Source organism: Siniperca chuatsi, linkage group LG13 (assembly GCF_020085105.1).
Source record: "Siniperca chuatsi isolate FFG_IHB_CAS linkage group LG13, ASM2008510v1, whole genome shotgun sequence".
Taxonomy (NCBI): Eukaryota; Metazoa; Chordata; class Actinopteri; order Centrarchiformes; family Sinipercidae; genus Siniperca; species Siniperca chuatsi.
Window position 1 is genome coordinate 17,535,792 of NC_058054.1, and position 493,916 is coordinate 18,029,707.

General features: G+C 40.7%; 34 protein-coding genes, 1 long non-coding RNA gene and 1 pseudogene across 88 annotated transcripts; 17 read left to right on the top strand and 19 right to left on the bottom strand.

The window, feature by feature from the left end:
• The first annotated feature begins 1,234 nt into the window (after nucleotides 1-1,234).
• LOC122886688 lies at nucleotides 1,235-8,607 on the top strand (annotated as a pseudogene).
• A 237-nt stretch (nucleotides 8,608-8,844) lies between these two features.
• On the top strand, nucleotides 8,845-15,585 carry map2k2b (mitogen-activated protein kinase kinase 2b). Its single transcript, XM_044218251.1, has 11 exons — nucleotides 8,845-9,879; nucleotides 9,974-10,184; nucleotides 10,327-10,473; nucleotides 11,256-11,333; nucleotides 11,667-11,718; nucleotides 11,955-12,079; nucleotides 12,673-12,886; nucleotides 13,338-13,390; nucleotides 13,541-13,602; nucleotides 13,781-13,826; nucleotides 14,098-15,585. Exons 1-11 carry the CDS (start codon nucleotides 9,791-9,793, stop codon nucleotides 14,206-14,208), a joined length of 1,188 nt encoding a protein of 395 aa, XP_044074186.1. The 5' UTR covers nucleotides 8,845-9,790; the 3' UTR covers nucleotides 14,209-15,585.
• A 3,471-nt stretch (nucleotides 15,586-19,056) lies between these two features.
• tcf3a (transcription factor 3a) lies at nucleotides 19,057-46,696 on the top strand. Of its 7 annotated transcripts, none has more exons than XM_044218240.1 (20): nucleotides 19,057-19,588; nucleotides 25,158-25,254; nucleotides 25,660-25,732; nucleotides 31,588-31,661; nucleotides 33,480-33,555; nucleotides 34,226-34,266; nucleotides 34,437-34,572; nucleotides 35,010-35,059; nucleotides 36,392-36,491; nucleotides 36,882-37,018; nucleotides 37,156-37,306; nucleotides 37,436-37,494; nucleotides 37,648-37,726; nucleotides 39,442-39,518; nucleotides 39,670-39,843; nucleotides 40,028-40,136; nucleotides 40,268-40,400; nucleotides 43,121-43,356; nucleotides 43,807-43,938; nucleotides 44,075-46,696. In XM_044218240.1, exons 2-19 carry the CDS (start codon nucleotides 25,201-25,203, stop codon nucleotides 43,929-43,931), a joined length of 1,884 nt encoding a protein of 627 aa, XP_044074175.1. In that variant the 5' UTR covers nucleotides 19,057-19,588; nucleotides 25,158-25,200; the 3' UTR covers nucleotides 43,932-43,938; nucleotides 44,075-46,696. The 7 variants fall into 7 exon arrangements, 5 of the variants coding, with proteins under 5 accessions (XP_044074175.1, XP_044074174.1, XP_044074177.1 ...); XR_006380314.1 differs by having other exon boundaries at nucleotides 19,058-19,361; nucleotides 19,484-19,588; nucleotides 41,343-43,938; XM_044218239.1 differs by lacking the exon at nucleotides 43,121-43,356 and adding an exon at nucleotides 41,343-41,581 and having other exon boundaries at nucleotides 19,060-19,588; nucleotides 36,885-37,018.
• On the bottom strand, nucleotides 46,508-56,162 carry LOC122886293. Its single transcript, XR_006380319.1, has 2 exons — nucleotides 56,041-56,162; nucleotides 46,508-47,429 (listed from the first exon to the last, which is right to left on the bottom strand). It is a non-coding gene; the product is annotated as an uncharacterized LOC122886293 (long non-coding RNA).
• On the top strand, nucleotides 48,615-52,265 carry LOC122886289 (cytochrome b-c1 complex subunit 10). The gene is made up of 3 exons (XM_044218266.1): nucleotides 48,615-48,828; nucleotides 49,727-49,857; nucleotides 51,864-52,265. Exons 1-2 carry the CDS (start codon nucleotides 48,779-48,781, stop codon nucleotides 49,845-49,847), a joined length of 171 nt encoding a protein of 56 aa, XP_044074201.1. The 5' UTR covers nucleotides 48,615-48,778; the 3' UTR covers nucleotides 49,848-49,857; nucleotides 51,864-52,265.
• mbd3a (methyl-CpG binding domain protein 3a) lies at nucleotides 53,285-58,813 on the top strand. Its single transcript, XM_044218258.1, has 7 exons — nucleotides 53,285-53,470; nucleotides 54,303-54,468; nucleotides 55,395-55,532; nucleotides 55,874-55,964; nucleotides 56,063-56,240; nucleotides 57,656-57,808; nucleotides 57,941-58,813. The coding sequence occupies exons 1-6, from the start codon at nucleotides 53,457-53,459 to the stop codon at nucleotides 57,801-57,803; spliced, it is 735 nt and encodes a 244-aa protein (XP_044074193.1). The 5' UTR covers nucleotides 53,285-53,456; the 3' UTR covers nucleotides 57,804-57,808; nucleotides 57,941-58,813.
• Nucleotides 58,814-59,586: 773 nt separating this feature from the next.
• LOC122886274 (RNA-binding protein MEX3B) lies at nucleotides 59,587-68,911 on the top strand. Of its 3 annotated transcripts, none has more exons than XM_044218237.1 (4): nucleotides 59,587-60,169; nucleotides 60,717-61,293; nucleotides 63,592-63,848; nucleotides 64,030-68,911. In XM_044218237.1, exons 2-4 carry the CDS (start codon nucleotides 60,783-60,785, stop codon nucleotides 65,245-65,247), a joined length of 1,986 nt encoding a protein of 661 aa, XP_044074172.1. In that variant the 5' UTR covers nucleotides 59,587-60,169; nucleotides 60,717-60,782; the 3' UTR covers nucleotides 65,248-68,911. The 3 variants fall into 3 exon arrangements, with proteins under 3 accessions (XP_044074172.1, XP_044074169.1, XP_044074170.1); XM_044218234.1 differs by having other exon boundaries at nucleotides 59,589-60,174; XM_044218235.1 differs by having other exon boundaries at nucleotides 59,589-60,169; nucleotides 60,720-61,293.
• A 1,164-nt stretch (nucleotides 68,912-70,075) lies between these two features.
• On the bottom strand, nucleotides 70,076-103,647 carry LOC122886271 (protein unc-13 homolog A-like). Of its 2 annotated transcripts, XM_044218229.1 has the most exons (43): nucleotides 103,550-103,647; nucleotides 98,933-98,962; nucleotides 98,582-98,681; nucleotides 96,472-96,589; nucleotides 96,199-96,322; nucleotides 95,554-95,624; nucleotides 95,304-95,358; nucleotides 94,828-94,857; nucleotides 93,065-93,278; nucleotides 90,078-91,196; nucleotides 89,830-89,932; nucleotides 88,463-88,506; nucleotides 87,782-87,860; nucleotides 87,343-87,348; nucleotides 87,167-87,241; nucleotides 86,840-87,059; nucleotides 85,900-86,127; nucleotides 85,544-85,685; nucleotides 85,262-85,431; nucleotides 84,984-85,099; nucleotides 83,872-84,035; nucleotides 83,549-83,702; nucleotides 82,910-82,978; nucleotides 82,541-82,630; nucleotides 82,061-82,195; nucleotides 81,823-81,950; nucleotides 81,063-81,148; nucleotides 80,763-80,889; nucleotides 80,570-80,666; nucleotides 79,030-79,173; nucleotides 78,835-78,912; nucleotides 78,210-78,287; nucleotides 78,037-78,125; nucleotides 77,800-77,943; nucleotides 77,185-77,308; nucleotides 77,019-77,024; nucleotides 76,471-76,527; nucleotides 76,277-76,357; nucleotides 75,363-75,510; nucleotides 74,916-74,972; nucleotides 74,054-74,140; nucleotides 73,776-73,932; nucleotides 70,076-73,335 (listed from the first exon to the last, which is right to left on the bottom strand). In XM_044218229.1, exons 1-43 carry the CDS (start codon nucleotides 103,569-103,571, stop codon nucleotides 73,047-73,049), a joined length of 5,655 nt encoding a protein of 1,884 aa, XP_044074164.1. In that variant the 5' UTR covers nucleotides 103,572-103,647; the 3' UTR covers nucleotides 70,076-73,046. The 2 variants fall into 2 exon arrangements, with proteins under 2 accessions (XP_044074164.1, XP_044074163.1); XM_044218228.1 differs by lacking the exon at nucleotides 77,019-77,024.
• A 1,432-nt stretch (nucleotides 103,648-105,079) lies between these two features.
• Nucleotides 105,080-110,324, top strand: LOC122886278 (BTB/POZ domain-containing protein 2-like). Its single transcript, XM_044218245.1, has 9 exons — nucleotides 105,080-105,669; nucleotides 105,785-105,904; nucleotides 106,240-106,396; nucleotides 106,979-107,084; nucleotides 107,183-107,380; nucleotides 107,499-107,691; nucleotides 108,439-108,526; nucleotides 108,635-108,781; nucleotides 109,224-110,324. The coding sequence occupies exons 1-9, from the start codon at nucleotides 105,080-105,082 to the stop codon at nucleotides 109,383-109,385; spliced, it is 1,761 nt and encodes a 586-aa protein (XP_044074180.1). The 3' UTR covers nucleotides 109,386-110,324.
• Nucleotides 110,325-111,674: 1,350 nt separating this feature from the next.
• On the bottom strand, nucleotides 111,675-122,307 carry LOC122886273 (elongation factor 2). 2 transcript variants are annotated; one of them, XM_044218232.1, is made up of 14 exons: nucleotides 121,086-122,307; nucleotides 119,612-119,826; nucleotides 118,051-118,232; nucleotides 117,745-117,956; nucleotides 117,447-117,622; nucleotides 116,886-116,991; nucleotides 116,211-116,463; nucleotides 115,849-116,044; nucleotides 115,569-115,692; nucleotides 115,175-115,417; nucleotides 113,778-114,131; nucleotides 113,481-113,663; nucleotides 112,920-113,052; nucleotides 111,675-112,357 (listed from the first exon to the last, which is right to left on the bottom strand). In XM_044218232.1, the coding sequence occupies exons 1-14, from the start codon at nucleotides 121,086-121,088 to the stop codon at nucleotides 112,164-112,166; spliced, it is 2,574 nt and encodes an 857-aa protein (XP_044074167.1). In that variant the 5' UTR covers nucleotides 121,089-122,307; the 3' UTR covers nucleotides 111,675-112,163. The 2 variants fall into 2 exon arrangements, with proteins under 2 accessions (XP_044074167.1, XP_044074168.1); XM_044218233.1 differs by lacking the exon at nucleotides 121,086-122,307 and adding an exon at nucleotides 118,396-118,545 and having other exon boundaries at nucleotides 119,612-119,750.
• A 174-nt stretch (nucleotides 122,308-122,481) lies between these two features.
• On the top strand, nucleotides 122,482-124,522 carry LOC122886287 (uncharacterized protein DDB_G0271670-like). Of its 2 annotated transcripts, XM_044218264.1 has the most exons (3): nucleotides 122,482-122,785; nucleotides 123,650-123,677; nucleotides 123,952-124,522. In XM_044218264.1, the coding sequence occupies exons 2-3, from the start codon at nucleotides 123,666-123,668 to the stop codon at nucleotides 124,450-124,452; spliced, it is 513 nt and encodes a 170-aa protein (XP_044074199.1). In that variant the 5' UTR covers nucleotides 122,482-122,785; nucleotides 123,650-123,665; the 3' UTR covers nucleotides 124,453-124,522. The 2 variants fall into 2 exon arrangements, with proteins under 2 accessions (XP_044074199.1, XP_044074198.1); XM_044218263.1 differs by lacking the exon at nucleotides 123,650-123,677 and having other exon boundaries at nucleotides 122,505-122,785; nucleotides 123,952-124,521.
• Nucleotides 124,523-131,302: 6,780 nt separating this feature from the next.
• Nucleotides 131,303-139,486, top strand: LOC122886294 (cyclic AMP-responsive element-binding protein 3-like protein 3-A). Of its 6 annotated transcripts, none has more exons than XM_044218268.1 (10): nucleotides 131,303-131,458; nucleotides 131,785-131,883; nucleotides 132,209-132,524; nucleotides 133,190-133,323; nucleotides 133,625-133,735; nucleotides 133,954-134,060; nucleotides 136,685-136,753; nucleotides 137,892-137,976; nucleotides 138,301-138,394; nucleotides 138,485-139,486. In XM_044218268.1, the coding sequence occupies exons 2-10, from the start codon at nucleotides 131,785-131,787 to the stop codon at nucleotides 138,595-138,597; spliced, it is 1,128 nt and encodes a 375-aa protein (XP_044074203.1). In that variant the 5' UTR covers nucleotides 131,303-131,458; the 3' UTR covers nucleotides 138,598-139,486. The 6 variants fall into 6 exon arrangements, with proteins under 6 accessions (XP_044074203.1, XP_044074206.1, XP_044074205.1 ...); XM_044218271.1 differs by having other exon boundaries at nucleotides 131,304-131,458; nucleotides 132,251-132,524; XM_044218270.1 differs by lacking the exon at nucleotides 131,303-131,458 and adding an exon at nucleotides 131,485-131,592.
• A 3,436-nt stretch (nucleotides 139,487-142,922) lies between these two features.
• Nucleotides 142,923-145,580, top strand: LOC122886295 (relaxin-3 receptor 1-like). The gene is made up of 3 exons (XM_044218274.1): nucleotides 142,923-143,348; nucleotides 143,601-144,044; nucleotides 144,138-145,580. Exons 1-3 carry the CDS (start codon nucleotides 143,142-143,144, stop codon nucleotides 144,747-144,749), a joined length of 1,263 nt encoding a protein of 420 aa, XP_044074209.1. The 5' UTR covers nucleotides 142,923-143,141; the 3' UTR covers nucleotides 144,750-145,580.
• Nucleotides 145,581-152,941: 7,361 nt separating this feature from the next.
• Nucleotides 152,942-164,479, bottom strand: sirt6 (sirtuin 6). The gene is made up of 8 exons (XM_044218282.1): nucleotides 164,280-164,479; nucleotides 162,690-162,817; nucleotides 160,386-160,568; nucleotides 159,015-159,074; nucleotides 157,348-157,443; nucleotides 157,187-157,267; nucleotides 154,744-154,867; nucleotides 152,942-154,570 (listed from the first exon to the last, which is right to left on the bottom strand). The coding sequence occupies exons 1-8, from the start codon at nucleotides 164,343-164,345 to the stop codon at nucleotides 154,262-154,264; spliced, it is 1,047 nt and encodes a 348-aa protein (XP_044074217.1). The 5' UTR covers nucleotides 164,346-164,479; the 3' UTR covers nucleotides 152,942-154,261.
• Nucleotides 164,480-165,543: 1,064 nt separating this feature from the next.
• Nucleotides 165,544-171,738, bottom strand: LOC122886302 (ubiquitin-conjugating enzyme E2 R1-like). The gene is made up of 5 exons (XM_044218283.1): nucleotides 170,939-171,738; nucleotides 170,171-170,257; nucleotides 169,941-170,038; nucleotides 167,566-167,700; nucleotides 165,544-167,448 (listed from the first exon to the last, which is right to left on the bottom strand). Exons 1-5 carry the CDS (start codon nucleotides 171,122-171,124, stop codon nucleotides 167,238-167,240), a joined length of 717 nt encoding a protein of 238 aa, XP_044074218.1. The 5' UTR covers nucleotides 171,125-171,738; the 3' UTR covers nucleotides 165,544-167,237.
• Nucleotides 171,739-172,166: 428 nt separating this feature from the next.
• Nucleotides 172,167-177,987, top strand: cactin. Its single transcript, XM_044218275.1, has 10 exons — nucleotides 172,167-172,693; nucleotides 173,748-174,369; nucleotides 174,530-174,625; nucleotides 174,714-174,859; nucleotides 174,967-175,129; nucleotides 175,893-176,007; nucleotides 176,099-176,291; nucleotides 176,441-176,566; nucleotides 176,817-177,181; nucleotides 177,273-177,987. The coding sequence occupies exons 1-10, from the start codon at nucleotides 172,353-172,355 to the stop codon at nucleotides 177,761-177,763; spliced, it is 2,658 nt and encodes an 885-aa protein (XP_044074210.1). The 5' UTR covers nucleotides 172,167-172,352; the 3' UTR covers nucleotides 177,764-177,987.
• Nucleotides 177,988-178,262: 275 nt separating this feature from the next.
• On the bottom strand, nucleotides 178,263-185,247 carry sema4e (semaphorin 4e). 2 transcript variants are annotated; one of them, XM_044218276.1, is made up of 15 exons: nucleotides 184,567-185,247; nucleotides 183,244-183,549; nucleotides 182,949-183,094; nucleotides 182,277-182,339; nucleotides 182,095-182,193; nucleotides 181,837-181,936; nucleotides 181,627-181,737; nucleotides 181,316-181,467; nucleotides 180,950-181,128; nucleotides 180,694-180,850; nucleotides 180,284-180,506; nucleotides 180,018-180,133; nucleotides 179,751-179,908; nucleotides 179,612-179,664; nucleotides 178,263-179,440 (listed from the first exon to the last, which is right to left on the bottom strand). In XM_044218276.1, the coding sequence occupies exons 2-15, from the start codon at nucleotides 183,503-183,505 to the stop codon at nucleotides 178,761-178,763; spliced, it is 2,499 nt and encodes an 832-aa protein (XP_044074211.1). In that variant the 5' UTR covers nucleotides 183,506-183,549; nucleotides 184,567-185,247; the 3' UTR covers nucleotides 178,263-178,760. The 2 variants fall into 2 exon arrangements, with proteins under 2 accessions (XP_044074211.1, XP_044074213.1); XM_044218278.1 differs by lacking the exon at nucleotides 183,244-183,549.
• A 754-nt stretch (nucleotides 185,248-186,001) lies between these two features.
• stap2a (signal transducing adaptor family member 2a) lies at nucleotides 186,002-192,700 on the bottom strand. The gene is made up of 11 exons (XM_044218279.1): nucleotides 192,321-192,700; nucleotides 191,400-191,471; nucleotides 191,196-191,315; nucleotides 191,057-191,113; nucleotides 190,813-190,964; nucleotides 190,499-190,630; nucleotides 190,324-190,393; nucleotides 189,637-189,739; nucleotides 189,436-189,531; nucleotides 189,230-189,355; nucleotides 186,002-187,874 (listed from the first exon to the last, which is right to left on the bottom strand). Exons 1-11 carry the CDS (start codon nucleotides 192,561-192,563, stop codon nucleotides 187,819-187,821), a joined length of 1,227 nt encoding a protein of 408 aa, XP_044074214.1. The 5' UTR covers nucleotides 192,564-192,700; the 3' UTR covers nucleotides 186,002-187,818.
• A 111-nt stretch (nucleotides 192,701-192,811) lies between these two features.
• LOC122886300 (endophilin-A2-like) lies at nucleotides 192,812-203,535 on the bottom strand. Of its 2 annotated transcripts, XM_044218280.1 has the most exons (9): nucleotides 203,331-203,535; nucleotides 200,409-200,477; nucleotides 199,991-200,207; nucleotides 199,591-199,724; nucleotides 199,194-199,352; nucleotides 197,229-197,332; nucleotides 196,641-196,774; nucleotides 196,444-196,500; nucleotides 192,812-195,617 (listed from the first exon to the last, which is right to left on the bottom strand). In XM_044218280.1, exons 1-9 carry the CDS (start codon nucleotides 203,373-203,375, stop codon nucleotides 195,430-195,432), a joined length of 1,107 nt encoding a protein of 368 aa, XP_044074215.1. In that variant the 5' UTR covers nucleotides 203,376-203,535; the 3' UTR covers nucleotides 192,812-195,429. The 2 variants fall into 2 exon arrangements, with proteins under 2 accessions (XP_044074215.1, XP_044074216.1); XM_044218281.1 differs by lacking the exon at nucleotides 196,444-196,500 and having other exon boundaries at nucleotides 203,331-203,534.
• A 945-nt stretch (nucleotides 203,536-204,480) lies between these two features.
• On the bottom strand, nucleotides 204,481-218,758 carry LOC122886304 (nuclear receptor ROR-beta-like). Of its 4 annotated transcripts, none has more exons than XM_044218288.1 (10): nucleotides 218,278-218,756; nucleotides 211,652-211,737; nucleotides 211,399-211,540; nucleotides 210,278-210,784; nucleotides 209,569-209,690; nucleotides 209,150-209,282; nucleotides 208,538-208,735; nucleotides 207,665-207,775; nucleotides 207,116-207,228; nucleotides 204,481-207,014 (listed from the first exon to the last, which is right to left on the bottom strand). In XM_044218288.1, exons 1-10 carry the CDS (start codon nucleotides 218,282-218,284, stop codon nucleotides 206,853-206,855), a joined length of 1,581 nt encoding a protein of 526 aa, XP_044074223.1. In that variant the 5' UTR covers nucleotides 218,285-218,756; the 3' UTR covers nucleotides 204,481-206,852. The 4 variants fall into 4 exon arrangements, with proteins under 4 accessions (XP_044074223.1, XP_044074224.1, XP_044074225.1 ...); XM_044218289.1 differs by having other exon boundaries at nucleotides 208,538-208,645; nucleotides 218,278-218,754; XM_044218290.1 differs by lacking the exon at nucleotides 207,665-207,775 and having other exon boundaries at nucleotides 218,278-218,758.
• On the top strand, nucleotides 210,791-231,504 carry gpr35b (G-protein coupled receptor 35 b). 2 transcript variants are annotated; one of them, XM_044218293.1, is made up of 4 exons: nucleotides 210,791-211,278; nucleotides 227,754-227,918; nucleotides 228,212-228,333; nucleotides 229,725-231,504. In XM_044218293.1, exons 3-4 carry the CDS (start codon nucleotides 228,226-228,228, stop codon nucleotides 230,613-230,615), a joined length of 999 nt encoding a protein of 332 aa, XP_044074228.1. In that variant the 5' UTR covers nucleotides 210,791-211,278; nucleotides 227,754-227,918; nucleotides 228,212-228,225; the 3' UTR covers nucleotides 230,616-231,504. The 2 variants fall into 2 exon arrangements, with proteins under 2 accessions (XP_044074228.1, XP_044074227.1); XM_044218292.1 differs by lacking the exons at nucleotides 210,791-211,278; nucleotides 227,754-227,918 and having other exon boundaries at nucleotides 227,972-228,333.
• A 499-nt stretch (nucleotides 231,505-232,003) lies between these two features.
• LOC122886303 (semaphorin-6B-like) lies at nucleotides 232,004-265,560 on the bottom strand. Of its 3 annotated transcripts, XM_044218287.1 has the most exons (18): nucleotides 264,954-265,560; nucleotides 254,580-254,689; nucleotides 251,513-251,636; nucleotides 250,545-250,656; nucleotides 249,666-249,726; nucleotides 249,497-249,559; nucleotides 246,692-246,790; nucleotides 246,518-246,608; nucleotides 246,138-246,257; nucleotides 242,338-242,426; nucleotides 242,037-242,254; nucleotides 241,818-241,949; nucleotides 241,361-241,510; nucleotides 241,013-241,189; nucleotides 239,948-240,088; nucleotides 239,086-239,163; nucleotides 237,451-237,512; nucleotides 232,004-236,029 (listed from the first exon to the last, which is right to left on the bottom strand). In XM_044218287.1, exons 3-18 carry the CDS (start codon nucleotides 251,631-251,633, stop codon nucleotides 235,044-235,046), a joined length of 2,700 nt encoding a protein of 899 aa, XP_044074222.1. In that variant the 5' UTR covers nucleotides 251,634-251,636; nucleotides 254,580-254,689; nucleotides 264,954-265,560; the 3' UTR covers nucleotides 232,004-235,043. The 3 variants fall into 3 exon arrangements, with proteins under 3 accessions (XP_044074222.1, XP_044074219.1, XP_044074221.1); XM_044218284.1 differs by lacking the exon at nucleotides 254,580-254,689; XM_044218286.1 differs by lacking the exons at nucleotides 254,580-254,689; nucleotides 264,954-265,560 and adding an exon at nucleotides 254,538-254,562.
• A 1,495-nt stretch (nucleotides 265,561-267,055) lies between these two features.
• On the top strand, nucleotides 267,056-275,080 carry LOC122886307 (alpha/beta hydrolase domain-containing protein 17A-like). Of its 7 annotated transcripts, XM_044218304.1 has the most exons (8): nucleotides 267,056-267,267; nucleotides 267,434-267,498; nucleotides 268,065-268,150; nucleotides 268,758-268,847; nucleotides 268,934-269,391; nucleotides 269,637-269,831; nucleotides 270,634-270,813; nucleotides 271,729-275,080. In XM_044218304.1, exons 5-8 carry the CDS (start codon nucleotides 268,937-268,939, stop codon nucleotides 271,952-271,954), a joined length of 1,056 nt encoding a protein of 351 aa, XP_044074239.1. In that variant the 5' UTR covers nucleotides 267,056-267,267; nucleotides 267,434-267,498; nucleotides 268,065-268,150; nucleotides 268,758-268,847; nucleotides 268,934-268,936; the 3' UTR covers nucleotides 271,955-275,080. The 7 variants fall into 7 exon arrangements, with proteins under 7 accessions (XP_044074239.1, XP_044074236.1, XP_044074240.1 ...); XM_044218301.1 differs by lacking the exon at nucleotides 268,758-268,847; XM_044218305.1 differs by lacking the exon at nucleotides 268,758-268,847 and having other exon boundaries at nucleotides 268,937-269,391.
• Nucleotides 275,081-275,082: 2 nt separating this feature from the next.
• Nucleotides 275,083-282,817, bottom strand: LOC122886306 (GRAM domain-containing protein 2B-like). 4 transcript variants are annotated; one of them, XM_044218296.1, is made up of 15 exons: nucleotides 282,609-282,817; nucleotides 281,673-281,807; nucleotides 281,479-281,536; nucleotides 281,091-281,186; nucleotides 280,652-280,724; nucleotides 280,443-280,546; nucleotides 279,915-280,004; nucleotides 279,089-279,160; nucleotides 278,926-278,979; nucleotides 278,696-278,795; nucleotides 278,429-278,485; nucleotides 278,212-278,311; nucleotides 277,178-277,288; nucleotides 276,295-276,316; nucleotides 275,083-275,928 (listed from the first exon to the last, which is right to left on the bottom strand). In XM_044218296.1, exons 1-14 carry the CDS (start codon nucleotides 282,680-282,682, stop codon nucleotides 276,301-276,303), a joined length of 1,140 nt encoding a protein of 379 aa, XP_044074231.1. In that variant the 5' UTR covers nucleotides 282,683-282,817; the 3' UTR covers nucleotides 275,083-275,928; nucleotides 276,295-276,300. The 4 variants fall into 4 exon arrangements, with proteins under 4 accessions (XP_044074231.1, XP_044074229.1, XP_044074232.1 ...); XM_044218294.1 differs by lacking the exon at nucleotides 276,295-276,316; XM_044218297.1 differs by lacking the exons at nucleotides 276,295-276,316; nucleotides 281,091-281,186.
• Nucleotides 282,818-286,498: 3,681 nt separating this feature from the next.
• LOC122886309 (receptor-type tyrosine-protein phosphatase S-like) lies at nucleotides 286,499-354,333 on the bottom strand. Of its 14 annotated transcripts, XM_044218317.1 has the most exons (35): nucleotides 353,953-354,333; nucleotides 339,620-339,833; nucleotides 335,130-335,275; nucleotides 333,782-333,923; nucleotides 324,333-324,521; nucleotides 316,648-316,758; nucleotides 315,872-315,883; nucleotides 310,841-311,110; nucleotides 309,804-310,183; nucleotides 308,173-308,374; nucleotides 306,817-306,953; nucleotides 306,425-306,569; nucleotides 303,978-304,295; nucleotides 303,672-303,865; nucleotides 303,506-303,532; nucleotides 303,123-303,240; nucleotides 302,255-302,917; nucleotides 301,425-301,519; nucleotides 300,566-300,819; nucleotides 300,228-300,315; nucleotides 299,797-300,015; nucleotides 298,765-298,922; nucleotides 297,735-297,847; nucleotides 295,835-295,932; nucleotides 295,445-295,568; nucleotides 294,801-294,976; nucleotides 294,468-294,587; nucleotides 293,483-293,637; nucleotides 292,479-292,764; nucleotides 291,841-292,019; nucleotides 291,329-291,455; nucleotides 291,093-291,218; nucleotides 290,152-290,306; nucleotides 289,854-289,989; nucleotides 286,499-289,228 (listed from the first exon to the last, which is right to left on the bottom strand). In XM_044218317.1, the coding sequence occupies exons 2-35, from the start codon at nucleotides 339,762-339,764 to the stop codon at nucleotides 289,160-289,162; spliced, it is 5,877 nt and encodes a 1,958-aa protein (XP_044074252.1). In that variant the 5' UTR covers nucleotides 339,765-339,833; nucleotides 353,953-354,333; the 3' UTR covers nucleotides 286,499-289,159. The 14 variants fall into 14 exon arrangements, with proteins under 14 accessions (XP_044074252.1, XP_044074244.1, XP_044074243.1 ...); XM_044218309.1 differs by lacking the exons at nucleotides 302,255-302,917; nucleotides 303,123-303,240; nucleotides 303,506-303,532; nucleotides 303,672-303,865; nucleotides 303,978-304,295 and adding exons at nucleotides 298,074-298,088; nucleotides 312,493-312,507 and having other exon boundaries at nucleotides 324,333-324,518; nucleotides 335,127-335,275; nucleotides 353,953-354,328; XM_044218308.1 differs by lacking the exons at nucleotides 302,255-302,917; nucleotides 303,123-303,240; nucleotides 303,506-303,532; nucleotides 303,672-303,865; nucleotides 303,978-304,295 and adding exons at nucleotides 298,074-298,088; nucleotides 312,493-312,507 and having other exon boundaries at nucleotides 353,953-354,327.
• A 2,972-nt stretch (nucleotides 354,334-357,305) lies between these two features.
• Nucleotides 357,306-361,047, bottom strand: fem1a (fem-1 homolog a). The gene has a single exon (XM_044218320.1). It carries the CDS (start codon nucleotides 360,849-360,851, stop codon nucleotides 358,998-359,000), a length of 1,854 nt encoding a protein of 617 aa, XP_044074255.1. The 5' UTR covers nucleotides 360,852-361,047; the 3' UTR covers nucleotides 357,306-358,997.
• Nucleotides 361,048-364,698: 3,651 nt separating this feature from the next.
• LOC122886312 (C2 calcium-dependent domain-containing protein 4C-like) lies at nucleotides 364,699-367,825 on the bottom strand. The gene is made up of 3 exons (XM_044218321.1): nucleotides 367,411-367,825; nucleotides 366,050-366,821; nucleotides 364,699-365,901 (listed from the first exon to the last, which is right to left on the bottom strand). Exons 2-3 carry the CDS (start codon nucleotides 366,788-366,790, stop codon nucleotides 365,350-365,352), a joined length of 1,293 nt encoding a protein of 430 aa, XP_044074256.1. The 5' UTR covers nucleotides 366,791-366,821; nucleotides 367,411-367,825; the 3' UTR covers nucleotides 364,699-365,349.
• A 23,947-nt stretch (nucleotides 367,826-391,772) lies between these two features.
• Nucleotides 391,773-395,616, top strand: LOC122886314 (phospholipid hydroperoxide glutathione peroxidase-like). The gene is made up of 7 exons (XM_044218327.1): nucleotides 391,773-391,928; nucleotides 392,844-392,938; nucleotides 393,112-393,256; nucleotides 393,585-393,736; nucleotides 394,525-394,549; nucleotides 394,660-394,719; nucleotides 395,098-395,616. The coding sequence occupies exons 1-7, from the start codon at nucleotides 391,863-391,865 to the stop codon at nucleotides 395,128-395,130; spliced, it is 576 nt and encodes a 191-aa protein (XP_044074262.1). The 5' UTR covers nucleotides 391,773-391,862; the 3' UTR covers nucleotides 395,131-395,616.
• Nucleotides 395,617-395,755: 139 nt separating this feature from the next.
• On the top strand, nucleotides 395,756-412,448 carry LOC122886313 (phosphatidylinositol 4-phosphate 5-kinase type-1 gamma-like). 7 transcript variants are annotated; one of them, XR_006380321.1, is made up of 18 exons: nucleotides 395,756-396,910; nucleotides 401,521-401,549; nucleotides 401,712-401,801; nucleotides 401,941-402,071; nucleotides 402,167-402,284; nucleotides 404,002-404,154; nucleotides 404,809-405,108; nucleotides 405,466-405,674; nucleotides 405,757-405,840; nucleotides 406,696-406,744; nucleotides 406,875-406,959; nucleotides 407,113-407,286; nucleotides 408,138-408,294; nucleotides 408,420-408,482; nucleotides 408,576-409,131; nucleotides 409,454-409,488; nucleotides 410,709-410,795; nucleotides 410,931-412,448. XR_006380321.1 is itself a non-coding variant. In XM_044218322.1 (18 exons), exons 1-18 carry the CDS (start codon nucleotides 396,826-396,828, stop codon nucleotides 410,931-410,933), a joined length of 2,448 nt encoding a protein of 815 aa, XP_044074257.1. In that variant the 5' UTR covers nucleotides 395,756-396,825; the 3' UTR covers nucleotides 410,934-412,448. The 7 variants fall into 7 exon arrangements, 5 of the variants coding, with proteins under 5 accessions (XP_044074257.1, XP_044074258.1, XP_044074259.1 ...); XR_006380322.1 differs by having other exon boundaries at nucleotides 410,712-410,795; XM_044218322.1 differs by lacking the exon at nucleotides 409,454-409,488 and adding an exon at nucleotides 409,919-409,993.
• Nucleotides 412,449-418,923: 6,475 nt separating this feature from the next.
• On the bottom strand, nucleotides 418,924-443,383 carry LOC122886315 (ephrin type-A receptor 4-A-like). 2 transcript variants are annotated; one of them, XM_044218328.1, is made up of 19 exons: nucleotides 443,132-443,383; nucleotides 442,388-442,455; nucleotides 439,631-439,828; nucleotides 439,203-439,313; nucleotides 438,427-438,781; nucleotides 430,176-430,331; nucleotides 429,004-429,537; nucleotides 427,341-427,465; nucleotides 427,037-427,196; nucleotides 426,820-426,931; nucleotides 425,959-426,017; nucleotides 425,654-425,767; nucleotides 425,347-425,532; nucleotides 425,180-425,241; nucleotides 424,810-425,019; nucleotides 424,492-424,668; nucleotides 421,282-421,484; nucleotides 420,869-421,054; nucleotides 418,924-419,893 (listed from the first exon to the last, which is right to left on the bottom strand). In XM_044218328.1, exons 1-19 carry the CDS (start codon nucleotides 443,286-443,288, stop codon nucleotides 419,776-419,778), a joined length of 3,291 nt encoding a protein of 1,096 aa, XP_044074263.1. In that variant the 5' UTR covers nucleotides 443,289-443,383; the 3' UTR covers nucleotides 418,924-419,775. The 2 variants fall into 2 exon arrangements, with proteins under 2 accessions (XP_044074263.1, XP_044074264.1); XM_044218329.1 differs by having other exon boundaries at nucleotides 421,297-421,484; nucleotides 443,132-443,382.
• Nucleotides 443,384-451,375: 7,992 nt separating this feature from the next.
• ccl20l (C-C motif chemokine 20-like) lies at nucleotides 451,376-453,282 on the top strand. The gene is made up of 5 exons (XM_044218332.1): nucleotides 451,376-451,527; nucleotides 451,639-451,759; nucleotides 452,028-452,029; nucleotides 452,504-452,579; nucleotides 452,710-453,282. Exons 1-5 carry the CDS (start codon nucleotides 451,446-451,448, stop codon nucleotides 452,855-452,857), a joined length of 429 nt encoding a protein of 142 aa, XP_044074267.1. The 5' UTR covers nucleotides 451,376-451,445; the 3' UTR covers nucleotides 452,858-453,282.
• A 633-nt stretch (nucleotides 453,283-453,915) lies between these two features.
• LOC122886316 lies at nucleotides 453,916-455,055 on the bottom strand. The gene is made up of 4 exons (XM_044218330.1): nucleotides 454,895-455,055; nucleotides 454,574-454,682; nucleotides 454,373-454,447; nucleotides 453,916-454,238 (listed from the first exon to the last, which is right to left on the bottom strand). The coding sequence occupies exons 1-4, from the start codon at nucleotides 454,968-454,970 to the stop codon at nucleotides 454,181-454,183; spliced, it is 318 nt and encodes a 105-aa protein (XP_044074265.1). The 5' UTR covers nucleotides 454,971-455,055; the 3' UTR covers nucleotides 453,916-454,180.
• A 7,419-nt stretch (nucleotides 455,056-462,474) lies between these two features.
• LOC122886318 (monocyte chemotactic protein 1B-like) lies at nucleotides 462,475-463,537 on the top strand. The gene is made up of 3 exons (XM_044218331.1): nucleotides 462,475-462,663; nucleotides 462,806-462,914; nucleotides 463,124-463,537. The coding sequence occupies exons 1-3, from the start codon at nucleotides 462,600-462,602 to the stop codon at nucleotides 463,239-463,241; spliced, it is 291 nt and encodes a 96-aa protein (XP_044074266.1). The 5' UTR covers nucleotides 462,475-462,599; the 3' UTR covers nucleotides 463,242-463,537.
• Nucleotides 463,538-468,051: 4,514 nt separating this feature from the next.
• On the bottom strand, nucleotides 468,052-469,740 carry LOC122886323 (eotaxin-like). Its single transcript, XM_044218337.1, has 3 exons — nucleotides 469,470-469,740; nucleotides 469,257-469,371; nucleotides 468,052-468,555 (listed from the first exon to the last, which is right to left on the bottom strand). The coding sequence occupies exons 1-3, from the start codon at nucleotides 469,534-469,536 to the stop codon at nucleotides 468,300-468,302; spliced, it is 438 nt and encodes a 145-aa protein (XP_044074272.1). The 5' UTR covers nucleotides 469,537-469,740; the 3' UTR covers nucleotides 468,052-468,299.
• A 2,318-nt stretch (nucleotides 469,741-472,058) lies between these two features.
• On the bottom strand, nucleotides 472,059-473,896 carry LOC122886321 (eotaxin-like). Its single transcript, XM_044218335.1, is given in 4 exon segments — nucleotides 472,059-472,471; nucleotides 472,473-472,562; nucleotides 473,281-473,395; nucleotides 473,494-473,896. Coding segments are annotated over 4 exon segments (438 nt in total). The 5' UTR covers nucleotides 473,561-473,896; the 3' UTR covers nucleotides 472,059-472,305.
• A 3,008-nt stretch (nucleotides 473,897-476,904) lies between these two features.
• LOC122886322 (eotaxin-like) lies at nucleotides 476,905-478,541 on the bottom strand. The gene is made up of 3 exons (XM_044218336.1): nucleotides 478,160-478,541; nucleotides 477,947-478,061; nucleotides 476,905-477,397 (listed from the first exon to the last, which is right to left on the bottom strand). The coding sequence occupies exons 1-3, from the start codon at nucleotides 478,224-478,226 to the stop codon at nucleotides 477,145-477,147; spliced, it is 435 nt and encodes a 144-aa protein (XP_044074271.1). The 5' UTR covers nucleotides 478,227-478,541; the 3' UTR covers nucleotides 476,905-477,144.
• Between the last annotated feature and the right edge of the window lie 15,375 nt (nucleotides 478,542-493,916).

Below are 493,916 nucleotides of genomic sequence, written 5' to 3' on the forward strand. Positions count from 1 at the left end.
CATACAAACACACATTTACAAAAAATTAGCAGGCACACCAACATCTCGTACACAAGCCTCCACGCTACACTTTGTCCTATGTAAACTGGAGAAGGTGCTGCTAACAATGTGCAAAGGGCCAGTTGGTCAATATGCCAATTACATAGATGAGGGTATGGAAAGGGCAAATGATGGCCAGTCAGTGAAGTGCTTTTACTGTCTTCCAGCAGCGCTAACCTCCTGACCACGTTTGATGACCCTCAGGCCAAAGGTCACCTCTCAGGGGGTCAGAGGACATTGCCATGCGCTGGCCAGAGAGGCGTTGCTATGGTAACAGCGATGGCCGAAGAATGGCAAGGTGTGTCGTTGAGGAGAGAGGTCACTGTGGACGTACTGAGCAGTGATGTGATGTTACTCGACTTGTTTAAGCTGCATTCAGTGGCAGCTGAGCTCTGCCACATCCAACTCTTTTCAGTAGCCATCCTAATATGATTTCATGCAAACTGCAAGGCTCCAAACAAATGCAAATGAATGCAGTCCATTTATCACTAGTATATTACTTATTTGATGCGAACATTTTAAAAAGTTAAAGCATTTCTACACACACACACACACACACACACACACACACACACACACACACACACAGCACAAACTGTCATACTGGTATGAAAAAATGCATCAGTCAAACGTTTGAATGTACCAGCTTCACACCAGGTTTTTTATTTGAGTCATTATTTCAGTGGAATTCACAAGATTTCTATTTGCATTTAAAAATGATCTTGTTGAAAACAAATTATTGACAATATACAATTATCTGTACACATAATATTTAATGATATAGGCCAATTAAATGTTTTTAGGGTAAAGAATATAATGAAAAACTGGATATCAAGAAGCTGAACTCTAAAGTTTGAGAAGTAAATACTTGACATGATCAAAGGTGAGTCGGTGTTTTGTATTGTTTTATTGTTTCATTGTTTTATCTGTTGTGTAAATAAAACACATTATTATCCAGTGATGGAATGTAACTAAGCATATTCACTCCTGTACTGTATTTAAGTGCTTGTACTTTACTCGAGTGTTCCCATTTTATGCTACTTTACACTTTACACTTCACTACATCATACTTCAGAGAGAAATATTGTATTTCACTCCACTATATTTATCTGACAGCTATAGTTGTTACTTTACAGATTAAGATTTTAAATTAAAAAGGTTGAGAACCACTGAACTAAACTACCTAACTGTATGTTAAAAGTAGCTCCACCTCGACCAGCTACAACAGTAAAGTGCTGCTTACGCATTGATGCATCAGTATTAATCTAAGAATGTTGTATGTATTAATATATCATTCACAGAAGCCAGTTTTCAGCAGAACGAGTACTTTTACTGTTGATACTTGAAGTACATTTTAAGTAGTATTTTGAATACAGGACTTTTACTTGTGGAGTATTTTTATATTAGTAATAATAAGGATAATAATATTAGTATTTAGTAAAGTTTCTGAACACTGCTTTTGAATATAAACATATATCTGGGCAGAAGCGTTACCTTTCCTACCAGCACATCACTGATTATTTCGTGCTATGTTGCACCATCTTGTGGTGGTTGTACTACTACTACTTTACTGTTGGTGCTACTATCCCAAATAAAATTGTATTTATCAATTTATTCTCACAGATTTTTTCCTCTCTGTTTATGTTATGACTTCCGTGTTATGTCTTCTGCCTGTTTTACCTTGCAAACAAACTGCACTTCCAAGGAAAATTATGAGTTATTGAGTGGATTGCCAACATTGGTGGAGACACATTAGTACCTGTACAGAGTTTCTCACTATCTGTGCATTTCCTCTGATGTATCCGCAGCCTCAGTTATATGTATATTTACAGTCATCATTGGACATTTGACCAAATAATCTTAACTCAAGATCCACTTACTGGCTTTTTAAAGGCTCTCAACCTCATCTCATGGTTTTCATCACTGGATGGAGTAGACAGAAAGAATCTCATTGGTGAATGCTGTTTCTCTACAAGGCACACACACACACACACACTGACTGAAGACTCTGTACTCCAGTCGGCCGGTTTATTGTCATTGCCCTGTGACTAGTGCCCTGGCTTATAGGCTCTTTAATTGCATAATTATAGCCTATAAGCTACAGTAAACAGCAGTAGCCTCAGTCAGGAGCCAGGAGTCAGGGGTGAACCACTTGTAACCTGTCAAACGAGCTGGGTTAATGTTGGGAGCTTAATTTTAGCTCAGGATTTCTTCTCTGCCACTTCAACCCAGCTGATCTCATGGAAGATCTATTTTATTGTGTACCAAGCGCTAAACACCTATCTATGAAACCTTCTCAGGACAACCTACTGACCAGTCAATCAGGGCTCGTGATCTGATGTCCTTGGTGTGGCAAAAGAGAAAATCCTGACGACTGTGTAAACCCTCTGGTGATAAGCACCACCAGGTTTTTGCAGTCATGTCGGGTGGAAAAATGAAAGACTTCGATAAAATGACATCTTTTCTGGGCGACTACGGCCACTTTCAAATTCTAATAATTGTTCTGCTCACTTTAAGCCCAATCTCATGTGGGTGCATGGGAGTGATAGTTGTTTTCGTTTCAGATACACCAATGTATCGATCAACTCCAAAGGCACAGATGTGGAGGCTCTCTTCCACTGAGCAGATGGACCGGGCCTGACAGCTGTTCCGGAAACTGGACGGAGACACAGAGCAGTGTCTGGATGGATGGGTCTGAGAGATACACCGCCACTATTGTGTCTGAGGTATAGCCTGCATTTGCAGAATGATAATTATGAACCATAAAATAATTGGATTTATAGGCTTTGTTCATATATATGTTATCAGTTGTTAAAAACATGATAAAAAAGATTACTACATATCTTAATCTCTGCTTTGGCTTTCTGACAGCCCAAGCTCCTAGCAGAAACTCTTTGTTACACTTTTGTTACTTTAGTTTAGAGTAGATTTCACTTTAAACTCAGATTTATCTGAAATTTGTCTTACTGATTATTTTCTCTCCTTTACAGTTACAGTGGGATCTGGTGTGTGACAATGCTTGGAAGGTCCCTTTTTCCACCTCCTTGTTCTTTGCAGGAGGCCTGATGGGATCCCTTATTAGTGGTCACCTCTCAGACCAGTAAGTCCTGCTGTTGTGACGGAATATTATTATTATTATTATTATTATTATTATTAATAATAATAATAATAATAATAATAATAATTTGCCTTACATGGACAGATCAGTAAATAATTCATGACAAAAAAGACAACTAACAAAAAAGAGTCGTGCATGAGCAAGAGGGGAAAAAACATGTAAAGAAAAGTACAAATATGAAATAAAAATCAAAAAATAAATGAATAAAACACAGACACACTGAAACTGGAACACTTATAGCTGCTCTTTCAGGATGAGCTAGAGGAATAAAAGTGCTTTAAAGTGAGTTATCTATCCGTTGGAAGATGTCTCTCAGTGGTTACATGACAGACAGCACAATCAGGATTTGATGCTCATAAATACCATAGAGTGTTGTGTTGCACCCTCGACTCGACTATAGAACAATTATATATATATAAAATTGTTCTCAAAAGTTGGATTATCAAAGATTAGTTAATATCATTTTATGGCATGTTTTGAAGGTTGATATATTCGGCCACTGAATGATAGAACATCTGCTGCATGAGATTACACACAGAGACTACTAAAGTCCGCCATTAAACCCTTAATGATGTTGAGCTGCAGGTCGTTCAGCCCTAACCTCAAACCTGTCCACAACAGCTTTCTATTCAATTCAAAAGTAAGACCCAGGATGTAAAAGAACTTGAATTGTCTTAAAATGCATATCACACCCATTAACATCAACATGTGTGGTTAATTAAAAACCAAACAATATTCAAGTTTAGACATATATGATAATGCATGAAATGAGACATTACTGGGAAGAGGAATCACATCCAACATTACTTTACACAGACAACTCTCAATCTTGCTAAGCTCCCTCACATGGGCGTGGCATATGATCAACAGGAAGAGATGATCCAAAATCAAATGCTGCAGTAAATGGTGCTGAGAGGAATCGCAAGAGACCAAAACAAAGTCTTCACAGTTGAATGAAAACACTATAAACATGAATGTTAACTGCAGCATCTCCAAATTGAACTTCTAAAGGCAATTTTATCTAATTTTAGAATAAAACACTTTTTTATTGTCTCAGGTAAGATTACTTTTATTCTGTAGATGGTGTTAAACTGTCTTAAAATTTCCAAAACTTTATATCAAAATTAAATATGTTTGATTTTGCTTATAGTTTGAAGCTGATTACATTTTTATATATCAGATTACTTTATGGTATGTTTAAAACAGTTTCTACAGTATCTAATTATAATAAGGGCTTCAACTAATGATTATTTCCTTTATCGATTAATTTGCAGATTATTTTCTCAGTTAATTGATTAATAATTTTGGCTGTGAAATTTTGAGAAATAGTGAAAAGTCATTCACAGTTTCTCAGAGCCCACTGTAATATGTTCAGTTTGCATTTGTCCAACGGTCTAAAACCCAAAGATATCCAATTATTATGATATATGATGAAAAAGTTTTTTAAAAAATGAGAGAAAGACAAGAAGCTTATCACATAATAAAAGTAAAATGCTCAGTGTGATGATGTTTACTCACAGATGGCACGTGCTCTGTTAATTTCATGTTTGGCAGAAAGCAGGTGGGTTTTTTTCACCATGATCTTACAAACAGTCACTGCCTTGATCCAGGCCAGCTCCATCAGTTGGGTCATGTTCTGTATCCTCAACTGTCCGAGAGGATTTGGCCAGATATCCAATTACATTGCATCACTCGTTCTGGGTGAGACAGTACATGCACCTCTATCAGTCTCAAAGCAGTGCTTATCTATCTATCTATTCTCTGGTATTTTCCTGTGACAAAGTGTAGCTTACTTCTAGCAGTGTGGCAGTGGCGTGTTTTCCCCTCAGGCAAGCTGTACAAAGTCAATGAATTGTGCTCAGGCTGTTGAAGGAAGCAATTAATTCAATATGGCTGCAGACAGTTTTCACAATTTTCTGTGTTCAGTTAATACACTTTCATGTTCTCTCTCTTCTTAATGCCATGCTCCTGACCCTCTTCTTGGTCAGGTTCTGAGATTCTGAGCCAGTCAGCCAGGGTGAGCTACAATCTGCTGGGCCACAGTCTAGGTTTTGGCATCGGTTACGCCTTTTTGCTGCTCTTTGCCTACTTCATACGAGGCTGGAGGATGTTGCTTCCTATTTATTCTAACGTGGTGGTAAGTCATTGGCTGGTGCTATGTTATTGATCAGTGGTCTGTCCCATGCCCCATGTGTGTCTTTTTGTGCACGTGCCCTCTATTTAAATTCACAGTTTACTGTTTTTAATTGTGCTGTGTCTCACAATATATAACTGAGTGGGCAAGATGCCAAGGATTGTATCTGGTTTGTAACTTTATTTGATTGTCTTAGGAAATGATGGCTTAATCAGATTCTATTATGTTGATCTGATTCATCATAAAACAACATACACATAACACACTTGTCCAAATATACACAAAAAAAGAAAAACAAAACAAAGAAATACAGACTCAACCCAGGACATATACAAACACAAAAATTAAATGAAATAATATAATGGCCCGCCTTCACCACTTTTTGCAAACACATGAAACTAGCTAGATCATCAACTAATCAAAACCAAAGTTTAGTCATAATCAGTTCAAAGGTGATAAGACTGTTCAGTTCAGTCAAATAATTTCTACACAAGTCAACATTTGGGTGAAATGTGTCCTAGATAGCCTGTGTTTTCACTCAACTGTAGATGCAAATATGCAAACAAAATTGTTTGCAGGCTGTCAGAGCTTGATAATAAGCCAAAGGAATGCACCTCTGTGTCTGCACTATGACATAGAGACTGAGCTGGTGTAGACCAGTTCTTGTTGTGGATGAGTATCTATCTTTATGCACTCAGACACTGCTTTAAATGTGCAGTAAACCTGTCTGTCTTGAGTTTTTATGGTGCAGCTCCAAACCAGATACTGATCTCAATCATAACACTGTGTGCATACTATATATTCTCTGTGACCTTTACATGTTTTGATTTCTGATTGTATGAAATGATATTCCATGCATTACCAAATACATCCCTGTGAAGCTTTGATTTTTTTTTTTTTAAATGGCTTAAAGATCAACCTTCACTGGTGTGCAATGTCTGTGTTGTAAAATGCATTTTTTTCAAATATTTAATGAACTTCTGTCTCTCTCTTTCTGTTCAGGGTGATTCCTGAGTCTCCACATTGGCTTTTGCAGAAAGGTCGGGTGGAGGAGGCTGAGCTTGTCATACGCAACGCTGCCAAAAGGAACAGAGTCTCTGCCCCTGAGGTCATATTCAGGGCAGGGGAGTGCTTGGAGCTAATGGTATTTATTCCATTTTTACTCCTCGTGCTGTGGAAGCTGTTGTGCTCCAGCATAAAATATGGTCCAAACTGTGGAAACCTGGTGGTACTTTTGTCATGCAGACATTACACTGTATGCAATGTGACTGTTCTGTTTCTTTTCATGTATGTCTAATTCAGCAAAAGAAAGGTAAAGAAGAGCAGACATACACTTATGTGGATCTGCACCCCTAACATGAGGAATATTACAATTCTAGAAGTTTTCATATGGTAATGTGTAATTCCCTTATGTTCTTTTGTAAATATATAGTAATTTTTGACAAATAAAAATGAATTACTCTGATTAATATATTTAATATATATATATATATATAATTATATTAAATTAATTATTAAATGGAGGCCTTGCAAATAAGGATACCTGTCGCCATGGTCTTCTATGGTGTCTCTCTCTCAATACTAGTAATCTGAATGGAAATGTCTACCTCAACTGCTTCATTTCGGTGTATTATTTACACCTGAACTTTTGCTACTGTGACATGTCAAAATGTCTTCTGTGAAAAGGGCCTATGATTGCAACCCATGGAAATAAACAGATCAGTGACAATTCTACTTCAAGTGCCTTTTACTCTGTATGCAGGTGTGTACAGCAAGATCCTGCCATACATTATTTTTTGGCACAATCAGCATCATGGCTGCTGTTGTTAGCATGCTGCTGCCAGACACCAGAAACAGCAAGCTTCCTGACCTTATCAGCCAGGCCAAACCCACCAGAGGGTATGCCACTGTGTATGTGAATGTGTGAATAATGATTAACAGAGATAAAGATCACTACTAATCTTCTAAATATTCGACAGCAATTCTATTAAACTGAGACAATTAAATATTTAGCATTTTCAGAAATCTGTAAACACAAAGGAGCAAAAATGTTTTAGAGCAAACTGAATGACAGCTGTATCACTTTGTTTGTGATAATGTGCATTTCAACAGTTCTTCTCTGTCTCTGTTTCTCTTTGTATCGTAAAGCTGCTGCTGTCTAAAGGAAAGTGTTACAGCCCAGTCAGATGCAACTGAAGGCTGTAAAGAAACGAGCAAGAGCGCCCTCTGCTGAAAGAAAATCACACAGCAAGAGTTGAGCGATCATAGACAAAAGCCTATAAAACAAATACACAGTCTATACACAGTGTTTTATACATAAAGAGTGTTAGCTGAGTTCTGTTTTCTCCAACCACTATAGTTTGTTGATGAAAAATCTGACTTATTGTTATTATTGTATTGTAAAGTCTTTGGTCCTGTTTATTGTTTCTTTGTTTGTTAGCAGGATATATGAAAAACCTTTTTTGGTGAAAGGTTAGGTCATGGAAAATGTTTTGGGGCTAATCCAGGATTATTTAAAGGATTTGTTAACATTGTAAAAGGGGGCATTTTAACAATTCCATGCACTGCTGCACTTACTTGAATGAAAATAAATTGCGCCACATATCACCATTTATAAAGTTAAAGGACAGTTAAATTTCACAATTTTGTCCAGTGTATACACATGTAACAACTATATGATAATGGCTTGAATGACATTTAAAATGGGTTAAATAATGGGCAGTTTGAGGATTGTAAGCCTATATGTTTTGATGTAAAACATGATGATCATGGACTTAAAATTAAAAAATGTCATTTTAATTAGTCTTTTACTCAATGCAGTCACTAGTGGGATGAAAGAGGGTGGCCATTCTGTTGGCCCAGCTGGAGAGGGCACACACACAATCTACAAAGATTATTTTATAAACCAGGGGACCAGAGCACCTACTTCTTGTACCACTGTTGGTGTACGTCCACAGTTAGATTACCAGCTGGTCAAAGCAGGTAACTTCCCCGGGGTTGCATGTCAATTGGTTTTGGTCATTTGATTCATTCCAAATTTATTAGGGGATTTGCAAACTAAAGTTCATAACATCCTGGATTATGATCCTGTGATCCTGTGTCATACAAGGGTCCTGTGTCAAAATGTAGTTGAAAGACCTTTATTATTTTAGTTAATATTGTGCTCACATGGTGCATATTCTTTAAAAGTGTTGTTTAGTAAAATTACCCCAAACTAATGGACCTGGAGACGGTAATTATTATACTAACAAAGCAGCACTGGTTGAACAATGCCATGAATGTGTGCACTGTCCCTGATTGGAAGTTGGATGAGACAGGGTACATACACAAAGCAAAACGAGCAGTAGGTGAGGGTGGGGAGTGTCAGTAGGGGCCCAACAGCAAATATTGCAAAGATGACATAATAATTGCTTGGAAATTAAAAAAAAAAAATTAAATAACGTATATGTGAGTTGGGTCATTACATAACCCCGTTTACATGTCATGGTCTTTACTGTTACACAGCTGACTGTCAACATCTGAAGTATCGCGAGATTGACTTCACTGTTACAGTATTATACATCCATGGTGCGGGTGCTGCTGGGCCCCTGTACTGCGCCGCGCCCCCGTCAATGCTGCTGTCTGTCTGCAGCAACTACACACCTGCCAGCGGAAAGACGGGGCAAGGATAAACTAGCCGACACTGCAGCCCCATTAGGCTGGTGTTTTTCACTTAAATAACTGGTTGGGGAACCGCACTGGAAGCGCTTTGTAACAATCGCTTGCTATCAGCTAGCGTTAAATGTGGTACTATCATGCAACAGTGGTACTGTCACGCAACAGCTAACATATGAAGTTAGCTAGCTAGCTAACGTGAAGTGCTGCTAGTGATGGCTGTGGTTTTGAAAATATTCTGTTTGCCGTTACGTTGTAGCTAGTTCAGCGTAGATTAATTTAAAATTCACTTAACTCCTTCACGTTAGTGCAGTGGCCATAATACTAGTTATCGGGCTAACCAGTTAAAGTACCACGTCTTATCATTTACGTTAGCTAAAACAACTCATCTAGCTAACGTTAACTTAACGTAGCCAACGTTAATTTAACGTTAGCCAACTAGCTAGCTAACGTTAGCGTCATACTGCCCAACTCTTTTTTCAATCATTTGCAGTTTTGTGAGTCAGAGAAGGATCATTTAAGCGGAGTCTGGGGCCAAACCCGTGTAAAGGGTTGAACCCGATACTTAAGTTAGGTCACATTTACCTAGGTTAACTGCCCCACCTAATAACTGACAGGAAACGTAAAGTTCATCGATCGTTGGTCCAGATAGCATTTACAAGATATTACCTGTTTGCTAGTTAACCTCCACTTTTGCACAGGAATTAAAACTTTATGCTGATCACAAAAACATTACTTTACCTTATTAGTCATTTCCCAGTCAGAAACTTCTACGTGGAGACGGTTAAGCTTAGTAAATTATCATTTTTAGCCCGGAGAAAAGTGTCACCCAGTTTGTAGTAAGCATGGCTCCTAAAAAGAGACCAGTGCCCTTAAACATTGCTCCTACTGGCGATGGGCTATCCACCTCCACCAACACTGATGTTGCATCTGAGTAAGTTCTACAAACCACATTAATATCCTCATATAATGTATAAACAGTCAATATGTCAGTCATCTCTATTCCTGTTCTGTATCAATTTTCTCAGGGCCAATTTAGAAGCACTTAAAAAAATATTGGCAGAGTTGGACCTGGATGAACAGCAGAAGAAAAGGTTAGAAGCTTTCCTTACCCAGAAGGCCAAGGTGGGCGAGATGAGAGACGATGATTTCCATCGTATCTGTGAGCTGGGTGCAGGCAATGGAGGAGTCGTCAATAAGGAATGCCACAAACCTTCAGGAATAATCATGGCCAGAAAGGTGAACTTCAAATACACTATTACTTTCATGATGTGAATATCATCAAACTGTCATTTCTGTTGCTGTACAAATGTTGTTGATCTCGTACCAAGTGGTCATACCATAAAACACATTCAATATAACAATTTTCTTTTCTTTTCAGCTCATTCATCTTGAAATTAAACCTGCTATCAGAAACCAGATCATCCGAGAGCTTCAGGTGCTGCATGAGTGTAACTCTCCCTACATTGTGGGTTTCTATGGAGCATTTTATAGCGATGGAGAGATCAGCATCTGCATGGAACACATGGTGAGATAATTGGATGGGGTTGACTGTGTGTGTGTGGGAGGCCAGTTAAAGTATTAAGGGTATTCCTGTATTGATCAATTTATCCCCACAGGGAGATGATCTTCTTTTGCCTTTGCTTATTTTTATCTTCGATACACATGCTGAAGGTCAGTTACAGAGAGCCTTTAACTTAGTTAGGGTCCTTGTCTCCTTTTTTGCCTATTTCAAGGATCGTGACATTGAATCAAGAAAAAAAATACAAGATCCTCCATGGCCTTTCTATATGTACGTGTATCAGTACCATGTTTAGTTTGGTTTTTAGCAAAAAGTACAGAAGATTATTGTTAAACAGCAATCCATAAACAGTTGCTGATCAGTTGCATAAACAATGCTAATCTTAAATTCTCATAATCCTTGTTCTACTGTGGCTTGGATTGTACTACATTTGTACATCGCTTTGGACAAAAGCATCTGCCAAATGATTTAATTTTAATTGAGAATTTTAATGAAATCAATAATTAAATTTTAAATTGCCTGGCGTGTGATTTTATGTGAAAATGTGAAGCAAATTCATTGTGATAATCATGACATGAAACCACACAGTACTGTGACGGACATTTTCTTGAAAAATGTATATGTTCCACAAATTAAGAACCACTGTACTTATTTATTAGATGTACCGGTGCACATTACAATAGTGGGAAAGATGTGATCCTTTTGAAATGCCGTTGTAGACAGGATGTGCTTATCACAATCTGTATTATGACCTGACGTATTCTTTGTTGTCTCACTTTATTGTGCAGGATGGTGGCTCTCTGGACCAGGTGCTGAAAGAAGCAAAGAGGATCCCTGAAGAGATTCTGGGCAAAGTCAGCATTGCTGTAAGTGTATGGTTGTCTTTTTTTTCTTTTCTTTTTTTTTTATTGTAATATTTTGTTGTATTACATTATTAACATTAATGAAACAATGGTTAGTTTAAATTGTTCAGTTTAGATAAAACTATTTCATCATGGCTTGAAAAATCAAGATCTTGTCATATCACTCAGCTTTCAGTTTACTGTATTGAGCTCAAAATAAACTGTAGACTTAATACATACACATACACACACATGCCATGGGCCTAAACGGGTTTCATGCTTGTTTCTAACTGTTGTTTTCACATTAAGGTTATTTACGATTATTGAGTTGTGTAATTTCTGCCCTTTTTGAAACAGGTTTTGAGAGGCCTTGCCTACTTAAGAGAAAAACACCAAATCATGCATAGAGGTACTCATTTTTTTCATGGAGTTAATTACTGATTCTTGTATCTTGTCAAAACATGTATTAACCTGTTCACACATGTGGTCACATGCCAAAGATAATACAAATCTGTTGTTAACCTTCATGTTAATATTAGGGCTGTAGTCAGTACAATGGTTGGGTCAAGATAGTCCCTGTTGACTGCATATTGTTATAGATGTCCAGTCAGGTAAAGTTTTAGAATATATCCTTTTTACCCCCAGATGTGAAGCCTTCAAACATACTGGTGAACTCGCGTGGGGAGATCAAGTTGTGTGACTTTGGTGTAAGCGGGCAGCTCATAGACTCTATGGCCAATTCCTTTGTTGGAACAAGATCCTATATGTCGGTATGTTGGTCCTCTCTGATTTATCCTCCACATCACTCTGATCTGTTGCCTTTGTGTCTGACTTGACTTGTTTGTTGTGGCTATTCAAATGAAACGTTCCCATCCTTCATCGTATTGTGTAGACCACTAACCTTCATTCAAATATTATTAACCTGACTTCAACCATATCCGAATCAGAAATACATTATTGATCCCAGAGGGGAAACTCCTTTGTTACAGCAGCTCACTATCACGTCAGTGCACACAGGAATAGAGGTTCTAAGCAAATCAAAATATAATACAATCAAGATAAATTAAGTACCAAGTGGGTATAAGTATAAAATAAGTGTGAAGTACAAAGTAGGTTTACCGGTTGATGATACTAGTACGGTATAAGTAATAGTGCATGAACTGTCAAGATAAGTGATATATAATAATATTTTCTAATGTGAACTTTTATAAATGGCCTAATCCACAAACAACAAATGTAACACCAGAGCACTGTCATTAGCCATTTGAATTCATATTATTTAATGCTTGAGCAGTGTGCAACAGTTCCTTATATTTGTTGATATAATGTTAATTGTTGTGTGTTGTTTATGTTTGCTGTGTAGCCTGAGAGATTGCAGGGAACCCACTATTCTGTGCAGTCAGATGTGTGGAGTATGGGGTTGTCCCTTGTAGAGCTGTCAATCGGACGCTTCCCCATCCCTCCTCCAGATGCTAAAGAACTGGAGGCCATATTTGGACGTCACATCTTGGATGGTAGTGAGAGAGAGACGCACAGCACTTCACCCAGACCCAGACCACCGGGGAGACCTGTCAGCGGTGAGCAACGCACACAATTTTGTTAGATGGCTATTTTAAACTGCTATTGGTACCTTTGCATTCAGGCAGCTTTAGGTAGCAGCGTGAGAAATAATGCAATCTGATGTAAGTAAATTGCACACTAAGGTATACCAACCTGGTCAGAAAGTTATTGCTGAATGCCAAAAGGGAGAGTTTATTGTTTGTGAGTCAAGTTTCCTCTAATTTCTCACTGGCTGCTGTTATGTTTTGACTAATCAGTTCCTGTTGGTAGAAAACTATATACCTGCTATTGCAATCTAATTTATGGCGAAATAAGATTAATCTCCCATGTGCTCAAATCAATGTGGTAATCAGGAGTCTGTTGCAGCTCTTCAGTGTAATTTAGGCTGATAAAATTGGTGTGTTTTTACATAACAGTCTTGCTTGAAATGTTGAATATGAAACACATTTACCTTTTCTCCTTTTCCAGGTCATGGTCCTGCAATGGCCATCTTTGAACTACTAGACTACATAGTAAATGAGGTAAGAATCTAAGAAGTTGTCCAAAGAACAACAGAAATTGCGCTCTGATTCCATAAACTATTTACCGTCATCCTTGCAAATCAGGAAGGTGTCCTTCTCTGCTGATGGTGATGTGATCAGATGTTACTTCAACTTTCTTCTGTATTTCAGCCCCCTCCCAAATTACCACATGGCGTCTTCACCTCTGATTTCCAGGACTTTGTGACAAAGTGGTGAGACAAGATTTTAGTCTGAAAACATTGCTCAGTTGTCCTTTTCACATACACATCTTTTTTGAGTGTGTACTTGGCTTTCAGAAGTAAACACAAACATGTAAACCAATGTTTTGTGACCAACTTGATGGATGAAAAGCTCTCTCTGAAAGATTCCCCTCTCTTCTGTTATTTTCAGTCTCATCAAAAATCCAGCAGACAGGGCTGACTTGAAAATGTTGATGGTGAGTGTCCTCAGTTAGACTTTGGGACTGGCACTGGGGACATGTGCAATATCTGACAGGTTGAAGGGCTAGATCACAAAAAATAGTTTTTGTAGAAAAACCTCAGCCAAATCGGCACTGGGGCTAAACTCAGTTACATTTTGTGAAGGAAAGTGTTACATTCGTTCACACTGTAAAGTCAGAGTCAGCAGCAGAAAACTCTGTTCCTTTATGATTGAGTTTTTAATGTCCTGTATCTTATTTGTATGTGACTGTGTTTGTTTTGTTGCAGAACCATACGTTTATCAAGCGGTCTGAGGCGGAGGAGGTAGACTTCGCTGGCTGGCTTTGTAAAACCATGGGGATGAACCAACCTGGAACTCCCACGCGCACTGCAGACTGAACACACACTCTCAACACACTCACGCACACAGTATGCACATGCAACAACATGGAGAAGCTGCTGCCTAGAACCTTACATCCACACACACACCTTGTTTGCCACATCCCTCCCTCAGGTGAACCTCTGAAGTCTCCATATATCAAATGAACTCTACTGACATGTAAGCCAGTTGATCACATGCTAGGAAAGATACCTTTTGTGGAAAGTCGGTACACAGGGATTCTGTTATCCATAAAAATGTTCTCTCCTACAACATAATTTATCTGAATGTTAGTGACAACATAGAGAACATGGTCATTGCTAATTTGTGTTAAGTTCAATTCAGGATTTTGGGCCATTAAATTTCTTATTTGGAGACTAACAAACTTATAGCTGCTAGATTGGAATCCTACTATGAAATGTTAGCCTTTGCATTTGAATTTGTCACCGTTATTACAACCATGCCAAGTGTTCAGTACTGCCGTACTATTTTGTTCAGCCTCACCCACCATCCTGCAGTCATACAGACTGAACATACTGTATGAAAACTGGAAAACATATCCCTCAACAGAAAATGAAAATGCATGTAATAGCTGTGTAATTTTCTAATGTGTCTTTTAATTCTGCTTTTCAGTTTGTCTGAATTTCTCAGAAGTGTTGCTGAGGTTTACAGCACGAGTGTGTCAATCCCAGTTATTACAGTCATGGTTAAGCATCAGTACATGTGTACAGGCAGATACATATATGAATTTGTTTTTATATGTGTTATGCAAACACATTGAGAAATGTAAGAATACCTTTATTTTACTAAACAAGTCGGGTGTGTCTGTGTTAGAAGAGATGATTTGAGTCTAGGACGTTTTTAGCATTTGTTGACGTGACTTATTTCTGCAAATTTTGAGATGCCTTGAGGTGAAGTACAATGTTTAAAACATTTTAGCATGACCCTCATGTCATGTCAAATATAAAAAAAAGTTACAACCTTAAATGCACCCTCTGCTCCCTCCTGTATGTTGGGGTTGTTAACTTCCTCAGCATCCTCTGCTTGTTCTGGTACCATTAGCTTCAGGTTAACTATGCTGGGGCAAAGGCTGGACAGTACCTTCTGTATTGAGACTGTTTGCTCTTGAGCAAGCTGCATCGTGACTCAGTGATCAGTCTGAGTGGAAACAAATGGTTATTTCTTTGTATTTGCTGTAATGTAAACAACAGGACATGGATTTGCCATTGAAGTGCATCCTGTTATGGCAGGATTAGGGCATTTCGCTCCTTTGTTTTGTTCTATTTGGGGAACCTCCTTTAACTAACGGTTTAAACATATAAATGTTTTTATGGTAAAATCATCGAGAGCTTTGTCTTTATGAAGTCGTAATTGTCAATAAATGGTATGTATTGTAACATGTGAACATGATGTCTTCATTTGGCACAATATCACTGTCTTACACTCATTTCACCAGAAGGGGGAGGCATATCAGGTGCAATGCACTGAGGACTTGTGGTACAATTACTAACTAAAATATGCTACCAAACAAAAATATAATATATTTGGTACTATGTGTGTAGTGTATTGTGTATATATTGCTGCAACCAAGTTAACGCATGCTTATACTGACTGAAAGCAAGACCTGGACAGTGAATTAAAGCCCTGCTGAAATACTTCAGTCCTCCATTTAAATTACAAGAACAGTGATTCATCTGTTTGGCTCATGGCTAGAGTGATAATGAAATGTCTTCCCTTGAATGTCTGTCAACTTCAGGCTCAAAGTGTGAGGCCTTGAGCTCAAAAAGACGTAGTGTTGCAGCATGTGGGGAGGCTAAGTCTGAGGAATGTTGATGGGAGGGGGACTACTGCAGCACAAAAACAGCAAAGTCTGCAGTCATTAATATACAAATATGCAAATGAGAGGGTAATTAAAATTGGGCGTTTGTCAGTGGCTCTTTGATTGCTAATGAATTCAAATCTGCAAGAAAGGGGGAGGGGATGATGAGCTAAAAATGAGGAAAAAGAACTGGATGGTATTGTGCATTTTCTTGCAAAACAACAAGAAAAAGAGTGAGTGAGTGGTCTGTAGAATGTAAAGGCGCTATTGAACAGAAGAAATAGTGAACATGGCTGCTTTTAGACTCATGTCAAATATAAAAAAGATGACAACGCCTTCCCAAAACTAATAAAAAGAATCACACGAATGAAAAAGACACTAACGAGTATGTTAAAATTCTGTTTGAGCACCAACAGAAGCCGCAGCATAAAAGAGGGGAAAATGGGGCTATGAGCTTGTGCCAAGACAATTAACCGTGCACGCTGTCGCTGAGCATTCAGCATGGCAGGCTAGAGCCACCACAGGAAGGTAGAAAGATTTCTTCTCATTAAGAGTGATGTGGCTGACCCCTGTTGAGAGAGATGCTCAGGTATCTTGGCTGGTGGGGGGGAGTGCAGGGGCAGCATGCTGTGTGTCACAAACAGTGTTATTTTATATATTTTTGGCAAACGGGCCTACAGTTCACACCCGAGCACACACTGCTGTTATTGCTGTTTCAGTGGTCCCTTGACACTTGTGCATCTTCCTCTGTGGCATGTGAAATGAGAAAATGTATACAAGGAATAAAAACAGACTAAATGTTGTGAAGAACAGGGGGAAACAGCTGTTCTTGTCACCATATAGCATGACTTTGCTGCAGCTTTCACAGGGCTGAACGCTGACCACTGTATGTGTCACTTTGTGATACCCAGTCAAAAATACACTAAAATATTATATTGAGTCTTGTTGGGAATAAAAAGAATGCACGCCACTGTGTTGTTACTTGAATCCAAGTGGCAGTATGAAATGAATACTGAATTCCAAAATATTTGAGCCAGGATTGTAAGTACAAACACACAAACTAATATTTTTGGAATGGGGTGTTAGCAGCTGATCCGAGGCCTGCTCTGTTTGGTGTGTGACGTGCAGTGGAATACACGAGTGTGTTTGTGTGTGTGAGGGGGGCGCTGTATTTTTTACAGGAAACAGGAAACCAGAAGTCATAACAGGATGCCCCAGGTTTTCAGACTGTACCTGATGCGTGGGTGGATGCATGGGGGTAACCCATTTACAAAGCTACAGTGCTTGTCTAGAAGAAGAAGACAGAGCTTAGGAAAGAGTGGGTGGAGTGGAGGGTATGCATTTGGGGGTTAGGAAAACCAGAGTTCCACTCTAAATATAGCTTTTTTGTGTCTTTCACCTTACCGTACTATCTTGATGTTGTTTTGTCTCCATGCCTTCGTCCTACTTTTTAAGGCACCAAATCAAACATTGTTTAATGTTTTGTGTAGAGCTGTGATATGATCACTTCCATGTCAAATACATACGCCATCTTTCCCCAGGTGTACTGTAGGGGCTTCACAAGTGAATTTATGACATGAGACTAGTTTTGTCATAATGAGGTTGATCTGCTCACACTGACCGAATGCTCCTTACCCTGTTGAAAAAATGTAGAGCTGAGCCTTTACCTTACTCATTTAACTTCTTTAACAGAGAAATCCTAAGCATGCATTGCCTTTTCCTGTGGCTAAGTAAGATATTCTGTGGTACATTTGTATGCATTTATTTTGCTTTAAAAGGATAACATGATAACCAGTTTTTAGTCCCACTGTTAATTGCATACATGTTTGTGCTTGAGTTGCATGTGTGCAGTGCATGCTCAGTGTGTGTGTGTGTGTGTGTGTGTGTGTGTATATGTGTGTGTGTGTGTGTGTGTTTTTGTGAACCACAAAGTGGATGGCTGAGTTTTCTCGTAAAGGCCAGCACAGATGTTATTTAGGTTGTTTCCCCTCAAACCAGTTGAGGTTTTCTTTAGAAAGCCTCAAAACAAACACTCACATTAACTGCAGCCTTGTTTACATAACCACTAAGGTACTCGTGAAAAACAGCAGCCAGGCCATTTTTCTGAGTTAGGTGCTGGCTCATGCTGTAAACTCAGCCTTTTTATTCTAGTTTGACAAAAGGAAGCAGCTGTACCATTACTTTTTTCTGGCACTTTATTTCGTTATTATTATAGTTAAACCACTGTTTAACTGTACTTAATCCCTATTATTCTGAGATAATTATTGAATAACATTGAATGGAGAAAACCAACCACTTTATCACTGCACAACAGTTAACATTTTTCATTTGATTCATCTTTATGATATGATTATTGGGGGGATTACAACCCCCACATCTCCCTGTAATTTACGCCTATCACACATAACATATGTACATGTGTTTTTTCTCCTCAAACACAGGACTAAGCTAAAACTATTTGACAAAAAGAGTATTGCAAATACATGATGACCAATTCAATCAGCCTAATTATTTCTTAGGGATGTTTTCATAGCATTTTCAAACTATGTTTTTACTCCCTTAACACTAAAGCTATTGGACAAAAATGGCATTGTGAATACGTTATTATATTTAATATTGTAATATTGTACATATTATCATAAATATAGGCCGTTGTGATAAGTATATTTTTTTAAGGATTTATTCATAGCAAGGTCACTCCCTTAGTATGTTGTCTTTGGCCATGAATTTAGACAACACGGCCAATTATAATCCACACCAATAAAAAAAAATCTTACTCTTACAATCTCATCCATGTTTTTGCATAACTGAGCATCATGGGCTCCCGTCTTTCTTTGGCACACACATGAACATTTTTGTAGCTCAGGCACTGTTAGAGAACAAAATTAAAATGCAAGAAACCCGTAGGCAAAACGAGACTGCCCTAAAGGTTGATGATGAAACATATTTGGGCGTCCCACTTGCCAATCAAATTTTCGTCGTATCCAATTGGTCCTCCCTCTGATATTATCATTCCATCTTCTACTGGTCTAGGCTGTGTGGCTTTCCGCTGTGCTCATCCGCCAGTCGACATAGATCCCCGCGAATTGGTACTCCGATCATTTTGTATCTCGTTTACATCCACAAAACAGTGACATTTTGTGGTATTTAAGATAGTCGCCGCGTAAATACAAATTGTGTTGAACCCTGCTTTGTTTGGTTACGTCGTTTTAGTTGAGATTGGACACCGCTGATGTTTCAGCGTCCATGGCCTCCCGTAGGCTGTGGTGCGGAGTGATACTCCTTTGGAACCGACAATGTGGAGGCTGTTAAAATGTCTACTTGGAAAATGAAATGGTTACAATTTCTCTAACAGTAAGGAAACGGGGGTAACTCAAGAGTTATGGTTTGTGTAGGAGACGTGTTTTCAGCTTCGTGACAAAGACGACGACGAGACGGAGGAGTGGTTCATATTGTCTTTTCTCATTTTCATCAAGCCCACAGTCCGGACCACGGGGGGAAGGATCCGATCCCCAACTTTGTTTTTCTCTCTACTCCAGCCGTTGATATCTCCCTGTTGGATGCCACATAATTGAATCCAGGTAAATATGTGGATAAGTACGCATTCATAACAAACATATGCATGTAAAACAGAAGTTGTCTGTCGCGTTGTAACCGGAGTAATGATCAAGTTTTAAGCGCATCGTTCAAGTTGTGCCGAGTGGCACAGCCGGGAAAAGCGGGGTCTCGGATTTTCGTCCCTTCGGCCTCAGCGAGCTTGTCGTGTTACTACTGAGTATTACTAGCTTATGTGCGGTGGAAAAGACTTCTTTGTTCACCTCAATGGGCTATAACGTTACAGCACATTAACATACTACCAGACAGAGTTAACGTTAGCTCCCCCGGGATTTTGCTGTCTGTAGTAATAGTATGTAGGTTTTCTAGTAACAAATGCATGAACGTTAGCTAGCCGTGAAACGTTAACATAGCCAGACGTTGTTGGTTTGCTTTAGCTGTAACGTTAACATTCCTGTTTGTTGCTAAAATGCTAATCTCTTCCACCTGTTATCAAGATTTTAGGGTTTCGCTAATGTAGCCGAACGTTAGATCACCGTACTCTTAATTAAAAACCACAAAATAGTGTAATGAAAGCAAACCCTAGTTAAAAGTATAACGGGGGGGGTATTATTTTACACCCCCCTCTACCAACAACAAACCACCACTGTAACAAGCAACAAGAATGCAGCTAAAGCCTTATTTATTCCATACTGCATCATTTATGATACATTTTTTTACGATTCTTTAATGAAATTTTGACGTTGACTCTTATTTTGCTGCATTTTCTCCACTCAACTGAAACTTTGGTGGCCCGAGTCTTTGTGTTCATTAGTGTCCCATTCTCCTGCTCGACGTGAGGGCAGGCAACAGGTTTTTAGGTCCTTTTTAAACGTCCCGCAGGATTTTAATCTACAGATGAGCCATGAAAACACAGGCTGGTGATACCAGACGGTCTTTTATTTGACGGCAGGTATAAGATGTGTGGTTATTTCTGCCTTAAAACTTTTCTCCAAATGGGCAGGCCGAAGGTGGGGGTGCTCAAGACAAGCGTATGCAACTTCCATTTGTTAGGAGGGGCTAAACACTTATCCCCCATTTTGACCTCAGCTCAATGAGAGACAGAAATGACTAGATTAGGTAGTGTCAAAATATTTTGGCTTGTTCTTATTTAATAACACATTTCTCATTACTCGGTACTGTTTAATTGTTTTATTACCCGTTGTACCAGTATTTGTCCGTTAGACTTGATCTAGTGGTTGCATCTTTTCCTGCCTTTAGAGTCGGATACAGTTGTTTTATGAGTTAGCAGTGTAGACAAGTTGCTGATTTTTGGTCTTTGTCCCGGTTTTACTTGATTATAAACAATGAAGTGATATTACTCACAATATTTCCAGGAGTACCACTGGTAAACGTAGCACTCCTTTAATGCATGAAACATTCGTGTAAAAATTAGATACATTTTAATGTGATGGGTAATACTTTTGTAGTTCCCACGAATAACTCAAATAACTGAAACTAATTGGCTTTTCCTGTTTCTAGTGTGTTATTTAAGACTAAAAGCGAATCTCTAGTCATCCCCTGAAACTGATACTGATGTACTTAAGCTCATGACTCTGAAAAATATACATCCCCCACCTAAATGTTTAAATTGTTTAAGATTCTACTTGCAACAAAACAAAACAATGGACAAAATAACAGAAACATGCTACAATCCAATCTTATTAATCAATCTTATAGACATTTTCAAAGTTATAGTTTGTAGTGTTAATTAAATATCAAAGTGTCTTTATGTCAGTGTTGGTGGCAGATGTCTGTAACCAATGTTCTCTTTTGACAACATAGTTTTCCAATGTTTTTATTTTGACACTCCATATAATTTTGCAGTCTTACCAGTTGATGCACCAGCAGTTCAGGCAATATTGCTGGTACTCACAATATTTTTTACACAATTTTTTTTAAGTGGCAAAGGAAAAAGTCTCAAAATAATGACAACATATTCTAAACTCAGGAAAACTGCATTAGCTTAGAGGAACAGTGGCCATAAGTATACCCTCAACAACACTAACTGAACAACACTTAATTGTATATTTGCTTGACTGCATCACAAATTCATTAATGAATTTAATCAACACCTCTCACTACAAACAAAATAAAAAAACATTACGATTTCCCCCAGCTGGTATTTACTGCAGTGCTTTAGTATTGCAAAGTGTCTCTCAAAGTGCCCACCTCATGTAGAAATGATACTTATTTAGATGTTTTACACACATGGCCTGCATTTGCTTTGATACAGACTGGTCCTACAGTACATTGCCGATTTGAGAGTTGAGCATGCCGTGTTATTACTCTACAGGTTTTTCAAAAGAGCTGTTAGAGCAGGTTGGTTTTTAAGGTAGAAGAAGCTGACTGAGTCCATGGACTGACTAACCACAAGTGCAGTGATACCTGTGGCTGAACCATAGGCCCTGTTTACACCTGGCATTAACATGCTTCCTGGGTGATCCAATCACAAGTGGACAGCTCTAAGTACAGGTGTGAATGCACCCAAGACGCATTGAGATTAGGGCTGAAACAATTTCTCGAGTTACTAAAAATCATCAATGCAGATTAATTACATCGAAGCTTCATTTAATCCATATAATTACATACAGTACATTGTGTTTCACGTAAATGATTATTACTGTTGCACAACGCGCTCACGCGGTGTGTGTTCAGAGACGGTTCAGAGCGTCTTTGGTGTGATTTGACAGAGTGGGTTACAAAGAGGAGGAAGAGAGAGAAAATAGCGAGGGATCCGACACAAGGTATATGAAGGCTGGTAAAGAATGTAGGCTACGCTAATTATGGCTATATGTAATGGCTAGTTACGTAAATCAGTGTGGTGGCTAGTAATGATGTCCCTAAGTTAGCTAGGTTTTGTTCAAGAAAATAACCACAGAAAATAAAAGGAAATCAATTTGTGAAAGCCTGAGCTTCAGTCATGTTATAAGGATAGTCACAGTTCCTATCCACTTGTTTTTTCCTCCTACTAATGCCTCAAAGAAGACAGAAAAGGCTTACATTATGCCTGAGTTGTAGTTGGGTTGAAACTTGTAGTTCTGAAACTTAAGTATATATATATATATATATATATATACTTTTTTTTTTAAGCAAAAGTTGTTTGTTTTTGCATTTCAGAACATGTTTTCTTTAAATCCCAGAATGTAATATGGCACTTAAATGCACTAAATGAGTTTAGTTTTGACATACAATATATTTGTATGCAATCTAAGCAGTAAAAATGTATATCTTTCTAAAAATGAAACCAATTAGTTGTTCATTTTAAGAGACCTGTCTTATTTTCTTTTGCATATTTACTATTGCTCTTTAATAGAGCAAAAGTATTTGTTATCTGATTACTCAATTAATCTCGACCACCCACTCAACCAACGTCCTCTGCTTAAGCAGAAGTACATAGTCATTTGCACACCAACGGCGTCATATTGAAGTGCAGAACAACAAGAAGCCACGAAAACAGGCAAAACGGATTCTCGTGGATGGAGTACACACAAATTATGCTGTCTGATGTCCTCTGGCTGCTCTGCCTCAACTCTCAGTGATTTACGTGGTTTCCTGATGGACAGATAGCTTTACTTGTTGCTAAAGTAACCACTAACTGTTAACTAGTTAGCTCAGTTAGCCATGCAGCTAGCAGTCCTATTAATGCTAGCTGACTCTGCCTGGACTGGGAGCTTGGAGCACCAGGGGAGTGTTGGTGTTTCCGCCTATTAGCACAGGAGCTTTGGACTGCTAGGAGGATGTTTAATAAAGCTAATAAAGCTTTATTTATGCTTTAAAGCTAATAGGACCACTAGCTGCCCAGCTAACTAGCTAATGGCAGCTAGCAGCAGTTAGCGGTTACTTTAGCAACAAGAAAAGCTATCTGTCCATCAGGAAACTCCGTAAATCTCCGAGAGTTGAGGCAGAGCAGCTGGAGGACATCAGAGGGGAAACCAGAAAATATTTTCTCCATAAAATATGATCCAGTTTCACCAAAATCAATGAATAAAGTTGTGTTTTTGTACTGTAATCAGTGAGGTCTGGTCCCCAGAAACACTCCGCTCTGGTGGCGTCTGTCGTTTTTCCAACCTAATTCTTGTTTCATTTGTGGTCTGCTCAACAGTAAATTCATCAAATTCAGGTTAAAAACAACAACGCATAATGTACAGGTTTATTTGCATATAGAGCAGGGAAGTGACATGCCATCACAAGTGGTCACTTGAGACGCATGTGGACACGCATTCTAATGCCAGGTGTGAACTCACGTACTTGGAGCTGTCCACTTGTGATCGGATCACCCAAGACGCCTGTTAATGCCAGGTATAAACAGGGCCATAGTCATCCATGAAACTTAGAACTGGCTTGAGTTTTCATTACTTGGTCAATACTCTGAAAAATGTGCTACGACAATGGTAATTCTATCTTACAATGTAGAAAATAGTTATTCAGGTTTAACTATCCTTGGTAAAAAAGATTACCTGAGTCCGAGTGATTCACTATGAAAAGCTGACTGGGTAGCTTTGTAGGTTATGTAGGCCTATGTCAGGCTCCCCACCATGTCGTGTAATTGACTTTTCTCACTGTTGCATTGAGCAAATTGAATGCTTTTGAGTCATCCACCTGAATAATTATCTACTGTGTAAAGCTGGGAGAAATTGGTCTACACACTGTCTCAAGTTGTTTATTGTAACATTTGTCATAAGATAATTTTTTTACAATCTCTGTCTTACTCTCATTGCCATCCTGTTGTTTATGACAACATTTTATTTACCAGCTTTATTGTTGAGATATGGGGAAATACCAACACTACTAGACACAACTTTACAATGGAAGAGGCAACACCACAGGCACTCAGACAGGTTTAAACAAGTCTCTAGTTTATCTATATTATCTGAACCACTGATTTGTATATGAACAGGAAGACACCTCTAATGTCCAGTTGCCCATTGCATTATATAACTGCGTACCTGCACCTCTATCATAAACACAGTAGGTCAAGTTTGAACCATGAATCAGTTTTGCTACGTCCACATTTCAATGTTAGTTTTAATTTTAATTTCCATTTCAAAGTGGTTTAGATAATATGTTAAACTGTACTTGTTTAAAACCTGTATTATTGCTTATGTGGTGGCCCCATGTGTGCATAGCTGTTTCTGGCGGTGTTGTGTCCTGATATCTCAGCAACTGGTGAGTAAAATTTTGTCACAACTGATATGAATGATGAAGAAAACTATGAAAATATGACCTTATTTGTTAAATTAATTAGAAAATATTTAAAGGCTGCAAAACAGCAAAGTAATACAATTTCCTAAACTTTTTTGTGGGCTGTTCTAGCTGAGTGAAATAAACAGTGAATGCATCGAACTGCTTGGTTTATGTAGCCACATTTTTCTCCGAACCCATATTATTTGTTATTGTGTAAAGCACCAATAGTCATACCCACAAGATTGTCACATTCTTGAGGTAATGGAAAAACTATGATACTTGCATTTGGAAAAATATAGCTCTACTTCCAGCTCTACCCTCTTACAAATGGGTGAAATATACTTATATTCTCCTTACCTCTGCTTGTAGTCGCTTGCTGAGACTGAAAGTGCCAAGTGAACAGCAGCAGAGAATGGCTGCAGTGGAAACTGACAAGGAGCTCAACGACTTGCTGGATTTTAGCGCGGTAAGATCTCTCTGAAGATTGCTTGAACTTGTCGAGTATGCATCCTATACAGTCCATTTTATGCTCACAGAATGACAGATTACTTTCATAATAAGCCCTGAACAATTGTCAAGTAGGTTGAAATGTGAATGACTATCAGTGCATGAATGGGTCAGCCAGTCAGGGTTTGAAAGATTGCAGCGCATACATCAGCCACTTTTTTTATGTCTGTTGTGTCACTTTAATTTAAGCAGTCACTCAGTCAAAGCTGGAATGTGTAGACTGCTTCATGCCTTTGTAGCTGTTGGCTAAATAGGATAGTTTAAATGACCGCCTAATCAATCTTGACGTGAAGAGGATACAGCTCAGCAAAGTCATAGATGGACTTGCACGGTTTTTAGTACAGTTTCATGTCTCTCGTTTTAGATGTTTGAGCCTCCCGTTTCAAATGGCAAGAACCGGCCGACTACTCTCGCCAGCAGTCAGTTTGGAGGTACGGGTAAGACAAAAATAAATAATTTACTTTTTCTTTCTTTCTTTTTTTTTTAATGATTTTCTTTCTTTCTGATTTACTTTACTCTCTGGCTATCTATTATTTTGCATCCCAAATAAAATAAATGCTCTGTTCTTATGGAAATGATTCTCTTGATTAAAAAAAGAAATGTCAGTAAAATGTTATGACAAAGAAAAGAAAATTTCACCTTCTCTTTTTTCCTCTCACCTAAAGCTAATGTTGAAATGTACTTATTGGTTTGTAATGCTCCCTTGTACATCTCTTGTACTACTACTTCTCCACCCTCATTCATTCATAGTGTTTTGTTCCTGTTCTCCACTTCTTCTCATGAATTGTGTTTCAGATCACAGATTATTGGAAGGAACCTCAGGAAAGATTGCCAGGTTATTTTATGTTATGTAGATCAAGCGTCATCTCCTCTACACTTCCTCGCCTTGCAGGTGTCCCTTCCCTCACCTTCTCAGCTGTTGCCATTCAATCACTTGGGGACAAAGGCAGAGGGTGGGGGTGGATGGGAACAGCCCTATTAATCTCCTCTGTTTACTGTGAAAAAGTGTATTCACTTGTCCTATAATCTCGTACCCTACTTTCCCCCTTTACATAACTCATTTTCACCCAGCACTAATATCCATCATCATCAACTTTACCAGCCTAGCCCTTACAGTTAGTTTTAAGACAGGCATGTAGCTTACTAGAAACAAACAGCCTCAGAGATACTCAAAAGAATCTGGGCCCTTTTTTGTATTGCTGTCATACACAAAAAGTGGTTAGATTTAAAAAAAATAATAATAAAATGTCTACCTGTCTATGTCTATTCCTACTGTAGAAGATCCACTTGCCCCACGTGAACCTTTCTCTGTCACCTTTCTATCTCTAGAAATGCTGTAGATCTTTTGGCTGGCAATAGAAATGAAACAGGATATTGAAGCTAAGATGAAAGACAAGGCAAGCGTTGGCAGGGTGGGGTATGGGGGGCTCTATTTCTTCTGAGGGCCACTTACATGTTCTTTTGTCACGGCAAGGTGTGTGCTTACGAAAGAGACACATTGATGTCATCAATCCAACGGCTGCTCATGGAATTGTCCCCCAGCCTCAAAATTATACTCCATCCCTCTTGAGTATCAAACACTCAAACACAAAACACAAAAATGTTGTTTGCTTCTTCATGAAGAACAGCTACTGTGGTCTGCGTTAATTCATGTTATTTACAGTGGATTCCCATAGTGACAAATTTTAACAGCAGGAAAAAAAGTCTTACGAAGTCCATAGAAACGTATACAGTATCTCTGTATCACTTTAAGGGAATAGTTCAACATATCTGGGAAATACGCATATTTGCGTTCTTTCCAGATCTCTACCACTCTCATGTCTGTGTGTTAGCTCTGAAGCTGGAGCCAGGAAGTGATTAGCTTAGCATTGAGACTGAAAGCAGGGGCAAATGGCTAGCCTGGCTCTTTCCAAAGTTCAGAAATACGCCTACCAACATCTCTAAAGCTTACTAATTAACAAGTTTTATCTTGTTTGTTTAATCTGTATACAAACAGAAATGTAAAAATGACAATTTGTGGTTTTAGAAGTAGTTATGTGCTATAACTATTGCTTGGTGAACAACTGTGACTTCCTGAAGTCTTGTCGTCACAGTGAGATTGCCAAGTTTGGTACCATCAACCCTGTACAGAAACCTATACTACACCTATACTACCTATCAGAAAGAAAGCGTATTTCCCAAAACGTTAAGCTATTCCATGTAGTATAAGAACATACATTTTACCTTAGATACTTTGACGGTGTGATAGGTCAGATCAGTACTGCAGGATAGTCACGTATAGTATATGTGGCTAAAAGAATAATTTCAGAGAAAAATGCACCTCAGTGAAAGATTTGTGTATGTCTATATGTAGTAAATTTGGTCTTATAAATTCTTTTCTGTTTTTCTGGTTATTTAAGAACCTGACTTGGTCACACTGTATTCCTGCTTTTTGTGGAGCAGCTGCCACATGTTTTCCTTATAGAGTCAGCTAGAAGCCTTTTTTCCCAGTATGGTTAAGGTTTGGGATATGTGAAGGTTTAACATGTGTGGCTATGGGGAACCTCCCTTTTAGAGCCTTCAGTGATGATAATATCTCTGATCTGGTCTTATGTGCCTGTTCAATCCTCTTCACTAGTGAGTTAAAGTAATTTTCCGTGCACTTTCATTTTTTGGTCTTTTGAAACCGAGAATCCTTAAATGTATTTTTAAACTTTGGTATGAGCTGAAATGCAGAAGAGGAGTTTTAAATTTGCATGAAATGTTCAGATGTTAGTGAATCACAAAGACTTCAGGTTAATGTTAAACTCACAAGTAGACTTGCTATTCCTGGCACATATTGCTGTTGAAATGTATGTAATTTCACACAGTGTCAGAACTAGGACATTCAAATGTAAGCTGTATTTGTTAGTGGGTTATGGCACACTGTATTGTGTTTGTGAAGTCTCCAGTGACTCATGGGTTAAAACAGCCATGCCTGTGTAATTGTACATTGTTCGATATTTCATTAACAGTGTTTACTCTCTTGAGATTTTATCTGACATCATGCTTTGTGTCTTTGTGACTCACTTTGCCAAGGGAAGGAAGAAGGTGTGTAGACAAAACGGCACACTTGGTTATAGGTGCCTGGGGCAGTGGTCCTATAAAAACCAAGACATGTCTGCAAGTTTGGTCAATGTATGTGCCGGTGTTTTGCTCATGAAGCCTATGACTCAGGCTGGCTGTCTGTTTCCAGTATCTCTTCCTGTGTAATTATAGACTAGCCATGCTTAAAGGGGCGTTACATGCTGGGAGGAGAAGTGCATTGGGGTTCACCAGAGAATTTGTCTGATGTTACTCACCCTTTTCTTCATTTTTCTCTTTCCAGTCCTGGTAGTCTGTCTGAGTCGTGCACTACTCATGGTTTTCTCATGGTTTTGGCACTTCTCATGGCTCTAATGGAAATCATTTTGTAAAAATGACACAGAATTCTGTGTCATTTTGTGATTCAAAGAAATCTCATTTATACATGATAATGATTCTTGCTGCAACAAAAGTGTGATCTGTTCAGGCACTCCCCAATTTCTTCCCAGAATACCACTTAATGAACTGTGCACAGGCGAAGGGGACAGAGACAAAAACTATAATGGGTGAAAATTTAAGATGAAGATGAAAGAAAAAACACTGCACACTAAAAAGCTTCAAAGGAAAAGAAATAACTAGAACAAAATTAGTCCATATCGAGGAATCCCTACTGGAGATAGTGAGGAAGAGGAAACAAACTTATCCAGTTCTGACAAAAAACATTGTGGTCCTTTTTACAACATGAAAATCATGTGTTACAAACATGTGTTTCATATTTTAAACACATAATAATTTGATAGTGCTTTTATTATAGGTAGGGGTATAGGGACATAAGGGGTTAGTGGTTACGGGCCTTTTTTGTGTTGTTATTTCGAAATTGTAAAGACCCAAGACAGTGATGTTGATACATCTTGTCTGAATTTTTGATCAGATTGAATGCAGGTATTTAATTATAGAGTCTGTTGTCCTTATATGTGTGCATTCTTTTGTGTTATATTCCGGTAACTTCACCAAACTAAATTAAATTAAAAAGTTGGTCACAGACAAAAACAAAACATTGTGCGTGATTTGAAAAAAGGGTCACATTTGATGATGACAATGATACTGTTAAAACTATTTACTTTTTGAGCTGCGTTAGGAGCCATATTTATCCAACCACCTGAAATGACACAAGAATCACACAAGCAAGGCTCAAGAAAACAAGTTGGAATTCGGAGGAGACAACCAGGCAAGCCTAGTTTTTCTGGACCACATTAATAAAATACCCTAAGTGACAAGAAAGGCTTACACTTAGTATGTAATAATATATATATATATATATATATATATATATAAATAACATAACAGAGCAGGATTGCCTGGACATACTGTGTGTATATGTGTGTGTGTTTGCATGTGTATGTGCATGTTTTTTAATTCTACTGTTTTACTGGTTGAAACCACAGTAGATTTGTGTGTATAGGGAACTTATTATTATTCCAGTGCATTCATAGAAATACACGATACAGTAAACACAATGATAGAAACCCCTGTACAATATCACTATCGATTTTTAGAGTTTAAATTCTTTAAATAGGGTTGTCAGGATTCATGGAAGCAATTCTGAAAGTCAGCTCAAATTTCCAATTAATTAAAGGGAGTCCACTCAGTTTTGTTCATCTGCTTATCATCAGATCAGTTAATTAGAAAGAATACGTGGGTTAATTTACATTAGTTTGAATTATTTTTTTAACGCCTCTTAGTTCATCTTATTTCCACTCTCTCATGTCTTAAACATTTATCCCATAATTCCATTCCTTAATGTGTGAATATTTACATTAATCCTCCCATTATTTCCTCCACGCAATCCATTGTTTCCGAATTAACCCTACACTTGAGTGGTATTCTTAGGTATTCTTATACAAGAGAGGTTGTGGAGTTAGTTTTCTGTAAAGTGCTATATACATCCTGCTATTTGTGGAATGAATTCCTTACAATCCTCAGTCCTGCTAAAGAGGGTGAAAATGCCACATGTTTATGTCTCACTAATTAGCTTTTGACTGTTCTGATATGCTAAATTAAAGCTTGTTCCACTTGTCTGTAAACTAACATTTTATTTTGCAATACTGTTTGTTTGACACGGTAACTGGTTTATTTAAATTTAGTATTAATGACAGAGTAAGTAAAATAAACTCCTTGAATATACAGTTTATGATTAGCTTTTTCTGTCAGTTTCACTGTCAAAAAAACAATTTGTAATCCACATCTGAACAGAAGTGTAATGCAGTCATGAACACAAAACATTGAATTGGAGCCTTTTGTTGTCTGGAGCTTGGGTACTGATGATTTACAGTGGAAACAAATGGTTCATGCATTTTCTTTATCGTCTTTGATTGACGTGGAGAGTGACAGTCAGCCATAGAGAGGGGACAAGACATTGTCTCCTTCATCTCTTATTCTGCTGGTGTCGTGTTTATAGATCACAGTTGTCACGGCAATCTAGCAGCTCTCAGCGCTGTGGACCCATCATTCTGTTCTACTGCTGATCCTGTCATGATTCTATCCCGCCTCCACCCCCCTCCTCTCTCCCCTCTCCGCTTTTTAATTAGACAACAAAACAAAAATATGAATATTCATAGAGCTGAGCTTCATTAATATGCACAATTATGCAAATCAGTATGCAATTAAGCTTCAGCTTTCCCCCAGAGATGCTGTGTTGCAGTACGAGAGGAGATTGAGAGAAAGGGGACGGGCAGGAATTTCTGCTTCACCAATCTTTAAAATCACTCCTTTCAAACACATTCACCTCTGTGAAAGCTGAAGTGCTGTGACCAGGGTTAACGTGTGTCAACTATGTAAGACTGAGATCTCGCGTCTGTGTTAAGGTGAAGGTGTAGGCCAAATGTGAGAGAATAGATGGGGGATGGATGACTGTTGCCATGGAAAATGTAAAGGAGTGGAGTGGGAGAATGAAGAATGTTGAGTATGATTCTAGGAGCCTCATACTGGGTGTTAATTATTCAAACTTCCTACAACTCATATCCACACTATGTGACAGCGCTGTCACTATGCTGTCTCTGTGTGAGCTGTGAAGTGAAGCTCCTCAATGGAGGTTACTTCTGAGCAACCTGAAAAGTCTGTATCAAAGCAGGTCAACTTCATCATTCTCAGAAGTTAGACTTAGTTTTGCAAAGCCTAAGCTTAAATCCCTGTTAAGAATGTGTCTGCCTTTTAGTGGTTAATAGGCCTAACTCAGTTCTTTGTCTTCCAGGTATGGATGAGAGGAATGGGCCCAGTCCCTGGGGGCCAGGACAACAGAACAATCCATCTTTCAACCAGGGAAGGGTATGGTTTATCCTCACCTACTACATTGAATCTGGCTATGTAGAGGTCATGCTATTGAGCTTGAGTGAAACACAAATTTGGGTGATCACGTAATTTATACCCCTTTCACACAAGAAAAATCACACACACATAATGTATGACATGGGATGATAAAGTTTTCAACCTACGTTTGACCACTGGCACAGCACCAGTCTGGTCATAGGTAAATAGTAAGTTGTCACCTGGTTCCACACCTGTAGTTTAATACACTTGACTGCTAAGACCATGCTCAGATTATAGGAGTTTACTAGATGGATTACACACATCAGGAAATATTTTACACATGACCTACGAACAACAGCGTAAACATATTCACACCGAATGATAAAATAATGGCACATTACACAATAGTATGAAGATTGTCTTTTCGGAGGGAGCTATGCACTAGCTCTATCACAAACATTAGTCTGTCTCATTAATCTGTAAATATCTCAAACATAGTTGGTTTGTATTGTGAGTCCAGCTCAAAACACCTTAAAGTTACTGTCCAGATTCTTACTAATATCAAACATGTTTGCAGTTATTGGAGCAGCCCAAATTAAATCTACCAGCAATTTAGAAGGTTTAAGATCTTATCTCTAAACCACTTAAATTACCAGATATTCTAAGTTGATACTGCCAAGGCCAGACCAGACCATAGTTCTTCCCAGATATCTAGAACAGGGTAGGTATCAGGGGTAACTTGGGAAGATTAAACATTATGTCTAGTGGACTGATCTACCTTTTATTTATCTGCTTTATTTGTGCACCTTATGAAAAGTCAATGCAACAACTAATGTTGTATAATCATATTCAGGTATTTTTGCTATCGAGCAGAACAGAAAATATGTACATCGGAGACATTGACAAGCCGCTGTTACCTGATATAGTGATGACTATAGTATAGTGAAGTGTTTCCCACAGGTTGAGAATTTACTTTTGGTAGTCACCAAAAACATCTGAGAGTCAGCTTCAAAACAACATTGTGCTCACAAGCTAACTTTGGGATTATGGTAGTCAGCCAAGTTTCTATCCAAATCTTGCGCAAATTTTAACCAAATGTTCAGAAAATCTGCATAAGAAAATGTTTCCATCCACTATTGTTAAGTGAATATCAAGATGAACAGTTGGTAAACAGGTAAACATTTGGCTAATCCTCCAGTCCGGTACCGTCAAACCATTGCAGAAGAAGAGGGCGCCACGATATGACATAATTAAAAAAGTGCCAGTCAAACCTGAAGAGATGGAAAACCACGTGGAATACGTGATGGAAATATGAAATTTTTGTTCATTTCATGTATTAATTTGAGGAAGGTTACAGTCTCCTCATCGCTCCGCACACATTTGATGTTTTCGTCTGCCGCCATTCTTTGTCTCTTCAGTGGAGTGGAAGCTTGAGTGACGTTAGTCACAGGCTTCATGTACGTCGTGATGTTTTCGCTAAGTCTGTTTCCATCGCACTCTGTTGCATTTTATTTTTATTGATACGCCAACTTTTCCACCTCAGCCAAGCTTTAAAAAGTTTCCGCTCAGGTTACATTCTGACGGACATGTCAATCTGTCCTCACTTTAACTTAATTTCCACACATACCTTTATACAAATAAATCCATATTTTCATTAGACCAAATTGTAAAATAATAAATATTGGTATATGTGATTTATGGATTTTTGTGGTAATCCAGTAGTGATACTATAGTAACCCTGTAGCTGCTGAAAAATCCCATATTCACACTTTCAGCTTTATTTATTTGTATTTATGTATTTTTATATTCCTAATGCCTCCCCTGTCTTTCCCCCAGGGTTATGGAGAAGAAGGCCTTTACAGTGAGCAAGAGGGCATTGCCTCTGCCCCCATGTTTGGATCAGGGATTGTTGGTAAGAAAGTTTGAATTGAACTAAGCTGTTGAAGCATAGACACCACAACTTTCACATTGTCTTTTTTTAAAAACCAAAGAGAATCAGGGACATTTGGGGCTAGTGTTTCTAATAATAGGACTTAATGACGGAAGAACGTGAAATACACAAGTTTATATCAATGGAGTGTGTGACTGAACCAAAACAATGAGTTGTTTGTTTGAGAGAAGCCACTCACAGGTTAGTGTATCTCTTTAGGGCAAACCATGTTTATGCTTAGGTGGCAATGGATGAAGGGAGCAGGGTAATCAGGGAGGATGTGGAGGAGGGGTTTGTTAGTGTGTTGCAGTTTGTGTGTTCAAGGCGGGAGGGGGTGTGGGGTGTAAAGGGCACCCATGCACAAACAAGGCTCTCCCTTGGGACTACGGTGGCCTATAGCGCTCCTCTGTTTAACTGTCAGGGAAGGGGACAGAGGTTAGGTACAATTGCCCCTGAACCATTTATAATGGGCCAATTTGTTGTTGTTTTGCTGTCCACAGCCATAAATAACCACACATCATCATATACACTCACACAGCAGATGGGAGGCACCCAAATGGAGAAAGGAGAATGGCCAGATTGTGATTTAATACTGACTTAAAAGCCCTATTTTCACGATCATGACCGATTTTATGTTCCTTTCTCCTAACAGGGAAGGCTGAGCGAGGACCATACTCGTCATTTGCAACACAGGTAAATCAGTTCTCCTACAGTATCACCTCTGCTCATGCTCTTTTGGAGAAATTCTGTCCCTCAGACAGTTTTCTTTTTCTGTATCATTCTGAATTTACTTCCAGAATAATTTCTTTTAACCTGTCCTTTTAAACAACATAAGCCTGTGCTTTCTTTTATGCTGTCTTTAGCAGGGCTTTATGCCCAGTGAGATGCCCATGCCCAGTCCCAATGCCCTCTCCCCGTCTGGCCTGAAGTCTAACTCCCAGTTTTACTCCTCTTATGAGGGAAGCAACCCTCGCAGGAGACACTCACAGGACCCCATTGGTAAGCTTGTAAAGGATGGTTTCAAGCAGTATTGAACACAGTTGTAAGATAAATCTTTCATCACAGACTTTGTGTCAGAAAAAGTTTTCTTTGTTCTGATTTATATTTAAGTATATCATCACTTCTCCTGCTGAGGTTTTAAAAAGTGTTTGAAAAATCTCACTTCTGCTTAGTTAAAGAGAGTGAAATCGCTGTGAGTACTGAATGAGGAAAGTCATTGAATAACATCAGACTAGAATACCTTTTGATCAGGCATTAATGAGTAGTCACGAGACAGATGGATAGATTGGTTCAGCAGGAATTCAGAAGGAAGGGGGCTGCATAAATGAATCCCTTCATTGGTGGTTGTATAGTCACTTGTGCATTGAGTTAAGATCTGTGTATGTGTGTGTGTGTAAGCATGCTTATGTGATTTCACTCTGTCTTCCTCCCCTCAGAATCACAGCCAAAAAAGATCAGAAAGGTGCCCCCTGGCCTGCCCTCCTCGGTAAGTGTTAGCATCCAGAAACGTTGCAACCCTGAACTATAGCCCAGCCCTTGCAGTCAGTCCATGTTTTCATGTTTGACGCCCCTTTTCACATTCCATTTGGCATCTTAAGCCTCTCCTTGGCTTGCAGAGCAGTAGCATAGCTCCGATACAGGACATCCAGCTCTTACAGCTGTGTATCTGCACCACCGATGTAAAAAAGAAAAAAAGAAAAGCCACTCATTTGCAGCATATATTTATAGCGTGTTGTATTTGTAGGCTCTTTACTTTATGGCCACATTTCTTCCTCTCTACCAAGTATACTCATAAGATCACTGAAGGGAATTCATACTGGGGTTTGATGGTTCTTACTCCACCTCATTTTTTCCCTCCCACTCTCGCTCTCTGGGCACCCTATTTCCTCCTCTTCTCTGTTTCTTCCTTCCCCCTCCCCTCCACCCTCCACCCCCTCCGGCCGCCTCCCTCCCCTTTCTCTCTCTCTCTCCCTCCCCATCCCTCTATCCCAGCTGCCAGTGGAGTTGGCTGCCATCCAGGATTCGGCAGATGGTTCAGTAATTAGGAGTGCATCTCTTCGTTCCTCTTCTCCTCTCCCCTCTTTTTCCTCTCCTTTTTTTCTCTGTTTAATCAAATTATAGAAGAAAACTTCAGTCCATTTGGATTTGAGTTTTTGCAGACACAGTTTGATACTTGCTTTCCACCCAGAATAGTCTTGATTGAGAATAATAAGGTGGTTCAGTACATTGGATCCTTTATACGCATTATACTATGCACCAAATCCAACTGCATGTCCCATTGTGTGGTCACATCTCACTGTGTTGAAGAGTGTGAGTTATGTATCTGTAAGCCATTCTCAGTGTGTTTCTGTTTAACAGGATAATATGTAAAAGCCCTACAGAGATGGGAGACAGAGCCCAATAAAATCACTGACACTGCACATTCAATACATAATGCTCAGTGCTCCAGTCTGTAGAAATGTCTTCCAACAGCCTGTTTATTAAATGAAGTAGTAAAACCAGATAGTAATAGATTTAAATCTGTGTTTAATCGGGTATTTAATACATATATCTTTCTTCTTTTTTTGTTTTGTTTGAAAACTTTACTCCTGCTGCTATTTTTGTAGGAAAGTTAATTTGTGGTCACTCTCCTAGCTAAGTACAAGGAAGCTCCCAGGGTACTTTCTTAGGAGTATCTAAAAAAATGCCATGTATAGTATTTACTACATGTTATTCATGCAACAAGTTAGATCATATAGCTTGTTTACAGTAATATCGTGATTTGTGACAGCACTGAGCTGAACAGTTCCACTCCTTTTTTTTCTGTGTATCTCTGTAGGTTTATGCATCTGCCTCAGGAGAGGATTTTAACAGGGACAATGCTGGCTACCCAGCCTCCAAGGCAGGAAACATTTGCCCACCACCATTCTACGTGCAAGGTCAGTCGAAACAAGATTTGCCTTCAGAACCTCCTTCTGTTCATTATGTTGGGTTGAAAAGTTCAGTCTGACCGAGACACTTGTTGTTAAATGCTGGTAAATGTATCAGACACTCACATAGATAATAATAACCTGGAATATTCCTTTATATCCTTTTATTTATGGTTGTGAAGTTAGCTCCCCTTAATATCCTTAAGGAAGTCTGGATTAACCTAGGTGCCGTGAACACCCTGTGGTGCCTGGGTGCTGAATAGTGCATCACAGTTGAATGAAGTCATCACAGTAATGTGACATGTCTCATATGTGGCCTTCATTGTCTTCTCATCTCCTGTGGCTGGTTGTCCCTCATCCTTCTTGCTCCCCCCTTCTCCGCTGGATGCCCCCTGACAGAAGGCCTCCACCCGCCCTCCGATCCATGGGGCTCTGCCAGGTCAATGGTTCAGCCTGGTTATTCTGCCATGCTGGGCAACTCCCCCCATCTGAGCCAGCATGGTCCCTTCACTGCCATCAACCCCCAAGACAGACTGGTGAGCTCTGCCTTCACACTTTGGACTTGTTTTTCTATGAAGGCATAATGAGGTCTTTGACAACTTTTTGACTAATGCATCATTGAGTGCTTCTGTCGGGTTGTGCATTTAAATCATTGGGTTTCTTTGCTTCCAAGAAACGGCAGCCACTGCCCCTCTCTCCCCAAAACTACCCGCTCCATGGCAGTGATGTGAACGGGACCCATCCCACTAGCTTCCACTCTGGCTCCAGCAGCTTCGGAGTCCCCAGCCACACACCCCCTATCGCTGGCACTGACACCATTATGGGTAAACCCTTTTAATGTGTTTTCCTCGTGAAAAGTGCTCTTTATATTTTCATGTAATATTGTCTTATAGCGGAATTGTTATTGAGCATAGAATCTAGTTGAAATCCTTTTTTTTTTTCTTCCCCAAAAGCCAATCGAGTTGTAGTACCTGGAAGTTCAGGTGATGAGATTGGAAAAGCCCTGGCATCTGTAAGTAGTAATATAATACATATATTTTTATGGCAATTCTTTCACACAAGACTTTAAATGTTATATATTCATTCATCATATTTCTTTAGCATAATAAATGTAAAAGAATAAGTTGCATTTCATTTAATTAAAAATAAAACCTTCTGTATCCAGATCTATCCTTCAGACCCAAACAGTAACACCTTCCCTCCGTCCCCGTCTACTCCCTCTGGATCTCCCCAGGCTGTATCAGGTGAGGGAGGCTTCCTGAGGCTTCAAGGTCAACTGGCCGTTTTGTAGTTTTGTTTGTTCAACACAGGGTCTTTCCTGTTGTGTAAGGGGATGATAAAATGTATTGTTTTCATTCTGACTAAGCCTGAATGGTTCTTAGTGACAGTGTAGCTCCATCTATTGGGTTAATTGTGGAAGTTAAACATGTGAAAATTCTTTAATTTTGTGTATTGAGGGATATTGACTTTCTTGTGTGCAAATTCGATCACGAATCTGGCCATCAGTTGGACTCAACACGCTCAGTTACTGGCTTAAGTTAGAAACAATGACAAGCGATCATCTTAGCTGACAAGCCGATGGCAATCATAGAAAACTTTTCCAAAATGTCGAAAATGTGAATAAGGCAGTTAATAAGCTACATACAAAATGTCTCCACCGCATTATATGAAATATGAGCATGGCTGAGCCTAGCACAGTTTAGTGTCACTCTTGATAAATCTGACTAGTTTAAGAAATGTAAATAACCCCTATTGTTTTTTTCACCTGTGTCAGTGAGTTCATTCAGACCTTTTTCTTGTGCTGGCACTGGAAAAACGTAGAACAGAGATAAGTTTGGCATGCGAGACTATCTTGACATATAGGTCATTGATTTAACTGAAAGCTAGTTGTAAGAAATGGCTCACCTATTCACTGAAATCTTTCCAAGATTCAAAGGGTACTTGAAATGTTTTTCTTTCTTTTTTTAAACCTTGCAGCAATTTTGAAAATAGCACAGACAATGGCATTTTTTCTCTGTACATACTTTAAGTGTAAGTCATGGTAGGCCATCCACAGCTTAACCTTCACTTGATCTTTCAGACACACACTAATGCACACCATCCAAATATAACTTATGAGAGAGGAAGGGAAAATACAGTAAAAATAAAAAGAGGGTGGGGGTCACTTCCCCATTTGTCTCTGCACTCAGTCCAGGAGTGAGCTCATCACAATTACACACTTCATACATCAAATATTGCTGCTGGCACAAGGTGAGAGAAGAAAAAAAGGGGTGGAGGGTGATAATCCTGAACCCAATGAAATAAGGAAATACCATACTTTGGCCAAAGTATGAATCAAATCCACAATTTCAAACTATGGATGACAAGTGTTTATTTCATATCTACTGTATCTACATGTTTTTTCAAATTTGTTTCATATCCCCTATGAAATTAGCTTCACATGTTAAAAATATACAATCAAAAACGCTCTTTCTTTCACCCAGTGTTTCATTTCCTAATGTTTGACACATAATAATATGAACATCATATGAACATCATTTTTAGAAACAATAAAATCTTCCACTGTGTTAAAAAACAGATATTCTTCTGCATGTGGTTGTCTTAAAACAGTAAAATCCTGGCATACATTTTATAGTGTCTTTGACTGAGCATGCATCATATAATGTTTGACCAAAATGACTCACAAAATATGACACAGTGTAGGGAGACCATCATTCACCTGCGATGCCCAAGCTCAAGCCCCAGTTGCATCAATCGTCTACTCTGTAGTGTTTGTGATTTATACATGAAAAGATCATTTTCAGGAGTGCTTCTCATTGACTAACCATCAAACATCCACTACTGAGTGTGGGGCATTAACTATGTGTTAATATGCTAGTATCAGTTAAGAGCATAAGCCCAGTTGATACAGTAAACAAGGGCAAATGCACCTAGAAAAACCCTGTGATCTTTTTTCTAGGCTCTGCATCCCAGTGGACTCGGTCCTCTGGCCAGGCCACACCTTCGCCCAACTTTGAGGGTGGAATTCAGTCCATGGTGAGCCAAACATGTCTCTTTTTTTCTTTTTCATGTGAGAGATGCAACAAAATATTGTTGAAGTAGATTACAGAGGTAAATACAGGATGCTGCAGTCATTCATACATCACCTTCTGCTGTTTCATTGTCCATTGTTCTTCATTCTCTGTAGCAGAGTAAAATGGAAGACCGTCTGGACGAAGCCATCAATGTTCTTCAGCGTCACGCCAGCGGACAAGGAGGGCCAGGCCTGGCTGAAATGCACAGTCTGCTCTCATCTGGTTTAGGGTTGCCTCCAGCCTTCACCAGTGCAGCACTTGGACTGGCCAGTCGCCTGCCTGGACTGGTGAGGTTAAGGAATAGCAGCACGGGAAATCTATCCACAAATGACTGAATGAAGTTTGATATTTTAAATTAAAGTAAAAGTAAACAGCAAGAGCGATATACCTGTTTTGCTGCTTTTATGCTAGTACTACAAACTTTTTACAAGATAATTTTAACACTGATCATGTTAAATTGTTGTCCTGAAGGTGTCCAGTCACCATGAGGACTCTGGTCTGCCCTCTAGTGGAGGACTTTTGCATGGTCACCACGGCACCACATCTCTCCAGCCAGGCTCTCAGCATGAAGGTTTTACCGGTGAGACTTTCTGTTGCTTTGTACTCTATGTATTTTTTGTGTCGGAAAGTGTAGTAATACTTCACTAAGTAATAGTTTTTGGTTCTGTATGTGTCTTATTCTGCATCTCTGTTTCTGAACTCTCTGTGCAGGCCTGCCCAGTAGCCTAAGTCGTTCCACTGGTGCTGATATCAAACGAGAGGACAAGGAGGATGATGAGAACTGCTCCATTACCGACAAGTCAGAGGATGAGAAAAAGGACATGAAGGCCCGCCTTCGAACAAGGTGTCTAAAACCTTTTTTTTCACATAACATTTATACTATCAATGCATGAGATTTCATGGCATATAATCCTGCAGTGGTTTAAATATAATGTGTCAGGAAATGATTCTTTATAGTCATTAATTTCCGATTTCAGTTGTGCCCCAGTGTTCTTGCATGGTAAGAGAGACTGACCAGCACTTTTACTGGATTGTTTAAAAAAAAAAGGCTGTTAAGTAGGATACCTCACTAGTCTCATTTTTATTTTTTATTGCAATAGAGTCCAAAAATCTGAATCCACATCCACAAACCGTTATCGTTGAGTAAAAAGACCAACTCCTTTTCTTATTTTAATGAATAAAAGAAATGCCCTAATCTAGTCAGAAAAGTACAGACGAGGGACAATTCCGTAGCCAATGATGATAATGAAGATCTGGTTTACACATTTTGAATTTTGAAGTTCCTCCAAAGATGATTTGATTTAATCAAGGATGTTCTTCAACAACTCACAAACTTTACCAGTATTTCGACCACAGGAACCTAGTACAAATTTTGGTTCCTGGACTGTGCTGTAGTTCAGACTTCATCTCACATGAAGCTGTTACTATTTGATCCTTTATCAGTTTCAATTACATAATCTTCATGGTTCTTCAGATGTGGTGGAAACAGGAGAGACTTTGAGTTCCTGATTCTGTTCCTGACTTAAGTTCCTGGGGCTCCATTTTTCCTGGTAGTATTTGGTCAAAAACTGACCAATTGCTAGGGCCAAACCCAAACGTGACCCACCTTTTGTAGCAGTGTTTGTAATTGTCATTGAGTTACTCTGGAATTTTATCAGACCTTTCCATGTGGTGGTGACGTTATGAGTAAAATTTATTGCACACCATAATTGGGAAGTAATTTTGAGTGAACTGTACCCATACTGTTGTTTCCTTCCCTCCTCATCTGCCATTGGCTCTTCACTAGTCTGGATGATGAGGATGACGATGAAGATCTGCCAGTGGAGATTAAGGCTGAGCGGGAGAAAGTGCGGAGGATGGCAAACAACACCCGCGAACGGCTACGTGTGCGGGACATCAATGAGGCTTTTAAGGAGCTGGGCCGCATGTGTCAGCTCCATCTGAGCAATGAGAAACCGCAGACCAAATTGATCGTACTGCAACAGGCTGTTAACGTTATACTCAACCTGGAGCAGCAAGTTCGAGGTCAGTGGGTGTCCAGGGAGGAAGGAAGAGGAGGGGAAGGGCCTCTTTACAAAATAAAACTCCCACACGGCTTCACTTCCCATCTCCTGACATGTCCTGCTAGCCATTTTAAATCTTTTTTAAATTTCTCGTGGTAGTTTATTTTACTCCACTAATGGTGGTAAACAAATTATGCCTGCCGAACACTAGTGACGTTACTTATTATTTATTTTTGCAGTCCATCCTAAAAATGAATCAACAAAGTGAGGACATGGGATAAGGAAATTAAGCTGTGTGACTGTTTTTAAGACATGCCCATTCTCCAGTTCATCTTCTAAGGTTTTCGTCCTCTGGTAACACATACAGGACTGCTGTTTGTTCTGATGCAGTATGTGTTGCCTTGTCTTACAGTTGGCTTTCTGTTTCCACTGTGTAAATGCTTACATGTCTCTCTGCCTCACCCTTTGACTGGATTAACACATCTTTTTGTGTACTCACTTGCTTTCTCCATTGTTGCCTCATTATGCTTTTATTAAACTATGAAGTCATTTTAATTTCAAATAAGTTATTTCAGCATTATGATGCCTTCTGCTCATAGTTTACTTGTCTGTTCACCGGCACCCCAGGTTAACATGAAAGCAGGGCTGTCTGTTGTCATGTGTGTTCAGCTTTGTTGCAGTGTCTCTGTGCTGCATGTCCCAGCCTTTCAAGCATTAACCCTTTAATTTTTGCTACCCTGTTTTCGAGACAAACCTTTCCATTTCTTCATTCACTCCCCCACCCTCTGTCATGTTCTTTTTACAGATGGCAACAGTGATCTCCTCTTCCTCACATTCAGATAAATACATCTCCTTCTGCTGATGTATTTAACATGATGCCCTCAGCCCTCCTCTTGGCTTTTTCTCTGTGGCTCTTTCTATGTTGGCAGAGGGTGTTGCTTCCTCTCTCCCTCCCTTTCTCTCTCCCTCCTCATTACTTCTCTCATTCTGCTGGACAGTCACCATATCCCCTACAACTTCCATCCTGGACCCCAATGACCAAAAAAAAAATCTTTGTTGGTTGGTTAGACTACAGGACAGATTTATTAGACCTGGTCACGCAGGTCAACTCTTGTATCTTGATATCCAATATATTTGTTCTTGGCTTAAAATCATTTAGTGCCGGGCTCGCTCAACCCACAACACTTAAAGTCATGACTAATTGAAAATATGTCCATTTATCATTTACCTACTTTAGATCTAAGAAAAAACATCAATTTCCACCCATCCGCTCACTCTCCTGCAACACAGCCCCGCTCCACTGGGATCTTCTTCAGCAATTCCACTGGTCTCGTCTTGGGCTAAGAGCTTTAAGTTACATAGACATACATAAAAGACAAAATATTTCCCAGTAACAGAACTAGAATTCTGAGGAGGAAAAACAAGTTAAAAGCAGTATTATAGGTTTAAACCAGTATGACTGCAGCTTTAGTGAGAACGTCTAGCCTGAGTTCAGCGAGGGTTGTGATTTGGGTTTGTTAACCAGCCCCCTCCACCCCCCTCCCCCTCCGCCTGGCTGCAGCGTTGTCTCGGTGACTGATGAGAACCTGACTGCCGAGGAGAAGGAGCAGAGGGAGCGTGAGCGCCGCCACGCTAACAACGCTAGGGAGAGGGTGCGTGTGCGCGACATTAACGAAGCCTTCAGAGAGCTGGGCAGGATGTGTCAGGTCCACCTGCAGAGCGACAAGGCCCAGACCAAGCTTATCATCCTGCAACAGGCTGTCCAGGTCATACTGGGCCTGGAGAAGCAGGTGCGAGGTAGGTCAGCCAATACAGGAAGGTCTGATCCACATAGACAACCAACCATCTCTTATCATAGCCGGACAAAAGTTGGCAGTCATTCACCTGTAGGAAAATCTCTTCTTAAATTTTGTTCTCACTTACTGTGTAGCATCCACTTTGGCTTTCTCTTTGCTATTTGCCTGTATCACTTTGAAAAATGAAGAAAGAATGGAGAAGAAAGGGAGAATATTTGAGGAAGTATATCCCTGCCAAACGCCTGCTGTTCTCATCCTACTTTTCATTTTCCTGCTTTCCTTGCTTTTTCCCTTTTCTGTTTTCCCCTGTCTATTAATGACCTTTTTTTATGTTCAAAACTCTGCTTTAATGTCTTAACAGATTTCTGAGCATGAAGCATAACAAGATAATCTCAAGAATTTCCTTCCTTCCTTACTGTTTGTAATCTATGCATGTGTCCTTTTTTCAAAGAGCGTAATTTGAACCCAAAGGCTGCCTGCCTCAAGAGGAGAGAGGAGGAAAAAGTTTCAGGTGTGGACCCCCAGATGCAGCTTGGTGGGGGTCACCCTGGTCTGGGAGGAGATGGACATATGTAATTCTCAGGTCAGTTTACAGAGTCTGTACAGTGGGATTTGTGGTGCCTGCAAGATAATATAATGAACAATGCCTTGTTTTCGTTGCTTATTTTAAGCTTGTTTTGTGGAAAGATATTCATTATTTTTTCTCCTTTCTCTTCCAGTTCCTGTTGATTGTACAGCCCTTAGAACACGTGGCCTTAATCTTTCATTGTCATGCATCTCAGTGTGTGTTAATCAACTTTTGGAAAGCACACATGCACACACACCTCATTACTGACAAGGCAGGTGGCCACATTCCTGACGATGAATACAAAAGTAACAAGCACACTCTTACAGAAAGAGGAAAATTTTATTAATCTTTACATGACAATACATTGAACTGAGGACACTGGTTTGGAGACAGTGGAAATTGGACATAAGGACGTTCTTATGATCGTGTTTTTGTAAGACATTTTGAAAAAATTGCTTTACATGTTGGGAGCAAAACTTGTTTGGATCAAATAAAACTTTGGATCAATTGATTGTGTTAGCAGAGTTAGGATTTGTATTGTTGGATAATTATTGGCATTCCCATCTGAAAAGGAGGTCTTACATTCTTCACAAGCAAAGAGGGACACCCGGGTTTATATATCATGATTGAACAAAACCTGTTTATGGTTTACGTGCCTGAAAGAGGCCTAATGCATAGTGTTTGGTTAAGATAAAAGTAGCCATCTTTATTATCCTCTCATGTGATGGCTGCATTACAGAGGTAGGTTTGGAGACAAACAGCAGCTAACTGGGCAATCCGAGAGCTGACTTCTCTTTTTGATACGCTGGTAACTCTGGCCGTATTTTTTTCATTTTTTTGCTTTGGCTGTAAAGGTGCCACAGCCACTGACTCACTGACTGGTGGGTTATTTTTTCTTTATTTTTAACTGTGTATCCCTGAGTCTTATCTCTTTAAAGTCCTGTACATCTGTTATTGTCACGAAGTGGAATGGAAAGTCTGCCAGAGAGAGACCCACCACCGGCACAAACGCGAGCAAAGACTCAATACAAATCCAGGATGACGTTGAATCAAATGTGCACAGGCACATCCCGACCTTCCTGTGTGAGGCTGCCATTGGACTCGAGCACACAGGTTTCACCCTCACTGCTCACATCCTTCGCCATCACGAAGTCAGTCACTCAGTCTCAGCCATGTGGTCAGTTTGAACCCTGTGACTCCAGTACAGCCAGTGTCGCATCAGCCTGCCCCTGTCAAATCATACCTAAAGACACTGTTGCAGCATGGTGAACTTACTTACCGTAAGTCAATTTGTATTGTGCTAGAAGACAGAAATAATTGAGTATTGAAAGGGATCATGAGTGTTACTGCTACCTTTTTATGGAGAATTTATGCCATTGACTGACTTGTTGTGGTTGTTGCTCTGTGTCGAGCATTTGGTGTTTTGTTTTTTTTCCCCCTTTTGAACAATTGCAAAGCCTGTTGTAAGGATCTTCCTTTTGTAGAATTGATTTGTCATTGTTTTTTTTATTTTTTACATTGTAAGATAGTTGTATGAGTTTTGTTTTAATCATTTGGAATGCTCTTTCTTTTTTGTTTACATTGTTTAAATGTAAGAGGACTCTCAATTTAGATTCCAGGAACAAAGTGAGGTGTTTTCTTTTGTGCCAGGTGCTTAGAAATGTTAGAAATGACAAAATGATCTGGCTGTAACATCACATGTTGTGATATTGCTTTTTTGTTGTTTTAAATGCCTGTTTCAACACAAACCTGTCAGGCCAGTTGTAATTCTGGTGTTTACGACAGTTTTTCTTAAAATAAAACATAATATTTTTCTTCAGCACACCCCCCCTCCTCTCCCTGATGTCCAGCTGATGAGCTAGTTGATTAGTTTGAGGAAGAGGCAGTAGGGGCTGCACAATATACAACATAATTCACTGTTTTATTATGATATAAAGCATAAAATGAATCAAAAAGGGTGGCCTTAGTCATTTTCCTGACTTTGGGAGTTTTGATAATGGTTACTCACCAGTGCCTGAATACGTCTCTGCTACATGGTGGATGATGTTGCATTTGAGGATACATATATACTTCATTAACATCTGGCAGTGTCTCAGAACATCTAAATGAAGAATTACATTAATTGACGCTGATTGCTTCAGTGTTTGTGTGTCATTAAATGTAAGATGACTAATAACCTGATCTACAACTCTGAAGCTGAAAACTGTACTTAAAATATATTTTTCATCTTTTATGAACTGATTTTGTCAAGTATAATTTTGTCCTTGATTGGCATGTGCATTGATATGTATGTACAGCTGTATGATATGTCCTCATCAGCTTTATCATTGTAAGCTGATACTGATATGTAACAGTATTTGGTTTACTTCTACCTGTCATTTTGTCACAAATCTTGCCCTATGGACTAGCCCCAAACATTGTTTTCTTTGTCAGTTACTCCAGCCTTTCTGCAGAAAAAAATGTGGTTGTCATATGAAAAATCGCTACTGAAGACTTGTACTTTTATTTCTTAACATGAATGATGTGTCTACAGTATCCAAGTATCAAAACATGCACCTGATATTCTTTATTAACAGACCCTTTCTGTCCTCCACAGCAGATGACCTGCTATAGATCTCTCTCTGTCTTCACTCATGTTTGGGGACAACATCTATGTAGGCTATGTCCTCAAAGTGCCTCCAGTTTCCTATTTTTTATATATAAAGTAGATATCGAGAACTGTTGTGTATATAACAGTAATGTAGCAATAAATGTGCCATTTTTAATAACAAAACCCAAGTTTGTCCACTGTCTTTTTTTTTATATAAACCCATAAATACAAAAATACATAATTGCATGTTCCTATCTGCAGTGAACCAGGTGGTGGTTGATCTATTCAGTCTTTTATTTGTGAAGTTGAGTTTACCCAACTGGGACAGACCAAGCAGGTAGCGATGACTTCATCGACTGGCCAGCAGAAATAACTTGATTAGTTCGCTATGGGCCAGAAGTGAGCGGCGCTGTCACTTCCCACTGCCCGTGAAGTACACTGCACTCAGCTGAACACGCGTTACAGCTTCATTATATTTTGTAGAGCCCTTGAAACAAATCTGTGCTCCTGTGCTGAAGTTCTGCTTGGCTTCAGGTTTGCTGTGTGTAAATTAGTATGTGGTAGTTTGAATAAACACGCATATATTTAGGAACTAAACTGAATGAATAAAGGTATAACAAATTCATTTTGACAGACAGGTCCTCCTCATTGGGTAACTATGCTATAAGCTGCTATTCGGTTTTATCGATATTTTATTGTTGTTAGGGACTTTTATTTTTCGAGTAACCGGAAGATGTTGATGGCATTAGATGGATTGAACAGATTAGTTGCAGCAATATTTTAACATGTAGTGATTCTGCGTCGGTAGGTACAGCCAGAAGTCATCAGGATCTGCTTATTAACTCAAGAATAGGTAGACAAGGGGAAAAACTTCCACCTCCATGTGGACTCCATGGTCCCAGGACATTCAGGTATCCTGGGAAACGAGAGAGCAAGAGAGAGAGAAAAAAAGGTAAATCAACAGTGGCAACAGCATTGGGATAATGCAAGAAAAGGGAGACATTTACACTCAATCCAAAACAGAGTAGATGTGTTACTGTAGGGGAACAAAGCAGAAAGTGTGGAGACAGTGTTCCAGGGAGGAAATGGTTATTTAGTTTTTTTAAGGATGACTGGAAAGACGGCTGTACAATTAATGGACACAGAGGGAGAATAAATCCTGAAGGTGGCAGTAATGCAACATCGTGGATGTAACTGGAGCATGGATTTTCTATCAAACAGAACATTTCAAGTTCAAGTAGGATCAGAGATCTCAGATAGTTTTGTTATTAAAAACAGGATACCACAAGGTAGCGTCATCAGTCCAATTCTATTTAATATCATGACTAATGATATCTTTGAAAACACAGGGACAGGTGTACAGTCAGCAGTGTACGCAGACGATGGAGCAACCAGGAAAAGGGGGAAAATTGCTCACATGTGTTGAAAAGTATACAGAAAGCAATAGTCAGTGTAGAGAGATGGTCTTATGATTGGGGATTCAAAATTTCAGTAGCAAAGTCATGCTATATGCTGGTCACTAAAAAGAAAATAGGTAACGAGCAGGGGTTAACGCTATATAGCAAGCCCATGGAAAGAGTCAGAGTGTTTAAATATCTATGGACTGATGAAAAATACACATGGAAGAATCATATTGAAAATATTGAGACCAAATTTAAAAAGGTGTTAAATTTAATGAGGTGGTCGGAACTGAATGGGGAGCTGATAAAGAAGCATTATTACACATATACAGGGCTTTGATGAGAGCTACTTTGGATTATGGCTGCATGGTGAATGAAGCAGCAGCAAAAACTTGCCTAGAAACACTGGACAGGATACCACACAGAGCACTAAGACTTAGTTTAGGAGCAGTCAAAACAACGGCCATTAATGCATTGCTCGTTGAATCCAGTACAACTGCCTCTGCATCTGAGGAGAACTAAGTTATCACTAACATACTGTATACAGTCAGGAGAAACAGTCCGAGAGAGTACAGTAGGTGGCGGCATGCACCTTTAATCTTGGTTTGTAGCCCGCCAGTAAAATAGAAGAAGAAGAAGAAGAAGAAGAAGAAGAAGAAGAAGAAGAAGAAGAAGAAGAAGAAGAAGAAGAAGAAGAATACAACGCATCATCGTGAATGCCAACTGCCGTAAAACCTCAAAGAAGAGAAAAGAAGAGTAACCGGAAGTACGCTCTGCGCATGCGCACTAAGTGTAGTCAGTAACGCAAAATCGGAAGTTCTTCACAGCTTTTAAAGCGGTGTTAGGAGGACATATTCCAGTCAAAATGATCAGTAAAGTGATCGGTCAGAAGTATGTGGCGATTGCCAAGTCATGGTAAGATGTTTTTTAAATATCGTACTAGCGGTGAAAAGAAGTCAGACTTTCGGCCACCAATCTCTGTGTGTCCTTAGCTAACATTAGCTGTTAGCCTAGCCGAGGTCATTGCTGTGGGGACACGCTGACTTTAGCTACCAGCTAAACTCAGGGTAAAGATCCCTAAATTGACGATTTTTAAGTAATAATAAAAAGTAAGCGTTACCTTTCCCCCAATGACTGTTCTCCTGATCACAAAGCAAAATGTGAATTTCATACCTTTTTATTATCCAGTTTGAATACAGAGTTAGCTAACGTTAGCTGACTGACTGATCTCGAAGGGCTGGCGCTATTGTTTCAGATGTCAATTGATCATTTAGTCTCCAAGACTCAGATATAATGTCACATTACTGTCCTTAAATGTTTACTTAGTCTGACAAGCTAACTGATGTGAAATGGAAAAAAGCAAGCAACTCTTCACATTTGTATTTGTGAAGCAAAATCTATTGATATTTTTACACAGTAAACAAAACAATCGACTATCAAGATTAAAGTTTACCATTCCATTAGCATTCATTACTCAACAAATTGTTTCGGCACTTCTCTCCTGTACTAGTCAATAGGCGCTTAATGATTGTTGCTTAGGTGTTTTGTATTTGTTGTACAAAGAATAATTTTCCAGCTACAGACAAACCAGAATCCTTACACAAAATGAAAACTTGCTTCTTTAGCTTGACCTTTAATCGTATTAGGATTTTTGTTTTGATTCCCTAATATACTAATAACTTAGAATGAATATTTGCTTTCACTGAATAAAAATTATGAATTGAAAAAAATCTCAGATCATTTTCATTAACGGTATATCCACTTTAAATGGAAGAAAAAATTCTAAATCTTGACAATGTTCAATACTTTACAGGATCCCAACTCTTGCTGTATGGGGCACAGCCGGAGGCGTAGCTCTGGTCCACTTCACAGACTGGCGATTGATTTTGGACTATGTTCCCTACATCAGTGGCAAATTCAAGAAGGACCAGTAGTGGCACTCAGGTTAGTCTGAGGAATGGCAAAGAGATGACTGCAGAAGTTAGAGTGGAGAGACGGACAGTTGAAGCATTATCATATTTTTTTGTTGTTTTTGGCACAGTAATCACAGTCCCTTTTAACATTTGGTTCTCCCATGCAGAGAGATTCCATGTTGAGTCTTTTCACATATTACATGATTGTTAGGCATAGAAGATCTTTTTTCCCCTGCTTACTATGGTGGCAGCGCTGCAAGAGAGCAGCATTCTCACACAGGCTGTCTAAGTAACGGAAACAGGGGGAGACCTCCATCCAGAGACAGCAGTGGATGGAGGTTTGTCCCTGTTTCAGTAATCAGCCCTGTAAACAAATATTGTCTGTGTAGACACAGCCTAATATTAGCGTATGCCTCTATCCAACTACATTGTTGTCCAAAAACTATTGAACACACATCACACCCATATTGTTGCATCGGGTGACATGTACCTTTAGTTCAATAAACACGGGCAGTGTAGTTCATTCTGAAATAACTGACTGTAGACATCACCGCATGCACAGGGATACGATTTCATGTTTACATGTTTTGCTAGTTGACGAGCTCAAAGAGTTAAAGAAAGTCGTAACCTTGTGCATGCTTTGTACATTTCTGCTTAAGCCCAGTTCAGACCATAGATTCACAACGAGACAAAACTGTTTTAGAATGTTGGAGGGAAAAGTTGCAGCGGTGTAAACTGGCCTGTCTCAGTTCGACTCAAGCCGGCTGATGCCGTTGCCTGTGACTCAGCTTGTTAAGTCGCCAGTGGCTGGTTTCAGAACGTAAGGCACGTCACCTGTTTCTACAGCCAATCAGCTGGTCAAGTCAGTGAAATGGCAGAGTTTTGGACGGAGGAAAGAGAGGATCACCTTATCACTTTGTTTGAGGAACAGCCGTGTCTGTATGACACAAGCCTTAAAATTTACTCAAATAAGATCAATAAACAAACTGCCCTTTGTCACATTGCACAACGGCAGTATATGACCCTCTCGTTTTTTTTGTTTTGTTTTTTTTTTCACCTTTTTATCAATATCAGACCGTTGCAGACTGGTGTATTGCAAGTACTTGCAAGATTCAACTCATCTCATCGTGAATCTTTGGTCTGAACTGATCCGGTTGATCTGGCCATACAAAACTGCACTACATTAAAAACTCTGGTCCGACACAAACATTAAGTGCTTTTGCCTGAATACCGAGTGCTAGCTTTTGGTAAAAAATATGTTAATCACCCGGCTAACACCATTCCTTTGGTGAAACCTAATGGTAGTGGTGGCAACACACTTATGGGATGGTTCTCATCAGCAGGGACAGGGAAACTGTCAGGGCTGAGGAAATTATAAACATAGCGAAATTTAGAGACAATATGCCAGGGAGTTTAAAGATTTTGTTTTGGGGGGCATTGGACAGTGACAGCTGTCGATAGAGACAGGAAAGGCAGGAGAGAGAGGGGATGACGTGCAGCAAAGGGCCCTGGGTTGGAATCTAACCCGGGCCGCTGCGGTAAGGACTCAGCCTTAATGGTACGCGCTCTACTAGGTGAGCTACTGGGACGCCCCTATGCCCAGTAGTTTAGAGGTGTCAGGAGACCAGAATCCAGGACAGTGGCCTATTTTAAGACCATATGTTGCCACTTCTAATAAGATGTGAATGCCTGGAAAAACATTCAGCCACTCTTAAGCTTTATTTGGCATGGAAATTTAAAAATTGATAGTGTTTAGAGTTTTATTTAACCCACAAATCTAAGATGCATGAAGTTCATGAACAGTGTTGGATGTTGAGCGAGTTTTGGATAGTGCTTTTAAAATCTGAATAAAACAACAAAGTTTACAACTTATGAACAAAAAAACAAGTGTGCTTTCAAGTGAAATGGTCATACTCCAAACTTTGTCACTCAAACATTTTTCCACTGAACTTGACTGTCCATCCAGCTTTGATTTGTCTTTTGCAGCAAAACCACATTTCAACTGTACAACCTAATGGCTTTGTTTCCCCCTGTCAGGTTGGTGCTGTTTTTTTTACACAAAGACTTAAAATACTGAACAAGAACTACTGCAGCCGGTACCTTGCGGTCCAATTGCATGCCAGGCCACTGGAAGCTGTCATCTTCATCCTGCAGCGCAGTCAACATTGAACTGTTCACCATCAACATCCCATTAAATGCACTGGAGTTTCGCATTTCAACGTTCCTCAACCAGTGAAAACATGAATGGAATAATATGAAAACAGATGATCAATGGACTTTTCTTTTCCTACTTAGTTTGGGGTCAGGTATTTATTTTAATCATCATCAGTCTCCTGCATGTTGTGGGTCAAACCTTATTCACAAATGGAAAAATCTGTCCTTCATGTCATGCTGTAATTGTTTTGAAGAGAATAAGTAAAATATGTGAGATTTATCCAATATTGTGGTTGTGTATAATTATTTCACATTCTTGAAATTATTTAAATACCGTCTTCATGCTCTCAATATCAAGTCAAATTAAATGAGTGTATTTGTATCCTGAATGCAGCCCCATCAGTGGAGTTTGGCTACAGTTTGCTTGGACTTGAACACAGGGTCAGTCAGTCACTTAAGGCACAGTAATTAAAAATCCTGAATTGTGCCTCTGATTTGTTGGTATATCCCTAAAGACCACAACTGATCATAATCAAAAATATATGCTGTTTTCTGTATGTGTTAACAGACATCAGTAATGAAAACAAACCCTTAAAAATATCAGAACACAGAGTCTATGTATTAAAAGAGCAGCCAAACAATTTGTGAATTTGCCTACTGTTTTGATTTGTGTATCTGTATAAAAGATGTTTCTGTGTACGAGTCTTATCTTACTTTTTCAAGTGCAACTAAAGGTTGCCATGGAGTTAAAGAATTATCACAAATCTCAATCTCTCTTGGTGCAGTTGTAGGATCCCTTAAAGTAAACATAGTAATACAATTATGTAAAGTGACTTCATTACCAGTATTAGTCCTGGAATAAAATTCTATAAAAAGTAGGCTACATAGTTATAAGCAGCAAAATGTACTATGTATCACAAGTAAAAGGGGTGTTATAAGTTACTGAATAACCTGTAAGCAGCATTTTAATTGGCGGTTTAATACTTAGTTTAATGAGTCCATTATACAGTCTGTTTATCATGCAACTACTCAATCTGCAAAGTAACTACAATTAAAAATCGTGGGTTAAAAACTACCAATATTTCTAACATGTAGTAGAGTAGGAGTACAAATCTGCAAAATGCAAATGGAAATACGCAGGTAAGGTACAACTAAGTACCTCAAAATTGTTCTTGAGTAAATATACTTAGTTTTAGTTACTTCCCACCTCTGATAGTGTACCGTGTACAGACCACGTGAGACCAGGAGCGTCATTTTTGGACTACTTTACAGGAGTGTGGCGGATCGCTTCCGCTCATTATGTTACAAGGCTGCCTGGCGGAGTGATCTACAGTTGTCCTGACGGGAGACAGACAGCGGGGTTCGATAACAAACAAGACTCCGTGAAATATTATGACTGCAATAAAAGGCAGCTAGCTGGCTTCTTATCTTTTATAAGCCGGAATCACATGCGAACAAATCAAGACAGCGGGGACCATGGAAAGAAAAAGGTGGGACTTTCAAATGTTGAGTCGAAGAGTTATTAAAATGAAAGTTTCCCTGCAGGAAATGCACGCACGCAAAACGTTACATGCGTTTTGCAATTGAGAACAACACTTAGCAAAGAAACAGGTCCGGGTTATTTACATTTTAGTTACTTTAGCTAAACGCATGCTTCACGTTGTTTTGAGTTTATTACGTTAGGAAACTTGCAACTTTGAACAGCAGTAATTGATATACTGGTTGCTGGTACCCTGACGTTCCCGTGCTGCTAGCTTGATTAGCTAGCTAAGTTTCATTGTTTACACACGCTTGACTTGCGGCTCGTTGGGGCCCGGCACAGATACGCCAATACTGAAATACGGCATAAACATCTCAGCTGCAGCACAGTGGTCTTGTTAAAACTTGCAACGTTAGATCAAGAATATGCCGCCTCATATGTTGCTCACCACTGATTTATCCGCATGCAAGACCCTTAAATGACTTGACTCCCAACACATTGGTACACTTGAAAAGGCAGCCAGTCTGTTACAAAACTAACAGATCTACCTCAAAAACATCCACACAGGTGTTTTCACTTACTCTTTTAAAGATTGTGTGGGCGTGTACAGATGTGTTTGATTGATATCTCCTGACTCCTTGTCGTTACACCTGTTAGGGCGGGACTACCTACACCTTTTGATGGTGACCTCAGAAAACGAAGCCCAACTTCTGCCTATGAAGAGGTCCAATCATTTAGAATAACTGAGAAGCCATGTATGGGTGTCCAGAGCCATAATGGCTTTAATGCCTCAGTTACTGAAAAGGTCAATCTTGTGATGTGTTTTCTGTTTTTCTTTCCAGTGTACCTGTTAAGCGCATTCTCCACAAGCCCCAGACAGTCCGTAGTCTGGGCAGCAACCTTCACACGGATGTGAATGCCAACCACTCCCGGGCTGCAAGGTCGCTCCTGACCAAAGTGCAGCACAGCAGGCACAAGCATATCTATGACATCAGCCATCAAATCAGGGTGAGACTGTGTTTGGCTTTGGTATTTATAAGGCATAAATTAAGGGGGGGAAATATACCCCAAAACAGAATGTGCATGGTTCTTTCAGGTATTTCTGGACACTGTAAAATGTAGTATATACAATTCCATAAGCATAAAGTAGTATAATTAGTATGGCCAAAAAGCATTAGACCATACAGCCTTCTTCCTCTTTGTTTCAGTGTCCCACGTGCCTTCTGGCAAACAATAGTTTATGTCATGAGACTTTTTTTCTTTTCTTTTGCTGTGTCTGAAATCACTCCTTTATTCACTCATGTATGAATGTATTATGACCTACATATTAAACATTTAATAGTTTACTCTAGTGAGTAGTAAATGTAGATTTCTGACACGAGTATATATATATTTTATCGTTAGAATTTTGATACTGAACACAGTGTACTTGGTAGCAAATGTGTGTGAGTGACTTTAGACACTTCTAGTTTCCCAAGTCTCAGCAATTGAACCCTGTTGTTACTTCAGATTTGCCATAGGCCGTTTTGTTGCCTCCCTCGCTGGTTAACCTCTGCCACAGACACTGTTTTATGATTGACTGAAGACAGTGCTACGAAGGATATTCAGTGCCTTTTATAAAACTGAAATCATTACAGCCTTTTATCTCTGCTGTTCAGCTTAAGGAGAGTTTTCCCTCCAAACTATTCTTGAATGGTAATAATCATTCCAGTTCATTGTCATGTTTACATTGTCCCTTCATACTCCATAGACTTAAATAAGGGATGTAACAGTACAGACAACACTAACAATAAAGCAGTCATACAACTGTATAGACTTGTACATTAACCTTTCACAAATGTCATATCCTAAAGTTTTATTTTATTATGATAGAAAATTGGTCAAAGCAGGTTATCAGAATTTTCGCCAATAAGTCATGTTGTTGTCTCTTAAAGGCCAAGCCTGATTTAAACACAACACTACCAGTTCGACAGACAGCATCCATCTTTAAACAACCAGTGACCAAGGTAACAAATCATCCCAACAACAAGGTGAAGACAGACCCGCAGAAGGCTGTGGACCAACCGAAACAAGTAAGTCACGAGTCACATTTAACATGCACATTTCAGTTATTTTCTTTAGACTACCTATACTTTTTAGTGTTTTCAGGAAACTTTAACCTCACCACCACTGTATAGAAAGACAAGTTGAAGGAAATTTCTGTTCCTGCAAGTACTTTTTTGCACAGCTGACCAATATAAAACCTGGTGTCTTAATGTTTTGTTTTGTCTCTTTCTGGCTTTGCTGTTATGTAGAGAGAGCTGAAGGGTTAATTCAAATTTGTTCAATATTCTTATAAATTAGATAATGATGCCACATACTCAGTTTGGGAAAAATTGTGCTCAAAACTTTTTTTTGTTGTTTCAATCTTCAGCTGTTCTGGGAGAGGAAGTTGAGCGGGTTAAATGCATTTGATATCGCAGAGGAGCTGGTGAAAACTATGGATCTTCCCAAAGGCTTACAGGGTGAGGGTAACCCCCAAAAATACCACAACCTTGTATGATTCAAAGCTGGAATTATATTTAGAAGCGTGACTTGTACCTCCCTGTTGTCCTCTGCTTAGGTGTTGGGCCTGCGTGTTCAGATAAAACACTGCTCTCTGCCATCGCCAGTGCCCTGCACACCAGCCCCGCTCCCATCACTGGACAACTCACTGCTGCAGTGGAGAAAAATCCTGGAGTCTGGCTCAACACCGGACAACCTCTCTGCAAGGCCTTCGTAGTGACTGATGATGACATCAGGTAAGATGTTCACACATGCAACACAGCTGTAGTTACCTCACTGTAGGGTTGTTCAGTATCATGAATACTTTGGAAATTGACAGTAGGCGGAATCCATCGCTGGTGGTTTTCTTTTAAGCAGATGTTTTTTGTCAATTATAGGGCTCTTTTTTAAGGTGGCCATTCAAGGTGTGAAATGTGAATCAAATTGTGAAAGTGCAGTTCATTGCTGCACATGCACCCAGTAACAAGGCGCCGCCTGCTTCCTTTCGGCACCCATGTTAACCATTTGGGCTGTTCAGACAGAGCGTGTTGGCTCGCGCTTAGCAGCGACAGTTTTGGCGTCTGGTCTATTTTTTTCACGTGCCACAAGCGATTCTGGCAAGAAAACACACTGATAATCTATTATAAACTATATCGATTGATATTATATGATATAAGTGATCTGATTCTGATAAATAATATCCCATGCTTGCCAACACTTTTGATTTCTCTGCCCCTCTCCCTGCTGTTCTCCTGGAGTCCTGACCCAGCGTGGCGCTTCCGCCTCCTGTGTGTCCCCAGCGTCATTGTTATTTGTGGATAATCATTACTGAACTAGTGAAAACGTTGTTCTTGGTGTTACATATAGAGTGTATTCTGCTCTAGTAGTATTGTGAAGAGAAAGTTGCTGTTTTCCACATCTCAAGGCATTTCCCTCTTTTCTGTTTACATGTTCTACAGTTATTCTATGATGCTTTAAAACTATTAATAGTCTCTCTTATTGTTGTGATGTTTCACCCACATGTCTGCTATATGACATACTGTAAATGACACAAAAAATACACACACGCAATACATTGTGCTCAGTAGTTTGGTGTCAAGACTCACTCACTCGGCTGTGGGGGGTTTATGCGTTGACTTCACCAATGGTAAAGTGTTGTGTTTTGGACACTGAATCTGAATGTTTTGTATGATTTATTTATCCACTGCTGTGGAATTTACTGTTGCAACAGGGAGATCAGGAGACAGCCAAACTGCGTTGCTCACAGCATCTTATACTGATTAATACAGTTAACTAACCCTCCATCGTGTACATAGTCTGACTTAATGGGTGGCTGTGGCAGTTTCTGACACGTCACTCACTGTACTGCACTGTCCTGTGTTGCTGCTAAAAACCTGTGTAGCTCAGTGGGTGATGAGCACAGAGACACTGCCAAGATTAGGGGAACAGTCGCTCACTCCTGCTAAAACTGTCTAGGCTTAAATTGCACTGCACGGTGCTTTGGTGGCCATCAGATGACAATGACTGAACATATTAACTTGCTATACACGTTCCACTACTTGTGAGGATGTTGAAACTAAATCCCTTTCATCATCATCAAGTCTTTGCCATGAAAGGTTTGTTTTCATTAGTGCCACCTTTTGTTTATTTTTTCCTTGTCTGTGTCCCCCAGGAAGCAGGAGGACCTGGTGCAGAATGTGAGGAGGCGGCTCGAGGAAGCCCTCACGGCTGATATGTTGGCTCATATGGAGGACAGCGCTGCAGATGCAGCAGCCAGCAAAGTAGAGAAGGTAGAGCAGGTGGACAAGGAGGAATTATAGCCAAGGTACACAAAACTACAGGACTGGTTCCAGTGTTGCTGAATCCTTTTCTATTGGTTCATCCATTATCTTACACTGTTATGAACTACAGTACACCCCCTTACATGTAACATGTCTCTTTCTCATCTCTCCCTCAGGCTTGTTTGACATGAAGTTTGCTGGTAAACTCCTTTCATTTTCAAATAATTGGCTCCATGAAGATTTTTTTTATACACTTTTAACTGAAATAGACCCTAAATGCAGACATTCTGCAGAGTTTGTTAACCTAAACAAAGACTGTTTTCTTTATTGTTTCTTTATTTTTTTTGTTTTACATGTGACAGTGTAATCACGTGAAAGCGTGCTTTTGAGTTTCAGTTTTCAGTTCATGTTTACCTCTATTAATGTATGGCAGTTGTGGATGGTGCTATATACAATGCAGTGTTACATTTAGTTAACAGCTGTTCAAGCTCCAAGTTAAAAACACAAACCTGATGTGTGAGACTGATAAGTAAGTGTGTGTGTGTGTGTGTGTGTGTGTGTGTGTGTGTGTGGGTAGGTGGGTGTTTGTGTGTTGGAAAGTATCAGAACCTCCTAAAGTATATTTCTTTTTAACTCTTCTACCTGAACATGTTGCTCTTCTATATTTTACTCTGGCACTGTAGGCAGTGTGTTTATGTTTGGAAGCATAGAAAGTTTGCAGTATGTTTATGTGCACACAGCATCCTTGTGGCTGTGACTATTAAAATTTAGCTAATTGATTAAAGGTTTTATAGTTCAATGTACTGTTTGCATTTCTCACAATAACCTGAGTTTACATGGTTTTGAAGTTAAATGAATGGTATTTTTATTGACAAAAGAATAATCAGTATTGTTTTGCCAATTACATTTGAGTTTAGACAGTCACAGAAAAGTACAAAAATCACAATGCTGATGTACCTCAAAACAAGATGTACTGTACCTCATTACAAGATTCATTATTTGTCTCTGTACTACTGTGTCACTGTCAAATAAATGCAGCTCTTTTATGACTGGTGTAGTGTATTTATTTTGTCATTATCACTCTTGAATTTAGGAGGTTGTGGTAGGTATAGGACATGGCTTTGGATTTTTGTGGTTAATGCTGTGGTCCTTTTTTTTTTTTTTTTTTTTTCTTTAAAGAATGGTTTCACATTTTTAAGTCTCTGAAAACAATACTCACATGCCCATATGTATATAATGGCCATGTTATGGGTCACTGTAAGGATTCCTCCTTTCCAAAATATGAAATAAATAAATGAGGCTTCAGCAGGTCAAAGTGTGCATCTTCCAAAATTAGATTCTTTAAGGGGTAAATTTTCTCTTTGTGTCACTATCCCTTCACGCCAGCTCAGCAAGGAAACACTAACAGGGAATCTGGTACCAAAAAACAATCGTTTTAGGAGGAGCTCTCTTCACAGCCAGTATGGACAGGAAGAACAATTAAAGCAAACACTTTCAATGTCCATATGGGTGATGTTTTAACATGAAAAAAGGTGAACCTATCCTTTATTTATTGCACCTTATTGTACAAGAAAAGGTGGTGCTTTGAATATTTTAAGTATCTACTTGCTTTGAAATGAACCTATTGCCCCTCCACGATTCTATTAATGGTTAATTGTTTTATTAGCTACCTAGAAAGCACAAATAAATGCAGGCACACACACTGCATGAGCATCATTCAGTGCTTTTGTTGGACCACCCCAAAACACCTCATTGGTAGCCATAACTGAACACACCCAACAATGACCACATTTTTAAAAAAAACATGTATCAATGCGTTAACAGTCAGGATGCAAACACATGCATTAAAGGGAGGGGAATAAAATAGTGCCCTGCAGACTGACAGACACAATAGCAGTGACCCAGTGGCTTCGCGTTGATGCTCTCCCCTTGCTGCATGTGGCCTTTGAACCCATTGTTGTGTCGCGGGTGACGTCAGTGCCGTGTGCGGGAGTCGGAGCGGCGTTCGCCTGGCGAGACAAAGGCGGCGGACAGACCGGGGTCAGGCAGCAGCAGCAGCAGCAGCAGCAGCAGAGAGCCGAGAATCACTGTTTTTTTTTTAACTAAAAGGTAACTGCTAACCTTGAATTTCAGCTGCGGTATTCCTGACGATAGGCAGAATGAAGACCCAGTGACACTCCCAGGAAAATGCTTTGACTCTCCAGAAAGAGAAAAAAACACCAGTGCCCTCTTTTCGTTTTTTAACGTTTTTCTCCTACGCCCCCCGTTTAGCTTGCTAACGTTAGTTAGCTAGCCCGCTAGCTCATACCGTTGCACTGCACTGGTCTCCTCCTCCTGGCTGCTTCTCATCTTTCCCTCAAGACCTGGGCGACAAGCGAAGGGAGGATCTCGTCGACAAAGGAAAGGTAAAGTGAGTTCATATGGTTTTCGCACTTGTTTAATTTTAAAAATCAACGCGACTGCCTTTAAGAATGAGCACAAGTTCGACTGTCAGAACAGAGCTAACCAGCTAGCTGTGGTGCTCCCAAACAAAGGGGTCGACAACGTGACTGAGTGCCGACTATGTGGGACTAGCCTGTTAGCTTGGCTGTTGAAGCTAACAACAGCTTATATCCCTCTTTTGTCTATATTTTTTATATCGATCAGTACATACAAGAGTGCCTGAAGTTCGTACCACGCAGGTTTTTATGTGTGTGGACGAAAGACTTTGTTCACTTGTGTTAAAGCGGGCATGCTTTATCCTGACAAAACAACCAGCCTCCTGGATGGTTTCAGTTGTCAGACAAGAAGCAACAACAGACAAAGCAAGGCGCCCAAATCAACACTACTAATGTATGCTGTTGTTTATGAATGATCGGTGGTTCCACTGTGCTCATCTCCAGCCTTGTTTTGTCTGTTTTAATGATGAACAAACACTTTTTAATTTGTGTTATTTTTCCTTTTTTTTCCCAGAAGAGGGTGAGCTCACTCCCAACAAAACAGGTATCCGTGATCTGATGTGAGATCCACGGAGAGACTATGCCTAGCCCTTTATTCCACCCCGAGATTATGGACCACGACGTGGTGATCAGCAGCCAGCACAACGGGGTCGGTCTGCCCCGAGAGACAGACCAGGAGTCCCGGGAAGAGGACCACCAAGAGGCGCTCCGTTTCGCCCTGGACCAGCTGTCACTCATGGCCCTGGAGAAGGTGGACTGTGGGGGCGGCGGTGGTAGCGTAGGCGGCGGGCTGGTCGACACTCTGGATGGGACCCAGGGTCCGGGCTCTGAGAGCTGCAACGGCGTGGGCGGAGGGGGCTACGTGGATCTACAGATGCTGGAGCATCCCAGCGGGTCCCGGGACTCGCCGACGTCCTGCTCCCCATCCCCGGAGTATTACGGCTCGGGCGGGTACCACATGGCCGGCTCGCACCCCATGCTCCACGGGGAACAAAGCTCCGTCCTCTGCAGCAGGAAAAGAAGTGTCAACATGACTGAATGTGTGCCTGTCCCCAGCTCTGAACATGTGGCAGAAATCGTGGGAAGACAAGGTAAGCGCATGAGTGTTTGTAATGCTGCTGCTGTTAGTGAGGAATTATTTGGTGTTCGTGTTTAATGGACAGCTCGGTCAGGCAGCATGCAGCCTGGTTGTTCTTTGTTTGGGTGGCAGCCTGGTGAGAGGAGGGTCTCTGAACTTTTACGGCCTGAGCTTGGTGCTCGGGGCGGACTGCATTCACCGTTTGAGTCTTTAATGCCAGCATAATACGGATACTGCTTTTTTAAAAGCCTTGCTTAGTGTATTTACATGCCCTTTCTTAACAGTATTTAGACAATGCCTTGACAGAGAGGCTGAGAGAGTGTGGTTGAGGAGTAGGATGGAGGGGGAGGGGTGGGAGAGGGTCAGACAAAGCGGCAGATTGTCGGGAGTCTGGACATGTCTGGCAGTCTGCACCAAACAAAGGAAATATACCGACACATGCTGATTTTATATATCACAGATCCCAAGTGGCAGCTTTGAACACTGAACTCGCATTTCTAACTCGTGTATGTGGTTATGGCAGATAATTGTTGGCTTTGCTGAGCAGATTTTAGGCTGAAACGGGGCAGCAGGCGCACAAACACGGGACTGGGCGGTGTTACGCCCTGCACCCAGCTCTGTCTGCCGATGCTGCTGCTGCTCGCCTATGATCCGCGACGTTTTATACATTTGATTTTCATTTGTTGTTTTTATCAACATATGTGTCACACTTTAAACGGGCTCGTGTTGTGGGTTTGGTTCGCCCGCCGCGGCCGCGGTCGCGTTATGGCATTGTTCTCTTTGTTTGAAAAAGCCATGCTTTCTGCTTCCCAGAATGACATCACACTCTGTGCGCCCTATTGGTCGCCGGGAATGAAGCGTCCATATTTAAAGAAACAGTGCACGCGGGTGATGCTGGCGGAGAAGCATGAGCGGCAGTGCAGCAGCTGCCAGTGACTTAATGTTTGGGCAGACAGGCTCCTGCAAGCTTTTGCTTCGACTGTTATTATGATGTGGATACACACGTGAAAAGGGGTCAGCTGCTATGTTAAAAAACGACTGTGGTGTTGATGATTTTTTTGAATGTTTGTTTGTTTTTGAGGATTCAGTACCCAGCTTCAACACGTGACACAACCAAGCATGTTGATTCATAGTTAATCTGCATATTCATACAAAGTATTGAAACTATTTATTGTGTGTGTGTGTAAAACATAGTTGCCAGTTAATTTGGTACACCTACTGTAGTATAAGTAGTTTAGTTTAAAAACACGCAAACAAAGGGCAACCATTTACTGCTTACTGCTGTTAGTAACTGAGTACAATTAGCTGATAATTAGCCTGATCAGCCACAGTCAGTAATCAATACAAACACACATTATTAGACTTTAAACCATTAATCAGTATTAGCAGTTTGAATAAATCTGAAGCCCTCTGCGCGCTCCAGGGAAAATATTACGCCAACCTCCCTTTAAGAAGTATGATATATGAATATATTATACTTTATATGTCCGCAAAAAACACACAACTCTGAGATAAAAGCTGCATTCTTGTCAATTTGGCATCAGTATAACCCATAAAGACACTGTATTTCCGTACTTACATACTTTCCGCACTTCACATTTTGGATGCTGTTGCCTCAGCTCGCTACCAGCCTCTGTTGTTTAGCTGCGCTACTTTAGTGGGAGAAGACGTGGGACTGAGAGGCGACCGTTTCAAACATTTCTCACTAAAATACGCTCCGGTTGGTGGATCAGACACACACCGAATTAAACAAAGAGTTACAATCCTTTTAATTCACCGTCTTTCGTGTGTGTGAACGATTTGAGGAAATATGGTGCGTCCTCTGGACGCGTCAACTGTGAGTTTACTGCGTCCTTTCGGATTTTAACGTGTCAGAGACGCAGGACGCGTGCCCAGCGACATCACTGGGTTATAATGTTCAGTTTTTGTTTAAACCGTTTAAACAGAGATGTTGATTCAGATGTATGATCATTTTGGAGGCTGCAGTTTGTGGAGAGGTGTTTCTAATATTTTGTCCACCTCTATTATTTATATTAATGAGAGCAACTAAGTAGTAGAAACAACAGCATCCAAAACCACCTATAACGTCTGACGAACACCTCACTTTCAACAAAAACTGAACATTCATGAAGGTAGGGTTTATTGTAGGGCTGTATTAGATTGCATTATTTTTAACTAGGTGTACTTAATAAACTGTTTATGCATATAATATAATCACACTTACATGCTATGTTATAAATATGTGTGTGTGTGATTGAGTGTTTCGGCGTTTGTTATAAAACTGATGTTTATGTGCTTCTGCATATTCCAGGTTGTAAGATCAAGGCCTTGCGTGCCAAAACAAATACCTACATAAAGACTCCAGTCAGAGGTGAGGAACCAGTGTTCATCGTGACGGGACGCAGGGAGGATGTGGAGATGGCCAAACGGGAAATCGTCTCTGCGGCTGAGCATTTCTCAATGATCCGGGCGTCCCGCTGCAAAGCTGGAGGGTCTGGAGGAGGAGGAGGCAGCGGCGGCGGCTCTCTTCCTGGACCACCACACTTACCTGGCCAGACCACCATACAGGTACAGAAACCCCTGTGGCTTATAGTCGTCATGCTGTGTTTTTGTTTACTCTGCCAGGTAACAAAGGAATAACTGGATGTTAGATATAACATCTGTTTAAACTACAATTTTCTTCTCTCTCCTGTAGTTTGAAATCTAGTTTTTTTCAGACATTAAGATATTTCTCTTATCACTGATCCAGGTGAGGGTGCCCTACAGAGTAGTTGGTTTAGTTGTTGGACCAAAGGGAGCAACTATCAAGCGCATCCAGCAGCAGACTCACACCTACATCGTGACACCCAGTCGAGAGAAAGACCCGGTATTTGAGGTGACCGGCATGCCGGAGAACGTGGACCGAGCGAGAGAGGAGATCGAGACCCACATCACCCTGCGAACTGGAACCTTCGTAGATCTGCAGGGAGACAATGACTTCCACACCAACGGCACCGATGTCAGTCTAGAAGGCCTGGGTGCCCTGAGCGGAGGTCTGGGGGCATCTCTGTGGTCCAGGGCTACCGGCCACCATTCTGCCCCCCCACCTCCTCCACCATCCCCACCTCCTCCTCTACCCATGTCCATGCACCACTCCTCCAGCCGGAAGATGTCCTCCTCGGTCGCCTATCACACGCACAACGGCGGGATGAGCTCCGACAACTTCAGCACCACTCGCAAGGCCAACGAGAGGGGCAGCCCCACTAGCCCTTTTAGCACAGGCTCCAGCAGTGCTGGAGGAGGATTCACTTTTGGGGGCGACTCCACCCCAGGGCTGCCCTCCTCGGATGAACTGGGCTTTGAGTTCACTGCTTCCAACATCTGGGCACCTTTCGTCAACGGTGGAACAGGCAATAAGACGGCCGGCTCCTCCCAGCAGCAGCCTCTACGTCGCAACAGCAGCGGCCTCAGCGGTGGCGCCATCACTCCACGATTGTCTCCAACTCTTCCTCAGGACACGGGCGTGGGCCCCCTGGATCACCCATTAGCCCGTCGTGCCCAGAGCGACCCCCTCAGCACTCTCTCCTGGCTACAGTCTGGCAACGCAGGAGGCGGCTCCTTCTCTGGGGCGTCCAGCTCCAGCTCCGGCGGCTCGTCGACCGGTTACTCCTCCTGCTCGGCCTCCTCCCTGCCCGGTGGCTCGCCCACTGACTCCGAAGGAGGCAGCAGCAGCGTGGGCCTAAGCTCTGGGATGCTGAGCCGGCTGAAAGGCGGCTCAGGCCCCGGGGTCGCGGGTCTGGTCGGCGTCAGCCCCGGGATCAACAGGGACTGCTTTGTGTGTTTCGAGAGCGAGGTGACAGCAGCCCTGGTGCCTTGTGGCCACAACCTGTTCTGCATGGAGTGCGCCGGGCAAATCTGCCAGTCAGCTGAGCCAGAGTGCCCCGTCTGCCATACCCCCACCACACAGTGCATCCGCATCTTCTCCTAATGCCCCGGCAGAGGGGGTGGGGGGTAGATACGAGGGCGGGGGGGGGGAGACTGGAGTGGGGCACCAGCTGTGGCGGAGGCGATGGAAGGATTCACACTAATAACTTTCACACACACGATGGACCATAATAAATGCATTAATAGAGATCATGATACTATACGGATGTTGATTTATTGCTGATAACTGTCAAGATTAATAATAACAATAATAATAATGACAATGACTTATTTTCAGAGCAAAGTTAATTGAAACTGGTCTGCAGACAGATGGGACTCAGACAGTCTCTCGGTGGTGAACTTATGGAAGGAAACTAGTGTCTTATCTCTCTTCAGGCCTTCATTTTGACCCAGAGCAGCCTGTACTGCTGGCTGCCGGTCTGTCTCGACATTTCTTCATTCTGGCTTCTTCAGATCTCTGCCTGCTTTCTCTCTCACAGCCTTTTCTTTAGACACTTTTGTACTTAACAGATATTTTTCGATGAAGCTGTCGGCCTGCACTTTTCTACTCCTTATTTTAATGTTCTTGACAGGACGCAAACGGTTCCAACAAATCCCTCGCTTTCTCTCCTCTGCTCTCACTCATGCTGTTGTTTGTGACATGGATCTGCGGGGTTGCTATTTTTCTGTACGCTTGGAACTTTTTAAAAGGTCGGCATGTTGTCAGGCACCTAGCAAAACAACACACCCAAGGGACCTCTTAAGTTTGTCGTTGCCACAAAAATTAGCCATCAGTGATGCCAAATGAATGCTAGCCGTCTCTTGATTCTTGATCAACTTCAATAACATGTTGGATGAGTCTGCCCCACATTTCAAATGTGGCCGCTGCATTGATTCACATTAATTATCCTTTAATAAGTGAGAAACGCACCATTAGTGATACTGTAGGAATGTGTCTGAGGTCAGTTCTCTGTACATTTGGACTGCCTGACAATACTTTTACATCTCTCTCTCTCTCTCTTGTGTTTTGTGTGTGAAAATAATGCCCACTCATGCTGTTCGTTACATCGGCATCGTTATGTGTCCTCACCATGAGATGGTCTGGTTTCTGTCCCGCTGCCCCTCTCCTTCACTTCACTCTCACAGTCTTATAGGAAGGCGACGCTCTGATCCATCCACACCAGGACATCCTCCGTCGGTTACACTTAGATCGGCTTATTTAGTGTTTTCTACTAGATTTTTTCACTCTTGACTGTCAAGTGTGTGGCTAACAGACATGTTTTGAACTCTAGGATAAGATAGGGCTTTTCTGATGTCACACGTGAATGTTTTGTCCAATAAGGTTAAGGAGAGATGATTGCTCCTCCCACATGAAACAATAACAAGGGGCTATTGAACCAGTATTTTTTTTTTTCTTCCTCCATGCACTGTAATTCCCGGCCCTTCCTAAAAAGGAAAAAAAAAAGAAACAGCTCTTACTGTTTTTATTTTGGTAGTTTTGGTCTTCCACCCCACTCTCACAGCAAAGCTGTATGGCACTCTCTTAGATGACACACTGATGTACCCATATAACGCTGTACTCCTGGCTCAATGTAGTGCACCACATGGTTAGCTGTTTGAGATTTGTCTGTTTCATAGCATTACTGAGTAAATCCCGATGAGGCGGTTGCATCCTGTTTTGTGTTTGTGTTTTTAAAAGAATTCAGCGTGAGCTTGCAGTAACTGCCTCCTATAGTGTTAATACTGTACGTATGATTTGGGCGATGTTGGTGTGATAGTACACGGTTGCCATTAGTGGCCCTTTTTGAACGTAGACGGAATCAGCTCATAGAATGAGACAAGCCATGACGACAGAATTAAAACGACACACCTAATTCTCAAGGGCTTCCTCTGACTGCACAGACACATGATCACATTTTCAGGCTCACACAGTAGGTAGAATCAACTTATCCTTTATGGCAGCTAGTAGCTAGGTCATCCAGGGCTTCCAGACACTCTTTGTGTTCAAATCCCAGCAGCTGCAGAATGTTTTGCTTGTTGTTTTTTAATTATTTTTTAATTGTAACTGTCCCTACACAGTCATCGCATTCGGATCCTGTTGGTGAGTGTAGGGTGTCGCAGTCACAGTGTGTCCTCCTCCCTGGACGTAGTCGCAGATCAGGGCGGGTTGTAGGGTTTTAATACCAAGGAAAAAAGGGTAAGTCTACTTGAGTAAATAGTTGGCGAAAATGGGCAGTTGCTGCTGTGCTTTGGTGCTCCAGCCAGTATGATGTTAAATTTATTTGCTGTGTGACTGTTCGTTTGCTACTTCAGGTGACGAGGGCAGTCGCTCCACAGAGGAATCTAATAAGCCGCTGTCCTGGTTGAGCGCAGCAGTGTACTAATTCATGTGTCCATGCGTGTAGGAAAAATCTGCCCAGGAGCTGAACCGGTAGTCTTTGTGAAGACTATCCCATGGTGCTTTGGTGCAACTCCCTACTGAAACACGGTGATGAACAAACCCAGTTGGTAGTGGGGGAGGCCTTTTTTAGTTCTCAGACTAAACTTCTCCAGTGCACTGTAGGCCTGACAACCCTGTCCTCATTCTCGTTGAAACGGGCAGCCCATCGCCCTCGTCGGGCTCTGATGTCAAACGTCGCATTTTGTCTCTTACTCGTGCACACTCCGAACAGATGCAGGGCTTCGAATGTGTCTGAACGAACAGATCAGTCGTGACCGTTGTGAGTCTGTTGAGGCCAATCTTTAAAACTGTCCCAAGTCGACGTGTTAAAGGAATAAAATGTGTTGTATTTGCCAGATGGGTCTAATGTAAATCCTGGTGTTGCACTGGGATGTTTCTGGCCATTGAGAGAATGTTAGGGTTTATTGTACAGTAGTGTAATTGTTAAAAAGGTACAATTTTTTTTCAGATTGACTGCTGAATTTTTTTTATTTTATTTTTTTTTATAGTCAAACTTGTCCCCTCCCCCATTTCCTTCCGAAAGGTTTGAAAACAGGGTTTCCTGAGGCATGGTAGCCAGTGACCTCTGACCTTTTTTTTGTGTGTGTGTGATTAGAGGGGGGGATGCGAAGAGAGCCTCGCCAGTAAGGGGTGACAGACACCCCTCAAGCCTCCGCTCTCCTATTTTTTGCTTTAATTCTCTTTGTATGCAGAACCAAAATGTAAAATGTCAGCAAACTAGGTTTCAGGCCTGACCTGTGTGTGTGTATATACCCTGAATACAATCATTGGGATCTTGTTTTCAAAAGCAAAATGACTTAATTGAAGATAAGTGTAGTTTCTAAAGAACATGTATCATTATTTGTAAGTTAACCATCTGCATGTCTTCAAGCCACCTGGCATTAGCTAATAATTTTTAAGATAAAAAAAACTTTCTACACATTTTATTTTTTACAATTTATTTGCTTACCTAAATATCCCAGACAATAATGTGACCCTTTTTATTACTTCAAATTTATTTTTTATTTTCCATTTTTTTATTTTCCTTATTTCCTGTGTACTACATATAGGCAATTTATAACAAAATGAAAAAATTATTGAAGAAATTTTAAAATTGAAATATATTTTATTTGAAAGTTTATGGACCTTTTAACCGTGAGCCGGAAAAATTGTATAATCATATAATTTGAGCTGACTTGACGGTTATGAGAAATGTATCAAGAGTTTTATTTTTTATGCTTCTTTAATAAAGTCTTGTTTTTGGTTTCATTTTTTTACTGTAAAATAAGAGCGTGTGTCTTGTGTCTTTATTTCTTGTTCTGTTCACAGTAGAAATGTGCAGCAGACTGGAACAGCTTGCCAGATGGTGGCAGTATAGTCACACCTGCAGCAGATAAAAGCATGAATAATGGTGGGACTAAAATCTGCAGTTCAGGCATGTTTGTCTGTAAATCTGAGACCAGACATTAGTTAATTATTTAGAAAATTCAGAGAACATAGGAGTGGGTCTGGATCTAACATTTAAATAGATTTTTGCGATGGTTTTAGAATAAATGCATTATGTTGTCAGAAGTAATGCTGAAATGATTAGTCAACAGAACATTAACTCATTTCAATTCATGTGTCCGTTATCAAGCAAAAGTGCCTTTTTCAAGCAACTTAAAGCTTATGAGGATTTGCTGTTTTTCTCTGTTTTATATAATAAATACCTAAATACATTTTAGGTTATAGACTGCTGGTCTACCAAAACCATAGACTGTATAAAACAAGCATGTTAAGGATGTCAGTTTGGAGATTTTTCCCAGTTTTTGTACATTTTAGAAACAGAAAAAGAGCTGAAACAAAACTATTAGTCAATTGACAGCAAATTAATTTTCAATAATCTTTTAAGTCATTTTTCAAGCAGAAATGCTTAATGTTAACCAGGCTTGGCTTCTTAAACTCCTGCAGGTTTATACATTTCAGCCAGAATAATAAAAAAAAAACAGTGTGAAGAAAGGAGCTACACCTTTAACATGATTTATTGTAATTTAATGTGTGTGCACTAATGTTCCTACTGACTTCTTAACTGAAACTGAGCATTTTTCCTCCATTCTGGACTGTTGAGAAGGAGCCAAAACATCTGGTTCAACTTGTGTAAAGTGGTGGTGTGTGATACCTCCCCTCCCCCCTCCACAGAGAGGTCAGAGGTCACATGGAGAACAGACTGAGCGCTCACTGAAGTGGAAGCCTGTTGTTGCAGCTGAAGGTTTGTGTGAATATAACACCCTGCTGTCTCCATCTGGGAGGGAACAGCATCTGTTGAAACACTTTTTCTTATATGTGAAAGGATTAAAATGCTCAGTGTTTCATAACTCGTTGCTTTGCAGAGGTATATTGGACTTAACTGAATACAAATCAAACTGCAGTAATGTGATTCTCAGGCACCACAAGAGGAAGAATAAAGCAGACGTTTAGATTGTGACACAAATGTCCTTTTAATAGGAAGCAGATCACAATCAGGCTGCATTCCAGTTCCACTTCATCCTCATTAAAGAACGATCAATAATGATAAGAAACAAATTAGAAACATCCTTAGTAGAAAATAATTCTCTCATGCGAGGTCTGTGTTCACACTACGTTCATATTGATTACAGATGACGTATTCACAAGCCTTTTAAAAAAACAAAAAACACTGATGAGTCATTACATAGCTTTGGAAATTAAAAACAAGGAAAATAAAAAGTCAAGTAACATCAAAGAGACGCGTGCTGGCACGATAAAGTTTCCCATCATGCAATTGTAAGTTGAATCTATTTACAAGGTGGGCGTCATTGGTCTCCACAAAGTTGTGTTGGTGTGCATGCATGCATGTGTGTCATCTTACATGTGCCCTTTTTGTGCTTGAGCCGAGATTGGTCTGTGTGTGTGTGTGTGTGTGTGTCATCAGTGTGTCTGTGTGCGGTGGTGTCTGTGCGTACATACACGAAGCAGGCAACCAACGAGCCCCAAACTAGATGATGGATTATGGGGGGTTTTATTTTTGGTGCTTTTTCAACTTCAACCTGACATGTAAAGTTTTGTCTTGAGCCCTGGGATTACTTAGACAACACATACAAACAATGTAACTGCACTGTGTGTTAAATGGGCTGGGAAAGCTCCTTTTAAAAGGCTAGTTCACCCAAAAATCAAGCGATGACTGAACTCATGATCCGTTTATTTAAGTGAAATTTGGACGCCTAAATTAAAAAGGCATGAGTTGGTGTGTGTGTGTCTCCCCCAAACTAGTCGTGGTTTTTGGATTGAACTATCCCTTTGATCGTAGGAAGAAGGCTCTGCTGAGCTTAAATAACATTCAGAAGCTTTGTTTTTGGTAGAATTCAACAGTTTTCAGTAAAGACAACATGTGACAGGCCAGCAGTGACGTCTGGTGTGGCTCCACACTGCAACAGGAAAACCTACTGCAGCGTTTACTCTTACTGTCCCTGACATCATCAAGTTTCACAAAGAGACTACAAGACGAGCCGGGCTACGACTGTGAGTGTTTGCTCACCGTTTAAAGAGGTCCATTTACGCCCATAAGACTGAAACTAAGACCTAAACAACATAAATGCTTGGCGGTGACTCTGATGGCTTCTTTCTTTGAAAAAACTAAACAGAACAAACAAACTCCAGATGTGGTTTGTGCAAATTTGGTCCTACTAAAGGCAAATAGGAATTCAAGGACAAAACACTTTCCTTCTCTCTTATCTAAAACACGTGAGAAAAAGCGCACACAATTCCAACAAATGGGGATAAATAAAATCTTAGTGATTTACACACAAAAAATAAAGATTCATAAGTTTCCCATTCCTTGGATGTAGGTATTGCAGTTGGTGCGGCTGTAGTTATATTGACAGCCATACATTTTGAGTAGGTAAAATATATTGCTCACAATCTCAGAGCCCATTTTGCAGGTGTGACAATCAGCTCACTCACACACACACACACACACACACACACACACACACACACATGCACACACACAATAACAAAAGACACAGCAGTGTTCACAGAGAGTTTGTTCTTCATAAAAACCACAAGGTTCAGTGAATATACAAACAAAACACTATTGCCTTAAAGAGATGGGTTTAGATATGTGTGCAGGCGACCAGGAGGGAAAGTGTTCCAGCGAGCATCGTGTGTCCTTTAAGCTTCATGTGGATTTATTTTCAAGTTCTTCCACTGTGTCACTCATGAAGAGGCTTTCTGAATCGGAGCGTGTCTGCAGTGTGGCAGGGTTTCTATGGCAGCGCAGGTAGACGAGGGGCACGTGGGGGAAACCTTGTGGGTCAATTTGCCAACAGAAGCATGGACAGTATGTATTAGTGCGTAAACTGACATCCCAGTCCACTGATCCTGTAGCCCTTTTTGGAGTTAATGTGCACTCTAGGGGTGTGGATGTGTTAGACCCTGGGGTATTGCTCCGTTTGTTCACATTACATATCAGGCTCAGCATTTTTTTCCCACTGTCGGTGTGTTTTCTCCATGATGATGAAGGTTAGTCAGGTCATAATTATGAAACCTTACTGTACCAGGGTTTTATATGCACCATGCTCAAACAGGTAAAATATTGGAGGCACCCATCTTTTATGTGTGGGGAGGAGAATGGTTGCCATGGTTACAGCAAAGTCAATCACAGTGTTCCTGGGGTCAACATGCAGGACGTTAGTACAATACAGGACAGACTAGCAGAGGTGTTGCCCCTGGACACTGATCTAAGGTCAGTGTTGTGTGTTTTTTCTCTATTTGGATTTTTGGGGCAAAAGGAAACTGATCTCAGATCTGTGCCTGAACTCCAACTTACACAGCACATCACACCGTGGGAAGACTATGCAGAGTAAACGACTGGGAGGGGGGGGCTGGAAGAACGACTCACAGTCAGGCAAACAAGCGGACAGATAGACGGACGGACAGAGCATAGCTAGGTAAGGACTGCTCTCCTGAAGACACAGTGAGCATAAGTGCAAAGTGGTCGTTCTCAATCTATTCACATGGTTTTGTTGTTGTTCTGCGCTGCATTATATCACATATAAATGTACAGCGTATAAAAGGTGTGATGTGTTCTAGGAAAGACTGAGCGAGGGACTGACGAGTGTTTGCTAAAGTGAGGCTAACCCTAAACTGAGAGCTTTGAGTTGAGCTGTTTGAAATATTCAAAATTAAATATGAATTTATATAAACATATTCCTCCATGTTTGCATTGATAACATTGCAATGTAAATGTTGCATAATGTATGCAGATATATGTACAACAGAGCATTTTCATGTGTGTGCTTGTGTATTGCACATGGTTGTCTATCTATGTAGGTGTGAGTACTATATGTGTGCATAATTCGATGTCTATCAGGTATGTCTCTGGTGTTTTTGTGCACACGTGTCTGTCCTCACTCTCTCAACCCCCCTCAGCTGCGACCCTCCTCAGCTGAGCGCTGCTCCGACTTGAGCTTGACGAACTCTTTCGCCACGTCGTCGTTGTTGCGCTGAGAGAGGATGCGCAGCACCGTCAGGCCCGTCTCGTCCATGTGGACGCGTCTGCCCAGCGGCATCCAGCAGGTGACGCTGCCCTTGCTGGCTATGTCCTTCACCTGCAGCACGGCGATGCCTACAGTGCGGTCCTCTCTGGCAAAGCAGTAGTCCTTCACACACACCTGCAGCTCGTAGCTCTCTGGACCGACCTCAGTGCCCAAGGAGCTGAAACAGTAGACAGAATCATATCCATGTTTTACTTCACATCTGTGCGCCCCATTAAGTGGATTTTTTTTACTAATATTACAAGAAATGAGCATTTCTCCAGTACATTTAAGTCAACCAGTATACAATTAACCTTGCAGTTCAAAATCACCTGGTACAAAGTTGTCTGGATGAGCAAAATATATTGCATGAAGCTATTCAACTCTTGAATAGTAAACATTAATGTTGTTTTTATCTTATTGTCTTCTCTGTATTTATTTATGCTTTTGTGTGTTTCACTATGTCTATTTATAATATGATGGTTTTGTTAGTATGCTGAGTTGCATGTTGTCCTGTCGGCCCGGTTGCACTATGAGCTCACCAAAGCGATGGCAATACATTTAACTCAACTCAACTTAGACCTGAGACATTTAAATCCTGCAGAAATGGTAGATACTCACTACTGGAAGCTCTCACTGAATTTGGGTGACCAGCTGTTGTTCTTGGACTTGGTGGCAAATTTCCTCTTCTTGTCACTGAGGTGAGGGCCGATGATGTAGACTTCCACGAAGGGCCTGAAGCCCTGCGCTTTCCATTTCAGGTCATTAGCAGCCACCACTGGAGGATGAAAGTAGGTTAAGTTAAAGGAGGAAGGGAGGAGAAGACAAGAACAACAGAGCACAGAATAACAAATGGCACTGGTGCAGTCTGCTCTGCTTTTCTTTTTTTTTGTTTTTACCTTTCACACTGATCTTGTGTTCTCCATTAGGTTGGGGTAAAATGTCCACACACATGACCACCTCGCCAACTGCATCCACTCCAGATGCTGCAAAGATACACTCAGTAAGTGGTTGATTGTGTTTTTTGCAGTCCACAATGTAGCGCAGCTGAGACATATGACTTGGGATGCATCAGCAGATTGTGAACTAAATTTAAACATGCAGAAACCACAAACACTCACACACACACACAGAGGTTCTCTGTGATAATCAGATGAGCAGGACTTGGCTGGGTAAATCAGCTTTTGTGCCAGCTCTAATGCTGAGCAAATGGCAAACTAATGCAGCAATAGCTAGTAATTTGTTCTTAACACTCAACTGACGCTGAAGGAAAAAGAAAAAGGAGATGAAACTGAAAAAATCCTAAACTGCAGCACAAGTTTCTGGAGAAAAACTCCTTTTCATCAGCTGACATGATCTGTGCCCGACTCATTCTTTTATTCACCATGTCTTGCACATCTTACTCTCTCCTTGATCACTGCAATTTTTACATTTAAGCTCTCACCTGTTCAGCTGTTCTGGGCATCGTCTTTCTGTCTACATATATAACAAGCTTCATCTACCACAAACAGTCCTATGCAAAAGTCATGCTGTTTCTTCCCCAGCTGATAAAAAGGAGTTCAAACAGGAAAGTAAAAAAAAGAGGAAAAACAAGAAGAAGCAGAGAGAGAGTCGAGGCTGTGCCAAGGGCTAACACTGCTCACTGTCTCGGATTATCTTCGGTTTATGGCAGTTTGATCACAGATGTTTGAGCGTAAGTCTGAGCTGCTGTGGGTTGCTATAGGGGACATGCAGGTTTTACATAACACTGCTGACATGTACCTTTCTCTGGTGGTGTGTCTTCATTTGCCGTGCACCTGATCCCTTTCCCTCCATGGACTGAGAGTAGACAGAAGGAAGTCAGTGTTCATTAGCACAACAGGTTTGTTAATACTGAGAATTAAAGTGTTATGGCTCATGGGTTAAATACCTAGACAAATATGGCTAGAAGATATTTAAAAGTATTTATCATTCCCATTTTCTGCTCATCTAAAATACCTCTGTGGGTGTTTAAAGTTATACTGTATATAACTAAAGCCAATAAATGCAAATAGTAGTTTTGCATTTGCTGGTATTGCTACTGTAATTCACTGAAGCAATGAATTAAACATTTTCTTCCAACACTGTAAGCAAGTTATTCTATTTAATCTCATAATCCCATTTAATTCCATAAACGTACGTAGTAAGAATAAGCATGTGTGTGTGTGTTGTTGCTGTTTGAAGTCGCACCCTGAGCGCTCTGTGAGAGGACAAACTTCCTGATGAGCTTGTCTGTGGCCTGGGTGTACAGAGACAAGGCGTAGCGCAGAGACTGCAGGTCTGGACTCTTTTCCAAGAACGTTTTCTTCAGGCCCACACCACCGGCGTGGAAGTATTGCTGCGTAACAGATACGACATGACACACGTATTGTAGACGGATAGATGGCAAGCAGACAGAGAGAGGGTAGGAACACAGAGCTCTAAGATGAAAATGAGTGTGACAAAACTGTTTAGTAGTGTGCAACAACCTTGTCAGCCTTGGAGCTATCGAGGAAACCTGCAATCATTTACACCCAACAGGTAGTTGCAGTAGTGTGCAGTGCAGTGCAGTATGACAGATTAAAACTAACTGTAACATTAAAATGCTATTGATATTTATGATGTTCAGTTACATATTTTGATTAGAAATTGAGAAGAATATTTCATTATTTCATAATTCTTTGATTTATACAAATATACTGTATGTGTCACCCTGAAGTAAGATAATATGTACATAAATGACTATAGTTAAAGCTGCAAATGCTTTGTTTCCCTGATTTTTAAAGCATAGATCCACAGTATTCAGTAATAGAAATTCCAGTGTCAGCTACAGACTCTTCCTCACCTACACAAGATTAATCTGTTTTTTTGTTGATTGTCTGCTTTTATGATTTGACTTTCCTATGACCTTTGTGGCTTTAAAAAAAATATATATTTCCTAGTTTAAACATAGAACAAGTTCTATCTGACAAAGTCTCATACGCCTGTCTGTCTGTGCTTTTTTTCAAGGAAAGCTGAAACTTTCTTGTTGTTTTAGCATTTCTTTGTGTTAAACAAACAAGAAGAAGAAGATTCAAGAGCACCAATTTCCCTGCCAGCTGTTTGTGTAACACATCATACAATACCTTAATAGTGTCCAGTGCCAGCTCTATTACTGCACACTGTTTAGGAGTTAGAGCTTTGGCCTCCTCTCGCCCCATGTGCTCCTGCAGGACGATAAAACAAAGGAGTCAGTCTACACCACAGTTACTGCTAAAATGTAGTCTATATTTTAGATATGTTTGTCAGGCGTGTTGTTGCTGCCTTCTACTTTCATCACCTTGAGTTTGGACAGCTGGCCCAACTCTTTGGCAGCGTTGAAGATCATCTGAGTGCCCTGTCATGGAGAGACGGACAGACTAATGAGTACAGTGTGGAGAGAAAGACAAAGGTGTTTGAGAGATGTGCAGTTGAGGAAGATTTGCAGAGTGAGAGGTGAGTGAGGACAGACAGCTGCAGATACAAGAAATGAGTTTGATGAGAAAGATTACTTATATACTAAATCATATATCTTTTAAATAAACATTCAGAATAAACAACATCTTGGGAGAGAAAGAAGGTTCAAGTGCTTTGGTGTACAGTCAGTCAGTATTGCAAGGACTCATGGGCAGGTATTGTTGTCTCTGGTGCACCGTGTAGTCGTTTAAATCAGGTTTAGATTCATTGATATCCACACAGGAGGAAAAAGAAAGAAAAAGTGACAAAGGCTTCAGAGGGTGGTGTTAAGGCTCCTGTTAAAAATAGTGTCTCTTCATGCTTACACAGGCTGCACACACACACACACACACACACACACACACGCACACACGCACACACACACATACTTACAATAACCTAAGAAAGGAAGGAAGGGAGAGAGAGAATGGGGTAATGGCAGGATATATGGGTTAATGTACAATCACAATGGAACACAGTAATGAAAAGCACTGAAATTCACAAGCAGAGAAGAGGAAAGAAGTGAAGAAAATAGGAGTCTTTTTTTAAAATTACATACCGTCTGGTCAGTAAGTGTTGGAAGCACAATTGTTTTTTCCATTGTGTTCATCACTAGTTTCCACAGCTCCTTCAGCACTCTCTTCAGGACTGTCTTCTCACAGATCTTAGCAAACAGTGACAGGCTGAAACACAAAAACACACAATCTCTCAACTGACAGACATGGAGGCGCCACTAAAACACATATGGATTTTATTTATGGAGTGTGTGTACCGGTGTAAGGCCATGGTGACTTTAGTGAGAGCAATTTCATTCATAAAGGTACAAACAATATATAACTCACTTGTGAGACTTGGTATCGTATTAAGTTTTTGATACCAGTGTCAGAACGATACGATTGAGTTTCAGTATCAAAACAAAACTTTTTTTCTACAAATCATTTGTTCATTTAACAACATTATGAATGCTGTCTTAGCAAAAGCAGCCATTCAAGAACTTTGTCTTAAAAAAAAAGAGTAAAAAATTAGTAAAGATTTCCTGATTTAGATCAAGAAATATCTGATCAAATAAATTGTAACCAAGACTAACAATCTGACCAAACATTCGATGCCAACTTTTGAGACATTTCAGTCAATTCTTACACAGTGTTGATGTTTGATATGCAGTCGTACTTACTTGCTGTCCAGGAAGTCCATGATGGGCTGCAGGACGTTGTCGGCCTCCTGAACCACGCTGCCGTTGGCCGGGACGGTCTGACCCTTTACCTGGGCTAGGATGTCTCCCATTTGCCTCACGTTGTCCTCAATCTGGGGCTGGAAACTACATCACACCAAAATAACAACATGAAAAGAGACTTTGAAATCAGCTGGTTGCAGCATCTCTTAGTTCCACACAGGAATCAGACACACCCACCTGACAGCAAAGATGCGGCTGAGGTCGTCCATAACATTGTTGAGTTTGTTCTGCAGCTCTTTGAGGAAGTCACTAGCCTCCACATTGAGCTGGAAGAAGACAAACAGGATGAATACAAGAGCCATGTCATAGTAGCACAATCACAACAATTAACAGCATGTACGGGAACTCACATTTTTGCCTCCCATGGCTTCAAACATCTTCTCCAACTGAACTCTGAGCTGCTGAATGTTATTGATGATGATACATGGCTGAGGGGAAAAAGAGAAAAATCATTACACACACACACACACACACACTTCTCTCTCCCTTTCCTCTGTCTGCTTCCAGTGTTTTATTGTAATCAATCAAGGTTAGTCCTCCTAACTTTTTTTATTGCTTCCTTGGCGAAAACACTCTTGGTGATGCAGGGCAGGAGAAGCAGGAGTTTTCAGTAATTACTGCTTCTCTGGGGGCTCCTGGTCTCTCTGGGAGTGCAGCCCACTTTTCCCCGAGCCTACACCACATTCAGTTAATTACACACCCCTAATTCACTTTGAAACACTGCAACCTGGGCACGGCTATTACACTGAAGAGCAGTTTATTGTGCTGAAATGAATCAACCTGACCACATACACCAAACACAAACCATCTTAAAACAAAAAAATTGATGGAGCTCAAATTAAACTATTAAATCAATCACTGCTGTTTATTCCACTGACACTAATCTCCATTTGGTACCTTGTTGTGCCAAACTTTTCTTTTATGTCTATGTACTATTACACACTGTAATGTCTTTAAAACATCTCCAACACCTACCACTTTCTCCTTCTTGACATGATTTGGAAATTCCTTTGCAATGATGTCAGCGTAAGACAGCAGGACATTGCCGATGGTCTAAGAGAAAGAAACAAAATAATGGAATGAGCGCACAATTACAGTGAGAAATATATTACAGTAGAGTGACTACTCAGGTAAAGACATTCTGTTAGAGCATTAGTAGGCGCAAGTCACCTTGGCGAATCTCTTCATGTAGTTGCCAACGATCTGAGGGTCGGGACACTCCAGTTTGCGGATGATTTCAAAGCTCTGATTGAGCTGAGAGAACACGTCTACCACTGAGCAGGAGAACAAAGCGTGCTCTGATGTGACCTGGAACTGGAGAACGAGAGGAAAGAATGGGACCGGAGGGAAAGTATGAGAAGCTGTTCTGTGGTGCTGAGGCTGCAGCACAGTGATCTGAACACGACTAACATTGAAAGCGAAGGGTTAGATTCCCCTGAGGGCCACCCATGGGAGAAGTTCACAGCGCTGTTACACATCATGGACAATGAAACTGACCCCCTCTTCGGCTGCATGTGGCTGCAATCAAAAGATTTGTGAAGCGCTTCCTCTGGAAGCGTTTGGATGAGAGCGATGGAGGCGGTCAGAGGGTTATGATGGGGAGCAGGGCCCACATTAACAGACCGGCCATTAGCCCAGAAGTGAATAGTGTTATGGTATTTGACTGGGAGTAGGGACTGCTGTTTCGCTGACACAGGAAAGCAGAAACTGCCTCTGGCGACAGTAATTGGACCCAAAGGATTCCTGACATATGAGCTGGGAGAATCTTTAGCTGCTTTGTATTGACCCGCCTGCTGTGTGGATATGTAGGTGTGAGCGAGACTGAGAGTATGAGTCGCTGCATGTTTGTGTGTGCGTGTATACATTGACTTGTGCTTTAGCATCTGCTCTTCACCGCAGTGAAGTTTTTTTTTCATTTGCCTTTGGTATTGAGTCATTATTGATTGCCTTGAGGCCTTCAGCCTGCTCTTCTCAGCCTGGAATGTGCTGAGTCAGGAGAGATGATGTGAACTTCCTGAATTTGCATGAGAAATGCATGAATACATTTTTTGGGAGGATAATGCTACAGGTAGGAGGCCAGATTTAAGCTTTCATACTATATTTTATTACTGTCTCAGCAGAATTTGATTGTTGAATTTGAGTCAATTTTAGTCTCACATGACCGCCTGTTTCTTTTCTTTTTTTCAGAACTCTTTTCTTGATATTTTGTCCTGCACACTATTTTTGTTAAAGGAATAGTTAGACATTATGTTTTTTGTATGGATTCAAAAAACAAGGAATACATTTTTAATTAGTGAGCTTTAGAGGTACTGGTAGGTTGATTTTGTTACCTTTGGACAGACCCTCTGTTTCCAGTCTTTATGCTAAGCTAAGCTAACTGGCTGCTGGTGGTCGTTTCATATTTACTGTACAGATGAAAGAGTGGTATCAATCTTCTCAACTAACTCTTGGGCAGAAAGCAAATAGGTGTATTTCCCAAAATATCAAACTAGTCCTTTAAATAACAATTAGGGCAGGAAAACTGACACAGCGCAACTAAAACTAAAGATCGAAAACTAGGAGCTGTTGGGTGTAGTCTTGTATTTAGAGGTGGTGTTTTATAGTACTTGCAGAAATACTAGCAAGAGACTGTGGTTTCTTTTGTGACAACACCGGAGTTTGCTAGTAGGCTAGCATTTTACATGTGAAGGGTGCAGATGAAAGCAGTTACCCCGTCTTTTTTGTCCCTCTCCAGGGCTCCATGTAGAAAATCTCTAGACACTTCTTCATTCTCGTCCAACCACATGATGACAAATGGTTCGAACCAGCTGCAAACAAGAAACAAGCAGAGACAAATATGAGTCTCTGTGCCACAGTGGTAAATGTAGGAGGAAAAGTGTGGATGCTGTTTTTAAGATACTTACGCTGGATATTCAGGTACGTGCTTCTGGAAAGTGGGCAGCTCCTTGCAGTACTCGTTATAGAGCCACTTCACCTTGAAGTGCAAGTTCATATAATCTGCGCTTTTACACAGGCGGTTCTTCTCATGCTCTGAATATCAAAGAGATGGAAAGAATAAGTCCCACCTCACCACTCTTTCTCCATATGTAGTTTACACATGAAAAAAACATCTCTTAAAAACACACTTCTGACAGAAACTTATGACCCCTTTCAATTCCAGGCCTGAGACCTCCCCGATCCCAACAACACACACAAAAACCTACCCTCCATGGCGTATTTCATATCTTGTGCAAACATATTCCACATGACCTCGGCGCTGATCTTGCCCACATTCAGTTCCTGGGGAAACCTATAAGAGGCAGTACTCAGGCTTAAATCCAGCTCTATATCCAGTAATGGTACTCTTACTATAAGATAACCCAGGCTCATTTTTATGTAACTTCATCAGAGTTTCCTCTGTATATCTGTAGCTGCCAAAGAAAGACAAATGCACCAGAGAAGTATAAAATATCATAAGTAAATATATCATATATAATAAGTATCAAAAGTGGCATGGGATCCAAATCCAAACTACCCCCACGCACCGAAGCGGCTGTTGTACAGGAATGACTTGTCTGTATACACAGGCTAAGGGTTTACTGTCAGTGCACATTGCAAGTACAAACATACACAGCATTATAATACAGACAGGTATTGTTGTCGATATTGTACAGTTGGAGGCTTTTGTTTTTTGCAGTTTGATATTCTTAGATATTGTAGGTACATCTTCTTTATTTTCCATTTCAGAAGTGACAGGACACCTTGTGGCTTCAAAACAAACAAAGGTTGTTTGTTTGGCTGTTTGGCCTGTTTCTGTTTCTCTTAATGCTCTGACACTCCCTTCCTCATATTCTATTGCTTTACTTTTTTTTCCCTTTAAACAAATCACATGCAGCTGTTACCTTATAAAGCCTTAGTTTCTCCTAAAGTGGCCTTGAAATTTCCAATATTGCTTCTGCATGCTAAATTTGAGCAGAGACTCACTGATTGAGACAAGGAGTGTAGGAGTTTTTGTCCTCCTCTATGATGGAGACGATGAGGGTGATGAGTTTGGACCAGAAGTCCAGGTTTTTGATGCTGGGACCCTGCTCATCTGGAGGGACTGCCTTTGACTGGAGACAGAAAGAGGTTATGGATTCATATCTTAACAGCTGCACCCTGGCATCATCTGCAAACACACATATACAGTATTTTTGCTTCACAGACACACAGACAGACTTACAGGGTCTGTCTGATATTCCCTGTTGTAGAGGTCGTGGCAGTTGTTGAAAATGTACTCGTAGGTGGAGTTGAGACAGGCTTTTACACAGTCCTTCACCACCTGACTTGCCCTGGGGGGACTCTGCAGCTCCTGGACCTGAACACAAATGTTACACAACATATGGTTGAATCCAATTCACCTCAAAGAGCTGTCATACACACACAGTCTCAGCAGGAGGTTATCTCAGCGGGAATTTAACCATAAACTCACTGAGCTGCACAAATTGCACCAACATACATTAACACCCTGACACACACAGACACACACACAGTTTCATGATAATAGCTTCAGTTTGGATAGGGTAATGTTAAGCTGAGTCTCAGTTAACCCCTTAGGCTACTTTCCAGAAAGTACTGGAAATTTGTACCATGTTTATTTTGGAGTTAAGTGTTAATGTGAAAAAGAAAAGAAAAGAAATATCTATCTTTCATTCATCCTTACCTTCATCCTGAAGAATGTGATGCTAGTCAAGAGATCAACTGTGGACTTGAGGTCTTGTAGTCTTTCAGGACTGCTGGCAGGGAAGTTATTCTAAAAGCACATCCACAAGCACACAAAAAGAAGATTATAAACAGCACAAAATGTTCACCTAAGTTTAAAAGTTTTCTCTTTCTTCAGGTAGTAAGGAAATAAATATTAGCAGTGACCACATCAAGATAGAGAATAGGCATTCCCATACATGTACACACAGAAATAACACAAACAGATGTGGACCACAAGAGATCGGACAGCAATTGAGTGACTGTGGTAGTGAGTAACTTAGAATCAAATTGTTTTGCATTTGTTATGATAGAGAGAAGCAGTCAGTACCCGGTACATGGACAGGTCGATCCTCAGGGAGTTGTGCAGCTGATCCAGCAGTTTAACAAACCTCTCCTTCTAAATAGGAAAAGACACAAAAACAGATCAAACCACTCAGAAACACACCACAGCTGACAGATTATTTGTTACCATTTGACTACACAAACCCCGAGGCCAGATCTGACAAGGCTCAGCTGATTGGATGTTTGGAGAAGCAGGCAGGGCCGCATTAAACTGACTTTCATCTACAGCCCCAAAGGGACTAAGAGCTAGTCATCAAGCGATATTCTGGAGTATAGCATTTTTCAGTTAGAATATAAAGCCTCTTGTAGTATATAGTCACATATTTACTTACTACTTGTATTATTACATTGTATTATTATGCCATATTATTATCATCAACCGGTAATCCACTTTGTACTTTACACTTATTTTAATTTTATACTTATGCCCGCTTGGTACTTAATTTATCTGACCTGTATTATAGTGTATTAAATTTTTTGCTTAGTACTTCTATTCCTGTGTGCAGGAATGATGTGATAGTGAGCTGCGGTAACAAAAGAGTTTCCCCTCGGGGATCAATAAAGTATTTCTGATTCTGATATGAAGAAGGGACACACTATTACAAAGTATTTCTTAGGGACTCACGCCAAAGTTTGATGCAGCAAATCTGTCCGAGGCAGAAACATTGTTGGAGGACTGGGTGGTGTGGGCATAGTAAGCGTTGATGTTGGCAAGCAGGGTGCTCATCACAGCTGGCACTCCTGGGCACATGTACTTAGATGACAAACAGGCAAAGTGGCTGTGGGGTGGAAGTGGCAAAAAGAACATTTAGTGCATTTACTTTCTCCTGATACCCATGTATTGGAAACATACAATACACTCATTATCTAACTGTGCATGTCAAAAAGCTAATCTTTCCTATCTAGCTTTCAAAGTTGAACATTCAGGGTAATGGTTGAGGGACTGACGTCATGGCCTGGTAGATGGACTCTACTCCGTATCTCATGGCAAACTCGTCCACTATCTCCTGAGCAGTCTCCTCAAAATACACCTTCCAGGCATCGTCCCCCTTGGCATCAGGGATCTTTACTACGCCACCATTCTGCTCCTCAGTAGTGTACTGGAACAGATGCTGAACAAAGACAAAGAACAGGTACATATGTTTTTGTGTCTCAGGCCATTTTTATTATTATTAGTAGTAGTAATAATAGCAACAGTAGTTGTATTAGTATTAGCTTGAAACAGTTGAAGGACTAAAAAAGCAGATTGTAAAAAACAAATACATGTATTTAGCCAGATAAAAAGGTGCCATACAGATCAATTTAAGAGGCCTTAGATCTTAAGTATTGAAGCTTGGACAGCCAGAAGCCTTAAATTACATCATTTGAGAGATCTTGAGGTAACACAAAGCAACATATTCATGTGTTTCACTGTGCAAAGCCTTATATGTGAAAGGAAGGACTTTAAAATGATCTGTTTATCTATTCTAAAATGCACACCCACATGAATAGTCTTCAGTTTTAGACTAGTTGAAGCTGACAGAACAAACATTCACTACAACGTTGAAAACAATGTAAAACTACTGACTTTGACATTAAATTCCATCATTTGAACACAGTTGATTGCCAAAGCAGTTTTCCACTGCTTCACTAATTTCAGGATAGTGACTCATCCTCCTCTTACAAGCAGTGTAACAGGATTATGTATAAAACTGTGAAATAGTTTATAGGATTTCATGAGAGTCTCATATGTGACACTGTGTCCATGCCTTTCCCATATCAAAGAAGTCAATTTTCCTCTATATGAGTGAAAATGGCTCAATAATTCCAGACAATTACTAAAGATGTCAACTGTTAAACCATAAAGACAAAGTGTGTTGGCCATTTTATTCCCAGGGTATAAAGGCAGAAAGAGAGAATTTATAAGGGCATTGATTGTGTTAATGTGAAACCCAGAATTAAATTGACTGGAACTAATTATCTCAGAATAGCAGGTTACTCTATATTTAATGTTTTATTTCAAGTGCAAATAATCACAACAACGTTTGGAAGATTTCCATCAGATGTCCTCTCAGACTGACCTCATGTAGACAGGTGTACTGGACATGGTAAGGAGCAACTGTCTCCTCTCCTTTGATCTCCACACTTATGTGCATCCGAATGGCTCCTGACACAGCAGACTTATCAGTTCTCTTGTCTGTCAAATGAAAGTAAGATATACATGCCTCCTTAGTTAGCTGAAATCTGTTCTATCTACAAGAGACAAGCACTTCAATTATCTGTTATCTCTGTGCGACTTGCTGCTCCTCTCATCCATCTCTAATTCTCCATTGCCTTCTCTCTTATCTTGAAAACTCACCCAGGTTGTACCACACGTCCATCTCCCCGCTCAGAGTCCGGACTTCGATGATGGTTTGACCCAGGAAGTCATCGCTCTCACGTTTGAACCTCTGTTTCACACGCGACTTGATGTCGTCATCCTCGTCCCACACGCGTACCTTGATGCGGTCAGACGAGTTGTGGCATTCACTGGATGAGGAAAAACATAAAAAATGGGGTGTCGTAAGTTAATTTTTTCTAAATTAGAGCACTACACCGTCCATTATAGTGAAAATGAGTGTTACAGAAAAGCTGCACTCACAAGTGGAAGTTTTCTTCCCAGACAGGGTTGAGGTTGCCGTAGATGGTCTTGGTTCTCTTCTTGGTCTTCCCAACTTGAACAGTCACATAAGGGTCACTGGAGCCTGTTTTGTCTTTAGCCTGCAGGCCCTGAGCACATACCACTGAGGAAGAGACAAGAGACATAGAGACAATTAAACAAAGACAGAGACGGCTGTCTGACAAGATACATCTTTTTTAAACTTACATTTTATTTGAAAATCTTTTTATATAAATAATAGCAAAAGAAAACAACAACAGCACTATTGCCAGGCACCATAACACCATCTATCCTTAAACCCTTGATTCAGAGATGGGAATAAAAGTTTTTAAACCTACCAGTGATGCTGATCTTCGCTGACCATTTCGAGGTCCCGTCAAGCACGCTCTGCTTGATTTGTTTCATGTGCGTGGCGTGTGTTATTTTGTCGAGGCCGAACACTTCCTGGATTTGCTCAAAGATTTCTGGTTTGTTCCTCTCTCTGATCTTCATGCGATCCTTCAGGACCATGATGATGTTCTGGGTTCGGTCCTCCGCCCCGTGTTTGGAGCTCTTCTCTGCAGCTCCTGATGGGACAGATGAATGAAAAGAGGGATGTAGGAAGATTAGTTTATAGCGTAAAAAATATTCAAGGCAATATGGCCCACAGGCTAGCATCTTATAGTATCTCCTGTTTCCCATCTTTTTTAAACCAGTGCCAAGATAAGGCAGCATTAGATCTATTTTGAAAGCCTTTGACATTTCCTGGCCAGGGATCAAACCCCAAACCTTCCAATATTATGGTGGAAACTGTATCCACTTAACCACTGATCTGGTCAGGAAAAAGTAGATAGTCGGAGAGTAAAAGACCAACAGATATTTTTGGCATCAAGATCTTATAAGACTCTTTGGAGACAGCACAGCAATGAATTATGCATTGCGTAGATTGACTCCAAAATCAGTATGGGAAATGGATAAGTCACCCCTTGTGGAGCTAAATTAGACAAAGCAGCATGGATGCAAAGGCTATGGGCAGAAGAGAGAGAGTAGAGAGGCAGGGGTATGACAGCACATTACTCAGGAGATAAATTGGAGAGGAAGAGGGAGGAGAATGTGAGAGTGGATAGAGGACAAGAATAATGGGATGTCAATTGGGCAGAAGGATACAGAGGAGGAGCTAAAATAGGTTTGAGGTTTGTGTGGACGGCTGGGTGTGTGTGTACCTAAGTAAAAATACATGCATATGTTTAAAAGTGTGTATTTATGTATCTGTGTGTGTATGGATGCTCTGATCCTTACTCTGCAGACAGTCAGCGTTGAGCAGGTCCTGGCACTTTTCGTGGCATTTGACACCGCACTCGGAGCAGCGCATGCCTTGTCGGGCGATACCCCAAAGCAGCCCCTCGCATTCGTAGCAGTAGGTGGGGGTGGTGGCTGTCCACACCTCAAAGTTGTGTGGAGTGGTGGAGGAGATGGGGTAGATCAGAGCCTGCAGGGTCTTTTTATAAACGTGACTTTTCTGCAAAGGGCATGAAAAAGAGAAATGTAAGTTTGATACCAGCAGTGATTAAAGGTTGGAAGATCTTGAACAGAATTGTGAAAAAGAAGTGAGATGAGGAAACCCACCAGCTCTTCATTGCCGAGAGTGGTGGAAGCCATGGCGGAGGTGATTCCAGCCTTACGTGAGTTCTGCACTAGGGACTGGGAACAAGAGGGGCAACACAGACAAGTTTTTATGTTTGAATGTGAACTACACAGTGGACTTCAGATTTGATTTCTGTAAGGGATAAACAAGTACTCACCATTGCCTGATGAGGCCAGACAGTGATGAAAGAGAGGAGAGGAAAGAGACAAAAGTGTAAGTGAAACAGATGTGACCATGTTTTAGGAATTTCAAACAACAAGTCTTTATGATGCATTGTGTGTGTATGTGTGAGCCACTATGCATTAACACCACAGATATGCAAGCATTTAGTTTATCTTCAAATAAAGCATACAACACAGTTGTGGAAGGGGCAACAGTCAGAAATCAGCATGAGTAGCCTTGGGAAGTACAGAAGAAGTAAAATAATGTTTAGATGTAGTAAGAACTATAAAGCATAAGAGGCAAGAATAGAGATGATTGTTTTAAAGTAAACTGAGATTCAGAGAAACCAATAATGTCTGCAACAAAAATTATTCCAGGGCGCCCCACAAGGTTGGTGCACATTATGTTTGTGTTTGTCCATGTTTGTTTCTCACCAGATCTCTGACAAGAGGAATGGCCTTCCTCTTGCGAAGGTCAGGCATGCTGTCAATACTGTAGAGTGCACCTCCCATTCTGAATAAGAATAGTATGAACCATTATATATGTTCATCAATATTTACAGTAGATAAAACAATTGTATCACAATTTCTTACTATGAAATCATGTTTTGTTACTATGGGGCAGATGTAATTCCCCCATCATTGTTTCTAATGCTACTCCAGTCAAGGACTTTACTGGAGAGTTTAATTACGCCTCGTCTCAAATGGTGGCAATGACACTCCACACACCTGGGTATAATTGCTGGGTTTCTATTTGGCAAACTTAGCACTTCTTCAGTATGCAGCCTCAGTTCCACTTTGAGGTTTGCCTCATCTACAAATGACCCGCCAGCTAAGTCAGGGCAGCCCACCGCTGTTCAATAATCACTGGCCAAATGCCATGAGCTGAATGAGCTTGTGGATCAGAATGAAATTGAACGGAGGAATCCTGGACTAAAGAAGGACATTTTCAATCGAAAGCAGCGGTGGCAGGTTTCCGTGATGATCTGAGGATAATTTTAATTGAGTTTAATTCCTGGAGTTATTGCGTTAGCTTGACTAATAAACTGTGTGATATATAATGTGTTCCATGTAAGAGATAGTACATGATTTGAGGAATTGACAGCAGACACTCACCCTCCTTTACCAAACCACAGCGAGCTGGAGGTCTCTCCTCGAGCCTGAGCGAGACAAAGAAGGAACATCAGAAGAAGAAATTAGCAATCTTAAGTTTATCCCTGCAGCCTTTTCTAGCATTCAAATACTGTATGAATGAGGCTGCATCACTAGACTTTAGTTATCTGATTATGAAACTGCTTTATCAGGCTCTTCATATCTACAATCCCCCCCCCCCATTTGTGTGCTATTGCATCAGTGGTCGAAAGTGGGCAGGGTTAGTAAAAACTCTTATATAGAGTTGTTGCTCAAAAATCTTTAGGATACCTCAAACAATTTGTACAACTGGGAAATAAAGCTGAAGAAATCTGCTAAGACATATGATCCACAGGAATGCATAAAAAGAAACCAGTTATTCAATAAATGTTACCCTTATTCATGTTATTACAGAATACATAAACTGGTTATGTAACTATGCAAAAAACGCTTTGCCTAAATTTATAAATCAAATATGTCTTTGGAGAATCTGATGCAGTGTGACTTATAATCAGACTGGATGACAGCTCTTGAAAGATACAACAGAAAAGATCAAATTGTTAAAAAGATGAATGAGCGAGGTGAAGGTGCCTGTTTACAGACAGTGAAGAGTTCATCAAGACATCTGTTGCACGCATTTCCTTCCTTCTCTCAAGCAACCAATCAGGTTGTACCTACCTGTCAGCATGCTCCAATGATGGCCGAGCAAAGTGCATGCGAGTGTCACTATGGCAATGACATGAAACTGTAAAGAAAACAAAGTGGGTCGGCACAAACAAACAAAAAAAAGGCAAACGGAGGGAAGCCAAATGTACAAAAACGCAACGCGACATACATCAACATAAACATGGAAGCAAGTGATTAATTCTCTGCACAAGTGAATTCAAACGTAATGAATAGCAACATAATATGTGAATAAAATATGCAAGTGAAAACTGATCGAACAAAACTTAATGTGTACTATTAAATCAAGCAGTTTTGTCAAGGAGTGGTGTGGTGCTGCACCCCAACTAAAATAAAAAGTTTGCTGTCTGTCAAGCCATCAGCATTTTTATTTTAAGGAAACCAAAAGGAAGCAATCATAGAATATGAAACACATGAAGTCTGCTTTCTGGTGTCTAGCAAAAAGCCCCATCAAAATAGAACTCAAGAACTTACTGTATGTACCCTGTCTTTGCACATAAATAATGCACTACACATACATATTTCAAAGACCTGGTAGACACTTTTAGCGTTTCTTGAGCTCAGGTATATCTTTTAAATTACAGGGTGGAGCTGAATCAGGCTAACAGCTCTGGGACTTGGACTGGACTGGAATTTGGAGCGAGGGTGGGGTTCAACAGTGATCTTACCTCCCGAAGCTGTTCTAAGACTTTGTTGTAGAGCCTTAGCCAGTTCTCTTTGGCTCTGACTGCTGGATCCACTGGCTCTTTGGGCTCCACTATGACTGGAGGACTAAAAGAAAACAGTTTTTGATTTTAAGCAAAAATGTCTTAAGCTGACACATTTCTAGGATCAGTGGTAAACATGTTGTTTCTCTTCCAGTCTATTTTTGTTGTTTAGTTCATTGATCTGATTATCTTTCAACCTTCACTCCTACCTCTCAAGCGGCATCTCTTCTTCCTCTACTGGCGTCGATGGCCTGCTCTCTTCAAAATGCTCCTCTTTCTCCTTCACGGGGAGCTTCTCCTCTGGCTGAGCAGGGGACATCATGGCCTCCTTCTCCAACATCATTTCCTCTTCTAGCCATGGCTCATCCTCCAGCTGGAGAGCCTGGTCCTCAGGGGCAGCTGACTGTGTGGTGGCGGGACCATTGAGATGGGATTGAGGCTGCCCAGAGGATGGGATCTGCTGGGAGGAAGGGCCCATAGCAGTGGAGGGGGTCTGGGAGGCTGAGTTAGCTGCGGTGGCTGGGTGGGATGGAGGGACAGCTTTGGCTGCAGCAGAGTGGTGTTGTTGAGATATGGCTGGAGCTGTAGGGTGAGACTGGACAGGCTGGGCAGACTGGGCAGGTTGGGCGGTGGGAACAGAGGACAGGAAAGTAGAGGCCAAGCCTGTGACTGCAGCTGTTAGAGGTTTGGCCATTGAGAAGAAGGACGTGGCAGACGGGGCTGGCTGTGGCTGAGGCTGTGTTTGGGGATGGGGCTGTTTAGGTGCTTGGGCTGTTGGTTGACCAGAAAGGGGCTGTGCTGATGGGGTTATGCCGGGAGGATGAGACTGGATGGATGTTTGGTTAGGGGGTTGAGAAAAGGGCTGCTGTTGGTGTAAGGAGGGCTGTTTCTCTAGAGGAGGTCTGGAGCTGGGTACATCTAGAGCTGGGGGGGCTGTTGACGTTGGGGTGGGGGTGAATGGTGGCTCCATGTCCTCACTGAGGGTCCCATCCAAATTGTACAAATCCTCGTCATCATACATCATCTCCTCATCCTCATAGAGGCCCTCCTCTTCTCCCCCATACAATCCTCCGTCATCCTCCTCGTACAGAGCCGCCTCCTCTCCCCCGTCTTTGCTGTAGCCACCCTCATCGCTGTACGCCCCCTGGGTCTCATCAGGGTCCCAGTCTGGAGAGCCTTTACTGTAGCTAACCGAGGAGTGGCAGGAGTGGTAAGAGTCGTTCTCATCGTAAGGGTCCCTCTCGCCATATTCACCACCATAGTCCTCCTCGCTCAGCTGACTGCTGCACCGGCTCAGCTCTGCAGATGATGCATAGCTCCCTGAGGGACTGGAGGGAGAAGAGAAGAAAAGTGAAGAGGCGAGACAAGAAGAGAAGAGAAAATAGAAATTAAAGTTAAAACGCAAGACCTCAACAAGCCCAGTACTTAAGAGGGATACAGTTTTATAATGAACATTGAGACACTTTGATTCAGGTTATTAGTGCATGTATACATGTACACAAATAAAATAAATGGTTTGCCCTCCCTTTATAAATCATAATCTCAAAAATGCACACAGAGCACTTTATTGGACCACGTTATGGCCTGTACGCTTTGTACTCTATCGGACAGCCTTACTAAAAACCTTTTCTACATGTCTTAGGGTAGCGAGGAACAATGCTGATGGATAATCAATGAAAAGCACTGGCAATACAAGAGTACCGGACAAGCGGCGAGAAATAGAGCGAAACAGAAAGGTGAAAGGCCTCCAGAAAGCTGACAAAAGAAAAAAGAACAAGCATCCAGAAATGCAACAAACAGGGAAAATGGGGCTATTAAAAACAGAATAGAGGCACAGGGAGGAAGGAGGATGGATGGAGGGAGAGGGAGATAGTGAAGACAGGAAGGGAGTGGTGAGCACAGAGACAAAATAGAAGAGATGGAGCGCAGGGAGGGAGTGATTGCAGAGAGCTGAGAGGAGGAGATGAAGAAGAATGGGCAGGGGTATGGGGAGGTTGCCCTGTCCAATACACTCACACAAGCAGCTAATCTTATGTGCAGTATTGACCATTAGATTGCCAGTTGAATAATTCATAAAGCAAGAGGTATGGGATGCATAGTCTCATTCCCAGTCTGTGAAAAATATATCAATAAAAGCTGAGAAATGTAGCAGTATTGTAAACAACTCTGAAAGAGAAATAGCGTTTGGTCTGTATTACCCAATGAAGGACTTGCATATATTTACACACTGCATGGCAGAATTTCAATGACTATATTCATTCACTAATAGGCCTTTTTCACAGAAGACATGTTGACATGACACAGTAGGAATAGCACAGGTGTAAATAATAAAATTAATGATGGCTGCTTCAGTTTCAGGGTCCTTGTATTGTGCATGCTGCCTCACTGTCACACTGTCATGGTTTACTGGGACACTTGAATATAGCAGAGCCATCGTTAATGTTATTAGTAACACCTGTGCTTTTCCTTCTATGTCAAAATATCTGCTGTGAAAAAAGACTATTGCTAAGCCAAACCTCACCACTAATACTAGCACACAAAGTCTTCTATTAACTTTGCCTGTAAACTATCACAGTGTCCTTAAACCCCCAAAGTCATCATCACTATTATATTTAGTGCTACAACAATGTGTTAGATTGATGAGTCAATCGGAAGAAAATTAACTGGCATCAATTAACAATTTTGGTAATATATTCATCATTTTTAATAGCAGCCACTGTGGCCATAAGTGGCAATTACAGCAATATTATTAAGTCAGCAAACTGACTTAATAATGTCAAAAGGTTAGCTAACATTAGCCACCATAAGCTACTGATCATACCAGGCCAAATGCATTTATTGCTTATGAATTTCAGTTCTCATTTGTAAAAGTAAGATTGTGTTATTTCTTACATGGTCTAGCTTTAAGCCATTTATTAAGCAAAAATGGCAATAATTCACTGCTTCCAGCTCAAATGTAAGAATTTGCTGCGTCTTTCTGTTTTAAATCACTGTGAACTGAATGAGAATGGGACTGTTGGTCAGACAAAACAAGCAATCTGAAGTCACCTTGTGCACTGGGAAATTGTGATGCGCATTTTTCACCATTTCATAGACCAAAAAATGTATTAATTAATCAAAAACAGAAAATCAAAAAAATAAGTGATAATGAAAAATCATTACTTCCAGTCCAAATTATACTGAAGCAGCCACACACCTGACAGTCCTCTGATTCTGGTATTCGAGGTCGTGGCTGTTGCCAGAGTGTGAGTAAGAGAAGCTTCTGGAGCTGCGGTGCTGCTGGCTGATGGGATACTGGTGGACAGAGGCGTTGGGCTGGGATGTGCTGTAGTAGGGAGGGGGGATGCTGTTACTGGTTTCACTGCGATAGTCGCTGTCCCTGTCGTCCACAGCACTGTCTGGGTCTTCATCTGCACGGAGGCACATGCACATGGCAAGAGAAAGAAATTCATCAGTCTTTTTGGTGGTGTCCTCAAAGAGTACAGTAACAGGAGAAAGAAGTTCTAGATTTTTATAAAATATAAGCAATAAAAAGAGAAAAGAACATCATGAAAGATGATCCCACTTGTCATGTGGCACAGAGATAAGAGGCTCTAATCAGCACTGAAACAATCTTTTAGTACTATGGTAATTACAGATAATATAGATGAGCTGGCAACATTCCACTACTGAACCCATACAGGTCATTCAGAGTGCATCCATACATGAAGCACATGATGAACATCATCAGTGGCTTCCTTCTCATCCTCATCATCATAACTGCACATAAATCCATTGCTGCTCACTAAGGAGAAGCTTTATATTTCTGTGGTGTCCATAGATCAGAGATTAACATCCCAGAGGGAAGTGATGAGAGACTTTAACAGTGCTGAATCAGTCAAAAGCGAAACCAACATCTATTAATCATTCTTCATTATCCATCATCGTCTCTCGCACTCTGACGTAGGCGGCCGCTGCACCTCTTACAGCTTCATCTTCATCTGTCAGGGCGTGTAAACACTAATTAAAGGCATCAAACTTTGTTTCTCACTTCAACTGTGTCCCTACGTCTCCCTCTCTCTCTCACTCACTTTATCGGCTCACCATCTATCATTACCCCCCTGCTCTTTCCATTTTCCTCTGAGTGAACAGAGATGAGATGAATCGCTGCAGTTGTGTGGGTGAGTCTGACAGACACTTATATAAGACCATCTGCTAATCACAGCAAGAGAGAAAGAGAGGCAGGGAGAGAGAGAGAGAGAGAGAGAGAGAGAGAGAGAGAGAGAGAGACATTTTCTTTGTATATCTAATGTATGTATGTATCCATGTACTACAAGTTTCTATGTGCAGTACAGACAGTGAAGTCCATAAGTATCTGGACAGTGACGAATTTTTATTATTGTGGCTCTGTACTGCAGAACATTGGATTTAAAATGTATCAGTGACTTGATGTTAAAGGGTCAGATCACAGAAATGACTCCATAGACCTCACTGTTTTTCATTGGAACTACATTCTACCAAAGAAATAGTCCCTATGAAAGCTGTTGTCAGTGAGGTCTGTTCATTTTCTAGAGTAACAAGGACACTGTTTCTGGAAATAGATGCTGCTGCTTTCATTTTCTAAATGTCATTTTTTAATGCTATGAGCACCACAAATGAAATATTATTTACCTTCATTATTTGGGCCGATGGTGGCAGAAATCAGGGCTTAACCTTGGCAAATAAAACCAAAATAATCTGCATGACTAGATACCACTAAAGGTAAAAAGGTGTTTGAAGGTGAACAGTGGGCCTCAAAGCTCATTTCATACATATTCAGGACAATGACAAGAGTACAAGTCCTACACTTTACCATAAAACTTACAGTTTCAAGTTCAAATCTAATGTGAAGTATAGCAGAACCAAAACAATGAAGAATATGACTCTCTAAATACTTATGGACTACACTGTATGTACAGTATGTATTGTCTGTACACTTACTTTGTTGGTCTCCCCATAGACTCCAGTTACCTGCAATAAAACAGGAGGGTGTCAGTATTTATTATGAATTATACTTGTGTCAAAACATTAACATGCATTCACACCATTAACGCTTCAAAGTTCCCAGATGGGGCTGTTGAATGGAAAGAGAGCACAAAGGGAGTGCTGAGCCTCCAAGTCTTTCCACCTGCCCCAGACAGCTGGCTCAGCAGGCTCAGCAGACTGGACCAACAGTCGAAGCACAGCAGCATCCTGGAGGAGCTCGCCTCCGGACATCTGAGACTGCTATCGATCCTTTACAGTGTAGCGATCCAGGCCCCTTTCCCCTCTAACACACAACAACCCATGTGTGGTTACACACATAATGCACACGCTGAGCTAAATCAATCTAATTAAATCTCAACAGCTATACACATAATTATCTAGTTCAACACAAAGAAATGACTGGTTTGTACAAACAGTGATTGGTCACTTACAGCACTGGGTTCCTGGTACACGGAGAGGGCGTTCCTGCTCCTCCTGGTACGAATACTGGAGTCAGACAAATGAAAAACTTACATTAATGAAAGAGGTTAACTGGTAATTAACAGGGAAGATTTGAAATTATAAGTCTATATGCAGGAATTGTAATGTGTAACATAGTTATTCCCTCAATTAATCATGTTGGCATGTTCCTAAAATGTGAGGGTGTGCTGGGGTATTAAATCAAACGGGACGACAGCTTACATCTTGGTCCCTCATGGCGTTGAGCTGCTCCAGTTTTTTGGCCCAGTATCGTGCCTCATCCTCAGGGATATCTGAAAACAACAAGCCAGACAAACTCAGGTGACAAAAACAACCCTAATGGAGCTCCACCTACGTATTCACAAAACTTTTTGCTTAAAAACTGTTTTATTCTATGTTACAAACTGACCCAGATCTGATTTTTAACAACATGTAAAGAACTGCAGATACTTTGGCCTGCTAAGAACACAGTGAAATCGAAAACTGGCCTTTTAACTTACACCGCTAAAGCCAAACCCCTATAAATAGGTCAGGTCCAGAAACTGAAGAGTCAGGTGAACACTATCGGCTAGAGGAAGGGGAAACAGTATGAAAATGACACCTAATCAATGCTAAGAGGAACACAGCTTGATCACTGAGAAGGAAAGGACACAAACACTCTCCTACTGAAAAGTAGGTCAAGTTAATTAATCAGTCAGAGATTATTGGTGTTCATATTTCACCGTTTGCTGTGAAAATATACAGACATAATTAATTCAAGTCATCCTCTCCTTCCCTCGAGGGTTGATGATTTCCTATACTTTCATATTCTCATCTTCTCCCACCTATTGACACTTTCTGATTTTGACACGAATATAGATTTCTCACCGAGAGGCAGTTCAAAGCGCATGTCGAGCAGCACCAGGTGGAGAGTGGGATCTTTGGTGCCACAGATTTCATTATCAGCCATGATGACCTGAGAGTCCAGTGTGAGCCACTCCCCTGGACCTTCCTGCGTACAGAACGACACACAGACATGCTGTAATAATAGATGAGCGTGATGAAAAAAAGTCCAACCCTGAGTGAGTGAGTCCCTAACGAACAGCTGAGTGTTCAACTACAGTATGTCTGCGGTGGTGGTGGTAGTGGTTAGTGGCAAACCTCATTTGACTGTCGGATACTACGGAGGGGAATCCACACAGTGCCGACCATGGTGTCCCAGATTAATCCTTTGTTCCACACCTCTACTGTCAGACCCAGGTCCAGGCGGTTAATTTCACTGGATAGAAAGAGAGACAGCAAAGTTCAAAATCAGGAGAAATAGTAACTTATTTAGTAATAAAAATAAATTGAAAGACAGTTGTGGAAAGTAACTAAGTACATTTACTTAACTATTTCCATTTCATGATACTGTGTTCTACACCACTGCATTTCAGAGGGAAATATTGTATGCTTTACTCCACTACATTTATTTGACAGCTACAGTTACTAGTTACTTTTCAGAGAGTTTCAAGAGTTTACATAAAAGAACATATGAGAAGCTTAAAAAACATACAATGTATTGTTAAAGATTCAACCAGTGGTTCCTAAACCTTTCAGATGTCTATGAGTTGTTGGCAGTTCCACCAAAGAGTGATTTCTCCTCTAAACTTCTCAAATGGCTTGAGTTAAATAACTGTTCAAGGTAAAATAGGTAAAAATTATCCAATATTTCATAAAACAGCTAAGATTAGAGAAAAGTCAAAAAATGTATGCAAATTTCTTGTCTCTTTCTTTTCTTAGTTTTTCAGACCCCTAGGTTTGGAACCACTGGGCTAAACTGAACTGTATATAAAGTAAGTAAAACTAGTTCCACCTCTATCAGCTACAACAGTAAAATGACACTTACACATTGTTGCATCAGTATTAACAAACTAATAATGTTGTATATGATAACATATTATTCACAGGGGCCATTTTTCTGTATTATGAGTAATTTTATTTTGATACTAAGTATATTTTGCTGATAAAATTGTTACTTAAGTAGGGGTTTGACTTTTAAGTATTTTTACATTGTTTTATTGGTACTTTTAAAAGATCTGAGTACTTCTTCCACCACTGTTTAAAGATAAATACTAACACACAAAGGCACTTATACACACACAAGATGCACAGTAATTACTTGTGAGCGTCACTGTGACAAATATAAGACACGTCTCTGTGGGAGCAAGCCTGAGAGAATCTAACATAAAACATTTACAAGACAGCAGGAAGCAGGACAGAAAGAAAAGAGAGAGAGAGAGTGATGGATGGATAAGGGGAGGAGAAGAGTGTGATGAAGGCAGTGGAGGAGGTGATTGTATCGCATGCCTGGAGGGAGAAAGTGGGAACTTTAATTAAGAAATAGGGGGACTGGATTTCCCGTCTCAGTAGTGACTACTTTTAAGAAACGTGCCTGTTTGATTCATGGTGGTGACTGAGGGGGCACAGGCATTTAAAGGTAGTTAGAAGGACGCTCTCTCTGCAGCCCAAACATTACATAACACAGCTTCACTGATGCAACCCCAGTACAATGCTCAACGCCTCCGAACATCATACAAATGCACAGGACTCCGCAATCAGCCTGCCTGCTGCATCCCACATGCTAAATGATTCTCATTCATCGCCCATATGCTGCTACATTGGATTTTTCTGCATGCTAAATACTCGGTGTTGTATAATGTTTTAGTAATTGCAATGAGCTATCATTCCAAAACTTATTGGAACAAAGCTCAAACAAACTAATTTAAAAGTGGGAAATGTTGCAAATTATGCCTAGAGAGCAGATATAGGAGAGAGAAGAGGGAATATGGGGGGAGAGTAAGGTTGAAATGGCGAGGAGGAGGAGGGGCTGAGCAGATGAAGATCAGGGAGCCGCGTTTAGAAGAAGCGACAGAGGAGAGGAAAGAAGGGGCTGGGAGGGACCCAATTCAGAATTCAGAGTTGAGAACGAGGATGAGAGGGGCAGAAGTGTCGAGGGAGAGCAGATGAAAAAGAGGATGAGGCAGTTGTTGGAGGCGGAGGTGCTGATGCGGAGAGGAAGAGATACAGTATGTGAAACAACACGGGGATAAAGGGCACTTGGGATGGAGGAGTGAAAAAGAGGGGAGGCAAGAGATGAAAAAAAACACAAAAGCACTCAAGCAGCTGAAGTGGAGAGTAGATGAGAGGATGAAAGCAGAGGAAAGAGCAAGGGAAAGGGGGGTACAGAAGGAGAAGAGAGTGTTTTGTCTGAAGATCATGAAGGACTCACAACATGAAGTCTTGCTCCCAGCTGGGCAAGTTGCCCCTGACAGCAATGGTTGTGCTCTTCACATTTTGTACCTTCAGAGTCACATAAGTGTTGAACTTCTCTGTTAGGGCGAAAGACGTGAAGAAAGAGATGCGTTACAATGAAACATCTCTGCATTAGAAAATAATAATGTAGTCCTTGTGAGATATAGATGTTATATTCTACAGAGTAACTGAGTTCCCATCCCTTCATTTCCATTCATGGCTGCAGCATGTAGTGTGTCCTCAGTCTGCTTAAAGATTTATGTCACATAACAGCGATTCTCTCCCCGTGTGATCTACCTCTTTCTATTTCCAGGATCCCAGGTCTTACCTTGGGGTCCATCCAGCTTGGCTTTCTTCACTGTGGAAACACAGAGAGGGACAATGTCACACACAGGAACACCATCTGTTTTCACTTCTGAACGCCTGTTCTGACTTTAACACAGTGAACAGGCAGCATGAGGATGCTAGTGATAAATGAAAATACAGTCTGGGAATTTTAATAAAACACATACTACATGAAACTTGTGGAAATTACTGTAAAAACACTATGTAGACTAAAAATTGTAATATATTTGAGACATATTTTCCAATCACCTCTAACTGGCAGAAGGTATACAGTGCATATTGCACATACTACATGAGTATTGATGCAGGAAACTGAAACAGCAACAATGCAGATTTGCCATAAGGTCCAGACATGTTGGCACTGAGTGTGGTGGCAAAACACACAGCGCTGGAAAAACATGGGCAGCTCTCACGCTGTGTTTCATCAGTGTGGGATACAGAAACAGAAAGAACAGTATACCTACATGCAAATAAAAAGAACCACATAGCACAGATTAAACAGATGACCAAAATACATATATTTCTATTAATAGCATGTTTTTACCAGAAGAAATTCCAGTTGTAACAGTAGTAGATGTGGTGTAAAATCAAGTTTAAGACCACTTAAACAGAATTTATGATTAAACACATCAACATGTAAGAGCCCAGTCATGTCTGTCTTAATTGTAGCATTCAGAGGGAAAATTCCCACCTTTATCAAACAAAACGTGTCAGAAGATTTTTTTAGTGTACAGTTAAAGCCCAGGCTCTCTCTCTGCAGCACCTTTATACCAGCTTTGACGTAACTCACACATGAATTTTTAATGCTCTACTACCCACTGCTCTCCAACCACGCACACACACTCGCTCCAGAAGACCCCCACACCACACTGCAGGTGTGTGCACATCATACATGCAGGTTTGTATTAGTAAAATGCAAACGCAAGCTCAATACGTTATATAACCGAACCTGCACCTTAATCGCCTCTTGAGCACGTCGTGAACACCAATTCATGACTTATCTCACAATGCCCTCCACAGACCATCAACACCAGAACCAGTCACCATAGCAACCACCACAAATTGGAAAAGATGATGTAAAATTGCCCTGAGTCAGCAAGGCACTTTTTTGTTTCTGTTTCTCACTTCTTTTACTCCATATTTCTTTCATGCAACACACACAAGCTAAATCTGCAGCTTAAGTGCCATGCTGTTACATCAGCAGGTACAGAAGCACACACACACACCCAACTGCAGTGACTCACTCACATACACCTGCAGCAATGATAAAAATATAATCTCTACTTCCATTCATACCTCAGCAACCTTAATGTCAACTCACATACAACACACATGTAAACACATGCATCTGTGTGTCTTTACAAAATTCTGCTCTGGCACTGGCTCAACATGCTTTTGATGTCCAGTTCAGTTTTCAAAACAGCTGTAGCTGAAAGCCTGCTGTAAATGTTAAAAGAAAATGAAATAATTTAATACAATGCAGAGAAGACAAGAAAGAAACCAAGCTTTGTCTTCAGGCAGACCACATCAGAGCCTGTTTCTTGCTGTGTTTTAGTGTCAACACTAAAACAACCCTGGAAATATATCAGTACATGAAGAGGATCAATAATAAAGGAATTGGATTTTCGACAGTGGAAAGCTGAAGCTTATAGCGCGCAATCATAAATCTCTCTGACAGGGTGAGTTATGAAGAGAAAGGTCCACAAACCCCACAAACAATATTTCGTCACAGTTGTGTGTATCTAAGCAGACAGGACGACCCCCAACACACATACAAATACTGTACACGTAAGTGGCTATAACTCATAAGCAATAAGCCTGTGAGGGGCTGTAGCATTGGATCAACTGGCTGAAATGTAGGTTATGGGTGAGTAGCCTACATTCAGAAAACAAGGTCAAAGATATAACTAATCTATCACTATCTGATTAAATGACTTAAAATACATAATAAATCAAAGTGTTTTTGTTGTTTTAGTCTTTCTTCAGAGGATACACAGTACAGTCTGTAAGACCCAACAGCAGAGACTTCATTCAGGAAGTACCTCTGACACAGTAGACTCTGACTTATGGGAACTAAGCGGATTGCCAAGAAAACAGAGACTCGACAGGGAATCAAGCAAACCCTTCAACTTGAACTGTCAGGGAATGTAAAATAGGGAGTGGGTGAGCTGAGTTCAGCCATACAATGACAAAAAGAGGGCTGACATGATTCAGATAGACAGCGCCTTATTCTGAAGGATCATATATACACGCAGATCTGCAGTAGTCCTTGCAACTGCTGACAGAGACATTACACTCCTAGATTTAGTGTCCAAATCAGGGCGGGGAGAAAACGGGACTTGAAAGTACGTGGAATATCTGCAGGAAAAGAAGCCAAGTTTTTCAGAGTTAATCTGTATCTGTGTCTGAATTCTGCTTTGTCGGCAGATGCTCCAAAGAAATGCTGCCTATTCAAGAGGCACAAAGTACTGTGGAGGCCAGAAATAGCTCCAGTCAGGTAAGCATGAATGATGTAACAGGAACAGAAAGAGGGCTCTCTGCCAAGTCTCGTAGTCTACGACACTGACAGCCGCAGCCAGTGTTTATGAATGAATAACGCTCAGGGGTCTTAATAACACCTGGGACTGACTCAGTGCAGGGACAGTCAGTGGGTGGACCTGGCAGGACAGGATGAGGTGGGGTAGCATCCATAATGGGCCTGACATATAAAAGGTGACATTGCCATTTTTCCATCTACGACAAATGTCTAGAGCTCAAACGTACCTCGACATCTACAGACCAGTGCTTGATCAGATTTAGAACTTAAGGCATTAGTCGATTAATCGCTTAGTTGATCAACAGAAATATCATCTCCAAATGTTTTGAAAATCGATATAAAAGTTATTTTCCAAGCAAAAATGATAAATATTCAGTGCTCCAATGTGAGTCTTGTCTTCTCTGAACAAAAACTAAATATCTTTAGGTTTTGCACTGTTGGTCTGACAAAACAAGCAATTTTAAGACATCACCTCAGGCTTTAGGCAATTGTGATTAGAATTGGGCTGTAATTTATGATTATTATCGAACAATCTGCCAATTATTTTCTCAATTAATTAATTAGTTGTTTGGTCTAGAAAATGGTTAAGAAACGGCCAACCCAAAGACCAAGGCGATGTCTTCAAATGTGTTGTTTTGTCCAACCAACAGTCCAAAACCCAAAGATATTAAATTTATTGTCAGACAAAGAAGGCAGCAAATCCTCAATTGAAAAGCTGGAACCAGACAATGTCTGGCATTTGTGCTTAAATAATTACTGTAAAAACAATTAATCAATTATTGAAATAGTTAAGGTGAATGTTAACTTTGTCATTATACAATACAGGTATTGCACAATGAAATGCAGTTGCCAGTTAATTTTCTTTCTAATTAACGAATATGTCAGCTCTAATTGGGAGGCTTTACTGTACCATTTTCTGACATCTTATAGACCGACAATTTATCAATTAATAGAGAAAAGAGTCAATAATGAAAGTCCTAAGGTCCTCCACTGCTTAAAATCAAGTCAATTGAGGACAAATTGCACAGCAAATGTTTGCTAATTGTCATTCCTGTTTATTCCAGTTTGAGTAAAAACAACTTTTGAGAAAGTTGTTTTTGCAGTTATGCTGATTCAACCCCTATCTGTCCACCAGAAGCCTAACAACGTATCGCTTATTGGAGGACCACAAAATGTTGCTTTAGAGGGGTCCCCTCTCTCTTAGCTTGGGCCGTAACCCCCCCCCCCCAGCATTACTGCGCCCTGGATGTGAAGCTGGAAATTATGTTACTTTAGCAATCACAGCAGATGCTTATTCATCACACTGAGAGGCAACAGTGTCAGCATCAGGTGCTTTCAGGGAGTCTGGTAGGAGGAGGTGACGCATCGCTTCAGGGAAAACGGAGAGAAGTGACGAGCACCTCCAGCCGACTACGAGTATTCCCTCACGACTACAGCAGAGCGGAGGCGGCGCGGTGCGGCAGCGGCAGGGGCTTTTCCTCGTCCTCCTCCTCTTCCTCTGACTGCCCACGCATGAATGAACAGAGTGGATGACACACACACACACACACACACACACACACACACACACACACACACACACACACACACAGAAACCGTAACAGTACTCGCCAGGGGAGGAAACAGCGATTCCCCTCCATAGAAACTCAAAGAGCCTGTGAATGTTTGCTGGTGTTAACAGTCGCGACTGGGCTAGCCTACAACAATTTTGTCCCTCTTTTTTTTTTTTTTTTTGGCTGTCAGATAACTAATTCATACAAGGCATGTTTATTTGAAGTCATACAGTAAATTAAACAAACATGTCATTCAGCAACAGTGCCGTTAAAAGTATCCCAGTGGCATCCCCCACTATAAACGTGTTTCCGTTAAGACAAGCGGAGCTGCTGTGTGATTTAATGACTGATCAGCACAAACCGTCCGTTGCTCGGGCTACACTGACTTTTCCACGGAGCTGATAGCCCGCAGGCTCTGTCAGACAGCTGGTACTGATAAACCGTGAGCAAGTGATACTTCAATTACATCAAAGATAGAGGGTTTAATTGCCCCTTTAATTTCCTCTCTTACCTCCCACACATAGCAGGGACATCTCTGATAGCGGCGTGAGCGTCCCCGGCTGTCCTCTACTGAGTGCTCCGTGAATTTGTTTGGTCAGTCCGTTTGTCTCTTGGTTACTATATATATATATATATATATATATATATATATATATATATATATATATAAAAAAACAGAAGTCAAACCGCCAAACCGTTACCCTAAACCTGGTACCGGAAACAAATGAGCATCATCTCAGAAGCGCTCGTCTCTTTCGCTGCGGAGCTGTTGCTCTTTGGCAGGACAAGACACACGGGAGTGAATTCCTCGCCCCCCTCTTCTTCCTCCTCTGCATTGCCTCAGCTCTCCTCCGCTGCTCCTCCTGCGCGCACAGCCATCTTGTTTCAGCAGCAGCACCCTCCGCGCGAGGACAGCTCCCGCGCCGCGCCGCCCTGACGTCACGGTTGATGAGTAGCAGGCAGAGAGAGAGAGGGGCTTGCGGTGGGGTGAACGTGAGTGAGGTGATCATTTGATATTGGTGCGCATGGTTTGCATGGTCTACTGTCTTTACAATTTAGATGTTGCTGTGATGAATGGACAGAATGATACAATATCTCATTTCCTTTGAATCCCAACTTTACACATACATCTGTACTCATTTGAAACATGAAGTAAAGTTTGTCTTCTCTGTTCATGCCTGTTGACCTGTAGTTAAGTGTAATATTTACTTACAAAATATTGCATTTTCTTACAAATATTATCACATTTTCCTCAAAACAGATTCTTCTCATGGAAAGTATGGGATATATGGATAAGGAAAACATTTATTTTGCTGCTCCAAAGTAATCTGGTTGCTCCTAAGACACATGGTAATTTGCTTAATGTAACCAAATGATCAGTTACATTTTACACATTTTCTATTGTTATTGAAGTGATTTTGATGCACTGGACTTTTAAAAGACATGCTTGCTTCATCCGATCCTATTTTATCTTGGTTACGTTTTGTTTAGTCAACTAAAATACTGCATCAAAGTATTAGCAACTGGCTTTTAATAGCAGCAAGAAAGAGTACTGCTACAGCTGCAATACCATGCATACTTAATTTAGAAATCATTTACAGTAAGTAATGATGATGATCACTGTAATACTGGATAATCATGTGTGACATTGTGGGTCAGAGGTTTACATTGTCCCTTTACAGCAAGAAGGTCCTGGGTTTAAATGTGACATGACCAGTTGTGCCCAATGATTGTATTGGGCACAACTGGTCTGTATGATTAGGACAGTAATAGGTTGGATATGGGCACTAAACACCCTAAGTATGGACTCAAATTGACAGGTTTTAAACTGTCCTCCATGGACATATTTAAATCAGTGACTACTAAAGCAACTGCCTTAAAAAAAGTTTGCATTTTAGCTATAATCAATCGTAAACAGACGTCTAGTAGCGTGTTTGACATAGATTGAATACTAGCGTGAGAGGAAAATGGACCTCCTGTGCAGATGGAGAGCACCTTGTAGTACCAACACCAAAACGCCAGGGGAGGGCAAAAGGCAGCTATGACTGTGAGACTACTAGAAATACACAAAGCGATGAAGTGTGTTGTTTACGCCTACGCTAGATTCAAGATGGCTGCTGGAGACAACAGCGGCAGGCCTCCTTGCCTTAATTTCTCCGGTCCGGGTCCTTTGGGAAACAGCCAACCCAGCAACAGCGTTTTCTCCATGCCAGCATCCAACGGCGGAGCGGTTGGTGCGGCCGGGGGAGCACAGGGAGCAGCGAGGCGTCCCAACCCGCAGCTGGGGCCTGGCGGGGGAGACAGCAACGGTGTTTCGACCGGAGCTCCGCCGACTGCGCAGAACTCCCTGCAGCAGTCCGCTGCGGCAGGTGCTGCGGCAGCCGGAGCCATGGCCAACCCGGCGTCCAACATGGCATCCACCGCAGCGTCAAACGCGTCCTCAGCGGCAGCACCGACCGCCACTCCGGCAGCTGCGTCTGTGCTAGTGTACCGAGAGCCAGTGTACAACTGGCAGGCGACGAAGAGCACCGTCAAGGAAAGATTTGCTTTCCTCTTCAACAACGAAGTGCTCAGTGACGTTCATTTTTTAGTGGGCAAAGGAATGGGGGTTCAGAGGATACCTGCGCACAGGTAAGATTATTAACCGCAGCATGAGCATTCAAAACATTAGCTAGCTAAAGCTGAGTCTGCAAAGCGAAACGACGTAACCTCTCTCTTGTTCTTTGTTGTTGCTGTCTGGTGGCAGGTTTGTTCTGGCTGTGGGGAGCGCAGTGTTTGATGCCATGTTCAACGGTGGGATGGCGACGACCTCAACGGAAATCGAGCTTCCTGATGTGGAACCAGCCGCCTTTCTGGCCCTGCTAAAGTGAGGAGAGGAGAGAGAGTGAGTGAGTGAGTGAGTGTGTGTGTGTGTGTGTGTGTGTGTGTGTGTGTGTGTGTGTGTGTGTGTGTGTGACATGAAGGGAGAGAGCGTGTCATTTAAACTGATGATTTGCATGTCTTGAAAATGGGCGTGTGTATTTTTTTAAATTTTATATGGCATATCAGCATTTGGGAAATAGCAAGAAATTGCAGCTAAAATTATACTCATAAAATGTCATACCAGCGCATTCATCAAATGATTATAATTATGTTACGAATCTCCAAATTGTGTGCCACAATAAAACTGGAATGTCTTGTATATATGTGGACCTCCTGCAGGTTTCTCTACTCTGATGAAGTCCAGATCGGGCCTGAGACGGTGATGACCACATTATATACAGCTAAAAAGTATGCAGTGCCAGCCCTGGAGGCTCACTGTGTGGAGTTCCTCAAGAAGAACCTGAGAGCAGACAATGCTTTCATGCTGCTCACACAGGTCTGCTTCCCCAGACTTTGAATGTTGACCAGTTCTGGTATGCAAAAAGCCATTTTTCAGGAATTTAAAATCCACAGGTAGAGTTGGGTAAAGTTCTATATTTTTTTGATACTGTTGCTGATACAATAGTAGATTTGGTAACACTACCAATACAATTCTCTTTACGATACCTTACTTTGAGAAATATAAACATGTTTTTTGACAAAACACTTTTTTATTTAACAAAAGAAGCCAAAGTTCTCAAATATTACATGTTGTCTAAACATAAGCATAAACCTGCTTAAACAGTATAACATTTTCAAAATCAGGAACTGTCCTATTAAAAAATAAGTAAACAAGATTACAAATCTGACCAGACATTTGATGCCAGCTTTCGGTATTTGTCACATTTTGATGCTTGGTGCTATGAACATATTTCGGTTTGAGATCCAGTCCTCTTCCTAGATCTTAGTGCAATAGTGCGTATCTGCAATACAGTACTTGTTGTCGTTCTTTTAAGTGCAGTTGTGAATTCTGAATTTCTAACTTGGCTGTGTAGTAAAAAAATGTGTCCTTTAAGCTATGGTGTATTCTTTGTTTCAGGCACGGTTGTTTGATGAGCCTCAGCTTGCCAGCCTCTGTCTAGAAAACATTGATAAGAACACTGGAGATGCTCTTGCCGCTGAAGGCTTTACAGACATAGATTTGGGTAATGGCGCATTGTGAATGTTGTCATTATTGCCACATGTTGTATTTCAGAATAACGGCCTAGCTGACCACTGATATTTTCATCTCTCTCTCCCCTAGATACATTAGTGGCTGTGTTGGAGAGGGATACTCTTGGGGTGAGGGAGGTGCGTTTGTTTGGTGCTGCGGTGCGTTGGGCAGAGGCAGAGGCTCACAGGCAGCAGCTGCAGCCCACACCCGAGAACAAGCGCAAAGTCCTGGGCAAAGCTCTCACACTCATCCGCTTCCCTCTCATGACCATTGAGGAGTTTGCTGCAGGTAAACCGAAAAACAATAAGTAGCTTTACTTTCATGTTGTTCCTGCTCGATTCTTCTCTCTCCCAACACACACACACACCCTGATCCTTGTCCTTGGGTCTTGTCATCGTCCCTTCAGGTCCAGCCCAGTCTAGTATTCTGACAGACCGAGAGGTGGTGAGTCTCTTCCTCCACTTCACAGTGAACCCAAAGCCTCGTGTAGATTTCATTGACCGTCCTCGCTGCTGCCTCCGCGGGAAGGAGTGCAGCATTACGCGTTTTGGACAGGTGGAGAGCCGCTGGGGTTACAGCGGGACAAGCGACCGCATACGGTGAGTGAGGAGCAGAGCATTAAAAACATTTAATTACAGCAATGATTTTATAAATATTTTGAAATTATTTATGAACTAAAAATGGCCTATGATTTTTGTCAACTAAGAAAATTACAGTAGAGTCAGTAAAAGTCCACTTCCAGTTTTCAACTGGCTGCAAAATTGGCTGCATTTGCACATTTCCCTACTTCACTCAAACTTAATGACACACTTTCAGTGTATGTAGTCAGTCAGTCAGTAAAAACAGTCAATAAAACAGATAATGTTTATCATACCCCTACTGTAACGTATTATATAACGCCAGGGACTTTATTGACGGGAACACAAACTTTAAGAGACCTGTAAAAACATCTGCTTTCATCACAGGACAGAATATTTACTCGTCAGTCTTGGTTGACAAAATTGTCAAAAGCCAGCATGGATTAGCACTGTGGTCATTAATAGACCTTTTTCAGTGCAAGCACAGGTGTAACTAATAACATCAATGACGGCTCTGTTCCAGGCAGGGCCCCAGTATTGTGCGTTCTGCCTCACTGGCATGGCTTACTAAGACAGAAGCATCACTGATGGTATTAGTTACACCTCTGCTTTTCCTGCTATGATGAGTGAAAATATCTGCTGTGAAAAAGGGATCTGTTTTGTGACTAGAAAACTACTAAGGAAGACACACCACATGTTGTACATATAGTTTTATCCAGCTCGTCATACCCTCTCCTTGATATATTGCCATTCTGTTTTTCTTCTCAGGTTCTCAGTAAACAGAAGGATATTTGTGGTTGGGTTCGGTCTCTACGGCTCTATACACGGACCCACAGATTACCAAGTTAATATACAGGTGTGGACCTGAACCCTTCAGAAATTTTGTGTCTGGTTTCACTGTATGCTGAAGGCATGAAGTATAACATATTTTGTATATTTGTGTCTGCTCTCTCTCTCAATGCAGATCATTCACACAGACAGTAACACGGTGCTGGGCCAGAATGATACAGGCTTCAGCTGTGATGGGTCCGCCAACACCTTCAGAGTCATGTTCAAAGAACCAGTGGAGATATTACCCAACGTCAACTACACCGCCTGTGCTACACTGAAGGTCTGTGACGTGTTGGTAATAACACCAGATACACATGCAGCACTACACTGTTTTACAAGTACATTCCAGTCAAGGAAAAGTATGTGGTTTTTTTTCTAGGGCTGCAACTAATGATTAATTTCATTATTGATGAATCTGCTGAGTCATTTCTTGATTCATTGTTTGGTCTTTTAAAATGTCAAAAAAAAGTGTCCAGTCCAAAAATCTAAATATATTCAATTTACTCATATAGAAGACAGACCACGGGCAAATCTTCATAGTTGAGAAGCTTGACTTAAATAAAAATTTGACTGTAAAAATAAATTTTCTTTCATTCAACTGATCAATTAATCATAAACTTATCATCTCAGCTCTAGTTTCTTTTCCCTGTTTGTGGAAATTTTAGAATCACTATGCAGAGTTGGCTCCAGCAGTGTATTCAACCTCTCTGTCTGTTTTGCAGGGTCCAGACTCTCATTATGGGACTAAGGGAATGCGAAAGGTAACACACGAGTCATCATCCACTGGCACAAAGACGTGTTTCACCTTCTGCTACGCTGCGGGCAACAACAACGGCACTTCTGTAGAGGACGGACAGATTCCTGAGGTCATCTTCTACACATAGTCGCCTCTGACACAGCAACGATCTTCCATCAAATGTGACAACCTGACACCAGCGCGGGCCACACCTCAGCAGCTGTACTGGGGACTAATCTCTCGGACATCATACTGTTCCCTCCATATAGTGCACTACTGTCGGCCACATGGAAGGCCAAACAGCCGTAAAGCGGTGTAGGTCACTACATGGGGTGTAGCTTGTCATTTGAGATGCTGTCTCTCTCTTTCTCAGCGGCTTCCTTTTAATCCCTTTGTGTTGTAGTGATGCCAGCCTCTGAAACAGACATGACTGTAACCGACTCCACAAAGGAAGGAGAGAGTGAGGGAGGAGCCTCTCAGATTATTCACAGTATTGATGTCAGTGCTGTGGATTGACGGCGTAAGGCTTGACACTGAATTCTACTTAAGCTGTACAATTCCCCTTCCCGTTCTCCACGGCATTAGTGCAAAGGAGAGTCGCAACTGTATGAATGTACAGTTTATCAGATTTGCCAAGACAAGTTTCTCATCACCGTTAAGTAGAGACCATCATTTCACTCAATTCTACATCAGCTGTAACTTCCATAGACTCATAGACCTCCATGGCTTTATGAACTCTTGGTGAATTTGAACCAATCTTCATATTAATCTTGACAAAATGATTATGGTAAGCAATTTCCGGGTTTCTACATACAGTACAATCTGTGATATCTTGTATCCTTGCTTGGTAGTTGCCTATACCCAAAATACCTTGCACTTCTTGGCCTTGCATATGTTCATTTGGTTGTTCTATGGATGCACACTAACTCTTCAGATATGTTTCTTTCAAGCTTTGTTTTAAAAAGTGTGGGCGGAAGAGCTTTCCCTCTTGGTGTGGAAGTTAAAGGGTTGTATATTAAAAGTGGCATTTATTAACATTATGTATGTAACTTGAAATAACTATTGATTAAAGAGTGAGGAAAATGTATTGTGGTGCTTGGTTTTTTGGGGGGCACCCCAGGAGTAACACTTAACCTATAACAAAAATTCAACATTTTGGGAAATGTGCTTATTCGCTTTCTTGTGGAGATTTAGTGTGAGATGAGAAGATTGATTCCACTCTTTTTTTAGTCCATTAAATATAAGGCTAGGATAAACCCAGCAGCTGCTTAGCTTAGCATATAGACTACTAACGGGGGAAACAGCCTGGCTCTGTGCAACAGTAACAAAATCCACCTACAAGCACCTTAAAGCTCACTAATTGACGATGTTATGTTCAGGTCTATGAATTTATTTTCCATTCTTTACTGAATGAAATAAATTACAGTCCTGAGAACAAAATGCCATGGGGTAGTTCACAGTACAGACGGAATAGAAAAAAAACAAGAGAATTAAATAAAGACATTAAAAGTGATACACTCATTTACAGTCTCTACAGCTTTCTTATTAGTGCAAGATGGAGAGAGGCTTTTTGTTGGCAAATTTACATTTACGTACTGTATATGAAACCTAGCTGAGCTAATTATAAGACTGATTATTTGTTTTTTCTGTTATAACTTCAGAACCCAAACAGTACATATTGTTCGGGACTATTTAATTTCTTAGCTCTGTGTAGTAACGTCCTGGAATATCTGCTGGTTGCCTGGCAACAGCTCCCAGGCAAGAAATAGTGCCATGCACATAAATAACCATTGGTGGATGTAATTAAGTACATCAAGTAACTCAAGTACAAATGTGAGGTACTTGTACTTTACTTAAGTCTTTTCTTTTCATGCCACTTTACTCCACTACATTTCAGAGGGAAATATACTACTTTTTTATCGACTACAATTATTTGACAATTTTATGTACTAGTGACTTTTCAGATTAAGAGTTTTACACACAAAACATATGAAGAGCTTATAAAATATGATGTCTTGTTGTCTACCCAACAGTTTATACAAGTACAGCTGAAACAGTTAGTTGACTGACAGAAAATGACTTGGCAACTATTTTGATATTTGTTTTGTCATTTTTCATGTAAAAACATTTCATGGTTCCAGCTTCACTCAACTGCTTTTCCTTTCAATTATTTTAATTTATTTTTAATAATTTTGATGTTTGTACTATTGGTTAAACAAAACAAGCATTGTGAAGATGTCACTTTGGGCTCTGGGTAACTGTGAAGTGCAATTATCACTATGTTTAAAAACCAAAAAATAATTGTATGGTTTCCCCGTTTTCTGTGTTTGTGCTAAGCTAAGCTAACCTTAGTCTTTGGTTATATTCACCCAGTGCATTTCCCAAAATATCGAACTATTCCCTTCAGCCCACCAGAGAAATAACAGAATTTCAGGAGTCACATTTTCATCATGAGTTTAATGTTTTAATCAATTACATCAACTGAACAAAGGTCTGATCCAGGTAGTTTGACTTCTGTAACACATTGTGGTTTCCATGGTTTTATCTGGCCATTATCCATCTAAATATGCATTATTGCAGCAGTATCACAGTGCACTGTATAGGCCTATCTTGCCAGATGAGAGGGGGGTGGGGGTGGGGGTGGGGGATGATGTGGAGGAAAAGAAGAAACAAGGAGTAAAACTGCTTTGATCCAATTGTTCCCCAAAACCCTCACCCTAGGCACTTGGTGTACTGTAGCTGTGAAATGAAAAAAAGCATTGTAGCTTTCACTAGCCTACAACAAAAGCTTATGCTTTGTTTCTGCTCCGGACTCAAAGTCAAAACAATTTGTGCGATGTATCTTTAAGACTGTGCAAAACTTTTAAAGTGCCCACGGGGTAGGGTTTAGAGATTTATTTGGTATTTTATAATCCAAGGACGGTGTTTACAGTTTGTCCAAGTAGTTGTCGAGGGAAGGAATGCCCTCTTTCAGACCTTTGCGTTTCCTAATTTCAGCGACAACCTGGAAGGGTCTGGTGGCGGGGTCACTGGGGTCTCCCTGGAGAATCTGCCAGTGGTCAAACATACACTGAGGAAAGGCCTGGCCTCCAGTGTTACTGCGCAGGTCAGCTGTGAACCCTGCAGGGAATAAATACAGATAAATAATAATGTTTTAAAAAGTGGAATATTCTTCTCTGCCAGGAATAAGTATATGAATGTCTAACCCCCTGTGAACCTGATCCTATTGCTAATCTATGAAAACGTATATTAGAATGGAATTAGTTAACATATTTTAAACTTTTCGGCATGAAGTAGTTTAGTGCCCTCTGTAAAATTCCCTTTAAACATGCTCTAATTTTCAGCCATCCCTTTAAAAATCTGTATAGCTGAGTTGTACAAGAGCTTCACATCATTTTCAACATTTATAAAATAAAGACACTGATGTGGATCTTCACGTACAGAAGCTTCAATGATCCTAATTTATCCTAATCTTTAGACCTTTCTAGTAGTCTCTCCATATGAGTACTCTTCTAAAATGAGTAACCAAATAAATAAAATTAATTATTCTAAAACTTAACATATTAGCATAGCATTGAAATTGTAGTAGTAACTGCAGTGTCATATTTATCATGACACTACAGTAAGAGTTAGATCCCACAACGAAAGACATGGCACAGTACAGAATAAAACACATACTCACCAAAGGACTCGTTGACAGGCAGGTAGGCTTTCACCACAAATATAGGAGTGCCCATCACTTGGGATTCCTCAAACACGTGACCTCGTTTCCTGTTCAACACACCATAGATCCCACCGACCACCTGCTCTGGGCACTGCACGGACAAGAGGCACATCAGTCAGACATGTAGTGTGAACTGGCATCAGAGAGTTGTCAAACATAATACTGATGATGAGCAAAGTGGCACAGAGATAATATAATCCTGATACGGTACAGTCATAAAAAACTAATTTGAAATCTTGAAGTCGTTTCTGTAAATCTGCAAAACTTCTGTAGATCTATAAAAGTTTTACACTCAAAATGGTGACATTTTCCTTTGCTGTTGTTTTGCCTTGGAGTTGTAGGCTTAAATAAATCCACACAAAGTCAGAAACATGATCAAGTTTAGTCTATATAGATATCAATTCGGATTTACAACAGAAACTTGAATGTTACAAATGATTTTGGGTCATTTACGATTAGATGCATTTCACAGATTTGTTTTAAGGATTTATTTTGGAGGTAATATGCCTCCATACACACCTGTATCTCCACCAGGTATACTGGCTCCATTAGTCGTGGCTGAGCGCTGAGCTGGCAGGCGTACAGGACCCTACGAGCTGTGGGAATTATCTGTCCTCCACCGCGGTGGATAGCGTCTGCGTGCAGTGTCACGTCATGAATGTCAAAACGAACAGCGCGCATATTCTCCTCACATAGAGCACCCTGCAGGATGAAGTAGGATATCACAAATGCACGTCAAAAAATCTGAACAATGGCGCAGCTGATTACACAGAGCTACTTAAAATGTACTTGCAGTCACAGATAACTGCTGCCCACCTCTTTAGTCGCCCACTGGAAACCAGCCACCACGCTGTCCTTGATCTCATTGAGGTACTGAACCCCCTTTGTCATGTCTATCAGCAGGTTGGGCCCGGTTCCGTCAGGACCGAAGCACCAGATCTTCCTGGCTTCTGTCACCTCCCACTCATACTTGTCGGCGAGGTAACGTGCACGAGCCTTGAGCTCCTGCCGAGCGGTGACCTCCCCCTTCTCGATGTCTTCTGCCAGGCCGTCGGGGAAAGGACGGGACTTCATGAAGAGACGATTGTGCTTGTTGGGGGACTTGGACAGACACATCTGGTTTGATTCTTCCATCACTGTCTCTCTGTAAGATACGACTGGGTCAGATTTCTGGAGAGAGAGATGAAGGAAAAGGGAGTCAAAATTTAGGGAGTATGGGTGGTGATGCAACAATATGAGGATCAAATGCGCATTTGCTGTATTTTGTCTCTCTTTTTTTTGATAAATGTTTTATTTATTCATAATATTGGAAAAAGACAATGTACAGTGATAACCAATATAACACAAGCCACAGCACTTAACAGCCAAAAAACAATAAGAGCAAAGTGAAAAATTAAAAAGCAACAGGCAGGCATTCCCAGAACATATGGAAGAATATACCAGGAGCCCCCAGGGACCACAGGGCACATTGGGGATCAGCCAGGAGACCCATCAAATGCAGCCTTCTGGGAGTAAGGTAGGTTCTATGAGCACAGTTCAGGTGGATTTGTTGGTGATCAGGATTACGAGAGGCCAGCAGAACATTAGCCCAGACTGAATCCCAATCAAAATCAGGTCTCAATTCTGGGACATCAAGAGGACTTAAGTAGGTAAGTATAAAAAGCAGAGACAAAGCCCCTGGAAGTTCCTCTATCAGTGATGAATTTGTGAAATGGGTGTTTTAATGGCTGATCCAATGGGACCCCATAAGCCCTAAGGACCGCCTTACTATACACATTCATACAGTTTGCAAGCACCACAAGTAAACTAAAGCTATATAAAGCTCTTAGTTTAATATTTTAAACACACTCAGTCTAAGATTAAACCAATTCTATCACCTCACACCAAATCTCTATAAATGATTGTCTTTTAAAAAAAATAATGTAGTCATGATAATAAAGCCTTTTTAAGTTTTGGTACTTTAATCAAGCAGTCTGTTTAAATTGGGGGGTTCAGTCTCAATAGATTATTTTTAATTACATGAGATAAGAGAGTTTTTTGCACCAAACATCCAATAAACAAGTGAATGTAGAAGCTTGATGTGTTTTTCGCTTCATCGAACTCTTGTGAATAAATCCTCATTTCTTATTACTTTTTAATTTAGCTTTTCAACAGAGACTTGTCCGGCACCTAGCCAGCATTTTATAGAATAATCTCTGTTCTCCTTGACTCACCTTCAGTGGAATGCAAGCGTGGTCTTCCTCCAGGTCCTTCAGGCAGATCTCCAGGTGCAGCTCTCCCGCTCCAGCGATGATGTGCTCCCCGGACTCCTCGATGATGCACTGCACCATGGGGTCAGACTTGGCCAGACGCTTCAGTCCCTCCACCAGCTTGGGCAGGTCAGCGGGGTTCTTGGCCTCCACGGCAACTCTAACCACAGGGCTCACACTGAACTTCATCACCCTCATGTTGTGGGCCTGTGGACAGAGCCAGAGTCACCAAGCTAAAATACTTGTTCTATTTGTGTTGTTGTAACAGGAAGAATTATGTAAACAGCAAGCAATAACTCAGTATAAATAACCAATCTACAGTGTATGTCCATACAGGAGAAAAAAAGCAATACGCTACTTGTTCATAGGTGGTAATGGTCCCTGTCTTAATAAGGTACTGGTCTACTCCAACAAGACCCACGATGTTGCCACATGGGACATCCTCAATAGGCTCCACATACCGGCCCATCATCAGAATGGTTCTGGAAGGAGGGGAAGAAGGACATGGTTATAAAAAGTTGACAACAAATACATGAAAACAAAAGTGTGAGAAGAGAAGCATGAATTTAAAACTCATGTTCTTTGTTCTCCTACCATCTCAGGTCTCTGTGTAGTGGTTTGTACATGAACATGCTCACCTCTGGATGGGTTTAATGTAAAGGTCCTCCTTCTTGCCAGGGGTGAAGTTTGGCCCCATGATGCGCACCTTCAGGCCAGTGGACACACAGCCAGAGAACACACGGCCAAAGGCGTAGAAACGACCTTTGTCAGTGGTTGGGACCATCTTGGAAATGTACATCATCAGAGGAGCCTTAGGATCGCAGTTCTTAATACCTGAGAAGACAGCAGAGACGGTAAGCCCTGAATATAGTATATATATAGCCAAAATAAATACATTTGGTAATTATTTTATGAAACCACATCATCAAAATGTTCTATATCGAGTGATGTCATCTCCAGAGGGTGAAGGTGTGTGGTGCTGTGAAAATGTTCCACTGACCCATTGCAGCCTCGTCGTCTCCCGGCCCTTCATAAAGCAGCTCACAGCGGTATTTCTGTGCAGTGACGGGGGAGGGCAGGTGGATGGTGATCATCTGGAGCAGGGCCTCTCCGGCAGGCAGCCAGCGACGCATCACGGCCTTCAGCAGGGGCTTCCCCTCTTTCTCCTTGTCCTCTGAGTCTAGTTTGACGTCCAGCTTCTCAATTAGTTTGGCTGTCTCGTCCTTCTTGAAATTCATGATGGCATCAAACACCTAGGAGGACAGTGAGAGAGGGCAAAAAGAAGGTATCAAACTCGAGCCCAAAGGCATCGCCTTAAAGCCATCCGTAACCTTTTTTTTAAAAAGCCCCTTATGTGTACAATTTTATGTGATCTTTCAAATTATTCTGATGGCATAAGTTTTGTTTTGTTTGCAGAGAAATCAGACAATACTGGCGAAAATGGGTGCAGTCAGTAGGTTGCTTTCAGCCCATTCATCTTAGTGTCCTCCAGGTTGTATGCAATTGCTTTCTACCACTACGTCTTTTTTGGTGCTACCACTAGGAGATGCCAAGGTCAGAAATATACGCTCCTTAAATACATTTTAACAATACAGAGACATATGATGATCATCGAAAACATTAAGTCCTTAGTTAACACATAAATCGTAGGTTTAAGAAATTTTTCTCCATTCACCTTAAAGATGGGGTCCAAAACGAGCTGGCAGAAGGTGCGGGGAAGTTTCTTGCCATCAGGACCGGTGGCAGTCTTACTGAACTTGCCGGCATTTGGGTCAAAATATCTGTGCATATAAAATATCGCATAACATCATGACACTCTAATGATTGACATCTACCTTATAATCATATCTTAATTGTGCAATATATGCCAGTTCAAAATTATGAAAAATTCTTGGTGTGCGCAAGAATATTTTAAAGAGCAACTTAACACCAGCTGAAAAATTTTGTTTTTGCCGACCTCCTGTGGTTTTGCTGCAGTGATGTAGAAGTGTACTCCAGGATGTGGTCTGTACATGGTGACATCACTGTTGGGTGTGGTTACAGATGCAGCAGAGCACACCCAACAGTGATGCAAAAGAGCACACCCGGCAGTGATGCTGGGTGTGGCCAGAGATGCACCACACTTGAAACTTTCAACCAGAGAGGGCAGTGAAACGCTGCTGTTCAGCCTCGTGTTAAGTTACTCTTTTACAGTATGTTAAGCATATTTCTGTCTGGACATGCCATCATCATTTACCTTTCTCCCCACAGTTTCTTCATCATGTCTTCCACTTTCTTACACCTCTCTGCTGCTCCCAGCTGAACATCTCCCTTTGTGAACTTAGCCACATACATCTCAGCAAACTGCTTCAAGGTGAAGGCCCAACCATGGAGGCCAGAGCCGAACCCGACTGTACCAATAACAGGGTCAATCTGAGGAAAAAAAGTATAGTATAGTATTGTTTGAACTTGCAGCTATAGTAAATGTACAGCAACATTTCCCAACTACTTTAGAATATCTTTGTCTCTGAGTGGTGTTTGAGCATCTGCCTCACCATGATGTTCCCCATGGGTCCCCCCTCTTCTTCTCCATAGGTGGAGATAATGACGTTGACGTTCTCCAGGATACGCTGAAAGGTCTGGAAGAGCTCATCTGGCTCCAGCTGCAGCTCAAGTAGGGCCCGGTCCATCTTGTTCATCATCAGAACCGGCTTGATGCGCTCAGCGATGGCCTGCCGCAGTACTGTCTCAGTCTGCACACACACACCTGTCAGAGGAAACAAACGGATGAGCCTGGGGGAAAAGCGAGAGTGCATGTGTGTAGGATGGGGAGGCGAGGGTGTCACCCATTTTGTAATTACCTGAGACACAGTCCACCACCACCAGGGCTCCGTCCGTTACCCTGAGGGCAGCAGTGACTTCAGAGGAGAAGTCAACGTGACCCGGAGAATCAATAAGGTTGATGAGGAAGCCATTTCCGTCTTTACTCTGCTTGATAAACGCCATGTCGTTTTCTGCAAGCTCATAGTACATAGAGATGGCCCTGAATAACAGAGAGGGAACAGGAAAAGGCTGGGGATATGTTCACTGTTCACTTATCTCTAGCACTTCAACATTAAAATAAATGTTAAGTGAAGGATGGATCAAATAAAGTTGAATTAAATGAGTTCAACTGAATGAATTTATAAACTGAGTCATCACAATACCGCACTACGATGAGTCTGATGCTCCTCTAACTTAAATGGGGCAGACATCCTGAGTGGAGACTTTCCAGTTCAAATGCTAAAACAGGCTTGACTGGAATGATTTCAGTTCATATTTAGTGATGTGAATCAATGTCAGTGCTGGTGCATTTCCTGGAATCAGACAGAAACATCCTGAGTGGGGTATTAACATGGCTAGAATAAGGACTTCCAGGGACAAACATGTATTCTGCCTTCACAAACATATTGCTGAGATCGTTTTGTTTAATTAAATGAGAAGTATTATTCTATTAACAACCTATAAACAAAACAAAACAAATACTGTGGTTATGAATCAACCTAGTATGTACTCTGGCTTCTTCCAAATTAGCAGACAGCAAAACTGCACAGCCAGCAGCCTTTTAGAAAGTGGAAAAGGTGGCCATGTAAAGGCTCAAATATTATACTGTCAGACCAGAAACTATGGAAGCATTTAAGTATTTCATATTAATAACTAAGTTGTGTTACAGACACCATATAACACTGGGCAAATGTTGGGCACATTACTGGACACATATTCTTGCTGATATAAAAAAAGGTAATACAAATGTGTCTTCATGTGAAAGAACTTGAACCAAATCACACACATTTATATTTAATTGCTGTTTTCCAGTAAGCTCAGGTGAGCGATGCTCTGCAATCGCCTGGAACAAAACAACAGGTAGATTTGAAATTTAAAGGCCCTGACAACCTTTTTTCTTAATCAGCATCTTACTGTGAATGTTGTGGTCCTACATAAACAGGCTATTTTCTGCCAAAGTTAGAACAGTCTTGGTTGTTTCAGTTGAGAGATTTCTGTCTGTGCTGTTTTCTCTGCGCTCTTTGCACTTGCTGGAAGTGGACGGGGCTCATTTGGAAAAACATGATGTCATTTCCGTGCACCAATCGGGATTTGGAAACATCTGAATCAAAATCTGATGACAGTTGTGGGGTTGTCACCTTATGTTGTCAATTAATCTGATCAAACTACACTCACACAGTCCTGATGAAGCAGAATAGCAGAGCTTTTGAGGATTAAACTCTAATTAATTAGTATATGTCCTTCCCCAAATTTAACTTGAATTGTTGCTTATTTAGTCACGAATATTTACTGTAATGGAGAAATAGTCAAGAAGTTTTCATGACCTTTAATAGGCTGCACACAGAGCTGTTTGTAAACCCACTTCTCCGAACCACATACGTTGATTTGATGGTGATGCAGCGCTCCTGCTCGTCTTTGCGCGTGTCAGTGAAGCGCGTCTCCCCGGCACGGGATGAGGCAATGATCCCCGCCTTGGACACCAGCGAGTCAGTCAGAGTGGACTTCCCATGATCCACGTGGGCGATCACAGACATGTTCCTGATGTTGGACTTCTTGTCCATGATGGCACGGATCTGATCCACAGTGAAGTTCACCTGGTGGTGGGGTTGAGTGACAGGGGTTACATTCATCCATTTACAACCAGCAGAAGCTAATTTTATTCATCATATGCATCTATTTATTTGTCCACTACCAGAGCTCATTCCAAGTAGAGTTATAAAAAGAAAGACATGTTGTAAACTGAATCCATCAGCCTGATTAGGAGGAAGGAGTGAGTGCACTGCATAAAGACTTTACCTTCTGGTTTCTAACCAAGCAACAGATCAGGAATTACTGAGTCACCACTGATGCTGCAGCTGAATGGCTGAGCTATACCATTTCACAATCACAAGGAGACAAAATGTCTTCATTTCATAACTTCAGTTCCCTTAAACTCTTGATATTAAGGTGAAATATACATGGAATGAGTTAAATGTTGAATTTGATCTTTAACAGACCAATAACAAGCACTCAGTTATTTTAATGTTTAAGGGGTTATAACCACTGAGTTTAAGACTTATTTCAGGGGGAATCCTCTAAGATCACAAATACAAGTGAGGCCTAAAATTCAGTAATAAATAGGATGTATGCATGAAAAGTAAAGCTAAAGACCTTTTTTTTTTTAGATGAAGGAATTATAAGAGATGTTGATACTTTTTAATATAACCCCCCCCCAACGAGGATCCAACACAATGTCTAGCATATTAAATGCATTCAGCTCACATAATGGTTATAGAAATATCACTTTTGGGACGTCCAGACAATCAAAGGCCCTTATATCATAATAATAATTCATTATAGGCCTAAGCCATTATGAATCACCTGCCTGTACGAGTATGGTTGTGACGCAATCTCTTGTATTTGAATCAAAATCTACAATCTAGTAATAACAAGATTCACCACATTTGTATTAAACATGTCAGGACTATGTGCTTTATTTAACACAGTATATCAACGCGATGTTTCTGCAGTCATACGACAGCAGCAGCTTGATATTAAAGGCTTTGCTATGAACGTCACAGTGAGGCAGAGCGGGGCGTGCAGTAAAGGCCACAGCCCTCTATCAGTTGGCTGCTGCGTACGTCGTAACAGATCACATACAGAGCCTTTATCTGATCACATAACATGACCAAGCATCGGCATCCATTTCATACACACCTGACAGCCTCCGTTGCAACTTGTTGCAGCGAAACTATTATAGCTATACGTTACATGAAAGTTATTCCGTAGAGTGGCTGACAGCCTGCTTTTCACCTGCTACAAATAGCCTAGATTAAAAACACAATCTGAACATGTAAGCCCAGTGTCGACTCACCATTTTGTCTGCAGCTCGTTGGTCTTTCTGCGTGACGGTTTATTGCTGTATACACTGCCTTTCAGGACATGCAGTCCCGGTGGTGACAGAAGAGACGACGCTGCTGCTGCTGCTGCTGCTGCGGCTGTAGTGTAGTGGTGCAGGACAGAGGCTGCAGCAGCAGGGGGCGCTGCTGCTCAACAGCTTGGTGTCTTATCAGATTTCTAAGGCTGTGTACTCCAATACTGCACTGCTGGATCTGCTGCTGGGTGCGTTTTCGAGCGTTTAGTGTCGGACCAGGGGCGGACTGGCGACAAAAAGCAGCCTGGAATTTGCTGCCATGCGGCCCCAGTTTGATACACCAAATTCAAAGGGACACAACATGTTTGTCGATCAACGACTCATTAATAACAATCATTTTTATTGCTGGGCTGGCTATTAAATATCACATGCCTTATAGGCTAAAATGCGAAAAAGAAGTGATGAGTAGTCTAGAAGAAAATGATCAGATTTACATGTTTTCCCATTTACAGTCGAAGTTGATTACCACTTTTTTTAAACACTACTAGAAATTTAGCGTAAACTTCTCTAAACGTGTGTGCACTGAGTCTGAGTGTGACGGCCCTCGTGCTTTAGCAGAGCCTGCTGGTGTGTGTGTGAGGTGTGTGTGGTTCCCTCTTTTTGTTGTCTATTTGTGTTTGTTTCTACACAACACCTCCATCCATCACTTAACCACTCATTCACCTGCTGACACACTGACCAACACACCTCATCATGCCAGGATGTTTTTTTTTTTAGTTTTTTTTTTAGTTTTGTATTGTTGAGTATTGTTTCCGTTTAAAACCGCGTCTCTCCCGTTTCTGTCATGCTCACGAGCCAGGTCAGGACAGAAACTAGTTAAACTTTGAAAATGGTCAAACCCGCAGCGGGACTCTAGCATTGAAACCCCAAGGTTAACAAAAACATGTTGTTCTTTAGTTAGTTCACTTAGCTAGTTCACAGCACATAGCATGTAAGCATGACAAAGCACCTCCCTGCTCACTCCTCTCTGGCGTTTCTGCCTCTTCACCACTGTCCTCATCGTCACCTGCAGACTGCTTAAAGAAATTCATTATCTTTGCACACTTCTTCTTTTTTTAGCCTACTTTTTCTCTCCATGTTTCGGCAACGAGGGCTAGATACTTTTAAGATACTTTTAACCTAGATACTTTTAACGAGTGCTACACACTTTCAGTTTCGGTTGTGATGGCAACGGCTACCTGCTATTACGGATTGCACCAGCCGTGTCGCTGCAGCTGAGATCACCTATCAATCTTGCACATTCGGCCACCATATTGGGCGCTTTATCATGTTTTATTTATTTTCATCCAAGAGGGCACTTTTGTTGCGCCCCCGAGTCCTGTCTAGTCAACATTTTAAAGCTGTTTATAGGTAAATATGGGTTTGATCTCTGGCCTTCTCCGGACATCTTTATATTGATTGGATAAAACTTCTCCAGGTGAGACGTGACTGTTAGAACAGACGTTGCTATGTTTTGTCTCCAGGTGCATCATTTAGACATGTTCATCATTTAAACATAAACAAACCTTCTAACGGTCAGAGAAACACGGATTTCTACTTCCACTGTCTTTGAAAAGAAAACACCAACCAGCGACCTTTTTCATCAGGACCTTTACTAGAGGCCTACTGTCATGGACAAAAGGACTTTTTTCATGGAAGATGTAAGATTTGTACACCTTTTAAACCCATGTTGTTTTCTATGTATTTTACCGTTGAGACTTCCAAAAACCCCAAAATTCACTGATATAGTAATATTTTCACTTTTCAGTGTAAATTAATCTGACGTTTGACAGTTTGAATGAGGAAACCAAAAGCTGCATTCTTGGTTTGTTTAATAAGGACCGTATTTCCCGAAATCTTAAACTGTTGAAAAAACAAGCATGCTGAGGAATACTAGCTAAGAAAAATAATGCTTCCATATTAATTTATTTTTTACTTTTTGGCGATATAGGCCATAAGTGCTGCAATCAGTGACAATAGTATTTCATACCTATTATTTTAATGGCATATATGCTCATAATTAACTATTTTTTTATATTTGGGATATTTTTCATTTACGAGTATTTTACACAAAACATCGTGTCAGTTCTATCTCATCATGCCCTGACCAATTCACAATTCAAGCAGCTGAGCGCTGTGAAACAACTGCAAAAAGAGATTTCTCTAGAAAAAGTGCCGACTATGAAATGGTGCCGAGTTGACAAACTTTTTCCATTAATTGATTTAGGGTCAACAACGGTGTTGTAGGAGGTGTGTAACACCAAGAGAACTTAAAACTGGCATATTGTTGAATAAAGTCTGGCGGAAACTTCGCTCTGTAAAAGCTCTGCACATAGGCCTACTGTCTGTCCTACATCTGTAAGATGTAATAAAGCTTCCAAACCAAAGTGGGATTAGAAATAACATAGTGTATCTATGTATGTATTCTGTACACTTGAACTTCATTGGTGCTGACTGTGTGCTCATGGGCTTGATGGTGTGTAAAGTGATAATAAGAGAATAACAGTGTCCATGTGTACTTTCAGATTGTACCAGCAACGTATGTCGTCATATGTAAGACCTCCTGCAATAATAACACTGTGAAAGAAATGCATACATTTGGCACTTTACTATTTTTTACTGCAAATACTTCGACACTTTTGCTTGTGTATAATTCAATGCATTACATTTACTTTTAATCGAGGATTGTGGCATTGAAGTACTGATTCTTTTAATTAAATATGTGACGTGATGACTTTTCCAGAAAGTCATTATGGTATAGCCATTCATGGTCTGTTAATAAGATGCGAAGCAATGGTCTGAAGGTTGTATTTGTTTTTACCTTCAGATGGGCAAACGCTACACGTGGACGACTGTCCTCATTCCAAACTCCAACTGGCCCAGCAGCCCATGGCTCATCCTCCGTAAGATGCCAGCACCAACCTCCCACAGTGACTCCCCACCTCACTCCTCAGCTGGCTCCCCACCTGGCTCCTTCACTAGGTCCCCCCCAAGATCTGCTTCTTGTACCCCCTTTAGAGCCTCCTCCAGCTTTTTCCCTACCTCCTCCCCTAGTTCTTCCCAAAGTCCCTCCCCTAGCCTCTCCTCCTGTAGCTCATCCTCCACTAGCTCCTCCATTAGTTCATCCCCTTGCTCTTCCTGTAGCTCTTCTAACTCTCCCTCTAGATCTTCTCTTAGCTCCTCCTCCAGCTCATCCCCTCTCTCTTCCTATAGCTCTTCTTCTTCTAGCTCCTCCTCTAGCTCTTCTTCTAGCTCCTCCTCTAGCTCTTCTTCCAGCTCCTCCTCTAGTTCTTCCCCACCTCCTCCCCTTACTCTTGAATTATACTGAATTATATTAACTTGAATTTAATTAAAGGTCCACGCTCTGGTGAGAACTGTGTTCTTTTTGCTGCACCATGACTCAGGCAGGGTGTCTGCACAGAGGCACTGTGATCTGGGGGAGAATAGTGTGAACCTCCACCATGTTACGCCCTCCCAGTGAAGCTCCTCTCTGCAGAGAAGGATGGCGACACCACCTCGACGAGGTTCATATGTCTGTCGACGCCAACCCTAGACCGAGAGGACCCTAGTGCAGAGGCCCACACTGGCTAGAAAGGAGGGAGAAATAGTGATTGAGTGTGTGCAGAAAGAGGAATTCAATAAGACACTGAACAGTCATCTAAGTATGTATGTAATAACTTGAGCAAGGCTTGTCCTAAAATGTTTTGTTTTTTCTTTACAGCTGACCAAAGTCGGGAGAACCCTGAACTGGAACTTCAGAAACCACCAGCAAAACTCTGTTTTAGCTCATTGTTTACCTTTGCAATTGATATTGTATGTTAGAAAATCAAAAGGCTCTGTGTGTTCATATTGTTATACTATTATGTTTTCTACAGAGCACTCTGCAAAATTTCAAACAATGCACAAGGGGTACAAACCATTTCCTGTGCCGCCCATTTCAAAATTTCTGCTTCAGTTAAATGATTATATGAAGTGTGATAAATTATGTAACTCTAAAAAAACAACCTTCAGAACCTTTGGGTATATTTGGGTTTCTCCCCTCAAAGTTAACATGTTTTGGAACAAGTTGCATTAGATTTTTTTGTCAGGTCTGGGTCCCATGAAAGGCCAGGCCCCCATTCTCTCTGTGTTAGAGTGTCCTTTACTGTATACTGCACACAAGTCTGTGGGTATCAAAGATTTTCTAGTTTTTGTGACTATTACACCATAAAATTTAGGCACTGACAATATGGTCTCACTTTCTGAATGAAGTCCAGCTCTTTTTTTCAATATATCTACAGTCAGAAGGCAATTTTAAGACATATATTAAAATAATATATTGGCATATTTTAGATGCCTTTTTGTCTGCTGGTTGACACTTCTGTTCTATCATAAATAGAAAGATGCCACTAGAAAGTACAAAATATCTCCAGAAACCAGCTGGCAGGTAAGCAGTGGTGTTCCCCACTCTGTCATCAGACGACAGTAATGGAGTTCAGGTTCAGGAGTAATAGTGGCTACAGAACTGTAGGCTTTCTCAACACCATCGTTTGAAACTGAAAAAAGAAAGACACTGTATTTTGGCTCGTCTTTGAATGTAACACTAAAAAGAAATGTGGGAGCATTCTTGTTGAGACAAGTCCGTGTGCGAGTGGAGAGGATTGGCACAGAGCTTCATTCACAGCAGGATCATGGTGCTCATCTGTTACACTGGGGTTCGGTTAATTTGAAATCTCTTAGAAGAATTCATCTTTCAGCATGCTCTGGTAAAAGGCACAATTTAACTTCACAACAAAAAGCTTATGAAACAATAGTATCAGTGAGTATAATGTGCTGTGTGTCCTGGTCAGGCTTTAGATTCTTAGGTTCTCAGGTTTTGAATGCCCTCAGAGAAAAAGCTCTAATCTGCCTCATAGTTCCCTCAGAGTCCTTCATCTGTGAAACAAGAAGCAGCTTTCAAACTCAATAAACTGAGAGCCACAACAGAATATTGAAACTTAAGTTGACCAGATAACTTCTGCTGAGTAAATATCTCATGATTAAAGTCACCTTCCAAGCAACGCTTGTGACAATGTACACAAAATAAACGTTTTAAGAGATATAAAATCATCATTCAATAGGCCCTCTGAAGAACAAGCTCAACTGTTCTGGCCGGTCAAGGTCATCTTTGCAGATTTGGAGCTCAAAGCCTTTTTCTGAAAGCTTCGTCCCTTTGGCATCTCCACATCCATCGGACACACGTACTCCTCACTGTCATCCTGCGTTTTCTTCTTCTGATTACCAAAGTTACCAAATGTGTGACAAAATTTGTGACCTAAATTTAAATGGTTTATCCTCAGAATAGTGGTTATTTTAGTACATGTCAGATTCAGCTTTTCAGGCTCAACTCTGCAGGTCAGACTTGGCTCAACTTCCATCATTCTTCCATCATCATCAGCTGTAAAAGCTTAATGCAAACATTACCATGTCCTGAAATATGTCGTCAGTCTACACATTATGAAGGGCAAAGTGGCAAATCTTAAATGTAGAAGATATTCACCCACACTCATGAATTAAATACAAATATAGAAAAAGGTCTCTTACTTAATTCTTTTGTAGGAGAATTCTTAACTGTTAAAATGCAGACAGTTTTAATGTTGTTTGGATGTATTTGCCACTTTTCCGTGCTTTAGATTGCTGTCTTATGAAAAAGATCTACGTTAAACAGTTGGGTCAAATAGACACACTGTCCACATCTGTCTTTGTGTTAATGATATTTTACCAGGTGAAAGTAGTCTCGAGAGAGAGAGGGGTCTACCGCTTTGAGCACCAGCATTGCTGTTGGGTTTGTAATTGCCTTTAATTAAGAGGGCTAGCAGCTCTCCTTTCCCTTTGTCAGATATGGGCCCTCTGTGGACAAAGCAGAGGCTGTACTGTGTCAGGATGTTATAGCGATCCTCCACCAGCTGATGGCAGAGCAGGACAAAACAATTCAGGGTGGTTGAGAGAATCTGTATTTATCTGTGTTATAGCTGTGCTTTTGTGACTGTGCTCATACAAACATGCACACGTGTGTAGGCGGATGGTAATGGGATGTATCCTGTTACCCCAGTGGACTCAATTCTACACGCTCAGACAGTGGTGGAAGAAGTATTCAGATCCTTTACATGAGTACTAATACCAAACTGTGAAAATACTCCACTACAAGTAAAAGTCATGCATTCAAAACTTTACTTAAGTAAAAATATGTATATCAGCAAAATGTACTTAAAGTATCAAAAGTAAAAGTACTCATTCTGCAGTTAAATGGCCCCTTTCAGTGTTTTCCTATTATATATGATGTTTCTGGATTAATATTTCTGCTGCAATAATGTGAATGTTGCATTTTGCTGCTGTAGATGTTTAAGGTTGAGCTAATTTGAACTACTTTACTGTCCTGTGAGAACCATGTATCTCTAAAAAGTCAACTTTTCATGAGTACAGACAGGCCTGTTGTCAGCTTTGTGATGATGCATCTTCCAGCTGATCCAAGGGCGGATTTAAATAGTTTATTTAGCTTAAGAAGTAGGAGAATTTTCTCAACCCATAAAGGAACAATTAATCCTTCAGTTTATCAGAAACATTATTTATTAACATCCATATTTTCCTGGAGGCAAGTAGTTATATTGTTCTGATGAATTTAAGAGGAAGATAAAATGACAAAGCAAGCTACGCTGCAGGAGAATATACGCTGGCAAAATGTAATTTTCACATCTCATAACAAATATACAATTAATGCTCACTTATAACTGATCTATAAAGAATTAACTGATTTGTAACCATGAAAAACCCATTTGTTACAACCTTCTATAAAGTATTGTCTTATTAGAAAGTGGTACTGTCTTTTTGTGTCTTCAAATCTCAGGTAGGACACAAACACAAACTAAATTAAAATTTAGAGGGGAAAAATCAAAGGCTGTAATCTTCTCTACAGCCTTTATTAACACAAGGGAGGAAAGATATTAAAGTTTCTGGTGAGAGCCAAAATCCAATCATTTCTGTGGTCAATACAACTGATACTAATATCATTTCATTGCAGTAGCACTGTGCACTGTTATGTTTCCATCAGTGGAGTTGACCTACTAAAACAGTGATGCTTGGTACAAATGCAGTCTGTTTCCAGGTGTCTGCAGTCACTCAAGGAGATGAGCACAGATTAATTCACATCAAAAATAGTGCCTTTTTTATGACATAACACTGGCAAACATTTTTTCCTATATTTTTTTTTGTACAGCTGGTGTCTCCATCCTGTAGGATGATGACTGTCACAATGCTGCTTCAAGTGAAAACAAGCTTTTGTAAACACCAATAGGGGAGACATCTGCTCCCTTCACTCATCACAAAAGGTTTTAGAAATGAATAGAATTGGCTCCTTAATTTAACAGAAGAAGACAATAAAATTAGATTAGAACTAATAATAAAAATCTATCAACACTATAGGATTAGATGATCAAATTCATGTAAATATGATATAATACACCACTATAGGCCTACATTGGGCATAATTTAAAAATTTGTTCCTATACTGACATATTTGTAAGCAATACCGATTTTTGCACCCCTTCCCTGCGGAACACTGCAGATACTGATCTGAATTTAGACATAAAATGAGTAATGGGGTCACTAAAGGTCAAGCTCTTTAAGGAAATGTGAGAGCTAACCAATAACCCAAGTGACTGAAAAAAATCCCAGTTGTATCTTTGCATATTACGCAAGTCCTGCAGCCAAGAAACCACTTACATGTAACTACGAGGTTATGGAGAAACTTATGGAAGAGGGAGACCATTATCTCATGATGTTAAAGAATGATGGGAAATGAAAACAGGTGCTGAGCTGCTACTATATTGTGTTGGCGTGTGTAAGAGTAACTAAACCCCAAAACCATAAATAAATATGCATAGCGACTGGCCTCTACAGGTTGAAACCTGGCTATTGCAATTGAATTTTGCTATTGGCTGATCTGGAGGCAGGTGGCGTATATGGTGGCAGCTTTCGTCACCCACAAGCTGCAGGTAGTGAATCATTTTGTGCACATGAGAGTTATCACTGAGCTCCAGATAAGAGCCATCCAACATGCCTTTCACGGCTGGCAGAGTGATAACGCTGTGTGCGTAGAGCACACTCCCTGCTTCTCATCTGTTGTGTGGATCTGAAAAACAGGTGTAGGCCTCTCTGGGTTCGCTTGAGTAGCTTTACCTTTCTTTACCCACCAGGTCTCTTTTCACTTTCATGAGAACAGCTCAAACTAGTATTTTCAACATGCCTTTTCAATTTCAAACCTCCTTGTCAAGGAAATGAGACTGTCTGAACTGTGAGATCATTTTTGGTGGATTTGAATTGCACTCATACGTATATGTGCAGGTGTAATAAAGTCATTGAAGGAAAATTCAGCAGCTTGACTGTGATTTCATGGTACATTTCATGTTATTTGGTGAATCACTTCCAGGAATGTCGTGTATGTAGGCTATATCCTTTCCCCCATCAGTGGATGTAGCCTAACTCTTCTTGACTCTCAGTAACGTGCATCCAAATGGACACGATGATGTGGATTTACAGTATGATATCGTATGCAATAACACAGCAATTATCTGTGCTGAGCTGCAACCTATTCTTGTTATCAAGAGATGTGCTTAAACATGTCCTGGTTAGATAATATCCACATGTACCTTGAAACTCTCCAATCTGAAGATAGTGCAACAATAAAGATAGCAGAGCTCTGCTGCCATGCAATAAGTATTATTACAGTTACAGTACTGATAATACTGGGCTCTCTGTCATAGATAAGTAGATTTAAATGCAACAAATACACTTCAGAGTCAAGTGCTTAAAAGACTGAGGGATAGTGATCAGATAGGGTTCGTACAGGGGCCGCACTGTGTGAATAATTTTTATTTTATAAAATAGCAATGAATCCATCAGGCCTGGTCCTTCATGAATCAGTGAATCCATAACTTACACACATCGCTCCAAAATAATAACTAACTTTAAACCTTTTCCTGACATATTATAACTTCATATATGAGGATTTGTGAACATTCTTGATAGAGATTCTTGAATTGAATTTCTGTTCTGTAAAGAGACTCTGAAAAGCCCATGAGCTGCAAAATTTATGTATGTGTTGAAATCAAACCCTTCAGAGCTGCTTCACAGTTTTATTTATTCACATTATGTGGCATGCCTGACACACAATCAGAAAAGATGAGAATAGGTCCTTCCCATCTTTATGGTTTATACAGAAAATGACTCTAGTGTCTCAGCTGTGTGCCGTATAAAGCGCCGGTCTGAATCTGACGTGGGCATGAGAATCTCCTTTTCTTTCTTCCCGCACATTCATGTCCCTCGCCACTTTGAAACTTGCGAATGGTTTAGTAAAAATGACAATGTCCCAGAGAAAAGTAACAAAAAAATAAAAAATAAAATAAATTCACATCACATCTCTGTCTACTTTGAACTGTCTAATGAAGGTAAAAATGTCAAAAGAAATCATCCGAAGAGAAAAGAAAATGGCTTTCAATTATTTGAGCTACCAGATCTACACATGAGGCTGAGTCTCTTTCCTCAGAGGTGTAACAAGACTTTAAAGTCGAGGCAGTGATGGAAACTATAAGACAGACTTTTGATTCTACTTTTTGTGTACTGAAGGGGAGTATGACAGCTCTGCCACTGAAAAAATCTCTTAATAATAGTTAGATATGTCTTTGCAAGTGTGCATGTTCCTCTTGTGTAACTGCTCTGCTATTATGTAATTTCTTTGCTTTACGGTGTGTATGCTTAAAAATAGCACGAAACATATGCTTCTTATTATGGCAATAAAGATAAGTAACAGTGATGCGCAGTAAGGTCTTCTGCTATAGAAAAGCAAAAAGATTTTGTCTTTGTTCAACCATGGTAATAGATGAAAACTGCACAGCAGTGAGTGTCTCATTGACAGACACAAAGAAACTAAAGGGCAGTTTTCCAAAATCGTCCACTTTGACCAATTGACAGTGACAGATGAAGTCAAAAGCGTGACTCTCTCCACCTTCTGCCATTGAAAGCAATAAAAACCCGAGCTCTAAATCAACCCTGTCCAACAAAAAAAATGAATGTGAAACCAATCAGTCCTGACTTGTCCTGATGACATCAAAGGTCACTCTAAGCTACATGTGAGCAACTTTGAGCAGTTAATCCCTCAGTGAGTCTTCCTTTTGTGCTGATTGGCTCTCAGCTGTCTGCTAAACACTGGATTGGATGGTGATCAGCTGGGTTTGGGAAATGCAGTTGTATGATATGGCATTTCAACTTTGTCCTTTGCAACAGACTTAAGCATTCCTCCTAGACACCTAAACCACAGAGAGGTATTGATCTGATTGTGTGTTTTTATTCCTGCTGGATAGTTTCACTGTAATTTCATCTGCTGCTGCTTTAATGTGACGTTGACTACAGACAAGACGGAGACACATTTGTAATTGGATCACAGGGTGGTTTGTGTGTAAGAGAAGAAGATTCAGATTCAGACTGTGCTTGAAAAAAACAGTTTGAAAGAAGGTTAAAGTGCATGGCTTTTACTTAACAGAGTATTTTACATTGTTGTACTGGTACTTTTACTTAAGTAAAAAAAATGTATGAATACTTCTTCCACCACTGCTTAAAACCCATTGCTCAGAGTAGTTCTTCATTTCAGATGCATGGTGGGATGGACCTCATTGACCACCTGCTCAGGAACACAGATGAAACCCCCAGTTGCCACAGCAACCAACCATGGACTATCACAATTCATGACGTGAGTACGGTGAAGGCAGAGTCACCGCAGGGAACAACATAATCACAACCACAAATTTATTGAATCTCATTATGAAAAACTGACTGCTGTGTGTGATCTGTATCCTCAACAATGGCCATGTGTTACTGAGCTGAATCTGAGGATATATAGGAGCTCATTTACAGTTTTATTGTGTTCTCCTGTGTGGCTGCAACCGTAACTGACAGCTATGAGGCAAAGAGTCACGGGCAAATGAGCTCAAGCATTTGAATGGCAGGTGTGTTTATGTTATTGTCTGTGCTCGTGTGCGGGAATATGATCTGACTGAGTCCGTCAAATCCAGCAGTGGTGGTGTAATGGGATGGTGTATACACGCCCTCCTCCACAGACCCTGAGCCCCGAGGGAAATGCTGCTGATGACTTCCTGGACGCCCTGCTGGGTGGAAGCGACTCCTCCTCGGCTCCGGCATCCCCCCTGTGGTCACCCTGCACCACTGACAGCGGCATCAACGAGGACCCCCAGACAGATCCCACAGAGAGCCTTCACCCAGCCTCCTGCACAGCTTTTCCAGCCTTCGACACAAATCCTTTCCCTCAGCCTCCACCTCTGGAGAACCAGCCAGCACCAAATGAAAAAATGTCTGATGTTTCCATTGATCTAGGTAAGACTAGATTTAGAGTAAAAAGTAAAGTTATGATGTGAAACACTGGCATTTTTTTGCTGGCAAGAAACATCTGTGACACGTGACACAGAGTGAGCTGTGAAACAGTAGATTAAGTGAATAGTGAGCATAAATTTCATGCTAAGATGCATAAAATCTAGAGGAACAAGGTGAACCAGGGAACCGGACATCCAGGTATAAAACAAAGACCTTGGTGTGAGATTTATCCATTTGTATTTTCTGTTGCAGAATAATGAGAGCTATTGACTAAGCCCTTTGACAGATAAGGGCCCTTTCAAAGAGCAAATAATTTGGTTTTTCCATTTCTGAGCATTTGTGAAGAATAAAAGGTTGTGGAATTGTCATTCATCACGTGAGGAAATTGTCTTTTGACGACTGCTTTTGAATAATGGTCCCTCTCTACATTGCTTATTACTGACCCCCTCAATGCTAAAAATACTTTGAAATCGACTGATTAAACCAGATCTGCTACAACACAAAGATATGAAAGACAGAGAAAAGTGTGACATATATTTTGTCTTGTGTTTTGTAAAGAACAGCAGGGTGCAGCAGTCACAGATTTAAATCACTAATTTAAGACACAGAAAGCATACGGAGGCAATTTTGTGAATCATCACCTGCTATTTTTATGGTTCAATGTGCAGGCTGGGAGTCTGGTGACCTCCAGGAGCAGTTTGATATTGCATATTACCTACAAACTACGAACCAAACCTCCCCTCTGTCGTCCGATCAGACTCTCACAGTGAAAGACCTGCTGCTATCCAACCTGGGACAGACAGTAAGGACAGAAGAGTTGAATATTTATGTGAAAGAATTAATTTTTTGTCAAGCTTTCTAACCAATGGGGGTATTAAATAAAAAATATTCAGTCTCTGTGTTCTGAATAAATACAATTTGAACTAACTATACGGTCCACTGCTTCTCTGTATAATTTGCTCAGAGACCAGAGACCTTTTTGGGGTGACCTGTCCCACTCTGAGAAAACAGAATTTTATGAACTGGTCCACTCCAGTGTCTTCTTTGGGTAAACTGCCCAGAGAATCACTTTAACTGGAATATTCTGTCCATCTGGTTCACAGGCACAGCAAATCCCCCAGCACTCCCTGCAGGAGCTTGTACTTAATGAGGATGAGAAGAAGCTTCTGGCTAAAGAAGGTGTGAACTTACCCAGCAAACTGCCGCTGTCCAAGGTACATGAGCAAGACACCTACATGTATGTAGGGCAGATGTCTTAACACACACTCACACATACACACTGTCACGCCGTACACATTCACTTCCTCCTCTGTCTCTGTCACACACTCACATGCATGCATCTAAATTTAAATCTGTATCCCCAGTTATACAACCTCTGCCAGTCCCCCCCCCCCAACCCAGTTTCCCCTCACTTACCCTTTTCTTCTTCAAGTTTGAAGAGAGGGTTTTGAAGAAGATCCGGCGGAAAATCCGTAACAAGCACTCGGCTCAAGAAAGTCGGAAGAAGAAGAGGGAATATGTTGATAGTCTGGAGGGAAGGTAAGAGCCGGCTGCGCTCAGCATCCTCACTCAACACGGCATTATCTCTGCAAGCCTTTTGTCTGTAGTCATTTGTTGTGCTCTTAAGCACTCTATAATGAGCCTGTTTTGTACTCATTAACTTTAATGAACTGTTGCATGGATGGGAGGGGAACATTGTCAAAGAGGTAAATGTCCATTTTTCTATTTCATATCATTGTTGATAAAGCAGAGTTCATGAAAGCTTTTTCATTTGCTGATACCTGGTGATACCTGATACCTTGAAAAGGCTCCTCAGGCTCACAGGGACTTCACAGCAACAGGAGTGGTTTGTTGGAATAAAAAGACAAAGAGCTGAGTTGTGGTAGCTGTCATGGCTGACCAAACAAAAACAGACCGGATGCTTACAGAAACTCAGACTTCTTCAAGAGAAAAAGGCGTTAATTGATATCTGGGGAATTCAGCATCAAAACACCACAGAAATAACAGAGAGTTATCACTGATGTTCCTAAAATCAAAACACAAAGACCCTGCAGATTTTTACTTTAACTATCCACTGATATTGTTCATTATGATTAAGGAACACTGAGAATTAACATTTTCAACACACACTTCCACGTGAGAACATGGCTGAAAAAAATGTGGATTAAAGAATTACTAGCTGTAAAAACCTCTTACTAGGACAAAAGTGCCAATTATTATTATTATTATTATTCTAGCATAAGCAATAACAAGTGCATTATGTCAGGTTATTAAGATGGTAAATGAAAGTACTATGAGAGTATGATAAGTAAAATGCTTGTCTCACTCTCTCATGATTGTGTCCACAGAGGGCCATACACTCACAATAGCCAAGACATGTACACACGCTTGGTGTCTACAGCCAAGCTAGTTTCAGTCTGGACCACAGAGGTGGACAGACAGACCGACACTGCCATCAATACAGCCATGCTGACTATAAAACGACAGACTTTCCTATTCACATACAGAAACTCAAACTCTTTCTAGAGAAACTATTGTGTATGCAACATAATACAAATCTGGATATAAGCATTATTGTCCACATCACCAAAAACTCTAAAAGGAAAGGTGCTCTATGCACACAAATCATTGAAATTATCCTGATTGTAAACATTACATATTGTGGATTGTGGAATTACATACATAGAGACTAATAGAAGAGGATGATTCAGTCATGTCTAGTGTTACAAACTCATTAATACTACTATATATGGAAAAATAGGTAGCTAAGGACTGCCATATAATGAATGAACAATCTCCGAATGTGAACGTTTTCCAGCACAATCAGAAAATATTACATAAACAGTGCAGCTGTGACCTTTCTTTGTCTGATCTGGGGACTGACAACACTGCATAGTGTGATAGCCAGCGGCCTAAAAGAGCAGCAGGAAGGGGAGTTAAGAGTCGAAGACACTGTGTAGATGCAGCATCTCACAAAAGAAGGGCAGGAGATTTTTGCCAAGATGGAGCTCAGTTTAATCATCCTCCTCCTCCTCCTCCTCCTCCTCTCCTCTACCCCCAGGCTGTGCAGAATGAGCCCTACCGCACAGCCAGCCTTTGTCACTAAATTTGTTAATCCGCCTCCCCCACTTTAGCTTTTCCGCCCCATCACACCTCCGCAAACAATGCAGAGTGGTAGAGCTTGTAGTTTGATTCATATGTTGAAAGACTCCTCAAAAAAGGGCAGTGCAGCAGTTCCCCCACATGACTCTGTGTGTCCGGCCCACTCCAGGTTTATTGTTCATCAGTCTCCCCAGGGGGATTTGTAGGATTGCTTGATCTTACTGATGCAGACCTTCAGATGAGTCTCCTTGCACCACTGGACTGTAAAACTTGCCATCGCTGATTCATCTCAGAATGGGGGAGACTGTGTGACAGTACCAGGATCCAAAGATGAATGTGAAATCAGACAGTTAGAGAGTAGAAGAAAGTGAGAGTAAAGAGTCTGTGCTGTGACCAGTGGTAATGTATAAACCAAGAAACCATGGTGTTTTCCACCTGAATCAATAAACATGAATTTAAATGATATTTTAAATTTGAGAACGGTTTGTGTGTTTCCACCTTCTGTCAAACATTATCGCAAAATTGATTGTCTGCTTTCTGCAAGGGCCTCAGAATTGCCAAACAAACTATTTGTGCATATACCCGTACTTTTTAAAAATCCTTAATTATCGAATAGGAGCTTTAAATATCTGATAGTGTGCTATCGACATCTCATTCATGCTTGAGCTCTGTTGCCTCTGGACAACAAAAGTTTCATGATGGGGTGAGATTGTCAGCACAGTTAGCATTTGTTGGTAATTAAGCCGGCTGCAAGCAGAGCGTATCAACAGGGTAACAGTTGTCAGCTCAGTCAGAGGGCCATAATGGAGGGTGACTCACAGTGACAAAAAGAAACGAGAGAGACAGCAGAAGAAGAAGGGGAGTGAGGGGTGGAGTCACTGGATGACAGACTGGGATGCGAGATAACACTCAGCAGACGGATATTGGCAAAGAGAGAAATGAAGGGGAGACAATGCAACATTATATGTATTATTAACAGTATTATTTGAAACCGTCCTTTCTAAATTTTATCTATACTCCCCCGTCTTTCTCCCACAATTCTTCTCTGTCTCTTTCTGTAGGATGTCTGCATGCAGTGCTAACAACCTTGAGCTGCAGAGAAAGATCCAGGAGCTGGAGAAAACCAACAAGTGAGTCCTCAGATTAGCCAACAGGGGCTGCAACTAATGATTATTGCCATTATTGATTGATCTATTTATTAATTTTAGTTTTTTTTTTAAATAAAAATGGCAGAAAGTAGTGGGAAAATGCCCATCACATTTCCCTAAACCCAAGGTGACATGTTCAAATAGCTTGTTTTTTCTGACCAACAGTCTAAAACCCAAAGATATTCAATTTACAGTGATTTAAAAGAGAGGCTGGAATCATGGAATGTTGTCATTTTTATTTACTAATAAACAAATAATCCAGTCGATTGATTTATGGATTAATCAGTTAATCAGTTGACCATTTGCTAAGCCCTGCCTCCCTTAGTTGCTAGCCTGTCAAGCTTTCCGTTCTGACATGGCACAGTTCATAATGACAGTGGCAGATTTACCATCAAAGTTCTCAGAAATGTTTGAAACAATCGGTCCTTGATTCTTATTTTACAGATGAGTTCTGGTCAGTTAAGATCTTGAGCCTGCTGTAAAAACAGTACCACAAATGCAGCTCAGCATCACCTTTTTCAATCTTTGCAATTCCTGTTATGGATTCCATTGTGGGCATAATCTCAAACACAGGAAATAAACCCAACAAAATACCCTTTAAAATGGTGCCTTGAATATTTTACTGTCTGAGTTCATCTTTTTATTTGCCATTTCACCCCACTCTTGAATTTGTTTTCGTGTGGCTAAATTGTTTGTATGAGTCATGTGTTTTGTTGCATGTTAGATTATGTCTGTCAGAGTTTCAGTGGTCTTTATTGATTTTGTCCCCAGCCCATCCATCTCCAGATGTTGACGACCTGTTTAAGAAACTTTCTACTGAGGAGGCTCAGTATAAAATTACCAGAATACAAAGCCCATCCAATTTTAAAACCTCACACGGCATTCTCTGACTTTGCTTCCTCTTCATCCTTTCATCTCATTATGCTGCTTTCTTCCTGACGCTGGCAGAGTGCTGCGGCTAATTGAAACGAAACATGGGAAGAGGCTGCCGTGTGCGGCTCCTCTTTTTGTTGTTTTAGTTACCAGTGATCACAGACGCTGAAACAATGTTGCCTATTGGAACCTTTGGACCATCATGTGAAAAGTTTGTTTCATCTTTCTGTCTGTATTTGTGCGGTAGTGCTCTGTTGGAGCAGCTAAACTGGCTGCAGGCTCTCCTTCCTAACAGCTCCAGCAAAACAAAACACAGAGGGACCTGCATCCTGGTGAGATATATAACACATTACATTCATTTACACCATTGAGAATTTGCTCAGACAGCATAATATGCAACTACTAAATGAATGATGTAGATCGGTGCCTGAGCACATCATTATAACCCACTGCCTGTGCTCCACTATTGACTACTGCTGTGTTTACCTTAGAGATTACAATCAAGTCAAATGTTTGAACAACACCTGCGCTCATCTTTTGTGCAAAATTGTATGTAGGTTATGCCTAATAATTCCCTTTCTTCTTTTCCCTGTGCCTTCTGTCATTTCCCTCTGGCCTCTGTCTTCTGCTTTTGGCCTGTTTTTGTCCTGCTGTAGGTTTTTCTCCTCTCCTTCTCCCTGCTCATTTCCTCAAATCTTCAGCCAGACCCTTACAGCCAACTCAGCCAGGGAGAGTACACACAGAGCAAAGGTCTGCAAACATACATGCACTCACACTTTCTCTCTCTGTGACACACACAAACACACACTCATTCCTCTCCACCACGTCTCTGCCCCACAGTGCCGTCCCGCTCCCTGCAGTCGATGGATGAAGCGCGAGACGTCCCTCCTCTTCCTCTCCTCTCTGTTACCAGGGGCTTTAAGGCCCTGTACAGCCTGACAGAGAAGCACTGACTCAGGACAGGTCTTCCCACGATAGACTTCCCATCCAGCATAGGGACAATCCCTGATCTTGATGTAGCAAAGGAGTGCAGGCTCACTTGCAAGCGCAGCATCCAAATGAGCAGTTTGATTGTTTTCCAGTGTCTGGCTCTCACTGCAGAGACTGAGTGAGGTATTATGGTGTGGTTGCCATCTGCTCCAACACACAAACAGCTAGTTAAAAGATTTTTCTAACTGAACTTCACTCACTCAGATGGAGTTGGGCGAGGATGTCATCCAAACAGACGTCATTTTTCATTTTGCTTTGGAAAATGGAGCCTCAGGGACTTGGTCGAGCATGTATTATATTGCTGACTGCAAGACGTAGGCATGTATGATCTGTAAAACACAAATGTATTTTCTTATTTACTTTTAATGTATATGTTGAAGAACCTTATCAAAAATGAGAATTTGAGTTGCATTTTGTAACTGTTCAGTGCAAAGCTGACAAAGCATAAAAGAATTTAATAATTTGAATTTTGGAAGCACCTGAAAGGTTTTGTTTCTTTCAGTAAAGCCATGTGTCCAATTTGGGAGAGATTTGCATCCCAAAAATAATGAGGCAATATTTAAAAAACAAAAATTATTTGGCCCCCAAAAATAAATTACTTAATAAGCAAAAGTTGCCGGATGACTTCTCACTTCAATAAAAACTAATAATAAGCTTCACTTTCATGCCAGCTATCAATATGAAAAAGTGGGCTTCAGTTTTTAAGAATAGTGGATATCATATCTCACTTTTAGAGCAAAAGTCTATGTTGTTATTATATTTGTGGAAATATAATTATTGGTTGGTCATGTATCTATGTAAAGTGCATTTTTCTGGTGGGGTCAAAATGAAACGTTGCAAAATCCCCTGTTATTTAAAGAACACTTGACTGGTTATTCTTCTTCTGTTCCATGTTCCTGTCCATAATAGCCCACATCACAGTTCAGACAGCTTGTCTATTTTACGGGACACAAAGCGAGGAGGCAACAACAGTTCATCTCTGTCCATATTCACCAACACACTTACAGAACATGTAGTATATTATATTTTATTAAGTTGATGCCTTCCCAGCCAAAGAATGAGGGCAACATCGAGGTCACATATGGATTTATTTTTGAACCGCTGATGTTCAAACAGCCTCTGCTCACTGTAATAGGTGGACTCAGTTGAGGTCAGTCCCACAACATGCTCTTTACATACTGCGTGTGTTGAAGTTTTACTGGGATACAGTTTGCAGACGGGCCGTAGCTAACATAGAGAACAATGAGGTCATGTCCATCATTTACAGTAGAGTTTACATTCTACGAATACACACATATTACACGTGTTGGGTTTTTCAAAGCTGATTCTGATATTTTTTTAGATTAAATTTGACAGGCAAACAAGACTAAGAGTCCACAGCCATGCTAGCATCTCTGTGAAACTGTACTTAGGCACAGCAGTGCTTTGAGCTAAATGCTAATGTCAGCATGCTAACATGCTCACAATGATGACAAATTTACATTTTGAATCTGACGATATTGCCAAATGAAAGATCAGGGGATCATCAAAGTTATGACATCATAAAAGGGACATGAATTTCTGAACCAAATTTCATGTCAGTCCATCCAACAGTTGTTGAGATATTTCCGTCTGACCCAAAGTGGTGGGCCGACTGAACAACCAACATTCCTAGAGCCAGGCCGCTAGCATGTCTAAAAACTAAATACATTTAAATAAAATGAAAGGAATTTAGTATTCTGCACCAGGGTTATATAGCTACCTGGCACCAGACCACAATGTATGGAAATCAAAATTATTAGAAAATATAATTCAGCAGTTAAATTAATAACTAAAATATAAAATGTTGTGATATTGTTTAATACTCTAAAATTCTACAGAGTTTGGTTGGGTGCTAGTCAAAAATTTCATATGTGGGTGGGGTTCTGTTGGATAAATTAGGGCTTATGACCTCAGTATTTCTAAAATCCAGGCTGTTTGCAAAACAGGTGTCATTTACATTTAACAATCCTCTCTGAGTGCTGTTTGTTCAAGCTGTTACAAGAAGTGAGGAGGTGGACAAAACTTTTACAATTTAAAAACTGAATGATTTCAGCAAACACGGACCACAAATGTGAGTATGCTATCCACACTCGGAGTCAGAAACGAATTACTGATCAGACTGCTTTAAGCAGTGTTTTATGGTGGTGTGATAGAGTTTTAGATGTAGTTAGAAATTCAATCTGAATATCAATCATGTGAGAGTTGAGCAGAGGTGCTGCTACCTGAGGGGAGAAACAGGTCACAGGAGGAAAAGATTATTAATTCAGGTATTCTTGCAAGCTTAGTTTTTCCTTTTCGTGAACGTTTGAGCAAAGAAGCAGAAAAATGATCAAAAAAAGAGGATTTTGTTTTACAAAATGAGAAAGCCACTGTGAGACACGTATCTTTGCAAAAATCATTTTTAAATGATGATGAATTATTTCTTCAAATGGTAGTGCCAGTGTACATTGATCAATGTTTGTCTGACTAGATTCTGGCTATAGAGGATATTTGAAATATTTCATGATTTTTTTGCCCTTTTGGAATGAAGGTCTTCCTTAATATATTTCTCCCACACTTCATCATTGCTTGTATGAAGAGCTTTATTTCACTGCTGCTATATTTTATGCATTGCAGCAATGCGAAGAGGGAGCCATTCAGACTGTGAATTCAAATCACTTTTCTGCTAGATGCTCTTGCGTGAGCAATGTCAGTATCTGCCTATCCCTGTGTTTTTTAAGTGTCGTGAAAAGAAAGACAAATGAAAATGAAATTAGACATCTTTAAGTGCCTTGGAAAGCTTCAGCAGATACAAATGAGCGTCTTGACAGAGAGCTTCAGGGTCAGACTCCAACCATATCTGCATTTCCATCCATCTCAATATTGGTGAAACATTAAAGCAAAAAGAAGGAAACTGTCAACAAATTAGTGTTGTTTTCATATGAAGTTGTTCCTGATTGCTTATGAAACCAGACAAAGTAATAAACTACTTCCAACTGTCTTGACCAGACTTTAAATTGGACCCCGATACAGCATTTTAGAGGAGGATTTAATGTCACTAACTGGTGAGGCATTGCAGTTTGCTCAGGGACAAGATGTCAGACTCTCTGCTGCAGGTGAAAGGATTTGTACAAATTGTTTGATAAGTTACAGACTGTCTGAGCAGATCCAGTCTGGACTGTTGAGGCTGCTTAAGAAAATGACTCTGAATTTCTCCTTTTCTAGCCGGCGTGTCCCCTTTCTTTTCTCTCTAAGGCACATACAGCTGGCCGTGGCTGTGCACTGTGTGAATAACAACAGTGACCTATAAGAAATGCTAATCAAAAATGCACATCTCTCTCTCTCTTTATCTCCCTCTCTGCCTGGCTCTCTCACAAAGACTGAAAGCTGTTCGAAATTTAAGATGATTTTGAATTTTAGATGTGCATCATTTCAGATGCATGTTAACAAACCCTTGTTGGCTAAGGAAACCTTTCTGAAAATACCATCATGTATAGTTTAGCTTCACATCAGATTCAGGAATATTAAAGGTGATATTTGGACATGACATCAGAGACCGGGATTAGCTGGCTCCATCAAAGAGGAAAAAAATACAAACAATGAATAAGAAGCTTATAGTGTACAAATACTGTATTAGTGAGTAACTATAGAGCTAAGATGGTGTGAGTTTTAATCTAAAGAAAGCAAAAACACGGCACATGTTTTTCTGAGCTACTGTATCTTTAAAACAAGCCAACAATCCATTCACCTAAGAGCAAAACATTGACTCTTTTGCAGTGTATCAGACTGCAAAATTATCTTTCCCGCCATACAAGAGAACACAAGGCTTTACCTATTTGTTTACCCATGAATCATCAGGTAGGCCAACTACGCAGAACAAAAAGCTTCTAAAAACATCTGATTGTATCTTTTAATGGAAACAGAGCAGAGAACTGGCTCCATCTGAGTTTGTAGTTAGTGGTGCTTCATGAATGCCCAGTATCTGCTGTAATAATCATAAAAGTATAGTAGCCTAATACTGCATATTGATGTCTTCATGTGCGCGCCCAGTCAGTGCGCCATCGAGCGGTGGAGGAGAGCCTCAGCGAGTATAAAAGCCTCCAGTGTCAGACCGCTGATGCTGAAAGAAGAGGCGGCTGCATCACTACAGACAGCAGCCTGAGCGCTCCTAAGTAGGCTGACACGGATTAATCAACTTTTATATTTCGTATACTTATATATATATATATATATATATATATATATATATATATATATATATATATATATATATATACTTTTTCCGCTTGTAAAAACAATGAAATGCGAGCAGAGACGCGTTTAAGTATATAAATCACTTGGATAAATCATGCAACTCTGATCTCTTTGAGCAAGACTAAATAGGCACAGGACGAGGATTATGTGGATTTCTGCATCCACACCTGCGCACCCGCACTCTGGAAGCCTGAAAGAGGAAGGAAACCTGCAGAACGTGTTTTAAAACTCGCCCTTTTCCCTCTGCAAAACCATGCAGAGCAACAGCAGCGCCTCCGGACCCCTGACCGCTCTGAGTGTGTGCGGAGGGGAAGAGGATGAAGGCGAAATCTTCAAACTTGTCAGCCCCACAGGAACAGCCTCCAACCTCGCAGCTTTTAACCTTTCACTGAACTGCTGGCTTCACATCCTCTCCAAGGAGTCCTCGCTGGACCTGCACGGAGACAGTGCGAACATGGCAGTAGGTCCATTTAAGGATTTACCTTCCTAACAGAAATCCAGATGGATAAAATGAGTAAATGTTTCTGTCAAAACAATAATTTTGCATGAATCATCTAAAACATATGCTGAAATAAAGTGTTTGGGGGTGTTTTTATTCTTTCATGCATGTTGTATTTTGCCTTAAATTTCCCCTTGAGGACTTTTGTGACCATTTGAGTCCTGTTTACCAGAAAACACACACAAAAAAAATGTCATCGTATGTGTTTGACAGGTGCGAGTTCTCATTGCCCTGGTCTACCTGGTGGTGTGTGTCCTGGGGCTTGTGGGTAACCTCTTGGCACTCTTCCTGCTCCACTCCCGCCGCCGGGGCCACCACCACTCCTCCATCGACTGCTTCGTGATGAGCCTGGCGCTGACAGACCTCCAGTTTGTCCTCACCTTGCCCTTCTGGGCTGTGGACACGGTGCTGGACTTCCGCTGGCCCTTTGGCCGGGTCATGTGCAAGATCGTGAGCTCGGTCACCACCCTGAACATGTATGCCAGCGTCTTCTTCCTCACCGCCATGAGCATGACCCGCTACCGCTCTCTGGTTACCTCTCTGAAGATGGACAGCCCTAGGATCGCCACTGCTCGTGCCAAATGGGCCAGTTTGGCCATTTGGGTGGTGTCACTAGTGGCTACGCTGCCTCATGCTTTCTACTCCACCACTGTCCAGGTTCGTTGAATTGATAGTTAGTTGATTTGCTTCCAGTACATGCTTTCTGTTTTGGGTTAGCAACCTCTTATGCAGTTGTTGTTGTGTTCACAGGTATCTACAGATGATGAGCTGTGCTTAGTGCGGTTCTCTGACTCTGATTCAAACCACTGGGATCCTCAAGTCCTGCTTGGACTCTATCAAACACAGAAAGTCCTCTTGGGATTTGTAGTTCCCTTGATTGTCATCTCTGTGTGCTACCTCCTCCTCCTGAGGTTCATCCTGAGCCGGCGTATCGTATGCAGCATGGTCAGTGAGAGTGTGACAGAGAGGTCAGAGTGTGAGAGAGGACGCCACCGCCGCCGCTCTAAAGTCACCCGCTCTGTCACCATCGTAGTTTTGTCCTTTTTCATCTGCTGGATGCCTAACCAGGCTCTCACCCTGTGGGGGGTGCTAATCAAATTTGATTTGGTGCCCTTCAGTAAAGCCTTTTACAACGCCCAGGCCTATGCCTTCCCCCTGACTGTGTGTTTAGCTCATGCAAACAGCTGTCTCAACCCGGTGCTCTACTGCCTGATCCGAAAAGAGTACAGAGCAGGACTGAAGGAGCTTCTGCTGAGAGTGTCTCACTCCATCCAAAATGTTCTCACTCTGGCTCTGAGAGGGAGGAGAGTGGATGAAGCACCGCCCAGCCTGGTTATGATACACAAAGACATCAATATGTGATTTACTCTGTAAAATGAATAGTTTGACATTTTGGGAAATACAATTATTCGCTTTCTTGCTGAGAGTTAGATGAGAAGATTAATACCACCCTCATGTTTGGACGCTAAATATAAGCAGGTTAGCTTAGCTTAGCACAAGGGCTGGAAACAGGGGGAAACGGCTAGCCTGGCTCTGTCCAAAGGTAATTAAATGCCAGCACCTCTAAAGCGCTCTAATAAACACGTTGTATCTCATTTGTTTAATCCATATAAAAACCAACGTGAAAAAAAGACAAATTACGTGCAGGACTATTTCTTGGCTCAGAGTAGTAACTTGGTTGACCAGTTATGTTTTAGCTTGACTATGCACTTTTGTGGAAAGTGCTCTCCTCGCCAGATACGCCACTGTGGAAATAATCTCTTTCTCCCTGAATCACAAGTACATTCTGGAAAATAATCAATACCTCGAATAAAACGCCTCTGAGTAAAACTGTGGGCTGACCCCACACAATCAAGCAAAATACAGTGTAGTGTTTGAACAGTTCAACCAGTAAAGTGATTTTTGTACTTTGCATCTCAAACACCCACTCAGGCAATCATGAGGACTGTAAGATTGTTACATTTTCATTGGGATTGACTGATATTTATTTGTTTTATTGTTGCTAACTCAGTCAGGACAGTAGAATCTCCCACACTTTACTCTTCATATGCAGTAAAACGTAACTTCAGGATATTTGTCATTCAGTGTAGCATGAAACTGTCGCCCATGTTCATGTCTCTCGGTGTCTGCATTGCTGTTTTGTGATTACAGGTATGTAATGTGACATTAAATAAAAACGAGAGGACAAAAGAGTTTAGTGACGTCTCTGGAAAGTTAATCTCGTCTGTAGTCGTAAACAGCCACAAAACCAGGAAGACGAGGAAAATCAGTCAACCACACAAACGCTGCTCCACGTTTTTGCCCTTTTGCAACCTTTACAGTCTGAACACGGATAAACATCTTCAGCGGCCCACAGATAGGGGCTGACATGCAAATACCACACACACACACACACACACATACACACACCCACCACTACCACAGTCCTTCCATTGTGTGCCATTCAGGTAGTAATTACTTCTCCAATCAGAATCACGGATTTATTCAGCAGGTCTCTGTGTGGGAGGCTCTGATGCCCCCCAAAAGCCAGCGGGTCACCAAGGGAACCTGCATCTTCAAGCTGCAAATGGAAAATAAAAGTGTGATTTCAGAATGTGTCAGCCAATCTTGTGTGTGCCCAGCTATTCATTTTCAAGGGAGCAATTTCACAGAGTCCCATTGATGAAAACCACTTGAGTAAATTCATCTGTGAGTGTCATCCCTATACCTCCAGGTATGGCCAGTAGGGATCAGGGTTTAAAGAAATTACAGGCTCAAGATATTTATTTTCCCAAGAGGAGATTAGCATGAATAATGTATATATACATATGTGTATATATATATATATATATATATATATATATATATATATATATATATATATATTTGAAGGCATTAAAATGTGTCAAAGTCAATCTGATTTGGAGGTGATATGTCAAGCACGCAGTAAAGACATGATGCATTTCGGCAAACAAAGCTGTGGAAAACAGCCCAAATGCTACCACTGAAGAAAGTGAGGAAGATTATATTATATAATATACTATATATATATATATATATATATATATATTCTATGTATAAACACAACAGAGTAGTTATTTGTACGTGCAAGGATTTATAGACTGTGTGGTAAATTCTTTGTCTGTTTGAGATAACCTGTGGATTCAAGTGCGAGTTAAAAACCTTGACTGCATGTGATTTCCAAAAGCAAGCAGCAAGCCAATTTGTACAGAGTTCGTGTACTGTTTACAAGCTGAAATACAATCAGGAAGCCGGTTTATCTGAGTGCTGCCAATTTAATAAAGAAACACTGGCCAGGGTGCACATACACAGCAAAGAAAGAGAGAGGAGGAGGGAGAGTGTGACAAATTCTCCAATACATGTTAATGAGCTACAAGATGTAATAAGTAATATAATTTAACTCAAGACCACTTACTGGCCTAGTTGGAGCTTTCAAACACATAAGTTGCAGTTGAGAGCTCCAGTGGTAAGCTCAATGGCTTCTTACAGTCTCCAGTATGAAGAGCTTTCAGACTGCATCTCACAGCCTTCATGATGAAGACTGTGAATTGCAGTTTAAAGCTCCAGTTGAAAGCTCTATGCCATGTAACGGTCTTCATCATAAAGAGTTTTCAACCACATCATCATGAAGATCATGACATGTGGTTGAAAGCGCAACTGTACCTCATGGTCACTCTTTACTCAAGATTGAATTACTAGATTACTAGAATTACTAGCCTGTAAGGTGCTGTTGAAAGCTCCTGTTGAAAGCCCATGTAGGGAGGAGGTTGGGGTGGATTGCTCTGTCAACAAAACATCAGGCTTCAACACGGTAGACCGCTGTTCCACGGTCTTCTTCATGAGCATCTCATGATCCTCATCATGGAGAGCTTTCACTGTTGAAAGCTAGTAAGTGGACCTTGAATTCAGATTATTTTGTCAAAGTACTGTTCCAAAGGTAAATAATGAACTTTTACACTCACAAATAATATAATCCTCTGAAATAATACACTCTGTAACATCATCTGATCACACTGTATGTAGCTGCCCGACCTTTAAAATCCTGTAACTAGAAAATCAGGAAGATTTCTTGACTGAATTCAGGTTCTTATTTTAAATTTTTATTTACCCAGGGAAGTGTCACTGAGAACTGTCCACCAAGAAAGCAGGTAAACTGTTCAGATTATTTTATGTTTTCACATTTCATTTATTCATTTAATTGTTCATTTACGTACACTGTGAATTCTATACTTTTCCACAGTCACACAGAGTCAAAATGACACCAGAATGAGACTTAAAAACTCGTAATTTGTGTGTAATTGTACCTTCTCTCAGGACCAATACCAAGGACATGACTTCCATGTCCTAAATGGTAGCTACAGCCCTACTCACACACAGACCAGCCTGATCTGTTGGTCACCGAGCAGCTCCACTGGAGGAAAGGGGATTAAAGGCCTTGCTCAAGGGGACCTCAGCTGTACTAAGCATTGCTTTCATTTTCCCTACACAGATATATCATGCTGGTCCAGGGATCAAACCAATGCCACAAGTCCGCTTCTCTAGATGTGTGATGTTACGTTAGCACACATAACTTAATCTTCTTCTCCTTAGTTTTATGTGACCACAATTGCTGCTTTAATCTTTTTGTAATTTATTTGAGATCAGGTAATACGAGTCTTGATCTTTGGGTAATACAGGTAAATGAAATACAGTGACTTTTGATATATAACCATTAAGTTTCAGACAAAAACATGTATTTCATGGCAGTAATTTAAGGTAAATGTTTTGAGCATTTATGTGATGCACACTGTGTTGGCAGCATGAGCAGGAAGAACAAAAACATGCCTCTCAGGAGAATAATTTCCATCGAGAACTGTGGTGATGAATCTGAATGTAGTTAATTAGTGACGTCAGAGCTTGTGAGACACATGACTCATATATTACAATTAAAATGCAAGTGTCTTCAAAGAGCAGAGACAAGGTCATTTTCCTCTTTCAAGAAGGCCAAAGTTGGTGAAATCATTTTCGAAATGATTGACATTGTCGTTAAAATTATTACCATATGAGGATGAAAGTGTTCATCCGACCTTAGTCGAATGTTGCCAATTGTAACATATTAATCAGGACAAAGAGCGTGCTTGTGACAAAATCTGCTCCACTTAGCAGTAACAGCTCAATTTAGAGTCTTTTAGAACATTTTACTTTCCATTTCCAAGTAAATTTACAGCTATTTTATTTCCTGTTTTTTTCACCCAAACCTTCTATAACTAAAATTGGGGTTTCAAGCAAAAGGGCTCAAGTTCGCCCACAATTGTCTCTTCTGGCTCACACTAACTTTCTGAACTTTTTCCTGCACTCTCTCCAATTACACAGCAGTTCATTCAGTTTCACGTTAGAGTAAAATGTAATTCTATGAATCTGCTGCTGCTGCCTCCATCTGAGGGAGACTCGTCTAATGTCTTAGTTTGGACGTTGAGCTTTGGTTTTCTGGTTTATTGGACTCATCAGAGAGGACAGGATGATTCTTTTTTAATTTAATTCAGTGAAATTGATACTGGATAAAGATAAGAGGATAGATAGTATAAACTATTCAAAATGTTTTTATTTTCAGACTCTTCCTACTTCTGCTCTCCATCTTTATCCCATTTGCAGTACTATGCCTTTGATGTGACTACACCGTCAAATGCGTGGTTGTCAACTTCAGCTTCCTTCCTCAGAGACTTGCTCCAGCTCGCTTATGCTGAATGGGGAGCGTCTGAAAACAAACAGCCATCAGGTCCTTCCACACATTTCTTTAATGAGATTCAAGGATTCCACAATCTGGTTCCTGATTCACTGAATGATTTCCTTGTATGCTTTGGTGTGGCAGCCATGTTGGAGCTTTGACACTCTGTAGCAGGTCGGTTAGACCCCGTTAGCCCCATTCATTGTTCTCACTCTCCTTAAAAGCGTCCCACTAACTGCCAGTCAAAGTCTTGCACACAGCATGAAGCTTTCACAGCAGGGTTCATGTTAAATGTTAATGAGCTGGGCCCGTTTTCCTCCAGACGTTGCACTTTGAATTACAACTGGAGTTTGATTCTGGCTCCATCAGACCACAAAATATTTGATGCACAGTCTTCTACTCTCTGTGTGCTAGCTCCAGGCATGCTGTCACTGACTGTCTGTCCTTATGGCCATTCTGCCTCGTAGCACAGACTTAAGAAGTGCTGCACTGACTGTTCTCCTTCCAGAGAGATCTGCCTTCACAGCCAACAGGGCTCTGATGTAGAGTCTCTGACCGTGGTCCTTGTAGCTGGGTTTAGGAGGATGAGCAGTTCCACAGTCTGTGTGGTGCTATAAAAAGTTTCCAATATCTAATGATGGAGCCTGTGAACATTAAAACGTTGGAAATCGTTTGATGCTGTTCTTCAGTTTTGTGCTTCCTCACTATTCTGTCTCTGAATATTACACAGCTCCTTCGAGTACACGGTTATGCCTCTCAGGGAGAGACAGTATGCTTTCTAATCCATTTCCTATCATTTGAACTGATCAGGTGGACATACATCAAGTTTTAGAGACTTATACAAAAAAAAATGCACTTAGTAGCCACTTTATTAAGTACACTTTTCTAATAAAGGGTAGGACCTCCCTTTGCCCAGAGAACAGCCTGAATTCTTCGTGGCATCGATTCAACAAGGTGCTGGACAGATTCCTTACAGATTCTGGTCTGTGTTGAAATGAGAGCATCACGCAGTTGCTGCAAATTTGCCAGCTGCACATTCATGCTGTGAATCTCCCGTTCCACCACATCTCAAAGGTGCTCTGTTGGAGTGCGTTATCCTGCTGGAAGTAGCCATTAGATGCGTAGTCTGTGGCCATAAAGGGACGTATATGGTCAGCAACAGTATTCAGGTAGGCGGTGGCATTTAAACCATGCTTAGTTGGTATTAAGGGGCATAATGTGTGCCTAGAACTAGGTATTCCCAACACCATTACACCACCACCACCAGCCTAAACTGTAGACCGATGGATCCATGGATTTGTGTTGTTTACGCCATATTCTGACCCTACCACTGCAGCAGATATCAAGAGTCGTCAGACCAGGTGACGTTTTTCCAATCTTCTACTTTCCAGTTTTGGTAAACAGTTTCCTGTTCTTAGCCGACAGGAATGAAACCCGATGTGGTTGTCTGCTGCTGTAGTCCATTCACTTCAAGGTTCGATGCGCTGAGTGTTTAGAGATGCTCTTCTGCATAGTACTGTTGTAACACCTGGTTATTTGAGTTACTGTCGGCTTGAACAGGTCTGGCCATTCTCCTCTGACCTCTGCCATTAACAAGGAATTTTCGCCCACAGAACTGCCGCTTACTGGATTTGTTATTTTTTTTACACCATTCTCTATAAACTCTAGAGACTGTTGTGCATGAAAATCCCAGGAAGTCAGCAGTTTCTGAGATACTCAAGCCACCCCATCTGTCACCAACAATCAATCCACAGTCAAAGCCACTTAGACCAGATTTCTTGTCCCTTTTGATGTTTGGTCTGAACAACTGAATCTCTTGACCACGTCTACATGCTTTTATGCAATGAGTTGCTGCCACATGATTGGCCGAATAGATATTTGCATTAACGGGCAGGTGTACCTAATAAAGTGGCCACTGAGTGTATTTAAAAGATTTGGGTGCAGTTTGAGTGTCAAAGCAAAAGGGTGGAATACTTAAAAGGGCACTCCACCAAATGTACGTATGTATTTCAGTTTACTTGTCACAAGGAGTCATACTCAGCCTGCGAAAACAGACGTATAATGTCAAGAAATGGTCATTTACCAGTCATGGAGGGTCTAGCGAAAGATGCTATTGGTTGCATTATGGGAAATATAGGAGCTTGACCCATACTAGAGACTAAAAGCCAGGTTATCGCTGCCTCTGCTACATTGATTTTGAACAAAAAAATAAAAATAAATCTGTCTCTTGCAAGTGTTGCAATATTAAATCACCAGAGTATCCCTTAACATTTCATTCATTTTTGAATACTGAAACAAATTTAATTAACGTATTCTAAATGGGTCTACAGCTTTATCACATACTGCGATAAAGGATTTTATCCATCTCACCCACTGCTAGCTGTAATATATATATATATATATATATATCTCAATGTAGTCAATTTTCTCAAAAACTCAATTGAGATTTTGTTGATAGATAAAATAACCAGACAGAAATGTCTGTTTTTGGCAAATCCAGAAAACTAAATACCTCACAAATCAAGGTACCTCATCTCATCACAATCATATAAAAATCCAATAATGCCACAAAGCAAACAAAGGTCATTGATTTACAACATTGCCTACAATTACCTAAAATCTGTTACACAAAATTAAATTTATTTTTGTTCTCATTTTTGCTGTTTTTCTAGTGAAATACTGGATACTTTCACCTCTTCAGGCCTGTAAAAATTAAATCATCTCAAAGAAAAATCCCTCTTTGGTTGAACTGCTCACAGCTCATGTCCATAACCTGCTATAAAGGGGTACAGGTCTACTTTGATTTATTGTCACAAGCTGTGTATACCATCATATGACCCAACCTTTGGTAATACACCACAAAATAATGTGAAAAAAAGGGGCTGAGTCCATTTAAAGGGCAGCGTGAGAACATTTTGCTCAGGAGCAGTCATAAGTCTCCATCAAGAGGTCACATGAGTCCTCCCTGAGGCAGGGAGGACAGCAAAAGCACTCCTGCCTGGAAAGGAAACAACCTTAACGAGAGGCTATATATGCTTCTATGTTCTGTCTTTGACCCCAGCCATGTTGTGTTGGGTGCGTAAGTGAATTTCCTAATTTTACTTTAATTATTGCACACAATTATATTGGATATTAATGACTTTAATTTAATGGTAATAATTTTGTTCTCTCTATGCAGAGCTTAAGCCACACACACACACACACACACACACACACACACACACACACACACACACAAATCTAGAAAGAAATGAAAATAAAACAAAACTGCTCTGCATTTTGAACCTGAACTCCTGCCTCATCTATGGGTCTCTCAAACACACATCAGCCTAACCACAAGCCACTGGGTTTACAAGTTAACGAGCACTACAGAGCTCACAATAAAAAACACATTTATGTATAGACAGAGTGAGTGAGGAGAGTTTGATTTGCACTAGGTTTTTTCCCCCTCTCTTTTTGTTGTAGATGCACATGTGCATCACGTGGCCCGAACAACCGACCCTAGCAGCGTTAACTGTCTGGTTTTATTATAATAATTTTTGTTATTAGTATGGTGATATTTGTACTATTATTATTATTAGTTTTGTTTGTTTTTATTTTAGGGTTTTGTTGGATAATGTCTAGTTCTTGTCTCTACCCCTGTACTGTGTTTTTTCTGCACTCTGCAATAAAACATAAAATAAAATAAAAAATATAAGTTGCAGCTGTTATATCTGTAGAGACAAAGTGCCTTAATGGACTGAAGCATATTCAACATCAGTAATAATCCACAAACACCTGTAACCCATTGCACAGTCGTAGCATCTGATATGAGCGTTTTGCTTGAAAAAAAGAAAGAGCAACTAAGGCGTTGGATTCTGGTTTTTTGTATTTCTGGTGAATGGAATAAGAGGAGGCGGCTCTTTGGTCCTCTTCTCATTGACATCGGTCCTTAGGAGAAATTCTTATCATGTTCAGTCACAGTGCAGTGACGCATAAGGACATTTTAAAACTACAAAAGTGCATGGATGGACCTCAGAAATGTTAATGAGGTTTCATGGCAAACACAAAGAATAATACGATTATCTCAAATGAACAAACGCATGGTGTCTTCATCTCCTTTGAAACAGTGGTTCACATTTGTAACTAGGCCACTGCTGTTTGACATTACAGCGCATATACACAGGAGCTTCTACCAGGAACTTATTGTGTTTATTGCCAAAATGTATATTTAAAAAAATGTGACTTTTTCTGTCAGAGTACAATGCTTTTTTCCTGAGATAAAAACATTTTTCTAGAAACATACAGTGTGATTATGGTCCATTCAAGGTGGGAAAACGTCTGAAGAGGTCAAAACTCCAGCAACACTTGCGATGAGAAATGAGAAAAGCAGTTTGTTTAAGTAAACACACACACACACACACACACACACACACACACACACACACACACACACACACACACACACACAAAACAGGTTTAACCTAAAATGTCCTCTAGCTGTATGAGGCTGCTAGTCAATCAGACTTGGAGACGCTCACTTGATATCTCTACTTGTAAAGTATCGAACCAAGGTATCTTTAAAGGCTAGATCTGTAGGGATGAGATCTGGAGCACACAGTTATAAATAAAGCTTTTAATAAGGTGCAGCAACCTTACACACCTTATTAAAAGCTTTTTTTTATTTATAACAGTGTGCTCCAGATCTCATCTCGTTGTCTTGTCTAAGACTGCAAGTAAAGTAAAGTCCCAAGTTGGATATTACACAAAGATTCCCCCTTTTGCCCCGATGTCCTTACTATAGCAGAATGAATATTTAAATCGCAGGCTGTGTATTGGTAAATGTACTTTTTGGGCAAGTTGTTTGGCCAAAAATTGAAAAGAAAACATTCTCAATCAGACATCCACCTAATGTAGTGCCATCTTCTTACCCTGGACACAATCACTTAGCTATTTTACTCTATGAGGAGGTCAACTTTTGAGCCTTCCGCTGAGAAGTCAGTTTCAAATTGCTGTTCATCGTGGCTGAAAGGGGAGCGTAAGAGATCTGGGTTTAACAAAACCACTACAGTACTACAAGAGTCTTCGCTCCAGAGGAAGTAAGATGAAAAGAACCTCTGTCAAACTGAGCACCTTCAGTTGTAAAGTTTGTTTCAGGACGAGTTTGTGTTGTAAGAAACAATATCTGAGGCTATTTCTCTTCATTTATGTCCACCGGGGAGTCTGCTCTCTCCCTCTTTACCGAAGCAGTCTCCTCCTTAACACTCCCATCGTCTGTTAGCGCCGTTGCTTCTCTTTTCCTCTCCTTCTTAATGAGGTCCTTTGTCACCTTTTCCTTTGCACGCGGTGGTTTGACATCGGCGGTGGACTCAGAGGTGGCCGAGGAGCTCTCGCAGACAGTCGGACCCTCCCACTTTGGGATGTCCACTCCCAGCATCTCCATCAGCTGTTTCATGACCTCGTCCACGTAACCATGGATACGCAGGTACGCATGCTTGTCCTAGACAGAAAATTACAACCGTGAAATGATGAACCTGAAGATGCCAGACAGAGCACATGAGCAGCATTTTTTTATCCACAGTTTTATGCACAGTATTTCAAGTACCATTCCATGTTCCCATACGTAAGTGTCCGTACAGACTGTACGTACGGTGGTCCAGCAATGAGACTCACATGTTTCGTGGGCTGCAGGTTGACAATGGCCACTTTCCCTCCTTTGCGCTTGGTGAGTAGCGGAAGGTCTCCACTGGGTTTGATCTGCAAGGAGGTGCCGAGTGTCAGTGCCAGGTCCGCTCGTCTGGGTGCAGACAGTAGAGAAATATGTCACACGTAATATTCGCACATGTGTGACTGCTTGTGACGTTCTTCTTATTTGCTTGTTATTAAGGGGGATTTATTGAAGAAAGGCTCAAAGTACGTCCACATTTTGTGACTCTCATGTATTACAATTACATTTGAGTCACAGCGCTAAGAATCCGTTTCTCTCAAAAATAATTACCTGCCAATATTTGAAAAACCCAGAAGATCGTTTAACAACATTTACCGCTGTTACCAGCTGCTTTATCCGTTTCTCAAGTTAAGACTGTATTTCTAATCCAGGTAGCCGGACATGATATATGTCCTTTTTCTTTTTGTAAAAATGAAATATAAATGAAAATATAAAATATTAGAAAGAAACATCAATATATACTAACGTAGTTGATAGTAAAATGTTTTAATTTTGGTTCACCTTGAGCAGATTGAGCAAGGAGATGTGTCATTTCCTGTTGCCCTCTTTGTGGGGATTGAAAAAAAACAACAAAAAAACGGCGCAATTTGGGAAACAGGTTAAAAATCCTTTCTTATGTTACAACGACGGAATATTTATTCATCCAGATGGTTAGAAAAGTCTTTGAGGATTCTTAAAATATCTTCAGAACAGCCATAAGTGTTGTAAAATGACCTGCTGGGTTTTTCAAAGATTGCTGGCTAATTCTGTTTTAATGAAACGGATGCTTAGCACTGTGGCTCAAATGTAATGGTAATACAAGAGAGGCACAAAGTGATATCTGCTGATTTTCAGTAACACAAATCTAGTAAAGCAATCTTCACTGCAAACATTCTGCTCACTGCGATCTGTCATAATGAATGAAAGAGCGTAAACACAGTTATTCCACAGCAATAGTCTCCTATTCAGTAAAGAGACAAGGTGAAATTGAAGTTATCTAGATGTAACTCCAGTTGTACAAGTACGTGCATAGCCCAACATCTCTCTACATCACAAAGTAAATGAAAGAATGTAAACACAGTTACTGTGGGGGGAGTAAGCATGATCCTGCCCGATTACGTATGATACATCCGTGTAGTGCTGCAATGGTACTATTAAAGGGTGACATCCACACTGAAATATAAAACAAAACCTACGTAATAGCTATCTACAGCCCTACAGTATACGCAGCATGTATAAAACCAACTTTAAGTAGACAGAGCTGATTTTCCAATGTTCAGCAGGAAGCGGATAATTGAGGCCATCTTCTTGTCTGTCTTGGACTATGGTGATGTTATCTATAGACACGCCTCTGCTTCCACTCTTAAACCGCTAGAATCAGTTCATCACTCTGCCCTGAGATTTATTACTGGTGACAGTTATTCTACTCATCATTGCATCGTGTATGAAAAGGTTGGGTGGGCATCTCTAACAGTAAGATGTGATGGACATTGGGTTCTATTTATTTATAAAGCCCTTAATGGCAACTTGCCACAGTATATCACTTCGTTATTAAACTGGTCCCACAGTCATCATTTGACTCGATCTAGTGATTGGTTGAAGCTCGATGTCCCGTGTGTAAACACTAAATTTGGAAAAACTGCTTTTAGTTTTTGTGCTACACACACTTGAAACATTTTACAAGACACACTACAACTCAACACATTTGTACCTATAGGTCAATTTAAAACCATGATTTCAAACTATTCTGCACTTGAATGTAATTGTTTTTAACTGTGTTCTGTTGCTGTCTTTGTTTGCATTTTCGTTAATTGTTTGTTGTGTGTATTTATTCTGTTTTGTAATTTCGACCTCATTGAAAATGAGGGCATGCCCTCAGTGATTCCTCGCGATTTAAATAAAGGTTGAATGAAAAGTAGCACTCAATTCTGTCACATTTTTGTTGCAACAAATAAACACACTGCACATCGGCCTGCTGTGAACAAAAGACTCCAAATCTCCTCTTTGTAATTTAAATGTGACCCATAATGCATCTGTTATGGATTTTTGTGGCTGAAGGACTGAATGAATATACTGACAAGCAAGAAGCAAATGGAAACATTAATGCAGGCTGTGATGCATACACAAACCCTAAAAAGATTTTCAAATAAGGGCTTATTTGCATCAGGACGCTGACAGCAAAGCCATGCAGAATGCTAAAGCAAATAGATCCAACACATTATTTTTCAGTTCACAGGACATGTTTGAACTATGACTTGTGCTATTTAGCCAGAGACAAAACAGGGATAACAAAGGAAATCAGGATAGATAAGAATATGTACTACTCTGTTATCAAGACAGATGCTGAATCAAAAACAAAAAAAGGATGGGGCAATGGGGCGCAAGCCGCTGCAATTTTGTCTGTCTTACCTGCTGGCATCTTCTGCTTTGTTCAGGTCTCTGTCAGGAAGAGCATCCTCCCAGTCCAGTATAGTGCTTATCAGCTTTCCTCTGTTTAGTAAAGAATACACTAATAAATGGATCATGGTACATTTCTTGTTATTTCTAAATGCGATGAAAGCATGTGTTACCTGCAGGCTCTGAGTCCTCTTGATCGTACCACATCACAGTAACGTCCTGTCGGTTTCAGGCCCATCACGCCGATCACTTTTTCTCTGACATACTGCCTGAAAAACCAAGACTCCTACAGATTACGTCTCTGTCCAAACAGATCAGATTCAGTTTAGTTACAGTTAAGAAAAAGCTGCTTACAGGCACCATAGATCCATTTATAAACATGAACTGATACACAAAGACGTGATAATATAGATGCAGTGGACACTTAATTAGAGACATGGACTCAATCAGATTCTGGAAATGCTCTTTAGGGATATCGGGGACTCAACAGCATCATGTAGCTGCTGCAAAGTTGTTGAAACATACATGTATAGCTCTGTTCTATTTCATGCCAAAGGTAATCTACTTGGATGATATCTGAAGACTGTGAAGGTCACGGGAGTAAAATTAAGTCACTGTCATGTTCCTGGAATCATTTTCAGATTATGAGTGCTCTGTGAATAGATGCATTATTTCTGTTTGAAAAAGGATAGACTGTGATGCAGCTGGTCAGCAACAAATAGGACCCACAGTTAGTATTAAGGTGCCTCGTGTGTGCGGAGAAAACCCTCAACATACAATTACACCAGCGGCTTTAACCTTTGACACAAGCCAGGATGCATCATGGATCCATACTGTTGTTAAGCCCATATTTTGACTGTTGCGAAAGAAATCAAAGATTTACTGGACTTAGTGATGACATGTCTGTTGTACCTTTTTATTTTTATTTTATTTAACCCATCATTTAACCAGGTGAAACCTGTTGAGATCAGTGAACTCTTTTACAAGGGTGACCTGGCCAAGACAGTAGCATAAAAAAGGTTACAGACAACGACAAATACCACAGGATAACATATACAATGTACATTATGGTGTCGAAATAAATTAAAATACCTTCGCACAATGACAAGTACCAACCGATTAATTTACCATTGTACTTATAAGAGCTTTAAAGTCAGGTAGAGGGACCAATTCTCAAGTTTCAAGTCTTTTTGAAGGCTGTTCCAAGTGAGGGGAGCAGAACACATAAAAGCTTTCTTTCCTAGTTTCGTCTCTACACTTGGAACAAACAGGACAATATCTTGAGATCTCAAACTGTAGATACAGTCAGATCTCTGTGCAGTCAAAGTGCAAATGTAGTGTGTAATGTAGTGCAAATGTATCTTCTTGTTTCTGGAACTCTAAGTGGCATCTACTTCAGAGTTCAACTGAGCTTTCAGAGATTGAGATTGCACATCTGAGCTATTATTTGTGTACTTTTGGCTGTCCTGTGAACTTTAACAGGTCTGGCCTTTCCCTGACCTCTGTTATTGATGTGATTAAGTGTTTTCGATCACATAACTGCCACCGAAAGCATACTTCCTGCTTAACACGTCACTATCTGTAGAACCTGCAGTGTGTGAAACTCCCAGGAGATGCTAGAAAGACAGCATCTGGCACACATCTGATACTGTTGCATGCTAATGTTAGGTGAACGGTAACTCAACCTCCTATCTGCATATATTGTGTTGCAGCCACTTGATTTGCAGTTTGTATTACCAAACAGGTGTACATAATAAAATGCCTAAAAGGGAAAGTCAGTAGCTTGTAAAGATGAGAATTATTAAATGTGGGTGTTTGGTGTGTGTGTGTGCGCACATACCTGCCACACTTCTCACACTCCTCCACAAACATGTTTCCATGAAGCTCTGATAACATATCCCTAACAGAGCAAGAGGGAGAAAAGTCCACAAAAGGCAGAAAGATCACAAAGATGATATTCACTTTGATCAATGTCTCCAAAGTTCATGTCAGGACTCTTCAACACGACAGTTTCTCAGTCCTTCTTTGCGACTCACGTTCTGATAAATATTCTGAGGCCTCATAGTCACTTCTGCGTTCAACCTGGCACCAATGCAGATTAGAGCCAACCAGTTTACTTTAGCAGATCGTCTGCTGTCTCAGTGATTTCCTCAGAGAACTACCACTTTGCTGTCTAGCCTCGTCTAAAAAACGTGACCGATGAAGAGTAGAGGGAGAGCTAAGAAATGGTTTCCAGGGAAAGCAAGTCTTCAATATGCGTAAAGGCTGGATGTATGTACTGAATCAAAAATTGGATTCTTGGCCTTGGGTTAGTCCAATGAGATTGGATACTCCAGAGTCAGACCAAACATTTTCCATTACACTGAGCATTATTTGAAGTTATTTGATCTGTATTTAAAGAGCTACTCATTTCTGGTGCTGTTACACCAAGCAGCAGCTTCATATTTAAAAACAGAGTCAAAAGCCAACATTGGCGTTAAAAACAATATGGTCAAACAACTTACAATTGTGTATATATTTGGGTTTGTAAAATGCTAGAAATGACTAAAAATAAAACAAACTATAACATGGTTGTTTCCTCCTCAATACAGAATTTACTGCTTTGGATCATTTTGTGAAAATGACAAACTTTGCTGTTGTCGGTCATACACCATCTGATAGGATGATAGATCTTTAAAGCTGCACTAACAGAATATTTCCTTATTAACAATAGCGATTAATTGTTGAAGTCATTTTTTCCAAACAAAAATGAAAACATTGATCATTGTAGCTTCTAAAAATTGATAAATTGCTGCTTTTCCTTGTCCGAACAGAGTAAACTGAGTATCTTTGGGTTTTGGACTGTTGGTCAGACAAAACAAGACATGTGATGCAATTAGCTTGCATTCTAGGAAATTGTGATGGGCAAATTTCACTGTTTTGTAAAGTTTTAGAAAACCAAATGATGAATCGATTAATTGAGAAAATAATCAGATGAATCAATTCTGAAAATAATTGTTAGTTGCAGCCATACAGTGTGTTTACCGCTGCCCCCGTGTGGGGGAAAGAAAAGAATACTACTTTAAGTGCTACTGGACGTTATGTGGCTCATCTGTGAGATAATGTATTGCTCCATGCATAACAACAACTATGATTTGAGTTAGCTACTGACTGTGTAAAATGCTTGATGTGTCCATATCTTACTTCAGGATAGCAGGCAGGGCAGAGTTACCTGGGGAAGCCTGATCGCACATGTAGGCCGTCCACATTCTGGCTGATGAGATACTTGAGGCACCCGGCCCTCTGCAGTCCCAGGAGGGCCATGTGAGTCAAGCTGGGTCGGGCATCTTCAAATGTGGTGTCAAAGCGAGGTGACTCACCCTTTTCTTCTAACGTCCACACACCCTTTGGACCCCTGAAAGAGAATATAGTGATGAATAGACTGATAGTAGCTATAATCAGGACTGGACAGGTTGTGATGCAGAGGGTGGACTGGAGGCATTATGTGTCGTGAACTGGTGCGTGGGTTTGTATTCTTGGTTCAGTATTAACAATCTGATGGGAGGATTTTTGCAAAGGAGTTCTGCCAAGTTTGTGTACCAAATTGACAACATGCTGTCAAATGCTGCAAGTCCAAGCCCACTGAAAATATGGAAGACCAATGAAAAACAATGCGAAAAGATTCTTCCTCTACTGGAAGACAAAATGTACAAAATCTGTTGTCCAATGTGAGATCATTCTGTTCATGCTTCTTTGATTAACCAGTCAGTTTTGGGGGTCTGAATGAGGGATGAATGCAGTGATACTGTCAGTACTGGTGCCATCTTAACTCCCTGACAGTTGCTAAGTTACTTGGAGGGCACACGACTTATCAGATGAGGGAACGCATCCCGTGAATCCTCAAACGCAGGCACAACAGTCTCATCTCTCGTTTTCTATTTGAAGCAGCCCCATCTCTCATCGCCAATATGAGTCATTGCTTGCTTGGCGAATACAAGTTCAAAGACATACCAGCATTAGCGGAGAGGCGTGTACATCACTTATTTCATGCTTATCACCGTTAGAAAGATGCCCCAGGACATGAAAGTCATGGAGAATCTGTAAAGCTGGTATATTCACATGTTTTGATGTTGTCAATAATATCAAGCTGAGGGGCTTAATTTCTTACTCTCATCAATTCTCGCACCATGATGGAAGGGGAAAAAAGTAGCCGGGATTTATTTCAGTGTGTGTTACTGTTTTACCAAGAACTGGATCTGACAAATAATAAGCAAGTACCACCCCCATCTGTTCATACAGTGGTACTACAAGAGAAACCAGGAGACTGAGCCAAAAGGTTCACGTTATGTCTTCCAGAAAGAAAATAAATGCTTTTAAAGCAAAGGACTTGACTAATTACAATCTGTTCAATAACGCTTCTGACTGAAGCAATTCAAGCAACAGTTCTGTCTCTTATTGTTTTCTTTGTATGAACATTTATATTCATCCAGCATTTATAAACTATATATTTTGGTTTAATCTTGGCTAAATGTAAAGTTAACTGCTTTGGGACCTTTAAAGATGTGAACTCTCATGATGAGACACGTCTTATGACAATGGATTGCTTGAAATGTGAAAAAAAAAAAAAGCATGGACAATCATTTTAAAAATTAAAAAAAAACAAAAACATTTTCTGACATTTCTTTGACTAAAAGATGAATTGATTAATAAAAAAAAACCAAAAAAAAAAAACCCTGACAATGAAAATAATAATTGATTGCAGCCCTACTTGTAATGTGAAATAATACCGCACATTAAATTACAGTACTATACTGTAAATTACATAGATTTTGCACTGGCTGGCTTTCAGAGTAAAAATATGGAAGGTAAAAGTAAAAAAGGCTTACATGAGCATTGCAACAGACACAAAATAAATGGCTAGAAGACACTATGTGAAACAAAACATAAACAAAGCACTTCTGCTATCCCAAACCATTCCTGTAACAAATGAATGAACATTTTTTGAAAAGGAAAATATTAGTTATAGATTGAGTACTTAAACTAAATAATATTAAGTTATGTATTGTAACAAACATAAAGAATACACCATGTATTCTATGTTCTCTAAATTGCCATTCACATAAATAAATAATACTGAAGATTCATAGGTCCCACTAGAACTATTCAGCTCACATTTAAACGGCTCTTAATTTCAAGTCTTAGGCTACTGTAAGAAGAGGACACGCTTAATCAGTTTCCTGTGCACTATGTAATGGATTGAAAGTATTTTTGTACTGTTGTATTTGGATTCTTATTTGTTATTTAACCAAAAACATCTCAGTCCTCAGTTATGATACCCCCCACCCCCAATATATGTAGTCTTTCTTGATATCATTTTCTTTATCTTTGCATGGGACAAACTGTTTAAACAACTCCATGCTGAAATTTGAGGAGGTCAGTGTTGCCATGCTCATCATGTTCATGAACATTAAAAACATGGTTGACAGAGAAAAGCAGTGCGAGTTTGAGAGCTGTAGTGACCTTGTTTGTGCCTCACCTGAAGTCAGGGATGCCTACTGAGGTGCTGATTCCTGCTCCAGAGTGGACAACCAAGTACTGAGATTCTTTTATCAACTGAGCGAGGGTCTCCACCTTTGCCTTCAGCTCCTCAGGACTATCAAAAACCTGCCACAGAACAGAAAACTTCAAGTTCAACAGCTGTCAGATAGTGGAACAATCAAATATCACAATATTTTGGAAACAGTAACTAAATATCAAGAGTATTTTGGAGTGGCGACGGGTTTAGAAGGGATGCTTTCATTTATTATTTTATCTACACAGGGGTCAGTAGCATGGTCTCAGGAAAAAAAAGTAATGTGGGTATGATGACCATGCAGGGAGAGAGATTCCCTATTCATTTCACACAGCTTGAACAACTGAAGTCAAAAAAGAACAAAAATTGGATCATATGGCAGTTATGCAGCTTGTAAATAAAAAATAAATAAAAATGATTACAATGTTACAATAACAAACATTTAAATTCTTATCTCTTCTCGTGTTGCAGTTTTAATGTAGTGTCCTATGCTGTAAGCAAACTATTTAAAGTTTTTAAAGTTTTGCAATAAATTACAAATCCTGTAGTTATACTACAACTTGTGAAGTGTATTTACTCAAGAAACTTTCAAAAACCCTGATATAACCAGCTTTTCTGCTGAAAAGGTTTGAACCTATGAGTGTGCGACTCGTGTCTTTCAAGTTGGGTAAGTTTTTATGGTCTTTGAGTCCGCACCTCACACATTCTGCCCATCTTCTGTCATTTCCTGTTTGTTTGTTAATGTCACATGTGTATTACTATTGTAACTGAGCAGAGCTTTTGCTAAACATGTAACAGCTTTGGGGACAGAATTGTAAAGTTTATAAGAAAGCTATAACAGAGAGGATGACATTATGTGTATCACATCTCAACAGAGGTGGAAAGTAACAAAGTATATTAACTCATCAGTGTACACCTTTGATGTACAGGTAATTCTACATTTTATGCATCTTAATACTTTTGCTGTTATATATTTCAGAGTAAATTATTGTACTTATTGGTCCTTTACGTCTCTCCTTTAGCTGATTTCTGGAGTTAGTGTTTTAGCCGTAGTTTGTGCTTTTCATGTAATCTAATTATCAGTGCAAGTCTTACGTGTAAAACCTATAATGTCAACACAAACTCAGGACAGCGGCTACTTTGCAGACAAGATTTAACACATACAATAGGCTTATAATATGATGCATTGCTTGAGTTTAAATTACTCAACTATTTACAATGTAGTTTGACGTTACGCCACCTAGACCAGCTACAACAATAAAAAACTGCTTACACATTAGCTAATGATGTAAAATTAAAGCAAAACTCTGAATAGAGCCATTCTTAACGAAGACTAATAACCTTCAGTACTTTCTGTTGTTAGCTAACAAGTACGTATTCTTTCTTCAGTAAAATCTGGAACGCACATTATTTTTAAATTGAGGTATTTCTATTTAAATGTATTTCAATTATCTACCCTAACATCCTAAAGACCGAACATGAACCACGTATCCTCGGCTAACATGCTAGCAGATGAAGAAGCTAACCACCTAGCCCACGGTAGCTATCTTTTACCTCGGGAAGTCCGCAAACACCTTTGTCTGCGTATGGCGAAAGCCCAGCAGCATAATCCACAGACATGGCTGTTGTTGGTATCGTATCTTTATTATTTTTGTTTAGAAACCTGTTCCTGTATTATAAAACTGAGTGATCTCCGAGGCGGGTTTCTGACGCGTTGTGTTCTTTGGCTGGCGTCATCTCTGAGCGACGACATATGCTGCATTCACAGAAGTGGGAAAGTAATAACGCACGATATCTCCACGTCCCACCGGAGTCCCCAACAATATGATTTGTTTCGAAGAATAAATGTCTCGTTTTACATAGATGCAGACATACAAATGAAAGGTAAAGGTAAAGGTTCCCGGCATACTGTAGGGTATGAAAAACAAACAATTGTTTATTTCTGATAAAATATACCAAATTAACGTTATTTTGCTAGATTTCAGACGTTATCAGCACTGCAAATTTTGATATAGTGTGGCTAAAACACAAGGTATTACCTTAAAGTTTATTAAATACTTATCAGGAATGCCCAGTCCCGTGCCTCTGCCCAGATAATACAGAGCTTCTAAAAGTAAACAGAGCCGTCACACTCCTCATGCAGCATTTTGAGCTTTTGTACCCTCTTGGTGAACTCAATTTAAGTCTTTGGAGCTTCGATGCTTATGGTGGACATGTATAGTAGGCAAAATCTACAATAAAATGTTGGTCATGACGTCTTCAGGGCTGTGAAGATAATACCCGATATTCCCGTGGGATGTGAATGCAGCACAGTCGCTTCACCATTTTGAAAGAATCCTTTCCTCTGTGTTATCAGTGGATTTCTACATTATATAGACACATAAACCAACCAATAACATGACAAATAGCCATATGTATAGAGGACAGACAGATACAGTAAAACAGTTATAGACAAACGGGCCCATTACCTTATATAGATATGCAACACAGCCAAAGAAGAAAGCTGAAATATGTGAATTCACCTTTCTAATCTGTCTAAGATTAAAAAAATGAAAGCCATACAAGATTGGCAATATTGTAATGCTTGTTTGTGTGGGGGAATCAATCCTTAAAGACAAGGAAAAGCTCACATACAGATCTGAAAGAGCTGTTTTAAAAAATGGTATACAGTTTTAAGAATAATAGGTGAATATATTTTTAAGACGTATTTCCTAATTGTAACAGTAAAAAAGTGTAACCTGTAATAAAATGCTATAGCAAAGAGGTAAATTAAGTGAAACTGTTGCATGAATTATGCCAAGCACTTTAAGACTGTGCATATTTTTTTCCAATAAATCTTTATTTTTCAGTTTTAAATAGTCAAAAATGAAAAGTAAACACAGGTGAATAAAACAATATGGTGACCATCCATACAGCTACATGTGCATATCAGTTATGTTTCCTGTTAAAGCGTAAACCAACTCTGAAGACCACATAAAAGAGAAAAATAGTTGCTTGTCTTAATTGTTTTGTCATATGTAATTCATTATCCTGAGAAATTCAGTCTGAAGTCCCAATTTAAGTAAATGAAACAATCGATATTGCTGATGCAAAAATAAACACAGAGGACGCCCATGCACTCTACAAATGATATCAAAACCTGTCCACTCTCTGCTGACACAAAGAATAGAAATGAAAAAACAAAAACAAACATGGCAGCCTCGTTCTCTTTCACTTCCAGGGACTTCCAGGGCTGAAAAACTTTGATAATCCTGACTGATACTGCAACAACACCTTTTGACAGACACTTTTCCTACAGAAGCTTTTTTGCCAATAAAACCTAATAATCTCATCACATAAATCATTCTCAAGCAAAGATTGCAGGCATAATGTCTAACCAAAGAAAGAGACTAAAATAACAAAGCTTGCAAGAGAGCAAACAAAGTCAAGGATACAACAAACAGTCATACACGTTTACACTGTTTTAGGTCTGTGGCTCCGTCAGGCCTCTCAGAGAGCAAACCTGAGGAGAGATACAATTCTGATCAGTAATTAGTTCAGTCGCCAAAAAAAAAAAAAAAAACTTGGTCATCCTACAAGACTCTTAAATCTGAGCTACTTCAAATAACATAACCCCACACTCAAAATGACAGAGAAACACATCCAACAGTAACCAGAAGAAACACAGCAAAGATCAATTTCATGTTACCAAAAATGTTCACATGAGGATTTGACCCACTCGCTCAGTTTGCCAGCCGGTCCCTCCAGATGCAAAGTTCTCTGGGATCTCCATCAACACAAGTCTTTGTTATCACCGAGCTGAAAACGGATCATGATGTAGGTAAACGGTCCACCAGTGAAAACGGACAAAAAAAGCTTCCAATGATGTTCTGGCATGCACAAGAACTTTGAAAACATCGTCCCGTGACATCCCGTCCAATCGAAGTGAGACAGACTGTGAAACTTGGAAATGTCCGATTCAATATATTTGCAGTAGACTGTTCAACAAAAACGGGCTGCTTGAAATCCTCAGTCTTCTGTCAGCCATTGAGACCAACTACTGGTGAGCAACACCCAGTTACAATTAGGGAAACATAGATATGCAAGAGAGGCTGAGTAAAGTTTGGAAGTGTTTGCACCAGTGCAAATGTTGCTATTGTTGACAGTGGTATTAACCCCACAATACTATAGACTATACAGGGGACTGAACAACTCAGTAGGATTAAGTGATGGAAGTTATTCTCTCAAAGTAAGGTTTAAGGTGATAAAGAAAACTATTTGCAAAATTGAAGAAACTGGTGACTTTTTTTGCTGGTGCAAATCTTACCAGGTCTGACTGTTCCACAATGACGCATCGATTTTCACCTCAGAAAAGAAGTCAGAGGCTCAGGGGGAAAAAACAGCTCTTTTCATTGGTTTCGAAGTGGGAAGCTTCAAATCTTTCTTGGTTGTTGACCTAGAATTTCTGGCAACCCAGACGGAAAAAGCGGGTAGCATACGTCAGCGAGATCAGGGATGCTGTCAACAAGCATGTCACGACTCCTCGTTGCCGGAGTCATCCTCATCGTAGCAGCAGTCGCCGTCCCCGTCCTCCACATCGTCGTCGTCATAGTAATAGTCGTAGAAGAGGTCGGAGCCTTCGTCGGTGGCAGGGGCACGTGTGCGGACGCAGTACTCGGCCAGTGTGGTGGGCACCTTCACTCCGTCGCGCTCAGCTTCCGCCTTGGTAGCCAATACCTGTTTCCTGAGGGAGATATTACAGAATATACATGAAGAGTCGAAACTGACTCTTGACAAAAAGCCTCTTCTCCTCTTGTAAGAAAAGTTTTGGAAGTGACGATAATGAAGTGCGACCGTATACCTGATGATCTCTACATATTCCCGGTCCTTGCCCTTGCTGTCCCTCCATTTGCGGTACATGACGGAGGCGTCCACATTTGCAGGAGAGAAGGTGTTGGGTTCATTCAGCAGCGAGATCACACTCAGCAAAATGGTCCTGGAAGCAAACACAAAAGGTTACAAGTGTTAAACGCACTGTCACAAAAATACCCTCCAGAAATGAGTGATATGGCCATTTTAAACAGGATATAAACATATTATTTGATTTAAAAATGTGGAATATTTAATTTCTAATAATAATAATAATAATAATAATAATAATAATCTCTCCCTCATGTCAGTTTTCTTACATACTGTATTTTACAGCTACTGAATGGAGCTGTGAGAATTAGGTCTGCAACTAAGGATTATTTTCGTTATCAATTTATCTGCCAATTATTTGCTCAATTATCTGATTAGTCGTTCAGACTATAAAATTGTGAAAAATGAGCATCACAATTTCCCCGGCCCTGAGCTGACACATTTAAATGTTTTGTTCTGCCCGACCAACAAGATATTCAGTTTCATATTATTACAACTGTGTTTTACTATATTGCCATTCATTATCTGTTTATACAGCAGCCTCCACTTATGGGTGCCCACAGGAGCAGTTATAGTTGTTAACAAATACATTAATAAACACTTATATAAAGAGAAGCAGTATCACGTAATCTGATTACAACTACATTATAGTGCATTATAAACAATTAACTAAATGTTTATATACTGCTTATGAATGCTGGGGATTTAAAGTGTTGTCAACTAATTAATCGACTAGTCATTTCAGCTCTGGTGTGACTACCGAAGCCAATGCGGAACATACGCTCCATGAACACTTTATTAGGTACACCTCTAATGCAATCCAGTACAACAGCTCGGCCACATATTCTACCTTTACGAAGCTTGTAATGGCCAGTTTTTATTAAAACGTTCAGAAAGGTGTTAATTTAATTAGATGTTTATTACTGAGGTCGTACTTAGGGGTGAAGTTGTACAGGACTGCATTATATTGAAATGTGTTTTTCATATTCTTCCCCCCTCTTGTTTGTAAAAGGGTGGGCAAAACATTAGAAACACCTCTCAATATAAGGCAGTCAAGTACAACACCACTGCAAACTACAAGCTCAATAATAAACATATCGTTAAATTAATACCTCTTAGTGTCAATCAAAACTGAACACTATTTTCTTTATAAAAAAGGTAGAATTCATGGCTTAGCTGTTGTATTGGATTGCATTAGATTTCACCTACTAAAGTGGCCATTGAGTGTAGATTATATACAAATGTGGATGTGACTTGAGCTTAATCCCGTTGTCTGAAGTAACACATTTTCAACAATGTTATGACAATTTTATTAAATGTAGAATTGACTAATATCACAGGCAACATCAAGAACTGTTGGACAGTGTGAGCTGAGACATTTTTCCACAGCAGACATTTTGACTCGTAATAGCAGGAAATGCACAGGTGTAATTAATGACATTAATTAAAAAAGGCACACTAGCAGAGCCCTGGAACTGGAACACCTACATGGAACGCAGCCATCATTAAGGTCATTAGTTAGACCTGTGCTTTTGCTCCTACGGCAAGTCAAAAAGACTGCAGTGAAAAAGGTCTATAACCCACAACTCTCTTAAACAAGGTGGCTGAAAGAACTAATAAGAAATTATTATTGCCTATGTGATTCATTCACATAGATACTATAAATTATACATTTTAATTCCCACTTATTTGTCCACTTATACATAAAAGAAACAACAAAACAAAGCATTGATCATTTCGGTCTATAAAATGTAAACTTATCCTATTGTTCCACACACTATACATTCCTCAATATAGGAATGCAAGATAATTTGAAAATGTATTTTCATTACAACATTATTTATAAAGTTGGATCTCATTTTGTTTGTGACTGAGTATTAAGGTGCAGCTTATATTTTTTTTTAGCAGTGATGGAGAATTTCCTGGCCCTTAATAAATTATTTGGAAGAAATTGTGCTCTGACACAAATCCACAATAAAGTACTTTTGTTTTAAAAGGAATCAGTTGAAACTTTTTGTGGTAATACTTACACATTCTGTATGTCTACAAATACTGCACAACAAACCCACATACAAAGGGCGATGCCTGATGACAGCGGTGGCCACAAACAGATCACATTACACGTGGCGCTGAATACCCAGATATGAATTCAATATTAATTTCTGGGAACTTCTGAAGAGACTCCACTGAAGACAAATATCATGTGATAAGGGTATGAGTCAGGTCAACTACTGAAGTGGTTGAGAGAAGACAAAGACGGTAGGTACCCAGAAAGGAGAGACACATATGAGGAGAGATAATGAGGGAGATGCTAACCGGACATTCTGGGTGGGATTCCATCTCTCTGAAGGCAGCTCTCCACTCTGTGGGTCGTCCACCGGAGGGTGCAATATGGAAATACACACATCTCCGTTCTAAAAAAAAAAAAAAAATCCACTATGAAATGCATCATTTAACCACTAAAAGACGTTTATTTAAATTAAGTATAGTGATAAGGGTTACAAAGGCATACATTTAATATTATAAAATAGAGTGTGATACGTTACCTCATAGATGTTGGGGTGCCACATCTTGGTGAGGAACCGAAAGGCAGGTGGGGAGTACGGGTAGTCAATAGGGAACTTGATTCGAGCCTGGGACACAAAACAGGCTTTACTTGTGTGGCTGTGCACTGTATTTCTACAATAAGATTGTTATTGATTTCATATGGTGTGGTCATGCACGTAGAGCAGTAAACTATGTTTCTCATGTTGATTATGTTTTTGAGAAACGTATGCAACATTTCTATCTGCTAAAAAAATAAATTAATAGCTTTAGAGTAACCCTGAAAACCTTACAAGTATCTCATTGAATGTGTCCTGTCATACAATATCACTGTATGGTATGTCAACCAGATCGGTTAATTCAGTAGCAAGCTAGCAATTTAGGGTTGTCAGTGTGGCCATCAAACTAATCACAGGGCAATAGAGCCAGTTGGAGGCTCTTTGGGAACAGAGAGGAAGGCTCTGTGTACCACAGACAAACCTGCACACCCCCTGTTCTCCAGGTTTGAGAGGCTAAACTCTGGGAGGATGTTTTTTTTTGCTACAAAGAACATTTTATAAGTAAATTATCACACAGGCAAATGGCTTGCTCAATTATTATAGTCTAATTTTTGTGTGTTCTTGAATTTGTTTATTGTATTTTATTATTCGAAGAATTCCCACTGTCAGTGCTGTTATTATGTGCTGTTTGCGTATGTTTGAATTAACTGCCGGATGTGCCAAAGACAATTTTCCACCTTGGTGGACAATAAAGTTGTATTCTATCCTTACCTTAAAATACCCCCCTTCGTAATGAGTGTTTGGGGGTCCGAAAATGGCCACTTCCCAGTTGTACATATCAGCCTCGTCCACCAGTGTTATTTTGAATCCCTCGACAGGCTGCTCCTGAAGGCTCTTCATTTCCAACATGAGTGCTTTCTGTGAGCTGGCTACATGAGAGGAGTCGTGTTGCGCCATACTGGACTAGGTAGCTTTCAAGATTATCTGGAGACGACAGCTGACGGTTTTGTTTACACGAACACGGCTAACGTTAGCCAAACAACTTACTGATACTGAAAAACAACTTGTGTCTTTCGATGTTCGGAGACAATGAAACAGGCCAAACCAACCAGGCTGCGCACAAACCAAACAAAGGTTGCGCTGATTTGTTCCCAAATCAGATAAATTATTTACCGACGTCAATACTCAGATATTGGTGAATTGGACAAACCATTGTTGCTGACCAGCGCCTCCAGCTTTAGTTGATCTACCTGGCAGGGCGGCCGTGGATATAAGTCGTAACCTAAATCTACTGGTAGCTGCTGGCTAATGTAAGTTAAGCTAGCCAACAAGCTCTAACTTACCTTACTAACCAAAAGACGCCGAGTTTAGCGTGGCGCGAATAGTTTCTAACTTCCTACGAGAGCCAAATTAAAAAACAAGACGCAACTATTATTCTGAAATGCTAGCAAACTAAAACTCTAACGGCAATAGTAAGACATGTAGTTGATATCGCCCTAACAGAAGACTGAGTAAAGCAGGTCTCCTCTCTCCCCTCCACACAGGCAATGGCGCCTTGTGTTGTCTGGGATTTGTAGTCCAGTTTTAATATGTAAACATTGCTTTTAACCCTGAAAGCAACCAAGATGCCACACAATGACGTGAAAAATGACTTGGTTGTATGAAAAAAGAATAAACATGGGAAATTGGTTGAGTTGTGACCATTTTTTTAACTATTCATTTAAGAGTGAATTCAGACAACTACATTTGCCAGTTGCATGACGTAATGAAAACACGAACGTTGTTTGTGTTTCTGAAACGCAGCCCTGACCTACTTTCACTCTCAAATTATTTGAACACAATAAGACTTCTCTATGATGTTAATTTGATTTAGGGTGTTCAATGTCGGATAAAAACTGCAGTTAAACAAATGCTATATTTTTGTACTTTATTTTCTCAATTTATGCTCGTGACGTTTAGAATAAGCGCCATTTTGTAGAAAGACCCTTTAAGATGACTTTCTGCTGCCTGAGTAATTCCTTTTGAAACCAGATAATTTAACGCATTGTTTTGAGAAGGGTAAGTGTTTTAGAGTCCGACGTGGATGTTTATTTACTTAATTAAATGTTTTACAAAAACACAGTTATACTTTATACTATGAGGGCAGCGAGCCTTTTTCTTTGTTACCTCTTATTTACGCGACAGAATGCACTTCGGACCCCGCCTTGTTAGAAAGTTCGTGATGGATTCGAAATCACGACGACGGTCTCACTCCAAGTCCAGAAGTCGGAGCCGGGATCGGCGGTACAGGCCCAGATTGAGCAGGTCTCGATCTCCGGAGGAAAGGAGAGGCCGCAGTCGGTCTGCGGACACGAAAAGAACCGCCCGTGGACGGGGACGGTCGGGCAGCAGGGACTCCAGCGATGGCTCTCCTGGCCGACGACGGCCTCAACACAGGGACCGTCCAGATTCCAGGAGCGGCTCGGAAAGCGACAGGAGGCGAGTACCACACCGTCCCAGGACCAAGTCGAGGGCTCGATCATCAAGGTAACTGTCTTTCCTGTCTGGTGCCAGCTGGTTGGTGTAGGTGTTAAACGTTTTACGGGATTTACGGTTCGATTCAACCTGTTACAATAGTAATGGTGGTTATACCACGAGTCGAATAATTTGAATACAGTGAATTAAGTAGTGCCCGTGCTAATCTGTGAATTTAATTGTCCACATGATCGTTGAAATAAACCTGAGCCCATGTGTCCCACTGTATTCTTGGTACTTTGAGAATTGTGTGAATTAACATGCATATAATCACACCTCCACAACTCAAGCACAACATGCAATATGCAATTCAGTTCAATTCAATTGACTTTTTTCACCAGGATAATCCACTCAGTATCAATCCTGTGGAGGTCTAACATTACCTGTATTTAAAACAATCAATACAATAATTAAAACATCTGAAACAGTAGTATTAAAGGCAGCCTGTCGATCAAGGTCAGTTTACATTTGAAAACCGGTAGACTGGTTTGTTACTTTTTTAGACCTGTCTAATAGATTCCAGACTGTGGCACCATAATACTCAAGGTTGCTCTTTAATGCAGCATTTTTGTCTGCAAGGGTTTCCGGGAGATGTGCATCCCACTGCATTAGTGTTGCCACAGTTTATTACACTGTCGTAGTGTTGGGAGCCAGGTTGTTACACAGTAATCTAAGCAGAAGGGTATCATACACAGTGATAATGACTTTCCTGTTTACAGATGCCTTTACTCTGCTTATTGCACCCAAAACTGGTTATGCAACTTCCACTGTAGGCAAGGATCCAATATAACATGTATGTATGTAAACAAGAAGACCTACTTGTAGATATTAACCCCGTCACTAATTGTCAAGGAGTTCCTGGTGCATCTGGATTTAGGTTTTAGAGGGTATAAGGGTAACCAACTCTAATCCACAAGGCAGCTCTTTCCATGTTCCCCATTACAGTCGCTGACATTCACTCTGCCATTCTTGCTGAAGCGTAAAGAACAAATGTATTCCTTTAGTCTCCAATACATGGTCGCCCATCCAGGAGCAAAAATGTACTGAATAACTTTTTCTGTCTCAGTTCTGATTCAGATGATCCCAATGTGAGGGGGAGGAGAAAGGAAATGGAGAACCGGGTAGGAACATCTCGAGAGAGGAGAAGGGGAAGGTCCCAGCCCAGCCCGGACTCCCGTGATGGAAGCAGCGACAGAGAAAAGAGAAGAGGGAGAAGTCCTGACAGAGGGAGTCCAGTCAGAGACAGCCAGAGGAAGGAGCGAGACAGAGACAGAGAGAGGTGGAAGAGCAACAGCAGAGACAAGGAAAGAACAGGACACGGAGACAAAAGCCGTGAGCGGAGGAAGAGGAGTGAAGACAGGGAGCAAGGGAGGAGTGTGAGAAGCAGAGAGAGGACCAACAGAGACAGAGGGAGGCAGCGCTCCAGTTCACCCGAGTCGTCTGATAGCTCAGGGTCTGATCGTGGGGGTCGTGCAGTCAAAGAGAAGGAGGAGAAGAAAAAACAGAGGGAGGCGATGAAAGCTCTGGAGACACCAGAGGAGAAGAGGGCCAGAAGACTGGCAAAGAAGGAAGCAAAGGAGAAGAAAAGGAGAGAAAAGATGGGCTGGAGTGAGGAGTACATGGGATACACCAACGCAGACAATCCCTTTGGTGACAACAACTTGTTAGGAACATTCAAATGGCAGAAGGTGAGTTGGAGAGCAGATTTCAACAACATTTGATGAGTTTTTATTGTAAACTGTAATGAGTTTGCAGTGCCAGAATTTTAGAAAGTTGCCTGTCATAACCTGGCTTTGTATATCGTAACTCATCCAAGATTCTTGATTTTTTTTTTTTTTTTTTTTTCAGGCGTTGGATAAGAAAGGCATCGGCCATCTCGGAGAAAAAGAGCTTAAAGAAAGGAACAAATGTATTCAGGAGGAGAACCGCAGAGAGCTGCAGAAGGTATGATCGGTGGGATCGTTTTTTTGTGGCAGTATAATGTTACAGGCATTCAGCCCTTTCATTAATCATAGTAATTTTGTGTGTAAAGGTGAAGCAGCTGCGTCTGGAGAGAGAGCGAGAAAAGGCCATGAGAGAGACGGAGCTGGAGATGCTGCAGAGGGAGAAGGAGGCAGAGCATTTCAAGACCTGGGCCGAACAGGAAGACAACTTCCATCTGCATCAGGCCAAACTCAGGTGAGTGTGCATCAACAATTGCTGCATATCCCCGTGGTCAGGATTTCTGTTGCGTTTGTTTGCACAATTCCAGTGAAGTGCACTGACTCACAATATTGTGTGTCCAGGTCTAAGATTAGAATCCGCGATGGTCGTGCCAAGCCTATTGACCTTTTGGCGAAGTACATCAGTGCAGAAGATGACGATCTTGCTGTGGAGATGCATGAGCCTTATACATTTCTCAACGGGCTAACCGTCACCGACATGGATGACCTTCTGGAGGACATTAAGGTGTGTGGTTATGTTATGTTATTAAGCTTAGAATAGTTCTAATCGCACAGGATTGCTTTTATAGGGGAGATGTAGTCTTGTAGTAACAAGAACAAGGGTGCCTTAAAAATTGCAGCCACTTTGGACTAAAATGTCTAGTAAATATAAACTTCTTTCATGTTGAAATTAACGAATTCCAGATTGTGATTAGTACTGCATCACTTTCTTAGCGTTTGGACCACCTGCTGAAATTGCACAAGTTTGGTAATCACCTCACTGTGAGATGAGACCTCAAAGTCATTAAAGCCATTATATGTTGAATTTTTAAAGATTAAAGCATTAATTTATAGCATCTTTCAAATTATTTTGATGGTACAAGTTGTTATTTGTAGAACAGTTAGACAATCTGACTGACAATTGGTGCAGTCTGTTTCTTTCAACAGATTTATCAGTGTCTTTATTTTAACCGCCACTGGGGGGCGCCAAATCTTTAAACAATATTTGTTGTCGACTAGTTAAGATGTCATGCTCTGACAGATTTTGGTTAAATTTAACTTATTCATTTAGACATGAAATCTATGAACAATTGTGTCACAATACAGTCATACGCAGACATAATATTAATACTGAATGATCACACAGCCCAAAGTGTAAAGTGATTATAAATGTTTTATTTCATGCAGATTGACCCTGAACATAACGTGTTAAAAGTTGCTTCACACCTGTTCTTAAAATTAACTGCATCTGTATAAGGTTTACTGTATGAGTGTTGTTGTACTGGTAGGTGTACATGGAGTTGGAGCAAGGGAAGAACGTGGACTTCTGGAGAGACATGACGACCATCACTGAAGATGAGATCGGCAAACTGAGAAAACTGGAGGCCTCTGGGAAAGGACCAGGTACGCCATTTTCCCATTAAATGCTAACCATATGTGCAACAGGAAGCTGTGCTCAACTGCGTTTAATGCAATTTTTTTTTTTAATTCTCAGGTGATCGCCGTGACGGCATCAACACAGCCGTGAGCACTGATGTACAGACGGTGTTTAAAGGAAAGACATACAGCCAGTTGCAGGCGCTGCACCTGAACATAGAGTCGAAGATTCGGGCTGGAGGATCCAATCTTGATATCGGTTACTGGGAGAGTCTGCTGCAGCAAGTCCGAGTATACATGGCCAGAGCAAGGTACGAATGTGGGAACCCTTATTGTGTTCCTGCTGTTGTAATAATTTATATGCCTGATCACGTTAGCATGTACTCAACTGAAATCTACAACTAGAAGTTACATGGATAGCTCATGATTTATCTGGAATAAACACAATTTTATTTCCCAGGTTGAGAGAGCGACACCAGGATGTGCTGCGTCAGAAGCTGTTCAAGCTGAAACAGGAACAAGGAGTGGAAAGTGAACCTTTGTTCCCCATCATCAAAGAGGAGCTGAGGAGCGATGACGACGATGAGTACGTTACCTTGAAACCACACATGACACACATCCTGAAACCGTGGCAACATGGTGGCTCAATCTGTTTCTGTGCATATTTTCAGTACTAGTGACCTGGGGTTCAAATTTCACTTCAAAACTATGTTAATTCTCACTTCTGTGTTTCTTTTGAGGATGTGTATTATAACCTCAAAAATATCTAAATTACTGGTGATGCATTGACTTGTCACTTAAAGGAAATTTAAACCCAAATGTTTTTGTAACATCAGGGAGAGAGCAGAAGGGCAAACAAGGGCGACAATATCAGAAGAGCCTGGCCAGTCTTCATCCTCCTCCACGAGAAATAAGAACAGAGAAACAGAAGAGGAGGCAGGTCCATCAACATCCACAACAAGAAACCAAGATGGGGATTCAGGAGAAAAGGGTGGCAAGAAGGATGAAGAGAAGGGCGAGGTGGTGGAGGCCGTGTTAACGGAGGAGGACCTGATCCAGCAGAGCCAGGCGGAATACGACTCTGGTCGCTACAGTCCCTCACTGCTCAGCTCCTCCGAGCTGCCGCTGGACTCGCACACGATCACACCAGAAGAGGACACACACAGGCTGCAGTTAGCACGCAGACAGCTCCAAGTCACCGGTATGAGACCAATCTATGATGTACAAAATGAATATGTGATGCATTTTTCTCCCCAAAACACTCACTGTTGCTTCTTTGACTTCTGTATCAGGCGATGCCAACGAGAGCGCCGAGGACGCCTTCGTACGTCGTGCCAGAGAGGGCATGGGCAACGATGAGGCCCAGTTCAGCGTGGAGTTTCCCGTCACGGGGAAGATGTACTTGTGGGCGGACAAATATCGTCCCAGGAAACCCCGCTTCTTCAACAGGGTCCACACAGGCTTCGAGTGGAACAAATACAACCAGACACATTACGACTTTGATAACCCTCCGCCCAAGATCGTCCAGGGTTACAAGTTCAACATCTTCTACCCGGACCTGATCGACAAGCGCTCCACCCCGCAGTACTTCCTTGAGCCCAGCCCCGACAACAAGGACTTTGGGATTTTAAGGTTCCACGCAGGCCCTCCGTACGAGGACATTGCTTTTAAGATTGTGAACAGGGAGTGGGAGTACTCTCACCGACACGGCTTCCGCTGTCAGTTCGCCAATGGGATCTTCCAGCTGTGGTTCCACTTCAAGAGGTACCGCTACAGGAGATAGAGGCCACATACCAGGATGGACCAAGACCCCAGTCACTGGGTTTCAACCATACGTGGTATATTATATAGGCTGGACAGTCAATGTGCTTTGTTGTATTCTTTGTAGCTGCTCTCACACCAAAAAGCAGTTTGTTAAAGCTACAAATCACTCTGTACTGTTGTCTGAAAAAGTCAATTGTAATGTAGTCTGAAAATTACACATTAAAGATTTTTACTTTTACCTTACCTTTTTACTCTTTTTTTAACACAGCCACTAGTTGATTTTTTTTCTGTTGTGAACTCTAATTTAATGTGATTTTATAGTAGCATAGGTAAAACATTGAACATCTGAAACTTGGTCAGTCTTCAGAAAGAGACTATCTTCAAAAACTGAACTGTCATACACAAAGTAACTGCAGATAACGTCCACATCTGTTCTTCACATTCTTCGTAAGTCCAGTATTGCTGGCAACTAGTCAGCCTTGTTGGCTATATTTGGAAACACTGGAACAAGACAACCATCAGGTAGAAAAAGGTTTAATACAATAAAACAATCTTTGCTAGCTAGTGGTTAGAAGTTAAAATGGCTCAATTTCAGTTATTGTATATTCCCTGTGAAAATCATCTTTACAAGATTTTTCAGTCTAAAATGGGATTTACAATAATTAGTATGAAACTTAAACATACATTTAAAATGTACACACCATTGTATTAAAACAATAAAAAGTAAAGCAGAGATTCAAGTGTCTCTCATACAAAAAACCTCATGGAATCTTTTGGTGTGTTCAGTCTCAACAGTTTATAGTCTCTGAAAACAACGTTTCAGCCACTCGGAATGTTTTCATACTCTAATTTATTGTAAATGCCCCATAAATTGAGATTTTAGCTCTCAAATATTCCAGCTGAACTGATGAATCCAGTAGTTCTGCCTAGAAACAAATAGTTTGGGGCACTCCTATTCATTTGTCCAACTGGAAGTGCTGAATGGGAAACTGAATATCGTATTGTCCTTGTCATTTTCAAATTTCTGACTCGTCATCAATATACTGCAGAGATGGAAGAGTAACTGTTGGGGCACCATTCTCCTCCTCTGCAGCATTGACTGCCACCGCCCCTCTGGTGTGGTTGTTATTACTGCTGCCCGTGTCTGTTCGCGACACCAGGGGCTTGTCCTCTGCCAGTGCGGGCCTCAGTGCGTCTTGGTAGGTCCTGCTAGAGTTCAGTTCAACCTGCTCATGGATCTCCTGGGATTGTTCTCTATTCTTCTTCCCGCAGTTCCAGGGCAGCGGTAGGTGGCCTTTGTAAAAGTTCCAGGCCAAAAGGGCAAGAAGAGAAACTACAAGTAGCCCGACTACAGCCTGCAGTCCAGCCACAGAAGGGCCATCCATCTGAGCCTGGGGAAAAATCACATTTCTATCACCAGAGCCTGCTGGGCCTATGCTAACCTGGTACACAGCCACAGTGGTTGTGTACTTGTCAGCTTTGGAGCGCTCCACAGACAGGCAGTGATACCGACCAGCTTCGGAGTGTGAGGCGTTGAGGATGAGCAGTCCGTCTCGTAGAAGCTGAAGGCGAGTGGAAGGGGCCAGAAGGCTGCCGTTTCGCTCCCAGATGGTTTTTGCCAGGTTGGAAGGTGAAGGGCAATGGAGCTTCAGGTTGCCCCCGGGCCAGATGGACTGGTCCACAGGCTTAACAGGATCTGAAAACAAAACAGAGGTGCTTCACAGATGTATTTTCATTTTGACCACAATTAAGTTAAAAGGAGTAGAAAATGGTGCAAACCTTGGCAGGTTTAGTCTTTATTCGAAATCACAAAAAATAAATATGTACTAATCATACTTAGATTCTTTAGGTAACAGTGTGAACTCACCAGCAGCTGGGCAAAGAGAGGCATTTCCTTCTTTCACACTTTGGATTAGTTCTCTAAAGCAGAAGATACAGTAATTGATATTTAGTTTGGATAAAACAGATAAACACTGCTTGCTCTACATGTTGGGACAGCTGCCTACCTTTGTGAATTAGAAAGGACAATACATTTCCCAACAACTTTGTCCCAGCCACAGTATGGGTCTCTGGCTAGAACACAGTCCATACAGGATAAGGACCTCCCACAGGTGGCCAGTGGTATCTGTGCGGCTCCGTAGTCTGAGCCTGCATAGAGCTGACCCTGTACAGATCATCACACAAACACAGTTATTATACAATGAACATACACTTGAATAGTGAATTAAAATGTAATAAGCCATTAATTAGGCTACGATAGAGTTTTAAATTACTGTGGCATTAGAGAATTTCAGAGTCTTGATTGGCTCTGGAGGCTGGAAGAGTTGTACTTCCTCTATGATGAACATCTCTCCATCGTAGTTCACTGCTTTCAGCATTGTGCCTTCCGCTTTTTGTATAAAAACATAGAAACATGCCATATTACATACATATGGGCTAATGCTTATCAATGATGTTGTCAACTTAGCAAAAGCAGCAAAGTAAAATATATACAGGAAGTGCCAGTGTGCTAAACTGATACAATCCTGAACACACGCACCCGTGCCTATGAACATCACGTGGTACTTCTCGCCATCTGCGGCCTGCACTTGGTTGACTATGATGCGTGTGAATGTAGCTCCCCTTCGCACCAATAGAGGCTTCTCTCCTATTGGCTGGATAGCTTGGTCCATGAGGGGCTTATCTTTGATAAATTGAAGGGTCCGGTCTGGGAGGTCCAGAGTCTGAGTTATGCCCGCTTTACGAGCTGCATTGTCTATACACTGGTGAGGGAAGAGGGGAAGGAAAGAGAAAAGAGAGAACAACAGAGTCAGAGTACAAAAAAGGAATCAGCTTCCTGCTGGGCCACTCGTTAAAACAAACAAACAAAAAAAAAGTTGCCTTTTGAATTTTGTGTCTGTTCCTAACGCGCACACACACACACACACGTTGAATAGTGGGCAGACTCACAGCTCCGGGCCGAGGGACGGGGACATCTCCGCTATACATCACCCACTTAACAAAAGAGGTTTCTACGGGGACTGGGGTCTTGTACTTCCCCTCCGCAAACACTTTGCTGATGTCAGACACGCGGTACACACACACTGCAGACAGGTTTGATGTGTCCCTGAAACACACACACACACACAGAAAATGTGGTGGTGCCATTAAAGAGAAAGAAACCCTCCCCCCTATAACACAAACGTGCTTGTTAATTCAAACGTACGACTGTGGTGTGAAGATGGCGAAGAACAAACAGTCCTTCCAGCGCTGCTGGGGGTCACACCAGCGGTAAGTGTCCTGGATAATGTATGGCATCTGAGACTCAAGCACTGGACAGTCCATTCTGGCCTTCAGGAAGGACGTCCATTTCTTCTGCAAGGTTCTCTGACCTCCAAGATCCCCCTGTGAGCACAGAAAGACATCATAATGCCACACTGAAGTGGAAAAACATGAAGACAAACAGGATACACAATCAAGCAGCACAAAGGATGGAATGAGCGCAACTGAGGAAGTGCTGTTTATATGTTATTGTCGTTTTGGGAAATGGAGCTGCAACAAGTAAGTGCCAGCGCGATAAACTGTTTCTCACCTTGCAGACGCGGGCCACGCGGGAGACCACCAGTTTGTTGTAGCAGTCGCACTCCACAGCGGTCTCACTGAAGAACAGATAAACCTTGTCATCATCTCCCTCCGCACTCATCTTACTCTCTGGCATCTGAACCATGGAAACAAAGTTGGGCTCTGGCATAGAAAGAAGAATAAACATCAACTTTGACTCAGCTACTAAGCAAATCATCAAGGTGAAACAGTTCAGCTCAGAGACAGTGAAGCCCTTACATGAATGGAGCATCTCGCAAAAAAAAAAATAACCCAAACACATTACATACTATTACATCTTACCATGAAGCCAGGAGCTCTTGAACTCTGTGCGTATGGAGACAGGAGAGCTGCGCATCAGGACGGGTTCAGAGCCAAGGAAGTTCATTGAAGTGGCTGAGTACAGCTTGTTTTCTGGCAAGACATGGCAGCAGACACAGATACAAATGAAAACATTTAGCTATATTAACTGTTCTTCCTCAATTTCTTATCTCTTGAATAATTGCTACTCACCAAACATGATGGAGGCATATCTCTGGAAAGGATCAAACGGACACTTCCCTTTGCCATCCTCTCGTTTCTTCTCAAGAGTCAGATTTCCATCTGTATAAGACTGCACAGACAAACACAGAGGCACCGCAACTCACCAAGTGTTCATGCAGCTATTTTATATACACTATGATTTTGGTGTAATACACTATACAGCATCAATTTATACAGTACGGAATATGATTGAGATAAGCGAGCACTGTGGCTCTGAATTTGTCTAACCATGTAATCACACTCAGGATCAAAAGCATTGGTTCCACACACATACATCCGGTTATCCTCTGTCTTATGCAGGATCCTGATGTAGTTCTTGCACTCCATCTGTAAATGCATTTTAAAAAGCAATGACTACATCTGCTCAATATGCAATAAGTTTTAAATATCAAAAGCTAAACAGGACCCACCTCGGGATCTTTTCCTTTGTTTTTACACGCAACTTTCTGCTGTTGTGTCACTTCCCATTTAGCCTATAAGAGTGAAAAACAATTTTTGTCACACTGTTCTTAAATGTTAAGTGGTTTTCTATTGTAGAATTAGATAAATGCAACACTCTTGCAGCAATTTCATGCCTTTATTTGACAGTTGACAGTGTAGAGAGACAGGAAACATGGGGAGAGAGAGTGAGATATGACATACTACAAAAGGCACATTATGAAATATATGGTATTTTTCTTAACCATTAGGCTACTGGGGCATCCAAAGCAGTGGAGGTACAACAGTTGAAATCAGCAAATAACTTTCAATAAAGCTGGTTGGTTTGTTAGTGACTGTAAATTATCTTTAAACATAGTGCCTTTTTGCAAAGCTGTTTTCTGTTTCTACCAGCTTTGCGACTACAGTCCTGCGCTAAATTGGGGCTCTCAGGCAGCACTTACTCCAGGAACAGTGAGCTTGTAGCAAGTGCTGCCTGTAAGGCTCTATTCAGAGCAAAGAGCCTGGCATAGTACACAAGTCTGTGCTTAAAAATGTCTTAGCGCTGGGCCAAGAAAGCGCCGATAAGAAATTTCAAACAATTAATGGCCACTGCTCCAAGATGATATTGACCTTTACTGTATTGTTAACAAAGGGGTTCTTACTGAAGCAAGTTTCTTGGAGATGTTGTTGAGGTCAAGAGCGTACACTGCCTCCCTGGCACCCAACACTAGCAGGTCCAGATCTTCTCTCAATAGCATAGTGGAATAGTTGAACACTCCCTCCTCACGAAACATGTGAGCGTTGTCCCCTAGAGACAGAATATGATTGATTAAGTCAGCAACCATCAGTGACTAAACCCTTTTTCCCCAATGAGTCAGCCCAAACATAAACCATTTGAGCCAGCATGAGTTGACACACTGTAAGCCAAGGTTACTCAAGACAGATGGCAACACTCACTATGATAGAGCACAGATCTACGGGGGAAGCAGTCCAGTGGTGAGTCTTCTTCCAGCGTCAAGGCCAAGGGCAGCAGCCAAAAGACACTGAGAGACAGCAGCTGATGCATGGCTATTTTGTTCAAGCTAAGAATGTATGCTTTATTGTTTCCGTTACAGTCAGTCATACAGGGGTAAAGGCAGCGAGTGGCATCTATGATGTGATGAGGTCTGCGCTGACTGACACTGGCCCCTTTACTGGCCCCGCTCAGCAGGCTGTCCATGATGAGACGGATGGCACAGACCAAAGAAACAAAGCCGAGGACGGCTGAAAGAGACAAGGTTGTGTGGATATCACAGTCAATTCACCAGACCTGAGACCTGACAGAAAAGAAAGATTAAAATATGTATAGAAAAAACACCAAAAAAAAAGAAAAGAAAAAAGAAAATGAGATGTAAAGAGAAACAAAGAGTAGAGGAACAGCCAGAAAGGGCCAGAGTGAGCTAAAGTCAGTGCGGCAGTAATTCTGTCAGTGCCATAGTGATGTTAATGCAGGGCCATGAAAGGCATTCAGCAGGGTGCAGGGATGTCAACTTCAGCTCTCCTGCAGCACCAAACACAAGCACACAATGAGAGATTCACAGAGATTGCCAAAGGCTGGTGTAGATGAGAGAGAGAAACAACTTTTTGTTGCAAGAGTTGCTTCACACACACCGACAGAAAACATGTAGGTTTGACTCCTCATCATTACCACTTCACACAGTTAAGTCTACCAACAGAGTAACAATTAGCCTGGGCTTGCTTCTCTTTTAATTTTCTAGCTGTAACAGTGACAGCTGTTGTTTTGCTGTGCTTTTGTACAGCAGTGTTACTACAACCTGCCCAGTGGGTGTGTACTGTGGGTGCTTCTTTCCCAAGAGAGGTGTGCTTTCTGTGTTTTACTGATGAGCTGCGGCATGTCAGAGAATGCAGCCCTGATGTTTCACATATTTGGCCCTGGGGGGAAAAGACAGCTTCACCCAACACCCATCTGCGCGCGCGCGCACACACACATACACACACAGCACCATGACGCACACCTTTATGCAGCAGAAGTTCAGCTTGAAGCATTAAAGTTGACGTTAGCTTGAAATCAGTTGTTGAGTTAATAATGCAGCTTAGAGCAATTTAAGAGTAAGGTATTGAGTTGTCTGAGTGTATTTAGAATATAATTTGTTATTTTTACCACATGTAATTCAGCTTTAAGCTCAAATTTCCCCCAAAGCTGGCACAAACGTAACTAGCAAAGTGCCCGAACTCAAGCAGGTTAACCGTCAACACTCCTATTAAAAGTTAATCACTTACCTGCTCACTGACACGCCCAAGACTGCCGATGCTTCCATTAAAAAAATACTAAAATACTCCCAACACCTGTTTAAGCGTTATTTCTGAACCACGACCTCTTAATTAACTAACAGGTTAGTAGTAAAACTAACCGGCAGTATTTATACACGGTTGAGGACTGTGATGAATCCCACACACGTAGCTAACGCCTCGCTGACATGAACTTTGATTCGCGCTAGCTTCCAACTTCCTTCAAGGCTGTTCGTAGAAACGCTACAGGTTCACTTCCCAAAACCGCTGAATGAAGGAAAAAGGCGCTTCTCTAACGGTTCAGCAGCCTTCTGTCTCCGTCGGGTCCTCTCAAAGTCACAGCGGTCATCCGTTATTGTAGAGGGGCTCTCAGCGCTCACATCCCGCGGCGAGAGGGCTCTGAATGGCTGGCTGCTGCTCCGGTTCGCTCCGCAGGTTGGTTTTTCAAACTGCCGATGAGGCGGCGGAAGGCGCTGATTTCTTATTTGATTAAGGTTTCATTGTTCTCATATACTTATCTGTCGGTGCAGGGCACAGCTGACTCAAGATGGGCGAGGTAAAAGATAAAAGCAGCTGGAGGGTGCTCACTGGTTGGCACGTTTTTATTTTAGCAACAGGTCCAAACAGGAGTGATGGACTAACGTTACCTAGTGGTGTGTGTAGTGGGAGCTTCCTGTCCTGCATGGGGTCTAATGAATGGATGTTTTAATTGTTGTCATCATATAATGTTACACCTGCACAGACATATATATAATACTAATTATACTTAGATTTATTGTCATACTTAGTCATGATAGACTGAACATGATGCAACATAACAAAATATGCAAGCCAAAAGTGTTTTTTTTTTTTTTGTCCACAGCACAGTCTTATGGTACAGTGCAGCCAAATACAATGTCAACAATAATAAATAAACAAAATCGAAATTAAACGCCTCTACGCCACAATATCAGCGAGGGAAAAATACATTACAAAGAAATAGCATTGGATTACCCGTGTTCACCTGTTGTGTCCTTCCACTATACGTTTGACAGCAAACACATCTTATGGTCTAATTTGTGGACATCGAGTCCCTCCATCTTACATTATTGACATAGTCACTGTTTTATGTTTTAGTTTTTTATTTATATTATTTTCATTTTCCCAATTTCACAAATCAAATGAAAAGACAAAATAGACAAATAAAATAAGAACCTATACACATGTAAAAAAAGACAAAGGTGGGTTAGCTGCCCCCATAGGAAAAAACAAATAGTAGGGAATTTTGCAGATGAACAAATGAAAGCGAAATGTGTATTGATACCGATATTTCAAATTGGATTCGTTTCCACTCGGTAGTAGAGGAAAGGCCACCAAACTTGAGGAAAAACCCACTTTTCCTGGTTTCAGAATTAAATGAGCTGTAAAATTAGAATAATGAAAATAATCTCGTTTAACCCTTTATTAAAAAAACATGTAGAAACAGCTAATTTCCAATATAAATGTATTAACTTAAGTGTGTGAAACTGAAGGTATAAGGAAAACAAAAACAAAAATACTCACCTCCATGTTAAACTGTAAAAAATAACTTAAGACTTTTGCAAACCTTTGCAACATTTCCTCTTTTCTGTGGTAAACATTATTAATAAGACTTGAGCAAGACATGAGTCCATCATTCTCTCTAATCATCCACTCATAGTATTGATTAACTCCATCATTATCTAATGTCCTCATTCTCCTGTTGTCATGGGAAACCCGGGGGTTTCAATCAATGACTGGGTCCTAACAGCCCGGCACAGAAAAAGAAATAGGGCACTTTTGAGAAAGCACACGCTATCAGTTCACAACAAGGACAAATCACATCCATGCAAAACTATTTAATGCCCTTGATATCTAACAAACACTATTCTTTGATAGCGATCAAGTAGATGCAACACATTATGTACAAACATACAAGAAACTGCTTATTGTAAGAAGACATTTATGCGTCAGTTGATCACAGTTTGCCACTAGTACTCAGACACCTTAAATCTGCAAGGACTGAGATGACAGAAATGTAAGCCGGAGTTTCCCATGTAGAAATACTTATTGTTTTAACACCTTTAGATCTGTAATAAATTATAATTTTGTTATTAAAAGGTAGAGAGGTAGGACGTGGCGAAATGCTGTGATAAAGCCAAAAGTCTTTGCCAGGTTCAGCCTGCAACATAAAAGGATTAGTCTATACCAAGTGTTTAGTACTTGTGTTAACACCCAAAGACTGTGTGCTGATAAAGTTTCTGTCACTTTAGCTGACAGCCCTTCCACTAGAGGGCACCCTCACAAATGAATACAGTAGATTGATCTTTTCTTTAAGGAGGAACAGAAATCACCTGGAGTTTCCAGGCAGGTCAGAGCACTGGTGAGTCCATAGCACCATACAGTAGCACGTACACAGTAGCAGAGAATAAGGAAACACTTTAAAAAAAGCACCAACAGTATCAGTATACAGTGTCACTGAATCAACAATACATCAATGGTTGCTTATCAATCACAAATAGCACTCAAGAGCAGCAGGCAGAGATTGTGCAGTTTTCAGTTTCTGGCCTGCTCGACCCCCAGTCACGTAACATGAAATGAGGTGAATGAAGAGAGTTGCTGAGCTGAAACCTGAGCTTGCCTGGCTTATTTTACTTTCCGGGCAGATAAAGTGTCTCAGGTCTCAGGTCAGAGTTTGTCGCTCCGGTGTTGATTTTGGCAGTCTGTGGTTTGTTTGTTCTTAGTCTCCAGTGTTGCAGCAGTAACATCAGCAGCTCCGCACTTCTCTGATAGGTTTTAGCTGCCAGTCGTATTGATTCAGTGTTTTTGTGGACTTTATTCTGACGGAAATCATTTGATCTAGCGCTATTTTTTTAAAAATTATTATTATTTTGCTCCGAGGCAGTTTGTAAACAGCTTTATGTAAGTGGACAAGCACTAGTGGATTGTTACCCCAACCAAGGCAAGCAGCAGTTTATGAGGTTTTATGAACCTAATCCAGTGTTTAACCATCCAGTCCTGCTCTTAAGGAGCTAGTCAGAGTCCATTTAATCATCTAAGTCCAACAACAAGACCAAAAGAATGAAACTCAGAACATTTTATATCTCTCTACGAGAAAGTGGCGGTATTTGTAGTCCCTTGTCTTCCACCTAGAAGGCACAGGATGAATATATAGCTGCAGTGAGAAGGGGGTTTGGCACTGAAGATTGAGTATGCTGTGACGGGAGGTCATTCCTTGTGAGTAAGTCACTCCTGACTGGCTCGTCTCTTCTCCAGCTTCATTTTGAGTTCCTCATTGAGTGCTGTGGAAAGACAGAAGAAACACACTGGCTCTGTCAAACAGACACTTGCAGTCTTGAGCACTTAAGTGCACATTCACGTGCCACCAGGTAGTAGGCAAGTGCATCTCATGTTGGTAAAATACCAACACAGTCCACTTAACCCACACTTCAGAGCCAAGTGTATCCCACAATACACCACGGTCTACTCCGCCACACCTGTCCAGTTGTTTGCAGTAATGCGCCTATTGGCTGGTTTTAGCACTGACATTAATCAGTGGAAATGGAAAAGTTTAAGTTTACACTACAAAGTTATGGCAGAACCTCCACAGATGGTTAACACTTAATATTAGCAATCTGTTCTTCTTGATGAGAATAATATTGCAAATCTGATTATCTGTCAAGATAAATATTAAATATGATATCCTTTTATCAATGATATATGAAGAGGAAATATGTTCTGTTCTTAAACATTTTATCAGACATAAACCATTCAAAATAATAACATGTTGGGTCTCTTATGTACTGTAGACCTACGTGTTTCTTGATAACTTGATTTAATTGCTTATTAATTGCTATTAATTGTATTACTCATCTCAGCTCCTCTCCTCCTTTTTTTATTGTCATCTGATTGTACCATGCACAGTATTTGTATTTGTGGGAGTGACAGGATGTCCTTATGAATCAAGCGTGTCCCAGTGAGCTCTGATAAACATCCACATGCTTGCGGTCTTAACAGGCACTTGGGCACTGTGGCAAACATGGAGGTGGGAAGTAGGGGTGCTGAGGGGGCTGCAGCACCCCCTAAAATCAGGCATAATAAAAACCATCAGTTAAACTTATTATGACTTTCTCCTTTTTTACTGGGATTTATATGTGTAATGTCCTAGTATTTGTGGTAGGAAAGAGGTTTGACTTTGTTTTTTATCCGTTGTTTATCATTGATATGTATTGGTCTATAATATGGAAACAACCTAATTTCCAGCCAAGACAAGGCAGGTCGGATCTATCACACGCGAACACATCAAAGTGTTTTAGGGAGTTTAGAGTGTCCCACTAAATCAATGTAACTAAACGTCAGGGCACATGGTCATACTGACACAGAGAGTTCAATCCAGCCACTGCAATTACTGCCAATGTACAGTGACACAAATAGGCCAAATTAATGCAAAAACAATGAATGTCGCACAACATTTTGTATAACGTCATTAAATACACTGAGTTTCTCTCAGCACCCCCAACTCTGACTGACTTCCAGGGTACCTGGTGGCAGCTACTGGGATACACAAGCAGGCACTTGTGTGACACTTATTGGGACGGACCCACTGAGTTGAAATAGAACTGGTAATAAATCAGAATCGACTGCATTGTCTACTCACTCTGTGCGAGAGGTGAAGGGGCGAGGATGAGTCGTCTCATGGGGTTGGTGGGCGAGGCCGGCACTGGTGAGGTCAGGATACGGCGGTCGGGGGCGGGAGATCTGGACGGGCTGCTGGACCAACGATCTGCACCGGAATGAAAGCAGTGATCATTATCGCCGTCTGTCTGTGACTGTGTGCATGTGGTTTATGTGACCGAGACAAACCTTGTTTTGGAGGCAGGGCAGGAGCCTTTGGCAGGGGGCTGGAGGGGGCAGTGTGGAGGATTCTTTCTCCGTTCTCATCATTGGCGGAAACGTATGCTGATGACACAAACAGAGTTTAACATGGTCAGCCTGTGTCTGAAAACGCACAGGAATACAAAACAAGAATCTTGAGAATATGTGCGCGTTGCCCGGTCGCCTCACTGATATTCTCTTCGTAAGGCTCTTCCAGTAGGAAAGGCTGGAGAGTTCCTGCTGTCTTCTCTACCAGAGCATCGATGACCTCGTGAAGGTTAGCACAGGGAATCTGGAAGAGGAAACCTGCTGTATTATGTGCCTAAAGCTACTGGTTTGTTAATGGTGTTTACATACAGTCTTACTCAAGTTTGTCATTTTCATGTTTTTCATTTCTTCTTCAAATAATGTTTACAAAATCCTTACAAATCCTGAAAACTCTTCAAAATACATGATAATATGTGACGATACAGCTGCATTTACTTCTGACAAGTTTTCACTTCAGAAACTGTGTTCTTATCTAACAGTAAACAAGACAGAGAGCCATTTGGAGATTTGCAGTATCACTTAACAAATCTGTTATGTGTTCTCCTATCTTTTCAAACATTTAACCCCATGACAGGGACGCATCGATCCAATATGCTGGTTTTGTATCAGCACCAATACTATTAAGCAGATCATGTATCGCCCATGATGTGACTGATCCACATTAAAAACGAAAAACTAATAATGCTATTATAAAATTCTGTGTTTTTGCAATCAGTTACGACAAGCCGTGGACTTGTGTCACCTACATTAAATTGATTCTGATAGCACAGTGTGGTATACAGATTGTTGTAAGATGTGAATTGTATCTGCAAGTATTTATACACTTACAGGATTTTCTACATCAATGACATAACCACCTTGGTCCCTCTGAGTCACGCGGTAATGTCTGAACACTGACCTGGAGCAAAAGAGAGAAACCGAAAGCTTGTAACGTTTGCAGTAAATGCTCTGTCTGACTGTGATATTTGCAGCTGTGGTGTCCAGATGTTCAGCAGGTGTTTACCCGTTGAGGTCCTGCCGAGTAGTGACAGCCAGTGAGCATCCATCTCTGCCTGGACGGAGCAACATGTTGCCGCAGTCTGGGTGTCTCTCTAAGAGGACTTCAGCCTCTGTTCGAGACACCGGGCGAAAACACCTGCATGCCCCACACACACACACACACACACACACACACACACACACACACACACACACACACACACACACACACACACACACACACACACACATTAGTGATTGGAAATACAGTCATGCACACACACTGAAGGTGCTATAGCTACAGTGCATCCTTTCAACACAACACTGAGGAGAACTCACGGTGGGATCTCTCCCACTAAAGGCACGGAGAGGGGCGAGGGAGGAGCACGCGTGGGAGTGCGAGTTCTCCGTCTGGACCTTTCTTTGTCCACCACCTCCTTCAGCATCTGCAGCTGGCCCGGCAGCAGCGTGAGACAGGACGGTACATTCAGCTGGGATTGGACAGAGGGGAGAATATTTATAAGAGCGCAAGCGAGAGACAGATTGGTAGAGGGATGCAGGTGTGAAAAAGATGAATATTTACATCTACGACGGAGTAGAGGAAACCTTTCCACAGCTCCCTTGATTCCAAGTTAGGTGCCTGGAAAAGACAACAGCACTTTTACATCTTGCAAAAAGTGTTAATTGTGTTAAGTGTGTGTGCGTGTTTTGATTGGCATTACTGTGAGTTTGGTCTCTCCATCCTTCATGCGCAGGATGAGTCTGGCTGCCTCCAGATTTCTGTCCCGGCTGCAGTCGTCCTTAAGGGACACAAACCCACTGAGGTCCAGCTTCTCCACATACTGTAACACACACACACACACACATTTCAGTGTCAACACACTACGATGCACAAAAAAACTAAATGTATACAGTCTGAAACTTACATGAGTGTCCTTGGCGTTATTGAAGAAATACAAAGAATTCCCGCACAGACAGGTCCACAGTCGCCTCGATGCCTGTCACACACAGAAATAAGCAGCACAATAAGGGGATATACTGCTGTGGCACATCTGTGTAATGGATATTTCCCGTTTTTTTTTTTTTTTTTTTTTTTAATCACTCCCACATTTCCTTGTCCCAAGAGATGGATAGGGAGTGAGCCACAGCTGCTGTCTGTCTGTGGCCATGGATCAGGGCAATCCACTGCACCTGAGCCAGGCTCACATCACGTTTATATTGCATTAAAATGAGTCTAATGAGAGAGGGTGGGCCTGGGGGGAGGGTATCCCATTCTTTGTCACCTTATATACAGATAAAAACACCATCCAAAAAGAATTATTGAGGAATATTGTCAGCTTCACTGTTTGTAACTTTATATTTGAGATGTTGCACTTCAGGCTGTCAGAACAATCTGTCAAAAGAAGTGTGTTTCTCTGAGTGAGCATTGAATTCTGGCGGATGAAAATGCTTGGCAGACATGCTGTATGTGATATAGACGCCTAGTTATTACATACAGCCACAAATCGATCATGTGATGTGAAAAATGACATGCAATGTTTTGACAGCGGTCGGGTGTCCACGATTCGTACGTCGTGATCCAGTCATTAATTGTTGCATGCTTTCCCTGTCATATTCTTGCAAAACCAGATTTAACAGCACAAATCTGTGATCCGCTATGTGAAACAAACAGCATCACCACTGTACAGTCTCGCCTCGCCCATTCTAACACAATAGGGAAGTTGACAGCTCTGTGGGAGCCGGTGCGCACACACACACACGCACACACACACACAGACACTGACCACCGCTAGCAACAGCATGCAGTGGAAACAACATGGCACTTGATCTGCACCGGGCGAACCTACCTTTTCTTTCGGTGCTCGCTTCTCCAGGTATCCTTCGTAGTAGCAGGGCGGGAGCTGCGCCCGGTGTCCCCCTGGCCCGGAGCGCTGCCTGACGGGTGCAGCCGCCATGAGTGTCGCTGGCTGGGCACCGACAGAGGACAAAGGGGCGCTGAGTAATTCGGGGAGTGACACGCCTTCCCCGATGAGATAGTGCTGTGGCAATAATCCAACAGCTGGCTGGTGTAGCCTGCTGTCTGGGATCATGGGTGCGGGGACGGGTGGTTGTGCAGATTAAAAATGGGATGGTTAGGGGATAAATGTCCAGAGTATAGAGATGTTTATTGAGCAAAAATGAACAAATGTGCAAATATCAACAGACGAATTTAAATAATAATCAGGTGGGCTACATGTAAAAAGAGATAATCCTACACCTCTAGGCTATTCTACACACCAGTGTACATACCTTATCTAATTGTAAATTTAAAACGACAAATTCAGTTGCAGAGCCAAAATACTTATTATAATATTTATTTGAATAAGTGAATGAACAGCATCCATTCCCCTTTACATTGTAACAAAAATATACAATACACAGAAGATTACATTTAGTATAGAGGTAATCCATATATCCTAAAGATAATCCAGGATAATCCCACTTTTAGTCTCCCCACAGTGTCACAGTTACAAAAATAAGGCATTGCCTAAGACACAAGAGCTGTAATGAAGACACATGCAAAGCAGTTACATTTTAACAGAGACAATTCCATTAACATTAGGCATAATAAAATAAAGCTTTACAGTCTGATAATACTTCTTTCATCAATATTGCAAAGTCAAGACACTTACAGGTATGGATGCAATACAAGCCATCACAGAATGTAGTGTTGCAATCAATGTCAGTCGCAGCATTCAGACAACTATTTCAGCTTTGACAGCAGCAGCACACAAATTGATCTCAGCCCTTTGTTCCACGACATTATTCACCATCAATATTACAAAAGCTCCATAATAGCTCAACCTGAACCCCTGACCCTCCTTTCCACTCTCCAACTCTAGGCTTTTGATTTAGTGTAATGAGGCATGTAAACCCACACCTGAACCACAGTTATTACTCTGCACAGCCAAAGCCCCTGGCCCTATACATAACATGGATAAGATAGGAGGCATGCAAACATAACATTTAAGAGGCACATACTATGATAACAAAGAGATTATTCCAGGGGTGGACCAGGAGACTGAGCTCCAGACGCTCCATGGGATAGGGATGGGGCTGATAATGAGAAAGGGGTAGGGGCAGGTGGTGAATAAAGACCAGTGGGGGAGGGAGGGTATAATCCACTGCTGTGTGCCCTTCCCTGCTGAAAAGACCTGTCTGTTCCGCTCCCAGTTTAAACAGAGATGGGAGAGATGAGTGGGGCGGGGGGCGGTCTAACAAGGGGATCATGACAAGAGGAGAAAGTTGGCATTTTAGTGAACAGCACAAACCCTCACAGTTCATAGTCAGCTTGTAACAGGCTTAATTGAAACTGAAACTGGCTATTGTGTACAGGCCTTCTTCATTATTAGTAAATTCTGAACACAATAGTAAATTCTGAACACAATAGTTTGGAGATAGCATTTTCTTTCAGCCTGAAAACTGAGGCAGGTACAAAAACACCCAAAACACATCAGATTAATTTCCATGCTCCAAATTATAGGTTAGAATACTAAAGCCAAGCTTACCCCGGCACTAAGGGGGGAAAACAAATCACAGACTGAAAATTCATTGACAAACAGTTGGGTAAAAGGCCACAAAACATTGTGAGTGACACTGCCAGCAGTATCAATAGAGCCTGAGAGAATAGAGGAACTGAAAGATGCATGCATATGGCTTTGGTGTAATGCTGCAAAATATTTGGTGTGGGGGTCAATCATGTTACATAGTTGTGGGTTGCACTGTAACGGAAACAAATGTCTGCTTTTCTTCTTTAAAATGTGAAGTAAATAGGCTGTATGAAATAGGTTTCCTTTTAATGACAAACAGCAGCCTAATTTTGGAATTTGTGCACCCTTTCTTTGGCATCAGCTCTAAGAGAAGAGTGGAGTGCAGTGAGAAACATTGGAAGAGCTGTAGGTAAATTAAATCACTGACAACTTAGCGACTATTAGTGTGATAAATGTTATATAGCTAAGCATATTTATGGACGCCCTCCAGCTCTTTAGAAACCAACTATAAAACAATATTTTTTTGTCGCGAACACACTTAGCTAATGTTTGTAAACCAAGAGTTTTTCTGATCAGCAGTAGTGCATGAATGAAAAAGACATTTAATACAGCACTCAGTCTAGTTACCTGCTGACTGGCTCCAGCTATTTTAAAATTTTTATATAAGACAAGCCACCCAGTGTGGATTTGGTAAGAAATCAGAAGCCATGTGATGGTACCCCTTAAACCAATAGCTAAGAATGATCTATAGTTCCACCAGGTGGCAGTGGAGGATAGTCTCAAACATGGACAAAAGGCAGCCAGTCCTCCATGTTGACTCCAACTAGTCCATGATGACAACAGTACTAAAGCCTGAAGGCACAGAAGTGAAAACTGGGAGTGTAGAAACCTACTTAGAAGAAAGCATGCATATACATGCATGTGTGTAGTACCAATATGAACAATACATGAACAAGAAATGTCATCTTGTGAATATAAAATAGGTTAAGAATTAAGTAGTTGCACTTCTTAGTGTTTGGGGATACTGCTGGACATGTCATTACAGAGGTCATTCTCTCCTGATCTTTCTTCATCAGTCTCAGTGATAGAGGTGTAGTGTACAAAGTACTCAGGTGCATAGAGAATGAATGCAAGGACTCAGGATATGGTAAATGCACCCAAACATTACACTGTCATTTTTCTGATTGAACATCCCTCTGTCCTTAAAAATCCATTAAATATCGACCTAATCTGACAGAATTAAAAAAAAAAAAAGCTCTTTACTCAAATAACTCCTAGATACAAAAATCAGGTCCATGTCTTGAGATGTTTACCCTTTAATTACAGTAAAGAAAAGATATATTTTGATTATTGAGAGTTGATAATCCTCTATCATCCCCCCTTTTTATCCTTTCCATCCTGCTGTCCCCCTCTTGCCTTGCTGTTTTCAGTGTGACAGGGGTACCACCACTTCAACGTAGTTGTTGGGGAAGAATCCTGATTTGCCGCGAAGGCTTCCCTCGAACCAGTTCTCATCGATCTGACTGACCAAGGTGATGATGTCGCCCTCGTTGAAGCCCAGTTCTCCGTCATTCTCTGGCTCAAAGTCATACAGGGCTTTACAGCATGGCTCACCTGCGAAAAGAGACAAAAAGTAGAGAGATACAAGAAGGGAGAAAGAACAAATACTGTCATTTTGTGAAAAGAATATTTGACATTTTCCCTTCAACAAGATTAGAATGTGTGTCACCAGTATGTTTTCCAATAGGACTCTGAAATAGACCACAAAATGAAAGTCATTAAAACAGGAGATGTTAGTCATCAGTGTGGTAAGGGAGAATCCTTCTGAAGCTCAAGATCAAAATCAATGTACTGCCATGTTACATAGCTAAAAGTATTTTATTTCCACCATAATGACCATGTTCAAGTTTTAGGCCTGAGACTTTGCACATTTACTTTCTCTTGTGTTTGACTAAAGAGGTGAATAATATTAGATCCACCCCATGATTATATCTGTAAAATTAACTATGTGGCATGTAGTGATTTTTCTTCAGGTTCAGAAGCTTCAGTCAGTCAGTGAACAGACTGTCAGATACATACAATTCAGCAAAACCATGACTGCAGGTAGAATTTTTTTTTTGGTAAACAATTTGGTTGACAACTTTGATTAAAATACCAACGTCACTGATCACATAAAACAAAGATTGAACGTGGTTTGCTGGCGATTCTATATATCCGCAGCCTCAGTCAGACAGAGTAATATTAACACTCTGACAAGCCCCATCAAGTTCTGGGAACCTGGCAGACAAACAAACACCATTCAACAATGTTAGTCAAATACTTTACCATCACGCAGACATGCATACACCTCTCTGCCACACAGATGGGCAACAGAATGAGTGAAAGTAGTGAAACTTTCTAGTTCTGTGTAAGTGACATTATCTTCATCTGTCTCACTCACGCGGTCTGCTCTTGATGGAGGTTCTTTGGAAGGATGGAACTGGATATTGTGCTGGGGCTGGTTAATGTCGCAGAAGGAAAGACATCAGTCGTAAGAATGAAATATGATTGCACACATGCCTTTTTGGGAGCCTTGCGTGCGTGCGCGCGCATACACACACACACAGCTCTAAGAAAATATACAAAAAATAAATTTACCAGGAGAGTAAGCTGGAGGGCTTGTTGCAGCTGGTGAGTATCCTCCGTTAGAGTCTTCTACCTCTCCATAGTCAAAGGCTGGTCTGGGTTTCGGTGTGTATTCACGTCTCGGACGAGACTGAGCATCATTCACCCTGCACACCATCAGAATAAAAAACATCACCTCTCTGAGCTCACAAGCAGGGGATGCACCAATACAGATACAGGCAGGTTGAGCAAAGAGATGTCAATTCATTTTCTTGTGGGCTATAATCCAGTTACTACAACTACATTGTCAAAAGCAAAACAAACCCACTTCATTTTATGTTATTCCAAAGTAAAATTGATATTTTATTTTTGTAATGGAGGAAAAAAAAAAATCTAAATTATCTGTGCCTACAAAACCAAAGATAATTATCTAAATTTGTATTGTTTAGTAAAAATAAGTGATTTGTGCTCAGCATCAGCTGCTACTTGACATTCATTACTTGTAATTGGATGGGTAAAAGAAAATATGGTACTGCTGAATCATCCCTCGTCACGAGCCAGAGGACACAGCCTCAACATAAAAAAGGCATGCCATCGTCCACAAATAGTCAAGGCACTGACCTTTCTCTCAGTTTGTCAGAAAGCTCCTCCAGGACTTGCGAGGCCTGTCTGTGGTACTGCAGCAGAGACTCCACTAAAGAAGACAGCTGACTCACCTGCTCCACCTACATGCACGTACAAACTATTTTAGAATGAGACCAAACACAGAAACAGCAGTGGCCCTTCAGAGCCTTTTTTACTGGTTAACCATCTGAATTCCCATCTCTCATTATTACATCAGTATTGTTCATCACAATAACTTCACTCAAACAGCTCTGAAACATCTCATTATGGAAGGTATGAAAACGGGAAAACCAAACAAAACGGGTTTGACAAGCTCACACTACTGCAAGTCACTGTAGGGAAAAAAACAAGGCATTTTTGCTCAACATGTTTTTTTTCTTAATTTGTCCCTCTATTTTGAGTTTAACTAGTTCTTAAGGGCATAAAATTCATAAATTCATTCACTGTATTAATGCACCATTATAGAATATGCTAGTTCAACTCCATCTTCTTCAGCATTAAATACTTTTAATTAAATCACAATAATTTCATCAGATTGTATTATGTTGTATGGCCGATTATATTGTATAACAATGTTTGTTGACTTTGAACATGTTGACATCACTTTGCCTATTTTATTGACAACAGGATTAATTGGGAAAGGTCGAAGCTCTAAAAACTATCTGATTGCTTGTTGCAAAATATTTGTGTATGGTTTTATTCTCTTGCAATGTAGTCAAAAATGAAGGATGCTGAGAAATAAAAGACAATCCGAGGTAACAGTATATTTTGTCTATTTCAAGATATTGTTCAATATGTATGCTGCTGTCTGTCTGTCTCATTGACAACAATCACAGGTTTACCAGCAGTTGTCAATCAGAGGGGGCTAAACTGAGAAATGTCACGTTTTTATTGATGTGTTCTATAAACAAAACAAGTCCAGCAGGTTTCAATGTGCTAGCTGCAATGCAAAGTGAATCAAGTTTAGTCTACAACAGGGTTTCCGCCAGTGTATTGCAAGCCCTGCGGCCGGCTGGGCCTAAGCATTGGGGACATTTAAAATTTTTTATTTTTAAGATGTTTTTTTAAACCACAGTTACAGTCGGGCGCCTCAGTTGGAAACTATATAAGGTATATATATATATATATATATATATATATATATAATGGTTGTAAAGCTCACCAGCGACATCTGTTAGTTAAAACTTAAATGCACTATAGGAAAACAGCAGGTCTGAGATCAGTGTTCTTTACCCTTATTGTGCATAGAGTGACGTTCAAAACTTCAGTCAGTAACACAGATACTTCCTTTGTGGCATTTAGGGACAAAGTCAAGGAGGAAAGGTTAACGCCAAAAAACCTTAGACAGTTTTTTCAGACGGCCAAATACTGGAGGTGATGGCGATGAGAAAGTGACTGCTAACACAACAAACTCCACCGAGTCAACAACGTTAGCCCAGCCTCGGGTCGACGAAGTGCAGCCGGCGAGCACTCCGTCCTCTCTAACGCCGGCAGAACAAGATCAGCCAAGTATCGATAACGTTACTGATCCAACATGCAGTCTGTGCCGGAAAAAGTAAGGGCTTCAATAACTTTGATATTATTTATTTGAATTTAATTTAATTTCTTTTGTTGCTGTTGAAAACACAGCATTCCACATTGTTATTGTCAGATTCTTTGTAAGACTGCTATAATTGTTGATTTTTTTAAATATTTGTTGAATAAATGACTTATTTCTAACACATTACATAGTCAGCCAGTCAGCTTTTAGCACTTAATGTAGGGCCCTACAGAATCTGTGTTATAGCTTTTTAAAATTCTCAATTCCGTACGAAATTCTGTTATCACAGAAACTATAGGGCCCTACCTTAATGCTGCCATCCGTCTGTCGTTGGCCCGCGCCGGACCGCCGGTCCCCGCCAAAAGATACTTGCCACCGGGCCCAACAACTTTTCTGGGGGAAATCCTGTACAGGCTACTCACATCTGTTTCCAGTAGGTTGTGCATGGAGCTTTCAGCCATGTCTTTGGACTCATGGAACTTCTCCAGGGCCTGCCTGATCTCTTCTTCTTGGATTTTACCTTGACGTTTCTTTTTATAATCATAGTCCAGACGGCGGCCCTCTAGCTTCTTCAGGTGGTGCTGAGGGGGAAAAAGAATCGGGATTGCGAGGATGAGGTTTCACAAATGATATTTTATGAATAAGTATTTTCACGTGTGTATGACAGTTTTGAGAAATTTGCGTGAATTAAACATTTGCATGCATCTGGACTATTAATACTTTTTTTCCCATACTACTGCAGCTCAAACACAGTCTGCGGAGCTCATTAGTCAATGCCTGGCCTGTATATGCAGAAGCATACTACCTCTTTGATTCTACCTGAATGTCTCTAATATCCTTCTCAGCGACTGCCTGCAGTGGGTCAATAAAGTTCTGCTTCACATCAATATCCAGAGAGTCCTTGATCTCAGCCATCCTCTTCATTGACTCCCCAATGTCTATTAGAGCCCCACCTGCAATGCACACACACACATGCAAAATACCAGCATTAAGGAGTGTGGGACATCATGAGGCATGTTAATAATAATCATTGGCTCTATACTAAGAAAGGTTAAAACATTAAAAAGTAGACTCATGGGCACACCCTCAACAAATACACTCATATACACTCAGCTCTAATTCTCCTCTCTTTTCATGGTTTCCAAACATACATCATTACATACATACAGTATCTCTTCTACCCTGTATCTCATCCTCTAACTGCATGCAATGTTCTTACCAAAGTTGGTGTCATAGCCCATATCCTGTCCATACTTAGTCATACACTCCCCCAGGAGTCCCTCAGGCTGGGGGTAGCCTGGACTCTTCACCTGCCCGCGGATTTTGGACACTGTGTTGAGCATTGAAAGCTTAGCTCTCGTTGCTGGGTTGGGCTGGAGGTACTCTGATGTTTTATTGATGACTTCCACCACTGCTTTGCTGGTGACATCTGCTCTCTGGTGGTACAGGTTAGAGAGAGACAATAATTGATACCTGTGTGCATATGCTGAGTTGTATGCCTTTTAGAGCATTTAAGTGAGTGAGGAAAACTTCATTTATCTTTCAGTAGAACAAAAAAACCCAATTGTTATTCTACATTTTTAGTATAGATATTTTCTTAAAATGTAAATATGTATGTATGTATGTATGTAAGTAACCCTCTCAAGGTCCTTGAAGTCTTCATCCAGCTTGGTTCCCTCTGCACCTCCAACCTTCTCACTCACCATCTGTGAACACAGAGCAATCGGAGCAATGAAGCTGACTGCAGTCAGTGTATTCACTGGTCTCTCATGGATTACTTATAGGATTTCACATTTTTTGCTCCGTGACTAACTCGACAATTTGCACATGGACATAAAATAAAATAAAAGATTGATTGAGTCCTGTATATTGATAAAAAATGTTTTGATAATATTGTGAATATTTTGGTTAACTGTCTTCCAGTTATGCACCTCCAGAGGGAGGTCAACTACAACACAGAAATTAACCTGTGACCTGTTGTCAAAGCGGTTTGAACCCGACCTTCACAACCACACTGTTGTCCGTTTCCAAACGTTAATGCATAACATTTTCCACCATTTTCTTTTTTTCTGGGCTTGAGAACACAATTCTCAAATTCCAAGACATGCCCATGTTTTCCGTCAGTGGAGGAACCTCCTCAAGTCTGGATGAGGGAGTTCTGAAAACTGGACTTTCCTCTCTGAGAGCCTCTGTCTGGAATTATACTAAGGGTTTTCCTTTTTTCCATCAGATCAGCACACACATTGCAGTTTCCTACACTACAACCACAACCACATGGATACTTTTACTAAACACACATGCTAACATTATCTTGCTCTCACTCACTAATTCATATCGTGATGCATAGCACATACATTCTCCATTTCTCATCCAGAGCAACAAACTCTAACATCCTGTTCAGTTGGCTGGCAGGCCAAACAGAGACTCATTGTGTGTTTTCTCATTTGGTTCAACTCAGTGCAGCTGTCAGCACCACACTGCACATAAAACTCTATGACCAGATGGATCAATATCTCTAGATTATAATACACAGGGCTGGAAAAGTTAATTTGTGTGCAACACTCAGTGGCTCTGAAAATGCCCTAAGCACTGATTGCCAAATGATTCATGGGATATAACTCGGCCCCCCATGTTCCCTAATGATGAAGTCTAATAGACACCATTTTAATTGCAATTAATGAATCTCTTGGTACCTGATGTGAGGTTGTGTCATGTAGATGTGTGAAATCCAAACATAAACACACTTTCAGCGCCCCATCTGGCTTCATAATTGCCAGCACAAGTTTTTTGTCCTCCATGACTGATAAACCTGCGCACCCCGGTCTGACTATGGTATCTGATCCATCTAGAAAAACTGGAGTTTTAGTTGTAGTTAAAGGACATTTAGCTTTAAATCATTTATACATTTTGTTACTTGAAAGTGTTGAAAGCTAAATCTAGAAAAATAAGATACAGATTCATAAGCACATTTGATATAGGACTCAGATTTGGTAAAGAGTTGTTGTGGAGGTGAAGTTGGGGGTCTTGTCTGGACAAGAAGAAGAGCATGTGGGTACTGAACAAGTGGAAGCTGGTTTGGGCAGAGTATTCACATAACTAGGATTCCATTACACACCCACTGAGCAAGGAGTCGTCACTTGCATATGGCATAATGTTAAGCCAAATCAAGGACCTGTTACAAGGCAGGTGTCATCAACACACAAGTCACTGGTTTTACAGGCCATGTCTTGTTGAGCTTCATGTTTGCGGTGACAGGTTTAACTGCCTCAAGAGTCAACAGCTACATTTCTTTCCTAAGATGGTTGAGTGCTATTTGAAATCTGAAAGTACAAGACAAACCTGGCTCAATAAATCCAAGATATTCAAAAGCAACACATGCAGGGCTGTGATATTGATGCACAGACTACAGTGAATGTCTGTACACAATCTGGCACTCAGATATATGACTGACATGGCATCAAGTCACTTCCATTTGTTTAAATACTTGACTTGCTTCTCTGGAATTAATAGTCTATATGATACTACCTCTTTGAAATTATGGATCCTTTATATGTTAGAGATAAATAATTGACTTCAGACAGTGACTTTTATTTAATGTATTAGAATATAGAAGTGTGGAAATAAACTAGTTTAAATACAAACATCTTAAATATGTATGTCCTGATATTTCCCGCAAGATGGAGATGCTCACAGGTCAGTTCAGTTCTATAGTTACAGCTGAGAGATGACAGCATTTTTATGAATCGCGCAAACATGTTTTGTGACTTCAACTGTGATATCACCACAACACATTAGGTAATTTGTCTTGAGACACTGTGTAATCCAACCCGTTAGAAATAACAAACATAAACATCACTTAAGCACGAGAATATTAACACGAGTGATGAATCTACCTGCTGTTTAACATAACAACAAAACACGACGAATTCAAGCACCAACCATCCCATACAGTATCTAACTTACAATTACCAGAAACTCTTCCTTTCAATGACTTCTGTCAGTCAGAAGCTTCGGCAAATTAGCCTTGATCTTGTACTTTAACGTTAATTTAGTGAAAATTCAGCGATACAATCTACGTAGTTGGACAAAAACTTGGCTACAAACTCACGACAATGAACCTACCGACGACTAAGTTAACTTAATTAAGCTAATTTAGGGGAACCTAAGCAAACGGTATATAGCCACGTTTAACGTTAGTTAATCCTAGGTTAAAGTTAACTATCAGTTACTAACGTTAACTTCCTAGATTAGCGTTAAATTGGCTAATTTAACGTTACGGGTTAAATTAACGTTGACGTTACCTGTGAGCCACGACATACATTTGACAGTTGTTGACGAGTTTAATAACAGTATAGCTAGTAGTATACTTTTCAACAAGTTAAAGCGTTTCATATAGCTAACGTTAGTACTTAACCAAGAAAACATGTTTTATCGTTAACCATAACATTTTCCACTTTGGTTAACTAGCTAGCGTAAACTCGTAATAAAAGTAACGAGCGTTAGCTAAGTTAGCTGGCTAAGCTACCCGGCTAATCATTTTTACAAAGTCGCGCATTTACCTGACTTGCTTTGTAAAATTGCTTCTTAAATCCTGCGACCGACATCTTGCACCGTCAGTGTTGCCAATTGGACCTCGACGGGGAAAATGTAATTTAAAATAAGTTAACAGCACAGACAGGAGCCGAGCAACACGTATTCAAACTTTGCACCGTAGATGTGAAACTTGCTAGGCAACCACAATTTCCTGGCTTCAGCTTCATGTGGGAGGCTCCATCCTGGTGGATAAAGTGGGTCAAAACACACATACGCAAATCATGCATCCAAACATCCTTCTTTTTCAGCAACATGTCATAGTGAATAAATTGCAGACTTTGACTTTAGCCTAGACAGACTTCCATTAACCCAAATAAAATATTACTATATATTGCTGCTGCCTACTTTTGGTTTATAGTAAACCAATAGAAAAATATTTGAGTCTCTATTTATAGGACTTTTGTTAAAATAACTAGTTATTTAAGTTCATGTAGGGTTGCAAGTAATCATTATTTTCATCATCGATTAATTTGTCTATTATTTCATCATGTGGCTCATAAAATGTCAGAAAAAAATGCCCATCACAATTTCCTGGAGCCAAACATGAAGTCAAATTTTCCTGAATAAAAACTTCATCCACTGAGGAAGACTTTGAGAGGTGGTTGAAAGCTCCAGAAAACGTTTTTAAATAGGTTAAGACTTTTTTGTTAAACTGTTTTCATGAAGAAAGAACGTTCACACTCAACTTTAAATATTAGACAAAGATATTTGATTTATGATATATAAAGGAGAAAAGCAGCAAATCCTCATATTGCATATTGAAGAGGCTGCAACCAGAGAATGGTTATATTTATTCGATTGATAAATGACTTAAATGATTAATAGTTAATGAAAATTGTTGCAGATGAATTTTTTGTCAATTGATTAATAGACTAATCCTTGCAGTTCTTAGTTAATGGCTTGAAAGGAATACAGTATGCACATAACACAAATGCTAGTCTGTGATTCAAAACATTAGAATGGCTGTGGCCATTTACATTTGCAGGATTATAATATCAGATCAGTGATTTTAGAGACTGATTAGACGTCTGATCGGTCAACAATATGTAAAGACCCATTTTACATGCATATCATCATGAAAGCCAAATTCAAGTTCAAATAAAACTCAATGAAACATTTCAAAAGAAAAAGAAACCCTTTATTACATTCTTAAAACCACATATAATGTATCCCATTGGGCAACAATATATATCGCGCTGTGTGACTCAGTTACTCTTAGACTAGTAATATACCTCTTGTACATTTCGTCATACAGGGAAAGAGAAGGGAGACAAACTATTCTTTTTTGTTTGTACTTTTCCTAATCTTTCTTCAATTAAAAAAATTAGATCACTGACTTTACAAGACAAAAGTGGAGACACGAAAAGAAAAAGGTGGATAAAAGACTGACAAATAAATGAAAATCACAGCAAAAGAAACATTAAACCCCAATACTGAAATTCATCTTTGACTCTAACTGATTCTTTTTTTTATTCCTATGTCTTGTAAATTTCATGTTACAATATTAGGACAAACAGGAAGGGCTTTGACACTTTGTGACTAACATTCACAAAAATAGAACTTACGACCACAGTGATTATGGTTATGGGTCTCATCTTAGGTGCAAAGGTGTGAGGAGCACAAGGCTAAAAGACGACACTGGTAATAAAGGGACAAGAGATCACAGCTAGCTCCCTGAGTGGCAGGCAGCAGGTCCTCAGACTCTGCACAAGAACTTCACAGCACCCCAAGTAAGACATTATCATCATCATCTCAATGCTATAGCAACCTTCAGAAAGTTATTTATGTACATGAAAAATGTAAACAGTTATGCGTGACCTTGTGTGACAGATATGGATTAAAAAACAAAACTAATACAACAGATTGACTGAAAACTATTAAGTCTTACTGGCATTGAGGCCCAACTCAGGGGGGCAGCTGGTAGCTCTGTCTGGCCTTAGACTAGTGTCCAGTGAAAAAGAGGATAAAGTTTAAGTGCTTCGTATTCAGACAAGTGTTGGGTTTGGGACTAAAGGAGAGAGGAACAGCAAATGTACAAAATAATACAGTTGCTCCAACCAGTGAGGAGGGTTTATGATACATCGTCATCGTTGTCCCGGCCTTTAACCAACTGAGACATTATGAGTGAAAGACAGTTATACTTCACCTACTGTACTGACTGCTGGTTAGAAACAGGTGGGGAAACCCTGTGTATCCCATTTTATTATACAGTTCATTAAGTCATCTTTTGCCTTGCTTTCTCTTTTCCTTGTCCCGTTTGTCCTCTTGTGTCTCTTTAGGCAGGGGGGGGGACAAGACAAAGGCAATGTTTTTCTGCCTTTGTTTGGGTAGGCTGCCTCCCCTACTGCGTCCACTCCATCGCTTGCGTGATGACCATGCCTAACCCCGCTGGGTTTGCCTTTGGGGCAAGAGGGGGCTGTTGCCATGGAAACCTGAGAGTACTGTCAAGAGAGGAAATTGTCCAGAAAAAGATTTGAGTCCAAATATCAGCTTTCGTGAAAAATCCACCCCCCCCACACCTTACTATCCACTTTTCTCTCCCTCTCTCTCTGAACTGACTCACACATTCTAACTCTCTCCATATAGTCTTATACTATATATATACTTATATAGTCATCTATTTACATTCTTATTTAAAATATTTGTTTATAAATGTGTATATAAATTAAAGATAATTTCATCTTGTCCTGTTTCTAAGTGGCATTTACAAGGAAAGGGGTGTGTGGGACTGAGGTTTCTCATTGCATTACAAGAGCCTACAAAGAGGCAGCACCGAACACTGTCTAAATGTGTGGGAGACCGGTTCTCAGCTGATTAAGGAGGTCAGCTTTAGCCGTGAGCCATATCGTATCTGTGTGTTTCTTTTTATATCAGAGAAAATGACTCATGATCTTGGTCCCTAAATGATGGTCAGTACAAGGATATTGTCTGTATGAATACGCATGCGCACCATACTGAGATGTATTAATATAGAGAGAAATATTGACTGAGAGCTGTATTAATAGTGAGGCCTGTTGATCAACAAGACTTCATTCTAATACTATGTGTAAAACTCTGTCTCAGAGTGGCAGGGTTGTACATTCACTGTTGTTAGGTTCTGGCTTGTGCACTGGTGCTTATCGATGAGGTACATTCATAACTGGTTGGGTGATCCACAGTGGATCTGATGTTCAACAAGTGTTAGAGCTTGGAGCTGTCTCGTGCTTAGTGGGCAGCTGTGTTATTATTACGATGCCCATCCGTTTGTTGTTAATGCTACAATATGCAGAGGACCATGAGCATGTGTGGTCTGTAGTGTAAGGTGCTTTGCCTGCTGGGAAAGTGGAGGACTACTTTGGGATCATGGGAGACGGAGTATTTAAAGTCCTGGATTGTCTCTTAACTGCTGGTTGTTGTGCTTCAACATCTATCCTACTCTGTCTCTCCTTTTGCTTCCCTACCTCTTAATACACTCTCTCCATCTCTCTCTCGTTTGTCTATCTGTCTGTCTAGCTGTCGGTGGAGTCCGGCAGAGACATCTCGCTGCCAAACACTTCCCGGTATAGTGGTGGGAAACTGTAGGCGGTCTCTGGGTGGACCAAACGGAAAAACTCGAGTTTGTCAATGTGGAGGTTACAGATAGACTTCATTATGGGCAGCTTGGACACCATCTGTGGGGACAGAAGATATACAAAGGTACATTTATGTATGTGGGTCTTCATGTGAGTACATTGGCATGTGTTTAAGAAGAGTCGTGACTGCTTGTCTTTACCTTGTCCAGTTTCTCGTCAGAAGCACCACTCTTATGTAGGCTGTGCTGCAGAGCCAGGTAGACTTTCTCCTGGAGTTTCTGAACCTTTTGGCCTTCTGTTAGCCAGGGTCGATCTACAGGGAAGAAAATATGAACGCCTTAACATACAGTTTTGTTTCTCCTTAAGAAGCTTTAAGGTTCTTAAAATCATATTCCGCATTGTCCGACAGTATATATTCTGTGTCAGCTCTTGATTGACACGATATGATGTTTACACTGAGTGAAATATTCAATATCCTGTTTCTTTTAAACAATGTTTGGCTTCACAGGATGAAAGGATCGGTGGGCTGCTGCTTTCAAAGATGTTAAGCATCATTTAAGCGATGGCGTCATGTACTAAGTCCTTTCTTTGCAATTCTAAAACTGGTGCTCTTGAATATCAGTGTGGCCTTCTCTACCAAGGACAGAACAGCATTGAATAGACTGCTATGATTTTGCAGTATAATCTGCACTTCTTCTCGTGCATGTTTGTGTTTATGTATTAATGTGTGAGCGAGAAAAAAAAATCACCAGGAGATAGAAGGACGGCAGCACTAAACAGAGCCATTTCTTCATCAGAGAGCTGTAGACGGCAAAGTCCTCTTCCCAGGTCAAACACTGCACTGACCAGGTCCTCACAACCTGCATAAACACAGGAAAGGACTTTAATAGTCCTGCTTAATTCGACAACTGACCCAGGAGATACCAGGGTTGATTGAGGCCTATGTTTCTTACTCAGTTTTCTAATTTTGGGCTTATTGGTCAAGATGAGAAACTCTGGCTCTTCTTAGTTCTTCAGTTAAATTACTGTCTGCATGACCTCTCAGTAGTCAGTAGTATTTTCAGAGAAATACTGCTGTATCTGTAATATATCTTTTAAAATGATAAACTTGGATAATTTTCCCTTATATGAGTTTATCACACTGTTTACTGCTGTGTTTAATGGTATTTGTTTTCACTTTTTCAATTAGAGTTGCATTGTTACACAGTTCTGTTGGTACTAAAGAGGCAAGACAGTGCTTCAGAAATTCAGCTGGAGGTTTTCAATTACTTCTCTTCAATGCCAGTTCTGGCTTTAAGTAACTACAGTTGACAAGACTGAAACTGAAATTGCAGTCTTCTAGATTTTAAGAACACTTACCACTGTCAGGTCATTTAAAATAATGAATTACGTTTGTCAATGCAGAGATATCTCTGTGAGATGTCAATAATGGATTGAGAACAGTAGGAGCCGAGACATTTTCTTAGGCAGGAATGGTAATTATTGCACAGTGCGTGTTAAAAAGGCATAAGATCTTCTAACTTGCATAAAGAATGAGAAACGAAAGAAGCTTTTGTGTGTGATCCTGTTAATTATCTGAATTCTTTAGAGCTTACACAACTACATTTCCATCTGATCCTCACCAAGTGCTTTGAAGAACTGAGCCGGGGCAAACTTTCCATTGAAGAAAATGGTGCTGTTGTTGACGTTGAACGCTCTGCACATACGTATCAGCAGGACTTCCAGACAGCCTGAAAGCGTAGCCACAGATAGAGGCAAAGACATGGAGGGATGAAGAAAGAGGAGGAAGGGGGAGGGATGAACAGAGAGTGCCCAAGATACTCCAACATGCACAAAACACAACAAACAAAACGTAAATAATTTTGTCCCAGATTGATTCACACCATATAAGACATTTTGAACCATTTAAAAATCAGGATAGGGATAACATGGATATCCACAAAGATTTTTTTTTAAAGTTCAAAAGATTTACAGAGAGTAAAATGTGTGTTGAACAGATAAGGAAAGTAATTGAAAATTTAGTTTTCAGAATTGTGGTTTTTCTCCCCAGTGATCGAACCAGGTGTGTGTCGTTTATTAAAACAAACGAATGGTAAAAAGGCAAAGGTAGAAGGATGGAGACAAAAAAAACAGGAAGGAACTAAAGTTAGCAAGTTTCAAACTGTTTACTTTTGAAGAATTCATTCTGTGCATTGAGTGTTTGAGATGTGAGCATTTTTAGACTGTACACTGACCTGCTTTCAGCAATATAATCTGATCATTCTGGCACAGATCCATGAAGCCAGCAATGCGTTTGGCAAACTCCACCACATACTGAATGGCATTGGTGATGTGGTGTGCACACTGCTGCCACATCCACTCTGCTGACTGAAAAAGAGACACAAAGAAGAGATGTGAGTGTTACGACATGACGTCAGCATGATTATCTTCTTAGTAGTTGTTCATCATCAGATCAGATTGTTTTTGTGGAAATTACAGTTACAATTTCAAAAATCTAACCTCTGCCTACTCACTGAAAAACAATGTATCTGCAAAGTAAGCCAAATTAAGTTAGTTTTTTAATATTTATATGTGATATTGTGATACTTAGCTGTTATTCTGATCTATAAATGTGTGTGACCTTACACAAATGGGTATAGTGTGCATTATGTACCTTGTTTTGAAAAGCACGTGTTTCCTCAGGTGTGTATTGTACCCAGGTGAATCTCTTCATGTCTTCAGCGCTGTACTGACACGTCTCCAAGTGAGACTTAACAATACTCTGAGTGATGCGCTCTTTGAAAAAAAAACATAAGCATATAAACAATAAACATCAGTGTTTTTCTCACTCAGGCTGCTTGTGGTGGTAGCAGGTTCGGGCTTTGAAGAGACAGAGAGAGCGTAGCAGAGTGTAACAGCCGTATTGTTTACATATCAACAGATAACGGCAGTGTGACCTTGCATAACTAGATGCACCACTCTGTTATGGTGTTATGTTTGCCACTGATGACCCTGACAAGACTGAGCGCTAATGGGTCATTTTACTCATCTTATCTCTGCAGCTGTTAGGATCCTTTCCACCTCCTGCACTCATGATATCCACTGGTCACAATATTTACTCATTGCTTCCTTTAAAAGTCCCCAGAGGCCTATTCAAAGCCTCCTTGCAGTTTATTGTTGCCTGCAACCATAAAGATGTAAAATAAAATACAAACGTATTCTTCCTCAAGGTCTCTAGAGACACCTGTCTAAAAAATGCCTGTGCTTCCTTACCCCTGCTTGTTTCCTGCTTGTTTTGCCTATTTAACCTTGTATTTGTGTCCTTGTGTCCATTTAATCCTGCTCTGCTGTTCTATCTGCTATGTATCATTGTCAGTACTCACCAAGGTCTGTTGTCGAGCAGTCATCAGGCAGATGGTCCAGCAGTGCATGTGTGTGTGCCAGCAGCGGATGCGTGTGAGAGTGTGTGTGCAGGAGCTGGATCCCGTTGCTGTCTGCCCCGTCCAGCATAGTCTGCTGCGGGGAATTCTGATTGGACAAGGATGAGGAAGAGGAAGAAGCGGACGATGAGTTGGAGGTATTCCCGGTGCTGGCTCCTCCGCCGAGCAGCTCCAGGCTGCAGTACTCGCTGGCGTCCTCGGGGGTCAGTGGCAGGTCGAACAGGTCATCAAGGTCGCTGAGGGTGGAGCTGGAGCCCCCACTGCTGTAGGACCGGCTCAGACCCTCTTCACCATCTTCCCCTCCACCACAGACGCCGTCCTCCTTGGGTAAGGACAGAGCAGTAGCCCCCACGCCTCCGGAGCCCACACACTCCTGGGACTTCTGGTGTTTTTGCACCTCAGCGTAGAGGCTGTCACGCTGCTTTTTGGACATACGACCAAACTTGACCGCTGCAGAGAGAAAATACATTCCGTTATAGTAGACGAACTTCATTAAAAATTCTTCAAACATCTTACAAGTGACTGTAAATACTTGGCTAAAATGAATATTGATGACAATAAATTAAATACTTTATTCATATTTTTTACCTTAGTACAGCGATATTGCAATATTGCTGTGGCCAAACATAATACATTTCACATCTGTTTTCTAAAGCTGTTACCTCAAGCTGATTGAAAAGATATTTCTGGCTCACATAGATTACTTCTGCCATCTTATCCGTAAGTACTGTATGTTCCAGTCCCTATATCCAGTTTGCATGATGACAGTTCATCACCTCTTCAGTCTGTATACTGTATTTGTCTTCTCTCTGTAACCTACAGAAGAGGGCAACAAGTGGCGAGCTCTCTTACGACAGCTGATGTGAAACATTACCGCTGAGGGCTTCAGATTCTCCTGGTATCAGCTTTAAATTAAAGGAACAAACGCACTGGGATTCCCCTGTGTAAGTGAAAGTGTTAGTTTAACAAAACTCAGTTGTGGTAAATGTTTAAGTTTACAGCTGAATGTCATGGTTAAACGAAGTGTGTAAAGAGGGTCCAGTGCGCTCTTTGTGTGTGTTTACCATCTCTGCTCATGCCCAAAGCCAGACACTTCTGTAGGCGGCAGTGCTGGCAGCGGTTACGGTTAGTTCGGTCGATCAGGCAGTTCCTCTGGCGGGAACAAGAGTACATGGCATTGTTCTGCTGGCTGCGACGGAAGAAACCCTAGACACACACAAACACACAAATAAAAAAACCCATAAATGACACCCCCATTAGAGATAAAGTTGAAGTTAAGTTTGGTAGCCTGGTTTACTCTCTGTATTTCCTCCTCACCTTGCAGCCTTCGCAGGTGATGACTCCATAGTGGATTCCTGAGGACTTGTCCCCACAGATCTTGCAGGGGATGACCTCAATCTGAGCTGCAGGGACAAAAACACCAACAGAGGTCAGAATGCTGCTGCCTAATGTGTCTGTATGAAAGTGCCTCAAATTCACAAAGAAAGTGAACTTGAGATTAGTCAACATCTGCTTAGTGAAGTCTTTGGCTTGTTTGATACTGTTGACTAATAGTATGGACTGTTGCCTAAAACAGTTAGTATATAAACACTAACACAACATTGAGTAACATGATACATACATTCAGACATCCACACACTTTCACAGAAGCCCATATTTCGGGTATATTCAGCGCCATTCAGTGTAAAAAGCTGTTTTTAACAAAGACATTTTTCATTCTTTATGATTTTTTTTTTTTTAAACTGTGCTCTGTACAGCACTAAAACTATTTTTATCAAAATGAATAATCATTTACTGATCACTGCTGATTCTGATGAACTCAGTTTTTGACTGGTCTTGCTCTTACCTCACTGGTTTAAGTTTTATGTTGTATATGAAAGGGCCTCTTCTTCTTTGGCCCCTGTCTCTTCTGGTGTTACCCAGTAGTCAGTTATGTGTCTCTTAATGCTCTCCATTTATTTGCAGCCCTTTGGGCATAAACATATTATCCATTTCCAATGGTATGCTAATGATACACTTTACAGTTAGTCCCACTTAAATGTGACAAGATGGCCAAATTATCCTGTGTTACATAATTCCTGGTGGTGGATGTAACAGAAGTTCTTCCTGCGTAATGACACAAAATATGAGAGCCTTTTCAATTCTTGGCAACTTCCCCATCACTGTAATACGAGCCAGCTTGGCTTTTTTAGGCATGATTTTTGTCTCTCTCTTTTGACTCTCATCTGCTGATCATTTATGTTGTGCTATCATGTTTTCTCCAGCTATAAACCTTGGCCAAAATTAGGTCCTTTGTATCTTCTGCATGCTTTTATCTTCTCGCAGTTAGATTGCTGTGACTCTGTGTACTCTGAGCTCTATTAGAAGGCCATCTCCTGCCTCCAGCTGATACAAAATTTACAAGATTTTACTGAGGATGTTATAAGGGTTAGACACATAGTTACATTTTATGTCAGTCCCCTTTGAGTCTGAGTGCAGTCTGTGATCCTGAGGTCAGTCCTTCTGGTTAAACCATGCCTCATTACCAGGGGTGACCATGTCTTTGAAACTCCCTATCTGTAAATCCCATGCTCGCAAAAATCAGAACTGACTTTCATGTGGAGGCCTTTAACATAACCATTTTTCTCTTATCTTTTTTGTGTATTTTTTGTCCTTTTCAGTATTTTTTATGATGCTTTCTGACACCTGAACTTTGCTGTATTTGATGTTGTTTTGTAAAACATGATAAATTGAAAAGCACTATACAAATCATGTTTTATTTATTATTAGGAAATTATTAACACATTTTAGAAACTGAAACCAAGAAAAATCCTGTACCAGAGTGTAGTAATCAAAGATAAAAACACATCAACAATGCAATTAAGTCACATATGTTTTTCTTTTTTCCATTGATGGCCTGTAGACAAACTGTCCCACAATAAGCTCATACAGTACAAGAGAAGATAACTTGCCATGAACTGTCTGCACCCTGCATGTGGCCCCCATGAGGGAACAGAAGAGTACACAAACAGATAGGGAATCACATGACACTTGTACACATGACATGTACACAAAGAGTCCTTCTTTTTTGACCATAGAGAAAAACAACAGCAGCTATATCATTAGACAGTTGTTGCTCAGCCATGCTGTCTGTACAATCTTAGACTGATTTACAAAATCCCATTTTGTACCACTTGTGAGGACAGTGTATGGAAAACCACTTAGGTCTATGTGATTGAGGAGGAATTGTTGCACTCTTAGGTACTGGAAAACACAACTTTCTACTTCTTTTCCCCTTTTAATGACACAGTCGGCTGTCTCTTCTCTAAAACTGTTGACTAAAATACTCCAACTGATCAGGGCAGCTGCAGGCATGCAATGGAAAAATATATCCCTCCCTCCTCCCTCCCTCCCTCCCTCCCTTCCTCCCTTTCTCCCTTTCTCAGGTTCCCCTCCACCCCTCCCTCATCTCAAAATTATATAACTCTCGTCTGCCAGCATTCCTCACAACACTCATTCAGCAGGCTCACTCTAGCAACACCGACACCCCGCCTTCCTCAGACTCTATCTTTCCCACTGGCTGAGCGGCGTTCGCAGCCTTCTTGGTATTGGCTGAGTCATCCGTCACTCGGGCCCTGTAGCCTGTCAGTCCATGTGGACGTTCTGTCCTACTGACACACTTTCCCACTGCAGGGGGAGAGGGAGAAGGGAGACAGGCTCAATCCCGCCATTTTTAAGGTGGAGCTGAACAATGCTCACATTTACACATAAAACATTTCCTTGAAGGCTCGTAGCTTGCAAAACTGGCTATGTTACATAACAACAAAATTAAACAAGACAAGCAATAATAATAATAATAAGCCTAGACAAACTGGACTTACCCGTTCATTAACACAGATCTTCACTGATTTCCCATAAGTTTTTTTCTGTATGGACTGATTCCTATGCATTAATCAATAATTATTAATGAGAAGCCACATTTGATTTGACTGTAAAAGTCCATACTGTACCTGGCTACAGTCCACTCAAAGCACACAAACTCTGAACTTGAATGTCAACTATCCAGCCCCCACCCATCTCCCCTGTCTTTGACATTGAGCTTCTGCTTCAACCTGTTCTATTCTTGTCCTGTGCTGAGAGCCAGAATTACACAGATGTCCCTGTTGCTACAACCACACATACATGCTTTCTCACTCCTCTTCTCTGACTCTCTGCAGATATGCAGGCACAACCGAGACAACAAAATATCCATCTCCTTAATGTTCTCTTATTTAATGTAATTGTCTTGTCCATAAGCTGGTAAATAGAACATGACCATGCAGTTAAACCAGTTACCTACATACAAAGCATTATTAAGTAAAGAAAATTAACAGGGATGTCTTGAAGACTTGTAGTGCTGAACCAATGGAGGAAAAAAACTAGGGCTACAACTAACAATTATTTTAATTATTGATCACTCTTATCCATTATTTTCTTGATTAACCAATTAATTGTTTGCTCTAAAAAACATCAGAATAGTGAAAAATGGCCATCATAATGTCCCAGAGCCCAAGCTGACATACTCAAACTTTGGCCCAATTTTCCAAAACCCAACAGTATTCTGTTTACTGGCATGTAAGACCACCGAAAACCACCACATATGCACATTTGAGAAGCTGGAACCAGTGTATTTTCTGCATGTTTGCTTCAAAAGTGACTTGAGCAATAGTTGACAACTAATTTCTGTCTGTCTGCTTATCAATAAATTGAATAATTGTTTCATCTCTACAAAAAACACCACTATTATGAGGTAAAATGAGCTTGTTTAACAGTTATGACAAATTCAGCTGTCTAACAACGCTGACAGAGACATAGCAGCAGCCACACTAATGTTAAAGCAACATTTGCCTTTAACCCTGAATATCATTGTTGACCTTTGCTACAACACAAGTCTTAGGCATCTGACCTTTAGCTTTCTAGAGAGAGCTGGCATTCTAAGAAGATCAATACCGATCCTGCCTTTTTGCTAACATGATGCCTGAAGGCTGCATGCAGCGCTTTACATTTCTCATCCACTGACATAATATTTAAGTCACAAAATGCTAGTGTGAAATGCAATAAATGAGGTGAAATTACACAAACGGCAAACAAAGAATGGCGCTTGAGTATGGCTGGTGGCAGTATGACAGCTACTTTCTGTGGCACACCTAAGCCTTTTCACAAAATAAACTGGAAACAGACACTTTAACAGTTCAGCTACAAACCATGTTGGCCCCAGCGTGTTTATCAGCCAGCTAAAGCTGCAACCGTGTTATCTCTACAAAAGGCTAAAAGTCAGTATGGGTGGAGTAGAGAGAGGCAGAGAAAAATCACTGACTTTGTGCTTCCAACAGTTCACTTCTTAGTAGCTAATGTGGAACAAACAGGCAATAATTCTCCAACAGGAGCCCCCTGGCCCGTGTGTAAAACAATCAGTATGTCAGTAGCAAAAGGAAAAAAGCTGAATTTTGACCCTCCATGTGTTTGTGCAAACATACACACATACCACTTCTCCATTTTATAATTTTACAACCTGTTTTTATGAAATACAGGTTGTTCATGTTTGCTTACTGCTAGATGCCCTTGAGCAACAGGCTGACACAAGGCTCAATGGAAGCTGGTGATATTTTCTTGTTTTTTTCATCCCCTCATCATAAACAATGACTGACAGAATAAGAAGACACACACAATAAGAGGTCGGGGCCTTGTGCTTGAGCTCCATACATATTAGCAATGCTAAAGCACTTGTTGTGTCATGCCTCACAGATGGGTGTAGGCTTACAGTGCAGCACAGAGCTGTATCACAACAAGCCACCGTGGTTGTCTTTGTCGCCTCTTCCTCTTTTGAAATCATGCTAGAGTACAGGAATGTTTTCCAGATTATTTTGTTTCCGTAAAATGAGGAGAGAAGATATATTCTCATATTTGAAAGCAAAACCCTGTTTGTTTTCACACCTTCTGCTTGAATCTGTGAAGGCAACTGTCTTACTGATTACCCTTGACATCATGTAGCACACAGCCTCATTCTCTAACATACAGCTCTCAAAAAAGATTTGTATTGTACTATCTGATACTACTTGAAAAACAAAACTGATGAGAGTTAACTCACATACTCAAAATGCACATATACAATCTGGCTCTCTGGTGGGCTGGTGGATTCAAATCAAGGGACTCTATTTTAAAAGATGCAAATACCAGTGGAGGCCAAGCTGAGGCCCACAGAGGGGGGATTACAACAGAGCTAAGAATTCCAGGCCTCTTCTACCAGGTGCCAGTGTGTGATATGAGTCTTGTGATCTTTCATTATGTTTGTCTGTATGTAATAAGTACTAATACATTCTGCAGAAGTGCACTCTGCTATCCACTACAGTAAAAGTGTCAGAGGTTCGAAATCACAACCCGGCCTCTAAAAGTCTCTCAGCTTGCCAAACCTGTTGGAATGACTCAATAATTTTGGACTAAATTGACTGTGATTGCAGAGATGTATGTTCAAACTGGGATAAAAATGCTGACATGCTTTTCTAGTGAGGAAACGACAGGTTGAGTGACTTACCTACATTTTCAGTGCAGTGAGCTAAGAACGGGTTGTGGTTTGTTTACATTTGGATATCCTGCCAGAACCTCCCTCCACCAGTGGCCCCCTCTGCTTCTTCTTCCTCCCTCCCCCCTTTTTAGTGCAAATTCATCTCTTTCCTCCTCTGCTGAAAAAACAAAACTCCTTGCAGCTTATCTCCTGTCCTGCACAACAAAAGATTGTAACGCTGGCAATGCTCAGAGGAAAAACACAGAAATGCAACACAAGAACAGAACCAAACATTAAGACAATGATTATTTAAATCATGATCTGTAGGGTGTTCTGTTTGCAACCAAAAACTGCTGCATGAAGATGAGAGGTTACAGTATGTTGTGGATGTGATATGTGCACAGCAAGAAATGTCCTTCCAGTATACAAAAATATATTTCAAATTAACGTGACATACATGTTGCTAATCACTATGTTTGATTTTATAATAAAACTATTTAGATGTTACGTATAAAGAACACAGGCTGTATCAGAACAACCTTTCTTGTTGAATTCCAATTATCTGCTGCCCCACTGCCCAAGTTCAAGCTCAGCCTTCGTCACGGAGCGACACATTGAAGGCCGACCGTCCCCGCGCGCTGTGACCGCACATGGCGCAGCACGTCGGGCGGCACGGCGCTTCCCATGGCCGCTCCCCCTCCCTCCGCTGCCAATGCTGTATAATGTTGGGTGACATAACTAGGTCAGTGGAACAGCCAGATCCCTCTCCCTCTATACGCTCACACAGTCGGCCATGCTGGCACAGCCATCACATCACAACAACACCACAACTACACCATCACTGCTCAGATTCATCTTGTCAAGTCAATGGTACAGAAACGAAAGGTTTGCAAGGATCTTCAGGACTGTTTTATTTTTCAAAAAATATAAAATATCACAAAATCTGATGACTGTAGACCGGGATAAATGCCAGAAAAGTGGCAATGTGCAAAGGTTCAAGTTTTAAATTGACCTGATCAGAAACCTGATAAACTCGATTACATAATTCTAGTTTTGGTTAACAACAACACCCCCCAGCCCCCCAATTGCATAACTGTAAACATGGATCCCCAGGCCAAAATTCACAGAAGGACTCCCAGCTCTCCCACCTGAGAGATAAAACAAACTGAATTCATCTGGTTGAGTAAACTCTCGTCATCAACTCTTTATCACTGCATGCTGGACTTCAGTGTGGAGCATGCAGCCTCGGGCTCTGTGCAGCTATAATCCAGTCATGAGGGATTAATGCGCATTGGGAGGAAAAGCGGGCGCACTCAAGTCCCTGTGCGCACACATGTGGCCGTTCCAGCCCGTACAAAACCCCCACACTGTGATGTGTTCAAGTAAACATGCACAGATTTATTGTGACATGAAATCAACTTACCTCTCATTTTGATGTTTTCTTTTTCTAGGCTGGACGGTGAAAACTCGACTACATGTGGTTCATGTAGGTGACAGGAGAGAGGAGAATAATGCGCTGGAGCCAGGGTGAACTGGCTCTGTAAATATTAACTTCGTCCCGGCTGTAGACAGCTCTCGTTAAGCACGACCAAATAAAAAAGGGGGAAAAAACTACCCGAAACTCCTCTCCTCTATCGCTCTGTCAAGTCCGAGCGAAATGAAAGAGTGAAGAAAGTCGCTTTGGATCGCATGGTAGCTGTTACTGGCGAATAGATTTGGCTCAACTTTTTTGACAGAATAGTCCCACGGTGGACGCGCGGTGTTCGGTGCCCCCCCTCTGCGCTCTGACTCTCCGCTTGCTTTCCTCTCAGTCTACCCTGCTAACCTACTTTCTCCAAGCGTGGACTCTCCCATGATCTCACTGCCGACAGCTCCTCTCGCAGCACTCGCGGGGGCGCGCAGTCGGGAGCGAGTTTAAGGTGGCTGGGCAAATGATTGACTAAGTGCTCAGTTCTTCCTCACAGCGATGTAGTGAGACATTAAGATTATCACTTCCAGCAGATAATAGGACGGTAAATGGACCCACAGTCAGTTCTGCTTAAAAACAGACATTGATGTATGCTGTTTCCCCCTACTTCCCTGACTTTATATCATTTGCACCGGTTACTGTAACAGTGTAGAGTGTAGCATAAAAATCTGTTATTGAGATTCATATTTGCCTTAATGGTGTTGACCTGAATGTAAACATTAAAAGTGAGCTCTTGCAGAAATCTTGCAGAAGCAGTGGCAGAATGTAGAGCTGATAATCGACTAGTCAACTTTTTTGGGGTCTTTTTTTTAAGCAAAAATGACAACAACAAAAAAAAAACCCTGGTTCCAGCTTCTCAACTGCTGGTTTTCGTTGTCTTAAATGATAGTAAACACATTTTAAGGTTTTGGACTGTTTGTCAGACAAAACAAATATGTCAACTTGGGCTTGTGTGTTTCTTACATTTTATACTGCCACTCATTTGAGACTATTATATTTAGTAGATTTACCTGCCACCTTTAACAGTGCTTGTGATATGTATGAAAATGAACGGCTCTTTTCCCAATGAAATGAGAATAGAGAAAAGTGAATTTGACAATAGACATACAATCTAGGTTTGCTGCAGTGACTCAAGAGACTTTGTGGGCCTGTAAAATATTTATTCAAGCTATTGTACTCAAATGAGCTTTGTTCCTTAGTGGCGTTCTTAGTAGAGTATCATAAGAAAATATCCCTGGCTGCTCTCCCAATGATTGCTCACCACCAATTTATTCTCTGCGGAGCAGCTCCAGAGTTTACACCCAGTGACCTCGCAAAGTTTCACTCACAGCATTTCCTGGTTCCTGTTTCATGTTCACATTTCTGTACTGGAAATGCAGGAACATGAATACTGCTGTAACATTTGCATCTCATCAACTTATTTGCATCTCAGTGTTAGTATGTTATGCACAGTGGTGGGCGTTTTTGCAGCAAATGTGCTAAATGTGTTATTTTTTGCTCATATAAATTTAATACTTTTAATATAACATTTACATATTCCCTGGTTTAATCTATGAATAAATAGGATTCTGATGTAAATGTGTGTTTCACTGTGGCTGCTGATGAGGAGGTGGGTGGGTGCTGGGGGCTGGGGGTTGTTGTAGCAAGTGGCCTTATGATGCAATGTTCTGGCAGCAGTGTTATGAAACAGCATGAAGGCAGAGATTACTCAAACTAGGTTAGTGGAGCAGCCGAGCACACAGTACCTGCGGTCATAGATTCTTTTTCTGTTTCTCACACACACGCATTCACCCACTCAGAAAGACACAGGCGCTCACATTCTTTTAATTTTTTCCTCCACCTCTTCCTTCTTTTTCATATGTAATCGCTTATCTTTTTTATTTATGCACTTCCTCATCTCCTGTGTCACAGCCCAAATTAAATATATTCTAACAGCTTGATGTATTTATTCATGCACACATGTTCAAATCCTTAGCTTTCTAGCCTTTTTGCATCTCAGCCATTTGTGTGTGCGGTTTTCCCTCTCTCTCTCACCCTGTGCACATCTCCTCTAAAGCCCCTCTGTTCTACGTCTCCCTTGACAACGGCAGTGACACTTTGACCTTAGCTCTTACATAACAGCCATGCAGCTCGGTTAGACAGCAGAGGAAGGAGAAAGAGAGGGAGGGAGTGGGTGGAGGAGGAGGAGGAGGAAGAGGAGGAGGAGGGCCTCGGCATGGCTTGTATATGGCAGACATTTTGTTGTCCGATGATAAATAGTTGAAAGAAGAGGCAAGGTAGAAGAAGAGCTTAGAGCTGGAGAAGCAGGAGGAATTTGGAAGGTTGCCAGCAGCAGCATAACAGGATGAGGGAGCAGATGGGGGGGCATAAATGAACGGATATTTACATCATAGACTGTGTGACAACAAGCTGAGTTGCAGCATGCACAAGGAGGTGAAATAGCCCATGTCCACTTTGCCTCGAGTCTTTTCAAGTACAGAAAAAGTTGCCAAAGCAACCGTCAACTGACAGCCCAGTGATGGACAGAAATGAGCTCTCTGCAGAGAAGCATTATGATATATTTCCAGTTCACACCTACCAGGATTGTTTCATGCTGTCTGAGATCAAATGCACTGCAAAAGAGTATCTTTTTTGTAGGGCAGCATTGAAGGATAAAATCTCTTTGATTACTGTGCATACGTAAACATGGGATGGGAGGTATAGCTACAATAGGTTAAGAGTGATACTTATTGCTGTTACCTTGACCAGTTACATTGTACAGACACGTCATCGAGATGCAGAGAGCCAATCACATACAGTATGTCTGCGTTTAGTATGCTGATTTTCAGATTTGCCCACCCACAAATCCCTGCTTATTTGCCAACACTTTGACTGTCAGGCAAGCAGACATTTTTGTTTTTGTGCAGAGGGTCATGTTGTTAGGAATGGCATAAGCTTTCTCCTGACTCAGATCAAAGCCGGTGTAGCCTTGTGACTCCCCAGGGTTGAATTTAAAGGCCTCGCTCACATCAAAGAGTCTTTGTAAGGATGAGGGACCAACTGTAACTGATTGGCTGCACATGGTTTCAGTGGGGCCTCATGGCCAATCTCTTTGCCTTAGCAGCATCAACTCCTTACTTTCCAGTCTATCTTCTCACACGCCACATTGTTAATCGTTGGCCTGCATTTATATGTGAACAGGGCTAATTTAAGATGCATCTATCATAGATAACATTCACCTCATCATGTCCTTTATTTCCTAATTTGTACTAATGTGTACATCACACCCACAAAAAGCAAAAACACACATGCACATACACATGTACTGGATTGTGCCAGTTTGCTAGGATTATTTCCGGCTCCTGCCATACACAGAGCTGTAATCCCTCACTCCCTCTTTCAGTTAATCTCCCTGTTTGCTCCTCTCTGGAGGCACCATTAATAACCTCTCTCCCCCCTCCTTACAGCCAAGTCTCTGTAATCTGGAGCTGTGAGCTTTGCTGCGTCACTAGGTCAGTGTGTCAGAATCCTGTCACAAGCTACTCGACTCCACTTCACATTCTTGTCCTATATCTCCATATTTTCTATTTTTCATTCCTCGTTCTTTTTTATCTTCCCAGCTCCTGTTACCACTCTACACTCTAGCACATCTGTTTCTTTTTCACTCTCTGTTCTCCTTATCAGCTTCATTTTTCAAACACTGTACAACTCTCGAGTTTGATCAAATCTGCAGAATAAATAATATATGAGTTCACTCACAGGTCATTGGGTACAGATTCATCCCACTGAGCACTCACACTCCCCCAACTCTCAAGCATTACAGGAAGATCACAAACATATACTGTATTCTTGTAGCGTCCTTGGCCTGCCTGAATCAATTACACTGCTGAAAATGAGTTCTTTTGAAGACTCTAGAAACAGTTAATATGCCATTTATCACAGAACGTTTGAACATCAAAACCTCTAACCTCTAACCTCTTTTCAACCTCTAAAACACCTGTTTTAGAGGTTGAGCACAACCTGCACTGAACTAAAACCTGAATGTAGCTTATACAGGAAAAGGTAGAGTCAAAACCTGACCATTGACCCAAAATTTTCATAATATGTTAAAGGTCCAGTGTGTAGGATTTAGTGTCATCTAGTGGTGAAATTGCAGTTTGCAACCATTTAAACACCGCTCACATCACCCTCCCAAGTGTGTAGGAGAAACTACGGTGGCCACGAAACTCACGAAAAACGCAAATTGCCCTATCTAGAGCCAGTGTTTGGTTTGTCCGTACTGGGCTACTGTAGAAACATGGCGGTACAACGCTGCGACCTCTGTTGAAGGGGCCCCGCTCCCTCTGTAGATAAAAATGGCTTAATCTAAAGGTAATGAATACACAATTATACAAATTTTCAGGCGATTATGCACTAATGAAAACATACTTATGAATATTATATTCCATTTCTGCCAATAGCTCCTCCTAAATGTTACACATTAGACCTTTAAAAGTAATTTTTTTCATGTATATTTTTATACATCAATCGGATTCTTACTGAGTGCTTGGGTCCTGAGTGATGAACACACTGTTTTCTGTTCTTATGTTCTTAAGAACAGTTTGGGTTATTTTACATGAGAAATTTCTGTATTTCTGTTTTTCTCTGTGCTCTTCTCGCTGGTTTGAGGTGGACGGGACTCATACTTATTCTTCTACCTTCGTGGACCAATCAGGATATAACAACATTTGAATCGGGATCTTAAGACAGTTGGTGGATTGTTTGGTTACTGTTAATCGAACGTGATCAAACCACACCTACACACACCTGATAAAGGTAATTAGCTGTGTTTTAGAGGGTTTGATTCTGCATAAATATTAGCTAAATATATTTTAAACTTATTACTAGCTTATTTAGTCATAAATGTTCAATGTTAAATAGAAATACTTAAAATTTGAAACCAAGTTTTCAGGGGCTTTAAGTTCAAGTTTGACTCTATATAAACAAATCCACACAAACTGCATGAACTCTGCACAAGTAAAACAAGTAAAACATTTTCACAGACCATCTCAGTTTAATTAGTGTATAAAATATTTATGTCAGTAAATGCATGCTTTCTGCAAACACAATTATTGACGTTGACTCCTCGGATTTGCACAGTGGAACCACAGCATTTTACTATTGCACCTGAACTTTCAGTGCCTGTTCAAGGGCACTGTACAGCAAGTACTGAAGCAGGGGACAATTGGTTCTTCTCTATTTCCTCTTTACAAATAGTCACATGAATCAAACCAGCAAACCCTAGGGAGCCCACTTCCCTAAACCTCCACAACATACCAGCATGTCTTCTAAACAAGATGTATCCTTCTAACATGTTGCTAAATTCAGGCTACACGTCTTCATGGGAATGTTCTTCAAGGCTGTTTGAGTATGTAAAAGACATGCTGACACACATGCACACAGTCAGCAGCAAATCTCTAGCTCTGTCACTCACTGTCTCCCTTTACCTTTCACCCCCCCACCCCCTCACCCTTCCACATCTCTTGACCTTGACACATTCATTGTACTGAACCTCTAATTTAGGTAAAACATTATCAAAACAAAAGACAGCCATGATTGATTAAAGTGTGAACCTGTTCATAATCATAAATGAAAGCACTGGGCTTTAAAATACATGTTTGCCTGCAGCTTTTGTCTGTGTCAACATTAACACAGAAATCTGATGCAAATACAAATATGTGCCATGTAAAGATGCGGTAAGAGTGAAAGGAGGTTGCCACGGCAACTGGGCTATGTTTATTTCCAGTGTGAATTGACATTCTTTGCCGTGTAACCCAAACCCAGTTATACCTAAGTGAGTGTGAATGCGCACATCCATCCACTGAAACACGCGCCATATGCACATGCGATCACACATGCAATCACACATGGACACCCACAACACTGTGATTTCTATCACAGAGTAAATAATGCCAGTGAGCACAGCGAGGTGGAAAAAGTTATTCCAGTATCCTGCATATTTTCCTCAACACTTCCACCTCACATCATCGTGCTTTCTCCATCTTTTGCCCGATGACCTACATGTGTTGTGTGCCATCCGTAGGGCATTACTGGCCACCTGAACACTCCTTATCTCACTGTTCTTTCACCCTCCCATTTTCTTTTATCCTCCCATATTCCCTCAGATCCTCTGTTCCCTTTCATTTTCATGCAAGACCAGAGCTCTTTTTTATGTTTAATCATCTACCTCATATTATCTAATCAGGGAAGAATGGAATAGCTGGATAATCCTTTTGTGATGATAAATTCACATTCATACATGATACATCAGCTAAAAATCATGTCTTTCCCTGTACATTTGTCTTTTATTGTGCAGTTCTTGTCTGGTTTCTGAACAGGTTTATCACCCAGATTGTTTTTCTTTAAGACCATCTGTTCAACACATACAATACACAGTGCATCCACATATCTACTCTCAGATCGTTATTTACTGAGATAAACAATCTGCATTTGAAAATCAGGCATGGGTGAGATTTGGTAATTCAGTTCATATATAACCGCCCAGATGACTCATCGCAGGCGGCTTGCAGAAACAGAGATATCTAGTGTTGGGATTGTGGTATAACATGCTGGGCTTATGTAATACTTGGAGTTTGCTAGCATGCATATTTCACGATTTGCAGTCCATATTGTCAATAGACTGCACAGACACACAATAAGACACACGTTAAGTATTTTACAGGGTTAAAAAAAAGCACATGAATGCAGTAATTGATGTTTGTCATGTCTGACACATGCATCAGCACACTGGAGGAGTTTCTATAAGAGTGTGGTCCCAAAGCAAATGCACACTAACAGTGACACATTCTCTGATGGCTGCACTTGACTGCCCCTCCATATGCCACAAGCACCTGATCACACATTGACAATCCCTACAAACATTCTGCAATCCCGGAGCATTATGTAATCCATCGTCACAACAAAAAGTTGGGCCAAATCATTGAAACTCTGGTTGACAAAAAGATCCATATGGTGCAGCTGTTTATCTGACTTGACTGGCATCTATAAAAGTGCAAGATATCTTTTTTGCAGCTAATATGTGTTTGCTGGATGCTGATTTGGAGGATGTGTCACTGTCATCAGTGAAGTGCAAGACGGTGCTGTGTTTTTCAGATTCAGGAGGTAATAAAAGTGAAACAGGAGGACTGTGCAGAAAGTCTGCATTGCGTCACAGCAGGGAGCAGAAGAAAAAGGGAGAGAAAGGAGACAGGAGGGGGAGAGCAGGGGCACAGCGAGGGGAGAGAGGGGTGTGTCTTCACTGACCTAGTTAGAGCGATGGAAACCCCCCTCCCACACCCCCCGAGCCTCACTACTGACGTGTAAAGGGCACTTTCAAACAGTACCAGATAGACAGAAATGAACGCAGGGAGGCAGGAAAGAGAGACAGCTAAGCGGTGAGAGAGACAGGCAGAGAGGCAGACGTGAGTCTAGAAAATGAGATCGACCGAGACTAGCAGACAAATATATCCGCAACGGTGGACCAGATCTGAGAAATATCTCTGTGAAAACAGGATAAGCCTAAAGGGATTTAATACAAATTAATGATAACAACAGGCCACATCTGAAAATATAGAACCCCTTCATATCCTGCGCAATATTAAATTTCTGCCTTTATTTTCAGTGAATAACATCTATGAAGCATAAAGCAGCTTTTAATAAAATCAGAACATCGCTAAGAAATGCAATAACTGCAAAACTACACGCTGTAATTCCTAATAAACAGGATGTAATCTAACATTTCCTGTGCTTTTCAGGGTTCTTTTTGTGGAAATTTTAATTTTCAAGGCCATTGCAATGTAAGATGTGTTATTAACAGGTAAACATACTGCACTAATTACAGGTATTTCACTTAATTAAGCCAGTGCATCTGCAGGTCACTTTCACACTCGCTCATTTACACAGCTACACCTAACCTTCAGTCTTTTCTCTAATAGGATGATTGTTTCTCCCTCTGGCTTCAAATAGTCCACATTTCAGTTCGGAGGCCACAGTCTAATGGAACAAGCTGACTCTTTCGGCTTGAAAGGGCATGCCAAAACTTTCCTCAAATGGTACCAACTAAAAATAGATTTAACAACATGAAACAACAAAGTAAAAGGGCAACTTCATCCTCCAAACCTTTCTGCTCTGTCATCTGTTTTTGTGTCATGTATTCTCAACTGTTCCGTTTAGCCCGTCCAAAACTTTTTCCAGATCACATTTTCAGATTTCCATTCCTCCCACCCCTACCCAAGTTGAAGGCCTGTGTTTTACAAACTAGCACTTGCCCATCATTATCTGTACTTGAGTGAGTACTCGAATGTGAGCACAGTATTGGACCCATTGCGGTATAAAAGATTATGATGCAGACGATGATTCATCTGTGTAATCTTGTGACAAGAGGTTGACAAGCAATTTCAGTAATGTTTCATTATCCAGTTTCAACTCTCCTGATTCTTTCAAATGTTGTCGAAATAGAAGCTCATTAACTGTATATGATACAAACTAAATATTGCAATGGACTAATTCTGACGTTGACATTATGTTCAATCAATGCCCAGGATTTGTGTCACGGAACACTCAGCAGCTTAGTCACTCCGGTGTATACACACCGTCTGCCACAAACGAGTGAGTCAGACCCCACAAGACAGACAAGCACATAGAGAAATAGTTACTGTAAGCAAAAACAAAGCAAAACATAACAACAAGCGAAATGCACACAGCCACACAAAGCAGCGTCAGTCACACAAACACACACTGTGATTCTGTGTAGCACTGTGTGGCTCCATTTCTAATTAAATGCCCAATAAGCGGGCCATCATTGTGCAGAGTCTGGCTTGTGTGTGCGTGGCAGCCAGACCGGCCTTTGTCCAAGCCCCCCTCTCGTCTGTCCGATTGGATAGAAACACTTTGATGAAGACATGTTGACAAAATAACAAAATAACAGGTTGGCCAGAGCTGCATGAAGGTAGAGAAAGGCCTGCAGATGTCTTGATGATTTCTCAGTCTGTTTCAATTATCTGTGTCTTATTGAATCCAGAAAGTTATTTACAAAGGTTCTTTCATAAACTGAGGTTTAAGCCAGGGGCCTGTGGCTGTTTTATTGTGACTGTCAGTTGTTGACAAGCTTAGGAGAAATTACAGGCTATTTTTGCTTGTCAGTTGATATATGACAATGGAAAATAATGTGTGAGACAAATATTTTCATAATCAGGGCTGACACACCTTTTCCAAGCAAAAGGTTTGTTGTCACATCTCGTTTTTTGAGTCATGTTGATTTTTGCTGAAATGTGTTGTCTCCTCTTTTCAGCCAGCAGAACAAAGCACTGACCCATTCTTCTTTACAATCTAGCTTTTGAAGAGTGGCAAGGTTTGTGCTCTAAAAGGCGCCTATTGCACAAGGACAAGATTTATTTTGTAATTTCCTTTTCCAGTCTGCCTTGCTCAGTGCAGCTCTTGACCTCCTGCTTTCACCTCCATCCCAGTGTGACCTTCTCTTCCTGGAAACTATCACTTGGACAGCAAATTTCTGATTCAAAAATGTAAATACAACAGTACTGACTAAAGATGGCCATCAGGAAACTACATGGTGTAAGGAGGTAAGTGTACAAACATTTCTTTCTTAATTCATTATGGTAAATGTATATACTTATATAGCGCCTTTCTAGTCTTTCTGACTACTCAAAACGCTGCAACTACATGTCAGTATTGTGAACATCAAGTGCTGCAAAGCCACAACAAAGCTCAAACAATTTGTTCCAGTTTTATATTACCCATGCATGCACATCTATATATGAAGTTCCGGTGTATCAAAGTGTAACAGGCAAACATTGTTACAAAGGGAACTTGTGGTGCGCATGGTTAGACTTATTTGCCACAATGTCATATGTAGCGAGAAGAGAAGAAATGCAGCAGATGTACTGCAGCAGAAATTCACATGCTAGAAGACATGCCGGTGTAGCTTCCCCTAAAATCAGTCCAGTAAGCTTCATGGTCAGGAGAACAGCTTATTTGGTAAGTTTTGTTTTAACTGTACGCATTTGTATGTTATCAAGAAATGAGACTACATAGTTACTGTTTCTGTTTTTTAATTTAAAAAAAGTAAGTTCTGCTATGATAACATTTTAATACAGTATTGTAGTAATAAAATTACAAAACTACAGGGAACTTTTGAACATGTCATATAAAATTAAAGGATAGGTTCACATTTTTTCTTGTCTTAAAACCATACTTACACGATCACATGTACATTGAAACAGTTTTTGGTTGCTGCAGTCATTCAGATCTTTTCCTAACAGGATTCCAATGTAAGACATTGTCCACAGTCCACTTTTATGCAAAGATGCATTATAAACTTTAGTTAAAGCTAATATGAGGTCACAGCAGTTATCAAAATCATATGTATTTTTTTTTACAAAGTTATAGGGTTTTCTTGGTCAAAATCCCCTCTTTATATTTGCCCCCATAACAGTGTTTCCTTGCTAAGCTGTGGAGGCGGGATAGTGACACAAAGTGGGAATTTCGTACAAAATAGACTGTAACTTCGGAAGATACCCAATTGATTTGGATAACTCAGACTACTGAATTAGCCCATCAAATTAGCTTTGAGCTAAGAGCACAGAACAAGGATAGGGGATTTTGTCTCCCATCTCTTACGCTGGGATTGTGTTATGAATGGATCTCTTCAGGTCCAGTATTAAAGGAGAACTCGATTTTACACATCAAAAGTCTGTTCTACAGGTCTTGGGGAATACTACTTCAGATCTGAAAAAAGTTGCATATAGCCTTCTGTGGCACCAGAGGGAGCTGTGCAAAATCTGATAATTAGCCTCAAGTTATGTCACTTGAGTCAATGTCGCTTGGGTCTGAAGTTTGAAAATGAAAAAAATCTGGGGGTGTGGAGGTAGCCAGAAGTAAGCTTACCAGAACTCTGTAGCCCGCTCCTCATCTCTGCTTGAGGCTAGCAGCTCGAAGCTACACTAGGCGCTACTAGCATAACACATCCGAATTCCTGATGGAACTTTCGGCGGTCAAGTTGCATTGTGGGTAATGTAGGTGCCAGGTTTTGACAAGAAAGAAGAATGTGTGCAATAAAAAAGACGATATCTGTGATTCTGCTGCATTGAGAACGACAATGTTATAGGAGTGTAATGCTAAATCTGTGGAGTACTCTTTTACCAGGAGGAACGATTACAGCAAGCAAAAACTGTTTCAATGTATATATGGGCATGTGAGTATTGTTTTTAGACAGATTTGAAAAAATATGAACCTATCATTAAACAAAGTAAGATCCTCCAAACTGTATTGCATAACCATTAACAATATTTAATTTGTGTGTGGTTTTTATGCTCAGCTGTACTAACTTAAAATTATTTTTCTCTCTGACACATGGCCACTTCTTACAGACAAATATGTGCAACAACACCACCAACATCACCGACACTAGTTGCAGAGTAAAAACCCTTCAGGGTTTGGCTTACATTCCTTTGTTTCTCGTGGGTTTCCTTGTCAATGCTGCTGCTCTGCGTGCCTTCTTAGCCAAAAGAGACTCCTGGACAGACACCCACATCTACATGTTCAACCTGGCTATAGCTGATTCTACCCTCATCCTCTTCCTTCCCTTCAGGATCTATGATGCTTTCTTCTGCATGCCCAAATCTCTCTTGTGTACTTTCCTTATGTACACACATTACATCAACATGTATGCCAGCATCCTGACCACGATTGCCATCAGTGTCCATCGTTACCTGTCTATAAGGTTCCCACTGCAGGCCAGATCATGGAAGCAGAAGAAAGAGACGGCTTTTGCTGTGTGCTTGTTCTTTTGGGGACTTCTGGTGACAATATGTGCTATATACCGTAAGGAGAACTACCCTGAAAAACTCTGGACTTGTTATGAAAGATGTAAAGATCAACCACTTAATTTGCAGTTTGTTGTCATTATGATATTTCTAGGATTCCTCACTCCACTGTTGATCGTTGTGTTCTGTTCCAGTCAGATCATCTGTATTCTGTCAAAGGTGGATGACAAGTCAGAGGAAAAGAAAAGCACCATTGGCATAGTGACAGCAAACATGATTGTGTTCATCGTCTGCTACACACCAATCCATGTTGCCTTTCTTGTCAACCACTTTCACCCACCACCTCCAAATTGGCATTCTGAAAACACACCTGCACATGTATATTTACTTGTGTCTGAATGGATCGCTTCCACAAACTGCTGTTTTGATTCCATCAGCTATTATTTTTTATTGATACGGTTTTATTCACAAGTCACTGGGAGTGCAAACAATTGATCTGTCTCTACAAATAGTATTTGTGTATCATTCTTTTAGACTGCATGATATAAAATAAATAATATTGTTAAAGGGGCACTCCACCTATTTTACGCATCACGTTCACTTTACTGGTCATGACGAGTACTACTTAGCCTGTGAAAACAGTTGGATCATGACTTCTGTGGCTCAGGAGGGAGTTTGAAAAAAAAAAACCCAGATGATGTCATCAGGGCCGTCTTGGCTTGGCCTTGAGACTTTTAAATCTTTAATGTAAACCTGCATTACAAGTTTATATTAATTACAAACTGGTGTTGTGGGGTTTGAAAGAAGTGGGCATTTAGGGGACAGGGAGGGTCAAATGAAAGATGCTATTGAGTTGCATTACGGGAATTGTAGGATGGAGCTTGACACATTTTAGGCACTAAAAGTCAGGAAATCTTGACCTGTGCTACTTCCTTTTTGACCATCATTCTGTCTCTTGTGAGTCCCCCAGCTTTATGGAAGTGCAACACAAAAACGCTGCAGTACCCCTATAAATTTGCAGGATATGATAAGTAGCTAGTTGACTGATTGCAATGAATATTATTTGACATTTTTTTGTAACTTTTTTTGTGATTTATTTGTATGAAATGTTTGCTATGTGTAATGTTGATGTAAAAATTAACTTTTCAACTGGTTCCATGTGACTCCTCAGTTCCCAGTTAGTTAGTTGCAGAGTTGATTTGTTAATATAGGTATTTATTTTTTGTAAATTAGGTCAGTATTTAAAGCGGAAGAACAAAATGTACGGTTGGCCTAAATCATCAAGTTGCTGTATGAACTCTTCAGCTGCTTTACGGATGTTCATGTCTGTGTGTTTGTATGTGTGTGTTTTGGGATATAAATACCTGTTATCTAAATCCCTCAACCTTTTGTTGACCTTATTGCTCTCTGTGTGATGTTCAAAGCATTATATCAAAGCAGAGAACAAGGGGTATTCTCATCTCTGCGCCCGACCTCTCAGCAAAACTATAGTCTGTATGAAGCTCAGCAGCGCAGACAGACAATGTCCAGTCAATGCACAGGCACCCATGAGAGTTCAAGCCTTTCACTTCCTCACAGAGGCTAGAAGAATGAAGGCCAGTGTTCAGCTCCCTCTTGTGGAGAGGAAAGTAAATGCTTGAAAGACTTTCCGCTGCCTCTGCTGGGAAGCTGCTTGCTGAAAAGTTTCAAACTGCAAATCTGATGACAAATATGTCTCATTTACAGAAAATAAACTGCAGTAATGACATACACATTACTTGAGACTGCTGTAAAGTAATAGAATTGCATTTGTAAATGTGTGTATTTGTATGTATATGCGTGAGCACACGTATAATGATATGCATTTATTTCAATGAGTGCATTTAGAGCCACACTCGACAACATTAGCAGTCAATTATATAATGCCATTTAATAGCAGTACCCCAAAGATTGATGGTTATTATAACAGCAGTATCTTAGCAACTGCAAAAACTCAGCAGGCATCAGTCAAATTAGAAGGCTCAGTTCTGGCTGAGATCAGGCCTGCGACTCTACTCTAATAACAGGAAACAGCTGAACTCAGCAGTCAGCCAAAGTCACGTAAATACTGTACATACATCTTATTCACAGCATTATCACCGAGAAAAACAAGAAAATCTCACATTTTACACACAGTCCTGTCTCAGAAGAGCATAAAGGATCCCTCCAAAACCAAACTGATACACTATACCTTCGGGATGATTATTTACACTATTCACAAATGAAACAGAACAGCTCATTTTCAAAATGCAAAAAAAAAGACACGTTTTTGTGCTTTTCCTTATTACTGCACACTACAATGACTCTAAACAAAAAAAGAATGAGTACATTCATTCACTCAGGATGCTGACAAGTATTTTCAAGATCCTCCAGTATGGCAGTCAGTTGGTAATGACAGACAGACAATCACTAGACTACAAAACAAGACAAAAAGCCCAGAATCAGGACGCAACATGAGATACACAGTGTTCCCTCACAGCATTTCAGTCCATTTGAAGGTTTGTTTATGAACTACTTTTAAATCATTATTATAACATATCGGCTATTCTGCAATAAACACAGTTCATGTCATGGTATCAGTGAATACATTACAGTATAATCATAAAGGGCAAGTGTCTGTATTCATTCTTACATATTTACAGTATATAAGTGTGGCATGATGTCTCAAAGTAGTTTATAAACAGACCCTCAATCACTGTTTGAGGAACAGAGGGAGAGAACTGAAAAAATGATTTCAACAGTACAAGCCGACATCTAAATAAAAAAATAAAACATTCAGCATGTAAGGTCAAAGGCATACATATCACAAGTATACTGCAACAAGTGAGTTCTCTGACACCACAGTACACGAGGTGCACTGCTGACTGAAACGGTCTTCATGGCACTTTAAAACAAGTTTCTCTCAGTTTTTTTGCTTCAGTAATCAGGCATCAGTAAATCATTCATATCTTGGTTTTGGCACACAGATGTAAAAAACTCTGGTAATACTTAGCGTCTTGGTGATTTCAATCTTGGAGCAGGTTGATATGAAACTTTTATGAAAACAGATTTTCATACATTAATAGCTATAATGACATGATACATGTTTATTTTTGTTTGCAAGCTAGTGCCTGATGTCATCATTTTTGGAGTTACTGTTTGTCTTACATTATCATTTTATCTAAATCAAAGTTCACTATGTACAGATCAACCATATATTGCTGCTCACTACAAAGTCAGCACAAACCAACATTCATTTGTCCACTACTGACTGCGACTGAGTGAAAATCAAGTCATCTGGTCAGTTATAACAAATTCTGACTTTTTTCGCAGTTGTTGTTAGTGCACCTCATGTCATCAAGTCAAGACTTGCTTTTCGCTTCTGTCTTCTTCATCTTGTCTCTTTTTTTATGACTTCCATCTCCTCGCTTACACACAGAAAAGCCATGTTGTGTTGATCTAAACGCCGACCATTTCATGGCACCGGGCACTTTGATGGGCTGAATATATAGTCCCATTTGCCTGCTGGGAACATTTCCATTACCCCTATTGGCTCTGAGTTAAGCCAGGGGTTTCAGTCATCACCACTGTAACTGTCACTTTGTTCTGTATCACGTCGGTGGGACCATGACCCACTGCAGGCTTAAGGGGAAATTTTGCCCTATAAAACTGGACTGTGTTCTATAATGCAGCATTAATGAATGTGTGTGTGTGTGTGTGTGTGTGTGTGTGTGTGTGCGTGTGCGTGTGTGCGGAAAAACCCTAAGGTGACAGTGAAGGACAAGGTGTTCATATATTGCAGTGCATTTACTTATAAACACTTCTCTCTTGCTTTTCTTTCTTTTGTCCTGCAGTGTCAGTCCAGTGTTCTGGTGCAATCTCCCTAGACGTCCACGTGGAATTACTGGTCATTAAAGAGTACATGGGCTGTAAGGAGGCAAATGAATTGAGCGATGGACGGTTCAGATGCCGTCATTACGGAGAGCAAGAGGTTGGCAGAAATAGTGCTGACATTTCAGTCCTGCACTCTGCTCTCCAAAGATGTGAGTTATGGTCCCATACTCTTATGAGACAGGTTAGAGGCATTTGGCACACACGCCGTGCTTCTCATGTACATAGAATACTAAATACCCTCCCTCACCTGTACAAAAACATGTATGCATCTACTGTATGTGTGCAGCAAAGGGGAAGAGAGAGTGACAAAGATATAGAGAGAAGGATTTTGTTTCCTCATCATCCATTAGATTTGTGTTTACAGTCAGAATGACTTGTCTGATGAGTCACCTACAGCTTCAGATACTTTTACGATGTTTAGAATTTGCAATTTCACTTCAAGTACCTAGTTGGCAATCAGACCAACAGGTAATAGAGTGGAGAACAGATGGGTGGCAGTCTTGTTAATGTTATCCAAGATTGAAAAAGCATCCCACTCCTGCTGCAGTATTTGACCGGCTCTGCAGCCTCAGTTAATCTGCACAGAGAAGGCAGCCTTTAAGTGCCATGTCCATCTTTGTCTCTGTCCACATCCTTTCTGGCCCCCATTCCGCTTTCTTTCTTTCTTTCCCCTCCATCCTCTCTCTTCCCTCTTCCTGCTGCCGCTGAGTAGCAGGAAAGAGAGGCAACTCTGCAATGCAGACACAGCAACAACCTCAGTCCATCTGACCAATTAGTGTGAGCCCGGATACGAGTGGCAGACCCAGCAGCCAGTCATAAAGAGAGACTCATCATGGGGTGTAGGGGTAGGGGGGTCGGTTGCCTGAGAGACTTGACAGAGATCAGAGGGGCAAATAAAGATGTAGGGAAAAGAGAAGGGAAGGGAGAGGGAAATGGACAGAATGAGGAGGAAAGAGAAAGGAGAGATCTATGTAAACAAAACAGAGAGCGCTGGACATGGAAAAGCTCCCGTCCCCCTTATTTTCTCAAGAGTCACTGGCCAGCCTGAGTCCTATCGCTGCAGTTCTTCTTACTCATCAGCTGGCTGAGATCCACCAGCTCGCCCAGCTCCCCTCGCTCCAGGGCCCCTCTCAGCAGGGCTCTGCTTAGCCCGGGGGCGTGTTGCTGGGACACGTAAGCCTGGCCACTGGGAGCGGGCATCGAGGCTGGAGGCAGGGGGACGGGGACCATGCCGTGGCTGCTGAGGATGTATCCTTCTGGGGCTGGCCAGCGCAAAGGCAGCGGCTCGCCATACTCCATGGGGGCACTGGGTGCTGAGACCACCCTCCTGCGCTCAGGCGAGTCCTGGGGGGTCATGGGGTATACATATTCTCCTGCAGACTTCCTGAGAGGGGCTTTGGGCGTCCCCTTCCCTCCTTTTTCTTGCTTGCTCAGGCATACATAGTGCTGGCGTGGTGTGTCATTCCCCCGGCCCTCACCACTGTGTCTCCCGCCTCCCCCCTGCTGGAAGAGTCTGGTCGTCAGGTAGACGGAAGGGGGTATACGGCAGGGTGAACCCAGACCCACAGAGCCTCCCCCCAGGTACGTCTGGCTGGTGTCCCACCCTCCAGAGTTGGAGTCCGACAGTCGTAGGCCTCTGCGTTTCTGCTGGGGCGTGTGCTCCGGGGTTGGCAGGAAACCCGGGTCAAGCTCTCCTGACTTCACCCAGCCGTTGGGCATGACAAACAGGGTTTCCCCGCCCTGAGAGCAGGGGCGCTCCCCGCCTCCCTGCCGTGTCACGCTGAGCACGGAGCCTCCCATCCCGCCTCCGTTACTCAGTAGGCCTCTTTCACGCCGCTGGATAGAGGACTGGGAGGTGTTGCCGTGGCGACGGTTGGTGGGCTTGTGGGCCATGATCCAGCACACGGCGAGGCCGGAGAGCGCTGCCCCGATGGTGAACGCAGAAACTGCAGACGCCACAAGCAGGTTGAGGGAGACCAAGCTCTCCGGTTCAATCAGCAAACTCTGCTGTAGAATTCCTGAAGATTAAGAGACACAATTATGAAGATGACATTTAGTAGAACAGCACAATGGACATCCTCAATGTCTGTCCACAGGGTGCAGTTTAAAATTATTATTATTATTACATATAGTGCTATTCTGCTACTTCTACTTAGTGCTCTTCCCCTCACAAGATATAATGTATCATGATAAATCAATAACTACAATAACACTCATAATTGGTGATCATCGTGTTCAGCATTATATGATGATTATCTTTAAAGGGAGCTTCTCTCCAGTCTGGCCTTGAGGCTCCACAGGCTCCAGGTTCAGAGAGGCCTGCACTTGTCATCAGCACAGCTCAGACCACAGCAGCTGACTCCCCTTTTCTCCTCTCCTCTCCTCACACTTTCCATCATGCAGCCTGGTAGGAGAGTCTCTCCTCGCAACATACCATTACCTCAGTGTTTCCACCCAGCTCTAATCACTCCCATCTGCAGACACAGCAGCACATGCCTGTCCCTGGCTCGGCCTCTGCTGCGCTTTCACAGCTCGGATTAGAGTCTGTCAGGTCTGCAGCCTGGCATTGCTGACTTCTACTGCTATCAGTTTCTGAGAGCAGGATAAAAACTAGATGCCCATGTATCAGTTTAAAACAAATGAGTGTGATGAGGGCTTGGAATGTGCTATGTGCTCTTTTTCTGTTGCCTTTTGGAAATTCACATCTATCTACATTGATTTTTTTTACTTTGAAACTGGCCTAAAACAGGCAGAACAGTTCAGAAAGAATCTGCTGGAAAGGAAATTACTTTTTTTTGGTTTCCACTGACTTTGTGAATTTCAGAGCAGGGTTCAAAGAGGCCCTCTCTGGCGCTGCTGCAGTGACATCTGAGCCTCTCAACAGAAGTGACATCAGTATTTTATGCTAAGCTATTTCCAGCTTGCTCACTGGCTACCCTCAGTCATTCCTCTCTCAGATGTTCAGCTTTGAGAGAACAAAGCCTCGTAACCAGAAGGATGTTGCATTTCCCATCGTGCTGTCTTAGTGGTATTGTCTACCAGCAGTTACACCTCTCACATCCTCCCTAATTAAACTGTTTCACACTGGGAGTGATTTGACCTGTAGGAAGTGAGGCTGAAACAAAAATCCCAGTTCAACTCCCACCTGATTCAGCTCTGACAAAGACACCAAAACACTCTAAGTTGCTAATATCAAGGTTGAATGGATCTTGCTGAGCTGGGAAGGAAATTACATTACACCTTGGATAATTAAAATGTGCTAAATTACGGAAATTGTCACAAAATATTCTCTCACTCCATAGTATCAGGGTTTTTTTTCAGAACAAAATGTTCGGTGACAAGTAGACAGGTGTAATGAGGGATTCAGCCACCAGGCGGCGCCTGCCCTCAGTCCACCGTACACAGCCAGAAGCATCCATGTCATAGTGCTGCAACCTACCATCACAGTCTCCTAGATGGGAGGTGGTGTTTCCATATTCCACATCTTGTTGAAAAGGCAGCCTGCAGTCACACAGAGATCACAGATCAGCAAATCATACTTCAATATTTCTCTTCATATACATATAAATAATCGTGCCCTTAATTCACTATATACAGTTATGTGATCTCTCATGGTGGTGTGTGTCGAATGTTTACAGTCTAACATAACAGAAAAAATTAAGTTATACCTTACTGAAAATAACTCATGAATGTAAAAATTGACTTTTATATGAACATGCTCACATTTACATAGAAAATGGTACAATAATGTGGACATTTGTTGATAGTAATCAATTCAATTGATATGGCACATCCAATGAAATGGAATACATGGTTGATCCCATTATTGATTTTCTCTTTTTGCTTGCCACCCATCAGGGAGGTCAGAGGTCAGGGTCAGCCATACAGGTGGTGATGAGAGATGGAAGTAGCGATTGTGGTAATAGGTACAATGTTTGACTTTGATACAGATACAAGTACTACAACAATTGTGGATATTAATACTTCATGTTATTCATGGGAATATGAATTTATAAGGATAAGGATTATTTTGAAATTATTGTCATTAATTGATCTGTATTTAACACTGTAAATCAAATTAAATATTATATATATACCCACACATCTTTACTGGCTTTGTTGGCTTACAAAATGAAATAAACCTATATATACCTACAAAATAAACATAACATGACCTTTTACATATTCAGAACACTTATTTAATCTACTACATTTAAAATTTATACCATTATTTTACAGCTTTACTTAAACTTCCTAACTAAAATGATTTCAAAAAACGGACGGACAGAGGAACCTGTGCTGTGTCTCAGTGGTTTCTTGTGTCAACAGTCTGTTCATTGGCTCAAACATGACTGTTAAAGTGCAGACAGATCAGAATTGCATTATATAACTATGAGAGCCTCAAAAAAAAAAAAAGAAAACATTTACACTGAACTAATTGATCTTGTTTAATAGGTATGGATACCATATGAGTGGTGGATTCAGTGTATTGCTCATGGATACAGGGTGAATATTCAGAACTAAAGAATATCAATGACTTAACCATGCTTGTTTGTTAACATAATAATGGCTTCGTTTAAGTAACTATATATTATTTACCACAGTGTGCTTGTTTGTTCCTCATTTACTGATCATTTTCTTCTTTATTATATTGTATTTGCCTAGAGTTTGATTTCAATTACTGAGCAACAAGTGTCGCTGTCCACTTCATTTCTGTTTCTTTTGTTTTCTTACATGTCCATATGTCTACTTGAGGTCGCATTGTGGAATAAACAAAAATCTAAAGTCTTGCTTGCAGACACAGGGGCTTGAATTCACATCTCTCAAAGTACAAGAACACTCTGCCATCATTTTATAGCATTTATTCTCCTTATTTTACTTTAAGTGAAATATGAATTAGCTTCATTAGCTTTCCATGTACAGCATACGGGAATGTTGCAACTTCACCAATAAAACTCTCTCCACATACTGTAACTTGTCCTGAGTTTTTCAGGCAGCAGGTCTGCAGAGGTGGGAAACTCTTCACAAGCTGGCGTGTGTGGTGTGTTTGTGTGTGTGTGTGTAATGTCCTCACCGTGTGCCTGGTCTCAGGAAGGAGCAGGTGCTGCCTCTGGTCCAGCCACAGTATGGGTCCCTGGAGGCTAGACAACTCCTGCATAAACACACACACACACACACACACACACACACACACACACACACACACACACACCAATGAAAATAAAAAGTTAAGAAATACTGACCTGATTCTCACAGTGGACATTTTGACAATTTTAGCTGGAAACTCTCCCTGAGAAACTAACTTAGAGAAAGTTATCTATCAAACCTAGGAACAAGTGCTACAACTATGAATTTAGCAGGGAAGTTAGCTAGCTTACTGTCTAGTCTACTGTCTATTCCTCTTCATATACAGCAGTTACACATATCGTTTGCTACTTGTTCTCAGTTTCCTATATCCAAGTGTGATATATAGCTGCTGTGGGACTCAGGTTCACAGTGCGGAGTCCTACTTCAAAAGATCTTCCCATTTGTGCAGCAATAAACAAATGCCTTCTTGGTATTCATAATGAATCATCTATTTTATTACAAGCTTAGATCAAGACGATCTTTAAGCCTCTCGTGTCAAGTTAAATACTATTTCCCCAAATAAATATTAAACCAAACAAGTTAGCTGTAGTTCGACAAATACACATGCCATCTGTCCCTTGCTGATTGAAACAATGGCAGAATTTTATATTTTATATTTTTTATTGGGACAACTGCACTAATAGGGAGTGAGAGCACAGGGTCAAAAGAAAAGTTGGCCATTGGTAATTTTTAGTACCTTGACTAATGGCCACTGCTACAGTCAAACTAACTTAATTATCAGCCAAAGAAACGTTGAGGGAAAGGAAAATACTCTCCGAGAAAACAACAGGTGACAGCGTGTCACTTACTTCATGCAGCGTGAGTGCAGGTGGCAGCGAGATGTGGGCACTCGGACCAGACAGGAGGGGAAGGCCAGCAGCAGAGTGTGGCTGGTCCGGTCCAGTGACAGAGACAAAAGCTGACGAGCCTGAGGAGAGTCCTCACCACACCTGCAGACACAGTGAGACACAGGAGCATGAAGACAGGAGGCAGAGGGTAAGGAGCCAGCAGAGGGAGGTCAATGTACTCTTTTTGGCCTCAAATCAATCTGTGACACGGTCAAAGGCTTCATCTGTTGGTACTTGAAGGCAGACAGCCCCGTGCCCTAACCCTAATATGAATGGTCACAACATCAGCATACTAGAGTTTTATCTAGGCCTACACAGACATGAAGCGAAAATCCCTATTTCACTGCTACCATTTTTTGATGGTCAGGTCTTTTACAGTAACACAAGACAATAATTAAATCTAAGTTGATACAAAAGGTTGATGACAATCAAAACAGGAATAGTTTGTATAAATTATCACCAATTCAACAACAAACAAGATACTTATTTTCATCGTTAAGTCAAATAGAGCTGAAACATTTAGTTGATCAGTCAGTTGAACTATTTTGGTAATATTTTGATTGAAGTTAAAATGCCAAATATTCTAAATGTGCACATTTTATGCATTTATTTGTTATATATGATAGTTTACTGAATATCTTTGGGTTTTTGACTCTGGACAGTTGTAATGTGCATTTTTCATTATTTTTGACATTTTTTGGACTAAACGGTTATTATTATTTGAGTGAATAAGTGTCACATAATCGATAAAAAAGAATGAAAAACCATAAAACTGTAAAATCAAACTCCTTAACTATATATGTGAATATACCTGTATAAGCTGAGTAGGCTTTTACTCTAAGCTGCACTTCAAAAAATTTTAACTCAGATATTTAAAATATGTGTAACTAAACACAGTTCTTGGGTGAAAAGCACTCTCCAGTTCTCAAATGGAGGCAGGCAACATGAGACCTGATCTACCTAGAGCATGCCAAAATGTATAATTTATTGGAGATCAAGGACAAATATGTCCTGACTCCTACTCACTTCTCTGGGTTGAATCCTTCCACCTCCTCCAGAAACACACTGCTGTGGGAGACAGAATCTCCAATGGGAATCATCAGAAACTTGAGGATGGTTCCTCGAGTCGAGCCCAGGAACAAGACTGTACGGTTCTTATGGGGACCAGCCTCTGTGTCCACCACCATGGATGTCAGCTGGTATCTAGATAGATACACAGATAGTGAAAATACGTATTTTCAAAGTAGATCAATAAAAAACATTTCCCATTCTACCTACAAGCTATGATGCATATTTTCAGATTTATGCCTCCCTTTTTCATGCCATAAAAAGTTCTGCATGGGCGCTATAAAACAACTGAGTCAGTATTTGTACCTGCCCATAGTCTTGACCACCCAGGGTCTGTGCCCCAGTAGTGGAACGGTCTCGTCCATCAGTGGGTGGGTCTTCACAAAGTTCAGCACCTCATCCGGCAGCGTGGTAGAGGAGCTAAATCTGGATCCCTGCACTGCACATCCCCCTGGTCTGCAGACGAAGAAAGAAACAGAAGCAGAGAAATTGAGGGTTGAAGAATAGATAGATAGGAAAGAGAGAGCAATAGAAGTCCAATGAGAGCAAGAAGAAAAGAGCCAGAGGAGTTCTTTATGTGGCTGCTGTAGGCTGTATTAGAATATTTGCTGAATAGTAGTGAAGTTGCTGTGTGATTGACAGTTGGAGCATAGCAGGGGAGTAAGTAGACTATATGTGAGACAGATGCTCAAGACAGCAGCACTGCAGTATTCTGCCCAAGTTCTGCTCACATACACTTTGCATAACAATTCCATAACAATACCTGGGTTTGGGCACTGCCTCGTCCGGTACGGGAGTCCAAATAGACTCAGGGGATTTCTGCTCTTTAAACCGGCCCTCAAAGACATGAGCGAGCTGCTGCATGTCAAACACACACACCGCAGAGCCAGGGATGCTAGCAGAGACAGAGAAAAGAAGACAGTGATGAGAAAAAAAATTGTGTTTGTGCTTCTTTGTGTACATGTTGTGTGTGTCTCGGTACCTGTTTGGTGGCGTGGAGAAGAGACCCAGGATGACGTCTCGTCCCTGCATGTGGATGATGTTGCTTGTGGCGTGTAAGAGGTTGAAGTAAAAATGTGAATCTCCCGGGACGGAGCAGTTGAGCCGTGCCTTCAGGAATGTGGTCCACTGTTTCTCAAGGACGCGCTGAGAGCCACCCAGGTCTGCCTTACACACGCGAGCCACACGGGACACCATCACCTGGAGTACAATGAGCGAGGTTTTGTAAAATGGATAATAGAATAGAAGAAGAAGAAAGGGGGAGAAAGAAAGAATGCGAGCACCTTCTCTAGATGATGAAATTCCATGGCCATCTCTCTGAAGAAGAAATAAATATGAGGCCCCCACTCCATGGAGCTCACAAAGTAGGGCTCTGAAAGATAATATAAGAAAAACACTGTTAGACAAACACGCACACTCACACACACATATAGAACAGCAGCGATGCAGTGCTGAAGGCCAAGCGTAACACTCCACAGTCCTTGAAATGACGCTGTAATAATACAACACATCAACATGGACTGCTTCTGTCCACCGGCCTTGCTCATTAAATATTCATGTCCTGTTTAATTTATCATCATGGACAAGAGGATTCATATTATTTATAATTTATTCATCCAGCACTGTTCCAGCTCTGACCTGTCCCGGCTTGTTTTTTTCTCCATGGAAAACAGGCTCAACTGTGCAGTCGAACACTTGTTAAAACCCTGAATCTGTAGAGTCCAACTAACCTCAATACATCACTCTGTCTGAGTGTGTTCCACTTATAATGAATGTATTAAATGCAGGCCTAATCATCTTTGGTTTCCCTGAATGTAGCTTATTATTTAGCCCCCAGAATCATTTTAAGCCACTCATGAAAAGACAGACACAGCCATTTAATTTTCTTTTAGTAAACGATAAAAGATAATAGTGATGTTTCTATGGAAAGCCAAGTGGACCATAAACATCTCAGAAATGTAGTGTACCATCCAACAAGCACGTTACAAAAACACCTGCCGAGGGCTAGCCAATTAATACAATTAACCCCTTGGTGAGGCTACAATTGTCACCTGTGCAAGGCTACAATTGTCACTTGCAGAGGAAATGTGAGGGGAGACATCAGTGGAGAGAGTGAAACCTGTGATCAAAGACCAAGGTACCTTTGAACCGTACAGGCAGAAACTAGAAACACAACAAAAAGCACAAATTCAGCTCAATTTCTTGTTCCGTTCTTACTGACAAAACAAATTTACCACTCAATGTTTTGTTTTCATTGGTGGGTGGCCTTCAGTGCCCCCTTGCTTCTCATTGGCTAGTGTGCTCTATAAAATATGTTTGCGCTGTGCTCTACTTCTTTGCCTTTAGACAGTGCAATGTCAAAACAAATATATATATGTATATATATATACATATATATATACACACACGTAGAAAAAAGCTTTAAATCTGTACTTTGTCCTGTTTGAGTCCTTTATTCTTGAAGATACACACAATTATAAATGTGTCTAATTTAACGCTATTACACAGTTTTGTGTAATAGCATTAGATATGCTTCCAGTTTCAGCAAGAGAAAATTAGTCAAAGTTTATGATTGTTCCTCACTTGTTCTGTATTTATTTGATGTTAAAGGCCCTAATTAAAATTTAACTGTTAAAGGCCTTTTCCTAATCAGCTTTATTCAGGTAATTCAGGTTGCTAGTGTGCACTATCAATTATGTTTGCGGTGTACTTTTCAAAATAAAGGTTCTACCTCTTTGTCTTTAGACAGTACAATGTCAACACAAATATATATATATATATATATATATATATATATATATATATATATATATATATATATATATATATATATATATAGGCAGACAGACGAAGCTAGGTTAAATGAAATTATCTGATCCATAACTGCACTATAACCTTACAGTATAATTTTCATTTACTTTTGCATTACTTGCACCATGTTTACCTCACATGTAGGCCACTGTATGTACAGTATAAAAAAGTCCCCTGCTTTTTATTTTATGTTACTGTTTACAAGTATTGTATTGTTGATAAGTATGTTTCTTTGCTTTTTATCTTGACTTAAATGCTCTAAGCTGCTGTAACAGAAAAAAATCCTGCTGGAATTAATAAAGTACTCTATCTATCTTGTACTGGCGGCTATGATGGCCTTTAGCCTTTATGATTATAATTGAATAATAATTTACTATTACGCTCTTACTGAGAGGTGCCACACGTAATTTTGTTTTCTGACCTAAATGTTTTTCATATTCATTTTCAAATGTTCTGTTGTTGATGCATGGATTATAAAGTAATGCAACAGCATTTTATTGCATTGCCTATTCATGTGCAGCTGAGTGACCCTAATGCATCATGTCTTTTATTTTAAGTTTTCTTCAGGATGTACTTTGGACAGTAAAGTCTGTTCTCAATAATTACAAAGATGAATGGCATGGAACTGACAGGAAGCGTACCAAAAGTAGTTACAAAAAATTACCAGCAGGTGTCGCACAGTGTGAACCTCCTCATCAATAGGTTTGTACATTCAATGTCTCAAAAAATAAATACAAATGTGGATATTTTTACAGCTAGACAAAAACAACATCAACAACAAAAAACAGGCAGGCATCTATAGACAGGTGTTTATGCAGTGAATAATCTACAGAGCCAATGAGCATCATATGAAGCATCAACTACTGTGCAGTAAATCTGTTTGGGACATCTCATCCAGGTAGTATCAGTTAGAATCAAGCTCTCACTGGATTATAGCCTCCATCAGCTGTGATCAGGTGGAGCCAATTGATAACTGGCAAAACACACTCAATGTGAGATTCATCCTACCTGATAATGGTCTAGTAAAAAGAACTTCCTAGTTTTCATGTCTGCTCAAGCAGACTGACTACATCCCTACTTATTAAGTACTTATCTGATTAAGAAAAAAGGGGGGCAGTGGACCTTTGTAGCCCATATATTATCATTTAGCATGATTCTGTAGCTGCTATCCATCTATACCTTACCTGATGTGATTTTGAAATTCAGTGAAGAAATAATATCTTGTATGTGTATAAAATAAAAGTAAAATTATCTGTACGTTTGCCTGTGTTCCAACAAATATTTAAATATACAATTGACACACATATTCAAATAGTATTTTTAATTTATTCGAAAGTGAACATCAAACATATCTGCAACTAGTGCCATGGCAGCCCCCTCCATGCACAGAAATACATTACCTGAATAAAGCTGATTATGAAAAGGCCTTTAACATCAAATAAATACAGAACAAGTGAGGAACAATCATAAACTTTGACTAATTTTCTCTTGCTGAAACTGGAAGCATATCTAATGCTATTACACAAAACTGTGTAATAGTGTTAAATTAGACACATTTATAATTGTGTGTATCTTCAACAATAAAGGACTCAAACAGGAGAAAGTACAGATTTAAAGCTTTTTTCTATATATATTTGTTTTGACATTGCACTGTCTAAAGGCAAAGAAGTAGAGCACAGCGCAAACATATTTTATAGAGCACACTAGCCAATGAGAAGCAAGGGGGCACTGAAGGCCACCCACCAATGAAAACAAAACATTGAGTGGTAAATTTGTTTTGTCAGTAAGAACGGAACAAGAAATTGAGCTGAATTTGTACTTTTTGTTGTGTTTCTGGTTTCTGCCTGCACGGTTCAAACGTACCTTGGTCTTTGATCACAGGTTTCACTCTCTCCACTGATGTCTCCCCTCACATTTCCCCAATACAGAAAGCTCAGTGTTAGCGCACTGACCTTCAGTGTTGGGGACTGAGGTTTGAGTCCCACATTAGGAAGTTATTTCTTTGCGCTACAATGGCCCCCTTGGCGAGGCTGCAATTGTTGCCTCGGCAGGTGACAATTCTAGCCTTGCCTGGCTGACATTGTAGCCTGCTGAGGGGTTCATTGTAGCCTCGGCAGGTGTTTTTGTAACGTGCCTGTTGGATGGTGCACTACATTTCTGTGATGTTTATGGTCCACTTGGCTTTCTATAGATTTCTGTTATTTGCTTCCTGATTGTCTATTTAAGGTGTCTGGCTCTGGAGGGTCATTTATGTGTCTGTTTCTAAAAGTACCTCTGAACCATTTGGAGTCGTGTTTGACTGTGCGGAGGGCGGGGCTGTCGCCAAGGCTGCGATAGATCACCGCATCGATGGCCAGGAAGTCTGTCACAGTACCTGTAAAGAGACTTCCATCTGAGAGGGAGAGAGATGCACAGAAAGAGGAAAGGGTGAGATTAAGAAGAAGAAGAAGGGGAAGATACAGATGGAGAGATAGCACAAGGTCAGGAAGATTAAAACCAAACAGGCAATGCAGCAAGAGGTCTGACTATAAATCATTTGTAAAGGTAAACACAAGGACACAGGTGTTTCAATGTCTGGAGCTGAAGACTGAGTCTGCTGACTGCTCGAAACCCTGAATTCTTCATCTTTAGTGTGCAAACACAAGACACTACCTGCAAATAAAGCCACATTGGCATGTCTTGGATCATATGGGCACCGTGCCATCCCACTGACAGGCTCTCCCACCATTTCTAGAGTGTCTCTCTGCAACAGGAAAAAAATTATACAGATAAACAAACTGGCAAATACACAGAGAATGACCAGCTGACAGATAGATGGATACTAACAGTGTAGTTGGCACAAAGCGGGTTGAAGGCGTTTGTTCCACATACAAACAGGCCACCATGCTGGCTGAGCAAAACCTTGATGAAATTACGGCACTCTCCCTGTAGAAAAAAAACACAAAAGGAAAAGATTTAAGATGAAGAGAAAATCACAAGGTGCAGGGCAACGTGAAAAAGACAGTTTTGAACCAAAGCTAAGCTCAAAACTACCAGTGAGAGCAAGAAGACTGCCAGTGTGAAGTATGAAAAATGCAGCTTAAAACAATCCTTAGAGGAAATAACACCCTCAACCACACTCCATCTGGAGGAACAATAGGACGTGGACTTTATAGCTGTCTTCAAAGTGGAGGCTGCTTATTGAGCTGAAATTTAAAGCTGCTGCCACTGAATCTATCAGAAACTTGATGACACTGGTTAGCCCCTCAGTTCCTTTGTGATAGTATTTCACAACAGTCTGGTGACATGAAGTTGCAAAGGTGTAAAAATGAAAAGTTACTGATGGAACTTGATTAAACCTGTGTAGGTTGATGATTTGTTAATTAGGAACTAAATTCAGTGCTCCTCCTTGATATTGAATGACGCTAGCTAGTGTTACTAGCTAACAGTATGTGTGACAAAGTCATGTTTTGTTGGAGGATATTTTAGTAACTATACTGCGACTGAGACAGCAATTCTATTTGCACATAATTTTATTGTTTGCCAAATACCAACAAAACTGTGCTCTTACTTGGGATTGAATTATACATGCTTATTAATTGATAGTATTCCAGTTTGTGTTTGAACTGCAGAGGCTAATCAGTGTTGGCATTATTTCTGGCCAAAACTTTAGTTTAAATGAGGCTGAGCAAGTCAAACTGTTTTGTCTTTCAAATGTGGAATTTTCCTCCTGATAACATATTGGTAAATAATGTTCTTCTTATGATACTATGATAGTAATTTTTGTAGACCTTTTTCACAGCAGACTTTCTGACATGTCATAGCAGGAAAAGCACAGGTGGAAGTATTAAGGGAATAGTTTGACATGTTTGACATGTTACCATGAGTTGGATGAGATTGCCACTCTCATGTCTGTACGGTAAATGTGTTGTTGGAGCCAGCAGCTGGCTAGCTTAGCTTAGCACAAAGACTGGTAACAGGGAGGAAACAGCTAGCCTGCTTTCCAAAGGTAACAAAATATGCCAAGCAGCACCTCTAAAGCTCACTAACACGCTATATGTCATTTGTTTAATCCGTACAGCTGTTGCCAGGCAACCAACTCCAGAATCCAGGAAGTCAGTGCTCCCAGCCAAGAAACAGTCCAGCATAACCACCCGTAAAACAGTGTTGGTTTTACACTTCTGTTTTTGGGCGGATTAAACAAACAAGATATAACGTGTTAATTAGTGAGTTTTAGAAGTGCGGGTACGCAGAGCCAGACTAGCTGTTTCCAGTCTTTAAGCTAAGCTAAACTGAACAGCTACTTGCTCCAGCGACAGATTTACCGTAAAGATGTGAGAGTGGTATCAATCTTCTCATCTAACTCTCAGCAAGAAAGCGTATAAGTGTATTTCCCAAAACCTCATCTTTTAACAATTTTAATAATGGATATTAAAGTTTAGGTGTTTCAGTTCAGTTCAGTTCGCAGGTATTGCTGGCTTACTGGCACACCTGAATGGATTAGGTCCATCATTAATGTTATTAATTCCACCTGTGCTTTCCCTGCTATGACATTTCAAAATGTCCGCTGTGAAAAAGGTCTATTCTTGGACTGTAATAACTTTAACTAGGTGATGCTGCTCACTTACCTATAGACGCTATGAGACTGTAAAGCATTAGGACTGATCTAGTAACTATGATTCACAGTTGCATCAATAATGCCATTCACCCTGAGTTTTATTATTTGATGTTTTCATGTGAGTTATCAGGCTTTAGCTAACATTCACCTTTCTATCTTTTGTCTTCTTCCTCTCATGCTCTCGCCATCTCTCCACCTTGGGCCAGTCTTTCTCCTCCTGTCTTTTTCTTCTTTTACCACAGCTTTAATTCCTTTTTTCGCCCCTACATCTTTTCTTTATTTATCTGTGTTCTTTTAAGCAACACATCTTTTCCTTTTGTTGTCTCTCTGCCTCTTTCTTACTACCTGATGGTTGCCCTATCCTCCTTATGTTTCTACCCCAGTTTTTTTCCGCCTACACGCCTCCCATCCCTACCTATAACTCCCTTCCTCAACTGATTTCAATTACTGTTTCCTCCCTGAGGCTGTGTCACTCTCTCTGCTCAGTTTGCTCTATAATGTTTCCTGTTGCCTCTTTTTCTTTTTTCACGAGTTCCACCCAGACTGGATTTTGCCGGTGGCACTGCTACATTTATACAATAAAACATATATTTTAGGGTACACCCTGTCAACCAAGCTGCCATCCCATCGAATCTTTGTTTTTTGTAGATTTGATGATATTCCCTTCATATCTCAGAACACTATCACTTTATATACACACATAATTGTTTCACTTTCCAGTCTTCACCACAGGCCACGAATGAGATATATGAACAAAATTGGCACAATGCAGGTGTGCAAGAAAATGGCTTTCAAGCTTCATGGACATCTTTCGACCTGGGTAACGTTTCACTGAGCTAGCGTGATTAAGTGATGTGCTGATTCTGTATCAACAAGATCAAATTTGTGTAAATACCATATGCAGGTGCACCCGAAGGAAATAAGGTTTCTCTAACAGCTGTTGTGTCTGTCCATGCGTGTGATAGTGTAGATAGTGTTGATGCAGGTAAGAGTGGATCTAAAAGTCAGTGTGTTGTGCACGACAAGCACCGTACCTCATGTTTGCCCTTCATCCGGCACACTCGAATGTCATTCTTATTGGATTCCCATGTCCGTTTCTGCCAAAGGAATGAACCTCAGTCAGAATATGTTTGTTATGTGTGTATGTATCAGTTATTTGTGCATGTTTGGTTTTGTGTGCACGTGCAAGGAAATAGGTCTTACCTTGCTGTAGAACATCTCATCACCTGCCATGTTATCCAGCTCCACTCTGTACAAGTCATCTCTACAAAACACACAGCACAACAAATCAGTGCCAATATAATACTAATATATTAATAGGATAGGATATCTGATATATAATATAAACAATGTGTAAGGAAGGGGTCAGCAAATAAAATTTATTGTAATTCATTTCAGAATAAAACTGTTGTTTTAGGATTTTATCTGACGGCAGATGTAATTTTTCGCAATTTTTGTAATTAGAAATTTTCTGCCACCTGTTTGTGTTCTTTTGTGACACAAATCTGTTCTGGTCAAACAGGCAAAAGCCATGGAATTACAACTGTGTTTGAAATGTGAAATGTTTCATTTAAATGGATTATATTATTTTATTTATATACTATATTATTCATTTGGTAAGTTTATTAAACTTCATTGCAGCACAAGGCACAGTAGTCTAGATTTGCATGCCTCTCTCTTCATGTGGGGGCAGTATTAAATTTTATAAGGTCATATTTATTGGGATTTATATGAGCCTTTTATTTACATTATCTACAGTATATGTATGAAAGATTATATAAAAGTTTTTCATGTAAACTATGTAACCAATGCGTAGGCACATTTTTTTTTTGCTGGAGGCCCAGATTTATCTACTGGTGTAAGACAATTCTTATTTTCCATATATCGTGTATAAGAGTGAAGTGAACAAACAGCTTTCACTTGACATTTAACAACAAGATTGAATACAACCTCACATGAACAAACTGAAAATGTCCTCTACAGAGTGACAGCAGATGGAAGCTGTGGCATCAAATGAAAGCAAAAGGATATTAATGCGAGAGTGTCAGTAACACACAGTTGGAGGTGGTTGCCGTTGGTTACCTGGCTCCTATGTAGAGCGTGCGGTTGACTTGGAGGACCGTCTGGATGTGCAGCTCCTGTCTCTGAGCTGAACGATGAGCTCTGCCTAAGAACACTGGATACCTCCGCACAACTGACATGAACACACAGACAGACAAATAGAGTGAACACATACTTTACCCAAGGAAGGCCATACAACTGATTCTCTAACCTTCACTTTAATAGTGTTTTCACTCATTCTTGATGCTTTTGTTTAGGAAAGCAAAGATAATGGGCAGAGATGACTGGTGTGGCGGTTACTGCACATAAAACACTTTTATCCTCTAAGTGTTTTTTTGCTTTTTTTGATGCATGCAGCTCCGTAATGAGAAAAACTGTGTGCAACATTGTTGTTATTTCATTATGGAAAAAGGCATTCCCTCCCTCTTCTTACTACATTTCAGATAAATGAGAGAGTACAGATGAGGCGGATCGAGAAAGTGGCAGTAACAGACTATGAGAAAGTTTCAAAGAGGAGGACAACGGTCTCCACAGGGAGCCTTCATCATCAGGAGACAGATTGGGAAAACGTCTCATTGTCCTTGACTGTAGGGGAGGGAGAGAGGACGTAGCGATCCATCTCCACCTGTCTCCTCCCCTTCTCTCTTCCACCCCTCAGCCTTCTCTCTTGTCATCTGTATCACCACATCCAATCCAATTGTCTCCCACTTTTTCATCTCTCTGCACCTCTCAGCATCTATAACAATCATTTCTCTCTCTCTTTCTGTCTGTCTTTATAGCTTTCTTTCTCTCTCACATTTATTAATCTACTATACTGCCATTGAGAGACAGAGTTTTTATTTAGCTATACGCCTGAGTAGCTTAAAAAAAAAAAGCTCCACACCAAGGCTCTGACCCTTGACCCCTGATTTCCACATTCACCATGGAGTCATTCATCAATGCTGCACATACAGTTGTGCAGTCACACACACAGCGGGAAGGAAACATACCCTCTACGGGGACGTAACTGAGTGGACTGGGTTCCTCTGGGAATGAGCCATCAGCCAGTTGAAGCAGCAGGAGGAGGAATGTGAAGGGAGGAGCCACGGTCGCCATGGCAGCAACACACATGCACTGTTAATACAGAGAGAGGGGAGAGAAAATTTTCATTGTTGTGTACTCAATATTTTTCTGTGTGTGAGAATGTGCGAGGGTGACATTTTGACAGATTTCTTAATCAACAGGTATGTGTGTATGTATGCATGTGTGTGAGGACAGGGTCAGAAGTGCAGCAGGGTGACTGCTGCCACCAAACAGGCTTCAGCAGGGAGCTAATGTGTTTCTATTGTCTGCTTAGTGGTTTAATGGGGATCTGTTGTTAGAAATGTCACTCCATTGTCAAACAGTTTGAATTGAAGGGGATTCTCACAGCCATATAACACGCAGAGAGACAAAACATTCAAAGGTTTCCAAAGCCACTTTGGGTGGTAATGTTCCTTTCACTAATTGTGTTTCTATGCGGACATATGGAGGTAATATTACTGGTCATTAGTGCCAAAAAAGGAATAGCTGGTCTTTATAGATCAGAGAGTGAGAGGAGAAAAGGGAGAGATGAAGGGAGTGACTTGGGTAAGCTGGACAATGTCTTTCTAAAGGTCAAAAGTCAAGAATGCCCTAAATCATGAGCAAGGAAAAGGGAAGGAAAAAGTTATGAGGCCACAAAAGGGTCATACCGTGCAAGATATGTGCACACACACAAACACGCATACAAAACAAGACTAAGAGTCTACAGCTACGCTAGCTACTGTATGAAGCTCTACTTTGGCACAGTGGTGCTAACATCAGCATACTAACTAGTTCACAATGACAATGCTAACATACTGATGTTTAGAAGGTATCATCTTTACCATGTTCACCATCTTAGTTTAGCTTGTTAACATGCTTATATTTAAACACAACACATGAGGCTGATGTAATGTCATGAGTTTTCTAGGTGCAAAAACCCACAAAGGGGTCAAACTGTCAAAAACAAGCCCCCATGCTGTACATCAGCATCTCTTTCACCTATAAAACCAAGACAGTGGAATAACACTGCTGCACATAAGTTACTACCAGTCATAAATTGTGGCAGCCACACCACCAAACACATGTTTAAATGTCGAAGCTTTTCTATGCATTTCCTCAAAATGCCTGTGGCTCAGCTACACGACTTGCAGAGCGAACTGTCCTTGATGTGAGAATACTTTGAAAAAGAATATGATATATAAAGAGAAGGAAACAAAAGACAAGACAAATGAGAACAAAAAAGGGTGGAGTACGGGTTCTGTCTTGGGTTGCTGAGAGTGCTGCTAAAATCCTGGAAAATGTGGAGTTTGATGGAACACAAATGAAAAGAAAGGCTAGAAATTGAAGAAAAAGATGTGCGCAATATGAATGCTGTTCCCATCAAATCAACCTGAATGCCATGTTTCCCCCAACCCCCGCTTATTTCCTTTCATCCTCCGTCTGTCTCCCTCCATCACCCACCTCCTCCCGTCATTTCTCTTTCTTTATATCTCTCAGCTTGTCTGTTCCAGGATAAAAAACGCTACGACTGTTTTCAAAGATAGAGCACCAGGTAGAGCGGTAGATGTGTTAGTTGCTAAGGTGATGACAACTGCTATTTGAAGCATACAGATGCACCCAGATGTAAGACACACATACTCATAAACATAAGCAGATTCACCTGTGTTGCCAACACTTCAGACTGTGCATGCGCTTGAGTGACAAGCTGTTTGAAGACATCAGTGAGGCGATGTGGGCTGCATACTATACACTGGGGGCCACTTCAAATGAAATTCTAGCCCAGAGATTGCAGGTCTGACATCTCTAAGCCTTCTCCTCATCAAAAGCATTGGAGAAGCCCCAGGGTTGGGGAGGGGGATGTTAGTCTGACTCTCCATTGGGATTGCCTGAACTAGAACTGATTGAGTCAGGTTTAGGGTCAGCCTGATTTCATTATGGCCACTTCATGAGAGGGATCCAAATTTGATGCTTAAACCTAAACTGAAATTCTGTTGTGTTGTATGGATGGATGGATGGAATTAAATGAAAAAACGTGTGTTCCAGTGATATTCGGCATCATCAAACACTCTCTTTATACATCCATATACAGATATTAGCCCTGTGTTGAAAACCTGTGGGACATATAGATAAAAAACTCAAACAATTTTAAATTCCATAAAACAATTTTGTTGCATAAAACTGTCCTAAAACACATGATGTACATGCAAAATTGATAGCATTTATAAGTAACCCAACTTATTCTGAAAATAATACTGTATATGGCATGTACATGTAATAGCAAAAATGCCTAGGGTTCAAAGCTGGGCATTCTTCTTTCCTTCCTCAATTTCTGTTCCTTTGTCTCTCACACACACAATCACATTCGCAAACAGCCTGCACATGCTACATGCCAAAACCTGCAGCCAAACATTCATGTAGCCTCCTCATTAGAGTGTGTATTGATTAAGGTTATTGATGCATAAGATAAACCATCAGATCTAGGCCAAGACCAACATGTTAGAACTCTGCTGCTGGCCAGTGCCATGACTAAGGCAGTCATTTTAAAGGTCTGGGCTATAAAAAGAAGTTTGAGGCAGCGCTTTGACGTTTGGTTATCAAGGGTTCTGAGTTTTCCCTGCTGAGCCGAAAGACAGAAGAGAGAGATAAAGGATAAAAGACAGAGATGGTTTGAGTAAAAGACAAAAAAAGAGGAAGAGAGATGCTGCCTGCTACAGACTTCCAGCTCATCAAGCTATAAAAAACAGACCGCTGGTGACAGAATGAGTATCAGGAAATCAAGGGAAGAGAGACGACCGAGTGGAATGAAGAAAGGGTGTTATGCTATTTGTGTCAGATCATGTTGGTGTGATAGGATTAAATGGTGTGACACTGACACAGTTATCGTGGGATGCATGTAATGACGGCGACAGCCACACAGTGTAATCTACCCTCATCAGGCAAACCATTAGCAAATCACCTGCTAATACTCACATCATTAACCAATCAGCAGGTCATCTGACGAAGCATAATCACCTGCTTTCACCTCTTATCAGTCTGTCCATATGTTTTGTCCTCATCGGCTGGGACTGAGCTCCATTTCATAACGTCTTTTTCTCAAGTGTGCTCTTGTTCACCTGCCTCTGCTGATCTGACAGGAATGAGAGCGGGTAAGCAGCATGCTGGGCATTTCTATACAACCCCCCAGTATGTCAACAAGCTATATGAAATATATCTATTTAATGATTATCTATTTAATATTTACCCATGATCCCATCCTAAAATGCCTCAGTGGCCTTTAGTGTATATTGGACATGCTCATATTTGCATAAGGCATTTCAACTATTAAAGCTGCTGAGCAAGATCAATACACTCTCATCCTGCTAAACAGAGACAGAATAAAGAGCACCATCCCTATCCACACTGAGAGGCATTTACTGACCATGAGGAAACACTGAGACATAAATACAAAGGGCCTCAGCAGTCCGTCTGAAGCCACAGATACACTGCTAACCAAACCCAATGTCACAGATGCTACTGTTGTCGAGATGCTTGAGCCATGACCTGTTCTGTACTACAGTGTGGCCATTAATTAATCCTTTGATGTGTGTGTGTATGCATCAAAGAAATTGGACGAGTAAAATCTAAAAACATCTTTTAGTGGCGTTGACATTTCGCTAGTTACTATATCTGAACTGTGTTTTCTGGTGCGTTGTGTTAAATCTGTTGTTTTGATTAGGTCCATAGGCAAAAACATTTCTTTCTCTCTCTCTCAGTGTTTCCCTCTGTCTCTCGCTCTCTCTTTAGCTGCTGCAGCCACTCCACTCTGTGCCTTTGTTACCGTAGCAACCAATAGCAAAGCCAGGCAGAGATGTTCTATTGCAGTAGATGTGAAAGCGAGGAGGGTGGGTTCGCTCTCTAACACATACATGTGCACATATGTGTGAGCATAAACACATGCATGCACACATACTGATGCATATACTTAAGCTTGAACCCAGATCCATGTGCATGAACACATACATGGACATGGATATAGGGAGGTGGGTGTCCCCTCTCTCTCAGCAAGAAGGGGGATGGGGGAGCTGCAAGCATTTTGTCTCCACATTATCCAAGCACTGGCAAGACACTATAGCTCATTTGAAATCCATAGGTCAACAATGGAAAATATTCATTGAATGAAAACACAACAATGAATTTATTACACATTCACTTAGAAAATATGCTTACTGCTGAGTGTTTTTTCATGGGGTTTCCCCTTCAGAGAAGTAATATTTCAGCTGAATCTATCAGCCTGCATGAGCTAGCTGGGTGATCATTGTTCCTTGTTTATGTAAAACCATTCAGACTCATAAAAAAGAACAACTTTACTGGGCATAGGGTCAGCTGTGATGCCACAAACTTGATTACTTGAAGAAGTATGTGTGAAGATAGTGCTCTTTAAAAAAAAAAGCCTTTTTGTCAATGGAAGCTCTGAGACTTCCTCTGCTGGATTATTATGACAGGCAATGGATGGATCAAGAAAGTTATAGTTGGATTCAAAAGTGTAAACTGTAAAAATCATTTGGCTCATTTGTAACACACTCGCTCCTTGAGGACAGTATGCAGGTTAAATCCCGGAATAAAGTAAGATGGCCTGAGGGTAGAAATACAGACACGGGCTAAACTGGGAGAAGTGGGTCACCTTCACACTTCAGTACTCCACCCTACAAGCACTGTAGCTTCATTAATAGACTTAAAACAGATTTCCACTGAAAATGGAAGAGAGAATATCAGAGAGAGATATCAGAATGTTTTTCTTACTATGGTACAGTGCTGATTTCACATAGTAGTAAAAGTTCAGACAAACATTACATGGCTCCACAAAATAAATGTCTCATTACTTGTCCATCAACAACACCAAGAGGTGCATTACGTAACAGATGTTTGTCTCAGGTGTCTTGTCTCAAGCTTTAAGCACAGAGACAGCACCACTGAAAGTTGTAAACGACCTAAGAATTATTGTGGATGCAAACAATGTGGCTGTCCTTCTTCTCTTAGACCTCAGTGCAGCATTCGACTCAGTTGACCACACAATTTTAATTGACAGACTCAAGAAATAGGTGGGTCTTTCTGACACTGTTTTAGCTTGGTTTCAGTCATATTTAACTGATAAACAGTTTTTTGTCAGCCTGGGTGCTCATGTATCATAGACTCATAGTATTGATTATGGCATTCCTCAAGGAAGCATTCTTGGCCCAATTTTGTTTTCATTATATATGCTCCCACTTGGAAACATTAATAACCATCACCATGTCAACTACCGTTTTTATGCTGATGACACACAATTGTACATCTCAGTCTCTCCAAATGATCCCAATGCACTGCATGCTCTCGTTGCCTGTCTCCCTGACATTAATGTATGAATGGGTAAAAACTTTTTAAAGCTAAATGAGGAAAAAACTGAGATTCTATTAGTAGGACCAAAAACAGCATGAGAAAAACTGCACTCAATGCTTGGTGGTCTTAGCATACAGGTTAAATCTAACATCACAAACCTGGGAGTGATTTTAGACTCTGATTTAAATTTTATTTCTCATTTTAACAAGGTCATTAAAACATCTTTTTTCCATCTCTGAAATATTGCCAAAGTCAGAAAGATGCTGAAATACTCACTCATGCTTTTATTACTAGCCGTTTAGACTACTGTAATTCCCTTTTTACTAGATTACCCAAAAAGTCTATAAGAAAACTACAGCTAGTTCAGAATGCTGCGGCCAGAGACTTAACTAAAACAAAGAACATGGATCACATCACCCCAGTACTTAAGACACTGCACTGGCTACCTGTGTCTTTTAGAATTGAGTTCAAAGTTCTTTTACTTGTTTCTAAAGCCTTAAATGAGCTTCATCCTCCCTACATCAGAGACTTTCTCTCATTTTATGTTCCAGCCAGATCACTTATCTTTTAAATGTTCCTTATGTGCCCCATAAAAGTATCGGAAAAAATGCCTTCTGTTCTTATGCCCCTAAACTGTGGAACTCACTGCTTCTGGATATTGGAATGGCAACTTCTCTCGGTATTTTTAAAAGGAAATTAAAGACAGATCTTTTTAATCTGGCAGTTATTGTGGAGTAAAGTTGGTTCTTACTTTATTTTTATCATTGCTGTTTATTATATATTATTTTTATTCTATTGAGTTTTATGTATTGACTTTTAACACTTTATTGTTTCATTGTTGTAAATTTTAGTCTTACAAAATGGTTCTTCTTTTTTTTGTTTTTGTTTTTGTTGTTTGTTTGTGTTGCGTAATTTTACTATGTAAAGCACTTTGGGCTACATGTTTGTATGAAAGGTGCTATATAAATAAAGCTGAGTTGAGAGTTGAGTTGAGTTTAAGACAAAGTTGTTAAGAGTTCCCAAATTAAAGGATCAGATCAATGTGATACCCACAACAGCTATTTCAAATTTACTTCACACTTAGGTTGTGAAACTCTACCATGGAGACAAAATAAGAGTACAATCCAGCTATGTAGCCATTTATGTACCAAGATGCATTTCACACAAAATAACTGGAAGTAAGATTAATATTTTCACACATTTCATAGATTACATGCTAGAAACACAGAATAAACATGGATGCAGCATCTGTAACTTCGCCCATAGGGATGTTTTGAACCTTGGACTTGGGATTGCTCCTTTGCGTCATGCCACTTTTTTAGTTCTAATATCTTTTTTGAAAGAAATTGTATTTTTTTTAATTCAGCACAAAGACACACACAGTTGAAAAAGTGAAATTAGAAAATATAAAAATGTGCTGACTTTGTATTTTCAAGATAGAAGTTGGGAATTCTCCCACTTACTTCAGAGTTGTTGGCCACGCATGGGCGTGGCAAAATGGCTCCAAAATGGCTCCACAGCGCCTCCTAGAACATTTTAAAAAAGCAGCCCCCCGGCCTACATTTCATTTACGTGTACGAAATTTGGGAGATGAATCGCCCCAAGACATGTAAAAACGCTTCTTGGAGACATATCCTAACCCAAGAGGAAGCTAGCTCCTCCTAGAGAATTGATCGGATCGACTTAATTGAATTTTTTAACCTTTTGGCAGAACCAAGCTAGGCCTTTCCCCCTGTTTCCAGTTGTTGTGCTACGCTAAGCTAACTGGCTGCTGGCTGTAGCTTGATATTAACGTACAGGCATGAGGGCAGTATCAAGCTTCTTATCTGACTCTCCACCAGAAAACAACTCAGCATATTTCCCCAAACGTCAAACTATTCCTTTAATTTCACATAATCATAGTATTTTTTAAATATTATTATGCCAGTATTGCCGGCTTTAGATGCAAGTTCAAAATGGTTGCTGTGGGAATAATTAATTAGTATTAGAAATCTCCCATAACAGGAGGCAGTACCGGTAGAACCACATAAACAGGTCAAAGTAAAGAGAAATTAACACAGTTATTTATTCAGATAGACAGACCTGTTCACATGCACTCATATACACAGGGATGAGCAAATGTGTCGTCGCACATACACACGCATGCGCACACACACACACACATGCACACACAAACACAATCATGCTCTCTTCAGCAGTGGACACTGTGTCAAGTCTTTATCTTATCGAAGTGGAGGCGATATTCCCTCAAGTGGCTTCCTGTCTCCTCAGAGCAAGTCTAATCAGAGTTAAGGGAATCTGTCTTTTGCTGTTAAAAATCCTAAAATACTGTTCAATCCATAGGGTCATTTATATGCTAATGAAAAGGTTACCTCTGCGTAGGCTCAAGCTGTGTGCTGTTAGGTTATATGTATGTGTACGAAAGAGGAAAAAGATATAAAGAAGACACAGATAATGAGAGTGAATGAACGAAAGAGGGAGATGAAAAAAGAAGATGGTAGCGAAGAGACAGAAGGGAGATGAAGGAAGAGAGGAGAGAAGATACAGAGGCAGAGAGGAAGGGAGATATTCCCCTGGGTGAGTGCCATAGGTAATTAAAATAGGATGGACAGAACTGGAGTCTAGCCAGAGAGAGCTCCATCTCCCCTCAGACTTCTTCCCCAATCAGGCCTTCTACCTAAAGCCAAATTGCTGCTAGTGACAGGCACACAGTAGTCTATGGATGCAGTGAGTTATCAGCTTATGGATAATAGACATGTACATACAGTGGAATAAATACACAGCAGGTGCAAAGCAATCAAACACTCGCAAATGACAAATTTGGGCTACAAAACAGGTAATGTGTGTACTTCTGGTGCTGCACTGAGATGGAAATGCACAGAAATGCACGTGAAAACAACACACACACACACACACACACACACACACACACACACACATTTATAGTGCTGTACAAAGCTGCAGCAAGGGCAAATGTTGCTAACCAGAGTTTGACTGCAGTAAGCACATATACATTCACTGCACAGCTCTGAGCTAGAGGCGAGCACATGAGTATGCAGTGCACGCACTCAGACACACACTATGAGCACAGAGTCGAACACACGCACACTCCAGTACGTACAACGGCAACAAAGCTGGAGTTTAATTACACAACGGTGACAAGGGTTTTTCATCTATGAATATGACCTGTTTTAATGCTGTTATTATTCTGTTTTGTCACACAGTGTTCATGGTGCACTTTGTACTGTACAAGGTAGTCCATTGACGTCTGTCTCCATGGAGCATCTTTTCTTCTGCTTAACCGCGTCTTAAGCTAAACTTTGTGATTTTCTAATATATACTACAAAGAAGAATCATGTTATTGCTTGAATAAATACAAATAAATTGTGATATCAGCTGAAAATAAAATTGTTTTGTTATATATTGGGTTTATTTGTTTATTTGCTTACTGACCACAGCCCAACATCTCCATGCCTTTCATTTTTCTACTTCAACAAAGACTATGCTAAATAGGCCGTGCTAATGTCTGAACGTGGCAGCCATTACCATATATCTCATACCCTGTTAGTGGCTTCTCTTATGCTGGCGTAAAAGGAGGCACAGGCTGAAAGGTAGCTCATATTCTCGTTGTGTTGTTCTTTGTGCGCTGTGATCACCAGTAAGGGTAAATATAGCTCTTTTGGCAGGAGCCTGCTAAGAGGATCACAGCTCACAATAGGTGGTCTACACACAACAGAACCTGCTTGTGGATTGACATGTGCACACAGACACACACCTACAGCATACACACCCATATGCAGAGACAACACCTTCCCTGAGCTTTCTCTCCTAGTCGCAGGTATAATTGTGTTTCTGCTATACTTTCCGCTGAGTTGTGACTGGGCCCCAGATGAAAAGCCATAATTAAAAGAGAAAAGTTGTGTTTGTTGCAAAGAAGGGATGGGGAGAGGACAGGATGGAGGAAGGGGAAAGATTAACCACAACAAAGCTTCATCAGGCTACAAAACCATCTCGAGTAGCTGGGAGACAAAGGACTCGGATGTGCCTTTATCTCCCAATGAAAAAGTCCTTCAAATCCCTGTGGCTAAGCTGCCATAACTAAAGCCTGCTGTTGGCTTAGGTCTTCGCTGAATTTGTTGGACAACAAAAGCAGCAAAACATGAGAAGATAGACCAAGCTCCCAAGAAATATATATACCTCCATTCATTTTGTGCAAATAAGTAAAAAGTCCTCGGAGGTGGCATTTGAGAAAAGGTAACTTTGTTATATGCTTATTTTGTAAGTTGTGTAATAATTGCACAACTCCATACAGACACATACAGTATATTTCATTTAATTTTGTCTGATATAATATGAAACAAAAAATATTTCTGCTCTGTTCAAAAGTGTCATTTGTTCGTTGTCATGTGTTTGTTTTTCTCGGGGGGGGGGGGCATCATTATTTATCACTCTAAGTTGAAACAGCTGGGATATCACTCACAACCAAATTGCCAGGCAGTAAAATGGGAGGACCAGCTGCGTGCAAAGAGATAGCTTCATTTGAGAGACAAACTAACTTGTACTTCTTATGACCCTCACATACACTTCAACAAATACGTACATAAAATATGCATGTGTGTGTATCCTAAACAGTCACACCCTCACAGACCACGCATGTGCTATTATCTGCCTGACCCTTGGATGAGGGACTGTCAGAGGTGTTGTTAAGGTGATACAGTGGACAGAACAATAAACTGCAAAGTGAACACACATGTTAGCGTGTTATAGCATGTGCAGGGGCCACACAATGTGCACAGGGATGCATAAAAAAGAGGCTGCACCTCGGGGGGAGGAATCAGTGAAGACAGAGTCATAAAACTGAAGATGCATGGCCACTGTTAAGTATATGAGGGATTCTTACATTGAAAACAACCTCAAGGCATTATTACACGGTATATGTGGCCAATACAGCAACCAAATCCACACGGTGCAGCCACCTTGGCCATCTGAACATAATTTATCTTGTGTTGTACAGTTTATGGCACCATACAGCAGAGTTTGCTATAGATAAAGCTCCTCGGCTTGTGTGGTACCTATTATCTTGCTCCTTTCCTTTTCAAACATCTGGAAGGGCTTTTCCGAAAAGCCCAGTTAAGCCTCTCACATCAACACAGAGAATGTTTTGCATAAGTGAGTTTATTTTAAATGTACCTGTCTCAGGATAAGAGCTAGTTTCTGACAAGTAAAGAAAGAATGCCTGCGTGACACCTGACCCTCTGGCCCTCTTAATCCTGCACAATGACTCCCTGAGGTCCACACTCTGAGGACACTGCTGGAATAGGTCACCCAGCAGATGCCTGCCCAGCTAGGTCCTTCTGATCTTATTGCCCTGAGGTCTGCAGACTTCAACACCCTTTTCAAGTGTTGATTTAGTAGTAAAGAATCCTACCAAACCTTACCTTCAGATAAACACTGCACTCTGTGTGAAACTGGAACTTCAAAGTATACTGTAACTGGCTGCTTTTGAAGAAAATACACATTCCTTCAAATCTCTTGACACTAGTCAGAACTTTTCTTTATTTTATGATCAGATTAGAATAATCCTGTCTACTGTCAGACGCAGAGAAGGGTGGTTACTTTAGGGCAGATGGGAGTTGATACAGCACGTTTTGAAAGTTACTTAAAGTTCATCTAAGAGCGTTCATTAACATTCCTTCATACATAAGCAGAGCAGTGAGTGGGAGGTATCTCCAGACTGTGTGAAATACAAGGAAATTTACAGTGAGTATAGGTTACAGTGAGTGATTTTGGTAGCTTTAACAGTGTGCTGGGTGGCTCAGGTTTGGCGAAAAGAAGCAAATCAATCCCATTGTCTGATATAAAGTAGAAATAGAAAACTGGAAATAGAAAAAGGTTTAGAGGCAGCTTAGAGCCCAACAGTGTCAAAACCAGGAGTGTTTGAGTCAGTCAGTGTTCCTCTCTGTGTACTAGACATAAAGACAGGCAATTTGTCGCCGATTGCTTGACGTAGTCTCTTGGTGATAGGAGCAGAGAAGCTGTTCGGTAATATCTCTCTCCTTCCAACATCTTCTGTCTGTTTCATCTCACTCTATTGAACACATACATGGAAACACACACACAGACACAAGATCTCAGATAGTCATTCTACACATTTTTTTAGAAACGTGCTCCTTAGCAACCCCAACACACTAATCTGCCGTTGATTTACTCTCTTTGTGGATAGGCTGTATTATGCTGCAATCCAATCTAATTTTTTACCCCGTGCTTGAGATGCCCTGTTTGGGGCTTAGCATGTGTGATTGAATAGGGTCCTATGTGATCAATAGAGCTCATTAAATGTCCCTGTGGGCAGTTGTCTCACCCAGAGGCTCTCTTAGATTGCTTTTACCTGCAGGCTGCTCTGCCTTATTGCTTCAAGTGGTTCCAACTTTGTTTGCGGCATAATTAATTCTATAATTGAATTACTCAAGCCTGGCCTTTGCATGCTATTTTCCTAAATGTAGACTGAAGTATCCATTTGGTTCCCGTCTGTATGGGCTGTGGATATTTTAGTGTTAGAGGGCTTTGGGATTGCTGTATGTTCGGGAAGGGCGGGTGTTAGACTGCCTTCCAAAGGGAGGCCGAAGGAAACAGTGGCTGCACCTGTTGTTCCCTGCGGTTGCTGTTTGGTGGGGTTAGCACCTGCTCACACGGCTGCTGTGTGGCTGTCTGTGTGGGCAGCAGGGATAACAGGGAGACCATTCACACCCGCTCAGACTGCTGTCTGCAGCCCTTCTCCCTCAACGCTCGTTCACTCTGAGCTCTCTGCTCCATCATTTCTTTTTCTGTCTTTTACATCCTCTGTCTATCCCCCTGCAGCCTATACGCCAGATTGCTATCTGCCACACTTTATCCTTTGTATCCCCAGTCTGTCTGTCTGTGTTTCTGTCTCTCCCTCTCCTCCTCCCCCTCCTTTTTTTTTGTCTCCAACCATCTCTTTTTGCCATCCAAACATAAACATCAGCAGCTGGGAGCTGTTATAGTGCTTCTGTGGAACTCGATAGCTTTTAGTGTGAAGGATGAAGTTGTAAACAATAAATTACACATAACTACTAAATCACTTCAGTTAGAGCTGGGACGGCAGTGAGTGAGCATTTAACTTGGGCCATGGAGGTTGCGAGTGTGCAGTGTGGTTATGGGCAATTTAGGTGACAAGTTATTGTAAGTGCGCAAGACACATTTTGGACAAAGGATATATTTGAGTTCTCGCTTGAGTATTCTCCAGTTTTTGTCAGTTGTCTTTGGATATGTATTGACAACAGCTGTCAAAGTAAAATGCTTAGAGATGGATATGGGGCATCTATATCTAAATCACTAACAACTACTTAAATTTAAACACCAGAAATACAGTGTGCTCTGTGCATCTATCATGCCACTCCTGTTTCTCTGCTGTGAGTGAGTAATGACATAATCAGTTGACTTTATGGGCTCCCAAATCATCACATGTGACCTTTAACAGGAAACCTTAAGCAAACATTTAATAAAACATCACGAATTGACACAGGGGAACAATAAAATATAACATCTGAAAGCAATAAGCCTCATTTACATCATGACCTATGATCCGGGTCGTGATCTAAATAAGAATTGCAATCACTCTTTGTGCTCGTCCTTGCAATGCAGTGTTATAATGTGCAAGTATTGTGAGCTCTTTTTGCTGAGACATCACTTCAAACCTACGTGAAAGAACAGGCACTGTAAGATCCTATGCAACACGTGAAAGAACAATGACATGCAAACAAAGATATATGCACATGATATGCAAATAAAACATCACACTTGCAGCAGACACAAAGACCAGTTCATGTCCACAAAGGTCCGGGCGATGCCAAACACACATCTATTGGCTAACCCGGAGGAGTAATAATGCAGCATCGCATTTGGTGGCAGTAATGAAACTGCACACATGCTGTATATACCTGTTCATCCCATCCACCCACCGTCTCCCTCACACCATATCCATATCTCAATCCCACCATTTGGCACACTCACCGCACCAGATGGCCAGGTAGGGAGGCGGAGGCAGGTGCCAGTCGCCAACTCGCCCTCTCGCTCTTCTTCCTCTCTGTGGAGAAAAGGGTGATGGATACCACGGGTTCTCGGTATCCAAAGCCTCTCTGAAATAACGAGCAACTCCTCAGCCGCACCTCACCTGTCTCTTCCCTCTACGGTTCCTGCGCGTCGCCGTAGCATCACCGTTTACCGAGCGCGTCCAAAACGCCCAGTCAACTACAAAACGTTTTTTTTTTTTCCCTGGAGAGAAAGAGTCCGTGGTCTAAATGTGTGAACGGTAACCTATTGAGGTTCTCTGTGATCCAGAATACGTTTTCTTTCCCGTGTTCAGACCCTTGCAAAATCCCCAAACCTGCAATTGCGGACTGTATTAAGTCTTCTGTCAGGGGGGCCGGCCAGTTGTCTGCACTTGGTCGAGCTACGGCTTTGAAATCAGCAGTCAGCAAAATGTAATCCCCTTTTTAAATTTACAGTGGCGAGGTGAAATGTCCAACGCAGAGCAGTCACAGTGACAGCAGGGGCCCATAATTCACACCCCCTGAAACACAGTCCTGCAGTGGATCAATGATGAATGGAGGACCTCTCTCTCTCTCTCTCTCTCCCCCCCTCTCTCTCTCACAAACACACATTCTTTGTCAAGCCATTATTAAAATACGTGTTTGATGATGTTCAGGAAAGATGGAAGTTAAAGGGCCTAAAACATAAAGCTGCATAAGGGAGTAATACATTTATAGGCAAAATTTTGTAAAACAAACAAACAAAAACAAAACATAGATACATAAAAACGAATCAAGAAATACACCACTCTTTAGAAAATGAAATAAAATATTGAATAGAAATAGGTTTTAAAATACCGGACTAGATGTATCTTGGAAACTATGTGCAAAACATACAGACTCATATATACTGTATATCTGCCATTTATTACATGACTATCGATAAATAATTCTGGACTGTAGTAAAAATATTATAGAGTACAGTCTAGACCTGCTCTATTGGAAAAGTGCAATGAGATAACTTCTGTTATGAATTGGCGATGTATTAATACAATTGAATTGAAAAGTAACATACATCATTCAAGTACTGTTCTTAAGTATCATTTTGAGGTACTTAACCTTTAGTAATAGTATTTATTTTTAATTTTTATGCCAATTACTTTATACTTCAAATCTTCCACAACTACATTTCAGGGTGAAATATTGCACTTTTTATTCCACTACATTTATTTCACAGTTACAGTCAAATAAAGATAAGATTTTGCATTCAAATTACAACTAGTTTCTAAAATTTGATGCATCATTATATAGTGCTATGGTAGAAACTGCCCAGCAGTATATAAAGTCATTAAAGTGGACTCCCACTGGACCAGCTATACCATTAAATGCTGTTTGGATGCTAATACATAAATCAGTAGTATTAATCAAATAATGTAATGTTTGTTATTATAACACCAAAAAGAGCCATTCTGTTGCATAATAAGGATCTTTACTTTTGATACAAGTACATGTTGCTGATAATACTTCTGTGCTTTTAATTAAGTAAGATTTTGAATGCAAGACCTTTACTTATAAATGAGTACTTTACACTGTGGTATTATTATTTTTGCTTGAGTAAAGGATCTGAATAGATTTAATACGTTTTAAACATTTAGGCTGGAGTGACTATAAAATGCATTTTTTTTGTGTGTTACATGCTGTATAATTCATTTTATATAAATCGTATTTTTCCTTCAAGTTTGCCATGTTGGATTGAATCTGTCCGTTTTTGTTGTTTTGTTTTGTTTTTTTCTTTTGTTTTTTTCTTTTGTTCTTGGGTTTGTTATAATGTTTGAAGAAGTGCGTTATGTTGTAGGCTATGTAGGATGTTTTATGACAGAATCCTATCAAATACATTTATAAAATAAAGCCATCAGAAACGCCTAATTTACAACTATTGTGGTATTAGCTATAATAACCTTTAAAAAAACAAAACTGTGAAATGTTTAAATTATTTCCCCCTCTAGTTTAACCGTATATATGTGCGATATAAATGTGATGATGATAAAAAATATCAAGGCACATTATAATAAAGTTTGAAAAAGGACTATACCCTTACGTCACTTCCGGGTTTAATCGGACAGTAGTAGAAAAAAAAATTGGTTGCAATGAATTTCAGCTAACTAGCAACCGATAACTGTCAGTACATTTGAGCAAAACCATCCATGTCAAGACACGAGAAGGATTTTCGGAGTCTTGTGCTGCTTCTGTGCACATATAGGGACACACCAGCCTGCCTGCCAACCTACTGTGAATCGGTAAGTAGCTAGCTTTGAGGCTAGCGAGGTAGCGAGCTAGCCGCCGCCGCTAGCTGGCTTCCTTGCTAACGATAAGTGATGATATTTTGACTGTTAGCTGACATTAACCTGTTCAGGGAGTAGTGTCTAATAACATCAGTGATGTGTCGCTTATCTATCCTTCCAGTTGTATATATGCTATGTCAACATACTGCTCCCGTTCTGTGCCCACATCACTGGATAACGTTAGAGGTGAATATCGTTGTTAACCATGTAGCCACCATTAGCATATCAGTCCCTGTCGCTCTGTGTCTGGGTTGAGGAGGTGTTGTAATTAGTCACCAATGTCCATGATCACACCAGGGCATTTGAATCGCTTTAGTGAGATTTTAGCAGCCTCAGTACATGGATAAATGCATATAACTTTAGCCCTAATAAACGCTAGTTGATTTCAAGAGTAGTAAAAAGATGACAATAACAACTGACGTTTTAATCCATATATCGAATCTGGGTTGTCTTTTGTCTTTGACTCAAAGTTATCTCTTTCTCATAACTGTCACGCTATTACTATTTACCTTTTGCCCAGTGTTTGTGTAATTTTATTTGGTTCCAACAGCTATATTTTATAAAACAAGAATGATAGCTTGGACTTAATATTTATCATGTCACTTTGTATCACATAAAATCTCTAGATTAAGCTACATTAAAAGACCAGGCCAAATAAGTGGTCATGCCTGTCTGACTATACCTTGTCATGTACAGTATATTGCCACATGATGTGAAGCCATTTTAATGTTTTGTCATTTCTTTTTATCAAGATCCACCTGGCTCAGTGACTAGACCAGAAAACCTTGGCAACGTTGTGTGCCAGTTCATTTCAAGACCCAGGGATTTCTGAATCCAGGTACGTTCATTACAGGATATCTGTGCAGGGTTTCCCCCAGGAAATTGGTTAGTGGAGGTCGTTTATCTCTACTTTTACTAACTTGTAAAAACACATTTCTTTTTCCTGACTTTGTAACATTCTCCTCTGATTAATTACTGTGAAGCAAACGTAAGATCTGATAGAGCAATGAATCACCTTCTGAACCTGCAGATCCTAGCGTGTCACATCTCGTAATCAGTGGTTTCCAGATGACGATTTTCAGGCAAGGCGAGGTGCCTCCACTATGAAACACTAGCCCTTTTTAAACGGATATCCCGCAATACTGCCGTAAAGAAGACCCATCATTACGCAGGCTTTGCTTTTTTACACAGAATCAAACAACTGGAAGCAAAAAAGGTGTGACATGTAACACAACAGCGTATGCGTCTAATGTGATGTATAGCTGCTTTTAAATCCCCAGGTGGTGGGTCGCACGCATAACACGTCATCAAAACGTCACACCCCTGTCCCGTCCTGCCGGCTCCCTCATTTTACACAATTTGGCTCTGTTACTACCTACACTGCCGACTTAACGGCAGAACAACAATGCAACCCCCCAAATTCTGTGTTTGTACGTTTTATACAGAACGGCAAGGCGGAATAACGGTGCAACATTCCCACCTTGAACAGGCTGTATGAAAGGGGCTACTGAGTGAAACCCTGCTGTGAATCAGAGGTGAAAGGCTTTCCTTCTTGCATGCCGCTCTTACTCTGTTTTCTCCCTCCTAATTACTCTGTCTTCCATGTTTATTTTTCTACCAGAAGATGAACGGTCTGTCCATACGAGAGCTATGCTGCCTGTTCTGCTGCCCCCCTTGCCCCAGCCGCATTGCAGCCAAACTGGCTTTCCTCCCTCCAGAGCCCACCTACGCCCTTCTCCCTGACCCAGATCCAGGTTCTGGAGCTGGAACTGCTTCTGGGTCCAGCTCCACGGCTGCTCCACCTTCTCTTGGAGCCCCAGGACTACGTTCCCGTCTGGGCACTGGTAGTGGAGGTGACAGAGGAGGTGGAGGTGGTGGGGGTGGAGGAGGAGGAGGAGGAGTAGGGGCAGGAGGTGGCAGCAGCGGTGGGGCTGAGGGCAGGTGGAAACTTCATCTCACAGAGAGAGCGGAGTTCCAGTATTCACAGAGGGAGCTGGATGTGACCGATGTATTCCTGACCAGATCTAGCCGAGGGAACAGGGTGGGGTGCATGTACATTCGCTGTGCCCCCAATGCCAGGTGAGACACACACCACCCCCTGAACACCTTGAGACTGAACCTTCCTGCACACAAGGATCACAAGCCTGTATCTCTCTGTTTTGCTTGTGCTTTAAATAGGGCAGCTTGCCTATCTTTTGTTGGAACCAAATACAAATACATTTTACTCAGTTATATCCTGTTTTTTTTTATCAACTCAGGGCTTCCCAGTTCCCCCTGGTTAGCCTCAGCCTGCTGCCTAACTTCCTTCTTCTTTCTTCTGTCAGGTTTACAGTGTTGTTTTCCCATGGCAATGCAGTAGACCTGGGCCAGATGAGCAGCTTCTACATCGGCTTAGGCACACGCATCAACTGTAACATCTTTTCCTACGATTACTCAGGCTACGGTGTTAGCACTGGCAAGCCCTCAGAAAAGAACCTTTACGCTGACATTGATGCCGCCTGGCACGCCCTGCGCTCCCGGTAAGCAGGCAGAAACTGTCTGTTCCCATTCACACAGGGTCTGAAATGAACAGCCAGCAAGCACCAAATGCCAGTTAAAGTGTCTTTGGTAGATAAATCAGTGAAAGTCACTCACATCACTGGCCAGTAACTTTTTGTGAAAATAACATTTCGTCCCTGCTGACCACTGCACCCTCTCTCTGACCATAAGCCAGTCAAAATCAAAGCTAAACAATGGCTCTGTATCAAACAGGCTGATGATTGGCTGTCACATACTGTGCTCTGCATGAAGCAGCCGCATCTAAAATCCTGAAAAACATTCCTCTTGTTTATCTACTGCCAGCATGGTTAATGATCCTAATGTTAGCTGAAACTTACATTCCCAGGTGGCAACTCAGAAGAACTTTGAGGCCACTGAAAAGTTAGGACTTAAGACGACAAAAATTGATGTTTATAAAAAATTCAGAATTTACTCACACAGTCCTTGATTCTGTGCTTAAGATAGTATTTAAACAGGGGTAATATGCTGTAGTGGTTTAAAAATGGCTGGTAATAATGATTACATTTCATGTGGGGTTTTTTGACTTTGCAGTTCTGAGCAAGTGAGCCATCATGCTATTTTCTTATGATGTTCTCTTACAAACAATGTCTATTATTAACATGAAACACAGGAGTAGTTGTTCTTGTATGTTGTACTGAAAGTCTTACTGAACCATGTTAATATGCATATGGAAATTTACATACTTATACACTGCACATAAGTCCTTTTGCACTTCTCATACTTTTATTCTGATCTGAACTGTGTGTGTGTGTATTGTCTCAGGTATGGCATCAGCCCTGAGAATATCATCCTGTACGGACAGAGCATCGGCACGGTGCCCACTGTAGACTTGGCATCACGGTTTGAGTGTGCAGCTGTGGTCCTCCACTCTCCTCTCACCTCTGGCATGAGAGTGGCCTTCCCTGACACCAAGAAAACATACTGCTTCGATGCCTTCCCTAAGTAAGTTTCTCGACACAGAACGTATTTTAGCTGTATTTTCGACTTTGCGACTGTGTTTACTTGAATTTAGTTACTTACATAAAACTCGAATTGTGACAAATTATCACTGTGGAAAAAGAAGTATGAAAATGTGCATTAAAACTTCTCAAACCACTCCTGTGGTCTAATCAGTTTCTCCGCTGTTGCCCAATATGTTCCAAAGCCAATATATTATTCCATTTAAATTCTGATAGTCGTAGGAGCATTATAATGCAACATGGAAGCTGTGTGACACATCTAGCTCTTGGTCCTATGGAGGTTGAATGCACTTATTGTAAGTCACTTTGGACAAAGTGTCTGGTAGATGAATAAGGTTGGGCAATATGACAATATATTGTGAGACTATTGTTTACCGTCAGATATTTTTTTACACCCTTTATATCTATTTATTTACTCCTTATTATCTCTGGTTATATTCGACTACTGTGACAATGTTGCATAGCTTTTAGCAGTACTGCATCATGGCAATAATGGGTTTATTTATTAGATTTTATTATTTAATTTTTTATTTGGATCCCCATTGATTGTTACCTAACTACTCTTCCTGGGGTCCATATTTTGTGCTGGAAAAGTACCTTGATTTGTCAGGTATTACATTTGCTGGATTAGCTAAAAACATAACTTTTCTTAACTTATCTATACATGGTTTCTTAAAGAAACCTGTACAATATCACGATGTATTCCTGTAACGTGATGTGTATGTTGTCATATTTTCATTTAACAATGATTGTTGGTAGCATAATTATCATTTGGATGCACATCAATGAAAATCTGTTTCTGTTGGAATCCATTGTAATTAAGCAAAGCTGACTGCATCTGGACTTTTCTAAAATTGCTTGGTTAGTGCATTAATAGCCTCCATAATTTTTCTTCCAGCATAGAGAAAGTGTCAAAGATCCCATCTCCAGTGCTCATCATCCATGGTACAGAGGACGAGGTGATCGATTTCTCTCACGGCCTTGCCCTGTTTGAGCGCTGTCCCAAGGCCGTGGAGCCCCTCTGGGTGGAGGGAGCCGGTCACAACGACATTGAGCTTTACAGTCAGTACCTGGAGAGGCTACGGCGCTTCATCAACCAGGACCTGGCTGCACAGCATGCCTGAGAAACAAACAACAGCCTCTATGCGTTTGTATGAATGAGACTGTGTGTGTGAGTGTGAGAGAGAGACTGACTGATTTAGAAAGAGGACGTCAGCATGTTTGCAAAGTGTGGGTGAGAAATTGAAGATGTGTGATTATTATTTTTTTGTCACATCTGTGTGTCTTTGAAGCAGCACACCTTTTAGGTTACTTTTCAACACAACATATGTTTAAAATAATTTCCTGTTTTAAAGGTGAGAACGCTTTTTAATATATTAGCCGTATTCACGTGTGTGGTGAAACACTAAAAACGAGAACTGAGATTAAGCAACTTTACAAATACGGTTTTTAACGTGGGAGAAGTTAGGAATTACAGCTTTAAAATGTGTCGCTCACATGAATTAAGAAGTAACAACAATGTGCTTTGTCCAAAAAGGCACACAGATGTAATTTTTAAGTATGACATGTTAGTGAATGTATGAGTCATGGATTAAGTGTTTATTCATATCTCCATGGACCCGTGACACCTGAATAATGCGTGTGCATGTTTGAATGTGTGTGAGAGTGTGTGAGCGAGGCAGTGCTGAAAGAAATGAAGGACATCCTGATGACTTGGACAGCTGCAAGTGGAGGAGGCTTATGGAGACTTATCAATATTGATGGGCGGGGGGGTTTCTTCTTCTTCTTCTTTTTTTTGCGTGTATGTATGACGAATACCTCCACAGCTTGACCAGTTCTCTCTCCAGTGAACAAACACTGGTCAAGCATGTGCCCCCCCCCCAAACTCCATGTTTACTTGTTAATGGACATCCATCTGACTGCCAGGGCATTTCCCAAGTTGTTGTCACAGCTAACACTAACCTACTTTATTTGTATAGTTTGGGGGTCCATCTCCTGTCCTTTTGTGTCAGTTATGGTGGATACACAAGGACTAGCCTGGAATACTGTCTGTTGGGTGTCTCATATTTTCCTCTTCCTCATTTTTGACTCTGATTAGATCGCAGAATGGCCAGCTTCCACTTAATTTCCTGGCTGTGCTGTAGCTTTAGCCTTTTGCTGTCCACAGAACTGACACAGCAGCAACTTGTATTGCTTTTTCCCATCCCAGTGCTACATATTTGTAAGCAAGAATGATGGTGAGGTTGAAATGGAAACAGGTCGAGAGCCACAGTGAGAATATCTCTGTTTATGTGGACTTTTCTTTGGCATTAATAGAACAGCTACAGAAGTGCAGGTTTACTCATTTTCATTTTCATGTCACATTGGATCATTTGGCTCTAAACAGAAGGCTGTAGCCCTTCAGTATTTACTGATATGTAACGTTTAAAAGTTGGGCAGACTGCACTGACTTGGTAACTGCAGGAATAAGTCAGATTCAAGTCTGAAGTGCAGCTGCTGAGGAGGTCTTTGAATAATTTGCCCTTTTTGGAGCTTGATATTCTGGCTGAATTTGGAGGATCTAAAGGTTTAAGGAGACAAAGTAGCTGCTCAGTTCACCAAACAAATGAGGATTATGTCCGTTTTATTCAGAATAATCTTTTGCTTCATCAGAATCTCTTTTGTGTAATATTGATTAACTTGTAGTCTTACAGCACAGTTTGTCTTGTTCCAGTAGCACTCATTACCAGGGTTAGTCAGCCTCCTGTTCATATTCACCCTCAGCACATTGCTTTCTAACGTTTTTGTCTTGATGTAATTAATCAAGCGTGTTTGTCATAGTGTGTAGGGCCATGGATTGTTTGTTTCAGAACCACGTGTGTCGACGTTATGACTAACAGTGTGATTCAGATCGGGTGCCAGGACGGGACATCATGCCTACTAGCTCTGTTTAACCTCTGTGGCCCTAAATGTACAGGAGCTCTCTTATGGGTGGCAGCACGCTTCATGTCTGACACAAGCCATATTTGAGCCTCTCACTGTTGGTGTGGTGCAGGTTCCACCACACACATACCTTTGCACATCATCACACACACATACACACACATTCAAACACAACATACACACATAATACGTGTACTGTAGTATACAGTATATTTACACATTTATATATATCGGATCAAGCATGACAAAAGCAGGTCTTAAGTTCAGCACTATTGTACAAAGCATCCAGTGTAATAAGGGTATAAAATGTAAGTTTGTGTGTCCATTATTATTGACTGTCTTCTACAGGCCAGCATCAAGGATACTAACATCACTTTTGAATAAGTAGTAATAGGCCCTGTGTGTAGATCTGAAAAAGTACAAGAACTGGTTTTATGGTCGCAGGCTAGCACCACATTTCAGATCCACACAAGGTGTCTGCTTCATAGGAGACCCATCAGTTTCAGTGATAGTAGCTGCGTTTCTTTAAAGGAACATGTACTGAACTAGCACTGATCTGATTACTCCATTTTGGGAGTACAAGTGGGTAGACAGGGAATCTTTACATTCTCATCCTGTGCTTTGTGTCTCTGATATTTAAATAATGGAAATCTGTTACCATCTTGAGCCAAGGATCTGAGCTGTCAGAAGAATTAGAGAGAGTTGTTGCCTCTCTCTCTACGAAAGTAGAAGTAGGCCTCAGTTTCTCTTGGACAGGTCGTGTTATCAGGGAAACCACTGGATCCACCTTTTACTCATGGGGTTAAAGAAACGGGGTGGAAACTTGCCGTTTTATAGATGCACCACTATGGTTGATCTATATTGTATCCTCTGGCCCTGAATGTTTATTGATGGGGGTGGGGGGGTCGAACAGTGAAAACTGTATGCATGTCTATTGTGTTTTGCAGAGCAAGTGACGGGGTGGGACGTTATCTGTATTATGTATTCTATGTGAGGGTAAAGTTGAACTCATGGCATTGGAAAATTGAAGCGCTTTTTAAAAAAACGGGAAGTTTATTTGAATTTTTTATTGCTGATACTAACTGATGTATTATGAGTTTTGTGCTAGAGTTTGAGTGGGGCAGTGGTGGGTGGGTGGGGTGGCTAGACAATATTAGTGGGCTGTTTATATGGTTACTGTACTTAACTATTCTATTCTTTGTATTATGATTTGTAATTTTATGTTGCTTTTTTGAACTGAGAATATGATGTAATGAAATTAATTCATGGGACTGAATCTTGACCTTTTTATGGACAACAAAATAATAAATATCACTTATGTACAAAAATATGAAACTAACCGTATTTATTTATTTTTTTTAAACCATCACTGTAATTTATGTACATCACGACTTGAAAAGGCTTACCATTTGGATGACATGACTCGTACACCAGAGACGTTGGGTTTTGGATGATAATGCACAGGGTTCGTACAGTTATAAAAATGCGTTTTCCAGGCCTGGAAAAGTTTTGAAAAATAGTTTAATGTGGTTTGATGAATATCAGATTTAAATGTGACCTGTGTATTTTTTTAAATTCACACAATATTAGAGCAGACATACGATCCCTTACGCATCACCACAGGTTTTTTGAGACCACATATTACATGTACTTTTCATATATACACAGAACTCACACAATGTTTGGCCATAAAAATAGGTTGTGGAAATCAGTTGGCCAAAATGTGTATGGACACTGGACATCACAAGTTCTCCAATATCTGTTAACAGGACTGATTTGACAAACAGTCACTAGCAAAAGTATTACAACATTTGCACTTTGAAGAAGTTTAGTCCTGCCTCATGTAACAGTGAAGTTTAATGGGAGAGACTGCCCTCTGCTGGCTGATTATTGTCATTAACCGTCTTACTCTTAAAATAACATGCCACTAGATTCCAGCAGTTAACTTCTTCATTTCATAACATACAAATGATTTTGAATTAAGCAACAACAAAGTCCTTTCACATTCTTGTCAAGATTGACTCCGGTGTGTTCTCACTGTTGCAGGTTGCGTTGATCCAAAATGACCAAGACTCCAGCAACCTCCGCTAGCTGAGCTCAGCTGTTCACCGGCCAGGAAATAAACATGGCGTCGTCAGCAGGCTGCCTCCATATGGCTCAGTGCAGGAGATCTGATCTGTCAGCAGAGAATGAGCACACTCCTAACAAATATTGTCATGGTGCTTCTCTGCCAACACAGTCAGTCATCCATGTAGTTCACAACATGTGGCCTGGTTCAGACATCCCAAAAGCATCTTATTGCTGACCTGCCTCTGTAGACATGGCCCCCAACACAGGAGTTTAATTTCTACTGTGAGCGAACTTGTTTGTGCACAATATTATAAATTTCTTTGGACAAAACCTTTCACTGAAAGATGTGCAGTATGTCAAATGCACCAGGTCTCACTGCCAAGATGCTTTTGGGAGTCTGTCTAGACAGGGATCAGTGTTCAGCAGGATCTTAATAGAGTGGTGCATTGCAGGATTTGTCACGGTTCCCTACCACTGGCTACGTTTTTTGGTACCTGCAAAAGAAGAGGAATCAGCATGAGGAGAGGACAGTGGTGGAGGAAGTGATAATCCTTTAATTAAGTCCTGCCATCAAAATTTCACTAAAGTAAAAGTACTTAAGTATTATCAGCAAAATATACTTAAAGAATCAAAATCACTCATTATGCAGAATGGCATAATAATCATACAGTTGATGCATTAATATGTAAGCAGAATTTTAGTGTAGCTACAGCTTGAAGTGGAGCTAATTTTAATTATTTTACACACTGCAGACTAGTTTAATCTTTAACAATGCATCATATTATGTATTAATCACATGATTTGTATGTAAAATCAGAATCTTTAACTACAACCTTTTAAAAAGTGGAGTGGAGTAACAAGTACAATATTTCCCTCTGACACGTGATGGAATAGAAGTTAAATGTAGCATGAAATGGAAATACTCAAGTAAAGTACAAACTGCACTTTAGTAAAAACCTTGAGTAGATGTACTTAGTTACTTTCTACCGCTGAGGAATGAGCACATTATTTAATTATTCATGCGCTTCATTCTCTTTATCTCTTTATAACCTTAATCTTGAAGAGATTTAAGTGGAGTTAGTATTCCACACTGTTGTGGAAAACCAGTGCAAACATCATCTCAACATGTCAAATTTTAAACTCATGGGTGTGACTCTGGAGGAATGTAATCACTCATCTTTTGTCACATTGCTGTTGTGAACCTGCAGAACTGCTCTGTCCATGTCTAATCCAATCTGCAAGTAATGGTTTTAAAAGTCGCCAAAACAGGTTTGCAGCCACCACTTTTTTCCCACCAGACTTCCTAGTGTCTGGTGAAAGACTCCCTTCTTCTTTATGTTTGTGTGTCAACTCACTCTCCGTGGTGTAAAGGCAACTCAGTCAGGGCTCCCAAAGAGTTCAGCTGCTCCTCCAGTGCTATGATCCTCAGCCCGATGTACGCAGACGCCAACATGAGCAACACCGTCCTACCAACACAAACGTACAATAATGACCTAAATGCCTTGGCTTTTTCAGTCACCCACTACGATGCACTTTTCACTCACAAAGGGAAAGTGCATTGTGCAGAATGAATCAAAAGCTGAGCAGACGGCCTAAGATGGGCACATACTGTACAGTCCTAACAATAAGATATCAGTAAATCTGTGTGGAGCCTAAGTGAACATTGTGTGATAACATTTCTATAACCACATCTCGTTGATTAGATCATTTTCTTTCCTTGTCAGCTTCCAGCAAATCCAGAAAGTCAACATACCAAAATGTGCCTCAAAGTGTAGAAGAATTGTACACAAAGCAGGAAGATTGTTTTTTTAGTACTCATTAGTATTCTTTAAAAGTACCAGTGGAATAAAGGTCCCTCATGCTTGTTTTAACATCTGCTGTTTAACTACCTACGGAGTCATCTTACACCCTTTTTCCATTTACAGGTTTTACACAGCAATACTGGTCAAATGTACACCTGTGTACCAACAGCAGAGAGACAGACAGTGGTGGAAGAAGTATTCACATTCTTTACTTCAGTAAAAGAAGCAAAACCACAACATAAAAATACTTCAATATAAGTAAAAGTCTTGCATTCAAAAATATATTAACAGTTAAATATACTTAAAGTGGTGAAGCTAATGTTAGCTACTTTCTACACTGTTGGGTAGTATCTATAACAAGGTGTTGTATTCTGTGAGATGAGCATTTGTTTTGTATGTTAAGTCTTAATCTGCAAAGTAACAAGTAACTATAGCTAACATGTAGTGGAGTAAAAACTATAATACTGTATTTCCCTCTGAATTGAGGTGGAGTATAAAGTAGCATAAAATGATACTAGTCAAGTACCTCAAAATCCTACTTGAGTAAATGTACTTAGTTAAACCACTAGAGAAATAATAATACTCACAGCATCATGTAGATGTAGAAGAGAACACTGAGATTCCTCATTTCTCTGAGGAAGAAGAATGGTGTGACTTTCTCAATTATCCTCCAAATCCACGATTGAGCTGGTTGAGAGAAAAATCAGCTTGTTATTCTATAATGACACTTTCCTCTATGCCTTATGGGTGACTTGAGAAGATATTACAGTATGTGCGCGTCTATTTGTGAGCTCTTACACACACCTCTGTCGTCTTCATCTGTTAAGCTGCTGTGACGGGTGGAATTGCTTCTTGTAGGACCTTGAAAGGCACAAATATACATTGTTGCATTGTTAACAGTGTTATTGTTAAGATATTTCAGTTTAGTGATAAAAATGTACAGTATTATTATCTCAAATAGAAAAGTGAAAACTCACTGAAAAACAGGTACAAGAGCCAAAGAACACAATATTAGTCAGTGATGATTACTCCATTACACACTTCTCTCTTCCTCTCTCATCTTTTTCTCACCTTCACTGGACATCTGAGGAAAGCTGTTATCGAGGGGAATGCTGTGCTGTCTGCTCAGATCATGATCTCCGCAGTCCTCCAAACTGGAATAACTGGAGGCCTGTAGAGAAGAACAGGGACGCTGAAGGTTAAAGTCTTTGTCATTGCGCATCATTTGCTCATATTCCCTTAACTATAACAAGATAACTGAAATTCCTGGTTTGGTTGAGTTAGAAGAGCAGCAAGCCTACCATTTCATGATCAGCTTCATTCTCTGCAGAGGAGAGATGAGGGCTGCTCTTCCCCTGTGTCAGACAAACACAGAAACATGAGTGAAACATGAGTTTAAACTGAAAATGGCCTTTGTTTGAGAAATGATGCCTTAGTGTGGATGCAGATTAGTGGAGCACCTACCTGTGCATGTTTACAGACAGTTTGGAGGAGTTTGTAACACATCTCACGGTGCCTCAGAGACACAAATGAGCACTAAAAGAGAAAAAAAAGAGGCAGGAGAAAGGGTTAATCCTGGAACAAAACACGCGTTTTTTCAAGTCATGGCTTGATAAATTTGAACACTAAAACCATTGGACACATTTGAGTCCAGCTGAATTAATTATTGTTATTATCAATTAGAGAAACTACTGCTACTACTACTAAATTTAATGTTTAATTCAGTAGGCACATGTCCAGCATTGGCCACTGCCACAGCATTTATAGGCAGTTTGCACTGCCCTTCCCTCAATGAGCCATCATATAAAACCACAAAATACAGCAAAACACATACAAACTACACAGAACACGAATAGTAAGACAATAAAAATAGTATATAACCTCTGTTATACCTATGCTTCAACTTGAGCTACAAAAGGATCCCATTAAGGATGTCTGCTTAAAGGAGGTTTTACGATTACCCATACATGTGTGCTGTGTTACTGAGCCACAAACCCCAGGAGGTTTTACCATGTCACTGAGCACCTTTGGAGCCTGAATATGTAGGCATTCAAGTTTAATAATAGCAAATTCAGTTTCTGTTGGCTTCCTATCCAATATTTTAACTGCACAATTATACTGTACATTTGTGATGAAAAAGATGCAGTCAAGTCAATGTATATATTTATATAGTGCAAAATCACAAATTTGTCTCGGAGGATTTCACAATCCAATGCGCTCCGCATAGAAAGTGAAGCAAAAGAATGGAACAAAAGATAATAAAGAAGAATACATAGGTGCGTAGTCTGACCTTCTCTCCATCAGCAGTTTGAATGGACAACATGGACAAAGCTGAGTTATGTTTCTTCACCTCCCTGACGCTGGACGCAGGAATCACCACCTGCAACATTATGACAAAATACTTTGATTCTTGATGCCTTCACAGCCTTCAAGAGATCATTACAGTCATATTACACTTGTAGAACATTCTCAGTGTGACCTGACACATGGATAACCGAGGTAAAGAACCAGCTTGTTATTTCATTCCCTATTCGAAAATAATTCCCCTCTGTGTAGTCAGTCCTTGATATTAGGGTAAAAAGCCTGAACGTTGGAGATGAAAGTGAATTCCCAGGATAGCTAATGTGACTGCTCCTTTACAACTTCTGGGACAAAAGTCTGTTCTGCCAAAGTTACTGCAAAATAAAAAACATAATAGTTTAACTGGCCTGAAATGTGATTTTGAATCTGAGAAAGCCCACAGCTGTTAGACATTTCAGTGTTAAATCATTTCGCCAGTGTGAATTAGGCTTCACCTCCATGTGTCTGAGCGCGTTACCTTGGTGTCTTTGAGCAGCACGGATGAGTGGAAACACACGTGGGTCTCAGAAACAAAGAGTTTTCCATGATACAGCACCTCCTTCTGCAAGGCACAGGTGAATGCTACAATGGAGACACAGCAAGTGAAAAAGGGACACAATGTGATGTCATTTCCATAATCAATATCAAGGAATAAGTAACAAGTAGTAAGACTTCAGCTCAACTCACAGTGTGTCAGGTTCTCCCCCTCAGAAATCTCAGGAAACAGCTTGTGGAAGGATTTGTTGTGCTTCAGGAAGCTCTGTATGGGAAAAAATAGTTAAGCGTTGAAAAATACTCAACTGTGAGTGATGTATCTGGGATTTTTTTTTTTGGAATACACAAGAAACAGGTTTGGTGTTTGTTATATGAAATAATTGATTTTAAACCTGCAGTAACTGATTTTTTTGGCCACTTGGGGGCACCAGAAACAATAAGGCAAACTTGTTAGCAAATAGTTGCTGACACTATCATTCATTGGAGTCATGTTTGTGTCCTCCAGACGAATGTTAGTCCAATATTCACTCTCTTTTAGATCTGGTTGTTTTGGTCTCTACCACCTCCTGAGGGAAATATCTGGCTCTTTAGCTGCCAAATGCTCCACTATGTTCACCAGCTAGTTACTTACTTTGTCTGTCTGCTGTTTGGTGCTGAGCAGGTAGTGTACGTGGGTCTTTAGAGGTTTATCGCTGAAAACAGCTTCCTGCTGTTGCCAAAAACGACGCTATGAGAGCGGTGAGAGTGAACCAAAGCAGTAAAGTTGCGGGCCGGACAGCTAAACAATGAGCGGAGACTCGCTATAAAGCTTCTTAAAGCCGAGGGGAGCTGCAGATTCAGTTACGAGCGACCCCCCTCACATTGTCACATTGTTATTTCATTTTCATTTGATAAAATTTGTTAAAAATATTATATAAGATTACAACCGCTTTAATTCTCCCTGTGCTGCAAAGAAAATGTGATAAAATATGTGTGTTGCTGGGAACAGGAAGGAGCAGGATGCTGTGAAGTGGACTTACATGATTGTTGATGAGTCCTTCCGATCGCTCAAGGTTGTCCTCTGATATGGTCTGCTTCCTGAGGACACAAACAGGACAAATGCACCACACTAACACAAATGAGATAAGGACGTTATCAGGACTTTGTCTAGGTACAAGTTTAACATTTTAAGCCTTCTCCTTCTCAGTTTTGCCTTAATCCCAGTGTAGTTTACCTGAGGGACATGTTGGAGTTGAGGCTGTGATTTAGCTTCTGGATCTCCAGTCGGGCATCGACCAGACTCTGTCTACATTTCTTACTGCTACACCTGCTGCTGCCTCTTCTTCCCCCTCCAACTCCGTCCAGACAGCTGTCCCAAGAGAGCAGGAGATAAATGTCAGACTGATGATCCAGCTTTTATATGGCGCACACAGGTGGGACAGATATAGAACAACATGAAGTAAAGAAATCATACAAAAAGATAAATGGATTTCTACCCAGTGGGAACATCAGTAAATGTTTCAGAGCTACTGCCTGCTGATGGTAAGCATTTCATTATCTTCACTTTCAGTTTTTTCATCAGGTGAAGTCTGATTTTCCACAGAACTTAATGTAGTTCATTCAAAGACACACAGAAAATTCTTAGATAAAGAAAATTAAAGAAAATTCTTTCATAAAGAATCTTCAAAAATATCTTTTCACGTGTAGCATCAACAACACTGTTGACTGAAGGGTAAATAGGCAAAAGAAGTGAATTTACTCTTCTTGTTTGTTTGTGAATCCAATCTAATACCTCTGTCAGTTTGAATAGTTCCTTCAAATGAAAGCAAAAGTTAATCTAGCTCCAACGTCCTTGAGTACCAGCTGTATTGACTTTCTCCCCCTGCTTGGGCTAACTGTCAGCCTATTAGACCTGTGGTTAGTCTGCAGACTCTGGGAAACAGCAGGGATCTCCGGAGAATGGTTACACTTTTTTAAACCAGCAGCTACAAACACTGGCGACATACTGTGCGAGTACTGTGCACACCTGGTGCTTAGAGTGACTTATTTACACCACTGGTCAGCTGTAAAAGACAAATATTGTTGTCTAATTTTAACAAAATATTATGAAGGATGTGAAAGGAACAGAGAAAGAAAAAAAAGACAGAAACAGTAAAATATTTATACTCACACAGAGCTGTCCAGAGAGAATTTCCTGATTTTCAGGCTCATGATGGAAAATAAACACGTCCAACTCATACACATGCACACACTCACACACTTTCATACAAGCCGTGCAAGTCTATATCCTGATCTCTCAAGTTTACAAACTCATTGAAACACCTTGTGTGTGATTCTTTGGCTTCCTTTTCTAGAAGTAACTCTTGAAGCAGCAAAGAGGCAGGCGAGAAACAAAGGCAACGATTGGCTTCTTCTTGTTAAGTCAACCAATCAGATGTGAGTAGTGGGTGGGAATTTTCTCTCAGACTAAACCAACCAACGAAGGCAGGTGGAAAGGCCACACATTCTGCAGAGCTTCTGCTCCTCATGGCAACAGTTGCTATGGGTGGCACTACCTACACTGACCTTTTGACACACGCGCTTACACAAAGTGTGACACAGGTATGCAGAGACAGCCATCATACGTTTAAGACATGACTGTCACACCATGGCTCCCACTCTGCAACCTGCTCACCCTGCACAGATAGCCATCAGGGAATGACTGATGACCTACAGCACAGATGAATGCAAATGTTCATCATTGTACGTGTGAACAGACATAAAATGTAAAGCTCCACAAATCCACAAACATTACATTAAAAATGTTGTATTTCCATTTCTTAAAGACTTTAAAAATACATAAATAGATAGAAATATGAGCTAAGAACATATTTTTCATGAGATGGCTTGTTTAAAAAGTTTGCTAAGCCTGAAAAAGAAGAAAAAGATGTTATATTTAATTAATATGTGATTTCTCCAGTACTATATAGTAAATGTTTTTGTAAGTGATTTATGAATTTTGTTGTAGACGATGAAGGTCTGAAGATTTGACTATAAAAGTCATTTCACTATTTTTGCACTTTTTTATTGTTTGAAAATGCATGCGCAGCACAAGGATTCTGGTTTATATGCTGGTGTCTTGTAATCCCATGCGGGCAGGGCATAGCTGTGTGCATGACAAAATAATAAAAAAAAAAAAATTCATTCACATATATTCATATTTTTTTATCTTTTAATTTTTTATCCTTTCTATTTCTTTTTTCTAATTCATATTTTTTACTCTTATTCTAATCATCATTATTTACTGCACACTAGTCTTTAAGCGAATGCCCCCCTGAATTTCACTGCACATTTTGTTTGTGACAAATAAAAAGGAAGCACATAAGGCAGCAAATACAGTTTCAATACTGTGAATCATTTTCTGTTGAGATCAGGTCTGGAAAATGTCTGCTGTGAAAATCTATATTAGAAAGTTAGAAAAACCAAATCTCATCATTTTGGTCCTTGAGTTTAATAAAATAATAAATTATGAAGACAGAATACTATTTTATATGGGAACACCCTTTCTGTTTACAATGTTACGGTTCACACATGCAATCACTGTATGTATACCTTGAGTAGTACTATACTGTACAGTACAAAAGCAGCACCATGTCAGACGTTATTGAGACAGAGGTTATTTTCATTTTGAAGTGTATGGAAGCTACTCAGGTTGGGCAATTTTCCTTGTCCAGCCTCCCGCACTGTCACACCACAGGTGACCATATGATTGCACGGTGTCATTCTAGCTGTTGGCTCTCTTCACTCCCCCTTACCCACACCTTTCCTCCACCTTTGTCTCTGCATGTAGCTCAGAGTGCTGTGCTGACCTTTGTCCATGTATTCTGACTTGAAATGAAGGATTTAGTAACTGCTGAGTAATCAGTGTTGCCAATTGGTAATGAGTTCATCATTTTGAATGCTGGTACTTCCCACAATAATAATAGTTTTAGTTCAAATATTGTGCCAGATGTAACAACAGTATGTGTTACGTGTTATCACAAGTGTGTTTTACATTAGCAATCTACTTTAAAAAAAGTTTTTGCTCATAATGTGTAAAAATGTAATAATGTGAAACTACTCAGAAAAAGAGTATATGATCTCAGAAACAAGTTTTATAGTCTTTTTTTTATCATTTTCCCTTGTTGCGTTTGCTTTTCTGAACATTTGAAGGTGCCTGCTAATTCAAAAGCTTAAAATCAACGTACAGTCACTTTATGTGTGTTTGTGTCTATGAACAAGAGTGTTTGTGGCCCTGCACATAAAAAGAGATCAGTGTAGGTGAGTGAGGGACATTTTTGAAATGTTCTCATATACAATTTCACCAAAATAGACGAGAGAGGTTTATAAGGAACTGCTGGAGATAAATATGAGATGTAAATTCCAACCTCACACAAATGACTGTGTGACGGATAAAATAATTAAATAGCACTGCAGAATTACTGTCAGTTCTCCAGAGTTTATTTTTGTATTGAAGTGTATGGATGATTTTAACTTCACATAACGCACATACTATGTATGAATTGTCACCATGCGAGGCTAATAGAAAACAGCTGCCTGCATTAAAAACTTCCTTATACAGTTGAGTAAGTGATTTCATTATGAGGAGTCATCTAACTACAGTTAAAGGTGTAACATTACCGGGCCTGTCTCTACACGTCTCAAGAAGGAAATACTGCAGGTTAGAGTCATGAACGCAACCAAATAACCATGCATGAATTGTCCTGTGATGGACAGAACAATACATTCCTCACATCCTCTTTTTCTTCCTTTTCTTTTTCCATTTATTATTTGAAAAGATGAAATGCAAATGAGCAGTTGGCTTTCTGAGGTTTCGAGGAAGTAGCAGGTTTAAAGTGTGGGCCAATCACATGTAGTACTTTTCAGGTGTAGCAGCTCTTCATATCAACAGACAGATCATAGCCAGAAACAATGAGGATGATGTTGCTGTATGTGAACCTTATGCAGGCGAAGTGCTCTTCTATGTTTTGCATGCGGTAGCTCTGCTGAGATCAAGATGAATCCAGTGTTCAGAGTTTCATTATTAGTGAATTACAGCTGATTATATCTCCTCATGCATGGGTGTGTGCCCGGCTGTACTGAAAACACACACTATCACTGATGCATGGAGCAACATTCCTCTTCATCTCCTAATCATAAGCATAATGCTAGCTGTCTACAGAATGTTACTGATTCAAGGAAATGGTAGAGAAACAGAAAATATAAGATGTTTGGAAAGACTTTTCATCATTCTTTAAATAAAGGAAAGTAATCTTTCCTTTTCTTGTTCCTGTACTGTTCTTGTGATGACAGAGTGTTCGAACAGAGTGTTCGAACAGTGTTCAATCAGATTGCAAAATTTGACAAAAACACTTAAACGTAAACCGAATGAGTGAACCTTAAAGGACTAGTTAGACATTTTGTTTAATATACCAATTTTCTTGATTGCCAAAAGTTAGATGAGGAGGTTGATACCACTGTCACTGTCTGGGAAACTTAGATTATTCTGAAAGGTCCAATTTATCCGACTTGGCCTTAATAAAACGGAAGCGCTTGAAAACCAAACAAATATGTACGCCTTACATCAGCCAAATACCATCGTTCAACGTAATTAAACCCAAGTTTGATGGTTATGGTGCTATATTGTCAATGCACGTGTTTTAATCCTCACATGACCAACAGTTGTTAACATTTGAATCTTTCCCATCTCTACCATCCATCCCATATGATATGAACGTATAATCCTGCCTCTGTCCTGTGTTACTGTAATGCTGCAGCTGAAGTTACAGCAGAACTGAGTGCAACTTAATTTTGTGGCTCCAAATCAGCTGAAAAACTGAGGATTCTTTGTGCACTCTGATTGTAGAAAAGAAGGTCAAATTACATTTCCAGACATGTAACTCTGCGTGCAGTGTATTTAGTGAAAGCTGGGTGCAGTGACAGGAGTGCATTTCAGTTTAGAGTTACTTTGGTCCCATCTAGTGGACAAGGAGTGAATAACAAAAAAAAAAAAGGCAAAGGACCCCACAGGAATCAAGCAGCTCATTGTGCTGTATATCCAATCATCCTGCTTTTAATACAAAGTCAAGATACAATATCTACATCCATGGTTTAAAAGGAAAGAACAGGTACATAAGTGACAGGGATGGCATCATCAGAGCTGGCCCTCAACACATTTCATATTATGTTTCATGTGTGTGCCTTTTATATTTCTCTTGACACAATAATCATTAGAAATCGAAGGAATAACATATTTCATATATGTCACACACTGTCAAGACTTCTGGACCACACATAAATTTCATATCAGAATAATTTCAGATTTAAACAATAACTTGTGAGTGTGTGTAGCTGGGCGATTCTTCACCCATTTTCTTTCAAAAAATACACTTGCTACCATGTGCTTTCCAGCAAACTAAATACCAGCAGCTTGTCTGAGGTTTTCACCAACAAGTCTGCTCTATATATCCCATTTCTTCTGATGCCCTTAAACCTATCACGGTGGGGTGGATCTTACCTCTGTTGCTTTGATCACACCAATGCTGTTGCTATGGAGGTTGAGTGGGGGAGGGCATCAAAAGGGCATCACTGTAAACTTAAACTAGGTCTGCCTCTAATGTACATCTCTAGCTAACTAGTCGGACATCAGTAATCAGTATCAAATAGCACCCTACACAGAGGGCATACTTTATAATAACAAAGCAAATAAAAAAGCACCAAAACTGACCATTAAAAATAAAAAAACAAACAGTGACAATATCATACTTTAACATTGGCTCGCCAAAGAAACAAGTAAACAACATCTTATTGGTTATAGTTGCTAGATATCCCAAATAAATAAATTAAAAACATACGTAAAAAGTAACAAAATAGAATAATAAATATCTTAAAAAATCATATGAAATAAATATGACAAAGTGAACAATAACAATAAGGCTTCTTTTTTTGCGACAATAAGAACTACATCACATCCAATCCCACGTTATATCTTGTGCTCAGACGTATGTAACTGTACTGTATAGGACTCCAATGATAGACTGTATGTACAAAATCGGTGAAATCGCCCGAGATGTCTGATACACTGGAACATCGCTGTGCTCTTCAATCACCACGTGGGACCAATTATGATTATATGTCAAATTAAAGAAAAGATATATATCGATATCAAGGACTTGTGCAGTTGTACTGGAGAGGACAGAGGGAAAAACATCATTTGGTTAAGTTGGGATGTTCTGTACAGTGTGATTTAGAAACAGAGAGAATTTGAATGGAGTTTATATGGTGGTGGGACAGTTGGGTGAGGGGAGAGGACTGTTGAAAGTGAGCAATTCACCACTTGCGCTGAATGTTTTTTGGGATTTCTCTCATTATCTTTCTGTAGCCTTAAATAGTAAAATATCACACTGATTTAACTGCAAAGTGGTGCAATTCAAGTAGGTTAGCTTTAGAGGAGGAAGATGATAAGGAAACAACTTTCATCCTCGGTTTAAGATACTGTATGACAATAAAAGTTTAGCACACAACGCGTGAACATTAAGCAGCATGTTAAAACACAAGAAATATGTCAGCGTAAGGCAAGGACGTACAATAAAAACACACAAGAATCATGTCTGCAGAAATGGACTGAGAACTGTTTTAAATTCGAGAAAGAAAAGGCATTGAAGCGCAGTTCTTTCATTAGCATTTCTTTCAATAAGCCACTGCTGAACTGACACAATGGGGCTGACATCAAGAGGAGCCGAGCTGGAGGATGAACAAGGACTACAGCAAACAGCAAGCAAGCTTTGTTGAATGAAGAATGCACTGGACTACAAATCTCAGCCCAGTTGAGGATATGATGGGCTGTAAATCACTGTTCTGAGGCCAGCTGTTACTCAGTGAGGACACGATTTGGGAGTGTGAACTGATCCTTGGCCAGCGTGTTAGTCTCTAGTCTGACTTTATGTTATGCTGGATAAAAGAGGGAGCCATCTCTCCTTGTAGGCCACAGTTCACGCTGCATGGTTTCTCTTGGCACTGTGCGTCGGGTAAAATAGCATCCACATGCTTCTCCAACAGTCCTCAGAGTGGTGAGTCCGTACCGTAGGCTTCTGCCGAGGCATAACCTAGTCATCTGCTTTAAACTATAATCAGAACTACCTGTGGTAGCAGTAGACACCTTTGAAATAGACTCACGGACACATAGAAATGTTCACCTTTGCACTTTGTAACCCCTTAGTACACCAAACCAATAGATACAAAGTTGAGGATAAAAAGCCCATTTAGGGTGCAGCAAATATCCAGGCTCTTTGTGTTTTTTTTTCCTTTTTGTTTTTTATACACATATAGTATCATAATTCCTGTTCAGAAGCCGTTTGTATTTCACTGGTTCATATTGGAGATAGCTGACCACAACACACATGTATTATACGTCCTTCACACTGGAACACTGAGGTAAGTATATGGATTACACATGGACAGTCTCCACACCCACCAGCTCCTCGGGGAAACTCCTGATGAGTGTGGGTGCTGTTAGACATAGATTTCTTGTTGCTGTTTTTGTTGTTGCTTTTTGTCCTTGTTGGTGTCGAATTCATCTTTGAGTTGTGCTCCCGGAAAAAGCTGCAATGTTCACGTTATTTCAGGCCGTCTTTCTCTTGTTTCACTTGTTGGTTTGTTTGTGGACCTCAAAGCAGAAAGATGGATGGATGGTCGTCTCTTCACTTACGTTGCATAGTGGTCAAAGCTACCCAGGTACTCCAGAGCAGCCTGGTAGCAGAACTGGTACTCATCCTGGGTGAGAAACAGGGGATACAGTTAAAAATAAATGAAAACGCATCATTGCAATAAACAGGCATGGACTTAAGAGTCCAGCTGACACCTATCCAGTCTCATTTTTTAACTAGAATCATGGCAATGCTATTGCAACAGACACTTTACTAAAATCCTGTTCCATGTTGGTAATGCTGTGTCATATCTATCCTTATCTCTCAGGTGATTAATCTCTCTTGGTGATTTTGAATTTTTCAGATAACCAGAAGGATTAAATGTTGCTTTATGGTATGAGAAATGAATTGTCCAGGCTTCTCCAAACCTATTGCATTATGTGAAAAATGCTGAAAACACACCTGTTTTTATTACCTCATAAAAAGCTCAAGCTTTGGAGAGGACAGCGACAAAAGGGAAATTTGTTTTTGCAGACTTGATACATAAAAATGTTTTCTATTCACCGATTAAAATCAGTCAAATAGTAATAATGATATTGAGGTATGCAGAATAAAATGAGCACTTTTTAAAAAAAATATATAAATATATTGCTTTAAGCAGAACCAATGGTGTGCTGTATTAGTGCTTTCCTTGCTTGTGTCTCTGCCCTGCTCAATGCATCAGTACGTTCCACACGCTGTTCAGTGTTTACCTCAGTTTGCACCATGGCTGGTCTCTGTGTGCGCAGCATTTTGACAGTCTGGAAGATGTCCACTGCCCCTTCGTAACGCATCCTCTCCAGGACGATACTCAGAGTGATGAAGACACCTGTCCGCCCCACGCCAGCACTACAGCCATAAAGGAAAACATTTGTTTACAATGTGCCAGAGCTCGAACAACAATGTGCCACATTCTGACCAACCCACTGCACTTATTATGCAATTAAATGTACTTTAAATTTACAATGAATCGATTCATCATGAGCTGCTAAGACGAACCCCACTGCTTACCTGCAGTGAACAGTGATTGGTCCATCCTGGCCAAACTGCTCCTTGGTTTTGTGGACTTGGCCAATGAAGTCGATGAAGCCCTCTCCAGATTTGGGCACACCTTGCTCCGGCCAATCAGTGAACTGGAACTGACGCACCGTCCGTGATTGGCCATCCTAAAGGAGCGAGGCAATGATAAGAACAATGCCACAAAAATATTTACTGAAAACCTGCGGGCTGAGTTGGTCTGACAGTGTATCTGATGTCCTTTCAACACATAACGATGTTTATCCCTGACATATGTAGTTATTGTTTATGTGAGGTGATTATTTCAAAAAGACTATATAGAGCCTCTTCTTGTTGTATTGACTGAGGAGTGAGACTCTTCCAGGCAATATCCCCTTCCACCCTCTAATGATTACTGTTATCTGACCCTGGATCAGTGGCTGTGGTTAACTTCAAGCTGTAACGTCAGTATGTCTGCTACTGTTAGCCACTCAGTAGGCAGTTACATCTTTTCTCTTCTGCTCAGCCTTTCTGACTCCCCTTTAATGGAGATCAATAGAGCATCTGTCAATGTGGCGTCAGTGCAGGACAGGCTCAACTGGAGTTATCTATAACTGGCACATATGTGCACGAGCGGACGTGCACACACACACAAACACACACACACACACACACACATATGCTGTCAAGGTAATCTGGAGACAGTGTGTTTGACTAATTTAGGGCTGCTTGTCGATAATGCTAACCTGTTGTGTTCCACACATTCACACGCGAAACACACACTAACCAACACACACTACAGGTCGATAGGACATGCTTTGCACCACTGCCTTCTTACAGCACTGGTGGATCGAGAATAGAGCAGAAAAGTCAAGGAGGGTGATGTTACACTGCTGTTTGAATACAACATACAACATAAGGACAAGTCTTTAAACACAAAGACACCATGAACCCACCCTGGCATCAGTAACTTTGAACTCCCGGAGGATGTACTGAGGCATGTTGTACTCAGCCATGGGGTCCACCACGAAGTATTGGTACCTGGCTGAGCGCTCAGCTGGCCAGTACTGGTGACACTTCTCCTGAGAGAGCAGAAAAAAAAAAAAAAAGTATTGATGACATTGTGTACTGGCTGAAATGTGCTGTTATTTGTAGCACTTTGCGTGCACATGTATACTTAATTTGTCCCTACCCGTCCCATTTCTCTCAGTTTAGTGAGCATGACCACTATAGTGGAGTTGTGTTCCCACAGCATCCTCCAGAAATCCTCCGTAGTCTCAGCCAGTGGACCCTGGGTGGCAATGTAGCCTCTCTGCTGCCTACAGACACACAAACAAACGCAAACACATTATGAAGCCACCTCCTCCCTTCATTCTCCCTGTTTCTTCCTCTGTCAAGCATCAGACTGAAAAGGGGTCAGGCTTCAGGCACAAGAAGAAGAACAGTCAAAACATGTGGTGTACAACCACTCTGGATGCCTGAACCATCAGAAGCGCTTTGGGGGCCGTCCCCTTCACCGGGGCTGCAGCGAGTGCCGTGCAGCGAGACAAATAGTTGGAACATGTATACAGTGACGACAGATATGACAAGACGTGACAGGTGAGAGCGCTGTGGTGAAAACCTATCCAATCCATTCACTCATCAAGCCATCATAAGAGGACGAGAGGGTCAGGTCATGTTAGTGTTTTCGGGATGAAAACATACCTGTATCCGTCTATGTAACTGGCATTGATGTAGTCGGAGCCCTCTAGGCCTCTGATTGGCTGGAGGCAGACGCGGGTGGTTTCATAGGGCATGATGTTGACCAGTCGGTTCTTGAATTTGTTGCATGGCAGGTTGGCCGTGACAAACCGGGATGTGTGGGCTTTGGTATTAGCCAGTCGCTGGATGGAGAGAGAAAATATGAATATAGTATATTATCTAGCAACCTAAAACTGATTTTGCATGCAAGAGTGCAGGATTATTCAGGATTACTTACCTGGTTAGCTAATGTACAAGGCTACTGTATTCTATACTCTAGTGGTTCCCAACTTGGGGGGTTGGTAAAAATAAATCTGCGGGGTTGTGTGATGATGGGAACAAGATAGGAAAGTAGAAAAAGTATTTTTCTGTTCACAAATTATTGTTAATCTTTTTGACTTCCTGGTTATTTCAGTAGGGAAAATCAATCTGAAATACAAACGCCTTCTCAATCTGATCAAAACTCACAGACAAATGCAACGTGGAACGAGGGGTAAGTACACATGGCTTCATTTTAAGGAGCCACAAACCAAAAACATTTGGAACCATTTTTCTATTCCTACACCATTTAATTTATACGTTTTCCCTGCCTTCTCGCCTACCTTGAACTCCAGCTCCATGCCGGTGACGTGCTCCCCAGTCTCCACCTTGGACAGCTTCTGCATGTAAGAGTACAGACTCCTGGCGGCCACTTCAGTGTTCCCGCAGGCCACCGCCTCCAGCAGGGCCTCGTGGATGAAACTGTATTGGTCCTCCGTCTGCACCATGTAGTTCCTCTGTGAGCGCATCAGGGTCACATGACCGTAGATGTCCACGGTGCGCTCATGTCGAATGCGCTCCAGCATGGCATCGATGACGATAAAACAGCCGGTGCGGCCAACACCAGCACTAATAGAGGGAGAGGAATAAGTGGGATATCAGTTGACTGATAGGGAGGATTTTATTTTTGACTTCTTTTCAGGAATAGTTCAGCATTTTTAGGAAATGGGCTTATTTGCGTTCTTGTCGAGAGTTAGATGAGAAGATTGATACCGCCCTCGTGTCTGTCAAATATGAAGCTACAGCCAGCAGACCGAAAGATCCAAAAATCCATCTACCACCTCCTCTAAAGCTCACTAATTAACACATCGTTTTTTTAATCCGTACAAAAACTGTAATGTAAAAACGACAACTCATGGTTATTCAGGGGCTATGTGCTAGACTATTTCTTGGCGCGTCTCTGTGATGTTTCCTGGCAACCAACAGAGACTCCAGGAAGTTACTGCACCCTGCCAAGAAACAGCTCCCCACGTAAACCCCTTAAACCACAACTTTTTTACACTTTCTTTTTTGTACGGATGAAACAAAGGAGGTGTAACGTGTAATTTCGTGAGCTTTGGAGGTGCTGGTAGGCTTATTTTATTACCTTTGGACAGAGCTAGGCTAGCTGTTTCTCCCTGTTCCCATTTTTTATGCTAAGCTAAATGTTACCTCCCAGTAGCTTCATATTTAAAAAAAAAACGAGAGCTTCTTATCTACTGTAACTCTTGGCAAGAAAGCAAATAAGCGAATTTCCCGAAAAAGTCAAACTATCCCATTAAGATAAACTCGGGTGTGTGTACTGTACCTGCAGTGAGCGATGATAGGTCCAGCATCAGGAGGGTTGCAGGCTTTGACCCTGCGGAGGAAGTTGAGGAAGGGGGTGGGATACTCTGGCACACCGTGATCTGGCCAGGCTGTAAACTGGAACTGACGCACCTCTCGCCGTTCACTGCTGCCACTCTGATATAAGAAGACAAGACATTATTGTTTTGTACATGTACATGTGAAAGCATCAACCCTTTTGTATTATTGAATGTTACCATACATACATATATCTCCATTAATCATGACTCCATCCTAATTTCTGCCAATCACACAGGCCACGACTAACATTCTTCATACACAATGTCCAAGAAGCTTTTAAATTGAATTACGCAAAAAAAGAAACCAATACATACTGTATATATGAAAAGGAATAATTTTAGATCATATAGAGAAAACAAATACCCCAATTAACCCTACACTGTGCACAATCTACACAAAAGACAGGAATAATACTAGCATTGCCGAATATTTCATGTGCATTATTCTCTACTGTATGATGGATCTCCTAACTTGACGTTTCACAACACATCAACAAAAATTTAGAGAAGTGGTGCTACACTTGGAAGCTACAGTTGGCCTAGTTTCTGTGTTTGTAAGTAGGCCACAGAGACACACTAGTCTGATGGTCCTAGATTAGCCCTGTGCTATAAGAAAGTGCTCTGCTTCCAACAGTGATCAAATCTCAGCGCCTGACACAGGGAGGCTGGCCTGGTTTGAACGCTCCATGAAGCCCAGACTAATCTTTTCTCCTCTGCGTGTCCACATACACTACTTGTTCAGTGACAGTGGAAATTCATGATCATTCCAGTTGCTCCTGGTTCCTAACTGTAAACTCAAGAGATCCAAGCAGTTTCCACTGGATGTGACAGCAATTAATAGAGGAAACAGCAGAGTGGAGAGTCAAGGGGTGGATACAGAAGGAAACGGATGCTTGAAGAGAGAAAAAAAAGAGCGAAATAATTAACCTTATGCAGGGAAAGGGTGCGAACACAGAAAGTGGCCAGCTCCATTGTGTCCAGCAGGGTGACCTGGATCATCCCGTATGTCTCTGTGCCGCGACTTGGCCAGTACTGGTCACACTTTATCTACAAAGAAAAAGCATCATCATTACTACAACTATTACCCTTTTCAGACTGAACTAAAGCAACATTCCTCTTCATTTTTAGCACATTTGTTAACCAAACAGCCCCTAGAACTATAAATTACAGGTAAACTAAGACATACAGTATATTGGTATGTAACAGTACTCTAGGTATTGAAAATTGTGGCTCAGTGTGTGTGAAGGATTGGTTTCCTACCCGTGATTTCTCCTCCAGGCGCGTCATCATGACGACAGAGGCGGCCCGCTGCTCCCACACCATCCTCCAGAAGTCCCCGAACGTCTCCGCCAGCGGTCCCTGGGTAGCGATGTAGGCATTCTGCTTCCTGTAGCCATCAATGTAGTTTGCGTTGATGTAGTCGCTCCCCAGGATACCTGCAAACGAGACACTTGTGAGGCTCTCGCTAAACTGCAATCTGCATAAGTGACATAATAAATTAACCTGCATGTGTGACATCAAACGGCCTAACGAACTGTCTGTTTCTGGCAGCCGCGGCTTCCAACAGACGGCTGCTGGATGACTAGCGGACGGCAACAAACAAACAAGACTCCGTCTGTGTAAATTCATGAGCTCCAGATCAAATCCATTCTCCCCCTTCTTGTTCTGGAGGACTGATGGCTGCACTTGAATGCACTCGCGCTGTTTGTCAGTCTCATGCCACTGCACACAGCCAGTCTTGAGCACTGTTTGCAATTTCAGATTTCATCCATCATGCAGCTCTCCCTCTCCTCCCTTCACCCCTCTTTGCGTTCACCCCCCTGAACACAAACACGCTCAGACTCTCCCATACGAATCACCAAACATCTTCTTTCACTTGCTGTTCGTTTCCAGCTAATCCTCACCTTCTATGGGAGCCAGGATGACTCTGGTGTGGTCGTATGCTATGACGTTAGCGTAGCGGTTTTTGGGCTTGTTGACCTCCAGGTTCGAATGCTCCCAGGTGAACTGCTGACTAGGGTCAATGGACTGGGAAGAAGCAGCAAATACACACACATTAACATTGTGTGGAGGCGTATTTAGTAGTGCATTTGAGGATAATGGAAAGAGAGTGCGCTGTAATTTAGACAAGTTACAGCAATTGCAGTGCTGAATAAATCATGAACATATAGTCTGCACACACAGATATAAATGTTAAATAAGATGTGCTTTATGACGCAGAGGCTTAACAGGCTTAACATATCTAAACAATAAGGATGTTAACTATTCACATGGAATAATAATGTATTTCTCACCTCATACTCCTGGGAGAGTCTCAGGTTGTCGTTAGCTTTCAGCAGCTCTATGTGCTCAGCCAGCTCGCTGATGGGGATGGGAGGATGGCTCATCATTCCTGCGTGACAACAAGGGCCAGGAGGAGCAGGGGGTCAGAGGTGATGCAGACTTCAGCTGAATAACCTAAATTACTGCAGGTCAACATCACTCATATGCAAAGATGTGAAGATAATTATACAATCAGAGAACATCACATGTGATTAAGGAACACGCTGAGGCAGAAAATCAATTTTGATCCATGTGCGAGGACAAAGTGAGGCGAGTCTTGTTTGTTTGTAAATTGTTTTTCTTTGATAAATTGCTTTCTCTGTGATCAGAGGAGCAATGACTCAGAGAAAACAAACACAGACAGAACACTAATTAGGAGGGTTGCACACACTTGCACACACTTGCACACACACACACACACACACACACACACACACACACACACACAAAGGAAACATCCTATGCCTCCTACAGTCGTTTCTTTTCACAGCTGGAGCGAGAAAAGAGAAGCTATAGCGATCCATTATCCATTCAAAAGGCAAATAGCTACAAAAATAAATCAAAGTAACACTGCTATGTATACAATAAACATGATCCATTGAATGCCAAAGTCAGAATGCATTCTCGATGTTTCTTGAATTGTAATGCATGTCGATGCACTATGGAGCACATTTAAGTCTTTCTGTTGCTACAGCTATGAAAAACAAGCTCATATCAACGGTTATTTTCTTCTTCAGCCAGGCACCGCAGCACCCACAGGTAATCACGACAAAACGCTCCTGTCATGACCAAAATGACCTCAGATAGCATCAGCCGGTTTCACTGGAAACAAATTTCATCTTTGCCGAGCATCTCAAAAGCACAAATCTCAGGGGAGGAGAAGTGGGTGAGGTGGGAGCTTCAAGGTTGCCGCCACATGAGAGCAAAAAATTCTTATGATAGACGAGAAGAGTGCTTTATTCTGTGGGTTTTACTTTGCTTCCCAGGAACATATACAAAAAGGTTATACAAAAATATATACAAAAATATACAAAAAAGGTTACAAAAACCTTCATCTATGGATGTAATAAAATACAGAATCATCTGACTTTATATATCCTGGCAGGTAAAGACTAAACCTTTCTCCCTGGTGACACATCTTGCCACTTTTTCCACATGAACCCTGTGAGGCTTCTATAAACTGAAATGTGAAATATAGTGAAAAATATAGTGAGAACAGTGATTAAATTCCTCCAGGCCGTGTGTTTTTTGGATGCTGTTAATTTAATGAAAGAAGTGAAAGCGAAGCATCATCAGCCCGGTGCCACGACCAAAGCAACTGTGTTGTTAGATCTCACTCAGTAGGGGGTGGGAAGCAGCAAAATCCATGTAGTTACATCACAGTGGGGTTTTAGTTGGTTATACTGGCTAGGAAATAGTAAATTCATTTTCAAAAGAACACAGTTAACCCACAACTCACCTTTTGATATAGAATTTTGACCATTAAACCCAACTCAGAAATATTCAAGAGTGATAAGGAAGATTTCTGTCATTTCTGTCTGTTCTCATGTGCTATCTGCAGCCTGGCATGTGGAATGTGGGCGAGCGGAGATGATCAGATTTTGTCACACCGTTCTGACTCAGCCGTGACTAAGCACTGACTGCACTACCTGGGCAGCGGCCATTTTGATCTAAGAAACGACTGGAAGCTGTCAGGTACATGTTGGTTGTGATGCGGAGGAGTGCTTTCACAATCTTGTCTGGACAATCTTCCCAAAGTTAAAATTAGTCACATGAATATTTCATTATCAAATGATGAGCAATCAGAAGTACACTTTATTATGCAAATACAAAGTGTGCATTTAGGTGCCTGTGTGGGTACATGATTCATACCAGGAGTCTGGAAGTTGATGCGTCTCATCTCCACAGGGTCTGTTGGGTGATGGGCCATCATCTCTGCGTTGCTTAAAAGGCTCTTGGTGCCGGGTTCAGAGTCCTTGCGCTTGCTGCTCAAACACCAGTGAGTCAAAAGAGCAATTAGCACATGCAAACAACCAGTGAGAGAAAACCAAATTGTGACACGTCATTAGCATGGATACTTGAGTCGAGTAAATAGTGCATTAACAGATATGGTGTTTTATGGCTTTGTACAAGTTCTCTGTACAGCATCTGCTATCATGTAATTGCTGCGGGTTAAAACAAACAAAGAGCTTGACATTGGTTTAATCTCACCTGTCAGGTTTGCTGCTTCCAGTGAAACAAGAGCAAGGGAAGGAATAATTAGAGGAAGAAAAGGAAGGAAACGGACAGATTTTTAGAGAGGAAAATCAATATTGTGCATTAGTATTCAAAAGCTTGATGGCTTGCAGCAGATATAACAGGACTATGGCAGGGTCAGACTGTTGCATAGCTCTCTGAGGGGAGAACATACTTCTAAATTGGAAAAAATTTGATGAATATCAGACTGAAAGTTGAGCATTTGTGGGAGGACAGCCGAACATTAAACAATCTGCTGCTGGCACAATGTAAGCACAGAGCATGATAGACAGAAACTTAATGTTTCTTTAAAGAATATGGCTGGAAATATTCAATATGTTTCTTATTCTCAACAAATCCCAAAAGAATGAAACTAACAATTAATTGATTCTACAGTACTAAAAAGTATTGTCTGTGTAGCTAAAGCCTGATATAGCTTATTCCTCTATCCATAGAGCTCCATTGTTGTCCAAAACTATTAAAAACACATCAGTGAGTCACACTGTTGCAATCAGTGACATGTTCCTTCATTACCACGAACATGGACACTGTAGTTTACTTTGAGTCTATCCTACATACCTCATCCCAGTGTCATACATGCTCACTAGAACACCAAATGTAAATTAATCTGTCATTTTGTATTATAGAGTTAATCTGTCCCACTCACTTTTTGTAAAGGAGAATAGCGATGACGATGCAGATGATGAAGACCACAGCCAGGACAGGTCCAACTACCCAGATCAGACCATCACCTGCATCGAGGGGCTGGGGGTCTGAATCTGGGGCAATCACAGGGTCTGTGTAGGGGCTGGCCACATACATTTTCTGTAATCAAACATACAGGAACATAGTCAGGAAAACTGTGCAAGACACTGGAAGTGTTTTTCTTTTTGTTTGTCTATTTTAGAGATAACTGACTAAATCATTGCAGCTTTACCAGTATGACTTTTTTGGTATTTCTCAGTTATTTGTTTTATCTCAGACAAAATAACATGAGCACATTACACCAAAAGGCAATTAATTACAAAAATCCCACACACTATGGCCCTGCAAATGACCATAAGAGTCAAACCCACAGCTCTTTCACCAAGTTTTAACAAAATGTAACCTTCTGTGGAAGTATTCATCGCAGAGATGTTGCACTGGATTGCATTAGATTGAAGCTGCATATGACTGGGTTTACATGTGTGTATGAGATTATATTTGATCCGTCTTAGCATTTTAACATCATATAAAGAATGTACCTAAGCATGCTGACATTATATGTATTTTTTAAATTACAATAAACTGAATAAAGTGCCTTTTTATTAGTTCCGAAGGACTTCTGAAGAGCATCCCCTGGGCTAAAAGTGTTCCTAATAAAAAAAACATCTAATAAAATATAAAATCTATCCTAATTCAAGTTGTATATTTACGTCTATTCCAATTCAAATGTACATATATATCAGCAGTGCACAAGGCAATATCTCTCCTACTGCCACAGCAGGTACACTCACTCTTTATTAGCAGTGGTGATGGAAGTACGTGAAGGTTATTGCCTTTTGCTTACAACACTTTGACTGACGTGCATTTTATTGTTTTAGCAGCGAGGCCATATTGATTACAATGTATAGTGACAGCCTGCAGGAGAGAAACACAGGCAGCAGGGAATGAGGGAATGGTTATAAACACAGAAAGAAAAGATGTGTGGCTTTTGTACCCCGGTTGTGGAATTGAGCTCAGCCAGAATGAAGAAGACGTACTCCTGCCCTGGGTCTAGAGCTCGGTTCTCAAAGCCTCCGTAGTCCAGCTGGTCCCCCAGGGTGAAGAAGGCAGGTAGGGTGGCAGGTGTGAAACGGGCTGTGATGTAAGCCCGGCGCAGGTCCACCTGCTTCTGCTGCCGAGAATCCCTCTGCCTTTGACTGATGTCTTTTAACAGCTGAGAGATGAAGAGAGGAGAAACAGACAGAGGGAAGACATAGACAAGAAAAATTAGATGTTCCAGTATCTATGACTAATGTTTAAACACCAATATTGAATTATAAAGGGTTGCCAGGAGTTCTCAGCAACGGGATTGTGTGTATGTTTATAGGTCCTTCCCTCCTTCCAGGCACAGACATCAGTGGGTGCTGTCATTGTTGTGGTTCTCACCTCCTCTAGGTCCATTTCATCTGGGCTCTTGAGGTGTCTGATGACGCCGCGGGCTCTCCTCAGCGGAACCACAACAACATAAACATTCCTGTGGGAGCAGAGGAGGACAAACAACATAACACCAGTTGCACTGCTACAATAGCAAACATGCCTCAAACTATTTTCATGTTTCCTTGCCAATGTGTTGCACTAAAGACTTTTTCAACATTTTGTCAGTCAGGTAGTGTTATCATCATGCCCCACACCTTTAGAGAGTGTAATCATCTGACCTGAGTACAGCAAGTCTCGCTGTCTGTAAAAGCCATTACGACATCTAAAACTCCATCTTTCAATCTTACTTGACAGGAGTGCGAGTCTCCAGCGATGGCAGGATTATGGTGACTGTGGTCTCAGTGTCACGGGTGTGGTCAATCTCAGGGCGGCGGATGGTGATCGGCGGGGAGGTCTTGGCGGAGATGCGGTGGCGAAGGCCTCCCATGTTGCCCTCCGGAGCAGTGATTTTAAAGTCGTAGCTGGTGTCAGGCTGAAGGTTTGGGATGACTGCTTTTCTCAGACGAGCATCTACCTCCATCTTCTGTCGGTTATACTCCACCTGAATGATGGGAGAGGGTAAGTAAAGTCAGAATAATAGGTAAAAGGCAAAGATGCTTATTTTTATACTGTATGCTGATGATATCCTATTGTATTTTAGTGCGTTTACACCCTGCCCTCTTTTGAGGATGGTCTGCCTAAATTAAAACATTTTTTTATGATTAGACCCTGGAAATTAATTTGGAGATTAAGTTTTCAAGGGTTTATTACAATGCTGACAACCACACTGCCCCAATCTATATCATATTTGAAAGAAAAAGTTAAACTTTTTGGGAAATATGCTTATTCACTTTCTTGCTGAGAGTTAGATGAGAAACTTGATACGAAAGGTGCTTTCATAGTACTATTAAATCTAGAAATTCTAGATGAAGCCAACATCCCACAGGTGGAGCAATGGTGCTTAAAGGTGAACACTTCCACAGTTGGGAGTTTAATTCAGGTTGGGGGCATGCATATTAAAAAAAAAAGATATGGTAATGTAAGGTATTATAATCAAAAGCACCCAGCAAATGTTACAACATAATATGTTGTATTATGTTATACATTATCTCAAAAAATGAGCGACGAGGCATATGTCACCACACATGCACCAGCTGATGGACATACAGTAAAGCGATAGGAGTTGCTGCTCTCTGGAAACTCCCAGGTCAGAAGAACACTGGTTTTAGTGGCCAGGTTGACTGAAAAATTCCTTGGCACATCTGGGAATGAAACAAACAAAAAACAGAGTCACTCGTCATGAAGCATTTTATTCAGATCAGCGGCTCCTCTGCTTTCCACTGCAAACCTGTAAAAATGGAAGACATATCAGTCAGATCTGTTACTGGGGGAAGAATACACGATGGTTAGGAGGATGGGCAGGTGATGAGGAAAGTGGATGGCAAGAGCAATAAGTAGAAATAACAGACAGACCAGCTGCAGGAATATGACATGCCACATTCTCAGAGTGTAAGGTTGTGTTTGTTAGACTCAGAATTCAGCATGTCAGTAAAGGCTTTGGAAAAGGTGGAGGTGGAGATCCATCAGATAAAAAAAGCTTACCTGCAGATACAGCACCAGATGCCAGTTTTCACTTGAATTCAGACTGAACACTTACCTTCTGTATTAGATACTGTATAGCCAAGCCCTGTATTGACTTTTACCTGAGGGTTTGTGATAAGCAGTGCTCTTGAAGCAAACATCCATTAACATTCAGCTTGCTTCCACTGGTGGTGAAGGGTAGGTGATGAAGGTATAAGTGAGTGGGTGGAGGAGATTGGGGGGAGTAGTCGTGTTCCCCTAGACTTTGCAGTTCTCAGCCTCTCTGAGGTGCACAGGTGAAAGGCCAACCTGTAAGAACTGGCCCAGTGAAATCCACATTAAGGGGAGCGGAGATGTGAAGCTGAACCAGTGCTTAGAAGATGAAGGGTGTTCCTGAGGCCTGAGGCCAGCCCTACCTGTTTCAAGGGCCAGGGTTTGGCTCACCAGAGGTGGGCTGAAGGGGCCTGGCCCTGCCTTGTTGTGGGCTCTGAGCTGCACCTCGTAGGCTGTGCTGTGATTGAGGCCCAGGATGGTGTAGCTGGACTCACTCGCTGGTAGCATGATCAGCCACGGGGGAGCAGGGGGGGCTGGTAAGGCTGAAGGGCCAGGGTCAGCAGAGGGTTTGGGGCCCACAACCTCTTTGTAAGCTATGGTGTACTCTGTGATGACACTGTTGCACTCCTCTGGGGCAGGGGGCAGCCAGGAGAACTGGAGGGAGCAGCAAGTGGCATTAACAAAGTCAGATATTTTGGGGTATCCCAAGGGTGGGAACATGGGAACTGTTATTTCCTGCTGCACTGCATCTCCGTAGCCTGCTCTGCTCTTCGCGGAGAGCACAAAGACGTAGGAGGAGCCAGGGGAGAGATTTCTGACAGTGAAGTTTTTCTCCCGATTCGTGAAATCCACTGTGGTGTTTAAAGAGGTATTCTTCAGGCCAAACTGTAGGCGGTAGCCCTGGATTTCCACTGGGGCCCCCTGGCTATCAGAACCTGACTCAGAGCACTCCAGCGGAGGAGCCCACTGCACTACCACTGATGGACCCGATCCTGGACGCACCCAAAGGGAGGGTGGGCCGGGCACTGCAAACGACAGTGTAGGCAGCAGAAAATCAATTGTAAGATATATATATATATAAAAACATATATTGTGTAAATCTTGTACAGGAATTAGAATTGATTTGGCTGTTTATTTACTGCAGGGTCCTGGTGCAGCTTACTGTAAGATCAATTCTTGAGTATGTTACTAAATCCAGTGCACTGAACTGTATACTTGGCATATGCTTACCAATCCCCAGGGTCTGCAACAGCTTGGCTTTGCTGTGCGCTCCATCCCCTTTGGTGGTGTACGCTGCCACTGTGACAGAGTACAAAGTCTCTGCTTTCAGACCTCCCAAAATCAGCTCCTGTGGGGGAAAACACATAACAGCACCATCAAATACTGCTAACTCATTCATTTCAATATGAGACAATACACAGATCGCTTCATTCCCTTTCTTTACAGTTATGCATCAGTAAGAAATTATCAAAAAGTTACATATCAAATCTCTGGTGGTGAAACTCAATGAGGATTTCATAACTGTCTTGGTGTAATATATTGGATGCATTGTGCTGTATGTATTAATAGTGAGTTCATTTATAATGAGAAGAGGATGGGTAGTCTACACTCACATATTGAGTCGAGTCATCCTCCTCCATCTTATCCCGCAGACGAGACACACCCCACAGGCAGCCGAGACAGATGAGAGTGAGTCAAAGGACGAAAGGAGAGAGGGATGGTAAATGATAAAATAAATGAACAATGTTTAATCATTTAAATATTCAGCTATGACGTCACCTGGGACTCGTCCAATAAGAGGTCTTTGATCCGGGGAAGGTTTCGTGATTCACCGCTCTCGGCGCGGCTGAAATGCACCTGGTAGCCACGGATCTGGCCTTGCCGTAACCGTGGCAACACAGATCGCCATGTGACTCGAAATGCTGAGGAGTTGAGCGGCTGGACGTCCACCTGGCGAGGGGCTGCACCAGGAACTAAGCACACACACACACAAACACACACAAATGCAGAATTAATTAAGTGACCAACAGTCTAACCAGTAAATAATCAACTTAACAATCAGTACTGTGTCGGTCTCACTCTTACCGTCCTCATCAGTTCTGCAAAGCACAGCCAGGCTGTTGGGTCCAGTCCCCTCTGCAGTGAAGGCTGCTATGGTGATGTTGTACCAGCTCCATTTCTCCAGCCCCTCTAACACTGTCTGCCCCTGCTGGGCTGGGAAAGGAAGCCCCTTCACCTCCTGGCCCTGACCTCTGCCTCCTGCCCCAGAAACTCTCTGGTATCTCAGCTCATAACCTGCCAACTCGCCATTCTGGCCCTCCATTGGAGGCGGCTTCCAACTTACTCTCAGTGAGGTGGAGCTGGCACTCTCGCAGGACACACCCTCGGGTGCAGCCGAGGGCTCTGATTGGACAAGGGGCAAGGAGGGCAATTTGCAAAGAGTTTAGGAGAGACCCAAGAGAATGGGGTTGAAAAAGCAAGAGAGGGGAAAAATAAAAGCAAAAGGATAGGAGATAAGGACGAAAAAGGAAAGAATAAGAAACTATGGTAAACTGAACCAAAAGAGATAACACCAGCACAAACATGAGTCAGGAAAAAAAGGGGCGCAACCAAATAATGTTATGCTTAGAGCCTAATGAAATAAACCAGAGACAAGAGTATCGATCCTGAGTGGACAACTTAATTATACCCAAGGAGAATGTGCATTGCCCAATGATTATATCTTATCCTTTGGCCGTGGCTAGTGGCATAAAAGGATCCAGATTTATGAATGAAAAACAGATAAAGTCTTTCTTTCTAAAGCAGGGATGCACAGCTTAGTACGCAGGAGCACAGACAAATATACACATTTCACAACACCAGCCCCCATGGTGACATAATCCTTGAGTCCTCTGGATAATAGAGTGGTCTGAGACTTTCCACTGCTTACTAGGGGAATGTCTTGAGCTTCACAGAGGGAAGAAACAAACAAACTGAAACAGATCTCACACAGTGCTGAAAGGATATAGGAGGCAGGTTAAAAAAGAAAAAGAAAAAAAGAAGCGGGAGCCCGGGAGAGAAAGGCACTCAGACGGATATTGAAAGTCAGGCTAGAATGATGAGTTGTAGACAAGAATTGAATCAGAAGTAGGCTGGGATATTTACTGTAACAAACATGAGTACAGAAAAACAAAAAAACACACACCTTCATCACCACAGATTTCTGAACTGTAGGTATCACTCACCCTATATAATGTTCCTTAAAGAGCACAGACACACAAAGGCGAGCATGGCCGAGGCATATGGGCTTGTGTGTGAGCTCTGGAGTGTATAGCATGTGTGTATGTGTGGGAGTGTAATAGTCATAGCTGACAGGTTCAAGTATCTATCCACTCAGCCGTACAGCCACTGTTCTGCTGGCCTCGGGGGACAATATAGATGTGCACCAAAGCTTGGCGATAACAAAGCGCACATAACCTCCCTGGGAAATGAATTCTGCTGCATGAAATAGTCTGCTTATCTGGCACCTTCCCTTTCCTGAACGCCCCTCTTCTCTGTCACCTCCTCTGGTGTACCACCTTCGTCTCTCTTTCTTTTTGGAGGTAAAGAGTAAAAGGAGACCAGCTAAAAGTGTTTAACACATTTTGTACTCGGCTCTAAAACTGATCTGATTGTGAATAAGCAATATGAATCTTTGTGTCTGTTGAGCGATTGTAAATCCTTGACAAACACTTACCATTGGAAGTGATACAGCGCCATCAACTGCAGGACTTGGGGCTCTTGTCCTCGACCACGACTACTTTATTACTTCTTTTCCTTGCACCATTTTCTCAGTTATCTCTGCATTTTCTTTTTTTTCTTCTTCTTTAGATAAGAGATATGAAATTACTTGATATGTCAGAGCAAAATAGTGGAACTTATTTAACTCTTATCGGCTATCAGTGATTATGCAGAGAAAAAAAAGAGAGAAAAGGAGACAAGGGAGAGAATTCAAATTCAGCGTGGATAAAATACAGACTGGCCGGCACTTACCTATCAACATAGCAGGCCAACCAGCATCCTTTAATGCTCCTCACCACTGGCTGCTAGCCACATAAGTGGCAGACAGTTTCGCCCTCTCAAAGACATTAGACACTGACAGAGTGGAAAAAGTGAAAGGAGGGTGAAGAAAAGGAAGACTGAAACGTTAATCGGTGCTCCATCTCCATCTGTCATGATTTTAGGCTGTGTAAGAAAGCGAGAGGCTGAGCAGAGGAAGAAAGGCACAGTCAAACATAGATGGATGGATGGGAGGGGGGGTTGGACAGATGAGCTGATAAACGAGATTGATGGAGAGATGTGAAGATGGTTCCCAGGTTTTACTGGGTCAGGAGCTGAGGACAATGTACTACGACCTGTGTGTGTGTGTGTGTGTGTGTAGAGGACAAAATCTTTGCATGAGATATCAAGACTCAAACATGACAAAATTAAAATTTGTGCCATCTGTGTGTGTGTGTGTGTGTGTGTGTGTGCCTGCAGGTACAGTATGTGAACCCAGTCAAATTGAGACGTACTGGCTTGTGACGTTCTCTGCACCACTTCGTTGGTGAAAGCTCCGATGCCTTTGGTTGAGATGGCGGCCAGGGAGAAGGAGTATTCTGTGTTCGCTTTCAGGCCCTCCACTGTGTAAGAATTCCTAGGCCCGAAGGTCAGCTTCTCCTATGAGAGAGAAGAAAGAAGAGCAGAGGACAGGACGAGGGGTGGGATGAGGGGAGTAAAAAAGAAAACATTAAAAGGAGAGTTGGAGAGAAAAAGAGATGAGGACTGTCACCAGGAGACACAGTGGTACTGGACGCCGAGGTTAATCTTTTAAACTTCCTCTTTTATCTGTCCTCTCATCCCTCTGTCTTGTTAGGAAATCCACTCTCAGCAGACAGATTTATAAAAAGAGAGTAAGAGGTCTTACCAAACTGCCAAACTTGACAGGTTTGTAGAGCAGCTCATAGTTGACAATGCCCTCCTTGGTGTAAGCAGGTTCCCAGGTCAGCTCAATGCTGGTGTCTGTCACTCTACCGACTTTAAACTTCCCCGGTTGGCCTGGAACTGAAGGGGACAGGAGATATATTTAGAGATATATAAGTCATAGTATTCTACTGTAGTCTTGTGCATTTCTGTTTTGTAGTTTGTCTGTAAAACAGCTTAAAGTGATGTGGTTCTACATGAACGATATGCAAAATATTTCCATGCACCGATCAGAATTTAGCAATAATACATCTTTTACTGGAAGGCCTTTTTCTAATTTTACCATCCCTTTTTACTGTGTCCATGTTAACTCTGTTGTACCCAGTGTTTTTATTTTTCATCTATTACATTAAATTCTTTAAAGAATTTTTTATTACATTAGTAGCATTGTTCCTCTCCTGTGTAGTTACCTCATTATTTTAGTGAATTTGCAGAGTTTTGTTTTTGAGTGTTGAATTACAATTCATTAATTACTAAAGATGTTTTTTTCAGTTAAGTCAGAAATACTTAATGTCACAGAGAAACTATCAAGGTTTGAAACCAATCAATTTTAACCTAACCTAATTTTTCAGGGGCTTTAAAGTCATTGTGGAATCAAAAAAAAGACTTTGCACTAATTGTCATTGTCAAAATGTACACCCATTAACCCATAAATCCCCAAAACCCTTGCATATTTGTGCATTTTTTATGTTTTTTATTCCTTTTATGTGCTGGAAAATGGTAGACTTTTTAGGGACATCTAATGGCGGAGCAGTAGCTCAAGCTACACAGAAATGTAAAGCAGTAATAACATCAGAGTAATCATCTCTTTGTCCCTTCCATCACATAAAACCTGCGGCTTCACTGCAGCTGTCACAGTGACACGAGCAGCGCAGAGGAACATTTTTGGCCGTGAATCCCTGTTTCCTTTTTATAAGTCTCCACACTTCTGTCCCAGCAGGTGGAATTTATTAATTTTGAAGAAGTCATATTTTCTGACAGGTCAAGCTTTTTTGCAAAGTGTTTCACAGTGGATTGCTTCACAAACTTTACATAAGTCACTCAAATAAGCTACTTAATAGTTTGTTTACATGCGCACACACACAAAGAATGACTCGTTTGTGCTCTGTTGCATGTGTACATCTGACAAACAACTGCTTCTCTCCCGCACATGAATAAATGAACACCACTACTTTGCTGTCGTCTATGCACCAGCATGCAAGATAAATGTATTCACTTGCACAAACATCTACCAATGATTATGTTTATGCACACACACATTCACAGTCACACACAGACACACACACACACATACACTGACCTCCTGGCATGACTTTAACATGGACGGGGTCTGAGAAGGGTCCGTCCCCTACAGAGGTGAAGGCTAGGACCTGGATGGTGTAGGTCTCAGAGGTCACCAGGTTCTGAATGGTGGTGATCACACTGTCCTGGACGTTATGAATCTGCCACTCATTCATCGGCCGGGACGGGTCTGTGGTGTAGTACACGCGGTAGCCTTTCACCTACAACAGAGCAGAGAGAAAGAAAGGCCGCTAGATAGAGAGTAAGGTTCAGTTGTCTGGATTGGGACTGGATTTTAAGGTCATCAGTGACTGGGCTGTATTAAGTGGTCTTCCACCTAATTCCACTGCCTGCACCCACTTTCAACACAACTTTATCATCATCTATGTTTTTTTTTTTTTTTTTTTACTTTAGTTCGATGGTCTTTTGGATTTGTTGGTTCATTTGTTGGTTTGTTAGAGGTCACTGTCACAAGGTGATGTCCTCACGTCTCTGGGGCTGTTGTGCAGTTGACCCTGATCAACAACTCTAAATTGAACAAAACCAGTTCCAATACAAGCTGCAGATGTCATCTTGTAGTGCTTAAGATATAATTACTATACCTCCTCCTATGGGATTTGTTTATAGGCCGTTGTCATATAGGCTATATGTAATCCCACTGCCATGCCACTGCCCTTACCCTCCACCTCTACCACCTCTCCTGTTATTACTCTTTAATATCTATAATCCAAATATGCACTCAATTCAGTCTTGCACTTTTATGAACCTACTGCACAGTTAGGTAGGCTAGAAAAGGAAATAGGCCTCAAGAGGGAGTGCTCTTAACTTAGAGCGGACAGTCCAATTACCTCTTCTTTCTTTAGAGGGTGGGGAAAGTAGCGAGGGAGTTACAGGAGGGAAATCTCTGGCAAGACACAATCCCTGCAAAGGAGATGAACCTGCACACTGTTCCTGAACCTGCTCCCAGTGGTGATTTTTATTAAGGCTTTATCATTTTAACCTGTTGTATCATTTTAACCTCTTGCCTTTGCACAATTTTGAAATGTTGTCAGCATAGTGGTGATGGTAAATGTCATTTCAAATGTGGGGAATACACCCTCTCTGTCTTGTACTTATACTCTCTTTTTTATATATCTATGACTTTTTAATGATTAAGCACAATGTCATTGAGTTTTAAAAGACTAGAATATTACTTTTAATCAGTGTGTGTCCACAAAGGGCAATTGATTGCACAGCAGTAAAACAGAAAACACAAGATAAAAACACAAAGACATATAAATACAAAATATAAAGAACAGAGTACAGTAGTTAAAACAGTGAGTAAAAAGTTAAGTTAAATTATGAGTAAAAATATAAAAATGTGGGAACTGAATGGACATATGTGTATATGTTTCCTCACAGATTTAAGTTGAGAGATGGCCGATTTATATGTTTTAGTTTTAGCAAAATCTGAAACCTATAGTTATACAGAACAGACAGGCTTTTTTTTGGTTAAGTACCAGTGATTTTGGTGCAGACATTTACCACCATATTTAGAAGATTTGCTGTTTGACAGGAGGAAAAGAATGTGAAATATTTAAAAAATGTATAAATGTATGTTTTCTACTACTTATAACAGATCAAAAAGAGCGGTTTCAGTGCTCGTCCCACCTGTCCATTGGGTTCCTCTGGCTCCTCCCAGCGGACCATCACCGTGTTCTGAGAAATAATATGAGCCTGGACGTTTCGGGGAGGGCTGGCCGGGGCCTGCTCTCCTGTTCGAGCCTCCACGCGCGTAGAGGGGGGGCCCTGGCCGATGCTATTGAAGGCAGACACTCTGATTTCATACTCGGTGTTGGGGTACAGTCCCCCGATGCTGTAGCGGGTGGTGGTGATGCTGTCCACTGTCTCGTACTTGCTGTCCGGCCCTTTGGCTCGGTACTGGATGATGTAGTAGGAGACAGGGTCTGGGTTGCCGGAGTCCCAGGTGATGGTCACACTGGTGGCGGTGGTCTCTGTGACTATGGGTGTGCCGGGAGGCTTTGGCAAAGCTGGGGATTAGAGTGAAGGGAGATGAAGAGACTTTTATTATTTACTACACACTATTTATTAGTTTCTGTCCATTCTCATTTTGTATATTGTTTTGTTTATTTGCACATATCACACTGACATCTCTTCCTACTAATCTGTACATTTGTTTATCAATTTATATATCTATATGCACTTTGCTACTGTTTGGATCTGGTAAGACGCTAAACTGCATTTTGTTGTACTACTACTCACTGTGTGCAATGACAATTAAGTGGAATCTAATCAAATTAAAAATTTGAGGATATTACTTTACAGTACATTCATTTGGTAGATGTTTTTGTTCAAAGCAACTTACAATAAGGGATATATTAAATGGCCTCCCACACTGCCATGTATCAATGACAAACTCACAATGATGAGGGTGACTTAATCATACTTAATATGTAGAATCTTTTGGTAAAGTACAGAGCAAATTTGCTTGACAGACGTCAAATGTAACATTACCATCCACATTTAGCGTATTCAATTCTCCTGACATGCACACATTTGGAAATTCAGCGGAAACCCAATCAAACTGGATCTATCCTTCAATGAAGCAACAATTGAGGCACTTTTCCACACCCCTTTCTCTCTCCAAGAGCCAGAATGATTAATCCTGTTATTAGAGCGTCTCTTACTCTTTACTAAGACCTGAGCGGTGGCCTCGATGATACCCAGGCTGCTCATGGCCACACAGGTGTAATTTGCAGACTCCCGGACACCATTGAGCTCCAGCACGTTCCGTCCAATCGGCATCTCATCCTCGGGGGTCAGGTCCTCGCTGCCCAGCATCCACTTGACGTAGGGCATGGGCGAACCCACGGCCACACATGTGATATTGACGCTCCCTCCCGGCATGATCTCATGGTTGGAGGGGAGGATGGAGAAACGAGGGGGCACACGGCGCACTGGGAAAGGTGGAGAGTTGGGGTAGAAAGGAAGGGGGTATGGGGGTTTAGGGGTAAGGTGGGGGAGGAGAAAAGTGGGGAAGGGTGTGAGGAGAAGAAAGGGCAGAGAAAAAGAAGGAGGGGGGAGAGAATCAGAGAGAAAGAGAGAGAGGAAGAGCGAGGCAGAAGGCAAGATAGAGATTGAGAGAGAAAGTGAGGGCAAGAAAGACAAAAAGAAAGAAAAAGAGAGAAAGAGAGGAGAGGTAACAGGAAGGAGGAGAATGAACTTCAGGGTTTTTACAGAAAATTACAAAGGGATATTTCAAGTTTAGTCCCAATTACTTTATGGTACTGATGATTCCAACAGAAAGACACAAATCTTGTGTTGAGCTCAACCAATCAGTGAGCTGCCTACTCAAAATAATATAGTGACAAACTCTTGAGTACTGTTTCAACCAGGACATGACACCTATAGTCAGTTTCTCTTCTTAAAAACAGTTTTCTTATTGGTTATCATTTATTTATGCAGAAAAAAAAGACTTTGTGATTCAGGTTTTTGATTATAGTTGTATTATTATTTCCCCCTCTAAGCAATGACTAAACACGTTAAACTTTACCAGAAACTTCAGTGAGAAACTTTCCTTCATTGAGATTTCTGTGCCTTGAGGTGCTTCTGCATTAGATGGGCTCTTTTTAGAGACAGTGTATGCATCATGGGGGCCGATCAATAGGCCCTGCCAGCTATTTGTGTCCCCATGAGAAGAACAAGTAAAAGTGGCAAGTTATATCCAATACTGCATCTGTCAGAGCTTGGTTGACTATATATTAGGGAGAGATGCATCGAGAGACTGAACTCATAGGTCACTTGCATGCCTGGGCGACTCAAGAGGGATAAAATGGTGGAGGAACACAAAGAAGAGAACGAAGAACTGAAGACAGAGAGGGAGACAGAGAGAAGCGAGACAAGAGCAAAGACACTGGAGAGACAGATAGAGGGATAGAATAAGTGTTAGAGAAAGAAAGACATACAGAGAGAGACAGAGAGAGAGAGAGAGAGAGAGAGAGAGAGAGAGAGAGAGAGAGAGAGAGAGGCAGCTCTGCTTCTCTTCCAGACAATGACAGGCAATGTAGCAAAGGACAGCCACATTGTACAACAAGATACTGTACAATACATAGGATTCATAACTGATACAGTGTGTAGTCAAATGAATTGAAAATGTGGACAGGAGTGGATCGAGGGTTCTAATAAGGTGTTGTGGCAGTTACAGAGTGATCATTGGACACATTAAGTAAAGAACACCAAGACAGCATGAAAGAGGCAGAACGGGAGAGAACGAGTGCGAGCAAAAAGAGAGATATGTGAGGTAGTATGTGCATGTTTATAAGTTAATAAACTTATGTACATGTGTCTGTCGCTCCTACACATCAGGGTGCAGACAGAATGCAGAAGAAGAAGAGAAAAAAGGGGAGGGAAAGGAGGGGAAAAGACAGGGAAGTGGAGATAAAGAGAGGATTAGAAGAGGGTTTTAGGGGAAGGAGGGAAAAGGGGGAAGAAAAGAGGAGCGAGGAAGAAGAAAACACATGGATCTATTTAAATACACGGCTATATACCAGAGTCAGGCCCATTCAGAAAGTAGGTGCTTCAAAAGTAATAAAAAGAAAGACTAGTATAGATCGGATGTTGAAGGAACAGAGAAGAAGAGGATACCCCAGGGTCACAACACAGGAAACAGAAAGAGACAGAGAGAGTAACGGACAAACATCTCTGCATGGAAGGAGAGAATGAAAGGGAAGGCAGAGAGCAGAAACATTGTCGAAAAACTCAACTAAACTCAACACTAGGAAGCTTATATGTTTACTAAAACATGAACGTGAGGAGCAACAAAAGACTAAAAATAAAAATAGATTAAAATAAAAAGTTACTGTAAAACCCTACAGTAGATGACTTGGAAATTCTAATATGTATAATATATGAAATAAAAAAATAAAATATAAGATAAATAAATATGGGTAAATTTGCTGCACAACCTCCACTCCTTAATGTGTAACATCATTACTTGGAATCTTCATGGGCCACATCCCCCTACTCAAAGAATCTAGAGACAATTGGATAGAAGTTAACATTTTTTGCATGATTTCAACAAATAAAAAAAATAGGTGCTGTGATGTCACTACCATTTCATGAATAACAGATAAAGTGCAAAGCATTTGGAATACTTGTAGGGAAAAAAAGCCGGAAGATACCCAGAATTGGATACAGAAGTTGAAGACACAAAGAGACAAAGAGACAAAAACAGGTAGATCTGTTAGAAAACAGACATGATTAGGCAGGCATCTCCTCATCTGAGCATGCTGGAGACAGATAGACTGCATCCATGACAGCTCCATGCACAAGACAGACACAGCAGGTGCAATGCAGCATGACACAACACAACACAACACTATCAGGTTCATTCAGTCAGTTATTTTATACCTATCAATAGGGCAAAAAACAAACTAAAAAAGACAATTAATTAAGCATATGGATTAGTCTGGTAAAATGAGCAACAACAGGATGAAGGTGAAGACTCAAGATGATTGTTTAGTAATCTGAAACATGAACTCAGCAGTATTCGCTAAAAATATATCAGTCAGGACCAGAGACAAAAGACTGAAGAAGAATCCACTGCAGAGACATAGCCGAGTACTTTACAATAAAGTGAGGGATAATCCTTCACATGCTCACAGAGCCTCTAGCTTAAAGTTAATCGAGCCGGGCCGCATGATTCCCTTCCATTTTCTATACAGTTTGTGAAAGCCAGGCGCTTCAATCTTTATTAGCAGTGCTATCATTAGTCCCGTCCTCTGCAGGGAGTCTGGAGGCTACAGGCTGGGGGGACCTTGGCACAGCCATAAGGATTACCGCTGTACCTCAGCACTGCTATATACCCGTTCAGCACCGTCACTGAGCTGACATTTACACAGCACCATCCAGTCTGTCTCAAGGACACGGCTTTCATTAACCACTGTAGTAAGAGGGAATCAGTAATATCCCCTCGATATCTAACAATGTGAATGGATATGATTAATTTCAAATGCCAGTCAACAGAGGCATATCTGAGTGTTTGGCAAAGATAGCAACAGCCAGGAGAAGTGAGATACAGCACAGGCTATATTACAGTGAAGCTGGAATATTGCTATACCTGTAAATATACTGATAGTTTAGTGTTTGTATGAATCTTGATAGTGCGCAGTGGTGGAAGACGTTTTCTGATCCTTTACTTAAGTAAATACCACAATGCAAAAATACTCAATTACAAGTAAAAGTCCTGCACTGACAATGTCACTTGTAAAAGTACATAATTATTATTAGCATTATTATTACCTAAAGCGATGCTGTGTAATTTTTGCTAACATGTGGCCACAAGTCGCTGTTACGCGATGATGCTAAATGCTAAAATATAGCTTAACACCATGGCAACAGCAGCACAAGTAGAGTCATAAAATTAGTAACTGATTTAGTAATGGCAGTGACATAGCGATATCTAGCTAATGTGTGCTAAAGCTAGCTAACATTAGCTTTCACAAGCTACCGTTCATACCAGAACAAGTAAGGCAGTAGCAGCAAACACTCTGAGAGTACTGAATTGAACTAGGGTAGATTTTATTGCTTATTAATTAAACTTTAAATTTGTAAGAGGAAAAATTTGTTATTTACATAGTATCGCTGTAAAGTATCAAAAGTAAGAGCTCTTGAATGCAAAAAAGGCCCCAGTCAATGTTACAGTATACTGTTATATATTATATTATTGCATAATTATTACTGATGCATTCATGAGTACGTATCATTTTACTGTTGTAAGTGGTCAAGGTGGCGCTAATTTAAACTATTTCATTATTCCTATGCTTTGTATGTAAAATCTTCATTTGTAAAGTAATTAGTAACTATAGCAGTTAAATAAATGTAGTAGAGTAAAAATACATTATATCCCTCTGAATTGTAGTGGAGTATAAGTATTATTCCCAAGTAAAGTACAGTACTTGAGTAAATATACTTTTCACCACCAGTGATATGATGGTTCTCTCACCATCTCGAGTTCACGTTATGAATCCGGCCAAATAACTGACGCTTCTCCTACAAACCTGCACAACACATATAACTTCAAAACAGAAGGGCATGTAGAAGCATGACCGCGAGTGCAAGACTTCCACTCAGTGCAACAAGTGCAGGATTGGAGCAGATGTGATGACATGGGAGCTGAGACACAACGTTACACATGATACAAAAGAGAAAAAAGAGAGACAGTAGCAAGACATGACAAGACAACAAGTTCAATAATATCACAATCTGAGCATACCAATAGGCGTGAACACACACTGTGCCATGCTCTTGTGTCAGTCCGTCAGTCAACAGACATGCAAGCGGTGCTCCTTTCTCTTTCTCTCTCACTCCTTCCATGCAAACATCGCCTCTTTTTAATCTTCCAATTCTTGGGTCTCCATGACAACAAGAGCATACCATGCAGAAAACATTGATCGGGGAGTGAAGGCAATACCAAGGGTTCTGCACACAAGGCCTCACAATGCAGTCAATGCACTCTGCTGCGTAGGCAGACCACTTCATCATCGTAGCAGCTTTAGAGAAATCAACTCTCTTCATTTTGGAGACAAAATCATTTCACTTCAAATCTACTCAGGTGTCCTTTAAATGTTTTTTTGTGTTTTTTTTTGTTTCTCTCTGTTTCAATAAGTGAAGCTTTCTGAAACAAAGGAGTAACAAAAGAAAAGAAAGAGCACACCAACCTTCTCGAAGCTCTGAGGGATGGAAGGGGGTTGATGCAGAACACAATGACGTGAGGGGGAGAGAGAGAACGGGGAAACACAGAGAGAATAAAAACGGCCAGCGCAAAGCCACTCGCTCCACTGCATCACACACATACTGTACACACACTCACCAACACCTGCACCAACACTCACACATCGCACACACACTTCTCCGATATTCCACTTAACATAGAAACTTGTAAATCTGAACATTGGTCGTGGTCTTTCAGCCATAAGCCAGTGATACACCAGCACCCACAGTCCAGAGGCTAGAATCACTTAAACAGGGATCATGTGGGGTGCCAAACAATGCCATTAATATAAACATACTTAAGAATAAATTATATCCTGATTGTTTAGCTGCCAATTTCATTCAAATCTTCAATCAAATCTTTTGTGCAACATTTTCCTCTTAATCTGCCTCTTGTACAGAAACCATTTTAGTAGACAGATCAGTGATGTTTCCATGCAGTTAAACCAAGGTGCGTTCCCGACTTTATGTTCAATTTGATTCCACTGTAGGAGCTCGCACCAAGGTTTAAGGTGGACTTGTTAAGGGTGGTTGTGAGAAATACCAAACAACAGGGTCAACATATACTGTAGACAATGGATGGATTAGTAATACTTTAAGAGCACAGTTATAGAAAAGAAATTAATTTATTTATACCAAGAGCACCTTAATTGTAGTGATTTTCTGTGTGTTTGTCTGTGCATGTGTGTTGCATGTGCACGCGTGTTCTGTGTTCAGGTCCTACCTCGCACATACAGGTTGGCAGGGGAGGAGTAGCGCACGCCTTGAGAGTTGGTGGCCACACACTCGTACTTCCCTTGGTCTGTTTCCTCACTGTTCTCGATCTGCAATGCTCCTGCAAGACAGAGAGTGCCAGAGAGAGAGAGTGAGAGAGAGAGAAAGGGATAAAGATGTTTAGTCGATTTGTAGATGTTCCTGCTGCCATCTGCCTTGCTTTGCATCCTCTCCTTTTCACCCTGAGATGTTTGTCTGTTGGTCTGTTTTCTCTTATATTTTGACCCTGGAGTATCCTCTATCCGCTTTCTTGTTATATCTGAGAGGCACCATCTGAATGGACCGTGCTCTCATATACCAGTAGTTGTACTGAAATGCCAACACATTCAAAAATCTGAAATTTCTTCCAAAAAGTCTGGAAGTCAAAAACAAGTCTCAAAATGACTTTTTATAAACTTAGATGACACTTAAAGGAAGTTTTGTTGTATACCTCGTTACAAGCTAGTGATTCCTCTCCTACAGCAGGCTCACTGCTGCCACGAAGAAAGTCTGTTTCTATCTTGGCAGTTAACTGGCAGCAGCTACACAGCTTTACCCAACGGCAACAACCTGACGATGCTCTTTAACTCCTCAATACCACTTCTTTTACCTCAGTTTTTATCCTCCTACCCTGATCCCACCGTGGTAAACAGTGTCTCCCTAAATGTGCTATAATTACACACAGCACTTGTCAGGTATTCTTTTATTCCTTTTGTTTCGTAGGGTGCTATTCTTATTGCTTTTTAAAATGTGTTGGGTTTTTTTGCTAACGGCCTTTTGAATTACCAGCAGTGATTTTTTTTTCTTTTTTTGCTCTTTCAGCCTGCTCTGTCACATTAATCTCATCTGAAACTGACTTTGACATGAAGCCTGAGGAGGAAGTGCAAAACCATGGATTACACTCTGCTGCAGGAGGAGAGGAAAAAGACACAACTCAAACGACCATGACACACACACATTTTGAGGAAGACACACACACACACACACACACACACACACACACACACACACACACACACTCAAAGCACAAAGTGTTTGTATCATATCTTCTGTGAGACTGATAAAAGGAATCTGGCTTATATGAGATAGAAGCTATAGTATGCACTGCACACAAATTTTTCACATATTCTTACAGATGGTGGTGGAAGAAGTGTTCAGATTCTTTACTGAAGTAAAAGTAGCAATACTGTACCACAATGTAAATGTTTTTAAAAAAGTATGTTAAATGATTATACATAATAGCTCCTTTCAGAATGTAAAATTATTATACATATATTATATAACTGCATTATTATTATTAGTTATGTATTAAAACATGCCAGTAGCATTTGTAGCTGGTTGAGGTAAGAAAAAACAAAGAAAGAAGCAAAAAAAGAAGCCCCAAAATAAGCTAGTAAGTAGTAGTAAGAGTTTTTTTTCTTAATCAAACTACTGTTTTCAAGGTCAAGACTTAACTTTCATGCAATACTTCATATATTGTTAGCTAGTTAAATATGTAACAATGCATCATTTTATATAAGATGATCATATGATCTGTATTCGTAAAGTAACTATAGTGGTCAAAAATGTTGTAGAATAAAAAGTAAAATATTTCTCTCCTGTAGAGTAGAAGTACAAAGGAGCATAAAATGGAAATACTTAAGTAAAGCTGCACTGATTAGTTGATTAATTGATTAGTCAATTGACAGAAAATGAATTGACAACGATTCTGGTAACTGATTAATTGTTTTAGTCATTTTTTTAAGCAAAAATGCTTCTGAAATGTGAGGATTTGTTGCTTTTCTCTGTTTTGTATCATTATAAAGTGAATATTTTTTGGTTTTGGACTGTTTGTCAGGCAAAACGAGACACATATGAAAACGTCACTGTGGACTCCGTTTTCTGACATTTTACAGACCAAACGATGAATTCGATGAATCAAGAAAATAATAGGCGTATTAGAAAATGAAAATAATCACTAGCTGCAGCCCTATACTGAAGGAAAGCAGAAGCACCTCAAAATTAAGCCTAATACTTGAGTTAATGTACTTAGTAGTTACTACTGCAGACACAGACAGTAGTCTGTAATAGTGTGTTATCCTAATGGTGAAAAAGCTTTTACTTATTAAATCTTAAAAACCCGGCCAGTTAAGCACTAAAAGGTTCCACAGAGACAGACAGTTTGTGTATCTGTGTGTGTGATTATCCAAATTACACAATAGCTGATCAGTATATGCAGAAGTTTAAACAACATGTTTTTGGAGCCTCAGAGGAGGGAAAGTTAGACTTGTTGCAATGGGGCACTCGTGTGTGTTTTGTGTGTTTGAGCGTGTTTAGTGAGCTGAGGCCCTGCTAGCTGAAGCTGTCATCCATTTGCTTCTGTCTTCTGCAGTTACATGAAAGGAAAACAGCTTGTGCCCTCCTCTTTCTCTCTGTTTTTCCATCTCTCATTTCCCCGCGGTACAGGCCAGAGTTGGGCAATAAAAAGGAATAAATTATCTGCTCTACAAGCTGAGCTTCCTCTCCAGAAAGAGGTAGGGGCAGAAGGAGAAGCGAGAGAAAGACAGAGTGGAGGAGAGATGGAGCCGGACGGGTGGAGCTCTGCAAACAAGAACTCTCTATCTGACAGCCGGAAGCTGCTCATATGGTTAACCATCAGCCCAAATTAGAAAAATGGCAATTGAAACATTCTTTTATGCAAAACATGTCATTACCATACATGGTGTTCAGTATATATGCACATGTAAAGACACTGCATATAAACACACAGCGTAGATGGATAACTGGCAATGGACAAACATAATGACAGTCAGTGTGGAAAAGCAGGACAAAAAGCTGGAAAGTGAAAGATAACAGAGAAGAAGAGGGAGAGGGAGAGCAGTTTGTTAGTGAGTCTGGAAGCTGCTGACAGACCCAGAACGGGATGTGACTTCAGGTAAATTGAGCTGCTGTGAAATCGCGGATGGTGTATTATGTCTGCTGGGCAGAGACTCAGCCGATCAGATGACAACAGATACTGCTAACCTGATCGCTCTGCCAGAACATCTAGGTCAAACAGATCACCTGGACTCCGGTCTCCCACAAGGTGAGACATTACCTTTTAACTGGGACCGAACATTATCAACAATCAAGACAGGCGGTCGCTATTTTTTACCACAACACATTTACACAGTTTAAAAATAAACTGTTGGGATCAAACAAGTTCATTTGCACACTGGTTATAATAATATAACCAATAATCTATTTATTGTGAAAATAATCAGCAGATTAATTGATAATTAAAATAATCATTAGTTGCTGCCCTATATTGATTCTTTGCAGATTTTTTTTTAAGTTGTTTGAATCTACAAATCACAACATAAACAATACAAACTTCATATTTTCTGTCAATCTAGAAATATGATCTGTAAAAGGATATGTCTATCTCGCCATTTTAAGAAACTATTTTTAACAAAAAAAAACTAATAATTTGTATTTTGGCCCGTGTCCTAATTTCCCACCAAATTTAACTGAAATCTGTTTTTGAGATATCCTGCTGAGTAACAGACAGATAAACAAACAAACAGGATCAAAAATAACCTCCATTGCAGAGGTATTTAATGATGCACAGGCATCAGTCCTGATGACAGAACCTGCCTTCAATAAAAAAACAGTCATAACTAATTTTGAGGAATGTCTGTAATGTGAAAAAAACAAAACAGTTCTTTTGTATTTGTGTGGTTAGTTAAAATATTGCTGGTGTGCTGTACAGCTGATTTAAAAGAACTAAACTGTCTTTTAATCATTTACCCTTCTGCTTTAGATAAAAGTGACCTAAACCATGACCGTTACCATAACCACAACCTTTGATCAGATCACAGTTGTTAGCCAAGACAGGTCCATCCATTACCTAGCAGTCAACCTCAGGGTCCATATTGCATGCCATCTGCTTTGGTGTAGGTCTACAAAGGCTGTTAAGTACTTAGGTAAACTCTCCTGATCACAGTCCCAAATGTCAGAGATAGACAGATAGCTTGTTGTGGTTCTCCTCAAGCACATCTAAACTGGTGCAGCACATGGCATGGAAAAATAGATGGATGCTTTGATTGAGGTATAAAGATGTCAGGAAAAGTTCAACTCTATACTGTGCCATATGTTTCTACCCTCAGGAGACCGATGGCGTGTGTGTGTGTGTGTGTGCAGGTTTTAGGCGTGTACACATGGCGTTCATGACTGTCAATGGCCACCTTTTGGACAGCTAGCTGCAGTGAGAGGATACCACAGATGATGGATACTTATGGGCTGTGAAGAGTCATCTTTTGTGGGATTTGAGTGCAGTCATTCTCAATATCATTTTTCATCCTGACCCATATGGGCCATAAAAATATTTCCAAGACCCAACAGAGAAAGAAAAGGAAAGACAGAGACAAAACAATGTTTGTGGCCCAAAACAGATCCCTGGCTGCAGACCAACGAGAGCTGGCAGCCGTCCACTAAATCAGAGGCACTGCTTGGAAGGTGCCCCCATTAAACAGATCTTAAAGGAGTGTTTCATCCACAATACATCTCGGTGCTATTTTGTGTCTAGCTCAGGTGTAATTGATTTCCTCCAAGTCATTTCGCTGCAGTGTTTGGTTCATTATACAGTACATTTTGTTGTTCAGCTTTGTGATGCTTTTGGTGATTTGAAATCCTATTAAACCCTGCGGTGAATCTCACTGAGCCATTTGTCTTGCTACTGTTTCAGTGATGTGATATGTGGCCTTGTGTTCTGTACCAGTGAATCAGTGTCATGTCTCTGTGTGACACCCTACAGAGGACAAAGTGAGCCTCAGCGCAGACCAAGAGAAACTTATTATGATAGACAGTTAAATTATTTACTATTTTAGGGCTACAAAAATAAGTATTTGCTATACTGTATAACAATGAAAATATCCTGTACTTACTAAGAGAGAAAATAGTAAAAGAATAAACTATTGTTTCAAGATGCATGGAGAGGTTTTAGGGAGGTTCTTTGTTTTGTAGCTCCAAGGCCACCAACGCTTTCTCATAAATTATAAGTGGAGAATAGAAAAACATTTGCATTGTGTTTATCGTAATTAGGGATCTATAAAACAATCACAACACTGCTCCCTCTGGCATGTTTCTAATGTTTGGACATAGTACAGTCTCTTGTTTGTTTTGTCTTTTTTTTTTGAGTGTATCTATTCTTTTACCTGCCTCTATGCAGCAGCAAATCTGGTCCTACACCAAATTCCACCCACACCCACTGCAGAGTATTTTACACAGAAGCAAGTACACTTTAGGTTTTTAGGTTATCACAGTGGTAAGAATCCATTTTTACACATCAGTAGGTTACTGGAAATTTGAATAGGAATGGGTGTAGGAGCTAAAACTGGTCTCTGCACAGAAAATGGGCTATAGCTACCTGCAAACACTACAAGTGACCTTCACTAAACCCCTCCTCCAAAGAACAATTTTCCAATCATAGCAGCATACCAGCATATCATAGCAACCGTAACTAGGCATGGCAGGCCTGACAAGCTTTGGGTTTCTCTACAGGTTGAAGTGGTGTGTATGGAGCTGTAGTAGGAGCGATACTCCCTATATAAAGAGTTAGAAGGGTTGTGTCTTTTTTATCCTTTTTTAAAAAACCAAAGCGCAAGAGTGAAATTGTAAATTATGGATTAAACAGTGTGTTTGTGTGTGTTAACATAAGCTGCAAACATTAGCATGTTGGGCAAACTAGCTTACTACCTACAGTAACACTAATGTAGTGTTATTTCCAAGGCTATGGAGCACATTTGCTAATATTACATTATTTTGTCAGGGTTACAGGTTCCTACCATTAGAAAAATCCCCGTCCAGGACTGGAACAGCCAGTTTATCGAATTACCCCACTATGTGGGAGACGATTCTGGATCAGAGTTTGGGCTAATGCTAGCGACTCTGTCCTGCTCTTTATTGGATTTGATTACATTCCAGCAATCCCGGCCAAACTTGTTACCCATAATAGCATTATGTTTGCCCAAATTATCAGTAAGTTGTCGTAAAAGTGAAATTACAAACAATAAAGCACAAATCTAACCTCTGTTGCTTATGTATTGTAGCATGTTTTTCTATAGCCCAACATCCAAAAATAGACATAATGGAATAAACATAATAGTTTGATCTTACATTTTCCTTTTCATACTGCACTATAATACAAAGGTTAGTAGCACTACCTAGCAATACAAAACAATGCTGCACCTTTATTTCCATGTCTTACATTTTACTTTTTGTCTGGTACATGTAGCTTTGCATAATATATAGTATATAGCCATTAACTGCATATTTGAGACCGTTTCATGTGTTTCTGGTTTTGAGTCAGCCGGAGAAAGGGTTTTTAATTAACTCACAGAGTTAGCAATAATTAGCTAGCTAGTTGTAGCTGATCAAATCTGCTGGTTACAGTTGTCATTTCAGCCAGCAAAATCGGCAATCGCTGGCTAAAAATGAGAAGCATGCTTTTGTCCACTTCTGTGTGAAGTCAGACACCCACTCTTTAAAAAATTACAAAAAAATTACATGTTGTAAATCGGACACTGTTACAATTGTAAACTTCGAGAACAGATAGCATGACAGGTGTAGCAACAGTAACTAAGGGAAGCTGGGCTTAAAAAAATTTAAAGTGAAACTCTTAAATTTGTTTAAACAGCGTCATGGCAAAATCTACAAATGCAAACGCAAACACAAGGCTGACAGAGGGCACTAGTGATCAGTGAAGGATATTGGCTGACAGCAGGGAGATATCAGGGCTGGCAGGACGGAGGAGCACAGAGAATATGGATGAAGCAACAACAAAATGGTTTCGCCTCACCATCACTTTCATTCCCCCTGAGGACGACTGAGTGAGAATGGCTGAGAAAATATGTGTCTGGCTACTCCAGGAGACACTGTATCATCTAACAGAAGAGCATAAACAAAGCTGAACAAACTGTCTTAAGCACAAGATGTGCTTCTTCTGTATTTATTCCTCGATCTGTCTGCACAGACACAGTCTTCACACCTCTCCCTAGCAGCAAACCTGTCTCTGCAATCTTACATTCAGATTTTAAGACACTGAGCTCATTTCACACAATTTCAGGCTGGGCGGGTCAAAAGATAAGAGGAACATCAGTTAAATACCTAATGTGAAGAAAATCCTATCTCTGGATCTATTGATTTTGAGATGAGAAAAGAGAATTATGGTTGTTTTGGGGTAGATTGATTATTGTATTAAGTATTTATTTCAAAATGAATTTACTTTATAATTGTGTGCAAACTTTTTCAACCCAAAAATAAGTGTATGTATATGAGACCGGGCATTTTTTTTCCAATTGCATGCTGCCATGTTTTTTGACATTTATGATCCACAATGGAAAGATATTTGTGCCTTTAAAGTGTCAGCTTTTTATAATCTTTTCTCCCAAATGTTAATAAAAACAGCCTTTTTTTTCTTGGCTTAAGGAGGGCACAATTATCCTTTTATGAAATTGGTATTAAAAAGGTTTTACACCCCAAAGGATGTAGATAAACTCAGAGAGGATCATGTAATCCCTCAATCCTAATTAAAACATCATAATCACCAAATTTAGAGCAACAGGGATTTTACCTGATAGTGATGCACTGTTTGTTTACTTATTTTAAAATGAAATAATCTGACAATAACTATCTCACCTGATCGGAGCTGTTTGATGCGACCCTGGCTGATGGTGGGGTCGACAGGCAGGAAGTCTTTGAACCAGGAAATCTCTGGGTCGGGGATGCCGCTAGCAGCGCACAGCATGGTGGCCGTCCTCGTCCGCTCCACCACCTTCAGCTGGGGACCCATGTCTATACTGGGGAAGCCAAATGGCAACAGGTCTTCTGGAAGGATGCAGACAAAGAAAGAAAGGATTCAGAATTTACAGATGTTAGCAGCATTCAAAATTCATATCAAGCAGTCAAAAATGGCCCTTTTAAAAAGGCTCTGTGATGCTTAGGCACAGCGGTACTTTGAGCTAAAATGCTAACATCAGCATATTAACATGCTCACAACAACAAAGCTAAGATGCAGATGTTTAGCAGGTATAATGTTTACCATGTTCACCTTCTTAGTTTAGCATGTTAGCATGCTAACATTTGCCAATTAGCAGTAAACACAAAGTACAGCTGAAGCTGATGGGAATGTCATTAGTTTTATTTGGTCATAAACCAAAGCATTGGACATGAATGTCTGTACCAGATTTCATGGCAATCCAATAGCTGTCAAGATATTTCACTCAAAGCCACAAATGTCAACCTCATGGTGGCACCAGAGGAAAAGTCAGAGGATGACCATGCTTTATTTTGGAGCAAATCCACTGGGACAATAATGAACAAATGAGTGTAGGGCCTACTTCATATTTTTGGGACAGTTGATCTGCAGTTTTTCAAAATACAAACTGGTTAATCTGCCTGCACAGAGTCAACCCTACATACATTGAATCCTTACTTTCCTTCTTCTGTGGTGAAACATAAGACTTGCTCGCACGCACACACACACACACACACACACACACACACACACACACACACACACACACACACACACACAGTGATGTGAGAGCCCCCCCCCACCTTTAACATCTGCAGGCCCTTGAAAATAGAGATACTGGCGAGGACAGCAGAGCCATTATATCCTTCCTCATCAAAGCTGCGTTCCCGTTCCTACAGCTCACTAGTCATTAGGTGATCTAGTAGGCTGGCAGAAACACAGCTAGGTTTTGTGTGTGTGTGTGTGTGACAGGTCGTTTCGGCAGGAGTATAAACATACCGCCCAGTCAGCAGGAGTTACTTAAGTGCCGACACATAAATGCACGCGCACACACACACGCACGCACACACACACATGCATGAACTCAGCCAGACACACACATATACAGTACACTCCTAACCTAGAAACACAGGTGTTTGGTGGCGGTGGCAGTGAACTGTGGGTTTTCCATGGTGTGGCTCTGTCTTATGTGGTGGTAATGATTCCTGTCTAATAACTATGCAGAGAGCTGCTCAGAAACAGCAGCAACAATTAGAAGCTGGGATCAAGAGGAGGGGCAGGGCACTGGGGGTAATAAGGACTTGTTAGAAGTAATTGTTAAAATGTACCAACGATTAGAGAGGCCGATCTGGGATGTGTCTGCATGCATCTGGATGTGTCTGATTACGAGGGGGTGGTGGTGCAGTGGATAAGTATGTGTGTGTATATTGCCTGTGTGTGCGTGTACATATTTGTTTCTATAGCTATGTTCATATTAGCATCTTCACAGATTTGTGCAGTGTGTGGAATAATGTACAGAGACATGTCTACACATATCCAGGAAAATGAAGGTGTGTGCAGGCAGAAAAGCAGTTGCTTTCTATTTCACATACACACAAACACATTCACATACACTTTCTCTGGTGAATGGGATTAAGCATCTCGGTGACAACAGTCCAGATGGCCAGACACGTAATCAAGCATCCATCAGCCTTCCTGCTTCCTCCTCTCCTTACCCTTTTAACCACTCTATCTCTCTCGCACATACACACAGACACCTCCCCCATACCTGGAACTATAATTATATATTCCACTTTCCTACAGCTGCAAAGCAATTACCAAGATGGCAATTTCCTTGGCTAATAAATCAAACCCACAGGAGCATCTTGATTGTCAAGCACAACAAACTCCCCTAAAAGTTTGCTAGCTCGAACCCTCTGACAAATTTGGAGGCAAACACAGTCCGAGACGCAGACCGTGGCCACATCAACTGTTGTGTGTGTGTGTTTTTCCTTTGCTCCTCTCCTCCTCCGGGCCCCCTGCTACCTAACCACATGACAGACGTGCACCATCTGTTTCCACACAGTCTGCGATGGGGATGAGAGGCTGAGTGGAGATAGGATCTATCGCTCTCTTTCCACAGTCATCAGCTTTGGAGAGACCCCGTCAGATAGGAATGTCAAGCTGATGGTGATGGCGTGGCTAAGAGGAGGAAGAAGAGGAGAAATGCCACAAGGGGCAAGAGAGTCAGAGCTCAGAGGAGAGTCTGATGACGATGTTGAGTCTGAACGCTATAGTTAGAGCTCTGGTGGCGATCAGGCCTCATACCAACCTTCTGATATCAGACCCAAGCGGAGGGAGGGGACCACCTTGACCCCCCTGCCTCCATCTACCTACCCCCCTCCACCATCCCTGACTGATCAATGCTAATGATCCCCCTGAATGGAGGCCAGTGGTACGGCCATTGACGAAAACAAGGAGGAAGAGAAAGGAAGTAGAGGGGGGAGATCGATGGGGAGGTCAGGAGGCGAACTCCCCCGAGGCGAGAAATATGCTAGGGCTACATCTGCTCCCCTCTGCCCTCCCCCAACCCCACCCCTCTCCTGAGAGGGTTCAGATGGTCTTTTTATCACCCCGCCGGCTACCACTACATGGACTCCCTAGCTGTTAATTAAGAGCACGCCACTGCAGCGGGCTCGGGGCGAGTGCATGTACGTGTGTATGTGCCTGTGTGTGTGTTTGTAGGGGGTCTCTCTCTGTATTCCAGTCATGTCGTTATCAATGCTGCAAATATAGAGTGTAGGGAACTTGGACTGAATCATTAGAAAGAGGTAAGAGAAACAGGGAGAGAGATGAATGGATAGATATATTTTTAGATATTGCCATACCGTAAGAAAAACAATGTATGATACAAATACATTCTAAGGAAATATAAAATTATTGTTTTTAATGTCTGTTGTTTAGGGCTGAAACTTGTTCATGATTTATAGTTTACTGTGTTATATTTTCAATTAATTGTTAAATTGTTTAGTCTATAAAATGTCACAAAATAGTTAAAAAGAAAATGCCTATCACAACTCCCCAGAGCCTAAGGTGATGTCTTCAAAATGCTTGTTGTGTCTGACCAACTGTTCAAAACCCAAAGATATTCAATTAACAACACTACTGCCAAACACTTTCCTGTTCCATCTTCACAAATGGGAAGAGTTGCTACTTGATATCAGAATCAGAATCAGAAATACTTTAGTTTCCCCTTGGGGATCAATAAAGTATTTCTGATTCTGATTCTGATATCAAGTAGCAACTCTTCCCATTTGTGAAGATGGAACAAGAAAGTGTTTTGGCATTTTTGCTTGAAAATTACTTTACAATTAATAATCATTATCAAGATTATTGTCCAATCCCCCCCCCAATTACTTGGTTAATCATTTAATTTATGAATTGACACTAAATGCAATTTCCCTGGGCCCAAGGTGACAACTCCAAATAGCTTGTTCAAGAGTTCAAAATGTTTGAAATGGTATTACAGTTTTTCTCATTTGCTTTGGCTTAATTCTTGAATGAGAAATATTTTTTTTTCAAAACAATAAATTCAGATCTGTGAACAATTAGTTTGTTGTTCACAACAGATTTGAATTTCACATTCATTCAAGCAAATTGCATGTGTTTTGCAAAAGAGTAAGTACAACTGTCTACAGTTTGCACAAGTTTACAGTTTACAGTTTGATCAAAACTGATGAGTTTATTCTCAGTGAAATTGTCATACTCTTCACAACTTCTAAACATTCTTTCATTGTTTGAGCCATCACATGCAAAATGATCCATTCAATTATCAAAATCTGTCAGACATACAGGTATAATCCATAAATATCTATGACATGGAATGTTTGCAATGTCTGCTAAATTTTCTGCTAGCTGACAGTATATGACTTTAAATGAAAGGTGAATTTTCTGTTTACAATACATGTAACACATTGCTACACAAATAAATGGACTGTATAAACAGAAATGTGCATATCCTTTTTCTGTGTACTACAGTATTGTACACTATTGACTTTTCCCAATAAACGTTTACCTACTGTTGAAATCTGAATCTGAAAGCTCAGTGCGAAACACAGTAGTATTCAGCTAGATAAAAGTGACATTCTGGTATAGTACAGAAAGCAGTCAGTGTCCACAAAAACAGTAGAACAAAACAGAGATTTGTATGTAAGAAACATTTCCAGGGTTGACTGCCATGGTAAAAAAAACATCAAAACATTTTTGACCAGTACGGCCCACACGATGACAAAACAACTTTTCATTTTGGTGGAATTGGCCAATTTAATGACACAATAACTAGGTTATGAAGCATGAATGATTTTGGGTGAGTTACCACCTTTGAGCAGACATGCAATAGAGTTGTGATGTCGCATGAAACACTTGTGACAATTGCACTTACAGTTTAAAGAATGTTGAGACAGTTTAAAAAAATGAGCCAAAGCGACTGAGAAAAACTGCAAGCAGCAAATTCTCACATTTGTAAAGGTGGAATCAGCAAATGATTGGCATTTTTGCTCAGACACGATCAACAATCAATTGTTCATCGTCACCTCATTGTCTTAGTTAATTTGTATGAAATTCTTGGTAGCATGACTCCTGCATCAATGCTGTCTTTACATCAAGGACCACAGTGGAAATAAGTCTTGGAATTTTGTAGATAGATATATAGAGCACACTAACACACAGCAGCAGACACTCTGTTCTGCAGATACAGATAAACCAGCAGACAGATAGTTGTACTGGACAGTGAAGTACAGTTCACTGGAGAGGAGAATAGGGAGCTACAGGTATTCAGCTAGGCGCCTGGATGAGTCAGCGGCTGCTTGAAATAGATACTGCGGGCATGGCCTTGATCACACTTTTCATCAAATGAATCATTTATCAAACACAAACACTGCTGCGCAAAAGTACCGCTTATTTTTCATTTCCTGGCTAAATTAATAAGACAGCCTATGGAAAAATGCGCTGTGTATATAAACACTGTGTGTGTCAACAGCATTTGGGGGACACATTGGCAAGGACCAACCACCACTGTTCCCTGGAGCTTTGTGTTTGTGTGTATTTGTGTGTATCAAGAGGTTGAGAGCGTAAATTTTGGCCTGGTTATGTTTGCAGAAGGGCAATCAGGCCCTGTGCCCAAAACCAGTCGGTGGAGCCAACTGAATCTGGGCAAATATGCAATTCATGCGTCCGTGTACACACACACACACACACACACACACAAATACTAGGACACACAGACACACAGACACACAGAGTCAAACACATAATGCATACGATGCAAACAAACAAACATGAATCCAGGTTTTCTTTTCCAGTCTCTATTTGTATTTCCTTCAGTCACATAAAAACACAGATACACACTCGCTTTCCCACAGAAAATGATCATTTGTCCTGGTTAAGAGACAGGTTGCCTATTCATCTTTCAGTTCATTTCAGTGGGAAACGGCCCTATACATGAAAGAAGCCCGAATAAAAGCCGATCTCGGGGAGCCTGATTCAGGATTAATCTGCCAGCGCACAGCAGTCTTCAGAGGCTGTAATGCTTTGACTCCTATAGACTGCAGGAGGGCTGAAGGGGAGCACTTTAAATGCTAATGGGGCTTTATGATAATAGATCACAATACAATGCAGAATCAGACTTGGCATCATAGATCAGTCCCACCAAGACCCCACATGTGTCCCCACCATCCTCAGCCGTTCTTTGCCTCTCCTCACAGATCCAGCAGTGGGAGAATAGACACACAAAATGATGATCCGACACATAATACTCTATTACATACAAACACGCATGAAGAATAGACTGCAAGAAAAAAGGAGGGAGGGAATAAAAACAGCGAAGATGAGGGGGTATATATGATGAAAGAACCGGTTCTCCACTCAAGGAGTGTAATCCTTTTGCAGACTGAGTTGCTACTCTCAGTTGTTTCCAGACCGAAATGCAGCTTGAGCCGCCGGCCTGCCAATGCAGCAGACGCCTGGGGGGAACCACTGATCTGACTCTGTTGTTCATTTGAAGGGTGTTTGCCGTGGTGGCAGAACATCTCTCCTCCCCCCTTCTCTCTCTCTCTCACCCTCTTCCTCCCCCATCCCTCGCCTCCCTTTCTCCTAAAATGGGACACTGGGAGGTGAGTATAATCAGGATTACTCTGCACAAACCAGCCGTACACACACACACACACACATACAGTATATACACGGCTGCAGTGAAGAGAATCTTTCGCCCACCAGAGATTTTTAAACATGCAGAACTGCAGATATCCACATCTCCTGAAGGCAGAACAACACAACTGCAGTGTCCATAGAAAAGAGCAGTTTGGGTGGAAAGGGGATGGGGGGTTAGAGCAGCAGAGAGCCTGTAAAAATGCAAAGGGAGGAGAAGAGAGAGAGTCCGGATAGACAGTGAGGCCATACTTGATGGCAGAGAAAATGAAAGAATGAATAAAACAAGAGAGAAGAAATTAGAAACGGACGTCGCTGTGGGCCAAAGAAGAGGCTGCTAGAGCCAAAGACAGAAATATAGTCAGAAAAAGAGAAAGGAGGAAGAAGAGTAGGCAATGGGATGGGAAGGGTGATGTGTGATGATGATGTTGAAGGCACAAAAAGAAAGATCTCCCTGACCATAACCTACCACATCTCCATCCATTAGGCAGCCTATAGAGCAGTAGCCCATTTACTGTGGCCAACCACAAGCCCATCACACTGTACAACACTGCTATTAGTGTCGGTCAACCATTATACTGTACAAAATGATGAGACAAAACACATCAGGGGATGAAAAGACTTCTTAGGGGAAGGGTTTGTCAGTAATGGAAAGCCTCCTTTCTACTTCAGTGGCTGCATGGTGGACCTTTTCTCCAATGAACCGCGTTTTGAAAAGACTGACCCACACACAATTTTTGCAGACTTTTGTGCACTTAACAGCATTCCTGGATGACATGATCTATCATACAGTATACTCAGCCTATAGTCGATTTCAGGGGTGGATGGCTTTGAAGCATACTGTCAAACAGTCCAAAGCATTGAGTTATATTTTTTCAGGAATAGAGTTGTTGTGGGAAGAGGTGTCTAGAAGTAAATGCCCTGGTATTTTTCTGTATACTGTATATGTCAGGTGACTGGCATTTGGAGCCCTCCCAAGGCTCGGATGGGAATGAAATTATCAGTACAAAAGATTAGCAACTGAGTTAGAAAATATGGTTCTATGATAAAAAGTAGAAGAAAAGTCAACTATGACTCCCAAGGAGCTTCTTGATAATACACGTCCAATCACAGGGCTTAAAATGTTGTTGCTTGAGCTTGAGTTTACGCTTTGTAGAAACCCAATAATACATTCAGCAGTTTAAATCAGTTTCTGGATCAATTTCTGAGAAATGTTGTGACAATGGTGTGTTTTTTGTTCCCAATAGCAATGATGAAGCATTCTGAATTTGGTACCACTCTGATTCGCACCTCTGACTGGCTTCTTCTCCATAGCAATCGCTGCTGAAGCTAAAACTTGTGGCCATAATAAAAACCTATATATGATCAAAGACACTCCTGTGTCTCTATGGTGTCAAACATTAAGGATATCATTAAAAGAAAACTTTGAAATAGAAATCTAGGGGTGGGTGATGTGGACAAAATCCAATTTTAACACACACACACACACAGAAATGACTACTACTCTTTTTAACTTGCAACTAACACAAAGGAAACAGACCCTAACTACCTTGATCTAACATGCCAGAGGCTGTTCACCTTGGAGACCTGCTGCGGCTGGCGCAAGATTTACACCTTCTGCTAATTCTTGACTGTCACTTTATTTGTGGTTTGTGGTTTTCTACAATATCACCTCCTGGCATATCACGATATTCACGATATCAATAAATATTGTGATGCAGTATTTTTTTTTCTGGGAAATCAATTGAGAAATTGTTCATGGATAAAATAACCAGAAAGTAAAGTCTGTTTTTGGCAAATCCAGATGATTAAATACCTAAAAAGTAAAGGTATTCATTACATCGATCTAATAAACATGAAAATCCAATACTGGCATAAAACAGCCCTGCTTATTGATTTGCAACATTGCCCACAATGACCTAATACACCCAGAGATATTAACACCTAACACCATATGGCAACATCTGTCGGTCACTGCCCACCAAACACAGTGGGAAAAAACACTGCAGAACCATCGCCTCTGTCTGCAACCTGTCTGTGCATCCTTATCCACTGTTTGAAAAATTTAACTATTATGGCTTCTAACAGCTCTGTATCTGGTTGGTGCTTTGGGTCAAATATTGTTTCATTCATCGCAGTCCTGTATTCTGTTTACTACACAGAGCACATCAGCAGATTAGGAAGAATCAAAGAGAGCTGATTCTATTGTCACAGAGGGGACAGGGGACGTCACGGTACACAGATCTCAGTAAGAGAAAAGTTTACACAAACAGGGGCCGGCACACGCGGCCACACACACCGAGAGGCTCACCCTCGAGGTGTAGTTTATGTGGTAATGTGCTTTAGATTGGGGCTATGTGTGTAGACATGATGGGCTGGGTAACAGATGCGCAGGAGTCTATTCCCTGGGCTACCAGCCTTCTGCTTACCACATAGCCCTGCCAACTCCACAGTCCTCATCCATCTCCCGCACTTCTATACCCCCTCCAACCTCCAACATCCTATTTCATCTCTATTGTTTCACACCAGCCTGTTGTGTTAGTCAACTTACCCCCACCTCCTTACCCTCCATCATACTCCTTCTCACCTCTCCTCAACCTCCTCCTCCATCTTTCCTTCTCTTCCTCAATTTCCCCTAGCAGAAATGGGTTGTCTGCCAAACCAAGGCCTAATCCCCTGATTTTTCTTCATGTAGTAACAGCCCGAGCAGCCATCCCTCTATTTCTTCGTCCTTTCCTGCTGTGCTGGGCGAATGGCCAGTGCTCAGATCCCAGGCCTGCAGCCACATGCTGCAACTTTAGTTCATAGCATGTTGGAGCACCGCATTAGATAAGTTTCCCTCCAAGGAGGCAGAGTACATTAGATTAACACCCTCACTCTAGCCGGGAAGCGCAGTGATTACAGCAAACTGCAAATGCTAAAGTACCCTTTAGCTAGCTAGCTAGCCCTCTCTGTGGCTAGATCACGCTTGGTCGCACTAACAGCTGACTGCAGCCTGTGGAGGCAGGGTGTGGCATGGCTCTATTGTCACATATACAACTGACAGCCCAGGGAACCAGGGATGACGGTTGAAGTCAGGTGTGTGCACGTGAAAAGAAAGCACCACTCAAGTGGAAAAGGATGGAGATGGTGTGTGTGTGTGTGTCACCTCTGATAATGGCCAGCTTTGCAGTGACAGACACCTCTCCTTCACTGTTGCGTGCCACACACTCGTAGATGTTCTCATCTCGGGGTGCTCTGAGCGGTTGGATCCTCAGCACAGCACCTGCACCCTCATCAAACTCTACGGTCTGGACAGCCACAGAACCACAGGAAAAGACACATTAGTCACAGCAGAGTAAACACATGGATTACTATTAGAACAGTAAACTATAATGTTGCATATCATTAACAACTTAGCACAGTTTTATTTTACAGTAATAATGTGAAAATAATTATAGTTTAATACTTTATTGATCTCCTAAAGCAAATTCCTTTTTTTTACTTGCCCTCGCTTCCACGAGGTCAGGGTCAGCTAGCGTTCCTGGAGCTGTCAGGGATTCAGTGTTTTGCACAAAGACACTTCAGCAGGATAGATACTTACCAACATAGGGGGTTGAACGTGGGTCCTTTGGTGAAATATCTAACCATTAGGTCATATTATGGCATCAATATGCAATCAGGCCTCTAATGTGATTGAGCTGCAGGAAATAAACAGCTCTGTGGAATAGCCTTTGATAGCTTAGGGACAGCAATACGTGCATCTATGCAATCTGCTTCATATTTTTTATGACAGTTTTGAAAAATGCTCTGAAATATTGTTGCAATGTACTGTTGTCAAATTAATATTTTAAAGAAATATTCATTTTGGGAAAAATGCTTATTAGCTCTCTTGACAAGAATTACCCAAGCAAACTGATACCACTCTCATGTCTGTGCTTTAACTATGAAGCTAAAGCAAGGACTCGATTAGCCTAGCTTAGCATAAAAACTGGAAGCAGGGGGAAACAGCTAGCCTGGCTCTGTCCAAAGTTTTTGAACAGATTAAACAAATTATATATAGCATGTTATTGAGCTTTAGAGATGCTGGTAGGTGGATTTAATTGTTACTTTAGGACAAAGCCAGGCTAGCTGTTTCTCCCTGCTACTAGTCTTTATGCTAAGCTAAGCTAATCGACTCATGGATCTAGCTTCATATTTAGCATACAGACAATCTTCTCATCTAACTCCCAGCAAGAAATCAAATAAATGTATTTCACTTCTTTAAGAAACAAGGTTATAGCATATCTAGAATCCAAAAACAGAATTATAACAATTAATATTAAAATCAGCATCTAATCTAGCAAGTATTAATATTGCGAGATCTGTCTATCTAGAAATATACTGTATAACCTAGACATAGTAATTACTATATTGTATACATTCATATATTAATACATCTTTATTACTGGATATACTGCTCTGTATTTCTCATGCTGCTACAGTAGGAGTTAACAATTGTGCACTGTGACAACCACCTCGATACGCTGGGAGTTGACCTTCTTGCCCTTCTTGTTCCAGTAGACGACCGGCTTGGGATTGCCAGTGGCCTGGCACACAAATGATGCCACACCCCCTGACACTCCGATCTGGTCTGTGGGAATCTTGGTGAACTTTGGGGGAGCTGAGAGACAGAGAGACAGAGAGGGGAAGAAAAAAAGAAGAAAAAAATTAATAAAAGCACAAGCATGAAAACTGATACCCTTACACCCAGAGGACATCAAACTGACTCCAACCCCCGGCTGACCACACCCCATCTCACTGTCAGTGACTGGTCAGGCTGACTTGAACTCTGATGGCTGCGTGTTGTGCTTACTTCCTGGGTATCATCTAGAGGACATGCTGAAGGACTTCCTGTGGGTCATAAATAAAAGATGGGGTTGGGCTTCAGAGGAACATCTCTCTCTCTCTCTCTCTGTCCATCTCTCCCTCCCCTCCCCTCCCCTCTCTCTCTGCTTCCTACAAGGCAGGCTACCCTCATACTCCATGCAGCAAACGCTGTCATGACACATGAGTGTTTCACAGGTAGGAGAAGTGTTGGCTGAAAATTCACAGCATATAATTGGTTTAAATGTATTAATACCAGAGGTGTCATTTTGTGGCGGCACACTCTAATACCTATAGGGGATTTGCACTTGCAGATTCTGATGATCTTACAATGAATACTGTATACCAATTTAGTTGTGTTAATTTCCAGCTTTGGGGAGACTTTGAGGAGAACAATTCTGGCTGTTATGATGCATCTGATGTATAAGTGCAGTAGTTGCCCTTTGTAAGAAAATAGCAACTTCCATTAGTCCGATATTGAGCCAACAGTACTGAACCTATATTTTTCACAGCAGCTGAGTCAGATCAATCAAACAACTTCATGTACCCACCCCTTGCTATCTGTCAGAGACCTGTTGCCATGGTGCCCAGCTTAACTCCTCCTCAGCTACAGAATCACTGCTATCCATCAGGGTGAAGCCAGGATGACCCTTACCATAGCAACCTGGATCCCTCCTCCCACTCCCCCTGTGTCTGGGTGGGTGAGGTCCTGCTGTGTTGATTCACTTCTGCTCTGAAGACAGAACAGGAACAAAACAACAAACTGCCTATCAAATAATCACTAGCAGATTCTAAAGCCTGTTTGCACGTCTTCCCACACATGCTCACTTCACTGGCTAACAGCCAAACAGACCACTTTCCAGTTTCACTACAATGCCTTGACAGTAACTGGAATAACGCCATGTCAAAAGACTGCTCCTGTGCCTGCTGCACTGTGTTGCCTCTAAAAGACCCACTCTGAATGTCAGAAATAAAGTGGTTTCATGTTATGCTTGCCATAATCCCCAACAGGAAGAAGCAAAAAGCTGGTTCAGTATAGTCAATCAGAACAAATTTATGCCCATCATTTTAGGACTCAAGAGCAGGATATTTCCTGCTTGTTAGACTCAGAAAGGCACACAGAGTATCGAGCAAATTGCCCTTTTACCCTGCCAACAATATGAGAATGTGAACTATCAAAAGTCCAAAAAATGTCATGGCTGAAAACTGTCTTCTCCTGGCTATGGGATTATGAATGAATTTCATGTGCTTCTTAGAGCTTCTACATGGGTTTCAGTGGCTTTATGTTGAGTCCAAAACTGTGTTCTCTTAAATGCGCTTCAACACCAATCCTCGTGCAAAACCGACCCCAATGGCAATGTTACCACTTAAGCCTCTTCTGAAAGCCAGGGGAAAACCCTGCAAGGCACTGGCTGTGGGTGGATTTGCACTGAACAGAGACTTGTTATGATTGGAAGGTTCATGCCTGGAAAATGAGAGACTAATGAAGAGCTCTGTCTCTTTAATAGTAGGTTTCACTTTGTTGCACTGGACCAGGTCTACCACTGATCTACCACTAGCCTGTTTTAATGAAACACCTTTGTAAGATGTAATCATCTGACTGACTGACTGACTGACTACTGCTGTGCTCAAATATGACTGGGACCAGCAGGTATAGTGTAATAGGGTAGTTAGCATGCCATGTGAACAAAAAAGTATTTGGAACTCTGAGTTTGCTTGAAGTTATGCTATAATCAGGTTTTGAGTTAAAGAAATACACGTTTAATTTGTCTTTTTGGGGAAATGAGTGTAACACCTGGTGAAATGTTGCATTACCTAGTGCCTTAAAGAAACATTACTTATGGCAAAGGTATTAAGTACAACCAGCTGTGGTCTGACAAGCCTTTAAGCCACTTTTAATAATGCATCTCTTCCTGTTTGTGTGTCTTTGCTGTCAAATCTGTTTGCGTCTCACAGCCAAATGTGTGCAACAAAAATAATTCTGTGATACAAAGATGATGAGGGCAGTTGGAGTGTGCTGTGTAGTTGCAGGAGAGAAAATGGAGGAATTATTCCTAACTTCATTCGCATGAGTTTGACATAGTGTTTGAAAGTTAAATGTAGATCATTTTGATGGGGGAAATATATAACATAACATGTTTTGCATAAAATTCAAAACAATAATGGAAAAGTATCAAGTCTGAAATTAATGTATTAAATTTCAAAAAGGTGGAAGAGATTTGAGTTGTGCCACCGAATCTGCAGAGACACGGGGGGCCTACAAACAAATCTCACTTTTTAAGAGTACTTGTTGTCTGTTATAACATCACCATTTAACTAATTAATTCATCTTCAAATTTGACATGAAGAATATACTGTTTAATAATAACATTTGAATGGATCTTAACCATGAACTAGAATCTAAAATCTGTCAAAAAAGGCATTGAGTACACAGGTCAATCAATAAGAATTTAGTGCTAACCAAGTCAACTCTGTAGGAGTTATTAAGAATAAGTGGTTTTCCTTGTTAGGTGGCCCTATTGTGTGGAAACAATTATTCACAAATAAGTAATGTTGTGATACCTTTGGGTAATTAGACATTCTGTCTCTGTGTGACTTTGCAGCCAACTTTATTTCTATTCAACAGCCAGACAGTGTACACACCTGCAATCTAGGACGTTCCCATTTGATGTGTGCAAAAATCATTAAAATTGGATCCGCTTTGCAGAAGAAACAGTGACGAATACAGTGAAGGTTTGCAAAAAATTCACTACTGTTAGGAAATTACAACAATAGATTCATCTATTTAAATTTAGGTTTCAGGCATTATATTTCAGTGGTTCTTGACCAAAGGAAAAGTTCCCTGTTGCCAATTAGTATACATTTTGTTTGGATATTTTGGAGGGGGTCAGATTTGAAACCTTTCTATTTTATTGCTTCACTCTAATTTATAAGTTATTCAATACATATTGTTAATGCAAGACAAAAACAACAACTGAGTTTGATGTTTTTCTTAGTTCTTTGTCAGTTTTTCTTTATTGAGGAAGCTAGAAAGATTCAGCAGCTGGAGCTTTTTTACAGAGCTCACTCTTCTGCAGAAATACACTGTAGGTGGTCTAAAGGCAGACATCTCCAATCCCACAACATTTAAACTGAAAGTTCGGTGTTGTGTAATTCTACCTCCTCACTGAATATAAAAATATTTCCAATCTGACGTCAGTCTTCTCAAAGGATCATGGCCTCAAATTGGTTACACAAATGGAAAATGAAAAATACATTAGACAATTCCCATTCCTAACAGTGAGAAGTGTTATCTCCATATTTAGCCAGTATCCGCTTTCAAGAAATACACTTGGTATATTTTCAGAGCAGTGACAGCTGTGTGTGTCAGAGCGTGCGTGTCTGTGTGTGTGTGCGTGTGTGTGTGTGTGTGTGTGTGGACCACTGAGGCAGGAAATATGTGGAAATGTTGTAATCAAGGAGATGATGAGGAACATGCTGATGGGACCTCCTGGCTTATCAAAACATATTAACAGCCATAGTCCAGAGCTGATGTACTGACACACACACACACACACACACACACACACACACACACACACACACACACACACTCACACACACAAGGATGTGCACATCTACACACACATTCACATATATTCACACCTTTGGACATCGCATTTATAGGGTACAGGTATAGACAGACAGACAGAGAGATAGACAAATAGATAGATGTCAGAGATAGAATGCAGAAGCAGATCCTAACAAAGTACAGGCTCAGTGACCACAGACTGGCAATCGAAAAAGGAAGACACAAAGAAACAAAACCAAAAAAAAAACAGAACATGTGGTCACTGTTCGGCAGATGAGGCTTATTATTATTATTCTATTATACTTATCTGTATATATTTTAATATCATAATTATTCTGTTTATGTATGTTTTTATTTTACACATGCTTTGGCAATGTTAACATCTGTTTCCCATGCCAATAAATCCCAACTGAATTGAATTGAAACTGAATAGATAGATAGATAGATAGATAGATAGATAGATAGATAGATAGATAGATAGATAGATAGATAGATAGATAGACAGACAGACAGACAGACAGACAGACAGACAGACAGACAGACAGACAGACTGACTACTTATCGTCATACCTGGTGCTCCACACACGCTGCTCAAAGAGCTGGTTAGCAGGATAATCAAAGGCAGCAGGAGACACAGTGGAGAGGGGCTAAGGCGGAGACCCAGGATAGGCCTCCTGGACTGGGCTAGAACTCCACCTGTACTGGGCAGCGGCATGGCACCACCGTGGGTTGGTTGGAGATGACGGAGATACGAGTAGTGCTTCACTCAACAGGGGTAGGCACTCTGCAGACACCAAAAAACACGAAGGTTAGCTGAAACGAATGAAAGGCACATTTCCTCCACCTCTGATTCATCGTTCTGCTTTTAGAGCAGTAGCTGAAATGTCAGTACACCATGAGGGGGAAGAGGGAAAACATACAATAATTCATACAGATGCAGAGAGAACATCCTCATGAAGAAAATTTAAGACAAATTCATGCTAATGCAGGATTAGGTCTTTTGATTTAGCCAGAGCACTTCTGATTTGGGATTAACAGCTCAAGCAGGCCAGCTCTGACTGAACTAATACCAGAACAATAGAGACACTGCTCAACAACTATGACAAGAAACAGACTGAAATAGTTTTCGGCATAGTGCTTCTGTATTAATAAGTCTCCTTTTCTAGTGAGCCGTGAAATGAGCTGCAATGATACATTTTTTAGAGTTTTTTTCCCCTCTCAGACATCCTAATAATTTCATTTTACTTTAGCTCTGGCCTAATTCCTTCTTAGTGTTCAGTATTTTACTGTTCTGGTGGCACATAAAAGTGTTAATACAATAATACATCCACAGTGTGGAAATGGAAAACACTTAAAACAAAGAGGATTGAGGGGTCAGTAGGAAAGCAGCAAAATTCAATAACAGCAAGTGTATCAGAAACTTCTGCTTTAATAGATGTCCACCCTCTTGTTAATCCCTAGCCTTGGGGGGGGATCTCCGTCAGTATTTCACTCCCTTTCCTCACATAAACACATGCAGTCGCACACATCTGGAAGTCCGGACATAATTCATAATTCTGTCTGCTTACAGAAATTTAGACAAGTTGTGCAGAAGCACCCTGTTTGGGAGTCAATAACTCCAGTCTTATCGAGCTCTCCCGACCCTCACCCCTCTGCCCGATGTGTTGGGCTGCCAGATGAGAAAGGAACCTTTGTTAACCTGCCAAATAACACACAAATACATGTCAACCTTCAAGTAAAAGTACAGGATAACATATATGCCCTAGGAGAGACATAATATGTATTCACAGGTGACAGAGCACAGTGTGATTGGCACATAAATATGGGCAAACACCCATAAATACGGTTTCACCCCGACATCCCCGATACACAGGCAGAAATGCAGTAGCAGAGATTAGGTCGACCCTTACTCGCCTTTACTAAATAAAAGAGGCATTTCTGGTGAGTTACATATTCAAAGACTCCTCCAACCACTTATTGAGCTAATGACCTGCTCAAACACATTACTGTCTGCCAGTTCCTACACTAAAAATAGCTCATCTGAAAACATGGCTGTCTATCTGATACAGGCTCTTTTTCGCAGTGCTTTGCCCTCGTCTTATCTCGCGCTGCGTAATAGCCGTTGAATAGAAAAGCTTTCAGCATCCCCTTTTTTCAATTGAACAATGTGATAAGAGAAATCTGATCAGAGCTCATTCAAGCACCATTGGCAGCATGTTAAGTAAATTCTCCTCTTACGGAAACTCAATTTGGCACCGTTAATCTAACTAGGAATACTGCTCTGCGTGGAGCCACTGAAACATTAGGTACTCCTCGTATGTTGCAGTGTCTGCTGCCTCTGTCCTGTGTGGTGGATTTGCTGGGGCCTTTATATCTCTCTGTGACCTCAGTCTAACCCTATCTATCATTCTCAGTTTATCCACCCCTCCCTGTTGTCTTCCACCTGCTGACAAAGCCCTCTCTGCTCTGCCTCCACTGTAGTCGCTCACCCTCTACCTAATCCTTAATCTTACCCTCGTCTCACTCCTGTATTAGTCGCCATATTCCTGAAATCTCCTCTTCTCACATCTCCTTTCATCCCTTCCCTCCCTTCTCCTCTCCCTCCTTAGCCTCACCTCTCTTGATGCCATCTCCTTCGAGGCATCCTATCATTCATCTCCTCTTTCTATGCACACACTCTAACCTCTGCTTGTATCCAAATCCTCTTCTTCTCCGCAGCTGCCCTGAACTGGCTGCTCCAGCTGTTGCTGGTCCATTGACACAGTTCAAACAAAAGGGCTTAGAGCGTCCCACAGCTGTGAACGTGGAGGGAGCGAGCGAGCCAAAACAGATGCACAGGCGCAGCAGCAGAGAAGGCCGGTTTGGGCATGTCTGCGCTTGTGCTAATGGTATTTAACGCTTTCAAACTTGCTCTTCCTCTCTGGACTCGTAGATAGAGAATGGCCGTGCACTTTGCTTGTCATAGAGGAAGAATTAAAAGGTGTGAGCATTGTGAGCATGAATATTCTCATGACTCAGGCCTGCCTACAGTCTCTACAGCCCCCTCACTGATATGACAACCTGCTCTCCCTGATCATCTGGCTCAGCATCCAGAGAGAAGCCAGTGGGGGGGTTGGTCTTATTACCTTTTCAGCGTGACAACACAGATGGTCAGCCAGACAGATAGATTGATGGGGATATATGTGCTATTTATTGCGGGGAAGCAGATAGTGACACCATAGCTCAGGTGGTGAAATGTACACCGGTTATTGTGTTCCATCAGGCTGATGAAATACCATTGTTTAGGTGGCATCCAACCTGCTCCTGCTCCGCTGGGGCAGTTGGAAGATGACATGTTTTGTTTTTCTCAACCCCCCCCCCACACACACACACACTTTACCCATGATGCCTTTCACCACAAGTGGGTTGAGATGGTCTCACAAGGCCTGTCTCCATGACAACGAGCCATGAGCACTCATAGAAAGACCAGATCTGTTTCCTGCGGCACCATGCTAGCTGCAAGATAGTACACCTGATAGGAAGCTCTTGTTCTTTTTTTAAATTTATTTTAGCTTTAATTTGGATCCAGCACTGTGAGCAAATGCTGCATGTGTGTTGTGATGCTTGGGGGACCTGGTTCAGCAGGAAAAAAAGATCAGAAAACTTTCTTTTTTATTTATATCTTAGGAGAACACGATGGGAGGGGGGAAAAATTATATGGCTGTGCAATGCACCACAAAGCTTTTTAGGGTTGAATAATAAGATCACATCCACTGTCATTTGTCCTCTTTCACATTTTTACCAATGACTGAAGTGCACACTTAATTTTTTTTCAGCATAAAAATAGCCTTGTCTTGAATTATGCATGGCTTTGTGTGCCAGCTTGGAGGGTAAAAGTTTGGAGTAGGAACCGTGTATTAGTCAGATACAAGGAGGGGCTGGGACTGATATTACCTCACGTTTCCTATGACCCCGGAGCTACAGTGCCATACACACACATAAAAGCACACACACATACAAACACACATAAAGATGGCAGATGGCACAGCATCATGGGGGAGATTGGCACTCACTCTCTCACACTTCCCTTTTCTCGCTCTTAAACAGCCCACAGACACACAAATATACACACACACACATTCATAAACACACACACACACACACACGTTGTGGATCAGAGGTACAGGATGAAGCACGGCTTACTGCAGGCATGAGCTGCACCGCCCTGGTTACATTTTTAGCAGTGGAAATAAACTATCTGAGGCTCTTCTCTAACAAGAAAACACACCTGTCACTCAAATACTGTGATTCTTTGCCCTGAATATCAATGAATCTGGAGACTCGAGTGCCTCAACTAAAATCTCTATCACTGTTGCTTAATGCTGCAGAATGCTGAAATTAGGACTATGGTTGCTCCACACGCCCAAACAGTGTTATCATGGGAAGTATTGACAAATAGCAATAACATTCCCATCCAGAAGCAACAATTTTCATCACTGGTTTGAAGCTGTAAACAAGGATTACTGCTTGAGTTTCAAATAACTCTGCTGAGAGCAAATATGACTCATGGAAACAGCAATCCCACACCAAACCTGTAGGCACGGAAGGAAAGCCCATACATGTAATTATGTATTATGTGTTGTTTTTTTCTAGCAGTATACTGCTAAAACAGGTCCTCATTCACCCATTAGTCGATCAGAAAATGTAGTCACTAACATGGATTCTGGCTTTTATAATCATTTAACACTTTATTCTGACTAATTGACTAGCTTGATTTGTCACTTTAAATGTAATCACGGGGGGGTGACTGCTGGTCAAACAAAGGCAATTTTAAGACATCGCTCTGAACTGTGGTTGATAATAAAAATAATTTAATGAGGTTAACACCTATAGAAAAGACACCTTGTATTTTCTCGTGAAATCATAAATGACTCCATTCTTAAGTGTGTCTGTGTTTAGCCTACTCTCAGCCTTATTTCAGTATTATTATGTGTTTTTAGTACTGTTTGATCTGTTGGCTGATTTTGTATTGTTTTTATATGCTACTGTCTTGGCCAGGTATCTCTTGCTAAAGAGGTTTCCAACCTCTATGAGACTTACCTAGTTAAAATAAGGTTAAATAAATCATAAACAATCATGAGGAAATTACCTGTTGCATTTTTGAGTTCACAAGTTCACAAAAATATTTTTTTCTATTTATTTGAAAAATATATGTTTTCTTGTTCATGTCTGGAATAATAGAGGGAGAATACAATAACGGTTTGATGACATATCCATTTACTTATTTTTATTTATTCTTTCTTTTCATCTAGGTTAAAGGCTACAGTGTGTGGTAGGTGAGTACAGACATTAGATCTGTACTTGTGTTGATAATGTGTTAATAAATTGTTGCAACTGAAGGTTTTTAATTTCAATATTGTAAATTTTGCACATTTTCTGCCTCCCTTTTTGATGAAAATGTATGTATTCAACTGTGGAGTGTGCACTCTCTGTATGAGTGCTTTCAAATCTCTCTTACATGTCCACGTGTCTCCACTGGGAAGTATCCTTTTATATTTTATTATGTGATCTTCAAAAAAAGAAAACGGCATGATTTTATCCAAGTCATAAAAATAGCTTTCTTAGGATCATGACAAAACAGAATAAATAATTGTATCCACCCACATCCTCTCTCTGGCTTTCTCTGGCAGGGAGCATGAGTTTTGCTTGCGGCCACAATTTAATTAACTGATCACCTGCAGCTAACAGGGGAGAGGACATGTGCACTAAGCATTAAAAGACGACTGAATGACAAACTTCTGCTTATATAAGATTTTCTCAACTCTACACTTTGATTTCCTTCATTTTAGCCCCATTTACTGCAACATCCTCGCTGTCGGACCATTCTGTTTAATCCTAGCAGGAAGTGAAGAAGCTATCAGCCTTTCAAACTGCACAACATCAGCACATCAATAGAATTGCACACCAGCATGACCATTACGTCTGACCATTTCAACTGTTAGATCACTTTTCCCCATTAAAATATTCTGCATATACTTCGGTTTTTGTTCATCACGACTCCATTTCATAGCCAAGACAACACATGGATTTGTGATTGAGGAACAAAAGGAGGGGTGGAGAGAGAAGCGTGACTGAAACTTTCTCCCTCCCCAATCCTAATGTGCTAAAATAACCAAACTCAAAGTTTCCCTTTGACCTCAGTCTCTGCATGTCCAGGATATAGCAAAGCTGCGGCAGCCCAACAATAGCGCGGCAAATGTACACCCACGCATCTTAAAGGGGCTCCAAGGTCAGACAAACCAACACAGCTCAAAAGAGGCATCCAGTAATGGATGCATCAGCCTCGGATGAGCCTGCAACAGATGGCGTGGCTCCCGCTAAGCAGGAAATGTATTACCAAATGGTATAAAAGTACATATAGGGCAGATTATCGGTGGGGATCAGAACAGAGGGAACACAGTAAAAGTATTTATAGGTTAAGTGAAAGTTACAGTTAGTGTTGCTGAAACATTTCATTTAAATTAGATACTGTAAGGAGGCTATCATAATATCATATATCTGTTAAATATAGCCACATTATCATTAGAATATAATGTAATGCAATATTTGTTTAAATTACATTAAATTACAGTTCATGATTCTCTAACCTTTATTTCAACAACTAATGGTCCTTTAATCAATCTCTAATGTAGTGCCACGTGTTTTCTGAGGTGCTACTTTCACTCACTAACTGCTTATGCTCACTTTAACAAAGCACAATTTCTTTTCACATCTTTAAGGTATTTCTTTGAAAATACAGGCCCAAATAGACCTGATTCTCAGTTGCAATAACAGCTGAATGTTGTGTATAATATTTTTATTTTTTGAACATCAAAGTAAGTAAGAGTCACTGTGAATGTGCCCACAATATATATGCTTTAACAAGTCCCAAATTTGGTTTAAAAAGGGAGCTATGCATCACACAAACCTCACAGCTTCAATTTCAACAATTTTCATGCTTTCAAATAAGTTGAAGGATTACTTGCTCCTCCATGAGCTGACTCAATTTTTCAAACCCTTAGGCTCATAAACCTCTTTCAAATCCCTTAGGGTAATGCCAAAAATGCAATGTCATCCAACATGGCTGGGTTTTTATCATGCAAAATTTTTTTACATTTTGCAGATACAGTTTCACCTGACAGGTGAAAGTTTTCAGAACAACAAAGTGCGTGCATGTCCACATACAGACCTACGCAATGTTCACTCAGCTGAAGTGACTACACAGAGCTCGCAAACACCCAACATATTTCCTAATTTCTGTCAGTGACCTCTCTCTCTGCTGCTTGGTCTTCAGAGGCAGCCGATCTTCTGTGCAGCGGCTCATTACGCAGGCTGATGGTTGAGTCCTTGTCAACTCACTGTCCAATTAGCATATCTAAGGCTGGCACACACTCTTATCCTAGCGGGAGAGAGAACTGTGTATACATACTGATGTCCACATAGTTATGCACTTGCATGTATATCCCTAATTGTTAAACAGCTCTGACATATGAGAGAAGAAGTATTGTTTAAATTATCCGATTACAGGGTCAATCCCTGATTCAAATATAAGCCACACGGTTGCTTCTTCACATTAATCCGAAACACTGTTAATAAATGTATTTTAAATAAATTATCACTGGTTAAGTTTTGTTATTTTTGGGCAAATTAATGATTTAGTTTGTAATTAGTGATTTCGTTCATAATTTAGTTTAGTAATTAATAATTTAATAATGAGAATGCATTGCTTATGACACTGTTTGTGGCTATAAGAGGATGAGAACGGTGTGAAAGGCTTTTTCCCATCATTCTTTAAAGCAAAACACCAATTTGTACAGTGTAAATATATTTTACATGAATATATTTGTGTCATCTATCTATCTATCTATCTATCTATCTATCTATCTATCTATCTATCTATCTATCTATCTATCTATCTATCTATCTATCTATCTATCTATCTATCTATCTATCTATCTATCTATCTATCTATCTATCTATCTATCTATCTATATTCACGTATGGCTGTCATCCCCAAAATTTTCACCATCATTTCTCAATAAAATGAATGATTATCAAGCAGCGCACACACACACAAACAGTAAAGACCCTGTCAGCCAAGACACACCGCAGCCAATTAGTGAGCTTTTCCTGGAGCAGGACTAAGGCTCCCTGACAACAGAGAACACCTTCATCTCCCTGGACGTCACTGTCATCATCCCAGCCATCATCATATTTCGATTGTGCTTCATTAATGAGACATGCCAGCCATTTTCCCCTCACTGTTTCAGCTGTTAAGCAAAACCTACACATCAGTCAGACGACAAAGTCAGGTTCTGTAAAGCAGATTTCAGGGCTTGCGGATAAGCGTGTCTTGAGAGTGATAACAGCAGCCTCGAGAAACACAGCGCTCTGTTTTAAAAACCTCATATTGATTGATTATTCATATAGAATTATTCAGTGGGGATGTCATTAATGTTAGCTCCGTAGATGAACGTCAAATGGATTCATCCTTTTATTGATTTATAGAATGAATATCATCATCCTTTGCAAGCACACAACATTGCAAATATCAACACACACCTGGCACAACACCATACCGCTTTACAAGCACTGATCTGCACTACGTGTTCACTGTTACCCACTCGTGTGCTGCAGTCTTGAATCAACCCTTTATTCATTCTTTGCTTATGTAAAATACCTCCGGTCCCTTTGGGAGGTGCTTATTAATTTTCTGGAGACACACTGTTGTGTTTGCCCATGATCCAACTCTCTCCTGTGTATTTGTGCTGCCATGGTATCACCTGTCTGGATTGGTCACATGATATGTTGTCCACTGAGAGCTCATTATCTCACAACTGCAACACAGCTTTGCAACAACACTGAGATCATCTATAGAACAATGACATACATTTCACACTCCTTACTGTTCGGTATATGGTCTTTAGTAACGGCCTATTCATAGCACCAAGATGTAGCCAAAAAAGCTGATTACTGACAATTTACATGGCCATTAACCTAAAGAATTCACTACTGAATAGAAGTAGTATTGATTTCTGAGGCTGCATATGCTGATGAACAAATCCTATTTACGTGCTGCACAGGCGACCAGCCTTAGCAGTTCTGTCACTAACCAGCCATTGCCTGACTTCCTGATGGAGATGAGATTTGTGACGCCAAATGAATTTCTCCTTGAGGGACGATAAAGTTGTGAATAGAATTGAAAACCGGAGTAATGGGGTAGAAAAACTGCATTTGTCCTCTGTCTCATTGCTGAAATCAGATGGAGAGTGTGTCCCGGTAAGTGAAGCGATGAAATGCTTGTCAAGGGTAACAGACTTGCGCACGGATGCTTTCCACCAATGACTAGCCATTACTCTCACCTCCGTCAAACAAATGCTTCATCCACCCTGGCATGCTTCAGCACTGGGGAGACAGAGTAATCATGAAATGCCACAAACAAATGTGGGGCTGTATTCAAGAGCCATGCCAACCAGTCCCCACTACCACCACTTGCACCTACACACACACACACACGCACACAAACAGACACACAGACACACACACACACACACACACACACACAAACACACACACATCACAGACGGCTGAATGTTTCTGCTGACCCCAGAGAGAGTCTAATCTTCTAGCTTTTAGTTTTCTGTCTGTGAGTTGTGATGATGAAACAGAGCTGCAAGGTTCCTGGACATTGTCCCTCTTCCATCCTGCATGGTAAAGGTCTTTCAGTAGAGCAGAGCTGTTTTACTGATGCAAGAGAGATGTCCTTTTCTTTTCTTGGATTTGTAGAGCTGACAACAGTAGGGCACACATAGCTTGGATAGGTGGCACAGTCACCATGTCTATTTGTTAGGTAATGTAGAATTACTCAGATATTTTTTAAAGAAGGCTACCATGCTCTAACGTTAGCATGGTAACATGCTCACAATGCTAACAAGCTGATGTTAAGCAGGTGTAATGCTTAGCCTATGTTCACCATCATAGTTTAGCGTGTCAGCATGCTAACATTTGCAAATAACACACAAACTAAACACAAAGTACAGCTGAGGGTGATGCGAATGCTATTAGTTTAGCAGGTACAACCATAAACCAAAGTAATGGACAAACTGAAATTTTTTCACCTGATGATGGGTGAAAACTTAAGGGAGCATCATAGTTATTACAATTCTTCCTGAGGGGGACATGAATGTCACCAAATTTCATGGCAATCCATCAAATAGTTGTTGAGACATTTCACTCAAAACCACAAATTCAGTCTCATGGTGGCATTAGAAGAAAAGTCAAGGTATCACCAAAGTCATCACATCCTGTGGTGACCATTAGCATCTGTACTCAATTTCAACTCAACAGCAATGTCTCTTTTCAGAAGTCATGACCCAGTTACTCAAGATAATCCACAGACCTTGTTTCAGTTTCATGTAGGAACTATTTAGTTTTTACCGATAGTTAAAACTTAAACGTCTCACAACAAGGTCTGTGTCTCCCAGTCTCTGGGTTAGTTACTCTTTTTGTCTTTTAACGGCTGACTAGATAGGGAGCACCAGCAGAATGCATTCTTGATCTTTGCCCTCTCCCAACACTAAAAAGTATGACATATTCACACACAGGGCTATGAAAGCTAAGCTAAGCTAATCATATGCTGTCTTTTGTCACACAATGAATATAATGAGATAATGGCCCTTGACTCATAATAAGACTTAGTAAGAAAAGGTATTACATGACGGACACAGAGATGTTGCTGTTTGCATTAGCATTCATATGTTTTCATCCCACCAAAATAAAGCAAAGCCAAGTAAAAATCTTATTATTTCATGTTTTCAAAGATCTCAAAAATATTTTGGCACCCATCCAGTCCAAATGAATTCATCCAACCCTCTGCACCAAGAGTTGAAAATACTCTTGAGGTCTTGTCAAGCTCTCGAAGCAAGGTGCATAGAATATTCTGCCGTTTGAACATTTATTGGCGGCTAACTGTACACTTCAAAGTGGAGGGTGCCCACTCTTTCTCCAAGTTCTGATTAGGCCATTTGTCTCCTGCTTTGTCAGGCATCTTGTCATTCAGCTCTACCCTCCTAATGACTCCTGTCAGTCAGGGATGTAACTGTCAAACCGAGTCAATGGCTGCACCCCCTCCTCCCATGATTGGATAATGAACTGTGTACATCAACACATTTAGCCATTTTCAGCGCAAATGTCAGCAGAATAAAAAGCTCAGAAAACATGTTTCGTGTCATGCAACGTGCAGAAACTACTGGAGACTCTGTAAAACTTCAGCTGACAAAGACAACAGCGAAATCTCATTGGGGATGAGAAGAATGAGTTCGCTGTTGACGAACAGAGGAGGGTTGACCAGAGGACAGCGAGGCAGCAGCAGCACCAACGGGGAGATGATGCCCTCTTTTGCATAAGGGAGGAGAGGGAGAGGAGGAGGGGGAGGGGTGAAGAGGAAGGTGAAGATGTCTTCAGATGTGGCAGTTGTGATGAAAAGAGAGGCGAACGACTGAAGACAAGAGGTGGAAAAGAGAGGAAGAGAAGAGAGGTAGTGGAGGAGTGTGCATTATTCATCCCTGCTGACACATCAGAAACTCTGATTCATCTGAAGAAGGGCATCAGTCAAGTCACAACCTATCTCTTAGCCTTCACTCATATGTACACACGGAAACACAGCCAAACGATGAACACACGCACACACATAATTGCAAATGACCTCCTGGTTGAAAAAAGGATAATTATGGGTCTGGCTCGCTATAGAGACCCTCAGAAACAGACTGAGAGGGGTCTTTACACAACAAGGCTATGGCAGAGTTTCTATCACGTCTAATATTTTATTTAAATGTAAATATAAATAACCTGTCTACATAGTTCACCCACAGCTAGGGAGGACATCAAACCAGTCAAAATTAGGCTAAAAAGTAGGCAGACTTGGGTCTAAATGATAATGCAGTGTGATATTTCTTAAATCACTTTACACAGAGTTATTTTTAAGTGTTATTTGTAGTACTCCACTATCTTGGAATGAAAAGACTATGTTTTGTTTTTGTTTGTTGTTGAATTGAATGATCATTTACTGCTTATCAGCAAAATTGCATCCAGATGACATGATCATATTGTGTTATATTATTATCTATTTCAAACCAATAATTGAAGTTTTTGTTTTACACAATCATGTGCAAATGTTTAATGGATATTTGATGATGCACACATTCATTATTTGTTGTGGGTAGTTTTGAGTTTTTATGATTAGATGTGACGATTCATTGTGGCACAATATGAACTCCATACAGTCGAACACAGCTATTGTGCTATGTGATTGGAGCTCATTGACTGTTTGTGTGTTCCCATAGCAATCACACCAATTAGGGCTGGCCGATATGGTTGAAATGAATATAAATATAGTATTTTTTCAAAATCAATATACATTATTATATAGCTAATGTATACAAGTTCACACATTAAATAATCAGAGTGCAATGAACTTTGCTCTGCATTACATCAGGCAAAACTCTTCACACGTGTAAAACAAGAACTTAAATACCTCCTTTATAACCTTTATATTTATAATATATTGATAATATGATTTCACAGAAAGTCCATAAATAAAAATGTTGATTTATTGCCCAACTAGAGATAATGTATTTCAAGAGACTTGCTGGTTAGGCAAAGGTTAAATTAATAAATAAAGATTTTTCATGTTATTGTACATCCTGGATCCTCTGTTGCTTTTCCTGAAGGTTCTTCCTATCTATGTATAGATATACAGTATATCCTAGCTTTATATATACAATTGTTGTGTCAAGATATCAAGACGGTTACTGTATAGTTCAACATCAGAAAGAGTATTCTTCTTAATATTGTTAATAATTTATAAGTAAGAATTTCACCACCATATTGCCCAGCCCTACAGGGTTCACTCTGCATGCTGTATGCATTGTTTTCAGCAGCCCCTGAATAAACAAGAGAAGCAGACAAAAGCTCACTGTTTGGAAGGCTTTGAAAAGGTCAATTAATATCAATGCCTAGACAACAACAAAGTTTCTGTCTGCTTGTAATACAGGTGGCTACGCTCCCAGCATCAAAGTAGCATGCCTCCTTCCAGCTGACTGCTGCAACAAAGCTAATGGAGAGTGTGCAAATCCATGGATGGGCATAAAATGCAACACAGGGGAGGAAAGTAGAGAACGGAGCAGATAGGGTAATGCTGCTGTGAGAATCTGGGAATAAGACTTCAATGAGGCCTTTGACGTGAAACCAAAGCTGCTCCACTGGGAGCGCACGTCATCCGGCATATTCAAGTCTGGATGGATCTTACAGTGGAATCTGCTTGGAAGGAGCAGGGAACCATTGAGGCCTATGGTTGAACCCTGTGAAATGCTATTTAAGGGAGTACATGCCATCACTAATTTCATAAGCTGTACGGCTCCTAACAGTGCCTAGATGAATACCTGTGGGGCCGAGCATTTCTTGAGGAGCATATTTGATCTGAGAGACAGGAAATTTGCCAGTTGAATTATTCTGCTTCCACATAATGACTTTTCCCTGTCAAAATAATGCAAATATCTAGATCCCTGGCCCTTTCATGAAAGTGTGTGGCTAGTGTACTTCTGTCAGGCAGGGAGTGGAATTTAAGAAGCCAGGGGGACAAAAATCTGGGGTTCTATTAAAGAGAAGAATCCATGTGTAAAAATGACTGATTAAAATAATTAGGGATGTGGAAATGGTCTGGAACAATAACCAGCAAACGCACAGTGCCCCAGGGAAAATGTCCCATCTGTGTGTGAGGAGGAAGACCTCCCTCGGATTCACCACGACAGTGCAATTTTCCAGTTTACACAGGCCACACAGTGGAAATACAGAAAACCTAAACAGGCATTTGGAGTGTACATGATTAAATCCCAAACGAGCAATAGCCCTCGGAAAATGTGTCAGGATGAATCGATGTATGATTAAATTACACTCTGCCTGCACACGAGTGGCTGCGTTAACAGCAAATCCTACTGCGTATAATTATAGACATATGAGAGGTCTATGGACTACAAAACACTGCCTATATGTGCAGATGGGCTTGTTTTAAGTAATGCTTGAGAGTAGCAGATGCAGCAGCCACTCTATTGTCTAGAAAACAGTCTTGCTAAATAAGTCCATCCGCCTTGCCACCTGGTGCCTTCCATACCAAAAAATCATTCTAATATTAGTATAATGGGCCATATGGATTTATAATATGCATGTGATACCCCGCTCAGAAGTGTTGAGTATGACATTATCATAATGGGATTTTTACTTTGCTGTGGCATCATTGAAATATCAACAATGGTAACAGGACTTAGAGCTTCCTCTGACTCCTTGACAAATCTATAGGAAGCAGGTGTTGTATTTATTTTGTCATGAGGGTTGGCGTTTTGTTCTACATTGTTATTGTCTATATTTTCTTCTTTTTCGAGACTTAAAAAAAATCTGTCTTAACATGAGACCCATTATATATCTGGAAAGAGCTTTAAATGGCCATCAGAAAAAGCCACTTTAAATGAGAGTGGATGAGGAACAAAGGCTTTGCCAGTTTGCCCCGGTCCCTAATGCTGCCCAGCCAACAATAAGGAGGGGGGTGAAGGGGGACGCGCACTCGCAGCGCTGTTGCCAACCAGCCTGGTCTGCTCAACCCCGCGGTCTGATTTTCACCCAAACGTTTGGAACAAAGTCTCGAGTGATGCTGAGATGACAGAGAAAAAAAACGCAAAGGAGGCTCCCGTCCCCTGAGATAGGCTAAACGGGGAAATGTCACCCCGGCAGAGGGTGAAATGTCTTTAGTTTCCAAAAAGGGCTATTCGACAAGTGAAAATAACCCGTCTGGGTGGGGTGCACGGCTGCAAACATGAACTGTATAAGCTGGTTACCTTGGAAGAAAGTGCTCCGTCTTCTTTACTGTCTGGTAGATTCATGTGGGTGGATTTGCAGCTGGAAGCTTCCTCGGAAACAGCAAGGATAAATGTAATCCAGTGGCAGCAGAGCTCCACTCAGAGAAAGGTCTGTCTTTGTGGAGGATGCATGCACACATCGCCGGCGTTTCCCCCCACCGTCCTGGCTGTCGACCGACCTCTTGGGAGCGCAGCGGGTCACGGCAGCTCCTCAGCCCTTTTGTCGGGAGAGCATGGCTGGTCGGGCGGCCTCAGATACTGCTGGTTGATGTCATTGATACTCCCTGCCTTCTTCCTTTCCTTAATGCCCTCTTTCTTCCCTCACTCTCCTCTCCTCCCCCTCCCCGCTCTATCTATCTCTGTCTCTCTCTCTCTCTCTCTCTCTCTCTCTCTCTCTCTCAAACACACACCGGAGCTCTTCCCCTCCCCCCTACACATGACGTGATGCAGGCAAGATCTCCAATAGCAACCGTATCCCCCATCACCCCTATTACCCCCAATACCACCCCATCCCCACCTCCTCCAGCTCTGGCTGGATCGCTGACTGGTGCAAAGAGGTGGTTGCTGATGTAGGTTGGTCTTGTGTATTGGTGACTGATTTTTCCGCTGTGCTCCCCAGGGGCTAAAATGAAGATGAGCACCTTGAACTCCAGTAGATTCCCATTATACAGGCTAGTGTCTAATTATAGCTGTTGGCAGATTCAGAGCCCCAGAACAGCTCCTACAGAGCAGAACTCCCTCACTAAATTATAGCTGGACACTAAAATAGTGTAGGGAAAACACAACTCACTGTGGGACATTGTGGGAATATATTAATAACACCATAGTACAATAATATAGGATAAGGTAACTATGTACTTCTTGTTGAGGAGATGCTGGGCGTTAATAACCTCACAGTTATTTGTTCTGTGGGAGACCTACACTCAGTTGTCAGTTTATTTTAGTTAAAAACTAATGCAGACTAATACAACAACCGTGGAATAAATCCTACCTCGAATGTTATAATGTTCAGTTTATGTTTAAACTGATTCAGAGAGGTGTTCATTCAACTGTATTGTCATTTTTGGGTGTAGTTTGTGGTGCTGTTGAACTGTATTGCATTATACTGAGAGATGTTTCTAATGTTTTGCCCTCCACATTCATACCACACATAACGTGGACCAAATATATTTTCTGGGTTTGTCCTTTAATTTCATCATATTGGCAAGAGATCAAAGAGACAATTAAATGCATGGACTAGATGGCTCTTTTGTCATATATGATGGGCAAAAAACGTTGGGCTGCTAGCATGAAAGCATCACATGGAAACAGCTGAACACCAACCAAGGACAACTGGATTGCAACTGTAGTATCTGCCCTTTACCTTATAACATGAGCAATATGTAAAATTCTGGGGGAAATGGACCTTATATATGTGCAGATGTAACCCAACACATAGTGTTTGTCACTGAAAGATCCTGTTCTGGTACAATTATTGTGTTGCCCATGTCAACCCACTAATTTTGCTTGAAAATATAAATAAAAAATGAAATTTATAGCCCTAATTATAAAAGCTGCCACATAGGCGAACACAGGCCTTTATTTTTAGGGTTCGGTCTTATTTAGGTCACACAACAACAAACAACCGCCACAAGGGCCAATGAGGTGTTGGAGGATGACAATTCAGGACCGTGTGAACGAGGCTTTATTCTAACATCTTTGTTGGCCCCGTGCAGCGCTCTGCAAACAGATTCAGAGTCAGCAACTCTGCCTGCCTGTATTTCTGTTCATCCAGATTTATTACAAATGCATATTCAGGCCTGCCTAATAGCTTGGTAAAAAGTCATTCTCAACGACTCATTCTCTCTTTCTTGCTCTCTGACACAAAGTCTGCTTGACAGACTGTGAGAAAGAGACAGGAAAATTAACCAACTGCCACCACTTCTGATGGTAATTGGAAGCTACAGTTTTTCAGTCTATCACACAGACTTAAAGGGACAAAGGCAACCACTCTGATTGATTTTCTTTGTTGCTAGTGACATCTAGTGGGAAGTTACTATTATGTGATGTTGCATTTACTTGAGATCGAAAGCGTTAACACAAAAGGTTCATGAATCCAGGATCAGGTATGTCAGTGTTTCTCTGGCAAGTCTCTTTTGTTGGCAGAAAGAAACACTCCCCAAAATGAGTTTTACTTCATGACACTAAAAAGCACTGAAATTACCACACAGAACATATTTATAAGAGATGTGCTTCGAATTGGTGGTTCACCTCTTTGTCTGTATGCAGCACAGGAGACATTTTCTCCGTGTCCCAACATTTGCAGCTGTCTTTGACCTCTTAACCTCCTGCTTCCAATGCCAATTTTTTAATTTATGTCAATTACCACAATCACCTGGCACCCTTTACAGAAAAGTCAGAGGTCAGGTCAGCTATAAGAGAGCTATTGGATCTATGATATTTAGCAGGGTGGATGCATGTTGTCACAGGGACTTGAACGCCTCTTTACCAGCTGGTGTTCCTCTCCTGACTATGCTGACATGACACCAGTCACATTTAAAGTATCAATGCACAGTAACAAGAGCAGCTCATTAATATTTCAGGGTAAGCTAACTTTCAATTACAATACAACTTTCATTACAATAAATTAGCTCATATTGTTTCTGTTTCCCTTCAGAATAATGCAGTCTCTGTTGTCTGTGTACGGTCTCTGCCAGTCACCCTGTGACCTGCCTGACTGTATAGCATTACACTATTCCCATTTTCAGAGTTGAAGCTAGGGCAAAAGATCCCTAAAATTAGCAGGGTAAGTGTCCTGTCTCTACCACTGCCCTGCAGCAGTGACGTTAATTGCACTCTATTTATACTTTAAGAGTGCAGGACTCAGAAAGATCAAGTTTCTGTTATGCTTTATTTCAGTGTCCTCAGGTTTATGTGAGCAGAGCAGTGGAAAGCCCATGTTTGGTCTAAAGAGCTGAATTAAGTGGGCACTGATTATTTTCTAATATTCTGCTAATGCAACACTTTGCATGCACTCCAATATAATGTGTCCTCCACTTTCTAAATACGTTTTCTGGACCTGGCTGCCCTGATGGGGTGGTAGGGTTTTTATGTCCTGCTATTGCAACCATTTCAATCCATCGAAATATGTATAATGATGCTCTTAATGCAAATGCTGCATCTGTAAGTAACAGTACTCAATAACTAGTGAAAGATCAGAGCACAGAGATTCATTTTCAATTTTCGGATACTTAATGCTTCGTTTCCAAATCAAAAACAATTCAAAGTGAGATTTTCCACATGTAGAAAAGGCACAACAAAACTGAGATCACCCACACACAAGCACACACCGATTATGTTGTGACACTGAATTTTATTCAAGTATCTCCAACACACTTTTGTTCTTGAGTTATCATCAGTTAAACGAATCAGTTGAGAAAGAGAAAGGCAGTTACTGTTCATAGCCTGAATGTAAGTTGTCTATTTAGGATTTGGAGCCTCTCAGTGTGCATTCAACTTACTTGGTGTTGCTTAGCACAGACAGACAAATAAAACATTCATGATGACACAAGATAAACAAAAGAGAGACTATTAAAAATAAGACTAAGATGCAGGAAGGAAATAGAATCTGTTCCATTTCTGTGAACTGCATCTGAGATTAAAGGGAAAATTCACTCCACAACAGAAATGACACATGATCTCAGACAGATAACTTGTGACTTTTCTTGTGGATACAAACACGAGGGCTTAAGCTCTGTTGTGATCATCACAAAATGCCCTAGTTCTGATGCTGCTTCTTTGACAGTGAATTAAATATCTTTGTTGACATTGACACTACCTAGAAGTAGAGGGATGTAGGCACACTTTAGGCTCTAGTTTGAAATAGTTCATTTGGACATAGGCAGAAATTTCAAGAAATTATTCTTAGTTTATAAATTCAGAAGATGCCAATTCATTGTCAGTGAAGCAGCCGCAGGTTTCAGTCAAGATAAGCATGTAAAATGGAAGAATAATCCCATGTAAAATCTGTTTATGTAGTGAATTTTTGCTTGAACAACGTTGCCTCTGATCACAAACTGCATAGGTTATAAATGTCTGTGTAGAGACTGGGGAGTGTTAGCCAAACAACGGTACCAGCTTTTTTTTTTACTTAGTCAAAAGGGATACCACTCACCCTCACTCTCATAAAAGTCTTTCGAAATGATGGCTCTGCAGGCAAATCATGTCACAGTCTGAAATATCAAATATCTTCTGGAACTGGAAGCTTCATGTATGTCTCACCTTTAGATTATTACTTTTGCTTATAATTAAAAAGATAAGTTGCTTTAGTTGCTTTTCATTTTGCCACCAGTTTAGTCTGTAACAGAACATGGCTCCATGGCTGACATTTGGCACAGTAAATTCAACATCTTCCCATATCAAAGAAACATAGCAGATGGTACATGTGAACAAGCAGAACCAAGCAGAAATTGCCAACAAGCAAGTTTGGGTGGTTGAGTTTGTTCAAACACATCCTTTCTGAATCAATCTGCAAAACAACAAGTGAGTTACCATATTCACTCTTCATTTTCATGCATGTTAATCTGGCTAGTATGATCAGATTCTTCCAATCAGTAATACTAAAACCCATCTTTCATACAGTCCAGCCACCACCAACCACACAAGCACCATTATACTGTAAGTCTCCTTTTTACTGGGACTAAAAGAGGGAAAATGCATTAAAACCTATATCAAGTTGAAGTTCCACTCTGCTTTAAACAGCAGTAGAAACCAACAATCACTTTGAAAGTCTTTGTGACTTAACATTAGAATCAAGCGATAACTGACCGGATCTCAGCCCGAGATTTAAGCCTAGAGGCTGGCTGTTTATTGCTATGATTTGGTCTGACACAAGGTTGGTAGGGCCAGGAGCGAAGCGGTTTAAAAGGAAACAAAGATGAGGAGAATGGCATGGAGAATGAAGTTTGTGGCAGGTCATAGTAAGGTATGGGGGGACAACAGGAAGAGTAGTGCAGGGGTGCCTCATCAGGGGACAGTAGTGGGAGTCAGTGCAGCTCAATGAAAGCCTCCATCTCCTCAGAGATGAGTCCCCTGTAGGGCAGTCTGTGCTTTTCAATTGCACGCGCCGCCAGGCACTGAAGGGTGATGTAGTTCAGCGGATAGAGGGCCGGGTGCCCGCTGCTCTGCTCATCCAGCAGCTCGTAGGCTGTCTTCCTCTGTGCATTTGTAGCGTCAAAGTGAGCCCCGGCCTTCATAAGTAGTGCCATATTCTCTGGGCAACCGTTGTTAGCAGCAATGTGCAGTGGAGTGTTGTTCTCACAGTCACGTGAATCGACATCTGCGCCACACTCTAGGAGCAGCGCTGCCACCGCCTGGGAAGGGAAGCGGCCGACAGGGTAGCGGCCCACAGACGTGGTTTCCTTGTCTACAGCCATGTGGAGAGGGGTGAAGCCGCTCCGACCTCGAGGGTTCAACTTTAGCAGACGGTACACTGTGTGCTTCTTCTGATGCTCCTGCTCTGGGCTGCACTCCAGCTTCTCCAGTAGAAAGATGAGGTGAAGGATGATGGAGAGGGCTTTGGTGAACTGAGGAGCTTCTGGAGGGTTGTCCTTCTGTGCCACAGCTCTCTCTACCTCCCTCACACTTTTCCCCAGCACAGTCATCAGATCGTGAAAGGTGATGCGCGTTGACAGGGTGCCTTTGGCCCGGTCTTGAAGAACAAAAGAGAAAAGCTCTGCAAAGGACAGGAAACTGGAGGCTGTCATGGGACTGAGAGGGTCCAGGTTGCTCTGCTGCATGTCTAAAGCATATTTCCACAGGCTGATGCAGCGTTCAAAGTTGCCTGAGTCAGCATACACAGCTCCCCTGTAGCGGATGTAATAAGAGGTGTCTGGGTGCGATGGCCCCAGGATGCGCTCTCGAACCAACAAAGCCTGCATCCTCATTTCATCAGGGTCTGTGATCAAAGCTTCCAGTTCCTCTGCAGTGCTCACCTCCTGTGCACAGCCATAGGCAGGGATAGGGGGCCCAGGTGGAGGCTTGGCCAGGGATCCAGCTTTATCCCCTGGTTGCCTCAGCTCCATGGCCCTTCTCCAGTACCTCATTGCCCCCAAGAGATCCCGCTTTTTGTCCACAAAAGTAGCCCCAAGGAGTTCAAGTGCATCAATGCGTTCCTCTCTGGAAGTGCGAGGCTGGTGGGCGAGGTACTCTACGATGTTGGTGTGACCTGTTACACTTGCAGCGAGGAGTGGGGTCATACCATATCCATCTCTCTCCATGCGAGCACTGCACTTTAGCAGCATCTTCATGATGTCCAGACTGCCTGACTCGGCACAGTCGTGGAGGGCGGTGTTCCCTTTCACACTCTTGCGGTTGACATCCGCACCACGGTCCAGGAGGAACTTGGCTATCTCCTTGTGGCCCTTGTAACAGGAGATCATGAGGCAGGTGTGGCCGTGGCGGTTGGCTACCTCCATGTCAGCTTTGTGCTCCACCAGGTAGCGGACGATCTCCAGGTGACCGTCAAAGCAGGCAGCTCGGAGCGGCGTTGAGTTAGTTAGTGTTGCGTTGTTCACTGAGGCACCGTGTTTTAATAGCGTCTTAACCACAGGGAGGTGACCGGCTGCCGACGCAGCCCACAGCGGCGGAGCCCCCTCGATGGTCTCGCCGTCAAAGTTAACCGCCCCCCCGAGTTCAACATTTGCTTTACAATGTTCAAGGAGGTAATCTACAACATCTAAATGTCCGTATCGAGATGCTATCAACAGAGGGGTGCCTCCCTGTGTTTTCTCCTCGGCTAAAGCCTCCAGCTCCTCAGGAGTTTTGTTGCTCAGCAACTTCTGGATAAGTTTCAGCTTACCATCTCTGGCCGCGTTGAAAACCGCCGTCGTTATATCCATTTTACAGGCTCTGTGCTGCCGCCCTGGACACCAACCCCATAACCACTTGTTTATGGAAAAACTGGCGAGTCTGGTTTTAAACAGCAGAGAGCAGGAATCTTAGTTTGGACTCGGTTTCTAGCTCACATCTTTCTGCCATTTTGAGGGTGCTGTCAAGATGGCGTTTGTGTTGTTTGACAGGTCTATGTTTACGATTGCAGCGAGGCATTGTGGGTGACGTAGTTTGGATGGAATTCCCAGTTCCATGAGCAGGAGGGTTTTTACTTTATAAAGAACGACATTTCCCATGATGCATGTCACTTAAATGACCCACCAGCTGATGGGTTCGTTTGTTATGGTTGTTCGGACCAACAAGGAGCACCTCCTCAGATAAGCAGAGAGTGCCAGTTGATACCCGGCTCTCAAACCAAATACACCCTGAGAAAGAGTACCCAATTTAAATGGTAAGTTAGTCACTGTGGATACGTAAAAACTATGTGTCACACTATAAAAATATGATTTACGTTGTAGAGAGGGGAATTCCAATATCTCTGCAATTGATATTCATACAATCCTACAATAATGTGTGGTTACTTAGATATTAATGCACTAATATATATGTTTTTAAATATTTTTATTGACTCTATATGGAGTTGTGTTATCCCAAATAGACATTTGAAACTCACATAACATAAGCCATTGCAAATAATAGCAAACACATTAATAATTCTATTGCTGGACAAACTGGGAAACTGGCAGAAAGTTTTACAGACAGAGATGAGGCACTGAAGTCTCCTCCTATGTGTAACGATCCCAAACCTACAAAAGAAAGGTGATTCTTTCATTCCCCCATGATGACAATGGCAGATATTTATGTGTGCTCAATTTACAGTATACCCTTTATTCACAAATTACCAAGTCAAGTCAATTTTGTTTATATAACCCAATACCACAAATCACGAATGTGCCTCAAGGGGCATTACAATCTGTACAGCACACACACACAACACCCTTAACCCCAAAAAAAAAAAAAAAAAAAAAAAAACCTAACAGGGAAAAATGGAAGAAACATCAGGAAGAGCAGCAGAGGAGGGATCCCTCTCCCAGGACGGACAGACATACAATAGATGTGGTGTGTACAGAATAGACCAACATAGTAAAATGACAGAATGGAAAATCAGGATGACAACATTTCCAGATAAGCGTGTGTTTATAAAGAATTTTAAGGTCAGACTTAAAAGAAACTATCAACAAACCCTAAACCTACCCAATCATTTCAGATCATCAGTTTCAGTCTTGAGTCTAAATTATTCAGACTAACGAAAGCCAAAATAATCAGTCAGATGACAGTAACCTGAATCTCACAGACACTCCTGCATTGTGAGCACACAACACTGCTGCCAACAGCTTCAGGCTTCTGCAGTCATGTCACATTAATAGGCTAGTGAATAACAAGGTGGCCGAACCATACTCCACCGTTAAAACAGAATTGTTAATATTGTTTGTTAGCATTTTCTTTGGCGGATTAACTGTTCTGTAAATGAAGGGAAGATAACAAAGAATTTAGGTGATTCTATGCCACACTATATCCTGTGTTTGTAGCAGAGTGTTTTTACAACTAGAGGAAAGTAATTAGTTTTCCTTGATGATACTGTGCAATTCCTTGGCAACCAATAACACCCAGATCATATCTTTAGAACCCTGCTATTAAGATGTACAGAACAAATAAACATCTACACAGTAAGTAGCTATGTGGAATTAAGCTGGAAACACATGACTTCATCATCTTGAAGTCTTGAGGAGATCACATTACTTTATCCACCTACGCAGAGTCAGCAGCCAGAATATTGTCTTGAATATTGACATGCATGATGCTGAACACCAGGACCTTACATGCAGAGGAATGTGGATATTGACTTTTCTCTCTGTGTCTCCACAGTAAGTAGATGAAAAATCATCTACCTACTTTCATATGCATAAATGCAGTGTAGCATACAGTATATTGCAGCTGCTGATGAGAGTCGAGCAGCGAAATAGGATTAGAATATCTATTAAATTCACAGAATAAGTTCACTTCTGAATACTGGTGTAATGACATGACAGCATCACAAAGATCGGGATGGCAGTCATTTTCAGGTCTTTCTTGAAGTAAAATATGGAGTGGAAAGAAAAATCATCATTCAACAAATTTACAATTTGTGTAATGTTCCAGTATTTACTGTTAACACAAACAGTGGCCATGTACAAAGGAAATTCAGGACACATCAAACTACTGTGTCAGGAGTATTATCTTGCTGGCAGTCAGATGGTGTAATATTCACTGCACACATTTCTTTGTCAAAAGATCATTACTTAGAATGAATGATTAATCTACAGTATTTGAAAGTGCCTGGGTGGCATGTCAAGCTTAACTTTGACAAAGTCTCTTCATCACTTCTTCTAATATGGCAAAGAGAGCTGCCCTGACTGTTAAAATTCTGCTAAAAACACAGTATCAAAAAATCACAGTAACAAGCTCACAAACTACCTGAAATTTTGGTTTCAAATCAATAACCCACCAACTGTCATCAGATTTTGATTATAAAATCTGCTAAATCCTGATTGGTGCACAGAAATATGTAACATCAACTTTTTCCAACGGATCCCCGCCCACTTCACATCACTAAGAGAAAAACAGAACGGACGGAAATCTTTCATGTGAAATAAACAAATCTGTTCTAACGTAGGCAGAACTTACAATGAGGCTTTGATTGAGAAAATACGTTTTCAGGGACTTTATCAGTATCAGTGGAAACAACAACAACAAAAAGATTTGAGTCTGTTGATTATGACTATAGGCTGATGTTTTGCTTAATGGTTTACTTAATTCAGAGATTATTAGACATTCACTTTGCAATAATTTGCTTTACCAAGTCTACAGAGGCAAAAATAATTACTCAATCTTTCTTCACCAGTTTTATCTTTTTGCTTTCAAGTCTGTGGGAAATGAATGTTCTTTATAAGCTCACAGATGAATGTGTCCCACATGGGTGCTTGTTGTGACTTACTTCAGTACTTTATAAGCAAATGGAGATGGTTGCAGATCACCCTGGGGCTTAAGCCTGAGAGAGTGTTCGCACATGGTTTACATTTTTAATTAAATGTGTTTTTCTTTCCTCGTCAGGGTCATAGGAGCGCCTGTCCCAGCGTGTATGGGCAGAAGGCAAGAGACACCCAGAGCAGGTCACCAGTCAATTAAAAGTTGACAAAAAATGGTGATGCTTTAAAATTTAATGATATTTCTAGGGAATTTTATAGTGTCATTCTCATTTTTCACCAGTAGAGGAGGCATACGATCCACACTTGGGTTAATGCTCTTTATTACTCAGTGGGGCCATCCCTGCATGCCTGATAAATGCATTAGTGTGGATTTTAGGGCTATGCTTTGTATTTCTTGTAGCCCACTGCCTCAGCACAAATGCATTTCCATTTATCAACCCAAGTATTGAACACATAAATCAAGCTATAACCTCACTGTACAGATACATTATATCTAGAGCAGGAGAGTGTGTGCCAACATTTGTTTCAGGAGAGTGATTGAGTCATGATTAAACCTCGTGCAGTTCTTAATAACTATTTGAAACTGTTTGAAAGTGGAGGACAGCCTGGGTAGGAGTCACGTTTTTAAAATTAAACAGGGAGATTGAATGCACACAGTGACAATATTGTGTGCAGAGATCCAGGATAAAAGCCTCACAAATGACACCCAGCCTGCGTCCGTCTCAGAGGACCCAGCCTCCGACTTGTTAGCAAAAATGGAAAGCTTGGGGCTTGCTCTTGATCCTGAGCAATTATTAGAAGATAAAATAACTGAGACAAAGCTGCAGGGTAAAAAGGCATCAGCGAGAGTTTAGTGTTTTTATTCATAAGTTCAAAACAGTCATATTAACATTACATCCACTAGCAATTAAAATCTAATTTCCAAATATAAATTCTTTCAAGTACACAGAGGCGTTATTAATTTTCCACAGGAACGGGCAAAACCCCCACATGTAATATTACTGCATTATTACAAAAAAATACAGCTCCAATTTAAACAAGATCATCATTGCATCACAGCTGATATGATAACGAGCCACATCACAATGCTCATCAGAGAAGGCAACACCTTTTGTAACTCAATACTTAGAAATACACAAACAAGGACAACAGCTCCACTGATCACATTGTTAAAATACTGGTAAGCTTGTGAATAATGGTGGGTTCCATTTGTTTAACCTGGACTGACTTCTGAAAAAAAGCTAGTGATGGCAACTTGATAAAATGGGACTTTTAATTCTACAGAGGCCTGTTTGTTTGTCCATTGATGTACATAACACAGTGTGCAAGATACAACTCCCTTGACATCAGCATGATCAGCATGCTTTCACCTGCCTGGTATTTATCAGATCTGTGGAATGGGATAAAAAGGTAGCGAGAGAAAAAAGGGCCCTCAAGATGTGGAGCTGCTTGTTTTCACAGAAGTCTTGACAGGGGCTCCCTAGAGGCCTGCGAGCAGCTCACTGAGCAGCACCTCCCTTTCTCCTAGAAGCACGTCTCTCCTCAAACTGGTTCCTTTGTTCACAACCTTTATCTTCATGGCCAGACTCTTTACCTTTGCCTGGGGCAGGGCGTCAAAAAAAAAGTCTTCGTTGAATACTGGATTCCTGCTATTCTTGATGATGGTGCTCCTCTGTTTCTGCTGCTTGCCAGGGTTCAGGTAGAGTGCTACACAGCAGTTGATGCTTTTAATGTCCGTCTGCCTGTCATAAAGGGCCTCCGCTGTGAGCACGCGCACCCTTAGCCGAGCTGCCTCTGGGTCATAATGAGTGCTCAGCCTCAGTGTCCCCCCCTTGTGGAGGTTGACAGTGTGCTCGCGCTGCAGGAGGTCTGACGCTGCGCCCCTTAAGCCGCTGCTTTTACATCCACTGAAGGCAGGAGAGGGGGGGCAGCGCAAGCGGCGGCGCTGCATGTTGGGGCTGTTGTCTGCTGAGCTGCAATCATCAGTGGAAAGAGAACTGTGACGCGCCAGGGAGCGCTTGGCACGGGACACCTTGAGGGAGAGAGAAAAAGCAACTGGTAAACATATAGAAAGGAGCCTCATGGTAAATCAAACAAGGAAAACACTTTTGTAACACATTCATTAGTAGCTTTATAACAGTCAATCCATGTACACAGACACCTAATGAAACAGTCCTCACCTTGGCTTGTGTCTCCTGGGTAATGGAACGTAGGAGAGAGGCAGAGCGGGACAAGAGAGGGGAGGCAAAGGGGGATGACTCTGCTGAAGAGCAGGTGTCACTCTCACCACCACTGAAATAGCGGTAGGGATTGGGGTCCGCTGGGGCCAGAAGAGTTCCCCCTTGGGAGCGCCTCTGGGAGTTCGGGGAGGTGAGAGGGCTGCTGGGGTCGCTGTGGAACAGGCTTTCCTTGCGGCGGGTATGAGGAGACTCCACCAGGGTGGAAAAGCCATAGGAGGTCTGAGCCTTGGGGACATACGGCAGAGACATTGCAGTCTGTGACTGGGGGTCTGCATTAGTGTTGACTTCAACACTGACCACAGATCCGGCACCTGGCTCATCAGCACTCTCTATTTGGATGATGTGACGGTTGGCTGACTTCTGGAGATTGCGGGTGTCTCCTCCCAGGCGGGAAAAGAGGCGAGGGCTGCAGGGGTTCTTGCTGCTCCGAGCTCTGGGGCTCTGACTGCAGATGGCATGGTCCGAGGCGGAGGGTCGTAGCGTGGAGCAGTGCTGAGGTTCTGGTGTACGAGACTCTTCTGGTGGGCAGCAGATAAGTTTGGGGGGGATGAAGAAATCAGGGATCTTGTTTGGAGTGAGAACATTGGCATAAACAGAGACAGGAATGGCCGTTGTCTGCGGGGGCTGGGATTGTGTCCCACTGCTCTCCACAGAGCTCCTGAGCTTCTCCAGTAGCCACATGCCCACTCAGATGCCTCAGCTCACAGTTTCTCTGTTAACAGAAAAGTAATGCGTGAAGAGGAGACAGCACATCCAAAGATAACAAGCAGACAAAATCAACAGAATTACATCTTTTTGTTGAGGTTTACTAAATATTTTCCCCCATAAGCCATAAAGCTTAACGTAAATCTGTGTTGCCTTTTACACCTCAGCAGGAAAAAAATCACTTGAATTGTGCAACTCACCAATTAGTGAAGGAGAGGAATGAAGAGTAAACATTTAAGTTGCAGCCAAGAATCATACATTTCTTTCACAAGGCAGACATTAAAAGAGTGTCTAAGCATCTCCAAAGAGCACTTTAATTACATGTGAAATCATTGCGCAAACACAGTGAGATAAAAAAAAAACCCTATAACTCTCCTCTAAAAGATTTACACGAGCGCTACTGAGATTTGTATCATCAAACAAATTCAACTGCTATTTTTTTCTTGTTGAAATCACTTTAAGTCGTTGGGATTTTAATTACTCAATGAAATCCTTATAATAAACCAGCAAAAGCGAGTCTAAATAACTTTTTTCCCTCAAACAAAGCCACATTAAGTGCCGACGCGTTGCACATCTACCATCAAATATAAACAAACCTGTTGGCTGTAGAACTCTTTTCCTCCGGAAAAATTGATCGCCGGTGTACGCTCGTCCGCACCCTGTCCAAGCACTGTGTGCGTAACGGGTTAGTTGAAGTTCAAGCGTGATCCAAAACGCTTGCCAGCGGTTAAATGCTGCTAGATCAGGCACTCTCGCTTTATATGATGGGGTCTGTGACTTCTGAGCCAATGAGAAGGTTGTGAAACCTTCCCATGATGTTTACCATAAAACTATTCCCTGCGCAGGCACGGGGGGCAAAAAAATCTAATATAAGTGCTGTTGTTTCCTCACCCACAAAGTGTTGCAAATGATGTGGGTTTCACATCACACGCCTCATTGATTTTTAAAGAGAACGTCGAGATTTCATTTGGCGTTCACGAGAGATCTATTCTCTTATGCATTGTTGTCAGATAGTGCCTCTCTCCCAATAATGCACGGTGCAAACCGACAGGCGCCTTAATTGGACTTCCTGGTGGCAAACTAATGATGATGTGGAGTGACAATATGCTGCGTTCACATCCACCATCTGAACTGATTTACCAATGATAATGGAAGAGAAAGCTTTATACTTAGAGGACAGGCAGTGGACAAAATAAAGTAAGCACACCATGACAAAGAAACTGCAGAAGTGTAATCACAAACACAAAGAAAGCAGTGGTGAGTTATATTAAGTTGAATTACCATTATGCCTCTGTTTTAAAACTATTCTATACTGCAGTGTATTGTTCTCAGCTCTCTTAAATAAGCCTATAAATAATTACAGCTAGTAGTGACTGGAACAAAACAAGAGCTCATGTCATGCCGGTTGTGACTTGCTTCCAGTTAGTTTTTGGATAGTTCATAAATCTTCTCATGGACATGCCACTGACTTTGATATATTGCTTGTAAGCTGCCTTAGTTTTGGACCCAGTCTCTGGAACAGCCTCCCAGTTCATCTGAGGACAGCAACATCGAAACCTCACTTTGTAAGATGTGCTTCTATCTATTATGCTCAATTTAGTGCTGAAGCAACTAGTCAATTGACTAGTTGATCAACAGAAAATTAATAATCAACTGTTTTGATAACAGATTAATTGCTTAAGTCATTTTTCAAATACAAATCCCAACATTTCCTTGTTCCAGCTTCTTAACTGTGCAGATTTTTTTGCTTACTTGACGGTAGACAGTAAACTGAATATTTGGGTTTTGGACTGTTAATCAGACAAAATAAGCTAGTTCAAGATCACTTTGGCCTTTGGAGAATTGCACTGAATATCTTTCAATTTTTTCTGATACTTTCAAATTATTAATTGTGCTCTAACACAGTGCTCAAATGCCGTCCTTATAAAGTCCCACCTTTCCCCTTTTTGACTGTATAGTTTAAAATTGCAACAGTTGTTTTGGTTCCCTGCATTTCATTATTTGGCAACATTTGACTTTACCTGTCCTATTCAGCATTTATAAGCATTATATAAACATGTAATAATTAGCTATTAACACACTACAATGTAGTTGTAATACGTGGAGGCTGATGTACAAACAGATAATGAATGACAACATAGTTACACACAGTTGTAATAATATGAAATATGTCTTTATAGGAGAAGTTATAATTGTCGACAAACACTGTACATTAATAAACACTTAAAAATGCCATCATACAGTAGCTGCACATAACTACATATTGTGCTATAAACAATCTATGACATTTTTGTATACTGCTTATAAATGCTAAATAGGTAAGGTAAATTTTAAGTTGTTTGTCTTGAGCTGCATCTCTTGTGTGAAATAAGACCTGACAGTCACTATTTATTTGAGTTTTCAAAACAACATTAGGCTGCCCACAAAAATGGCAAAATGACATAATGTGGGGGGGTCTAAAAAAACATGAGAACACACTGAAAAACTGGACACATTTGTGACACTCTCCTAAAAACATTATTTCCATTCATTTTAATGCAATGCCAGCTCAAAAACATGCACAACGCTATGTAAGGACATAAAACCTGAGCAAAGTAAAAGTAATATGGATTGATGAAGTGTCTTTGTTTTCTAATTGGACCAGTTTCTGTTTGGAGAAAGCCAAAGAAGGCATTCAACCCACAGTGTATTTTGCCAGGTGTTAAACATGGAGGTGGATCTGTCATGGTATGAGCAGCCATCACGTAGGAGTCATTTGGACCAGTCAATGTTCTGCAGGGTTTTAAAAACGGCCAACAAATGTGAGGCCATTTTACAGGACCAGTTGCACCGTGCTGGAAATACTGTCCCTTCATGATATATTTCATGTTGACAATCTCCCACAGCTTGCTTGCTGCATTACTAATGTTTGTTTGTTGTTTTCATTATTTTGTCCAATATCTATATGTTCACTAAGCTCTGCACATATTGCATAAAGTTCATTTTCACACACAGTTAAAGACATATGGATTGGCTACTTAGTACGTGGTTGAACAGTATTTTTTTTTTTTGGCTTTATTGGCTCTAAACTCTGATCTTTTGGTATTTGCATGCTTATGTCTCCTTGTGGTTGGACTCTGATCTGTTTGGCTGGATGCACACAAGCTCTCTATGAATGTGTACAATCCCTCTGCCTATAACAGCATTCTTAGCAGAGATGTTATGCCATACAGTATCTTGGTGTTGAAAAAGTAATCTATGTATCTTACATTATTGTTCCCTTTTATTTATTTCCATTTTCTTTCCCTTTTGGTTAAAGTGTTTTTCCTCTCATTTCCAGTACGGTAACAAGCCATCTAATCAAAGTATTTTTCTCTAACCTTATTTAATCAGGGTAGTTTCACTGAGAGTACTGTTCTGTTTTTCAGGAACATGGCACTTTAGATCAACCATTCACATGTGGAACCTGCCTAGTACAATTACAGTCAGAGGTGTTGGTCAATGAGCAGCTCCACTGTAGTTGAGGGTTAAAGAAGGAAATCGAAAGATTACCAGCTAGTCATTTGATTCTTAGTCAAACAAAACTGCCTTAAAACATTGACGTTTATCCAAACAACTGAGGAAGATAGAAGTGGACTACTTTCATTGCAAACAAAGACAACACTCCTCTCATCTCATAACGTAGGCAGAATTATTAGTGAAGAGCTCGTTTTTAAAGCCCCTCAAGGTTTCTTTCTATTTACTATACAAATTAGTGACAAAAAATATACTGTATACATTAATATTGGAGAAACCTCAAAATACCAATTCACTGATGTGCCACAGCCAATCGAATTGAGTTTGAGTGGCTCAAATATAGGTGTGTGAACCTGGAAAATACTCAAGAAGACTTGTAGAAGACTGTAATAGCTGCCAAAAGTGGCTCTACCAAGACCTAAATAAAGGCTCAAAATACTCGTGCAAATAAGATCCATTCATGGTGTTTTTCTGAAAATAGATTAGATAGATTAGAATAGATTTGTGATGAACCATTAGATTCATACATCAGGGGTATGATTCATCCACTGGTCTATCCATTCATTTAGACAACAGAGAAATGCTTTTTTTTGCCTCTAAACCAACTACATACAGTTACTGTAACAACACTAAAGGTACAGGAGCAATGTATGGCTGTAATGCTTATTACAACACCAGAAAAAAAAATGCATGGATGAAAATGAGACAACCTTGCTATTCTTAGATCCATACCACTGGTGGGGCAAAACTTAAATCCTGGATGACGCCTAAAGAAAAGACCATGTTTTCTAAATTGAAAGGGTTTGTGCTCTGCACGAGGCCGCATCTCAGCCTCTCAGTCTCAACTGTGCAGAGATGCAGCTTTCATCAGTTAAAGATGCACTTGTCTCAGCCTCAGCTGTACCAGGCTCAGTTGCCATTATTATTTTCTCTGCAAACCTGCAAAATTAGGGGGTGGTTGTCATTACAAAGAAGAGTGAAAAGGCACAAAAAAATTATTTAAAAAAATACTCACAATGAAGTGCATTTATTCATAAATTTACTGTGTGCATGCAAATACATTTACATTTCTATATTTTTTTAAATGAGATTCAACATGCCTGATGTTGTGTAGTTAAACTCTGAACTAAATAGCAGATCAAGTCTTAAAGCAACTACCTGTATTGTTTTGAGTAAAATATCTCAACAACTATTGGATGGATTGCCAGTAAATTCGGCACACACATTTATGTCCCCCTCATGACAAATTGCAATCACTTTAGTGAGCTCTTTACACTTTTTATCTACTGACATCAAGTCAAAATGTATTTGTTCAGTAGGCCTACTTTGGTTAATGTATTTTGTATTTAGTGCAAATTACCAAATATTAGCATGCTAACATGCTAAACTAAGATGCTGAACATGGCAAACATTATATCTGCTAAACATTAACATGTTAGCAATGTCATGAGCATGTTAGCATGATGATGTTAGCATTTGGCTCAAGTGCAGCCTCACAGAGCAGCTAGCATGGCTGTAGACTCTTATATTCTTGTTTAAATCTACCGTCAGAGATTTCTGTACTTCACGTTTCGTTCATGGTTTCCCATTTTGCTGCAGCTGCTGCTGTTCCAGCCCCTAGCCCTTTTGACTTGGAAGGTTCCTAATTGAGGAAATCGACCCAGAGAAGCATCAACCATGATATAAGCTAGATGAAGTAAATGTTTCCTTCCAATTCATACCTCAAAGTGAATGTGTTCCTTCTTGAAAAATGCCTGATTGTTCTACAATTAACATTCAACGCGTTTATGGCAGCAGTCTGAGAGGAATTAAAGTTGCTCTTGAGGCAAAGGGTGTCCATACTCAGGTCCTTAATATTGATATTATGAATATCGATCTGTTATGAGGTGTGGTCATTAACTACTCAGCTAGGTTGATTTGATGTAGTTACTGTGTTTCATGCCTCATAACATTTCCTCCACGTGGGAGATTCATATAAAAATCTGTCTCCATGTTTTTTTGTGGTATTACATCTGAGTTACAGACACACTGTGAGTGGTTCAACAGTGTTGCTATGATCTCTGATCCGTTCTACATCTAAAAATACTCATTGCCTCAATAAACAGCACTGTGGCTCTATTATCCTAAAGTGACATTGCCATTTGATATTTTTAACTTTCAATATTCTCACCTAGAATGACTGTACACGTCATCCTCTGACATTACTGGCAGAAATATGAGAACCAAGACAAACAAAAAATCCAGGAACTCACCATGTGATCTTTAAAGTAAAACTGCAGTTATTTTCTTGGTTATGTCATATTAGAACAAAGTAGTCTATAAAGAGGAAACAGGGCACAATAGGCAGAAATGTCTACCTATGTATTACAGTTACCTTCATTAAGGTGAATTCACCACTAGATGTTCTTTGGCTGTCATTATTATGGGCCTATAGGAAAATATTGAACCCATATCACAGAGAAAATAGCTCCATCTGTTCATTTTAGCTCGTTTTTTTTGTACTGTATGTGCCAGAAGTATAATGGGAGTGAAAGAACCTATTGATTTCAGAACTCATTACTTGTACCTGTACTGTACAGCAAACTTAAAATAAATGTCAAATGAAATGTCACAGGGATTATTGTGACCACTGGGTTCACTAATTCTGACCGCAGTTTTCATGTGTTCCCCTCCAAGTTCAAATCTGTTTCAAATCAAATAGTATAATATTAGCCTATAATATTTAGAATACTTATTATAATTTAATGTAATCGATGTATTAGTGTACGTAGTGCACTGTAACAAGTACATTTCTTGTCTTTCAAGTCTGGACAGAGTCATCCTTGATCACAGGTTGACTTTAATCTTAAAGGGGAACTCCACCGATTTTACACATAAAAGTCTGTTTACAGGTCTTGGGGAGTGCTTTTACGTATGTGAAAAAAGTTGTATAAAGCCTTTTGTGGCTCCAGAGTGAGCTGTGCAAAATGTGATAATTTTCCTCACTGGTGCTAAAGACTACAAGTTTGAAAATGACAAAAATCTGCAGGTGTGGAGTTAGAAAGAAGTAAGCTTACCAGACCTCTGTAGTCCGCTCCTTATCTCTGCTTGAGGCTAGCGGCTCGAGGCTACATTAGCTGCAACTAGCATAACACAACCGAATATCTGATGGCATGGTCAAATTGAGTTGTTTATAATGTAGGCGCCAGGTTTTGACACGGAAAAAAATGCGCCGAATAATAAAGACAATATCTGTGATTCTGCTGCATTTTTTTGATTTTGATCCTTAATTTTTTACTGTCAATCGTGGGTCCAACAATGTTATAGGAGTGCAATGTTAAATTGTGGAGTACTCTTTTAACATTAGAGTGCTTCGTTTTTCTTAGCGGTAGCTGCCAATTCTGTCAGTGTCTGTGGTTTCACATGTCTGTTTTTCTCCAATAGAACTGACACTGTACTTGTTGGGTTTGTAGTAGCCATTTTACCAATCTCTTTTTCTTCTTATATCAGTCAATTATTATTCAGTGTGAGACAGTGTAGTCCCTCATTCGTCCAGGAGTGTTCTATCGTAGAAAAGGTTTCAGTCGTAGTCATCTGGACACTGTTTTCAGAAACAAGACGTTTCGTCACATCTTGTTTCTGAAAACAGTGTCCAGACGACTACGACTGAAACCTTTTCTACGATATTATTCAGTGTATTTCAAAAGATTTATAGTATTGTATCTCTAACTAAAACCTGCCACATTTTCTCCTCAATTTTTCTCTATAATTTAAGAGCAGATAAGATAATATCCCATAATAAAGTCAAAAGCTTTTCTGTGTGAATCATGGCCTCCACTAAGGCTGAGACGAGAGGATTGTAGTGAGTTGAGTCATGTTGATACAGTAGGATCAGATTGAGTTTGGAAAGAATCCAAGCACTTCCCGTTGCTGCAGTACAATATTCAGCACATATTTGTTGAAATTAAGTATTCCTGATGAATATTACTTTACACTGACTGCATTCAGACTGCATTGCACAGAAGAAATGAATTATGCTTAAACAATGAGCTGTTTTATGCAATGTGACCCATACTCTATAACACATATAACCATAAAAACTTTTCTTTTACTGTAGCAGTGTTACAGTACCACTGTAGTGAACTTAACAGATGCCTGTAACATATACTAATGTTGGATTTTAAAATGGATATTAATGTGTAATGTGTTTCTTTATTTCTGCTTCACTTAAGGTGGTATCACATGTGAAAGATCTTGTATGTAAACCTTACAAGTGTCTCAGTGAGCAGAGAATACACACTGTTGGCACGAGGCTCATTCTGCTGCCTGCTGACAACCAACCCATCTGGTCGGGGGCCACTGGGCACCAAGGTAAACAAACACCAAACAGATACAGCTAAAGAGAGAGTCGATTCTGTGCTGCTCAGCGTCGGTCTTCAGAGTTATGATGATATATTTGTTTGAGGATTGTCACATATACAGACCAACAGACCAGAAGCCATGAGTGTACATAGCACAAGTAAACATGGCAAACAGAAAAAAAGAGGAGACAGATGGAGAGGGGGTGAAGACAGTACAAGATGGAGTATGTACAAAGTGAAGAGTGGACCTGTACCATCTGTAAAACAGTTGGGAGAAATAGCCAACAGGAGAAGGGAACAAGAACACAAAAAACACAAAAAGGAAGAAGTCGTTTCATTTTATGTGACAGTCTGAACACTGAGCATTGTGGACACATAAAGCAGATGTTCTCAGCTCAGTTGAAATCATTAAAATCCTCTGAAGGCACAGCTTCTAGCAACAGCTTATTCTCCTAATGTTAATGAAATTGCTCATCACTCATAAAATGTAGAAAGAACTGGACAAAGTCTGCCTGAAGTGCAAATTCTAACCGTTTAAAGGTTATTTAAGACTTTACACAAACTGTAACAAAACTTCTAAAGCTTTCAATACATTTACCTGGCATGGCATGGCAATTATGTGAGGAAATAAATGCCAAACCCACATAGGTAGCAGACACACTAAAAATATAAAGGTGTAAAATGCCTTAATCATCCCACAATCTACACACACACACACACACAGACACACACACACACACACACACATAGAGTTGCTTAATTCTCTGAATTTAATGCATCAAATTGTCATTAATTACGGGGCTGGCTGTTCAAATAAACTTTAACATTAATTATTAAAGATCTTATTCATTAAAGTTGGAGCCAACTGAGGAACATTATGCAACATTTACAGCTTGTCTTTAGTCTTCTATGACTCATAATCAGTTTTTTTACTTCTCCAAGTGATTCGTTCCATGCATGTTTTACCTCAGTCTGGAAAAGTTTTATGGTATAAAATTAAGGGGTAAATGCCAAATGCAGTATACAAAATAATTTGTTGTATTTAAGATACATGCGCGGTATTCTTGCACCTGGGAAAAATGATCTCTATAGTAGATGTCAACAGTAGTTATTAGTACAGTAGTTGTATTCACCTTTGAAAATAATATAAAGCCTACAGCTTTGAGCAGGGCCTCTGGGTGTACATCCTGTGTGTGTGGGACAATGTCATACATACAGCTTCCCCTTTCTGCTACACTCACCATCATCCACAGTCCCGAGTGTGCACAGTAAACAGTCATAATGAAAACAAAGTATGTACAGCTAAGAGGACATCAGCTTCCCTTTCTCTGCTCACAAACAGACATTAAACTCTCCTCTACCACTGTGCAGGAAATAACTGCCTATGGCTTATATTAGATCTCTCAAATGGGGCAATCAAGTATGCCACATGCTGAATGACTTCCCAGGAGTCATGTGTTATAGACCTATGATATTTTATCTGCCACACAAGAAAACTTCAGATAAAACAACAACTGATCTCATAGCTCTCATATTACGTGTGTCAGTGCATGTTCCAAATTTAAATGTAACAAAGTAGAATGCACATTGTTAAATATTGTCTATAATAACTTAATCATCAACTGAATAGGACATTTAGCCAATAAACTACACTCAGTAAAAAACAGAACATTTATCCAACACTTGGTAAAAATGTTTTGGATGTGTATACAAATATAGTAATGTCTACAGCTGTTCAATGTTATGTATGATATACATGTAGCATTCAACCTAATATTGTTTTCTCACACAGGGAACCTCTTATAATGTAGAAGCATTCACACAACATCTTGGGCTGTAATGTCCCATCATTAAAATAAATGCCAATTTCATAACAGCAGTAATTATTCATTAACTTCCTTCAAAAAAGAGCACTTTATCGTCTAACTGGCTCCCAAAAACTAACACTCTGCTGGTGTCTATTTTGGTTTATCAAACCAAGTGCCCCAAAAAGGTTGCAGAGATGAAGATTTGGCTTAATACAGAAATCTTCTTTTTGGGGGCATATTTTCAGAGGCATTCTTTCCCTTTATTAGACAGCTGAAAGTAGAGAGAGAGAGAGAGAGAGAGAGAGGGGAAAGACATGCAACAAAGGTCCCCGGCCAACCAGATCCATGGTCGGAGCCCTGACCTCTCGGCAACCAGAGCACATCAGCTTGGGAAATATTTAAAGAAGGTATACTTTCACAGTTAATGGCTGTACTTTGCAGGTCAAATTGTAGTTCCATCTTTGTAGGCTGAGCTTGGCATTTATCAGTGCTGGCATTAAAGTAAAACTGTAAGCATCAACAAAACAAAATGCATGCATGCAGGCCTTGTAAACAATTTATTACAGTATATATATACTTTCTGCAGTCTTCAAGTCATGCCAAGTCACCTATTTTACAGGAAAAACAAGTTATCTTTTAAATTAATTAATGTAATCTTACTGATTTTCCTCCTCTGTCACTCAGTTATCTTATAATGTAGTTTTTAAATGCCACAAATGGTTTTTATTTGATTTGTGCTGCTTTCCATCAAGAAGTTGTATTTGACAGACTAAATCCTTCAGTTATTTGGCTACTTTGGATCTCCTCCGCCTGCATTTATACTCGTGTGTGTGTGTGTGTGTGTGTGTGTGTGTGTGTGTGTGTTTTGCAAGTATGTTCTCTCCATCCCTTGTGACTGCTTGGCATTTTAACAAGTGTGTGACAGTTAAATCTGTCAACGCCGGCAGTATGATGGATCCTTACACAATATGCTGGCAATGAACAGTGTCTCTCCAACAGACAGAGAGAAAAGAAGGGGCGACCAAATGGTATACTGTATATTTTTGACAAGAAGATAAACACAACAGCCTGGGTTCAAATACAAATAAATCATTGAATGAATCATGGCAGACACTGATTGGCTCAGGGACAAGAGAAGCTTGATTAGTTCCACAATCAACAGAGGTTATACTTCTTATACTTCTTGAAACTATTGAACCATGTCCGCTCTCTTCTCTCTTCCTGGACTCCTATCATCTCCTGTAAGTAACAAAAAGACAAGGAAAGTTTGACTTCTCTTTCTATTGGTTTAGAAGATTACATGAAAGTAAAAGCATGTTAGTCATCACACAGAGTTTAGTTAGGACGTCAAAGAGACAAATAAAAATGGTGTTACTGTAGGATAACATGATTCTAAAACCCCTGCCATTGAACAAGAGGTGGTGACAGGTCACCTGTGGCTGTGCGCAGTTTCTTTGCTGTTGTTTTTCACAGGAAAACATGTTGTTGTGTATATAGCCTATTTTTAATTCTCTCTCTCTGCGGCAGAAAAAACATCCTGCTGTCTCTGAATTGGTTTCTCTGTGTCAACACAGAGCCCAAGGGGAGAAGAAGGAAATGGCGGGAGGGAAGTACTCTGCTATAGGAAGAATTAAATGAAACGAAGACCCTTTAGGCTCCTTTATATAGTCTCTCTTTTGACTTATCCTGAACAATGCTTTTGCCGGCCTTTTATAAGGCCAACATGTGGATGACTCATCTGCTTCACCATGAAAATGTGAGTGATTGCTGGTATTTATTGTACGGCACAGAAATAGTGAAAGGTAAATGGTAACAGCAGGGCTGGAGGCATACAGTGCTACTCTCCAGAACACTTCAAATCCATAATTGGCCATTACAGAAAAGAGTGCTGTTTGGTTAAGATGACATTGTAATGGCATGCTGTTATTCATATTCTGAGTTTTAATTTCCAGCATTTCATATTTTCAATCTGTTACTTTTTATATATATACACACACGTTGTGATCACCTGCACACAACATTCACAATGGCGTCAATGAAAATTAACATTGTTGACAGCAAACAGAACAAGGACCACAAATGTTTGAAAAGATGTTGGATGAGATGAAGGACAAAATTTTGTTGAATGATAGATAATTTGCACTGTGCTGCTCTTTGTGTTCTGAATGTTAAAAGTTCATAACTGGTCAGATTTAAAGCTGGCATCAGTAGTTTTATTTATTAAGGTAATAAAAAATATCATTATCATATCCATCTGTATGGTAAAATATTACAAAACGCAAAAACTAATACATTTATTGTATTTGGGAATTCTCTCTGTACTCTGCTATAGATAAATTATAATTGCCTGTGAATAGCCTATCTACACATGTTGAAGTGTGCATGGGGCTCTAGTAAGAGTGATACTCTGTATATAAAGAGTTTGGAGGTGGTATCTTTTCATCAATGGTGGAAGAAATATTCTGATCCTTTACTTAAGTAAAAGTACTAATACCACAAAGTAAAAGTTCTCTGCATTCAAAATTCCACATAAGTATAGAATTATTATTAGCTAAATGTACTTAAAGTATCAAAAGTTAAAGTACTTATTATGCAGAAAAATTACCCTTGTGACTAATATACTATTATATATGACATTATTAGATTGTTCTTACTGATGTAATTAGCATTTTACTGTTGTAGCTGGTTGAGGTGGAGCTAGTTTTAACTACTTTATATATAGTTAGGTAGTATAGTCCAGTGGTTCCCAACCTAGGGGTCGGACCCCTCCAAAGGATCTCAAGATAAATCTGGGGTGTCATGAGATGATTAATGGGAGAGGAAAAAAGAAGAAAAAACAAAGTTCCGCTACACAAAAATATATAAATTTTTTGGGCTTCTCTCTACTCTTTGGTGGAATAATGGACATTACCTCTGTGGGCCTTAACCAGTTATTTAAATGAAACATTTGAGAAGTTTAGAGGGGAAATGTCTCTGATAGACTCATGGACACCTGAAATGTGACAAGGGACTCCAACTGCTTTTTTGTAAGGGGTCACAAGCCAAACAAGTTGGGAGCCACTGATTTAATCTTAAACAATGTATTGCATTTTAATAACTTATCCAAAGTAACTAGTAACTGTAATAGCTGTAAAATAAAGCTAGTGGAGTAAAAAGTACAAATTGGAAATAATCAAGTAAAGCACAAGTAACTCTAAATTATGCTTTAATACGGTACTTGAGTAAATGTACTTACTTTCTACTAGTGCTTTTCACTTAGGCTTATACCCCAAAACACACAAAGTGTAAGAAACTGACTACGTAAGTTCCAAACATTAGCATGTCCGGCTGACTAACTACATAACTGCATTGGTTTATGAGGTTACAGGTTACATTAAAAAAACAGTCCTGTTTGTTATAGCTCATTCACTGTGTGGTATTTTCTCACTGTGTGGAAGCTGGTCCTGAAAGCTATCAGAGTTTAAGGTAACGTTTACACTCCTGCAACCCAAGCCAACAATCCCAGAGATAGCGTTACATTTGCCAAACACTAGTCCTCATCCTTAAAGCCTTTTCTCTTGTAACATTAGAAGTCAAATATACTTTTTAAAAAAAAATACAAACAATAAATCTGAAATCTAAACTCTGTCTTGCTTGTCCAATAGCTAAAGCAGCCAAACAGGATTATGCTGGAATGAAATAACTGATCTTACATTTTTACTTATTATACTTATGATTCAAGGACTAAATCTCTTCGCTGCAGTTCAACACTTCTGTTTCTGTATTTCCATGTCTTCTACATGGATCTTCAACTGGTGAGGATTCTGACTTTTTGGGACATACATACAGGATTCTTATTTAAAAAAAAGTCAGTTGGAAACATTAACAAGTCAGCCAGAGACAAAGTTTTCAACCAATTAATGGAGCTGCCTCTGTCTGAAATCAAGGACCTATTGTTTCAAAAATGACTACGAAATAGGAGTGGTAAAACTTTCACCATTAACTAACGTGTTATGTGCAGAGCGAGAAGGGAAAGCTTGACAGGCAGGTATAGCAACAGTAAGTAAGGGGGTTGGAACATCTTTTTGTCCTCTCACCATTGGGAGACATTGTATTGAAAGTTGGTGTGAAAAAGCCTGCATGTTAAAACCCTCTGAATCATCTCACTTGACATGCCACGTCAAAACACAGAGTGGTCGTCTTGTTACAGTGTGTGTGATGAAACTATGAGAAATGTGACACCTGTCTTATTATAAAATAAGCTTGAAGAGTCAACGGAAGTGAAAGGCTTTGGAGAACAATGATCTGGCTTGTTACATGCACTGACTCATTCACATTAAATTTGTTCTTCATTGTACATGAATCACTGTTGCAGAACCATTATTTGTGGTTAAAAAACAAGCCTACAGACTTGGTAATTGTGATCAGCATGGCCCATGTTATCTTGTTAGCAGTCTTTCAAGTTCAGAGTCCTTGCTGCTTGTCTTTGCCCATTATGTTTGTTGGCCCACCCAAACGTGCTCACAATGACAGCCTAGTGGTGAGGGTGTTTGAAATGGAGGAGGACCTAAGGTGGCAATAACAGGCTACACTTAGCTCCACATTTATTTATATTCTTAACACTCCCACAAACTACAGTTGGAGACTTACCAGCCTCCAGCTAACTGGATACAGGTGCCAGCAAACTTGGATGTCATTAAAAAGCCATTGTTGTGATTTTAATGCATTATGTATGCATTATGTTTGAAGTAATGCTCAGTCAAAATCATCTATTACTAGAAAAACCTACACATAGTTTGCCTTTCTATAGGTCCTTTATGAATAAAAAATTATAATGAACTCTTTATTACAGTTTGAAAGCATGTAAGAAAATTTGGAAATTCAAGAGTGTGATTCAAAGGACCTGTTATTGTATCATTCTTGTTGTTATGCAAATGATTAGTGTTATGATCCAATAAAGGATGGACTTAAATGGTAACAACCATCCACATAGCTCCCTCCGTACTAATCACAAAAAGATACTTAATCAAATACATGTGTTAATATACTGTATATATGGTACATGCTGTTTTTCACACATGCTGTGATGCACATAGAGCGTACCCAAAAATGGAAATATAGGGATATTTAACCCCAAGAAGATGGGTGGGAGACACTTTCTTTCTCTGTTGCTAAAGCAACAGAAAAATGTCATGCCCATGTACAGCCGACTGAACTGAAACTGAGGGGAAAAGAAAGGAAGATCACATTTCCATCCACCGTATCTACTGTCTCTGTTCAAACCTGACATCACCTGTCTAAGAGCTCCATCTGTCCACACTAGACTTTTATACTGTATAATGTCAACTGTGGCCACTTACAGGAAGAGAAGATGGGTGTAAAATTCTCTTCTTCAAACATGTCTAAGTCTGACGATACAGTGGAAGGCATGTTTTAATGTATGTACTTGTATTTCTATTTGTTCACTGTGACAAAACTCCCAGCCAAACAATTATCCCTTCAATCAAATTGTATTTATAGCATGGCAAATACATGCCTCATTACTTGGTTATGCTTCATAACCACAGGAGTGTGTAATTACTCACGTCTCATGGTGGTATGGATCTAACAGCTTCCGCAGTAGTGCTCATTTCAGTCTAACCTGATTAAATCTCATTAAATCGCAACAAAGGTGTGAGGACAACAGAAATATTGGCTTATTGTGATCACTAAAATGGAGAATTCTGTATGACCTTTGAAATAATGGGGTTAATGCAAGTGCCATATAAGAGCAACTCAAAAGCACCAAACAATTGTTCCTATGTGGTCCACATTTCAAAATGATCCCCTGCCCCCATTACCGGTTTAGATTAAGCAAACCATTTTCTTAATACACAGCAAATGGTTTTTTAGCTAACTTCGTAATCATGCAACATCTACCACTGCACTGCAATATGTGGACACACTATACTGTTTCTATCAAGTTTCTAGCTTTTTCCTGTCTTTTTCTTCCCATTATAGTGAGCACAAGGAAAAATCTTAAAGGAGCTCTAAACCACAAAATGATAAAAGTCACGGGTGGTTGTGTGCTGAAAAAGTCTCAAGGGTCTTTTTGATATTTACCAAGTTAATTCCGATAGGAATATCTAGAAATGTCTTAGAAGATTGCAAAGAGGATGAGTAGAGGTGGAATTTACTGAGATTACTTTCCCCACTATCCCAATGGGTCCATATCTACTCATCTAAGTCTATGTAGAGGAACCAGACTACAAAAAGGACAAAAGGAAACTCAGACATCTTGTACCTGTACCTATAATATTCATCAGCTATTTTTCAACCTGAAGTACATATTAATATTTGGTCACTGTAGTACTGCAATAGAAAAATGTCATGTACACTGCTCTACATTAAAGAGAAAAGAAATCACAGTGTCATATCACATTCTTACAGGGGGATATATGCTGATGAAAGACACACACACACACACACACACACACACACACACATCAGGGACATGGTGGCAGTTCCTTGCACAAAAGCTAATTAAGCATTTGCATGTGTTTTAGCACTTGCGCATGCAACATGTGTGCAGGTGAGAAGGAACCATTACAGAAAAGAATCAACTAATTTGCCCAAGGGAAAGACAGGAAACACAGCAGGGTGTGGAGCGCAAAGAGAGAAAGTGGGAAGACGAAAAGATTGATGCATAGGAAGATAAGGGGCAATAATAAGGGGAGCAAAAGAAAAATAATTAATGGACATGGAAGAGAAAGGCCTCTTTTGAAGACAGCTGCAGAGGTCAGTCTCGCCGCGAGGCAGCAGGTGAACATAGGTCTCCTACTCTCCTCTTTGTGATATTGCTGATACACTCATCCCCTTTTTGAAAGCACATCTAGAGCTGAGGTGCGGTGCTGCAGTAGCCAGCAGCAAATCACACATCTAAATAGTCAAAAATGACAAGAATCCTTACAAGTACATTTCCAACTGAGGCAGTTCGCTATTGTTTATCTGACATGACTCATGTCCTTTTTCTTCTTTTGAGCCAGTAATACTGTATCTCTTCAGACTACTAAACCTTTGTTGAGTAGCCGTATTCACCTATTCATTGACTTTTAAAAAATAGATGCAGCCTCTGTTCCTTGAAGTCAATTTTCTATAACAAGCTGCAGCAGAGCTACTTTTTCTGCTGCAGCTTGTTCCAGTCATAATGGTGTCATTTTGTGAATGTGAGAAGTGGAGCCTGTAAACTGATCTGCCAATCAGGTGAGATCCAAGATTACCAGCCTGCCTTCACCTTTGCGGGGTAGTTAATAACAAAGCTCATTTGGCTTGTTCCATAACAGTATAGTTACTGCCCACTTGAAATTTCATCACCACAGGAGCACAGAAAAGTTTTTGCACAAAACATGTAGAAAGGAAAATTCTCTGTTAAAATCTTAAAAAGGCATCCATTCGACATTTTATTGTCCTGTCAAATGTCTCTGTTTCATTGCATAACAGTTAAAACGTGGCTATATATGGACATTTAAATGTAATTTTTTTCACAGTTGCCTCCAGAAATGCCATACCCGTCGCTCAGGTACAAGTAGAATGCCTCCAGAAGTACTCCAGCTGCTCGACTTTTCTACACAACATTCCCCATACTGAAATATCATGCATTCAGGAAATTAACAATTAATACCACTCTTATTTCTGTGCACTACCCATGGAGCTTTCTCAGCCAGGAGGAAATTAGCCTAGCTTAGCATAAAGAGTGGATGCAGCAGGAAAGAGCTAGCCTGGGTCTTTCAAATGTTCAATAATATGCCTGCAAACAACTCTAAAGCTTTGTAATTAACATGTTGTATCTCATTTGTTTAATCCGTACACAAATCTGGAACCACTTCTTGGCCGGGGCACAGTGAAGTCCTTGTGTCTTGTTGACACTGTGAGGATAACCAGCAGAGACTGCTCCCGGCTGCTGGTGCCTAAGAAGAAATGTCAGTACGTAACTCCCTGTAAAATCACAATGTGTAATTTTTAGATTTCGCTTTATGTATGGACTAAACAATGACATGTTTATTGGTGAGGTTTAGAAGTGCTGGAAGGCAGATTTTTGAACTTTGGAGAGAGCCTGACAAGCCTTTCCCCTGTTTCCAGTCTTCATGCTTAGCTTAGATAATTGACTGCTGGCTCTGGTTCCATAGTTAGCATACAGACATGAGAGTGGTATTGATTTTCTCATCTACCTCTCAGCAAGCATGTGAATAGGTTATTTTTGTCATTTAAAGGACCATACCACTGATTTAGCATTTTTAGTACAACAATATCAAGAACATCACATCTGCGTTAACCTTTATTAAAATGACATTATCGCTGTCGAGTATCACTGCACGCTTTTTAAATCAATATGCACGAAAGTTGCATTATGACACAGTGACAATGGGATTTTGAAACACATTAATGCAGACTTGATGTTCACTGTGATGGACTACAGCACTCAAGCAGGTTTCATAAGCATTCTAAGCGATGTTCATATCATATGGAAATTAATGGAAATGCAATGACTGCCTGAAAAGCAGGAAACATGCATCAAAAATCTCAAACTCTACTGCATGGTTTGAAAAATGGTCACCAGTGATATAAAGCTGCTCAAGTATGTACTGAAGCAACTGAAAGTTGCAAAACACTGACATGGACTGAAACCATTTCACTGTAGTTGGCTGTGCTCAGGATTGGGTTGAACAACAAAATGCCATCCCAGTCAATTCTTTGGCACTCTAAACCAGAATCTCCTAAAGATTTTTCTCATATGGATTTCCATTTATATTTCACCTGCCTCAGTCCCTGCAGCTCAATACCAGCTCCTGCCCAGGATCATATTAAATGGTTAACGAGCTGTGCCTGCTTTCTTCCAGGCATAGCACTTTCAATTACAGCTGAAGAGTTCAGTTCTTGTTTCATCAGATCACAAAATCTTTGTCTGACACTTAAGAGTTGTTTTTTTTACTGTCTTTGTGCCAGCTCCAGGAATGCTGTTGCTGAGTCTCTTTTTTTATCGCCATTCTGCCATGTAGCACAGACTCTGTACTAAACTTTTGTTCCTCCACAAATATCTGCCATCACAACCAAGTGAATCTGTAGAATATGTTTTAGCTTTTTGACTGTGATAAAGTTACTGCCCAGTTTGGTCCAATAATAAGTCCTGGCAGTTTCATATGTTTTGCATTTTCTACCCTGTTTGTGAGTTCAGTATGTGTTTAAAAAAGTAGATGTAAGTGTATTGTGTCCACCACCTTCTTCGGTTAAGGTTAACAGGGATGACCCAAACTGCATTTGCAGTGTGATATCATCGCTGTCCTTTGAAAACAGTGTATCCCCAAAATCATCAACTTTTCATGAGCTGAGAAAAACAGCCCTGTTTCCAGCTCTATGATGCTGCATTTTCAGACAACTCAATGGGTTTTTTAATTGATTGTTTATCTTAAGAAGTAGAAGAATTTTCTCAGCACATGTAGGGATACTTAATCCTTCGGTTTATCTGAAAAATTAAAAGTCACCAAAGCGACGATATGTAACTGCACATTTAAACATTTGTTGTGTGAGAGAAGCTTCACCCCACTGATTATTAAGGGTTCAGAAAACAACATCTATGGAAACATAATGTTTGAAAAGTTTAGGAACATAATATTTGGAGGCAGGTTGAGGTTTCTAACTAAGCAAATATAATATTTGATTTATTCAAGGCTTAAATGGTTACAAGCAGGTTAGGCAGTGGCAACTGGAACTGTAGGTATTAAATATATCTTGGGGATGGATTTAAGAGATATGGGTGTAGGATGTAGTGAGCGGGCTGCCAATTGCCTGTCAGCATAACACTGAAGGTTTGAACACACGGCATGCCTGCCTGGTCAAACTCGTGTTCACTCAAGGAAGATGGAGGGATAAGGAGGCTGATCTGGACTATTGAGATGCAGTCATGGGAAACAGGCTGCAGAATCTGTTGCCTTGCCAACCAAACCCCTCAGAGTGTGAGGGTTAAATGTAAAAGATTCTCTTCCAATGCAAATATAGGTTGCCATCTGTTTTCATTACACTCCTTTTGTTACATATTCTGAAACATGCAAAAATGTGGTGTAGGTGTTCAGATCAATAGTGCTTTTCAGCATGATCCTAATTTGATTGGGCCATATGCATATCTGGATAGTAATTACAAGACCATCCGTATTCCTCTCAAGGCACTGGGATATGATGAGCATTTGTGGGCTCCTGATATAGCACATCATTTATTGCTGTCACTGCAAGTAAAATATAACATTTAAGTATATGTGCTGACAATTTGTTAAATGTAGTGAAGTCTTTGATGTAGGAATGTTTGCTTGCACTCATTATTGTTGCACTGATTCTGAGTCACTTTTCACCAACTCTAAAATAAAAAACCTGAACATGTAATGTAAAAGGAAGAATTTCTCTGTATGCAGGTAATCAACAGTTCAAAAGATGTGCTACTCCGACGTAATCAGCTGAAAGTAGAGAATGTCACAAAACATAGTTACCCTGAAATGACAGAAAAAATATTTTTTTAACTACCCGTGGTCCAAACCAGGTGATGCTAATTTTTACTCTGCTTTGAAATATAAAGGAAACTTCTGAGAAATCACTAAAGTTTTGTGGCCAACTTAATTTCTGTCTCTGACTATTAATCTCCAGTGGAGCCGACAGAGATGTGGCGAAGGCACGAAAACAGCAAACTTGTTGCTTAGGAACAGTGAGAAATAACCCTAACTTTTCTTGAAGCATCTGATCTTATCTCCCATGGTGCACATAGCTCTGTGCGTGTGTGTGTTGTGTGTGTGTGTAGGGGGGGAGTCGGGTTCAGCAGAGGTTGTTTCTAGGCAACTGTTTTTTCCCTTTCTTTTAATATGAAACTTGTTTGTTTTTCTGTGTTTTCCATCTCTTCCCATTCATTATAGCCCGCTTTTTCACAAATAGGATTTCTCATAATTTAGACAGGGTTAACTGGCTCTCTGGTGTATGACCCAACATAACTCTTTGATGAAAAAAATGACAACAATAAAACTGCTTCCTACCGTTCGGAAAAGGTCCCAACATTCATTACAGCATAATTTATGTGCAGCTATTTTTCAGTAATATAGATCAAAGATGACCATGTCCTTTATGCAGACTTTCATAATAATCATACACTATACCGTGTTTTGATGGAATAAAAATAAGCATCTCAGACTTTTCAAATTAAATTTTTACATGGTTGTGTTTGTTTGCTTATTCAGTCAACAAAGGGAAAATTGTGTTGTCTTGCATTGTGTCTTCTCATTTTTTGTCTTAAACTGATTTTGTTCAGTCACATCCAGCTTTTCCATCCACATGCCTGCAGCATGCATGAAGTGATGTTTGAATATCTGACCTATAACAGCTGTTGGCCTGTTTCCCAGTTCTGCCTCAGATGGGAGCAGTTCTATTATTATTATTCTATCTATTCATTAAATTACAACCAGTGAGCTGTGGTAAAGTAGGCATGAACCTTTTTTCATTATGTTTTCAAGTGATATCAAGCCTGTTGTACAGCTGTCATGGTGACATACGTGTGTCATGAAGCAGTTTGAAATGCCATCTTGTGACCTTATTATCCTCATTGTTTTAATTAAAGCTGCTTTTGTGAGTCTGTGCGTGTGTGTGTGTGTGTGTGTGTGTGTGCGTGTGTGTGCGTGTGTGTATGTGTGGAACAAGTGCAGATACATTATTTCAGGGTATTTGTCCAGGCTCACATGCTTTTTACATACATTTTCTCAGTTTCACGATGTATTGTTAATAAGTGAAGAGTTGGTCTGCTCAGTTCATGTGAGGTAATTAAACAATAATGTATTTCAGCTACGTGGAAAAAACACATGCACAGCAAAAACCTTCTGTATAATTTCATATATACATGTACACTTTGACAGTGCAGGCAGGGCAGCAACTAATTAAAGTGTCCATTGCCTACTCCTCCACACACACACACACACGCACACACACACACACACACCGCACCGATTGTACTGATGTCTTTTACAGTAGAACTCCTTTGATTTGAGTTTTAATTGGCTATATGTGGGGTGTTTAATTAGGGGCTTTGAGCTGGATGTTTCAGGTGGAAACCTGTGGCGGATTCTGTGTTTTGTCAAACCCTAATTAAAAGCCTCTTCCTCACAAGACATGACCTCCACATCACCCAAACACACATACTGTGCATGCCAGTTTGCATGCGAGAGGACAGACAGCCCACAGCTTCCACTAACAGCAAGTTCTCATGCAGCATCCCTTTAATTGTCCCAGGCAGTTGTTTGCTCTCCTGATCCAGACAGTGCAGTACGGCGTGTCACTTTGGTCAGAACGCTTGTACTGTGTCACTGAGTTTGTTAAGACACCAGCAAGTAATAAAATGCCATATAATGAAATAGTTTCAGAAAGGGACAAAGGCTAAACAATGGCTGATAGATAGTACTAGACTGTGGATATCTTGATATGTTATTTTTATGTTGTACTTTTAAATACATTGATATATTCATCTTGAGCTATGTGTCATACACAACAGTTGCCTTTTATGATGATTGCCTATGATGTTTTTTACCTTGTCTGCTTCATGAAAAAAATTGATTGATCACATGATTCAAATTTCTAGCTTTTTAGTTCCTATTTTCTAATGTCTCTTAATATGATACATTAAAATCCTGTCTCAGTTGTGATAAAGTTTGATCAACTGTGTATACACCAGGAACAATGGATATAAGTCCAGGACTTGATAGTTGGCTCTTGACTAAATTTGATATGTTGTATTTTATAAATACATTAGAATGTTATCAATAAGCCATTAGCTGTAATAAGTGTGGAAATAAATGTGTATTTAACTTTTTAACTTTTTTTTTAATTCTGTTATTTATCCCCTCTGGACACTTGTCTTAATAGAGATTGTACTAGTAATTCAAAAAGTAAAAATTCCCATCAATATATAAACCATTAACCTTTCTCTCCAACTGATAACCTGTTGGTTTACACTTTTGAGTGATTCCTTTGTGTGTTATGTCCCCCTCCAACATCCAGTTTCAGCAGGGAATACATCCAATTAAAGAAGCAAAAAGCTCTTTCATGGGGATTTTAATTGTGGCACCAGTCTGACGTCAGACCACTGGAGCCTATTTCGAAGCAACGTCCCAGAACAAGGACATGAAAAGGATTAAGTCCTTGGCCTAATTTAAGTGCAGTTAAAAGAAAAAAGATGCTATGGTTTTGAATAAACTTGTGTGTAAATCCTCAGACTGGTTTAACTTTGTATGGCCCTCAGACAGGCAAACTTCTGTTCCGTCTTCTCTTCAAAAATCAACTCTCAACAAAAACAGACATAGATGCAGGGATCAGCTAATCCTTCTTAGAATTTACATATTTTTATTTGATTGGGAGTTATCTTGTTCATATACTGTACATCTGACACTGTATCAATAAAACTGCCTTCAGTCTTCACAGAATCTTTAATGGAATCCTCTTAAAATCTCAACCTCGTCCTTCTCTCTCAACATAAGTTTCATGTTGCATTCAAAGACATGAACGTTATGAGCTCTACACAGCAATCTTTCACTACAGTTAGATAGTGCCCTCTGTTGGAAGAAGAATAAAACCACACTTTGATTTTTGATTCACATATGCCAAAATAACTGGAAAAAGGCAGATTAGAGTACAGTAAAACTACAGTATACTTATAGTTTCTTAACTTTTGCACATCGGTACTCTACATACCAATTGTTTTCAACCTTTAGACTGAATTGAAGACAAAAACACGAATACAAAAAAGAAAAGACCCTCATTGGTTGCTGCTTGGTGAGTCTGTAGCTATCCAGTGGTACATGGGTCCATAAGATCTTGACTTCCTATTACTTGAGATAAGAAAATATTAATTTATTTGTATTTATGTACAGTATATATAAATGTACTGACTCACGAGGGGGAACTTGGTCCTTGTAGCAGCAAAGATTAGAACATGTACTGTTACTGTATATTCCATAGATTTAATATAGCTTACTCAATTCCTAGTAGATCGAGACAATAAACTCATCATAGTACAGTGTAACTTCCCTCATACGGCCTCTCTTTCAGGAGTGTGCAGTCAGAGCTGAGGGACATTAAAGTGGTGGCACATGTTGGGCCAGAAAATATACCTCAACTGTTACCACACTGTTGCACACAGTTTTAAGGAAACATGTCGTTCAACCCAGAAACCGTAGCAAGACGGTGCACAACGTTTTCAGATTGAACGTGCCCCTGGACTATCTAAGACAGAACCTACTCAAAGTATCCCTCGCTCTCTTTCCTATAGACGCCATATCTCCAGGTTTTGGTTTGTTTGTTTTTTTCCGACAACACAAATCCATCTCATATATTATCCTAAGTAAATAGTTAAATAAACAACATGTTTCTTTAAAAGAAAACACCCATTGTCACTTAAACTTGGCTTGTCTCCCTTCCTTTTAGCTTATTTGTGACAAGTCAATGAACACATGCACCACTAATATACAGTAAAGTGAATGAGCAATAACCTGCAGAATGCCATCTTGCCAGCAACTCTATCAGCTCCTCCTCAGTCATAACTATGTGATCAAGAACTAGACAACTTTTTATTAACTAACATTTTTTTAACCAGGAAACCCTCACTGAGATTGAGATTAAATCTCTTTTTCAAAAGTGCTCTAGCCGAGATAGGCAGCAAAAACAGCAAGTTACAGACACACGACATAAATTAGATAACACAAAATACCTCACAAGATCAGAATTAAACTAAGAATGTCTATACAATTGCCAATATTATACATAGCCATTTTTATTTACATATAAATAAAACCAATATAGTGTTATTAGCTGTCTAATATAATTTGCAGTCCCAACATAGCTCGTTGCATGCATAGCATGTTGGTACTTTAAATCTAATAACTTGTTTTTAGGATCAATACTACCCCCCCCCGTCAATTCAGAGTTTCAGACTTTTTCAACTAGTCAGTGCAGTTCTTTATTTGAAAAATACAAAGGCAAATTAACTTGTTTGTTGACATTCAAATGACATTCTTCATTCAAACAATACGAACGTAACAGCTTTAATATGTTTTCTTCTATATTAGATTTTGAGCCAAAAAATATCATCTAAAAAGCTGATATGTCAGTGTTGCGTTCATGACTTGTTTCCGCTGTCCCCAAGTGGCCAAAAAAAATCAGTTACTGCAGGTTTAAATGTAAACATTAAAATTGCAAAAGCTCAAACTGCTTTGTGTGGGTAAATGAAAAAATACATATTTAAGAGAGCTGGAAAGAGAAAGCAATTAATGAGGTGGAGCTACATCCACGGCCCCGGTGCGCAGTGCTGCGCAGTGCTGCGCCAGTGTCTCTCAGTGGGCGGTGTTAACAGGTCATGTGACCGCGGTCGTCAGTATGTGGCTCCGGAGACCGAGCGTGTTGTTAGGTCTGGTGGGGAGCAGAGGAGTACTGAGAAGCATGGTAAGTATATGGAGCACGATAATGTATGTCTCTCTCTTTATGTGTGCTGTGGTTAAAACATGTATGTATCCGCTGCTGCCTGTATGCTGAACAACTTGTAGGTCAGAGTAGGATTTCTATTTTTAAATGCGGTGTACCGGACAAATGGGTCCGACGTTGATGCAGCCACTAAAGCTAGCTTCGTGAAAAAGAAATATGGATACTGTTTTACATTTGGACGTTCGTTGACGGAGTTTAGCCAGCGGTTAGTTAACTTCACGGTTCACCCCTCCGGCTTGACTCAGCTGCCAAGTCACGCAAATTGAACTCAGTCTTCTCGGTTTTTCTGTTATGAAAGTGTGCCTGGTGTTATTAGCTGGCGGTGCTGTAACGTTAACGTCAGTAACGTTCGAACCGTTAAAATTGCTCATAATCCGTGGTGATAATCAACAACAGCCAGGTGACGTAAATTAACATCAGATAAGTAGAGGCTCCAAGGTTCATGTGTCATACTTTTTATTTCCTCGTTTTATGCAATGCAACGGTAAACGCGACTATATGCCAATCATTTAACATTATCAGATTTTGAACGTTTTCTCTCTTTAATGTGCTGTCTCTCCTACTCTTGACTGAGATAGACATGCATACAGGTGACTGATTGTGGGGTTTTCAGCCTAAACCTTTTTATGGATGTAAGTTGAAGGGTGCGGACATGAATGATTACACAAATGGGCCGAAGTGCAATGAGTGTTAAGATCAGTGGTTAACTTCTTGGCCTTTCCTCCTATTTATCTGATTCATCTTGTTTGTGTCTTAGGCTTGAGCTTAATTTTGTCATTTAGTTTTCTTTCATGGACAAACCTCTACCTTCAGCTGTCACTCACTCAATCACACACTCTCACTTTCATACATTTTCCATTCTTCACCTCTATGCAGTGTGCTCAGGTGGGAGACTGGCAGAGTGCCAAGTCAATATACGAGTTCTCTGCCAAGGATATTGATGGCAGTGAGGTGTCTCTTGAGAAATACAGGTAAAATATATATAACATAATACCATGTATTCTTATGCTCTAATAAAAGCTAGTTAGTGACTTGTATAGAGTCTGAAAGAACTGCTGTAATGTTTAGACTTCACAAATAAGCAGTAGTTTGCAGAATTGTTTACTCAGTTTAACCTCTTGTTTGTTCTGTTTTTCCCTGCCAGAGGGTATGTGTGCATCATTGTAAATGTAGCATCTAAATGAGGAAAGACCAGGGTAAACTACACTCAGCTAGCGGGAATGCACGCCTCCTACGCTGAGAAAGGTTTACGCATCATGGGCTTCCCGTGCAACCAGTTTGGAGGACAGGTAACAAGGATAAACCGCTGACAACACAGCTTTTGGTTTTGGTTTCTTTATTTTGTGCTCTATCACATGAATATTGTCAGTGTTGCAGTCAACACAACACACGACCTATGAACTGTTAAACTATTGGCTGTTCATCTTAAACCTTTCCTCCAGCTCACTGTTCTCTTTGAATAAAGTGCTCTGGCAGGATGCATTTTTGCACTATTCAATTCAAACAGGCATGTATTCCTGAATACTTTATTAATTATATGTAAAGCTTTATTAGCACAGAAAACCTATATTTCCAGTTTTCTAACTTTGATTAATTCATTTTTTTTGTATGATCCAGGAGCCAGGGACTGATGCAGAGATTAAAGAGTTCGCCAAAGGGTACAACGCTGAGTTTGACCTCTTCAGTAAGATTGAGGTGAATGGAGACAACGCTCACCCTCTGTGGAAGTGGATGAAGGCACAGCCTAAAGGCAAGGGAACCCTGGGAAAGTGAGTTACTGTCCTATTTTTCTGTTTATTTAACAAAAAGTCTCATCATAGTGTGTACACAAAATGAGTAACAGCCTTTAGTGGAACATGAATTTAACACTTGAGTGTTCTTAGCCAGGTCCAGTTTATTGTCCATATGTACTCCTAGGTACTTGTAATCTTCTACAATGTCCACACTGACCCCTGGATGGAAACTGGGGTCACTGGTGCCTTGGCCCTTCGTGTAACCATAACAGATGGGCCAAAACTACAAGAATATGACCTGCGCTGTAAATAATGTTTTATATTTCTTATTCTCAGTGAGAATAAAGTGTTCCATTTGACAAAGCTAATGGGCTACCAGGCTGTCATGACATTATATTTTGGTAAACCCTGAAATGGGAACTCGTCATACACATCCTGTTTAGTTTCTGTTACTTCATCCCACTACTTTCTTTCTTCCTCTTTGTATCTCATTCGCTTTGGGTGAGGTTATAAAATGTTTCCCAAGTTTTTGAAAAGGGCATTTAAATCATTTTAGTACTTACATGCCATTGTATCAGTACCATCTGTACATGTGTTGTGAAGAAAGTACCCTTAATAACTGCCTGTAAGCTCAACTGGAAAAGTCAAAACATCAACATTTGTGATGACATCTTGTCATCTTGATACCATATGTCTTTCGAGTATCAAACAATCACTCCACGTAGACTTAAAAAGTGGAGTTTGTGGTGCAAAAACCAACACACACTGGTACTATTGTTGTAATAAGTCTCTCTCTCTCTCTCTCTCTCTCTCCCCCCCCACAGTAACATCAAATGGAACTTCACAAAGGTAATTTGCTAATATACTGTTCCTTTTTTAAGAAAATATTTACTTAATTTTTTTGCCTCAACTGCTTGAAAATACATGTACTAATATTTTGATGTGCTATTCTTCAACAGTTTCTGATAAATAGAGAAGGACAAGTGGTGAAGAGATACGGTCCAACAGATGATCCCAGCGTAAGTGGCACTCGCTGTGCTTTTAATAATATTTCTGTGCATGCTGTGAAATGCAGCACCTTTCATATGGTGTTGGAGCATACAATGGTTTAGTTAAAACGTCATCTTTGTTATGTAATCTCAACCCGTGGGAGTTTATTTAGGCAGTTTTGTTGCATGTTTGCTGTAGTTTGTTGATATAGAGTGAAAAAAGACTGTGTATAAAAAGGATGGATTAAAAGGGTAGTGGAACTGGTATTTTTTTAATAATCCATTGTTTTTGCCTTTTTTATCCATATGTTGTTCAGCTTTGTAGTGAACAGTTCATCTCTGTCCATGGTGCCGTTCCCCATTCGCCATCTCTGTCATAGTAACATTTCTACTCATTTCTCTTTGCAGGTGGTGGAGAAGGACCTGCCTACGTACCTGTAATACTAGGGTCTCCTATGTGTTTGTCTGACTCCTGACCTCTCCCATGGACTTCAGGGTATTGGTGTGCGTGTGTGTCTGGACCAGTGACGGCCTGTTCGTAAACCCAACATTGGGAAGGGCAGGCCTGATTATCCCCAGCGTGCAACTAACTTCCAGAACCTACCCACACCAAACCCATAAGACCATGTGAGAGGACGTTTACTAGTTATCCAAAGTAGAGGCTCTTCACATCTTACTTCAAACTCAAAACAGCCATTCCTTTTTCTAATACAAATACCATCTAGTCCTTTCTGAATGTTAAGTGACAAGTTTGTTCATGTGTCAATGTCAGTTTTATGTAAGGACATACTGATGCCATACGTTTCACAGATTTCTAAAAAGCTACTGATAATATTATTTGCACTTAACTTGTTGAAGGGCCCATTATTGTATCTGTAACTCATGACTTATCATGTTATGAAATTGGAAAATAAATGCTGTCCTGGACATTAATTTGTCACTTTACATGCACCCATAAAAATAAGCAATAGTAATGCTCACCTGCTGGCTTTGTGAATGGTTAATATAGTGGTCTGTTTATTTTCATTTCATTTTGTTTTGTATTATTCAAATAGCCCATTTGTTTAGATATGTTATAACTAATGCAAGGTTTGACATGACAAAATGTAAACCACATTATAATTACTGATGGTAAGGTAGTAATGCTTTACAGTTTCATTACATTAAGTTTCAATATTGCTCCAACTACAAGTAAACCTGCTTCATTCATTTTTTTTGGGGGGGGGGGTGTGACATGTAGAATTATCCAAAAGCATAATTTTATCATTTTTGTATACTGTACACTATGACCCAAAGCTTTATTTTATAGGTCTGTAATATCCTAATAATTTCCCCAAAAGTTTCCTGGAAATAACTATGTAGTAGTAGTAATTTATTATTGAAAACTCAATTCTCCATATATGTTGAATAGTATGCTTCCCTTACTGACTAAAAGAAACTAGAGGTTACACTAGCAATTAATCTGAAGTGTACCAATTGAACAGGAAAATAGGGGCCCATAAAATAAAGCCTTATTATGTAGATGTAGGTTGTAAATGACTTTATCCCGCTGCTACACTGTGGAAGCCAGGATGGAAAATGTGACATGATAAAAACATCTCTTGACTCATAATTCAAAAAGAGTATCTCATAATCATAATTCTTCTAACTTTGTGGTGGTGAGTAGCCTATTTTTATTTTCATCACAACTTTTTATGTCGGTTTTCTGCTATTATACTGTAATTATTTCTGGGAGTCCAAATATATATCATATTAAATATACAATTAAAATGTCTTCTTCCATCCTGGAGGTATCATGGTAGCTCTACAGTGATGTCCTCACGGGGAAACGGGTACTCTTGTGATCTTAGTAGGATGATGCTGTAGCGGCACGCGCATCAGCCGTTGCGTGAGAATGATGACGCACGGTAGCGGCAGAGATGATCAGCACCGCTGGCTATGAGCGTGTCGCTGCGTTTGCCTATATACAGCGACAAATACACATTCATGGAGTTATGTAGTGTGTAAATGTAGCGGGAAATATTGAAGAAGGTGAAATGACAGGATTTCTAGATTGTTTCGAATCGCACACCGCCTCATCGTGTTCTCATTGAGGAAGGATACTTCTGCGCGTCGTCGTCAGGAACCGTCCGGGAGATGGACGGGAGGACTGCGGATGACGGGAGGGCGAGTGAGGAAGCGGCCGTCGGCCTCTGTCTACAGCTTGACCTGGGGGACACCGGTCCGTATGTCTTCCACTTAGAATCATTTATTGTCGGTCAGCGACAAATTGTCAAATAGTTGTTAAATTGTGGTGGGCTTATTCAAATCCAGCTGCCGGTGAAGGCAGATAGAAGTTGGACATAATTGGGCATCCTCCTCCTATACAAATGTGAATGTAGCTAGGCACATTGACTTAAAAGACTAGACTACAGGAAAAAAAATGTTTTGCCATTAAAGCAGATACAGAAGATTGTAGTTAGAAGAACCTAAACTGTGGAAATGAATAATAAATTGCTTGGTTAGATAACAGTGTCAAGATTCAAGTCACTGCTGCTCTGTTGTAAAGGGCTCACAGTGTCAGTGGCTCGCTGCAGGCTGGCACAAGCACAATGTGCACATTAGGGATGTGTACTGTACACAGTCCCACTAGACCTGATGAAGACGAGCTGCAGTGGGATGAATGTTACGTTTTTCCTGATTGAGTGGAGCTATTAGGGTATTCACACATACATACACTAGCCATTTGAATGTACAGCAGCCGCTATAGTGAACTTACACTGTGGTCTCTAAGGTGTCATTTTGCTCCTCTTTTCAACCTCCATGTCTTCATAATCCTTACCATCTCTCTCTTCCTCTTCCTAGCTAAATCTGAAGAGTGCTTTACATAATCAGATATGGAATTATAACATAAACCACACACTAATCCCTTATGGGTATCAATTCCAAGCATCTCTGTGGATGTCATGGCTACAAATACGACAACATGCATGACATGTTTATGATAGTTACGTGTGTGCAAATGTTAAATAAAGAAAGCAGATGTGGTCCTCATCAGTTTAGCAGGTCCAATACTTGCATGCGCGTGCTCATGTGTACGCAATTACATTGGATGTTTGTGCACAGATGATTATTATTAAACCCACCAGATTATACTTGTGTGCAGAGAGCCTCGGGGCATAAAAATCTACTCCTGTGTTTAGTGTCACATTAATGTCACAGCAACAGGCTGCCACTTTCTCAGCTAAGGGAGAGATCTAATCCTCTTTACTATGACACGTACGCGCACACACAGGCCTTAAGGCTGTTCTCTTAACATTGAGACAAAATGTTTCATTACAGGAATATCTAAGTGAGCTTTCAGTAAATGTACATTTACTAGTGTTTTAACTCTAACACATTCAAAACAAACCATACAGGTAGTCTGTTTCTCACATAGTAATCAAAAGGTTCTGTCCTGTTTGTTGCTTGCAGCTCAGTGGCACATTATTCTGGCCTGACCCTAATCCCACAGAGACTCTTTGTGTGTGCAACTGCCACAGTATATTCCTACTCATTGTTAGGTCTGACAGACTTTGATGCGGTGTTAATCTGCAGGTTACAGGTGTGGCCTTCTGTGTGTGTCCTGTCACCGCATGAAAGGGCCCAAAAGAAACAAGGAAATCAATGTATTTGTGAAAAATCCACTTATTTTTGTTTCTGCAGTTGCATGCTGCTCGGACAGTTGGTCCATAACTTTGGTTCAGACTGAAATATCTCAACACATATTGGATGGGTTCGTTTCCATGAAATTTAGTACAGACATTCATGGTGCCAAGGGGATGAATTCTAATGACTTTGGTGATCCCCTGACTTTTCCTCTAGCGCCACCATGAGGTTCAATTTGTGGTTTTGAGTGAAATGTCTCAACAGTTATTGGATGGATTGCCATGAAATTTGGCACAGACATTCATGTCCCCCTCATGATGAATTGTAATCAATTTGGCGATCTTCTGACTTTTCATTTAGCGCCATCATCAGGTCAGAATTGTATTGGTCCAATACTTTGGTTGCAAAACTAATGGAATTTCCATCAGTCTCAGCTGTACCTTGTGTTCAGTGCTAACTAGCAAATGTTAGCATGCTAACATGCTAAACTAAGATGGTGAACATTGTATTTGCTTGTTAGCATTGTCATTGTGAGCATTTTCACATGCTGATGCCAGCATTTAGCTAAAAACATATCTGTGCCTAAGTGCAGCCTCATAGAGCTGCTAGCATAGCTGTAGTCTTTTTATTAATGCAGCTGCCATTGTAAAGGAGAGATTCAGAGTAGTGGTACACGTGTACATGGCTCCAGAGGACCATACTTCCTTACTGTTGTCAAGATTTTTAATCAAATGTGCTGCATGTTGTTTGAATTTTTTAAAGGTGCTGTATGCGACATTTGCTGCCACTAAATGTCGCACTAGCGCACCAGCAAGCATCTCAGACCAAAACAAATGGGCGCTACAGTCCACCAGACTCCATTGAGAAAAACAGTTATTGTACCTAGCAGATCATCGTAAAACACACTTAATTCAAACTGGACAGAAACAAAACTCACCAAAACTGTCTTTGTTGGTCTTCCCACTGTTCCAACAATCACCAAACCTGGTTTGGTCGAAATAAACCCTTAATTCACAGAGTTAGATGTAAAAAGGCACCTGCGAAACGGGCTGCAATGGCCGCAAAGTAATCCTTGGTGACAAATGCGCCCGTCAAAGTACATCTACTACAAGTGCTTGTTTTTTCCATTGACAGGTTCAGATTGTTATTCTAAGTGTTTGACGACATTATGGAAAGGATCCTTATAGAGATACACCTTTTTGTTAAAGAGTAAGATCCTTTTTATTTAACCAGAAACAGCTGTTATAGCACTCTTGCTCACCACCAAACTCCATTGATAAAAACAATAATTATACCTTGCTGATCATCATAAAACACATTTCATTCAAACTGGACGGAAACAAAATAAAACTTTTTGTTAGTCTTTCCACTGCTCCATCAATCACCAACTCTGGTTTGGTCGCAATAAATCCTATATTCACCACTTTAGATGAGAAAAGAAACAGCTGTTATATCTCCTAACAGACAAACAGTTTCACCGGGAGGGACTCACAACATGCATGTGCAGACGGACCAGCTACCAAAACAAAGAACAGAGAAGCTCGAATGACAAGACCCACACGGACGGAGTGTGACGTCATTCTCTGCGCAGGACGCCATTACTCCGCTATGTCTTTACATAGCAAATAGTTGCTGATATATATTAAGGTTCAGAATCTCATATACAGAACATTTGAGAATTCAGATTGTTGCATTTTGTTTGCATCTACTGACCCACCAATGAGAAGTCATTATTATTATGTATTATATTGTATTTCAACTATTATTGTGTTCTGTCGTGCCTTAGTGATGGCAAACTCTGCTACAGCGTGTGCTGTACTTTAACATGGCTTAAAGATTCATTATACTTGCTCTGTCAGCTGCACTTCCTTAATCTTCACCTCCCCTGACCTGAAATTTAGCACAACGATGTAAACCAAATAGTTTGCCGTACCGTCTCTTTTCCCATTCACCTCCTTCCTTTTTGCTCTCTCTTCCTTGTTTATACACAGAAACATACAGACACAGTCCATTTGTGTCCTTCATGTCAGTGGGAAAGATTCTTCCTAATCCTCATGTGCGATTGGCTGGCGATGTGATCTGGCAATGGCAGCACTCAGATTAGGGAGGAAGTCAATCCAATAGAGTTTTTACCTTCTCGGTACAAATCTCACTGATCCAGGAATAGAAAACAGTGACTGTACTCTGCAGTGGTCAATTGTGGTTTAGCCAGGAACTTTGCTGCATGTCTTTTGTCTTTCTGGATTATCAACCACTTGGTAACCTGTAGGCACTGAACTCTCCTGCTGGTGAGTTAACCAACAATTTATTTGGAACAACAAATTTAAATTAGTATGAAAGTTGCTGAATTAGCTTAAAATAATCTCACCACAAGGTCCATTAATTGCTGTTCTGGAGCTTTCGATCGTATCACACAGCAGATGAAGTTTTTTCCAGTTTGAAATTTACACTTTTCTGTTCACTTTAAGATATTCGGATGATCATATATAGATCAGATATTACAATGTGAATGATTACACATTGTACATTTCTTTATAAAATCATAGGGAATTTATCTACAGCTTCTATGTTTGCCTTGATCGTTGAGGTCTCAGATGGGTTAACTTGGCTAAATGTATTGGTTGGCATTCCCTGCTAAATCATTAAAGGTGGGGAATGTGATTCTAATCCAATACATGTCTTTTTGTCAAATTCAGCGAATATCTCCTCACGGTCCGCTAGCTATCCGTTCAGTGTTTGTATACAGCCCTGGCTCTGTAAATGGGAAACAAACAAAGTGTCTCGGACCGAGCTACACACTATTCCACCCATGATTTGTGTCAGGCAATGTTAAATGACTTGCCCACGGACATTCAGTTTACTTTCTAGTTTGTCAAGATATGCTGTTGTTGTGATGTTAGCTATAGTAGCAGGAGAGTTGTGAGTATCGCTGTCTGGAGCTGGTGTGCCTGCTCTGGGAAACATCTCGTCCTCTCTGGCTGTTAGCTTCGCAGCAGAAACTGTAGGGACAGTTTGCTAACCCACAACCTAGCTAACGTTAGTTACATTACTTGCTGCGTCGTTGTTCGCTCTATATCATGTTATTGGATTTCTCCAGAATCGCATACCCAACCTTTAATTGCTAAATCATACTAAATAATATACCGATGTGGACACTTCTCAACCTTTTTGTCCTGCACCTTCTCTCTCTGTCTCTGTCCACAGATTCAGCCAAGAAGGCTCAGATAACAGAGGTGAGAGGCTACTTCACACTTTACGCCCGTCTGTCTCACCTGTCTGTGTTCCCTTCTTTCATCAGTATTGGTTTGTTGCATGGTTCAATTCCATATGACCTCTGATGGGACAATATACAATATATGCAATATATACATTTCCCTTTTCTTTCCTTGTGACAGATGCCGTCCCCATTCGGAGTGGGCCCAGCCCATGAGAAAAAGATTGGCCACAGGAGGATAGATGCCTCTGGAGAGACAACATACAAGAAGGTAGGTTCATCTGTCTCTCTATTTGTCTTTGCTTTTTATCTAAAATACTGTTTGTAGCTTCGCTTGGCATCACGATTTCACCAACTACTTTCCACCCACACCTTACTCTGTTGTTCTTTTCTCTGTTCTCCGCCTCCAGACCACGTCCTCTGCCTTGCAAGGGGCCATCCAGCTGGGTATTGGATATACTGTTGGAAACCTCAGCTCCAAGCCAGAGAGAGATGTGCTGATGCAGGACTTTTATGTGGTGGAGAGCATCTTCTTCCCCAGGTGCATTTGTGTGAGTGGATGTCTGTTTTTGTACACGTGTGTGGCAAGTATCTAATATAATCTTTTATCTTCTTTTACTCTTCCCCTCGATACAGTGAAGGCAGTAACCTCACTCCGGCCCACCACTTCCCAGATTTTAGGTTTAAAACCTACGCCCCTGTGGCCTTCCGCTACTTCCGAGAGCTGTTTGGGATCCGACCAGATGACTATCTGGTGAGATATTTATTTTCTCGAATGGCCGGTGATGCATTGAGAGTATTTGAATGTCTTATTAAGTGCTGTGGAAGTGAAATGTTTTCTATTACATACATCATCATCATTTTCTTCAGAACACCTAATGGTTAACTAGCTGTTTAGCACGTTATTTTTTTGTTGTTATATTATTTATTATTATGTTCAATTCATAATATGAATTATATGTTTGGACTAGAGCGATACTGAGGCAGTGTATGTGGGTATTATATATTTCCAGCAGCTATTAGTAATGGGCAACAGTCATGTATATTACAATTTCCCTGTCTATGACCACATTTGCATTGCATATGTAAATATATTACATTTTTGATGTGTATTGGAGTGAAAAACACTCCTCATTGTTAAATGTAGCAAAGTCATAATAAAAATAGCATTATAGCTGCAAACAGCAATACTCATTTACATTATTATAATAATAGTATAGTAATTTGTCAGATCTGAAATATCTGTTTTGTTTCTCTTGCTTGTTACATTTGATTTGATATTAGTGTAATATAATATCACTGTGTGATATGACCTAACATGAACTAAATTTAGATTTGTGTGAAGTTCCCTCTGAAAGCATTCGATTGATGATCACTGAAGATATCAAAGAAAACATTCCCCCTGCCTCATCAGACCTCTGCTACTCTGAGGATGAACATGAAACGCCCTGACACATAAAAAGAAGAACTGTGCACATGCAAACACGCAAAAAAAAGTTGCATATGCCCTCACATATTTTGCATGTGAGGCTGCACACATACACACGTGGTGACATACAGTGTTCTCAGCTGCACGTTTAAGCTCACATTCTACCCGTGCCAGAGGGAGATTAGCAGACTAAAGCTTTCTTTTTTAACTCCAAGTAGTGACAGTCAGAGAGAGTAGTTTGTGTTTGTGTATGCATGTGTTTGTGTTGGTGGTGGAGGTGTGGTGTACCAGTATAATTGCATTGTGTTGACTAAGTCTTAGAAAATTAAATTACTTTGTTAGACAAATTAACTACAAGCAATGGGCACTTTCTCTTACTTTTCTACTTAAGTCTCCAGATTCTACCCAACTTCATTAGAACTGATTTAATTATTTACAAGGTCTTAATGGCTCTATATCACTGTGAGATATTCAGTGTAAATTTAAGCCCACTGATGCCATCGGAGTGTTTATGTTGATCTGCTACATATGCAGTTTAATGTGATTCACCTCAGTTTAACATAATTCCTGCTAGTGCGCACGGTATTCAGCACAAGCAAGAAGTGGGTGAAAGTAACATTTCCACTGTTAAGTTCACTGTTAAGTTAACTTCACTGTAGTTACTGACACTACATTAGGGTATAAATGTCACAATGTACAGTTTAAACTCCTCTAGATGTGTAATTCTTTACACCCACACCCAGAACGCCTTTTCGTACTCAGTAGTGTATACACAATTGCACTGCAAAACAAAGTTCCCTTTTTGCTGCTGATGAGCAATGCCATGTGAGTGGGTAGATGTATTAGTCTTTTGGTTGGCTATTTGAAAGCTCTGTTGGATCCAACAGTAACAGTGCTATGCAGCTCGGCAGTACCCATGAGGTGTTAAATTTAGGGTGAAATTACAAACTCGGGTGAAACAATAAAGTCTTTTTTACAGATTGTGGGTCAGATTGTCAGACTTTTAATCTTTGTTTGTCCTCTGTGTGTCTGTTCTGTCTAGTATTCTCTATGTAATGAGCCACTGATTGAGTTGACAAATCCAGGAGCCAGTGGCTCCATATTCTACGTAACCCGCGATGACGAGTTCATCATCAAAACTGTTATGCACAAAGAGGCAGAGTTTCTCCAGAAACTCCTTCCTGGATATTATATGGTAAGTCAAACCGAGCCCTTCAATTCAAGAGCCGTGTCCAAATTGTTAGTAAATTCTACATTTTCAATATATATGTTATTGTAATGTATTACATACTGTTAGTGTGTGCAAGTCAGTAAACAGTATACACATTTCTTTGCTTAACAGTATACATACTGAAACTTGTATGCTAATATTTAGTATGAAGAATTCAAATAGCAATATATGCAGGTACAGCAAATATTTTTCTGCCTTTCTTCTGGTGTCTATTCAGATATTTTGGTGTGTAGACATGGGGTGTTTGTGTACATGAGTGCATGCTTAAGAGCAACGCAGCAGCTGAAACTTCTAGTCATCTTTATCCTCTTTATCTTACCCCCTGGTGTTGACCCCAGTCAGCAGTGACGCCAGCAGATGGCTTTGTAATAGATATTAGCAGAGAGGTTGTACCTGACTGAGACCCGAGCTAAGTACTTGTTAACAGGTTAAGCATGCACACAGTAGAGACACACAAGAATGGCCTGAGGCCTGTGGATGGGTCACACTGTCTAGCAGGTGCATGGTACTCGGGCCGAAACACATTGACTGCATGCCTTATTACCAAATAATGTGCCATGTTTCTTTAATTCTCCCTGTCTCTTTTTTTTATGTCTGCTGCATGAACTCCCTCTCCAGAACTTGAACCAGAACCCCCGAACTTTGCTGCCAAAGTTTTTTGGCCTCTACTGTGTCCAGTGTGGGGGCAAGAACATCCGAGTTGTTGTGATGAACAATATTTTACCACGCTCTGTACGCATGCACCTCAAGTTTGATCTGAAGGGCTCCACATACAAGAGGCGAGCGTCCAAGAAGGAAAGAGAGAAGTCCAAACCCACTTTTAAAGACCTGGACTTTCTGAGTGACGTTCCTGACGGCCTCACTCTGGACCAGGACACATACAGTGCACTGGTCAAAACTCTGCAGAGAGACTGTCTGGTGAGAAAGAGAAGAGGGAGGAGATGGATGGAACAATATTTTGCACAAGTAGATTAACACTGCCTTTTATTTCATTTCAACAAAGCAGCACAACCAACCACACATAAACTTGCTCAGTAGTTTACTCATAATGTAAATAAAGAGTAGACGAATTACAGAGCAATTAAAAGGTAGGAGAAAAGAATAGAGGAAGAGAAAGGGAAAGGGAGAAAAAGAGGCTTGGAAGCGGCGTATTTATTTTTAATGTTAACTTTTGCCATGCCCCAGGCTGTAAAATCAAATCCATACATCAAAAAAAGTTGTAATTTTCTCAGCTTGGAAAATGTTTTGAAATATCATGTATGTGTTTCACGTCAGGTTCTAGAAAGTTTTAAGATTATGGACTACAGTTTGCTGCTGGGGGTCCACAACAAGACCCAAGCAGAGCGAGAGCGTCAGTCCCAGGGCTCACCTGCAGGAGGCGGGGATGAAAAGAGGCGTGCAGCTCAGAAAGCCTTGTATTCCACTGCCATGGAGTCTATACAGGGAGGCTCCACGTGCAGGGACACACTGGACCATGATGACACGTAAGTCACCATTTTATAGTATTTGCCCTTATCATCACATTACATTTACAAATGATGGTAATGTTCTCCTATCTGTCTGTAGTATGGGTGGTATTCCAGCTGTGGGTGTTAAAGGAGAGTGCCTCCTGCTGTTCATTGGAATCATTGACATCCTGCAGTCCTACAGGTAGGCAACGAAAAAAATCAGAAGTTAAAGGTGCCGTGTAATATCAGTAAATTAATACATGAACTTTGATGTATTTCATCATTGCATTTTAAACTTTGAGCCACTAGACCAGATTTTCTGGGAAATTGAGGTTGCTGTACAACTCAAAATGGAAAATTCCACTGTTAGCATAAAGAGCATAAACAGAGTGTTCCGAGTTTTCCACAATGTCAGACATTTATATTCTTAAGTAAACCTAAATCAAAAAGGACTGGGTAGATTAACAAGTTGCAACATCCTCCTTACAGCCCTAGGCATCAGGATTTATGAGAAATGTGGTTTTAATTTAAAAAGACACCACACCACTAGAATGAATCCAAAGTATCAAAGTTTATTTAGTAATGATATATCGGTGCCCTACATATCACCTTAAACCTCTACTGTCTCCTCAGTCTGAGGTACTGCGTAAGGTTGCACTTGTCATTTCTGTCTGCCTTTCATTGGACATTTCAGGACACATTAAATGACAACGTTGGATTTTTCTCTGGCTTCAAAGTCAGGAAATGATTAGGTTTAGGCTTACAGTAATCCAGGCATTATGTGTCTGCAAGGAATATTAAAAGATGGAGAGAGATCAAGAGGAAAAAGCAATCCCAGACATGTCACACTGTTTTTAAATAAATACAAATGGAGGAGGCACATAACAGCTGTTGTCAGGACAAGCGTGGACATAAGAAATGTGTGTGGTGCCTAGCATAAAATCCAGATCTTAAAATGCACATCAGCATTGCAAGTGGGACTATAGCCGCTGAGTTGCCAGGTACCCACAGTAAGTCACTGAATGAGTTTAAATAATTTAATTGTCTTGTCTGACAGAATGATCAAGAAACTTGAGCACTCTTGGAAGTCCCTCATCCATGACGGGGTGAGTGGCTTTACTGTGTCTGTCTTTTATGTAAGAGACTGAGCACCTTGTTTGTGTATGAAAAGTGCAACATCATTCAAATTGCCTTGACTCTGTCTCTTTTTGTCCTTGCTGCCTCCACCCCCCACAGGACACAGTGTCAGTTCACAGACCCGGTTTCTATGCTGAGAGGTTCTACAAATTCTGTAGCACCACTGTCTTCAGGAAGAGCTGCTGTGAGTTTACAAATGTGCATGAGCCATATACTCCTGTAGTGTGGTATGTTTGATGACAACAATGCCAATAAGGAATTATTTTGTTGTATTAATTATCGGGACATTTTACTTTTTGGAATGAGAGTACATGTATACTATCCCCTGCTTTCACAGCACTGCGATCTTCTCCATCTAAGAGAGGACGAGGGGCTCTCTCCATGTCCAAGTCCAGTGCTGGAACAGGTTCAGCTGGGCAGCGTCCCTCACTGAGTGATGACAGGCAGGAAAACCAGGACAACTTGGAGAACCTGCGAGGAGCTCGCAGCTTCCCCATGCTGGAGGACAATGGTAGTTTACCTCTTGTAAACTCTTTTAGCCCACAATGATATACAGTCATGACGTGTTACACACAGCGTTCGTTAAAGGTGAAGTGAAAACGGGATGCTTAATGCCAAACACCTAAACCCAGTAGGGTAGGCTTGTTTGACCATGTGGCAATAGCCTTCATCAGTGTTTATGAAGGCTAGCTGCCCTCATCAAAGCTAGTGAAGAAATATCTAACATGCTAGTGCTGCTTGATTAAAATAGTAGAAAATAAAGAGTGAACTGGTGAGTGCTGGTTTTCCCTTGTTACGTTGTGTCTTTCTGAACATGACACACTATTACCTTCTATTGTCTGCAGCTGAGAGCTCCATTTTTGCTTTAAATGAAATGAAGTGAGCCTTTATGGATCCCTGTGGAGAAATAGGAGCGCAGCAGCAGAATAGTAGCAACAGCAGCAGAACTAAAGTAAAAGTACAACTTTAACAAATCAAGAGTAGATATTCATAGATAAATACTTTTAAAAAGCATACTGTTTTATTTGCAGTCCTCATCAACACTCGGGCTAAGAAATGAACAGAATGTGACCATATGAAGAAGTTGTGCAAGCAATCCAAACCTTGTAAATGTCAAACAACTGAATATAAAAGTCCTGATCACGTATACAGCTTTGAGTGCAGTACTGAGATATAGTGTTGTACAATTAGATGGCAGTTTGCTTGAATGAAAGGAGTCACAAGCACACTTATATTTAATTTGATTATGCCTGATTTTGTTAAAGCAATTACATTTAGTTTATTGTTTTTGTGGTATATTTTCATCTCTTGCATATATTTCATGATCTCCTTTTATATTTCTTGGTTACTTATGCATATTAGGGAGAGAGCCACCCTGCACCCCTCCTTCCTTCGAAGATGCTACCACAGCTTCTATCGCTACCACGCTCTCCTCTAACAACTCCTTACCTACCACCCCCTTTGATACACCAGAGCACCCGCGCTACAAGAGACAAATGCATTCCCCAAGTGTAGCCAGGTGAGAATAATTGCTTGAAGATGCAATTGTGTATCTATAATGACAAAATTCTGTCAAAACAATGTACTGTGTGCGCTGTCCTTCCCTGCTGATATCACACTCTGTATCGTCCTGTCTACTTTCAGGTCACAGAAAGTTGAGGTTCACGGGGAAAAGCAGGACACCATAACAGTGGAGGTGGAGCTCAGGTACACACATATACAGTAATACCAAAGTAGGAAAATGTCCATTGCTGCCTATGTAACAGTATTTAATAGTGTTCTTTGTCTTGCTTCATACAGTAAAATCCCAAAGAGCACGGAGCTCACACAGTTGACAGAAATGACCTCCCACAGCCATCTGTCTCCTGATCGTCAGCCCCGTGTCATTGCTTCATCCACCCCTCCCTCGATTAATCCATCCTTGGCATATTCCTCCTCCACTCTTCCTCCTTCCTTTGTGTCTTCCTCCTCCGCTGCTCAATCAGCTGGCCACTCGTCCTCCACACTTGCTTCGTCCATCCGTCCATCCACTAAACCACTCGCCTCTCCCACAGCAGCTCAGCCTTCCACTGTTTCTTCTCCAGTCTCTCGTTCAGCTGCACAACCCACACTTCTCACTTCAGCTCCAAACACCTCCGCCCTCCCTCCTGCCTCAGCGTTTACTCCCATCTGCCCTGCATCTCCTCACTCCTCCACCCAGAGCTCCTCTCCCCGTCTCCCCTCGACCCCTCCCTCCTCCCACCCTCCGAGCCCCCAGGTGCCTCAGCAGGCGCCTCGTACATCGTGCAATCAGCTGTCTGTGTCCAGCAGCCACAACTCATTGGATGGGGAGGTGCCAGTGTCTGACATCTACTTTGTAAGTTCCCATTATCATGTGTCACTGCCTTGGTTTTGTTTTGTTGAGGATGTTAAAAATTAGATAATAAGCCAGTTTCAAAGTACTGAAACGAAACAAAATGAGCCTATAAAACAGACAAAATTATATTTTCACTGATTTTGAAGAGGCTTTTTATGTAACAATGGAAAATGACTTTAACTGTTTCAACTAAGGATCTAATGTATCAGTACAAACACTGCAGGAAGCTCTCTTCAGTGTTGTTTTGTTGTCAGTCCTCTCCCAGAGAGTAAAGATCATTTTTCTTCTTCTGTTTTTCTTTGATCTACTGGGTCTCTTGCAGTGGCCCAGTCAAGACAGTGTGGTAGAGTTATGATGGTGAGGGGGAGTTGGAGGGGTTACAGTGTGCACGTACCATGGGGTTGCTCTCGCTGTCCCAAATGCTTTTTTCCAAAGCATGAGGCTGCCACCAGTCATAGTTCATGCTTTTGAATGCATCAGCAAAACACTGGGGTTGTCTTTCCTGCACAGCATGATGTATTTATATCTGTCAATCTTCATTCATGCACCCTGTCAGTGTCATGCACAGCTCTCCATAATACTCTCTCTCTCTGTGACTTTTTTGTTACAGTACATCATAGCATTCACGCTCCATTTTCCACTTTCTCTCCTTTATCATAAGTGCTTCCCTCATCTTTATATAATAATCTTCATAATAATTCATTCAGTTCCCTTTATTTTCCTGTGCACACATTACATGCATTTGTATGTTCATCTGTGTGTGTGTGTGTGTGTGTCCATCCATCAGTATGCAGATGGCAGATATTGGGTGTACTCTCCGGTTCTTGGCCGTCGTAAGCTAAACTCTAGCTCGAGTTACAATGTAAGTCACCACCAAAGTAGTTAGAGTCATATGCAATGTTAGGAGATGTTCCCATGTACCATCGCATTGCTGGTAACTGTTCCATTGGAACTGTCACAAGCACAACTGCTTATGGATCTTCAGAAGTACTTAATAAACTACAGTGTATTTCACGTGACTTATTTAGTGTTAAAGTCTGCAAAAAAGCCATTGCATATTAATAACTGCAGCTTCTGAGGGCCATCATGTGCATTTAAATGTAACATGTTACCAGTAAACAGTTATTTAAATGTTTAAGGATCTTGGACCTGCAGTTAGGTAACTGTAGCTTTGTGCTTTCAGTGATCCCTCAAGCTTCTGGCCTGTAGCACTCAGGCAGCACAGAGGAGCTGACAAGCTGATTAGTGTTGTCAGCGCTTGGCTAGAATGAAATCTCCCTTTCTGACGTTGGAAATCACCCGACTGAGAAAATGTGATTTCAGGGTCTTTAAAGAGAAATTCCACCAATCTTAGCCAGAATATGCCATCATAGATTGACCATGAGCATACTGTGTGCAGTTGAAAAATTCATCTTGATGCTGTTTGGAGCTCCCAACATTGCATCAGGCAGCTTTAAACTATTCAGTGTTCTGGGGAATGTCTTTATAAATGTATCTTTCCCCAACTCCTCTCTCATCTTTCCCCTCCTGTCTCCTTTCTGCTGCTGCTGCCCTCTGCTGGCTGTATTCGATAACAGCAGACTCAGGAGGATCGGAGCTGGGTGTACTCTCCTCTGCACTACGGCTCAGAGTCCAGAAGGGGCTCAGATGGGGAGAGTGAGACAGTAAGTGTACAGTTCATTCGTTATTTATCATTAATTCACAGAACAGAGATTAGTGAATAAACAGTCTTTTTCTCCTATTCTCCTGTTAGTGTTTCTCCTACTTATCCCTCTTTATCTGTCTCTCTGCTCTTTCAGTAACTCACAGTGGAGACAGCAGTGATGGGTGGAGTCAGAGCTTGTCTCCATATACAGAAGCTGTGAGGTTTTAATAATACAGCCACCAGGACACTACGAGAATTAATGCTGGTTGCCCAAGCTGCATGTGGAAGCTTGCTTCGCCAACAGAGACTAAAGGAATAAACTTATAGAAGCATTCAAGTATACAACAATAAAATCATGCATACACTCACATACATTCAAACGAACATACAGACATACAACTATCGAAATATTATGCAAAAAACAAAACAAAACACATAAAGCATCAATTCCTGGACAATCTGATTGACATCAAGCAGAGAAATAAACTTAGATCACATAGTACAGCTGAGTGGCACTGTGAATGATTTTGGTGGCTGTTAAGTCAGGTATTGTTGCAGTCCTGCTGCCTGCTGTTTTTAGGTTTTTAGTGTTCATGAGTCACACTGCACTGTGCCAGCTCTGGCTATGCAATATGGACATACACGTTATTGATTTCTCTTTTTGACTAATGCATAACTACTTCAGAGTTTATTCATGCATTTATTTTTCACTAGGGGCATGTCAAAGCTGTATATGAGTTTATTTTTAGCACTTTATCAATGTACATGTGGCTGAGTGCATCAGTTGCTGTTTGAAAACACTCACAAAAACACACAGTTAATGTTTTGTGTGCTGTGTATGCACAGTGTTCAGTTTTAACAGTGGTGCGTGGTGTGGTCCACTTAAGAAACTTTGATCTGACAATGAATGGTTGTGTCCAAAATGCCTTATTGACAAACTCATTTTCATAGCTGTAATCATAAAAAAATTTTTTTTAACTATAAACATACAGAGTATTTTATTGTGAGTAAATGAAGCAGATATAGCAACCATGCATTAACACCTTTTCAAGGTTTAGAACCAAGAGATCAGGAGCGAAAAAATTAATCAAATGATCTTTTGTAAATTGTAGATAAACTGTGTGTGTGCAAAGCACATGCATGTAACTCTGTACTTGCCCTTATGTCTCTGTGTGTGCATGTGTTTGCATGCAGATTAATGTGTGATTGGGAGACATGTAAGTGTAAGGTTCTTCCGTCCTGCCTATTTGTCAAAAGTGTAACTTCTGTTTGCTGTTATAGGCCATGAAAGTCTGAACCAGCTATAAGCATGTTGGCTGTGTGAGAAAAATGAATAAAAACCCCAGTCTTTAATGACACTGGATTAACCATAAATTACCAAATTAAACAAACTGAGCTAAACTGAAATAACCTCTGTTTTCTGTACAGTTTAATAAGAAAATAAACTACAATCTACTGTTGCCACAGACCGTACCTTCCTTCTTCCCCACGTGTTGATGCTTGTTGCAACAAGACTGACCATAATGAGACTTCCTGACTGTCGAGATGCACTGCTGTAACAGATTACTGTATTAATTGAGTCTGCTGAAACTAACCTGCCTGTTTGTAGGCAACAGTGTTTGTAGCGCATCACTGTGTAAATGAAAATAAAGATTATATTGTGTAAAAAAAACTTTGTGGATTTTTAATATTTTTCTAAAATAACCGGATTCACAAACCAGCTGACAGGGAGCAAATCTTTTAGTTGTAAAATGTTACTTGCATAATTAGCCCACTAGATGGCACCACAATGTAAAAAGTATAGTTCTTGAGTGGAATCTCATACACTATTTTGGGCTACTTGAAAATTTGCACTGTGAAATTAAACTGCACAAAGACATGCCAGTATATGAGCTGCCTATAGGTGATAATTCATTTTATTGTGTGCTTGATTTACCATAAAAGGGACACACACACACACACTGACATTTTAACATACACAAACATAATGATATGAAATCTTGATTGCTTTACCGGGGCAGATTTTATTTATCTGCACAGGCTTTGCTGCTAAAAATACAGTGGAACAAAACAGACAAGGATCAATACGGCTTCAACCAAAATAGCCAATTGGGATCTTAGCTGGCTCTCTGCAGTAATGCAGACTCTCTCTCTCTATACACACACACACACACACACACACATACACACAGAAAAAGGAAGTAAAATTAGTTCAATAAAGTACAACCAAGTGAGAGAAAACATGCCGTAGTCAGTGAGCGCAGCATGTGTTCACTGTATTCCTCTGTGTGTGGGTACACATGCATTGCTGTGTGTTTGTGTGTGCTTTATGTGTAAGCCAGAGTTGCAAATGTCAGTCAGGGTGACAAGTCAGCCATGTCGGGCCATGATGGAATGTGTGATGGACAAGGATCAGCAGCCACCTGCCCAATTGTCCTGGAATGAAATTGTCCCTCTTGTTGGTTTCCCTCCTCTTTTTGTCCTTCTGCCCCTGAACACACACACACAGACCTAATCATTTTGCTCCTTCTCCTGCCTCCTCACTTTCTTCTCCCTGACATTCAGCCAGGAGGTTATTTCTTCACCAGTCCAGTGGTGCAGCATATTCACTGAGGTAAAGAACTGACTTGGCTAATGATATGGCTAATGATATTTTGAAATATTTCTTATTGTCAACAAATCCCAAATACCTAAAGCATGAGTACAAGCAGTAGCTTATTCCTGCCACAGACCTCCATTGTTGTCCAGAAACTATTACAAACACTCCTGTTTGAGTAAGATTTGCTAAAATGATAGTGTCCAGCTGGTTTAGGAAACTGTTTAGCCTTTTTAAACCAAAAGCATATATTATTGACTCGTCTTCATTAGATACAAATGGGCTTAGGGCTGAGAGCCACAGACAGTGGTTAAGAAAACGTATTGAGAGATGGACTGACACATTGTTGGTTTCTGAAATATGAAATATTATCAGCCTTATTCTCTAAGCACTGATGGGAAATTAGGGTGTCAGGGTGGCATCAGACCTTCATGGTCCTCTCAGGGTAGAGTTTGCATGTCCTCCCAGTGTCCACTTGAGGCTGCTCTGGTTTTCTGCATGTCAGATGGATTGAAGACTATAATGGATATGAATGTCTTTTTCATGTCGGATTACTTCTGCTCCTCCCCCTGCTTTCTGCCAAGTGCATGCTGGGATAGGCATCAGACACCTGTGACTTTGAATAGGAACAGTATCATCATGATTACCATAAAAAGCCGACAAAAAAACTTAACATAAAGCAAGGAAGCAGCAAATACAAATGACCGTAAAGACAAGAGTTCTAAAGTTCTCATTTTAAAAAAGATTTCATGAACTTACTGAAATTATGGAGCGGCGGCATCTGTCACCTGGGGTGAAATGGGCCGTCGCAACGCAGAGCTTTCATCTGCAGGAAACATAAACAAATGCCTTTGTTCTTTCAAAAGAGAGAGGGGTGAAAGCCACAACAAACAGGGCGAGTGTGCTGTATGTGTGTGTGTGTGTGTGTGCTGTATGTGTGTGTGTGTGTGTGTGTGTGTGTGTGTGTGTGTGTGTTCGCACGTGAAAAGAAGAAAGAGGGAAGAGGAGACAGAGAGAGAGAGAGAGAGAGAGAGAGAGGGCAGAGAGAGATCAAAGCAGGGGGTATGTTTTTGAATATCTGTGGGAGGTGAAGCCTCACCTACCCAGAATACCTTGCCTCACTCCTTACAGCCCACTCATATTTTTAGTTGCATCACTTCTCTTAGCAGCGAACTATTGGGATCCTACCTCTTCATCTGTCATCTCCAGATATTCTCAGAGAGTCTAGAAACGGTGAATTGGTGTGAACCAGCAGTCAACTGATCTGTGATAAACTGCGTCTCCCACACACAGCTATACATGTGTGCTTCAACCATTATGGTGTTGCAGTATAGAAAATATAATGTCTACAGAAGATCAACAGAGTCTTGGTTGTGTTTCATTGTAGAAGATTACTACTGAGTTGGATCACAGCCCATCCCTCCTTCTCCCAATCTCGTGAAGGGATCGAAGTGTCTCTTTTTAACTCAGCGTGAGAAGCTGCAAACAGATGTCTGTCTGTCCACACAGAGGGGATGTGGTGCCCTCTCACACACAGATGGAAAGCCATGAAAGTCTCTGTGTTGCGTTGTCAGTGTCTTAAGGCAGTGTTTATCTTTGGCAGGCTGAAGAAAACAAAGCCATCGATTTCTAATCCTAATCCCCTTCTACTGCTTCTCTCCTATTGATCATCTTTCCATCCTTAATGAGGTGGAGGGATAGAGGGATGGAGGGCTGATGAAGGACAAAACTTTACCCTGCTGGTGTGCTGCCGTCCTTTTCCCTCGACCCATCTCTTTTCAATCTGTCTCTCTCGCTCGTGGGGCTTTCACCAACTTGACGTTCTTTATGGTGGAATGGAAACTAAATGTGGCCTGGTAGTTTTTTTTAGAGGTTGATCAAACCTGGAGGCTCACAGAGCTGTGGAGGTTCGCCTAGATATTGAAAGTGGATGACATGGATGAATGCACTAGACAAGCAGAAGCACATGCATGCAAACGCAGTGAGAGTTGATTGAGTTTCACTCCAAATACCAGTAATGGTATTTCTGCCTGTGTGGTACAATGTCTCTGAGTCAGTAATGTTCTCTGATAATGACCCGTTTCCCCTCTGCTCTGCCTGTACAGAATGTAAGAATCAGTCTCTCATCCGCCTGATCTTCAAACTAATATTATTGAAGCTTTGGAGTTTAAGAGATATGTACAGGTTAAGCAGATACTCGACGACTGTGGTTTGTCTTATCTCTGGCTCAAAAAAGTATGATGTCATCAGTTGGTTGAAACTAACCACTGAGCGCAGGGTGAAAAAGCCAAAAGTTACATGTAATAGGAGCCTTCCTGAAGACTGTTTTACCTTTGCACTTCATTCCTGCTGAGAGCCATTGTTTTGTTATAATTATATTGTATATGTTCTTTGTACTCCATACCGTGGCATTTAGCAAAAACTCAAAGTTTATTTATTAATTAATTAGCACTTTGGGATTCACTGTCTATCAAGGACACCTTGACTGTGCGCACTTTCTGGCACAGAGATCTGAGTCTTTCAGACCACTACAGTAGACCAAATATGACATTTTTACTTAAATCCGAAGGGCACGTTATTAGTGAAGAAAATATCTCATTTGAATGGTCATGTTCTTAAATCAGGCTTTTAAGGCTGGTTTACATGGCTGTGTCCGATGAAGCCAAATTACTAACTAGAAGAACCTGTCAAGTAAAATAGCAACCTTCTTAATGTCAACTTTAACCATTTTGGTTATGACATGAAATAGCAGATTCCTATGCACTCACAAATGTTCGAGCGCTTTTGACCCTCTGTGATCCTACACATCGTCAAACTCTAGAACTAGATTATGAGGAAGAGAGGAAAGGTCTGGAGCATCTGCTGTCGATGTTGGAGATCCTGACACGGTATTTGTGTTGTTTGTGCACAGACTTGTAGGATTAATGTTAATCACTGTGGTATTCCCTTTGGGATCATGGGTAAACAATGAATATGATGTGGGAGGTCCTCTAGCCACACCCCACATTCCTTAAGAGGCACCTCAGAGAGCAACTCATGGACATCCTGGACAACCTCAAAGAGCTTTCAAAACGAAACCAAGTCTTGTTTTACAAAAAAACCCCATTGCTTTACTTGCAGAACTTTAGGAGAAAATTGGATGGTTTTGGGTATATAATGCACGTCACTGCAAAAATGGCACCCCGAGGATGTTTCTCCCTAAGTGTGTGATAATGGCTACAGCAGAAGTCATTAATAGCAGGCTAATGTGTGTCAGATGGTACCTGTCCAGCAGCAGCAGCAGCAGGGGAGAGAGATCCAGGACACGAGTGACTGGCCAGCATAATGAGAGGGACATGGCCTGCCAACTTGGGCAGCTGCTTCTCTAGTGGGACTGAGTGTTGTGTGTGTGTGCGCATGTGTGTGTGTGCGCGCGTGTGCAAGTGTCTCTTCTCATTTTCCTGCGGTCTTTCTGCTTCTTTTCTTAATGTATTTCTCATCAGTATCATCTAGAAATACAGCTAAACACACACGCACACTGGCACACACGCGTACACACATACAGACAACCTCATCAGGGTTACCGTGGGAATGCCTGTGGCATTATGTCAGTCATTGAGGTGATGCTTTTAATCCTGAAACAAATCTAGACTTTGTGTTGTGTGTCTCCGGCTGTGTGCGAGTGAGCGTGCCTGTGTATGAAGCCCCAATCTCACACCCATTAGATTACGGCTGGCCGCGCAGCAAAGACACCCCACTGCCACTCCCACATGGAGGAGCAGACAGGATTAGCCAGCTCTATACCCGCTCTAATCTGGGGACAAAAACCCACAATTGCCTCCCACTGAGATACGGAGACAGAAAGATTCAATTTGATCTGCCCTCCTCAATATAACAAGAGTGTCTTTTAAGGTTAAAATTACTACTGCTCACTCTACCATCGGTCAGTGTGGATTCAGCCCTAAACGGTGTCCTTTTTATCCCTACGATCGATCCCCTTTATCACAGTTTGGAACACCTACAGGCCGTGCTCTGTGGCAGTGAATGCAAATGGAAAAAGCTTTTCTATTTGTGACACTGCGTATATATCACAAGTCTCCAAATATTTGTATTTATGTGCATCTTTTCAAGAGTGTCACGCTGGCAGCTCTGTGAGGCTGTACTTAGGCACAGCAGTGCTTTGAGCCTATTGCTAACGTGGGCATGCTAACCTGTCACAATGACAATGCATGCAACATGATAATGTTTAGCAGGTGTAATGTTTACAATATTCACCATCTTAGTTTAGTGTGTTGGCATGCTAACATTTTCTACTTAGCACTTAACACAATGAACAGCTGAGGGTGATGGGAATGTCATCAGTTTTGCAGGTATTTGGTCATGAACCAAAGTAATGGACAAATTACATTTTTGACCTGATGATGACGCTTGAGGAAATGTCAGAAGATCATCAAAGTTGATACAATTCATCCTGAGGGGAAGATGAATGTCAATCCACCCAATAGATGTTGAGATATTTCAGTCTGGACCAAAGTGGTGGACATCGTCATCCGTAGAGCCACGCTGCTCTATGGTCTGAGACAGTTAGTAGTGAGTTTATCCGCTGTTTGCATGCAGTTATTTTCTACAAGAACAGATGCCATTCTATCACTTTTCAAGTAGAGCTCAGTGTGTGATGCATCATCACAAGAGGCTACCTGCTAAATGTGTTGTCAGTGTCTCATTACTTGACAGAAGCTGCCTGTTTCATTGCCTCAAGCCAAGCCGACTCTCCCCGTCTCTCTTCCTCTTTCTGTCTCTTACTCAGAGGCATCTGCCTCATTAACCACCATCAGCATTTTGTTTGCTGTGTGTGATTTGGATGTATTGGGAGTGAGGCAGGGGGTGGTATGTGCGTGTGTGTGTGTCTGTGTGTTTTGCGCGCAGGCAACTCTCATTAGGCTGGAAAAACTTGGACATTTTTGCCAGAATCCAGATCATATCTTCTCGTCCTTTATGTATCAAAGGGTTCCTCCAATCAGCTCCCTGGTGTGTGTGTGTGTGTGTGTGTGTGTGTGTGTGTGCGTGTGTGTGTGTGTGTATGCGTATGTGTGTAGATATATATGTGTGGTAGTGTAGTGGGAGACAGATGTTTGCTGATTCGACAAGTTTGCACAGCAAACTCAGCCCAATTTAGCCAACAAAAAACACGATGCCACACAGACGCTCATGGTGACAGCCCACTCTTAATTTTCTCTCCTTTTAATTCAAGCTCTCGTTCTCCTCTCAGTTTTTCTCTTCTATCCGTCTCTCTCTCTCTCTCTCTGTCCTCACACACAAACCCAACACTGTGTGATTACACCAGCAGCATTTCAGCTGGGTGTTCTTCTGGAGTTGTTTTCCTTGTTACAGGCCCCTCTGACTAAGTCTCAAGTTTCACAGAGGACACTTTCTTCTGCCAAACTCAGAAATGATAAACACAAAGCGCTTGAAGCTTCATTGGACACTTTGTCTACATTACATTATATACTGTGCATTAAATACATTACAATGCAAAAGTTCTGTTAAAAAAAAAGAACCCTACATAAATGGATGAGTTTTGGGATTTATTGCAATTCAATATGACAATCATTACAATATTTCCTCAGTGTTTCTATTTTACAATGTACAAACTAGATAAAAAAGACCATAAATAAACAAAATGCTTTATGTAGCTAATTCTTAGCATCAAACAAGAGACATACACAATTGACACAGATGGATGACATTCTACACTAAATGTCTAATTCAACAGAAACAATAATAATAAAAAAATAATTAAAAATAAAAAATAAAACACAAGCAAATCATACAGTTTGTTAGTATGATCTTCTGGTATGAAACAGGTAAGAGCTCGTAATGATACATTCTGTCCGGCTCCTCTCACTCTCTCCCGGGTAACTTTGCATATTCAGAATATTCAAAGAGAGCTGACGTCTTGACAAGGGAGATTTCATGTTGTGTGCATTCAGGCAACGCACACCACACACACACACACACACACACACACACACACACACACAGACACACGAGCAAACACAAAACACATTTTATTCAAGTCAAGCCCAAAGCAGCGAATGAAAAGTTGGAAGCCATTCTGCTTATGCACAGCCTTACATGTCAGCCTTCACAAAACAGATAATAAATGAAAAATAGAACTGGATATAGGATGAGGCTTCATTCTAAGCTTAATGCTATCTGTGGCCACATCCAGATCATGGTTTTTTAGAAAACTCCACAGGATGGAAGTTCACAAAAGTGCTGCTTTTCTCTCTCTCTCCTCTTTTCACTCCGTACTTTTACTTTACTCCACTCGTTGTATTTCCACTGGTGAAAAGTCCCTCTAAAGTGCATGGATGAGGTAAATGAAATTCTTCTCAAAACAGGTTTGTATCCGTTCTCTGGCTCAGACTGGAACCATTGTGTGTTGCATGTGCTGCATTTGAGACAACATTTCTTGCTGCACACTAGCAATTAGTATGTCCTGGTGTGACGGTGTGATTATTCCAAGTCTGTCCATCTCCCTGTGGGTGCAGAGACAAAGATGTATGTTCAAACACACAAAGCCACAACATGCAGTAAAGGATAAGGCTGGGCGGGATTTTTCTGTTTTATCATTCCCAATTTCAGAAAAATTGGCAGACACTTTGGTCCAAAGAGATTTAAATTTTTCCCCAAACAAGTACATGTAATTATTTGGGCTTCAGTGTCTGCTTAAGGACACGTGAACGACCATTTAACCACCAGTCTGACGATCAATAGCCAATGTAGTTGGATAAATTCACTGTTGGTTTTGGGGTTTTCAGGGGAATTGTACATAGAAAATAAAAAGATGAAACAATGCTAGAGTTATCCTTTAATTAAAGGAGTATTTCATTGTTTGACAACATAGAAACCTGCTCACATTACTCACTAAATGGGCCAGTCAGAGTACACCAACATTTTTGTGTAATTATTTAGTACAAGTGCTGTAAGGCATCTACTGACATCTTGACAAAGTGTAAAGGTGTCAGTATGCTTACTGGATCATCAAACCTCCTTAAAACCTTCTCTTTCCACACCCAACGATTAGCCAGGTATGCGGAGATAAGAAAGTATGCCGAATTTGAAGTTCTCTTCCAAGCTCTGTTTTTCATTTATTCTTTCTTTAGACACTTCATACAAACTAGTTTGTTTGAGCATACTGAACCCTTAAAAGTGCCAGATGCAAAAATTGCATGGCCACAGTCGTGTGGTGCTCTTTTATGTGTGCAAATGCATTTTGCAGTTTGAAGTTTGTGCTACTATAATACCACAAAATACAGTTAAGTGTTAATGTTATTATGAAGATAGAATAAGTAGGATTTATTTTCTCATGTGACTAATATTTTTGTTGCTTGTTTTGACTCAAGCATGATTGTTGAGATGCGGTTTCTGTTTGTGCAGCCCAAGTTTTTGCGCTAAGAAATGTGATTTGTGAAACGCCACTTTAATCCATTTTCACACGAAGGTTCACTTACTGGTGTGTGAGAGCCAGGATGCTGTCAAGGCTGGTGTATCCTGCTGCTGCCAGAGTGTCTCTGTACCTCTCCAACCCGATGGACTGCAGCCACTCACACACCGACCACTCTGGCACACACACCTCCGGTACGACTGACACACACACCTCTGAACCCACCCCTGACTCCAGCATAGTGGCTGTGGGTCTGTAAACACAGAGAGAGCGAGAGAAAGCAGGTTGGTGGTGGCAAAGTACTGAAATAGGAGTGTGAAATCACAATTGAAGGATCACTGGGTAAGTAGGCTTAAAAATCTTGGTGAAAGACTGTAGGGGTGGGTGTGAGTACAGTCTGAATGCATGTGTTTGGCTATATTATATGGATATGTATGTATTTCTATGTATTTGTCTGTGATCATTTATGCCTGTATTTACATGTTCAGTATGCACCTGTCCCCTCCTGTGCGGCGCAGAGTGCCAGGGTTACGGATGAGCTTATCCAGCATGTTGAGTATCTGGCTGAAGGTGGGTCTCTCTGCTCGCTCTCTCTCCCAGCAATCCAACATTAACTGGTGCAGCACCACAGGACAGTCCATGGGAGCAGGCAGACGGTAGCCCTCTTCAATCGCTTTAATCACCTAAAGGAAGGACAGAGGTAGAGGTTTAATATTTTTTCAACAGGTTAGCTCCAAAGGTAAGACTTTCCAAATCCTGGGTCCAGGTAAAATGTTTCACTAATGCCGAACTAAAACATTATATAACAAAAAAAAAAATTAATTTGGGCTCAGAAACAGGCTGAGATCAGTGTTTGTCTCACTTCCATACTGTATACCAATAGTATACAATGCACACTATGCTGTATATTATTATTGTCACAGTATATTGTGTTTGCATTTATTATAAAATAAATCATTGTAGGTTGCGGTTTTGTACAGGAAATAATGAAATATGTGCACTAACAGACATCAATCAAACTGCCACTTCGAAACGCCACTGCCAATTAAATTTCACAAAAAGAAAGCAAAACCTTTTGCCTAAGATTTATTACTTTTTTGTTGTTTTCCAAGATCTTTCCAGAGCTGCCTCACCACCATCTGCAATTTATTTTAATTTTTTGCAGTTGTGAGCAGCTTCTCTATTTCCTTTATACATTATACTGTAGGACAATACTGTTCATCAGGGGTTTCTGACACTGTGGGCCCCCGCTCAGACACAACTGAGACAACTGTGCCTTTTGAGCCTTAGTACCGTAAAAAAAAAAATAAATAAATAAAAAAAAATATATATATTACAACATGAAAAAAGTATATTATATTAATCGATTTTATAACTCAGATTCTCCCTTTGTCTTGCTCCTATTTGAGGGTAATCATGCTCTAAGTTTTGGAACTATAGTTTGAATAATTTTGGGGCTTTGGGGGATGTAAACAGGAAATATAATGTTGCCACGCAGTCAGTTAGTTGTGGGCTACAACTTGAGCCCACAACCGCACTTTTTTGTGCCTTTGTTTGTTTACATTTGGGCAAATTGGCACTATTAAAGCATGCTGAATTAGCTATTAGCAGTACATGTTTGCAATGTACCCATGGATATACAGACAACTATCACTGGATAACTTTGATACTGAAGAAAACATTAATTTATGGACGCTTATTCATGACAGACATCAGAGTTATGACTCAGCACATACTAATTTGCTCTGGGGAAAAAGAAAAAGAAAGTAGGAGAGTAAGTAAGATGAATAAAGTGTCTACAGAATGGCTCATCAAGAAAGTTTTCTTAGACTACAACTGTGCTGCAGATTAAATCATTCATGTTTGAAAATTTCCATATGCCAGACTGGCTCTTTGACCTACTCAAACTTAACAAGCTTTGATAGCAAAACAATTGCGAATTTGCTCTGAAACAGGATTTTTAACTCAGATCTCAAAAACTGTTCAGAACAACTAAATCATCCCTAAATTTATATAGTGTGTGCTTGGCTGAAGGATAACACTATGCAGCCATTTTTAGTATTTTTTATGAAGTCTAAATATTTATCTTCAAACAAAATCTTGGCTTGCTGCTGGATGATTTAAATGCTTAATTTACAATTTTGTAAGTGGTGCAGAGGTCAAAGAAACTGAGTCAGAATTCAGTACATCACACACAGGGCAGTTTATTTTCCTCCAGAAGTCCTTTCTTAAAATATCCTAAAGACGTGGTGCCTTTTCACTTATTTATCTGTTTAAATTGGTTTAATTTAAGTCCAATTGGTGGACTAAACAGAAGTAAATGTTTTATTTTGAATTAGATTCCTCACAGCACACAAATTATGGAATACAGTTGTTCAGAAAGGGAACTTGTATTTTCTCTTTCAGTAATGCTAAACATTTTACTCATCAGCTTCATTGCTAAAATCTGATAACACACAAAACATAGTTTCACAACAGAGTTCATGGGGCAACCACATGAACAATCACACAGACAGCTTTTAAGCAAATCTCTACGTTGACCATATTATGTAAACCACCTATTTGGAAATGAAAATGAAGGTGAATCTTCGAGTTATTACTCAAACCGTAAACATTCATTATATCTTAAAGTTCCCCTCCAGACACATTTTAAAGTATGTAAAAATACTCTGTGTGTGCGTTGAGATGGCTAGAGTGAGAGATTCAGCCATACATGTTTGAGCCTCAGTCAGACCCAGATGAGGAGTCTATTGTGCACCAAAATCGTTGACTAGCAGACGTATCAGAATGGTAAGTGTAGTTAGCATCTTTTATTTGTTTATGTTGTTTGTTAGCTTGTTAGCTTGCAACTGGCAGTGGCTGACACAGTGTTAGTGGTTGTGAAACATACAATAATATCTGCTATGATGGTACAGTGTGTTCACATTGTTATTACGTAACATTAGTAGTTAGTGGAAGGAAGCTCCAGGGTCCAGTTTATATCCAAAAACTGCACACTGCCATGTTTGCTGTCAAAACTTTCACTACGCTAACTTAGTGCAAACTCTCGCTCTGTGTACTGACAAGTCCGCTCTGCGCTGGAGGCTTCAGGTTTCTTTGCCGGTGGCACTGCGATTGGCTTTCGAATTTGCAACATCCCAAATCCAGCTTGACCAGAGTGCGTTTGAATCTCAGATTTGAGGGGAAGTGTACAGACATCTCCCTCTTCAGTAGAGGAATGTGAAAACACCTCTCTCATGACAAAGTTTGCACAGATACAAGTCTGTAAAGTCAAGGTCTGACATTTTAGTGGACTTAAGAAAAACACATTTTTGAAGAGCAACTTCCTGGTTCAACTTTGACCTACCATACTGGGTTTTTTTTTCTTTTTACAAAGCAATGGGAAATCTTGGGAACATTTTGGGTGAAGTCACTTTTGTTTTCACTTCTAAATAACTGTTTAAGATAATATGGTTATGGTTTGTCTAAATCAGCCTGTGAAGTTGTGTTACCACTCATGTTGCTTGTGCAAGAGTAATCCATATTGTGGATCTAAATCATTTATTCCTTGAATTAATTATACAATAATAATGGAGGTGATCCAGTATTTGATTTGACATTTACCTTTAAATGTGCAAAGGATTTCAGGAATGAGCTCACTCTTTTGTCTTTGAGGCAACTCATAGTTTAGACAGTAGAAGAATTACTCACATCCTGGTTGTTCATGTCCCAGTAGGGCCTCTCTCCGTATGAAACCACCTCCCACATGACGATACCGTAACTCCACACATCGCTGGCAGTGGTAAACTTCCTGTAGGATATGGCCTCCGGAGCCGTCCATCTGATGGGGATCTTCCCTCCAGGGGAAAGATAAGTCCCAGTGGCCTCCTAAAAACAGTAGTAAAAGTCATTTTGGTTGATTTAAGTGATGAACAATTAAGAATGTGGAATCACCAGACAAATAAACAGCAGACTATATGTATGTGTTCACATCCAGTTTGTGTGTATATATTACTTTGTGTGTCTTACCCTTGTAGTGTAGGCAGCCTCTGGGTCGTCCTCCAGAACCCGACTCAGGCCAAAGTCAGACACCTTACACACCAGGTTGCTGTTGACCAGGATGTTTCGAGCTGCCAGGTCTCTGTGAACGTAGCTCATGTCTGACAGATACTTCATACCCGAGGCGATGCCACGCAGCATGCCAACCAGCTGGATCACTGTGAACTGGCCGTCATGTTTCTGAAACATTGAGATAGGGTTAACATGGCTGGGCAGTTGTGAGTGAGTGCATTTTATCTGTGATTTGGTATATTTTCAGTACACTGGGAAAATGCTGCTAAAAGTTAGCTTTATGTTTTTTTCAGAGTAAAAATAAAACAGCATAATATAATGCATGTACCCGAAGAAAAGCATCCAGGGATCCATTTTCCATGTATTCTGTGATGATCATCAATGGCTTGCCTAAACAGGTAAAGAGTTAGAAATATTGAATTGGCTGAATTACAACATGCACATAACCCAAATACTACTACTACTAAGAGTTTGCCGATTCTGTCAACAACTCACATCTTGTTACGACACCCTCCAGCCTGATGATGTTCGGATGGTCAAACTGTCCCATGATGGAGGCCTCAGACAGGAAGTCTCTCCTCTGTTTGTCAGAGTATCCTGCCTTCAGACTCTTGATGGCCACGTAGATCTCCCTTTTTCCATGCACACGCAGCCGACCACTGCACACCTCCCCAAACTCTCCTACACGCATTGAGCAAACAGCAGTGTCAGCGCCAAGTAAGCATGTGTGTGTGGGTTTGTGTGTGTGTGTGTGTGTGTGTGTGTGTGTGTATGTGTGCGTGAGCACTGATGCCATTCTTACCCATGCCAATAACCCTCTCAATGTGAATACTGCTAACATCAATCTCCTTGGCAAACTCGTGGATGGCCTGATCGGGGTCTTCATAGGTGAACGGGTCCACGTAGATTTTAACTCCTGCCATGGAGGAGAGGCGGGATGCAGAGGAGGGTGAGAAATATGAGTTGTATAACTGCTGCATATGTTATGTAAATGTCTTTGGGAGTATGTGTATAAGATGTGTGCAGGTGGATTGAAGCGAAGAGAAGGAAATAAAGCATCTGTCTCCCTGTCTTTTTTACAGTACAGTATATGTGTGTGTGCAGTACCTGGGTTAAGATGTTTCTCCTCCTCTGAGTCCTGCTTTGCTTTACTGTACTTGCTTCTCCTGATGAGACATAATAAATGATGGACATTTAACGCACAGACACAGAAAAGACATGGAAGTCTGTCAAAGCATCCCTGTGACCATGTCTTTCCACTTTTCATGTATTTTTGTTGTGATTTTTACAGTTAACAGAACTGACAAAGGGACATAAGTGTCACATTGTTTTTAACTTTGTGTGTTTTTTCCCAGTAGTGCTGTGCATTCATTGGGTTTTTCAGAATTTGCCGCAATAGAAAGCGATGACAATGAGAACACAGAGCAACCGGCTGCAGGAAAGACAGAGCGAGCAGATGAAAGCATTTAAGGGCGAGAGGGAGGAGGGGCAATGCCTCAGGTAGTGCAAGATAAAAGGTGTTTTCCATTAAACAAAGAAACTGTCAAAAACACCTTTGTGGGTGAACAGGTGTGTGTGCGAATGTGTGTGTTTGTGGGCACTTGCGCATGCTCGTGTGAGTGTGCACTCCAGCGGAAGCTGACACACAAGCTGTGCTGCTGAAGAGACAGTAATGACAAGTCAGGGACAAAGGGATTATCACTGTCTCTACTCTAATCCCCTTTAAAAGCTTCAGGTAACACACACACATTATTTAGCCACACAATAGCAGAGGAGGTTTGTGTGTTGTTTGTGTGCATTGAGGCAGTTTGGTCAAAAGCAGCAGTTAAGGTAGAGGCAGTCCACATACACGCAGTCAGTGATGCACTGATGGGAAACTTCTAGTCAACCTAACAAGCCTATAGGTGTGCATGCCTGTTTGTAGGGATGCTTATGCGTGTGTGTGTGTGTGTGTGTGTGTGTGTGTACCTGTGGCTAATGATGAAGACAGCTGCAGATATCAGCAGTAAAATTCCAACCCCGCTGACAGACAGTAGCAGGAAGGCTGAGTTAACTCCTTCTCCAATCAAAGGGAAGGGATCTAACAAGGAAGGACACAAAAGTCACCAACCAGAAAGTTGTAAACTTTGTCACAACAAACTTTAATACTTTAATCGAAAACTACTGAACATCACTGTCAGAATACCTGAATTGGTGGAGAATTCAAAAGGGGCGCTGAACTCCCCATATCCAGCAGCTGTGCGAGCACGCACATGAAACACGTACACAGTTAGGGGGTTGAGACCGGTGACATCGACGCTCCGAGAGAAGGTCCTCATTATGCGGTAGGACCTCTCTCTCTGATCCTGATTAGACGGGACAAAAAGAGGGGGCTCTTTTTAATGCCTGACTGCAAAGCCATCCTCACCATCAGTGAAAAACAAACAGCGTGCCAACATATTGACATTCCAGACAGCTGCCTGAGCTGCATTAACCTGCGGGGGCTTCACCTTTTCATAGAACTTGACCTCGTATTCCAGGATCACCCCGTTGGGTCGATCCGGCTGTTGCCACGCCAACGACAGACTGTGCCTGGTGACATCGGTGGCTTGGATGGACGACACTGGAGAGGGAGCTGAGAGGGAGAGAGAGATACAGAGAGATAACTCAGTGACAATAGTATAACGTTGTAGAATGACATACTGTATATTCTATAATGCTGCTAATAAGATAACATCACAGCCCTGCATGCAGCTCAAAAGGTATGTATGGTGCCTGTTTGTCAACAATCCCATTGACCCAGTGCACCTGAGAACTGACCTAAATCTCATTCCGTCCTATTTCACAGAGACGAGCCTCATTCTCCACTCTCTCTCCTCTTACATCCCTCTATTTTTCCATCTCTTTCTGGTGTTTGTCTTCCTTTGTGGCTGTTCATAAGATATCGGGGCCATATGGTGGTGCAGGTTGGATTTGACACATCCCAGACAGCTTTCATGCTGTGCACACACAGCTAAGTTATTTCCACGAGGCACCTGGAACTAAGCAGGTGTGCCATTTTCTAAATGCCACCAAAAAGACTTAAAGCAACGACAGTTGAGATGTAACAGCATGCAAAAAAAAAGCACAAGCTAATGGAGAGCATGTGTGAGGAGAGCCACACACCAGCTGACACCCTTACAACTAAAATGAAACACGCCATAAAATCTGGGTGATTTTTCACACACACTTCTGTGGTCAAGAGCTGACACAAGGAAAATCCCACCCTTAGATACGCTAATGCTGTTATGTGTAACATTTTCTCTATATAGTGTTGTAATTTACTACATCGTATCTACTTTCTCCTCAACCAGCTCTGTCTATTTGCATTTAAGTCAGTGATTTACATTTCCTAGAATGCTTTCTGACATCCTCTTGAGAACACCCCTATAATTAATTCAGTTGTTGTTAGGTGTAGGAGGACAGAGTAATAACTATGGCAACTATGACAGTGATAGTAAGAGCAAGAGTTTCCAGTTGAGAGAAAGCAAGAAAAGTGTCTTGTAGCTGTGTTTCATTAGTGTCGATGCTGTTGTTGTCTTTAATTAAACTCTATTGTAGCATTATGTAAACAATGCATTTGAAGTGCATTTGCAATATACAGTAGTTCTATACAGTATTACAATGTGGTCATCTCTTTATGTTTCAAAAAGTGGTGCTAATCTATTTTAACTACATTTTCAATTGAATGCAAATGTATAGCAAATCTATTTAAATGCAGAACTGCTTTTCAGATCTAACACATGGCTTATGTGGATTTTAAGAAAGCATTCTTAAGATGCAATTGAAAATATATTTGGAAAGCATTATGGCAAAAAAAGTATATTGTATATAGGAAAAATGTATTCCAAATACAATTTCATAATTTTTAATTCAAAAATATCGCTAGCTGTTTTTCATCACTACAGTGTTTAGGGTGGATACATGAAAGTATGTAGCTACATACAGAGCTTGTTCATATCATGCTTCCACAGTTTTGAACATTACTCATGGGGCCTTGCTTCCCTGTGGGCCCACATACAGTGAACAGCAGTTTGCATTGTGCTGACCCACTTACAAACAACATCTATAAGCACATTTTGTATTGCTGCAATCTGACGAACACATTTATAACACTCAAACCCTTCTTCTCACCAGCTTGGTTGGTGGTGACGGTGACAGACACACTCTGGGCTGCCCCTGCACCGCTGGCCTGGGAGACCCCGTTGTGTGCATGGACGATGAAGGTGTAGTGTGTGTGCGCCCTGAGCTCGCTCACCACCACCCTGGTGTTCTTCAAGCCGGCCTGGCTGGGAGAGAAGAGCACATCGGAGCCACAGGGCAGGCAGAGCTGAGAGCTGGAGATGGAGCCTGAGCCGAGTCTCAGATAATCTCCAGGTACTGGCCTGCTCTGGAGGACGCCTCTCCCTGACTGGATTTCAGATCCCACAATCCCCTGGTCTGACTGCATCCCCAGGCCATTGTGCTGAGCCTCAGGCTGGGAGATGCTGTGATTCCTGGGGAGGGCTTTACCACCAGTCTGACTGTGGCTTCCTGTTTGACAGATGAGACACTCCAGACTGTAGTCGGTGTCACTTCGTCCTCCCAGCCGGCGAGGGGGGGCCCACTCCAAGACCACCGAGGTCTCGTTCACCACAGAGATGAGCTGCTGCGGGGCTGACGGTGGCTCTGAAGAAGAGACAAGGATAACCAACCAAGCTTACACTATATACTGCACATAAGGGAAGTGGAAGTGTGTGGGGGGTGAAGTGTGTGAGCTGCTGGCACGGGTTGAAATGTAGACATCTGGCATCAGACTGAAAACCATACTGTTCAGAGATGTTTTTGATGGGTTGGATATTTTCTTCTGTGGTATTTGTGTGTGTGTGTTTTTTTTTTTTTCATTTTTCCCAGGCCAAGGAAACCATGTGCTGTATATAGGCATAATTAAGTTAATGACACACAGACCAAGGTCTCCAAATCTGTCACATAGGACCTACTCAGAGACTTAGAGAGAGAGAGACAGATAGAGAGAGAGGGTTGGGGGGGTGAGGGGGCATTTATTCACTTCTCAATGTCTTTAGTTATCACTCCCAGACAGGATGTAGATGGTGGCTTACTCATAAGTAATGGGATCATGAAACAGAGGTGGCATTCAGACAAGTTTGTGTTTCCTTCTGTTTGGTAGAGATAGAGAGGTTGGGAGACAATGAGTGTGCTTTTTGGCTTTTATTTGTAAGCAATGCACACACATATTGTCTTTGTTTGCCCTTATGTATTGTCTTACTAGTATGCGTGCGCGCGCGCGCGTGTGTGTGTGTTCTTACGGGTACAGGCCATGGAGGGAGGGTCACTGTCAGCGCGGAAGAATCCAGAGTTGCAGTCACAGACATTCGCCCCATCTCTGAGCGAGTGACTATGTGGAGGACACTTGGAGCATCCTACATCTGAAGACTTGGCCTTGTAAAAACCAACAGAACAGGCTGCAGAGGGACAGAGACAAAGAGAAAGACAGATTTAAAACTCCATTTTAATAACAACACTTCGCCACGTACACCAGCATCAGAAAATGTTGATAAAAACAGGTCACATTGAAAAGAAGAGAACACAGTATTTGTCAAAAGGTACCCTGTGGGGTTTTTGACCAGTAGTGGCGCTATTGAGCAATGTTTTGATAAGCAGGTCTCAGTTTTACTTGTGTTTCATGATGAACTATCATGTGCACATGAACAAACATATATGTTTTCTAGAGCTGAAACGATTAGTCAATTAATCAACAGAAAATTAATGAGCAGCAGTTTAGATAATTGATTGATTTTTGAGTAATTTTAGTGAATTTGAGTAAAATGGCCAAAAATGCATTAGTTACAACTCACAAAATGTAAATATTTTCTGGTTTTCTTTGTCTTCTATGACAACTGAATGTCTTTGGGTTTTGGACTGTCGGTGGGACAAAATAAAATATGTCAACATGGGCTCTGGGAAATTGTGACAGGATTTTTTTTCTGTTGCTGCAGCTGCTACCGTTAATCAATTAATCAAGACCATAATCAGCAGATGAATCAAAAATGAAAATAAATCATTAGTCGCAGCCCTAATGTGCACAATCACAGAGGTGACGATGCAGATTTTCAGTTTCATGTAGTTTCACTGATAAAATGCTAAGCAATGTTGGTTTCTAAATATTCAAAAAATTGGCTTTGTAAATGTTTTATGACAACACACTATGTGTTTTGATGAGAAACACTCCACAGGATTCCTTTAAAATATCCATGTTATTAGTCTGTTTATAGCAATTAAAGTCCATCTTGACGTGGGATGTTGACTTCAGGTCAGCTGACCCTTGATGCAGTCTTTGTTGTCTTCCATATTGACAGCTCTGACTGCCCAGAAGTTAATCAACACATGGACTGCAATTCGATCCGAAGATAAACAACTGTAAAGAAAAATCTAGAGAAAGAAATAGATATAGCATGAAGAGGAGGGGCACTATGACTTCTTTTGTCTTTGAGTTTGATGAGCAAAGAAAGAAACACCTAAAAGAACACTTACTGATGAGCTCCCACTCACATACACACAGAAACCAGAAACATTAGAACTGAATACATCAAAACTCCACAGTGCCGGCAGCCCACACAAATATAATTGACATTTAAATATATGAAAGAGGAGCAACAGAGAAAGAGAGAGGGTGCGAGAGAGACAGAGGGGGAGTGGAGGGAGAGAAATCTCCTCTCTGTATACCAAGGAATTCATGCATTGACAGAGCAACAATACAATAAATGAGTGCATAATTATACCGCTTGACATCCACTGGTGAAGCAAAAGAGATGGCAAAGTGTGGCTGGTTAGAGACATTTTTTTCTCTCTTTAATTTCAGAAGGAAATCCTTCATTTGTTTCCACTGCAATCATTTTTTCAACACCTTCTTTTTCATCATCACACCCTATTCACTCTCCTTCTTCAATCCCACCATCTTTCCCGGTTCTCTCCATTTTTTTTCAACCCTTTCACAATTCCAAGGGAGATGAAGACATCCCAGTGGGAGTGGATAGGAATGCGGGAATGATGTGTGTGTGTACGTGTGAGTGTGTGTGTGTGTGTGTGTGTGTGTGTGTTAGAGTGTGTCAGAGTACTTTATGACACTCTCATCAGTAGATGAGAGGGAGGAAGTCTCCTCTGTAATCTACTCACACCGACCATCCTGCCCCATCTGCACGAGCCTCCATAGATTTGCTCTTTCACACACTCATTTGCCCTCCCTTTCACATTTTTCACAACCTCCCTCATTCGCTCCCCGCGCACTTCCTCCTCGACCTCTACTTATCTGTCTTTGTGTCTCTGATAACCCTCTCACTATTGCTCTATATCCCTCTCCTTTCCAAGTGTCAAACCTCGAGAAAGCTTTGAAGCCAGCTAGCAGCTTTAATGGCTCGATATTGATATCAGTTCAAATGAAACTGCACACAAACGCACACGGCTGAAAACTATGCGGTCGAAACCTGTAAATTCACAAACACATTTACAGCTGATAAGGTTGGCTTTCATCTGGTGAATGAATCATCATAATGTGTCAGCTGATATCATCAAATGCAAGATAAAATACAGTATTATCATTCTCCCGCTGTTGTGTGCATTCCTTTGTCTTTAATCATCAATGTAGGTTCGTAAACCATGGTTGGGAAAGAGAGGCAATTAAACTTAGAAAGACAGAGAAAAGTATTTGACCTGCTAAGGACTTAAGGGTTGATTGCAGGGCTAAACAAGACTCTGCCAGAGGGTAGCACACTGCCTTTGTCTCTCTGTCACACCCAATCCTCTATCCTTGTCTCCAACGCAGAGGACAGAATGACGGAGGTAGAGAAAGAAAGGAGCAAGTATTTGAAGCCATAAACTTCCTTCATCGCCTCTTATGCCACTATTCTCTCTGTTGTCTGTAGCCTTTTGTGTCTTTTTTAGCGCTGGTTTCGAAGGGGGTACTGACCTGGAATAAGAGCTCATGAGGGTGTCATTAACCCAACATTAACCCTACGCTACCAAGGGCCGTGCACTGGGAGGGATGTGGACACAAACATACACAAGGTGAAAGCTTGGATAGATGTGTGTGCATGTCTATGAACATGTTCACATTTTGCCTGTTAGCAGCCGAGTGAATAGGCTGTAATCAGCTGTTCGTCTGCTTGAGACAAGTAAAAGAAAGTGACAGAGAGTGTAAAGGATGGGGAAGGTTGACTGGGAGAGACAACGAGAGAAAAAGACTGACAAGGAGTGAGAGATTAAGAGGTGAAGAGAGAAAAACAGAGCAAGTGAAGAGGAGGGGAAGGTGCCCTTTGATTACTATCAGCATTGTCGGCATTTGCATATGCATTCTTCTGCTACCTAAAATGCAAATGCAGCTCACTGCAAATCCAACTAAGAGCCTTGTCGGCACACTGTATGTGTGGGTGGGTGTGTGTATTCTCCTTGACCCCGTGTTATCTGTCATCATCCCTTGTTCCTTCCCAGCAGAGGGGTGTAGATGGCGGAAGCACCCCTGACTGCTCCAGTCTGACACCTGTCTCTGTGATGGATGGAGGGAGGGACAGATTGACGGATGGAAGGGATGGAGTGATAGACTGTCACACGAGAGGGAGGGACACTATTAATCACAGGGGTCATGCCCTGTTAATTAAATCCCACAGAAATGCTGGAGATAAGCCGTGATTCTTATCTTTTCCCTACTGTATGTCTTTAATGAAAGGACAGTGTGCCCCCCCCCCCAAAAAAAAAACGGAAACCAAGTTCACATTCCTACAGAGCTTGGTATCAAATTCATCTCATATCTTACATGGGCACTAGCTTCTCACTTTGCATTTAAAACCTTAGGAATGTGCTCCGTGAAAGCCACAGCTTTAAGTTTGTCTAAATTTAAATACTCACAAAAACTGGTGGTTTAAAGAGAAATGTGTGTGGATTTGTGTGTGTGTGTGCCTGCCCAAAGCCAACAGTGACAACATTAGCATGTGAAAGGGGCTCTACAACAATAACCCCCTCCCCATCACACACAGATCACCCCCCACCACCAGCAGTAGCACCCCCACCCCTGACCGTGGATCAGGGAGAAGAGTTGGAGAAGAGAAAGGAGGGATAATGAGAGCAAGACAGAGATGGAGAGCGGAGCTTTTTCCGATGCCAGAGAGCTACAGACGGACTGGTGGAGCTGGCAAACCTCCTCTACATTAAGAACAACCTGGGAGAAGGAGACAATAGCACACACACACTCAGAAACACACACACACTTTGATTGTGATGGTGGAATGCAAACTGTTCCCCCCACCTGGGTTTGGCTTGCTTCAGACGATCACTTGTGCAATTCCTTTGCCTGCTTTGTCACCTGCCATACGTGCACATACATACACACACAAACACACACACTCCTCCTCCCTCTCTGTTTGCCCCACCACACTTTTCTCTAGGCATTCCTGGGCAGTCCTCCAAACTGTGAGTACATGGGAGGGAGGGCTTTGTTAGGCAGAAAATCAGAGATACAGTACACACACATGTACAATCACGCGCGCACACACACACAAAATCAGCAATCCAACATATCCAGAGTCCAGAAATGCGATGCAATAATTAGAGGGACTGAATACAGCGATTACGCACTCTTTCTATCATCCGCTCACTCTTTTTCTCTGCCTCCCTCTTCTCCCTCTTTTCATCCCTCTCGTCCAAACGCTTTCTGCTGTTGACGAGACACTGCAGGTGCGTTGGAATGAAGCACAACCATGAAATCTCTCTGGACGCAGGAAACACACACACGCACACACACACACACACACAGAGAAACATTCCAACCCTCCCAGGCAGTAAGCAGAACTGAGCAGAATCAGACGACAGAAAAAGGAGGCCAGTGTAGAGACAGTGAAACAAAAAGCAGAAGGCTCCTCTTTTATTCCGCCTCTCCGACCGTTCACATTTCAAATTCTCTCTGTTGTTTCTCCTCTTTCTGTCTCTTGTCTCCCCTGCCTCGTTTCCGATCCTCCCAGACGGATCGCAGCTGTCAAACTTTTGACATCTTCATCTACCTCGGTCATGACCCTGCACTCTGCAGCTAAACTCTCTATATGTGTGTGTGTGTGTGTGTGTGGCTGTCAGTCAGAGTTTTTGACGTCTTCATCAGGCTCAGTCATGACCTCGGTTTTAACCACGAGTTTAGAAAAGAGGGGGAGTTCCCTCTCTCTTGTGTTTCTCTACTCGTCCCCTTTGCACCCGATGACGAACCCCCAGCGGGGGAGGGGCGGCTCTGTATTGATGCCTTCTGCTGTCGGTGGCCTTCTTTCAATCCCTCTCTCACCCCATTCAACATCTAATCCCTTCTTCCTCTCCAGAGCTTCTCCTCTCATCCTCTCCATCCTCATTACTCTGTGTCAAGACTGAAAATTAACTTTTCACATTTCACCACTTTAGCTAAGTCTACTCTTGTTTCAGTTCAATTCAACAGGAGTATTTGGGAATGCTGAAATGCATTAGAAAAGGATAATTTGGATAATTGTTATGCAATTATCTATGTAAACTGTATCTGTCCCTATCAAATAAACACTAATAAATATCTCTCTGTTAAATGGGAAGCCAGGAGAACGTTAGCTTAACTTAGCATAATGACTGGAAATAGGGGGAAACAGCTAGCCTGGCTCTGTTCAAAGGTAAAAAAATCCAAAAAAAATCTAAAGCTCACTAATTAACACGTTATGTCTTATTTCTTTAACACGTACAAAAAACCAAAGTGAAGAAACAAGTTCAATAAGTCGCTGTTATACAGGGGGGTTATGTGTGGGACTTTTTCTTGGCCCGGGAGCTGTGACTTCCTTGATCTTGTCATCTAACTCTCCACTAGAAAGCGAATAAGCGAATTTCCCAAAATGATGAACTATTCCTTTACGCTATTCGGTGCATAAATTGAGGATACATGATTCCTTTTTTTCCTGCATTGTTCAGCATGAACCCACTCATAATCCCAGGCGTCTCTGTCCAAGCTATATTCGCTCAGTTTATGTCTTTGCCCTTGTCTGTTATTCTGAGTGAAGGCACACAGTGTCTAGAAGATCCAGAAACCTTCTGACATCAGTGAAGGGCGGAGAGACAGATTGTCTAAATCTCCTCTCAAATCTATCTGCCTTTTCCTTCCATTCTGCTCTACCCAACCCCTCTCTTTCTCTCTGCGAATTTTGAACTTAAAATGGGAGAAGCGTTAAAGCGTCTATCCAATACTGCAGGGTCAGAGTTTTCGCTGAGCAGCATTCGGTATTCATCCAGACTTTGATGGATTTCCACTGAGGCAGCTGAGCCCGGCCAACAACCTGACAGCCAGTGTGAGCGGGGAGACGGAGAAGAGAGCAGCAGATAGATAGATGGCACTTCGCATCTGCTGGAGGTTCAACAGAGTCAAGGGTCTCTCCTAAATCTAGTTGAGGAGGAACATCTTTCAAGCCTCAGGGACCACCCCGCAAACCTCCTCTTCTTTTCAGACAGAACAAACGGGGCAAGCGAGGTGAAGGTTTCAGAGAACATTTGTCACACAGAGAATTTTGGCTACTGCTGTTCTTATTGCAAAGAGAAAAAAAGTCAAGTTTTTTTCCCTCTATATCCAACTGCCACCAACTGCATCCCTCCCTTTATGTGCATCTCTCCATCTTTCTCTCTCTCAGCGTCTCTTCTTTTCTCTTTGAATTATGGGTCTGTTTGTTATACAATTAGCCTGCTGGGATAGGCTTCATAAATAAAACTGAGGGAGCAGATCAGTGAGTTGCTCTCCTTTTTCTCTATTGGTCTCTGTCCATCTGCATGTGTGTGTGTGTGAGCGAACATGTTGTGTGTCTGTTGTGTATGTGTTCTGAATAGGGGGAGTAAAGCCATGTTGTAAAAGTGTTTCCACCGAGTCTGTTGTCCCCCGTTCATCCCACTTTCTCACACAAACACGCACATTTAGTAGTCTTCACTATCACAACAGTCACTTCCAAACATTACACGTCATCCACGCCACATGTATGTTGGTGAGAGGTGTGAACAGCTTGCATATTTGTTACCGTAAAGTTCAGACCAGATTTCTAAGTGATAGAAAGACATTTTTGTCCAGATGGCTGTTGTTATGTCAGCACACCTCACACTGAGACCTGAGAGCTTCTACAGATACTGGAGGGCTTAAAAAACTCTTTACATCTTGAATTTATTAAAAGATATCAGATAAACTGATTAGATTGAGAATATTGAAGCTTTATAACATGATGTTATATTCAAACTCAGTAATGTGATTACTGTCAGTTACTGGGGTTTACTTTTTACTATAACAAAATACCTTTCAGTTTTTTGACTAAAATTGTAACGACTGTTACTGCTTTCAACTACAACCAGTACAGATGAATATTTTAAAGGAAAAGGTATACATCTTGGGAAATACACTTATTTTCTTTCTTGCAAGAGAGTAAGATGAGAAGATCGATACCATTCTCATGTCTGTCTGTTAAAAATGAGGCTGCAGTCAGGAGACAGTTAGTGTAGCTTAGCACAAAGATTGGAAACAGGGGGAAACAGCTAGCCTGGCTCTTTCCAAAGGTAACAAAATCCATCTAGTAGCACTCTTAAGTTCACTAATTAACACATTACATCTTTTTTGTTCAATTCATACAAAACCGCAGTGTAAAAATGACACATTATGGTTTTGCATAGGTGTATCGGACTATTTCTTGACCAGGTGCAGTAACTTTCTGGAGTCTTGTTGTCACCGTGAGGTTGCCAGGCAACCAGCAGAGCATCCATAAAGTATAACTAGTTAGTTAGTTAATTAGTGAGCTTTAGAGGTGCTGGTATGTGGATTTTGTTACCTTTGGACATAACCAGGCTAGCTGTTTCCCCCTATTTCCAGTCTTTGTGCTAAACTAAGCTAACCATCTCCTGGCTCAAAGTTCATATTGCACGGACAGATCTGACAGTGGTATCAATCTTCTCATCTTAGTCTTGGCAAGAAAGCGAATAAGTGTATTTCCTAACATGTCGAATTATTCTGAGTTTGTGCTGTTGCCAAAAAATGATATCTGCCATCAAAAATCCAAACGCTGATTCCCTTCAAATATGTTATTCAAACATTACGTGATTATTTTTAGCCATTAAAATCGCCCAGAAGAAATGTCTGATACAACTCACTATCATTCTGTAAAAGGTGGAAAAATCATCCACACTGATTTATTTGTTGTGGTGTTGTGAAATATACTGCATGGTTAAACTCATGTGAGTGTCCTCTTTAAGAGGACAACAATTCTACACCAAATCCTTGAAAATAATGAAATCAATCCACAGAATAATCAAGCAGGTGTTAATTAATACACAAACCAAATCTCTGTCACTGTTTTCCATCATTAGCGAATAGCTTGTTAAGTCGAGCACTAATGATTGTTACTCAGAGAGACATGGGAATCAGAAGTGGCAACACAAGGGGAGCAGAGAGCTGATAGTCTGAGTCCAATACAGATTAGTCAGACCATCACAAAAACAAACAACAATAAATTATGCTACAGTAGCTCTGTTGCACCCAGCATCACTTACCTTTGCATGTGCCACCCTTCTCTTGATATCCTGGGTTGCAGAGACATCCACCAATAGGAACCAACCACTCTCCATCAGCACCGCAGTACATTTTAGGCTCCTCTCTCTCTTCTGATTGGTTGACACAAGACCCCCTGACCTCCACTAAGGAAGACGTATCAGCCCCAGTAACAGTGTCGGGAAAAGTTGCAAGGTTACGGATGGTGAGCGGGCAGGTTTTGTAGAAAACTCTGACAGAAACCAAAGCGATGCAGGCGCCAACATCCTGAAATGCCAGGTAGAAACCTTTCCGGGTTGTGACCTTTACGTCTCGCACCTCAGTGTTCAGTTTCATGATGCGGTCACCAACGTCCACCTGGATGGAAAGAGAATGGAGTTAAATAAATGAAATGTGCAGTAAACTGTGTCAGCCCTTATTAACTCAATTCACTTGTTCAACCTAAAGTGGGAGTTGCTATTGAACCATGGCTGATCTTCACATTTTCAGCATTTGGCTCTCATCCAGATTGACTTCTATTGATTGCAAAGGTAAAATAAGCTGTAATGCCTACAATGCTAAAATCAGAAGTAATTTTAGTAAGGACTAAGCAAAAGCACCTTGCCAACATTCCTGGGACGGCAGAATGGACATCCAAGATAAAAGTGCTTGTAAAACAAATAAAAAAAATCACAGCTAAGTGCCCACAGGGGTTTTATTTTCAAGATAAGAGCAAATTAAAGTGAGCGGAGGAGGGAGGATAAAGAACTCAAAGCCTGACTCAGTTTGTTAGTGTTACCTGGGTGAAGCTCTCGTCTGCTGCCACAGTGTCCACCTTAATGAAGCTGCTCTCTTTGATGTAGCTCTCTCTGTCTTCGTTTGACTCGTGGTAGTACAGATTGAATGTCTCCTACAAGACAAAAGGGACAGAAAAAAAGTCAGACTGAAGCGTCTATTTATCATCATGAGCGCTCATCTTTTCTCTTAATATGATAATGAGTCAAAGGGGGGTTTGTGCTTGAATAACCAGCAGCTGTAATATATAATAAAGCTCCATTAGCAGCAGTCTGTCCATTAACTAATTAGAATAAAAGTTAACATGTTAAAGAAGTCAAGCCTTTATCAGAAATCCTGCTGCCATCTCATTTTGTTAAAAACTTTCTACTGCGCACAACCCATACAATGACCATTATACTGTCAAGACATTAGAAATATGTTTCCTTGTACCTTGCAGGTGCCGGTGACCCCTGGCAGGCTATTGCAGTCTCTCAGGGTGAACTTGACTTCAACGTAGACCCGCTGAGCGCCGGACCGAGGGATCCAGTCTGTCCTTAACCAGTTATTTTGATTGGGTTCTAAGACATTGCACACCTGGTATGTTCTGATGGGGATGTTCTTCTCATCCATAATACTCACCTCTTCCCACTGCAAACAAACAAATATACAATTGTATTACCTCACTTGTGAGGGTATCTACTGATTACACTTAATGACAAACTGTGTATAGTGGCCACCACTTTACAATATGGTACACACATAAATATTTATATTAATATTTAATATTTTACATGTGCCATAAATATTTAGATTGATTTCCTACTTTCCAGGCATACACTGGTTTCAGTTCATGCCAACAGTGTGAAAACCAATTTGAGGATACTTAAAACGTCATTAAAACAGATGCTCCATCAAAGTGATCATTAATCAGTGAACAATAAATGCCAAAGTTATAAAATGATCATGGGGTAAAGCAGTTAAGAGCAGGTCAAAAATTTTTCTCATTCAATAAACTTTGTAATCTAAACTGTAATAATTAGCTGCCAAGTAGCCACACTTTTAAGTGATGCTGTGAGAAAATGAAACCTGGGAAACAAACAACATATGCAGACGTTGTGAAAAGGATCATGTGAATGTGGAAGCATCTTGTATTTAAAAGGTTGCTGACTCTCAAGTTTCAGAGTTTCCGACAAGTACTCGAATACACCAATATAGATAGACAGAACAGACCCTGGTGGCAGCTGCAAATGATGATCCAATTTTGACAAAAAATAAATGTGGCTATAACGTAAAGTTTAACTCTAAACTTAATTAACTCTAATCTTTAGCCGTAGTAGACACAAGCTTTAACACAGAAATACCCTCACAGAAGTAGCGACCAGAAAAACATGGTCATTGTGGAGAACTTATTTTGTTTTTCTATCCACTTGAGGAAATGTTGGTCCTCATAAATACAGAAAAACAATATCAAATACATTTGAGATGCCGGGGCGCATCCTCTAATTCACTGCTGTCATTTGAATCCTCACAGGCAAACATTCATTCTTGCATCAATATTCTGCAGTGGACAGTGGTTCAGATTTGTTGCTACTCCAAGGTTTTTACAGGCACCATTTCCATACAAGTGAAGCAGGCTCAACCTTCACTGCACCATCCATCTAAATAGGGCCGATTATTTGCCTTGTACTGTGACCCTTCAAATGACCGCTGAGCCTCCCAACTCCAAATTGGCTTTTTATTGCGACTGAATAATAATCTTCTCTAGTGAGAGCTGTATACACACTAAATGCGCCGTGTCGAAAGAGAGAAAAAGAGAGGGAGAGCAGAGAATGTCAGAATGTGTGTTAGTGTTGGGGGGGCTATGTGTGTGAGTGTGTGTCTAATTGAGCCTGATCGATATGTCATCAGTGCCAATCTTATAGGCCGATGTTGGCTTATTACAGATGTATTGATAAATTAATATTGGTGTGTATGTTGGCAGATATGCAAAAAGAAACTGCAGTGCAGTAAATATTTCACATTTGACCTAAACTGTTCTTTATTCATGTTAATTATTTAAATTTTTTTGTATTGATTTTATCCTTTTATTATATTATAATTTTAACATTTCCAGTGAAGTTTACTGTTGAAAATTTACTGTCTTACTGTCATTTTTGACAGTTAAGTTTAATGTTTAAACATTGGCTGACATATCCTTATCAGAGTTTTATTATTCTCAAATATTAACATCGGAATCGGCCTCAAAAATCCAGCATTGGCCCAGCTCTTTTGTCTGTAACTGTGCCCCCCTCTACGTACAGTATGTGAATATAAGAGCGTGTACACATGAGTGAACGCATGAGCACATGGTCACGTCTTTGTGTGTTGTTTGTGTTGTATGTCTATATGTGTGTGTCTTTGTGTGTGTATTGAGGAAGAGGGCTGTTAAAAAGCTGTTGTGGGGTATGATGCCTCCTTGCCTCCTTTGGAGTCTTTGTCAGCAGACAGAAATCACAGCTGTCAGAGGAAAAAAAGCTTTACACTTGCCCCAGCCATACAGAGATGGTGTTTTGTGTGTATGTATGTGTGTAGCTAAGGGATGTGGATGGTGGGGGGTGCCTGTAATCAAAAGCTCAATGCGTGCAGACCAGGACCCTGTCAATCAAGCAGCATGTGAGAGAATGAGAGCATGGTGACTGAAGAAATAAGAGTCAAGTTCACCAATAACTCTTAAACCAACAAAGAGGTGAGAGAGACACTGAGCAAAAGGGAGAGAGAGAGAGAGAGAGAGAGAGAGAGAGAGGGGGGAAGAGGAAGGACATTAAGATGGCAGATCACAATGTACCAACAACAAAAAACACAAAAAGATGAGAGGATATAATATAAAATAGATATTTCCAGGATTCATTCTGGCAACTGCATGGTAGTAAAAATCCCTAAAAAATGACACCCACCACCAAGCTGGTTTATGCCTTTTCGCGTGCCAAACACGACGCCAGCAATCTCATATTAGCACTTAGGCTTGGTGAACAACAGCACATTTCAAAATCTGTGGGATGATTCTTTACAGTTTCCAGACCATGTGTGTGTGCGCGTGTGTGTGTGTGTGTGTGTGTGTGTGAGTGAGAGATAGGGTGACTGTGTTTTCCAAAGAGAGAACAGGTTGTAAACAGTGTATCTGTAAAAAAGTAAAAAAATAAATAAAATACAAAAAGAGCTCCCACTCACCCCTCCCTCTGAAGGACTGGCTGCCCATTTCAGCTCTCCTGGCACTGTCCTGGTATCCAGCAGGGTCACTAAAATGCACACACACACACACACACACACACACACATGCAGGTGGTTTAACAGCCTACATTGCTTCAATAAAATATATTAATACAATTCTTTAGCAGTGAGAAATAAGTTACATTTTCCCTCTTGGAAGACTTTACCACATCACAAGATCACCACTAAATACATGACTACTGAGCTTGGGTCAAATATGGAACATTTACCACACTTGATTTGCTATAGTATATAACTACTTTTAATAATAATTGTCATTTCGATTACATAATATCATATGAATTATATAATTTCGAATTCTAGTATTGATTTAAGGGCATCAAACCTTATTTAAGCATAAAGAAACAACCCAAAAGTATGGTTTAACTGTTTATGAATAAAATATAAGTCTTTCACCCTAAACTGTGCAACTCAGTGGCCATATCATGTGGAAATATCCAAGAAACAAAAGATTTTCGTGACAGCACTATAAAAAGAGAACATGCAGCTGAACTCCTGAGAAACCAGGAGAAATAACAACTGTGACATTTTGCCCAAATCCAACTTTTTTGGCTGTTCAAGTTTCATACATATTCGCCCTGCTCTTTACCATCGTGGGACGCGCACGGAGCGGTGTCTCCCAGCTTGCAGGAGCGGAAAAACCCGAATGTGTCACATAGCTCGGACGATTCCCTCCTTACTTACCTTCGTTGGGTGAATAAATCCTCGTTCTCGAACTTGAAACTAGTGTTATTATCCAGATGAACGTAGAAAATATTCGCCATAAATTTGCAGCCATGTGTGCCGTGTGAAAGCGTGTGTGTTCCCCGTTGGCTCTGCGCGCTGGCCGAAGCGGCTCCATCCCGGTGGGAAAAGTGTGCGTGAATGAACCCAAGTGTGAAAACGAGTTGGATGCAGCAGCGGATACTGGGGCGGTCTCTTACACTCAGATGCTTCCCTCAATGGTAATTCAAATGACATGAGCCAAATGACACCCAGTAATGTGGTCCATATCAGCGTCAATGTATCATCTCTACAGTCTATTTTTCTATCTAAAAAGATAAGTGAACAAGGAGCACACTAAAATGGATTTTGAAAATAGTGGATATTTGTGGTATTTCTGATTCTGATATAATTTGGTTGATTTATTTGTTGGCACCAGGGATTAAAACAGGGGACCCTGAGAGGTAATAACAAACTTCCCTGCTTATTAACTGACTGTAATAACTGTAAATTCATAAAATAATGGTGACATTTCTCCTTCATTTTCCAGGGAACTGAACAACCTGAGGTAGGGCCAGTTAGAACCCCACTTTGAAACCACTAATTTAGGGTAAATAATGGAGGATACAGTTAACAAATGCACATCTACTTTAGATAGTCGGGTAGCACGTCAGAAGTGACATTTAGCAGTGATAACCCTGAAGGGTGCCAGCAGGCATGGGGTCATAAACGTCACATCATCACGTTTATTTTTAAAAATGGCCACAGCCTGTCACATGAATACCAAAACACGAATGTGTCACTATTTCCTGATAAAGGGATGAACTGCTTGAATTTGGTTGCCTTCATGGCACCTGGGATTGTTGGAAGGTCTTTGTCCCGAGGAGCATAACACCGAACGGTGTGACTACAGCGCCACCTGTTGGTGGTTGTTGTGGGAAGGAGGAGAAACCCACTCAGGGATCTTCTCATAGGAGGCTGTTGGATATTTTTAGGATAATAAGATGAGGATAAAGAGCTTCAATCATTCCCCCACCATCTGTCAACTACAGTTTTTTTTTTTTATCATTTTCATCTCTAAACCCAACAAGTATGGACATAATAAAGAAATAGGAGCAGATTCATTCTTTAATAATAAGGCAATTATAAAAAAAAGGCACAGGACTATGGCCTTGTGTGGAAGCGTGGTGGAGCAAACAAAGAGCAGGCCTCATGACCCGTCCTCCTACACTCTCCCTCTTTCAAAGACTGTGGTGAACAATCACTATCGATGGAGGCACAGCTTGAAGAGGTAGATACTTTCATTTATGTTGCTCCAGTGGGGCTTTCCCCTATCTGTTGTACATTTTAACTACAAAAGGTGGCACACACAACCACAGAGATGTGCTCCACTTTGTTTAGTCCTTGTTTAACATGTACAAAGGTAAGTTCTGATAACCTCTGTTGAAACTGACCAATGGAGAGCACTGAATAGTAAGTGTTTGGCAGATTTCAGGGAGAGTGTTTTAAACAGGGAACTGTATGTGTGAGTGCATGTGTAACTGTGTGTGCGCGCCTGCATTTGCATGTATGTGTTTGTGTGAGTCTCCATCTCGGCCGGTCTCCATCTCGCTTTGTGTCTTCACAGTTGCTACGCCGAAACCATCTCGATCCCCTGTAAGGCATCATAATGGACCCAGGAAGAGCATCTGGCGCTTTGAGACGCCAAAAACGATCTTGCCGCTTCGACCTGCCACTCTTCCCCCATCCACCATAATAACGTTTTCACGTTTCATTCTCCCCCAGCGCCACGACAGACTGCGCAATCACAAAGACCCAATTAGCCAAGAGGGGATCACGATTTCGCTCGGGAACCGACAGGCCAATCGCATCGAGCGGCGTACAACAAGGGCCTATGGGGCAGCGGCGCAGGTGGGTGGGACATGGCTGTGGGGCGGAGGTGACACAGTGACATGGATGGAGAACGGTCCGTTGTTTCTGGTCATTTGTGTCACCGAAGTTTTGATTGATGACCGTCGGGATGTTTTTCCCACTCTCCCCTGAGATTCCCAGCTCTCTGGAGGGGGTTTCAACAACGGGGCCCCAGCCTCAAACCCACACTTTAAGTTTGGCCCTTAGCCCTACGCCGCACAAACACACATCTACACACACAGAAACACACATACACACTTACTTTTTGTTCCATTTGGGGCCCCAGATGGCTGCTGCCCACACATCTGTATTGTAAAGCACTAAATATAGACCCTGGGTCTGTTTTTGTTTGTATATGTGCACATTTAAAACCTGCCTTCATACACAGTATAGTATCTCCAAGTGTCTAATAGTGATGAAGAGAATGGAAAGGACAGGAAAAAATAAAGCAAAGTACATACGAAGTAACCAAATGTAAATGCGTGCATGTGAGCAAGAGTGTAAAGAGAAAAGCCCGAGGGACGGTAGGTGTGTGGGCGGCTGAGAGAGATGAACAAAAGAAGCAGAGAAGAGAGATGAGGAGCAGCGCACTGCCAGTGAGGATTTGATTGGGTGGGTGGGTGGTGGTGGTGAAGGAGGAGAGGGGGGGGTGTTTGGTGTTGAAAAAGGATCTTCCCTCAAAGCCTTGCTAAGATATTCCTGGAGCGAGTGAGGGTTTGATTTGGCCTGCAGTCCTACACAGAGTGCTTACATCGTACTGGGAGCTAAAGCCATTTAATATTCATACGACTAGACTGATATTCTCTGGGTTATATGACAGATAATAGTCAGATTTTCTAAATCTGTACGGTGTGAGTGTGTGTGGTTGAACTCCTCCGGTCGACAAAGCGTCATTTGCATGTCAGAGGCATTTCGTTAGTACTCACTTCTCTCCATAACAGCTGCTAGTCTGGCAAATTACTCAATTCATGTATGTATGCGTGTGGATGTGCTTCCGTGTGTATGCACGCGTGTGTTTAGTACAAACAAAGGAAGAAGCGAACAGAAGGTTTCATCAAAAACACCAAAAGTGTGTGTGTGTGTGTGTGTCGTGCATCAAGTGCTCACTTTGATGATTGAGGAAATCTCCATCAGCATCTTGCTCTGCAGTGTATATATGTGTGTGTGTGCATATGGAGTGAGTTTGTGTGGCGTTGTTTGTGTGTGAGTGCATAAACATGGTGTCAAAGTGATGAGATGTTCTCTCCATCCATCTGTTCTGCTGGCATTTACATCTTCAGAGGGCGACAATAGAGGAGAGATAGAACGAGAGAGAGAGCACAAGAAGGACAGGGATAAACAGTTGAGTGAAGAGATTTTACGATAATGTTGGCTTTGTCTGTCAGTCAAAAGAGCAATAACACACTCTCAGGTCACCTGAGGCTCTGTTTTGACGTGATCGTTTACATGTCTGAGGGTTTCTAAGTATCTGTGAGAGGATGTGTGAGAGTGAAGCTGCAGTGAGTCTTCCTGTGGATGTGGTTATGAGATTCTGAGGGTGTATGTGTGCCTTTGTGGCCGTATGAGTGTGTGTTTGAGAGACAGAGAGAGATCTCATTGTTCTTTTCCTCCTTATCTGCCATCTCGGTGGAGAGCCCGTGCTGTTTCCCCCCTCAGCTATGTGACCCGGCTGTGATACCACACGCCCTCATCTCTGCAGATAACAGACCACCCTAAAAATACTCCTCTTCCTACCACTCTAACACTCTTCCTCTCTGTTCTCCTCACCTCTTCTGGCTCACTGTATCCTCTGGAGTCTCCCTGGCCAGGAGTAAGCTCTGCCAGACTAAAATACCTTGGGGCGCTTTCTAATGTCACAGAGGTCCCTTAATTCTATATTTTACCCTCTTTTCATCTTCTACTACTCATTCTGATGGGAGGCCGTGGATGTTACAGTGTCGGCTTGAACAGCAGAAGTGCAACTCAGACTGTTACATCACAAGTTTTCTTATAATTTTCCACAATAATTCCTCATCCCCCCCGCAGTTACTTCAGTCACCCACACTCTGGACACACAGGGCAGATGGGATGTAGGAGGAGACGGTGAGGACAGAATCTGCCGGGCTCACATAATTATACATCAAGTAATTTAATATTACTCTTCAATAAAATATTGAAGAGTGTATTGTTTTCTGTGCCTCATGGGTTTGACAGTCTGGAACAATGCTAATTATGATAAACTAGGCATTTTTTTTGAAGATCATGCCACAGCCAAGTGCTTTGAGAGCTTTTTCATCTCTCTGCTACCTCCCTCGCTGCCTAAACTCTCCTCTGTTGTGAAGTGCTTTTAAGGATACTGACAATGACCCTTTCTGTAGTTTTGAGGAAGTTTCTTGCTAATTTAAAACGCTTTTATTCCAAGCTCCTTTGCCACATTTGACGTTCGGGGTTAGAAAGCTGTCGTTTTTGTTGTCTTTGTGTGTGTCTATGTGTGTGTACGCATCCTTGCTTTCTTTTGGCCCAAACCCACGCAGGTGACCAGAGGGGGCTTTGTGTGGGTGGACAACTCAATGGTGACCATCTCTCTTTACCCTCACCCTCCCTCCTCTCCCCTTCCCTCTTTTCTTGCAATCCGTCCACCGACGGTGGAGCGGGGCCCAGGAGGAGAAAAAGTCTGTTTCACACCCACCCTCAAGCAAACACACTGGCCTAAATTTTGCAATCGCCAAACAGCATAATAAGGGAAAAGTTATTAGAATGCATGTTTGCCTTTGATCATCTAGTAGTAGCTTCTGTAAAGATGAGAGACAAAGCAAGAGAGGAGATTGGAAGGAGTTTCTTGTGAAGTAGTGCTGAAACAATTAGTTGATTAATGGATTAATCAGTAAACAGAACATTAATCAATGACTATTTTGATAAGGGATTAACTGTTAAAGCACCGATCAATATTTTTCTATTAACAGCGGGTCAAATGACTACGTCTGATGTGAAAGGAGTCGCTTGTAGTGACGAACCAGCAGAGAATTATCACCCAACTCTGCAGCTCCCCTCAGCTCTAGGCATCGTTTTGAATGACTGCTAATGAGGCTCCGTGGCTTTGTAAGCGGTAAGTGTTTGCTAACACACTAGCCAATCAAGTTGATGAGGTGATAATTTGTCAGTGTTGTGTTTACAACTTGTTATACTGCCCAAAGTGACCCATCAATTATTGCTTTAAGTTATTTATGAAGTTAAAATAATAAACATTTCCTAGATATGGCTTCTCAGATGTAAGGATGTGCTGCTTTTCTCTTTTTCAAAGCATTGTAAACTGAATATCTGTGGGGAAAACTATTCTGTCACTTTAGTAACTTGTGATATGCATTTTTCAGGTATGAATTATTGACATTTTTTGGACTGAATGATTTAGGACTACAACTAATGATTTTTTTTTATCATTGGTTAATCTGCCAGTTATTTTCCAAGGTGACATTTTCAAATTGCTTGTTTTGTTTGTTTGGACCAACAGTCTAAGCAGGGTCAGTGAACATTTCTACAGGCCACTCACTTTTTTTGTCTGCCACTTGCCACTGAAATCTATGTAGAACGCTATAGGATTGTAAACACTGAGTCAGTGGTACCTGACAGTAGAAATATGGAATATATTATGAAAGCTTAATCCCTGACTATTCTTAATTAAAGAACATTTTTAAAAATAATATTTATTAATATAAGAAAAACTTATCTGCCAAGGTGGCAGGTGGCCTGAAAGTTACCCTGTATTTGGCAGGTGCTAATTTCATTCCTTGAGTCCAAGGCAAAACAGAGAAAAGCATTCCCATTTAAGAGTGAAACAGAATTTTTGGCAACATGCTTAAAAATTAGATAAAGGATTAATAGATTATCAAAATGATTTCTGATTAAGTTTCTGTTGATCGACTAATCGACTAATTGTTTCAGTTCTAAAATGATTAATCGTATGATCACAAAACAAACACTACATTAATCAATAATGAGAATAATCATTTGAAGTAGGGCTGCAACCTCACAGGAAAGTGTGTGTCTGTGTGTGTTTGTGTGTCTTTCATTGAGGAAGACAGGATGACGATAAGAGGCTGTGCTTTACGGAGGATTAGCAGGGATTAGGCTGTCGAACCAGACGATTGTCCAGTTTATCACGTTACCTTTCCCTTTATCAGTAGTCGCAATAGGTCACACAAACATCTGCACAAATACACAGAAAGAGGATGAATTAGAAGGATATAAACTGCCCCTGAACTTGTGAAAACAAACACACATTGTGTTCATATCATTTGTGCTTGAATAGTATTTGCTGTAGTACTCCTAAAGTATTGCTTCTGTACTGTTCAATTTACTGCTTCTCTGTTGTGTATAGCAGCGCTGAAACCATCTTATTCTACAGTTTGAGAAATAAAAAGCCTGATTTGCATTTCACATATGACTACCAATCCCTATTGTTGTTATGACAGATATTCAGGCTGTGTAGGACATTCACTTTGCATCCATTTATCATGTCTTGTTGACACCCATTAGTGGCCTATACCAACACTGCCCCCCATGGGTGAAGGTAGAAAAAACTGCTGTTGGACACCATCAAACATGGCATGAGCTTGTGTGATGTGCTAAATTGAGATGTGTGGGCCTGACTGCCAAGTGGGAGGACAGAGGAGGTTTCAAGGAGGGCCGAAGTTGGGCAAGTCATAACGAGAACATAATGAGTCATGATCTCTGAAACGGTCACGAAATGACAAAGCTCAGAACAGTCAGAACTAATTTAAGCTTACTAGATCAGACAAGGTGATGTCTAGGCTGTAACAGACAAAAACAATGCTGAAGTGTAACTATCTAAGCTTAATATTAATATAGACTATAAATATTCTGATCTGACTGAAATCTATCAGCACAGAAAAAAATAATACAGCTACAAGGGCTACCAGTTATTCCCATAGAATGAAATACATTATAAACACAATAGAAGGGGGTAAATGATCAGCTTAGCTCATTTCTTTCCCGTCTAATTAATTCTAGTGGATTCCTGTACGCTCAAAGATACATTACTTTTAATAAGGGAGAAAAGTACTATGAGTTGAGTCATTTCAGTTAATGTCTGGGGGCGCAGGAGATGAAAAATCAACTAATTTCTAGCATATACACACCTATTAATCACTATAGTTCATGTGGTGAGACTTGGGAGATTCATTTAACTGGCAGCACAGCCTTCATGCTATGACACCAAGCATCTGCGTTTCTGAAGTGGCCTTGATCAAGACACACTGAATCCCCATCAGCTATAGTGGCCCTAATCTGTTGCTGACCTTCACACTCTCGATTTCACTGTGAAACGGGCAACAAAAAATGAGAAAAAGATTTCACCTTCAGGGATCAGTTGAGTATCACTCTCAATAGCGCAAAAAGAAAATCATTTGCCACAGTCTAGTTTTAGTGTTTAGGTATTGCCTGGCAAAATATCTAGATGCAATCACATACTGTATGTAGTGTAAATGGGGTAACAGAAAACCCATGGTGACTGCAGCATTCATGAATTCATTCATGAATGTTGCTTTTACAGTCTTACTGTGCAAGAGGTGTTGATTTTTAAATTAGTCATTTACAGCTTGTACATGTAGTGTTTGAGATGTACAGTACGCTACAGAGCATTTACAACTTGAAGATGTTGTGCCTATTTAGGTCAGCTGAGCTAGATTTGGAGTTGTCAGCTTTCTGTAGACTAAATAGGTCAAGCTAACGAGGAGGGGGGTTTTGACAAGTCTCTCATACTCCATCAGTTCTCATCACAAAACAATCTCAAGATTGCTGATTATGTAAAAGACCCTGACTCCAGCTTTAAGCTACAATGTCAAATTATGACAATAGATATTACAGTCATTTCTGTCAACACTAGAAAATATATGAAGCAAGAAGAGGGCAATATTTTGTGTAACAAATTCCATTTAAGCGTAATTATGCATGCATATGCACTGAGAGCTAAATACGCAGCAATGTACTGTAGCTTTGGAGAAATCTAAATGAAGCGAAGAATGTGCTGTGCTGTATATGAAGAACTTCACAGCATGATTATTAACCCAGAAAGCATAAATATAGATGAGAGCCCAAGGAGACAATATGAATCTAATGCATCAGTGCACCAGTTCTGCAGTGATGTTATCACAGACCCACATGCCCACATAAAGAAATCTAGGTGTTGCATAATGGCACAGTAGAGGCTTAATTTATGAACAAAGTGCAATGCCTGCAACTTTGGCTTCTGTGATGCAATAGTAGGCTTCCTGTCCTCAATTTAAGAGCCACAGGTTACAAAAAACATGAGTAGTACCATAAGTATATATATATATGTGCAGAGGTTGTGCATTAAGTAAGTTCTCTGCTGATTCTTCGCACTGTCAACATGGCTCCCAGAGGTATGCTCACCATGACAACCGTTCTCCTGTGCTTCATACTAAGCCTGCTCAGTCCAGCTCCAGGTGCCTGTAAGTTTATTTAATAATATAACAATCGGATTAAAATACAGTAGATATTACATTAGGACTATACGCTGAACTCATCAGTTAATAATGTGGTGTGTGTTTGTGTGTTTACAGTAGGTTCCCATACGGGCAAAGCCTGTTGTACAAGATACAATAGGAAGCCAGTACCCTTCCAGCGTATAAAGGGCTACAGAGAACAAACCACAATGGAAAACTGCCGCATCGAAGCGATCATGTAAGACTGCAAAACTCCAACCCTGCAAGCCCCAATCTGAATCGCTGACTATGATTTTGAATATTACAACAGGGGTCGGTGAAGACTAACTGACTGCATTGATTGGATTTATTCCAAAATATTCAGAAGACATTTTGGTAATTGTTTTGTGGAAAGCACTAATGTTGTTTTGGCAGAATTTCTTTCCATAAAAATAAGCCATCTGATCTGGCCTACCACAACATTTTGCTGTCAAAACTGTCTGAATTTCATAACTCTAAGCAGGTAGCTGTTTGGTCTGCTCCATATCTTTGTGATATTGTGTGTTTATGAATTATACGAAGCTGTCTAATTTGGGTATCAAACCTCAATATTTTTAATTGTACTGACCGAAATGTGTCAAAAAGTGTCAAGTACCGAAAGCTGGGACTGAATACTTGGTCAGATACTTAGTCTTTAGATCAGATATTTAATGATATAAATCATATAAGTTTAGACTTTATTTTATTTCAAGTTCCTGCAAGGCTACATTGTGTTACTGTAAGACAAAATAAAACACGGATGCATTTAATAAATGTATTTTGTTAAAAACTTGTTTATATTCCACAAAATAAGTTATCAAAAAATCGTTGTTTTAGTATTATGCAATGATAAAATAGACACCATTATCAAAAAATGATACCTTTACAATACAAAACATATCATACACTGAACTACAATATAGTGCTCTCTGTGTGTGTCTAATAATGTGTCTCACTATTGTAGTTTCTACAAGAAAGAGATATGAGATATGTGCAACACGAAAGGATGAGTGGGTGAGGAAAACTCTGGAATTACTCAGGTATGAGACACCTACTCACTTTTAAGTACCAACTAATTTCAGTTTAGACATGGACCTAAAAATCAGGACAAGCTTTGTGTGTGAACAGGGTTTTCTTTTGTTTGAGTAAAAACTCTCCTCTTCTTTATAGTTCAAAACTGAAGAACATGTCGAAGGCCGGCTCTGCTGCAGGTGAAACTCAGATGAGGAAAAGTGTAAACCCTTCATTTCATGACGGAAGTGGATCTTTCTTCATTACCACAGAAACCTTCCCAAACACCACTGAAAGCTTTTATTAGCAAAAATCAGGTTGTGGTGTTAGAGATTAGAGAACGAAAGGTTTTGTGCTATAGAAATGCCAATTTGAGTGAATGTTTGAGAGAAATTGAATCTACTGTAATCCAGTCATGTTAGGGATATTATCTCTGAAAAAGTAAAGAAATGCTAATTACTTTCACTTGCCTACACATGCTCCAATAGCAATACTCCAGGTAATCATGATTTAAGGGAAACCTGAGAAGAACAGCTTTGAGACTACAAATGAAGTCGATTATGTGCTTAGCCAAATAGCAAATGTTTACGTGAACATTTCTGTTTTTTAAAATCATGCTTTTGTGACTATGATGTTTCATCTCCTGCTATGAATCTCCTGCTTAATGAAGTTAATGTGCTAAAATATATCAATAGCAATTCTCATAAACAAATAAATTTACATAGTGCTCCAGCATTGTTGTCCACATTTATTTAATCAAACTACAACCCTGTCTCACTGAAGTGTGTCATGTAACTTTTAATGTAGCCATGGCTAACTTACTGTTAAAATATATTTTTAACAGCGATTAAAGAGCAGTTATTGTGTTAAACATATTTTCAAGTAACATGTAATAACCTGACTTGATGGGAAAGCCCCTCAACATCATTAAAAGGTATATTTTTGGAACAATAGGCCCACAAACTGCAAAGACTGCTGCTCTGCATAGTGAATGTTTTAGTGGTGTGACATGTGTGCCTGGTGTACTTAGAAAAGGATGCTGCCAGCACATCTGCTGGAAGGTGTCTGAAACTTTTTTGATGAGCTGTCCTGCCCCCCAAGCTCATGCAAATGGATGACATGACTGACAGGGAGGCAGTCTCTTGTGCTATTTCAGATCAGCACCCCATGGGGTTGATGCTCGAGTCAGACAAGGTGACACCCTCAATGACAGGCTCTCATCTAACTGTCCTGAAGTAATTTAATGTCACCACTAGATGGCAGAGTCGATCTGTAAAAAAAATGTGCCTCTTACATCATGAGGTCATTTCATTAAACACAGCTACCTTTGATTTCCAATTTCAACCAATAACAACGACGTGCGGACAGAGGTCAAGAACATTTATTTTGTTTATAGCAAACAACAGACAACTCTCAGATGCACATCGTGGATGCTTTTTGTATCTTTTATCTCCGTTAAGCATTATGTTAACTGAACAAAGACAGGAAACGATAAAGGAAATCAAAGACAAATAAATAGCGCTAGAAATAAATATTAAATATTACAGAATAACATTAGAAAGCATTTTAAATATTTTAAATTAATGCAAGACAATTGGTTATAGGTATTCATGATGGTGAGTAGTGGTTTCTAGGGGCTGGAGGTTGTAGGAGCAGGAGTACTGTTCTTCTTTGCTCTGCGGGCCTGCCTGTAAAACACACAAAGAGATAAGTTAAAATAACAGTTTGTGCTGTCCTTGAGCATACGTGATACATCATGTCTAAAGCAACCAACTAGCAAAAATGGTCAATACTGAGACTGACATGACAAAGGCCTACTCACTCTAGCTCCCTGATCTTGTCAAACACCCATTCCTGTTTCCAGTGGCTGCAGACTTCTCCCTCGGTGGTCTCAAATCTGGGTGGAAAAAAAAGAAAAGATCAACCACAAGCTCCAAACCAATTGTCATCAAGAACTTGGATTTTCTTTATAACATTTTTGATCATCACTCTCTGAATGATAAAATGAGGAGGTGATTCTTACATGACAGCGCGGACACATGGGAGGTTCCTTCTCTGGATCCTGTAGCCCAAGATGGGAGCAGTGACGTTCATGACACTGACCTCAGTGCAGCACTTGACTATCTTAATTTCTGTTTTCCAGAAAACAAACAAGGATTGGTTATTATGAGCATACATCTCTTTCATTTGCAACATAAAAACATTTGAATAAATACACATGGTGTTGGCCTAGATTTTCATCAGAAGTCAACCGTTTCAAATGTGCATGGCAGGTTCTTATGTGTACTCTAGCTGTCCTGGAGCAGACTGTAATATGGTGCAGGATCTCTGACAGGAGACTTACCAGAAGCCGTTGCTGCCATTGCCAGAACCCCGACAAGGAGAGCCAGGCATGCCAGTCTTCTGATGCACAGCTGCATGGTTACTGCGTGAGATGTTCCAGAGGTTCTTTGCAGAAGCTGATTGTTTGATCTGGCAGATGGAGACGACTGATCTCCTCGGACCCTACCATTGTGGTTTTATACCATAAAAAGAGGAACCAGGGCAAACTGACCGGATGACTTGTCTCTTAGGGCTTTCTACATAGTGTGTGTGTGTATCAGGGTGGGGGAAAGAACGCATTTGGGTGACACTGTCGTCTACCATTTCCTTTTTTAGTGATTTCATCATGACATTGACTGAGCTAAGAAATGTACTCAAATTGAGGCAAAGTGCAGCTTTTTCTAAGGACTATCCTTATTTATTTTATTTATTAGTTTTGTCCTTGTCAGTAACAAGTAACTAATAGTTAAATTGAATACATTAATGTAATCTACTAATATATTAGATTCTCAGCAGGTTCATCCTATGTTTAATATTCTTAAATTTATTCTGTGTGGAGTTTGCATATTTGTACCATGTTAGTGTGGGTTTCCTCTGAGTGTTTCTTGCTGCAGTGCAAATTTAGGTGAATTGGGAACTTTAATTGCCCGTACACAGCAATATGAGTCAATGTGTCTATAAATGGTAGACTGGGGATCCTGTCCAGGTTGTTCCCAGCCTCTCGCACAATGCATACTGGGATACACTCCAACCCCCAGGGCCCTGAACAGGGTAAAGTGGAATAGAGAAAGGATAAATACATTGAATGAATGATTTCATATTATACTATATTAACAGTAATGTTCTTTATTAACCTGGCTAGATAATCTCTATGTAATGGTGTTTTAAATGATTGCATTTAGGTATAAATCCTGCTGATTTCAGCAATAATGTAAAGGCAAAATCATGTGCTGGTCTCTCTGCCAAATGTGTCATCTTTCTATCCATCCTTTTTCTCTGGTACTGACTGTCATGGTCAGTAAAGGGGCAAGAAAAGGGGAAGGAAGGAGTTCCTAAGGCTTTCCACCGCAAATTTCCGAGCATCCTCCACCCAAATATGGTCATTTGTCCTTGCATGCTCTGTTATTTTAGTTACATGTCTCAACTTGAGGGGTTTTTTATGATTTAGACAATTCAGACAGTATGAAAGAAAAAAATACTGTGCATGTAGAAATGTATTCCTAGATAGAATGAATATGTGATTTAGCACAAACTAAGAGCCGAGGTTTTTTTCACTTCAGTTTACTTTCAGCTTTATAAAAAGCTGCAAAAGCCAAATAACTGCCAAAAAGAGTAAGATTTTCTTGCTGCCAGTGAAACAAATTTGCCAGTTATGTCCCAGAAGACACAAGTTGGTTCAAAAAGCAAATTAATCTGCTCTGTCTGGCTTTTATTTGCTTTAAATAATCATTCATTTTGAATGTGTTACATTAATTCTATATATATTACAACTATATATTTTTAAAAATCATTTGTTTTAAAGAGGCAGTAAGTCATCTGTGACCTCCACACTGGACTCAAATTAAAGGGTAAAGACAAAGGGAACGGCTATAATGGTATGTAGAACTGTACTTTACCACACAAACAGTATTTGAACCCCAGGACAGATCACAGAACCACCAGTGATCATTTCTCAGTGTTTTCAGTGATTAATGATGAAAAAACTAAGTTCATTCACAGTAATAAATGGTACTAAAATGCTAACAACATGGGGATTGTGTTGCTGAGTTTCAATGTCAAGTCTTTCAGCAATAAATTAAAAAATAGGCCTTTAGAAAAGCAGAACTTGTGATCTCAGACTTGCTCAGTATGCTTTGATGATGCCCAAAGCTTTTATTTCTCAAAAAGCCATGTCCATGTCCTATTACCCTCTTAGGAAGACACTACAGTATTTTTGCTTCATTTTGCAGAAGCTTGAAGGGGTGAAAGGGGTGTCTGCTATGGCAAAGGATGAGATCTGTTGATAATAATTAAAGAAAGATAATCACAGCATAGTTTAGTCCTAAGGGACTAATCCTGTGAATTTTGTGCATCTTACAAAAGAGACAAGTAAGCTAGTTATGCAAAGCCTTCACTGTAACAAAAACATAGTTAAGACAATATATTATACTGAAAAATTGTTTTAACATCCATAAATCTCAGCACCTGGTGTGGAAATCACTGCCATTGTTATCACATGTACAATCCTTATCAACCTTTCAAATATACAATATTATGACCTTTGAACAAGAAGGCTTCAGAAAATTGCCACTGACCCCTATTCTGCACTTCCTTACTTTCCTCACCTTTGTAGTCTATTATTCACTTGGTTTATATATTTCATTATAAATGTTGCATTTGTTACAGAAGGCCTATTTTTAGTTTTTTAGCAGTTTGCAATTAATATGTTTGATGATGACATAATCACATTTGGGATACAATCCACAATAAAATGAAAAGTGACATATGCTTCCACTCTTCAGTAAATCATCACTGACTTAGTATTTATAAATTGTAATAATTTGAAAAACTGCATGTAAAAATAATTCGTATTAATGCATCTCAAAATGTATAGCTTTATACAGCAGACCATTAGCAGTGTCAGCTGATATTGAATGAATAAACAGGCATGACTTTCCTGGATTTGGTGTTTTTGAACAAGACATTATAATTCCTTTTCAATGAAAAGCAGAAGCGAATACTAAAAATGAGGAAGGAAACATGAACAGTGTGATTGGGTTCACTAAAATGAAGATATAATTGCGAAACATGGTATGCACTTTCTGAATTGTGAATTGAAAAAGAAAGTTCTCCTTTTTTTTGCACCTCATTCACAAGTTTTTATTTTACATCAAAGCTGTTAATCTAACGGATTAGGTCAGATGTAACTGTAACTGTGATTGTGTGGGGATTTGTGATTGTGGGGACCAAATTCAGCAATCCAGGCAGATTGCCACACTGGGTCATGACATCTCTCATATCATTATCTTTATGGGCTCCAACTTACTGCCAAATCATAAAACAATATAGTGCAATACTTGGTAGAACAATCTTAAAGTGCTCTGCAGACCTCAGCACTCAGTGGCACAATTAAGGGATATATCAGTAAGTCATAATAAGAGACTGTCATTGAGGAGGGACAGGATAGTGTCAACTTAACCTAATGGACCCATCTAAAACTTGACTATAAGATAACTTCTACAGAGACATGGTGGCTGCAGGAGAGATTAATTCCTGGTCTCATTTTATTTTTGTGTTCACTATTATATATATATATATATAAATACATGAGTGATAATCCACCTTATGTTCTACATTATGATATAAAATAGTCATATTAGTCATTTTCATCGCTTTGTCTCATCTCATTCTCAAAAGTGAAAGTGACTCACTCTCTCCGTGCTGTCTTTCCACAAACTGGTGATGTACTTCTTATTAAGGAATGTGTTGGAGGCCAATGAAACTCGATTACAGCTCTATCAAGCTTCTACAAGGATGATAGTGAGTAAAACACAAACTATCGTTATGAAAATAACAACAACACAAATTTATGCACAAAAAAACAAATCAAATGTCACACAGCTCTCTTTTCCTTCTGAAAAAAAGTCAGCAACTCAAAATAGATTATTTATTATTGCCTACAAAAATCACATATGTGAGCCTTTTCTGATCTGATGCTCCTATCGGCAGGGCATAAGTTGACATGTAAGTTCAACAACATGGTGATAGAAGTATTTGTAGCATGTATGACACTGTCTAGCCTACAATGATGTGTCTAATATGCAATTAGCCTGTACCGAAATGTCCGCCACATTAATACAGGTGTGTGCCTGCCTTTGAGCGTGGCAACGAGACAGCAAACAGTTTTTTGACTGCAGTGAAAATGTTGTTTATGAAAGGCTAAACGCCAACAAATATGGACTGATGCAGAATATTTCGTTAGATAAAAATATTTTTAAATTTAGTTTTCTAAATTTTGTAAATGATTACATCTATCTTTTTTCAATAAGGGCTGAAAGGCCGAGTAGGTCCGAGTGAAGACCAGACATATGGAGCAACTCCTGAGGTCCGCGATGAAGGCGAAATTCCTTCGGAGGCCTGACTAAAGACCAGTGACGAAGACTGAAACCATCTGGAGGTCTGGAGATGATCTGTAGATGGCTGCGGCGGCGGCAGCTCAGGGGATGTAGATGGTTGCGGCCCAACCAGAGCCTGCTGCGATCCAGCAGAGATCCAACCAGGGCAGCAGGTGGTTGTGATCCAGCAGAGAGTTCAGGAGTGGGCTGCTGCGATCCAGCAGAGAGTCCAGACGGCTGTTGCAGCCCAACAGAGAGACCAGGGGGCCGCCGCAGAGTAGGAACTGGAGACCGCCGTGGTGCAGGAACTGGAGACCACCACGGCGCAGGAACTGGTATTGGCCAGACTGCTGACTAGGGACCAGGCAGGACTGCTGACGGCTCTGGGGTACTGGGCAGTGGTGAAGACGAGCAGCTGGGCAGCGGTGAAGAACCACATCGGTGGGAGCCATGCTTCCTCCCGGGGGGGTTCCCAGAAGGCGCCAAGACAGCATCGGGCTGAGGTGCCAGCTGGTTAGCAGGCTGAGATGCAGACTGGAGACTAGCACGCAGGAGGGAGGCATGCAGGGATATCTGCTGGGAACTGGCAGGCCAGGGTGCAGGCTGATGACTGTGAGGACCACCAAGAGCCAGGTACAGGTTCGGAGCTGGGACAGGCAGATTGCCGGCTAACATATCCGATCCTGACTGACAGAGGGCTAGTAGGCTGGCTGCTAGCATGTTGGTTGCTAGCAGGCCGGGAATCAGGCTGAGGATCGGGGTATTCATGAAGTCAAGGTTTGGAGGACACTGCATAGTGTGCAGCAGCTATGGCTGAGACTCCGTAAAGATCCGTAAAGCTGAGGGGAGCTGCAGATTCAGGTAATAATTCTCTATAGGTTCATGACAACGAACGACCCCTCTCAAATTGTTTTCACATTGTCATTTGATACATTGTTATTATAAAAATATAGATTACAGCCGATTTAAGATTAGGAAATGATCACACTCATGGTTAAAATAAGAACTACTTTATTAATAATTAATAAAATAATACACACACATGCACACAAACAATTGTTTGAAAAGATGTCAGAGTGACGGGGCTGCCGCATTGCACATAGCCTCCGAGCAGTTAGGGTCCGGTGCCTTGCTCAAGTGCACCTGCCCCAGGAGGTGAACTGGCACTTCTCCAGCTATCAGTCCACACTCTGTACTGACTGGTCCTTGCTAGAACCGGCAGTCCTCCGATTCGCAAGCAAAGTCCCAACAGACTGAGTTACTGCCATCCCCGAAAACAACATTCACTGAGGTTTTGTGGTGCTATAGCGACATCTCTCTACCTCCGCCTTTGTTCATGATAGATATGAGTCATAATTCTCACGGCCACTAGACGTACTTGTCAGGTAATAATAAACAAATGTCGTTTGGGGCATCTGAATAAATTACCAATGCTATAATTTTTCTTGTGACGGTCAAGTAAGAAATCACCCTTCACAGCCTCAGTGACATAACTGTGACAGTGACTTAAAATGACATAAAACTGTCCCTTTGGTCAGCGTCTGTCCACCCTCTTATCACCACGACCCAGGCAGTTTATATTTTGTTGTGCTTTAATTCATTTCAATATAGTCAGTAGCTTCTACTTCAATTTACTACATAATTGTAGATTATTATAGGGGCCACATACAGTTTTTAAAGCTTACCTGAAATCCAAGTTAAGAATCCACCGTGTAAAAGTCCAAATCCTAGGAAAGTCCCTGGGTTCCGCCATTATGTAGTGTTGGTCAGCATCTCTCAGGCTCTCACAAAGTTTGACCATACCTACATAAGGCACAATACAGTAAGCACAGCCATTGTCCATTTTTACTGTAATGAAAATTAACTGACAAGATCTTTACCTTATAACCCTGAAACATTCATATTTCTAACTGAAATGCAGCAGGAACTACTTCAGCATAAACATTGCTGACTAAACTAACATGCCACTAGTCATTTCTGCTAACAAAAATTACACCTCAGTCACATACAACCATGCATACAACACATCATTTCTACTATTGTCTTTTCCACCATTACACTCATGGAAATAGACCACTACCTAGCTAGCTAACATTGTGGTATGCTAACATTAGCATAGAAAAGACACTCAACAGATAGTTTTTCACTAACCACATGATAAATTTGGATCCTCCCAAAAATCTTCCAATGAACCACAGTATCCCAAAATACAATAAACTTGGTCCTGGTTAATTCTGATGTCAAACGTCAAATAAAATAGCAACTGTTACACTTACTTCTTTTAGCAAACTTGCATCCATCTTGAACTCTGCCCAGTTTTCTTCCCTTCTACTTACAGACATTGTTGCATGTGCTAGCGCCCTCTGTTGAACACTTACATTACATTCCATGTAACATAAACTATTCCTTGTTAAATGTTTAGGGGTTACATACTTGGACTTCATAATGACTATCTTCATACTTTGGTTTAAAAAGTAGTTACAGAAGTTGTTCTACTGTGAAGGTCTTACAGACATTATTTAAATGATGAAGAGTAACGAGTAAATTAAGTATAAAGTAATTATATTAATATTTCTCATGTTTTTTGAAGAATGAGGATCCCAGTCACTTCTACCTGATGCTGTGTCTGGGAAATGTGTGCCTTAGCTGTGTTTAGCAATTAATGTATTTACAGTATCTCTTGAAGTGCACAACTGTGTAGGCAGCCATGAACAAGCCACAGGGGACATTCCAACCATAGAGATTCCAACTCAAAATGTTCAAAAGAGGGAAATGTCTCTGCTGCAATGCTTTTCCTCTCATGCATGAAGGAACAGGTGACCACAAACCAGGTGGGTTACAGTGGAACAGAACAACATGGTTTGGTGTATCCGTGTACTGTATGTAAATGCATCTGTGTTTGTGTGTATAACCTCAAATGTGCCTGCAAATGCCATGAGACTAACATACAGGTATGCATTTTCTCCCCCTGCATGCACTGTGGGTGCAAAAATGAGTATACCAGCGTCAGTAGCACAAAAAAACACTCACCTCAAAAACCTAACAGTAGAAAGCTTCTGTGTTAGAAGACAGATAATATACTTGTACTGTAAGAATGAACCTTAACCTTTGCAGTTACACGAACAGGTTTCCCTTTGTGCGTGTCTTGTTTTAAGATTCATCAAGTTTTGAGTCCAACAAAAATAATTTTTGTACCAAACCTAATAAACAAACATAATCTAACCCTAACCCTTTCAAATGAATGTAGTGAGGCAAAGAAAGCGTTTCACTCACTGATATCATCATTTTCATATGATGAAGATCAAGTGTTTGATATCCTTGTATCACAGGTACAGGTGTTATAATAATTTGAATTGTAAATATTATAATACTACATGCAAAGACCACATCCTTCTGCAGTGGAAAATGTACTGACACCCTCAGACCACCAGCGATGAGTGAGTGTAGGGGCGAGGACAGCACTGGTGAGCTGCTGTGGGAGGAAATATGTACTCTACTTTCCAGCTGTGAGCGTGTCTGTAGGTGTACATGCTCAACTTGCAAGTAGCAACTGAATGTACTGTCTGTTGGTGAACTTAAAAAGGGCTTGAAGTGCAGATTACACATCATATCTGTTTTAGCTACAGACACGCCATGACAAGTCTCATCTTTGTCTCGCTCCTTTTAACTATCATGGTGTCCACAGCCTCAGCTCAAGGTAAAAGCAATATAAAGATTTTTATGTGTGTGCATCTAGTTCATTTACGTAATATTTCACATATGATATAATGTATTATTTCATGTTAGATTATGGAAAAGATGGTGACAATAATAATGGATTCTTGTGTCTTTATTCAAAGGTGGGATAGGCAGTTGTTGTCGAATACTTTCAACCACTCAAATCCACCGAGACCGGCTGAAGAGTTACTACAAACAACATAAACCGTCATGCCCTATTGACGCTGTGGTGTAAGTCATCCAATCTGTTCAATGTTGGATTTATGCGCGTAGTTTCTCATAACAAGCCGTTTGATCTTTTGATGTCTTTTGATGTAAACTGCCATGCATTGTATTTCAGAATTAACCACGATCATTTTTTAGTTTCGATCAATCATCTTTTCTTCCAAAATGTTGCATTGTGACTGAATGTGTACTTTCTGTGTTGTGATTTTCAATAGATTTACCACGCTACACAACAAGAGAATCTGTTCTGACCCCTACAAACTGTGGTCACAGACCAGCATGGCCTACCTAGATGGAAAGAACTGGCAACTCCAACGTATAACGCAAAAGTGACACAATATTCACCTTCGCACAAAAAGACAGCACTATTGAAAATAAAATTAAAAGCTCTTAATTTCTCTTCTTCTATTTGAGTTCCACAGACTTTGAATGTTTTCATATGTTCTGCATATTCCTCACCTACTTCTAGTGAAGTTAAACGATATCTATTACATTTGCCTCTTTTATGTATAATTTTCATTTATATGATGTGTATTTGATATTCTGCATGAATGTAAATATATAAATAACGTGTTGCTTTCATTGTACAATTATACTGACATTAGCTAATAAAAATGGTCACAATGTAATGGCTAAGTTTTGGTGATTGTGAGTTCCAGAATAGATCACTGTCTGAGAGTTGGAGAGACTCAAGAATCTAGAATCAACAAATTCCAGTAGGATTATAAGAAAGCGAGCCCAGAGCCAGTGGTGGAGGAATTATTCAGAGCCTTTACTAAAGTAAAACTAGGAATACCAATACCAATACTGTACAAATACGCTTAGAATTCCCACTGTGAAGATATTACTTCAGTAAACGTATGTATTATCAGGACTATGTACTTAAAATACTTAGTAAGTCTGGCTGCAAAAGTGAATGTGAAAGTAAAAGTACCCAATGCAGAATAATGTCCCCTGTGAGTGTTATACTATTACATCTTACATTATTAGATCATTAATGATGATTTAACAATTATATACAGTGCTGGGAAGTGTAATCTATAACACTGCATCATATTTTAAGTCGATATGTTTTGTATGTAAAATCTTAATTTGTAAAGTAACAGCTGTCAAATAAATGCAGTGGAATGAAAACTACAATATTTTCCTCTGAAATATTAGTAGTAAAAAAGTAGTATGTAGTAGTAAAAGTGGCATGAAATTGAAATTCTCAAGTATACAAGTACCAAATATGTGTACTTACGTACAGTACTTACTTGCTAAGTAAATGTTATATTCCACCACCACCAAGAGAATATTATTTTAGGGGTCAGAATTCTCAGTTATGATCTTAAGATAGATACATATTAACAAGGGAAGAATAAAGTACTGTTTTCTGTAGTTGATGGGTCTCTACATCTTTAAAACAATTATGTCTCATAATAAAGTGTGTTTATATTATATTGTCAACCCCAGTATATCTATAAAAAAAAAAGAGAGACATTGAGATTTGAGATATGTAACAGTCTCACCAGCTATTAGGTCAAATCTTCGTCACTCAGTGCTCTCAGAGTGGTTCTGTAACCACACACTACCTTTAAATGGCACTCTCATGAAACATACTTAAAGCCACTAAATAAGATGTCAACCCAAACACAAAATGTTCTAATCAAAAGTCTGCTCTAAATTTGTTGTCAAGGCCATGGGTGAGTCACTCACAGTGTTTAATCATTTTCTGACTGTGATGTGTGACATGGTGGGCTTCAGGCTGACCAGGTGGAAGCTTTAGGGGCTTCCGGTTAACATGTTTCCATCATTTGGTGGCGCTAACACAATGATGTGTGATTAAAAAGGTATCAAAGAAACTGTTTTTTACTATGCGTGGGCAGAAAGAGAAAGTACTGCTCGGCCTCAGTTTGCTACAGTTGGGGGAGGTGTGAGGGGCTGAGAGTCGAGAGTCTTTGTGGTGGATGCAACGTTTGCTCGAACCACAGTGCAATGGGTTTTCCCACCCCTCGCCTAAATTAGTGGCCCACCATTGTTGCCATTTGTATGAGCTGTTGAACACATGAATGCATACGTAAATTACAACTTAGGCTGTGATTAAATATAAGTGTGACTATAAGTATGATATAAACCTATGGGTGTAAAACTATGGCTGGTGTGTTCTGGTCTTGACAACGCTATGTTTGGAGTCATTATAGTGCCATTATTGTGTCATTCAAATATACAGCACTGTAAAAAGTTGTATATTAATCAGACAAAGCTCTGTCTTGTATCTATGCTTGTCATGATGTACATTTTTTGCAACTAGCAGTGTTTGCAAAGGATTGTGGGTCCTTCTTAACTCTTCTTTAAGCTGTGTTTCTGCCATCTTCAAATACTTTACACAGCTGCAATCACAACAGCTATGGGTTATTAATCATACCGACACATGGGACTTGTGGGGTGGGCATATTCATATATACTTTGTGTGTGTGTGTATAAGGGGTAGGAAGATGACAATGAATTTCTTCCTATGCCCCTGTGACTTCAGTCTGATGTATGTGGAGCCAAGAGAAGCAGTATGAGATTGCACTTTCCTTGTGATGGGTTAACCACAAAGCACCTCTCCGGTGCACACACACACACACACACACACACACACACACACACAGTCACAAGTCATGTAACAAAAGTTGAACATTGTATGAGCACAGAGAAATCATTTTGCTGTTAGAGACTAAGCAGTCACTTTTAGTGACAATAAAAAAGACAAAAATATATTACTGCACATATTGTGTTCTGAGTAAACTATTGCCCCATAAAAGGCTCTTCCTAGTATGTTGTATAAGCCTACATGCAGGTCTCAGTAGGGGGCTTGGCCTGGGTTTATCTGTCCAGAATGACCTCATAATGTGTCACTGTGTTTCCTCAGATCAACTTTAATGTACCATTGTCTTTTGAATGACACGAAATCTTTTAAAGACTCTTTTAGACTGACATTTCCCCCATTATCCATTGATTTTATTAATCAGATGAAACAATAACTCAGAAATGCTCATTTAAAGGAGTCAGTTTCAATTTTAATGGCCACTAATCTCCATGAATGTTACAGGTGAGTCTTTAAACCTTTTGTTTAAATTGTTTGTTGGCAACATGGGGGCCACCGCAACTTGCTGTAAACACTACACTGACATAGTATCTGCTACCTTATAAAGCTAATATGCCAAACGATTTAGCAAAGAGTTTATTTTGTAAACATCCAGTAGACATGGAGAAACATTAGCATTCAGTGCAGTGTACAGTGTAATATTTTTAGCAGAGCTTTTTTTGCTTAAAAAAGCTGCCTATTGCAAATGGAAACGGGGTAGATGAGAGCAGTGCGAGGGAAGTTGTGGGCAGTAAAATCAAAAACATTAAGCTGAAAGATGCAAAAATGCCCCACTGAGACTAGGGTGATAATTCTCTGTGGATTCATCACTACAAGCAACACCTTTCACATTACAGATAGTAATGTTAGTATAAAAATGTTGATTAGTGCAGCTTTAAGTATTCTTATATGTTGTATGTTTTCACCCACAGTTGTGGTTGACAGTTCTGTCACACATGTTCAGTGTAACATGACTGCTTTGAAATTTTGTCATAGTGTGTTTAATTTTCTTAGAAGAGAGGAAACAGGCCCTCTAATACCCTTCTGCTGAATTGGGCAACCACACACATGCACTCACACATGCTCAAACACACGCTTGTTCAGGATGTGGTGGCTGTGGCGGTATAGCCCCACAATTTAAAGTAATACCAAACACACCCCTGAAACAGAAAGGCAATAATATCACACATACCATCTGCTACACCTTTATTAGACTCCAGACACAAATGTGCAAGCCTTTTCTACTTTCATATTTTGAACTGAAATGTTTTACCAGTTGGAATTTTAAAATATTTTGTTCTTTTGGATGTAAAGAGAGAAAAAAATTAATTGTGACAATGTTGCAATAATAGCTACAGTTACTGTGGCATTTTGTCTCATATACTATATTTTGTTCTGAGATTTAAAAACTCCAAAGCCTGCAATCATACATTGAAACATCAAACACAAAAAACAAGAAAAGGATGATGCATTTAAACAGCTTGTATTAGTAGCGAATGACCAATGACAAAAGTGATGTTTAACTTATGCTGAGGCTTATCTGTAGGTGCCCATTAGAAAATGTCCATTAGAGTAGAAAGTGATATATTTACTATAAAATATAACAAATATTATGTAATAACACATCTTGCAGTTAGGGTTACATGTGCTGTGATGTTCTTGACTGTCACATTGAGGAGGGGTTCTATGGTTTCAATTTTGTGTGCATCACAGTAGGTTGAAAAGATGTTATGATATGTGGGTATAACATAGAAATTCTCAACTTGATAATGCTCAAAAAAACTTATAGTATGTAGCATTTATACCTGAATGACAAATGACCAAAACGATCACAGCAATCACTGAGACCACTCATCCATCAGAGTCTGGTTGGGATCTGGCACCAAACAAGACAAAGACAGGCTGCTACAGGCAGTCAGGACTTGAACGATCAGAATAGATGCATATCATCATGTGCAATTTTTTTTTGTCTAGGAATAAATAACTCTGAGGAACCATAACTGATTTAATGAGCCATTTGCAGTTTCACTGTACCGGCAGTGTGTACTTAGGAATAAATATACAGAAAGCCACTCATGGAATTCTTATTATATATCCCAACAATATTTATTCCAGTCGTTCACTAGTACTTGCACAGTAAAGGTACTAACCAGACCACATTGAATACAGTATACATGTATATGTCTGTCTGTATAATAAAAAAATATATAATAATCTGTTTAATAATATTTGTATGTAGATACTGTATGTTTGTTTGTCCAGCTGTAGCTGTTTATTTTCATGTTTATGCCTACTTGTTGCACATAACAGCTGTATCTATGATGTTCACCTTTGTCTAGATTAGTTATCTCTGTTTAGCTGTATGTCTGTGTTAGTTTCCTTCCTGTACATGTGTCATTTTCACTGAGTGTAAACACAACTAGAACTACTGAGAAACGGTCAGATTTTTTTTGCACTGTTTGTGTCAACATACCACAATTTACCAATCCTCTTTCAGATTATGTTCCATTTGTTCATAACGAAAACACAAGATTTGCTCAAAAAGACTTTATTGGCAAATGACTGGAAAAGGTACATACACACATTTATAACAACAAGCTATGTTTAACATATATCAAAATGTATATTTTGCATATTTAATCATCAATACAATATAATAATATATAACAGTCTGTTTTTGTTTCAGGTTTGTTAACTGTTGATGCGATATATCAGGAAAAGTCCAATTGGAAAGAATAATGTTTGCTGTCTGTGGTAACTTTGATTTGTCTTGTGATTCTTCAGACACGTTTTCTCTGCCCCTTCCTCCCTCTCCTGGACTTTTTCCTCTGCCGCCTCCTTCCATTTCTGCCTTTCTTCTGTGGTGCGTTTTTTGATGTAGTAGACACTGTTGGTGTGATGTTGCTTGTTGATTCGTCTTCATTCTGTCTGTTCTCTAGCAATGCTTTTTTCTCCACATCCACCTTCAGAATGGCTTTTTTTGCCCACTTATTGTTCGGGTCGGAGCAGAGTCTCTTTCCAAACTTTGTCTGAAAACTGCAATTGATTGTAATCTGTTAGTGGCATTGTAATGCTGTTTTAACATTGTTTTTAATTCAGTTCTGACAAAGCATTTCTTAAAGGGGTACTGCATCCAAGTTAGAACAAAAACAAGATTTTCTCAGTTACCTTTAGTGGAATCTAGCATTGCAGATAGTTTGGTTAGAGAGGTTTTGAAATATCAAAGCTCAATGCACTGAAAATTTATATTTAAAAACATTCAACAGCAACATCTCTTTGCAGAAAGGGTCCCCGTTACTCTGAATAATCCACAGTTCTCACTGTAAACAGTTTTCAAAGGGACTATTTTCCAGTAGAAAGTTGTTCCAATGAAAACTGTTGACAGTTAGGTTTTTGGATTATCAAGAATGATGGGGACACTTTCTGAAAGGAGATGTTTCTGTTGAATTTTCCAATGCACTGAACAGCAAAAATGAAATTCCATTCACCCCTGTTGTAATGATGTCACAGACAGATAGTGTATCTGAAAATCTGGACAAATAAAACAAAAACTGTCTGTATGGCTACATACTACTAGAGGTAGAGAACATTTGTTGCTGGGTTGGGTTTTTTTGTGCTTTTGGGTGAACCCACCCTTTAAAAATAGAATGTCATTTATTTAGGAGTGCATGTGGGTATTTGTTCTAAGTTGAGAAATGGCTCAATACTATACAGTGTGAAAATGCAGGACCACTTACATTATGGCTGTGATTGGACAGACACCTTCAGACTGAATGGTGTAATCCATAATTCGTTCAACTGGGACTCTGGTTTTGGACCACTGCATACAACAGCTTGACACCGGTCCATGGGCTAAACAAGACAGACATAGAGAGAGAAAGATTAAGTACTCTTAATTTTACCCTGCCAAACACTCTGACCATACACTCTGTACTGTTTGTGGTACTCACTTGCATGGACCATGCTCATCCATGTGCTGAAGCAGAGAAGCGCAGCTAACACCAGGCTGAATCTCATCTTCAAAATTACACCTTGGCTTTGTTCTTCAATGGCTGAGTGTAGTATCTCTTAGCACAAACTTATTCGATCCGAATCGCTCACGGAAAATAATCTCCCGGCTTGCTTGGATAGTTAGCAATGAATCATCCAGTCTTGCTCACACAGCAGGCGAGGTGTGTACGTTCATGGCTTTACGAATTAACGAAGTTCTCTCTGTCTTTCTGATCATTCAAGTTTGGATCTGGGCTCTTATAAAACACAAGCCCTTCTGCCTCTCCCCCATCACACCCCTAAATCGTCACCATGGAGGATAGTCACTGTGGCCGCACAGTGGGGAGAGGAAAGAATGAGCTCCCCTTTCACAAGTCAAAGGTGAGAAACAGACCATACACCACCGTCCTGCCCACAAGGCAACAAGTACAACTGTAGCATCACTGAAAAGTACAAACCCTCATAGAAATGTGCACACATATACACACAGATACTCATCACTTTCCTCTACACTCACTCTGAAAGCCACAACTTGCCTCTACTTTTAGAGAAAAGTGATGTTTAACTTATGCTGTGGCTTATCTGTAGGTGCCCATTAGAAAATGTCCATTAGAGTAGAGAGTGATATATTTACTATAAAATATAACAAATATTATGTAATAACACATCTTGCAGTTAGGGTTACATGTGCTGTGATGTTTTTGACTGTCACATTGAGGAGGGGTTCTGTGGTTTCAATTTTGTGTGCGTCACAGTAGGTTGAAAAGATGTTATGATATGTGGGTATAACATAGAAATTCTCAACTAGATAATGCTCGATAAACTTATATAATTTGTAAATGACCATTAAATCCTCAATCACTGAAGTGGCCGTCATCTTTACCTTCAACCATAGAGGGCAGTGTTGCCATAGAACTCCTGAGAAAGGCTTTCACAAGAAAGGACTTTATTATTGAACTTGTGCCAAATGTTACTTTGTTTGTTTTGGTTGACTAATAATTCTCGCTGCATACTTAATGTGGACATTGTATTTTTATTTGTTTTATTAAGTGTACATTTTTTTACCTCACATGCTTTTATTTTGAAGTCTGGAAAAGGAAGTGCAGCAGCACCCTGTGTGTACATTGGCGCACTTTTTACATGAAGATTTAACGTTAGGAGAGATAGGATAAACCCTTCGTACTTACTGTACAAATGTTTGTTTAAAAAGGTTTCTTTCTACATCTTAGCTCCTGGCTGAAGGGCACAAGTTACCGTTTTAGTTTTATGTTGTGTGGTAAACTTTGAAGGACTTTGAAGTGTTTATTTTAGCTATCTCTTTCTTTAGCTAATGTTGTTATTGCCTCGTCAGTGTTTCTCTTGATTTGCACTCCAGATAGATTGTTTACAGTAAATCAGCACTTTATTTGGTAATTTTATATAATTAATTTACGTTTTTCTCTCTAAATTGAGATCGTCAGTTTTACCAAAATTAATTCATTGTTAACTCGGTGTTTTATGTAACGTAGTTAACATTGTGCTCTAAAAGGAGATTGTTGTAATTAATTATAAGAGTATGTAGCATTTATTCCTGAATGACAAATGACCAAAATGATCACAGCAATCACTGAGACCACTCATCCATCAGAGTCTGGTTGGGATCTGGCACCAAACAAGACAAAGACAGGCTGCTACAGGCAGTCAGGACTTCAACGATCATCCATGCTGACCTGCTCAGTTCCAGGACTTGTACACATCCCAAGTTAGGAGACGGCCAGGGACATCATTGCAGACCTCTGACACCAGAAAGAGGTTTTGACCACATGCAGTCATAGTCACAAACAGTGAGACCAGCCACCTGAAATCCCAGTGCAGATTCTGTAAAACAACCCTGCAATGACCATTGTCAAAACAACATGTTTGTTACATATTACATAATACATCATTGTGTAACAAATACAGCATGTGCAATAGATGCACATATCATCATGTACATTTTTTTCTCTAGTAATAAATATACAGAAAGCCACTCATGAATATCTTATTATATATCCCAACAATATTTATTCCAGTTATTTTGCATTGTCATTCACTAGTACTTGCGCAGTAGAGGTACTAACTAGACCACATTGTATACAGTATACAGTGGTGTGAAATAGTGTTTGCCCCCTTCCTGATTTCTTATTTATTTGCATGTTTGTCACACTTAAATGTTTCAGATCATCAAATCAATTTAAGAAATCAGGAAAGTGGCAAACACTTTTTCACACCACTGTACATGTATATGTCTGTCTGTATAATAATACAATATATAATAATCTGTTTAATAATATTTGTATGTAGATACAGCTGTATCTATGATGTTCACCTTTGTCTAGATTAGTTATCTCTGTTTAGCTGTATGTCTGTGTTGGTTTCCTTCCTGTACATGTGTCATTTTCACTGAGTGTAAACACAACTAGAACTACTGAGAAACGGTCAGATTTTTTTGCACTGTTTGTGTCAACATACCACAATTTACCAATCCTCTTTCAGATTATGTTCCATTTGTTCATAACGAAAAGACAAGATTTGCTAAAAAAGACTTTATTGGCAACTGACTGGGAAAGGTACATACACACATTTATAACAACAAGCTATGTTAAACATATATCAAAATGTATATTTTGCATATTTAATCATCAATACAATATAATAATATATAAAAGTCTGTTTTGTTTCAGGTTTGTTAACTGTTGATGCGATATATCAGGAAAAGTCCAATTGGAAAGAATAATGTTTGCTGTCTGTGGTAACTTTGATTTGTCTTGTGATTCTTCAGACACGTTTTCTCTGCCCCTTCCTCCCTCTCCTGGACTTTTTCCTCTGCCGCCTGCTTCCATTTCTGCCTTTCTTCTGTGGTGCGTTTTTTGATGTAGTAGACACTGTTGGTGTGATGTTGCTTGTTGATCCGTCTTCATTCTGTCTGTTCTCTAGCAATGCTTTTTTTCTCCACATCCACCTTCAGAATGGCTTTTTTTGCCCACTTATTGTTCGGGTCGGAGCAGAGTCTCTTTCCAAACTTTGTCTGAAAACTGCAATTGATTGTAATCTGTTAGTGGCATTGTAATGCTGTTTTAACATTGTTTTTAATTCAGTTCTGACAAAGCATTTCTTAAAGGGGTACTGCATCCAAGTTAGAACAAAAACAAGATTTTCTCAGTTACCTTTAGTGGAATCTAGCATTGCAGATAGTTTGGTTAGAGAGGTTTTGAAATATCAAAGCTCAGTGCACTGAAAATTTATATTTAAAAACATTCAACAGCCACATCTCTTTGCAGAAAGGGTCCCCGGTACTCTGAATAATCCACAGTTCTCACTGTAAACAGTTTTCAAAGGGACTATTTTCCAGTAGAAAGTTGTTCCAATGAAAACTGTTGACAGTTAGGTTTTTGGATTATCAAGAATGACGGGGACACTTTCTGAAAGGAGATGTTTCTGTTGAATTTTCCAATGCACTGAACAGCAAAAGTGAAATTCCACTCACCCCTGTTGTAATGATGTCACAGACAGATAGTGTATCTGAAAATCTGGACAAATAAAACCAAAACTGTCTGCATGGCTACATACTACTAGAGGTAGAGAACATTTGTTGCTGGGGTTTTTTTTTTTTTTGTTGTTTTATTTTTGTGCTTTTGGGTGAACCCACCCTTTAAAAATAGAATGTCATTTATTTAGGAGTGCATGTGGGTATTTGTTCTAAGTTGAGAAATGGCTCAATACTATACAGTGTGAAAATGCAGGACCACTTACATTATGGCTGTGATTGGACAGACACCTTCAGACTGAACGGTGTAATCCATAATTCGTTCAACTGGGACTCTGGTTTTGGACCACTGCATACAACAGCTTGACAGCGGTCCATGGACTAAACAAGACAGACATAGAGAGAGAAAGATTAAGTACTCTTAATTTTACCCTGCCAAACACTCTGACCATACACTCTGTACTGTTTGTGGTACTCACTTGCATGGACCATGCTCATCCATGTGCTGAAGCAGAGAAGCGCAGCTAACACCAGGCTGAATCTCATCTTCAAAATTACACCTTGGCTTTGTTCTTCAATGGCTGAGTGTAGTATCTCTTAGCACAAACTTATACGATCCGAATCGCTCACGGAAAATAATCTCGGCTTGCTTGAGTAGTTAGCACTGAATCATCCAGTCTTGCTCACTCAGCAGGCGAGGTGTGTACGTTCATGGCTTCACGAATTAACGAAGTTCTCTCTGTCTTTCTGATCATTCAAGTTTGGATCTGGGCTCTTATAAAACACAAGCCCTTCTGCCTCTCCCCCATCACACCCCTAAATCGTCACCATGGAGGATAGTCACTGTGGCCGCACAGTGGGGAGAGGAAAGAATGAGCTCCCCTTTCACAAGTCAAAGGTGAGAAACAGACCATACACCACACTCCTGCCCACAATGCAACAAGTACAACTGTAGCATCACTGAAAAGTACAAACCCTCATAGAAATGTGCACACATATACACACAGATACTCGTCACTTTCCTCTACACTCACTCTGAAAGCCACAACTTCCCTCTACTTTTAGAAAAAAGTGATGTTTAACTTATGCTGTGGCTTATCTGTAGGTGCCCATTAGAAAATGAATGTCCATTAGAGTAGAGAGTGATATATTTACTATAAAATATAACAAATATGTAATAATACATCTTGCAGTGCTTCATTTATATTCGCACAATCAACCTCAGGGTTACATGTGCTGTGATGTTTTTGACTGTCACATTGAGGAGGGGTTCTATGGTTTCAATTTTGTGTGCGTCACAGTAGGTTGAAAAGATGTTATGATATGTGGGTATAACAGAAATTCTCAACTAGATAATGCTCAATAAACGTACGACGGTGTAGTCCCTCATTCGTCCAGGAGTGTTCTAACGTAGAAAAGGTTTCAGTCGTAGTCATCTGGACACTGTTTTCAGAATCAAGACGTTTCGGCTCCCATCCGGAAGTCATTCTCAATAAACGTATATAATTATAAGAGTATGTAGCATTTATACCTGAATGACAAATGACCAAAATGATCACAGCAATCACTGAGACCACTCATCCATCAGAGTCTGGTTGGGATCTGGCACCAAACAAGACAAAGACAGGCTGCTACAGGCAGTCAGGACTTCAACGATCATCCATGCTGACCTGCTCAGTTCCAGGACTTGTACACATCCCAAGTTAGGAGACGGCCAGGGACATCATTGCAGACCTCTGACACCAGAAAGAGGTTTTGACCACATGCAGTCATAGTCACAAACTGTGAGACCAGCCACGTGAAATCCCAGTGCAGATTCTGTAAAACAACCCTGCAATGACCATTGTCAAAACAACATGTTTGTTACATATTACATAATACATCATTGTGTAACAAATACAGCATGTGCAATAGATGCACATATCATCATGTACATTTTTTCTCTAGTAATAACTATACAGAAAGCCTCTCATGAATATCTTATTATATATCCCAACAATATTTATTCCAGTTATTTTGCATTGTCATTCACTAGTACTTGCGCAGTAAAGGTACTGTTTCAGATCATCAAACAAATTTAAATATTAGTCAAAGATAACACAAGTAAACACAAAATGCAGTTTTTAAATGAAGGTTGTTATTAAAGGGAAAACAAAATCCAAACCTCCATGGCCCTGTGTGAAATAGTGATTGCCCCCTAAACCTAATAACTGGTTGGGCCACCCTTAGCAGCAACAACTGCAATCAAGCATTTGCGATAACTTGCAATGTGTCTTTTACAGCGCTGTGGAGGAATTTTGGCCCACTCATCTTTGCAGAATTGTTGTAATTCAGCCACATTGGAGGGTTTTCAAGCATGAACTGCCTTTTTAAGGTCATGCCACAGCATCTCAATAGGATTCAGGTCAGGACTTTGACTAGGCCACTCCAAAGTCTTCATTTTGTTCTTCTTCAGCCATTCAGAGGTGGACTTGCTGGTGTGTTTTGGATCATTGTCCTGCTGCAGAACCCAAGTTCACTTCAGCTTGAGGTCACAAACAGATGGCCGGACATTCTCCTTCAGGAGTTTTTGGTAGACAGCAGAATTCATGGTTCCATTTATCACAGCAAGTCTTCCTGAAGCTCCTGAAGCAGCAAAACAGCCCCAGACCATCACACTACCACCACCATGTTTTACTGTAGGTATGATGTTCTTTTTCTGAAATGCAGTGTTACTTTTACACCAGATGTAATTGGACACACACCTTCCAAAAAGTTCAACTTTTGTCTCATCAGTCCACACAGTATTTTCCCAAAAGTCTTGGGGATCATTAAGATTCTGGCAAAAATGAGACGAGCCTTAATGTTCTTTTTGCACAGCAGTGGTTTTCGTCTTGGAACTCTGCCATTCAGGCCATTTTTGCCCAGTCTCTTTCTTATGGTGGAGTCATGAACACTGACCTTAACTGAGGCAAGTGAGGCCTGCAGTTCTTTGGATGTTGTTGTGGGGTCTTTTGTGACCTCTTGGATGAGTCGTCGCTGCGCTCTTGGGGTAATTTTGGTTGGCCGGCCACTCCTGGGAAGGTTCACCACTTTTCCATGTTTTCGCCATTTGTGGATAATGGCTCTCACTGTAGTTCGCTGGAGTCCCAAAGCTTTAGAAATGGCTTTATAACCTTTTCCAGACTGATCGATCTCAATTACTTTCTTTCTCATTTGTTCCTGAATTTTTTTGTATCTCAGCATGATGTCTAGCTTTTGAAGCTCTTTTGGTCTACTGCACATTGTCAGACAGGTCCTATTTAAGTGATTTCTTGATTGAGAACAGGTGTGGCAGTAATCAGGCCTAGGTGTGGCTAGAGAAATTGAACTCAGGTGTGATAAACCACAGTTATGTTTTAACAGGTGGGGCAATCACTTTTTCACACAGGGCCATGGAGGTTTGGATTTTGTTTTCCCTTAATAACAACCTTCATTTAAAAACTACATTTTGTGTTTACTTGTGTTATCTTTGACTAATATTTAAATTGATTTGATGATCTGAAACATTTAAGTGTGACAAACATGCAAAAAAATAAGAAATCAGGAAGGGGGCAAACACTTTTTCACACCACTGTACATGTATATGTCTGTCTGTATAATAATACAATATATAATAATCAGTTTAATAATATTTGTATGTAGATACAGCTGTATCTATGATGTTCACCTTTGTCTAGATTAGTTATCTCTGTTTGTCTGTGTTGGTTTCCTTCCTGTACATGTGTCATTTTCACTGAGTGTAAACACAACTAGAACTACTGAGAAACGGTCAGATTTTTTTCGCACTGTTTGTGTCAACATACCACAATTTACCAATCCTCTTTCAGATTATGTTCCATTTGTTCATAACGAAAACACAAGATTTGCTCAAAAAGACTTTATTGGCAGCTGACTGGAAAAGGTACATACACACATTAATGACAACAAGCTATGTTAAACATATATCAAAATGTATATTTTGCATATTTAATCATCAATACAATATAATAATATATAAAAGTCTGTTTTGTTTCAGGTTTGTTAACTGTTGATGCGATATATCAGGAAAAGTCCAATTGGAAAGAATAATGTTTGCTGTCTGTGGTAACTTTGATTTGTCTTGTGATTCTTCAGACACGTTTTCTCTGCCCCTTCCTCCCTCTCCTGGACTTTTTCCTCTGCCGCCTGCTTCCATTTCTGCCTTTCTTCTGTGGTGCGTTTTTTGATGTAGTAGACACTGTTGGTGTGATGTTGCTTGTTGATCCGTCTTCATTCTGTCTGTTCTCTAGCAATGCTTTTTCCACATCCACCTTCAGAATGGCTTTTTTTGCCCACTTATTGTTCGGGTCGGAGCAGAGTCTCTTTCCAAACTTTGTCTGAAAACTGCAATTGATTGTAATCTGTTAGTGGCATTGTAATGCTGTTTTAACATTGTTTTTAATTCAGTTCTGACAAAGCATTTCTTCATCCAAGTTAGAACAAAAACAAGATTTTCTCAGTTACCTTTAGTGGAATCTAGCATTGCAGATAGTTTGGTTAGAGAGGTTTTGAAATATCAAAGCTCAATGCACTGAAAATTTATATTTAAAAACATTCAACAGCAAGGAGATGTTTCTGTTGAATTTTCCAATGCACTGAACAGCAAAAATGAAATTCCACTCACCCCTGTTGTAATGATGTCACAGACAGATAGTGTATCTGAAAATCTGGACAAATAAAACCAAAACTGTCTGCATGGCTACATACTACTAGAGGTAGAGAACATTTGTTGCTGGGGTTTTTTTTTTTTTTGTTGTTGTTTTGTTTTTGTGCTTTTGGGTGAACCCACCCTTTAAAAATAGAATGTCATTTATTTAGGAGTGCATGTGGGTATTTGTTCTAAGTTGAGAAATGGCTCAATACTATACAGTGTGAAAATGCAGGACCACTTACATTATGGCTGTGATTGGACAGACACCTTCAGACTGAATGGTGTAATCCATAATTCGTTCAACTGGGACTCTGGTGTTGGACCACTGCATACAACAGCTTGACAGCGGTCCATGGACTAAACAAGACAGACATAGAGAGAGAAAGATTAAGTACTCTTAATTTTACCCTGCCAAACACTCTGACCATACACTCTGTACTGTTTGTGGTACTCACTTGCATGGACCATGCTCATCCATGTGCTGAAGCAGAGAAGCGCAGCTAACACCAGGCTGAATCTCATCTTCAAAATTACACCTTGGCTTTGTTCTTCAATGGCTGAGTGTAGTATCTCTTAGCACAAACTTATTCGATCCGAATCGCTCACGGAAAATAATCTCCCGGCTTGCTTGAGTAGTTAGCACTGAATCATCCAGTCTTGCTCACTCAGCAGGCGAGGTGTGTACGTTCATGGCTTCACGAATTAACGAAGTTCTCTCTGTCTTTCTGATCATTCAAGTTTGGATCTGGGCTCTTATAAAACACAAGCCCTTCTGCCTCTCCCCCATCACACCCCTAAATCGTCACCATGGAGGATAGTCACTGTGGCCGCACAGTGGGGAGAGGAAAGAATGAGTTCACCTTTCACAAGCCAAAGACGAGAAACAGACCATACACCACACTCCTGCCCACAAGGCAACAAGTACAACTGTAGCATCACTGAAAAGTACAAACCCTCATAGAAATGTGTACACATATACACACAGATACTCGTCACTTTCCTGTACACTCACTCTGAAAGCCACAACTTGCCTTTTAGAGTCACTGATAGTATGAAGAGTTTGGTTGCTGAAAGGAGCATTGCATTTTAATAAATGATAGATCAAGTCTGGGGACATTTCTTGAGGTTAATCAGTTAAGATGAATAATAAATTATAAATTCTTATCAGGAATGCTTGAACCAGATTTAACTCAAAATAACTACATAAATAAACTGTCAATGGCAGTGACATTCTCAGCCAACAGACCTGTACGCCCATACAGAGTGGAATTATTTTTGGTTCTTTCTAAAGATTGCATGGGTGTCTAGAGACACTTTCAATCTCCCTGAGTTCTTAGGCTTGTTGCACTTGTTTCACATCAGCATTTACTACTATGAAATTAAATAACTGAAATACATTTGTTTCAATGGAATTGCGGTGATTTGGGGATCAATGTGTGTACAGTGACTGTTCTTGTATCTGAAAACAAGTATATACTGCTACTGTATATATGTAAAAAGACGTGTAACGCTCGTGATACCATATTCTAATGTTTACAACGCTCTGAGGAAGTAGTGGCTCTCAATGTCACCATTATACACTTGTAAGCTCAGTATTTAAAACAGGTGAGATTGCATAGGTTAAAATAAGCAAAGGTCCATATGCTTAATTGCAGGTGATGTGTTTAATAAGTTAAAACAATAGAGTTGTGCAGTTGTGCGATGAGTGTAACCTAATGGCTGTAATTGCCTAATCTTCTCGGGTCTTTAGACTGTGGTGGAAACGCACACAACAATGGGCTGAAGGAACTTTTTAGTTCCTTGAAAAGTAGTTCCTAGGGATAAAAGTTCCTGGTACTTTTGGTGTAAAAGCAGCTGAAGTGTAGAACTGTCTGTGCAAACATTTAGTTGTCATGAGAACACAAGTTCTCTTTGTTTCTCCTCTGCTGTTGTCGTGTTGTGTGCACTCTAACAACATACATGCTGCACACTAGTCAGGGCACCTAAGTGTGCCCTGACTAGTGTGCAGCATAATTGCAGTGACGGCGGAACATAATCGTTTGGAGCTATTTCACAGATGTGAATGAAAACGTTGCTAGCTGCAATGTGTGTACCAAACCCGGGTCTCACAGGTGGCAGGTAGAAATTCTACCACTCAGCTAAACTCGCTAACCTTTGGCAAATCATTTAGTGGTCATGAAAATGTATTCAGATGTAGCCTATTGATGATGCATTCACCTCATAAATGATGACATGCTGCTCCCCACTACACGAAAGTACATAAGCAGCTTTCAATTTAAAAAAGGTATTATGATATTGATATTGGTGATTCTGGCCCTGTATTACTTGGTATCAGCTTATTATTATTATTATTAGTTGTTATTATTATTATTTTTATTATTATTAATTTAACTTATCATGGATATATTGTATCATCATATGTTGGCCAATAAATAATAAGAACGGCAGTACAGAAATGTCAAAGATATGTTTGAGGCAACTTAGAGCAGAGTTTGTCCTCCAAAGAGCATGACAAGTTTAGTTTTCAACTGTAAAATATCTCGCTCAGTATTTCTTGGTCACAAGATCTCCATTTGTTTTTGTTATATGTTTATGTTCTAAAAACGAATATCAGACAATCTGCTTTTTTAAACTGTCAAATATGGCCCTGTGTGTATCTGCCCTATGGAGTTCTGTGACTTAACATAATTACCAGCATAGCTCTGTCTAACTTTAACCTGAGCAGCCTTTGATGAAAGAGATGGTAGTTTTGGATGGAGACAAGCCAGTTTTATTTTTACACCCCACTTGAACTACCAGGAAGAAAGGGTTAAAAATATATGGAGGAGGAGGAGGGGAATAGCATTGAAAAGTAGCTATATTTATATAGTGGTTTAAGGGCACACATAGAGGAAAGAGAGGGCCTGAATGGTGTATTTAGAAGGAGTCATGCATCAAGTTTTAACACAGCATTTAACCAACCGTAAAGCCAGGCAAACTGACAATATAATTGACTCAATTCAAAGCTTAAAATGAGAACGAAAGAGTGGATGGATTAAGTGAGAGGCTGAAAAGGAGAGAAATGAAAAAGATGCACAGAGAAGGTGAGGGCGATAGATGCACAAAGAGGCAGAGAGATAAACAGCAACACAAGGAGGATCCATTGAAATCCATTGAAAAAGAGTTGAAGAAAAATTGAGACACAACAGGTGTGAATCAGAGAAAAACAGAAAAAAATGAAATAAAGGAGAACCTGAAACCTACAATATGTATCTGGGCCCTGTGTTGTATCTCAGCCTGCACATCATTATACCAGTTCAACAATGGCAACAAAAATAAACACTTGATTGGCCGTCCACCTGCTGTCAGGACAGAAAGCAAATGTTAGTTTCATGCCCTTGACTCCTTCAGTCATCAACAGCAAATCCCAAGGCAAACAAACGCCTGTCGTCCCAAATGTCCAGTCATTAAAATCAGTGAATTCCCCCAGCACACAATACATACAAATACACACACTTGAGAATATACTACAGTACATAGGCTACACAAACCCACAAAGGCATGCAGGCACACATGCAAGCAAGCGCACACATAGCGGCCTGCCTGCACTGATGTACTTGGCACTCACATACACACACACATACACATTTCTCCACACCAAATATCCCAGCCTCATCATTATCAACCCTGTGGCAACCTGTTTGTCAGAGGAGAAATGCCTCGCTGGATTATTCGTTCCTCTCTTATTCATTAGTTGTTGTCCTGGGCAGCAGCCTGGGCTGTTGGTTGGCCAACAGCGTAGCTGATAGGAATTAGTCTCCTGATAAAGCAAGAGAGTGGAACGTGGCGTCGCAGGAAATTACAATCAATACTGACTCTCATATCCGACATCGACCGCAAATGGGAATGAGAAGCACATTGGCAAGCCCCTGTACATGGACACGACGGCATGCTTAAGAACACATTTACATATGGATGCATGTTAAGAGACAAACACATACACATTTTAATGCTGTGTTAAATGTAGTTATTGCTTTACAGAACCCCATCTTATCACCATGCACAGAGCATAAGTGAGAAAACGGTTAAACCAAACTCCACTGCCTCAAACCACAACTTTCTGATCACACTCTATGCATTCATGCCCACTCATGCATGATTCACACATCCTAAATCATGGCTGTGCTCTCTGTGTACTCTTCCGTGCCCGTCTATTACAGTAGATGTGGGGCTTTTAGGATCAGGCTGAGGCAGAGAGGAGTGTTTCCCAATATGAAACACATCACTGGTTGGTGCACGGCTCAAAGCAAACACACAAGCACCTGCAGGCTAAGACAAAATGTGAGTGGCATGTTGCAAATGAGACCAGTAATTAAAGGAGCGTGTCATCAGATGGAGATATTTGGCTGTGTCTGCTCTCTCTGTTTAATAAAGAATCAGCACCAGACAGAAGAAGGTTTAATTTTATCCTTTATCCAACAGTGAGGAATTTTATTGATTCATTTTGACTTTATTTTCAAGATAAATATATGATTCTGTTTTTTTTTGCAGATCAAACAGTCTGATTAACTCTCTCCCTCTCCTTCCTGTCTGTGATACTGATAAGTTCATCTCGAGTAAGAAAAACAGCCATAAAACTTGCCAGTCAGGTATGCTGTAACAAAGAGCTATGTGTCTGGGTCTGGATCTGTGAGACACTGGTGCCTCAGCGTGACAGGCCAAACGGCTGTCTGGGGATGGACTTCTGTAAAGAGCAGTGCACTCCAGGTCATTTTTAGAGCTAGACAAGTGTTGGGAAGAGCAGAGATGTTTTTGATATGTAACAGTGGAGCCATACACGCCGATCAATACACCAACCTTTCTCAGAGTGATTGTATGATGTTCTGCTTTGCCCCGAGCACCAGCACCCACCAGAGGTCCATCAAGCATCAAGCATTGTTATCTTGTGTTACAGCCGGCCAGGTATGGCCAGTTCTGTTCGTGTGCCTTGCTCTTTTATTTTACCTATGTCGCTCTCTTCTCTCACACACACACACACACACACACACACAAACACAAACACACACAAACACTGCTTGTGCAAACATATAAAGAAAGATATAAATGCCTAAATGAAACCAGTGAGAGGTTGATCCCCAACAAATGAGGGTCTCTGGCCCATTCCCCAGGGCCTCTATAGATGAATCTTGTATATTTCTGCTCAATACCAGAAGATGAACAGAAATCCCACTCGGAGTTCAGAAATGTAATTTACTTTACATTTATATTTCAGTTAACTAAGTAATTCCCAATTCATTCCCTGAAACCGGTGGAGTTGAAATGAAACTGACCTCCTGCCCCGGTATCAATCTCGTTGCTATTGACCCCTCCACACAAAGCTTCAATTGTGGATCAACCGTCCATTTAGGGAAAGCGTCAATAATCGACTTAAACCGGCGGGTTATATTACCATGGACATTAGCATAGTGAGAGTGACTGACCCGCCCTGCGCCTCCAGCTCACGGTCCAGAGGACGCAGGAGCGCGTAAAGTCTAATCAATAAGCGCTTTAATTATAGCGGCGCTCGGCCCGCAGTTCTTCACGGTTGGGAGACGTGCAATGCCACAGCTGATCCAGCACGATCATTTCAGACGAAGTGGGTTTTCACCGCCTCAGTAACCTGTCTCTTTTGCCAGTGCAAATTGTCCACTCTTCTCCTTAGATTTGCTAAAATGGGCCGATTAGTAGGAAGTGGTGGCCACTTTTTTCTATTGTGTTGCTGCTTTGTGCTGTTGTTGTGAAATGGGCTTATACTTTCTTTTGTAAAAAGTACTACAACACTCATTTTGAAATAATGTTTGTGTCAGTTAATTTACTTTATAGTGTATTTAAACTTTATAAGGTGCAGTAATGGACATCGTCAACAACTTCCCATAGCACACATATTTATGATCTTATATGAGTGTTTTAAATCAAAAGACATTTCAAAATGATGGAAGAGTTTTATACACCACAACAACACCACAAACTACATCCTCCAAAATGATCATGCAGTTGAAGCAACACCTCTCTGAAACCTTTATAACCTTGGACTGCTGCATTAGACTGCATTTGTTAGGTGTGCCTAATAAACTGGCAACTGAGTGTACATCAAGACTCATATCCATCTCTATCTTTCTTCAATTTATTTTTTTTCCATTTTGAAAATTCTCATCTGCAAAGAATATATTGTTGTTGACTTTATACAGCTGCTCTACTGAATCTGAATGGGACTTAAAATGTGTATGAGACAGCATGAGCCCACAATGAGTATCTTTTAAATTTTAGTGAAGCATCCTTTCTTCCCAGTGAATGTCTGATGCACACAATGATCTACGTATTTTCAGTTTCCTTTGTGAACCTTCATTCTGGTGCACTAGATGGCGTACTTCCCCTTCAGTGAGTGAATAGGGAGCCGTGAGCATGACAGGCTCTGAGAGAGTCATCCAAATTTAGCCTAGAAGTCTAGAGTGGCAAGAATACAACTACTGCAACCCCTAGGCTATAGCTGACATTATTCTGCTCTTCATGGCAATGCAGTAAGTTGTGAAGCTAAAGAGATAAAATGCCAGCTGGCCTTGAATAATTTAGACTTTCATTCTAGACACTACAATGCTTAAATATAGGCTACTAGTTTGACATTATGCTTTAAAAAAATTTCAAAAACCTGATGTGTGTCTTTTCACAGACAGGTGATGAGTCCACTCATTGATTTTTGTGTCTGGTCGTCAGTCATTTGTCTCCCTTTGGTGGTGGCATTTCAGATGAGGCTGTGCTTGAGAAATATTATTAGCGGAGGATCAAAGAGCATGTGTCCCTTTTAGACCACCAAGCTCATTCATGACTCACTGCAGCAAGGTCTCCCTCTCTCTTCATCTCTCTCTTTATTTGTCTGCTTTGATCATTCAGTCCATATCTCACCCTCTTGCTTCTTGTTTCTGTCTTTTAGCGGGCACGTACTAGCTCTGTCTGTCAAGCACATGTCCCATGATTGCCCTTTTCATCCCCACAACCACCACTTTTTTCGTCTTTCTGCCCACATAGACCCCCCATCCTTTAGAAACTTTCTTCCTACAGCCCTCTCTTCCCCTGTGACACCCCCTGCCATTCGTTCCTCTGTTGGGTTAAGCAGGGTCATGTCAAAGCCTTAATGCCCAAATCTGTGTGTGTGTATGTGTGTGTGTGTTCATGAGAGAGCATGGTCCCTCCTGCTTTAGCTAGATTATTCTAAGTTCCTGACCTCTGGGTGGTGAGAGGGGCCCGTGTTTGGAAACACAGGCACTTGTCTTTGTCTCTCGAGCCCAGTGGGGGAGCTCGACCAGGGGCCTCTCTTGTCAGGCGAGTCCATGGACGCACTCGGCCTGTCCTGGGGCTGCCGGTCGGTCCTCTGATCCTCACCACCACCATCTTAATATTAATATGCCATGAAAAGGCAGACAGCTGGTTGGGCAGGCAAACAATCCTAGGACACACACACTCAAACACACACACACACACACACACACACACACACACACAACAACAGGATGAGTTTGGCTTGCAAGCAAAAACATTGATCCTGAGTCCCCTCACTGTGAGTCAATCTGGCCCCAATAGCCATTCAAGTGTATCTGCTTGATCTGATGTTTCCCGATAAGAGAGATTCCTCCCAGGGTGTGTGTACGTGTGAGAGAGTGTGTGTGTGAGAGATATTGATTGTTGATGACATGGCACTATAGATCCCAAGCAGCTGCTTTAAATGAGGCCCATAACATATCATTAAATCACTATGATAATGTCAAAGGAAACTCCAGTAAAGTGTTTTCCTTTTTCATCCTTTAAAGTGTGTGCATTACATTTCAGGTTGCAATCACTCCCAGCTCTCATACTGTAAATACATCCATACAAAGCTTAGAGGTTTGTTTGCCAGAGGTAAAGAACCTGCTCTAGAGGACCGTCTGACTGATCACCCTCTATCCTAGCACAGCAGTGCTTTGAATGAAATGCTAACGTCAGCATGCTAACATGTTCAAGATGACAATGGCTAACATGCTGATGTTTATAATGTTTACCGTGTTCACCGTCTTAGTTTAACATGTAAGCATGCTAACATTTGATAATTTGCACAAAACACAAAGTACAGCAGAGGCTGACAGGAATGTCATTAGTTTTGCACGTATTTAGTCATAAATTTGAATATAATTTTGACTTGAAAACTGAAGCAATCATCAAAGTTCAAACAATTCATCCTGAGGGGGATTAATTGTACCAAATTTCAGGACAATCCATCTAATAGTTGTTGAGGCATTTCACTCAAAACCACGAATGTCAATCTCATGGTGGCACTAAAGGAAAGGTCACCAAAGTCACAAGGATTCATTCTCTGGGAAACATGAATGTCTGTACAAAATTTCATGGCAATCCATCCAATAACTGTTGCGATATTTCAGTCTGTAGCAAAGTAATGACCAACATTCCCATTCCCTAAAGCCATGCTGCTAGCAGAGCTAAAACATGCAGGTTAGGTGACGACTCAAAATTGGTGGTTGTTATGAATATGTTTGCTCTGTGATAGACTGGTGCCCTGTCCGTGGTGTACCGTACCTCTTATGCTCAATGGATGGATGTTTTGAGCATTTTCAGTCTTTAGAAATGTCTATAGAAAAGTAGAGAACTGACAGAAAATGAGTGGAGAGAGAAAGGTAACAAATGTACTTACCATGATACTCTTAGGTGGATTATTTTTACACACCTTCAAATGTAACATTTTTCCCAAAAAGATTTTTGAATAAATGGTGTCTTTCAGGTTTGAAGAGTGCCAACAATAATCGTAGCTGTATGAGCCCAAAAAACCCAGAGATGGTTCCATGTGTGCATTTATAGGAACCCCATGAAACTGTGCTTAAGATTGCAGTTTCACTGGGTTGTCTAGACAGTATCTCTGTATTGATACAGCATGTCAGCACCGAAAAGCATCAACTTTCCACGTCACACATGTGACTGCAGAAATTCCAGAGAAAAGATTCAAGGCTACTACAGTGCCACCATCACTGAAGGGAAAGTTTTGTGCTTCTGTTTCCATTCACTTTGACCATGCAGGGCATGTTTTTATGCACATTTGTATAGAGGAGCTATGCACACACACACACAGAGACACACACATACACTTCCAGATGGCAGAGGTGCTGTGGTTATGAGCGGCGTTACCACAGGTAATGCGATCATGGCGCAGACAGAATGATGTGTTTATATCATCAAGAGTGAGACAGGATGGAGGGAGAATGGAGAGTAGCAAAGGGAAGGGGAGGACAAACATGACGTTAATAGGGGTGGAAGGATTGAAAGGAGTAGCAGACAATAAGAGGGTAAAAGGAACAGAGGAATGTATACAGCAGGAGGGAGAGGTAATGAGAAAGAATGAAAATGGATGATAAATGACGAGAAAGTGAGGAGATGACAGAGAAGAGGAGGGAGTCTGCCTGTCAATCAATCAGATTATGAACCAATCATTTGACAGAGGATTGCTTTGACCTGAAACCTGGCGGATCACATTCGCTCTTACACACCTATACACATTCACAGATGCACTCAGCATCGTTTCCACACACTTGCATGGAGATAAATGTGTCTCGCTCACATCCAGTCTGGTGTTAAGTGCACGTATTAGGGCATATCAGCATTCATGTATGTGCTCCGTGTGTGTGTATGTGTCTGAGTGTAAGTAAGTGAATGAGTGAGTGATGGATGGACGATAATGCACATTTACCCTCTCATACGAGGGCTCGAAGTGCTTGTCTAGTGATGTCTAGCCTGGCTCACACATACACGCTCACACAGAATTGTGTTTGATAAGACGACTACCCTTTTTTTCATTGTATACCATGCATAAATCTCTTCCCTGCTCCTCTTCCTTGTTATGTTTACCTCTCACAACATTAATCTCCCTCTATACCCCTTATTTTGGACCTTCTCTCACCCTTGCTGTCTGTCTCTTAGTAATGGAGCTAATTTGTTTAGCACACAAAGAGTGTCCATCCATTAGTGCAGGCCTGTCCGTGCCAAGAGAGATGGTGAAAAATCACACCAACATGTGTATCTGCTCTGTGTACATAACTGTGTTTGTGAAGGAAAGGTGAAAGAAGAATTCACACTTCCTTGGAACACTCCTTTACAGTTAAGAAACATTTTGGATTGTAACTTTGAATCAAATGTTATGTAATGTGAAAGGGTTTGTGCAGCTTTCAGCCACCTTGAGCTCATTGTTTTGGTTTGCCAGTCAAACAGATATTTGCCAATAGACAGACTTTCTCCACACCTGCACTTCACTTTACTGAATTAATTAAGCACAGCAGGAAATTCGGTTGCCTTTGTGCTACCTGTAAATGCAGTTATTTTCTACTGCTACTACGTCCTGCCCTTTAGCAGACAGTGACTTAATGCAGCTTTAATAACTGAAAGACATTGTGTAGCTAGTTACTTCTCACTAGTGAAAAACTGTTTTCCAGTCTTTTTATCTTAAACCTTCAGCTTGCTTCCTACTCTCAGGCCATATATTGTCTGTGGCCAATATTTTCTTAGTCTCAAGCCTCAGCCTCCTGTCATGGACACTACTTTTTGAGGTCTTTACATAGTGCATGAATTTCACAATAAGAATTTGAACACTTAATAAAATGACAGAGGGTAAATAAATAAATAAGTAAAGAGTGAGTGGAGGGAAAACATAGACCTCTTTCACAGCAGATATTTTGACTCGTCATAGTAGGAAAAGCACGGGTGTTGCTAATAACACTAAGGATATCCCTGAAACTGAAGCAGCTAAATAGAATTCAGTCATCATTAATCTTATTATTTACACCTGTGCTTTTCCTGCTGTGACATGTCTTCTGTGAAATAGGCCTATTGTTTGTAAATATAAAATGTCACCACTGAAGGAAATAATGACCATTTAAGGTGAGATTTTTCCCTCAGCGGCTGTCTAACTCCTCTATCCATGTCCTGCATAGTTTCAGACACTATTGGACCAAGGATTAACTGTCACTGAGGCATCAGCAACCGCAAATCCTAATAAGACTGGAGACCTGATGACAGCAGTTCTGTGTGATCCATATGTATGACAGTGAAACCTAAATCCCTATTCATATTCTACTTGATCTCAGCCAGCCTATCGATATAAGGCACTAAGCAAGCAGGAAATGATTGAGCTCTGAGTTGGGCATCTCTCCCTCCTCTCTCTGCCAACAGACTGTCACTGTTTGGGCAAACTCCAATTCGTCATGATGACTCCATCCTCCCTTTTATCCATCCATCCATCTCTCTTTTAACGCCTGTGACAAGATGTGACATTGGCTGGAGCAAATAACATAAACGTCCTGACGTGCTCCCATTTGTTTTTATTACATTCAAGATAATTTTGTGAGGGACCAAAAGATAGATATTTTTTTATTCGATGGAGACATTGTTTTGCAAATTACCTTGTTTTGTTCCCAGATTCTGTTCAAATTGTTGCTCACCTCACCTCCCCTGGTGAATTTGCATGTTTTCTCATCATTGGCTAGTAGGTCAGCTCAGGCAGGAATGTGATACAGGAAGGCAAGGTCAGTTTTCATTGATTGTTAAATCATTCCTCTGTTTGAGAAGGACATGATTGAGACGGTAAGATACTGCCTGCTCTTTCCCCCGCAGACTTACGGAAAATATCCCTCCTCTGGGCTCAGCTATATGCCAGACAACATTCACTTTGCCTTTGCGTCAGCAGTTAGTCTGTGTGTGTGTGTGTGTGTGTGTGTGTGTGTGTGTGTGTGTGTGTGTGTACCCCCAATATTTGGTCTCTAACAACCAGAGAAAATCAGGCGCACAAATATGGCTCAGATGAGGAGACACTTGGAACAGTGTGAATAGCGAATATACTCTTCTCTCAGTCTTTCTATCAGTCTGCTTGTTTTTCTGCTCTGTCTGCATAGCTGGTGTCACTGTTAAGGAGATCCTCCTTCTCTTTCCCGCTCTCTTCTTGTGGGCAGAGCTGGCAGAGACTGGCAGAATTTCCTCCCTGAATAGCTGATTTTATCTCTTTCTCCCTCCTGTTGTCCCGCCATCTCTTCCTTCCCTCTATCTCTCTGGCTGAATGGCTGATTCGACTGAGCTAAAGGATATTTTTGGGGGGCTCCAGAGACCTGATGTTGAGATATTTTATGCTCACTATCTATGAACTATCCTACATTTTAGGATTAGTGGCCACAGTAGAAATCGCAACCTCACTCCCGGCGGTGTTAGTGGCCCGAGCTACGGTATACTGCATCACAAAATAGTAAGCTAAGGATATGAAGTACAGGTTTAAGGAGATTGGTTGTGTTTTCGCAGACTACATGTTGGGGGATGCTGAAGGGGCTCTCTTGCTGCATATGCAACCGAGACAGGGAGACAGACGGGGGCAGGGAGGGCTTTGTGCACCAGCCCTTTCCCACACTCCCTTTCACCTTTTATTGTATGGCAGCACCAGGGCTCTCTGACATGACGAATCGCTCTGCCTGCTTAACTGAGACGACGGCGTTAGAAAAGTAGGAGTGAAGAGTGTGTGTGTGTATATATCTGTGTGTGTGTGCAGTGTTGTCCTTTAATCTTCGTGCCTGAGACTGCCTCTGCTTCCCATCCTCTGTCCTGCAATTCTCTGCTCGTCTGTCGCAGGTCTGGAGCAGAGGAGTCGAGGTATCAATGCTTCGAGCTCTAGATGGGCAGATTCCACGGCAGATGAGCCAGACACAGGCACACACACACACACACACACACACATGCACACTCATGCACATGTTCATATACACACTAATGCCTCTGCCCAAATGCCAGCACCAAGCTGTTGCCCATAAAGCGTTCAGGCTGTCACAATAGAGACATTACCACATGAGTGAGTGGCTTTGAATAGGGCTAAGGGTGTGTGTGTATATAGAGTGTGGTGGCTACGGGGGGAGTTCCTGGCAAGGCAGACGACCCTGTCATCACCTCTGCCCCTTGTCAAACAAGTGATCGCCGTCAGTGGCACATGCAACACACACACTTGCACACAGTCCGGCTGCGCTGCCTGTTGCGCTTATCCAAGTTTCAGCTCTACTTCGTTACAGTCCTTTATTTTCTTAGACAGGAGTTCTGGGGGAAATGTGTGTGTGTTTAAGGGAGGGAGAGAGAGAGAAGTACGGGTGGCTGGTTAGCTGACCAAGACAGATAAAGTGAATAGCTGACCCATTCAGGCTGAGCAGGGTGAGGGGTGAGAATTTAGGGGTCGAAAGAGGAGGGAAAACGAATGAAAGAAGAACTCTTTTCAAAATGAATGAAAGGGCTAGAAAGAGATCAGTACTTCCTTGTGGAGATAAATTCTGCAAGCTTTAGTCAAGAGAGTGAATTTTACAAAATGACAGAGGCAGATGCAGATAGAGCTTTGTGTATAGCGGGAAAAGGAAACACATGACACGTTTCAAATGTTTGTTGTAGGCTACTGTTGCTCAGCTCTGTTAGTGGATTGTCACCGCATGTGTTTGTGTGTGAGTGTGCAGCCTTGAAATGTCATTATGCAAAAGCAGTGCTTTACGCTGGCAAGATCGCTCTTCCACAAGGCATGCAGGATGTGTGTGTGCGTGTTTGGGTGCATGCATGTGTGTGTGTGCATGAGTGTGGTAGAGGGAGTGACAAGGGTTTAAGGGGCTGTGTCACGCTGTCACTGCTGGAATGCATGACAGCAATGTTTTGTCACTGTGCGGATGAATGCAGCATCATGGCAGCAGAAGAATAAGGAGGAGAAGAAGAAGAAAAAGAAAGGGAGGAAGGAGTGAGTAGAAGGAGGAGATGAAAAAAGGACTAGTATGTTTTTTTTCTTCTCCCCACACTCAATGAGGAAATTAGGTCATCCAAGTAAAGCCATTGCAGGGAACAAATCATCATCATAATTGGACCCTTAACAAATCTGTGGAGGTGGCTGCTTCACATACACACAAGAAAAAACACAAAAGCCGACACGCACTTCTATAGCTAAGCACATTGCCAAGAGGGGGTAAAACAGAATTTCAGCATAAATCAGGGTATGTTTGACAGTTTTATAGCTCTTTCAGGAGCCTCATTTGGGACAGAAGAACGTTGCTCATGGTAAATATAATTGTGGTCATGATCCTTCCGTAAATCATGGCATGGTTACATCACATTTGCCTGCAGGCTGCAGGGAAAAAAATCCCAGTGCATCCAGTGACCTGTGGGATCTCTTTATGCCATTTTTTCAGATGTGCTAAGCATTCACATTAAGAGAAATGCCAAATTAGATATGAGGGTTCTAATGGGTTCTAATTTCACCCAATTCATGTACAAAATCACACCAAAATGAGTACTCAAATTTTAGAATTAAATTAATAGTCAGACATTTTGGGAAATACGCTGATTCGCTCTCATGCTGAGAGTTAGATGAGAAGATTCATAGCTTAGCTTAGCACAAAGACTGGAAACAGGGGAAACAGCTAGCTTTGCTCTGTCTAATCAACAAAATCTGCCTATCAGCACCTCTAAACCTCACTAACCACATTATATCTCACACATTATGTGTCTGAGGAAGTGACTGCGCAGGCCAACCTGGCACATAACCCCCCATAAAACCACAACATGTTGTTTTTACACTTTGTTTTTTGTACGAATTAAACAAAAGAGATGTAACATGTTAATTTGTGAGCTTTACAGGTGCTGGTAGGTGGATTTTGATATCTTTGGACAGAGCCAGGCTAGCTGTTTCCCCCAGTTTCCAGTCTTTATGCTAAGCTAAGCTAACCAGCTGCTGGCGGTAGCCTCATATTTACCACACAGACACAAGAGTGGTATCAATCTCCCTTATCTTCTTCTCAGCAAGAAAGCAAATATACTGTATTTCCCAAAATATTGATCTATTCCATTAAGGATTTGACCTGCACTGGATTAAAATATGAAATAAAGTCACCCTTCCATCTATTACTAATAAGGACTAATTGGTAGAAATGAATGATACGTCTCAGTTACTTGTCAGCAGATTACATTTTTTGTATCCTATGCCTCCATGAACTGTTGCTTGTTTCCAGAGTAATGTCATATTTTGTGTTGACCTCAACCTACAGGTGCAATTGGTTAAAACAGATGGAGAAGCTGAGGGATGAGAAGTACAATATTCTGCATACGAACACAAACACACGTACACACTCGAGCAGTTAAGCTAGAGAGGTAACATGTCCCTCTTGAAGGCATCTTCTCCCGGCAGGGGCAGGGGTCTTGCCACGTGAGCGCTGTCAGTAGGCTGTGTTAAAGAAGAGGAAGATTGAAAGTTTGACCTTGTGCACTCTCAGCTCCTCCTCGCACATTTCATATGACAGGCTGCACACGTTATTTATTCATGTTTAAAGACAGTCTGCTCAAGACATACCAATAGCTAGATTCACACACAAACACACTCCTGACGTCCAGACTGCAGTCAAATACATGTAACATAAGCAGAATAAATCTCCATAAAGTGTTTGATTGGAATCTGTTGTGCATGTCAGTGTCTACTACTGGTAAGATCTGCAGGAGCAACACTGGCAGGAGCCATATCAACAACTGGGCAAAGACAGAGAGAGGCGAGCCTGAGCTGACACTAATCCAGTAATTGCCATGTGCCCATGTCACTTATCAAAATAATTGACAGTATTTTCTACAGTGAGATGGAAGTGTTTATCCCTGTGCTACTCTGACGATTCTGTAGATCCCAACTACTCTGGATCAGTAATGAGATGGCTGGCTTTGTTTTGGCTTGTTCTACCCAAGAATGCGGTTCTGGGTAAATCCATCTAAAATCTTTTTACTGCATGGGCATTTTCCTTTATAAAACCACTATCTCACATAAATATGCTAACATACTGTGATTTTGTGTTGGCCTGATGTGAATTAAATTTGAAAAAGAAAACATGTTTGGTTGATATAGGTGATTGTTTCCCCTATCAGAATCAAAAATACTTTATTGATCCCAGAGGGGAAACTCTTTATGGTCGCGCTATGGTCACAACTATGTAAAGGTTATGATTAAACAGCTCCTGATTTTCAGTGATTGCATCCCTTTCGCTGCTCCTGAAAGGGGAGTGGGATACACAGCTGTCACTGTAAGATCTCAAATGAGTTATAAATACAACAGACCAAAACAATAAATCAAACCTTTCTGCATCCCCATTAAAAATAAATAGGCTATAACATTTCAAAACCTTGTTTAGA

Bases quoted from the DNA above. Each gene is read 5' to 3' on its own strand.
- map2k2b (XM_044218251.1), top strand. From the start codon at position 9,791: ATGGCTCCTAAAAAGAGACCAGTGCCCTTAAACATTGCTCCTACTGGC. The intron at 9,880-9,973 runs GTAAGTTCTACA...CAATTTTCTCAG, and splicing joins AACACTGATGTTGCATCTGA to GGCCAATTTAGAAGCACTTA. The intron at 13,603-13,780 runs GTGAGACAAGAT...TGTTATTTTCAG, and splicing joins CAGGACTTTGTGACAAAGTG to TCTCATCAAAAATCCAGCAG.
- tcf3a (XM_044218238.1), top strand. From the start codon at position 25,201: ATGGCTGCAGTGGAAACTGACAAGGAGCTCAACGACTTGCTGGATTTT. The intron at 37,727-39,441 runs GTGAGGGAGGCT...TCTTTTTTCTAG, and splicing joins ATCTCCCCAGGCTGTATCAG to GCTCTGCATCCCAGTGGACT. The intron at 40,401-41,342 runs GTGTCTAAAACC...GCTCTTCACTAG, and splicing joins AAGGCCCGCCTTCGAACAAG to TCTGGATGATGAGGATGACG.
- LOC122886289 (XM_044218266.1), top strand. From the start codon at position 48,779: ATGATCAGTAAAGTGATCGGTCAGAAGTATGTGGCGATTGCCAAGTCA. The intron at 48,829-49,726 runs GTAAGATGTTTT...AATACTTTACAG, and splicing joins GTGGCGATTGCCAAGTCATG to GATCCCAACTCTTGCTGTAT.
- mbd3a (XM_044218258.1), top strand. The intron at 55,533-55,873 runs GTAAGTCACGAG...TTCAATCTTCAG, and splicing joins CTGTGGACCAACCGAAACAA to CTGTTCTGGGAGAGGAAGTT. The intron at 56,241-57,655 runs GTAAGATGTTCA...TGTGTCCCCCAG, and splicing joins GTGACTGATGATGACATCAG to GAAGCAGGAGGACCTGGTGC.
- LOC122886274 (XM_044218237.1), top strand. From the start codon at position 60,783: ATGCCTAGCCCTTTATTCCACCCCGAGATTATGGACCACGACGTGGTG. The intron at 61,294-63,591 runs GTAAGCGCATGA...TGCATATTCCAG, and splicing joins AGAAATCGTGGGAAGACAAG to GTTGTAAGATCAAGGCCTTG. The intron at 63,849-64,029 runs GTACAGAAACCC...TCACTGATCCAG, and splicing joins CTGGCCAGACCACCATACAG to GTGAGGGTGCCCTACAGAGT.
- LOC122886271 (XM_044218229.1), bottom strand. From the start codon at position 103,571: ATGTCCCTGCTATGTGTGGGAG. The intron at 93,279-94,827 runs GTAAGTGTACAG...GCCTCCGTGCAG, and splicing joins TCTATGGGGAGACCAACAAA to ATGAAGACCCAGACAGTGCT. The intron at 82,631-82,909 runs GTACTGACTGCT...ATGTGCTTTTAG, and splicing joins TCGACCTGTCCATGTACCGG to AATAACTTCCCTGCCAGCAG.
- LOC122886278 (XM_044218245.1), top strand. From the start codon at position 105,080: ATGACTGTGAGACTACTAGAAATACACAAAGCGATGAAGTGTGTTGTT. The intron at 105,905-106,239 runs GTGAGGAGAGGA...GACCTCCTGCAG, and splicing joins GCCTTTCTGGCCCTGCTAAA to GTTTCTCTACTCTGATGAAG. The intron at 107,085-107,182 runs GTAATGGCGCAT...TCTCTCCCCTAG, and splicing joins CTTTACAGACATAGATTTGG to ATACATTAGTGGCTGTGTTG.
- LOC122886273 (XM_044218232.1), bottom strand. The intron at 117,957-118,050 runs GTAATTACAAAA...TTCCTCTGACAG, and splicing joins GGTGGTGGACTGTGTCTCAG to GTGTGTGTGTGCAGACTGAG. The intron at 112,358-112,919 runs GTGAGTATGTGT...TATTCCCTGCAG, and splicing joins GCCTGTCAACGAGTCCTTTG to GGTTCACAGCTGACCTGCGC.
- LOC122886287 (XM_044218263.1), top strand. From the start codon at position 122,756: ATGGACAAAAGGACTTTTTTCATGGAAGAT. The intron at 122,786-123,951 runs GTAAGATTTGTA...TTTTACCTTCAG, and splicing joins GGACTTTTTTCATGGAAGAT to ATGGGCAAACGCTACACGTG.
- LOC122886294 (XM_044218268.1), top strand. From the start codon at position 131,785: ATGCATGGTGGGATGGACCTCATTGACCACCTGCTCAGGAACACAGAT. The intron at 133,736-133,953 runs GTACATGAGCAA...TTCTTCTTCAAG, and splicing joins GCAAACTGCCGCTGTCCAAG to TTTGAAGAGAGGGTTTTGAA. The intron at 138,395-138,484 runs GTCTGCAAACAT...TCTGCCCCACAG, and splicing joins AGAGTACACACAGAGCAAAG to TGCCGTCCCGCTCCCTGCAG.
- LOC122886295 (XM_044218274.1), top strand. From the start codon at position 143,142: ATGCAGAGCAACAGCAGCGCCTCCGGACCCCTGACCGCTCTGAGTGTG. The intron at 143,349-143,600 runs GTAGGTCCATTT...TGTGTTTGACAG, and splicing joins GAGACAGTGCGAACATGGCA to GTGCGAGTTCTCATTGCCCT. The intron at 144,045-144,137 runs GTTCGTTGAATT...TTGTGTTCACAG, and splicing joins TCTACTCCACCACTGTCCAG to GTATCTACAGATGATGAGCT.
- sirt6 (XM_044218282.1), bottom strand. From the start codon at position 164,345: ATGTCTGTGGATTATGCTGCTGGGCTTTCGCCATACGCAGACAAAGGT. The intron at 162,818-164,279 runs GTAAAAGATAGC...GTTCTGTGGCAG, and splicing joins GTGTTTGCGGACTTCCCGAG to GTTTTTGATAGTCCTGAGGA. The intron at 160,569-162,689 runs GTGAGGCACAAA...ATTCTCTTTCAG, and splicing joins GTAGGCATCCCTGACTTCAG to GGGTCCAAAGGGTGTGTGGA.
- LOC122886302 (XM_044218283.1), bottom strand. From the start codon at position 171,124: ATGGCGCAACACGACTCCTCTCATGTAGCCAGCTCACAGAAAGCACTC. The intron at 170,258-170,938 runs GTAAGGATAGAA...TTTGTGTCCCAG, and splicing joins ACGAAGGGGGGTATTTTAAG to GCTCGAATCAAGTTCCCTAT. The intron at 170,039-170,170 runs GTAACGTATCAC...TTTTTTTTTTAG, and splicing joins GGCACCCCAACATCTATGAG to AACGGAGATGTGTGTATTTC.
- cactin (XM_044218275.1), top strand. From the start codon at position 172,353: ATGCACTTCGGACCCCGCCTTGTTAGAAAGTTCGTGATGGATTCGAAA. The intron at 172,694-173,747 runs GTAACTGTCTTT...TTTCTGTCTCAG, and splicing joins TCGAGGGCTCGATCATCAAG to TTCTGATTCAGATGATCCCA. The intron at 176,008-176,098 runs GTACGCCATTTT...TTTAATTCTCAG, and splicing joins GGCCTCTGGGAAAGGACCAG to GTGATCGCCGTGACGGCATC.
- sema4e (XM_044218276.1), bottom strand. From the start codon at position 183,505: ATGGACAGCCTGCTGAGCGGGGCCAGTAAAGGGGCCAGTGTCAGTCAG. The intron at 180,134-180,283 runs GTGCGTGTGTTC...TTATACAAAAAG, and splicing joins CGTGATGTTCATAGGCACGG to CGGAAGGCACAATGCTGAAA. The intron at 179,441-179,611 runs GTGAGTTCACAC...TTTTGTTTTCAG, and splicing joins CTCTCTTTGCCCAGCTGCTG to ATCCTGTTAAGCCTGTGGAC.
- stap2a (XM_044218279.1), bottom strand. From the start codon at position 192,563: ATGATCCCAGACAGCAGGCTACACCAGCCAGCTGTTGGATTATTGCCA. The intron at 191,114-191,195 runs GTAATGCCAATC...TGTCTTTTCCAG, and splicing joins ATGGAGAGACCAAACTCACA to GCACCTAACTTGGAATCAAG. The intron at 190,965-191,056 runs GTAAATATTCAT...GTCCAATCCCAG, and splicing joins TCCTCTACTCCGTCGTAGAT to CTGAATGTACCGTCCTGTCT.
- LOC122886300 (XM_044218280.1), bottom strand. From the start codon at position 203,375: ATGTCGGTCGCAGGATTTAAGAAGCAATTTTACAAAGCAAGTCAG. The intron at 200,208-200,408 runs GTTACTTACATA...CTGTACCACCAG, and splicing joins ACTTCAAGGACCTTGAGAGG to AGAGCAGATGTCACCAGCAA. The intron at 196,501-196,640 runs GTAAATTTATTT...GACATTAACCAG, and splicing joins CCCTCCAGCTTACTCTCCTG to CCCCAGCACAATATCCAGTT.
- LOC122886304 (XM_044218288.1), bottom strand. The intron at 209,691-210,277 runs GTGAGTACTGAC...TTTTTTTCAAAG, and splicing joins CTGCTCGACAACAGACCTTG to AGCGCATCACTCAGAGTATT. The intron at 209,283-209,568 runs GTACATAATGCA...TCTCTTTTTCAG, and splicing joins CACGTGCTTTTCAAAACAAG to TCAGCAGAGTGGATGTGGCA.
- gpr35b (XM_044218292.1), top strand. From the start codon at position 228,199: ATGTCATATGTAGCGAGAAGAGAAGAAATGCAGCAGATGTACTGCAGC. The intron at 228,334-229,724 runs GTAAGTTTTGTT...CACTTCTTACAG, and splicing joins TCAGGAGAACAGCTTATTTG to ACAAATATGTGCAACAACAC.
- LOC122886303 (XM_044218284.1), bottom strand. From the start codon at position 251,633: ATGTGTGTTGCTGCCATGGCGACCGTGGCTCCTCCCTTCACATTCCTC. The intron at 249,560-249,665 runs GTAAGACCTATT...TTCCTTTGGCAG, and splicing joins ATGAGATGTTCTACAGCAAG to AAACGGACATGGGAATCCAA. The intron at 246,258-246,517 runs GTAGTGTCTTGT...TCTCCCTCTCAG, and splicing joins CAATGTGGCTTTATTTGCAG to ATGGAAGTCTCTTTACAGGT.
- LOC122886307 (XM_044218304.1), top strand. From the start codon at position 268,937: ATGAACGGTCTGTCCATACGAGAGCTATGCTGCCTGTTCTGCTGCCCC. The intron at 269,392-269,636 runs GTGAGACACACA...TTCTTCTGTCAG, and splicing joins CGCTGTGCCCCCAATGCCAG to GTTTACAGTGTTGTTTTCCC. The intron at 269,832-270,633 runs GTAAGCAGGCAG...GTATTGTCTCAG, and splicing joins TGGCACGCCCTGCGCTCCCG to GTATGGCATCAGCCCTGAGA.
- LOC122886306 (XM_044218294.1), bottom strand. From the start codon at position 282,682: ATGTGTATGAGTTGGACGTGTTTATTTTCCATCATGAGCCTGAAAATC. The intron at 281,808-282,608 runs GTGAGTATAAAT...CTCTTGGGACAG, and splicing joins TTCTCTCTGGACAGCTCTGT to CTGTCTGGACGGAGTTGGAG. The intron at 280,005-280,442 runs GTAACGCGCTCA...ATAATGTTGCAG, and splicing joins TGCTGCTCAAAGACACCAAG to GTGGTGATTCCTGCGTCCAG.
- LOC122886309 (XM_044218317.1), bottom strand. From the start codon at position 339,764: ATGCCGCTGCCCAGTACAGGTGGAGTTCTAGCCCAGTCCAGGAGGCCT. The intron at 303,866-303,977 runs GTAAGAGTGAGA...GTGTGTGCTTAG, and splicing joins TTGCAGAACTGATGAGGACG to TTCCTGGTGCAGCCCCTCGC. The intron at 298,923-299,796 runs GTACAAAAGCCA...GTTTGATTACAG, and splicing joins AGCTCAATTCCACAACCGGG to AAAATGTATGTGGCCAGCCC.
- fem1a (XM_044218320.1), bottom strand. From the start codon at position 360,851: ATGGATATAACGACGGCGGTTTTCAACGCGGCCAGAGATGGTAAGCTG.
- LOC122886312 (XM_044218321.1), bottom strand. From the start codon at position 366,790: ATGTGGCTACTGGAGAAGCTCAGGAGCTCTGTGGAGAGCAGTGGGACA. The intron at 365,902-366,049 runs GTGAGGACTGTT...CTCTCCCTCAAG, and splicing joins CCCAGGAGACACAAGCCAAG to GTGTCCCGTGCCAAGCGCTC.
- LOC122886313 (XM_044218322.1), top strand. From the start codon at position 396,826: ATGGACGGGAGGACTGCGGATGACGGGAGGGCGAGTGAGGAAGCGGCC. The intron at 408,295-408,419 runs GTGAGAATAATT...GTCTACTTTCAG, and splicing joins CATTCCCCAAGTGTAGCCAG to GTCACAGAAAGTTGAGGTTC. The intron at 409,994-410,708 runs GTAAGTCACCAC...ATTCGATAACAG, and splicing joins ACTCTAGCTCGAGTTACAAT to CAGACTCAGGAGGATCGGAG.
- LOC122886315 (XM_044218328.1), bottom strand. From the start codon at position 443,288: ATGGAGCCGCTTCGGCCAGCGCGCAGAGCCAACGGGGAACACACACGC. The intron at 439,314-439,630 runs GTACAAGGAAAC...TTTGTCTTGTAG, and splicing joins GGGTCACCGGCACCTGCAAG to GAGACATTCAATCTGTACTA. The intron at 427,466-429,003 runs GTGAGAAGAAGG...TCTCCCTCTCAG, and splicing joins CGTCACCACCAACCAAGCTG to CTCCCTCTCCAGTGTCGTCC.
- ccl20l (XM_044218332.1), top strand. From the start codon at position 451,446: ATGGCTCCCAGAGGTATGCTCACCATGACAACCGTTCTCCTGTGCTTC. The intron at 451,528-451,638 runs GTAAGTTTATTT...GTGTGTTTACAG, and splicing joins CAGTCCAGCTCCAGGTGCCT to TAGGTTCCCATACGGGCAAA. The intron at 452,580-452,709 runs GTATGAGACACC...TCTTCTTTATAG, and splicing joins AAAACTCTGGAATTACTCAG to TTCAAAACTGAAGAACATGT.
- LOC122886316 (XM_044218330.1), bottom strand. From the start codon at position 454,970: ATGCAGCTGTGCATCAGAAGACTGGCATGCCTGGCTCTCCTTGTCGGG. The intron at 454,448-454,573 runs GTAAGAATCACC...TTTTCCACCCAG, and splicing joins CCATGTGTCCGCGCTGTCAT to ATTTGAGACCACCGAGGGAG. The intron at 454,239-454,372 runs GTGAGTAGGCCT...TGTGTTTTACAG, and splicing joins GACAAGATCAGGGAGCTAGA to GCAGGCCCGCAGAGCAAAGA.
- LOC122886318 (XM_044218331.1), top strand. From the start codon at position 462,600: ATGACAAGTCTCATCTTTGTCTCGCTCCTTTTAACTATCATGGTGTCC. The intron at 462,664-462,805 runs GTAAAAGCAATA...CTTTATTCAAAG, and splicing joins GTCCACAGCCTCAGCTCAAG to GTGGGATAGGCAGTTGTTGT. The intron at 462,915-463,123 runs GTAAGTCATCCA...GATTTTCAATAG, and splicing joins TGCCCTATTGACGCTGTGGT to ATTTACCACGCTACACAACA.
- LOC122886323 (XM_044218337.1), bottom strand. From the start codon at position 469,536: ATGAGATTCAGCCTGGTGTTAGCTGCGCTTCTCTGCTTCAGCACATGG. The intron at 469,372-469,469 runs GTGAGTACCACA...TGTCTTGTTTAG, and splicing joins GATGAGCATGGTCCATGCAA to CCCATGGACCGGTGTCAAGC. The intron at 468,556-469,256 runs GTAAGTGGTCCT...AATCAATTGCAG, and splicing joins TGTCCAATCACAGCCATAAT to TTTTCAGACAAAGTTTGGAA.
- LOC122886322 (XM_044218336.1), bottom strand. From the start codon at position 478,226: ATGAGATTCAGCCTGGTGTTAGCTGCGCTTCTCTGCTTCAGCACATGG. The intron at 478,062-478,159 runs GTGAGTACCACA...TGTCTTGTTTAG, and splicing joins GATGAGCATGGTCCATGCAA to TCCATGGACCGCTGTCAAGC. The intron at 477,398-477,946 runs GTAAGTGGTCCT...AATCAATTGCAG, and splicing joins TGTCCAATCACAGCCATAAT to TTTTCAGACAAAGTTTGGAA.